General features: G+C 43.2%; 5 protein-coding genes, 1 long non-coding RNA gene and 1 pseudogene across 25 annotated transcripts; 3 read left to right on the top strand and 4 right to left on the bottom strand.

Moving 5' to 3' along the window:
- Positions 1-10,131: 10,131 nt before the first annotated feature.
- acbd5a (acyl-CoA binding domain containing 5a) lies at positions 10,132-103,281 on the bottom strand. 2 transcript variants are annotated; one of them, XM_068007160.1, is made up of 12 exons: positions 102,916-103,281; positions 95,055-95,175; positions 78,323-78,395; positions 54,998-55,115; positions 49,756-49,890; positions 29,227-29,460; positions 18,626-18,732; positions 14,444-14,726; positions 12,975-13,174; positions 12,268-12,318; positions 11,760-11,869; positions 10,132-11,673 (listed from the first exon to the last, which is right to left on the bottom strand). In XM_068007160.1, the coding sequence occupies exons 1-12, from the start codon at positions 102,989-102,991 to the stop codon at positions 11,661-11,663; spliced, it is 1,521 nt and encodes a 506-aa protein (XP_067863261.1). In that variant the 5' UTR covers positions 102,992-103,281; the 3' UTR covers positions 10,132-11,660. The 2 variants fall into 2 exon arrangements, with proteins under 2 accessions (XP_067863261.1, XP_067863262.1); XM_068007161.1 differs by having other exon boundaries at positions 103,127-103,281.
- A 27,346-nt stretch (positions 103,282-130,627) lies between these two features.
- Positions 130,628-142,034, bottom strand: LOC137344099 (uncharacterized). Of its 2 annotated transcripts, none has more exons than XR_010968136.1 (3): positions 141,840-142,034; positions 138,846-138,986; positions 130,628-131,055 (listed from the first exon to the last, which is right to left on the bottom strand). It is a non-coding gene; the product is annotated as an uncharacterized lncRNA (long non-coding RNA). The 2 variants fall into 2 exon arrangements; XR_010968142.1 differs by lacking the exon at positions 141,840-142,034 and adding an exon at positions 141,582-141,645.
- Positions 141,268-275,437, top strand: abi1a (abl-interactor 1a). Of its 9 annotated transcripts, XM_068007143.1 has the most exons (11): positions 141,268-141,453; positions 175,689-175,856; positions 214,188-214,364; positions 239,107-239,207; positions 243,356-243,502; positions 253,209-253,309; positions 256,270-256,344; positions 257,971-258,147; positions 263,296-263,382; positions 265,169-265,354; positions 273,804-275,437. In XM_068007143.1, exons 1-11 carry the CDS (start codon positions 141,337-141,339, stop codon positions 273,977-273,979), a joined length of 1,512 nt encoding a protein of 503 aa, XP_067863244.1. In that variant the 5' UTR covers positions 141,268-141,336; the 3' UTR covers positions 273,980-275,437. The 9 variants fall into 9 exon arrangements, with proteins under 9 accessions (XP_067863244.1, XP_067863247.1, XP_067863245.1 ...); XM_068007146.1 differs by lacking the exon at positions 243,356-243,502; XM_068007144.1 differs by lacking the exon at positions 256,270-256,344.
- On the bottom strand, positions 275,330-321,275 carry pdss1 (prenyl (decaprenyl) diphosphate synthase, subunit 1). Of its 8 annotated transcripts, none has more exons than XM_068007155.1 (12): positions 321,064-321,275; positions 309,651-309,718; positions 306,347-306,479; positions 304,811-304,938; positions 303,179-303,320; positions 298,541-298,652; positions 298,346-298,455; positions 297,294-297,374; positions 297,085-297,198; positions 290,256-290,336; positions 284,229-284,355; positions 275,754-275,842 (listed from the first exon to the last, which is right to left on the bottom strand). In XM_068007155.1, the coding sequence occupies exons 1-11, from the start codon at positions 321,247-321,249 to the stop codon at positions 284,275-284,277; spliced, it is 1,236 nt and encodes a 411-aa protein (XP_067863256.1). In that variant the 5' UTR covers positions 321,250-321,275; the 3' UTR covers positions 275,754-275,842; positions 284,229-284,274. The 8 variants fall into 8 exon arrangements, 7 of the variants coding, with proteins under 7 accessions (XP_067863253.1, XP_067863255.1, XP_067863257.1 ...); XR_010968085.1 differs by having other exon boundaries at positions 275,759-275,842; positions 284,222-284,355; XM_068007152.1 differs by lacking the exon at positions 284,229-284,355 and having other exon boundaries at positions 275,330-275,842.
- Positions 321,276-321,480: 205 nt separating this feature from the next.
- LOC137343905 (protein adenylyltransferase SelO-like) lies at positions 321,481-390,865 on the top strand. Its single transcript, XM_068007142.1, has 19 exons — positions 321,481-322,109; positions 326,834-326,952; positions 329,858-329,986; positions 331,275-331,339; positions 332,454-332,510; positions 332,588-332,686; positions 338,705-338,772; positions 338,893-338,980; positions 347,236-347,305; positions 347,453-347,525; positions 357,001-357,084; positions 357,859-357,988; positions 361,434-361,478; positions 367,399-367,480; positions 368,396-368,488; positions 369,664-369,743; positions 371,747-371,790; positions 371,891-371,970; positions 388,462-390,865. Exons 1-19 carry the CDS (start codon positions 321,836-321,838, stop codon positions 388,582-388,584), a joined length of 1,803 nt encoding a protein of 600 aa, XP_067863243.1. The 5' UTR covers positions 321,481-321,835; the 3' UTR covers positions 388,585-390,865.
- Positions 390,866-415,715: 24,850 nt separating this feature from the next.
- On the bottom strand, positions 415,716-563,266 carry apbb1ip (amyloid beta (A4) precursor protein-binding, family B, member 1 interacting protein). Of its 3 annotated transcripts, none has more exons than XM_068007139.1 (14): positions 563,155-563,266; positions 498,696-498,779; positions 490,694-490,784; positions 485,479-485,807; positions 477,209-477,286; positions 470,707-470,866; positions 452,888-453,009; positions 438,916-438,987; positions 432,156-432,299; positions 429,317-429,427; positions 426,954-427,052; positions 425,155-425,269; positions 421,850-421,944; positions 415,716-416,550 (listed from the first exon to the last, which is right to left on the bottom strand). In XM_068007139.1, the coding sequence occupies exons 2-14, from the start codon at positions 498,777-498,779 to the stop codon at positions 415,939-415,941; spliced, it is 2,112 nt and encodes a 703-aa protein (XP_067863240.1). In that variant the 5' UTR covers positions 563,155-563,266; the 3' UTR covers positions 415,716-415,938. The 3 variants fall into 3 exon arrangements, with proteins under 3 accessions (XP_067863240.1, XP_067863241.1, XP_067863242.1); XM_068007140.1 differs by lacking the exon at positions 563,155-563,266 and adding an exon at positions 503,594-503,676; XM_068007141.1 differs by lacking the exon at positions 429,317-429,427.
- LOC137300228 (putative nuclease HARBI1) lies at positions 468,824-469,561 on the top strand (annotated as a pseudogene).
- Positions 563,267-564,177: the final 911 nt, after the last annotated feature.

Genomic DNA, 564,177 nt, shown 5'->3' with positions numbered 1-564,177 from the left:
AATAATGAGGGAGATAAGAAGACCCAAAGGTCTGAGGTCCTGAAAGAATGTATTCGAGTTAGATGAATCTCCAGTTCAACATGGAGAGGGGGAAGAAAATTTGATGGAAAGCTGAGGAATTAAAAGGGTGGGTTGGAGGGAGAAGGGGTAGTATTTAAGAAGGGCGCCAAGGGGCAGCATGTAGTTGAGAAATAGGAGATCTTGGGGGACTCCAGAGGTAGCGAGAAGGGAAGCCATTGCAGGTGATTCTTTGGCTACAACTGGATAGATAAGAATGGAACCAGGTGAAGGCAGTTCCACGCAGTTGGACAATTGAGGAGAGGTGTTGCGATGAAGATGGTGTAAACCATTGCAAAGGCTGTAGACGGGTCAAGAAGGATGAGGGGGAGATAGTGCACCAGTGTCTCTCAGGATGTCATTTGTGAATTTGCTAAGGGCCATTTCAGTGCTGTGGCAGGGGCGGAAACCTGATTGGAGAGGTTCAAACATGGGGTTGGGGGAGAGATGGGTACGGATTTGGGAGGCGACAACACGTTCAAGGACTTTGGAGATGGGGCGGTGGTTTGCAAAGAAAGAGGGGTCAAGGGTGGGCTTTTTGAGGAGGGGGGTGATGACAGCAGATTTGGAAGGGAGGGGGACAGCAGAGGAGAAGGAACTGTTAATAATATCAGCTAACATGGGGGCCAGGAAGGGAAGTTGGGTGGTCAGCAGTTTAGTGGGCAAGGGAGCAGGAAGCCGGTCTTGTGGACAAGGTGAGTTCAGAGAGAGCATGCAGGGAGATACAGAAACTAGAGAAAGAAGGAAGTGCAAGGGTGAACATTGGGGAAAGTTTGGCTGGGGAAGGGAGGGATGTGGCAAAGGCAGCTGAACAGATGGTCTCAATCTTGGAGAAAAAGAAGCCCTCGCACTTGGAGGTGATTAAGTATCTTTTATTTCTCCAAGGTCTCCTCTGAGATGCACATTTGTGGATGAATAGCCTTAGCTCACGAAGTTGTTCTGACCATATTCTTGGCCACCCCTTTGACCTCTCTACTCCTGTCATCTCAATTACATTCAAGGCCACCTCTGACCACTTCCTTGTATCCTTCACCACATACATAACCCTGTCCCCTTCCAACCTCACTTCTTTCTGCAGCTGCCCCTGGGAAAAAACCCTACCCCAAATCACATACTCCAATCTGTCTAGCCATTGGCCCTTCATGCATTCATTTGTGACCAAGATTGAGACCGTCCATTCTGCTGTATTCCCACTGAAGTCTGGAGCCGAGTGGTTCTAGCGGAACCCAAACAGAATCGGTGTGGAGGTTATTGGTAAATGCCGCTTGATAGCACTGTTGACGACTCCTTCCATCGCTTTGTTGATGACTGGGAGTAGGCTGATGGGTTGGTAATTGGCGCGGTTGGGTTTGTCCTGCTTATTGTGCACACGGCATATCTGAGCAATTTTGCACATTGTTGGGTAAATGCTAGTGTTATAGCTACGCTAAAACAGCTTAGCTAAGGGTGCAGCTAGTTCTGGTGCACAGGTTCCTGCAGCCTTTGCTGTGTTCAGTGCACTCAGCCATTTCTTGATGTCACGTGGAGTGAATCGCATTGGCTGAAGACATCTCCGATGGTGGGGACCTCCTGGAAGAGGCTGAGAAGGATCATCCATTCGCCACTTACGGCCAACGATGGTTACAAACACTTCAGCCTTGTCTTTTGCACTCATAGGATGGGCTCAGCCAGCATTGAGGATGAGGACGTTGATGGAACCTCCGCCTCCCATTAGTCGCTTGATATTCCACCTCCATTCACGATTGGATGTGGTAGGACTGCAGCGCTTTGATCTGAACAGCCGTATATTCATCCTTCTCGACCCCTCTATAACCTTTGGCCATACCATCCTCCTCCAATACCTCTCCTCCAGTGGCATTGCCCCTGCTTGGTTCCATTCTCATCTAACCAATTGTAACCAGAGCATCACCAGCAATGGCTTCTGTTCCTGCTCCTGCACTGTTACCTTTGGAGTCCTTCAAGGATCTATCCTTCGCCTCCCCCCTCCTCCTCATCCACGTGCAGCTTCTTGGAAACAGCATGCGAAGACATGAAGTCAGGTTCTGCATATAACCTGATTACGCCCAATTCTAGTGCTCCACCAACTCTACACAAACTTAAGCTTGCCCAAAACTCTGCTGCCTGCACCTTGCGCTCTCTAACGCACATTGGCTCCTGGTCCCCCAGCATCTCATTTAAAATTCTCAACCTCGTGTCCTTGGCCCAACCATCTTCAGCTGCTTCATCAATGACCTTCCCTCCATCATAAGGTCAGAAATGGGGATTTTTGCTGATGACTGCACAGTGTTCAGTTCCATTTGCAACCCCTCAAATCATGAAGCAGTCCGAGCCCGCATGCAGCAAGATCTGGACAACATCCAGGCTTGGGCTGATAAGTGGCAAGTAACATTCGCGCCAGACAAGTGCCAGGCAATGACCATCTCCAACAAGAGAGTATAGCCACCTCCCCTTGACATGCAACGGCATTACCATTGCCGAATCCCCCACCATCAACATCCTGGGGGTCACCATTGACCAGAAACTTAACTGGACCAGCCATATAAATACTGTGGCTACAAGACCAGGTCAGAGGCTGGATATTCTGCAGCGAGTGACTCACCTCCTGACTCCCCAAAGCCTTTCCATCATCTACAAGGCACAAGTCAGGAGTGTGATGGAATACTCTCCACTTGCCTGGATGAGTGCAGCTCCAACAACACTCAAGAAGCTGAACACCATCCAGGATAAAGCAGCCCGCTTGATTGTCACCCCATCCATCACCCTAAACATTCACTCCCTTCACCACCGGCGCACAGTGGTTGCAGTGTGTACTACCCATAGGATGCACTGCAGCAACTCGCCAAGGCTTCTTCGACAGCACGTCCCAAACCAACGACCTCTACCACCTAGAAGGACAAGAGCAGCAGGTACATGGGAACAACACCACCTGCACGTTCCCCTCCAAGTCACCCACCATCCCGACTTGGAAATATATCGCCGTTCCTTCATCGTCGCTGGGTCAAAATCCTGGAACTCCCTTCCTAACAGCACTGTGAGAGAACCATCACCACACGGACTGCAGCGGTTCAAGAAGGCGGCTCACCACCACCTTCTCAAGGGCAATTAGGGATGGGCAATAAATGCCGGCCTCGCCAGTGACGCCCACATCTGATGAACGAATAAAAAAAAAATCTCTTATGGCCTCGCCCCTCCCTATCTCTGTAACCTTCTCAAGTCTTACAATCATCCAAGAACCCTGTGTTCCTCCAACATTGGCCTGTGCATTCCCCACTCCCATTGCCCTAACACTGGCCTGAGCATTCCCCACTCCCATTGCCCCAACACTGACCTGTGCATTCCCCACTCCTATTGCCCTAACATTCGCCTGTGCATTCCCCACTCCCATTGCCCCAACACTGACCTGTGCATTCCCCACTCCCTTTACCCCAACACTGACCTGTGCATTCCCCACCACCTTTATCCCAACACTCGCCTGTGCATTCCCCACTCCTTTTACCCCAACACTGGCCTGTGCATTCCCCACTCCTATTGCCCTAACATTGGCCTGTGCATTCCCCACTCCCATTGCCCTAACATTCGCCCGTGCATTCCCCACTCCCATTGCCCCAACAATGGCCTGTGCATTCCCCACTCCCATTGCCCTAACATTCGCCTGTGCATTCCCCACTCCCATTGCCCCAACACTGGTCTGTGCATTCCCCACTCCCTTTACCCCAACACTGGCCTGTGCATTCCCCACTCCCTTTACCCCAACACTGGCCTGTACATTCCCCACTCCCTTTACCCCAACACTGGCCTGTGCATTCTCCACTCCCTTTACCCCAACACTGGCCTGTGCATTCCCCACTCCCTTTACCCCAACACTGGCCTGTGCATTCCCCACTCCCTTTACCCCATCACTGGCCTGTGCATTCCCCACTCCCTTTACCCCAACACTGGCCTGTGCATTCCCCACTCCCTTTACCCCAACACTGGCCTGTGCATTCCCCACTCCCTTTACCCCAACACTGGCCTGTGCATTCCCCACTCCCTTTACCCCAACACTGGCCTGTGCATTCCCCACCACCTTTGCCCCAACACTGGTGGCCGCGCCTTCAGCCTTCTAGGCCCTAAGCTCTAGAATTCTCTCCACCTCTCCACTTTCTTTCCTCCTTTAAGACCCTTTTTAAAACTCACCTCTGACCAAGCTTTAATCACCCCTCTAAATACATTTGCGTCTGATTACGCTTCTGTTAAACGGCTTGAAACATTTTTTCTATGTTAAACACACTACCAAAATGCAATTTGTTGTTTCCCCCTCAAATGGTGGGTATTATAGCCTTGTTGTCTCCACTGCACTGCCTTTAAGGCCTGGATGACCCTACTTTATGCCACCGCCACCAGAAATGTTCACAGTACTCTGGGTGTGACAGATGAGTGGCCCACACATGCAGGGGGAGCAGAGAAGGGCAGGAGTGGACCTGGGTGTTCGAAGTGAGCGACCCACACATAAAGTGGGAGCGGAAAAAGCAGGAGAGGACCTGGGTGTGTGAGGCGAGCGGCCCAGACATAAAGTGGGAGCGGAAAAAGCAGGAGAGGACTTGGGAAGTCAAAAAGTGATTTCACAGGACAGCAGGCAGGTGATTGATTGGTGAGTATTACTGTTTCTTTTTTGTTCTCTAAGCTAGGGCAGTGGGTTAAACTAAGAGCTGGGAAACCATAACTAGTACTTTATTAAATCAATAACTTAAAGTAGATTAACTAATTAATTAATAAAACTAAAAATATCGAGTGACTACTCGATAATGAATAAAAACTTTAATTAAACATATAAAATAAGGTTAGACAGGGATGGCAGGGCAGGTGGTGTGCTGTAACTGCAGCATGTGGGAGTTGGTGGAGACCAGTGAGGTCCCAAGCAACCACATCTGCAGTAGGTGTCTGCAACTCAAAAGAACTTCAGCTCAGAGTTGTTGAGCTGCAGACATTGTGATGCATCAGGGAAGGGGAGAGTTATCTGGACACTTTGATCCAGGAGGCAGTCACACCCCTAAGGTTAGGTAGTAGTTTAGATTTGGTCTCTGGTCAGGGACAGGAGGATGTGACTGTGAGGCTGGCAGGTATAGGGACCCAGGATACAGAGATGGATGAGCCTCAGCCTTTGACCTGGTTGAACGGGTAGGAGGTACTTGCTACCTGTATGGATGAGAACATTCAAGTGGGGAGAGTAAAAAGGAATATGGTAGTGGTAGGGGATAGTACATTCAGGGGCATAGATACTGTTCTCTGCAGCGGCGACCGGGAGTCCTGAAGGCTGTGTTGTCTGCCTGGGGCCAGGGTTAAGGACATCTCCTCGTGGCTGGAGAAGAACTTGGAGTATGAGGGGGAGAATCCAGTTTTCGTGGTCCACGTTGGAACCAACGACATAGGTGGGAGTTTGAGGAGCTAGGGTCCAAATTAATAAGCAGAACCTCAAAGGTAATAATCTCTGGATTACTCCCTGAACCACGCACAAATTGGCATAGGGTCAAACAGATCAGAGTTACATGCATGGCTCAAAGAGTGGTGTGGGAGACAGTGGTTTCAACTCATGGTGCACTGGGACCAGTACTGGGGAAAGAGGGAGTTGTTCCATTGGGACGGGCTCCACTTAAACCAGGCTGGGACCAGTGTCCTGGCGAATGCTGGTAGATATGGCTTTAAACTAAAAAGGTATGGGGGGTGGGGTGGGGTGGGGGGAGGGTTCAGGTCAGGGTAAATTTATAAATCTAAAGAGAAAAGTCAAGGCCATTGAGCAGTGTAGTGATTTGGGTAAAGATAAGCAGAGTATGACAAGAAGGGAAAGAGAGTTTAACGGTAATAGTGCATCAGTGAATAAAGTCAAATCAGGAAAAATGGTAAAAAGTTAAAATTAAAGGCGCTTTATCTGAATGCATGAAGCATTTGTAACAAGATAGACGAATTAATGGCACAAATAGAGATAAATGGGTTTGATCCAGCAGCCAATTCTGAGACGTGGTTGCAAGGTGACCAAGGTTGGGAACTAAATATTCCAGGGTGCTTGACTTTTCGAAAAGACAGGCAAAATGGAAAAAGAAGTGGGGGGTAGCCCTGATAATAAAGGATGACACATAAGGACAGTAGTGAGAAAGGATCTTGGCTCAGAAGATCAGGCAGTCGAATCAGTATGGGTGGAGATAAAAAATAACAAGGGTCAGAAAGCACTGGTGGGAGTAGTTTATAGGTCCCTTAAAAGTAGTTATAATGTTGGACAGAGTGTTAATCAAGAAATGAGGAGCTTATAACAAAGGTAATACAATAATTGTGGGGGACTTTAATCTTCACATAGACCGGGCAAATCAAATTGGCAAAGGTAGTTTGGAGGACAAGTTCATGGAATGCATTCGAGACAGTTTCCTAGAACAATACATCATGAAACCAACCAGGGAACAGGCTAATTTAGATCTTGTCTTGTATAATGAGATGGAGTTAATTAGTGATCTTGTAGTAAGGGATGCTCTGGAGAAGAGTGATCATATGATAGAATTTCACATTGAGTTCGAGTGACAAACTTCAGTCCGAAACAAGAGTCTTAAACTTAAATAAACTCAATTACATAAGTATGAGGGGCGAGTTTGCTAAGGTTGATTGGGAAATTAGATTAAAGGATATGATGAGCAATGGCAAACATTTAAAGAAATATTTCATAATTCTCAATGAATATACATTCCATTGAGGAATAAAAACTTCATAGGAAAAGTGATCCGTCCATGGCTAACTAAACAAGTTAATCATAGTATTAGATTAAAAGAGGCTTATAATGTTGCCAAGAAGAGTAATTAATGGGACTAAAAGCCGACAAATCCCCTGGACCCGATGGCCTATATCCTAGGGTTCTAAAAGAGGTGGCTGCAGAGATAGTGGATGTATTTGTTGTGATCTTCCAAAATTCCTTAGATTCTAAAACGGTCCCAGTGGATTGGAAGGTAACAAATGTAACACCGCTATTCAAGAAAGGAGGGAGAGAGAAAACAGGGAACTACAGGCCAGATAGTCTGAGATCAGTCGTCGGGAAAATGCTGGGATCCATTGTAAAGAAAGTGTTAACAGGGCACTTAAAAAAAAATCATATGATTAGGCAGAGTCAACATGGTTTTATGAAAGGGAAATCTATGAGAGTTTTTTGAGGACGTAACTTGCAGGGTAGATAAAGGGAAACCAGTGGTTGTAGTATATTTGGATTTTCAAAAGCCAATCAATAAGGTGCCACACAAAAGGTTGTTACACAAGATAAGGGCTCATGGGGTTGGGGGTAATATACTAGCATGGATAGAGGATTGGTTAACGGACAGAAAACAGAGTAGGAATAAACGGATGATTTTCAGGTTGGCAGGCTGTTACTAGTGGGGTGCCGCAAAGATCAGTGCTTAGGCCTCAGCTATTTACAATCTATATTGATGACTTAGATGAAGGAACCAAGTGTAGTGTAAACAAGTTTGCTGATGTTACAAAGTTAGGTGGGAATGTAAGCTGTGAGGAGGACACAAAGAGTCTGAAAAGTAATATAGACAGTTTAAGTGAGTGGGCAAGAAGGTGGCAGATGGTGTATAATGTGGGGAAATGTGAGGTTATTCACTTTGGTAGGAAAAATAGAAAAGCAGAATATTTTTTAAATGGTGAGAAACTATTAAACGTTGGTGGTCAGAGGGATTTAAGTGTCCTTATGCACGAAACAAAATTAATGTGCAGGTACAGCAAGCAACTAGAAAGGCAAATGGTATGTTGCAAGGGGGTTGGATGTACAAGTGTAAGGAAGTCTTGCTGCAATTGTTCAGGGCGTTGGTGAGACCACACCTGGAGTACTGTGTACAGTTTTGGACTCCTTACCCAAGGAAGCATATACTTGCTTTAGAGGCGGTGCAACGAAGGTTCACTAGATTGATTCTTGGGATTAGAGGGTTGTCCTGAGGAGAGTGAGTAGAATGGGCCTATACTCTCTGGAGTTTAGAAGAATGAGAAGTGACCGCATTTAAACATAAGATTCTGAGGGGGCTTGACCGGGTAGATGCTGAGAGGTTGTTCCCCCTGGCTGGAGAGTCTAGAACTAGGAGGCATGGTCTCAGTCTTAAGTGGCTGACCCCTTATCCTGAGATAAGGAGGCATTTCTTCACTCAGAGGGTTGTGAATCTTTGGAATTCTCTACCTCAAAGGTCTGTAGATGCTCAGTCATTGAGTACATTCAAGGCTGAGCTGGATAGATTTTTGGACTCCAAGGGAATCAAGGGATATGGGGATCAGGTGGGGAAAGTGGAGATAAGGTCGAAGATCAGCTATGATCTTACTGAATGGAGGAGCAGGCTCGACATCGAATGGCCTACTCTTGCTCCTATTCTTATAGGTGTGGCCTGATCAGAGTAATATATAGCTTCAAAATGGCCTCTGGGGATGTGAACTATTTTGGCAATAGAGGCCAATAACCTATTTACTTAGAATCATAGAAAATTTATGGCACAGAAGGAGGCCATTCGGCCCATCACATCCGTGCCAGCCGAAAACGATCCACCCAGCCTAATCCCACTTTCCAGCACTTGGTCCGTAGCTTTGTAGGTCACAGCACTTCAGGTACACAGCCAGATACTTTTTAAATGAGTTGAGGGTTTCTGCCTCGAGCACCCACTCAGGCAGTGTGTTCCAGATCCCTACCATCCTCTTGCTGAAAAAATATTTCCTCAGCTCCCCTCTAATCCTTCTACCAATTACTTGAAATCTATGCCCCCTGGTTACTAACCTCTCTGCTATGGGAAATAGGTCCTTCCTATCCACTCTATCTAGGCCTCTCATAATTTTGTACACCTCAATTAAATCACCCCTCAGTCTTCTCTGTTCCAAAGAAAACGACCCCAGCCTATCCAATCTTTCCTCAGCTAAAATTCTCCAGTCCTGGCAACATCCTCGTAAATCTCATCTGTACCCTCGCTAGTGCATTACATCCTGTAGTGTGGTGTCCAGAACTGTACGCAGTACTCAAGCTGTGGCCTAACTAGTGTTTTTTTTTACAGTTCTAGCATAACCTCCCTGCTCTTATATTTATGCCTCAGCTCATAAAGGAAAGTATTCCATATGCCTTCTTAACCACCTTATCTACCTGTCCTGCTACCTTCAGGGATCTGTGGACATGCACTCTAAGGTCCCTCACTTCCTCTACACCTCTCAGAATCCTTCCAGTTATTCCATTGCCTTGTTTGTTCTCCCCAAATGCATTACCTCACACTTCTCTGGTTTGAATTCCATTTGCCACTTTTTTGCCCACCTGACCAGTCCATTGATATCTTCCTGCAGTCTACACATTTCTTCCTCACTATCAACCACACGGCCAATTTTTGCATCATCTGTAAACTTCTTAATCATGCCCCCTACATTTAAGACCAAATCATTAACATATATCACGAAAAGCAAGGGACCTAGTACTGAGCCCTGCGGAACCCCACTGGAAACAGCCTTCCAGTCACAAAAACATCCATCGACCTTTGCTTCCTGCCACTGAGACTATTTTGGATCCAATTTTCCACTTTCCCTTGGATCCCATGGGCTTGTACTTTTTTGACCAGTCTGCCATGTGGGACCTTGTCAAAAGCCTTGCTAAAATCAATGTAGACTACATCAAATGCACTACACCCTCATCAACCCTCCTTGTTACCTCCTCAAAAAATTCAATCAAATTAGTCAGACACAACCTTCCTTTTCCAAATCCATGCTGACTGTCCTTGATTACTCTGTGCCTTTCTAAATGATGACTTTGTTTATTGTGTTACACTTTTTTCACACACTGATCAATAAATCAAACAAAATCATCACACTGAATATTCAGATTAGGTACATCTGTAAATGTTAGAAACCACGTGAATTTCCATAACTGGTATAAGAGGCTGAGAAATTATCTCAAAAAGGCATTGTAGAGACAGAATTTGTAGACAGAACAAGTATCTGAGCTCAGAAAGTTAGACACTTGTTTGTTTTGACCTTATATACTCCACAAGCAATACTTATAGTAGTTATGCTCTCAACTTCATTTTTTAAATACAAAAAAACACAATATTTCCAGCAAAAAGATTTATTTGTGGCTCAAATGATAAAAATATATCAGTCTATCATGCTTAAAGCCAATTTATTTTCATGCTTACAGCTGTTTTCTTGAACAGGGGCCTGAGGTTTTAGCAGAACTCTAATAATATTAATAAAAACTGTTATTATTAATTGTGTGCTTTAATAAACTGGCTATCTCATAACTCATTTTAATTTAAAATAAGTAGTATTAAATTTCTATTAGATAACCTTTCATTTGAGATTTGTCTCCTACAATTTGTAATTTTAATACAATGCAATTGAAAAATATTGCACTTGCTTTCATATATTCTATAATTTGTACAACTATTAACAGCATTGATATGAGTAGACTTCACAGTTGACAATTATATATAAATAACGTTACATGCATTAGAAAGGACATGTAAACACTGTATCTAATGGATGAGTCTCAGTACATTAGAAGTCTCTGGTTACATAATCTTTATAATTTTGCCAAATATTCCAGCAAAAATGCTGGAGCTAAATCAATTTCTATTTCTACTATATATGGCTTGTTGCTAAACAATACAATGTCATAAAACGAAGACCAAAATACCCATCTAACAGGTCATTCAAAGGAACTGATCAACAGGTCAAACCACTCTATTCAATTACAACAATCAGGGTGAATATTACTGTTTGTTTGGTAGCTGATTATGTGCGTGTAAACTCCATTTTGAATCCGGTGAGTCACTGACCATATAAAGGAAAGAAAGGATTTGCATTTATACAGTGCCTGATCATATCCTCAGGATGTCCCAAAGTGCTTTACATGCAATGGATTATTTTTGAAGTCACTGTTATGCTGACAAACATAGCAACCAAAATGTGCACAGCAAGATCCCACAAACAGCAAATGAATAAATGACCAGATAATCTGTTTTTGGTAATGTTGGTCGGGCAGGCATGTTGACCAGGACACTGTGAGAATTCACTGTTCTTCATAGGTCTTACAATAACAATCTGAAATCCTTGGCTCATTAATGCCATGCTGGTTCACCAATGTGGTCAAAGTACCATAAGGTTTAATGTTTTTATTGACTGATTTCTAGCTACAAACACTAGAAAATAAGAAAAAAAAATAAACATACAATTGATAATGTTTATAATTTCCTATTTTCCATCCAAAATCCATTTTAGTTATATCTCAAGCAGATTAAATAGAGACTTGCATTCAGTCAGATACAGCATTTACTATTATGTTGACAGTGCAGTGCTTTGTTACATAAATTAAAAATCAGGGCAATATAAACTGAAAGTGGATGAATTTAATAATTACCTATGAATATAATTGTTTGGTTCAAGTATCAGTAGTGTCATAGTATTTAGTTATGTACAGTGTGCACTCATGGTAGCATTAAAGCAAGATGCACATAATTGGACTACAGTAAGGTAAAATGCCACTGAATGCACAAATGGAAACCATCTAGTCAGATCATCGATGCTCCAATTTCTTGAGTCTGCTGTCTTAGAGTGCCTTTGCAATCGCAGATGGATGCTTAATTCGGTTTTCTGGAATTTGAGACAGAAATGAGAAGAATTCATTCTACTTGCAGTCATTTCTATAGTGAATATAGACCAAAAGAATTTAAAATTACCTCTTCCTCCTTTGAAAATACAAATGTACTAATAACTGGACGATGAAAGGCCAAACAATTGCAAATGCTAGAGTGCGGCCAGACACATCGAAAGGCCACCAGGATGGTCCCTGGATGGGGAGAAAACGCACACACCAAATGATATCTTTCAGCATTAAAACTATTCCAGCAGATACTTCTATTGATTGACATACTCGTCAAAATAGAAAAATTACACATGACACCCAAGCTTTGAAGAATCAATATCACAAAGTATAGTGCCTGATTACATAAATCAAAGCAAATATAAATTACTAAATGAAAATAAAACCATTAAGAATTATTAAGGTATGCATGTGCTTATTATTCATGAAAACACTTCGTTGGGAAAATGATTGGTCTGCAGTGTTCCATTGTCCCAACAAAGTTTAGAAACTTAATACTACTTCCTTGGAGAAATTCCTCAATGATTTACAATTGATTTTCACATTAAAATAATTAATTACTTGAATACAGTTGCACTAATTACCTTAACACCTGGACCATGTGTAAAATTTGATGGGACATTTTCTGACTTAGCCTGTAATATGAAGGAAAGAAAGCAAATTATCAGACCTTTTCTTAATGATTACTGCAAGTAAGCCAAGATTGTGAGGACAATCAAAATAAGTCTTGCAAATGCTACTTTTTAATAGAAATTCCAATTATTGCTGTCACATATTAGGGATGGGCAATAAATGCTGGCCTTGCCAGCGACGCCCACATCCCATGAATGAATAAAAAAAACATTATGCCAAACTAACTAAACCCACGTTAGTATTAGTATTCATGCTGAGATTCTCCTGCATTTTTTGCTTCACCTTTTATGTATTGACTTTAAAAAAAAAACAGCACTCACTGAGCCGATCTCCCCATACCCCAATGATTCCCCTACGCTCAGCTTCTGCCAATACTGTCTGTAATGATAATTTGCCTATTTTCTCTCTCCATGTGGAGAAACACAAACCACTCCACAGTTCCACTGATGGCCTGGTTCAGATTGGGAAAGCAACCCAGTGCAAATCTATATCCTATTCCCCCTCCCTTAGTTCACCACAGTAGAGCACCAACACCCATGGGATTGCACTATGTGATCCTGCATCGCAGAACCTATAATCATGAATAGGAAACACATGATTAAAGAGAGCATGGAGACAGCTAATATTGACACTTTGGTTTATTGTGATTAGCTCTTACCTGAGAAACAGTCACTGCTTCCAACATATGAAGCCGTTCCAACACACTCTGCATATCTTCCTGGAGCCTGATGAGTGCTACTGCGATCTGTTCATTCACATTGCCTTTTTGTACCCGGTCTGACCCCTTTCGTTCCCCATCACCACCATTACCCAGCTGTGCGATCTGAAAACCATCCCCCGAGTGCTGCATCCCATTACCTGCAAGGTAAATAGGAACACTATTTAAAAGACACCCTCTATCTTGGCAGTCAAACACAGCAAATACATCAACTGTTCAGAAAGACCAATGGTTACAAATACTTTGGTGTTACAAAAAAAAACTAAATTCTGTGGTAAAGACATTCAGAGCCAAGAAGATTAAGGGGTGTCCTGATAGATGTCGTCGAGATTATAAAGGATTACGATAAGGCAAATAGTGATGGACTGTTTCCACTGGTTAGCAAGATGGTAACAAGATAATAATTACAAAAATTAATGGGGGTGGTTAGGGAAAAATCTGTTTAGAGCACAGTTAGAATGTGGAATTTTCTGCCACAAACCATTGTTGAAGCAAAAACATAAGTTCTTTTAAAACAGAATTGGATAGTTGCTTGAAAAAGAATAAAAGGAGATATGGAGCAAGCTGGAGAGTGGGATTACACTAGGTGGGATGTGTGTGTCGCTGGCAAGGCCGGCATTTATTGCCCATCCCTAATTGCCCTTCAGAAGGTGGTGGTGAACCACTTTTTTGAACTGCTGCAGTCCGTGTAGTGAAGGTTCTCCCACAGTTAGGTAGGGAGTTCCAGGATTTTCACCCAGCGACAATGAAGGAACACCATCACCTCCAAGTCAGGATGGTGTATGACTTGGAGGTGACTGTGTTCCCATGCTCCTAGGTGGTGGAGGTCACGGATTTGGGAGATACTGCCGAAGAAATTTGACCTCTGTGAAGTGACTTAGGATGCTTTTCCACACTAAAGGAGCTATATAAACACAGGTTTCTATGATTTTATTACTTTCTCTTATTTCCATTTATTTACTATGATGCTTCTCAGCCATTTCTTATTGCCCCAGTAATAACCCAGTGTTTATTCTATATGTGGCATTGCTATGGCATTTCATGCTAAGGGTTCTGAATAATGGATGTAATCAAGAATTCAATTTATTATTTTATCAACGGGGGAGGAAAGATTGTACAAATTTTTTCCCCTCTCATTTTTGGTCTCCCACCATTGCTCATGCACCACATGACAGCCAACTATAGATTAACTGAGAGGTGCCTTGAAGTGGGTCTTCAGCCAGCTCACAACAGGGGAATGTGCAAGACAAGTGAAGCCTCAAATGGAAGAGGAGGGAAAATAAGTTACAAAAAAAACACACAAAATTTCTCCTCCAATGGAAACAAAGTCCTTGGGACATAGTTGTGGGGCAAATACATCAACTGAAGGTCCCCTTTGCAGAAGCATATTATACAATCAGGAAACATACCTCGCCCTCTCCTGGGTCCATGAAACTCAGTTCTTTTGCTTGTTAGCTTCCCTTTGTGAGGGCCACTTCCACCTGGCTTTGCATCTTCACCACCATGGGCAACACCGCCTTCTCCTCCCAGACGCTGTACCTTCATCGCTCCAGGATTCCCAAGGGATTTTATGGAACATTCCAACTCTGTTTTGCAACTATTTGCGTTTCCGAACAGCTGACTGCTGTCAAATTCTGAGATTATCGGAGAACTGTTAAAATTCTCTGTACTGCAGCAGCGAGCTCCTGAAATCTACAAAAATGAAGCAAAACAGGTTTACTTGAAAATATAAGAACATGAGAAATAGGAGCGGGAGTAGGCTATGTGGTCCCTTGAGCCTGCTCCGCCATTCAATAAGATCATGGCTGATCTTCAACCTCAGCTCTACTTTCCCGCCCGATCCCCATATCCCTTGATTCCCTTAGAGTCCAAAAATCTATCGATCTCAGGTCTTGAATGTACTCAACGATTATGCATCCACAGCCCTCTGGAGTAGAGAATTCTAAAAATTCACAACCCTCTGAGTGAAGAAATTTCTCCTCATCTCAGTCCTAAATGGCCGACCCCTTATCCTGAGACGATGTCCCCTAGTTCTAGACTCTCCAGCTGGGGGAAACAGCCTCTCAGCATCTTCCCTATCAAGCCCTCTCAGAATCCTATATTTTTTTATGAGATCACCTCTCATTCCTTCTAAACTCTAGACAGTATAGGCCCATTCTACTCAATCTCTCCTCATAGGACAACCCTCTCATCCTAGGAATCAATCTAGCAAACCTTCGTTGCACCGCCTCCAACGCAAGTATATCCTTCCTTAGGTAAGGAGACCAAAAGTATACACATATGCAGATGAAATGATTACTAATGCAATATTCAAGTTTATAAGCATCTTTAAACAAAATTAGGTAACCCAAGAAAAAGAGTTTTTAATTCTCAAGTGATTAGTTACATTGTTACTTGTATAAATGAATAATATTTTAACTCATTTATGAGTATTAAAAATAATTTAATAACATGCACAGTCAAGAAGCTTCTACTATAGGTGATGGTGGAAGTTAAATGAGTTTGGTTAGGCAGTTATAGCAGGGGTGAAAGACTAGTGTTAGCAATAAAAGGGATTCCTGCATTATCTACAAAACCATTTACTATACTTTCAGTTTGTCAATATTTTCTGTTAACGTGAAATCCCTATCAGCCACTAATCTCAAAGTATCACACAAAATAATTTACCATAAATTACTTATGTAGAGAAAATCAAAGGTTCAAAAGAACAATTTTTGAAAAATCAAACAAAAAGGGAATTTATAACAAAACTATCATTGTGGCTTTTCACCTTAAAGTAATTTAATAGCAATTTTAGAAGGGCTTTCTGGATGGAAACGTCCAGTATCACATCTGTACCACTCAATATTTTTGTGGATTTTTCCTGTTTAGAGACAAGTTAATACAGGGAAACGAAATACTTCCACTTTCTGCTCCCTCTACTTTATCCAAACATGCCTTAATCCCAATTCCAAAAGAGTTTACAGCACTAGTCTGAATCTTTCACTTAGAAAACTAGTCATCCTCTGTTAAGGATGCAACATTTCTTTTAGTGCAATGAGGCTAATGTGAGCAATGTGTGAAAGCAAACTCCAAGGGAGTAACTGTCTTGTTCAGTCTTTCCTGATAGTTGTACCCTCTCAGTTATGGTATCATCCTTGTAAATCTTTTTTGCACCTTCTCCAGTGCATCGATATCCTTTTTGTAATATGGAGACCAGAACTGTGCACAGTACTCCAAGTGTGGTCCAACCAAGGTTCTATGTAAGTTCAACATAACTTTGAACCATAGAAAAGATACAGCACAGAAGGGGGCCATTCGGCCCATCGTGTCCGCGCCGGCTCAAAGAACAACCAGGTGCCCATTCTAATTCCACCTTCCAGCACCCGGTCCGTAGCCCTGCAGCTTACAGCACTTTAGGTGCAGGTGCAGGTCCAGGTACTTTTTTTTTTTAAAAAAAGAGTTGAGGGGGTCCTTGCCTCTACCACCAATTCGGGCAGCAAATTCCATACACCCACCACCCTCTGGGTAAAAAAGTTTTTCCTCATGTCCCCTCTAATCCTTCCGCCAATCAGCTTAAATCTATGTCCTCTAGTTCTTGAACTATCCGCTAGGGGAAACAGGTACTTCCTGTCTACTCTATCTGGGCCCCTCATAATTTTGTACACCTCAATCAAGTCTCCCCTCAGCCTCCTCTCCTCCAAGGAAAACAACCCCAGCCTATCCAATCTCTCCTCATAGCTGCAATTTTCAAGCCCTGGCAACATTCTTGTAAATCTTCTCTGCACTCTCTCCAGAGCAATTACATCCTTCCTGTAATGCGGTGACCAGAACTGCGCACAATACTCCAGCCATGGCCTTACCAGCGTTTTTGAATTATACTCTTTGTTTGCACTTTTTATGGCGTTGTTAACCTGCGTTGCTACTTTCAGTGATTTGTGTATCTGTACCCCTGGATCCCATTGTGCCTATATCCCATTTAGAGTTTTATTTTCCAAGAAGTATGTGACCTCCTTATTCTTCCTACCAAAATACACCACGTCACACTTATCCATATTGAAGTTAATTTGCCATTTACAAGCCCATTTTGCAAATTTGTTAGCGTCTTGTATTTTGTGCAATCCTCCTCAGTATTAACTATACCCGCCCACCTGCACCTCCCCCAATTTGGTGTCATCCACAAATTTTGATATTGTACTTCTGATTCCAGAGTCCAAATCATTTCTGTAAAAGGTGAACAACAGTGGTCCCATCACCGATCCCTGTGGAACACCACTTCCCCCTTCCGCCAGGCTCATAACTACATTTAACCCCTACTCTCTATTTTCTGTTTTGTAGTCAATTTGCTATCCATTTTGCTACTTGTCCCGTGAATCCACATTTTTTTTTATTCGTTCATGGGATGTGGGCGTCGCTGGCGAGGCCAGCACTTATTGCCCATCCCTATGCTCCGACCTCAGTCATAAGTCTACGATGCAGTACCTTATTGAAGGCCTTTTGAAAGTCCATGTATATTATATCCACTGCATTACCCTTGTTTACTTTTTGTTACTTCTGCAAAGAATTCAATAAGGTTGGTCAAGCATGACCTTCCCTTTTAAAATTCGTACTTACTATTCTTTATTATATTTTCGGTTTCTAGACGTTTTTCTATTACATCTTTGAGTAAAAATTCCATTATCTTTCCTTCCTCCAATGTTAAGCTAACTGGTCTATCGTTCCCTGGACTTGCTTTATCTCTCTTTTTAAATGTAGAAATCACATTAACTGTCCATTAGTCCTCTGGCACTATTCCCTTTTCTAATGAATTCTTATATATATGTAATAGTGCTTCTGCTATCTCTTCCCTAACTTCTTTTAATTTGTGCAGATGCAATCCATCTGCACAAATCCCCAGGGGTTTTATCCTCTCTAAGTTTGATTAGTTTATCAATTATCTCCCCCTTTCTATCTTAATGCCTTTATATCTTTTTTGATCATCATCTTCTAATGTCATGCCCACCATGTTAGTCTCCCCGGTAAATACTGAAGCAAAGTAATTATTTAACATTTCCACCATTTCGCTGTAAGTTTATCATATGTATCCCTTAGTGGCCCTATCCTTATTCTGATTTTCCTTTTGTTATTGATGTGTCTATGGGATACTTAATGTGTTTTTTTCATATTCTTTTAACTTTGTTATTGTCTTTGTCTTCTGAATTGTTTATTTAACTTCTTTCCCAACCACTTCATATTCCCTTTTGTCATCCTCTGCTTTACTGTCTATGTACTTGGTGTATGCCTTTTTCCTTCGATTCAATTTTACCATTATCTCTTTATTCATCCAAGGTGTCTCACTGAAGGTTATAGGGCCAATAAATGGATAGAGGATCAAATATACTATAGCTCTACTGTTCCATTATGACCACTGCAATGCCATCTGTGTAAAGTGGGATATTCCTTAGTACATCAATTAACACGAGTCCATGGCATTTTGAACTGTACATTATCTGATGGAAAGAGCATGCCAAATTTCTTTTCTGTCCAATTTTTTCTTATTGAAAACAAGTAAATGCTATATAATCACATGGCTTTAACCCTTGTTGAGTACTGTTCTCCGTAGCATGGTTTACCTCTTCAAGTCCTAGCTGTTCCATTGAGTCACAATAAACTTCACTGTCTGAATCACTTGTGATATGCTGAATTCCTGAAAGCTCACAGATATGGTTTTCCCCCGCATCTGTAAAAAATAGGACGAATTAAACAAGTGATGCGCAGTAATTTTAAAAAATGTTGATGAGTTGAGGTAACCAATTCAGGATAGAAAAACTCAAACACTTCAACAACTTGCATTTATATAGCGCCTTGTAAAACGTCCCAAGATGCTTCACAGGAGCATTATCAAACAAAATTTGACACTGAGCCATATAAGGAAATATTAGGACAGGTGACCAAAAGCTTGGTCAAAGAGATATGTTTTAAGGAGCATCTTAAAGGAGGAGAGGGAGGTAGAGAGGCGGGTGAGGTTTAGGGAGAGAATTACGGAGCTTAGGGTCTAGACTGTTGAAGGCACGGCCGTCAATGGTGGAGCAATGAAAATTGGGGATGCAAAGTGGCCAGAATTGGAGGAGCGCAGAGATCTGGAGGGTTGTAGGGCTGGAAGAGGTTACAGAGATAAGGAGGGGTGATGTCATGGAGGGATTTGAAAACAAGGATGAAAATTTTAAAATCAAAGCATTGCCTGACCTGGAGCTAATGTCAGTGGGCACAGAGGTGATTGGTGAACAGGACTTGGAGCGGGTTAGGATACATGCAGCAGAGTTTTGGATGAGCTCAAGTTTACAGGAGATGCCAGGTGGGAGGCCAGCCAGGATAGCATTAGAATAGTGGAATCTAGAGGTAACAAAGGCATGGATGAGGGTTTCAGCAGCAGACGAGCTGAGGCAGGGGCAGAGACAGGCGATGTTACAGAGGTGGAAGTTGGCAGTCTTGGTGATGGAGAGGATATGGGGTCAGAAGCTCAGCTCGGGCAAACAGAACGGCAAGTTTGTGAACTGTCTGGTTCAGCTTCAGACAGTGACTGGGGAGAGGGATGGAGTTGATGGCTAGGGAATGGAGTTTGTGGCGGGGAACTAAGACAATGACTTCAGTCTTCCCAATACTTAATTGAAGAAAATTTCTGCTCCTGCTCATCCAATTCTGGATGCTGAACAAGCAGCATGATGAATCAGAGGCAGTGGAGGGATCGCGGTACTGCTGGGTGTGGTGAGTGTACATGTGGAACCTGACATTGGTTTTCGGATGAAGTCGCCAAGGGGCAGCTGTGGATGAGAAATAGGAGGGGGCCAAGGATTGATCCTTGGGGAACTCCAGAGGTAACGGTGCGGAACAGGAAGAGCAGCCACTGCAGGAGATTCTCTGGCTATGACTGGATAGATAGGAATGGAACCAGGCAAGGGCAGTTCCACTCAGCTAGAGGAGGATGGTGTGGTCAACCGTGTCAAAGGCATTGGAGGAGGAGGATGGTGTGGTTAACTATGTCAAAGGTGGCAGACACTACCAAAAAAAATGTCTCATCCAAAATGTTAGGATTTTTAAATTATTAATGTAAGCTATAGGGTTTATTCTTGAAAAAGAATAAGTAGAAATGTGTGCAGAAGAAAAAAATTGGTTATTCTCATTGAAATTTTAAAAAAGAATCTTAATTTTTTAAAACAAATTTGGTGCACATTACTGCATAGGTACTTTTTAAAATCAAAAATGAATTTCAAATTTGGCTTTCTTTCTCACATACTCTATTAGAAGATTTTTTTTAAAGTATAGATCTATTTCAGGAACATGCAATATATACGCTGATGTTGCTAATCTCTGTGCATTGCCCTTATGTTTTTTTCATTTAAAATCTAGGTGAAGAGTTACGGCCCAGATTATAGGACACTACCAGGGTTGAAAAGAGTAGGAAGGAAGAGGCAAATCAAGAAGCATTGGTTAGGCAACACCAAGATTGGATTTTAAAAGAATGTAGATTGTAGGAGGGAAGGGAGACTAAAGGAAGTAAGGAGTTCTGCAGTTTCAAAGAACTGGAAAGCAGTGACTCAGAATGCGTTGAGTTTGGATTTTAAGTGAGGATGCAGGAAGCTTATGTACGGCAATATATTAAGAGTTAAGGAAGAACGAGAGAGAGGAATCATAGTACATCATTGATAAAATAAAAGGCTGCGACAGAGAAAGAGAAGTTGGAAACAAGAGGTGAGAGCAGAAAATCAGCCAAGTTTTGTTTTAATATCCTGTCCATGAATTTGAGAGAGTTACCTGAAGAGACTTCTCAGATTTGGGTAAGTATTCAAACCTTTGGACTTGAACTTTAGAGAGAGGTAATAGTGGCTTTGCTCACAGGCCTACAGCATGGTTGTGATGTTTTGCTGCTAACCTGACCTGTGCGTTTACAGCTAAAGTTTTAAATAGATAAATACAGGTAATGGTAGTTACATATAAACTGCTGAGGCCAATTAGAGGGCAGTTTGAAATGCTTGTAATTTTCAGGCTCCAGCTCAATCGGCAATTTTTTTTTCTAAGAGAGGTCATATATAAACATAGGAACAGGAGTAGGCCATTTAGCCCCTCGAGCCTATTCAGACATTCAATGAGATCATGGCTGATCTGTGACCTAACTCTATACAGCCGCCTCAGCCCCATATCTCTTAATACCTTTGGTTAACAAAAATCTATCAATCTCAGATTTAAAATTAACAATTGAGCTAACATCAACTGCCATTTGCAGGAGAGAGTTCCAAATTGTACGTAGCAGTATTTCCTAACTTCACTCCTGAAAGTCCTGGCTTTAATCTTTATGTCCCCTAGTCCTAGACTCCCTAACCAGCGGAAATAGTTTCTCTCCATCTACCCTATCAGTTCCCTTTAATATCTTGGAAACTTCAATCAAACCACCCTTTAATCTTCTAAATTCCAGGGAATACAACCCTAGTTTGTGTAATCTCTCGTAATGCAACCCCTGGACTCCAGGTATCATTCTAGTAAATGTACACTGCACTCCCTCCAAGGCAGATATATTCTTCCTAATGTGCAGTGCCCAGAACTGAATAACTGCAAGTGTGGTCTAACCAGGACTTTGTATAGCTGTGGCATAACTTCTACCCCCTTGTATTCTAGTCCTCTGGATATAAAGGAAGCATTCAGTTAGCCTTTTTGATTATTTTCTGTACCTGTCCATGACATTTTAATGATCCATGCACATGGACCCCTAAATCTCTTTGCACCTCCACTGTTTTGAGCTTTTCACCATTTAGAAAGTACTCTGATCTATCCTTTTTAGGTCCAAAGTGGATGACCACACACTTGCCTACATTGAAATCCATTTGCCACAGTTTTGCCTATTCACTTAATCTGTTAACATCTCTCTGTAATTTCATGCTTCCATCTACACTGCTTACAATGGTGCCTATCCTTGCGCCATCAGCAAATTTGGATATGTGGATCTCCATCCCATCATCTAACTTGTTAATAAGTAGTGAATAGTTGAGGTCCCAACACCCTAATCTCTGTGTCCTGTCGCTCCTAACCAGGTCAATAATTTGTCGAGAGAAGCAGCGCTGAGCACCAGGGGAGGAGCCCCAGGTATCAGTACAAAAGCGGAAGCAGAGCAGAGTTGAGAGAAGCGGTACTCAGCAACAGGGGAGGAGCCCCATTCACTAAGAACAGAGAGTGACATCACAGTGAACAGAGAGGAGGAGCTCAGAGACCCAGAATAAAAGGGTAGGTTAATCGGGGTAAGTAAACAGTAAGTAAATTAATAAGAGTATCTAAAGAGAGTTTAGAAAAAAAGATTTCTAAATATAACGGACGGGCAACTGAAACCCACTACCTGCAATTCCTATGCCATGTGGGAACTTCAGGACGCTTCATGGCTGGAGTCACTGCAGAGCATAAGGGAAGCTGAAGGTTTCCTGGATCATATTTTCCAGGAGGTGGTCACCCCGCAGCCACAGAGAGTTCAGGATAGCAAGTGGGTGGCCATCCAAAAGGATAGGAAGAGGCAGGCAGTGCAGGAGTCTTCTGGGTGTGTGGAACTCGCAGCATTGAATACCAGTGAGGGTGCCGACATCTCGAAGTAGTGCAGTCCTGAGCATGGCACCATGGGGCAACGGACTGCACGGGGGGCACAGTGAAGTGTAGAAATGCAGTAGTCGTAGGGGATTCGATAGTCAGGAGGACATACAGGCGTTTCTGTGACTGCTGACGTGAGTCTCACGTGGTGTGTTGCCTCCCTGGTGTCAGGGTAAAGGACACCACGGAGAGGGTGCAGGGGAAGGGGAACAGCCAGAAGTCATGGTCCATATGGGTACCAACGACATAGGAAAGAAAAGGCATGAGGGTCCTGTGGTCAGAGTTTCAGGGGCTAGGGAGGAAGTTAAAAAGCAGCACCTCAAAAGGTAGTAATCTCTGGATTACTCCCAGTGCCACGTGCGGGTGAGTACAGAAATAGGAAGATAAAGCAGATTAATGCGTGGCTAGAAACATGGTGCAGAAGGGAAGGCTTCAGATCCTTGGGGCATTGGGACCAGTTCTGAGGCAGGAGGGACCTGTTCAAGACGGACGAGTTGCGTCTCAACACAGCTGGGACCAATGTTCTCGCGGGGAGGATCATGAGTGCTGAGGAGGAGGGTTTAAACTAATTTAGCAGGAGGGATGTAGCATTAGAAAGGAGAAACAAGGTGCACAAAGGATTGGGAGAGACAGCACTAGAGTTAGAAATAGTCTGATCCCACATATTACTGTACTAAGAGAGAAAATGAGATGGTCTATGATAGGTTTAGAGTGCATGTGTATAAACACACAAAGCGTGGTAAATAAAGTTGGTGAGCTGCAGGCGCAAATAGCCACATGGGAATATGATGTAGCGGTGATAACTGAAACCTGGCTCAAAAAAGGGCAGGATTGGGTACTAAATATTCCTGGATACAAGGTGTTCAGGAAAGATAGGGATGGAAAAAAAGGAGGGCGTGTGACAGTATTTAGGAGAATATTGCAGTGCTGGAGAGAAAGGATGTCCTTGATTCTGTCCTTGACCCCTCTATTTGACTAGAGTTAAGAAACATTACACCACTGGGTGTATTCTTAAGGCCACCAACTAGTGGGAAGGATACAGAGGAGCAAATTTGCAGGGAAATTACAGTGAGGTGCAAGAACTGTACAGTAGTCATAATGGGGAGCTTCAACTATCCTAATATAGACTGGGATAGTAATTGTGTAAAGGGCAAAGAGGGGGAGGAATTTCTGAAGTGCGTTCAGGAGAACTTTCTTGATCAGTATGCTTCTGGCCCAACGAGGAAGGAGGCATTGCTGGGTCTGGTTCTGGGGAATGAGGTGGGTCAAGTGTCAGTGGGGGGATATTAAGGGAACAGTGATCATAGTATCATAAGGTTTAGATTAGTTATGGAAAAGGACAAGGAGCAATCTAGGGTAAAAATACTTAATTGGAGAAGGACCAATTTCAGTGGGTTGAGAACGGATCTGATCTGACCCAACCCGGATAAATTGGAATCAAAGATTGGCAGGCAAAACTGTAATTGAACAATGGGCGGCCTTTAAAGAGGAGATGGTTCGGGTACAGTCTAGATACATTCCCACGAGGGGGAAAGGTAGGGCAATTAAAGCCAGAGCTCCCTGGATGACGAAAGAGATAGACAGTAAGATGAAGAATAAAAAGGGAACATGTGACAGATGTCATGTTGATAATACAAGTGAGAACCAGGCTGAATATAGAAAGTACAGAGGAGAAGTGAAAAAGGAAATAAGAGGGGCAAAAAGAGAGTATGAGAACAGACTGGCTGCTAACATAAAAAGAAATCCTAAAGTCTTCTATGGACATATAAATAGTAAACGGGTAGTAAAAGGAGGTGGGGCCGATTAGGGACTAAAAAGGAGATCTACGCATGGAGGCAGAGGGCATGGCTGAGGAACTAAATGAGTACTTTGCATCTGTCTTTACCAAGAAAGAAGATGCTGACAAAGTCACAGTAAAAGAGGAGGTGGTTGAGATACTGGATGGGCTAAAAATTGATAAAGAGTAGGTACGAGAAAGGCTGGCTGTACTTAAAGTAGATAAGTCACCTGGTCCGGATGAGATGCATCCTAGGTTGCTGAGGGAAGTAAGGGTGGAAATTGCAGAGGTGCTGGCCATAATCTTCCAATCCTCCTTAGATATGGGGGTGGTGCCAGAGGACTGGAGAATTGCAAATGTTGATGTTGTGTATATGGACTTTCAAAAAGTGTTTGATAAAGTGCCACATAATAGGCTTGTCAGCAAAATTGAAGCCGATGGACTAAAAGGGGCAGTGGCAGCATTGATACGAAATTAGCTAAGTGACAGGAAACAGAGAATAGTAGCAAATGGTTGTTTTTCAGACTGGAGGAAGGTATAGAGTGTTGTTCCGCAGGGGTCAGTACTAGGACCACTGCTTTTTTTGATATATATTAATGACTTGGACTTGGGTGTATAGGGCACAATTTCAAAATTTGCAGATGACACAAAACTTGGAAGTGTAGTGAACAGTGAGGAGGATAGTAATAGACTTCAAGGGGACAGACTGGTTGGTGGAATGGGCGGACACATGGCAGATGAAATTTAATGCAGAGAATTACAGAGTAACACATTGTGCCAGGAAGAATGAGGAGAGGCAATATAAACTAAATGGTACAATTCTAAAGGGGGTGCAGGAACAGAGAGACCTGGGGATATATGTGCACAAATCTTTGAAGGTGGCAGGACAGGCTGAGAAAGTGGTTAAAAAAGCAAATGGGATCCTGGGCTTTATAAATAGAGGCATAGAGTACAAAAGCAAGGAAGTTATGTTGAACCTTTATAAAACACTGGTTCGGCCACAGCTGGAGTATTGTGTCCAATTCTGGGCACCACACTTTAGGAAGGATGTGAAGGCCTTAGAGGAGGTGCAGAAAAGATTTACTAGAATGGTTCCAGGGATGAGGGACTTCAGTTATGTGGATAAATTGGAGAAGCTGGGGTTGTTCTCCTTAGAGCAGAGAAGGTTAAGAGGAGATTTGATAGAAGTGTTCAAAATCATGAAGGGTTTAGATAAAATAAATAAGAAGAAACTGCTCCCATTGGCGGGAGGGTCGAGAACCAGAGGACACAGATTTAGGGTGATTAGCAAAAGAACCAAAGACAACAGGAGGAAAAACTTTTTTTTAAAAACGCAGCAGCTAGTTAAGATCTGCAATACCTGAAAGTGTGGTGGAAGCAGATTCAATCGTGGCTTTCAAAAAGGAATTGGATAAATACTTGAAGGGAAATAATTGTAGGGCTATGGGGAAAGAGGGGGGGATTGGGACTTAACTGGATTGCTCTTGCAGGGAGCTGGCACGGTCTCGATGGGCTGAGTGGCCTCCTTCTGTACTGTAACCATTCTACGATTCGCCCTCAAGTCCGTAAGCTTCAACTTTAGCTAACAGTCTCTTCTGAGGGACTCTTTCGAATGCCATCTGGATGTCGAGATAAACAACGTCCATTGACATTCCCCTGATCACTGCTTTAGTCAAATCTTCAAAAAATTCAAACAAACAATTTCGTCAGGTATGACCTACCCTTTACAAATCCATGCTGGCTCTCTCTGATCAGCTGAAAATGTTCAAGGTGTTCAGTCACTCTATCCTTAGTAATAGACTCCAGTAATTTCCCGACAATAGATGTTGGGCTAACTGGTCTATAATTCCCTGGTTTCCCTCTCACCCCTTTCTTACATAGCGGAGTGACATTTGCAATTTTCCAATCTAAAAGGAATGGTTCTAGAATCAAGAGAACTTTGGTAGATTATAGTTAGGACATCTGCAATGTTCTCACCTACTTCCTTTAAAACCCTAGGATGGAAACCATCTGGTCCTGAGGATTTGTCACTCTTTAGTGCCTTTATTTTCTTCATTACTGTTAATTTGCTTACGTTAATTCTGGCGAGTCCCCATCCCTGATTCAAAATTAGTTTCCTTGGGGTGTCCGGCATGCTATCCTCTTCCTCTACTGTAAATACTGACGCAAAGTAATTATTTAACATGTCCGCCATTTCCTTATTTTCATTTACAATATCACCATTATCAGTTTTTAAGGGGTCCACATTGCTCTTGACCACCCTCTTTTTCTTAATGTAATTGTAAAAATGTTTGTGTTGATTTTGATTTCCCTTGCAAGTTTATTTTCATACTCCCTTCCTACTCTCTTACTGTCTGTTTTGTCACCCTTTACTGTTCTTGGTATCTCTCCCAGTCATCAGAATTTGTGCTATTTTTTGCATATTTTGTATGTTTTTTCTTTTAGTTTTATGTTGTCCCGTGCCTCTTTTGTCGTCCATGGCTTTTTTTTTTGTCAAGTAGAGCTCTTGCCCTTTAGGGGTATAAACTGGTTCTGTATCACGTTAAATTCTTTTTTGAACACCTCCCATTGATCTTCTGTCGTTTTACCCATTAACAGAACTGCCCAGTTTACTGTAGACAGTCTCATCCCATTGAAGTTAGCCTTACCTAAATTTAGAATCTTAGTAGCTGATATGAGTTCCTCCCTCTCAAACATAACTTTGAACTCGATCATATTATGATCACTATTAGATAAATGTTCACACAGTTAGGCTGTTAACTAAATCTGGCTCATTACTCATTATTAAATCTAATATGGCCTGCCCCCTTGTTGGTTCTAGAACATATTGTTGCAGAAAGCGGTCCTGAACACACTCCAGAAATTCGCTACCTTTCTGACATGAGCTCGTCTGCTTATCCTAATCAACATGAAAGTTAAATTCCCCCATTAAAACTACTCTGCCTTTGCTACATGCTTGTCTAATCTCTGCATTTATACATTCTGCCATTTCACAGCTGCTACAAGGGGCCTAAACACAACTCCCACTGAAGGCTTAAATCCTTTTCTATTTCTTAATTCTACCCATAAAGTCTCCACTGCCTGCTTACCTCTCATTATATCCTCTCTTATCATTTAAATAATTTCATCCTTAATCACTAAGGCTACTCCTCCCCCTCTACCAATTTCCCTATCCTTCCTGTAGACCTAACCTGGTACATTCAGTTCCCAGTCCTGACTGTCTTGCAGCCATGTCTCAGCATTGGCTACCATGTAGTACAGTCTAAGTTGAATTTGCACCCACAATCCATTCAATTTGTTCCTTATACACCGTACTTTTGTATAAAGAACGCTTATTTGGGCTATACACTCTAACCTGTCCTTTTGCTCTAATGTCGCAGATGTAAAACAAAGCGCAACATCTGGTGTGATGGTCATGGCTAGAACCAAGACTTTTATATATGAGCGAGTTGTTGAGAGGATAAGAAAGGCTTGGCACAAAAGAGCTTTTTGGATATACTTCAACAACAGTGGAGATATGGAAGCTCAGAGGAAATAGTGAAGCTAAGAATTCTAAGCATAGCAAAAACTTACTGCAGAAAAACTTACCATTAGTGCCACATTATTTAAGAGTTAGGCACATTCCAAGGAGAGCCATTTAGCTGAAGCAAGTTCACTTAGCAAATGGAAAACTAATAGGACTCACTGAAAGAACTTGTGAACTGCCATTTATTTTAAATAACATTTCCCTGAAAAATGTTTTGTTTAAAAATTAAAGCAACTGGACATGAAGTGGTTAGTAGTCCCTACAAAATCTCCTTCGCTACTAATCAGGATATACAGAAACAATCACAAATTGGTATTTATTGGGGTCAGAATCACCCCTGGCCAGGGATTATAAATGTGTACATTCACATGTGTTAAAAAAATTCAATTTAAAATTATGTTAAAGAGACCCATTCTGGGTGCAAGTATACGTGAGGGACAATTGAACAGCTGCTACTAGTTTAAAATTGAGTACCCAGTCTCCATATCTAAGGAATTATAGTTTACTTAAAGAAAAAGATGATTGAATTATCCTGGATTTTCCCAGAATTTTAGTGATTTCATGACTGAGGAAGGATTATACATTTAAAAAATATGTAGAATTTTACTTTCTTTCCAAAATAGATCCAACATCAAATTTTGCAATTATTCATTGTAAAAGCCAAATAAATTTTACACAAATGCAAATGTACAACAACATGCATTTATATAGCACTTCTAACGTGGTAAAACATCCCAAGGTACTTCAGAGGAGCGCTTGTCAAACAAAATTTGACACCAAGCCACATATGGAGATATTAGGACTGGTGACCAAAAGCTTGGTCTAAGAGGTAGGTTTTAAGGAGCATCTTAAAGGAGGAGAAAGAAGTAGAGAGGTGGAGAGGTTTAGGGAGGGAATTCCAGTGCTTAGGGTCTAGGCAGCTGAAGGCACAGCCGCTAATGGTGGAGCGATTAAAATCGGGGATGTGCAAGAGGGAAGAATTGCAGGAGCGCAGAGATCTCGGAGAGTTGTAGGGCTGGAGGAGGTTACAGAGATATGGAAGGGCGAGGCCATGGAGGGATTTGAAAACAAGGATGAGAATTTTAAAATCGAGGCGTTCCTGGACTGGGAGCCAACGTAGCTCAAAAGCAACAAATTTTCTCTTCCTGGGTCAGTTTCAGGCTAACTGAGTAAACATCAAAGTGTGAGAACAAACTGCATTTTTAATGAAATGAATAAAGCTTTGTAATCATAGACAACATTCCTTGGAACCATGTTTGGGCATGGTTGCAGTATACTGTTGAGAACACAATTATTTTGAGCCATACCTATTTCACCATTGATATTAGGCTGTTGTATGGTTTGTACCATTGTTTTCTTTTCTTCCTCTTGGTCCTCTGCATTCAGTGCTGACTTAGGATTTGAAAGACCATTGTGGGTACAAGGGTTTGCTTTCTCCCCAACAGTATCTGTGGAGAGTACAAGTCCTGGTTTCACATCTTCTGATTTCACATCTGCTGGCCCTTGGGTTATGCTCTTCAGTTTCACTACTTCATTTTCTTCTACGAGTAAACCACAGAAACAAATGAATGCAAATTAGCTAACTTTTAAAAAAACTTTTCTTTCAACAGTGAAATGCAGCTCAAAATGGATAAGAGAGATCTACACCACATGCTACTTCCCCTTTCCCCATTTATACTCCAAAACACTTTCACAAAAGCAGAAGGGCAGTAGGTATGATTTTTCTAAATAAATTATTCTCCTGTATTTTTTCATTACACCTGTAAATCTTTATTTACTTATGAATATTTTTATATCAACACCAGTCATATTTTGTCAACTTTCCCAGTTTTCATTGTTTATTTACAGTTAATTACTACTGCAGAGCTTCATCATTAAAATGAAGAGTTTCTACCTGGGTTTGAAACATTATAATCAACTCTAAATAATTATACCGTATACTCATGATGTTTCAATAAAGCTCTTTCAACACTTCAGAGAAATACTTTAATTTCCTCAAGGGGGAGCAATTACTACATTATAATGACTATTAAAAAATCCTTTCTGTTGTGCCATGGTATTTAAAGTAAATTTAATAACTGCTGCAGCTGCACTTGATGAGCTCTTTATCTAGACAATCATTGGAGATATATTCAGTAAATCTAACACTGGGCTAACAAATCACATCCAGAACAACAACTGCTTTTTAAAAAAAATCACAAAGATAAGTACAGGCAATGAGGACCATTTAGTCTAACTACCTCATCCTTCCACAGAAAACTATGGTATCTCAATCACCATATCCAACTGCCTCTTCAATGACTCCTGAATTTTGCTACCGATACCTACCTAGAAGACCATTACGGGTATTTATCACTCGTCTGGAAGCACTTCTTCACAAAACATCAGTTTGTCGCTTGGTTTTGCAGTTGTAATTTAATTTGACAAGATGCTAAGGATTAACCTTTTCAATTCCACTTCTTATCTTGCATACCTCTAGAACGTTCCTCTCATTTCCCTACTTTCATGGCTCAGGAGTCCAAGTTATTCTAACCTTTCCTCATTACTCACTCCTATACTCTAGAGTTCAGCCCGTCAGCTCTTCTCTGCACCATTTCCAGAGCTTGGATGTTTCCTGGTGACCAGAACTGAACGCACTATTAAGGTACAGCCTGGCCAGAGTATTATACAATTTCAACACAATGGTCTCAGAGTTATACGCAACTGATTTGGCAAAATAGCTCAGCCTTCATTAATTGCAGCTCTGCAATGACTGGATATGGCCAGTGTAGAGTCCATCAATCTCAGATCTCTTTCAGCCACTACCCTACTGGTTCAACTTCAATCACTAATTATATTAGTGGGACATATTAGGCAGGACAAATTGAGGAGGCTGTTAAAAAAGCATATGGGATCCTGGTTTTACTAATAGAGGCATAGAGTACCTAGATAATACTTAAAAGAAAATGCTATCAAATGCAGAGAAGGTTAAGAGGAGATTTGATAGAGGTGTTCAAGTTCATGAACCATTTTGAAACAGTAATAAGAAGAAACTGTTCCCAGTGGCAGAAGGGTCAGTAACTAGAGGACACAGATTTAAGGTCATTGGCAAAAGAACCAGAAGCGACATCTGGGGAAAGAGCAGGGGAGTGGGATTAATTGGATAGCTCTACCAAAGAGCCAGCACAACCACAATAGCTAAATGGCCTCCTCCTGTACTGTATGATACTATGATATCCCCTATTTTTTTCCTTCTCGAAGTGTAATACCTTGTACTTATTGATACTGAATTTTATCTGCCATAGTTCTACCCACTTGCAAGTATTATCTAGGTCCTTTTGTAACCCTTTGCCTGTTTCATCACTCTACTGAAGTTAGGCAGCAGCTGTGAATCTGAGCAACTTGCACTGGGTTTCTAAATCCAGAGTGCTTATGTAGGTTTGAAAAAGCACCGATGCCAAGGCCACTCTACGTAGAATGCATCAGCCTATTCAACTCTCAAGGTTTACCTAGGATAGCCACTGCCTTAAGCTTGTATAGCAGTCTTTCATATGGATGATGCTATTATTTCATGTCAAAGATGTTATCATTAGTGTTTTGAGATACGAACATAGATCAGTGAGCAAATACTGAATAAAAATAAACATCACATGTTATTAGTTTACATTTTCAAATCAAATGTTGTATCATTAGAGTATGATGACAATATCTGAGTAACTTATCAAGTACAATACTTATTTTCTTATCCTACGACTGCAGTCCCCTCCATTGGTTTTGGAGCAATGAATTTGACCTTCAATTTAAAAGGTGTTCTAAGAGATTAAACAAACTATTTCCATTATGTCATAACTCAACAGTACTGAATTATGCAGTATTTTCAATCAATAATCTTGCAGATTAATATTACACAGCAAATTCATTTAGCAGTCATGACAAGTCTGCATATGGTTTGATATTCTTCAAGTAATTAGGTCAAAAGCCCAAACCACAAGGCGTGAAACAACAGCCTGCCATCTGCCACCAGCAGACAAATTTCTGATGACTGCAGTTGGAGGTTTGAGGCGTGTCTCCTACTCTAAACAGACATAAATCACAAACAATTATGCAAGCTAACATTCTTCAGTATGCCAGTCAGACTTGCAAACAAGAAATTTCTGGTAATATTCAGAATCAAAATTTGATTTGCCAATGTTTGCTTGTCTGTTATTTTTGCACTTCAAAATTCATAAATTGTTTTTGGAATACTTCACTAGAGATTATCTGGTATAATTAGCAAAAGTTTTTTTTTTGAAAGTATACACAAGAGGGCCAACTGATGGCTCAGAGAGTTTACTAATGAGTATTTGAGCTCTACAGACCAAGGATGTCTGAGGTTCAGTCCTTGGATCTAAGAGTTAGATGATAATGGGCAGGGCAACAGTAGGGCTACAATGGGCCCGTGGGAGGCTAAAAAAAAAACAGCCAGGGCTCCCACTTCTAATAGCTATCCAATGACTCCTGCTGGAAGCATGTATCAGTTGATAATAGGATAAGGCTTAGTGGTGATGCAACTCTGGGTCAAATAGCCTGTTGACACCCTCAAGGCTCTCTCATAAATAAATACAACAACTCACATTCATATAGCAACTTTAATGTAGGAAAAAAAAAATCCATTTTTTAACAGTTGTATGTAAGACATGGGCAGGGGTAAAGGAGAAATTAAGGAAAGGGATCAACTGCATTTTGAAGAGGCTTTTGAAGGTGTCAAGGTAGACAGCAAGATGAAAAAGTTAACATAGAATTACATGAAATGTACAGCTCAGAAACAGGCCATTTGGCCCAACAGATCCATGCCAGTGTTTATGCCGCCTCCCTCCCTACCTCATCTACCCTATCAGCTTATCCTTCTATTCCCTTCTCCTTCATGTGTTCATCTAGCTTCCCCTCAAATACATCTATGCTAGTCGCCTCAACTACTCCTCATGGTAGCGAGTTCCACATTCTAACCGCTCTCTGGGTAAAGACGTTTCTCCTGAATTCCCTATTGGATTTATTAGTGACTATCTAATATTTATAGCCCCTAGTTCTGGTGACTCTCGCAGGTGGAAACATCTTCTCTACATCTGTCCTATCAAAGCCTTTTATAATCTTAAAGACCTCTATCAGGTCACCCATCAGTCATCTCCTTTCTAGAGAAAAGAGCCCAGCCTGTTCAATCTTTCCTGACAGGGATAACCTCGCAGTGCTGGTATCATTCTAGTAAATCTTTTTTGCACCTTCTCCAGTGCCTCTATATCCTTTTTATAACATGGAGACCAGAACTGTTCACAGTACTCCAAGTGTGTCTAATCAAGGTTCTATACAAGTTTAACATAACTTCTCTGCTTTTCAATTCTAACCCTCTGGAAGTGAACCCCAGTGCTTGGTATGCTTTTTAAAAAAAATAGCCTCATTAACCTGCGTCGCTACTTTTAGTGATTTGTGTATCCGTAGCCCCAGATCCCTCTGCTCCTCTACCCCATTTAGACTCCTATTATCGAAGCAGTATGTGGCCCCTTATTCTGCCTACCAAAATGTAATACCTCACACTTATCTGTATTGAAATTCATTTGCCAATTACAGGGTGAGTGTTCCAGAGGGTGAGAGCATGATGCCTAAAGGCTTTGTCACTGATTTCAGAACGGGGGGGGGAGGAAAGGAAAAAAACACAGTAGATCAGAGTTAGAAAAGCTGAGAGTGTAAGTAGGGACCCAGGGCTGGAGCAGGTTATAGAAACAGGGAGGAATGAGGCAGTGAAAAGGCGAGCTCAAGGATTTTGAAAATGGTGTGCAGAGGGATGTGGAGCCAATAGGGCAGTCTGTGAGTAGGAGTTTGTGTGGGATAGGATATGGCAGCAGAGTTCTGGATGAGCTGGAGTTTATGAATAATAGGCATATAATCAGATAAAGGCAACCATTGCTCATGGAATCATGCCCCATGATGCAGTTAACACCTTTAACAGAAGGGAAGGAAAAAATCATTACCAAATAATTAAAGTCCAGGATTCCTAATTGCCACTTTAAAAAAATCAAATCAGTCCATCTACATACACAAAATTAAAAGCAAAATACTTCGGATGATGGAAATCTTCAACATCTTCCAGTTCTGACGAAAGGTCTTCGACCTGAAACGTTAACTCTGTTTCTTTCTCCACAGATGCTGCCTCACTTGCTGAGCTTTTCCAGCATTTTCTGTTTTTATTTCATCTACATACACACTTGATGCTACATTATTCCTAGTACACACCAAGGATCAAAGGAGTAGTACTCCTTAATTTGGTCGGTGTCATTTTTATGTTAAAAAGCTGTGACTACATTTTCACATATAACAAGAGTGCATCATCCACATATTTGGTAGAAACTCCATCCTTCTGTGCAGAACGTCAAAGACAGCCAATGGTTTCTTTTTGTGGACTGGAAATAAATGAAATGTTACTTAAGAATGATGGGAACAAATACCAAATTTAAAAAGGACTGCCCTCCACTTGACTGCAACAACAAAATTCAAAGAGCAGGAGAATTCTCAATAAATGATTTTATGATAGCATGCTTCAGTAAGTTTTTGTCTCCAGACAGCATCACAGCCCAGCTCAATCTAGTGCTCACTTGATATCTACACATCACACTTTTGAGCAGATGTTGCTGAATAACGATGAGGAGTCAAAATCCAGACTATTTTTTCTATCTGTAGTTTTTCATTGTATCATGGTATGTTAGAGCACAGAAGGCGGCCATTCGGCCCATTATGCTTGTTCTTTGAAAGGGATATCCAATTAGTCCCACTCCCCTGCTCTTTCCCCAAGCCCTGTATATTTTTTCCCTTCAAGTACTTATCCAATTCCCATTTGAAAGTCATTACTGAATCTGCTTCCATCACCCTTTCAGGCATTGCATTCCAGATTATAACAAATCCCTGTCTGAAAAAATGTTTCCTCATGTCACCTCTGGCTCTTTTGCCAATCACCTTAAATCTGTGTCCACTAGTTACCGACCCTGATGATGTCAGTTTGAGGGGGTCCAAAAAGTAGGTAAATATGTGTAAACAAAACAAATCTGTGTCCACTAGTTACCTACTGGAAACAGTTTCTCCTTATCTACTCTATCAAAACTGGTCATGATTTCAAACACCTCTATTAAATCTCCTCTTAACATTCTCTGCTCTAAAGGAGAACAACCCCAGCTTCTCCAGTCTCTCCACATAACTAAAGACCCTCATCCCTGGTACCATTCCAGTAAAAATCTTCTGCACCCTTTCCAAGGCCTTGACATCCTTCTGGTGCCGAGAATTGAACACACTTCTCCAGCTGAGGCCTAACCAGTGTTTTATAAAGGTTCAGCATAACTTCCTTGCTTTTGTACACTATGGGCACGATTTTAAAAGCAAAGTGCGGGTGCGTGGGGCAAAGAAAATTGGGATTTTCTGGAGCGGGAAGGAATCCCAGCTCCAACCCACCGAAAAACGCGTACGATCCAGACCCATCTGGGCAATTAAAGCCAGCGGGACGTTATTTAAACCAGCAATTCAAGTACTTAAAGTACTTGAAATGTGCATAAATGTAATTAAGAATGATGGCAAGCAATTTCAATGCTGCCTCAAAGTGTTTCCCATGCTCTGTGAAACAAACCACGATGAAGGAGTCGTGTTTCAGCCAGCAACCATTTGGACATTTAAATCCCTGTTTGACAGATGGGGATAAAAGGTGAGTTATTGCAGCAGGGCACTCAGTTCTCTCAGACAAACTTTTGGCTGGGAGATCTTTGTGTTTAGACTTAACATTCTTGGTTTACACTCAGAATTGTTTTGTTTACACATATTTACCTACTTTTTGGACCCCCTCAAACTGACATCATCAGGATGGGGGGGCACAATGGCTGCATTTATCAGTACATCCAAGGAGGAGGAACATCACCATCCTCACCAGGCACTTCTGCCACTTGCAGCTCCACCACACGGAAGTGCGCCACAGGCATCTGCACAAGAGCAGAGAGGGCAACACCAGAGGGACTGACGTCGCAGGAGGCACTACCCTCGTGAGAGGGTCTACAGACCGAGGCTGAGCTTCCTAGACCTCTCTGAGGAGCAGTGCCTACGGAGGCTGAGAGTAAGTTGCCAGGTGGTCGCAGACATCTGCAGCCTCCTTCGTGTCAAGCTGCTCCCGGCTGGGCCTGGTGGCATCGCATTGCCCGTCGCAGTTAAAGTGACCACTGCCCTCAACTTCTTCGCCTCCGGATCATTCCAGGGTGCCACCAGGGACATCGCTGGGGGTCTCTCAGTAGTCTGCCCACAAGTGCCTAGAACAAGTCAAATAATGATTTGTTTCGCAGGGCGTCACAATACGTCAACTTCCCCACGGACGACCTCAGCCAGACAGAGAGGGCAGTGGGATTCCACTCCGTGGCTGGCTTCCCACAGGTACAGGGTGCAATCAATTGCACGCATATAGCAATCCGAGCACCTCCATACAAGCCAGGTCTATTCATCAACATAAAGAGATATCACTCTATCAATGCGTAGCTCGTTTGCGACCACAGGAAAAGATTTCTTCACGTTTGTGCCAGATTCCCTGGCAGCTGCCACAATTCGTTCATTCAGTCTTCCACACACCAAACAGCCTTAAGGGCTGGCTCCTCGGAGACAAGGGATACCCCCTGCACACGTGGCTCATGACACCTCTGAGGAACCCCATCAACGAGGAACAGCGTCGATAGAATGACAGTCACATCGCTACAAGGTCTATCACTGAACATGCGATAAGACTGTTCAAGATGCAATTTCGGTGCCTGGATCGGTCTGGGGGAGCGCTTCAATAAGAGAGTGGGTCAAATTATTGTTGTCTATTGTGTCCTGTACAACATGGTGCAACAGAGGGGGTTTCCGGTTGATGAGGCCCCATGCCCTCATCCAGCATCCACATCTGCCATCAACATTGAGGAGGAAGAGGAAACCATTAGCAGAGTTGTGGCTCACCTGGCTGCTCGTGAGGCCAGGGAGTCACTAATATTTGAACGATTGTCATAAGGACATATGGAAAGTGAGGATAGTCCAGTCCTCAGGCCACCTTGAAAGAGCAGCGCCAACATCAGCTTCACCCCCCACCCCAATCCCACACAATACAGTCCTACACATACACCCACTGAATGCACCCATTGGGTCGCATCAAGTCTTGCTGTTCATGATGAAGCACATAAAAGGGCGCTATCACAAAAGGCAGTCAAGAATGGGCAAGATGTGGCACTGGTGGTGAGAATTATAACATTTAATGTGAATTGAACAAAAAATAAATATAAATGAAAAACATGACAGTCTGTCAGACACCCTTGTGCATATCCTTCATGATCACAAATCCTTAGCCTTTCCCTTCCTGCTACTTCTACGTGGTGCATCCACTGTGCCTACAGCAGAGGTAGCGGCAGGTTGCTCATGTTCATGCCGATTGCCTAGATGCTTTCGGCCTATGCCCTCTGGGTTTTGGAGCCCATGAAGGCCCCACCAGAGACTGCTCCACCTGCACCTGTGCAGGGGCAGGCTCTACCACCTGGAGAGGAGGCAGGTTGCGGGCACTGGTTGGGGGGGGGGGGGGGGCAGGAGGCAACGGGGGAGACGCGGTTGCGCTTGGACTAGCGTCTCCACTTCCATATCCCCTTTTGCCATCACCTCTCTCCTGGGCCAGGCCCACATCACTCCTACCACTCTGCTAGAGAACAGTTTGGAGGACATGCATAATGCCTTGGAAGCCCTGTTGTAAAGTTTCTGTCTGCCTGTTTGAGGCGGCAGTATGTTGTTCACCGTGAGTCCGAACGGCCATTGTCAGGGCCTGAATTGACTCATTTGTGAGACGTGCTTGAAACTCAATGGAGGCTAGCCTTCTCTCCATCGCAGACATTCCCGCACTTATCTGCACCTCCATTCCACTCATGCAAGAGGTGGACTCCTTCATCCTCTGCGCTATTGTTCCAGTACCTCACAATTGTGCTGCTGCCCCTCGATCATTCTCCTTTTAAAGGCTGGCCTCCAGGGTTCAGTATCTGCATCAAGCTGAGCAGAGCCTGGAGAGGAGAGCGCCCACCAATGCAGACTCTGCACAGCTGCCCCTGCCACCAGTGTCTGCTCGTGCTCATTTGTATGTGGTGACTCACCAGGTGCCAATCCAACTAACTGACTAATAGAACCCACCGAGGTGTGAGTATCTGCGCTGGTGGACAGATCACTAAGATGCGACGGTGCGCCCTCAGAGGCCAGGAGCTCCTCTGAGGAATCACCCTCTCCTGTCACTGCGGTCGTTGAAGCGCCTGGAAGAGAACAGTAGGTGACATTAAGCATTATTACAGATGTGTTATGTTACGATGGCCGTACTGAGGTGTTCAACATGAGAATCATTAATAACATCAATTCACGTTGCGTGTCATGAATGTTAAAGTTGCGTCACCAGATGTTTGTGGGGTGCCAGTCTTGGTGTCCCTGGCAGACAGGCACCCGACAGTGCGGCTGATCTCCAGTGTCTCCTTCTCCGCCTCTTTGAGGACCACTGTTTGTTGTGGCCCCCCTCCAGTCCTCACCCTCTTGCGTGCATTTTGCACTCTCTTCTCCTAGAGAGGGAGAAAATACAGACATGTAAGTGAGTGATGAAGTGGTCAGCTGATAATGCATTGCTCTGGGAGAGGCTGACCGTGAAAGGGATGCATGAGAGGGTGAGTGTCAGACAGAGACATTACATTGGATCAGGACTGGGGTGAGTGGTAGTGATGGTTCACAAATGGGGAGGTAAGTTGAGGATGAGCCTTAAGTAGGTGTGAGGAGTGAGATGATGGAGTAGTGTTGGCCGGGCAGAATGATGTGGGGGTGGGGGCGGGGGGGCGGGTGATGTGCAACACAGTACGCAGGAGAATCAATAAGTGTGCTCACTTTTGCTGACCTAGTTAGGTCATTGAAACGCTTCCTGCACTGGACCCAAATGCAGGATATGTTGCTCCTGCTGGTGACCTCCTCTGCCATTTCGAGCCAGGCCTTCTTGGTGGCAGAGGCAGGGCGCTTCCTCTAGTCGGCTGGGTAAAATATTTCTCTCCTCTTCCTCGCCCCGGCCAGCAGCACCTCAAGTGAGGCGTCGGTGAATCTTGGCGCTGGCTTGCCCCTCTGCTGCTCCATTCTGTCTCTTGCTTCAGCAAAAGCCATTGGTGCAATGGCCCTTTAAATCCAGACACTCCAGCTGACAGCACAGCTTTTGGACGGCAAACCCAGAAACAAGGTTAATGGCCACCAATCAAGTTGCGATCGCATGGGGAATGGTAAGGTTTTAGTATTCAGGTTACCCGCGCGCCCAGTGATACCTCCCCCCACCGCCATCCCTCCGGCATTTTATATCGTGCCCTAAGTCTCTATTAATAAAGCCCAGGATCCCATATGCTTTTTTAACAGCCTTCTCAACTTGTCCTGCCACCTTCAAAGATTTGTGTGCATACACTCCCAGGTCTCTGTTCCTGTGCCTCTTTTAAAATTGTACCATTTAGTTTATATTGCTGCTCCTCATTCTGCCTACCAAAATGTATCACTTCGCACTTCTCTGCGTTAAATTTCATCTGCTATGTGTGTCTCTGTCCATTTCACCAGTCTGTCTATGTCCTCCTGAAGTCTGTTACTATTCTCCACTTTGTTTACTACATTTCCGAGTTTCGTGTCATCTGCAAACTTTGAAACTATACCCTGTATACCCAAGTCCAGGTCATTAATATATATCAAAAAGAGCAGTGGTCCTATTACCAACCCCTGGGGAACATCAGAGTATACATGATTTTTCTTGAATAAATCTGTGCTGACTTTCATTTATTAGCCCATACTTTTCCAAATGCCACTTCATTTTGTCCCGGATTATTGTCTCTAAAGGTTTCCCCACCACCGACGTTAGGCTGACTGGCCTGTAAGTGCCAGGTTCAGTCCTCTCCCCTTTTTTTGAACAGGGGTTTAACATTTGCAATCCTCCAATCCTCTGGCACTGCTCCCATATCTAAGGAGGATTGGAAGATTGTGGCCAGAGCTTCTGCAATTTCTACCCTTACTTCCCTCAATAACCTTGTTCTGTTGGAGTTGAAATGCTCACCTTCATGATGGCCACCAACTCAAGTAAAGAAATGCAATTTGAGTGTGGCAAAAATTAAGCATTTTTGGTGTAGCTTTGTAATTATTTTAATTCAGAAATAGAGAGCTTAAAATCAGTTACATTCAGTACCATGTCCCCATCTTAAATCGATACAAATGTGGCAATAAGTTTGATTTGGCCGTGTGTGCGCATTTGTGCAAGCATGCGTCTGTGTTTGAGAGAAATAAGAGAATTAATCAATAGGAATGCAAATAACAAATTAGTGCAATTTGGTTGGTGGGGGGGCGGGGGAGATTCTGCAGAGGAACTATAAAATCAGCTACCTGGACTTATCCACCAAAATATATCATAACATCGTATCAAAATTATAATCCTTAATAAACAGGTGAGAATTACTCCATGCAGCAGTTTTATAGATACTATAGGTCAATCAGATTGAGGGATGCCCAGGACATAGATGCAACCTCAAAGAAGTGTGTAACAGAAAATGTCTATCCTTGAAGTGGGAGCACTGTTATCATTTTATCACAGTGGACAGATGGGATCATAAAGTATATCATGGCCCAGATTTTGCTGCTAAAATAACGATGAGGCTATTGGCGCTCGCCGTTATTCAAGTGTAAATGGTACAGCAACTTAAGGCGAGGAACAGATGCGCGGTTAAATGCCAATACACAAAAGTTGCTGTATGAGTTGTGCCGCTCCGCCGTTAGCTTCGCAAAAATGTTGTTTCGCTATCTGCCTCACCATTTAAATGCATTGAATGGCATGAAGTTGCTGTATTTGTACAGCAGATACGAACTAAACTCACCACAGAAAGTTAAATTTTGTCATTACAAGCTCAAGTACCCTTTTAACAATGTGATAACTGTGAATTACTGCCAGTCAACCTCTCTGGCACTGAAAATTAACTATTAAAAAAAGCGTGGAGTCTCATTCCTTCAGGTATTAATTGTTGCTGGAGATTTTAAAAATGTCAAATTTAAAAATTTTGTTTTTAAATTTCACTTTTTCTTTGTGTCGCTCTTAAATCAATCCTTCTTTCTTTCTCTTTCTCTTTCTGTACCTGATTTGACATTGAATTCACCCAATCCAATTTACACTTCCCTCTCCGTCATTTCTCAATCCTTCAATCTGATTGGTTAAGGAGACACACAGTTGCTTGCCTTGTTCACTCAGGTCCCAGATGCCCATTTTCCCCTGTTATCAGCTCACACTTTCAGCAACTTGCCATACAAAAAAATTTTAAAAACCTCAACGTGCAAGTGCAAATCTAACTAACGGCAAAATCTAGGCTCGTATCTTTGAATTGGTTGGGTTGGGGTTGGGGGCAGAAGGGGGGAATCTCCATCTTCTCAAAACAATTTTCCCTCCCAGAATGTAATTGTTAAAAGGGCGACAGGTTGAATTTAATAATATTCTATGGAAAAATTATTTTCTTATTACAAGAAACTAATTCTACAACAGTTGATTCAAAGTGAAGCATTAAAGATAGATAAATACCTTAGATTCTTCATCCATAAAATAGGTCCATTGTGGCTTTACTAAACTTATCTTTAGGAAAGATGTGAAGGCCATAGAGAGGGTGCAGAAGAGAATTACTAGAATGATTCCAGGGATGAGGGACTTCAGTTACTTGGATAGACTGGAGAAGCTGGGCTTGTTTTCCTTGGAACAGAGATGGTTGCGAGATGATTTGATAGAGGTATTCAAAATCATGAAGGGTCTAGACAGGATAGAGAGAAACTGTTCCCATTGGCGGAAGGATCAAGAACCAGAGGACATAGATTTAAGGTGATTGGCAAAAGAACCAAAAAAGTGACACAAGGAAAAGCTTTTTTACACAGCGAGTGGTTAGGATCTGGAATGCACTGCCCGAGGGGGTGGTGGAGGCAGATTCAATCATAGCCTTCAAATGGGAACTGGATAAGTACTTGAAAGGAAAAAAATTGCAGGGCTACGGGGATAGGGCGGGGGAGTGGGACTAGCTAGATTGCTCCTGCATAGAGCCGGCATGGACTCGATGGGCCGAGTGGCCTCCTTCCGTGCTGTAACCATTCTATGATTCTATAGACATTTCATATCTTCATATGATCTCAGGAGCATTGCAGTGATTATGAACACACAAGTTGTTAGGAAAATTATCAACTCTTTGTATCTTGGTTTGGGGTGGGGAGGGCAGGGAAGAGAAAAACTATAAATCTGACATCAGTGGAAGATAGACAATTATTTCCTCCCTCCTCACTATCCCTCCCCCTCCCTGCCACCCCCCCCGCCCCCCGCCAATCCCCACATACACTTCAATATTCTCTAACCTGAGTGAGCCTGCTAGGCAATCTCCAACTTTACCACCTTCTTAACATCACATCAGAATGCACAAGGACAAACTCAGCCTCATCACTCATATTTCTTTAAACATTTCTAGTTTTGGGGCACTACAGCATTATTTTTGTTCCCGAGAGACGCTTTCTACATACAGTGATGGTATAATAAATACCAACGTTGCACATCAATTTCTCTTCCACACAAATCCTTCACCAAAACATCTTTTCACAGATCATAAAACACTGTGTTTTCAAACAGATTGAAGGCAGGAAACAGATGTACCCAAGTCTCTGCCACAAAGTGATGTAATGCATGAAAAAAAGTTGACAGTTAACTTATTTATAGAAAATGAAGGATGCAGTAGCATGAGTCCTCAATTTCATAATATCAAAAGGAAACACATTGAGAGAATTTCACCTTTCAATCACAATTGCTTTCCAAATGCAGAAAATAAATAAAAGGAAATATTTCAGGCTATCGGATCTTCAGAAAGGACAGGGAAATTGGGAAAGTAGGGGGAGTAGTAATATTGATTAAAGGCACAATTACCACTGTAGAAAGAAGGAATTTCAGTACGGGTGATCAGGCAGTGGAAACACTAGGAGTAGAGTTAAGGAACAGCAAAGAATGCAAGACTCTGGTGGGAGTTATTTACAGACCTCCTGATATTATTGTTGTTTTGGGCGATGTATAAATACTGAGATCAGGGAAGCATGTAAAAAAAACAATGTGGTTATAATGGGAGATATTAATTTTCACATAGACTGGGAGAAGCAGAACACCAAGCAGTAAATGCAATGAAATTGTAAAATGTATTCAGGACAGTTTTCTAAAACAATATGTTTTAGAATCAAAAGGGAACAGGCCATACTGGATTTAGTGATGAGTAACAAACCAGAATGAGTTAACAGTCTGACGGTAAAGGAGCATCTTGTAAATAGTGACCATAATATGATTGAATGGTGAAATGGGCAGACACATGGCAGATGAAATTTAATGCAGAGAAATGGGAAGTGATTCGTTTTGGTAGGAAGAATGGGGAGAGGAAATATGAACTAAAAATGGTACAATTTTAAAGGGGGTTCAGGAACAGAGAGATCTGGGGGTTTACGTACACAAGTCTTTGAAGGTGGCAAGACAAATTGAAAAGGCTGTTGAAAAGGCATGCAGGATCCTTAGCTTTATAAATACAGGCATAGAGTACAAAAGCAAGGAAGTTATGCTAAACCTTTATAAAACAATGGTCAGGCAAAAGCTGGAGTGTTGTGGCCAATTCTGGACACCACACTTTAGGAAGGATGTCAAGGCATTAGAGAAGATTTATTAGAATGGTACCAGGGATGAAAGACTTCAGTTACATGGAGAGACTAGAGAAACTCAGTTGTTCTGCTTAGAGCCAAGAAGGTTAAGGGAAAATTTGATAGAGGTGTTCAAAATCATGAAGGGTTTTGATAGAGTAAATAAGGAGAAACTGTTTCCAGTGGCACAACGGCAGAGGGATCGGTAACCAGAGGACAAACGTAATTGGCAAAAAAAAGAGGTGACATGAGGAAAAAGAAATTCACCCAGTGAGTTGTTATGATCTGGAATGCACCATCTGAAAGGGTGGTGGAAGCAGATTCAATAACTTTCAAAATGGAATTGCATAAATACTTGAAGGGGAAAAAATTGCTGGGCTAGCTGAAAGAGTAGGGGAATGGGACTAATTGGATAGCTCTTTCAAAGAGCCAGCACAGGCATGATGGGCCGAATGGCCTCCTTCTGTGCTGTATGATTCTAATTTGATATTAGGTTTGAGAGGGAGAAGGGAGTCATAAAGCAAGGTTTTAAATTTAAGGAAGACAAGCTTCAAACGAATGAGAAATGAACAGACCATAGTAAACTGGGCTGAACCGTTAATGGGTAAACCTACAGACAAATAGTGGGAAGTATTTAGTACGATACAAAAATAGTACATACCCCTAAAACGCGAATGCTCCACTTATGTTGTTAAATAAGCCATGATCAACAAATGATGTAAGAGACAGTATCAAGCTAAAAAAAGACTTACAGAAATGCAAGGAAAAGTGGAAATCCAGTGGACTGGGAGAGCTATAAAAAATTTGTGAGGGATATCAAAGCTAACAGCAAAAGTTTTTAATAAATATATTAAGAGAAAGAGAGCAGTAAAAGTTGACCAATTAAAGACGGATGCAGACGAGACAATGATGGATAATAGGGAACTGGCAGACTTGTTAAATGAGTACTTTGTGTCCTTTTTCACAGTGAGGAAACGGATAAAATACCAGTCGTATAAGTGAACCTAAAAATAAGTCAAGGGCTAAGCGATTCCACAACGGATCAGAGCAAAGCTCTGCAGTCCTGCCACATCCAGTCGTGAATGGTGGTGGACAATTAAACAACTAACGGGAGGAGGAGGCTCTGCAAACATCCCCATTCTCAATGATGGCGGAGTCCAGCACGTGAGTGCAAAAGACAAGGCTGAAGCGTTTGCAACCATCTTCAGCCAGAAGTGCCGAGTGGATAATCCATCTCAGCCTCCTCCCGATATCCCCACCATCACGGAAGCCAGTCTTTGGCCAATTCGATTCACTCCACGTGATATCAAGAAACGGCTGAGTGCACTGGATACAGCAAAGACTATGGGCCCCGACAACATCCCAGCTGTAGTGCTGAAGACTTGTGCTCCAGAACTAGCTGCGCCTCGAGCCAAGCTGTTCCAGTACAGCTACAACACTGGCATCCACCCGACAATGTGGAAAATTGCCCAGGTATGTCCTGTCCACAAAAAGCAGGACAAATCCAATCCGGCCAATTACCGCCCCATCAGTCTACTCTCAATCATCAGCAAAGTGATGGAAGGTGTCGTCGACAGTGCTATCAAGCGGCACTTACTCACCAATAACCTGCTCACCGATGCTCAGTTTGGGTTCCGCCAGGACCACTCGGCTCCAGACCTCATTACAGCCTTGGTCCAAACATGGACAAAAGAGCTGAATTCCAGAGGTGAGGTGAGAGTGACTGCCCTTGACATCAAGGCAGCATTTGACCGAGTGTGGCACCAAGGAGCCCTAGTAAAATTGAAGTCAATGGGAATCAGGGGGAAAACTCTCCAGTGGCTGGAGTCATACCTAGCACAAAGGAAGATGGTAGTGGTTGTTGGAGGCCAAGCATCTCAGCCCCAGGGCATTGCTGCAGGAGTTCCTCAGGGCAGTGTCCTAGGCCCAACCATCTTCAGCTGCTTCATCAATGACCTTCCCTCCATCATAAGGTCAGAAATGGGGATGTTCGCTGATGACTGCACAGTGTTCAGTTCCATTCGCAACCCCTCAGATAATGAAGCAGTCCGAGCCCGCATGCAGCAAGACCTGGACAACATCCAGGCTTGGGCTGATAAGTGGCAAGTAACATTCGCGCCAGATAAGTGCCAGGCAATGACCATCTCCAACAAGAGAGAGTCTAACCACCTCCCCTTGACATTCAACGGCATTACCATCGCCGAATCCCCCACCATCAACATCCTGGGGGTCACCATTGACCAGAAACTTAACTGGACCAGCCATATAAATACTGTGGCTACGAGAGCAGGTCAGAGGCTGGGTATTCTGCGGCGAGTGACTCACCTCCTGACTCCCCAAAGCCTTTCCACCATCTACAAGGCACAAGTCAGGAGTGTGATGGAATACTCTCCACTTGCCTGGATGAGTGCAGCTCCAACAACACTCAAGAAGCTCGACACCATCCAAGATAAAGCAGCCCGCTTGATTGGCACCCCATCCACCACACTAAACATTCACTCCCTTCACCACCGGCGCACTGTGGCTGCAGTGTGCACCATCCACAGGATGCACTGCAGCAACTCGCCAAGGCTTCTTCGACAGCACCTCCCAAACCCGCGACCTCTACCACCTAGAAGGACAAGGGCAGCAGGCACATGGGAACAACACCACCTGCACGTTCCCCTCCAAGTCACACACCATCCCGACTTGGAAATATATTGCCGTTCCTTCATTGTCGCTGGGTCAAAATCCTGGAACTCCCTTCCTAACAGCACTGTGGGAGAACCGTCACCACACGGACTGCAGCGGTTCAAGAAGGCGGCTCACCACCACCTTCTCAAGGGCAATTAGGGATGGGCAATAAATGCCGGCCTTGCCAGCGACGCCCACATCCCGTGAACGAATAAAAGAAAAAAAAAAGGAAGGAACTTAGTGGATTTAATATAAGTTTTAAAGAATGGTAATGGAGAAATTAATGGGATGCAAGATAGACAAATCTCCAGGACCTGGTGGCTTCCAACCCAGGGTTTAAAAGAAATAGGTGAGGAAATTGCAGATGAATTAGTCAGAATTTTCCAAAGCTCTCTAGATCCAGGAATTGTGCCATTGGATTGGAAAATTGCAAATGTCACTCCATTATTTAAGAAGGGAGGGAGGGCAAAACTAGGTAACTGCAGACCTGTCAGTTTAATATAATTGTGGGGAAGATACTTAAATACATAATCAGAGACAGAGTGACTGAGCACTTGGACAAGTATCAGCTGATCAAAGAGCATCAGCATAGATTTGTGAAGGGTAGATCACGTCTGACTGATCTAGTTGAATCTTTTGAGAAGGTCACTATCATGGCGGATATGGGAGTGTCTAGGGATTTTGTCGATAGATATTGTCTATACAGACGTCCAGAAAGCATTTGATAAGGTTCCACACAAGAGATTATTAGCAAAAATGAAAGTGTAGGAATTGGAGGTAACCTTGTGACATGGGCTGGTAATTGGTTGGGAGGTAGGAGACAGAGAGTAGCGATAAAGAGAACATTCTCTGATTGGCAGGATCTAACAGTGGGTGTTCCTCAGGGATCTGTACCGAGGCCTCAGCTTTTTAGCATGTATATTGATGACTTGGATAGAAAGTTTTATATTCAAGTCTGTGGATGACACTAAGTTAGGAGGCACAGTAAGTTGTGTGGATGAGAGGAGGAAGTTACAAAGGGGCATAGACAGACTAAATGAGTGGGAAAAATGACAGATGGAATTCAATGGGGGGGGGGGGGTGGGGAGAGAAGTGTGAGGTCATCCATTTTGGATCTGAGAAAGACAAATCTTAATATTTTCTTAATGGTGAAAGAGTAGGAGCTGTGGAGGAGCAAAAGGATTTAGGTTTGCTTGTGCACAAATCACAAAAAAGCTAGTGCACAGGTACAAAAAGTCTAATAAAATGTTGGCCTTTATCTCAAGGTGATTGGAGTTCAACAGTGATGAAATGATGCTTTATTTGTACAGAACCTTGGTCAGACCCCACCTAGAGTACTGCGTTCAGTTTGGCACTGAATCTCAGGAAAGATACATTGACTTTGGAAGGGGGTACAGCACAGATTCACCACAATGATACCAGGGCTTAAAGGGTTAAATTATGAGGGCAGGTTGCGTAAATTGAGGGGTTATCTAATCGAAGTGTTTAAAATGATAAAAGGGATTCAATAGGGTAGATACAGAGAAACTATTTCCTCTGGTGGGGGAATCTAAAACAAGAGGACATAATGTTAAAATTAGAGCTAGGCCGTTTAGGAGTGAAATCAGGAAGCAATTTTTCATACAAAAAGGTAGTGGAAATCACTCCCTATAAAAGCTGTAGATGCTGGGTCAATTGAAATTTACAAGACTGAGATTGATAGATTTTTGTTGGGCAAGGGTACCAAGGGATATGGACTAAAGGTAGGTAAACAGAATTGAGGTACAGAGCACAAATGATTTAATTGATTGGCAGGTCAGTTACGAGGGGCTGAATGGCCTACTCCTGTTCCTATATAACACATGGGTGACAGTGTAATCTGCTTTCAGTTTAGTGAGGAAGAAAGTTAATATGAGTCACTCTTACCACTTGTACTTTTGACTCATCAGTGTATTTCTTCTGAGTGAAATAAAAAGATTATAATGTTCATCACCATTTAAGATTTTAATAAATTCTGGGGAATTTCACTGCATTTTTAAAAAATAGAACCACTCCATCATATTATTCACTTTTCTATTTACTTAGACTGTGAGTCCTTTCAGCTGTTTCTTATTGCTTTGGTCAGAGAACTATGTGTTCACTTAACTAAGCCATCCCATTTTTCTCCTGCTAAAGTTATTGGTAAATAACTTCACTGCAGACTCATAGTTCCTGCATCAACCACACCCAAAGGCTTAATTTCCATTTGATAAAGATGCCGTATAGAGGGAAAAACTTCGGCAATCTTTCATTTTATCATTTAGCCACAACAGTAAGCTGGAAAAAATATGCTGCCTTCAAGTAATCACAGATGACTCCAGCCAGATGATTAAGAACAGCTGATGCAAGGTTATAACAATTAAATGAAAAGAAGAATGTAATTGAATGGAATGAACAATGACACAACTGATGTTCAGTTCACTTTTAAATAGGAAACAGGTGTTGATGTCAACAACAGGTATTGTGAATTATCCATTTACTGAAAATATTGTCCATCATTTTCACAGATTGACTTTCAAATTACAGTATGGATCTGTATTCAAGTCTCTAGCACAAGTGATGGAGATTATAGTAATATACAATTCAATGAAGGAATGTGCATGAGGGATGCATTATATAAAAAAAACAAATTTACTGGTATATTTGGTTCTACTAATGCTGGGTATAGGTATAATCGACAAATCTGTTACCTCGGACAAAATCGCAATCCCAAGCCCTAGTAATAAAGTTCAGTGGTATATCAACTGCTTATAAATAGACATTAATGTTACTTAAACTGGCTGTTGTAAGCAGCGAATTTTCCATAGGACTTCTGGAATTCACAATTTCACTTAAGAACTATACTTGGTTGCTGGGATTAGCCATCAGCACAGCTGTAGCATGCTGGGACAATCAAGCATAGCTGATCCTTCCAATGTGATACAGTTTGCATTATAGCTGATCTGAGCATGCAAGTATAAACCTGTAAGCAGGAATAGCAAAAAAAGGTAGTCAGTGATGGAAGCATCAGACAGCTGCTTCAAATGTACAAAACCCAGTGCACAAATCAGGTGTTTATAAACAGCTTGTACTGTATTTTAGTATTACATAGTAGCCCAAGCTTCCAAAATATTAGTCAAGGTACTAAAATTGATAAGTTTCTGAGTAAGTAGCAGATCATGCAAAAGATCCTTACTAGTACAGTAAACCTCCACTCTGATCTACAGCTTCTAAAAAGTATAGTAATGTGTGTCATGTTTGTAAATCAGATCATCCATACAGGTTAAATTTACCAAATAGCAAATATGAAGTTCAATCTCTATATTTAAAAAATGCTAAAATAGCTATGCATTTTACAACACAAAATATTTCAGATATTGGAGTAGCTTTAATTACAAATACTTTGATGGGATGATTAAGCAAGCTGCAATCATCAGAAATTCTATCATATTTACCTTTATCGTTATCATCATCTGTTAGATCTTCATCATTATCTTCATCCTGTTCAGATTCTGCACCACTATCGTTGCTTTCAACTTTTCCATTCATTTTGTTACAGTTCTTGGGTGAGCTGAGAACATTGCCAAGATCTGGATATTAAAAACAACCCAGAGAAGTTGTTTGAAGTATCAGTTAAATATATCAAGTATGGAATGAGAAAATGTCATTCAGCCCATCAAAACCAATCTTTCTTTAGATCATACAATAAATGCTATCTGCCATTCCTTTGGTTATCCACTTAAATTAGTCCAAGTTTTCTGAATATTAATCGTCCCAGACTCAGTGGTACAACTCAGACACAAGAGTGCTAAGATTGTGGAGTCAAGCCCCACTCCAGGACTTGAGCATATAATCAAGTCTGACACTTCAGTGCAGTTCTGAGGGAGTGCTGCACTGTTGGATGAAATGTTAAACCTAGGCCATGTCTGCCCTTCCAGTTGAAAACAAAAGATCCCATGATGGCACTATTTGAAGAGTTCGCCTGATGTCCTGGCTAGCATTTAACCCTCAACCACCACCAAAAAAGATTATCTAGTCATTTATATCACTGCCATTTATGTGCAAATTTGTTGCTAAATTTCCCAACATTACAACAGTGACTACACTTCAAAAATACTTTTATTAGCTGTGAAACACTTTCGGATGTCACATGGTTATGAAGGGTACTATATAATGAAACAACTTCTTCTATTGGTCAGCTAGCCACATAACTTATTTGCAAATTTTAGAACATTCGACTTACCTCCTTTACACTGTTTAACAATGTGAACAGCAAGAGACACTGACTGCAAAAGGATTTTTAAAAAATCCAGCACCTGACATTGATGAACAGGAAAATACTCCCTTCCCTCTGCCCCAAGGAAAATATACCAGCTGAGTGGCTTGTGGTTTCTTCATGCATATTTGATGATCCAAAATATGCTGAATTGTTCCTCAAGAATCCATTCTTAAATTATTCACAAACCAAATGATTGAAAGTTAGCTTGACTGATGCTATTCTCAACTGTACATTCTTACTCTCATTTGGGAGATATTAACTATAAAGATTAATGGAAGCCTATCAAGAATGCATTTGAAATCAATCAATGAAAGCATCAATACGCTAGAATGCATATTTTATCAAACATTTTATTCATTAGGCAATTAAAGTCGTGTAGTTATAAAACTGTTATTAGTTTATGGCAGCTATCTCCTTATAGAGCTGAGGCATTAAAGTTATACTACTAGCTCTGCACTGCTGTCTGTCCAGAGAAAATTGAGCTGTGTGTATTCATGCTTCCATATCACAAAAAGGCACTCATTTGCATCACCTTGCATTTTTATTGCGCCTTGAACCTAGAAAATGTCCCAAGGCGATTCACAGAAGCATGCTCAGACAAAAATCGGCACCGAGCCAAAGATGATATTGAGAGGGGTGATTAAAAGCTTGGTCAAAGAGGTGAGTTTTAAGAAGGGTCTTAAAGGAAGGGAGGGAGATGGAGAAGTGTAGAAAGGGAATGCCAGAGCTTAGGACCCAGACAGCTGAAGGCGGTGCTGACAATGCTGGAGCAAAGGAAGTGGGGGAGACACAACAGGCCAGAGTTGGAGGAATGCAGAGTTCTCAGAGAGTTGTAGGGCTGGAAAAGGTTACATAAACACAAGGATGAGAATTTTAAATGAGGCGTTTGGGGACTGGTCGTCAATGAAGGTCAGCGAGCACAGGGGTGATAGGTGAGCAAGATTGGTGCAGGATAGGATACGGGCAGCAGAGTTTTCAAATTTATGGAAGGTGGAGGATGGAAGGCTGGCCAGGAGATGCGTTGAGGCAGGGGTCGAGACGGGCGATGTTAGAGATAGTCTTTCTGATGGAGAGGGTATGGGGTCAGAAGCTCAGCACAGGGTCAAATAGGTTGCCAATGTTGTGAAAAGTCTGGGTGAACCTGAGACAGTAGCCAGGGAGCGGTATGGAATTGGTGGCAAGGGTATGGAGTTTGTAGCAGGGACTGAAGAAGTTAAGAAAGCTTTGGTCTTCCCAACGTTTAAGTGGAGGAAACTGTGGCTCATCTGGAACTGCATGTTGGACAAGCAGGCTGACAACACAGACAATGGAGAGGTTGACAGAGGCTTTGGAGATGGTGGGCTGGATGTCATCAGTGTACATGTGGAAGCTGACCCCATATCTTTACACAATGTCACCAAGGCAAGCATGTAGATGAGGAAGAGGAGAGTTCAAGGATAGATCCTTGGGGTACTCCAGAGGTAACAGTGTGGGGACACTCGTACGTGTTTAAATTTTAATATTACTGCAATCAGCTTTCTGTGAACTGGGTGGGTACACAATTTTGTTGGGAGCAAATTCCTGAAGCTCTGGAGCAAGATTATTTCTTCATAATATTTTTTAAGTCCACATTTGCTTGCAGTTTCTTCACACATGTCATCTTTGATAATAAGTAAATAACTAGATCAGTACTTCTCACTTTTTTCAATGTTTGAGTCCATCAGATACTTTTTGGTTCGCACCCCCTCTCTTCACCCTTTTTGGTTCATGCTTTTCCCCTCCCCCTTTTCTGGCTCAGTGTCTCATTTTCTTGTTTGCCTTCTCTCTCTTTCTCCCCCATTTTGACTTATTCTTTTCAGGTTCACATTCTCCTTTTCTGGATTTTTTTTTCTCTTCTCCCCCCCACCCTCCCTTTTGATCACCAACACAGAACAATTACTGAAGGGGAAGGTCATTTAGTCCATCTTCTTTCAGTTATTGCAGGACCCAATCGTGCTTTTTTTTAAAAAACAATTCCATGGTTTTCACCTCTAATGCTCTTTATGGGATTCTATTTCATACATTGATCACTTGTGTATGTGAAGGAGAACTTTCTGATATCAGTTCTAAATTTACCTTTTACTAGTTTGAGCCTATGTCCCTTTGTCCTACTTGTCCTCTGTCCCCACTTGTTTTTTTTCTCTCTCCTGGTTCAAACTCTCTCTATCCTTTTCTACTTTTTTAATCTCCCTCTCCATTTTGGTTCTCTCGCTCACTCTCTCCCTGCAGCCCCTTTTAATGTTCCCCTCTCTCCCCTTCCCTTTTCTGGTTCTCTCTCTCTCTCTCTTTTAGTTCCCCTTTACCTTTTCCTCACCTCTCTCCTCTCCTCTTCAGATCTGCGTAGAGACTACATGGCAGGAACATAGCAGGCCGTTGAAGGAGTACCAAGGACAGGCAAGAGTGCAGCAGATTGTTAAAACCTGAGAAGGGGGAGGAAAGGAGCCAGAGCTAGGGCCTCTACATGGGCAGAAAATGCGGCAGCAGCTGAACATCACAAGGGTGTAAACGATGTAGGAAATTGAAAAAAATATATACTTGAGGGCACCCATCATATTCCACTAGTTAGCCTACTGCTCAAGATAGAGACATATAGCACACCACATAGCGAAGTGAATCCATCATCGCAATATCATCTGCAAAAATGATTGTTGCAATCCTTTCAGCATTGTCCAGAACAAACACACTGACACTGGCCCTTACAATGCCAGAGAGGTTTAGGGAGGGAATTCTTACTTGCCGCTAGAGATATGCCTAATCCTGAGTTAGCATGGGAACCATGTGATGTGTGCACAAGCTCTGATACACACATGTAGAGAATAATAAGGGTGGCTTCTGTAGACTGGCCAGGTCATGCTGATTGTCTCAACATTTGCTGACCACAGGCTCAACAATACAAACGTTGACAATAGTATGTATGATATTTTGAGCTGAAAGTGTTTCCTCTCGCCTTTCCTTTTCCGTTAAGTGTAAAGAGTCCCAAGTTCAATCTGGCAGTGAGAGCATTCAATTCAAGAGCTAACCTTGCTTATCTGGGGGCTCTTCATAATAATAATTAAAGTTAGTTAACCCCAGCTGATATTCCTGTATTCCTTACCCTGGACAACCATCTTACTGTATAAGCGGATGTAAACATTTAATTTTGATCAATTCACATACTGTTCAAACAAACAACCTAGAGTGCCCTTCTATTGTTTATAGTTTATGTAAGTAAACTACAATCAATAGAAACCTAATTAGAAATTTTTTTCAATTGTGAGATTAGCAAGCTTTTAAAATCAGTTAGCATTTTATGCAGGTGTCTTATCCTACTTTTATTGTACAGCAGGCTTTCAAACTGTACTGTAACTAAGCAAATTATTGCCTATGGGTCCAAATAAAAAATGTTTAATAGGGCAGTTGCTACTTAACAGCTGAGAATTGTCAACTCTTTTGAACTTAATACATTTTACTTTGAATAGCCTCTGCCACAGTTTTATCTTGGATTACAAATGTGAAATTTTGCAGCAATCATAATATGGTTATGAAATATGTTTAAATAATAAAAATAAAAAATGTTGCCACACAAACTATAGCTTAAACTCCTTCAGTCTATTGCCAATTTGTTGAGAGTTTATTGCTACATGAGCTGTGTGAATAAAAAGATTTGAGTAAAATGCATTTCCTTTGGGTTTTAAAACTTGATTCAATTTAGAACAATTAGGTTTTGTTTGCTACAAATTTCAATTAGTCTTAATGTCCATTTACTGAAGATAGCTATTGCAGCAAACAATGAACACACATTTTCGATTGCTCCATAGTGTGTACATCAGCCAGCCTCAATTTCATACTGAACTCATCAACTGCTACATGACCACATCACCTATACAGCGACTCTGTACCAAATGTTGAGTTTTCACAAATTAAGGCCATTATATTGTCTTTCAAAAAAAAACCTGAAATTTGTGCATACAATCAGCTCCTATATAAACAAAATGCCCATCTAATACATTCACGGCCCTCTCGGACGTGACTGTGACTTTTATGTGATGCCTTTGGTGGTTTATTTTTCAGTAAACAGCCAAGTCTCAGCATGTATTTTCAACATTAAAGCATACAAGCATTCTGCCACTCAATAACAGAAATGTTTAGCATACATGGTTTTGAATTAATCCTTACCTTCAAGTGACTTAACCACTTTCTCCAATCGGCCTGCACAGTCAACGCAGGATGCAGAAAGTAGAACAGCAGGACACTTATTATTTAAACATGTTTCAGGCAAATGATAAGAACATTGATGCTTTAGCAGAATATAAATTATTTTCAGGTAGAGTTAATATGATCAGCATAATTAAGGAGCTCAAAAAAATTTAAAGTTTAATAAAAATCATGGGAATGTTATTTAACATTCAGAAAGGTCTAACCTGATGCGATTGCATATGGCGATATTGATTGCTTTTTGTCATCAACAAGTTCATAGAATGGTCCAAGAACACGAAGCAACTCCTCTACCTCCTCAGTCATTGGCATGGACTCAAGGATCTATAATGTGGAAAGCAGATAATTCTTAAAGCTACCATTCAAAAACACAGAAGTGTGCTCTGTTCCTTGCCTGAAAGAGAACACTGAATTAGGGCTGGAAAATTCCACTCACTAAGTTTGATATCAGGAATTGCAAGAAAGCAGCTTAAAATTATGTGTCTTTTTTCCTGCCCCCTCTACATCGACCGAGCTTTTGTTTGGGACCTACCCAAATGACATGGTTGAAATCAGGCATGCACCAAGGAAGGAAACAGTAGCCTAAAATACACATCCTAACAGCCCGTAACAGCCATCTACCTTCAAATACAACTTTACGGGAAGCAATTAACCTTATACTATATTTCATCGCTAGCAGCACAATGCTAGGAATAAATTATATCAATCAAAGATCTGTAATTCACACCAATTACATGCAAGAATCTTCCTAAAGAAGCATTAATCCCAATAACTAACCACTACAGTTGAAATATTCTATAAAATCAGCATTTTTAAATTAAACGACACAAAATGATTAATTTTAAATAGTGAATTATATACTATTTTGTTTAATCCTCTCAGTGGCTGATTTAGAGAAACAAGTATAATAGCCAACACTGTTTGTGGGGCCTTGCTGTGCACCAAAACTTGCATTTATATAGTGCCTTTAACATAGTAAAATGCCCCAAGGCACTTCACAGGAGCATTATCAAAACAAATTTGACACCAGGCCACATAAGGAGATACTAGGACACGAAACCAAAAGCTTGGTCAAAGAGGTAGGTTTTAAAGAGTGTCTTAAAAGGAGGAGAAGTAGAGAGGCAGAGAAGTTTAGGGAGGGAATTCCAGAGCTGAAGGCCTAGGCGGCTGAAGGCAAGGCCGTCAATGATGGAGCCATTAAAATCAGAAATGTACAAGAGGCAAAATTTGGAGGAGCGCAGAGATCTCGGAGGGTTGCAGGGCTGGAGGAGGTTACAGGGATAGAGAGCGGAGAGGCCATGGAGAGATTTGAAAACAAGGATAAGAATTTTAAAATCGAGGCGTTGCAGGACCGGGAGCCAACGTAGGTCAGCAAGCACAAGAACGAGACTTGGTGTGAGTTAGGATACAGGCAATAGAGTTTTGGATAAGCTCAAGTTTACGAAAGATGCAAGGTGGGAGGCCGACCAGGGGAGCATTGGGATAGTCGAGTCTGGAGGTAACAAAAGGCATGGATGATGATTTCAGCAGCCGATGAGCTGAGGCGGGGCGGAGGCGGGCGACGTTACAGAGGTGGAAATAAACAGTCTTGGTGATGGAGCGGATTATGGGGTCCGAAGCTCAGCTCAGGATCAAATAGGATGCTACAGTTGCGAATGGTCTGGGTCAGCCTCAGACAGTGGCCAGGGAGAGGGATGGAGGTGGTGTTAGTTCACAGAATGGTCACCATGTTAATCCACATAACAATTAATTCTATGTGAAACATTTTGAGATGTTTCCAAGAGACGTGACGTCACTATAAGCGCACAAGTTTTTTATGTTAATAGGCTCCAAATGATTTAAGGGTAAAAGGACAATTGAAAAAGACACTGGGGGATTGGGGGGGTAGGTTGTGGGAAAGAGAAGTAAAGGTTCTTTATCTCTAGCTGGTACCAGTGGGTGTTGGTGCTGCTGGTTCCCAAATGCAAGTTTCATGTAACCAGCAGCAATCTTAATACAAACCTGCCAGATTTGCTAAGATCGGCATATCAGAATAGGAAAACAGGATGTTCTGAGGGTAACTGACATGGTTTAGAGATCTATACAAACAGGGCATTTAATAAAATACTGGTCCAATATGTCAAACATGTCATTGATTACCCAACAAAAGGCATCATTAAATAATAAGGAGCTGGAAAAAGATCTAGCTGTTTTTAAATCAAATCATTGTCAAAGTGAATTGCAGCAATTCCCGTGCCACATAGAATGATAGGTTGATAGATAGATCCACAGAGTACAGTACCAGGAGTGGCACTAACAGCAAGTAAAACAATAGCAAGACTTCACTTGAGAACAACATGTCCACTTCTGGTTACTGAATTTACAAAAGGTCAGATGCATCAAAAAAGATTCAAAGAATAGTTCTGATTGAGTATTACATCAAGTTTAAATACATGCTGAGGCACCTTAATTTATTTCCACTGAGGGGTAAAAAACTGCAGGGAAATTTAATTAAGTTTTAATTATAGACTGAATGTGCAATAGTTATTTGTGCTGAACCCCAAGAGACACAAGGATAAGGATAGAAGTAGGACTACTATTTCTTGATTTTTTACTGTAAGTTAATGTTCACATTCAGATCCGCTGATATTGATTCCATATTTGTTTTAATTCTTAAAGCTGAATATTTGTCAATTATGTGGATAAACATGGTGACCATTCTGTGAACCGACACCAACTCCATCCCTCTCCCTGGCCACTGTCTGAGGCTGACCCAGACCATTCACAACCGTAGCATCCTATTTGATAGTACTCAACAGTCAAATCATACACTGTACTCAACTAGTACTTCAGTTATATTATAGTGCTGCCTCCAGCGCACCATTTTATTCCGGGACCATTGGCAGGCTGAGTTCTCAACCACCTGTATGAGGAGACAATTCAATTTAAGCATTGCTGACCTGTACAGACCTTTCCCTGACAATAGCAGTCACAAATGCAACATTGTAGCATTCGCAAGACCACGTTTGCAGTTACTAGAAAAATATGTTTGCGCATGGGCAGCTGGTCTCTGAATCTACCCCACAAAATAAATAGGGTGAATTCAACACAATGGGCATCGTACTGTGGAACCGCTTCCATTGAAAGTACTGCCACAATACAAATGGGGTACAAGATTCTGATTTAGTCACTTCAATATTGCAGATTCCAACCTCAAATTGTTATTAACCTGCAGAAAAAGGACATTCACTTCTGTTTTAATAAACAGCACTTCAATTCAAAATCACAAAATAGGGAGAATTGGAAGCCCTACAAAAAGCAAAGAAAGATAACTTGTTTTAAAAATTGAAATACGACAAATACAAACAAATTGCAGAGAGCAGCAATAGAAACCCAAAAATGTACAACTGCATTAGTGGAAGAAAAGTTCCAAGAACAGACTGGTCCATTGAAAGATAAATTGGGTTAAGCCATTACAAATGATGAGGAGATGGTTGCAATATTGAATGGATTCTTCACATCAGTTTTCACAAAGGACTGTAGACAAATTCTGGTCATAGTAAATAAATATATTTTTATTGATTCACGCGATGTGGACGTCACTGGCAAGGCCAGCATTTGTTGCCCATCCCTAATTGCCCTTGAGAAGGTTCTCCCACAGTGCTGTTAGATAGGGAGTTCCAGGATTTTGACCCAGCGGCGATAAAGAAATAAAAGTGATCAATTGCACATTTAAAAGTTGGTAAAGAATGTGTTATGCAAAATCTAGAATCATAGAAGTTTACAACATGGAAACAGGCCCTTCGGCCCAACATGTCCATGTCGCCCAGTTTATACCACTAAGCTAGTCCCAATTGCCTGCACTTGGCCCATATCCCTCTATACCCATCTTACCCATGTAACTGTCCAAATGCTTTTTAAAAGACAAAATTGTACCCACCTCTACTACTGCCTCTGGCAGCTCGTTCCAGACACTCACCACCCTTTGAGTGAAAAAACTGCCCCTCTGGATCCTTTTGTATCTCTCCCCTCTCACCTTAAATCTATGTCCCCTCGTTATAGACTCCCCTACCTTTGGGAAAAGATTTTGACTATCGACCTTATCTATGCCCCTCATTATTTTATAGACTTCTATAAGATCACCCCTTAACCTCCTACTCTCCAGGTAAAAAAGCCCCAGTCTATCTAACCTCTCCCTATAAGTCGAACCATCAAGTCCCGGTAGCATCCTAGTAAATCTTTTCTGCACTCTTTCTAGTTTAATAATATCCTTTCTATAATAGGGTGACCAGAACTGTACACAGTATTCCAAGTGTGGCCTAACTAATGTCTTGTACAACTTCAACAAGACATCCCAACTCCTGTATTCAGTGTTCTGACCAATGAAACCAAGCATGCTGAATGCCTTCTTCACCACCCTATCCACCAATGACTCCACTTTCAAGGAGCTATGAACCTGTACTCCTAGATCTCTTTGTTCTATAACTCTCCCCAACGCCCTACCATTAACGGAGTAGGTCCTGGCCTGATTCGATCTACCAAAATGCATCACCTCACATTTATCTAAATTAAACTCCATCTGCCATTCATCGGCCCACTGGCCCAATTTATCAAGATCCCGTTGCAATCCTAGATAACCTTCTTCACTGTCCACAATGCCACCAATCTTGGTGTCATCTGCAAACTTACTAACCATGCCTCCTAAATTCTCATCCAAATCATTAATATAAATAACAAATAACAGCGGACCCAGCACCGATCCCTGAGGCACACCGCTGGTCACAGGCCTCCAGTTTGAAAAACAACCCTCTACACCCACCCTCTGTCTTCTGTCGTCAATCCAATTTTGTATCCAATTGGCTACCTCACCTTGGATCCCGTGAGATTTAACCTTATGTAACAACCTACCATGCGGTACCTTGTCAAAGGCTTTGCTAAAGTCCATGTAGACCACGTCTACTGCACAGCCCTCATCTATCTTCTTGGTTACCCCTTCAAAAAACTCAATCAAATTCGTGAGACATGATTTTCCTCTCAAAACCATGCTGACTGTTCCTAATCAGTCCCTGCCTTTCCAAATGCCTGTAGATCCTGTCTCTCAGAATACCCTCTAACAACTTACCCACTACTGATGTCAGGCTCACCGGTCTGTAGTTCCCAGGCTTTTCCCTGCCGCCCTTCTTAAACAAAGGCACAACATTTGCTATCCTCCAATCTTCAGGCACCTCACCTGTAGCTGCCGATGATTCAAATATCTCTGCTAGGGGACCCGCAATTTCCTCCCTAACCTCCCATAACGTCCTGGGATACATTTCATCAGGTCCCGGAGATTTATCTACCTTGATGCGCGTTAAGACTTCCAGCACCTCCCTCTCTGTAATATGTACACTCCTCAAGACATCACTATTTATTTCCCCAAGTTCCCTAACATCCATGCCTTTCTCAACCGTAAATACCGATGTGAAATATTCATTCAGGATCTCACCCATCTCTTGTGGTTCCGCACATAGATGACCTTGTTGATCCTTAAGAGGCCCTACTCACTCTTTTGCCCTTTACGTATTTGTAGAAGCTCTTTGGATTCTCCTTTGCCTTATCTGCCAAGCAATCTCATGTCCCCTTTTTGCCCTCCTGATTTCTCTCTTAACTCTACTCCGGCAATCTCTATACTCTTCAAGGGATCCACTTGATCCCAGCTGTCTATGCATGTCATATGCCTCCTTTTTTTTTGACTAGAACGATTAAATATCCACAAAACTTCAGGGTCAGTTGGGGTAGAACCATGGAATCCTCAAAAGAATTAAAAGGATTCGTGCTACTTTGGTTAATATTTTTCCAGAGCTCCATAAATATTGTAGTACCCAAGGACTGGACATTAGCAAATGTAGAACTAATATTCAAAAAAGGAGAGAAAGGCACAAACCTGGTAATTGTAGACATAGTGGAAAAATGCTTGAGGGCATTCTACAGGATTCCATAAATGAGTTTTAAAGAACAAAGGTATCATGGAGAGTAGTCAGTATTATTTTAGAAGTAAAATAGTTCTAACCTCCTGGAAATCTTTGAGGTAGTAACTAAGTTGACACATGAGAGTATCCCAGATGATATATCTTACTTGAATTTTCAAAAAGCCTTTAACAAAGTTCTTCATGTGATACTAGGAAGGAAGCTTAAGGCTCATGCAATAGTTGGCAAATTGCCTAGATAGAATGAACAGAGGGTGACGATAAACAGAAAATGTTCTATCTGAACAGGTTGGCTGTAGTAGTATTATTAAAGTGGCTGATGATACAAAGCTCTGTGGGCAGCTAATGAGTAGAAAGGAGCTTGACTATCTTCAGAGAGTCTCGGACCAATTATGTAGATAGACTGAGATATGGCAGATGGATTTTGATGTGGATGAATGTAGGATAATGCACAGAGGAACTAATCAGTAAATAGGTGTATTACATGAAATTTAATACTGATGCTGACAACGACTTGGGAGTGACCATTGATCATACACTGGGAACATCTGGTCCATGTGAGGCAGTTATGATCAGGCAAATGTCAGATAATGACATGCATCTGGAACACCAGTCAGAACAAGTTATACTGACATTGTACAGAATATGCATGCAGTTTTGGTCACCCTACCTTAAAAAGAGTATAAATGCACTAAGAAGAGTTCAGGGAAAAGTGACTAGAGTTATTCCAGTCCTTAGAGGACTAAGTTATAAAGAAAGGCTCAAGCAACTAAATTTATTTTCACTGGAGAAAAGAAAACCAAAAGGAGACAGTCTTCAAGTAAGCAAGCACTGACCATGAGTTTAGGAGCAGAGGACAAAAGCACAAAATTCACAACCATTAGATTAGAAAATATTTTCTCCCCCACAGGACAGTTGATATGTGGAACAAACTCCTGGAGAACAGTAGCTGCTTCAGGGTCAATTGGTACTTTAAAAAAGGAGTGGCGGCAGCGAGAGCGGAGAGCGGGGATAAAGAGGAGCGGCAGCGGGGAGTGGAGAGCGGGGATAAGGAGGAGCGGCAGCGGGGATAAGAAGGAGCGGCAGCGGAGAGTGGGGATAAAGCGAAGCAGTGGTGGCGAGAGGGGAGTGGGGAGAGCGGAGGGGGGGTTAAAGAGGAGCGGCGGCGACGAGAGCAGAGAGGGGAGAGGGAAGTGTGGAGTGGGGAGGTAGATTAAAAAAAAACACCTGAAGGGACATCAGCACAAGGGAGTTTGAATGAATAAATAAATAAAATAAATAAATAAAAAGCAGGCATGACAGGGCACCTCAGTCCTGTTGAATGCACATCCTGTGCCATGTGGGAACTCCAGGACAGGAAATGTCGTCAGTTGGAAGAGCTTGAGCTCAGAGTTTCAGAGCTTGAGCAGCAACTGGTGTCACTGCAGTGCATCCTTGAAGCTAAGAGCTACATGAATAGCACGTTTCAAGAGGTAGTCACGCCGCAGCTTAAGGGAATGCAAGCAGAAAGGGACTGGGTGACCTCCAGACAAACAAGGAGGACCAGGCAGGTAGTGCAGGAGTCCCCTGAGTGCATTTCACTCTCTAACCAGTATTCAATGCCAGTAAGGGAGAGCGTTCCTCTGGGGAGTGCAGCCAGGGCAATGTCCACAGCACCATAAGTGGCTCAGCTGTACAGGGGAGCAGGAGAAAGGTCAGGAGAGCAATAGTGATCGGGCATTCTATAGTTAGGGGAACAGACAGGCATTTCTGTGGCCGCAGACAAGTGTCCAGAATAGTACGTTGCCTCTCTGGTGCCAGGGTCAAGGATGTGATTGAGCGGCTGCAGAACATTCTGAAGGGGGAGGGTGAACAGCCTGAGGTCATGGTCCATATCAGTACCAATGACTTACACAGAAAGAAGGGTGAGGTCCTGCAGGCAGATTTTAAGGAGTTAGGAAAGAGATTAATAAGCAGGACCTCACAGGTACGGTGCCACGCGCAAGTGAGTATAGAAATAGGTGGACAGAGCAGATGAATGTGTGGCTGGAGAGATGGTGCAGGAGGGAGGGCTTTAGATTCCTGGAGCATTGGGACCAGTTCTGGGGGAAGTGGGACCTGTACAGGCCGGACAGGTTGCACCTCAATGGAGCTGGGACCAATGTCCTTGTGGGGAGGTTCAGTAGTGCTGTGGGGGAGGGTTTAAACTAATTTGGCAGGGGAATGGGCACCAGGATGTAGCATTGGAAAGGAGAAACAAGGTGTACAAAGGATTGGGAGAGGCAGATAGCACTACAATAAGAAATAGTACGATATTAGCTGGGATTAGACTAAGAGAGAGTACAAGAAAGTTTGATAGGTTTACAGTGCACGTGTGTAAACACACGAAGCAAAGTAAATAAGGTTGGTGAGCGGCAGGCGCAATTAGCCACATGGGAATATGATGTTGTGGCGATAACAGAGACCTGGCTCAAAGAAGGGCAGGATTGGGTACCAATATTCCTGGATACAAGGTGTTCAGGAAAGATAGGGAAAGGAAAAAAGGGAGGGTGGCAGTCCACAAAAAGCAGAACAAATCCAATCCGGCCAATTACCGCCCCATCAGTTTACTCTCAATCATCAACAAAGTGATGGAAGGTGTCGTCGACAGTGCTATCAAGCGGCACTTACTCACCAATAACCTGCTCACCGATGCTCAGTTTGGGTTCCGCCAGGACCACTCGGCTCCAGACCTCATTACAGCCTTGGTCCAAACATGGACAAAAGAGCTGAATTCCAGAGGTGAGGTGAGAGTGTCTGCCCTTGACATCAAGGCATCATTTGACCGAGTGGGGCACCAAGGAGCCCTAGTAAAATTGAAGTCAATGGGAATCAGGGGGAAAACTCTCCAGTGGCTGGAGTCATACCTAGCACAAAGGAAGATGGTAGTGATTGTTGGAGGCCAATCATCTCAGCCCCAGGGCATTGCTGCAGGAGTTCTTCAGGGCAGTGTCCTAGGCCCAACCATCTTCAGCTGCTTCATCAATGACCTTCCCTTCATCATAAGGTCAGAAATGGGGATGTTTGCTGATGATTGCACAGTGTTCAGTTCCATTCGCAACCCCTCAAATAATGAAGCAGTCCGTGCCCACATGCAGCAAGCCCTGGACAACATCCAGGCTTGGGTTAATAAGTGGCAAGTAACATTCGCGCCAGACAAGTGCCAGGCAATGACCATCTCCAACAAGAGAGAGTCTAACCACCTCCCCTTGACATTCAACGGCATTACCATCGCCGAATCCCCCACCATCAACATCCTGGGGGTCAACATTGACCAGAAACTTAACTGGAACAGCCACATAAATACTGTGGCTACAAGAGCAGGTCAGAGGCTGGGTATTCTGCGGCGAGTGACTCACCTCCTGACTCCCCAAAGCCTTTCCACCATCTACAAGGCACAAGTCAGGAGTGTGATGGAATACTCTCCAATTGCCTTGATGAGTGCAGCTTCAACAACATTCAAGAAGCTCGACACCATCCAGGACAAAGCAGCCCGTTTGATTGGCACCCCATCCACCACCCTAAACATTCACTCCCTTCACCACCGGTGCACAGTGGCTGTAGTGTGTACCATCCACAGGATGCACTGCAGAAACTCACCAAGGCTTTTTCGACAGCACCTCCCAAACCTGCGACCTCTACCACCTAGAAGGACAAGAGCAGCAGATACATGGGAACAACACCACCTGCATGTTCCCCTCCAAGTCACACACCATCCCGACTTGGAAATATATCGCCGTTCCTTCACGTCGCTGGGTCAAAATCCTGGAACTTCCTTCCTAACAGCACTGTGGGAGAACCTTCACCACACAGACTGCAGCAGTTCAAGAAGGCGGCTCACCACCACCTTCTCAAGGGCAATTAGGGATGGGCAATAAATGCCGGCTTCGCCAGCGACGCCCACATCCCATGATTGAATAAAAAAATGTATTGATTAAGGAGAATATTGCAGTGCTGGAGAGAGAGGATGTCCTGGAGGGGTCAAGAACAGAATCTATTTGGTTAGAGTTAAAAAAAACAATAGAGGTGCCACTACACTACTGGGTGTATTCTATAGGCCACCAACTAGTGGGAAGGATATAGAGGAGCAAATTTACAGGGAAATTACAGTGATGTGAAAGAGCCACAGAGTAGTGATAATGGGAGACTTCAACTATCCTAAAATAGACTGGGATAGTAATAGTGTAAAGGGCAAAGAGGGGGAGGAATTTTTGAAGTGTGTTCAGGAGAACTTTCTTGACCAGTACGTTTCCAGCCCAACGAGGAAGGAGGCATTGCTGGGTCTGGTTCTGGGGAATGAGGTGGGTCAAGTGGAGCAAGTGTCAGTGGGGGAACATTTAGGGAATAGTGATCATAGTATCATAAGGTTTAGATTAGTTATGGAAAAGAACAAGGAGCACTCAAGTAAAAATACTCAATTCGAGGAGGGCCAATTTCAGTGGGATGAGAATGGATCTGGCCCGAGTAAATTGGAATTAAAGATTGGCAGGCAAAACTGTAATTGAACAATGGGCAGCCTTTAAAAAGGAGATGGTTCAGGTACAGTCTAGGTATATTCCCAAGAGGGAAAAAAGGGAGGGCAATTAAAGCCAGAGTTCACAGGATGATAAACGAGAGCGAGTATGATGAAGCAGAAAAAGGGGGCGTATGACAGATGTCCTGTTGATAATACAAGTGAGAACCAGGCTGAATATAAAAAGTACAGAGAAGTGAAAAAGGAAATAAGAGGGGCAAAGAAAGAGTATGAGAATAGACTGGCGGCTAACATAAAAGGGAATCCAAAAGTCTTCTATCGGCATATGAATAGTAAACGGGTACTAAGAGGAGGGGTGGGGCCAATTAGGGACTAAAAAGGAAATTTACGCATGGAGGCAGAGGGGATGGCTGAGGTACTAAATGAGGACTTTGCATCTGTTTTTTTACCAAGGAAGAAGATGCTGCCAAAGTCACAGTAAAAAAAGAGGTAGTTGAGATACTGGATGGGCTCAAAATTGATAAAGAGGATGTACTAGAAAGGCTGGTTGTACTTAGGTAAGTCACCCGGTCCAGATGGGATGCATCCTAGGTTGCTGAGGGAAGTAAAGGTGGAAATTGCAGAGGTACTGGCCATAATCTTCCAATCGTTCTTCGATACGGGGGTGGTGCCAGAGGACTGGAGAATTGCAAATGTTAAAACCTTGTTCAAAAAAAGGGTGTAAAGATAAACCTGGCAACTACAGGCCAGTCAGTTTAACCTCGGTGGTGGGGAAGCTTTTCGAAACGATAATCCAGGATAAAATTATCACTTGGACAAGTGTGTATTAATTAAGGAAAGACAGCATGGATTTGTTATAGGCAAATAGTGTTTAACTAACTTGGAAGAGTTTTTTGATGAGGTACAAGAGATGGGCAATGCAGTTGATGTTGTGTATATGGACTTCCAAGAGGCATTTGATAAAGTGAAACATAATAAGCTTGTCATCAAAGTTGAAGCCCATGGAATAAAAGGGGCAGCATGGATACAGAATTGGCTAAGTGACAGGAAACAGAGAGCAGTGGTGAACGGTTGTTTTTTGGACTGGAGGTAGATATAGGGTGGTGTTCCCCAGGGTTTGGTACTAGGACGACTGCTTTTTTTTTTGATATAAATAATGACTTGGACTTGGGTGTACAGGGCCCAATTTCAAAATCTGCAGATGACACAAAACTTGGAAAGATAGTGAACAGTGAGAAGGATAGTGATAGAATTCAAGAGGACATAGACAGGCTGGCGGAATGGGTGGACACATGGCAGATGAAATTTAACGCAGAAAAGTGTGAAGTGATACATTTTGGTAGGAAGAATGAGGAGAGGCAATATAAGCTAAAGGTTACAATTCTAAAAGGGGTGCAGGAACGGAGAGATCTGGGATATATGTGCATAAATTGTTGAAGGTGGCAGGGCAGGTTCAGAAAGCGGTTTAAAAAAACATACGGGATCCTGGGCTTTTTCAATAGAGGCATAGAGTGCAAAAGAAAGGAAGTTATGAAGAACCTTTATAAAACACTGGTTCGACTACAACTGGAGTATTGCGTCCAATTCTGGGCATCACACTTTAGGAAGGATGTGAAAGGCCTTAGAGAGGGTGCAGAAGAGATTTATTAGAATGGTACCAGGGATGAAGGACTTCGGTTACGTGGATCGACTGGGGTTGTTCTCCTTAGAGCAGAGAAGGTTGAGAGGAGATTTGATCGAGGTATTCAAAATCATGAGGGGTCTAGACAGAGTAAATAGAGAGAAACTGTTCCCATTGGCAGAAGGGTCAAGAACCAGAGAACATAGATGTAAGGTGATTAGCAAAAGAACCAAAGGTGACATGAGGAAAAACTTTTTTTTTTACACACAGCAAGTGGTTACAATCTGGAATGCACTGCATGAGGGGGTGATGGAGGCAGATTCAATCGTGGCTTTCAAAAGGGAATTGGATAAGTACTTGAAGGGAAAAAATTTGCAGGGCTACGGGGAAAGGGCAGGGTTGTGGGACCAGCAGGATTACTCGTGAACAGCTGGCACAGAGTCGATGGGCCGAATAGCCTCCTTCTATGCTGTAAACATTCTATGATTCTTTGAGCTAGACTGATTTGTTTAGAAGTAGGATTGAGAGTAATAGAGATACTTAACAACAAAGCTTTATTTTTTTCCTCATGGAGGGTCAGGGAAGGAAATTAATGTTCCCAAAGTAGTGAATCAACAAGTGGTGTGGGAGCTAAGTCCATGAAAGAATAATTATACATGGATTCTGGATGGAGGGGCTTGATGGGATGAATGGCTTTTCTCGCTCTGGCTTTTAAAGTTTTGTTTTGTCTGTGTGTTTTGCCAGATTACTTGGATTGCGAAGTAGCAATCTACTTTTCTTAAAAAAAAATGTTCTGCTAAAAAACAGGTGCTTGGAACTCAAAATCCTTATTTTCCAGAAGATCCAACAATGGTTTCAGGCACTATTGATGCTGCCACGTATAAAGTTCAGATCTGTGTTCCCATTAATTTAAATTTATCTCAAGCTGCAAATACTAACAGACTTAGGTATTCTAATTTATGTTTTATCTACTGATTGAAGCAACAGCACTAAAAATGGTCCTTTCCACACCTCCAGTTTCATGAAACTTAAATAAGCCAAACCAGCATGTAAGCGATATAACTGCAAATATAACCGAATTGCTTGGGCTTCATTGGCTAACTACCAGAACTTGAGGGGCAGAAATGGCCCACAGGCATTTTGTTTTTTTTGTTCTCAAATTAACAAAGTTGAGAAGAAAACTGTAGATAACAATTGAATGTTATCTAGTTTGCCATCCTATGAATTCATTGGGTCTGATTTTTTTCTAAACTCCCACTATGCAACACTCCATTCTAGTACTGGTTTGGCAACTGAAACATATGTTTCATGTAGTTTACTTCTACTATTGCTGATTATTAGTCTCCACATTTTCTGCTTATATGTAGTTAAGAGTATAAACTGCAAAACAGCTTTCTGTATAAGATACTTCCTTCTGTCAAAGGTAATTCAATTTTCAAAATTGTCCACAGTTTGGCAGGCAGTATACTTTTCTTCAAGTATTTCAGTTCAGGGACCAGTGAAACAGAATATTTTCTACTTAATAATCAAACTCAAATATCAAAAGCATAATGGGTAGGATTTAAAGTCACAGGTATAATTGCGCTACTAGGAGTCTAAAAACAATTGTGCTCTATTCAATTACTGTATTCTGCATTCCTCCAACCGTGGCCTCTTATGCATCCTCCACTCGTTTGCCCCACCATTAGCAGTCGTGCCTTCAGCCCAGGCCTTAAGCTGTGGAATTCCCTCCCTAAACTTCTCTGCCTCTCCATCTCTCCTCCTTGAAATCTACCTATTTGACCAAGCTTTTAGTCACCCCGCCCTAATATCTCCTTCTTTAGTTCAGTATCAATCTAATTATGCTTCTGAGAAGTGCCTTGGGGTGTTTTCCTACATTAATGGTGCTATATAAACGCAAGTTGTTGTATTCAAAACCCAAGAGCAAAACAAACCACAGAAACGGTCTTTATACAAGCTTCTTGATTTAAAATAGCTTAGACACAAACAATAAAACATTTCAAATATGAAGGAAATCAATTTAATTGCAGGTGCCAATTTGAGCAAATAATTAACTTTTTCTCCTTGGTACAGATGCCCACATTTTGTTCCAATTGCAGCATTGGTTAAATGACAAGTACGATTGTTAAAATACACAAGGCTGCATTCCCAGTACATTTGCACATACTTGTAATGAAAGCATGTGCTCAGTTACAAAATGAATCTTAACGTGATACTTCCAAAAAAGGGCAGAAAGCAAACTAAGGACCAGTGCCTATGCTAAGTGAGAAGAGTAAAAACACTATAAAAAAAGTATATAATTTTTCCAGAAATAGGTAAGGCTAACTATTACTTAATATTGATTAGAAACAAATTTACCACAAATAATATATACTACAAGATCCTATAATAGTGTTGGCTTCAGATATAGAGCAAATTTAAAATAATTTTGGTACTCTTGCATTCAGTGAACTTGACTTTTGAATTTTCAGCTACACTATGGCACTATATATAGTATAAAACCATGAGTAAACATTTTCATTCTTGCTCTTTGCAACATTCTGTTATTACTGAAAGAGGTAAATTATTGTTTGATTTGGGAAAGGAAAATAAGGAATATTTTTAGAGTCATGGAAACTTCTTGATCTCCACCTTTGTCTAGGTTTGGTTCACTATTACCCAATTTCTTTATCCTGTTTGGCTATAAGATTAACCAAGTTAAATAGCAGCCTTATATCAATGGACTATTTGAAAACAAATCTTTGTTATAATGACATTTCTGGTGCAGTTCTGCCTTTGTGTGTGTAACAGTTCAAGTGGGAAATTGAGAGAAAGAGAAAAAGCTCTGCATGTTGAACTTAAACACAAACTTGCACACTACCTCCAGCCGTGCCAATTTTCTCAGGTCAGCTCTTTTCAAATCAGGTGAAAAGAAAGGCATTAGAGGACGCCATAGAACATTCTTCTTAGTTCAAATATATATGGCTATAATTTCACAGATTAGGCTTCAGCTGGAGTTTTAAGTCCAATTCTGGGCACCACACTTTATCAAGGATGTCAAGGCCTTGGAGAGGGTACCGGGGAGATTTACCAAAATTCTACCAGGGATAAGGGACTTCAGTTATGTGGAAAGACTAGGAAAGCTGGGACTATTCTCCTTAGAGCAGAGAAGGTTAAGGGAAAATTTAATAGAGATGTTCAACATTACGAGGGGTTTAGATAGAGTAAATAAGGAGAAACTGTTTCCACTGGCAGGAGGGTCACTAACCAGAGGCTACAGATTTAAGACTATTGATAAAAAGAACCGGAGCGGAGAGGAGGAGAATTTTTTTAAAAAACGCAACGAGTCGTTATGATCTTTGTAAACAATTTTACAACACCAAGTTATGGTCCAGCAATTTTATTTTAAATTCACAAGCTTTCGGAGGCTTCCTCCTTCCTCAGGTGAACGTTGTTGGAAATGAATTCCTCGAAATGAAATCGCATTTATAAATCACAGAACAATGCTTGGTGATTACAGACAGTTTTTTCAACTGCCCGTTGCCAAGGCAATCAGTGTGCAGACAGACAGGTGTTACCTACAAGTTCTCTGAATATACAAATCACCAAAAAAAAAGAGATGGAGAGGTAGAAACATAGAAAAGACAGCAACTGACCCGTTATATTAAAAACAGATAACATTTGTTCGCTGGTGGGGTAACGTGTAGCGTGACATGAACCCAAGATCCCGGTTGAGGCCGTCCTCATGGGTGCGGAACTTGGCTATCAATTTCTGCTCGACGATTTTGCGTTGTCGTGTGTCTCGAAGGCCGCCTTGGAGTACGCTTACCCGAAGGTCGGTGGCTGAATGTCCTTGACTGCTGAAGTGTTCCCCGACTGGGAGGGAACCCTCCTGTTTGGCGATTGTTGCGCGGTGTCCGTTCATCCGTTGTCGCAGCGTCTGCATGGTCTCGCCAATGTACCATGCTCTGGGGCATCCTTTCCTGCAACGTATGAGGTGGACAACGTTGGCCGAGTCACAGGAGTATGAACCGTACACCTGGTGGGTGGTGTCCTCTCGTGTGATGGTGGTATCTGTGTCGATGATCTGGCATGTCTTGCAGAGGTTACCGTGGCAGGGTTGTGTGGTGTCGTGGACGCTGTTCTCTTGAAACCAAGGTAATTTGCTGCGAACGATGGTCTGTTTGAGGTTGGGTGGCTGTTTAAAGGCGAGTAGTGGAGGTGTGGGGATGGCCATAGCGAGGTGTTCGTCGGCATTGATGACATGTTGAAGGCTGCGGAGAACATGGCGTAGTTTCTCCGCTCCAGGGAAGTACTGGACGACGAAGGGTACTCTGTTGGTTGCGTCCCGTGTTAGTCTCCTGAGGAGGTCTATGCGATTTTTCGCTGTGGCCCGTCGGAACTGTTGATCGATGAGTCGAGCGTCATATCACGTTCTTACTAGGGCGTCTTTCAGCATCTGTAGGTGTCCATCGCGTTCCTCCTCGTCTGAGCAGACCCTGTGTATTCACAGGGCCTGTCCATAGGGGATGGCCTCTTTGACGTGGTTAGGGTGGAAGCTGGAAAAGTGGAGCATCGTGAGGCGCATCATTGTTATGATCTGGAATACACTACCTGAAAGGTATTCACTAGTAATTTTCAGAAGGAAATTGGATATATACTTGTAAAGGAAAGATTTGCAAGGCCATGGAGAAAGAGTGGAGGAATGGGGCTAATTGGATAACTCTTTCAAAGAGCCGATGCAGACATGATGGGCCGAATAGCCTCCTTCTATGCTGTATAATTCCATGATTCCGACGGCTGTTACTACAGTTTCGACAAACAAAATCTAATACAAAGCAACTTTTTTTTATATAAAAAAAGAATGACATAAGAAAAATTATAGCACCAACCTCATATGTCATGCAATGGGGGAAATCAAAGCATTTTTACTTAATTAAAATATATGAACTCACAAGGGTACCCTATATAACTGAGAATTTATAGCTAAATATAAACTACTAAGATATATTTGAGCACAGCAAACTTTACTGTTATTCCTTCTAGGGACATGCACTGTGCTGAAATTTATAAGAACCGTGTACTAAGTCTTATGCAGTAAGGAAGATCCAAGACCATTAAAAAGACACAAACTTCAAAGAACACAATAAAGCTAAGGTGTAGTTTGTTTAACATGTGCTTCAGCTATTTTTCTTCCAAGTCTCTTGTAAAAAAAAAAATTCTTGTCTCATGGAAAATTACCATCATCTCCCTCCTCAAAACGACCACCCTTGACCATCCATACTCTCCGACTACTGCCCCATGTCTACCCTCCCTTTCCTCTCTAAGGTCCTAAATGTGTCATTGCCTCAGCAGTGAGTCTATGTCTTCCAAAACTCTGTTTGGATCCCTTCAGTGCTCCTCCTTCTTCCCACCCCCAAGCCCCGATCTCTCCCTCCCGATTGCCAGGGACCGTCCCCAAGGGTCCCCGGCTGCAGCCTCCTGAAGTCGGTTTTCCCACCCAACAGCCAGCCAGCGGGAAATGGAAGAAAAAATTATAATGAGGTCCTGCCGTTAAATTTGGCAGGGCCTCCGCGTCCCCGGCCTTGCCGGGTTTTCCCTGTGCCACCGTGCTCCGCCTCCCCATAAATACCAGGGCCAAAGAGTTTGTAGCTGCAACCCAAGCCAAGCTTCAATCAGCAGCAAGGGGAACAGCTGAACAATAGGATTTGAGATGTGCAACTTGGAGGTGGTGGTCTTCCCTGCACTGGTCTCCAAATGGCACCTCTGCCTCCCAGACTTGCTCCCATTTCTGAAATACATGGATGCTTAAAATGCTATCTAACTTGAAACATTATCCCTATTTAGAAGTTCGTTTGGTACCAAAGAAAGTTTGGTATCCATTCCAAAGATTAAAATTGGAAAATTTCATTTTCCATCTCCTCCTGCCTAGTTGTGTTGGAGGACATTGGCAACAACACTTGGAATTGTAAGCGTGCATTAAAATCAATTTTTCTTCTCCCTGGGAAGTGACCCTCATAAGTGACAAGAGCTCTCCAAAGAGCAGGAAATTTGATTCTGAATCATACTGACTGTTTCAATATGCAGCCACCTCGCCACACCAATAGAATCAGGGAGTGGGAGGCCACGAATTATAATTATAATTAACCTTAGATTGGAAATGACGTCCTTATTCACAAGTTGTTTTGCTAGAATAAAAGGCTAACGATACAAAATTAGATAGGATTTTAAACATCTATGTCAGAGAGAAAGGGAAGTCGCAGAGCCAGGGACTAAAGGACAACTAATGTAGCAATCTAATGTGTTACGAATGTAAGTTGGTTTGGATCAAAAAAAATGGCATTTGTCCAGTCAATTGACCATTTTTCTGTTGCCCAACAGCTCATTGTAAAGTTAGTCAACTATTTCAATCCCTGTTATCTGGTGCTGTTTGAATTAGGGCAATGAGCTGTAATGTATAATGTACTGTACTGTTGTAATGCTGAAGGTCAGATCTTTGTGGTGTTTGGGTACTTCTGTGCCCACTTTTATGAATAACCGATGATAACATCTCTCTTGTTTTGCCACAACAGGACACATATAGAAAACACAAACACAGAAAATAGGAACAAGAGTAAGCCATTCGGCCCTTCGAAACTGCTCCGCCATTCAAAATGATCATGGCTGATCCTCTATCTCAATACCATATTCCCGCTCTCTCCCCATACCCCTTGATGCCTTATGTCTAGAAATCTATCTGTCTCCTTCTTAAATATATTCAGTGACTTGGCCTCCACAGCCTTCTGTGATAGAGAATTCCACAGGTTCACCACCCTCTGAGTGAAGAAATTTCTCCTCATCTCACTCCTAAATGTCCTACCTCATATCCTGTGATCCCTCATTCTGGACCCCCCCAGCAAGGAGGAACCATCCTCCATGCATCCAGTCTGCCTAGCCCTGTCGGAATTTTCTACGTTTCAATAAGATCCCCTCTCATTCTTCTAAACTCGAGTGAATACAGGCCTAGTCAACCCAATCTCTCCTCATACGACAGTCCTGCCATCCCAGGAATTTGTCTGGTGAACCTTCGTTGCACTCCCTTCTATGGCATGTATATCCTTTCTTAGGTAAGGAGACCAAAACTGCACACAATACTCCAGGTGTGGTCTCACCAAGGACCTGTATAACTGCAGTAAGACATCCTTGCTCGTGTATTCAAATCATCGTGTAATGAAATCCAATATACCATTCGCCTTCCTAACTGCTTGCTGCACCTGCATGTTTGCTTTCAGTGACTGGTGTACAAGGACACCCAGGTCCCTTTGTACATCAACATTTCCCAAATCTATCAACATTTAAACAATACACTTCATTTCTGTTTTTCCTTCCCAAGTGGATAACTTCACATTTATCCATGTAATATTGCATCTGCCATGTATTTGCCCACTCACTCAACTTGTCTAAATTGCCTTGAAGCCTCTTTGCATCCTCCTCACAACTCACAATCCCACCTAGTTTTGTGTCGTCAGCAAACTTGGAAATATTACATTTGGTTCCTTCATCCAAATCATTGATATATATTGTGAATAGCTGGGGCCCAAACACTGATCCCTGTGGTACCCCACTAGTCACTGCCTGCCACCCCGAAAAAGACCCATTTATTCCTACTCTCTGTTTCCTGTCTGTTAACCAATTTTCAATCCATGCCAGTATATTACTCCCAATCCCATGTGCTTTAGTTTTGCACACTAACCTCTTATGTGGGACTTTCTCAAAGGCCTTCTGAAAATCCAAATAAACCACATCCTCTGATTCTTCCTCATCTATTCTACCAGTGACATCCTCAAAAAACTCCAGTAGGTTTGTCAAACATGATTTCCCTTTCATAAATCCATGTTGACTTTGTCTAATCCTGTTGATATGTTCCAAGTGTCCTGTTATTACATCCTTTATAATAGACTCTAGCATTTTCCCTACTATTGATGTTAGGCTAACCAGTCTGTAGTTCCCTGATTTCTCTCTCCCTCCTTTTTTAAATAGTGGGGTTACATTTGCCACCCTCCAATCTGCAGGAACTGTTCCATAATCTGTAGAATTTTGGAAGATGCCAACTAATGCATCCACTATTTCCACGGCTACCTCTTTTAGTACTCTGGGATGCTGATTATCAGGCCCTGGGGATTTATCGGCCTTCAGTCCTATTAATTTCTCCAGCACTACTTTTTTACGAATACTAATTTCCTTTAGTTCCTCCTTCTCACTAGTCCATTGGTTCCCTAGCATTTCTGGGAAGTTATTTGTGTCCTCTTCTGTGAAGACAGAACCAAAGTATTTGTTTAATTGCTCTGCCATTTCCCCGTTCCCCATTATAAATTCTCCCGTTTCTGACTGTAACGGACCGACATTTGTCTTCAGTAATCTTTTTCTTTTTACATACTTGTAGAAGCTTTTATAGTCCACTTTTATGTCCCTTGCAAGTTTACTCTCATACTCTATTTATCCCCTCTTAATCAATCTCTTGGTCCTTTTTTGCTGAATTCTAAACTGCTCCCAATCCTCAGGCTTGCTACTTCTTCTGGCAACTTTATAGGACTCCTCTTTGGATTAATACTATCCTTAATTTCTTTTGTTAGCCATGGTTGGGCCGCTTTTCCTTTTGCGTTTTAGCGCCAGAAAGGAACGTATAACTGTTGCAATTCATTCATTTGTTCCTTAAATGTTAGCCATTGCCTATCCACAGTCATGCCTTTTAATGAAGCTTCCCAATCTATCACAGCCAACTCACTCCTCATACCTCCGTAGTTTCCCTTGTTTAGATTTACGACCCTAGTTTCGGATTGGACTACTTCACTTTCTATCTTAATGAAAAATTCTATCATGTTATGGTCACTCTTCCCTAAAGGATCCCGCACAACAAGATTATTAGTTAACTCCTTCTCATTGCACAATACCCAATCTAGGATAGCCTGTTTCCTAGTTGGCCCCTCAACTTACAGGTCTAAAAAAAACCATCTCGGACACACTCCATGTATTCATCCTCCACAGTATTATTGCTAATTTGGTTTGGCCAATCTATATGTAGATTAAAGTCACCCATGATTACTGTAGTACCCTTATTACATGCATCTCTAATTTCCTGTTTCGGTATTAGTTCTGGTAAATATACACAACAAACTGTTAATTCCAACACAACTAAAGCACCTGCAGTCTCAAGATCTTGTCAGAATTTCTCGAACTTAGAAGCCTCTCAGCTAGAATTATTTCATCAAAACCTACAACCAGATCAAAATATATTATTTACAAAATGGTCTCTTGCACTGAGTGACGATCCAAAATGGTGTTGCCTTCGTAGCCAAGATATATGTATATGTAGATGATATGTTGCTATATTCCTACAGTTTGAAAACCTAGGAACAGTAGACCATTCGGCCCCAAGAGCGTGTTCAGCCATTCAATGAGATCATGGTTGATCTGTATCTTAACTCCATCCACCCGCCTTGGTTCTGTAACCCTTGCCCAACAAAAATCTATCAATTTCAATTTCAAAATTTTTAATTGACCTAGCCTCAACAGCTTTTTGGGGGAAGAGAGTTCTAGATTTCCACTACCCTTTGTGTGAAGAAGTGCTTTCTGACATCATCCCTGAACAGATTAGCTCTAATTTTAAAGTTATACCCCTTTGTTTTCTGGACTCCCCCACCAGAGGAGAGATGAACTATCTACCTTATCAATTCCTTTAATCATCTCAAACACCCCAATTAGATCATCCCTTAATCTTCTATATTCAAGGGAATACAAGTCCAGTCAGTGCAACCTTTCCTTATAATTTAACCCGATTAGCATTCTGGTGAATCTGCGCTGCAGTCCCTCCAAGGCCAATATATCCTTCCTGAGGTGTAGTGCCCAGAACTGAACACAGTACTCTAAATGGGGTCCAAACAGTGCTTTATATAACTGTAACATAACTTCCATCCCTTCATATTCCAGCCCCCTTGAAGTCCAACATTCCATTCGTCTTTTTGATTATTTTTTGTACCTGTCCACTAGCTTTTAGTGATTTCTGTACTTGGACTCCTAAATCTCTCTGCTCATCCACAGTTCTTAGCTTCTCACCATTTAGAAAATATTCTGATCTGTCTTTCTTAGGTCCAAAGTGGATGACCTCACACTTCCCCGCACTGAACTCCATCTGCCACAGTTTTGCCCACTCACTTAATCTATCAATGTACCTTTGCAACTTTCTGCTCCCATCTACATTGTTTACTGAGCCACCTAACTTGGCGTCATCAGAAAACTTGGATATACGGCTCTCTATTCCTTTGTCTAAGTAATTTATAAATATAGTGAAAAGCTGAGGCCCCAGTACAGATCCCTAGGGGACATCAGTAGTCACATCCTGCCAATTTGAGTATATACCCATTATCACAACTCTCTGTCTTCTACCTCCTAACCAAATCCCTACCGATGTTAATAGGTTGCTTCCAATTCCATGCACTCTCATTTTTGTTCAGTCTCTTTTGTGGAACCTTATCAAATGCCTGCTAGAAGTCTGTACAAACATGGACACTCCCTTATCTACCATGTTAGTTACATCCTCAAAAAATTCAACTAGGTACTTTAGGCAAGACTTACCCTTTACTCTCTCTCATCAGTTCAAGTTCGTCCAAGTACTCAGTCACTCTGTCCCTAATAACAGATTTAGTGACTTCCCCACAACAGACATTAGACTAACAGGCCTATAATTTCCTAGTTTATCTCTTCTACCCTTCTTAAATAATGGAGTGACACTGGCAATTTTCCAATCCAAGGGGACAATTCCTGAGTCAAGAGCGTTTTGGAAGATCACGACAGAAGCATCTACAATTTCCTCACCTACTTCTTTTAGTATCCTGGGGTAGAAACCATCAGGTCCTGGAGATTTGTCTCTCTTTAGTCTCATTATTTTCTCCATTACCATTTTTTTGTTCCTTATATTAAATCTAATAAGTTCCTTCCCTTGATTTACTTTAAGTGTTCCTCGTATCTCTGGTACTATATCCTCATCCTCGACTGTGAAGACCGAAACAAAGTAAGTATTTAGCAAGTCTGCCATTTCCTGATTTTCTATACTTTTTCTAAACTAGTCCACAATTGGATCCCAGGAGATTCCCAAGCTCATCAGTTTCTTTATTTGTTGACATATTGGCATATTGACACGGACTGCAGCGGTTCAAGAAGGCAGCTCACCACCACCTTCTCAAGGGCAATTAGGGATGGGCAATAAATGCTGGCCTTGCCAGCAACACCCACATCCAATGAACGAATAAAAAAAAATGCTGTTTCTGTTGCTGTACACTATTAAAAACAGCTTTCCTCAGCAATATCACTGTTTTTCCTTGGATAACAGACACAGTCTTTCTGAAGTTAAGACTAAAGTTCTCTGGGATGTATCAACATTTACAAGAGTCCTCCAGAAAGAAAAGTTTGGAAACCACTGATGTAATCAGTCACCGTGGTAAGCAACAATTTATCTTACCTTTTTCATTTCTTCAACATAAGCAATCATGGCTTCTTCCTTGGACATGTCTCCCAGGGAATTCCAAGCCTCCCTACAATAAACACAGGAAGGCGTTTCTGTTAATGACTTATTACAAAATGCAAACTGATTTTCAGGCTCCAGTCATGCTAAACCACACACGGCAAGTCTCAAACGTAATTTTCAAAGCCCAGAGGAAAGGATTTACAGTGATAATTAGAAACAGAACTTTGTTTGCCTGACAACAGAAGAGAAACGCCCAACTTTTCAAAATAACTTGTCAGTTCTGTTCTTTTCTCTTCTCCAACCTCAGCTCTCAAATGGCACAGATTTCCCACCCAACAAAAAAACAAGACAGACTGACTTAACATTTGTAATGATCAAATCCTTTAACTAACATCTTTAACAAAACCTTAAACAAACCCCTCTTTCCCCCCTCTCCAGAAGGCATTTACTGTTTGCTTGAGTATGGTTCCACCATCACCAGGCACCTATGATAACATGTCCAAGTGGCCATTCATGTATAAGCCTAGACGACGAGTGGAGGCAGTCTGTTGGATTGTGAGAGGCATCACAGTGAACTGAATCCTGTTCATATACGTACACTGAACAGAAGTCACTGATCAGCAGTGGGAACCATGACAAATGTTCTTCCTAACCCCAGGTGTGGAGGCAAATTGCAGCACCATTACTGCAACCCCAGCTGATATTAGCTGACTCAGTGAAGACTGGAGTCAAACTGGTAATTTGCTGGTTTGTGCAGCTCAGCTGTATTAACCAGCTGAGTAACGAGGAGAAGCCTCAAGGTTGCATTGATAAGGAAAACATTTACAATGTATGCACAATTAATATTAGTGACAAAGCCAACATAAAAAAAAAATCAGGAAAAATAGAACAATGATTAAATGAACAGTGAGAAACTTTTCTCCAAGACATCTGGTACTCAGTGTTGCGCCTAGAAGAGTCTTACAAATCACAATAATGTACTCTGGGTGGGGGACTTCAATGTCCATCAGCAAGAGTGGCTCGGTAGCATCACGACTGATCGAACTAGCCGAGTTCTGAAGGACATAGCTGCTGGACTGGGCCTGTGGCAGGTGGTGAGCGAACCAACACGAGGGAAAAACTTACTTGACCTCGTCCTCACCAATCTAGCTGTCGCAGATGCATCTGTCCATGACAGTATTGGTAGGAGTGACCACCGCACAGTCCTCGTGGAGACGAAGTCCTGTCTTTGCATTGAGGACACCTTCCAACGTGTTGTGTGGCACTATCACCGTGCTAAATGGGATAGATTCAGAACAGATCTAGCAGCTCAAAACTGGGCATCCATGAGGCACTGTGGGCCATCAGCAGCAGCAGATTTGTATTCCAGCACAATCTGTAACCTCAAGGCCTGGCATATTCCTCACTCTACCAATACCAACAAGCCAGGGGATCAACCCTGGTTCAATCAGGAGTGTAGAAGAGCACGCCAGGAGCAACAACAGGTGTACCTAAAAATGAGGTGCCAACCTGGTGAAGCAACAACTCAGGACCACATGCATGCTAAACAGCAGAAGCAACATGCTATAGACAGAGCCAAGCGATTCCACAACCAACGGATCAGATCAAAGCTCTGCAGTCCTGCCACATCCAGTTGTGAATGGTGGTGGGCAATTAAACAACTCAGGGGAGGAGGAGGCTCTGTGAACATCCCCATACCTCAATGATGGCGGAGTCCAGCACGTGAGTGCAAAAGACAAGGCTGAAGCGTTTGCAACCATCTTCAGCCAGAAGTGCCGAGTGGATAATCCATCTCGGCCTCCTCCCAATATCCCCTCCATCACAGAAGCCAGTCTTCAGCCAATTCGATTCACTCCACGTGATATCAAGAAACGGCTGAGTGCACTGGATACAGCAAAGGCTATGGGCCCCGACAACATCCCGGCTGTAGTGCTGAAGACTTGTGCTCCAGAACTAGCTGCACCTCTAGCCCAACTGTTCCAGTACAGCTACAACACTGGCATCTACCCGCCAATGTGGAAAATTGCCCAGGTGTGTCCTATCCACAAAAAGCAGGACAAATCCAATCCGGCCAATTACCGCCCCATCAGTCTACTCTCAATCATCAGCAAAGTGATGGAAGATGCCGTCGACAGTGCTATCAAGCGGCACTTATTCACCAATAACCTGCTCACCGATGCTCAGTTTGGGTTCCGCCAGGACCACTCGGCTCCAGATCACATTACAGTCTTGGTCCAAACATGGACAAAAGAGCTGAATTCCAGAGGTGAGGTGAGAGTGACTGTCCTTGACATCAAGGCAGCATTTGACTGAGTGTGGCACCAAGGAACCCTAGTAAAATTGAAGTCAATGGGAATCAGGGGGAAAACTCGCTAGTGGCTGGAGTTATACCTAGCATAAAGGAAGATGGTAGTGGTTGTTGGAGGCCAATCATCTCAGCCCCAGGACATTGCTGCAGGAGTTCCTAGGCCCAACCATCTTCAGCTGCTTCATCAATGACCTTCCCTCCATCATAAGGTCAGAAATGGGGATGTTCGCTGATGATTGCATAGGGTTCAGTTCCATTTGCAACCCCTAAGGTAAGTAAGCAGTCAGTGCCTGCATGCAGTAAGACCTGGACAACATCCAGGCTTGGGCTGATAAGTGTCAAGTAACATTTGCACCAGACAAGTACCAGGCAATGACCATCTCCAACAAGAGAGAGCCTAACCACCTCCCCTTGACATTCAACGGCATTAACATCGCCGAATCCCCCACCATCAACATCCTGGGGGTCACCATTGTCCAGAAACTTAACTGAACCAGCCATATAAATACTGTGGCTACAAGAGCAGCTCAGAGGCTGGGTATTCTGCGGTGAGTGACGCACCTCCTGAGTCCCCAAAGCCTTTCCACCGTCTACAAGGCACAAATCAGGAGTGTGATGGAATACTCTCCACTTGCCTGGATGAGTGCAGCTCCAACAACACTCAAGAAGCTCGACATCATCCAGGACAAAGCAGCCCGCTTGATTAGCACCCCATCCACCACCGATGCACCGTGGCTGCAGTGTGTACCATCCACAGGATGCACTGCAGCAACTCGCCAAGGCTTCTTCGACAGCAGGTCCCAAACCCGCAACCTCTACCACCTAGAAGGATAAGGGCAGCAGGCACATGGGAACACCACCACCTGCACGTTCCCCTCCAAGTCACACACCATCCCGACTTGGAAATATATCGCCGTTCCTTCATCGTTGCTTGGTCAAAATCCTGGAACTCCCTTCCTAATAGCATTGTGGGAGAACCTTCACCAAACAGACTGCAGCGGTTCAAGGCGGCGGCTCACCACCACCTTCGCCCGGGCAATTAGAGATGGGCAATAAATGCTGGCCTTGCCAGCGACACCCACATCCCACAAATGAATAAAAAAATACTCCTACTAATCTCAGCCAGAGCAGTAATACCACTAAAGTTGGCCTCAGCATCCCTGCAATATCGGTCACCGCTTCCAATAATACCTACTATAAAATGCCTGCATGGAGGTCAGGCTTGGGCTACGGTTGTGATGCCTTCTGTAATTGAATCGCAAAGCACCACTCACTATGTACGATTACACATGAAGAATGGCTGCTTGGTTGAGGTGCCTGAGAACTGTCTGTTCCACTAATTGGACCTCAGGCCATGTAAGCACCTTCACAAAAGGAAGGGTAGAGGTGGGGGGAAAATTGAAGGATTTGCAGAGTTTCACTGTCTAGTCAAGTCTATTCAGTTACTTCTGCACCTGGCTCCAAACTGTGTTTGATGGATGCACTATATTTGCCTTTGAAATTAAGAACATAGGAAATAAGAGTGGACCATACGGCCCCTCGAGCCTGCTCTGCCATTCGATCAGATCATGGCTCATCTTCAACCTCAACTCCATTTTCCCGCCCAATCCCCATATCCCTTGATTTCCCTAGAGTCCAAAAATCTATTGATCTCAGCCTTGAATATACTCAACAACTCAGTATCCACAGCCCTCTGGGGTAGAGAATTCCGAAAATTCACAACCCTCTGAGTGAAGAAATTCCTCATCTCAGTCCTAAATGGCCGACCCCTTATCCTGAATCTATGCCTCCCAGTTCGAGACTCTCCAGCCAACAGAAACAGCCTCTCAGCATCTATCCTGTCAAGCCCCCTCAGAATCTTAAATGTTTCAATGAGATCACCTCTCATTCTTCCAAACTCCAGAGAGTAAAGGCCTATTCTACTCACTCTCTCCTCAAAGGACAACCCTCTCACCGGAGGAATCAATCTAGTGAACCTTCGCTGCACTGCCTCCAAGGCAAGTATATCCTGCCTTAGATTAGGAGACCAAAACTGTACCCAGTACTCCAGGTGTGACACTGTACAACTGTAGCAGGACTTCCTTACTCTTGTAATAAAGGCCAACACGCCATTTGCCTTCGTAATTGCTAACTTTCTATGTTTCTTGTACGAGAACACCCAAATCTCTCTGGACACCAACATTTAATAGTTGCTCACCATTTTAAAAATATTCTGTTTTTCTATTCTTCCTACCAAAATGAATAACCTCACATTTCCCCACATTATAGTCCATCTGCCGCCTTCTTGCCCACTCACTTAACCTGTATGTATCCCTTTGCAGACTCTGTGTCCTCCTCACAGCTTCTTTCCCACCTAGCTTTGTATCATCAGCAAACTTGGATACATTACACTCGGCCCCTTCATCTGAGTCATTAATATAGATTGTAAATCTATATTACATATCTATAAAGCACTGATCCTTGTGGCACTCCACTGGTTACAGCCTGCCAACCTGAAAAAGACCTGTTTATTCCTACTCTCTATTTTCTGTCCATTAAGTAATCCTCTATCCATGCTAATATATTACCCCCAACCCATGAGCGTCTATCGTGCATAACATATGTGGCACCTTATCAAATGCCTTTTGAAAATCCAAACATACTGCATCTACTGGTTCCCCCTTACCTACCCTGCTAGTTACACCCTCAAAACTCTAATAAATTTGTCAATCACGATTTCTCTTTCATAAAGCCATGTTTACTCTGCCTAATCATATTATGATTTTCTAAATGCCCGGTTACCACTTCCTTAATAATCGATTCCAGCATTTTCCCGACTACAGAAGTTAGGCTCACTGGCCTGTAGTTCCCCGTTTTCTCTCCCTCCTTTCTTGAATAGCTGTGTTACATTTGCTACCTTCTAATTCGCTAAGACCACTCTAGAACCTAGGGAATTTTGGAAGATCATAACTAATGCATCCACTATCTCTGCTGCCACCTCTTTTAGAACCCGATGACAAATGCCATCAGGTCCAGGGGATTTGCCGGCTTTTAGTTTATTATCTGAACTTCATCCAATACGGTGTGGTCAATCCCCTCTCAATTTAGTAGTCCTGTCTTTGCTTGGCTACTATCAGGTAAGACATCTGACCAGGTCTTTGATGGGTGGGAAAAAAAAATCAACATGATATTCACAATTTATATTGCAGTCCTTGAAAATCATCTCCTCTCAGGGAGCGGACATTCCCCTGGGAACAACAGAAATTTACAGCACGGAAAGACATCATTTGGTCCATCATTTCTGTCCAAGATCAGGCTCCTGGCCAATATTTATCCCACAACCAACATGACTAAAAAAAAAGATTATCTGGTCATTATCTCAATGCTGTTTGTGGGTCCCTGCTGCGTGCAATGTGGCTGCCGTGTTACCTATATTACAACAGTGACTACATTTCAAAAATACTCCTTTGACGTCCTGAGGTCATGAAAGGTGCAGTATAAATGCATGTTCTCTCTTTCTTTCATTGCTGTGGAATCTGGAGATGCATGATAGCCAGGGATTCACCAATTTTCAATGCATCTCGGAAGATAAATGCTTCGTCGCCATTTAGCATCTGTCGAGTGGCACAGAATCTTGCTGCATGGGGAAAATCTGGGTCAATAACTCCAATTTAATTCTCTAAAGTTACCATGGGCACACAATTTTTTTCCTGAACTTCAACAGAAATAGACCAAAAAAAATGAAAACATTAAAGTAATTACAGCTCACTAACTATTTTTTTTGAAACATACTGACTTTTTTTTTTAAACAAGGACTAACAGTCACCATTCTGCTGGTTTCAACCAGTTGATGAAATTGCAGTTTCCTCTTTCTAATTTTACTTCAGCGTATTACTGCTTCTTCAGTTTTTCTGGTTAAACAGTCTGAAGAGTCTAGTGCTAGATATTTTAAGCACAGTAAATGGATGGTGAATTTTTAGAATTTGCCTAATCTGGTTTTGCCACAGGAAAAACTGTAACATAAGAACATAAGAAGTAGGCCATGAGGCCCCTCGAGCCTACTCTACCATTCAATAAAATGATGGGTGATTTTCTACCTCAACTCCATTTTCCCACCCTATCCCCATGTCCCTTGATTCCCTTAGTGTCCAAAAATCTAGTTTAGAATATACTCAACGACTGAGCATCCACAGCCCTCTAGGGTAGAGAATTCCAAAGATTCACAACCCTCTGAGTGAAGAAATGCCTCCTTAACTCAGTCTTAAATGGTCGACCTCTTTTCCTGAGACTATGTCCCCTAGTTCTAGACTCTCTAGCCAGGGGAAACATCCTCTCAGCACTTGCCCTGTCAAGCCCTCTTAGAATCTCATATGTGTCAATGAGATCACCTCTCATTCTTCTAAGCTCCAAAGAGTATAGGCCCATTCTGCTCAACCTCTCCTCATAGGACAACCGTCTCATCCCAGGAATCAATCTGGTCAACCTTTGTTGCACCACCTCCAAGGCAAATATATACTTCCTTAGGTAAGGAGACCAAAACTGTATACAGTGCTCCAGGTGTGGTCTCACCTGAGCCCTATATAATTGCAGCAAGACCACCTTACTCTTAAAATTCAACTCCCTTGCAATAAAGGCTAACATACCATTTGCCTTCCTAATTGTTTGCTGTACTTGCATGTTAACTTCCTGTGATTCATGTACAAGGACACCCAAATCCCTCTGACTACCAACATTTCTTAGTCTCTCACCTTTTAAAAAATATTCTGCTTTTCTATTTTTCCTACCAAAGTGGATAATTTCACATTTTCCCACATTATGCTCCATCTACTACCTTCTTGTCTATCTATATCCCTTTGCAGTCTCTTTGCGTCCTCCTCACAGCTTACTTTCCCATCTAGCTTTGTATAGTCAGCAAACACTGATCCTTGCAGCACTCCCTAGTTACAACCTGCCAACCTGAAAATGACCCGTTTATTCCTCCTCTGTTTTCTGTTCATTAACCAATTCTCAATCCATGCTAATATATTACCCCCAATCCCATGAGTCCTAATCTTGTGTAACAACCTCTTGGGTGGCATCTTATCAAATGCCTTTTGAAAATCCAAATATACTACATCCACTGGTTCCCCTTTATCTACCCTGCTAATTACATGAATTTTAACCAGAATTTCCTACTAAAAAGTATAATAGACTTTTGATACAGGGAAAGACTAGCCAGTGGGGGAATGAAGAGCTGCAACATTACAACAAAAGGATGAAATGTAGCAAGAATGTAACAAATGATCAATAAATGGTTGTAGAGGGACTGAAGCACACTAATGTTGCTTGAAAGTAAAGACCAATCTAGTGGATTTATTTCAGTCCTGCATCAGACTTGAATAATGCGAGGTGAACAAAGACAAAATAACTATTATTAAGCACCTGCTTGGTGCTTCCTGTCATTTTCTACATAACTGATTGCCAATGCTACTAAAATATGAGTACATGGAAATCAGCAGGAAACATTAAAACCACAAACAGTAAATGACCATAGCACTGGAGAACTTACAGTCAGGCAAACTATAAACAGTCACCTCTGAAAATTTAGTTGAAGTTCACCTTCTGAGCAACTATGTGTTTGCACTGTAGAAATGCAGCTGCTACATCACAATCGTCTTCTAAAGTACTATCAACTAGGAATCTTTCATTCATGCCGACTATTAGGAAGGAATCCTTTTCCCATATCACCTAATCAACATCAGTGAAATGTTATGACCAATTTAAAGATATGGAATGATTTATTTCAAAAAAGATAATTCAATACACATCACATTTTTAAGTCAAAATGACTAACTGTTACAACTTACAAGTCCACAAACAAGCATTAGAAATGTCCATGAAGATCTCCAAGCTAAAATCAACATGGTTTTAAATCCATTGAAAGAGTTATATAAAAAAAACAATTGTAACTAAAACAAATTTTAGAACTTAACTAAAATCAATTAAAAACACATTGGGGGTAGAGTTTCGAATCATTTACGGCAGTAGTATCAGCGCAATCCGGGCGCAATTGGCCAAACCTGCATAAAAGATCGGGGAATTTTAAATGTGAGTTATGCCCAAAACCACTTACGTTCATGTTGTCTGCGATTTTTTACACTGGTTTAAGATTCAATTCGCCAGGTCAGGTTCCGTCCACAAAACTGGCTATGCCCCAGGTCAAAATTACAAGATTCCACCGATTGTGCTCGTTAGGCAAGGCTCTTCAAATTACGCTCATTTTCTTGAATGCAAAAGGCACTAGAAGGCTGATGTTAAAAGTTCCTTCATACCAAAAAATATTTAATTTTGTAAGAAATTGACTAATGTACACCAATGAAACTATTAAATGGATCGGTATAGTTTTTAAGAAGTCATTTTCAGTGATTTTAAATCAGGTTACTCACAGGTGGAAGATTGTGTTAAAAAATGCTCATTTTTCATGATAAACCCATTTTCAGCTGTATTAATAAGGCTGCACCAGGTTACCACTCTTCACTACATCAAGGAATACATTTTAATGGAAAAAAATGATTACATTCTGTTACACCGCCTGATTGCACTAGTTCATTGAAGATTTTACGTTTGTAATTATACAAATGAATTTTAGCCGAAACATGAATTGTAACCAAATCAGCACAATTTCAAGTGTATTTTAGGTGCATTTTCCTGATTCCGCCCAAAGCGGAAACTCTACCCCATTATTTTGTGCAGCTTAAACCACAGTAACTAAATAGGTGGCTGGGGCTGATGGGCTTAGGGAGACAATCCGAATGAAATTTCATGTATAGTTTAAAATAGGTTGAGTGGCGCAGTTAAGTTAGACCAGAGTTCTCCATGCTTCAAAGTAATAGATGGCAGCCAGAGTTTACAGTTATGGCATAAAGGCTTCTTGCTGGCATAGATTGAATAAAGTTTATAAAGAAATGCTATAAAACACTTATTGCAAATTAACTTTAATCAGTGTTCTAAATTGGGGACTGGGTAGTATAGTGGGTCATCACGTGTCCTTTAACCTCTATGGCTAATGTAAATCCAGCCCAGAGAGATTGGACGAAAGTCTCACTTCTCTGCCAGCTGTAAGAGTACTATATTAAATTAGTTTAGAAAGTCTTAACCCAGCTATGCGTGCAGATAAAAGATCCATAATTTAGCAAAAACTGGCATTAACTTAATGATTTCACTCAGATCATTACAATAGCTAATTTGAAAAATGGTAAGATTCACACATATCAAAAAGGATGCTCTTCTGAGGTAACTGTTTGTGATGTTTCTCAGCATCTGGGTGTGGTATTCTTGATAATAATTGGTGAATGTTCTGTTCTCTAGCCGACATCCCTCACAAGAGTTAATTAATAGCTATTTAGTAGTACTAAGTGAACATGTTGAAATATATAATATTGGACAGTAATGAGAATAAAGTAATTACTTTTTGATTATATATTCATTAAGGAATATTGAATCAATAAATTTTAATTTTTTATAAAACAAATATTAAAAATAATATTGTAGTTCCCTAGTTAAGACAGTTCAATCTCTGATCTGTGCTGAGTTAGCTAATCTCAGGCAGGGCAATAAGGGTGCCACAACTGACCTTGATGTGCCCTGGGTTGGGGAAGGAGGGAAAAGAATTTCAGAGTTCCCTCACCTGATTTCTACCCAGTGACCTTTGCTGTTTGTGCGCATTTGTGGAGATTTTGGCAAGACAGAATTGGGCTTGGCTCATGAAAGAAAGGATTTGCATTAATACAGGGTCTTTCATGTCCTCGGGATGAGAGAATCATAGAAATTTACAGCACAGAAAGAAGGAGGCCATTGAGCCCAGCGTGACTGGGCCTGCCAAAAAAAGAGCTATCCAACCAGCCCGGGATATCAGAAAGCCCTTCACAGCCAATGAATTACTTTTGAAATGCAGTCACTTTTGTTATGTAACTAAATAAGACAATCAATTTGCACACAGCAAGGCCCCAAAAACAGCATCGTGATCAATGATCAAATAATCTGTTTTTAGTTGTGTTCATTGAGGGATAGTTCCACGGGGCCTTAGTTTAACATCTCATCTGAAGCTATAGCACCTCCAATATTGAAACACTCCCTCAGTACTGCACTACAGCTTTAGCCTAGTTCACGTGCTCAAGTCTCTGGAGTGGGGTTTAAACTCATAACCTACTGATTTATGAAATAATAGTGTTTTCACTGAGCCAATGCTGATGTACAGACATACATACACGAATGGTGGCTACTTGGGCAAGGTACTAGAAGACAAACAGTGCCTACTGAAGTGTATCCCAGCAAGTAGCTAACACCATAAGGAGAGAGGGGGGGGGGGGGGGGGGCGCCGCGGGGAGCGTAATCAGACAAAAACTGACACCGAACCGAAGTAGGAGAATTGGAGTGGGTCAAAGAGGTAGGTTTTAACGAACGTTCTGTAGGAGAGAGAAGTTGAGAGGCAGAGGGCTTTAGGGAGAGAATTGCAGAACTTATGGCCTCAACAGCTGAGGATGAGAATTTTAAATTTGAGGTGTCGGTGGACTGGGAGTCATTGTAGGTCAGTGAGCACAAATGGCGATGGGTGAGCGAGACTTGATGCATTTATGATACAAGCAGCAGTGTTTTGGATGAGCATAAGTTTATGGAGGCTGGAAGATGGGAGGCCAGCCAGGAGAGCATTGAAATAGTCGAGTCTGAAGATAACAAAACGGGAGATGTTACAGAAGTGGAAGTAGGCAATCTTGGTGATGGAGAGGATATGGGGTCAAAAGCTCAGCTCAGGATCAAATAGGATACCATGGTTGCAGAAGTCTAGTTCAGCCCAAGACAGTGGCTAGGAGTGGGATGGAATCAGTGGCAAGGGGACGGATTTTGTTGCAAGGGCCAAAGACAATGGCTTAATGGGAGAAAATTGTGGCTTATTCAGGACTGGATATCAGACAAGCAGGCTGACAACACAGAGGCAATGGAGGGGTCGAGAGAAGTGATAATGGGTGTCCTCAACATACACGTGGACCCTAACGCCATGTCTTCAGATGATGTTGCCGAGCGACAGCGTGTAGATGAGAGATAGGAGGGGTCCAATCGTGTGGCTTAAAAATGTCAACAGGATTCAAACAGCTTGGAAATAATAAGTTTTCAAAAAAATTTGAAAATGAATTGATTTAATTTGTTTACAATAGAGGGAGGTTATTTTTCCAAAGGACAGCAGGAAGAAACTTCTCTGTCACCAAAAAAGCTTGGCTGGAGGTAAGCAGGAGCACAGTGCCCAGGTCTTGGCTGCAGTGCAGGAAGCGATTCAATTACCTGAGCAGGTCAAGAAAAGTGAGTATATTTGCTTATTCACCCACATCCTGTTGTGTTCAACACCCCCCCCCCCCCCAACAAATCACTCTGTCTTGGCAAGCGTACTCCAACACAAGACTCCTCACACCCACTTAAGTGTCACCTGCAACCATCTTTCACTTGCTATGCACTTGCTCATCTCCCCATTTATGAACCCAACACTGACACTCACCCTAATCCATATGCAATGTGATGCATCTGTGTGACAGTTAACCTCTGATGCATCTGTAATAGTCATCCTTATCCAATGCATTGCATCCATCGGCTGAAAACGGCATCTTCAGTCACTCACAGGTATGTTCAGATGCCCCTTGTAGAAGAGAGCGCAAAACGCAAGCGAGGGCAAGGACTGGCAATGGACCTCCAGAGATTGTGGAATTAACTGAAGTGGAAGAGGATTCAATGGAGATAAGTGGCACAACTGCGGTCCCCTCAATCAGAGATGGAGAGACTGGAAGCTCACATATGGCTGGTGACAGAAGATAACTCATATTTCACAAAAATGCTGACTTTATTTAATCGATGCCTGAAGTATAAGAAGCCCGAGTATGGAGATTGGCAAGATTGTTACTGTGCCAAGACTAATGAGCATTGGCTTTCTTTTGTCTTCCAGGGCCTTCAAGCCTATAAGAAGTTTCTGCTAATATGGATGATGACAATTCCTCATTCCTTCCGAGGGTGCACCGTCACAGGATATGCAGCCATGCACCAGCACAGGTACTTGCACTTCGGTGGCTCATTAGACAGATAGTTGGGTCGTCACTAGGTGATTCACAAGTCACAAGTGAGCACAAGTAGACACTGGTGGCAGGGGCAGCTGTGGAGGTCCGTGTTGGAAGGCGCACTCTTCTCCAAGCTCTGCTCAGCTGGACACAAATGCTGAACCCCGGGGCAATCGTTGAGAAGGAGAATGATTGAGATACAGTTGCATCTTTGCGAGGTACTGGAAAATGTGCCACGCAAACTCTCCATAATAGCAGAGAGGATGGAGGAGTCCAACTCCAGCATTAGTGGAGTGCTGTTGCAGGTAAATGCTAGAATGCCTGTGCACCAGAGAGAGTGGCCACCTCCAGCGAGCTTCAAGCACGGCTCACAAATGAATCTATGCAGGCCATGACCACAGCCGTGCAGGAGATGGTTGCCTCCTTCAACGCGATGACAGATCTTATCAGTGGCCTTACAACGCATCACTGATCCTTACCAAGCTGCTCTCCAGCAGAATGGTAGGAGTGATGTGGCACTGGCCCAGGAGATGGATGGTGGCGAAAGGGGACATGGAAGTGGGAACCCATCACCACCCCAACTCAAACCATTACCCGAAATAGTCTTCTCCCGATGGCCAAGTCTGCCCCTGCACAGGTGCAAGTGGAACAGTCTTCGGCAGGGCCCTCATGGGCTCCAAATCCCAGAGGTCGCAAGCCAAAAACATCTCAGCAGTCAATGCAGGGATGTGAGCACCCTGCCCCTACCTCTGCTGAAGCTATAGGGGATGCACCACGTAGAAGCAGTAGAAAGCGCAAGTTTAAGCAATTGTGATTCTTCAAGGATATGCACAAGGGCGTTTGAAGAAATGTGATGATGTAATTTATATTTCTTTTTATGTTGGCACATAAAATGTATTCATTATCACCACTTCCAAGTCTTTTAGATTATTGTCTCCAGACTTTCAAGTGGACCTTTCATTTGTTTCATGATCATTGCCAATCCATGGCAACACCCATTGGGCAGCTGTGCAATGGTTGTATTCATAGTGGAAGGACTGTTTTGTGCAAAGGGAGAGGGGGTCTTTTGGTGGTTGTGGTGATGATTTTGCCAGGTGGCATGAGTATGTCAATGAACTCTACTTTTGGAAAATCATAATGAGAACCTCAGAGAAGAGGGCAGCCCTTGCATCCTGGGCAACAGTGAGCCTGGCTGGTCAAGCGATGCATGCACCATTGCCATATTCCATCTCCTCCTCTTCATCCTCATGCTCATGCTCCTGGTCATCCTCCTCCTTAATGTTGCCACCGACAGAGGAAGATTGAGAAACGCCTTCGTCCTCGACCACATCTAAACCTCTGTGCTGTGCAATGTGGTGCAGGACGCAGCACACCATGATTATCCTGGAGACCCTCGCTGGCGAGTATTGAAGGACTTCCCTAGACCTAGCATGGCAACTAAAGCGCACCTTTAACATGACTATGGCTTGCTTAATGGCACACCTGGTGGCCACGTGGCTCTGGTTGTATTGCTGTTATGCTTCTTTGGTGGGGTTCCTCACAGGTGTCATGATCCACGTTTTCAGGGGGTATCCCTTGTCCCCAAGGAGCCAGCCCTTAAGTCTGTCTCTCGTCTGGAAGAGGTCTGGAATGTTTGACTGGTGTAAACTGAATGCATCATGACAGCTGCCAGGGAAACTGGCACACATCTGCAGAAATCTCTTGTGATCACACACCAGCTGCGCACTGATGGAGTGATAGCCCTTTCAGTTAAATACTGCTGGTTCACGTGGTGGTCCTCTGATTGCCATGTGTGCAATCGATTGCATCTTGCACCTGTGAGAAGCCAGTCAAAGGGGAAAAATCCAGTGCCCACTCATTCTGGCTGTTGTCATTGCGGAAGAAGTTCACACAATCGGACGCCCTGGCAAACAATCCATCCGTCACCTACCTTATACACTTGTATGCTGACAATTGAGACATCTTGCAGATGTCACCGGTGGAGCCCTGGAAGGAACCAGGGCCAAAGAAATTCAGTGCTGTGGTTACCTTCAGTGTAACGGGCAGTGCGTGGCCAGTAGGAAGCAGCTCTTCCTGAAGGAGGCTGCAGATGTCTGCGACCATCTGCTGACTCAACTTGAGCCTGCGTAGGCACTGCTCCTCTGAGAGATCCAGGAAGCTCAGTCTCTGTCTGTATACCCTCTCACGTGAGTAGTGCCTCCTGCGAGCTCGCCCCTGGTGTTGGTCCCCTCTCTGCTGTTCTTCAGATCCGTGTTGCACACCTCTGCTTTTTGCACCTGCAAATCCCAGAACTGCACGTCATCCCTGTCCTGGATGGTGATTTTCCTTCTACTCAGATGTACTGTGGAATAGGTCCATTGCACCCCCCATCTTGATCTTGTCAGTTTGAGAGGCTCCAAAATGTTGGTAAATATGTCTGAAGACAAGAACTCTCAGCCAAACGATTGCCTGAGAGAACTGAGTGACCAGCTGTAATACCTGACCTTTTATTGAAATGTCTCAATCACAGGTTTAAAAGTCCAAATGAGCTTCTGCTGCATCTCACCTCCATTTCAATAGCTTCTAGAAGCCATGGGAAACACGGGCAGGAGAAGTTAAATCCGTTTCTGTTGCAGAATCCACAAAAAATAAAGTACCTCAAGTGTTTCAATTACCTACATTGTCCCTTTAAAAATCAGCCCCCCGCCTTTAAGTGGGGACTGGACTTCCGGGTTTCAGTTGCGCGCACGCACATCCAAACACACCTGGGTTAAACCTGGAAGCGGGCGCACTGAAGCCGGGATGAGGTCCCACTTCCAACTTCTGTCACTTTGACCTCACACCCACCCTAACTCACCCATTTTTAGGGGTTAAAGTTGCCCCCAAGATGACAATGAGATACATATTTCAGTTGTAACAATTCAGGGTAAAACGTAGGAATAGGTTAGGAGTAGGCCATTCAGCCCCTCGAGCCTGTTCCGCCATTCAATTAGATTATGGCTGATCTGTATCTTATCTCCATTTACCCACCTTGGTTGTATAGCCCTTACCTAGCAAAAATCTATCAAGGTCAGTTTTGAAATTTTCAATTGACCTAGCTGGTGAAAGAGTTCCAGATTTTCACTACCCTTTGTGTGAAGAAGTGCATCTTGACATCCCCTGTGGAAATGGAAGAAGTAGTGTGAAACTGAAATAAAATGAAGGATTCACCATGTGTAAGGGATAATGGATAAATAATGCAGAGGTTCAGTAATGTTCTGAAACAGAGGGCTCATAGGTAACCTCGTCAGACATGGGTGAGGTCACTACAGACGCCAATTAACAAACAATGGGTCAATGAATGAAGAAAGATGTAAACTAATCAAGGAGATGGGACAGGTTGTAGAATAGGATAAACTAATCATCAGGGCGCAGGAAAAGGGAACAAATGTGTCATCAAGGTGATGGGACGGATTATAGGATAGTATAAACCAGGAGGAAAAACTCCAGATAGCAGCGAGAACCTAGGAGCAACACTTGACAGCAGGGATCTGGGGACAGAAACCCTACGTAGAGGTTTGGACAGAGATTGATCACCTTGGACCAAATCGGGTAATATCAATATAAGTTGTGAGTCTTATATTTTGGAATTATACTTTAAACTACGAACGGTGTTTGTTAAGCATTTATTGAAGATAAATCTTTGTATGCAAAATCTGTTGCCGGTGTGTTTGTTCAGCCCAAACTTACATTTGAACCCTAAAAGGAAAGGTTGCTAACCAATTTGTTTGATCTTTCGAACATCTAGCGAAATCGAAGCAACATCCACCCTGAATGGCCTAGCTCTAATTTTAAGGTTATGTCCCGTTGTATTTTAATGCGGTGCTTTGCCATACAACATGGAGAACAGTATCTCCATCTCAAAGGCCTGATTCAAACCAGACTGATGGGTTGAAAAATCTCTTTCTCCAATGGCTGAATAGGTTCTACAGCAAAAGGAGTCTGGGCGGCCTCAACTTAAATTGTGGTGGGACTAGTTCACAGTCCCAAACCAGTCAGGCACGGTCAGAAAATCTAGTGTAAAAACCTTTCTTACCCCACATATTATAATTCATGCTTTAGGAAAAATAATCAGTGCATAAGTCAGCAAAGTTTGAAAAAAAATCAAACCTGTACCAGCAGCTTCAACTTAATAAGTCCTCGAAGTTCTATTTTTGCAGTTAATGGATTGCTGTCCTTATTTTATGCTTATATGGACTCAATGTTACAATCACTGATATTGTACTTGCACAGGAATTCATGTGGAAAAGCCAACTTCAGGTTGACAAGGGCAACGTAATTGACATCAAGACAATTCTACATCATCAATAAATTAAGTCAGTAATTGAAAAGTAAGTATCATCACCATTTGTATTTGCCAACAGGATCCCAGAAGCCAGGCCTAGGGATGTTGCAGGGGCCTAAGGTCGCTTGCTTGTAGTAACCGTAGAACTTCAGCATAAGTTCATTTGATGGTTGAAATGAACCTATTTAAGACATTTCAAACATTTAATTAGTCCAATATTTTCACTTTTTAAAATCAAATCTAATTAAAACAGTTGCAAATAACATTGCAAATGGAAAGCCACTCTAACAATATCAACCAATCTTCTACAGTAATAATCATGAGATGCTCAGCCTAATTGCTCCATTAGCTGTTACATTAATTAAATTAAAATTTAGTAATTCTAGATTCCTGATAGATCCATGGGTAAAAGCACCTCCTGGTATGGTAATGACCTATACCAATGTTGTCCAATACATTATCCACTAGCCAAATGTGGCTAATTGGGAACCTGGATATGGTTAATTGCATTTTTAATTGGTAAATAAAAAAAACTAACAGACACCATCGTTGGGCATGTGATCTCAATTCTCGTACTCGCATGGCGTACGCATGTGTACTTTAACCTTTATGTGCATTTGTTGGTAAAATGGTGAGATGAAAAGCAGAGTGCGCAAGTATTTTTAGATCATTGTGTGTATTTTACTTCCTTGGTTACTGTTTATTGGTATCTGCTAAAATGGTGTACAACATGGATGAAATCACTAAACTTCAGCACCATGGAAACTAAGTTCAACCCTCCCGGATGGAGCATGAATCTCCATGAACTGCTGCTAGCAGCCCAGGAGCCCTTTAAATTTCTTGCTGCAGCAGCACTCCTCCCATTCTAGCATAACTGGCTGCCTCCAGCTTAGTGACATCAACCAGCCCACCAATGCCGCAGAGAGCTGGCTCCCGCTTAGGGATGACCAGAAATAGGATAGGCTCAGAGTCTGGAGGTGGAAGAGGACATGGAGCGGGGAGAGGTGCGGTGCTGGGTTGGAAGAGAAAAAACAGGGAAAAGGGGGCAGGGGATTGGGGTTTGGCAGGAGAGGGATAGGGAGGGAGAGCGAGAGAGATCGGGGATGGGGGGGGGCGCAGAAAAGAAAGGAGGGATGGGGATGGGAATGGGGGGGGGGGGGGGGGGGGGGGAGATGGGAATGGGGGGGGGGGAGATGGGAATGGGGGGGGGGGGGGGAGATGGAATGGGGGGGGGGGGGGGGGGAGATGGGAATGGGGGGGGGGGGGGAGATGGGAATGGGGGGGGGGGAGATGGGAATGGGGGGGGGGGGGGAGATGGGAATGGGGGGGGGGGGGGAGATGGGAATGGGGGGGGGGGGGGAGATGGGAATGGGGGGGGGGGGGAGATGGGAATGGGGGGGGGGGGGGAGATGGGAATGGGGGGGGGGGGAGATGGGAATGGGGGGGGGGGGGAGATGGATGGGGGGGGGGGGGAGATGGGAATGGGGGGGGGGAGATGGGAATGGGGGGGGGGGAGATGGGAATGGGGGGGGGGAGATGGGAATGGGGGGGGGGAGATGGGAATTGGGGGGGGGGGGGAGATGGAATTGGGGGGGGGGGGAGATGGGAATTGGGGGGGGGGGGGAGATGGGAATTGGGGGGGGGGAGATGGGAATTGGGGGGGGGAGATGGGAATTGGGGGGGGGGGAGATGGGAATTGGGGGGGGGGAGATGGGAATTGGGGGGGGGGGAGATGGGATTGGGGGTGATGTTGGGGGGGGGGGAGATGGAATTGGGGGGGGGGGGGAGATGGGAATTGGGGGGGGGAGATGGGAATTGGGGGGGGGGAGATGGGAATTGGGGGGGGGGGGGAGATGGGGAATTGGGGGGGGGGAGATGGGAATTGGGGGGGGGAGATGGGAATTGGGGGGGGAGATGGGAATTGGGGGGGGAGATGGGAATGGGGGGGGGGAGGATGTGGATGGGGGGGGGAGATGGGAATGGGGGGGGGGGGAGATGGGAATGGGGGGGAGGGGGAGATGGGAATGGGGGGGGGAGTGGAATGGGGGGGGGAGATGGGAATGTGGGGGGGAGATGGAATGGGGGGGGGGAGATGGGAATGGGGGGGGGAGATGGGAATGGGGGGGGGAGATGGGAATGGGGGGGGGGATGGATGGGAGTGGGGGGGGGGGGAGATGATGGGAATGGTGGGGGGGGGAGATGGGAATGGGGGGGGGAGATGGGAATGGGGGGGGGGAGATGGGAATGGGGGGGAATGGGAATGGGGGGGGAGATGGGAATGGGGGGGGGGAGATTGAATGGGGGGGGGAGATGGGATTGGGGGGGGAGATGGGAATGGGGGGGGAGATGGGAATGGGGGGGGAGATGGAATGGGGGGGGTGATGGGAATGGGGGGGGAGATGGGAATGGGGGGGGAGTTTGGATGGGGGGGGAGATGGGAATGGGGCGGGGAGATGGGAAATGGGGGGGGGGAGATGGGAATGGGGGGGGGGAGATGGGAATTGGGGGGGGAGTTGGGAATGGAGGGGGGGAGATGGGAATGGGGGGGGGAGATGGGGAATGGGGGGGGGGGGAGATGGGACTGGGGGGGGGGGGGAGATGGGAATGGGGGGGGGGGGGAGATGGGAATGGGGGGGGGAGGATGGGATTGGGGGGGGGGGAGATGGGAATGGGGGGGGAGATGGGAATGGGGGGGAGATGGGAATGGGGGGGGGGAGATTGGAATGGGGGGGGGAGATGGGAATGGGGGGGGAGATGGGAATGGGGGGGAGATGGGAATGGGGGGGGAGATGGGAATGGGGGGGGAGATGGGAATGGGGGGGGAGATGGGAATGGGGGGGGAGATGGGAATGGGGGGGGAGATGGGAATGGGGGGGGAGATGGGAATGGGGGGGGAGATGGGAATGGGGGGGGAGATGGGAATGGGGGGGGAGATGGGAATGGGGGGGGAGATGGGAATGGGGGGGGGAGATGGGAATGGGGGGGGAGATGGGAATGGGGGGGGAGATGGGAATGGGGGGGGGAGATGGAATGGGGGGGGGAGATGGGAATGGGGGGGGGGGAGATGGAATGGGGGGGGGGGAGATGGGAATGGGGGGGGGGAGATGGAATGGGGGGGGGGAGATGGAATTGGGGGGGGGGGAGAATGGGGGGGGGGGAGGAATGGGGGGGGGATGAACAAAAAGGAGAAAGAGGGCCCTGGAGAGTGGGAGACTGGGGAATGGGGGTTGGGGGTTGGGGAGAGAGGAAGACTGGGATGGAGGATTAGGGATCAGGCCTAGGGAGACTGGGGAATAGGGTGAGGGTGGGGCCCACCATTTCCTGGCAGAGCTGGAGCAGCAGCAGCGTGGTGAGTGGGAGCAGCATCGAAAGGAGCAGCCAGTATTTACTGTGGGTAAATAGTGAAAGATTGTTACCACTGGCAGGCAAATGGGGAACAAGGGGACAGAGGCGGAGGGACCTCACTCGAAGAACCAAGGGGGAAGGAAGAAGAAAGGATTTTGAACAGACGACCTTCCCATTTCATTACAGAAACAACCCTGAGAAAAGGTGAGTCTGTTGCAGACTGGAATTATAAATATCAATTATGGAAAACCACCATGTTCTGGATGCAAGGCAAGATAATACTCCGATCGGAGTCAAATACCTTGCGCTGGACCTTCTGCAGCAGAAGAAATGGATTATCACGTGCAACTAAGCACAGGAGATCCTAACTATGGGGAAAGGCATATCTATAAAATCGAAAAGTGCATCACTGTGTGGGAGTGGGAGAGAGGTTACAGAAGTTAAGATGGAGGTTTATTACTCTGACGTCTAAGAAAGTTAGCAGCATCCTCCTAGATGAAGATGAGGCAACCAATTCATCCACAGCAGCCCATGATGTAGTTCAACAGTTTAAATCATTTCTTGTCAAGCATGAGTAGGATCAATTGATGATTGTCCCTTGACCTCAGCACTCTCTTTAACACAGTTATTTTTTTCCCCCTTGTGTTGAAACATTTATTGAATCCATGAGTAACCATAAAATTTTAATAGTTTGAAATGTATTCCTCAAGTATTTCTTTTAAACCAATGAAACACTGGGACTGTGATCTGACACCTAAAACTGGGAGTAAAGAACTATTTACATTTCTGAACTCAAATAAGATTAAATATTTGGTTATTTTTTACAATTCTTTAATTGCAAATACCTTGGTCTTTTATGACATTGTACATGACATCAAAGCCCTTTATTAGAAAACACTATTTATACTTTAATAAAAGTTAAGAGTAATACCTACCTTAGGCAACGGTTTCAAAAGCTTAACCCTTCACTCTCTGTCCTGAAATGTTTCACAGGCACATGTTTTAAATTGGATCTGGCTGATGTAGTGAATTCACCCCAAGTATGTGGGTTTGAATCTACTCCAGAATAATTACAAAATTGCCCTCCGTTTAGACCAAATTAACATTTTCAGTCAGAGGGGCCATAACAGTAGCTGGCGTTCAGACCAGAGCATTAAAGGTTTCCTAGAGTTAGACTTTGTTCTTTGGATACAGGAGAAGGGGCTTTGCTCTGTATCTGGCTCATGCTGCACCTGACCTAACAATTTCTGATATTAGCACAAGGTGTCCAAAATGGAAAAGTGTTCCATTCCCCAACACTTGAATCCCTCATGATGAGCATAAAAATGCACTAAAAATAGAATTTAAAAAAAATCTTGTCTGGTGGTTCAGTCATTGTTACTCAGGTAAGCATCGCCATGAAGTGTTAGAATATGGATTTCCAATCATGATTTCAAGACTAGGTAGGTGACCTTTTTTCTCTGATTTGCCAGGTGGAGTCCATATGTTTTCCTACAGAAGGGAGCAAAAATTGTAAGCTATGTAACCCCTGTGTACAATGGCATTTTCTTTGGTCAGCTTAGGTGTCTAACGTATGTGGAAACCCTTCATCATGCCTCAGAGACTCCAAAACAAACTATTGAAAAATCCACATATATTGAGTTTTTGTTGTCTGCACACTCACCTAATCGGGATACACACCACTTATCTAAGTCTAGAATTGAGGGAAAGACTCAAGGCTGACCACACATGGGCATGAGGTTTGGTGACTTTTTAAAAAATGGCACCACTTACCAGCACAGAACACTAATAAACTTCCTGCTGCTTGTCCAGTTAGTACAACCTTGTGTGTCAGAGAATTGGCTTTGTAAGAACACTGGGATTAGTATACTGACAAGAATATTCACCAAGCCCACCAGACACATTTTTAACCCATCATCTTAACTCCTCATCATGGAGTTGTCTGGTGTTTACCATCCTGTTTATGCCTAGGAATTAATGATGCCTAAATTTGGATTGCTGAACTGTCTTGCGTCAACCAGTTTGGATTATATTAGCATTTACACTACCAACCTCCCATCAGGATCTGCACAAGCCACTGAGTAAATTCATTAACTCTTTCTTCCTAATTACCAAAGAAGTTGTCAGACAACAGTCATGAACTAATAATTGTTTATTAATCTTAGACTCATAGTTAGCAGCATTTAAACTTGACAAAATAAATGGAGTTACAAGGTTATGTCACAAGTTATTCAGCAGTAACTGCTTGCTGATCATAAATTTACTATTGAGCCTATTGTCTGAAATTGATATAAATTGGTGAGATTAATTTAGAATTAACTTCTAAACCAGCTAAGGAATCGAACAGCATTAGATAGCCAATCTATTGATGAGATTGAAGTCTATATGCTTGTGGATGAACTGCCATCATTAAATCAAACAAATCTAAGTTTTCAACATGTTAATATGCCTAAATCTACATTTTTTTTCTGCTTTCTTCATTAGGAATATAGGAATGTACAGGACCAGAAAACACCACTGCAGTCCAACCAGTTCCCAATATCAAAGAAATATTATATCTCACAATACACCTCATACCCCACTGTCAATTTTTTCTCAATGTACTTATCCAACTTTCTTCAATTTGGGTTTGGTAGTGTAGTAGTTACAGTATTGACTAGCAACCCAGAGGTCATGAGTTCTAATCCCAACATGGCAATGTTGTAAAATTGAATTAAACCGTTCTAGAAACATAGGAACAGGAGTAGGCCATTCAATTGGATCATGGCTTATTGGTACCTCAACTCCATTTATCCACCTTTGTTCCATATCCCTTGCTAACCTTAATCGTACTCTCATCCATGCCGGGAAATATTTCTCATAATACAGTAACCCAAATTGTACTCCAAGTGGGGCCGACCAGTGCTTTGTACAAATCTAATCACTTCCTGAGATTTGTGCTCAATTTCTCTGGCCAGATAGCCCAAGATCCTATTTGCTCTCTTTAATGCCGCCACACACTATGTTGATGTCTTCAGTTGATCTATCCACCAGTACTTCCAAATCCTTCGCCTGCACTGTGTCCAGTTGGGTATTACCATTTAGCTTATATTTCTATTGTTTATTATCCTTTGCCAATCTCATAATTTTGCATTTGTCCACATGACATCTACCACTTGTCAGCCCATTGTTGATAATGTTGCTCTGCTGTGTGAAAAATAAACTAAGTAGTCCAGCAAGGCAAATTTTAGCAGCTGTTAGATTACCTAACATTTTAATTATATTTCTGCACTTATTAGATCAGTTTTAGGGGATGAGATTATGTTCTACAATGTAACCCCAATTCCCACAGCTCTCATGTCTCAATTACCAATGAAATTAATTGCCAGTTTAACATCTTTATCTAGAATTTTAAATATATATATATTGGAAGTATCAATTAAAAATCTTCTGATATCATTGTTTCACACTTCTGGATTACATATTAAATTCAACAAAAAATAACTTGTATATTTATCACACCTTTCATGACCACAGGATGTCCCAAAACACTTCACAGCTAATGAGCTATTTTGGTGTAGTCACCATTACATTGCAGGGAAATCTGCACATAGCAAGTTCTGACAATCAAATGGGATACATTACCAAATAATCTGTTTTTTGGTGGTTTTGGTTGAGGGATAAATGTTGGCCAGGGCACCAAGTGCCATGGGATCTTTTATGTCCACTTGAGAGGGCAGACAGGACCTGGGTTTAACACCTCATCTGAAAGGCAGCTCCTCTGACAGTTCAACATGCCCTCAGTACTGCACTGAAGTATCAGCCTAGAATTTATGCTCAAATCTCTGCAGTGCGGCTCGAGCCCACAAAACTTCTAACTCGGGGGCAAGAATGGTACCACTGAGCCACACAAAGTAAAACAAACAAGTTGCAATACTCAAAGACTGAAATGTTTGGAATGATCTGCTCGGCAACACAGTAGGGAAAAAAGCACTGGGGTTATGCAAGATACAATTGGATGCTGCGATGGGAGAGGTAGAATATTGGAGGTATAAGCTAATGATCTTTTCTCATCCCTGACATTTTTTTACGTTATTTAATTATGGAATAAATTTACATTTCTGTTTCTGCCAATAAAAAGTAAACATTAACTTGAAGCAAAACAGTGTAATGTATTAAAGATGCCTCATCAAAATAGCCCCATATAAATTAAAAATAATTTCAAAGGCAATGGAAGGTCAAATTATACGTGGGATATAAATTGAATACATCACCAGGTCTACATTAACGTTGACCATAGTTCACTCACAACTGTAATCAGTACCTCCTCCTATCAGTTTCCCATGTGGCAAAACAATTCACATTGCATGCCATGTCACTACACATCATCTATTTAGAGTGGTCCAACTCCAGGTTCACCTGACAGCTCCAGGTAGCAGAACAATGAAGCTGACAAGCTGGTTGAGGGAAAGGAGGAAGAGGTTCTTTAAATCCAGAGAGGAGAGTTTGTATCCAAACCCAACCCCCCTCAATGAGCTGTTGTCAAAAACATCCCTGTCCCCCACTAAATAATATGAAAGAAGGAAAATGTTTTCACCGTTTTTAGGCAAACTCTGAATAACATTGACAGCAGCTTCAAATCTTCTCTCGTGAATGGATTTAGTATCCGCCATCTTTTGCAGACGAAGGGTGTCCAAACCTCCAATTTTTTTCCCCAACCTTAACTTCAAATAAAACAAAACAAACGAATTGTAAACAAACAGGTTAGGCCCGTGCGGGTTTCCGTGACAAAGTAAATAAGTAATGACCAGGTACGTCTGCCAGAGCTTTATCCGGCGGTGCGGGGGACGGAGTCGGCCTGTCAGTACGGAGCAGCGGCCCAGGACATGATTACAAGCGCTGTCTTGCGTCCACCTTTAGATCATGCAATCCGCAGGAAAATGTCTGGAGCCACTCGCATCATCGCCCGAGACGGTGGAGGGCGACGCACTGCACGCCGGGAGTCGTAGTTCTAGGCAACAGCCGCTAACCCGGGATCGAACCCGGCGCGGTGGAGCGGGGCGACTACAACTCCCGGCATGCTCCGCACGGGCGTTTAAACTCCAGCTGCCAAGTGGTCATAATACTCTTTGGGAACGACAGAGTTTTAAAAAAATCTTTTCTTTTACACAGGTTTTTATTAAATAGATTCACATTTTTAAAGTGCTATCATAAATACATGTTCACACCAAGGTTATAATTTCCCTTTTTTTCCTACGTTAAATAAAATCCTCCCTTTATTATAGTCAACTTGGTGCTAAACATAATAAAATTAAGAGACAAGAAAAGGCGATTTGGACCATCATCATCATCTTTCTAACAACCTAACTCTCCCACCATAATACCTAAATGCTATCATTACTTTGAAATAATAATTTGTATTTTCCTTATTTATACCATTTAATAATATATAGAGAATGTTTCCACTTGTGGGAGAGTCCAAAACTAGAGGTCAGAAATATAAAATAGTCGCTAATAAATCCAATAGGGAATTCAAGAGAAACTTCTTTACCCAAGAGTGGTAAGAATATGGAATAGCTGAGGCAAATGGCATAGATGCATTTAAGGGGAAGCTAGATAAGCACATGAGGGACAAAGGACTCGCAGGGCATGCTGATAGGGTTAGATGAAGTAAGGAGGGAGGAGGCTCATGTGGAGCATAAACACCGGCATAAACCAGTGGGGTCAAATAGCCCGTTTTTGTGCTGTTTCGATGTGACTCGATGTAACTTCAATGGGATATCCCCCTCCACCACTTTGTTGCAAGCTTTTCTAATAGTTCCTCAGAGATCATCCCCCTTTCCAATTGGGGACCAGTCTTGTTGCTTTTTTCAGTAGCCCATCTAATGCATATGTGTCAATTTTATTGCACAATGACCAAAGCTAAACACCAATGTGGTCTGATAGTTCTACCTTAGACAATGTACCTACTCAATATTTAAAGGAAAGTATCCCATATGCCTTCTTAACCACCTTTAAGTTTCTTTTTTATTGGTACTTAAAAATGCATCATCATCAACAATTTCTTTTAGCTGCAACTGCTGACATGTAACAATAGGGCCCATTCAGTGAAGTTGGAAATACGTGATCTCCAGATAATACAGGGTTTATCCTTGGATTGCTAGCAAGTTCAGGAAAATCCATGTCCCTGGGCTGACTGCTCTTGTTTCTTTTCAGCTCACATGCTATTATATTGAAGTAAACAGTTATATTAGCTACCTAAACATCAGGAATAGTATTAAATCTAAACTACCACATAGATTCCTAAAACATAATTTTACAAAACAACTAAGACGAGCTTGCCCTGCTGTCCCTTTTTTGCATCTAATCTCTGTCCTGTTATTTATTTGAAGTTTAATCTTACTCTTTCCTATGTATTCTACGTTGTGGAGTTTTAAATGTTTTACTTATCCTTCTACTTCTGCCTGTGTGTTCCCATCATCCATTTTAAGATGAGAACAACTTCAAGGAAACAGTTTTTCCTGGGTTAAAACCAGCTTTAAAGATTTGTTTTCCAGTCAATGAAAAGCTTATGCTGCTTTGATTGATCGGATTGATTTTTGAAAGAATGTACATTTATATGGCTCTTTATCACATCTTCAGATGTCCCAAAGCACTTCACATTCAATTTTGAAGTGCAGGCATTGTTGTTATGTAAGCAAATACAGCAGCCAATTTGTGCACAGTATTCTGGATGACCTTTTCCATTCCCTTAAAAATCTTATATACCTCTATAAGAAATTACACATGAAATGAAAGATCATTTAATCTATTTTTGGTGATATTGGTCAAGGAAACACTCGAAAAACTCCATGCTCTTTTTTTCAACAGTACAATGGGATTTTCTACTTTCACCTAACCAGAAAGATGGGGCCTGAGTTTAATGTCTCATCCAAAAGATGGCACCTTTGGCAATCGCATTAGTACTGCATTGAAGTGTCAGATTAGAATGGACTGGGTCTCTTGGGCAGTCGGCCCATGAGTTCTACCGGCCCATCACCCGTGAGTTAAAATTCCCCCTCAGACATCAATGCTCCTACAAACTGTGTTCTGACATCAACTTATTCCATGATGTATTTATTGTCTTGAAATTAATCAATTTGTAAATTAAGAATTTTATTTTTAATCATATACGGTTGTAAATTTTGAAACAAATTTATAAATGAGCTTTGAATTCATGTAAAGAAATAAAAGAGCTACCAGTTTAATTCCACTCCAGCACCAAGCTTTCCATTTACCTCTTGCCTTCATTTAAAATATTTTTTTAAATTTCAGACTTTCAAATTGTAGTTGAGGTGTTGGTAGTACCCGAGCAACCAGTCAAATCACGTATGCTATGCAGAATCAGATTTGGATATAGGGCAGGAACCAAAGCTGCACAAACCTAGTTCGAAAGTACACACTAAGAAATATGAAACTGCCATTCCATTTACCTTAGGAATTAAAATATAAATTTGTCTCTTTGAAGTCTGAAAGCAAAACTTGAAAAAGAAAGTGTTTCAAATAACGGACCACAGTACAAAACAAAATTGTACAAAAACTATTGAAAACATCTTTAAAATCAACTTTGACTCACTTTTTTTCTCATCAGACTTTATACGAAAAAGTTTTTCAGTTGTTCATTTTAACAAAAAATTAACTCCTCCAATAACTCAGTAGGTAATTGCACCAAAAGGTGTAAAGATGAATCATATAGATCAGGAAGGTCCACGGTTCAGTCCCTGATCTGTGTTGAGTTTGCTGGCCTCAGTTATTGCAGTAAATAACTAGCCTCAGCATCTCTGGGCTACAGAGGGTAACAAAATCAGCTCTTGATGCTATCCAGTGATCCCTGGTAGACAGAGCGAAGCGATTCCACAACCAACGGATCAGATCAAAGCTCTACAGTCCTGCCACATCCAGTCGTGAATGGTGGTGGACAATTAAACAACTAACGGGAGGAGGAGGCTCTGCAAACATCCCCATCCTCAATGATGGCGGAGTCCAGCACGTGAGTGCAAAAGACAAGGCTGAAGCGTTTGCAACCATCTTCAGCCAGAAGTGCCGAGTGGATGATCCATCTCGGCCTCCTCCCGATACCCCCATCATCACAGAAGCCAGTCTTCGGCCAATTCGATTCACTCCACATGATATCAAGAAACGGCTGAGTGCACGGGAAACAGCAAAGGCTATGGGCCCCGACAACATCCCGGCTGTAGTGCTGAAGTCTTGTGCTCCAGAACTAGCTGCGCCTCTAGCCCAACTGTTCCAGTACAGCTACAACACTGGCATCTACACGACAATGTGGAAAATTGCCCAGGTATGTCCTGTCCACAAAAAGCAGGACAAATCCAATCCGGCCAATTACCGCCCCATCACTCTACTCTCAATCATCAGCAAAGTGATGGAAAGTGTTGTCGACAGTGCTATCAAGCGGCACTTACTCACCAATAACCTGCTCACCGATGCTCAGTTTGGGTTCCGCCAGGACCACTCAACTCCAGACCTCATTACAGTCTTGGTCCAAACATGGACAAAGGAGCTGAATTCCAGAGGTGAGGTGAGAGTGACTGCCCTTGACATCAAGGCAGCATTTGACCGAGTGTGGCACCAAGGAGCCCTAGTAAAATTGAAGCCAATGGGAATCAGGGGAAAAACTCTCCAGTGGCTGGGGTCATACCTAGCACAAAGGAAGATGGTAGTGGTTGTTGGAGGCTAATCATCTCAGCCCCAGGGCATTGCTGCAGGAGTTCTAGGCCCAACCATCTTCAGCTGCTTCATTAATGACCTTCCCTCCATCATAAGGTCAGAAATGGAGATGTTCGCTAATGATTGCACGGTATTCAGTTCCATTCGCAACCCCTCAGATAATGAAGCAGTCCGAGCCCGCATGCAGCAAGATCTGGACTACATCCAAGCTTGAGCTCATAAGTGACAAGTAACATTCGTGCCAGACAAGTGCCAGGCAATGACCATCTCCAAAAAGAGAGAATCTAACCACCTCCCCTTGACATTCAACGGCATTACCATCACCGAATCCCCCACCATCAACATCCTGGGGGTTACCATTGACCAGAAACTTAACTGGACCAGCCATATAAATACTGTGGCTACAAGACCAGGTCAGAAGCTTGGTATTCTGCGGCGAGTGACTCACCTCCTGACTCCCCAAAGCCTTTCCACCATCTACAAGGCACAAGTCAGGAGTGTGATGGAATACTCTCCACTTGCCTGGATGAGTGCAGCTCCAACAACACTCAAGAAGTTCGACACCATCCAGGACAAAGCAGCCCGCTTGATTGGCACCCCATCCACCACCGATGCACCGTGGCTGCAGTGTGTACCATCCACAGGATGCACTGCAGCAACTCGCCAAGGCTTCTTCGACTGCACCTCCCAAACCCGCAACCTCTACCACCTAGAAGGACAAGAGCAGCAGGCACATGGGAACACCACCACCTGCACGTTCCCCTCCAAGTCACACACCATTCCGACTTGGAAATATATCACCTTTCCTTCATCGTCGCTGGGTCAAAATCCTGGAACTCCCTTCCTAACAGCACAATGGGAGAACCTTCACCACACGGACTGCAGCGGTTCAAGAAGGCGGCTCACCACCACCTTCTCAAGGGTAATTAGGGATGGGCAATAAATGCCGGCCTCGCCAGCGACGCCCACATCCCATTAACGAATAAACAAAAATGTGTGACAGGGTTGACAGGATTGGTCTTGCTTGTGATGCTTTAATATGGTTGAATAGCTGGCTGGCACTGTCTCGAATCACACATGAAAAATGGTCACTTGGATGAAATATCCATGGAGTCATATCCCAGCCGAGTCACAGGATCATAAGATTCGTATGGATGATGAAGGCTATTCAGTCCATCTTAGTTCCCAGAAATACCCTACACTCCCTGTATTGATGCATCTAACTGTTTCTTAAATGATTCCAGTGTTTTCATCTCCACTACTCTATCGGGAAGTTCACTTCAAGTGTTGATCACTCTCTGCATGAAGAAGACTTTCCTGACATAATTCCCAAATTTAATTTTCACTGGTTTGAATCTATGTGCTTTGTCCTACTACTAATGTTTAATTTAAAGTAATATTCTGGATTACCTTTTCCATTTCCTTAACAATCTTATATACCTCTACAAGATCACCCCACACACATGCCCTTTCCAAGCTGAAAAGCTTGTCTCTGGTCTTTCCTCCTAACTCAAACCCCGACAGTAAACAACCAATTTTAATGGAAATCAGGGCCGGAATCAGGTCGGTGGTCGGTGATGGGGGGTGGCCCGGGTGATTTTAACCCCCGGGCCTCATTTTAATATGATTGAAAGGAAACATGTTGGGAAATGGGCAGCCCACCCATTTTCTATGCGCAATTTCCAGCGGGCCTCCTGAGGCTTACTTAAAGCGGAAATGCACCCCTTAAAGTGAGATTGCATTCCCTGCTTCCAGATTTAGTTCCAACACTGTGGACAAAATTCTGGTAGGACTAATGAGTCAGAAAGTTGTCCCAAGGTTTTCAGATGCCTCCTTGAAGGTTCTCGTGGAGGATGTCAGAGCAAGGAGGGACATACTGTTTCCCAGAACCCACATGAGCATCCCTGAAGCCACTATCCAGCAGGCCTGGGCAGAGGTTGCTGCCAGGGTCTGTGCCTCCAGCATCACCCCAAGGACCTGGTTTCAGTGCAGGAAGAGGTTCAATTACCCACCCCCCCACTTCCCCCCAGTCAGTGTCTCAGGTTCACCCAGATTGTTTGCAACCTTGGCGATCTATTTGACCCCGAGCTGGATTCCAACTCCACCTCCTCTCCATTACTGAGACTGGCTACTTCCATCTCCGTAACAGCACCCACCTCCATCACTGCCTCGGCTCATCTGCTGCTGAAACCCTCATCCATGCCTTTGTCATATCCAGACTTGCTCTCCTGGCCGGCCTATCATCCTCCAGCTCCCTCCAGCCTCCATAAATATCAGCTCATCCAAAACTCTGCTGCCCGTATCCCATCCAGCACCGTCCCGCTCACTCACCACTCCTGTCCTTGCTGACCTACTCCTGGTCCCCAATGCCTCAAATTTGAATTCTCATCTTTGTATTCAAATCCATTTGAGCCTCACCTGTCTCTATCTCTGGAGCCTCCTCCAGCACTACAACCCTCCAAGACTTCGGTGTTCCTCCCATTCCCTTCGCCCCCACCATTGGTGGCCATGTCTTCAGCTGTCTAGGCTCTAAGCTCTGGAATTCCCTCCCTAAACCTCTTCGCTTCTCCGCCTCACTCTCCTCCTTTAAGACCCTCCTTAAAGCTCATCTCTTTGGCCAAGCTTTTAGCCACCCCTCCTAATATATCCTTGATTGGCTTTGTGTCCATTTTTGTTTGATTACAATTCTGTGAAGCACCTTGGGTTGTTTTTGTAAGTTAAAGACGTTATGTTTGTTGTTCTTGTTGTTGTTATTGTTGTTGCTGATCATCATCATTATCATATGTTCCATGATCCCAGGATAGTTACCACTTTTCAAATCTGGAGTGTTTATCTTGTCAGGTATCTTGCACACCAGAACAGAGGAACAAAATGTCCCCAAACAAAGCGTCCGCTGTTTAAGGCAAGTACTCCTACCACCACTCGTCCTCCTACTAGAATATAGAATATGTGTTGGGATGCACACTCATCACATTTCCGGTAGGGCACATCCCCCCCTCCCCCTTGCCCCCTCCATTTCTTGATACTGGCTGTCAAACTTACTCTGCCATAATGAGTATCCAGTATCAGAAAATCCCCTTGTATCTCTTTGTTGAAATATGTTAGCCAATGCAAAGCTATTGGAAATTTGCAACGCTGAGTTGTTGGAGTTAATCCAATAAATACTGTTTAAATTTTTTTCTCAATTTGGAGAGTATCCAAAATACTAAATATTATGGGAATATAATTTTAACCATGACATATAATTATTTTCATTTTACAACAATTACAACTAAGTTGCTGTGGTTTCACTTACCTTTCTTCCTCCCCTTTTCACGCCTTCTCTTCTGCAGATATTGACTTAGCAGGGATATGGTTCCACGATTACTGGCAACCCTCTGGTACCTTGCCCAAGTGAAAACCTTCATATGTAAGCCGAGAAAAAAAATGTCAGCAAGCTATTCAACCATAGGGTCAACAAGCCTATTGCAATCCTGTTCTCACCAGACATCCAAGCATGCACATTTTCCAACTGCAGTTACTAGACAGCGGTCAGGAGCTGGAACACTGGCTGATTCCTCCCCTCAGTGCTGGAATGATGAGATATCAGCTTGGTGCCACTGACATCAAAAAGCAATTCTGGAATCTTCTTGAACTGTAGAATACTTTTATGGCATAAAGAAAGAAGGAAAGACTTCAATATATATAGCACCTTTCACGACCTCAGGGCATCCCAAAGCGCTTTACAGCCCATGAAGTACTTTTGAGGTGTAATCACTGTTGTAATGTAGGAAACGCCACAGCCAATTTGCGCACAGCAAGATGCCACAAACAGCAATGTTATATTGACCAGATAATCTGTTTTTACTGATATTGGTTGAGGGCTAAATATTGGCCAGGACACCAAGGCTGATTCCCCGGCTCGTCTTCGAAATAGTGCCATGGGATCTTCTATGTCCACCTGAGAGGGCAGACGGGGCTTCAGTTTAACGTTTCATCCAAAAGATGGCACCTCCGACGGTGCAGCACTTCCTTGGTACTGCACTGGAGAGTCAGCTTAGATTTTTGTGCCGAAGTCTCTGGAGTGGGACTTGAACCCACAACCTTCTGACTCAGAGGCATGGCATTAAGCTTTCATTTTGTCAGCAACTGGAGAACATACTATGGACTGAAGTCACTGAATGGAACTGGGTTGTTTTACATACTGTCAATGCCAATACATTGCAATTTAAAATGTTATATAACTGATGAATTTTAAGTTTAGCTGTTGACGCTGAATAGTGTCAAGAATAATTATTTCCACTTTTGTAAGTTATTTGAAATAATTGCTTGCATGAACCAGACTAACAGGTTGATGCAATAATTTTTTTTGTTCTAGTAAAGCTTTAGTAAGTGCAAAACCTGTCTGAGCTTGCACTACTTTGACTGCTATCAGCTGAATAAACACTGTCTTGTTGCTCTGGAGACTGTAGATAGAATCTATTATTGAAGTCAAAGGCCCCTGTTGTGCCATGATGGACTGTGCATTGTTTTTCCTTTTAGAATCATAGAATCATAGAAAGGTTACAGCATGGAAGGAGGCCATTCAGCCCATTGAGTCCGTGCCGGCTCCATGCAAGAGCAATCCAGCTAGTTCCACTCCCCCGCACTATCCCCATAGCCCTGCAAATTTTTTCCTTTCAAGTATTTATCCAGTTCCCTTTTAAAAGACATGATTGAATCTCTGTCGTATGAGGAGAGATTGGGTTGACTCGGCCTGTATTCACTTGAATTTAGAAGAATGAGAGGGGATCTCATTGAAACATATAAAATTCTGACAGGGCTAGACATACTGGATGCAGGGAGGATGTTTCCCCTGGCTGGGGGGTTCAGAACGAGGGGTCACCGTCTCAGGATATGGGGTAGGACATTTAGGACTGCGATGAGGAGAAATTTCTTCACTCGGAGGGTGGTGAGCCTGTGGAATTCTCTACCATAGAAAGCTGTGGAGGCCAAGTCACTGAATATATTTAAGAAGGAGCTAGATAGATTTCTTGACACAAAAGGCATCAAGGGGTATGGGGAGAAAGCAGGAATATAGTATTGAGATAGAGGATCAGCCATGATCGTATTGAATGATGGAGCAGGCTCAAAGAGCCGAATGGCCTACTCCAGCTCCTATTTTCTATGTTTCTGCCTCAACCACACCCTTTGGCAGTGCATTCCAGATCCTAACCGCTCGCTGTGTAAAAATGTTTTTCCTCATGTCACCTTTGGTTCTTTTGCCAATCACCTTAAATCTATGTCCTCTGGTTCCTGACCCTTCCGCCAATGGGAGCAGTTTCTCTCTATCTACTTTCTATTTTGGACAGTTACATGGGTAAGATGGGTATAGAGGGATATGGGCCAAGTGCAGGCAATTGGGACTAGCTTAGTGGTATAAACTGGGCGACATGGACATGTTGGGCCGAAGGGGCTGTTTCCATGTTGTAAACATCTATGATTCTATGATTCTACTCTGTCGAGACCCTTCGTGATTTTGAATACGTCTATCAAATCTCCTCTCAACCTTCTCTGTTCCAAGGAGAACAACCCCAGCTTCTCCAGTCTATCCACGTAACTAAAGTCCCTCATCCCTGGTATCATTCCAGTAAATCTCTTCTGCAACCTTTCTAAGGTCTTCACATCCTTCCTAAAGTGCGGTGCCCAGAACGGGACACAATACTCCAGTTGTGGCCGAACCATTGTTTTCTAAAGGTTCATCCTGACTTCCTTTCTTTTGTACTCTATGCCTCTATTTATAAAGCCCAGGATCCTGTATGCTATTTAACCACTTTCTCAACCTGCCCTGCCACCTTCAATGATTTGTGTACATATACCCCCAGGTCTCTATGTTCCTGTACCCCTTTTAGAATTGTGCCCTCTAGTTTATATTGCCTCTCCTCATTCTTCCTACCGAAATGGATCACCTCACTTTTGTTTGCGTTAAATTTTATCTGCCACGTGTCTGCCTATGCCACAGGCCTGTCTATATCCTCTTGAAGTCTATCACTATCTCCTCGCTGTTCACTACACTTCCAAGTTTTGTGTCATCTGCAAATTTTGAAATTGTGCCCTGTACACCCAAGTCCAAGTCATTAATATATATCAAGAAAAGCAGTGGTCCCAGTACCAACCCCTGGGGAACACCACTGTACACCTCCCTCCAGTCCGAAAAACAACAGTTCACCACTACTCTCTGTTCCCTGTTACTTAGTCAATTCTGTATACATGCTGTTACTGCCCTTTTTATTCCATGGACTTCAGTCTTGATGACAAGCCTAATATGCAGCACTTTATCAAACGCCTTCTGAAAGTCCATATACTCCATATCAACTGCATTGCCCTCATCTACCCTCTCTGTTTCCTCATCAAAAAACTCTGTCGAGTTGGTTAAACATAATTTGTCTTTAACAAATCAGTGCTGGCTTTCCCTAATCAATCCACACTTGTCCAAGTGAATGCTAATTTTGTCCCGGATTATCGTTTCTAAAAGTCTCCCCACCACTGAGGTTAAACTGACTGGCTTATAGTTGTTGGGTTTATCCTTACACCCTTTGCATTGCAACACTGCTCTGTTTCTGAGACACCTGTGGAAATGGTTTCAGATTCCATAACAGACTGACAAATTTGGATGCTTAATTAATAATTATTATCCAGATTAAAACTATTTACAAATGTTGTGTTATTGGAAGTATCTTGGTGTCCCCTATCATTAAGGTATATAAGGTGTGTTATGTTGTGAACAGATCTCCAGCTTAACGTGGTAGAAAAGATCTCCAGGTATGTGCTGAAAAATACAGCCAATTGAAAATGGGTCCTGCAAGATGGGCAGGACTCTAATTTAAATAAATTATTCTGCACTTAAAATGTTCCCAATGTGCGCTCCTGCCACCACCGCATTGACCTTACACAATATGGTGGGAGGAGCACTTCTGGCCGGAAATGCATGTGCACTTCCTGCCCGTCGTATTGCGAGCATAGTAGACGGTTTAGCGCCCAAATCTATGTCAATGTCCTTATTAAATAGCAACATGAAGCACAAAAATTGGCAAATACTAAAAATACAGTATATATACGCTTCATAAGAATGGCTGTAAATTAAGTACAAGAGTTTCAATAAGTTCAGTTGTTTTATGCTATCTCGAATATTTGTACAACTTATTCGACAAGCGTAGAGTGTTTGGATCAAGCAACAGAATTTGCAAGAACTCTTGTCCCATTTCAAACTCTTCAGTGTCAAAACCAACAGTTCTGTTAACTCGTTGATGTGGAGGTTCTCAGAAAAACTAAGCAATACTTTATATAATTTATATCTAGCCTATCTGTCACACTTTGTACATCACACTTTGTATAAAACACCAACAAATCCCAACTGAACAATCTAAAAAAAATACAAAAAGAGGTAGAAATCCAGTTAGTTCTTTTTTAGTTTTCTGACCTTGAGTAACCTCACCTCTTCCCAAGGGAAGGCGGCAAGCAGTTGCCAAATGAGAGGAAATTCCATTAGCCTCTAATTGATCTCAGGTCTATTTAGACCACTTCTCCAAAGGCAGCACCTGGCTAATGGCCTAAAAAGTATGAGGCAAGGTTAGCAGCTGATATCATAACAGTGAATTTGTATAGAAAATAAAAATGACTTATTCCCGAAGCCTGCCTGGGCTGCCTGCTTACCCTGCTACTCTTCTTTATTTTCCTCTTCTTTATAATACAGCTACAGGGGAATTCCTAATGGGAAAATTATTGTGTGCTGGCTGAAGGTCAAAAAACAATCTCCACTGCACCAGCAGCAAAGATGAAGGTATTTTTTTTATTCGTTCATGGGATGTGGGCGTCGCTGGCGAGGCCGGCATTTATTGCCCATCCCTAATTGCCCTTGAGAAGGTGGTGGTGTGCTGCCTTCTTGAGCTGCTGCAGTCCGTGTGGTGAAGGTTCTCCCACAGTGCTGTTAGGGAGGGAGTTGCAGGATTTTGACCCAGCGACGATGAAGGAACGGCGATATATTTCCAAGTCAGGATGGTGTGACTTGGAGGGGAACGTGCAAGTATTGTTCCCATGTGCCTGCTGCCCTTGTCCTTCTAGGTGGTAAAGGTCGCGGGTTTGGGAGGTGCTGTCGAAGAAGCCTTGGCGAGTTGCTGCAGTGCATCCTGTGGATGGTACACACTGCAGCCACAGTGGTGAAGGGAGTGAATGTTTAGGGTAGTGGATGGGGTACCAATCAAGCGGACTGCTTTGTCCTGGATGGTGTCGAGCTTCTTGAGTGTTGTTGGAGCTGCACTCATCCAGGCAAGTGGAGAATATTCCATCACACTCCTGACTTGTGCCTTGGAGATGGTGGAAAGGCTTTGGGGAGTCAGGCGGTGAGTCACTCGCCGCAGAATACCCAGCCTCTGACCTGATCTTGTAGCCACAGCATTTATGTGGCTGGTCCAGTTAAGTTCCTGGTCAATGGTGACCCCCAAAATGTTGATGGTGGGGGATTCGGCGATGGTAATGCCAAGGGAAGGTGGTTAGATTCTCTCTTGTTGGAGATGGTCATTGCCTGGCACTTGTCTGGCGCGAATGTTACTTGCCACTTATCAGCCCAAGCCTGGATGTTGTCCAGGTCTTGCTGCTAGCGTGCTCGGACTGCTTCATTATCTGAGTGGTTGCGAATGGAACTGAATACTGTGCAGTCATCAGCGAACATCCCCATTTCTGACCTTATGATGAAGGGAAGGTCATTGATGAAGCAGCTGAAGATGGTTGGGCCTAGGACACTGCCCTGAAGAACTCCTGCAGCAATGCCCTGGGGCTGAGATGATTGGCCTCCAACAACCACTTCCATCTTTCTTTGTGCTAGGTATGACTCCAGCCACTGGAGAGTTTTTCTCCTGATTCCCATTGACTTCAATTTTACTAGGGCTCCTTGGTGCCACACTCGGTCAAATGCTGCCTTGATGTCAAGAGCAGTCACTCTCACCTCACCTCTGGAATTCTGCTCCTTTGTCCATGTTTGGACCAAGGCTGTAATGAGGTCTGGAGCCGAGTGGTCCTGGCGGAACCCAAACTGAGTATCGGTGAGCAGATTATTGGTGAGTAAGTGCCGCTTGATAGCACTGTCGACGACACCTTCCATCACTTTGCTGATGATTGAGAGTAGACTGATGGGGCGGTAATTGGCCGGATTGGATTTGTCCTGCTTTTTGTAGACAGGACATACCTGGGCAATTTTCCACATTGTCGTGTAGATGCCAGTGTTGTAGCTGTACTGGAACAGCTTGGCTAGAGGCGCAGCTAGTTCTGGAGCACAAGTCTTCAGCACGACAGCTGGGATGTTGTCGGGGCCCATAGCCTTTGCTGTATCCAGTGCACTCAGCCGTTTCTTGATATCACTTGGAGTGAATCGAATTGGCTGAAGACTGGCTTCTGTGATGGTAGGGATATCAGGAGGAGGCCAAGATGGATCAACCACTCGGCACTTCTGGCTGAGGATGGTTGCAAACGCTTCAGCCTTGTCTTTTGCACTCACGTGCTGTATTAATAAGCTGGAGATAGAAAAAAACCCCAAACAGCAAAAAAAAATTCTTCAGCAGCAAAGTTTGACCAAGTATACTCTCCTCATAATGTGTCCTTTAACAATACTTTTGCCTGTACCAGCAATGCTTTATGTTTCATAAAGGTATTAGTTTTTTGAGGTGGGCCATAGGTGGTGGGAAAAGAACATTAACCATTGGACATCAGTACATCATTTAAATTCTACTTACATATGTCAGGCAAGGTTGTGACAGATACCGTAGGCCAGCCACATCTCAGGTATTCTAGCAGGGTATTTAACTAGTGGGATATTCATAGAATCATAGAAGTTACAACATGGAAACAGGCCCTTCGGCCCAACATGTCCATGTCGCCCAGTTTATACCACTAAGCTAGTCCCAGTTGCCTGCACTTGGCCCATATCCCTCTATACCCATCTTACCCATGTAACTGTCCAAATGCTTTTTAAAAGACAAAATTGTACCCGCCTCTACTACTGCCTCTGGCAGCTCGTTCCAGACACTCACCACCCTTTGAGTGAAAAAATTGCCCCTCTGGACCCTTTTGTATCTCTCCCCTCTCACCTTAAATCTATGCCCCCTCATTATAGACTCCCCTACCTTTGGGAAAAGATTTTGACTATCGACTTTATCTATGCCCCTCATTATTTTATAGACTTCTATAAGATCACCCCTTAACCTCCTACTCTCCAGGGAAAAAAGTCCCAGTCTGTCTAACCTCTCCCTGTAAGTCAAACCATCAAGTCCCGGTAGCATCCTAGTAAATCTTTTCTGCACTCTTTCTAGTTTAATAATATCCTTTTTATAATAGGGTGACCAGAACTGTACACAGTACTCCAAGTGTGGCCTCACCAATGCCCTGTACAACTTCAACAAGACATCCCAACTCCTGCATTCAATGTTCTGACCAATGAAACCAAGCATGCCGAATGCCTTCTTCACCACCCTATCCACCTGTGACTCCACTTTCAAGGAGCTATGAATCTGTACTCCTAGATCTCTTTGTTCTATAACTCTCCCCAACGCCCTACCATTAACGGAGTAGGTCCTGGCCCGATTCGATCTACCAAAATGCATCACCTCACATTTATCTAAATTAAACTCCATCTGCCATTCATCGGCCCACTGGCCCAATTGATCAAGATCCCGTTGCAATCCTAGATAACCTTCTTCACTGTCCACAATGCCACCAATCTTGGTGTCATCTGCAAACTTACTAACCATGCCTCCTAAATTCTCATCCAAATCATTAATATAAATAACAAATAACAGCGGACCCAGCACCGATCCCTGAGGCACACCACTGGACACAGGCATCCAGTTTGAAAAACAACCCTCTACAACCACCCTCTGTCTTCTGTCGTCAATCCAATTTTGTATCCAATTGGCTACCTCACCTTGGATCCCATGAGATTTAACCTTATGTAACAACCTACCATGCGGTACCTTGTCAAATGCTTTGCTGAAGTCCATGTAGACCACGTCTACTGCACAGCCCTCATCTATCTTCTTGGTTACCCCTTCAAAAAACTCAATCAAATTCGTGAGACATGATTTTCCTCTCACAAAACCATGCTGACTGTTCCTAATTAGTCCCTGCCTCTCCAAATGCCTGTAGATGCCTGTATATTGTCACTAGGCCTCTTTGGCCTGTTTTTCTCCACTGCTCCCTGAATCTGCCACAAAATGGGTGGTAAATGGGCAGAATTAATGGAATACTCTCCACTTGCCTGGATGAATGCAGCTCCAACAACACTCAAGAAGCTCGACACCATCCAGGACAAAGCAGCCCGCTTGATTGGTACCCCATCCATCACCCTAAACATTCACTCCCTTCACCACTGATGCACTGTGGCTGCAGTGTGTACCATCCACAGGATGCACTGCAGCAACTCGCCAAGGCTTCTTCGACAGCACCTCCCAAACCCACGACCTCTACCACCTAGAAGGACAAGAGCAGCAGATACATGGGAACAACACCACCTGCACGTTCCCCTCCAAGTCACACACCATCCCGACTTGGAAATATGTCGCTGTTCCTTCATCGTCGCTGGGTCAAAATCCTGGAACTCCCCCCCTAACAGCACTGTGGGAGAACCGTCACCACACGGACTGCAGTGGTTCAAGAAGGCGGCTCACCACCATCTTCTCAACGGCAATTAGGGATGGGCAATAAATGATGGCCTTGCCAGCGATACCCACATCGCATGAACGAATAAAAAAAATCTTGGTCAGAATTTCAGAGAAAAGAGCAGCACTAGCAGTAGCACCAGCAAATATTTGAGCAGTAGATTGGTGATATTGTTTTCTCCTGCTTTTCCCCCTACTGTAGTCTTACTGCGCTACTCAACCGAGGACAAACTGGCCTGTTAATTGTATCCATATGATTTATATCAATTAATTTTAATTGTATTCAGGTGGTGTGTATCAATTGGGGACGCTCTTGTCTCCATTTATATGAGAGCTTATCTAGGGTGTAGAGTGGGTAATGTGGATCTCTGTGAATAATGGCTTGGAAGTAACTGGAGACCAGGCTGTAGTATTCTATCCTTCACCATCTGTACAATTTTGTAACATGGCCCACCTCTTTAGCTTGCCATTAAGAAGTACGAGACAAGCTCACAACAGCTAACTAGATTTGTCTTCCTTCTCTGTTGGGAAATATTAGCCTTAATTAAGCAGCTCCTTCCAGTGGTATTGTTTAAATGGGGAAATAAAGAAAGACCTTTCTTTTATATCATTCCTTATAACATCTCTCAGGATGTCCCAAAATGCTTCCCAACCAATTAATTACTTTTTTGAAATGCAGTCACTGTTGTTTGGTAGGTAAATGAGGCAGCCACTTTGTGCACAGCAAAGTCCCACATACAATAGTGAGATTAATAACCAGTTAATCTGCTTTTGATGCTGTTGGTTGAGAGAGGAATGTTGGCCAGGAATTTATAATGTCCACTGGAATAACTGGGGTTCTACTTAACATTCCACCTGAAGGACACCACCTTCAATAATAAGCACTCCCTCATTACTGCAATGGAGAGTCTGCCTTGATGATGTGCTCAAGTTCTGGAGTGGGGCTTGAATCCACAATCTTCTGACTCTAAGACAAGAGCTACCAACTCAGCCAAGCTGACAACTTAAATTCAGTGTACAGTGAATAACAGATGCAGGCCCAGGACAATGGCAACATAATGACCCAGGATTGGAAAATTTTGTGGAATTTTCATAGACAATACCTCTGAATCCAATAAACAAACAGTTTGGCACCAATAACCAAAGGTTGAAATTATGACTCTGTGTGAAGGGAGAGCACAAACGCCTGATTGACCTGATGTGGAAAGGCCAAGGAAAATTGTCCCACCCTAAAATGCTGGCACAAACTGTTTGGAAGGGGTGTGCACTTACTTATCTAACTAACCCAAAAGGAGGTACCGCAAGGATGAAACTCAGCAGGGATTCAAAACGGGTGGTGGCAGATTGGTCCGATTTCCTTTTCCATTGACTTCAGTTTATCGAATGTAAACCTGAGAATGGTTTGTCATTGGGAATGCACTCCAAGCTAAAATGCCCCCCAAAGGGACAGGTAGGTAGTCAAGTTTTAAACAGGATTCTGCAACTTCTAGGCCTGATCCCTGGTGATGAAGGCTAAAAATGCAGGCGATCAGTTTTTGCAGTTAGATGTATTCTGAAAAAATGATGTTGCCAAAAATGAGTAAGCCAGCCCATGAAAGGATGGTTTCTTATGTATTTTCTAATTTTTCAAGGAGAGGTTGAATTAAATAAGTAGAATTTGCTTTGATGTTTACTGTGTATCCTCACTTGCTGTCTGTGAAATAATCTGGCTTTATCTCACTTTGGAAAGATTAGAGAAAAGCACACGAGGGCACATGTAAAGGTCACAATATCCTGTTCAGAACACAAGGGGGGTCCGATTGTTACACTCTCCGGAATGTAAGACACTCAGATCATTTATTGGAGTGACCAGTACCACTGTAGTCAAGAGAATACCTAAGGCCGAGCTGAAACTTGTAACATTTTGTATAAGCAATCAATCAGTAATTGGTAATCAATAAATAAATACCTTTGAACTGTTGTAAACAGCTCACAAATCCATTTGTTCACAATACACAAGTATAACATCTCTTAGATTTAATTGTGTGAAAAATCTTTGTTACTCATTTTTGCATAACTGTTTCCTAAAATAATGTTATGATGTATTTTTCTTAGAAGTTTAACAGTAGCGCTTGCAAATATTCACATTTGTACTTTTATCAGAACCTTTTTCCTACAAAATTATAAATCAGATACTAACACTTAAAATTAGATCAGAAAGTAACTGGGACATTCCTATTTAGAAAGTCATTGATTAAACTGCCACTGCACATATTTGTCCCTTATGCAGCATGAGTTTACTTGAAAACTGGATTTTTTATTTGAAGATTTCACATGTTACTGGTGCTATTAGCCACAGGCTCTATTTATTTTCACTACATCTGACATTTAGACTACTTCAAAAACAAATAACACTTTCAAGCTGGTTTGTCATGAAGTGCAAATAAAGTTACTCTTATTCACCCTCCAATACTCTCTCCTCCCTTCTGAAAGTCACATCTAACTTCAGTTGGGTTACAGTTTCACAGGCGCCAGTTGCCTTCTGATACCTTACCCGAGTAGTCATCCTTTGCACGTGAGCCAGAACAGTGAGCGTTGACATGCTATTTGACTATTGAGGCATCATACCCAAGCCCATCTGTCCTCACCCAAAGTCCATACACATAGGTTTTCCAGCAGAAATCACTGTACTGATCCGGAGTGGGAATCTCAGTTGTTTTTTTCCTGCTTGGGATGTTGAGAACAATTGTAGCACCCCTACCGTCTCTCGGTTGAGATGAGCAAACTCAATCCAGATTGGGGATTGAATCTGAGACCTTCTTGGTCTGTGTGGTTCAATACCATGTTGTGCAGTAGTGCACAATGCAGCTGAACAATTAGGAGCAGGAGATAAAGTTTTCATCTGTTTTCTTCCAACTGTCTTTGCACAAACTCCATAAAAACACATAAAAATAATCATAAACCTGAATTTAATCATAGAATCATCGGAGGGAATTTTAACCCTCCCACAGCAATGAGGAGTGAATCGGGGTGTGGTGCGGGGGCTTAAATTGGTAAAAATGTGAAACCTGACCCCAGCCTGCTGCAAACGCTCCTACTCCCGGTTTGACTGCGACGGGTTTGGGAACGTCCGAATAACCCGCTCCGGAGAGTAGGGTCAGTGATTATAATATTCAAATGAGGCTGCGTTCCTCAGATTTTGGCAGCCATTTGCATTTAATGGCTGTGGGCCGGGTTTCCCAGGGCAATCTCTTCCCACCGTGATCTCTCCAATGCGATTTCTCCCCTCCCACAACAATCACTCCCTCCTCTGGTCTCTCCCCCGCCCTCCCCCCGGCAATCTCCCCCTCCCTGTGATCGGCCAATTCCCCACGTTCTCTCTCCCCGCAATCTCTCCCTCTCCGCGATCTCTCCCCACCGCAATCTCTCCCTCCCTCCTCACTACTGCACTCCGAGCCCCCACCCCACCGACCCCCAATCTTCTCGATTGCTGGGGACCGTCCCCAGCGGTCCTCAGCTGCTGCCTTGTGCCACAGGCTTTCCCGCCCGGTAGCTGGCCAGCCTTTAATCTGGCCAGCTGCCGGGCGGGAAATGGATTAAAAAAATTCTAATGAGTCCTGCCGTTAAATTCCCTTTTGAAAGTTACTATTGAATCTGCTTCCACCACCTTTTCAGGCAGTGCATTCCAGATCATAACAACTAGCTGCATAAAAAAATTTCTCCTCATCTCCCCTCTGGTTCTATTGCTAATTATCTTAAAGCTGTGACCTCTGGTTACCAACCCTCCTTATTTACTCTATCAAAGCCCCTCATGATTTTGAACACCTCTACTAAATCTCCTCTTAACCTCCTCTGCTCTAAGGAGAACAATCCCAGCTTCTCCAATCTCTCCACTTAATTGAAGTCTTTCTGGTATCATCCTGGTAAACCTCCTCCGTATCCTCTCCAAGGCTTTGACATCCTTCCTAAAGTGTGGTCCCCAGAATTGAACACAATATTCCAGCTGAGGCCTAACCAGTGATTTATAAAGGTTTAGTATAACATCCTTGCTTTTGTACTCTATGAACGGAACAGACATATGACCGAAGAGATGAAAAATCAATGATTTAGAAGTCATTGCATATCTCACTCAAGTCCACTTAAATTACATCTAAGTGCTATATACATCTAAGCCTTACTTTTACAGAGTCTCCTCTCATTAACCACTCAAAGCTATTCACACACAATGAATTGCTTTGAACTGCAGTGACTGTTGTGTGGGCAAACAACTGCACAAATAAGGAGCAGCACAATCGCTACATCATTGCTGCAATTTCAGTGGCTGATACTCTCGAGATAAATTGAGGCCACTGATTTACAGTGAGTGAATAAGTCAAATACAATTTTTATTACATGGATTCTGAGATTTTTTCGGTTACTCTGACTGAAGTGCGACCTGATGGGATTTGTGCCGACCTCAAGGGCCCCTGTCTTGCACCCATTTTCTGACCTGAGAGCCATTTACATGGTCCAAGCAGTGACAGCCAGCCCCGTTGCTTCTGTTTTACATTTTTTTTAAATGCGTAAACCTTTGCGATTAATTGCTCTATGACCAATTACATAGACAATTTAACCATTTAAATTTTAAAGAGCCCAGTTTCCCCCTCTCCCATAACATGTCTGTATGCATCTCTTGCTTCCAGCATTGCTTTGGCGCAAATTACAAAAATATGTCGGGTGATGCATTTCTGTCATAGCATTTCAATAGACCGCCCATATAGCTTGGATGTGTTGTACTTCCTCCCCATTATTTCCAATGGGAAATCCCAGAAGTGTCAGGGTGAGAAGGGAGCCAGCGGAATGGCCCTCCATCATATCTCACCCAAGTCCACTTAAATTACATCTAAGAGCAAGCGTAACTCGGGTAGAAAGTCTAGACTATATTTCTTAATAAGAACATAAGAAATAGGAGCAGGAGCAGGTGATACGGCCCCTCGAGCTTGCTCCGCCATTCAATCAGATCATGGCTGATCTTCGACCTCAATTCCACTTTCCTGCCCAATCCCCATATCCTTTGACTCCCCTCGAGTCCAAAAATCTATCCATCTCAGCCTTGAATATATTCAATGACTGAGCATCCACAGCCCTCTGGGGTAGAGAGTTCCAAAGATTCACAACCGTCTGCATAAAGAAATTCCTCCATATCTCAGTCTTGAATGGCCGCCCCCATATCCTGTGATTATGCTCCCTAGTTCTAGATTCTCTCGCCAGGGGAAACAATCTCTCGGCATCTACCCTGTCAAGCCCCCTCATAATCTTATATGTTTCGATGACATCACCTCTCATTCTTCTAAACTCCAGAGAGAATAGACCCATTCTACTCAACCTCTCCTCATAGGACAACCCTCTCATCCCAGGAATTAATCTAATGCACCGCCTCTAAGGCAAGTATATCTTTCCTTAGATAAGGAGACCAAAACTGTACACAGTACTCCAGGTGGGGTCTCACCAATGCCCTGTACAACTGTAGTAAGACTTCCTTATTCATGAACTCCAACCCCCTTGCAATAATGGCCAACATGCCATTTGCCTTCCTAATTGCCTGCTGTACCTGCATACTAACTTTTTGTGTTTCTTGTACGAGGACACCCAAGTCTCTCTAAACACCAACATTTAATAGTTTCTCACCATTTAAAAAATATTTTGTTTTTCTATTCTTCCTACCAAAGTGAATAACCTCACATTTCCCCACATTATACTCCATCTGCCACCTTCTTGCCCACTCACTTAACCTGTCTATATCCCTTTGCAGACTCTTAATTTTGAAATGGTGGTGGGATGGCAGTGGCGGGGGGCGGGGGGGGGGCGGCTCCGGTTTCTCTCCGGGTTTCGCACCCAGCAGCCAGCCTGATTGACAGGCTGGCTGCCGAAAGGAGCTGCAACGCGAGGTTGCGGGGGAGAGAAAGCGAGAGAGTGAGACGTCATCCAGTGCTGGAATGGAAGATCGGGGGAGGGGGAGAGGGGAAGATTGGGGGAGGGGGAGATGGGAAGATCGGTGGAGGGGGAGATGGGAAGATCGGTGGGGGAGAGGGGAAGATCGGGGGGACATCGGGGAGGGTGAAGAGGGGGAGATCGGAGAGGGAGACATCGGACATTGGAGCAGGGTGGAAAGGTAGGTTGGTTTTGTGTTTTAACCTTGTGCACTGGTTATTTAATTTATTTTGTTTCTTTTTGCCTAATCGGGCCCTTCACGCCTGGTAAAACCAGACGTGAATCAGAAGCCGTGGGAAAGCTGCCCAGGTAAGTTAAAAATCGTTCTAACTACCTAATATGTCATAAGTTAAGTGCCTTAAGTACCTCAATGAGGTACATTTGGATCTTCAACTATTATCCCGCCTCCGTGGGGAACTCGGAAGTCAGCGGATTGGAGCCGGCTTCCGAACCCACTCTGCATTTCTGCAATTTTCGCAGCCCCCCCGCCCCCAACGCACCTGCAATTTATGTGTAAAATCGAGCCCTTTGCGTCCTCCTCACAGCTTGCTTTCCCACCTAGCTTTGTATCATCAGCAAACTTGGTTGCATTACACTCAGTCCCTTCATCTAAGTCATTAATATAGATTGTAAATAGCTGAGGCCCAAGTACTGATCCTTGCGGCACCCCATTAGTTACAGCCTGCCAACATGAGAATGACCCGGTTATCCCTTTGTGCTTCCATTGTTGTCAAGAGGAAAAGAAGCTAACGGGCTAATGGGAAAGGTCCCAGCGGATTGGAAAACCGCAAACGTAACACCCCTATTCAAGAAGGGAGTGAGACAGAAAGCAGGTAACTATAGACCAGTTAGCCTAACATCTGTCATTGAGAAATGCTAGAATCCATTATTAAGGAAGTAGTAGCAGGACATTTGGAGACTCATAATACAATCAAGGAGAGTCAACATGGTTTTATGAAGGGGAAATCATGTCTGACAAATTTATTAGAGTTCTTTGAGGAAGTAACGGGCAGGGTGGATAAAGGGGAACTAATGGATGCAGTATATTTGGATTTCCAAAAGGCATTCGATAAGGTGCCACATAAAAGATTACTGCACAAGATCAGTGTTGGGGGTAATATACTGGCATGGATAGAGGATTGGCTAACTAACAGAAAACAAAGAGTCGGGATAAAAGGGTCATTTTCAAAATGGCAATCTGTAACTAGTGGGGTGCCCTAGGGATCAGTGCTGGAGCCTCAACTATTTACAATATATATCAATGACTTGGATGAAGGAACAGTATCTTGTGGCCAAATTTGCTGATGACACAACAATAGGTAGAAAAGCAAGTTGCGATGAGGACACAGTGTATGCAAAGGGATATTGACGGGTTAAGCGAATGGGCAAAAATTTGGCAGATGGAATATAATGTGGGAAAATGTGATGTCACCCACTTTGGGAGGAAAAATAAAAAAGCAAAATATTATTTGAATGGAGAAATACTATAAAATGCTGCAGTACAGAGGGATCTGGGTGTCCTCGTACATGAAACACAAAGTCAACATACAGGTGCAGCATGTAATCCGGAAGGCAAACGGAATATTGGCCTTTATTTCTAGGGGGATGGAGTATAAAAGCAGAGAAGTCATGGTACAACTGTACAGGGTGCTGGTGAGACCACACCTGGAGTATTGAGTACAGTTCTGGTGCCCTTATTTAAGGAAGGACAAACTTGCATTGGAGGCAGTTCAGAGAAGGTTCACTAGGTTGATTCCGTGTTTGGAAGGGTTGTCTTATGAGGAAAGGTTGAACAGGTTGAGTCTATACTCATTGGAGTTTAGAAGAATGAGAGGAGATCTTATTGAAAAATACGAGATTCTGAGGGGACTCAATAGGGTAGATGCTGAGAGGATGTTACCCCTCATGGGGGAATCTAAAACTTGGGGGCATAGTCTCAGAATAAGGGGTCACCTGTTTAAGATGGAAATGAGGAGGAATTTCTTCTCCCAGAGGGTCATGAATCTTTGGAATTCTATTCCCCAAAAACTGTGGAAGCTGAGGCATTGAATACATTCAAGGCTGAGTTGGACAAATTTTTGATCAGCAAGGGAGTCAAAGGATATGGAGAAAGGGCGGGAAAGTGGAGTTGAGGTATAAATCAGATCAGCCACGATCTCATTAAATGGCGGAGCTGGCTCGAGGGGCCTAATGGCCTACTCCTGCTCCTATCTCTTATGTTCTTATTGTCTTACGGGCAATATTGTCAATATTTGAATAAAATAAAATGCTTTACAAATGTATTTCAAAAAGTTTAACATTTGCTTACCATAAAGCAGAAGTACAGCTTTGTGACCATCGCTGCCTACATTGTGAGTTACTGCTCTTGGTAAATCCACTGCGAATATGTGCCAAAAGGAGATAAGAAGCTTTCTCACAGAGAGTGCAATCTAAGCCATAAAGTGAAGGGAGGGGGGGGGTGCTAAATAAACAACAAGATCTAGGGGTCCAGGTAAATAAATAACTTAAAACTAGCTTGCAGTTGTAAAAAGTCATCAAAAAAGTTGACGCAAAGCTTGGCTTCATTACAAGAGGTTTACGGTGGGAATTTCCTCAGGGGGGTTTCCTGATCAGCCATTGTAACTTAAGGTGGAAGATTGGTGGAAACCTCGTTTACACGGATTATCCGGGATTTCTGCCAATCTTCTGTCTAAATTATGGCAGCTGATCGAAGAACCCCCGTGAAAATTCCTGGTATTAGAATATAAAAGCAGGGAAATGCTATTTCAATTATACAGAACATTGTCCAGGCCTCATTTGGAATAACATGTTCAGTTTTGGACATGTCACCTTAGGAAGGATATAGTGACCTTGGAGAGAATCCAATCATGATTCATCAGGGGGACACTTGGAACGAAGGAACTGAGCTTTGATGAGAGACTAGGTAAACTTCGGTTATATTCCTTAGAGACAAAAGTATGAGAGTTGATCTGATTGAGGTGTTTAAAATAATTAAGACAATTGAGAAAGTAAGTGGAGATAACTCTTCCCTCCAGGAGGAGAATCCAGAGCAAGGGGACATAATCTTAAAATTTAAAGCTGAGCTGGTTTGGTCTTAGGGCTCTGAAAATGTAAAAAGCACTGTCCTAGAAGGTCATGGATACAAAATCAGCTGAGAAGTTTAAAAGGAGATAGATTCTTACTTGGATGTTTAGGAAATTATTCCAGTAAGGAAAAAAGGACCATATTGAAGGTTGGGTTTCCACAGATGACTAGGGAGATTAAACCAAATTAAAAGCTAAACAAAGAAGGGATTGAATATCCTTAGGGGTTCTCCTGATCATCCACCGTAACATCGGTGAAAGATCCATAGAGACCCGGAGAAATGGTGTAAACAACATTTACGCCATTTCTCTGTAATTTCTGTGGATTTTCTATCGAAATTACAGCAGACGATCAGGAGACCCCTCATGGAAATTCAACCCCATTTAAGCGTTTAATTCTCAAAGGCAGGTCATAAAACTAGCCAGGACAAATTTGTAGAAAAGTTGCAAAAAGGAAGATTAGAAACCCTAAGAGGAAGCATGAAAGATAATCAGCAAAAAATAAAAAGGGCAATAAAAATGCATTCTATAAACACATTAGTAGTATGAGGATAATCAAGATAGCGGCAAGGTCACTAAGAAATGAAGAAGCCAAGCTTGTCATGGAGAATGAGGCACGGCACAGCAACTAAGTAAGTACTTTACCTCAGGTTTCACAGAAGAGGTGGTTATTGAAATTGTTGAACCACCAGAGGTTAATGAAAGAAAGAAAGAACTCGTTTTTATAGTGGAAGTTACTATTAAAAGAGAAATAGTATATGAATTACTAGTATAGTTGGAACCTCTTCCCTAGCATTCCTCATTAATCTTGGATGTCACCCATCAGATCCCGGTGATTTTATATAAACCGCAGGAGGACATAGAAAAGCTGGCTAATTGGGTGGATAGATGGTAGATGCAGTTCAATGTAGAAGATGTGAAATAAGAACAGAGAAGGGAAATACATCTTAAATGCTAAGATTTGAAATAGATTAGAGGAGCAGTATGATCTTGATTAAATGTGGCAGATCAATTAAATAAGATCATAAAAAAGGCATACAGAATTATTGGTTATGTATCTTAAGGCCTAAGACACAAAAGCAAGAAGGTAATATGTAACACAAGACCTTAGTTAGGATGCAGATGGAGTACTGTGATCAGTTTTGGGCATTGTATTGTAGAAAAGATGTAATGGAGAAGGTGCAGTAGAGATTCACTGGGATATTACCGGGGTGAGGCTTTCCATTGAAGAACAGAGCTTTGAGAAGTTCAGTAACTTTGAAAACTGCTTTCAGAAAAGTTTACTTGGATCCAATTTGTCCAAACCTTTCAGAATTTTAAGCACTTCTATCATATCACCTCTCGACCCTACGCTCGCCACATTACTGCATCTCATTGTTTCTTAAGTGATCCTAGGGTTTTAGCCCCCACCATTCTGCTCAGAAACCCATTTCAAATGTTGATCACTCTCTGCATGAAGAGCTTCCTGATATCAGTATTAAAGTTACCTTTTGTGGGTTTAAGCCTGTGTCCCCTTGTCCGATTCCCAAAGTATAATTTAAGGTGCTAGTCTGGATTAACTTTCTCCGTGGCTGAATCCCGCACGGCTAAATTCAAATGTGAAAAGCTGTAGGGGCAAAAATTCGATTGCACTTAAAAATGGGGACGCAGGGATCAATCCCTGCACCTGAAGGGGTAGTCCTGAGGCGTACCTGATATTGGGCCTCGGGCCTCATTAACATCAGACTGGCGAGCTGCCGACACCTAATGGGGTCCCCAGATAGCTCGCTGGCAAAAAGACCTGGAAGATCGAGCTGCTGCATCGCTGGCCACAGCCCTCAGGTAAGAATTTAAAGGGGAAAGGAAGCCGATTGTGAGGGGTGACGACCGGGAGATGGGGGCAACCGGGAGGGAGGTGATTGCGATGCGATCGGGAGGGGGATGGAGGCGGTGATCAGTGCGGGGGAGTGGTGACGTGGGTTGGAGGGGGGAGCGATGGCAGGGATCGGAGGGGGTGTTGAGGTTGCGATCGGGAGAGGGGTGAGCAGTGACCGGCAGCGGCCTGTCATTTGAATCTGGAGCGAGTAGGACCACTCCTGCACATCCAGCTCCACATTCGGCTAACTATATTTTAACAACTTACCCTTTTGATGGCGGCCTGCAGCAGTCCCTTTTAGGACCGGCGGTTAGGCACATGTAGATGCCAGCTGTATTAAGCTTGTATTATAAAACTGTACAGAAAAAAGAACAAATCATAGTCTACATGCATTGTGAACGGGCCTCACATCGTGACTAATAGCTTACAAAAAATTAACCACTGACATCTGGGTTGTGACAACTCACTTGCATATGCAACGTTCCTGAGTTATGTGGTTGTTCAATGGGTGGTTTATTTTGCATTAAACTTCTATACATGCAGTTATGATTGTCTATTACTCCTACCCTCACTGATTTCAACTAGCTACCCTTCACTCAGCACAATCAATTGAAATCCTCATCCCTGCCTCTTAATCCCTCTGTGTCCTTGCCAAATCCTGCCTCCAGCCACCTTCAGCCCTGTCCGCCAGCTTGCACTCTCCATTATTCCAATTTTGGCCTTCTGTGCACGCCTTCACTTCAATATCAGTGGACAGAGTCTTCAGGCATCATACCTCAGCACTCTGGAACTACCCTTCTAAACATCTCTGCATTGGCACATCTCTCCACACTTTCAAAAATCTCCTCAAAACCTACTTCTTCTACTGCCACCTCAGGCACCTTCTGTAACTCTTGGCCCAAATTCCTGCTTGGTTCCCAGTGCCTCTTTGAAAGGCACCTTGGAACTTTTTTCTATGTTAAAGGCATTACATAAATGCAAGCTCTAATCATAATCCTTCTCTGGAGAAAAAAAAATGACTTGCAACTTAAATCCTGTTAATGTGTGTTTTAATAGAATACACAATGAGACACTGCAATACCAAGTTTGTTCACCACTTGTGGGTTATAAATAGTTTTACGCATCTGGGAATGAAAATTGTCTGTGTGGGTGGGAATGGGGTGTTAGTGACTGTTAAAATAGTGCACATAAGAATTTGACTCAAATGCATTAATTGACTGCTAAAAATAGCATTACAGAGGAATTTTAACTCCTCAGGGATAAACTAGGATTCAAAAGTAAATACTCTAAAACCAAATGATGCTCCAGATGATTAGAATTAAAAACCAGCTGTGTGCATTCCCAGTTGTCTGAGTGGATAAATATACCACAGTATGCAGTGTTGAGCGAAGAAAGTCCCAGCTTCAGTTTCTGATCTGTGCCATTAGCCTATTTCAGGCGGTGAGGGCATTACAATTGGCCTAGGAAAGAGAGAAAAAAATTGGACAGCATTGAGGTTCACTGACATAGCCCCCCCGCCATCCCACCACCCGCCATGGTTGATTACCTTGCCTATGTTTACTCTATCCTTGAACTTAGGCAAGTTATCAAAGTACTGTTAGTACCCCTGCATGAGTTGCCAGCTCCAGGAAAGAAGAGGCGAGAAAACAAGTCAGAGCAAAAACTGAAAGAGAGAAAACACAGCTAGCTATGCATGACACATTATTTTGGAATGGTAGAACATGACAATTCCTGACATACCAAGCAGGTCCTAATATCGGCTGTGCTGTTGCTAAGCAGACTCTATGTGCAGCAGAGAAAGGTAAATCAGCCCCAAGTTGCCAGTGGCCGGGTCAAGAATGCAACAGGTAGATCCTCTAGAACCATTTTTTAAATTGTTAGTTAAAGATTCTAAATTGAAAAAATAAGCAAAATGTTTTGGATATTCCAGAAACATTCATCACATAACAGACATTCTATTTACACCAGCCAGGTCACAATTCTCATTTTGTCTTCATACCAATTCTACCTGAAGGTACACATTGTATGCACCTTGTAATGGCCTCGATTTTAACCTCCCCCCCCGACCCCCAGTGATGGGCAGGAAAACGTCGGGCGAGAGATTAAAATCTTGAAAATCAAAATCCTGCCTCCAACCCACCGTGTTCCCGGCTGCCATAATAACGGTGGCGATCCAGGCCCTCGACGAGGCTCCCGCTAAATGTTGGCGGGGACCTACTTAAGATTCAAAAGTCATGGCCCAATGACACATCGGCACCACGACGTAATATTAACGTCGTCAGGGGGACTCCTATCTGTCTCCTGTCTGGCAGCAGAACCACGGTGGGAGGAACTAACTGGCCAGAAGAGGTCAAGGTAAGTTTTAAAAATGTCCTTCTCTTTGAACTCCTTGTGGGCCAGGAGGAGCAGGAGTACTCAAACAACAACCACTGCACCACCAACCCCCCTCAAAGAGTCCTTGGGCCTACCCAACCCCAACATCTCCCCATTGTTTGGGAAACCCCTTCATCCCTGATCATGAGGGGCTTCCCCTCCCCATCCCCGATGGCAAGGAAATCCACCCTCCTCCATCGATCGATCGTCACACACGATCGCCCTAGGACCCATCCTCCCACTGACTGCCGGGGCTGTTCCCATGAGTCCCTGGCTGCGGCCTCCTGCCGCCAAATTACCGTTCCCGCTTGCCGGCTAGGTAGTGAATCTGGCAGGGTGTCGGGCAGAACTCTGGGAAGTTTTATTTAAATGAGACCCTGCCGTTAAGTGTGTCTTCTGTTCTCTTCCAGAGCTTCAGGTTAAGGTCTTTTGGGCAACACTTTTAAATTGTAAAAGACCAAAATTAATTTTGTTACATATATGTTTACAATCCCCCCACCTAAGGGGCATTAATCATTTCCCAGACCTATTGGTAATTCCTTTCTTGAAGTAAGTGAAGCAATTGTCTGCATGAGTACAAAAAAAAATACAAGTCATTGATCCATGTCGTAATACTGTCAGTTTACTAGATAGATACAGAATTGCCACCACAATTACTTCATAATTCTGTATGGGTGAAATTATGTTTGTAATTGCTATCTATTCACAAATGTTTCCTTTACTGTACAAGTGACAATATCTCAATGACAAACTACTGAGTTTTCAGGTAAGGTACATTAGAAGTACTGCTTATTTTATTCTGCTGAACAGAGGAAAATAACTGCCAGTGGATTAAGACACACTCCCACTCACTTATGTATCCAATCAATCCATTACACTTCTAAAGCAATGACATTTTTGTTGTAAACTCTTTGAAAAAAATTAATGCCCAGACACAGCATTGGTAAATGCAATTTAATGTCTTACTTGCATCCCATTTATGATGTTGGCGAGTAGCCAAATTAATTAAGATACTTGGGATCCCACCCCCAGCCCCCATCCCTGACCCTGGCCTATAGTACTGCTAGACCTTGGCACAACCATCAAAATACTGCTAGATCCTGAGACCCCATTTCAGTACTGTTGGACTCGAGACCTTCTTCCCAGTGTTCCCAGGTCCTAAGACTACTTCCAAAGCTGATAAGGACTACTTTGCATAAAACTCCTATTCTTATATATCTCCTACTCATGTAAGCAATGCCATGGGAAATCTGCTTGTATATCATGTGGTGTTGCTCATGGTAAGTTAAAGGGCACTGTGGGGAAGTTTTGGTGGGGACCTTCTGTTTTGCACCGTCACCTTATGCCTGCATCCTCCTCTATCCTGTCAAGCTCAATAACTGTTAATTCCCTGTTGTCTCACTCGCAGTTGGCCACAACCTTTCACCCCTACTTACATTCAACATCTTAGTACTTCTCCATCTACTCCAAATGAACTTGATACCACAAGGTGCCGCCCCTGTCAGTCACCCTGGAATCCCCTATGCTCTGCCACTTAAGCTTGTTTATGTACTGTTGAAACTACAGTTGAGGAATTCTTGGAAGTGCGGGGTGGCTTGAGGGAAGGGTGGGCTGAGTGAAAGAAAAAAGAAATAAAAACAGAGCAGAACAAATAAAGAACTTTAAATTAAAAAGAGAATAAAACCTTAAAAACAGAGAAATTAATTTTGGCCAGTTGGAGGGAAGGTCAGATTGAGGCCAAAGGAAACAGGCAAAGAAATTTGGGGCAAATTAATTTTAATGAAAATATTAAAGAGAGAGAAAAGATTACTTAGCTGTGAAGACCACTTAAAGAATAGAGATGGGATATACAGATACAAAGACCAAAGTAATAAATTGGAAAAAAGCTGATTTTGAGGGGATGAGAATGGAACTAGGAAAAATAAATTGGAAAAATTTATTGATGAACAAAGAAATAGAACAGCAGTGGGAAATATTTAAAATGGTGATCAATAGAGTCCAGGAGAAGTGTATTCCACTAAAAAGCAAGAACAAACTAGCAAATAATGATACACCATGGATGAATAAAGAAATAAGGACAAAATTGAAACTAAAGAAAAAGGCATACATTAAGTATGTAGACAACAAAAGAGAGGATAACAAAAGGGAATATGAAAAGGTTAGGAAAGAAGTCAAAAAACAATTAGGAAATCACAAAAGTAAATTATCAAGGAATATCAAAAAAAAGTAAAGTATTCTACAGACACATAAATAACAAAAGAAAAATCAGAATAGGGATAGGGCTACTAAGGGATACACATGATAAACTCACAGGCAAAGCAGCAAAATGGCAGAAATATTAAATAATTATTTTGCTTCAGGGAGACTAATATGGTGAGCATGACATTAGAAGAAGAGATCAAAAAAGATGTAAAGACATTTAAGGTAGAAAGGTGGAGATAATTGATAAATTAATCAAATTTAAAGAAGATAAAATCCCAGGTCCGGATGGATTGCATCCGTGCATATTAAAAGAAGTAAGGGAAGAGATAGCACATGCACTATTACATATATATAAAAATTCATCAGAAAAGTAAATAGTGCCAGAGGACTGGCGGACAGTTAATGTGATTCCTATATTTAAAAAGGGAGATAGAACCGGTCCAGGGAACTATAGAACAATTTGCTTAACGTCGGTGGTAGCAAAGATAATGGAATCCATACTTAAAGATGTAATGGAGATACATCTAGATACCGAAAATAAAATAAAGAATAGTCAGCATGGATTTCAAAAGTGAAGGCCACGCTTGACCAACCTTATTGAATTCTTTGAAGAAGTAACAGAAAGGGCAGACAAGAGTAGTGTAGTAGATGTAATATATTTGATTTTCAAAAGGCCTTCAATAAGGTACCATATAGTAGACTCATGACTAAGGTCAGAGCATGTGGAGCCAGGGGACAAGTAGCAGAATGGATAGAAAGCTGGCTACAACACAAAAAACAGAGAGTAGGGGTTAAAGGTAGTCACTCAAACTGGCAGAAGGTGGGAAGTGGTGTTCTACAAGGATCAGTGCTGGGACCACTGTTGTTCACCATATACATAAACGATCTGGACTCGGGAAGCAGAAGCACAATTTCAAAATTTGCGAATTTCACCAAATTGCTGGAGTGGGGTGGGGGGATATAGTTAATACTGAGGAGGACTGCGACAAAATATAGGAAGACATTAATAAACTTGCAGAATGGGCGTGTAATTGGCAAATGAATTTCCATATAGATAAGTGTGAGGTGGTACATTTTGGTAGGAATATAAGGAGGCCACATACTCCTTGGAAAATAAGAGTCTAAATGGGATAGAGGAGCAGAGGGATTTAGGGGGACAGAAACACAAATCACAAAAAGTAGCGAGCGATATAGGTTAATAAGACCATAAAATTGCAAACCAAGCACAGGGGTTCATTTCTTGAAAAGCAAAGATGTTATGCTAAACTTGTGTAGAACCTTGGTTAAACCACACTTGGACTACTGGGAACAATTCTGGTCTCCACACCTTAAAAAGGATATAGAGGCACTGGAGAAGGTGCAAAAAAGATTTACTAGGATGATACCAGAAATGAGAGGTTACACAAAAAACAGGACAAATCCAATCCAACCAATTACCGCCTCATCAGTCCACTCTCAATCATCAGCAAAGTGATGGAAGGTGTCGTCGACAGTCCTATCAAGCGGCACTTACTCACCAATAACCTGCTCACCGATGCTCAGTTTGGGTTCCGCCAGGACCACTCGGCTCCAGACCTCATTACAGCCTTGGTCCAAACATGGACAAAAGAGCTGAATTCCAGAGGTGAGGTGAGAGTGACTGCCCTTGACATCAAGGCAGCATTTGACCGAGTGTGGCACCAAGGAGCCCGAGCAAAACTGAAGTCAATGGGAATCATGGGGAAAACTCTCCAGTGGCTGGAGTCATACCTAGCACAAAGGAAGATGGTAGTGGTTGTTGGAGGCCAATCATCTCAGCCCCAGGGCATTGCTGCAGGAGTTCCTCAGGGCAGTGTCCTAGGCCCAACCATCTTCAGCTGCTTCATCAATGACCTTCCCTCCATCATAAGGTCAGAAATGGGGATGTTCGCTGATGATTGCACAGTGTTCAGTTCCATTCGCAACCCCTCAGATAATGAAGCAGTCCGAGCCCGCATGCAGCAAGACCTGGACAACATCCAGGCTTGGGCTCATAAGTGACAAGTAACATTCGCACCAGACAAGTGCCAGGCAATGACCATCTCCAACAAGAGAGAGTCTAACCACCTCCCCTTGACATTCAACGGCATCACCAACGCCGAATCCCCCACAATCAACATCCTGGGGGTCACCAGAAACTTAACTGGACCAGCCATATAAATACTGTGGCTACAAGAGCAGGTCAGAGGCTGGGTATTCTGTGGCGAGTGACTCACCTCCTGACTCCCCAAAGCCTTTCCACCATCTACAAGGCACAAGTCAGGAGTGTGATGGAATAATCTTCACTTGCCTGGATGAGTGCAACTCCAACAACACTCAAGAAGCTCGACACCATCCAGGACTAAGCAGCCCGCTTGATTGGCACCCCATCCACCACCCTAAACATTCACTTCCTTCACCACCGGCGCACAGTGGCTGCAGTGTGTACCATCCACAGATGCACTGCAGCAACTCGCCAAGGCTTCTTCGACAGCACCTCCCAAACCCGCGACCTCTACCACCTAGAAGGACAAGGTACATGGGAACAACACCACCTGCACGTTCCCCTCCAAGTCACACACCATCCCGACTTGGAAATATATCGCCGTTCCTTCATCGTCGCTGGGTCAAAATCCTGGAACTCCCTTCCTAACGGCACTGTGGGAGAACCTTCACCACAGGGACTGCAGCGGTTCAAGAAGGCGGCTCACCACCACCTTCTCAAGGGCAATTAGTGATGGGCAATAAATGCCCGCCTCGCCAGCGACGTCCACATCCCATGAACGAATAAAAAAAAATACCTATGAGGAAAGATTAAATAGGCTAGGGCTTTTGGCCTAGAAAAGAGAAGACTGAGGAGTGACCTGATAGGATTATGAAAGGATTTGATGGGGTCGATGTAGAGAAGATGTTTCCACTTGTGGGAGGCCAGAACTAGGGGCAATAAATATAAGATAGTCACTAACAAATCCAATAGGGAATTGAGAAATTTCTTCACCCAGAGGGTAAGAATGTGGAACTCGCCATCACAAGGAGTGGTTCAGCATAGGTGCATTTAAGGCGAAGCTAGATAAACACGAGGGTGAAGGGAATAGAAGGATATGTTGATAGGGTTAGATGAAGTAGGGTGGGAGGAGACTCATGTGGAGCATAAACACCGGCATGGACCTGCTGGGCCAGATGGCCTGTTTCTGTGCTGTATATTCTTTGTAATTCTTTAAAATTCTTTTAGTTTGAAGCGGTAGCAGCACCACCTAGCATCAGAAGGACTGAAGGGTATGCATAATTGTTAGTATGTACACTTTATAATTAAAACCCAGGCATCATAGAGATGTGACAAAATGTGACAAAAGCAAGACTTAGGTGTGATAAAATTATGGTACAGGAAGTGTGACAACAGAAAGTGCATGTAGTTGCGAGACTTTTAATAAATTAATAGATTGTGTTGTGTATATAGATAGGGTAAAATAAAAATTATTGGAAGATTTTATTTTGGGCCAGGAACCCAGGATTAGTCTGAATAGTGTTATCACAATTTATGGTGAAAAATTGTGAAATAAGCCTACCATCTAGGTCATTGACCATTCAGTACATTGAGTCCAATCTTCAATCAATGTCTGGGCAAGGGTGCTTCCCAGCAGAAGTCACTGGACAGTTACCAAAAATGGGATACCTGGCCTGCTTTTCCCCCTACCTCAGCCTGAGGACAAAAAAAACAATTGTATCACCCCTACCATCGCCCAAAAAGAGATCAGCTAACTCAACACAAACTGACGACTGAACCTGGAAATTCCTGTTCAGTACACGCTGAGGAATGATTTTATTCACTGACCCATAAGTCGGGGGAGAAGAGTCCTCCAGATCTTAGTTTTTAATATACACAGGGGCAATCATGCATTCTATCATTGGTCTCAGGACAGTTAGCCATTCTGACACTGGGTTATTATATACTAGTATGAGACTGGTATTTGTTTCAAGGTACACCGGTCAGGTAGTTATATTATTCCTTCTTTCAGGTGAATCTGATGCATTCTGAAAGCTATTGCTGGTTTCCTGTATATGTGCATTATCATCAATGTTTGGTCTGATGACACACACATGCAAGACCCTATCTGGAGAACTGTGTACAGTTTTGGGCACTAAATCTGAGGAAAGATATATGGGCTTTGCAAGGGGTACAGTGCAGATTCACCAGAATGACACCAGGCTTAAAGGGTTAAATTATGAGGTCAGGTTGTATGAACTTGGCTGTATTCCCTTGAGTTTGGAAGGTTGAGGGGAGACTTAATCAAGGTACTTAAAATGATTAAGGGATTCGATAGGGTAGGTACAGAGAAACTATTTCCAATGGTGGAGGAATCCAGAATGAGAGGGCATAATCTTAAAATTAGAGCTCGGTCATTTAGGAGTGAAATTACAAAGCACTTTTTCACACGAAGGATAGTGGAAATCTGGAATTCACTCCCCCAAAAGTCTGTGGATAATGAGACAATTGGAGCTTTCAAGACTGAGATCGATAGGTTTTTGTTAGGAAACGGCAGCAAGTGATATGAAACAAAGGCGATAAATGGTGTTGAGGTACAGATCAGCCATGATCTAATTGAATGGCGGAACAGACTCGAGAGGCTGAATGGCCTACTCCTGTTCCTATGAATATTCATATGCTTCACAAACTTACCAAAACATGATGTAAAGTGGAGTGGATAAAAGTAATAGTTTGCAGTAAAAGCACTGGACTCTTCAACGAAAACACCTCTCCTGTGATAGCTTTGTTAGGTCTTGCAGTTACAATGTCATGATGTGGTGTGGTTCTCTTGCTCTGTACCCAAAACCAGACAGGCTGAAATTATAATCAGGCTTCACTACAGCTATAATGCATTCACGATTCAGATTACCCATCCAGCCCCTGAGTTATACTTGCATTTTTGCATTGTTATGAAGCAGAAATCATAAAATTGATAATATTTCGGAATTCATGCGTGTGCAATCAATTGCAGAAACAAAGTAAAAATGACAGTGTAACTGCAGCGCTGACATCAAACTGGAAGCATAACTCCAAAAACAAAACCAGAAAATGCTGGGGAGTACGCAACGAATTCAGCAGCATCTAAACACATGAGCACGTGGTGTCCGCTGGTACTCTTGAGGCCTTCTGTGACCGGTGGGCGCCGCAGGGATTGGAGAGCATACTGGACACTAGGTGCAATATTACTATTTAATTTTACAAGTTCATAGAATCATAGAAATTTACGACACTGAAGCAGGCCATTTGGCCCATCGTGCCTGTGCTGGTCGAAAAAGAGCTATCCAGCCTAATCCCACTTTCCAGCTCTTGGTCCGTAGCCTTGTAGGTTATGGCACTTCAAGTGCATACCCAAGTACTTTTTAAATGTGATGAGGGTTTCTGCCTCTACCACCCTTTCAGGCAGTGAGTTCCAGACCCCCACCACCCTCTGGGTGAAAACAATTCTCCTCAACTTCCCTCTAATACTTCTACCAATTACTTTAAATCTATGTCCCCTGGCCTCTGCTAAGGGGAATAGGTACCTCAGTCTATCTAGGTCCCTCATAATTTTATACACCTCAATTAAATCTCCCCTCAACCTCCTCTGTTCCAAAGAAAACAACCCAGCCTATCCAATCTTTCCTCATAGCTAAAATTCTCCACTCCTGGCAAAATCCTCGTAAATCTCCTTTGTACCCTCTCTGGTGCAATCACATCTTTTCTGTAATGTGGTGACCAGAACTGTACGTAGTATTCTAGCTGTGGCCTAACTAGTGTTTTATTCGGTTCTAGCATATCCTCCCTGCTCTTACATTCTATGCCTCGGCTAATAAAGGAAAGTATCCTGTAAGACTTCTTAATCACCTTATCTACCTGTCCTGCTACTTTCAGGGATCTGTGGACATGCACTCCAAGGTCCCTCTGTTCCTCTAAACCACTCAGAATCCTCCCATTTATTGTGTACTCCCTTGCCTTGTTTGCCCTCCCCAAATGCATTACCTCACACTTCTCCGGATTGAATTCCATTTGCCACTTTTCTGCCCACTTGACCAGTCCATTGATATCTTTCTGCAGTCTCCAGCTTTCCTCCTCACTATCAACCACACGGCAATTTTTTTATCATCTGCAAACTTCTTAATCATGCCCCCTACATTTAAGTCTAAATCATTAATATATGCCACAAAAAGCAAGGGACCTAGTAGGGAGTCCTGCGGAACCACACTGGAAACAGCCTTCCAGTCACAAAAACACCCGTTGTCCATTACCTTTTGCTTCCTGCCACTGAGCCAATTCTGGATCCAACTCGCCACTTTTCCTTGGACCCCATGGGCTTTTACTTTTCTGACCAGTCTGCCATGTGGGACCTTGTCAAAAGCCTTGCTAAAATCCATGTAGACTACATCAAACGCGCGACCCTCATTGACCCTCCTTATTACCTCCTCAAAAAATTCAATCAAGTTAGTCAGACACGACCTTCCCTTAACAAATCCATGCTGACTGTCCTTGATTAATCCGTGCCATTCTAGATGATAATTAATACTGTCCCTCAGAATTGTTTCCAATAATTTGCCCACCACCGAGGTTAGGCTGACTGGCCTGTAATTACTCGGTTTATCCCTTTCTCCCTTTTTAAATAACGGTACAGCGTTAGCAGTCCTCCAGTACCACGCCTGTAGCCAGAGAGGATTGGAAAATGGTGGTCAGAACCTCTGCTATTTCCTCCCTGGCTTCTTTTAACAGCCTGGGATAAATTTCAAACCGCCCTGGTGATTTATCCACTTTCAAAGATGCTAATCCCCTTAATATTTCCTCCCTCTGTTTTATGGTTTAATTCCTTACTGGTTGTGCCCCTCTGAAAGGGGGGGGGGGGCGCTTGTTTGTTTTAGCTCCTCCTTCTGAAGTTTTTATTCGAAAAGGCAGCTGAAGACATGAAGATGTCAGGTGTGAAGCCCAGGTCATTCGTTGCTCAGCCTGCAGCATTGAGAGGGCGGGGAGACTACAATCCCCAGAATGCTTTGCTTACACGAGGCCGAGGGAGGTGAGAGGTCGCGGGGGTGTGAGAGCGAGGCGCGGAATCCCACAGTCCCCGGCGCGGTTGGGAGGGAGGGAGTAACTCGGGCGGTTGGGAGCGAGCGAGTAATAAAGCGATGCAGAAAGATGTAAGATGGCAGAGCTGCAGATGTTACTCGAGGAGGAAATCCCCGCCGGCAAGAGGGCGCTGATAGAGAGTTATCAGAACCTGGGCCGGGTGGCGGATTACTGCGAGACCAACTATATACAGGTAAAGGTCGGGAGGGGAGCCTGATCCGCCGGCGGGGGCGGGAGGGAAGGAAGGACCGAGGGCACGGCGGCAACGGCAGCAATTCCTCTCTCTCTCTTCCCCCCCCCCCCCCCCCCAGCCCCGCTCACCGTCCCAGCGGCACCCGGCCAGTACTCTTGTCTGCCTCCGTCTTCGGGTCGGCCGTACTCTCGTCCCTCACCCTCCCGCCCCCGGCTCGTCCTTCCACACTCGCACCCCCTCTCCCTAACCCGGGGCCGGCCAGACACTCGCCTTCACCCCGCCGCCCCGGGCCTCGGCTCCTGATTTAAATTCAAGTGATTCGAGTTTGGCCCTGGGCTGGAGGCGGAGGCTCGTGTGTGTGTGTGTGTGTTTTTTTTTTAACTCACTTTGTGGAGGAGTCGGTGGCCGTAGCGGCGGTTCCGCTGGGTTTTATACCACATTTCAACTCAATCTCTGTGTGTATTCAGCCCCTGCAGGGTGTGCCGGTCTGTGTGACTCATGTGCGAGCCCTGATTCCCGGGGTAATCGGCGGGGCTCTCGCTCTCTTCAACAGTTTCCTCTCTCCCCCTCACGGCTTCCACTCTCCGCTGTGAGTCGCCCGCTCTACAATTGTATTTAATAATTTTATTGAAAGCTTTTGTTCTTTGAGGCAATCTCTTCCCCTTCCCTGCTTTGTATTTATCGGTCGGATGTGCTCACGGAACGGACCTTTACACTATTGAACGATCCTCTGTGTGTATAATATATATTTTGGTGTTTCTTTAATGTTTTTGCTCTGAAAACAGTTCAGTGTTGATTTTATATACCGAATTATTGGAGAGGTTTCCATCTCTCAATTGATTGAGAAACATTAATCGCCTTGTCTGGGCTGGGCAACGATGGGGAAAAATTGAAGATAAAAAGTGGCTCCAAGACTAGAGTCGTGTGAAACTGGTTTTTGAGCAGATCTTGTGCCGATAGGAGGAGGCTTGGCTCTCCCTCCCAACCACAATGAAGCTGGTTTTCCTATTTTCCCCCCCTTTCCTTCCCCCCCCCCCTCCTTCATAGTAAATTCCTGAGGAATGTGGGTGTTGCAGCGGTGTGTATAATTTAGTCTCACTTCGAGGTCGCCAGTAACCGGATGAGATGCCTAACTCCACCCGGGAGTTAGTCTGATGCGCCAAATACGTGGGAAGCCCTTAAAACATTTTGCTTTTTCCTCTGACGGAAATATGACAATTTAATAGGCAGACAGGAGCTGCCACACGTAGTCTTGAGCATAGTTTACAGGCTCGAGGTACGGTAGACATTTCTTGTCACATTATTAGACTGCTTTGTAAATGAACACTTGTAGGAATATTCTAAATGTTGGCGTTTTGTAAATACTACATTTAACGATTTTTGGTCAGGCCTCTTTCTCAATTTCTACTTGGCCTAGATGCACTTAATTAAGAAGTTTAGTTTTCCAGTAGTATAACTGGCTTATCACAAAGTACAGAGACTGAGGCCATGGTGCCTTGAAATCTAAGACCTTATTTCTAACTCCCTCCACCCCAATCATAGCATTTAACTGCCCTTTGAATTGCTCTAGTTTTGTCTATTAACTTATCCAGAAGGTCTTCCTGGGTTTTGACCTCTGCATAAAGTACTTTCTGATCCCATTTGTGAAGTTATTTTACCAGTTTATAACAATTTCTCCTTGTTGTGGCTCAACTTGAAATGGAGCTCAAGTAACCTTTTCTATTATACTTCTTATCATAATCCTTTATTAGCAACACCCCCCCCCCCTCCCCCCCAATTCATCTCCTTTCAGGACTACAGTCCAATTTTTTTTCTGTCCTCTTGTCACTAAAAACCAATCTTGTGGCCTTTCCCTGCCTCACTTCCAGGACTTTGATGTTTCAACAACAACTTGCATTTATGGAGCACCTTTTTTAATGTAGGAATACATCCCAAGGTGCTTCACAGAAGCATAATAAGATAAAAATTGACACCGAGCCAAAGAGAGATTTTAGGTCAGGCAAGTTTAAAGGAGGAGAGCGAGGTGGAGAGAGAGTAGATGTTCAGGGAGGGAATGCCAGAGCTTGGAGCTTAGATAGCTGAAGGCACAACTGTTCAATAGTGAGATGAAGGGAGTGGGGAGATGCACAAGAGGCCAGAGTTGGAGGCAGCAGAGTTCGTGAAGGGTTGTAGAGCAGGAGGAGGTGACAGAAATAGGAAGTGATGAGGCCATGGAGTAATTTGAACATAAAGATGAGAATTTTAAAACTTAAGCGTTGGCTACCGGTCCACCGATGTAAGTTAGCAAGCACGGGTGAGCGGGTGTGTCTTAGAATATAGGCAGCAGAGTTTTGGGTAAGCTCGAGGTTATGGAGGGTGGAAGATGGCAGGCAGATGCGAGGAGAGCTTTGGGATAGTCGAGTCTGGAGATAACCGCATGGATGAGGGTTTCAGTAGCAGATAAGCTGAGGCAGGAATAGAGACGGGTGATGTTAAGGAAGTAGCAGGTCTTTATGATGGAGGATATGGGGTCAAACAGCTCAGGCTCGAAAAGGACGCCAAGGTTGCAAACAGTCTTGTTCAGCCTGAGTGGTCAGGGAGGGGCATGGAATTCGTGGTGAGGGAACAAGGTTTGTGGCAGGGGCTGAAGACAGTGACTTCAGCTTTCCCAATATTTAGTTGGAGGAAATTGTGACTCATCTGGAACTTGATGTTGGCAAAGCACCCTGACAACACAGGCAGTGGAGGGGTCGAGAGGTGGTGGTGAAGTAGAGCTGGGTGTTGTCAGCATACATGTGGAACCTGGCGTCATATCTTCAATAATGTCACTGAGGGGCAGTATGTAGATGAGAAATAAGGGTGGGGGGGGGGGGGGGAAACAAGGATAGATCCTTGAGAGACGCTAGAGTTAACGGTGAGGGCCTGGGAAGAGCAGTCCAACCCAGCTGGACAACGGAGGAGAGGGGTTGGAGGAGGATGGTATCGTCAACCTTGTCAAAGGCTGTGGAGAGGTAGAGAAGGATGAGGGATAATGCACAGTCACAGAGGATGTCATTTATGACTTTGATTAGGGCAGTTTCAGTGCTGTGACGGGTGGAAACCTGATTGGAGAGGTTCATACATGGAGTTGCGGGAAAGATGGGCATGGGTTTGAGGTGATGACACGTTTAAGGTCTTGATGTGCCGGTTTCCCCTGTACCTTAATGACCAGAGCTGAATGCAGTGTTGAAGGTCTTGTTGCACCAGAAAACTATACAGCTTCAATGTGACTGCCTTGGATTTATATTCTTGATTTGGCAACGTAGCACTGCATTCTTTTTGCTTTGTCGCTTAATACTTCGTAATGACTGCATATGGCCATTGTTGAGTCTGTCACTCCCAGTCCTCTTTCAGCCTCTCTCCTAGCTTGTTCGGTGCCATTCGTTATGTCCCCTATTTTTCTTGTAATAAGTAAGACCATGCACTTTTTGAATTCAATTTCAATTGCTGTAGCTCTGCACACTTGCAAATATTGTCCAGATCCTTCTGTGACACTTTAGCTAGCCTCCCACCGCCACCCCCCCCCCCCACCCCCTCAGTTTGGTGTCATCTGTGAATTTGACCAATTTGCATTGTGTTTCTGAATGCAGGCTGTTTATGTAGATCAGAGAGAGAGTCGGGACCTTGGCTCACTCCACTGAGTACAGTCCCCAAGCTTGATCTTGATCCCCTAATTCGTATCCACTGCCTCTTTGAGCTAATTGGTTATCTTTTATAAGTGATCAAAATTGAATTGTGAATTTTAATTTTGATTCCCACTTGTACATTAGAACAAAATATATTTAATATTCACCACTGATGAGCAACCCCATGTTTGACACTTTGATATAGTACATTAAAAATGAAACATATGAATTGATCATAGAACTTTACAGTACAGAAGGAAGCCTTTTGGCCCATTGTGCCTGTGCCAGCTCTCCAAAAGGTATCCCAGGTCCCATTCTCTTCCCCATACTCTTGATCCACTTCCTCCTTAAGTTATTGGATACTACTGCCACCACTCTCTGGGAAAGCATTCCCTGTCCTTGTGTGTGTGATTGTGGGGGCATGGGGAATTAATTATTCTAGCCTCCCTTAAATTTTTTGGTGATCTTAAGTTGGTAACTATAGAGCATAAATTTATTAGCCAATGAAAATAGTTTTTCCTTCTGTATCTGATCAAAACTCTTCACAATTTTGAACACCTCTATCATATCTGCTCTAGTGAAGAGCCTTGTGTCTCTAGCTTCTCCTAATTAAAGCCTCTTAGCCCTGATAGCATAGTCAATCTCTTCTGCACTTTCTCTATCCTTCCTAAAGCAGGTTGTCCAAAACTCTGTGAATTACTAACTGCAGCGTAATGATTTGTATCATTTTAGAATTACCTTTTGCCTTTATACTCGACACCCTTATTTATAAAAACTAGGATGCCATGTGCTATTTTTTAAACAGCTTCATCAACTTGTTCCTCACTTGAAAGATTTGTGTTTCTGATCCCCAAAGCATCTAGTATATATTTCCTCTTCATTCTACCTCCCAAAATGTATCACTTAATATTTTCCACATTTTCATTTACCTGCCCAATCTGACCTGTTAATAACCTGCCTGTCCTCCTGAAGCTGCTTCTAGTCCCCTTCATTTAACCACACTTTTTATTTTTGAGTTGTCTTGCAAATTTTTATAATGTGCATCTACACCCAAATCCAGATCATTTTTATCAATTTGTACCTCTATTAATTGTCCCAACTGTACACATTCCTCCGTTCTTAAAAAAAAAAAAAATACCCATTAACTGCTACTGTTTTGTCCTTTAACCAACTTGTTATCCATGCTGCTGCATTCCCTTCAATACCACGTGCCTAAATTTTGACAAACTTCCTATGTGGCACTTTATCAAACCCATATATACAAACATCCACTGCATTTCAGTGCACTCAATTGTTTCGACAGAGCTCTACTAAATTTGTCAGACACAACTTGCCTTTTGTATATCCATTGTTATGGTTGCTCTTTCCAAGATGTTCCCCTACCCTTAACTCTTCCTTGCCTAGAACTAGATCCACCTGCATTGACTCTGATGTTATTACACTAAACAAGCTGACCTGAAAAGCAGTCAGTCTTAGGTGCACTGTAGAACTTCTTCCACTTCTTTGCCACACTTTTTTTTACTCTAGTCTATATTTGATTAAAGCACCTTTCATTATGGCATTATTTATGCATTTTTCTTGAATTTCTCTACTATATCTTCCTCTACCTGCTCTCTACTGTTTGGTCTGTATGCTCCGAATAGTGTATTTTCCTTTCTTCCCTAATTCTAACCAAATGGTTTTTTAAAAACCATTCCCCATGATAGTCGTGCATTCTAGTGCTGCTATTGAGTCCTTCAACACTGCCACACCTATTTTCTGCTACTCTTTCTCCTGAATAGTTTTTAACCAAAAATGTTTCTCTTTCTTGCCCTAGCCTAAGCCATGTCTCGTAATGTTATATCATACCCCCCACAGTAATTTGTGCCTGTAGCTCACCAGCTTTATTCTCATCACATGGTTGAAATAGGTCCACAGGACAGTATTGTATTGGGGAGATGAGTTAACTTTTGCAAGGCATTCCTGGATTCTAATAATTTAGGTAGAGAGGACACAAACTACTGAAAACGTGCTAAAACTAGTGTACTTCATTGTATTGCTTTAAGATTTCTGCAGATTCAAAAGGGATGATCATGCTTGACAGACCTAAGATGACTTTGAGGAGGTAGCATCATGGTAGATGTGGGAGGGATGGGGGAGGGGAGAGAAAGAGGGAATGTAGTGTGTGTGGACTTTAGGGAAGCCTTTGACCAAGTTCCATATGGGAGATTACTAGAGAAAATTAAGGGATTTGGAATTGGGGGAAGATAGCAAACTGGATTAAAATTGCTCATGTCTGTAGTGTTGTCATGGAGATGTGCCAGGTGGAGATAAATGGGAAGTTAGTGGGTAGATTCCCCCCCCCCCCTTTCCTGTATATGCTTGCCCTCACCCCCATGAAGAATTGCAGACTGCTGGGGTATAATGGCTGAAGGTTCCACTAATGGTGATGTGAAGGAAGGGGTAGGTGCAGATACAATGTAAATAGAATTAGAGAGTGCAAGCTGGATGTAGGGTTGGAGGAGATGGCAGAGATAGGGTGGAGTAATCTATAAAGGGATTTGCAAATGAGAATTTTGAAATCCATGTGCCAGTGATGGTTGGCAAACACAGATTTGATAGGTGGGTGAAATTTTAGGATGGGAGTAATGCAAATCTGGATGGGTAGGGAGTTTGAGTTGGGTGGAGTTAGGGAGATAGCTTAAAACACTCACTCCAACGAAGATACGGACAGCGTTAGAGTGAAGGGAGAAGGATGAGGGAGTGAGTTAGAGATTGGGCAATAGGTGGGTCCAATGTGGGGTTGAAGCTCAGTTTGGAGATATCAAATTAATAAACTTCAGGAACTTTTGATTTACCATTTGATAGTCCTTTTTTAAAAAAACAATAAAGCACTGGCTGCCCCGGTATCATCAACTGAAAGACACATTTGCAGGTGCCCCTTGTAAGGAGGTGTAACTAATACAATAATTTAAACTTAAACTAATTTTGAACAAAAAACAAAAGGAACTTTCATTCGAAACCATATTATCCGTATCTAACAGACACTCTACACCCTGCAGTGCCCACCAGTCGCAGAAGGGCAACGTGGGCACGGACAAGACCGGCAAAGAGGCAGCCAGTCAGAAGATGCTCACTAAGTCAAAGTTTTGAGTTTCATTGGTTGGGTTCGGCCATGCCTTGGGATGGAAGAATGTTTTGTGTTGAAGATCCTGCCCCACTAAAGTGCAGCTTCATTGTAGTTGTTTTTCAAGGTTCCCACAGTGACTCAGCTGGGTACGGCAGTGTGTAGTTGAGCCATACAGACTAGGAAGATCCCAGGTTTAATCCTTGGCCTGTGATGCATTTTTGATGTGATTTGTTGGCCTCAGTGTCCCTTGGTTCGGAAGGAAAATTAGCCAGTGCCTTGTACTTGATTACTATGCTGTTCAGCAATGCCTGCTGGAAGGGCACAGGCATGGTTACTGGGTGAGGATAAGATTGGAGCCTACTGCAATGCCCCATGCAGTCAAATAGTCTACTAATGCACGTTGCTGAGCTTCAGGTGACTTGCTGTTGAGGGTAATGTGAAGAATAGTCAGTTGTGTGGAGGATAACTAGCGTCCATGGAAGCATACTTCATTGAAGAGTCAGCATCTTTAGGATAGAAGGCAGGAGTTTTTTTGTCTGCCTGCTCTCTTTCTCTTTCCTCGTTATCTTGAAGGCAAGGTATATAAGTATGATACTTCACTATCGAGTTCTTTTTATTCACGGGATGTGGGTATCTCAATGCAAGGCCAGCATTTATTGTCAATTCCTAGTTGCCCTTGAGGGGATGGTGAGCCCCCTTCTTGAACCACTGCAGTCCAAGTGGTCAAGATGCTCCCACAGTGCTGTTGGGTAGAGTGTTCCAGGATTTTGGCCGTGACAATGAAGGAACGGTGATTATATGTCCAGGTCAGGATCCATGTGGTTGTTACCTCCGGACTCAACTATTCCAATGCTCTCCTGGCTGGCCTCCCACTTTGCACCCTTCGTAAACTTGAGCTCATCTAAAACCCTGCTGACCGTATCCTAACTCGCACCAAGTCCCGTTCACCTCTCACCCCTGTGCTCGCTGACTGATGTTGGCCCCCGGTCCAGCAACCCCTTGATTTTAAAAATTCTCATCCTTGCTTTCAAATCCTTCCATGTCCTTGCCCCTCCCTATTTTTGTAACCTCCTCCAGCCCTACAACACTCAGATCTCTGCATTCCAATTCTGACCGCTTGAGTATCCCCGATTTTAATCACTCCGACATTGGCGGTTGTGCCTTCAACTGCCTAGGCCCTAAGCTCTGGAATTCCCTCCCTAAACCTGTCCGCCCCTCTCCTTTTTAAGATGCTCCTTAAAACCTACCTCTTCGACCAAGCTTTTGGTCACCTGTCCTAATATCTCCTGATGTGGCTCAGTGTCAAGTATTGTTTGATAACGCTCCTGTGAAGTGCCTTGGGATGTTTTACTATGTTAAAGGTGCTATATAAATGCAAGTTGTTGGATTGCTAATGACAACACCCTCTAAAAAGCAGAGCGTTAATTTTGCTACCTTCGGTCTGGTAGATGTAGATTAACAGTTCTTTTTTGAAAAATTGACTACATGATGAGAATTCTGTAGATGTGTATATGGAATCTCAGTAGGTATTTGATAAAATGTCTCCAGGATTGTTAGAGAAATTGTGTTTGGTATAAGAGCAAATGTAGAAACCAAAGTTGATTGGACAGGAAACAAAGGGTTAGGGTTAATTGGTGTTGCTTCAAATGGAGAAGAGTTGGAAGTGGTGTACCCCAGAGGTGATGCGGTGTCCATTTCTGTTGTTAATATATAGATTTGGTTGTGGCCATGGGGAGCATGGTATCAATTTGTAAATGACACAAAAGTAGTTTGTTTGGCAAAGATCGTAGAGTTCAAGAGGATATAAACAGATTAGCAGAATTGGTGGACATATGGCAGATTCAGTTTAATGCAGAGGAGAGTGAGTTCATGCATTTTGTGTGTAAGGGGTGGTGGTGGGGGGGGGAAACAAGCAAATCAATATTACTGGTTCAAAAAAAGGTGGTAAATTGTCACAGGTTTGGATTAGAAATCCATTGTGCTGGGCAGGTCAAGGTTTAGAATCCCATCCTCGCCAATCAGGCAGTGTTCAATGCTTGCGGGGTAGTACACCTGTCGCTGTAAAGCAAGTGGCCTAAGGTGAGCTCAGACAGGGCAGAAACCTGCTATGGAGCAGAAGAGTGAAAACTCTCCTCATCCTGATTTTTGGTAGGAATAAAGACAGGAATGGAAAAACTAGGGATGCAAATACATAATTGAAAGTGCCTCTTGTACATCCATCAATAGCACTACCTTTACCCGCCCAGGTCCTTATTCTTTGCAGTTCCTACCAAATGCTCCTTGTCTTTTTACTCTTTCAAGAGCTTCCGTAAGACCCACCTTTTGATCAAGCCTTTGTTCCCCCTTCGAATCTCTTCCTTGGTTGGACATCAGTTTTTCCTTCATGCCTTTGAAGCACCATGGCACATTTTCTTTGCTAAAGGTGCTGTATAAATGCAAGTTGTTGAAAGTGTCAGTAGTCCTATTATAGAAAGGATATTAAAGCCATAGAGTGTATAAATTGGATTCACCACGAATGAGAAACTGTAGTTATGAGGAGAAATTGTAATACTGGGACTATTTCCACTGGAGCATAGAAGGCCAAGAACAAATTTAATGGAGGTCACTCAAATTATGAAGGATTTTGAAAGGGCAAAATGAGACTATTTCCTTTGGTTGAGGAGTAAATAACAAGGGGGCACCAATTTTAAAATGCTCTGTGAGGTGAGAGGTTAGGAGAAATTTCTTTACGCAGGGGTGTACTTTGCCAGGTGGGGTAACTGAGGCAGGGACTATTGCATTTTTTTAAAGGAAAGAATTGATAAAGATTTGACGTATAGGAAGATAGTGATCTGTTTTGGATGGCTCTAGTGAAGGGCTGGCACAGACATGGGCAAAATTTCCTCCATCTGTGCAGTAAACTGCTATGGGTTTTTTTTTAGTATAGTGTGGCCAAATGTGTGTTCCTGAGGGACCCACATCTTGCAATAAGATGATGAGTAGGTATTTATCATTTGATATTTGTGTACTTGCAGGGAATCTTCAGCTGCTTATTTTGAACATTGCATTTATCTATTACTGTTAGACTTGCTTGAGTAGGAACTAGCAACTCAAAATGGATGTCAGCATTTGCTGAATCATGTCTTGAGAATTATAGCCTTTTTAAATTGTTTCAAAATATAGTACTCTAAATGCACTGCCTTCAAAAATTTTGTGGCACTATTTTGTTTGTAATACTTCATATGTCCCATGGAGTGGTAGGACATATTCCTGGATTCCCTACATAGTGAGTTGCAGTGTTAGGGGAGTGGAGAACTGAGGCGAAATACTTTCCCCATAAGAAGCAGTCTAGGAGTTGGAGTACGTAACTCATTATGCACTGCTGTCGCTTTGGCAGATTCTGGAATTGGCTGTTTGGCATGGGGAATGAGAACAGATGATTAAGAAATTTAGGTGGGGAAGAGGCAGGGAGACAAGGAAGGAAAAGGGAACGAACAAGAAATGAAGTCATTTCAGGTATATTCAATGAAATAGCTGTGTTGGGAAAAGCTGGCATCTGACTCTTAGCATATATTTGCTGATCATATTGGCATTTTGTTTTTGAGCTTTGGTATCTTAGAGAAAATGGGTGGATATGTTCTGCATTGGTTTGCCACAACTAACAATGGTTAATAGAACTGACAAGAAGTGTGGCTTCCGTTTTTAACCCATAAACTTGGGTTTGTGTATATGGTTTTAACAGTTAACGATATTGTGGGACTTGTTGGTTCAGTATGTGACCGTGGAGATCGAAGCTTTCAGCTTTATTCCGGATATTAGGGAATTGATATTTTCTGCAGGTGCAATGTTTTTTAAAAGTGGCATTTAAAACTTACTGAAATATTTCATTTTTTATGAAATTTGTATTTTCTACATGTTGACTAAGGCGTTTAGAAATTTGATTTTGAAGATGTAACTTAGTTCTCTTATCAGTGAATCCCTAGGCTAGCATTCCAGTTCTACCTAAGATGTAGCTGGAAATTGATTGTCCAGCATAGAATAGCTATTTAGAAAATAGTGCAAACTGCATCCTCTAAAAATGAACATAGTAATTTGTAAGTAAGATTTGTAGCTGCAGCACTTTGGCTTATGGTTGACCAGAAATTTAACTGATCTCTATAATGGAGACTTAATTATAGAGCTACATAGTTTTGAAGTTATCTGCACTGCATACAATTCCCTAAACATCTATTACATTAAATTCAGTTCTAGATATAATTTCATGTTTATTCTGACATCTTTTAGTTAAATTTAAAAGGATGATTCCCTTCCAATATGTTTATAGTACCCTTGTTTTTGCTCTCCCAAACTCGTATTCTGGCTGTGTTGTGATCTTGGCTGTCAAGTTTGTGATCATCCACTGTGAGGTGCAGTAGTTTTTGACATTTTCTCCCTTTGGGAGCTCATAGTTTGGAAAAAGTCACAGTTCAGTACATAAGTCAAGCTACTGTAGCAACTTTGTAGGATTTGAGGGTAGTTCAGTATCTGATTGGTATGCTGCAGAGATCTAGGCTAAATATTTTGAAGCTACTTTGGTTATTGTCTGGAGCTACTTTGTTTTATATTGCATAGGCTCAGCTGAGCAGCCTCACCCAGAAATCTGTTCATTGGCTATAGATCGAAATGGCAGATAGCAAGCATTCTGGGATGCAGCAGTTGCAGTGGGAAAGGACTGTTGATTGTAACTCCATGGCCAGCTTCTATAGTCATATTGTTCAAATTAGTGCTAGTATAAAACCAGCCCTTGGTTTGATTTCAAAATGTGGTGTGCCATAATGTTTGAAATCTGGATTGAGAATAATTTTTGCCAGAAACTATAATGTGGAATTTGGCTTGCCTATTTTGCTACTTGTACTTAAATATTGCTTTAACATTTACAGGATGCTTCTAACAGCAGGAAAATTAATCTTTGGTGCATTATGTTGAGGTTTTGCAATTTGTATTAGATTATAATGAATGCATGCAAAGTGAGGACTATATTCTTAACTTGCATTGTGTTCTGTGTACTTACACTGAAGACTGATCGCTGTCATTTGGGGAATCCCGTTCCTCTGCTTAGCCAACAAACTTTTGATGGAAAGATTTGTCTTCAAAAAGCTCAAGTCCCTATTGTTGACATTGAGCTAAATTATAATTGTAAATCCGTGATGCTAGAGGTGGAATTAATATACATTATATTTGTTTCAGAATTATTCTTTTCATGCTTGCCATTGCCCTTATTTAAGTGTATTACCACCAATATGCTATAAGAAAAATGCTTCAATGTGTAATTGCGGCCACAACTACCAGTGACAGATATGTAACTGCCAACACTTCATTCCTAGTATTATGCAGCTCAAAATGCTCTTCCCAAGTACCTTCCAAATTGGAAATGACTAATCTATAATTATGCTGCTATATTTCAGAGTACAAGTGTATATATAGTACAAAAATTTCACGTAGGTACCATTTATGATTTACTGAAATGCAATTGACAGCATTGCCTCACCTATTTTTCTTCCTATTCTCCCTTTCCCAACTTCAGATATTAACCAGTGATCGGGCAACAAGAACTTGCATTTATGTACCGCCTCTAACATAGTAAAATGTCCCAAGGTGCTTTACAGGAGTGCTAGCAAGCAAAATTTGGCACTGAACTACGTAAGGACATATTAGGATAGGTGACCAAAAGCTTGGTCAAAGAGGTAGGTTTTAATGAGTGCCTTAAAGGAGGATACTGAGGCGGAGAGGTTTAGGGAGGGAATTCCAGAGCTAAGCGCCCAGGCAACTGAAGGCATGGCCGCCTCTGGTGGAGCAATGAGAATTGGGGATGTGCAGGAGGGCAGGATGACCTGGTCTATTTATGTGGGTATCATTCATCTCTGCCTCTGGGAGATGTAGCTGCGTGTCCACCAGACTGATTCTTGGAATGGCGGGATTGTCGTATGAGAAGATATTGAGTAGACTAGGCCTTATTCTCTAGAGTTTAGAAGAGTGAGACATTGAAACATACAAAATTCTTACAGGGTAGATGCAGGGAGGATGTTTCCCCTGGCTGGGGAGTCTAGAACCACGGGTCACAGACTCAGAATAAGGGGTAGGCCATTTAGGACTGAAGAGAAATTTCTTCACTCAGGGTAGTGAATCTTTGGAATTCTCTACCTCAGAAAGCTGTGGAGGCTCAGTCATTGAGTACATTCAAAACAGAGATCGATAGATTTCTAGATATTAAAGGCATGAAGGGATATGGGGATGGTGCAGGAAAATGGCGTTGAGGTAGATGATCAGCCATGGTCTTGTTGAATGGCGGAGCAGGCTCGAGGGGCCGGATGGCCTACTCCTGCTCCTATTTCTTGTGTTCCTCTTTCCCACCAGCTGGTTTGGTTAAGTACTGCAATGGATAAGTTAGGTGACTAGGGAAGGAGACTTTGTCCTACATCTGTGGTGGGGAATGTTCTGCACCAACGCTGACTTTACCGACTGGAATTTTAAAACTGATTCAGCTCAAAACACATCTGAAAAATAAAAAGCTACAAAATTTCTGACCATACTGAGATACATTTGGACCAACTCAAATTACGGAGAGTTTCTGGTGGCTGTTGAAACTGACTTTTGAAATTGATTTCAAAAGTTCCAGGACATTCCATGTGTAGAGTTAATGAATTTTTTTTTTCATGGAAGTTACATTTCATTTGGAATATCTACAACATGGTGCTTGAAGTTGGGGAAAGTTTTTGTTCACTTTGCTTCATGTTTGCATCACATTGAGTATAGCTGACAAGATGGAAAGGAATTTGTTTGGTGTAATAACATTTTCAATTGTAAGCTTGTCACCGTATGTTGTAAAATAGTGGTAGATATTGTGTAGCTTCCCTTTGTGATTTCCTTATGTCCAACTTTATGTATGCAGTTCAAAGGTCTGTGTAATTACCTTCAAAGTGCCAAAATGAAACTTCAGACAAGCGCTCTGTATTTGATTTTGATTTCTTCCTATCCTTAAGAGCAGAGTTGAGATCACACTTGCTGAATTTCAGACCAGGTTGTCACATAAACTTCAATTTTGGAAGGGGAAAATGAATTTACCCTGAATTTGATAGACTTTTTTGTTCAGACCCCAGAGGAAGCATGTAAACTACTCTATTCAGAAAATTTAATCATTATTAGAATCTGTTACATTGCACAACCACTACAACTGGAAGCCGTATGCTGAAGTTGTTGACGTTCCCAGTTTGTTCCTTTTACACAGACTTTTTAGCTGTGCCAGCAACATTGGAATACCTGTTCATGCAGTCTGAATTGGGAGGGAGGTGAAGAAACTGAAGTAGATGGGCCCCTCTGCTAAGAGAAGAAACTTCGCCAGGTTTTGGTGGGGGTTTATCATAAAATCATCAAATGATACAGCACGGAAGGAGGCCATTCGGTCCATCATGCCTGTGCCGGCTCCTTGGTAGAGCTATCCAATTAGTCCCACTCCCTTGTTCTTTCCCTGTAGCCCTGTAATTTTTTTCCCTTCAAGTATTTATCCAATTCCCTTTTGAAAGTTACTATTGAATCTGCTTCCACCACCCTTTCAGGCAGTTTATTTGAGATCGCAACAACTCGCTGTGTAAAAAATTTTGTTCCTCATATCAACTCTGGTTCTTTTGCCAATCGCCTTAAATCTGTGTCCTGTGGTTACCGACCCTTCTGCCACTGGAAACAGTTTCTCCTTATTTACACTCAAAACCATACACATTTTAAACACCTCTATCAAATCGCCCCATAACCGTCTCTGAATAACCCCAGCTTCTCCAGTCTCTCGACATAACTGAAGTCCCTCGTCCTTGGTACCATTCTAGGAAATCTCTTCTACATCTTCTCTAAGGCCTTAACATCCTTCCTAAAGTGTGGTGCCCAGAATTGGACACCATACTCCAGCTGAGGCTTAACCAATGATTATAAAGGCTCAGCATAACTTCCTTGCTTTTAGACTCTGCCTCTATTGTTTAACAGCCCTCTCAACTTGTCCTGCTACCTTCAAAGATTTGTGTACATACACCCCCAGGTGTGTCTGTTCCTGTACCATTTAATTTATATTGCGCCGCCTTATTTTTCCTACCAAAATGTGTCACTTCACACTTGTCTGCATTAAATTTCATCTGCTATGTGTCTGCCCATTTCACCAGTCTGTCTGTCCTCCTGAAGTCTGAAGCTGAGGTCTGGCGTTGTGCTGCTTCTGGAAGGGGCAAGTGAAAACGAATTAATGGCCAGGTTTGGTTTTTAATGTTATGAAATGCATGAGGAATTGTCATGGCAGCTAATTTTTTTTTCATGAATGTGAGGAGAAAACTGAAATTGGGGAGAATGGTTTGGATAATTAGTAAGTAACAAAAGTGGAAAATAACCAATAGGAAAGGTTAAACACTTAAAAGAATGAGGTGGATCAAGAAAATTGGTCAGCTTTATTGTCATGAAGGAGGTAGGGGATGTTGCGTATATGACAATTTTTATTACAAAATGGCAGTGGCCAAACACTTTTGAGGACTTCAGTAGCATTTCTGTGCTTCTGCACAACACTTAATTAAGCAGAGATTATAGAAAGGGGATATTTTCTCCTTTTGTCCATTAGTTTTGTTGGATTGCTCCCAATTAATGTAGGAACATTTTTTTATATATATCTATAGAAATGGGTGCTCCAAACTAAAAATTCAATGAGTGTGGAAAAGCTGGAAAATCATAATCTGGTTTACAACTGTTGATACAGCTATTAATAGATTGTGGTTGTTGGGAATGACATCATTTGGAGATTTGTGCAGTAAATTGGAGTGAGCTATGTGCTGCCAGCCATAGGTTGGATGATTGTTGGCTTCTGGGTAAACATAAACCATCAGGCATTTTAAGAGTTAATTCTACAAAAGGGTGGACCATTCTCCCAGACTAACCCATTGCTCCATGATTAGCAAAAACTTACATTGGTGGTTATCCTAGGATATGTGCCATTTTACAGAGAACAAAGTAGTGGCAAGGATGTGACTGACGTCCATGTGAACATGCCTATCCATAATGCTATCAATGAAGATCTCTAACACTTGAAGTTGGTCTATAGCACTGGGAGTTGTGGAACATTTTTCCTCTTGTGGAATGGTTGCAGTCCATTCCTTTATAGCAAAAAGCAATGTTTTCCATAAGAATAAGGGCTTTACTTGTCTTCTCCCGCAAACAAATTTGGATGAGCCAGAACTTTTGAACATTGGGAAAATCAGAGCTATCTTTGGCTCTGTACCTATGCTCTCATTCTATTCTCCATGCCTGCACTCCTGGCCTGAACCAGATGGTGCTCAACCTGGTGTCTTAGACACTGACCCATAATTCAAATACCATATCATTTCCTTCATAAGACTTCCAATACCTTTTAATGTTGTTGGACTTCACTGAATTTCATCTCTGGTGCTGAAATGCTTATCCATGCTTTTGTTACCTCAGACTCAACTTTTGAATGTTTTCCTTCCGAGCGTAGCTCCTCCCTATACACAAGTCTGCAAAATTCCACTGCTTGACCCCTTTCTCACACATGCTTGGTCATCATCCTGTTCTGACTTTCACTGGTTCCCTCCCTCCCTCCCTCCCAGTGCACTGAATTCAAAATCTTTATTCTTGTTTACAAATCCCTTCACAGCCTTGCCCCACCCAACATCTGCAACTTCCTCCAGCCTGCTTTCTGGGCTCCTGTGTATTCCCTCTTGGCATTACTCACTTGGTGGCAGCTGTCCCCCTCTGAAACTCCTTCATAAATCTTAACCTTGCTACACCCCTCCCATCTTTGAAAACTACCACAAAGCCTAACTTTGACCATTTTTGGCCAGCTTTCCTAAATCCTTATACTGCTCTGTTTGTCTCCTCTTGCTTAGCCTATTCCCTATATGAAGAGTCTTGGGATGTTTTATTATAATGGCACTATGCAACTGCCAGTTCTTTGTGTACCGATGTGCAAATTCCTATCAGCAGTGTACTTGTTTAGATGTGGCTGCTGCAGGCTTCTTATTGGTGACTTGCAGTGTATTTTCATTATAGTGCTGTGCTGCTTCCATTTCTAATAATCAAGAACTTCAGACTGGTCTGGAGATTTTTGGAAGGTGAGGCTTTCATTGTGCATTGGCACTGCACATTCCTGCAGAACCAAGCTGACTGCTTCTGATTATGGTGCATTCAAACTACATGTTACTGAATCTGGAGTCAGGATCCCACTTCATTGGAGAAAATTGGAGTGTGACTCTCTGGAGGAGCAAGCCTCATTTCACTTTGGTGTCTGTTCGAGCCTGGACACCCGTTTAGTACTAATGTGAGCTTAGCATCGGTGCAAAACCAAAACTGCTTTGCACCGACGCTAAACATGTAGTGTAAATGCATCTTTAGAAAATCTGTGCGAAGCAACAATGAAACAGCATTTATTCAGTTTGTTTTTTTCATATCTGTTGGCTTTTAATAAATACTGTAATAAACTACATCTGAACTGTTAGTGTCACCAAACTGCACGCTTTGCTGTCTCAGCAAAAAGGCCAAATTGTTTAATCCATGTTGTTACATCAATTGTACAGTAACTTTATCCATATAATACATGACTAGAATTGCAGTACAAAAGAAATGCAAGAAAGTGAAACCAATAGATTAAGCATACAACAAATTGGACTTCAGTTTTCAGAGAAACTTGTCTGCGTTGTTCCCCAGATACTTTTATGGTACTCTTCAACATTAGGAATAGTATATAGAGGATCTTCTGTTAGACTTTAATGTGTCGTATTTATTTCAAGAATTGCGAGGGCATTCATTATCCAACAGCTATTTTTGTGCAAAAGGTGGTATAATTTGCAATATGATCTGATTTACAACGTAAATCTCCCTTAATTTGAGAAGCAATTAAAATTTGAACTATAGGTTTGCTCAGTGTTTGATTCTTTGGTGTGATCTGTGCAACCAGTAGTACTACAGTTCCAAGTGAACTGGGTTAAAAGAGACTTGGTATTTTTGAAGTGAAACTTTACTAGATAAATATCTGCAATTGATAATCTGAGTTATTAAACAAACATAACCATTCCAATTTGAGAATTTTGTGGTTACTTTGACCATATGCTTAAGGTGTGCAAAAATTGCAGGGCTGTGAGACTTGAAGCTAAAGCGTAGTAACATTCTAAAATGAATATTACTTGTAACGAGATGGCAGTTTCACTGATCATTTTACAGCTGAACATGTTCCAGCAGCTATGACTCACTGCTGTCAGCTTGAATATAAACAAAGGGAGTCTGCGAAGTAAGCAAATCTAATTAGAAAATAGTGTCAAATAATAGAAATGATTGACTTTGCCAAGATGTCTTTGGTTTTTCAGTTCATAAAAAAAAAAGTGAATGACCTTATTTAGATAGTTCTAAATGCTAAGCAATTCATTAAATGGAATTACAGTATTACACCACATTCATAACAGGGTGGCATAACTGACACCTTTGTACCACTGCCGTCTCCAGTTTTTTTTACTGTACCTCAGGAAAGATTCATTATCTACACCGCCCTTAAGTGGGAAACTTATTTTTATTTTAAGACGATAGGAGTATATGTGCATATTTACATTTGCTTTGAGATAGTTGCTGCCAAATGCATTAATTTTTTTCTTGGCACACACAAAGGCAGAACTGACCTCTGCCTGCTGCAGCTCCTTTCCAGTTAGTTACATATAGCAGTATTTCTTGACCACCTCAGTAGGAAGCTTGAGAAGGGACTGTGATTTGAAGTATTTGTATGTCAAAATATTTTCTTGTGGAAATGTTACTTTTTAAAAGTGTAGGCTAAAGATACTGATTTACTATTTGCTTGATTTAGTAAAGTTTGTGGAAAATTAATTGCACTCCAGTGAACTGTACACTATTTGGCACATTTCATGTGCTATCCTAACCAATCATGGTTTATATGCCTGTCTTGCCTGAGTTTAATGAGTGGGCACCATGACATGTTTAATTTTCCTGATTAACTAAATCAGACTTCACATATGACTGCCAATTACAATTCAACGTGGGAATAGGTGAGTTTTTGAAACTGTTTCTCCCTCTCATCTTTTGAGTTCCTTTATCCATCCACTTCTGTGAAATGGCAGTGTTTCCGTCTGCTTTCTGAGGGGCTGCTATTGGGTGGTGGGATTATTCCACCTGCCGCTTTGCTCAGAAACCAACTGTAGTGATTTTGAGAATGAGGAGGGTTAGGATAATGCCATATTAAATTCTCTGCAAAATAAACTCTGAGAAGAACGTACACTCCCCATCTGGCAGTTGCCGTAAGCAATTCACATGCCTGTGAAAGCTACCTGGGTGCACAAAAACATCTAACAGATTGTTGGATAGCAGCAGCAGAAACCCTAACTGGCTGTGTTCCCTTTCTAGCCCAGGGGCATTGAACAAAACTGTAGCACCCTTACTGCCACCTTAGCTAACTCGGTACAGATTGGGAATTGGGGTGGGGGGGTTTGGCACTTCATTTGGTATATTTTTGAGTAAGTTTAATCATGTATATATGTAATTCCTATGTTTAGTGCAATTGCAATGATAGAAACTTTGCAGTTATTTTTGTCTGCCTATATTTTAAAAACATTTTTAAAGATAACAAGTTAAATTGCACTGCAGTTCAAAAACGGGAGGGATCGCCCCAACATCTACAGGCCAGTCAGCCTAACATTGGGAAACTTTGAGACAATAATCAGCGACAAAATTAATTGACACTTGGACAAATATGGGTTCATAAATGACAGTCGGCATGGATTTGTTAGAGGTAAATAGTGTTTGACTAACTTGATTTCTTGATGTGTATATGGACTTTTAAAAGGCCTTTGCTAAAGTACCACATAGTAGACTTAGAATCATAGAATGATATAACACAGAAGGAGGCCATTTGGCCCATTGTGCCTGTGCTGGCTCTTTGAAAGCTATCAAATTAGTCCCGTGGCCCTGCAAATTTTCCCCCTTCAAGTATTTATCCAATTCCCTTTTTGAAAGTTATTATTGAATCTGCATTCCAGATCATAACTTGATGTGCAAAATTTTTTTTCCTCATGTTACCTTTGGCTCTTTTGAGAATTACCATAAACCTGTGTCCTCTGATTACCGACCCTTCTGCCACTGGAAACAGTTTGTCATTTACTCTATCAAAACAATTAATGATTTTGAACACCGCTATCAAATCCCCCCTTAACCTTCTCTGTTCTAAGGAAAACAACCCCAGCTTCTCCAGTCCCTCCACATAGCTGAAGTCCCTCATCCCTGGTACCATTCTAGTAAACTCTTCTGTGCATTCTCTAAGGCCTTGACATCCTTCCTGAAGTGTGATGCCCAGAATAGGCCGCAATATCGGCGTAGGCATGATTGGCTGAATGGCCTCCTTCTGTACTGATCATTAGATTATTTTATGAAATTGATCTAACAGGAATGTTGCATTTATTTATGGAAGTTACGTATCAGAAAATGGTAGTTTTAGCTCTACAATCCAAAATGTGAAAGTTGATTTTTAAAAAATTCACGTTATGTTGTACATCACTATTGAAGTAGCAATAATTGTACGATTGCTTATTAAGACCATAAGAGATAGGAGTAGGCCATTAGGCCCCTCGAACCTGCTCCGGCATTTAATGAGATCATGGCTGATCTGATTTTTACCTCAACTCCACTTTCCTACCTTTTCCCCATATCTTTTGACTCCCTTGCTGATCAAAAATTTGTTTAACTCGGCCTTGAATGTATTCAATAACAGCCTTCACAGCTTTTTGGGGTAAAGAATTCCAAAGATCCACGACCCTCTGGGAGAAGAAATTCCTCCTAATTTCTGTCTTAAATGGGCAACCCCTTATTCTGAGACTATGCCTCCGAGTTTTAGATTCCCCTATGATGGGTAACATCCTCTCAGCATCTACCCTATTGAGTCCCCTCAGAATCTCGTATGTTTCAATAAGATCTCCTCTCATTCTTCTAAACACCAATGAGTATAGACTCAACCTGTTCAACCTTTCCTCATAAGACAACCCTCCCGTACACTGAATCAACCTAGTGAACCTTCTCTGAACTGCCTCCAATGCATGTATGTCCTTCCTTAAATAAGGGCACCAGAAGTGTACGCAGTACTCCAGGTGTGGTCTCACCAGCGCCCTGTACAGTTGTAGCATGACTTCCCTGCTTTTATACTCCATCCCCCTAGAAATAAAGGCCAATATTCCGTTTGCCTTCCGGATTACCTGCTGCACCTGTATGTTGACTTTTTGTGTTTCATGTATGAGGACACCCAGATCCCTCTGTACCGCAGCATTTTATAGTATTTCTCCATTCAAATAATATTTTGCTTTTTTATTTTTCCTCCCAAAGTGGATGACTTCACATTTTCCCACATTATATTCCATCTGCCAAATTTTTGCCCATTCGCTTAACCCGTCAATATCCCTTTGCATACACTGTGTCCTCATCGCAACTTGCTTTTCTACCTATCTTTGTGACATCAGCAAATTTGGCCACAAGACACTGTTCCTTCATCCAAGTCATTGATATATATTGTAAATAGTTGAGGCCCCAATACCGATCCCTGTGGCACCCCACTAGTTACAGATTGCCATTTTGAAAATGACCCTTTTATCCCGATTTATTTGCTTTCTGTTAGCCAATCCTCTATCCATGCCAGTATATCACCCCCAACCCCATGAGCTCTTACCTTGTGCAGTAATTTTCTATGTGGCATCTTATCGAATGCCGTTTGGAAATCCAAATATACTGCATCCATTGGTTCCCCTTTATCCATCCTGCCCGTTACTTCCTCAAAGAACTCTAATAAATTTGTCAGACATGATTTCCCCTTGATAAAACCTCTCCTTGATTGTATTGAGTCTCCAAATGTCTTGCTACTACTTCCTTAATAATGGATTCCGGCATTTCCCAAGATTCTGCAAGATCAATATCGATAAACATTTAGCATGTAGTGTATGTCGGTAGGATGTCGCACCTGTGCTGTTGCTTCAAATGTGATATATCAATTATGTAAGTAGCATCAGTCTGTCTGCAATGGTTAGCTGAACATTGTCACTAAACAGGCAGGAAAAACTACCACAGTTCAATGGGAACCAGCAACTCTCAAAATGAACCAGATGCCTGAAAAATACTCCCAAGTGCTTTGAGTGGGCATTTTACTTCCCCACAAAGCCCACTCCATACAGATAAATATTTAACATTAAATGCTGGGGGATAGGTAGAGTAACAAGTTAGGCACGCTAAGCTTGCACTTCAGTCACTGTTAGAAATGCTTTCAAATAACTTTTCCACTGACCTCTTCCCTTCCTTTTTGGACCTTGAATTATGCTGTATTTTCCAACTTACCTGGATCTTGCTTAAATGAGGCTCAATCAAATAGCAACCTCCAAGAAAGTGCCATTGGCACTTTGTGCATGTCATACTGGTAGAGCACAACTCAGCTTTAGGCTGCCATCTTCTGAGTTCAGTGCTGGGGTGGGGGCACTGAAACTGGGAAGTTGTGGCATGCTCTAGCAACAAATAGTCTTGTTTTAATTCATAGATTCTGTTAGATGTATCTGATTTTGTGATAGGACAGAAAAATTCTGCCAGGTACAGCCATCTAATTAGATGAATGGATAAAGCGTGTAATTAGACTTTCCCTCCCTTACATCATTTGTCCCCTGCAGCCCAAGCTTCTGGCCTTGCTGTGCAGGGCCAGCTAGTCTTTTGCATCGTACTCCCTGTGCCACATGTACATAATACATGGGAATAAAAAGAACCTCATTACAACTTGCAATTCAGTCATTGAGTTGGCAATTAGTTTAGTTTATGCTTTCAACCAAAGTTCAGTTGGAATGGACCACTTCTTTCTTCAAGATGTCGGCTATTTCCTGCAAGGGGAGGCACTTAGTAATGTATTGTGGGATGTTTCCTTGCTGAGGTCTGTAAATTATCTGGTCCTGTTGTAACATGGTATCCTTTCACTGTGTTCATATTTTCTGTTACATTGTGCAAAACCATGTATATTCACATTTAAGTCTACTTTCCATTCCTTCGGCCATCATTGACCAATGCCCGACCCATTCAAAGTTCTTCCATTTGTTGCCACCTTCCTCTTACTGAGACTGTTTGCAATTTGTTCAAAGCAATGTCATCAATTTCATGAGCCTTAAAGTGAAAGGGAAGTCTCGGGTACTTGTTCAAAGTAATCGATCTGTTTCTTTTTAAGAAAAAATTAACTTGACTTTTTAAAATAAAAAGTGAACACACTGCTCTAAGACACTTGTGGTTTTAGCATCAGTCCTTCCAGAGCAGCTCTGGGTTAGCTCTTGTGATGGCCTGAAATGAAACTTCCATCGAAGTGAATGGAGCTGTTCTGGAATGCACACCGCCTCTCGGTAACAAATGTGAGTGGCTGAGAAGGAATACTGACAGCTGAAATGGCTTTTCTCTGTGAAGGCTAAAAAAAACTTGCTTATTACATATATAGGGTAAAAAAAATCAATAAGGTTGAGAAAGAACTGGAGGAGGTAGAATCATAGACGTTTACATGGAAACAGGCCCTTCGGCCCAACATGTCCATGTCGCCCAGTTTATACCACTAAGCTAGTCCCAGTTGCCTGCACTTGGCCCATATCCCTCTATACCCATCTTACCCATGTAACTGTCCAAATGCTTTTTAAAAGACAAAATTGTACCCGCCTCCACTACTGCCTCTGGCAGCTCGTTCCAGACACTCACCACCCTTTGAGTGAAAAAATTGCCCCTCTGGACCCTTTTGTATCTCTCCCCTCTCACCTTAAATCTATGTCCACTCGTTATAGACTCCCCTACCTTTGGGAAAAGATTTTGACTATCTACCTTATCTATGCCCCTCATTATTTTATAGACTTCTATAAGATCACCCTTAAACCTCCTACTCTCCAGGGAAAAAAGTCTGTCTATCCAACCTCTCCCTATAAGTCAAACCATCAAGTCCCGGTAGCATCCTAGTAAATCTTTCCTGCACTCTTTCTAGTTTAATAATATCCTTTCTATAATAGGGTGACCAGAACTGTACACAGTATTCCAAGTGTGGCCTAACTAATGTCTTGTACAACTTCAACAAGACATCCCAACTCCTGTATTCAATGTTCTGACCAATGAAACCAAGCATGCCGAATGCCTTCTTCACCACCCTATCCACCTGTGACTCCACTTTCAAGGAGCTATGAACCTGTACTCCTAGATCTCTTTGTTCTATAACTCTCCCCAATGCCCTACCATTAATGGAGTAGGCCCTGGCCCGATTCGATCTTCCAAAATGCATCACCTCACATTTATCTAAATTAAACTCCATCTGCCATTCATCGGCCCACTGGCCCAATTTATCAAGATCCCGTTGTAATCCTAGATAACCTTCTTCACTGTCCACAATGCCACCAATCTTGGTGTCATCTGCAAACTTACTAACCATGCCTCCTAAATTCTCATCCAAATCATTAATATAAATAACAAATAACAGCGGACCCAGCACCGATCCCTGAGGCACACCGCTGGTCACAGGCCTCCAGTTTGAAAAACAACCCTCTACAACCACTCTGTCTTCTGTCGTCAAGCCAATTTTGTATCCAATTGGCTACCTCACCTTGGATCCTGTGAGATTTAACCTTATGTAACAACCTGCCATGCGGTACCTTGTCAAAGGCTTTGCTAAAGTCCATGTAGACCACATCTATCTTCTTGGTTACCCCTTCAAAAAACTCAATCAAATTCGTGAGACATGATTTTCCCCTCTCAAAACCATGCTGACTGTTCCTAATCAGTCCCTGCCTTTCCAAATGCCTGTAGATCCTGTCTCTCAGAATACCCTCTAACAACTTACCCACTACAGATGTCAGGCTCACCGGTCTGTAGTTCCCAGGCTTTTCCCTGCCGCCCTTCTTAAACAAAGGCACAACATTTGCTACCCTCCAATCTTCAGGCACCTCACCTGTAGCGGTGGATGATTCAAATCTCTGCTGGGGGACCCACAATTTCCTCCCTAACCTCCCATAACGTCCTGGGATACATTTCATCAGGTCCCGGAGATTTATCTACTTTGATGCGCGTTAAGACTTCCAGCACCTCCCTCTCTGTAATATGTACACTCCTCAAGACATCACTATTTATTTCCCCAAGTTCCCTAACATCCATGCCTTTCTCAACCGTAAATACCGATGTGAAATATTCAGTTAGGATCTCACCCATCTCTTGTGGTTCTGCACATAGATGACCTTGTTGATCCTTAAGAGGCCCTACTCTCTCCCTAGTTACTCTTTTACCCTTTATGTATTTGTAGAAGCTCTTTGGATTCACCTTTGCCTTATCTGCCAAAGTAATCTCATGTCCCCTTTTTGCCCTCCTGATTTCTCTCTTAACTCTACTCTGGCAATCTCTATACTCTTCAAGGGATCCACTTGATCCCAGCTGTCTCTGCATGTCATATGCCTCCTTCTTTTTGACTCGGGCCTCAATCTCCCGAGTCATCCAAGGTTCCCTACTTCTACCAGCCTTGCCCTTCACTTTATAAGGAATGTGCTTACCCTGAACCCTGGTTAACACACTTTTGAAAGCCTCCCACTTACCAGACGTCCCTTTGCCTGCCAACAGACTCTCCCAATCAACTTCTGAAAGTTCCTGTCTAATACCATCAAAATTGGCCTTTCCCCAATTTAGAATTTTAACTTGTGGGCCAGACCTATAATTCTCCATAGAAATGAATGTACTCGCTCTGCCACTATCTTTTTTAAGACCTTTTGCTGATTTCTTCTGAAATTGCCTGTAATTTCTACCCTCTTTCAATTATAAAGATGTAATAGAAAGACATCTCGAGATCGAACATATAATGAATAGTCAGCACGGATTTCAGAAGGGGAAAGTCATGCTTGACCAACCTTTTTAAGTTCTTTGTAGCTGTAACAGAGTAGACAAGGGTAATGCAGTAGATGTTATATATTTGGAATTTCCAAACACCTTTGAAATGGTACCTCATTGTAGACTCATGGCTAAGGCCAGAGCATGTGGAGTCGAGACAGTTAGCAGAACAGACAGCAAATTGGCTACAAAACAGAAAACAGAGTAGGGATTACTGAGACTGGCAAAAGGTGGGAAGTGGTGTTCACAGGGATCGGTGCTGGGACCACCGTTCACAATTTACTTTAACGATTTGGAATCGGAAGTACAATTTCAAAATTTGCGGACAGCACCAAATTGGGGGGTGTAGTTAATACAAAGGAAGAATGCATCCGAATGCAAGAGGACGTTAATAAACTTGCAGAATGGGCGTGTAATTGACAAACAAATTTCAATATAGGTGTGTGAGGTGCATTTTGGTAGGAAGAATAAGGAGGTCACATACTGCTTGGATAATAGTCTAAATGGGATAGAGGAACAAAGGGATCTACGGTACAGATAAACAAATCACTAAAAGTAGCGACACAGGTTAATAAGGCCATAAAAAGGCAAATCAAGCACTGGGGTTCATTTCTAGAGGGATAGAATTAAAAAGCGAAATAGTTATGTCAAACTTGGTTAGACCACACTTGGAGTATTGTGCACAGTTCTGGTCATATTATAAAAAGGTTAAAAAAGCATTGGAGAGGGTGAAAAAAATTCACGATGATACCAGAACTGAGAGGATATCCTTATTAGGAAAGACTGAACAGACTGGGGCTCTTCAGAAAATGAAAGGCTGAGGGGTGACCCGATAGAGGCCTGTAAGATAATAGGGTTTGATTGGTAGATGTAGAGAAAATGCTTCCACTTGTGGGGGGCGTCCAAAACGAGAGGTCACAAATATAAAATAGTCGCTAATAAATCCAATAGGGAATTCAGGAGAAACTTCTTCACCCAAGGAGTGGTGCGAATGTGGAACGTGCTACCACAAGTAGTTCATAGAAAGATTACAGCACAAAAGGAGGCCATTCGGCCCATCAAATCTGTACCGGCTCTATGCAAGAGCAATCCAGCTTGTCCCACTCTACCTCCCTTTCCCCGTAGCCCTGCAAATTTTTTCCTTTTCAAGTACTTATCCAGTTCCCTTTTGAAGGCCATGATTGAATCTGCCTCCACCAGCCCCTTGGGCAGTGCATTCCAGATCCTAACCACTCGCTGTGTTTTTAAAAAAAAAAAAGTTCTTCCTCATGTCACCTTTGCTCTTTTGCCAATCACCTTAAATCTATGTCCTCTGGTTTTTGACCCTTTCGCCAATGGGAATAATTTCTTTCTATCTACTCTGTCTAGACCCTTCATAATTTTGAATACCTCTATCAAATCTCCCCTCAACCGTCTCTGTTCCAAGGAGAACAACCCCAGCTTATCCAGTCTATCCACGTAACTAAAATCCCTCATCCCTGGAATCATTCTAGTAAATCTCTTCTGCACCCTTTCTAAGGCTTTGACATCTTTCCTGAAGTGCGGTGCCCAGAACTGGACACAATATTCCAATTGAGGCCAAACCAGTGTTTTATAAAGGTTCGTCATGACTTCCATACTTTTGTACTCTATGCCTCTATGTATAAAGCTCAGGATCCCGAATGCTTTTTTAACCACTTTCTCAACCTGCGCTGCCACCTTCAACAATTTGTGTGCATAATACCCCCCAGATCTCTCTTCCTGTACCTCTTTGAGTTGTGCCCTCTAGTTTATATTGCCTGTCCTTGTTCTTTCTACCGAAATGTAGCACTTCGCATTTTTCTGCATTAAATTTCATTTGCCACATGTCTGCCCATGCCACCAGCCTGTCTATATCCTCTTGAAGTCTCACTATCCTCACCGTTTACTACCCTTCCAAGTTTTGTCATCTGCAAATTTTGAAATTGTGCCCTGTACACCCAAGTCCAAGTCATTAATATATGTCAAGAAAAGCAGTGGTCCCAACACTGATCCCTGAGGAACATCACTGTACACCTCCCTCCAGTCTGAGAAACAACCGTTCAGCACTACTGTTTGCTGTTAATTAGCCAATTCTGTATCCACATTGCTATTGCCCCTTTTATTCCATGGGCCGTAATCTTGATAAGCCTACCGTGCGGCACTTTATCAAACTCCTTTTGAAAGTCCAAATACACCACATCAACTGCATTGCCCTCATCTACCCTCTCTGTTACCTCATCAAAAAACTCTCTCAGGTTAGTTAGACAATTTGCCGTTAACAAATCCGAACTGGCTTTCCCTAATCAATCCCCACTTGTCCAAGTGACTGTTAATTCTGTCCCAGATTATTGTTTCTAAAAGTTTCCCCACCACTGAGGTTAAACTGACTGGCTTATAGTTGCTGGGTTTATCCTTACACCCTTTTTTGAACATGGGTGTAACATTTGCAGTTCTCCAGTCCTGTGGCACAACCCCCATATCTAAGGATGTTTGGAAGATTATGGCCAGTACCTCCACAATTTCCATCCGTACCTCCCTCAGCAGCCTAGGATACATCCCATCCGGACCGGGTGACTTACCTACTTTAAGTACAGCTAGCCTTTCAAGTTCCTCCTTTATCAATTTTCAGCCCATCCAATTTCTCAGCTATACCTTCCTTTACTGAGACTCTGGCAGCATCTTCCTTGGTAAAGACAGATGCAAAGTACTCATTTAGTACCTCGGCCATCCCCTCTGTCTCCATAAGCAGATGTCCTTTATGGTCCCCAATCGGCCCCACCCCTCCTTACTACCCGTTTACTGTTTACATGCCTGTAGAAGATTTTGGATTCCCTTTTATGTTGGCCGCCTGTCTATTCTCATACACTCTTTTTGCCCCTCTTATTTCGTTTTCACTTCCCCTCTGAACTTTCTATATTCTGCCTGGTTCTTACTTGTGTTATCAACCTGACATCTGTCATACACCCCTTTTTTCCATTTCGTCTTAGTTACTATCTCTTTTTTTGTCATCCAGAGTGCTCTGGCTTTAGTTGCCCTACCTTTCTGCCTTGTGGGAATGTGCCTTGACTGTACCTGAACTATCTCCTCCTTAAAGGCCACCCACTGTTCAATTACAGTTTTGCCTGCCAATCTTTCCTCGACCAAAGGAATATAAAATAGATTATTTGGTCATTATCTCATTGAGATCTTGCTATGTACAAATTGGCCGCCATATTTCCTACATGACAACAATGACTACACTTCAAAAGTACTCCATTGGCTGTAAAATGCTTTGGGACGTCCTGAGGTCATGAAAGACGTTATATGAATACAAGTTTTACATTATCCTCTATCAAAATAGATAAAAGGCTTAAAAATGCGACCTGTGAGGAGGCTTGAAATAAGTTATCCGATGTTTCCCTAGGTAGAAAACACTGCTGTGATGAAATCATTTGTAATTTTTACCCTCTTGTCAGAATTTGGGCCACTTTGTCCCCATGTCACTTAACTTAAAACAAAATTTAAGAACAATAACAAACTCCACTTTTTATTGGATGTTAGATTTACAATAAATTATCACCAGTGCAGTCTAAATATTGTCAAACAGCCTGCCAAAACGCATGGTAATTGTTTAAGTGCTACTACACATTTTTTTTGCTGAATGTGTACTTGCGTTTTGACATCTTCAGTGATTTCCAAACATTCTAATCAGCGTGTAAGATTTTGTTTTGTAAATGTTATCTATCTTGCAACTGGAATATGCAAAATTCCATGTTCCAGCTACCTTCGGTGTAGATTCTTTTTTCTAACCACCTCTTGTGTGGGTGGACTAAATTGTCTGTTTGTGCTGTTACGTTGAATGATTTTGGAGGAAACCCGTCTGTTTTGTGCACCCATGGTACCACAAACAGCAAAAGATGAATGACTCGTTCATTTGTTTGTTTTAGCTAATGGATGAATGTCACCCAGCATTCCCTGCTCCTTTTTGAACAGTTTGGCATCTTTTAATGTCCATCTGAACAGGTAGAACGCACAGTTGGGAGCCCCCGTTTAATGTTTCTAACAATGCAGCACTCATTGTTGTACTGGATTGTTGGCCTAGAAATCGTGGAGTGGGATGACTGTACCCAACTCAGTCAAATTGATGCAGCAGTTTTCTTGAGCTGCTTGTATCATAGGTATGGCACATGTGCCTGTGCCAGCTCTTTGAAAGCTATCCAATTAATCCCATTCCCCTGCTTTTTCCCCATAACCCTGTAATTTTTTTCCCTTCAAGTATTTGTCCAATTTCCTTTGGAAAGTTACTATTGAATCTGCTTCCATCACCCTTTCAGGCAGTGCATTCCAGATCATTACAACTCGCTGCGTCTGGCTCTTTTGCCGATCACCTTAAATCTGTGTCCTCTGCTTACTGATCCGTCTGCCATTGGAATCAATTTCTCCTTATTTACTCTGGAATAAAAAAAACTAGTATCAGTAATGGTGGCTATGAAACTACCGGATTGTCGTGAAAACTCATCTGGTTCACTAATGTCCTTTAGGGAAGGAAACCTGCCGTCCTTACCCGGTCTGGCCTATGTGACTCCAGACCCACAGCAATGTGGTTGATTCTTAATTGCCCTCTGAAATGGCCTACCAAGCCACTCGGCTGTAAAATATCTCTACGAAAAGTCGTCTTTAGAATAAAACCAGACGGACCACGAGGCACTGCACATGACAAAGGCAAACCAAGCCCAGTCAACCCTGCAAAGTCCTCCTTACTAACATCTGGGGACTTGTGCCAAAATTGGGAGAGCTGTCCCACAGACCAGTCAAGTAACAGCCTGACATAGCCACACTCAGAATCATACCTTTCAGCTCACGTCCCAGACTTTTCCATCACCATCCCTGGGTATGTCCTGTCCCACTGACAAGACAGACCGAACACAGGTGGTGGTACAATGATATACAGTCAGGAGGGAGTGGCCCTGAGAGTCCTCAACATTGACTTTGGACCCCATGAAATCTCATGGCATCAGGTCAAACATGGGCAAGGAAACCTACTGCGGATTACCACCTACCACCCTCCCTCAGCTGATGAATCAGTCCTCCTCCATATTGAGCACCACTTGGAGGAAGCACTGAGGGTAGCGAGGGCACAGGATGTACTTTTGGTTGGGGGACTTCAATGTTCACCACCAAGAGTGGCTTGGTAGCACCACTACTGACCGAGCTGGCCGAGTCCTGAAGGACATAGCTGCCAGACTGGGCCTGCAGCAGGTGGTGAGAGAACCAACACGAAGGAAAACCTACTTGACCTCGTCCTCACCAATTTACCTGTTGCATATGCACCTATCCATGACAGTATTGGTAGGAGTGACCACCGCACAGTCCTCGTGGAGAAGAAGTCCCGTCTTCGCACTGAGGACACCATCCAACGTGTTGTGTGGCACTACCACCTTGCTAAATGGGATAGATTCAGAACAGATCGAGCAGCTCAAAACTGGGCATCCACGAGGCACTTTGAGCTATCAGCAGCAGATTTGTATTCCAGCACAATCTGTAACCTCATGGCCTGGCATATTCCTCACTCTACCATTACCAACAAGCCAGGGGATCAACCCTGGTTCAATGAGGAGCACAGAAGAGCATGCCAGGAGCAACAACAGGTTTACCTAAAAATGAGGTGCTAACCTGGTGAAGCTACAACACAGGACTACATGCATGCTAAACAGCGGAAGCAACATGCTATAGACAGAACTAAGCAATTCCACAACCAACGGATCAGACCAAAGCTTTGCAGTCCTGCCACTTCCAGTCGTGAATGGTGGTGGACAATTAAACAACTAACGGGAGGAGGAGGCTCTGTAAAATCCCCATCCTCAATGATGGCAGAGACCAGCACATGAGTGCAAAAGACCAGGCTGAAGCGTTTGCAACCACCTTCAGCCAGAAGTGCTCCTCCGATATCCCCACCATCACAGAAGCCAGTCTTCAGCCAATTCGATTTACTCCACGTGATATCAAGGAAGGGCTGAGTGCTCTGGATACAACAAAGGCTATGCGCCCCGACAACATCCCGGCTGTGGTGCTGAAGACTTGTGCTCCAGAACTAGCTGCGCCTCTAGCCAAACTGTTCCAGTACAGTTAACACACTGGCATCTACCAGACAATGTGGAAAATTGCCCAGATATGTCCTGTCCACAAAAAGCAGGACAAAGCCAATATCGCCCCATCAGTCTACTCTCAATCATCAGCAAAATGATGGAAGGTGTCGTCGACAGTGGCACCTACTCCGCAATAACCTGCTCACCGATGCTCAGTTTGGGTTCCGTCAGGACCACTCGGCTCCAGACCTCATTACAGCTTTGGTCCAAACATGAACAAAAGAGCTGAATTCCAGAGGTGAGAGTGACTGCCCTTGACATCAAAGTAGCATTTGACCGAGTGTGGCACCAAGGAGCCCGAGTCAAATTGAAGTCAATGGGAATCAGGGGGAAAACTCTCCAGTGGCTGGAGTCATACCTAGCACAAAGGAAGATGGTAGTGGTTGTTGGAGGCCAATCATTTCAGCCGCAGGACATTGCTGCAGGAGTTCCTCAGGACGGTGTCCTAGGCCCAACCATCTTCAGCGGCTTGATCAATGACCTTCCCTCCATAATGAGGTTATAAATGGGCATGTTCACTCATGATTGCAGTGTGTTCAGTTTCATTCGCAACAACTCAGATAACGAAGCAGTCCGTGCCCGCATGCAGCAAGACCTGGAGAACATCCAGGCTTAGGCTGATAAGTGACGAGTAACATTCGCGCCAGGCAATGACCATCTCCAACAAGAGAGAATCTAACCACCATCGCCGAATCCCCCATCAACAACATCTTGGGGGTCACCATTGACCAGAAACTTAACTAGACCAGCCACATAAATACTGTGGCTACAAGAGCAGGTCAGAGGTTGGGTATTCTGTGGCGAGTGACTCACCTCCTGACTCTCCAAAGCCTTTCCACCATCTACAAGGCACAAGTCAGGAGTGTGATGGAATACATTCCACTTGCCTGGATGAGTGCAGCTCCAACAACACTCAAGAAGCTCGACACCATCCAGGACAAAGCAGTCTGCTTGATTGGTACTCATCCACTACCCTAAACATTCACTCCCTTCACCACTGTGGCTGCAGTATGTACCATCCACAGGATGCTCTGTAGCAACTCGCCAAGACTTCTTCGACAGCACCTCCCAAACCCACGACCCCTTCCACCTAGAAGGACAAGGGCAGCAGGCACATGGGAACAACACCTGCACGTTCCCCTGCAAGTCACGCACCTTCCTGACGTGGAAATATATCGCCGTTCCTTCATCGTCGCTGGGTCAAAATCCTGGAACTCCCTCCCTAACAACACTGTGGGAGAACCTTCACCACACGGACTGCAGCGGTTCAAGAAGGCAGCTCACCACCACCTTCTCGAGGGCAATTAGGGATGGGCAGTAAATGCTGGCTTTGCCAGCGACACCCACATCCCATGAACGGAGAGATTTTGTGTTTGCATGTATGTATTTTAGTTGACTTTTTAGGTTGTAGAGTTTGTGTTTAGTTCTAAATAATTCTTAACGGTGCCCCTTTATATGATTCCTTTGTATTAATTTGGTTTTTTCAGTTGGTAGATATGTTGGACTGCAACTCATTTCGATCAGAGAGGTTGGTGCTGTCATGCAGCACTTTGTCCCATCTGTCCGGTGTGTATTAGCTGGCACAGTACTGCAGCTTGCCAAATTTGCTGAGTTTAACCTATTGTGGACTACATTGTCTTGTTGAGTTCATTCAATGTACTTGAAATACTACTGCACTCGGAGATTCATCTAACATGGGTTAAAGTGTGTATATGTGGTACCTTCTGATAGACTCAGGTAGCAGCATTGAGAGTCAGAGTAGTCTGTGGTTTGCTAGATCGTGAATGAAGAAGTAAATTTTCTTTTGAGAAGTGTAAACTTTAGTTACATTGAACATTAACCCCAAAAAGCTGCAGCTAAGAGTTTCTTAGCTGTGCTTTTTTTTTATTGGTGTGCGTACTTTCTCTTTTACTGCCTCCCTCCTTGGGCTTCCAAACTCTCACGTTGTTATACATAGATGTGTGTTCTTTGAGTATGGACCATTGTAATGGCAACTTACTGCTGGTTACTCCCTCACCTGCTTCTGATAGAAACTGGGTTTGCCACCAGAGGATTTTTGTATTGTATCAATACTGTTGCTTATATTTATATCACAATTCAATCTACTCAACACTTTGTTTTGTGTCCACCTGAGGGACCCATTGAATTTGAAGGTAAATGCATTCAGCTCAAAGTTCACTAATTGCTTTATGAAATTTATTTGCACACATTGTATTTTTCATACTGTGTTTCTATTATTACTTGGACAAATTTATTTCCAAGCAGCTAGTCGCAATGCGCAGTTTGTCTGTTCTTTGAAATTAAAATCACTGAAGCATTTAGTCAGTCAATTTTGTAAAGTTACTATTGGTATTGCAGTACTTTTTGAAGTGTTATGTTTAAAAATAGTAAATTATATTGAAATGTTTATTTTATTAACTGCTATAGAAATTCAGTCCCCTGAGTATTCTCTTTATCTTGCAGGCCCAAGACAAGAGAAAGGCCCTTGAGGAAACAAAAGCGTACACCACCCAGTCCCTTGCGAGTGTTGCTTACCAGATAAATGCTTTGGCTAACAATGTGCTCCAATTGCTGGATATTCAAGCCTCACAGCTACGGAGAATGGAGTCTTCCATTAACCATATCTCCCAGGTAACAGTGAAATTTGAGATTGCGAATTTTTATGCGGGATATGATGCACAGCCTCTTTGTTAACTGGTTCCTTGTGGATGGAACATAGACCACAGAAACGAAGCACAGAAGTGAAGTTGACCACAAATTTACTGTGCTGTTTTCCAACTCTAATCTTGAATCTTTTATAGAATTAAGAGTTTTTCCGAAAGCACTGTATTGCAGACGTTATGTTAAGTGGATATGAGAAGGCATCACTTGTGTGACAATTAAGTTTTCCTGTCAATTTTTAGTGAGCCGTAGACTTCTGCGAAGTAACTTTGTGGGGAACAGACTTTTTACCTACTAAAACAAAGCACCGGTCGTATCCTGCCTAAAATGCAGGAGCACAACAAAATTAAGTCCGTGCTGTATGAAGGAACAGAATTGTGCTGAACCTTTTCAAGTTTACAGAATACCTATATTTTCGTGAGATATTTTGATATTTTTGCTTTTAAGATCCTCGGATAGTAGTTTGCTACAGTAGCCAATGATTGCAACACAATATTTTTATAGTATTGGCATATAAACCAAGATTTAGAAATAATTATTCTGTCTCCTTTCTGAAGTTGAGGAAACAAATGGTATACTTTGCAACTAATTCCAATAAATTGGGAAGTTGTTACAGCCTAAGCATTGCGTGATTGTTAATGCATATAAACCAGTAGCTACAATATTTTAGCGAGTGTATAATAATGGTATTTGTACCATGATAATTTAATTTTGGTTCTGATTGCAAAAAAAAATCTAATCTCCTGCCTTATACATGGAAATGTTATTAAATTAACCTGTAAACTCTTGACAGATAGAAAATTCTGTGCTTTTTGATCTAGTCACACTGCAAATGAAGCCTAATTAGAATAATACTGCAATGTTGGGAGTGGACTTTATAGTAGCAATGTTACTTCAATTCCTAACTGCTTGCACTTAATGTCAAAGTTTGTACTTACCTATTCTTGCCTCTGCCCAGGTCATATCCATTCTTTGTTTTTAACTTAAGTAATCTAAAATTAATTTGATTTCAGTACACTTAATGTTTAAGCATTGAAATTCTATTTTTCCCCATGAGCTTTCAGCATCTCACTATACTTACAGAATTGGGACCCACGTTGAGAAATTGGTTTCTTCCCGAGTTAGGGAGGCGTAATGCCCAGAATTCGCCCTCATTACTATTCAGTCACTCCTGTTGAAAAATGCACGTGGCTACAATTCTTGTGCGAACAGAATAGGGATTCACATTGCCCCTCTCTTCCCCCAATTACATTTGAATAGCTTGTAACATGTGACATGTAGACATGCGTGTGAAGAATGGTCACTTGGGTGAGGTATTGGAGAGCTACTGGCACGAGTAAAACCAGCCAGAGTTAACATGTTCTGAAAATAAGATAATTTGAGTCAAAAAATTGGTCACTGGGTGCACAATATTTTTTAATCAGCTAACTGAGTCTATTCAATACTGAAGTTCAACTTGATTCTGTCAATGTCGGTATCGGAACTTTTTTTCGCTTGACTGATGCTATCTGTTTCAAGTGCTCAGGTTATCTCACTGGCAAGCAAAAGAAATATGTCCTGCAGTGTTCTTGCTTATGCTGTAAGGATTAAGGCTCACTTTTGTGTTTTCATTGCATTGAGTCTGCCAGCATATGAAGTTAGTTAACTTTCTGAAAGCATAAATGATAGAATTCTGAAGCTCTGCCTCACCAAGATTCCTCCTGGTAACAGTGAACCAAATGAATGGGTAGATGGTGTATGAAAGTTAGGTTCATTTACAGTGATGGATGCTCTTGGATTGATGCAGCTAAATAGATTGTAATTATCTTAAGACATTTTTATAAGGCTGAATTTAGCTACCATTGTATTTGGCCATACTACTTAGACTTCACACTAGTTTCTGAGCTCTAATGGGCTGTAACAATTGTCCCTCCAGAATAATGCACTTTATTGAACTGGTAATTTGTTTCTGTGGGATTGAAATTGGTTTTAGTCCAAGTCAGTTGTTCTGTGACCTACATGTTAACATGTTACAGATCTAAGTCAATGTGGTAAGATGCAGCAGAAGTTAAAATTCACTTTTTTTTTTTTCTTTTTCATGCAAATGTATAGCGATCAGAATCCATGGGGTATGGTAGTCTAGTGGTTACTGAACTAGCAGCCTACATGTTCGGAGGTTCATATCCCATCAGAGCAAGTTGTGAAATTGAGTATGGTAATTTGTGGGCTAGCATCAGGAAGGAATGACCAGATGGTTGTTTTAAAAAAAAACAATTTTTTCACCAGTTCTCTTCGGAGAAGGGGAAGTGCCACCCTTACCCGGCCTGACCTAAATGTCAGTCTAGTTCACACAACTCTTAATGCCCTCTGAAGTGGACTGGCAAGCTGCTTAGTTGTACAAAGAATTGCTGTGTCTTCTCTGGGTAATTGGATGGGTAATATGAGGCCATAGCTACATCATGAGAATAAATGTTTTTTTTTAAAAAAAGAATCTACTCTGGTATTCTGCTTTGTGTAGGAATATTGTGTGGCAATTTTGGGAGATGTGTTGCAGTGGAAAAAATAGTCTTGTAAAATGTCCTACAATTAGCATTGCACCATAGTGATTTTATTCTTTAATTTTATTTTGAAGGCATCTTTGTACAGCATATATTTTGATTTGCACAATGCTAGGTTTTATTGGAGTCAGATGATAGCTGCAAAAAAAAATTCTTAAGCTCAAGCTGAAGGCCCGTCATGCAGAATGTAATAAAATGAGGGGTTTCTGTGTTGTATGTTATGACTTTTTAGATGAAGTAAACAATTACTAGGTGTGCTTTGGCTGAAGCTAATTTTTTATGTGCTAGTGATGACCAATACGCTTAACTACTCAACCAGACCATGGCAATTGGAGATGTCTCTTCCCAAATGAATTTTCTTAATTATTGAACAGGTGTTGACAAAGACAAAAGTTGCTGATGACTAGAATTTAAAATGCTGACTTGTATCTGTTAACAGGGAATAAACAAGTTAATGTTTTGGGTGCAGATCCTTCATCAAAAAATTTTGAAAGATGCTGTCTGGCCGGATGAGTATTTCCAGCATTCTCTGTTTCTGTTTCAGATTTCCAACTTTAGTTTTTTTTACTTTTTGTTTTTGTGCAAGACATTTGCTAATTGACCATTAAAATAAGTAGTTTGAAGAAAAATAATATCCAGACATCAAAACAGCCTCCGCGGCTTGGCTGTTTGAGATTCTTGTGGCATAAAAGCACATCCGTGGTTACTTAGCTGTAGTTCGGACTGGAGGTCTGAATTCTGATAAATTCGTGTCCTCCATTTACAACTTTGCACAGTGAAGGTCTACAAAACACTTTGCTCCAAGTGTCCCGTTGCTTTTCAAGCTATTAGAATAATTTTTAATGGTATTTTAATCCCTTGTAGATTGATTATGTGTTTATTTTTTAAGTAATGTGTCCTATTACTGTGGTATTTCTACTTGTCTTACTCAACATATAAATAAAGTTAAATTCTAACTGGAATAATTTAATGTAATATTTACAGCCTTCTGAATGAGATAGAAGGACATGGACATCACTCATGATGTTCATTGCACTACAAAACTACAATTGGGCAGCAATTATTAATTTGAGGCACATTCTCTCTTACATGGCATATGGCAGGGTGCAGGCTTTGGATCATAGTGTTTGCTACTGAAAACTGCTTTTTTGCTATGAGCAGAAACAAACTTTGGGAGAAAGCCCAAATTATATTTCAGCACATGAAGGCTGAAAAGTCTTTTTTCATGTAACACATCAGGTAGTGATGAAGTCAGGAGATTTAAAAGCCTTAAAGCTTGTACGAGAGAAGACTTTTTTTTTCTGTTGAGTGGGAAAGAATGAGTTAAAGCAGGTAAGTGAATCTTGATCTCAACAGTGAGGATTAGGGAGTTGGAAGATTGTGTAGGATGCTACATTTGGAGCTCGAAGCGCAATCGAGGACAGTTCAGAGGAGTAGTGACCATGGCAGTTTTATTTTAGGAGTTGTGATGTAGTTAGACGTCAGAAGGATTGCTTTTTAGATTTTTTTTTTCTTGTGCGCTGTTCAGAAGTGCAAGAGTACGAGAAGGACTCCCAGATATAACACTAATATTCAAATCCTGGACAATTTTGAGCTTTATATAGAGTTGTTGGGGAAATAAGTGGTACAAAAGAGAAAACTGACTTCAACTGAAGTGGCTTTAGCAGTAAAGCAGGTATGACTGTTCCATGTGAGATCAGGAGGTGGACTGAGATGCCAATAGATGAAAGACCAAGGGTGATAGTAAAGATGGAAGTAACAGCTATTAGTTTGTCCTGTCTTTTGCAAGACTAACCATCTTATAGAATAGAAAGAAATAAGAATTTCATTGCCTTGGAAGTGTTTCAGATATTGCATTACACTGAAGGTTGTGATCCTTGAGGGTATCTGATTTGGTCTCAATAAAAGAATGAATAGGACAGGCTGGTGAATCTTCCTGCCTGGCACAGGAGGTGGCCATTGAGTTCTATACCAGTGCTAGTTCTTCAGCTGGAGCTAGCCCAATCCCATTTTTATTCTTTCCCTGCACCCTTTATATATTTTTTCTTTTCAAATAGTTGTTAAATGATGGTCTCTGCCTCAGTAGCTATTTGTGGCATAGCATTTCATGTTCGAATAATCTGTGAAATGATTTCTAATTTCCCCGTGTTCAGTGATCCCACCTGGTTCACTAATGTCCTTTAGCGAAGGAAACTTGCCGTCCTTGCCTGGCCTATAGTTGACTTCAGACCCACAGCAATGTGGTTGATTTTTTAACTGCCCTCTGAAATGGCCTCGCAAGTCACTCAGTTGTACAATCCAGCCTAAAAAAGGCGGCTCATCACCTCCTTCTCAAGGGCAATTAAGGATGGGCAATAAATGTTGGCCCACATCCCATGAGTTTGTAAAAAACTCAGCTTTTGCCTCATTGTCAACCAATAGAAATTACCTTTCATTATTTATTCCTCAAATTTAGGAGGCATGGTTAGTAAGTTTGCAGATGACACCAAGATTGGTGGCATCGTGGACAGTGAAGAAGGTTATCTAGGATTACAACGGGATCTTGATAAATTGGGCCAGTGGGTCGATGAATGGCAGATGGAGTTTAATTTAGATAAATGTGAGGTGATGCATTTTGGGAGATCGAATCGGGCCAGGTCCTACTCCGTTAATGGTAGGGCGTTGGGGAGAGTTATAGAACAAAGAGATCTCGGAGTACAGGTTCATAGCTCCTTGAAAGTGGAGTCACAGGTGGATAGGGTGGTGAAGGCATTCAGCTTGCTTGGTTTCATTGGTCAGAACATTGAATACAGGAGTTGGGATGTCTTGTTGAAGTTGTACAAGACATTAGTTAGGCCACACTTGGAATACTGTGTACAGTTCTGGTCACCCTATTATAGAAAGGATATTATTAAACTAGAAAGAGTGCAGAAAAGATTTACTAGGATGCTGCCGGGACTTGATGGTTTGACTTATAGGGAGAGGTTAGATAGACTGGGACTTTTTTCCCTGGAGAGTCGGAGGTTGAGGGGTGATCTTATAGAAGTCTATAAAATAATGAGGGGCATAGATAAGGTCGATAGTCAAAATCTTTTCCCAAAGGTAGGGGAGTCTATAACGAGGGGACATAGATTTAAGGTGAGAGGGGAGAGATACAAAAGGGTCCAGAGGGGCAATTTTTTCACTCAAAGGGTGGTGAGTGTCTGGAACGAGCTGCCAGAGGTAGTAGTAGAGGCGGGTACAATTTTGTCTTTTAAAAAGCATTTGGACAGTTACATGGGTAAGATGGGTATAGAGGGATATGGGCCAAGTGCAGGCAATTGGGACTAGCTTAGTGGTATAAACTGGGCGACATGGACATGTTGGGCCGAAGGGCCTGTTTCCATGTTGTAAACTTCTATGATTCTAAACTCTTAATTTTGAAAATCTCTTGCACCCCACCATTTAATTTTCTCTGTTCCAGTGTGAAAGCCCGTTTTTTTGAGCTGCCTTCATTACTATAAATCTCTCCTAGTATTCAAGTGAATCTTTGCTGTACTCGTTCCATGGCTCTAATCTCCTTCCTACAATGTGCTTGCAACTGCATGCAATACTCCAACTGTGGCGTAACCAATGTCTTGTACAAGTTCAGCATCATTCCCTTGCTTCAATATTCACTGCCCGAAATGTTTAAAAGTCAGAATCTTGCATGCCTTTTTTAATTGTCTTTTCTACCTGCTGTCCCACCTCACAAGATTCAGGTATCTACACCTGAATCTTTGTTACTCCACTCTTTTAAGGAATTTACCATTTTAGAATATATTTCCTTTCACTGTTGACATTTCTTTACCACAATTTGCCCACTCCGCTAACCAGTATTCTCCTAGGCTTGCTATCCCCCTAATCTAGTGTTGGAAAACTTGATTTTCCTTTTGTACATATGGAAAATAAGAAGCCCCTTCACAGACCTCTGGGCCACACCACATCTCCTATTCTACCAATCCAAAAAATACCCACTTAGCCATGTGATAGCAGTGCAGGGCTATGTTTCCTCTACCATGTATCTTAATTTTAGAAACAAGTCTCTTGTGTGGTACCTTATCAAATGCTTCTGAAAATTCAATAATATAACATCTAGCACCTTCCCTCTATACACTCTACTTTCCTCAAAAATGTAATTTACAGTCCTGCCTTTTGCAAATACATTCTGACTATCTGATTCAATTGTGTTTTTAAGTGCTGACTAATTTATTCTGTGATGAGTAGGATGATTGATGTGAAGAAGGAACAGTGTGTGATAGGATGTAGATGTGCACCCCTAAGCTTATGCAGAGCCAGAGGATTAGTCATCAACCATTGTGCAAAGTTACTTGAGAGGAAGTTAGTCAAGTATAGATTAGGTGTGAGGCCATACGATTTGTTCAGAAGTGCATGGTGCCAGAGATGATCAAAAACTTTGGCGATGCATCCGTCACTGCATTTGACACCTTCAAAGATGCTCACTAGCAGACTTCTAGGGGTGTGCGACACAGGCTACGAGGACCAGGAATGGCCACGTTGAAAATCGTACTCCCAATGATTAGGCCAGAGCTTTCAAAGTGATGTCTTAAGAAGTAAATATTATCAGAACAGCAAAAAAATTAATTTAATTCATGCTAACATTGTTTAATGTTCAAGATGTATGTTTTACATTGAGTTTTCTGATGGGACGTCCCCAGCATTTTCCCTAATCAGTACTTTGTATTCTATTTTCAAACCCGAAATGTTACTCGCCTAACCTCAGAAATGTGACAAATTTCCTGAGATGACTCAGTGGCTGAAACGCTCTTCTGTCAAGATCATGTATGAACATTTAAAGGGACTTCAGTTTTTGGAAGTTGGTTTCTTTTTTCTTCCTGGAGGGTCTCTGTGCACCATCCCTGATGGATGCGACTGGAATTATTTTCCTGGATGTCTACCAGTATCTGTCGAGCTAGCCACTTAAAGGGGTGGGAACAGCCTGAGAGAGGGTCTTCTGGTGTTGTAAGTTGCATTGATTGACCTTCACTTGGTTGTTTTCCACATCATGGCTGCATTGTATACTTGCTGGGGATAATTGCTACAAAGCATTTTCACCACACAATTTAGCATACTTAAACTCTCCACCCTGTGATGGTGTTTTGCCCAAATGAACAGAAGCTGAATGAGTTATTGGCGTTAGTTCAGGCAGCCTGGCTATGTAGTAGACTTTAGGATTGCAACAACAAATGATGCCCACCTAAATATTTGAGCTTCAGACTCTGACGCTACATGGCACAGTTAGCATAGACTTTGCCTTTGATGCATCCTTACATGGCGCTGATGGATTAGACCTGGGCACCCTTAAAACAGTTGTATTGACCTCTGTTCAAATGTTCATAAATGTGTGATTACACAACCTTTAAATTACATGTTCTAAGTTAGTATTATGTTGGGCTGCTGTGTGTTTCTTATCCAATTTTCTTTCCTGCTGATGGTGACTCATGCAGGGGAATGATTTCCACGGGTGGTGGTAGCCTTCTGGGACCTTGACTAAGTGGCCATTCTTCATTTATAAGCCAGACAGTAAATGTTGGTGGATTGACTGAACCTGATCCTGTCATCACAGTGGTTTCTGATGTTGATTAGGAGTGACTTTTTTGGTCACCTTTTTCACTTTTAACAACTTAATAATACATCAAACATGTTCTAAACATCCTACTAATTTGATCTAGTAATTGTGTCTAACCCAAAAGTAGAATTGAAAATGTTATGTTGGCATTTTTTTAAAAGAATGTTTGAACCAGTTTGGGTGACGCTGCTTGCATTGTGCTTAGCTTTGTCAAATTCATATAAACATTTCCAAACATTCAGAAAATTGAAATTTTTTGAATGAATTGATTTCCGGATAAACTATATTTTTAAGGAGTGAGTCCAGTCTAAGTTTTCTTTTGCAAATTAAATTATGGATGGTACAATTTCTCCTTTGCATCTTTTCTCCTTTGCCTCTTTTCTCCTCTTCCCTGTATAAATCACTGTTACTGTATGCTGTTTTCTCTGATCCCATGATCTTGTACTTTCCCAGGAAAAGACTTGAACTGTAGTCCAGGAAATACTGATGAACTGCTTCTCTCCGTGAGCAGGCAAGCAAAAACATGAGCAAAAAATATTGTGCCAGTTAATTAAATGTTTTTTTAAAGTGCACAACTGTAATTTGTGACTTGTTGAAACTCTCTAGGATAGTATATCTTCAACAGTAAATCTTTTTCAGTGGTTCAGGCGCAATTTCCAAATTGAACACATTTAATTACTTAATATGTGCCTTGTGTGCAGCAAATCAGCAAACAATTGAAGTCGTGTATGCCATTTTCACGGGAATTTTTAGTAGTGAGAAAATATCATTAGATGTCTTGGTTATTGTGTTTATATATAGTGGCGTCCAAATCACTGGTTCTGGTGGTGAGAGTTAGTCTCCAATTCCACGGGGGTTGTTTAATACAGCAGGTTTTGGAAAATTAAGTGAACTGAATTTTTATAAGATGTTTTGAAGGAACAGCTATTGGAAATGCTTTGTGTCCAGCAGTTTAGATATTTGATGGGGAAGCTACCGTAAATTGGAAGGAGTTATTGGTACAATAAGTTAACCATTTTATTTGGCCATTATTGTCTAGGATATCCAAAGATTTTAGAAGTTCAACTTTTTTGTTTACTCTGAAGATGATCCTATTTTAACTGTTGCATTCTGCATGCAGCAGGATAATTTATAGTTTTCTGGTTCATTGTGGAATTTTTGGCTGTGGATCAACTTGGCTTTTATGCCCCCCTGCACCAGTCTCTATGCAAAATACAGTCTGTTTTGAAACAGGCCTGAATGGCACATGAGAGCAGTGCCAGTTGACTTACTTTCTATCATCATGCTCCCCAGATCTTGTTGGTAATTGTATCCTGTTGGTATGTGGCACACAATGTTAGAATATCTCCAGATCACCATACCCCTAATTTTGCCTAAAATGTTGTTTGTGAACCTGTAGGAGAGTTGCTGAGAGTGTTTCATTTGAGTTTTTAAAAAACTGCTTGGCAGTATTGCATGCTATTAACCAGGCTAATCATAACTGGTTAAACTGTACCAGAGCTTGACTAGATAGGTGCATGGTCAATATAGCAGGAAAAATATACAGTAATATAATTGCAGTTAACAACACTGATTTACATAACCTGGTATGATTCAATCTGAGAATCGCATCTGCTATTAAACTACATGGGTGGATAATAAAAATCAGTGAATCTGGCCAGCAGAAACTGTTGGCCAATATAATACTGGTACTGTATAAATATCTTACAATCCATTGCTGTTACCTACCAATATAGATACTTGCAGATTGGCATCAACCCATGATGTAGATATCATACAGTTTCAGTAAGCTAATTAGAGTTTCCCTGTGGTGTAATCAGTGGAATTGTGGTTGTATATCTAATTTATTGAGTGAACTGCACCAAGGTCAGATTTATCTGGATCGGTTGTTTATGTAATTTGCTTGTCTGCATATATTAAAATTTCTTGAAGGAAGGAGGAATCTATTGATTCTCATTGTTTCCTGTATGTGCTTGATTATATTCATTTTGCTGAAGTACTGTTGAATTCGGCAGAGTTTTCTTAATTGTTCTCCTGGTTTGTCGGTTCACTTTAATCAGTGTGTGACATAGTCAGCTTTGTCGTATTCCTGTATATGTCTTGAAAATAATGCATGAAGCTTTAACTTGTGTATGAATTTATATGGTTTTTGAGTAATCAGTTTGTGACCACCTAGTACTTTGGGAGGGAGTATGGTGGGCTTTGATGCTGCCATTCCTCTTAAACCCAAAATAAGTGTTTTCCGAAAGAAAAAGTCGAATTAAATTTGCAACAGTGGTGATCTGTGGATAATTTTCAGACACAATTGCCAAACTTAGTGGGAGGATAGAAGATTGGGAAGTCTTTAAAAGACAGCAAAAAGTAACTAAAGGATTGATTAAGAAAGGGAAGATAGATTATGAAAATAAATTAGCAAAAAATATAAAAACAGATAGCAAGAGTTTCTACAGTTATATAAAAAGAAAAAGGGTGGCTAAGGCAAACGTAGGTCCCTTAGAGGATGAGACCGGGAAATTAATGGTGGGAAACATGGAGATGGCAAAACTGCTGAACAAATATTTTGTTTCAGTCTTTACGGTAGAGGACACTAAGAATATCCCAACACTGGACAAACGGGGCTCTAAGGGGGGAGGAGTTCAATACGATTAAAATGACTAAGGAATTGGTACTCAGTAAAATAATGGGACTCGAGGCGGATAAATCCCCTGGACCTGATGGCTTACATCCTAGGGTCTTGAGGGAAGTGGCAGTAGGGATTGTGGATGCTTTGGTAATTTTCCAAAATTCTTTGGACTCGGCAAAGGTCCCGGCAGATTGGAAAACTGCTAATGTTACACCCTTATTTAAAAAGGGTAGTAGGCAGAAGGCTGGAAATTATAGACCAGTTAGCCTAACATCTGTGGTGGGTAAAATTTTGGAGTCTATTATTAAGGAGACAGTAGCGGAACATTTGGATAAACATAATTTAATAGGACAAAGTCAGCATGGCTTTACGAAGGGGAAGTCATGTCTGACAAATTTGCTCGAGTTCTTTGAGGACATAACGTACAGGGTGGATAAAGGGGAACCAGTGGACGTAGTGTATTTAGACTTCCAGAAGGCATTCGACAAGGTGCCACACAAAAGATTATTGCTCAAGATAAAGAATCACTGGATTGGGGGTAATATTCTGGCGTGGGTGGAGGATTGGTTATCTAACAGGAAGCAGAGAGTTGGGATAAATGGTTCATTCTTGGACTTTTTTTTATTCGTTCACGGGATGTGGGCGTCGCTGGCAAGGCCGGCATTTATTGCCCATCCCTAATTGCCCTCGAGAAGGTGGTGGTGAGCCGCCTTCTTGAACCGCTGCAGTCCGTGTGGTGACTGTTCTCCCACAGTGCTGTTAGGAAGGGAGTTCCAGGATTTTGACCCAGCGACAATGAAGGAACGGCGATATATTTCCAAGTCGGGATGGTGTGTGACTTGGAGGGGAACGTGCAGGTGGTGTTGTTCCCATGCGCCTGCTGCCCTTGTCCTTCTAGGTGGTAGAGGTCGCGGGTTTGGGAGGTGCTGTCGAAGAAGCCTTGGCGAGTTGCTGCAGTGCATCCTGTGGATGGTGCACACTGCAGCCACAGTGCGCCGGTGGTGAAGGGAGTGAATGTTTAGGGTGGTGGATGGGGTGCCAATCAAGCGGGCTGCTTTATCTTGGATGGTGTCGAGCTTCTTGAGTGTTGTTGGAGCTGCACTCATCCAGGCAAGTGGAGAGTATTCCATCACACTCCTGACTTGTGCCTTGTAGATGGTGGAAAGGCTTTGGGGAGTCAGGAGGTGAGTCACTCGCTGCAGAATACCCAGCCTCTGACCTGCTCTCGTAGCCACAGTATTTATATGGCTGGTCCAGTTAAGTTTCTGGTCAATGGTGACCCCCAGGATGTTGATGGTGGGGGATTCGGCGATGGTAATGCCGTTGAATGTCAAGGGGAGGTGGTTAGACTCTCTCTTGTTGGAGATGGTTATTGCCTGGCACTTATCTGGCGCGAATGTTACTTGCCACTTATGAGCCCAAGCCTGGATGTTGTCCAGGTCTTGCTGCATGCAGGCTCGGACTGCTTCATTATTTGAGGGGTTGCGAATGGAACTGAACACTGTGCAGTCATCAGCGAACATCCCCATTTCTGACCTTATGATGGAGGGAAGGTCATTGATGAAGCAGCTGAAGATGGTTGGGCCTAGGACACTGCCCTGAGGAACTCCTGCAGCAATGCCCTGGGGCTGAGATGATTGGCCTCCAACAACCACTACCATCTTCCTTTGTGCTAGGTATGACTCCAGCCACTGGAGAGTTTTCCCCCTGATTCCCATTGACTTCAATTTTACTAGGGCTCCTTGGTGCCACACTCGGTCAAATGCTGCCTTGATGTCAAGGGCAGTCACTCTCACCTCACCTCTGGAATTCAGCTCTTTTGTCCATGTTTGGACCAAGGCTGTAATGAGGTCTGGAGCCGAGTGGTCCTGGCGGAACCCAAACTGAGCATCGGTGAGCAGGTTATTGGTGAGTAAGTGCCGCTTGATAGCACTGTCGACGACACCTTCCATCACTTTGCTGATGATTGAGAGTGGACTGGCAACCAGTGGCCAGTGGTGTTCCGCAGGGGTCGGTGCTGGGTCCCCAACTCTTTACAATCTATATTAACGATTTGGAGCAGGGGACCGAGAGTAACGTATCAAAGTTTGCAGATGATACAAAGATGGGAGGGAAAGTAGAGAGTGAGGAGGACATAAAAAACCTACAGGGGGATATAGACAGGCTGAGTGAGTGGGCGGAGATTTGGTAGATGCAATACAATATTGGAAAATGTGAGGTTATGCACTTTGGCAGGAAAAATCAGAGAGCAAGTTATTATCTTAATGGCAAGAAACTGGAAAGTACTGCAGTACAAAGGGATTTGGGGGTCCTAGTGCAAGAAAATCAAAAAGTTAGTATGCACGTGCAGCAGGTGATCAAGAAGGCCAACGGAATGGTGGCTTTAATTGCTCGGGGGATAGAATATAAAAACAGGGAGGTATTGCTGCAGTTATATAAGGTATTGGTGAGACCGCACCTGGAATACTGCATACAGTTTTGGTCTCCATACTTAAGAAAAGACATACTTGCTCTCGAGGCAGTACAAAGAAGGTTCATTCGGTTAATCCCAGGGATGAGGGGGTGGACATATGAGGAGAGGTTGAGTAGATTGGGACTCTACTCATTGGAGTTCAGAAGAATGAGTGGCGATCTTATTGAAACATATAAGATTGTGAAGGGGCTTGATCGGGTGGATGCGGTAAGGATGTTCCCAAGGATGGGTGAAACTAGAACTGGGGTGCATAATCTTAGAATAAGGGGCCGCTCTTTCAAAACTGAGATGAGGAGAAACTTCTTCACTCAGAGGGTAGTGGGTCTGTGGAATTTGCTGCCCCAGGAAGCTGTGGAAGCTACATCATAAATTTAAAACAGAAATCGACAGTTTCCTAGAAGTAAAGGGAATTAGGGGTTACGGGGAGCGGGCAGGAAGTTGGACATGAATTTAGATTTGAGGTTAGGATCAGATCAGCCATGATCTTATTGAATGGCGGAGCAGGCTCGAGGGGCCGATTGTCCTACTCCTCCTATTTCTTATGTTCTAATAATATAGAAACGAGGGGAAAAATACATTTTTGACATGAAATTATTATATACATGACTTCATATTAGTAAGATTACTTCTAAAAATTTCAGCAATTGGGAGTCACTTTAATCCAACCTAAAATTCTTAGATAAACCCTGTGGCAGGTACAGTAAACAGTTTTGTACTATGGGCGAGGTCTTGGAGAGCAGCTTAAGAGTGCTACACCCCCAAGTTTATAGCATCCTTTTGCTGACTCCAGTGGACTGATGACAAAAGTGTGCTCACAGGAATGCGCATTGTGTGGCTGTGACCAGTTGCCCACTGTGCATGCGCTGCATACTGATGTAATGTCAGTGGCAGAGTTTGGGTGAGCATGCTTAAAATCAGTAAAGCTCACGTGCTGCAGCCCTTTTACTGGCCACCATTAGACTAAAGACTAGTGCTAAGATCAAGGGAGAGAGGGGGCCTTGCTGGCTGCAAGTGTAACAAAATGTAGCAGTTTTACTTTCATCTGGCAGTCAATTGCAAGCTATGGGAGACACCAGCCAAAGATCAATATGAAAGCAGCTTTGCTATTTACAGTGGAGCATTATGGAGCACCATGTTACTGATATAATCTATACCTAGTTTAATTACATATGCTAAATAATAGCAGTGGCGAGGCCAGGCAAAAAGAGGTAAATTCTGACTTCAGAAGTTAGTGCATTTCAAAAAAAAATTGTGAAATGCTTTGAGATCTTGGTGAAGTTGCTGTATAAATTGGGTATTTTTTAGCAACATTGAAAGGTGGAATGTGGTATTGACAGGGTGAATTTGGGGTTCAAAACTCATTTCTAAGTTGAACAGAATGCATAGATTCACTCATACAATAAAACGTGATCAGGGAGGTTGATGGCAGTTGTCTTAATTGATTTACTGTTGATATTGACTGTTTGAATGTATAGATCTCTGGAAGTAATGCACTGTTTTCCAGAAAATTAGCTGCAGGATTCTTTTCATAAAGATCAGTTTGCTCTTATTCTGCACTTCCTGTGTGAAAATTAACTACTGGCATTCATTAATTTTATGAACGTTGTCAAAATAGAGATTACACAAATTGGGGTTGTATTCTCGAGTTTTGAAGGTTAAGGGGTGATCTGATCGAAGTTTATAAGATATTAAGGGGAACGGATAGGGTGGATAGAGAGAAACTATTTCCGCTGGTTGGGGATTCCAGGAGTAGGGGGCACAGTCTAAAAATTAGCCAGACCTGTCAGGAGCGAGATTAGAAAACATTTCTACACACAAAGGGTGGTAGAGGTTTGGAACTCTCTTCTGCAAACGGCAATTGATACTAGCTCAATTGCTAAATTTAAATCTGAGATAGATAGCTTTTTGGCAACCAAAGGTATTAAGGGATATGGGCCAAAGGCAGGTATATGGAGTTAGATCACAGATGAGCCATGATCTTATCAAATGGCGGAGCAGGCACGAGGGGCTGAAGGGCCTCCTCCTGTTCCTATGGAGTCGCGTGTAGGCCAGAGTGGCGGGTTGGGGGTCAGGTTCCTTTCCCTGAAGGACATTAGTGAGCCAGTTGCGTTTTTACGGCAATCCTGCAGCTTGCATCATCTTGCCACGGTGCAAATTGAACAAGTGACTTCTGGATTTCTAGTCAGTACCATGACCCCATGGCTGCCATACCCTGTTAGATCACTTAGTTATTGGAAGAAGCGGTTTGTCTTACTGCTGAAATTTCTGAATGAAAATATCCAACACACAATGGTGATCTGGAAAATACCTGTTGTGCTTCATCCCCCAGTGGCTTTTGATTTTTGCCAAGAGATTACCTCAAATATTGGCACTCTAAAAGATGGTGCCAGCTATAGCTGTCTCTGCAGCAAATGCTTTATTATATCGTAACAGGAAGAGCGTACAAATCAGCGAAGAAAGATACAGAATAGATGCTGTGCTTGTGGCACATTGCATACCTGCTCGTATACCGACATGACCATGCAGACCTTGTTTGAAAACTTATGATCCATACCCAGCTTTTTAGCATGATGTGCATGTGCCCATTTTATTCCCATGTATGTACTATCTAGAATTTTATTTACATCTGTGGCATTGCTCCTAGTGATTCAGAGGATTAGAGTGTACTGTGTGTTGTTGGGACTATAGATTATTCTAATTGCTTTCCTTGCTTTTCTTTCATGTGTTCCCTCCCTCCTCAAATCTGTTTTTGCTGCTGTTTTACTTTGAGCCCAAGTGTGACATTTACAGGGGAAGTGTGCACATTATGCCGAACTACTTTTTCCTCTTAAGCATGCTCCCTTATGTGCGAATGTCGTAATGAAAACCACCTACTGACGGTTCAATTTCATCTGGACTATATCTCTCTTGTATTCTGCAACTAATGCCAGGCACATCATCTATAGTGCTTTGGTTAGATGTCTGCTTCAGTACAAAATAAAGCATGCACCCCAAGAAGCACTCTTTTAAACGTTAATATTTAAATAGCTTAAGTTTGAAATTGGCACCGCAACTATGGATTATAATAGATGAAACGTATGCTTGATTTTGAACTGCAAGTAACTGAATTTAATGCAGTAGCTAAAACTGTGGATTCTTAGTTCATGACTGAACTAATTGGTTTGCCATCAAGCCACCTGTTATGGAAATGATAGAGCTAAATGTATACACATGTCCTTTCTCTTTTCTACATCATAGATCTGATTTTTATACCTGAAAGACTGATAACACTAAAGTAACTGAACCCTGAATTTTGTTTAGCCCCCATAGTTAACCGACATCTAATTATCTATTGTAGCCTGAACAAGCTGATGCTCATTGGTGTGGTAGCGGGTCCTTTATATGAATTACCAAGCATTCCTTCAGCTGTTTTTAAAAAAAAAATTGACAGTGCTCTGGTAACAGCTCTTCATGATTACTTGGGTGTAATAAGCATTGTAGTATTCAATTAACCATTTGAGCTGGCACAACTATAGCAATAGGTTGTCTGTTTTAAAAACCAAGATGACTCTGAAGGACACTGGCATTTGGCTGTACATAGTACAAAAAAGGAATCATAGAATTGCTGTACAGTACCACAGGAAGCTATTTTCAGAGTAGCTATCTTCCTCCCTGACTTGATGTGAAAGCTGAATTTAATTGGGGATCTGATCACACTGAAGTACTCCTCTGGAAAAAAAAACTGACTCTTGTGCAATGGTTTTAAGTATTTTAGCTTTCCATTTTCCCTTTGGCTAAAGTAATTTTATGAAGTAATTTGGTGTTCTGAATCTTAAAACCACTTACCAAAAAGATGTTATGGTGTTTTTTAGCTAACTGTGGCAATGGTTTGTAATGTCTTTTGGTAACTTTCTGTACAAATTTTATGGTTGCTTTTGAGGTTGTCTGACAAACATGAGTAACTACAGATTAAGCCATTCAGTGGAGTCAGAGCTAGAACATAGAGTGTAGTATTTTGCTTTGCAGTTTTCATTTTTATGTAAAGTGGCTTAGGCTAAAGTTTGTGCACTAGTCTTGATGCTTGCTGGTTTGGATACTATGCAGTCAAGCTGAAATAGATGAGCTGTGCTCCGCTCTTTGAAAATTTTGTGCTTCTGAAGATTTTCCTTGTATTGGAAAATGCTGAGACAAAGCCCAGAACGAGGATTATTAATTACAGCAATGAATTTGCATTTAAATCATCAGTGGAAAACAAAGAGCTTGCCTTTCTGTAGTGCTGTTTATATCCTCAGAATATCCTAACGTGGTTCTCAATAAATGACTTTTTTGGTCACCAGTCATTTTAATTTGCTGTGTGTATAAAACTGATGAAAAGAAGTACATCTTCGGTAAATGTTCCTGTGCATAATTTTTAACCTACTTAATTTTTAACTTTTGCAATTTTTTTGAGGGGGTTGCTTCTGTTCTCATGAGCTTTTAACTGATAAATGTATAACTGATACAGGAGATGTGGCTAATAGTTTTGGGGCAGTATGTTTAGGTCCTGTCACTTTGTAGTTTGCTGCATCAGTATATAAAAGGTTGCTTTTTTTAACATTGCTGTGCTACATTGTTTTGTGACAATTTTCTGAGTCACCATTCAAGAAGATAATGTACTCTAATTTTGAGAAACCCCATTCGTGACTGTGATGTTGTGGCCTTGAAAGTTACTTCTATATTTGTGATGTGTATGTTGGTGCAAGGTAGTTTACTTGAGGCCACCAGTTTGTAGCAGTGCCTGTGTAAAATGTGACTTGTTATCAAGTGTCACTAGATAGTGTTTTTGATGCTTTTGGATTTAATGCCAAATGAACTTGTGAATTATCAGACCTTTCTAAAGCCCATTTGTTTTGGAAAGTCTGATCAAGGTGTAGCTACCCATCACTTTCAGGGTTGTCATGCCACTTCATTAAGGAGCTAGCATTTTTTTTTGAAAGACATGGTAGCTGCTTCAATAATGTCCTATGAAATTACTGTGCAAAATGCTACTCATTTTCCAGGCAATAGTGTGTCTGAGAATGTATTCAATAGTATTATCTTTCTACATAGTGCAATATAGAAAATTTATGTGCCAGTAATCTGGTTTATCATAGAGGTAACTTTTAATAAACTTGTTTCTAATTCTCCAACTAGGTGAGAGTACATTGATGAGAATTCATTATTCTATTTACAGTACTGGTACTTGATTTACATCTGAGGATGAAAGCTGGGAAATAATCGTTAAAACTCACGTGAAACTTTCACATGTCACCTTGGCTTAATAATGGAACTCAAGTGTCAGCTTAGATTATGTGCAAAATCCTTGTAAGACACTCAAGTACAGTGGTGGGTGAGGCCCTGTTTTCTTGTTCCGGTTTTGTTAAAGATCTCATGGCACTATTTGAAGAGCAGGAAGGACTCCTGGCTAGGGTACATGCTGTGAAGCTGTTTCCCCTGACTGGAGAGTCTAGAACTAGGGGTCATAGTCTCAAGAAAGGGGTTGCCCATTTAGGACCAAGGTGAGGAAAAATTCCTTCACTCAGGGTTGTGAATCTTTGGAATTATCTACCCGAGAGGACTGTGGATGTTCAGTCGTTGAGTATATTCAGGATTGAGATTGATAGATTTTTGGATACTGAGGGAATCAAGGGATAGGGCAGGAAAGTGGAGTTGAGGTAGAACTGGAATATTGTCCCGTTCTGGGCACCGCATTTTAGGAAGGATGTGAAGGCATTAGAGAAGGTGCAGAGGAAATTTACTAGAATGATTCCAGGGATGAGGGATTTAAATTATGTGGATAGATTGGAGAAGCTGTGATTGTTCTCCTTCAACAGACAAGGTTGAGAGGAGATTTGATAGGTATTCAAAATCAAGAAGGGTCTAGACAGAGTAGATAGAGAAACTGTTCCCATTGGCGGAAGGGTCAAGAACCAGCGGACATAAATTTAAGGTGATTGGCAAAAGAACCAAAGGTGACATGGGAAAAAGTTTTTATGCAGCAAGTGGTTGGGATCTGGGAGTGGTGGAGGCAGATTCAATTGTGGCCTTCAAAAGGGAACTTATTAATCCTGGATAACATTTAAGCTTGGACTGACCAGTGGCGTCTAACTTTGACCTTCAACGCACTATCGCCGCGTTCATCAGCATAATCTTGAGGGTTACCATTGACGTAAAAGCTTAATTGAACCAGCCATATCAATGCTATGGCTACAAGAGCAGCGCAGTGTGTGTTTGGGCAAATGGCTCACCTCCTGACCCCTCAAGACTCCTCTACTATCTACAGGGCTCAAATCAAATGTAATGGAATATTGTCCACTTGTTTGGGTGCAACTGCAAGATCACTTGAAGCTTCACGCCATCCAGTGCAACAGTTTGCTTGATTGGTGCCTGTCACCAGGCTCTTTGTATATCCCATCCATCACTGGCACACTGTTGATGAAATTTACACTCACAACATGGGAACAGGCTGTTTGGCCTAACCAGTCCATGTTTGTCTTCTACATGAGCAGTGGTCCTAATTGCATGTTCCTGAATCTCTCTTTTTAACCACCTATCTAACTTATTCTTAAATCTACAGCATGCACTGCAGCAACTCATCAAGATTACTTTGACAGTACCTCCCTTCCCTGCCGCCTCTACCACTGATGAGGACAAGAGTAGCAAAGTTGTGGGACTGCAATCCAAGTTCCCCTCCAATCACAGATCATCCTGGCTTGGACATATATGGCTGTTTCTTCATTATTGCTGAGTTAATATTCTGAATTTCCTATTTAAGACCATAGTGGGAGAGAACCATCACCACAAGGACTGCAGCAGTTCAAGGAGAATGCCCATTACCAGCTGGGCATCTAAAGGATGGGCAATAAATTTGGTCTTGCCAGTGTTGGCTACATCCCGAGAACAATTTAAAAAAAAAAGGCAGTGGTCAACAGTTGGCATCTAACTTTATCAAGCTTTTACTTCACCGTATGACATGACTTTTTTTCCCCCAGTTGGGTTGTCTGTAATGAAGCAAAATACAAAAGGCAGTAATGTAATGAATGCACTGGCTCTCCTGCTAAACTCTGACCTGTTACTTTGACTACCTTGGAACAATTTAATTTGTATGTCTGGTTATGACATTCTATTGGGTCATCTGCTCAAGGAAGGACAGCAGCCAGACACATTGCTGTATTTGATCTCTGTATGCAATAATAGCCTGCTTCTTTGTACAGTTTCCTCAGTGGTATCAAAAAGTGTCAAACTTCATGGTGACATCAGTTGCTTGATGAATTTTTAATGTTTTCTTGGGGTTGCTGCTGGAATTATTTGGTTAATTCCTTTTTAGCATAGTTGGAGGAACTTCAAGAGGCAGTGACACACTTAATGAAATGGGGGAGGGGGGAGTTCAAATGCTAAAGAAGTGAAGCCTGTCATATCTATCTAAAACAGTTATTCACTGTCCTGCTATGACATTTAGACGTACTGACTGCAAGGTTAATTGGCTGATGTTTTAACATCAGCTGTCATCTTCACATTTCAACCAGCTCTCGAGTGACCTGAGGCTGGGTCAGAATATTAAGAGACTCAAACATTATATTCAAATGTAGAAGCGCCATGACAGCTGGAACTGTGAATATCCCCCGGGAGTCACTCATTACTACGCTTCCATGTTTTAATTCAGTGTTAATAAGTCTTGACAATCAGGGGTTTTCAACAATTAAGAACGTAAAACGATTCATGCTTTTTCATAAGAGCAGGGCTAATTTCATGAAAAATCATGTCTGAGCAACACAGTGGAGGAATTAGAGTTGTTGGCAGAACATGAGCAATAACTTTACAGAATGCAATACTCTGTTCAGTGCTTAACATAATTGCTGTTTCTTCAAAATGTTTTCTTTCTAAGTTTAGCTTTACATTTGTGAGTAAAGAACAAACTTGCATTCACACAGCACTTTTAGCCTCCGCTGGACATCCCAAAATGTCTCAGCCACAGTTATTTCTGAAGTGTAGTCACATGTATAGTTAAACATTGAAGTCACATTGCACATAGTAAGGACGTGCCAACAAGGTACATGAACAGTTAATCTGCTTTTAGCGGTGTTGCTTGATTGATCTGTTGGCTAGAATATGAGAACTCTACTGGTGTAGGGTATGGTAGCCCAGTGGTTGTGGTACTGGATGAGCAACCCAGAGGTCATGAGTTCAAATCCATGGCAATTTATGAAACTGAATTTTTAAAAAATCTGGTAACTTGTAAGATGGCACCAGGGAAATAACCATGGAAGCTTCTGGATTATTATAAAACCCAACTGGTTCAATGATGCCTTTAGGGAAGGGAGCTTCCCACCCCTGGCCTGCATGTGACTCCAATCCCACACAGTGGTTAATCCCCTCAAGTTACGTAGCAAGCCACCCGGTTGTAGAAGAAAATTAGATGGACCTATCGGCAATGACCCACGCATCATAACAGGATGAGATTAAGGGAATCTGTCGACCCTGCAAAGTCCTCTTCGAGATGCGCAAGTTGTAAAAGCTGTCATACTTGCAGAATCGTATCTGTCAGCCAACATCCCAGACCTTTTAATCACCATCCGTGAGTATGTCCTGACACAGTAGTAGGATAGACCCACCAAAGGTGGGGGCATATTGGTGTACAGTTGGGTGGGAGTGGCCCTGGGAGTTATCAACATTGACCCTGGATGCCATGAAGTCTCTTGGCTTTAAGTCAAAAACAACTCTGGTGCCATCACTGACCAAGCTGGCCAAGTCCTGAAGGGCCTTGGTCAGGCGATGAGAGCCAACAGGAGAAATTCACCCACTTGACATCATCCCCTCCAATCTACCTATCGCAGACACGTTGATTGCATTGGCGGAAGTGATGACCGCACAGTCTTTATGAAGATAATGTCTTGTCTCCACTGTGAGGGCATCCTCCATCGTGCAGGATATTACTATAGACCAGTTGGGCCGAATGGCCTGTTTGTGTTGTAGATTCTACGTAATCTCATGGCCTGGCACATCTTTTGCTTATTAATCACTATCAGCCAGGACATCAACCCTGGTTCAATGTGAAGTGTAGAAAGTCATGCAGGAGCAGCCCCAAGCTTATCTTGCAATGAATGAAGCTACTACACTGGGCTATCTGCATTCTAAACACCAAAAGCAGCGGGCCATAGACAGAGCTATGTGGTCCCTCAACCAGTGATCAGAGCAAAACTCGGTGGCCTTATCTCATCCAGTTGAGTAGTGGTGGACAACCAACAACTGGAGTAGGCAACTCCATGAGCATCCTCCTTTTCAACAATGGCAGAGCCCAGCACATACATGTAAAAGTCCAAGCTGAAGTGTTGGCAAGCATCTTCAGCCAAAAGTGCCAAATGGATGATCCTACTTTACCTCCTCCGAAGTTCCCTACCACCATCGATACTAGTATCAAGCCAAGTTGGATCATCCTACATGGCATTAAGAAGCAGCTGAGTTCAGTGGAAACAGCAAAGACTATGGGCCCTGGAAGTAGTGCTGAAGACCTGTGCATCAGAGCTAGCCTCTTCCTTAGCCAAGCTGTTCAGGTACAGCTATGACACTGGCATCTGCCTGACAATGTGGAAGATTGCCCAAGTATGTCTTATTCACAAACAAAAGGACAAATCTAACCTGACTAATATCAACCACCATATGGAATGTAGAAAGTCATGTCAGGAGTAGCACCTTAGAATGAATTAAGCTACTACACAGGGCTACCTGCATGCTAAACACTAAAAGTAGGAGGCTATAGACAGAGCTACATAGTCCCATAACCAACAGATCAAAGGAAGACTGTAATCATCAGTAAAGTGATGGAAGGAGTCAACAGTAGTGACAGCAAGCAACACCTCACTGCTCAGTTTGGGTCCTGCCAGAGCCACTCAGCCGCAGACCTTATCACAGCCTTGATCCAGACCTGGACGCAAGAATTGTATGCCAGAGGAGAGGTGAGAATAGCTGCCCTTAACATCAAGGCAGTATTTGACTGAGTACAGCATCAAGGAGGCCTAGCAAAACTAATCAGTGGGGGGCAAAGGGAAAACTCTCCAGTAGCTGACATCATACATCACACAAAGGAAGATGGTTGTGGTTGTCAGAGGCATCGCGACAGGAGTTCCTCAAGGAAACATCCTCGGCCAACCATTACAACTTTACTTCATAAAGTCTGGAGTGGTGCTGCTCACTAGTTATTCAGGAGTTTCAACTCCTGATAATGAAGCAGCCCAAGCCCGCTTAGGGTGTGATGTGGATAACATCCAGACATGGACTGACAAATGGCAGGGAACATTTGCATGACGTAAGTATCTGGTAGTGCCAGTCTTGAACAAGAGAAAGCCCAGCCGTCTTCCCATGACCTTCAGTGCATCACCATCACAGTCACCCATCAACATCCTGGGGGGGGGGGGTCACCGATGACCAGAAGTTGAACTGGACCAGCCGTGGCAACACCATGGCTACCAGACCTAGATACAGTGGTTAGATACTCTTGTGATGAGTGGCTCACCTCCTGACTCGTCAAAGACTCTGCAGCATCTACAAGACTCAAGTCAGAAGTGTGAAGCTTGACATCTTCCAGGACAGAACAGTTTACTTGATTGGTGCCTTTGCCACTGGACTCGATATCCAGCAATTAAGATTTACTACTGTGAAAAATTGTGTTGAACAAATGAAGAGTAACTATTTGACATTGGTAAGTTAGCAAAACCTAATGAGACAATAGGAAAGCAATGCGTGGAATGACTTAGATTTTGTACCTCTATATTTACTATGATGCTTTGAGCTGACTTTGCTATAATTCCACCAGAGGTTTACAACATATGCAGGCCATTTGGCTCATTATGTCTGTACTGGATCTTTGCTTGAGCAGTCCAAAAGTAATCCTACGACCCTGTTCTCCCCATAGCTTTGTATCTTTCTCCATCAAATGTTTATTTATCCCTTTTTAAAAACATGATGGTTGCTGCTGTGGTAAAGCATTCCATGCTCCAACAACCCACTAGATAAAGAAATTTTTCCTAATCCCTTTCTCCTTCGGAATTTTAAATTGACGGCGCCTTGTCATTGATGCTCCAACTGTAGGAAATAGCCCATTTCTATTCACCTTATCAAGACCTTCACGGTTTTAAAAACCTTTCAAATCTGCTTATGGCCTTCTCTCCTGCATTGGAAATAGCCCCATTATCTCAGCTCTCCTCGTAACTGTAGTTACTCATCTGATATTATCAACATTACACTTCTGAAGAAATGGATGAGGGTTAGTTGTCCGATAATTGTGACTTCTGTGAAATGGCCAGAGAGGACATTGGTGAAGGTCTAAAAGCATCCTCAATGGCTGTGTAGAGGGCTCAAGAACTGCAGGGAGAAAGTTGAGGGTGAATGCCTTCAACTAAAATGTTACTGACTATTGCCGTATCCATGTTCAAGTCTGCTATGAACTGTTTAAATCTACGCTTTGCTAAATGATTGTGGATTTCTCCTGAAGCCTTTATCTATCTTTTAGTCAAAGTTTTGAACAAGATGAGTTGAGGGAAGATTTGATTATCATTTGCTCTCTATTTTTGGGCAGTTGGTTTCACATGATTAAATGTGCAAAACATATTTGTCTGGGACTTGAGTGTGGCACAGAATTTGGTTCTGTTTATTTAACAGCTTATTTGTGTGGTTGGTTTTCGGCTGGGTTCATCCTGTACTTATGAACTCAAGCCAGTGTGAAGGTAACCTTCTGGAGATGTGTTGCATTTTGAGGGAGGGGTGTTAGTATTCCTCAACAGTGCACTATCATTTTCAGTCTGAACACTAATACGCTAGTATTACACGCGCTAGTGAGCATCGAAATAGGAGGATAGAGCAGATGAATGCGTGACTGGAGAGGTGGTGCAGGAGGGAAGCTTTAGATTGCTGGGGCATTGGGACGAGTTCTGGAGAAGATGGGATCTGTACAGGCCGGTCGAGTTGCACCTCAACGGTGCTGGGACCAATGCGAATCAGTGGGAATCAGGGGGAAAACTCTCCAGTGGCTGGAGTCATACCTAGCACAAAGGAAGATGGTAGTGGTTGTTGGAGGCCAATCATCTCAGCCCCAGGGCATTGCTGCAGGAGTTCCTCAGGGCAGTGTCCTAGGCCCAACCATCTTCAGCTGCTTCATCAATGACCTTCCCTCCATCATAAGGTCAGAAATGGGGATGTTCGCTGATGGCACAGTGTTCAGTTCCATTCGCAACCCCTCAGATAATTAAGCAGTCCGAGCCCGCATGCAGCAAGACCTGGACAACATCCAGGCTTGGGCTCATAAGTGGCAAGTAACATTCGCGCCAGATAAGTGCCAGGCAATGACCATCTCCAACAAGAGTGTGTCCAACCACCTCCCCTTGACATCGCCGAATCCCCACCATCAACATCCTGGGTGTCATCATTGACCAGAAACTTAACTGGACCAGCCATATAAATACTGTGGCTACGAGAGCAGGTCAGAGGCTGGGTATTCTGTGGCGAGTGACTCACCACCTGACTCCCCAAAGCCTTTCCACCATCTACAAGGCACAAGTCAGGAGTGTGATGGAATACTCTCCACTTGCCTGGATGAGTGCAGCTCCAACAACAAGAAGCTCGACACCATCCAAGATAAAGCAGCCCGCTTGATTGGCACCCCATCCACCACCCTAAACATTCACTCCCTTCACCACCGGCGCACTGTGGCTGCAGTGTGTACCATCCACAGGATGCACTGCAGCAACTCACCAAGGCTTCTTCGACAGCACCTCCCAAACCCGCGACCTCTACCACCTAGAAGGACAAGAGCAGCAGGCGCATGGGAACAACACCACCTGCACGTTCCCCTCCAAGTCACACACCATCCCGACTTGGAAATATATCGCCGTTCCTTCATTGTCGCTGGGTCAAAATCCTGGAACTCCCTTCCTAACAGCACTGTGGGAGAACCTTCACCACACGGACTGTAGCGGTTCAAGAAGGCGGCTCACCACCACCTTCTCGAGGGCAATTAGGGATGGGCAATAAATGCTGGCCTCGCCAGCGACGCCCACATCCCGTGAACGAATAAAAAAAAAAGCGCTCGCGGAGAGGTTTGCCAGTGCTCTGGGGTGGAGGGGGGGTTTAAATTAATGGGGGGTATGAACACCAGGTTGTAGCAATGGAAAGAAGAAACGAGGGGCACAAAGGATCAGGGGAGAAAGATAGCACCAGAGCAAGTAATAGTACAGTATTAAATGGGTATCAGACTAAGAACAAGAAAGTTTAAGACTGGTATGCAGTGCATGTGTGTAAATGCACAAAGTGTGGTAAACAAGGTTGATGAGCTGCAGGTGCAAATAGCTGCATGGGAATACGATGTGGTGATAACGGGAACCTGGCTCAAAAAAGGGCAGGATTGGGCACTAAATAATCCTGGATATAAGGTGTTCAGGAAAGATAGGGAAGGAAAGAAAGGAGTGGGGGATGGCAGTATTGATTAAGGAGAATATTGCAGTGCTGGAGAGAGAGGATGTCCAGGAGAGGTGAAGGACAGAATCTATTTGGTTAGAGTTAAGAAATAAGAGGTGCCATTACACTACTGGGTGTATTCTATAGGCCACCAGCTAGTGGGAAAGATATAGAGGAGCAAATTTGCAGGGAAATTAGAGAAGTGCAAAAGCTGTAGAGTAGTGATAACTGGGGACTTCAACTATCCTAATATAGACTGGGCCAAGAATAATATAAGGAGCACAGAGGGGGAGGAATTTTTGAAATGTTCAGGATAACTTTCTTAACGAGTACCTTGCCATCCCAATGAGCATTGCTGGACTTGGTTCCAGGAAACAAGGTGGGCCAAGTGGAGCAAATGTCAGTGGGGGGGAGCATTTAGGGAGCAGTGATCATAGTATCATAAGGTTTAGAATAGCTATAGAAAAGGACATGGACCACTCTAAAGTAAAAAATACTCAAATCGAGGAGGGCCAATTTCAATGGGATGAGACCATATCTGGCCTGGGTAAATTGGAATCAAAGATTGGAAGACAAAACTGTAATTGAACAGTGGGTGGCCTTTAAGGAGGAGATAGTTCAGGTACAGTCAAGGCACATTCCCATGAGGCAGAAAGGTAGGGCAACTAAAGCCAGAGCTCCCTGGATGCCGAGAGATAGTGAGTAAGATGAAACAGAAAACAGCATGACAGATGTCAGGTTGATAACACAAGTGAGAACCAGGCAGAATAGAGAAAGTTCAGAGGGGAAGTGAAAAAGGAAATAAGAGGGGCAAAGAGAGAGTATGAGAATAGACTGGTGGCCAACATAAAAGGGAATCCAAAAGCCTTCCACAGGCATGTAAACAGTAAACTGGTAGTAAGGAGGGATGGGGTCGATTAAGGACCATAAAGGAGATCTACTCATGGAGGCAGAGGGGATGGCCGAGGTGCTAAATGAGTACTTGGCATCTGTCTTTACCAAGGAAGAAGATGCTGCCAGAGTCTCGGTAAAGGAAGATATAGTTAAGATACTGGATGGGCTAAAAATTGATAAAGGAGGAACTTGAAAGGCTAGCTGTACTTAAAGTAGGTAAGTCACCCGGTCCGGATGGGATGCATTCTAGGTTACTGAGGGAAGTAAGGGTGGAAATTGCGGAGGTACTGGCCATAACCTTCCAAACACCCCTAGACATGGGGGTGGTGCCAGAGGATTGGAGAATTGCAAATGTTACACCTATGTTCAAAAAAGGGTGTAAGGATAAACTCAGCAACTATAGGCCAGTCAGTTTAATCTCAGTGGTGGGGAAACTTTTGGAAATGATAATCTGGGACAGAATTAACAGTCACTTAGACGAGGGTGGGTTGAGTAGGGAAAGCCAGCACGGATTTGTTAAAGGCAAATCGTGTTAGAGTTATAGTCATAGTTATACAGCACGGATAGAGGCCCTTCGGCCCATCGTGTCCGCGCCGGCCATCAGCCCTCTCTACTCTAATCCCATATTCCAGCATTTGGTCCGTAGCCTTGTATGCTATGACATTTCAAGTGCTCATCCAAATGCTTCTTGAATGTTGTGAGGGTTCCTGCCTCCACAACCCTTTCAGGCAGTGAGTTCCAGACTCCAACCACCCTCTGGGTGAAAAAGTTCTTTCTCAAATCCCCTCTAAACCTCCCGCCTTTTACCTTGAATCTATGTCCCCTTGTTATAGAACCCTCAATGAAGGGAAAAAGCTCCTTAGTATCCATCCTATCTGTGCCCCTCATAATTTTGTACACCTCAATCATGTCCCCCCCTCAGCCTCCTCTGCTCCAAGGAAAACAAACCCAATCTTCCCAGTCTCTCTTCATAGCTGAAGCGCTCCAGCCCTGGTAACATCCTGGTGAATCTCCTCTGCACCCTCTCCAAAGCGATCACATCCTTCCTGTAGTGCGGTGACCAGAACTGCACACAGTACTCCAGCTGTGGCCTGACCAGTGTTTTATACAGCTCCATCATAACCTCCTTGCTCTTATATTCTATGCCTCGGCTAATAAAGGCAAGTATCCCATATGCCTTCTTTACCACCTTATCTACCTGTTCCGCCGCCTTCAGGGATCTGTGAACTTGCACACCAAGATCCCTCTGACCCTCTGTCTTGCCTAGGGTCCTCCCATTCATTGTGTATTCCCTTGCCTTGTTAGTCCCTCCAAAGTGCATCACCTCGCACTTTTCCGGGTTAAATTCCATTTGCCACTGTTCCGCCCATCTGACCAACCCATCTATATCGTCCTGCAGACTGAGGCTATCCTCGCTATTTACCACCCTACCAATTTTTGTATCATCAGCGAACTTACTGATCATACCTTTTACATTCATATCCAAGTCCTTAATGTAGACCACAAACAGCAAGGGACCCAGCACCGATCCCTGTGGTACCCCACTGGCCACAGGCTTCCAGTCACAAAAACAACCTTCGACCATCACCCTCTGCCTTCTGCCACTAAGCCAGTTTTGTATCCAAAGTGCCAAGGCACCCTGGATTCAATGGGCTCGTACCTTCTTGACCAGTCTCCTGTGGGGGACTTTATCGAAGGCCTTACTGAAATCCATGTATACCACATCCACTGCGTTACCCTCATCCACATGCCTAGTCACCCCCTCAAAAAATTCAATCAAATTAGTCAGACATGATCTTCCCTTGACAAAGCCATGTTGACTATCCCTGATTAATCCTTGCTTCTCCAAGTGGAGACTAATTTTGTCCTTCAGAATTTTTTCCAATAATTTTCCTACCACTGATGTTAGGCTCACTGGCCTGTAGTTCCCCGGTTTTTCCCTACTCCCCTTCTTGAATAATGGTATTACATTAGCGGTTCTCCAGTCCTCTGGCACATCCCCTGTGGCCAGAGAGGTTCTGAATATATGTGTCAGAGCCCCCGCAATCTCCTCCTTTGCCTCACACAGTAGCCTGGGATACATTTCGTCCGGGCCTGGGGATTTATCCATTTTTAGGCCTGCTAAAACCGCCAATACCTCCTCCCGCTCGATGTTAATATGTTTAACTAACTTGATAGAGTTTTTTGAAGAGGTAACAGGGTAGATGAGGGCAATGCAGTTGATGTGGTGTGTATGGACTTTCAAAAGGCGTTTGATGAAGTGCTGCACGGTAGGCTTATCAAGATTGCAGCCCATGGAATAAAGGGGGCAGTAGCAATACGGATACAGAATTGGCTAAGGGATAGATAACAGTGTAATGGTGAATGATTGATTTGTTTTTCGGACTGGAGGGAGGTGTACAGTGGTGTTCCCCAGGAGTCAGTGCTGGGACCATTGCTTTTCTTGATATATTAATGACTTGGACTTGGGTGTACAGGGCACAATTTCAAAATTTGCAGATGACACAAAACTTGGAAGGGAAGTAAACAGTGAGGAAAGGTAGTGGTAGATTTCAAGAGGATATAGACAGGCTGGTGGCATGGGCGGACACGTGGCAGATGAAATTTAATGCAGAAAAATACGAAGTGATACATGTTGGTAGGAAGAACGAGGAGAGGCAATATAAACTAGAGGGCACAACTCTAAAAGTGGTAGAAGAACACAGATCTGGGGGTATATGTACACAAATCGTTGAGGGTGGCAGGGCAGGTTGAGAAAGTGGTTGAAGCATAGGGGATCCTGGGCTTTATAAATAGAGGCACAGAGTACAAAAGTATGAAAGTCATGATGAACCTTTATAAAATACTGGTTCGGCCACAACCATAAGACCATAAGAGATAGGAGTAGGCCATTTGGCCCTTCGAGCCTGCTCTGCCATTTAATGAGATTGTGGCTGATCTGATTTTCACCTAAACTCCACTTTCCTGCCTTTTCCCCATAGCCTTTGACTCCCTTGCTAATCAAAAATTTGTCCAACCCAGCCTTGAATGTATTCAATGCCTCAGCCTCCACAGTTTTTGGGGAATAGAATTCCAAAGATTCATGACCCTCTGGGAGAAGAAATTCCTCCTCATTTCCGTCTTAAACGGGCGACCACTTATTCTGAGACTCTGCTCCCTAGTTTCAGATGTCCCTATGAGGGGTAACATCCTCTCAGCATCTACCCTACCACCCTATCGAGTCCCCTCAGAATCTTGTATGTTTCAATAAGATCTCCTCTCATTCTTCTAAACTCCAATGAGTATAGACCCAACCTGTTCAATCTTTCCTCATAAGACAACCCTTCCATACCCGGAATCCACCTAGTGAACCTTGTCTGAACTGCCTCCGATGCAAGTATGTCCTTCCTTAAATAAGGATACCAGAACTGTACTCAGTACACCAGGTGTGGTCTTGCCAGCAGTCTGCACAGTTGTAGAATGAATTCCCTGCTTTGAGACTCTGTCCCCCTAGAAATGAAGGCCAAAATTCCATTGGCCTTCCGGCTTACCTGATGCTGTGATTTTTTTTTTGTGTTTATGTACAAGGATACCTGGATCCCTCTACCGCAGCATTTTGTAGTATTTCTCCATTCAAATCATTTTTTAAATTTTCCTCCCAAAGTGGATGACTTCACATTTTCCCATATTATTCCCTCTACCAAATTTTTGCCCATTTGCTTAACCTGTCAATATACCTTTGCAGACACTGTCCTCCTTGCAACTTGCTTTTCCACCTATCTTTGTGTCATCAGCAAATTTGGCCACAAGACACTGTTCCTTCATCCAAGTCATTGATATATATTGTAAATAGTTGAGGCCCCAGCATTGATCCCTGCCGCACCCCACTAGTTACAGATTGCCATTTTGAAAATGACCCTTTTATCCCGACTTTGTTTTCTGTTAGTTCGCCAATCCTCTATCCATGCCAGAATATTACCCCCAACACCATGAGCTCTTATCTTGTGCAGTAATCTTTTATGTGGCACCTTATTGAATGCCTTTTGGAAATCCAAATATACTGCATACATTGGTTCTCCTTTATCCACCCTGCCATTACTTCCTCAAAGAACTGTAATAAATGTCAGACATGATTTCCCCTTCATAAAACCATGTTGACTCTCCTTGATTGTGTTATGAGTCTCCAAATGTCCTGCTACTACTTCCTTAATAATGGATTCTAGCATTTTCCCAATGACAGATGTTCGGCTAACTGGTCTATAGTTACCTGCTTTCTGTCTCACTCCCTCCTTGAATAGGGGTGATATGTTTGTGGTTTTCCAATCCGCTGGGACCTTTCCAGAATCTAGTGAATTCTGGAAGATTAGAACCAATGCATCCACTATCTCTGTAGCCACTTCCTTTAAGACCCTCGGATGGAAGCCATCAGGTCCAGGGGACTTGTCAGCCTTTAGACCCATTAGTTTACCTAGTATGTTTTCTCTAGTGATAGTGATTGTTTTTAGTTCCTCCCTCCTCTTTGCCCCTTGATTATTGGTATGTTTGTATCTGTCTTCACAGTAGAAGACGCTAAGACAGACATATCTGTTCAATTCCTCTGCCATTTCCTTGTTTTCCATTATTATTTCCTCAGTCTCATCCTCGAAGGGACCAATGTTTACTTTAGCTACCTCTTCATTTTTATATAGTCGTAGAAGCTTTTACTGTCAGTTTTTATATTTCTTGCTAGTTTACTCTCAGTTTATTTTCTTTCTAAAAATTTTTTTCTCAATCTTCGGGCTTACCAGTAAACTTTGCCATGTTGTATGCTTTTTCTTTCAACCTGATATCATTCTTGACTTCCTTAGTTAGCCATAGTTGGTTCAGCCTTTTTGTGGAGTCTTTCATCCTCACAGGGATATGTTTTTGTTGCGCGTCATAAAATATCTTTTTAAATGTTTGCCATTGCTTATCCACCATCACACCATCTAATCTGTTTACCCAATTGACTTTAGCCAATTCTGCCCTCGTTCCTTTGTAATTGCCCTTATTTAAGTATAATACAGTAGTTTCAGACCCAAGATCCTTGCTCTCAAAATGGATGTGAAACTCATCATGTTATGATCACTGCTTCCCAAGGAATCCTTTACTTTGAGATCATTAATCCTGTTTTATTACCCATTACTAGATCCAAAATGGCCTGTTGGCTGGCTGGTTCCCCGACGTATTTGTCTAAGAAACAGTCCCGAGCACACTCAGTGAACTCCTTCTCAATGCTATTTCTGCCAATTTGATTTGTCCAATCTATGTGAAAGTTAAAACTACCCATGATTATTGCACTGCCTTTTTTTTACAAACCCCCTTTATATCCTGATTGATATTTTGCTCGACAGTGTAGCTACTGCTAGGGGACCTATATACTACAGTGATATCTTTCCCTTGCTGTTTCTTACCTCCACCCAAATTGATTCAACATCTTGATCTTCTAAGCCAAGATAATTTCTCACTATTATACCAGCTTCATCCTTTAACAGAGCTACCCCAACACCTTTACCTTTTTTCCTATCCTTCTGAAATGTTAAATAACACTGAATATTTAGCTCCCAACCTTGGTCACCTTGCAACCGCATCTCTGTAATAGCCACAACTGGAGTATTGTGTCCAGTTCTGGGCACTGCACTTCAGGAAAGGTGTGAAGGCCATAGAGAGGGTGCAGAAGAGATTTACTAGAATGATTCCAGGGTTGAGGGGCTTTAGTTACGTGGATAGACTGGATAAGTAGGGGTTGTTCTCCTTGGAGATTTGATAGAGGTATTCAAAATCATTAAGGGTCTATTCAGATATACATTTCTGTAAAGTGAAGTCACTGCTGCAGAGCCTTTGTCATAACTGGAAGTTACAAATATAGACTTGAAATTGGCCATTCCTTCTGTGCTGTAACCTTTCTATGATTCTATTGTCCAGATCCAAATTGTTAATGACTATTGATGTGCTTTGTGAGTGACAAATGTAAGGAATCTTACAACAGGTTATAGTCCAACTGTTTTATTTGAAAATCACAAGCTTTCGGAGGCTGTTGTTGTTTCATTGTTGATTTTTTTTTGGTCTGGTTATGAAATTTCAAGCTTAAATGCGCAGTATATTCTGTGTTGTATAATTGTGTCTTGAAGCATGTGTTGAGGTTTTGCAGTTGATATTTTTAGCATGGTAGCAGTAAATTGAAATGGGTGGTGGAAGAAGGAAAGAGTAGAAACCGCAGCTGTAATATCATGGGGTAAAGTGGAAGTCTGCTGTCAAGCAAGGCTCAAAGATGACATTTAACTGTGCAACTTAAATTAAATTTCACAAATTTGAAGAGGCAGCCTTTCATTTTCTATTTTAAAATGTGCTGCAATAGCACCTATGGCTTTTTCTGTCCACAAAGGAACAATTACAAACGTAGAAATAAAAGAATGGAACTCTGAAATAAAACAAAAAATGCTGGCAATATACACTTCTGTAAAGTGAAGTCACTGCTGCAGAGCCTTTGTCATAACTGGAAGTTACAAATATAGACTTGAAATTGGCCATTTTGATTTCATTGCACCCTTTGTCCTGGCCTAACTTTTTAAGTTGTAAACAATTTTACAACACCAAGTTATAGTCCAACGATTTTATTTGAAAATCACAAGCTTTCGGAGGCTTCCTCCTTCCTCAGGTGAACGTCAAGAAATCCTCGAACCTTTCACATTTATAAATCACAGAACACTACCTGGTGATTACAGATAGTCTTTCCAATTGCCCGTTGCCAAGGCAATCAAAGTGTTCAGACAGAGGTGTTACCTACAGGGCCACCGAATATAGAAACAACCAAAAAAAAGAGAGGCGCAGAAACACAAAAACATCCGGAAGGAAGAGAAAGACAGCAAATGACCCGTTATATTAAAAACAGATAACTTTTGTTCGCTGGTGGGGTTACGTGTAGCGTGACATGAACCCAAGATCCCGGTTGAGGCCGTCCTCATGGGTGCGGAACTTGGCTATCAATTTCTGCTCGACGATTTTGCGTTGTCGTGTGTCTCGAAGGCCGCCTTGGAGAACGCTTACCCGAAGGTCGGTGGCTGAATGTCCATGACTGCTGAAGTGTTCCCCGACTGGGAGGGAACCCTCCTGTCTGGCGATTGTTGCGCGGTGTCCGTTCATCCGTTGTCGCAGCGTCTGCATGGTCTCGCCAATGTACCATGCTCTGGGGCATCCTTTCCTGCAACGTATGAGGTAGACAACGTTGGCCGAGTCACAGGAGTATGAACCATGCACCTGGTGGGTGGTGTCCTCTCGTGTGATGGTGGTATCTGTGTTGATGATCTGGCATGTCTTGCAGAGGTTACCGTGGCAGGGTTGTGTGGTGTCGTGGGCGCTGTTCTCCTGAAAGCTGGGTAATTTGCTGCGAACGATGGTCTGTTTGAGGTTGGGTGGCTGTTTAAAGGCGAGTAATGGAGGTGTGGGGATGGCCATAGCGAGGTGTTCGTCGTCATTGATGACATGTTGAAGGCTGCAGAGAACATGGCGTAGTTTCTCCGCTCCGGGGAAGTACTGGACGACGAAGGGTACTCTGTTGGTTGCGTCCCGTGTTAGTCTTCTGAGGAGGTCTATGCGATTTTTCGCTGTTGCCCGTCGGAACTGTCGATCGATGAGTCGAGCGTCATATCCCGTTCTTACTAGGGCGTCTTTCAGCGTTTGTAGGTGTCCATTGTGTTCCTCCTCGTCTGAGCAGACCCTGTGTATTCGCAGGGCCTGTCCATTCGCAGGGCCTGTCCATAGGGGATGGCCTCTTTGATGTGGTTAGGGTGGAAGCTGGAAAAGTGGAGCATCGTGAGGTTGTCCGTGGGCTTGCGGTAGAGTGAGGTGCTGAGGTGCCCGTCTTTGATGGAGATTCGTGTGTCCAAGAAAGAAACTGATTCTGAGGGGTCGTCCATGGTGAGCTTGATGGTGGGATGGAACTTGTTATCGTGTAGTCTCTTTAGTGATTCTTCGCCGTGAATCCATAGAAAGAAAATGTCGTCTATGTATCTGGCGTATAGCGTTGGTTGGAGGTCCTGTGCAGTGAAGAAGTCCTGCTCGAACTTGTGCATGAAAATGTTGGCGTATTGGGGTGCGAATTTGGTCCCCACGGCTGTTCTGTGTGTTTGGGTAAAGAACTGGTTATCGAAGGTGAAGACATTGTGATCCAGGATGAAGCGGATGAGTTGTAGGATGGCGTCTGGAGATTGGCTGTTGGTGTTGAGTCACCAGGTATTGTTCTGTGATTTATAAATGCGAAAGGTTCGAGGATTTCTTGACGTTCACCTGAGGAAGGAGGAAGCCTCCGAAAGCTTGTGATTTTCAAATAAAATCGTTGGACTATAACTTGGTGTTGTAAAATTGTTTACAGTTGTCAACCCCAGTCCATCACCGGCATCTCCACATCACTTTTTAAGAAGTGAGGTATGCATAGCCATACTTTTTTTTTGCCTAAATATACCTCCAAAACTAAAATTAATGAAAACTCTCATGTACACACACACACACTTGAGAACTTAAAATAGCGCTGGACTAGACAGGGATGTATTTAAGTATTGTGCTGGTGTATCCAGTGCCCAGAAGTGAACTGGATGTTGACCTGAATAAAGTGATTCATTTTTTCAGTCGTAACATATCACAAGGGTACTGGTGCCACACCCTATGTACACAGTAAAGGACATTATCAGTTAATGCAGTACAAAGTTATTTTTACACGCACCTGAAATAGAGCAATTTCCTGTCATGTAGAAACAGCTGTGTGGGGTGGGGAAGGAAGGTTTTTGTAGAAACACAACTAGAACTTGTTTCCTGCACTGTTTATCTGTGGCTGATAACAGTTGACAGTAATCAGTGAAAACTTCATCCATGATATTTGTCACTGAGAAACTTTAGTACTGATTCTGTCAGACCACCTGTTCTTGAATCTGCTGACTGAGCAGTGTTTGACCAATTTGTTTTAATTTCAATGAGATTTGTTCCTATTCTAATGGATCAACAGAATAGCTAAAATAAAATCTGTAAACCTGTGGTAATTGTCTACTGAACATAATGAACTGTTCAAATATTAGTCAGCAATCACCTTGCAGTGAAGTGTAGATTTTTTTTTTGACAAGGACAGTTTTTGACAGTTCCATGACTTTTGCTGGTGTTTAGGGGCTGAAATTATAGCGATAGAATCAGAATTGCTGATATTTTCATTGCTCAGTCATTAAATGTCCATAGTAATTTGAGTGTTAAATTTGTACCAGGCATTAAGTGGCAGCCTTGGCTCAGAGGTAGCACAATCACCTGAGTCGAAGTTATGGGTTCACTCTCTCCTCCATAATCCAGCACTTCAGCGCAGTACTGAGGGAGCGCAAGCATGGATGCTGAACTATAGACTTAATAAAGGTGACAGATGGACTAGTTTTGTGGAGGCCTTTGAGGCAAGGTAGCATGATGGAGGATTTTAGGGAGAGGGTTTAAATAGGGGGCCAACATGGTTTGAAGCTCCAACATCGCAGATGGGATGGTGAGGGAACACAGGCTTGAAGGATGGAGGCGATGGGTTGGCATGTCAGTCTAGAGGATGTGTAAAAGTAGGTTGGGACAAAGGATTTATGGATGAGGATTTTGAAATGAGTGCATTGGGAAAGGTACATAGGGAATAGTAGAGCAGAACTTTGTACAGGGTGGAATAAGTTTTGAATGAGATAAATTGTGGACTGTGGCTTAAATTGATTTCTAAATTTGGTCTCCATTTCCTTCATCCACCCAACACTGTCTTGCAGTAAATCTGGAGCTGAAAGATTTGCTTTGATCATCTATTGGTACAATAGGAAGACTTTCTTATGCAGGGCTAGAATTAAATAGGAAAAGTTGCTCTGGCTCCTTGCTTAAGCAAGTTGTTAATGCTTCTTGATTTGAAGTTGCTTAATTTGAATTATCTGTTAATTTGAATTGAAATTGTGCAAAAAAAATCCAATGGTGTTTAATTAAAATTGTTTAATTCATACTACTGGATAATTCAACTTTATTGAGCAAATAATACTTTTAATAAACAGGAGTGGACTGTGATGGTCATTTCCAGAATTCTGATGTGCTAGTATAAATTAGATTTATTTTTGTATTTCAAATATTCATACAGCAAGAGTGAAATTGCAGAATTGAGCAGATTTATTATCCACTGTTGGCAAATATTAGGCCTATAGCATATGTTAACTGGATTTTTTTTGAAATGTGCACTGAAGCTTTTTTCTAAATTAGCTTGGGCCACTGCACAGTTACTTGCAGTGAAACCAAGTGTCATCGTGTGAAAGTATTAAATATGCTTATTTGGGTTTAAATGATCCCAGAAAGTTGTCCATTTTGGTTTTTTGTATCGGGCACTGCTGGATGTCCAAAAACTGCTATGATTTCCTCTTTTAGGGTTCATGTTTCTTGATCGCATAGCTCAACAATCAGTCAAAACTAAACTGACATGTTCCATACGTATTGCAGCAGCCCTGAGTTAAATATTCTAAATGGTACTGAGCTATCTCGACAAGTTCTTAACTTCAGCTGTCATGGCATGAGGCCGACACAAGCAAAGAATTTTTCTTGAACAGTTTAACATCATTGCTATTCTGCAAGTTGGAAGGGAGAGAGTAAAAGAAAGTGGAGAGGAGGAAGAGGAGAAAAATGTTCAGATTTAACATCATAGCATGCCTGAATTCATTATTTGAATATAAATTCTGAAAAATTAAATTAACTACTTTTTTTTGACTAGACTGTGGACATCCATAAAGAAAAAGTGGCTCGCCGTGAGATAGGTATTTTGACTACCAACAAGAACACATCAAGAACTCACAAAATCATAGCACCAGCCAGTGTTGAACGACCAGTCAGATACATTCGGAAGCCAATAGACTACACCGTGTTGGATGATGTCGGTCATGGAGTGAAGGTAAAATTTTCAAGATGAAGTACTGTAAGATAAATACTTCAGACTTTTAAGCTTGTTAAAATCTTAGGTCCTCGTATTGACTTACTATAATGTGAGTCCGTGTACAACCTTCTGGTATGTACAGTATATGTTGGAAAGGGCGATCTGCCCTTTTTTTAAATCTAAGTTTGTATTTTTAATTTTTTGCTGTTCGCGTTTCAAAAAAACTTTTTTTTGCAGCAGGCAATATAGCTCGGATAGACATAGTCGCTGAAGAATATTGAAGTCCTTTCGTATTCAAAAACTGTGGCATTCTTGTTATGCAAGTATAGTAAAGCATAGAAACCACAATACGCAAGCTGCTTGCTTTGTCCTGAAGTTACTTTAAGGTAAAGGTGCTGGAATGAAGTGCAAATGAATTTGTCTAGTATCTAGTTGAAGTTCAGGAAACATCATTTTAAGTGAGCTAGCTTTGTTCAACAGTTAAAGATACCTTTTTGAATTCCTGTATTCCAGTTTGAACTCAAAGGGAATGAGAGGTGTATCTCAGGCTGCAGCTTTTGAGTTCTTCCTGTACAATGGTATTGCAATCAATGTGGTGGTGGTGGGGGGAGAAACAAATGTGGAGCTTTCCACAGTGATTAGACATAATTTCACTTATAAATGTTAGGTTGTTCACATTGGTTCTGGTTTAGTATTACCAAGAGTCAGCAGTATGTCATGTTTTCCCAAATTATTTTTGTACCCAAGGAGGTGTAGATATTCTATGTAATCGAGTGAAATCTGCTGTATTGTTTTTCTACTACTATTCAGTCAGTTATCTGGGTGTTCTGTTGGGTCTCCAATAATGCTGCATTATCACGTTCAGGTCTGAAGGAAACTAGGGCTTTCTTCCAGGAGAATTATCCAATGAAACCTGAAAATTATTACACTATAGCGACTTGCATTTATGTCGCACCTTTAACGTAGAAAAATGTCCCACGGCGCTTCACAGAAGCATAAAACAAAAATTGACAGCAAGCCAAAGGAGGTGATACCAGGTGTGGATGAGCTTTTTGGCAGCAAATGGGCTGAGGAAGGGGATATGGGGTTGGAAACTTAGCTCAGTCAAAAAGGACACAGAGGTTGTAAACATTCGGCTTCAAGCTGAGGCAGTGGCTGTGAAGGCGGATGGAATAGTCAAGAGTACAGAGTTTGTGGCGTGGTGGAAAATTATGGCTTTGGTCTTCTCTCTGTTTCACTGGAAAAAAACTTGCAGCTCATCCGGGACTGGGTGTCGGACAAGCAATCTGTATTGAGAGGAGGGAAATTATCTTTGGTTAAAATAGCTCATAAAATGGAGTTGTCTTTAAGGAGATGATAAATTAAACAGCACAATGTGAATGAGTAATTGACTTCTTAGTAATGGCTAAAAAGGTTGCTTTACCTTTTCCTATTCCTGAAGTTGTAGATCATGGCTCAGTCTTCGCACTTGAAGCTGTCTACCTTTTTGAGGTTTGGATTTTCCTTGTACCTATTTCCATAGATATAACGTGAAATGGACTGAGCTGATTTTACTCAGTGTGAACTGTATTCAGATGGTTACATTGTAAACCATTCTTAGTTTCCTGTTGTGGATTCAGCCATGAAATTCCAAATATGTAGATTAAGAACTCCTGTGCCTCATGTGAAGGAATCCAAACAATTGAATGCTTGGCCAAGAGGGTGTCATTCACAGATGTGTTCTGGAAAATGTTTTCCACTTTCGGTACTTGTAGGAGAAGTTTCTCCTGCAGTGAGAGGTTGTTCACCCATCAGTTAACAAGCCTCTAAATTTAAATTAAAAAAAAATAAACCACTTGAAAATAATTGAACCACTTGTTTACTGAGTTGGGGGTGTCAGGCCTCAGATCTGTTTTTAATTGAAGGGTACTATTCATCTTTTTTGTGTTGTGCAAAGGTTAGCATTTGCTTTAATTCTAATGATTCATAGCCGGGAAATTATAGTATTGCATTCATACCTGTAGTATTGCTTTGCACCCCACAAACAAGAAGTCAAAATGACCTGCTAAAGATATTGGAAACTGAAAGATTGGCAACTTTTTTCTAATATTACAAATGCCAGCACTTAATAGAATTTGACTGTGAGAAACTAGCACAATTAACATTGATGTGTGAATCAGCAAAAGGCTGATCACTAATTGCGTAACCTCAAAATTGTCAGTTAGCTCAAAGGGAAGTCCAAAACTTCTATATAGAACCATTAGATGTTTACTGCACAGAAGGAGGCCATTTGGCCCATTGTCTGTACCAGTTTTTTTCCTAGAGAATTTCAAAGCTAAGCCCACTGCTCTGCTTTCTCGCCACAGCTCTGTATCTTCCCTTATTTCTAAAATTTAGCTATTCTTCCCTTAAAAGATATAATGGTCTTTGTCTCAAGTATTCCCTGTGGCAAAGCATTCCATATCTAATATTCTCTTTATTTTATAATAAAATTCTTCATCTGTACTTGAGCTTGATCATTTTAAATTGACCCCTTGCAAATAGAGCTTATGAGTGAGTAGGATCCATTTCAATCCAAGGGCTCCTGTCTGTCAGAACTTTTCTGTGAAAAGATTGAAAAGCCAGATTAGAAGAAATTAAGTCATAGATATAGGGAAAGCATTTCCAGCAAGAGCAGCTAATGCTTTATGTAATTCCATTTTAAAAAGACTTGATTTGAAAAAACAATTGAAGTTTTTGGATGATGGCTCGTGCTGTTGGGACTGTGGATGAGTTGCATGTAAAATGTAACTGGTCAGAATTGTAAGATTGGGTTCTGGAGTTATTATCTTTAGGATTGAGCAGAAATTTCTTACAACTTACTCCACTTGGCTATCCATTATACTGTTGAACAGTTTACAGGAATTGTATCAATTAGTGTTTACATTATTGGTAATAACTGGATTGCATTTTATCTAATTTTGAAATAGTCTGTCAACAGGAAAATTATAGGTTTTCCTGATGTGGTTGAAGTGAAAATAGATACAGTAGAGAAGAAATTGAGTTGAATATCTTGGGGACTGCTAAGCATGAAGAAAAAGTATTCAAAATGTCAGGTATAGAAGAATATAGTTATTGTATTAACATCTCCATCAAAATAACCAAAGCTGCAGTGTGCCAGCCTTGCCCTGTAATTGACATTTTCTCTTAAAAGCTATGTGCTGGTAGAAGTTGTTGAAGCCTACTCGGATCCATATATTGAGGGTTCCGATTTTTGCACCAGGGTTCTTTGATGGATGCAGTTTCTTGGTCATGACCCCTGATCTACACTTTGCACCTGAGTTGCTGCAAATTGGCAGAACTTTAGCAGTGAGTAACTTCATTAAAGATACAAAAATCAGCAAAGGGTCACAAAACAGACAGTAAGAGCTACAAAAAGAGTATGAAAAGAAACTTGAAAGGGATATCAAAACCAATACGAAGAACTTTTACTGTTTTATTCGGAAAAAGAGGGTGGTCAGGACTAGTGTTGGCCCCATAAAATCTGAAAGTGGGGATATTGTCATTGACAATGGGGAAATGGCGGACATGTTGAACAATTACTTTGCGTCAGTATTTACAGTAGAAAGAGGATAGCATGCCCTAAATCCCAAGAAAACTAATATTGAATCGGGGACAGGGACTCGATAAAATTAACATAAGTAAAACAACAGTAATGAAAATAATAGCACGAAAGAGTGACAAATCCCCAGGACCAGATGGTTTCCATCCCAGGGTTTAGAGGGAGTAGGTGAGCACATTGCAGATGCTCTAACTATAATCTTTCAAAGTTCTCTAGATTCAGGAACTGTCCCTCCAGATTGGAAAATTGCACGTGTCACTCCGCTTTTTAAGAAAGGAGAGAGGGAAACCAGGGAATTATAGACCAGTTAGCCGAACGCCTGTTGTGGGGAAAATGCTGGAGTCTATAATTAAGGATAGGGTGACTGAACACCGTGAGAATTTTCAGTTAATCGGAGAGCCAGCATGGATTTGTGACAAACCTGATTGAATTTTTTTTGAAGAGGTGACTAAAGTAGTGGACAGGAGAATGTCAATGGATGTTATTTATATCGACTTCCAGAAGGCATTTGGTAAGGTCCCACATAAGAGACTGTTAGCTAAGATAGAAGCCCATGGAATCGAGGGAAAAGTACAGACTTGATTAGGAAGTTGACTGAGCGAAAGGCGACAGATTAGGGATAATGGGTAGGTACTCACATTGGCAGGATGTGACTAGTGGAGTCCTGCAGGGATCTGTCTTGGGGCCTCAATTATTCACAATTTATTAACGACTTGGATGAAGGCATAGAAAGTCTCATATCTAAGTTTGCTGATGGTACAAAGATTGGTGGCATTGTAAGCAGTGTAGATGAAAACATAAAATTACAAAGGGATATTGATAGATTAGGTGAATGGGCAAATGTGAAGTTATCCACTTTGGGTCAAAAAAGGATAGAACAGGGTACTTTCTAAATGGTAAAAAGTTTAAAAACAGTGGATGTCTAAAGGGACTTAGGGGTTCAGGTGCATAGATCATTGAAGTGTCATGAACAGGTGCAGAAAATATTCAATAAGGCTAATGGAATGCTGGCCTTTATATCTAGAGTACAAGGGGGCAGAAGTTATGCTGCAGCTATACAAAACCCTGGTTGGACCGCACCTGGAGTACTGTAAGCAGTTCTGGGCACCGCACCTTCGGAAGGACATATTGGCCTTGGAGGGAGTGCAGCGTAAGTTTACTAGAAGGGTACCCGGACTTCAAGGGGTTGAGTTACGAGGAGAGATTACACAAATTGGGGTTGTATTCTCTGGAGTTTCGAAGATTAAGGGGTGATCTGATCGAAGTTTATAAGATATTAAGGGGAACAGATAGGGTGGATAGAGAGAAACTATTTCTGCTGGCCGGGGATTCTAGGAGTAGGGGGGGCACAGTCTAAAAATTAGAGCCAGACCTTTCAGGAGTGAGATTAGAAAACATTTCTACACACTCAGGGTGGTAGAAGTTTGGAACTCTCTTCTGCAAACTACAATTGATGCTAGCTCAATTGCTAACTTTATATCTGATAGCTTTTTGGCAACCAAAGGTATTAGTGGATATGGGCCAAAGGCAGTATATGGAGTTAGATCACAGATCAGCCATGATCTTATCAAATGGCGGAGCAGGCTCAAGGGGCTGAGTGGCCTGCACCTGTTCCTATCTTCATAAACTGCCTACTGCTTACCTCAGTTGTGAAGGCTATTTGTTACACTTCAGGCAATACATTTTTAACTTGTGCTCACAGCGGAAAGGCAATCTCCATGAGTAGACTGGCTCTCTGAACTTCAACCTTACCCCAAAACCACAACATATTGTACTGGAAATGATGTAGAAAGCCCACCACATTCTCCAATTTACTTCTGAAAGGTAATGAATACCGCACTGACCCTAACATTTGTGCTGAAACAAACCATTTGGTTTATTCACATGTGGGATAATATGCAGAAGCATTAAGACAGCAAGTCATTGACGGTACAAATAAATAGTTAACAGGGTAGAATCAGTCCACAAGAGGTTGAAATATCATTTCAGTCTGGAAAGCTGTACAACATTTGGACAAACTGGGATTTTTGTGGACTTCTCGATGCGATGACCTACGTAGGTGCAAAATTCCTGTCCATCGCACAAAATCCAGCTGTCAACTAGACTGATCTGAAGTTAAGCAGCTAGGGTAGTGATTTGATGCCAAAAGTGTGTCACTGGTGTTGATGAGCTCTTCACTATCTTTTCCTCAAGCATCCCCCTTAAACCGTTTATTAGAGGTAACATTCATCTACTGCCATTCTACAAACTGCAATATATTAACATTTCAAAGACTGCCCAGTCACCAAGAATATGTAACCTAATTAGTTTCAGTAGAGGCAGCAGCATTGACAAAATGGCTAGCTGGCTCTCATTGAAAATATGAATGAATCAGGCTAGTTATTGCATTGACCACCCCTGACACAGTAAACAGCTCTTGAAAGCTATAGATGATTGCAGCCAATTTTTGATCACATTTGCTAAAGTCACTTGAAAAGTCTCCCAATGATTACAGTAGTGTCTTCATAGTGAAAGGTGCTGAGATTATAACAGACTGGCTTAGCTTTTAAACTCGCCTGCCCACTTTTGAGCTCTGAGCTCCCATTCAGCATATATAGGACTTCAGGCCTTTATTTGTAAAACTATGTTGAAAATTGTTTGAATAGTAAAAGAAAATACTTTCATTCTTCAATTCCTATAGGTACTAAAGGGATGGAGCATGCAAGGTGAGGGTAAAAACACTCATTTTATCTTGAGAAACCTAATACCAGTCAGATTTTTAAAAAAAAAAGTCAAATATTTATTTTGATTAGGCTGTTGCATTAATATCGCTGATGGGTAGACCTCCTCGGATGATCCATTTATAACAAGTGTTAGTTACAACTTTGGGCCACCGAGACAGCTGGTCTGGAACAGTTTGATGCTAGAGAAGCATGATGCATTGCAACCTGAAGTTGTGGTCCCTAGTAACGAATGGAGTCAGTCCAGGTTGCCAGGGTTAGATGAGGTAGGGAGGGAGGAGGCTTGTGTGGAGCATAAATGCAGGCATAGACCTGTTGGGCTGAATGGCCTGTTTCATTGCTGTAGTTTCGATGTAAGTTGATGCATGAGGTACATCTCAGTCAGTGCCACCCGAGTGGCTAAGTGGCAAGGCATTCTGACACTGATTTTCTCCCCCGCAATAGGTCATAATCTATTTTTATCAGCATATAGTTTTTTAAAAAATAGAACGAGTTCTTTGAACAAAAATTATGTCCTATAATTTCCTTCCCCTATTAAATACTATTTCTGGCCTTGTATCACCAAAAATAGCTCATCTTTGTTTCGTTTGGATATAAGGAAACCATTGTGTGGACTGTTGGTCATGGACATTAACTGCTAACTTTGTGTGAATGATCAGGCTTATTGGTTATGCATTGACATTTCTAGTCTAGTATTTATAAAATGCAACATAAGAATTGCATGATTATTTTGGAGGTTGAGGAGAGAAAAATAGGTAGGCTCATAAACGGGAGCAGGAGTACAATGCGGACGTTCTGACCTGCTCCGCCATTCAAGAAGATCATGGCTGATCCCCATATCCCTTGATTCCCTTGGAGTCCAAAAATCTATCGATCTCAGTCTTGAATATACTCAATGACTGAGCATCCACAGCACTCTGGGGTAGAGAATTCCAAAGATTCACAATCCTCTGAGTGAAGAAATTTCTCCTCATCTCAGTCTTAAATGGCCGACCCCTTATCCCCTAATTCTAGACTCCAGCCCGGGGAAACAGCCTCTTGGCATCCACCCTGTCAAGCCCGCTCAGAATCTTGTATGTTTCAATGAGATCACCTCTCATTCTTCTAAACTCCAGTGTGGATAGGCCCATTCTACTCAATCTTTCCTCATAGGATGACCTCCTCATCCCAGGAATCAATCTAGTGAACCTTTGTTGCGCTGTCTCTAAGGAAAGTATATCCTTCCTTGGGTAAGGAGACGAAAACTGTACAGAGTATTCTGGGTGTGGTCTTACCAAAGCCCTCTAGAATTGCAGCAAGACTTCCTTACTCTTGCACTCCAATCCCCTTGCAATAAAGGCCAACATACCATTTGCACTGGTGATGTGAAAACAAGTACTCAGCTATGGAATTTGAGGTCAGTTTTTAAATTTCACCAATGGTTGATAGTCCAGTCAATTGAAATGCAGTTTAATTCTCATGAGTAACTTCAGGTTCATGGAGACCCTTCCCTTCACCTAGTTTGTGCCATAATCGTGGTGAAGTGTTAGTTGTGGAGGAATCTGCATTGCTGCACATCTGATCATGTTGGCTAAATACTTGGGCTGTGATGGTGAAAGGGAAGGAAGTGTGTAATGTAATGGTTGAATTATTTCTCTTGACCAGATGGGCTTCAGGAGTCTCTGGACTGTTACTCAAGTCCACTTCCAGTTGTTGGGGATAGATCATCTTTGTCTGGGCTACCAGTTAATAAGTCTGTAGCAGGGGAAAAAAATCAACAAATTGTTGCACTTTTAGATAAATGATAGTTATGGTAAAGCCCATAATTTGGAATGGTCAAACAGCAAGGGAAGAGGAACATTTTTAGCTAGAAAAAAATCTGATGTGCAACATCCGTAGCGGATATTAAGTTATCCCAAAGTACAACAAAAATGTTAAAATACAAGTGTCTGTAGCATCTTAATGTTCTGATGTCTTCATTTTTGGATTGAGAATGAATGAAGATTTAAATAAAATGCAAGACAAGCCCACTGGAGCTTATATTGGCAGCATCTATTTCTTTCAAAAATAGATGCTTTGTCCTTTGTAAAAAAAAATGCTTATCAGGTGTTCAGATATAAAGCAGGAGAACTTGAAATGCAACACAACAGAATGATGGAAATGTTTTGCTGTGCTAGGTTTTCAGAATTTAGGTTTCGTAGTATTGATGGCTGGTTCAAGTTTGCTTGGTTGTCATTACTGGTGATGATTCACTAATGGTGGTGATAACCTTCCAGGTAGACATGGAGTGACAATTTAAAATGTAGTTTGTTTTGCGTTTAGTATTTGCCAGACTTAAATTTGGCTCAATTGGTAGCACTCTTGCTCTTGAGTAATTTATTTGTATCACTTTGAGATACTTAAGGCTTTGCTGAGCTGGTATATAGTTATCCACAGATCCTCTTGGTTGCCACTCAGCATCTCCCTATAAACTGTGTTGGGATTGAACCTGTATTCTACTGTTGCAGTGATACTCGAGCCTAATGCCCAGAACTGATGCTGTTGCAAAAGCCTGTAGACATTTATTGGTTTTACTTGGGGAAATTCATGAAAATCGGTTAAAGCTGTACCTCTCCCCAGAACTGCTTCCATTTCTGGCTAATGGGCAAAAAAAAGTGAAGTTGGTTTGACATTTTCCCCCAGTGATTATTTTAGCCAATTAGTCTTGGTAAGTTGTAACTTGGCTTCATATGTGGGTACATTTTTAATACATTTGCCCTCACACATTAGTGTATGTAAGAGAGTCACTAAATTAATTTTGAAGCTTCTAAAATTCTTTGTGACTATTAAAAACAAGATCAATAGTTAGAAATTTGTAAATAAATCTATATGACCAGCAATATTGCCCCTTATACCTAAGTCTTGCAGAATATTTGCTGTTGTAATAATGCAAAACTCCATGCAATGCATTGACTTAATAAATGCAATATTTTCTTGGAAGATATTGAGGTATTGATTCAAAATTGAATTGAAGGTGTCTTATTGGTGCTATTGGTTGAATTGTTCCCCCCCCCGGCCTTGATTCAGCTGCAATACATGATCATCGCCATGGAGTCCAAGTAGTGAGTCACCAGAAAAGACAGTCATATTGTAGCACATGTTTTTCAGTTGTAATGTCGTCCAGTATAATGGTATTTTGTGTGTTTTTGTAGTGGGGACAAGATACAGGTCATAGCAAAGGATTGCTGTAAAGTTGTGGGATCAATATTTCATAATGCATTGTAACCCTTTTACATTCTTTAGATGCATAGTACAAAAATGGTGTTGTGTGCAATATATTTTCTTATCAAAGATGAGCCGACAGCTGAACAAATAGTTCAAGATTAGGGAGATTTGAGTTAATTGGGTGGTACTAAGCAAGGCGTTCATATATTGGGTTTTCCAGTGCCGATCAAAGTGAAGTGCTGGAAAGATTGATGGGCAAAGCTCTGATTTGTGCATGTTTTGGTTTGTTACCACAATCCACAATGCAGCATTGATATTGTTTTAACTAACATGGCAAAACAATCAGAAACCAGAGGTGCAGAGAGAATTACCAGCCCTAATGTCCACACATACCTTGGTGCTGTCCACAAAAATACAGCTTTTGCCCTCAATGCCTTCATCCAGATTATTGATGAAGATGAAGAGCAATGGCCCCAATACCAAACCCTGGAGGTCTCTACTAGTGACTGGCCCCCATGCAGAGCTTCTACCATTAATAACTACCTTCTGTCTACGTGAATACAACTTGTTCCTTATACAGTCCAATATCTGTCCACCAATCCCACAAGACTCGACGGTACTTAGCCTTTTGTGTAGTATTTTATCAAAGGTTTTTTTTTTGAAAATCTAGACATGCATTATCGGTTGGGTTTCACTACCATAGCTTCCTCACAAAATTAAGTCAAGTTACTGCAACAGGACTTTTCCAGAAGCCCTGGCAAGGTTTCCCAATAACCCCTTCTCTTTCAAGGAGATCTCAACGCATATCTAATGATCCCTTAGCAGCGTGCCTATAACTTGTACTTGGATAGCGCCTTTCATGTCCTCAGGAAGCCTTGGTGCTTCACAGGCAATTAATTACTTTTGAAGTGTAGTCAGTGTTTTGTAGGCAAATGGCAGCCAATTTGTCCCCAGCATGGTTTTACAAACAGCAAGAGATGAATGACCAGATAATCAGTTTTGGTGGTGTTGGTTTAAGGATGAATGTTGGCTCGGGCAGCAGGAGAACTCCCTATTCCTCTTCAGAAAAATGCCATTGGATATTGTATAGCCATCTGAGCAAGCAAACAGGCACTTGTTTTAATGTTTCACCCAAACGATGCCACTTCTGACAATATAGAAGTTAGTTCAGAGCACGTGTTCAAGTCCTGAAGTGGAGCTTGAACCCATAGCCTTATGACTCGGGTGATCGAATTTCAGAAGTTACCCCATGATCATCCAAAGTCACTTCTCCACCATGACCCCACAGCCTGCTCAAGCTACTCACTTTTTAAAAGTAACATAATCTGATAATGGCTCACCTGCTTAAATTTAGTCAATATTGACTGACAAATCAAGGGCACATGAATAACAGCGAAGGTGACCATGGCAGCAGGAGGTTGTTACATAGGTTTTTTCTAGTGAGAATTTTTCATACAAAAGACGTAATTCCACCCAGGGGAGTGGGGGGGGAGCACAATTTGACCCGTGATCACAGAAATCATGCAAAAGCTGCGTTAATGTCACACTGCCTTCTGATTTATCACTTCCAAAGACTGAAAACTGTATATTATTTGATGAATGCAGGGTCTTCATAGCTGTACAGAAAATAGATATCTTGCAATATATTTATTTTCACAACTCAAAACAAAACTGTTGAGTATTCAAGCAGAACAGTTGTGCAATGTATTGGGGCAGAATTTATTTTTCTGAAGCTGACCTATCCCATTAGTGATGGGCAAGTGTTAGAACAATCCTAACTTAAAATAAGTTCATTCTTGGGCTTTGTTAACTTGAATTGTGATTCGAGCTCGTTGCAATGAAATGGAATATTTTTATTTTTGGCCACAAAATATACATGCTCGCCGCCTCCCCTTGGTCAAAACAAAATAAGCTTTGGTTCTTAGATATGTGATCCCACTTCATTTTAATCCATTTTCCTTGCAGGATATGTTCCATCTAAATGGATTCGCTAGTCTGTGTTTCTTTGCTTGCTTTGCTGCTACTAGTTCGCCCTGAATTATTGTGCAACTTACAAGGGACACTGGGGCACCCTCTTGGATAACATTATTAAAATAGATCTGCCTGTCACTAATTTTGTTTCAACTACATCATAAAAGACTAAGAATACTGAAAATATTTACTATGTATTTTCTATTGCACATTTGAAGAGAAACTTGCATAAATACCTAGTTTGATAGGATTCAACTGAAGCTTGAACAATTCAAAGTTCAATTGGACTTGTGTGGTTCTTGCTGTTAACTCATTTCCTGATGGGTTGTTTGACATCATCCAAGAACTTTTCTTCCTGTAGTAATTTTTTTGTTTATTCCACACATTATTGGAATTAAATTTAGACCATTAGAAGTAAGACTGCCTCTGATAGCTCATTACATAGATGTAATGTGTGTGGTGCACTGCTTTATATAGAACAAAGGCTGAGCTGAGTTATATGTATTTTGTATGACTTTGGCAGTACCAACTTGGGTCGCACAGTTGACGGCACTCTAGTGTAAATCGTTTTCGTTCTAGGTATTTGAGATCCATTTTTTTTTACGATATCCAGATTTGCCTTCAGAACACCCTCCTCTGCAGTCAGTTAGCTTGCAGGAGACTGGAGGCAAATTTCATTGTACTTTTAGGTTGCTCACCCAGGACCCATCCTCTGTTGCGTTAAGTTGTTAAGTGATTTCTGCTGGAAATGCCTGAAAGTGGACATGTGATTGGATCGGACTGGCCTGTGATAACCTCCATGATCGAGCAGCCCACTGATGCTTGCTGCAGAGCCTTGCATATGAAGAACAGTCCCTTGTGCAAGGACGGAAGAGGGTCTGGAATTCATTGAGTCATTCAGAAGGCTTTCGATAAGGCCCTACACAGGAGGTTGGTGAACAAAGTTAGAGCCCATGGAATTGGGGTAATATACTGTATGGATTGAGAATTGGTTAAGAGACAGAAAACAGAGTAGGAATAAACGGGTCTTTTTCAGGTTGGCAGACGGTGACTAGTGGGGTACCGCAGGGATCGGTGCTTGGGCCCCAGCTATTCACAATCTATATCAATGATTTGGATGAGGGGACCAAATGTAATATTTCTAAGTTTGCTGATGACACAAAACTAGGTGGGAATGTGAGGAGGATGCAAAGAGGCTTCAAGGTGATTTAGACAGGCTAAGTGAGTGGGCAAGAATGTGGCAGATGGAATATAATGTGGAAAAATGTGATGTTATCCACTTTGGTAGGAAAAGCAGAAATGCAGGGTGTGTTTTTTAAATGTTGATATTCAAAGGGATCTGGGTGTCCTTGTACGAGTCACTGAAAGCTAACATGCAGTAATGAAGGCCGTGAAACTAGCGGATTGTCGTAAAAACCCATCTGGTTCACTAATGTCCTTTAGGGAAGGAAACCTGCCGTCCTTACCTGGTCTGGCCCACATGTGACTCCAGACCCACAGCAATGTGGTTGATTCTTAATTGCCCTCTGAAATGGCCTAGCAAGCCACTCAGTTGCAAAATCTCGCTAAAACAAGTCACTAAGAATAAAACCGGACGGACCACCCGGCATCAGACCACTAGGCACCAGACACGACAAAGGCAAACCAAGCCCAGTCGACCCGGCAAAGTTCTCCTCACTAGCATCTGGGGACATGTGCCAAAATTGGGAGAGCTGTCCCACAGACTAGTCAAGCAACAGCCTGACATAGCCATACTCACAGAATCATACCTTTCAGCCAACGTCCCAGACTCTTCCATCACCATCCCTGAGTATGTTCTGACCCACGGGCAGGACAAACCAACTAGAGGTGGCGGGTACAGTGATATACAGTCAGGAGGGAGTGGCCCTGGGAGTCCTCAACGTTGACTCCGGACCCCATGAAATCTCATGGCATCAGGTCAAACATGGGCAAGGAAACCTCCTGCTGATTACCGCCTACCGCCCTCCCTCAGCTGATGAATCAGTCCTCCTCCATGTTGAGCACCACTTGGAGGAAGCACTGAGGGTAGCAAGGGCACAGAATGTACTCTGGGTAGGGGACTTCAATGTCCATCACCGAAAGTGGCTCAGTAGCACCACTACAGACCGAGCTGGCCGAGTCCTGAAGGACATAGCTGCCGGACTGGGCCTGCGGCAGGTGGTGAGCGAACCAACACGAGGGAAAAATTTACTTGACCTCGTCCTCACCAATCTACCTGTCGCAAATGCATCTGTCCATAATAGTATTGGTAGGAGTGACCATCCGCACAGTCCTCTTGAAGACTAAGTCTAGTCTTCGCACTGGGGACACCATCCAACGTGTTGTGTGGCACTACCACTGTGCTAAATGGCATAGATTCAGAACAGATCTAGCAGCTCAAAACTGGGCATCCATGAGGCGCTGTGGGCCATCAGCAGCAACAGAATTGTATTCCAGCACAATCTGTAACCTCATGGCCCAGCATATTCCTCACTCTACCATTACCAACAAGCCAGGGGATCAACCTTGGTTCAATGAGGAGTGTAGAAGAGCATGCTAGGAGCAGCACCAGGCATACCTAAAAATGAGGTGCCAACCTGGTGAAGCTACAACTCGGGACTACATGCATGCTAAACAGCAGGAGCAACATGCGATAGACAGAGCTAAGCGATTCCACAACCAATGGATCAGATCAAAGCTCTGCAGTCCTGCCACATCCAGTCGTGAATGGTGGTGGGCAATTAAACAACTTGGGAGGAGGAGGCTCTGTAAACATCCCCATCCTCAATGATGGCTGAGTCCAGCACGTGAGTGCAAAAGATAAGGCTGAAGTGTTTGCAACCATCTTCAGCCAGAAGTGCCAAGTGGATGATCCATCTCTGCCTCCTCCTGATATCCCCACCATCACAGAAGCCAGTCTTCAGCCAATTCGATTCACTCCACGTGATATCAAGAAATGGCTGAGTGCACTGGATTCAGCAAAGGCAATGGGCCCCGACAACATCCCGGCTGTAGTGCTGAAGTCTTGTGCTCCAGAACTAGCTGCGCTTCTAGCCCAACTGTTCCAGTACAGCTACAACACTGGCATCTACCCGACAATGTGGAAAATTGCCCAGGTGTGTCCTGTCCACAAAAAGCAGGACAAATCCAATCCGGCCAATTGCCACCCCATCAGTCTACTGTCAGTCATCAGCAAAGTGATGGAAGGTGTCATCGACAGTGCTATCAAGCGGCACTTACTCACCAATAACCTGCTCACCGATGCTCAGTTTGGGTTCCACCAGGACCACTTGGCTCCAGACCTCATTACAGCCTTGGTCCAAACATGGACAAAAGAGCTGAATTCCAGAGGTGAGGTGAGAGTGACTGCCCTTGACATCAAGGCAGCATTTGACCGAGTGTGGCACCAAGGAGCCCTAGTAAAATTGAAGTCAATGGGAATCAGGGGGAAAACTCTCCAGTGGCTGGAGTCATACCTAGCACAAAGGAAGATGGAAGTGGTTGTTGGAGGCCAATCATCTCAGCCCCAGGGCATTGCTGCAGGAGTTCCTCAGGGCAGTGTCCTAGACCCATCCATCTTCAGCTGCTTCATCAATGACCTTCCCTCCATCATAAGGTCAGAAATGGGGATGTTCACTGATGATTGCACAGTGTTCAGTTCCATTCGCAACCCCTCAAATAATGCTGCATGCGGGCTCGGACTGCTTCAAGACCTGGACAACATCCAGGCTTGGGCTGATAAGTGTCAAGTAACATTTGCGCCAGATAAGTGCCAGGCAATGACCATCTCCAACAAGAGAGAGTCTAACCACCTCCCCTTGACATTCAATGGCATTACCATCGCCGAATCCCCCCACCATCAACATCCTGGGGGTCACCATTGTCCAGAAACTTAACTGGACCAGCCATATAAATACTGTGGCTACAAGAGCAGGTCAGAGGCTGGGTATTCTGCGGCGAGTGACTCCCCAAAGCCTGTCCACCATCTACAAGGCACAAGTCAGGAGTGTGATGGAATACTCTCCACTTGCCTGGGTGAGTGCAGCTCCAACAACACTCGAAGCTCGATTGGCACCCCATCCACCACCCTAAACATTCACTCCCTTCACCACCGGCGCACTGTGGCTGCAGTGTGCACCATCCACAGGATGCACTGCAGCAACTCGCCAAGGCTTCTTCGATAGCACCTCTCAAACCCGTGACCTCTATCACCTGGAAGGACAAGAGCAGCAGGTACATGGGAACAACACCACCTGCACGTTCCCCTCCAAGTCACACACCATCCCGACTTGGAAATATATCGCCGTTCCTTTGTCGCTGGGTCAAAATCCTGGAATTCCCTTCCAAACAGCACTGTGGGAGAACCTTCACCACACAGACTGCAGCGGTTCAAGAAGGCGGCTCACCACCACCTTCTCGAGGGCAATTAGGGATGGGCAATAAATGCTGGTCTTGCCAGCGACGCCCACATCCCATGAATGAATAAAAAATGAAGTGCAGCAAGGAATTAGGAAGGCAAATGGTATGTTGGCCTTTATTACAAGAGGATTTGAGTACGAGTAAAGATGTCTTACTTTATATAGGCCCTTGGTGAGACCGCACCTGGAGTATTGTGTACAATTTAGGTCTCCTTACCTAAGAGAGGATATACTTGCCATAGAGGGAGTGCAACGAAGGTTCACCAGGCTGATTCCTGGGATGGCTGGATTGTCGTATGTGGAGAGATTGAGTAGACCAGGCCTCTATTCTCTAGAGTTTAGAAGAATGAGAGGTGATCTCATTGAAATATACAAAATTCTTACAGGGCTTGATAGGGTAGATGGAAAGAGGATGTTTCCCCTGGCTGGGGAGTCTAGAACACAGGGTCACAGTCTCAGAATGAGGGGTAGGCCATTTAGGACTGTGATGAGGAATTTCTTCACTCAGAGGGTGATGAATCTTTGGAATTCTCTACCCCAGAGGGCTGTGGAGGTTCAGTAATTGAGTTCATTCAAAACAGAGATCAACAGATTTCTAGATATTCAAGGCATCAAGGGATATGGGGATGGTGCAGGAAAATGGCGTTGAGGTGGAAGATCAACCATGATCTTGAATGGCGGAGCAGGCTCGAGGGGCCGGATGGCCTCCTTCTGCTCCTGTTTATGTTCCCCTGCATGATTGTCATCTGGAGAAGAGAAGGGGAGATTTTTTTCTACATTCAGGATATAAGAATAAGGATATAAGAAATAGGAGTAGGCCATACGACCCCATGAGCCTGCTCCGCCATTCAATACGATCATGGCTGATCTTCGACCTCAACTCCACTTGCTAGCCTGATCCCCATATTGCTTGAGTCCAAAAATCTATCTCGGCCTTGAACATATTCAATGACTCAGCATCCACAGCCCTCCTGGGTTAGAGAATTTCAAAGATTCACAACCTTCTGAGTGAAGAAATTCCTCCTCATCTCAGTCTTAAATGGCTGACCCCTTATCCTGAGACTCTGCCCCCTAGTTCTGGACTCTCCAGCCAGAGGAAACAACCCCTCAGCATCTACCCTGTCAAGCCCCCTCAGAATCTTGTATGTTTCAATGCGATCATCTCTCATTCTTCTAAACTTGAGAGCATAGGCATAACTCATTATTATAAATGTGAAATTTATAGTAGAAAAAAAATGGTGCATCAAAAGGGAGTGAGTGGAGTAGTGAAATTGAAGCAATGTTGTATTGCAGTATGTAATTGAGAAAGGAAATGCCGAGATGAAATCTGACTGCTAATTGCTATTAAAACTGATTACGTAGTGACGTACAAACTAATGGAAAGATCTCAGACTAGGAGTCTGTTCACAAAGTTGTACTACTATCCTTTTGATCAAAAATGATGCATATGGAAAATCCTTGCATAGGCTGTTTATTGTGGCGAGATTCTGATTTTTGCGTTGAATGTGATATTTCTGTGAACTTGTGTAACGGAGGGGATTTCCTGGTGGCTAAAAGAAATTGGCAAATAATGGAGGTTCCACTGGAACGAGGAGCGCACTGATCAGCTCTTCAGATTTTAAAAGAAACGGAATATGATTTACACGAGGTTTCTCCGTTCAAACCTTTTTTAGCTAGAGAAGAAATTGAACATAAGGAGGGAGAACTGTGTAAAAGGGACAGGTGGGCAGCAGAATTGGAAAATAACTGGGGTAGGGAGGCAGAGCACCAGGAGGAAAGCGGCACACTGAGCTCTTCTGAGCAGGTTTCCATACATTGTTTCTTTTCAAAGCTGGAGTTCTGCAGCTGACACAATTTGAAAACAAACCATGCATAATGAGCTAAATCTGATTCTGGTACTTTGAGTCCTTTTCCTTCTGTGATCTCTTCACGGTTGCTTTCCGTTTTGTTCCCCCATTCTCTTTGCATTCTATTTTGACAGTGTGAGAATAACTGAATGTTTGAAAAGAAATGATTTGGAAGAAGAGTTGATATCTGTCCACTACCCCTTCAATGTTTTCCACAGTGCAGCCTGCATGTGTGCTGTCAAAATTCTTGTGGATAAGTGAAGTAGTATAGTGGAAACATAGATAATTGAGACTCCACTGTTCTTAATTTACAACTTCTGAAGGTGGAGTTCAGCCCTAGCCACATGTTGGGACACTTAGTGCCCCTGGTCTTAGTATTCTCCTCTTTCCCCTCCCCTCCGCCCCCCCCCCACCCCAAACCAAGTTTCCAAAACTCTTCTTAAAAGCCACCACATTGACATTTTTGCACCAGCCTTAAAAATATTAACTTTGCATTTAAGATCATTTGATTTTGAGAAGTGCTATCATTTTTAGCAAACTGTGGTTTAAACTATTGATTAAAATGATGAAGCAAAAAACCAGGGCAAATTTTTCATTGTTTTGGGTAAGTGGGTGTTTCTAGCCTGGTAGGGGTTGCCACCTGAAGTGTCTTGTTTCCCTGTTATTTGTTCCTTTTGTTTAGCGTGCCTGTCTGTTGCCTCTACTTTTACAATTTGAGAATCCAGTTTCTGCTTAATGGAGACAGAGCTTTCCATATTGCTCAGTAAGAATAAAACTGCTGCAAAATCTACATTGTTTATGGCACAAGGAGCTGTAATAATAATAATCTTGTTATGGCTGCTAGTTCGGGGTCAAGTTGGTGGACTTCATCCATACGAGATGGTGAAACCATTCTTTTGTATGATCACTATAACTGGAATAGTCTAACTCACTAAGTAGTATTGGTAAGCTCTGCCTTTTAATATGAAATTTGCTTTCTATGAATCAGATTGTAGGAGGTAAGGTGTAATCATGGAAGTGGCAGCCTTTGTAGCATATCGTGGGGAGTTAGGCAGTGAAATGGGTAGAATTCGTGAGTCTAGAATTAAAAAAAACATACTGCACAACTTGAATATATTTGGGTGACCACGTGGAGTTGCTTGTAGCATGTCAAACCTGATGGCCGTAATGTGCCTCGTTAAGGCTCTGCTAGATTTGGTAAAGAGCAAGAAAAACTCCAGAATGTTGAGAACTGTACTTTTTGTGATTACTCTAACTGTTTCATGAAAAGGTAAACATGGTGTAAAGGGTAATTCAAAGTCAAATCCTTTCATATTGACTCCGTTTTTTTTAAGAGCCGGTTTCTAATCGGACTACGAATCTGCTGCTGGGATAAAGGAACCAGATTTAACAGCATAAATGCTGGATGCCAATAATTGGTAATTAGTGCCATAAGGCCTAACTATCTCCCAGAATATTTAGGTCCCCAGCTCTACCATGCTTCCATTCCTTAGCCAGTGGAGTGTTTTGGATTCGGTTCTTGGATGCAACTGCTGTTACTTTATAGGTTTTTTTTCCCCCCACTTTTGTAGGCAGAAAATGCCTTTTTTTTTACCATAACATGCTTCATTTTAATGGTTTGGCTAATAACCAGCAAAATTTGAGTCATAGCTGAGATATGAGCTTGATGAAAGACCAGGGTGAAAGTTTAGTCCTCTGCTATGAGCTACTCCACAACTGCAAAAGTTTTTTAAAAAGGTAGAATTATGCTGTGTCTCCCACTTCATTCTCTAGATTTAAAAATTCTGCCTTTGGTTTTCTACACTGTTGCATGCAAGTAAAATGGAATTGTCAAATATATATTTTTAATGATGTGCACAGGATTGCTTTTATCAAGAATTCATACTTGTCCTTGTTGATTTCAAACCTTTTGCAGAGTAGGACTTTGTTCAATAGGCAAGTTGATTTTACATTATTTAGTTGCTTGTATATTGCTCCCGTGCTGCTGGCTCCAGACAATCTGGTTTCGTGCAGCCATTGGCGGCAGCACCCAGGTAGCTTGCCAGATTTGCTGGAGCTGGTGGCGGGGATGATCCCGTTTTTAAGTCACAAGGCATTGGCTGCATGAGCACAGCACTGGAGCATGATAAAAATGGCTTATGTGCAGCTGGTGAAAGGCCTGGTCTCCCTCCAACTGCATGAATTAAACTAGGCCTACTCCTTTATCTCTGGTTATCGTAGATTGACAAAAAATGAGACACAGAATAAGTGTCCCATTTTAATTTTACACCTAACTTGGTACTGGTGCCGACAGGCAACCAAACCCTTGAAGGTAGTTTGCCTGGGTGCTGCCAGTGGCAATTGAGTCAAGTTTGCCTTCTTGGCTCCTGCGCCAGGAGGCCTGAGCTCTCAGCCAATTTGCATAGGCTAATGATACACTTTTGGATTTGACTGGTGAGCAATTGTGCATATAGAAACCTTGTCCACATGCAGTTTTGTCATTGTTTGATGCGCCTGTTGTATAAAATGGAAAAGTATACACAGGGGGGAGCCAGCACAATTATGAGGTGGTTCTGTAATGAAAGGGCATTAGATTATTGAGGAAGCTGCAGAACAATTGGTTTCATAGCAAAAAAAAAGCTACAGATGCTGGAAATCAAAACAAAAACAAAACCATGCAGGAACCACTCAGCAGGACAGTCAGCATCGGTGGAGAGAACAGATCTTAATATTTCAAGAGTAGAGCCTTTGTTCGAACTGGCTGGGTCAACACCTGAAATGTTAACTCATCTGTTCTCCACAATGCTGCCTCACCTGAGTGTTCACTGCGTTTTCTGTTTTTATTTCAGATTTCCAGTATCCAGTGTTTTGCTTTCATTAAATTTGAAGATACTTGGAACGTGGAATGTGTAGGAGGGCTTAGCCATTCTAATTTAGCTTTTTACTCTTTTGAAGCTGAAGGGTGCTTTGAGTTGATCTGTGCTGTAATTCTGTGAAGTCCATATGGTACCTTCCCTGATTGAACCATTTTCAATTAAAGCCAATCTATATCCTATTACAGGTCAAGTGCAGCTTTTCATTTTGAAAGATGCTTTAATTGACAGACTTTGCTTTCTTAAATAAGTGGCTGTCAATCATTTCCTGGCAGTTGTTTTGGAAATTGAATCAGTCATGTTTGACACTAAACCTAGAATCCTGGAGGGTTGTAGCACAGAAACGGAGCTTTTGGCACAAAGTCTGTGCTGGTGTTCCCCACGTGAGCCGACAAGTCTAATTCGCTCTCCTACTTGCTCCTCATATCCTTTAATGCATTTTTTAACCAACGATCTAACCTGATCTTATGGGAGCTGTTAAGTCCGGAGAAAGAAAAGGATTTTCTTTGAACATGAACATTTTAAGATAGCATGCCAAATCACGGTATTTTTGCTGATGGCTTTTGAAACAGGTCTGTACAGTACTGAGGGGTGGGGAATCTTATTTACTTTCTTCTTATAAATTCATCACTAGGGTACTGTTCCATGGCTGCTCTGCAGTAATTTGTTCAAGTCATTCTACATCTATGAATCTTAACAACAACTGCTTGCATTTATATAGCACCTTTAACATAGTAAAATGTCCCAATGTCAGGGTGTTTGATCCTGAGCCTGGTCTTGTCCTTAGATGACATCCACTCATGTGCATCCAGAAGGGATCACTGGATAGCAATCAAAATTGGGGACCTTCCAACAAAAGTTGCTTTATACCAAGCTGTTGTCATCACCATCTTACTATATGGACAGGGTTGTGGATCTGCTTCCGCTGTTGCATCAAGAGACTTGACCATTTCCTCTTGCGCTGTCTACGATGTATTGCTAGCATCAAGTGACAGGACAGTGTCAAGCACTGATGTCCTCAAGCGCTGCAGTATAACTGGAATTGAGGCCACGATCAAAAAGGTCCAGTTGTGCTGGTCTGGACATTTTTTTGATTCGTTCGTGGGATGTGGGCATCACTGGCAAAGCCAGCATTTAGTGCCCATCCCTAATTGCCCTTGAGAAGGTGGTGGTGAGCTGCCTTGAACTGCTGCAGTTCGTGTGGTGAAGGTTCTCCCACAGTGCTGTTAGGTAGGGAGTTCCAGGATTTTGACCCAGCGACTATGAAGGAACGGTGATCTCTTTCCAAGTTGGGATGGTGTGTGACTTGGAAGGGAATGTGCAGGTGTTGGTGGTCCCATGTGCCTGCTGCCCTTGTCCTTCTCGGTGGTAGAGGTTGTGGGTTTGGGAGGTGCTGTCAAAGAAGCCTTGGCGAGTTGCTGCAGTGCATCCTGTGGCTGGTACACACGACAGCCGCTGTCAGGATTAATATTGCAAGATGGCAGTCAGTGTGTCTTTATAGCAATTAATCTGGCCACCTCTGTTGCGATATTCGGACTGCAGCTCGGCATAGTAGACGGCTTTGGGACTTCTACACTCGGGCATGCAAACAACATGCGCCGGTGGTGGAGGGAGTAAATGTTACGGGTGGTGAATGGGTGCCAATCAAGCGGGCTTCTTTGTCCTGGATGGTGTTAAGCTTCTTGAGTGTTGTTGCAGCTGCACTCATCCAGGCAAGTGGGGAGTATTCCATCACACTCCTGACTTGTGCCTTGTAGATGGTGGAAAGGCTTTGGGGAGTCAGGTGAGTCACTCGCCACAGAATACCCAGCCTCTGACCTGCTGTTGTAGCCACAGTATTTATATGGCTAGTCCAGTTAAGTTTCTGGTCAATGGTGACCTCCAGGATGTTGGTGGGGGATTCGGCGATGGTAATGCCGTTGAATGTCAAGGAGGTGGTTAGATTCTCTTGTTGGAGATGTTCATTGCCTGGCACTTGTCTGGCGTGAATGTTACTTGCCACTTATGAGCCCAAGCCTGGATGCTGTCCAGGTCTTGTTGCATGCAGGCGTGGACTGCTTAATTATATACTGTCCTGTGTCTCTGTATTCTGTAGGGCGACACAAGGTCGATTTATAAACCTCCTGGGTATGTGTAGAAGACCAACTTGCATTCAAATAGACCTCCTCCAATGAGTCTGTAGGAGAGGGGAGCCACCTTCCCGAGGGCAATTAGGGATGGGCAATAAATGCTGGCCTCGCCAGCGACGCCCACATCCCGTGAACGAATTAAAAAAAAGATACATTTATCTGAGCAAGAGTCATAACAGACGTGCTGAACTGGCTGAGTATGTTCAGGAGGCCAAGGTTGGAGCAAAGGCAGCAGATTCGGAGATCCAGGAATAGGTTGATCTGGACTGTGCAATCTGTTGAACTGAGGTCTGTAAGTTTATCCTGCATGCCAAGGCATGTGCTTTGATTGTCTGTGGCATTGCAATAATGTAAAAATGTCTTCATTTTGCTTGCTGGAGAAAATAGAATTGGGAAATTATGTATGCAAAGGACTACTTGGTTGAATGCCAGCTGTATAAACTGGACAATTTGACAACTGGACAATCCATGTGGATTCACACAGTGAGACTTGATTTAAGCTCTCAAAAACCCCAGCTAAATCCTGATCACTCATGTTCACACTTACAGCCTGGGCTGATTCAACTTTCTCAGTGACTGTTAATTGTGCAAAAGGTGTTTACCAGTCATCTGCAGAAAGTTGTGCATGTGATCCAGCTTAATACAAACTCTAGTTGTGTTGAATAAGTTTTTGTCTCTCACCCGCCACCCCCCCCCCCCCCCCCCCCCAATTTGTTTTACTTTTGTAAAACTATGCCAATGTTAAGTTGATCTCAAGATTGAATTGTTACAAATCCATAAGCTATTTGACAGTCATATGTTCCTGTACTCTTGGCTTGTGCGTAACAGAGTGGGAATGTTTATCTTGGTGTTAATTGAAGAGGAACCTAATTATTTCCAGTACCTCAGCTGGCTGACTTGTTAATGTGAATAGACATTGTGCCACTATCTTAATAACAGGAAGCATTAAATATCTGAATATCAGCATTTTTGCTGCTGAATTTGTTTAACTCTTTTCCACCAAACTTATTGATATGTGGTTAATTTCTGCTTTATTTTTCTCCCCTTTTGGCAACATTAAGTGGCTTAAAGCCAAGGTAAGATGAACAATTTCCTATTTGAATTGTAGTGCACCAGTGATAGAAATAGACGTTAAAACTGCAACATCCTGGTCTGTTCACATTTCCTTTATTTTTTGGGTGCAATAGCATTGTAAATGCTCAAAACAGTTTTTTAGTTAGCTATCCCAATGTATTATTCTAATGATGTATTGATCATAGGGGGTGTCTCTGAAGTATGTCATAGACTAAATGATTTTTCATGAGATTAAGCAGTTGAGTGGTGATCCCCTCATTGCATTCAGGATTACCCAGATATCTTTGGGGTATCTTGGTAAGATTCTCCATAATTTTAATGTGGAACATTATCCTAAGGGTATATGCTTCTATCACTTAAGTGACAAGTTTTTAAAAAAAACTTTTCCTGAATAGCAAATGTGTTTAGGTGTACTGCATAACTTCCTAATTGAAGTAATTACAAAATTTGTGTACCAAATTTGTACTTTTTAAACATAGTCGCAATTAAATTCACATCTGGGAAATCCTAATTTTTAAAAAATTCTTTGGGGTATTGTTCTTTGGAGCTGATCATACTCCAGTACCTGCCCAACTGGCTAATATTTACCCCTCAGCCTGGTCAGTGACAGTGTGTCTAATGGCTGGTAGCACATTGCAACTGAACCCAAACCTATCCTCATCTGATCTCTTTTCCCCGCAACCCCTCCCAACGCAATTCCAGCTGGGGGTGCTTTGGAGGCCAATTGTGCTTTCTGCCAGCCTGGCTGAGATCAGTCAATTTAGCATTGATCAGGTTTTAAAGCTTGTACTTTCCTGGTTTGTGACCTCAGCTCCTCTTCACATAAACTTCAGGGAGCTGAACTGCTTTGTTCCTATTTATCATGTTCATAAAACCAAGTGATATTGGGGTCCATTTTATTAATACAGAGTAAAAATAATTAGTTAATAGTAACTGGTTTCAATTAAGCACTGAATATGTATTGACCGCAGTTCATTTTGTTGCAGCATGGAAGTAACCAGCCTGCAAGAACTGGCACGCTTACCAGGACAAACCCACCTACACAAAAGCCGCCAAGCCCCCCGATGTCTGGACGTGGAACATTAGGGTATGCTGTTGCCTTTAAATGAGAAAGCCAGGTTAAATTTTTGCTATGCTGTAATATGCCATCTTCAATTTCCTTTGAAGGGTTGACTGATGTTTTTTTTATTCGTTCATGGGATGTGGGCATTGCTGGCGAGGCTGGCATTTATTGCCCATCCCTAATTGCCCTGGAGAAGGTGGTGGTGAGCCGCCGCCTTGAACCGCTGCAGTCCATGTGGTGAAGGTTCTCCCACAGTGCTGTTAGGAAGGGAGTTCCGGGATTTTGACCCAGCGACGATGAAGGAACGGCGATATATTTCCAAGTCGGGATGGTGTGTGACTTGGAGGGGAACGTGCAGGTGGTGTTTTTCCCATGTGCCTGCTGCTCTTGTCCTTTTAGGTGGCAGAGGTCGGGGGTTTGGGAGGTGCTGTCGAAGAAGCTTGGGCGAGTTGCTGCAGTGCATCCTGTGGATGGTACACACTGGAGCCACAGTGCGCCGGTGGTGAAGGGAGTGAATGTATAGGGTGGTGGATGGGGTGCCAATGAAGTGGGCTGCTTTGTCGTGGATGGTGTCGAGCTTCTTGAGTGTTGTTGGAGCTGCACTCACCCACGCAAGTGGAGAGTATTCCATCGCACTCCTGACTTGTGCCTTGTAGATGGTGGAAAGGCTTTGGGGAGTCAGGTGGTCAGCAGAATACCCAGCCTCTGACCTCTTGTAGCCACAATATTTATATGGCTGGTCCAGTTAAGTTTCTGGTCAATGGTGACCCCCAGGATGTTGATGGTGGGGGATTCGGCAATGGTAATGCTGTTGAATGTCAAGGGGGAGGTGGTTAGACCCTCTCTTGTTGGAGATGGTCATTGCCTGGCACTTATCTGGCGCGAATGTTACTTGCCACTTATGATCCTAAGCCTGGATATTGTCCAGGTCTTGCTGCATGCGGGCTCGGACTGCTTCGTTATCTGAGTGGTTGCGAATGGAACTGAACACTGCAATCATCAGCGAACATCCCCATTTCTGACCTTATAGGAACAGGAGTAGGCCATTCAGGCCCTCGTGCCTGCTCTGCCATTTGATAAGATCATGGCTGATCTGTGATCTAACTCCATATACCTGCCTTTGGCCCATATCCCTTAATACCTTTTGGTTGCCAAAAAGCTATCTATCTCACATTTAAATTTATGATGTGGAGATGCCGGTGATGGACTGAGGTGACTATAACCTGGTGTTGTAAGATTCCTTAATTCAAATTTAGCAATTGAGCTAGTATCAATTGCCGTTTGCGGAAGAGTTCCAAACTTCTACCACCCTTTGTGTGTAGGAATGTTTTCTAATCTCGCTCCTGAAATGTCTGGCTCTAATTTTTAGACTGTGCCCCCTACTCCTGGAATCCCCAACCAATGGAAATAGTTTCTCTCTATCCACCCTATCAGTTCCCCTTAATATCTTATAAACTTTGATCAGATCACCCCTTAATCTTCTAAACTTTGGAGAATACAACCCCAATTCATGTAATCTCTCCTTGTAACTTAATCCTTGAAGTCCGGGTATCATTCTAGTAAACCTACGCTGCACTCCCTCCAAGGCCAATATGTCCTTCCGAAGGTGTGGTGCCCAGAGCTGCTCACAGTACTCCAGGTGCGGTCTAACCAGGGTTTTGTATAGCTGCAGCCTAACTTCTGCCCCCTTGTACTTCAGTCCTCTAGATATAAAGGCCAGCATTCCATTAACCTTATTGATTATTTTCTGCACCTGTTCATGACACTTCAATGATCTATGTACCTGAACCCCTAAGTCCCTTTGGACAGCCACTGTTAACTTTTTACCATTTAGAAACTACCCTGTTCTATGCTTTTTTGATCCAAAGTGGATGACCCCACATTTGTCTACATTGAATTCCATCTGCCAGTTTTGCCCATTCACCTAATCTATCAATATCCCTTTGTGATTTTATGTTTTCATCTACACTGCTTACAATGCCGCCAATCTTTGTGTCATTGGCAAACTTAGATATGATACTTTCTATGCCTTCATCTAAGTCGTTAATAAATATTGTGAATAATTGAGGCCCCAAGACAGATCCCTGGGCGACTCCACTAGTCACATCCTGTCAATGTGAATACTTACCCATTATCCCTACTCTCTGTCGCCTTTCACTCAGCCAGTTTCCTAACCAAGTCCGTACTTTTCCCTCTATTCCATGGGCATCTATCTTAGCTAACAGTCTCTTATGTGGGACCTTATCAAATGCCTTCTGGAAGTCCATATAGATAACATCCATTGACATTTAGTCACCTCTTCAAAAAGTTCAATCAGGTTTGTCAGGCACGACCTACCTTTCATAAATCCATGCTGGCTCGCCCTGATTAACTGAAAATTCTTGGTGTTCACTCACCCTATCCTTAATTATAGACTCCAGCAATTTCCCCACAACAGATGTTAGGTTAACTGGCCTATAATTCCCCGGTTTCCCCCTCTCTCCTTTCTTAAAAAGCGGAGTGACGTGCAATTTTCCAATCTCGAGGGACAGTTCCTGAATCTAGAGTACTTTGAAAGATTATAGTTAGGGCATCTGCAATGTGCTCACTACTTCCTTTAAAACCCTGGGATGGAAACCATCTGGTCCTGGGGATTTGTCACTCTTTAGTGCTATTATTTTCTTCGTTACAATTGCTTTACTTATGTTAATTTTATAGAGTCCCTGTCCCCGATTCAATATTAGTTTTCTTGGGATTTCCAGCATGCTATCCTCTTTTTTTTCTACTATATGATGGAGGGAAGGTCATTGATGAAGCAACTGAAGATGGTTGGGCCTAGGACACTGCCCTGAGGAACTCCTGCAGCAATGTCCTGGGGCTGAGGTGATTGGCCTCCAACAACCACTACCGTCTTCCTTTGTGCTAGGTATGACTCCAGCCACTGGAGAGTTTTCCCCCTGATTCCCATTGACTTCAATTTTACTCGGGCTCCTTGGTGCCACACTCTGTCAAATGCTGCCTTGATATAAAGGGCAATCACTCTCACCTCACCTCTGGAATTCAGCTCTTTTGGTCCAAACATGGACAAAAAGCTGTAATGAGGTGTGGTGCCGAGTGGTCCTGGTGGAACCCAAACTGAGCATCGGTGAGCAGGTTATTGGTGAGTAAGTGCCGCTTGATAGCACTGTCGACAACACCTTCTATCACTTTGCTGATTGAGAGTAGGCTAATGGGGTAGTAATTGGCCAGATTTAGTGAAATATGTTCAGAAAGTGAGACATTCCAGTCAGTAGAGTTGCATATATTGGTGTGAGAAAGTGCTTTAATTTCTAATGGCTCGCCTTGCTTTAAATGGTCACATTGGGCTATATCAATTGCTTATTTCAAGGCAGGGAAGAAAGTTTTCACTTGTTTAGAAATAATCCATTCTGTACCTCCATAAAGTATTAGTTGTATGTTCAAACTTATGGATTGTAAGTATAAATATGGTGGGGCTCGGAATTGCTTTGACTGTTGCTGTAGTGGTGTGTGGAATAGAAACTGACCCTTCAGTTGGTGGAAACCTATATCTAGCCTTGAACAAACACTCCAGAGAGCATTATCCTATTTCAGTTTGTGTTGCTGGATTTTATTTATTGAAATGAACTCTTTCACACCTGTTATGCTCTTGTAAATGAAATGCACAGGAAGTAGATGTAACTTGATAAGTTCTCATTTTACCAATATTCTTCGCTGTAATAAACAAAAACCTTAAAGTAGAATATAGTGACATTCTGGGAGTCCCTGCATCATTACTATTGACTTCGTCGTTGTTGTATTTACTACCGCTCCCCTACCCCCGAGGACCTGAGAAAATTGTATTTTCTCTTTCTATCTCTTAAACCGTTCTAGGCCACAAAGCATTCACAGCTTATGGGTAGGAATGAACTTTCAATTAAGCCTCTTGTACCAACCACTGGGATACCTGAGCAGCCTTGGGTGTGTTAATTTTATTCCACTGTACTTAAATTAGGGATCCAATTTTTAACAACTCCCACAAGGCTGCTGTTAACCATACAAAGTAATATTGAGAACTTAGAGAATCGTTTGCTTTGACAAAAGCTGGTGTTGGCAGCATCTGATTCATAGCTGCTTGTTTGCTCAAACTTGTCTGTTTGGACAAAAATATGAAGTAATTTTTCCTCTATCTTCAGACGAATCACTCCCTACAAAACGTTAGAGCCTGTCAAACCACCTGTTATTCCTAATGATTACATGACTAGTCCTGCTCGGATCGTGGCTGCAAACCAACAAAGCCCTAGTAGAACAGCATCACTGAACCAAAGGCCGAGAACGCACAGGTATGAATGCTTTATCTGTGATCAGTGACGCAACTTTTAATCTGAAATGACTTTCAGGGTCAGGATAATTGAAGCCGGATCTGCTCTTCAGCTATTTTTATATCGACAACTGTGCTAGTGGCCCTGGCTCCCATCGACCAGGTCTTGTGTATCTGGCAGCAAACCCAAAGCAGATTTGCTGATGATGGTGGAGGAAGCACCATTTTTTTTTGCCAGAACTTAGTGGTTGCTGGCTTCAGAAAATCCAAGCTTACTTTGGGTTCCTGCTAGCTGTTCAAGACTTGCAAGTTGGGAGCTGGTGCCACTAGCATGGCACTTAGCCCAGTATAGAAAAAAGCATTTGTTTTTCTGCTTGATTTTTCTCCAGTTGACTGTGGGTGCTGGGTGGTAAAATACAGGTACTCTTTCCCTTTGAAGGTAATTGGAGTTGTGCATTGGCACTTGTACCAACCTGATCCCAACCTGCTGTGTGGCTGATGTATTTGAAGTGAAGGGGTTTAAAACACTAGCTGATGATCTGTAGATGTGGTCTTCATTTGAATTGGGGGGTGAGGGGACATGGGGTGGTCAGGAATTCAATAGGTACTAAAATGAAAAGTGATCTAAGTTTTGAATTGTGGAAGGTATATATGCTGCTCAAGGTGTGAAATCCTGTCCTGGTTGGAGGATGTGCATCGGAAGCTCACTAGCATCACTGCACCATAAAGGTTTGGACATCTTAATTTGGCGTCTATCTTCAGTCCCAAGTCAAGAATGTTCTTTTTCTGTCAGTTTAGCACCCCCCACCTTTTTTTTTATTCGTTCATGGGATGTGGGCGTCGCTGGCGAGGCCGGCATTTATTGCCCATCCCTAATTGCCCTCGAAGGTGGTGGTGAGCCGCCGCCTTGAACCGCTGCAGTCCGTGTGGTGACTGTTCTCCCACAGTGCTGCTGAGAAGGGAGTTCCAGGATTTTGACCCAGCAATGATGAGGGAACGGTGATATATTTCCAAGTCGGGATGGTGTGTGACTTGGAGGGGAACGTGCAGGTGGTGTTGTTCCCATGTGCCTGCTGCTCTTGTCCTTCTAGGTGGTAGAGGTCGTGGGTTTGGGAGGTGCAGTCGAAGAAGCCTTGGCGAGTTGCTGCAGTGCATCCTGTGGATGGTACACTCTGCAGCCACTATGCGCCGGTGGTGAAGGGAGTGAACGTTTAGGGTGGTGGATGGGGTGCCGATCAAGCGGGCTGCTTTATCTTGGATGGTGTCGAGCTTCTTGAGTGCTGTTGGAGCTGCACTCATCCAGGCAAGTGGAGAGTATTCCATCACACTCCTGACTTGTGCCTTGTAGATGGTGGAAAGGCTTTGGGGAGTCAGGAGGTGAGTCACTCGCCGCAGAATACCCAGCCTCTGACCTGCTGTTGTAGCCACAGTATTTATATGGCTGGTCCAGTTAAGTTTCTGGTCAATGGTGACCCCCAGGATGTTGATGCCGTTGAATGTCAAGGCGAGATGGTTAGACTCTTGTTGGAGATGGTCATTGCCTGGCACTTAACTGGCGCGAATGTTTTCTCGTTCAGTCTATTTAGCTGTGGTATAGTTTCCTGGAAGTAGTTTTCTGGAATACAAGATGTTTGGGATTGTTAAAGTAGACTGATATCATGCAGTCCTAATCAGATTTCCAGCATCTGTGTTTTTTTGCAGTCCTACAGGCATTTGGAGAGGCAGGGACTGATTAGGAACAGTCAGCATGGTTTTGTGAGGAAAATCATGTCTCACGAATTTGATTGAGTTTTTTGAAGGGGTAACCAAGAAGATAGATGAGGGCTGTGCAATAGACGTGATCTACATGGACTTTAGCAAAGCCTTTGACAAGGTACCGCATGGTAGGTTGTTACATAAGGTTAAATCTCACGGGATCCAAGGTGAGGTAGCCAATTGGATACAAAATTGGATTGACGACAGAAGACAGAGGGTGGTTGTAGAGGGTTGTTTTTCAAACTGGAGGCCTGTGACCAGCGGTGTGCCTCGGATCGGTGCTGGGTCTGCTGTTATTTGTTATTTATATTAATGATTTGGATGAGAATTTAGGAGGCATGGTTAGTAAGTTTGCAGATGACACCTAGATTGGTGGCATTGTGGACAGTGAAGAAGGTTATCTAGGATTGCAACGGGATCTTGATAAATTGGGCCAGTGGGCCGATGAATGGCAGATGGAGTTTAATTTAGATAAATGTGAGGTGATGCATTTTGGTAGATCGAATCGGGCCAGGACCTACTTCGTTAATGGTAGGGCGTTGGGGAGAGTTATTGAACAAAGAGATCTAGGAGTACAGGTTCATAGCTCCTTGAAAGTGGAGTCACGGGTGGATAGGGTGGTGAAGAAGGCATTCGGCATGCTTGGTTTCATTGGTCAGAACATTGAATACAGAAGTTGGGATGTCTTGTTGAAGTTGTACAAGACATTAGTTAGGCCACACTTGGAATACTGTGTACAGTTCTGGTCACCCTATTATAGAAAGGATATTATTAAACTAGAAAGAGTGCAGAAAAGATTTACTAGGATGCTACCTGGACTTGATGGTTTGACTTATAGGGAGAGGTTGGATAGGCTGAGACTTTTTTCCCTGGAGAGTAGGAGGTTAAGGGGTGATCTTATAGAAGTCTATAAAATAATGAGGGGTATAGATAAGGTAGATAGTCAAAATCTTTTCCCAAAGGTAGGGGAGTTTATAACGAGGGGGCATAGATTTAAGGTGAGAGGGGAGAGATACAAAAGGGTCCAGAGGGGCAATGTTTTCACTCAAAGGGTGGTGAGTGTCTGGAACGAGCTGCCAGAGGCAGTAGTGGAGGCGGGTACAATTTTGTCTTTTAAAAAGCATTTGGACAGTTACATGGGTAAGATGGGTATAGAGGGATATGGGCCAAGTGCAGGCAACTGGGACTAGCTTAGTGGTATAAACTGGGTGACGTGGACATGTTGGGCCCAAGGGCCTGTTTCCATGTTGTAAACTTCTGATTCTATAATGTCTCTGCTAACACTTGCACTTTGGTGAAAATGTATGCTTCATTGCAGCACTTAAACAGGAGGTACCAGGCTTGGTCACAGTGGTTCCACCGGGGTGACTAGTGTCTGTTGTGATAGGGTGAGATGGTCCGGGTCTTTTGCGAGTCACAATCAAGAAATCACTGTTTAGAACCGTAGAAGTTTAGATCACAGAAAGAGACCTTTCAATCCATTGTCAGTGCTGGCTCTTTGCTATAGCAATCCAAAACTAATCTCTCTGCCTTGCACCTCCCTTGCAGCCTTGGATCTTCCTCTGCTTCAAATGTTTATCCAGTTTTCCCATACAAGCTGCAGTGGTCTCTACTTCAACTGCTCTATGTGGCAAAACATTCCATGCTTCAACAACTGTCTGTATAAAGAAATTTCTCCCACTCCTCTCCTCTCATCTAATGATTTTAAATTCATGACCCATTGTCACTGACTGCCCAACCAGTGGAGTTAGTCTTTTCCTATTCACGCTATCAATTTTTCGTGACATTTAAGAGATTTATAATCATCTTAGCCGTCTCAATTCCAGTATAAATAATCCAAGTATCTTCAATCTCTCCATATAACTAGATTTACTGATCCCTGGAATCATCCTGATGAATCTGCACTGTGAACTCTCTGGCTTTAGTGTCTTTTTTTATAATGGGCCGCCCAAAACCACATATAGGACTCTAATTGTGGCTTGACCAATGTTTTGTATAAATTTGTCATTACACTCTTTATGCCCCTATTTATAAAACCCAAAGTCCTATTGCTTTTTTTATGGCTTTATTTACCTGCACTTGCAGGGAATTATGTATTTGAACCCGAGGCCTCTGTTCATTATCCTTCTATGTCTTTTCATTGAGTGTATACCCCCATTCCTTTCTCTTTTTTTAAAAAAAAGTATTGCTTCACAATTACCCACATTAGATTGCATCTATCACCTGTCCATTCTGCTAAACCTGTCTGTCCTCCTAAAGTCTCGTACAGTCGTCGTCACTATTTAGAAAACCTACTTTGTCATCAGCAAATTTCAAGATTGGGTTCACTAATCCCATTTCAACCCCTGCAATATTGCCAGCCTCCATCCCTAGCTTCTCCTGATGGTACAGCCAAAATGGAAAACCTGACCTATTAATACATAATACTGCTTCTAACAATGGTAATGCACTACAGTACTTGATATTCTGTCCGTCTGCTCTCCCATCCAAAGTTTCTTGGATGCGGCATATAATTCAACATCCAAATTCCATTAGGCTACATTAGTAAAATAAATACCATTTTGCTGAGGATCGTTATCCGAAGTGGAGAATTAAGTTCGTTCTTTAGATTAGGGTCTTAATGGCTGTTTCATTCAGCAGATTCGTACTGCGCTGTGCGTTTTTCCCAGTCCGCCGATTTTCTTCCCCGCCCCTTCGTTCCTGAAAACTTTGGACTTTTTGCCGAATTGTAGTTCCATTTGTGCTGGTTGCCTACCGATAACTCACTCAAGTGAAAATTTATTTGTGAGCCTCGATGGTGTGTCCAGCTGCAGGAGCATCATGGCCAGGTCCCATCCTAGCCTTATCCAACGTTCACTCACCCATGCACTTCCAGAAGGAATCACTGGATAGCAATCAGAGCATAAACCATGGCTAGTTTTCCTTTCCGTAACCAAAGGATGTTGAGACCATTAGAGTTCTACCACCACCCTGACTGACATCAGCTAACTTGGCATAGATTTGGCTTTTAAATTGGAGTCTCCTTGATTTAGTGACTCAATGCTTTGACAAGCTAAGTATCTCATGAGTGCAACCACTTTTAATTTGCTGCTTGCTTCACTTTTTCATGCCTAAATTGGATTGATTTGAATACCTGAGATGTACTCCTTGGTGTCTGCCTTATCTTGGGAAAGACAGCATTAAATTTGTATCAAGACACGTATCAATAATTCTGAAACAGGACTGTAACAAAACAGTAATTCAGAATTGTGAAGCTGCAGTTCTTGTATATAATAGTACCTCCATTGATCTGACCACACTTTTATGAACGTAAATGCTTTTGAGTGAATTGGTCCAGCTTGTAGTATTGATAGCATACCAAAATATTTGTACTTCTATAATACTGCAGTCTTACAAGAACTTTGTAGTAAGCTATTGTGGTTCTTTGAAAAATTGCCTAATTATCTCCAGCTCATTGGATCTCCCTTTTCTCATCCACCTTTCTCCAGAAAAGATTTTAGCTTGTTTTCGGCTCCTGGCTATGCCACCATTGAGCCATTTGGTACAAGGAATGTGATATCAAACGAGGTGACTTTCTTGATTTCTCACTCACAGTTGCTTTGCATTCTGACTGTTTGTGTGCCTCTTACCTCCTCCACTTTCTTTAAAAAAGAGCAATGTAAAAAGCTGTGATTGAGGAATTTGCCAGATGGCACAGTTATGGACATGGAAATTTCCACTTCCCCTTCTCATTCTGATATCATTGCCTTGCTTTGACAACTGACTTCATGAGTATGTAGTTTAACTGTGCAAATGGACAGCACCTGATTATAGCAGGTCCAGCAGCTAGTGTCTATTGATTGTGTATTTAGGTCCTAGACAGATTACTAATTGCTGTTCAAGACTATGGATTTTTCAACTAAGTCACCAGAAGGTTGTATGTATCAGTCTCAATGCTGCATGCCATTCTAATGTCCCTTCCTTAGCCATGTGAGTTTTTTTTGTTGTTGGGTTGGCATTTTGCAGTAAGTAAAATTGATGCCATTTCACGATGGTTGAAAAATGTTTTCCTCCTTTCTCTCTTTTCCCAGCTTCAGTTGCAGTGCATCAGTGATTTAAACATTGTGAGCAATAACTGGTGGTTGGTAGCTCAGATAATCCTACTCGTGGCTGTTACATTAAGTAATGTTGTTCAACACCAGAAAGAAGTAGCAGGGCAGGTAGATATGGTGGTTAAGAAGGCATATGGGATACTTTCCTTTATTAGCCGAGACATAGAATAGAAGAGCAGGGAGGTTATGCGAGAACTGTATAAAACACTAGTTAGCCACAGCTTGAGTACTGTGTACAGTTTTGGCCGCCACATTACAGGAAAGATGTGATTGCACTAGAGAGGGTACAGAGGAGATTTATGCGGATGTTGCCAGGACTAGAGAATTCTAGTTACGAGGAAAGATTGGATAGGCTGAGATTTTCTTCTGAACAGAGGAGGCTGAGGGGTGATTCAATTGTGGTGTATAAAATAAATAGTGGATTGGGAGGACCTAGTTCCCTTAACAGCGAGGTCGATAAACAGAGGGCATAGATTTGAAGTGACTGGTCGAAGAATTAGAGGGGAGTTGAGAGATTTTTTTCACCGAGGGTGATGGTGGCCTGGAACTTGCTACCTGAAAGTTTCTGCCTCTACCACCCTGTCATCGCATTTAAAGGGTATTTGGATGTGCACCTGAGGTGCCGTAACCTACAATGCAACGGACCAAGAGCTGGAAAGTGGGATTAGGCTGGATAACACTTTCAGCTGGCACAGACATGATGGGCAGAAGAGCCACCTTGTGTGCTGTAAATTTCTATGAAACACTGTTTTCTCAATGCTCTGCAAGGAATGAACTAGTGTTTCTTACATAAAGTACTTAATGAACATGAACTCACAGCACAGAACTAACTATAATTTCAGTCTCATTTAATTATCAGAAGAATAATGGGTATGGGGAATAGTAACATGCTGGTGGATAACATTCCTCTGAAGTTAGGGCTGAGGTGTCTTCTGACCACAAAGGAGCAAAATGTAAGACTCTGGTTTCAAGTAATTTATTAATCTTTATTTCATTTCCTGTTTTTGTTCACTGCACCTTTTATTCATTTTGTCCATTTGCATTGAGTTAACTTGATTTTGTTCATGTTTTTGATGTTTTCCTGGTAGATTCAGATTGTTAAGAACATAAGAAATAGGAGCAGGAGTAGGCCTTACAGCCCCTCGAGCCTGCTCCACCATTCAATCAGATCATGGCTGATCTTTGACCTCAACTCCACTTTCCGGCCCAATCCCCATATCCCTTGATTCCCCTAGAGTCCAAAAATCTATCCATCTCAGCCTTGAATATATTCAGTGACTCAGCATTCACAGTCCTTTAGGGTAGAGAATTGCAAAGATTCTGTGCGAAGAAATTCCTCCTCATCTCAGTCTTGAATGGCCGACCCCTTATCCTGCGACTATGCCCCCTAGTTCTGGACACTCTAGCCAGGGGAAACAATCTCTCATCTACTCTGTCAAGCCTCCTAATAATCTTGTACGTTTCAATGAGATCACCTCATTCTTCTAAACTCCAGAGTATAGGCCCATTCTACTCCTCCTCTCTTCACAGGACAACCTTCTCATCCCAGGAATGAATATAGCAAACTTTGTTGTACCGCCTCCAAGGCAAGTATATCCTTCCTTAGATAAGACGACCAAAACTGTACGCAGTATTCCAGATGAGGTCTCACTGAAGCCCTGTACAACTGTAGTAAGACTTCCTTACTCTTGTACTCCAACCCCCTTATAATAAAGGCCAACATTTCATTTGCTTTTCTAACTGCCTGCTGTACCTGCATACTAACTGTGTTTCTTGTATGAGGACACCAAGTCTCTCTGAACAGCAACCTTTAAGTTTCTCACCATATTAAAAAATATTCTGTTTCTATTCTTCCTACCAAAGTGAATAACCTCTCATTTCTCCATATTATACTCTATATGCCACCTTTTTGCCCACCCATTTAACCTGTCTATATCCCTATGCAGACTACTTGTCCTCCCTCACAGCTTACTTTCCCACCTAGCTTTGTATCGTCAGCAAACCTGGATATATTACACTCGATCCCTTCATCCAAGTCATAAATATAGATTGTAAATAGCTGAAGCCCAAGCGCCGATCCTTGCGGTACCCCACTAGTTACATCCTGCCAACCTGAGTGTGACCCATTTATCCCTACTTTTGTCCTTTAACCAATCCTCTATCCATGCTAATATATTACCCCCAACCCTATGAGCCCTTACCTTGTGTAACAACCTTTTCTGTGGCACCTTATTGAATGCCTTTTGAAAATCCAAATATGCTGCATCCACTGGTTCCACTTTATCTACCTGGCTAGTTACATCCTCAAAAAACTCTAAAACTTGTCAAATGTGATTTCCCTTTCATAAAACCACGTTGACTCTGCCTAATCATATGATTTTCTCAGTGCCCTGTTGCCACTTCCTTAATAATTGTTCTTCTAAATGTTCCCCTAAAAATCTTACATTTACGTACTGCATTATTACATCTCTCATGCTTCAAAGTGCTTCATAGACAATGAACTGCGTGGAAGTACAGTCACTGCTGTGTTAGAGCAGCCATCTTACACACAGCTAAGCCCTGCAAATAACGATGAAACATTTAATGACCCGTTGATTTGTTTTGCTGATGGCATTAGTTAAAGGAGAAACATTGGCTCGGACACCAGATTTATCTGCTCTTCAGAATGTGGCATGGCATCCATAAGAAGTTGGAGCTTTGGTTTAATGTCTCCTCCAACGACAGGCCCCAGACAATGCAACACTCCCTCAATATTGCATTGAAATGCCAGCCTGAATTATGTGTTCAAGTCCTGGAGTGTGTGCGCTACACAGTGTAGCCAGCAAATTATTACCTTTTTGCTTTATTTTACTTGTTATAACGCTTTGTTAACCTGAAGTTATGTCTACAGCAACCCTCCTCAGACCAGTAGCTGTAATATGGGTTATGCCAATCAATTTGCCACTTGCACTGCTTGGCAGGAACTCCATCTCCTGTCCAGGAAGAACATAGGGTAGGATGAATTTGGGAAAAGTTAGTTTTTCAGAACAAATCTAGTGAAATAGCCAAGTAATGAAACAATTAAACCAAAATAGTTTTTTGAAGAAAAATCTTCAGTTTGTACCAGATGCAGATGTCTATCTGTCCAGACTGAATTAGACTTGCAGCACTTCTGTAGAGTATGATGCATAAATGAGAGTAATAATTCTCATGTGACAGTATATAGTTGCACACATTGAAATTTTGAAGCAAATATTAGTGACATCTATGCCATATTGAGTTGAGGGGAAGAGAAAAAGTAATACAATCTGCTGTGCTCTAAATTTAGTTTTCTTTATTTTTCTTGTAACCTGGAAACCATGTGTCTCAATGGTGCAGTAATTTCTTCTGTAAATGGCAGGTTGTTGATGTACCATGACAAATTACAGCCTGTAAAGGATTTCTTCAGTGATTCTGAACACACTTCTGTCAGTGTTTAAGATAGTGATAGGTTTTTCTTGCAAAAAATTTTTAAAATTTAGTCAAGTTGTACATACCAGGAAACACCCAGGCTCAATCTCGTCTCTATTGAGTTAGCTGATCTGAGCCAAACAGGAAGAAGCACTAATTGGCTTCTGCACCCCCTCTTTTATGGGGGGTAAAAAATGGCTGGCGTTCCTGCTTCCGATTCATATTGCACACCTTGCTGGAAATGCATATGTGCATGTTGAGTACAGGATTGGCTTTGGCTGTAATGCCTCTGTGGTTGAATAGCCAGTTGAGGTTTACTGAGGCTTGCATGTGAATCTATGGGTGAGATACTGCAGCTCTTATTAAACTGTGATCTAGCAAGGAATCATTGCTTTTGGGGTAGGGGGAAAATTGCAGTTTTTTTGATTGTTTTTAAATATATTTTTTCCTCAGTGGGAGCAGTGGAGGAAGTGGAAGCCGAGAAAATAGCGGGAGTAGCAGTATTGGCATTCCTATTGCTGTGCCTACACCTTCACCACCCACCCTTTTGCCAGGTTTGTTCATTTCCAGTGCTTTACGGATTAATTAATGGTTGATGCTCAAGAATCTGTTTAAAAAGTTGTTTCAAGTCTGAGAATTAATTTCCCTGTACTTTTAAAATGAAGGAGCTTTTCATCACTACACCTATGAAAATATAGAGATGGATATGCTGATTTAAGTGTCCAATAATTTGCACTAAAATAGACAGGAAAAATAGATTAATCTAATCAAGTTAGCCATTCAAGGTATGGGCTGCCATAAAGTTTTGTATTCATTTCTGGTCACTAAAAACAATTCAATATAATTTCCATTCAAATTTTTGTTTCAACTAGTTGGTCCAAAATGTAGTGATCTAAGCAGTCTCTCAGCAGGTAAGCTGAGAATTCTTAACACCTGTCAAGTCAGATTGTAACTGCAGAGAACAATCCAGGAAATCAGAATTGACATTTGTGATAGCATCAAACTTCCTTGAAACTTGGCAGGTTATGTCATTGGTACTATGGATATGCACAGTATCGCGCACATTTCTTTTTAATTCATTCGTGGGATGTGGGATGTGGGCGTGCTGGCAAGACCAGCATTTATTGCCGATCCCTGATTGCCCTTGAGAAGGTGGTAGTGAACCTACTTGAACCGCTGCAGTCTGTGTGGTGAAGGTTCTCCCACAGTGCTGTTAGGTAGGAAGTTCCAGGATTTTGACCCAGCGACGATGAAGGAACGGCGATATATTTCCAAGTCGGGATGGTGTGTGACTTGGAGGGGAACACGCAGGTGGTGGTGTTCTCATGCGCCTGCTGCCCTCAACCTTCTAGGTGGTAGAGGTTGCGGGTTTGGGACCTGCTGTCAAAGAAGCCTTGGCGAGTTGCTGCAGTGCATCTTGTAGATGATGCACACTGCAGCCACATGTCTGATCGTCTTGTTACTGTTCTGTGGCTGACTCTTGACTTGTATTAAAATAAGGCTGAAAAATAGACTACTTGTGCATTGCCAAGTTCTTCCTAGGAAAAAGACAAGCCCGAATGAGAATTGAGTTTACTGATTCTCTGCGTTTATGTTCTTTATGTTCCTCTTCAATTGCTGTATTTGGAATTTCGGAAGGTGCATCCTATTTAAGCTGTGTATTTGGCAAAGTATCTGAGCTAGTGGAATGGACTGTGCTGCTTTATTAAAGGACAAAATAATGGATTAGTGGCATTAGGATTCAGCAGCACTTCCAAGATGAAACAAGATGTCCTGGTGGATACAGCAGGATTTGCATGGTCCTTCCTATAATATGTAATGCAGAGTTTTGATGCAGTATAGATCTGAAGTCACTGGGCAAATGAGGCACATATGTAGTAATTTCCTGATACTGGAAGAAAAGCAGTTGCTCTTTCAGATCCCCATATTTCGCAATATTGTATCTGGTTAATGTAATGCAAAATGCATGTGTTAACAAGACCTCTATGAAACACTTAATGATGTGATTTTTTTTGTGATACAAAAATGTGCTCTAGGAATTATTTAGATGTAAAAAGGTAAACAGTAGTATTTGCTTCAGACCTTCATTTGGCATTTAACATATCTAATAACCTTACTATTTGCATAGCTGTATGAGATGTATTCAGTAACGTACATTGAGTACTATTGGGAAAGTGAACTCTTCAATCTGTTGTTTTTGTCATAGTCTTGGGTAAAGCTGAGTTACTAAGTATAACTGAAGCTACATTTTTTTAACTTTGTCTTCTCCATTTGCAATTTTTTTTTGAGAAGCCGGACTAATTTTAGTTGTGGTATCCCTTTATGCACGGGCTGCCATTGAAAACTGATCTTAAAGGCTTTGTTACAATAGTTTTGAAGTTGAAAATATGGAGCCTGAAATTGCTGGGAACTTGCGCCATAGTAATGACTCTAACAGCATACACCATTATTAATATGCAAAGGTTCCAGTAAATAATGGAGTAAGTGAAATATGCGATGAGTTGCATTGTACCCGTAGTTTGTCGGAACATTTGTTCCGCTCTGCAGACGGGCTTGCCCAGTGCCACGCCTCAGTCTGAGCTATGGCGACGCTTCTCAGCTCTTTATAGTGCCATGTAGTTGGTCAGTGGGATGAGCCATTGGCTGTGCTGTCCACTAGATCCCTGATTCGTTATTGACCTTGCTACACTGTCACTGGATCGATATTCCAGCAATTTGAGTCGCAAACATAGTGCGATATGTGCAGGGAGCTAAAATATCCCAATTAACGGCATTTGTTGCCAAAACAGGACATTCCATCGTGTTCAGGCCCATCAGCTTCATTTCACTCCTGGATTATATATTTTGTTAAACTTACTCGGTTAATTTTTGAAATGGCTTATGTCTGAAGATAGGGCATTTAAGCATGATCCAATTAAAGCTGTTGTGTTTAAGATAGAAGAGGGAATGCATCTTGTGGCGAACTGAACCTCAAGAACACAACTTAAGTCTGTTAAATCTTACTAAATTAAACAATAAGCAAGGATTTTTTTGAATTTTAAGTTCGGGTTTGGTTGAACTGTTTTCACCAGCAGTGCCATTCTGTAACTCATTGGAAGCATAGTGTGAATTTTCACCTCGTATTGCTACAGATCCTGAATCTTGTCAAACTTGTTCCACCTGAAATCAAACTGTATGCATAGATACTTGACCATAAACCGTGAAAAACTGATTTTGTAATGTGACCTATGTGTGGCATTTTTGCAAGATATCTCCCTTTCCTTCCCCATTTTTTGTCTGCACTGTTTTCTCTGTTAGCAAATGATCCTGTTTCTCCTCTTTTCCCCCATCCCCTCCATTGCCTGATGTCCCTGTATTAGGTGAGATGTTAGCATGATGTGACGCATACACTTGCTGTCGTCTTGGATGAACACATGTCATTTGATAAGATTTTAACATCACATTTCCCATTAATATTTACAAAGTTCTACCGGGTAAATTGTTATAACCACAATTTGATTTTTTTTTTTGTTAGCATCATATTCTGTCCCTGCTGGAGCCCCTTTCCTACCACCACCACCCCCTCCACTGCCAGCGGGCAGTTTGATAGGTGAGACTGGCTCCTGCTTGGGACTATTCATGCGTTTGTCCTTTCATTCACAGTTGACTCATAATGCTATCACGGATGTGCAAAAATGGTGTTGATTTGCAGTGGGTTGCAAATGATAAAATCTTGGTGATATGGTTTTGGGTTATAAGGAACTGTTTGTTGTAGGCTGAAGTACTTTTAATCCATGTAAGTGTCTTTGAAGTAGGGTTGCCACTGGCTTGGGATTGGTCAGCTGACCAGGAACTTCTAAAATTAAAATATAAACCAATCACCAAAAGCCTGCTCTATCTTTTTCTTTATCTGCCAGTTTTATTTCCCTCTTGAAAGTGTTGACTACTTGCTGCAGTATGATTTCACAAGTAATGGTCTTCCTTTGGTATCTTGCCCAAGTGGCTGCTATTCATTAATTTGTGATTCGAGGCAATTTTTTGAATGTGGGAAACAGCAAACCTGAGCCTAATCTTGTCCTTATCCAATGTCCATGTCAACTAAGGGTTGCTGAGCAGGGGCCCTGGGCAATTTGACATTTTTTTGTCACTTGCTCTCATCTCACCCTCAACCCCCCCCCCCCCCCCCCACCCCCTCACTCACGAAAAAAAGCCCAGGAGCACTGAGGCAGAGTTCCCTACAGATGCTCTAACTGAGATCAACTAACTCAGTACAATCTGGGATTTGAATCTGGGACCTTTCTGATGTGCATAATTTAACCAACTAAGCTATAGTAAGAAAAAATAGTCTCCCTCTTCCCCTTCCTCATTTCTGCCTTTGTGTAGGGACATTAAGATTTCTAAATGACTTTATGTTGGCAAAAAAAAATCTCTAGCCTGCCCTGTTAGGTTTTGGAATGTTTTGACAAACTGGTGGTGGGGGGGGGGTGGGAGAAGAGAGGGGGCCAAGGGTAGTATTTTCTGTCAAATCAGTTTCTGAAGAATTTCCTAGTTATGACACTAACATGGATTGATGTCACTTGAGGCCTCCTATTATAAATGCATGTATGCTTTTAAGGGATTATCAATTTGTCATTGAAGCTATCAATGGCTCGGGCTTGATGGGCCAAATGGCTGCCTCCTGTGCTGTAACCATTCTTTGATTCTATGTTTAATCCTTAATCTAAAGAATTTGAATTAAAAACCAGTTTATATGCATTTATAATAATGCTACTAATTTATAATGGCTTGTTGCTATCACCTAGTTAATGTTTGCTGTTGGTATTGGTGATGGTGTTAAGAATTTGTATTTTTTGAGTGCCTATAACGTCATCCAGATTCAACAGGAAATAGGACTTCTTGGAACTCTTGTGGAAAGTATGATTAAAGAATGGCTAAGGTGGAGATAATCTGATTGTCTTTTGACTTTTCGAAAAATGATAAGATGAACATGAGCTGCGATAGAATGGAATAAGGGCCTTTTCCTGAGTGAGGAAGCTGTGCCAATTGATTTTAATGCAAATTTTAGATCTTGCACAAGTGCGATAAAACTGAAACTTTAATTTTCCCTCTTTTTCCTACTATGGCTGGTTTGAGGATTCATGTTTTCTTCCACTGATCAAGTCTGTCTTTCAGAAATTCTGGAATAATGAGTATTTCTTTTTTCCTCCCCTGCTATTACCTTTCTTAACGCTTCTAGCTGGCCCTGGTTCGGCTCCTGGCTCCCAGTACAGTACCATGACCAGGCAGATCTCTCGGCATAATTCCACCACCTCTACGGCATCTTCAGGGGGCTTCAGGCGAAATCCTTCGGTGACTTCTCAGTTTTCTGTGCAGCCTCATGTTAATGGTGGCCCTCTTTATGCTCAAAATTCAAGTAAGGCTTTATACTTTAATACTGCTTCCAAATATACAACAGTGGCTGTGTAAAACAGTGGTTGGTCAAATTCTGACATTGTAACATAGATTGTGTTTTTATTTCTAAATGACCTATATTGCTCTTGTCATCTATCTTGGTTGCCAGAAATAATCGGACTATTTTTTTAAACTATGCAGCAACAACTTTCTTTTCTGAGGGAGGAGAAAGTTGCTATTCAGAATATGTGGGAATACATTGTGGTTGAAGTGGATTTTTTTTTAAAAGTTCATTAAAAAGTATATTTGGTGTCTTTTTGTGTAAGTGGAAAAATGGGGAATAAAAGTATACTGTATATGAATAGCTATAATCATCTATTGTTTTACACAATCACTATTTGCAGCAAATTAATGTTTAAATCACATTCTCAGCTCTTCCACACCCCCACCCCAACCACCACCACCCACAATAAACTGATTTTGGAAATATTTTAGATGGTTACTCAATGGTGGTCTATGCTGAGGTTTCATTTTTGTACAGGATAAATTCCAAAATATATTTCATGTCTGATTTATGGGTAGGTTTGCCAGACGTACAGGATGCTTGGAAGTCATTGGAGTGACGGGAATATATCCCAGCAGGGGGAAAGGACAGCTGTTCAATGACAGTTAGGCTTTTTAAACATTAGAGGCATGCACATTCTGGATCAGTACAAGAGTACATTTCCAGTATTACCCGTAACAGATGGATTTGCAACTGCAGCAACTTGAAAGGCATTCTTTGAATCATTGCGTTCATAATGCATACCCAAAATAATTGCAGTATCTGCAAAAAATTGAACGATCTGATTGGCTGGTGCTTTTGCTAATCTGATGGGTCTGACTTGGAGTCAGCAAACCAGCCTGTTTGGTTCAAACACCCAAATGCCAAATTTGAACTAAGCTTATGAAATCTTGAAATGTGCAAAATCATAACTCAGCAATTTGACAGGGCAGGCTCACCATCTGTAATGTTGCAAAACATATTTTTTGACACCACTGAATTAATTTTGCAGCCATCTAACTTGTTTCATGAGATCTGTTAACCATTTGCTTAAAAAATAGAGATATGACCAGTTATACAGTTGGGAAAAACTTGTAATGGCTGGAATTTTTTACACATGCACATTTGGACTTCTTACAGTTCAGTATTAAGGGTGGAGACATTGAAACTATGGTCAAATAAACTGTGATTTCTGTTTTGGCTCTGATCACTATTCAGGTAGTTGAAAGTCTGCATTGGGTCTTTAAAGACAGACTTAAAAGCAATTGGTATGAAGACAACACTTTTTTTCACCAGTTGTTCTGGGCTAAGTTGTGCCTTAGTTTCTAGCAGAAAACTTGGGAATTCAGTGGCATCCACTGAATAACAATTAAAAGCAGGAATCCTGATTGTTCACCCCCATCCTCTCAGTCTAGCCAGGTTGGTGGAAGCCAGCTAGATCCCCAGGTGCTACCCTAGTTGAGATCAGCTAACTCATCACTGAATGGGAATCAAATCTGGGGCTTTCTGGCCGACATGGCTTTACCCACTAATTTATCTGCTAACCTAGAAAATAAACTTTTTTTCCATAATTCTGACAAATAGGTTTCACAGATGAAGCACAGTCCTTGATGTTTTTAAACTAAAGCAGGTTAAGGAGTCATTGGCCACACCCACTGTCATTTAACCATAATGTAATAATTCACATATGAAAAGAACGGCCAGTAGACGGTAATTTCATCAATCCAGCTATGCTATTCCTGAATAGGGAGTGAGAATTTAACTGAGTATTTTCCTAAATCATGATTTATTTGTCCTCGCACCCCCCCCCCCCCCTCCAATTATTTTGTGGTCCTATGAAGTCTTTCTTACATAGTGCCTTTTACTGCTCAGTGAATCTGTAGTCTGCTCTAGTTAAATGAAGAGCCAAGCAACTCCCCAAAGGTTGGGGAAAGAAAAGATTACCAGGCAGTACAAGAAACTACTGAGGTGATTTGCAGCAGCATCTTTGCTGTGTATGTCTGTGGTTGTTCATTGAAAAACACTATCTTGCTGAGATTATGGGGCAGTACTCTTATTCAAAGTCTAGTGAAGTAAAGTCTAGTAATGTGGATTGACATCACTTCATGTAAAATGAGTTGAAATGTGCTTATTGGTTTGTGTGCAAGAACAGCATGTCTGTCTCCTTGGTATACATTTCTTATACCATGCCAGTGTTCAAAAGACACCTCTTGTCCAGCAGTAAGCCTCTTTACAGATTTTATATGTTCTGCTTTTCATGCTGTGCTCAATGTGCCCTCAAGAATTCGCTGCAGTTACACTGGTCTAAGGTGTTAATTTGCCTTTTTAACCTGGCATACAAGAGTTTTCTAAACAAATACTCAGTCACTCAATGCTTGCTCTTGGTTAATAACAGGGATCCAGAGGTTCATTTACCATTTTGCAGTTACAGTGAAACCTGTATAAATGGACACACCCAAAAAATGGATACCTGCAAAAAGTCTTCCAAATAACTGGCATGGTAAAATATACAAGAGGTATTCTGAAACCATGGATACTCGCAAATTACGATCTATGGACAGCCTTCAATGCACCATGCCCGTTTACAACTGAAAACATGGGAAACGCGTGGCAGCGGGTTTTGTGAAAGAAACTGCTTTTGTAGAATGGGGAGCTCTTTACTCAGCATCCATAGCAGCAGAGAAACCGCTCTATCTCTGGGATTGAATGCTTGCACGGCACTTTCCCAGAGATAGAGCTGTTTCTCCATCGCTATGGATGCTGGGTGAAGAACTCCCATTCGACAAAAGCCACTTCTTTCACGCAACCTGCTGCTGCCTCGCACTGACGTTATCAGCCTCCTGAATCTAGGGAAGTGCACGCGAACAGCGGAGGGGCCGTACTTTCCTGCCTCAGCGACGCGTCCACACATACTTTCAGCAGCTGCTGACAGATCCTCTCCCTCTGACTCGGTCATCATCGTCTTTCCCTCGGCTTCTGATTGTAGATCTGCTGCTTTGACTTTGGGAATGAAGGTGGATAGGTGTCCTGGGCTCTCTGCTGCTCTATAGAGTGATGGACAGGCTTGTGTGTCCCAGCTATCAGTCAGTCTTCCTGCAGACTCATTGCTCAACCAGAAAACTGCAGTTTCACTCCTACACAATATGACTTGTTTTCCCTCCCAAATGTTCTCAACCTGTTCTAAGACTTGCCTTTGGAAGCTTCAGTATACTGGCACAGCCTGGTCATCACATTTCCCCCCTTTTTTATCCTGTGATTGCCCTAATGCTAGTAAGTAGAACTGAGAAATGCAAAATGAGACTGCAAAACTGTTACATGAACAGTTGAACGCTGGTGCGTGGGAGGGATATTCTTACCATTGTTGCAGCTGATAAGGTGCTGATCATAATCTCAACTGGTTCTTCAGGATTGTTGGGAAAAGTTTTAGGTACCTATAAATGACCATTTTGAAAGTAAGGACACCTGCAAAAAAAGACAGCTGACGTCAGTCCCTAAGGTGTCTAATTTACAGGTTTCACTGTACTATTTAAAAGTAGGCTTTATACTTCGAATATCAGCATCTTGCAAAAGTACCGTTTAGGTTTGTGACCTTAAAATGCTAAGCGTGGCTGTTGGTGTCTGAGTGTTTTTAATCAGCATTAACTTACCAACTGAATAAGAAGGAATTCTTCTTTTTGGCTGCATTTTCCCTAATCTATTCAGAGTAATTGAAACATCTACATCGGAGCATGGAAGTTGCCATAACAATGGAGTTTAACTGATCCTGTGCTCAAAAACTGCAGTTGAAGGAGCTATGGTGTTTGAACTTATTCAGAATATTCACTTGCCTATCCCTTTGTGGAAAGTAGTTTATTTTTTAGCTTTAAATGTAGTGCAATTGCCAAACGTTTTTCTCTCAATCCTCAACTCTTGATAAAGCCGGAGTCTGTTAATACACTAAAATCCCTCACTGGCCAGTATACAAAAAAAAACTTAACTGAGATAGATCGATCCTTGCCATCAGGTAATATGGCTCAGAAAAGCACTGATATTCCTTTCTCCTTCCTCATATACTGCAGCTACGCCATTCTACATAGCCCTGTACCTCCCACTTCATTTTGTTGAAATCATGACTCAATGCACAGTTCCTTTTCTAACTCAAAACTTAAGAACTTCTCCTCCTACAATCTTCAGCTGTATAAAGTCAAGCTTGGTGTTACTAAATCAGTGTTTTGTTTTACCTAATCGTCACTCATCGACCTGGTCAGCATCCTACACTACGGACCCTGGCCATCACATTGGTTTCTCAAAAGTACATTCAACTCGCAAGACCAAATATAGTAGTGAATCTGTTTTAATCATTTTGTTTCTTTCTCCTTTTGCAAACTCCATTCCTGAAGATGATCTGAATTGTAATACCCTTCATTTGCTGAGTCCAGACCAATACTGCTGGTGGACTTGTACTGTCTAGGCCAAATTTTAAGCAACATTTTCTTTGTGTGGAATTTCCTCTATCATCTGGACGTCTTGGGAAGTACTTCCCTACCTTCCTCCCACCAACAGAAAGAAGCTCACTGAAACGAGCTCAATATCTGTTCTAGTTGAGTCCAATGCTTTAGCTCTGTAGTTATTGGGTTGTTATAATGGATTCTTTAATCAATCTAGATTAATGGTCACTGTCTCAGCAGGATAGCTCCTTTTAACTGTTAGTGCTGTGAAATTCTTGGAACAATTGTTTTTGACTTGGGGAAATGGAGCTTTTTCCTTTTGCACTTAATCTAAAATTTGTGGTGGGTTAACTTGCTTTCATTAAAATGTTATTGCAGTGGAACCTTATCTACTCTGCTAAAGGCAAATGTTTGGCTGTTAGTGTCGACTGGGGTGTAGAAACCAAGTTGCTGTATGATATTTGCAATACAGCACTGAATCTCTGATAATACTAACTAAAACCCAATTATGTACAATTCCTTTAAAAGCCATTCCCAAGGAAACTTGTATTTTTATACTTGGAGAAATGAGGTTGCACTGCGTCATTGAGCAATTGTATGTTCTCCTATGCCTCGGTCCATGTGATTGACAGCTGCTTGTGTTTGCCTTTTCCTTTTACTCCTCACCGTGTTGTTCCAACGTGGCCTATGTTCTTGCCAGCATCCCTAGCTCCACCCCCTCCCCCTATGCCTCAACTGACTCCACAGATACCTCTCACAGGCTTCGTGGCCAGGGTGCAAGAAAACAGTAAGTTCCTATGGCTGAGTAGATGCATCCTTTTCTTTTCCCACTTAAGGACAGAGAAGTCTGCATGATTGACATTTTCACATTCTTCAGTTCAGGAGATTTCTCTAATGCTGCTATCCTCTTACAGTGCATCACCAGCTTTGTGCTTGTCTGTGTTGCTGAATGTGCAGTTGCAGGCACTGACTTTCATCACTTACTGACGTGCAATATTCAGTTCCTATTAACATTTTGGTTTTTTAGTTTTCAAGTCGGGTGTATTGTGGGTCACTGGGTATCTGAACAAACCTATTAACATTAAAATAATTATTTGCCAATATTTTTTAATAATTGGATTTTTCAAAGTATAATTGAAGCTGGATAAATTTGTTCTGTGCATAATATTCAAATCAATACCTATTTGCATGCATTATATACAGTATCTGCCCCCAATTGAAAATGATCTTGATCGAAGTGTAATGTTATTTGACAAGTTAGGTATGTAATAATTTATAAAACCTGGTTGGTTCAGGCAAACTATTTCATTGACAATATGGAATTCTAATTTGCATTTCTTTGCTGTGGCGAACTGATTTAATTAACTGGACCCTGGCTTTCAGGTGGACTGTTCTGCATATTGCATGTCTAATGAAGACCTTTAGTGGAAGCCTGTTACATTTGTCATTCTGTGCATGTTTTAGAAATGTGAATTAATATAACTCTCCTGTTCATCCTGCTGCATAGTTTTTGCATTTGTGCAAAAAAATGTTTTCTTTAAGGTTTTATCTGCACAAATTAGTGCTGTGTGGCTAGTGACCTCAAAATATTAAAATCTAGGAATGCAAAGTTGCCACCTGCTGGACAGTGTTGATTGCACATACTAATTCTTGAACTTCATCCAAATGGTAAACCATACATTTACTCATATCAAACTGAATTCTACGTGAACATGTTGGTAATGATTTTTTGGAACACTGCTACATTTGGATGAAATGTGTCTGAAGATGCCTAACCTCAAATGGTAAAGATAAGAACAGTCAGATTTTCTTTATTTCTGACTCCTCCAGCAAAATTGCCAGCTTTCTTACAAAAGTAAAGAATTAAGAATTTCAACAGGAAGTTTTGGGACTTCTGCACTCCATTTTAAATGACAACTTTTAACTTCAGTATACAGTTTCTTAAATGCATGTCCTTATAGTGAATAAGAAATACAGTGGATTTTTTTATTTGTTACAGTACATTTAGTTCTGTTACAGAATTACATTTTTCTTGCTTTGAATTATCTAAATTGAGCTCTCTGGCACAGATGTAGATTAATCTTAATGTGTCCTGCAAAAAAAATTAGGTAATTTGTATTTTAGGGTTGCAGTGAGTTAATGGTTAAAATATTCAGAAGAGGATTTAAATTTCAATGAGTGCAGTCTTATTTTTAGCTCCATCAGGATAATTTACAATTTAAGCAATCTTTGAACAAGATTTTGGGTCTTTCTGAACACTGTTGAAATAAAAAATGTCAAATTGAGCTCCTGATTGGGAAGCTTCTTAGTATTGTAATTTAACTGAGGCTGTTTGAAATAAAAGGATCTTTGTGCAGAACTTTCAAATCATAGAGACTGACTAACTTGGCTCAGCATGGTCTGAAACCCCTCAATATATACCTATCTGTCTGCATGGTTTCTTTTAAAAGTCTGCAATACAAAATGCATGTAAAATTAATTTTGTTGTATTAGTGAATACTTACTGCATAAAACTTAAATTTGTTATTAAATGATACCTGATTATATTTTAATAAATTTGCAAACTGTTATAGTTGCTGATAGTCCAACCCCACCACCACCTCCGCCACCAGATGATTTGCCTATGTTTGATGAATCCCCGCCTCCACCTCCCCCACCCCCTGTGGACTATGAGGATGAAGAGGCAGCAGTCGTGCAATACAATGACCCATATGCTGATTCAGACCCTCATTGGGCACCAAAGATTTATCTTGAAAAAGGTAAGAGTTAGACTTTTTTTGAGGGAGGAAAAAAATCCATGAACTATATTTAACCTAATAAAGTTCAGACTGAAGTGGAGAGAGAGTACATTTTTGATTGAAGGTTGTCATAATGAGGTGAAGATTGCAGAAAACTTTTTATAATTATTTGTAGCAGAGCAATGATGCTCATGATCCAGGATTCACTTGTAACCCATTTTCCCTTTACATGGACAAGCTGTTCTATATTTCTGGGCCTCCATCATCTGACAGTTTTCAGAGGTGACTGAATAGAACAAGATTATGAAAGGTTATAATGTAAATAGCAATAGATTGTTTCCACTGATTGGTGAGATGGCATTGGGAAGGCACAATTTAAAATTAAAATAAAGAATTGAAGTGGGGGTGGGATGTCTGAAGAGGGTGGTTAGGGTATGGGATTCTCTGCCACAAACCATTTTTGAAGGAGTGAGGTTTACACTAGGTGGCTTGTGGAGAAAAACACCATTGTGAACCTGAACTAAATAGCCTGTTTTGTGTACTGTGATTCAGTACATTTGCACATCTTGGCACTCTTGGCCATGATAAACTGGGCAATAGAATGGCTTCCAACACTGTGAGCCTTCAATCTGCATTCCTCAGAAGGATGGTTGTCACATTAAAATGCTGGACCAGCAGCAGCCTCATGGAAACATGAGGCTGGATTGGATCCGGTCTGAGAATCACATCAGACTCAACAGGTCTGCTGTAGGCTGTATAAATTCTTCAGCAACCTTGGCATAAAACGATGAATAAATCCGCATTTAAACTATTACTCGAGGGCAAGAGTTATAGGTGACAGACAATTTGACAAGCAGAAGAGTGAAACTTTGCTGTTATGTTGAGTAGACTGTTTGGACTGATTATTGAGTTACATCAGCATATCTTGCCATAAACTTTGAGGTCTGTCTTCAGTCACTGTAACTCTTGTTCTGATCCAAAATAAAGAGAATATGGTGGATGTTGTATGCATGGACCTTCAGAAAATATTTGGTAAGGTGGCACTTGAGATGTATGAAAATCAAGGCGAGAAAGCTGAGTAATGTTTCTCGGAGTGGTGGGATGTGGGTGGTGGTATGTTGCAAAAATCTTTGAGGTACTTTGTGTTTTCTATTTCTATAAATGACTTGGACACGGGCACATGAAGAATGATACTGACGTTTTGCGCTCAAACAAAGGGTCATGCAAAATGTAAATAGGTGGAGACTGCAGAAGGACATTGGTTAGCAGAGTGGGTAGATGGGTAGAAAATACAGTTAAATGCAGAGAAATGTGAAGTACATTTTGGTAGAAGAAATCAAAGAATTTCCTAGAAGTAAAGGGAATTAGGGGTTACGGGGAGCGGGCAGGAAATTGGACATGAATTTAGATTTGAGGTTGGGATCAGATCAGCCATGATCTTATTGAATGGCGGAGCAGGCTCAAGGGGCTGATTGGCCTACTCCTGCTCCTATTTCTTATGTTCTTATGTTCTTAAATGGTGTGAGGAACAGAGAAATGTAGGGGTGTAGATAAAATTTAAAGATGGGAGTTCAGGTTGAAAAACCATAAAGGCTAATGGATTCTACTTTTTTAAAACATGGGGGCATTGAATATAAAAACAAGGAAGTGATGTTCAATTTCTACAAGACATTGGTATGGTTACAGTGGAGTACTGTATGCAATTCTGGGCAGCCCATTATAGAAAGGACGTGAGCCATTGAAAGGGTATAGTTAAGATTCACAAGAATGATGCCAGGAGTGAGAGGTTGTAGTTCATAGAATCACCGAATGGTTGCAGCACAGAAGGAGGCCATTTGGCCCATCGAGCCCGTGCTGGCCTTAAGAGCAATCCCGTTAGTCCCATTCCACCGCTCTTTTCCTGTAGCCCTGCACATTTTTTCCCTTCAAGTATTTATCCAATTCCTTTTTGAAAACCCCGATTGAATCTACCTCCACCACCCTTTCAGGCAGCGCATTCCAGATCATAACTACTCGTTGCATAAAGATTTTCCTCATGTCGCCTTTGGTTCTTTTGCCAATCACCTTTAAATCTGTGTCCTCTGGTTTTTGACCCTTCTGCCAATGGAACAGTTTCTCTATTTTACTTCATCTAAACCCTTCATGATTTTGAACATTTCTGTCAAATCTCTCTTAACCTTCTCTGCTCTAAGGCGAACAACCCCAACTTCTCCAGTTTGTCCATGTAACTGAAGTTCTTCATCCCTGGAACCATTCTAGTAAATCTTTTCTGGACCCTCTCTAAGGCCTTTGCAACCATCCTAAAGTGTAGTGCCCAGAATTGGACATAACACTCCACCTATGGCCGAACCAGTGTTTTATAAAAGTTCAACATAACTTCCTTGCTTTTGTACTCTACTCCTTTATTTATAAAGCCCAGGATCCCGTACGCTTTTTTAACCACTTTCTCAATCTGTTCTGCCACCTTCAAAGATTTGTGCACATATACCCCCAGGTCTCGCTGTTCCTGCACCCCCTTTAGAATTGTACCATTTAGTTTATATTGCTTCTCCTCATTCTTCCTGCCAAAATGTATCACTTTGCACTTCTCCATGTCAAATTTCATCTGCCATGTGTATGCCCTTTCCACCAGCCTGTCCATGTCCCCTTGAAGTCTATCACTATCCTCCTCACTGTTTACTACACTTCCAAGTTTTGTCATCTGCAGATTTTGAAATTGTGCCCTGTACACCCAGGTCCACGACATTAATATATATCAAAAAAAGCAGTGGTCCTAGTATCGACCCCTGGGGAACACCACTGTATACCTCCCTCCTGTCCGAAAAACAACCATTCACCGCACTCTTGTTTCCTGTCACTTAGCCAATTTTGTATCCATGTTGCCCCATTTTACCCCATGGGCTTCAATTTTGCTGACAAGCCTATTATTTGGCACTTCATCAAACGCTTTTTGAAAGTCCTCATACACATCAACCACATTGCCCTCATCAATCCTTTGTTACCTCATCAAAAAACTCAATCAAGTTAGTTAAACACGATATGCCTTTAACAAATCCGTGCTGGCTTTCCTTTATTAATCCACACTTGCCCAAGTGATTGATTATTTTGTCCCGAATTATTGTTTCTAAAAGCTTCTCCACCACCGAGGTTAAACTGAGTTGTCGGGTTTATCCTTACACCCTCTTTTGAACAAGGATGTAGCATTTGAAATTCTCCAGTCCTCTGGCACTATCCCCATATCTAAGGAGGATTCGAAGATTATGGCCAGCACTTCTGCAATTTCCACTCATACTTCCCTCAGCAACCTAGGATGCATCCCATTTGGACCGGGTGACTATCTACTTTAAGTACAGCCAGCCTTGCTTGTACCTCCTTCATCAATTTTTAGTCCATCCAGTATCTCAGCTACCTTCCCCTTTATTGTGACTTTGGCAGCATCTTCCTTGGTAAAGGCAGATGCAAAGTATGCATTTAGTACCCCAGTCATGCCCTCTGTTTTCATGCGCAAATCTCAATCAGCCCCACCCCTCCTCTTACTACCCGTTTACTATTTATATGCCTATAGAAGACTTTTGGATTCCCTCTTCTGTTAGTTGCCACTTTATTCTCATACTCTGTAGAACTAGAGGGCATATGGGGTCAGCCATTTAAGCCTGAGATGAGGCATTTCTTTACTCTGTTGTGAATCTTTGGAATTCTCTACCCCAGAGTGCTGTGGATGCTGTTTAGTTGAATATATTCAAGGCTTAGAGACACAGATTTTTGGACTCTAGGGGAATCAAGGGATATGGGGATTGGGCAGGAAAGTGGAGTTGAGGTTGAAGATCAGCCATGATCTGATCGAATGGCGGAGCAGGCTCGAGGGGCCATATGGCCTACTCCTCCTATTTCTAATGTTATGTTCTCTCTGCCCCTCTTATTTCCTTTTTCACTTCTCTGAACTTTCTATATTCTGCCTGGTTCTCACTTGTATTATCAACCTGACATCTGTCATATGCCCCCTTTTTCTGCTTCATCTTACTCTATCTCTTTTGTCATCCAGGGACCTTTTGGCTTTGGTTGCCCTACCTAGACTGTACCCAAAGAATCTCCTCTTTAAAGGCTGCCCATTGTTTGATTTATAATTTTGCCTGCCAATTTACCCAGGCCAGATCCGTTCTCATCCCACTGAAATTAGCCCTCCTCCAATTAAGTATGAAGAAAGTTATGAATGCATTGATTATGAAGAAAGGCTTGAAAATTAGGGCATTTTTTACTGAACAGTGACGATCAAAGGATCTAATAGCTTTCAAGATTTAGGAAAGGTTTTCAGAAGTGAATAGTGAAAAATTGTTTTTGCTGGTTAACAAATCAAGAACAGGGACTCTAGGAGAACATGGGGTAATTTGGAAGAATTTTCTTTCACAAAGGGCTATTAGGAAAAGGAATGCTTTACCACAAGTAATTGAATTGGGTGGGTCTTTGAAAAGAAAGTAATAAAAAATCCAGGGAAAAGGTAACAAAATAGAATTAGGATACATGGTTCCAGTTGAAGAAATGGCACCAGGATAAGCATGATGGCTGAACACCTGTGTTGTAATTCGGATTTTTATAAACCTGCGGTGCACTGGTAGCATCTTTTTGATGTAGGTGATGGACTCCGACATGAAGTATATAATTCTCTTGAAGTCTGTTCTGTGTGGTTTTGGACTGTGCTCAGGTCAGACGTAACAGACTGGCTTTTTCTGCAGCCTGAGGGGATATCAGCTTTTAAGAGCACTTAAGTTTCTTTATCTCCCTCCCCCCATCCCATCATATATATTTGTAGACCATTTATTGAGATTTTCTCTTTTGCTTATTTTTCTTCAGTTTTTTTTTGTTTGGAGTTTTGTGTGCATTATTCCCAGTCTGGTTAATTGTTTTGTTTTCTCCCTTCATTCCTCTCCTCAAATGGCAGTTTGGTGAAACTTTTTTATTAATTCATGGGATGTGGGCGTCGCTGGCAAGGCCAGCATTTAGTGCCTATCCCTATTTGCCCATGAGAAGGTGGTGGTGAGCCGCTGCCTTGAACTGCTGCAGTTGGTGTGGTGAAGGTACTCCCACAATGTTGATAGGTAGGGAGTTCCAGGATTTTGATCGTGACAATAAAGGAACGGCGATATATTTCCAAGTCAGGATGGTATGTGACTTGGAGGGGAGCGTGCAGGTGGTGGTGTTCCCTTGTGCCTGCTGCCCTTGTCCTTCCAGGTGGTAGAGGTCGTGGGTTTGGGAGGTGCTGTCGAAGAAGCCTTGGTGAGTTGCTCCACTGCATATTGTAGATGGTACACACTGCAGCCACGGTGCGCCGGTGGTGAAGGGAGTGAATGTTTAAGGTGGTGGATAGGTTACCAACCAAGTGGGCTGCTTTGTCCTGGATGGTGAGCTTCTTGAGTGCTGTTGGAGCTGCATTCATCCAGCCAAGTGGACAGTGTTCCATCACACTCTTGACTTGTGCCCTGTAGATGGTGGAAAGGCTTTGGGGAATCAGGTGGTGAGTCACTTGCTGCAGAATACCCAGTCTCTGACCTGCTCTTGTAGCCACAGTATTTATGTGGCTGGTCCAGTTAAGTTTCTGGTCAATGGTGACCCCCAGGATGTTGATGGTGGGGGATTCGGTGATGGTAATGCAGTTGAATGTTAAGGGGAGGTAGTTAGACTCTCTCATTGAAGATGGTCATTGCCTGGCATTTGTCTGGTGTGAATGTAACTTGCCACTTATCAGCCCAAGCCTGGATGTTGTCCAGGTCTTGCTGCATGTGGGCAAGGACTGCTTCATTAGCATGAGGGACTGCGAATGGAACTGAACACTGCAATCATCAGCGAACATCCCCACTTTTGACTTTATGGTGGAGGGAAAGTATTTAATGAAGCAGCTGAAGATGGTTGGTGCTAGAACACTGCCCTGAGGAACTCCTGTAGTCATGTCCTGGGGCTGAGATGATTGGCCTCCAACAACTATTACCATCTTCCTTTTGTGCTAGGTATGACTCCAGCCACTGGAGAGTTTTCCCCGTAATTCCCATTGACTTCAATTTTACTGGGGCTCCTTGATGCCACACTTGGTCAAATGCTGCCTTGATGTCAACGGCAGTCACACTCAGCTCACCTCTGGAATTCAGCTCTTTTGTCCATGTTTGGACCAAGGCTGTAATGAGGTCTGGAGCCGGGTGGTCTTGGCAGAACCCAAACCGAGCATCGGTGAACAGGTTATTGGTGAGTAAGTACCGCTTGATAGCACTGTCGACGACACTTCCGTCACTTTGCTGATGATTGAGAGTAGACTGATGGGGTGGTAATTGGCCGGATTGGATTTGTCCTACTTTTTGTGGACAGGACATACCTGGGCAATTTTCCACCTTGTCGGGTAAATGCCAGTGTTGTAGTTGTACTGGAACAGCTTGGCTGGAGGTACGGCTAGTTCTGGAGCACAAGTCTTCAGCACTGCAGCCGGGATGCTGTGGGGGCCCATAGCGCTTGTTTCATGATCGTATCATGTGGATTGAATCGAATTAGCTGAAGACTGGCTTCTGTGATGGTGGGGACACCGTGAGGAGGCAGAGATGTATCATCCTCTCGGCACTTCGAACATCAAACGCTTCAGCCTTGTCTTTTGCACTGAAGTGCTGGGCTCTGCCATCGTTGAGGATGGGGATATTCACTGAACCATCTCCTTCTATCAATGGTTTAATTGTCCACCACTATTCACGACTAGATGTGGCAGGACTGCAGAGCTTTGATCTGATCTGTTTGTGGGAAAGCTTAGCTCTATCTATAGCAGGCTACTTCTGCTGTTTAGCATGCATGTAGTCCTGTGTTGTAGCTTCACCAGGTTGGCACCTAATTTTTAGGTATGCCTGCTGCTGCTCCTGGCATGCTGTTCTACACTCCTCATTGAACCAGGATTGATCCCCCTGGCTTGTTGATAATGGTAGAGTGAGGAATATGCCAGGCCATGAGGTTGCAGATTGTGGTGGAATACAATTCTGCTGCTGCTGATGGCCCACAGTGCCTCATGGATGCCCAGTTTTGAGCTGCTAGATCTGTTCTGAATCTATCCCATTTAGCACGGTGGTAGTGCCACACAACACGATGGACGGTGTCCTCGGTGTGAAGACGGGACTTCGTCTCCACAAGGACTGTGCGGTGGTCACTCCTACCAATACTGTCTTGGACAGATGCATCTGTGACGGGTAAATTAGTGAGACCGAAGTCTAGTAGGTTTTTCCCTCGTGTTGGTGTTCTCACCACCTGCCACAGGCCCAGTCTGGCAGCTGTGGCCTTCAGGGCTCGGTCAGTAGTGGTGCTACCGAGCCACTCTTGGTGATGGACATTGAAGTCCCCCACCCAGAGTACATTCTGTGCCCTTGCTACCCTCAGTGCTTCCTCCAAGTGATGCTGAACATGGAGGAGTACTGATTCATCAGCTGAGGGAGGATGGTAGGTGGTAATCAGGTTTCCTCGCCCATGGTTGACCTGATGCCATGAGACTTCGTGGGGTCAGGAGTCAATGTTGACTATTTCCCCCCTGACTCTAAACTACCACCTCTGGTGGGACAGGAGATACCCAGGGAGTCTGGGACATTGGCTGAACGGTATGATTGAGAGTATGGCTGTTAGGTTGCTGCTTGACTAGTTTATGGAACAGCTGTCCCAATTTTGGCACAAGTCCCCAGATGTTGATGAGGAGGACTTTGCAGGGTCGATTGGGTTAAGTTTGCCGTTGTGTCCGGTGCCTAGTGATCCGTATGGTTTTATTCTTGTGGGATTGTACAACTGAGTGGCAGTTAAGAATCAACTACATTGCTTTGGGTCTGGAGTCACAAATAGGGCTCACTGGGTAAGGATGGCAGGTTTCCTTCCCTAAAGGGACATCAGTGAGCCGGATAGATTTTTACAACAATCTGGTAGTTTCATGGTCATCATTCCTAGCTTTTTATTCATTTATGTTTTTAATTAACTGAATTTAAATTCCCCAGCTGGGATTTGAACTCATGTCTCCTAAGTATTAGTCCAGATCTCTGGATTACTAGTCCAGTAACATAACCACTATGCTACCGTACCCTAACCATCTGCACTGATGACAGCAGCTATCTGATACCTAAGCCAAATAACAATTGTTACTGTCTAAGTCTGGACTGTAGGTGTTGGTAGGCAATTGAACGATGTATTTGCCTGATACGTTTGCATCTATTTTAACGATTCTGAATTCTATTGTGTACTTTCTCTTAACAGCTCATTTTAGTTGTCAATAATTAAAGCAATTATAAATCCAGCTGTCTAAAAAATCTCAGGCTGATTCATATTTAAAGATTATTTTGTACTGTAATGACAGCTTTCAAATCTATTAATAATAGACAAATTATCCTATTGGATTTAAGATTATTGATGCTTTTGTAAAGATATACATTGTATAACACATTCTCACTATTGCTGTGGCTTTCTTTTCCAACAGTTGTGGCAATATATGACTACGCAAAGGATAAAGAAGATGAGTTGTCCTTCATGGAGGGTGCAATCATTTATGTGATAAAGAAGAATGATGATGGCTGGTATGAAGGGGTCATCAATGGAATTACTGGTTTGTTTCCTGGCAATTATGTGGAGCCCATCATGCACTATGCAGATTGAAGCAAACCAGCTGCAGCTTCAAGCTTCCTTTAATAATTGACCAGCCTAAGCATTTTGGGGAGTGGGTTAATTGGGGGAGGACTTATTAAAGTCTTTCAAGGGTGCCATTACTTTTGAGCTCAGCATGGAAACTGACACGATTAGACTGAAAATACATCAAACAAGTTCAGACTGACACCATAAAGGTGCAAGTGCTGGTCAAATTTCCTTTCGACTTATGGTCATTCCTAAATTACAACTAGTGCTTGTTGATAGCATGCATAAAAGTAAACAAATTTATGTATTGTAGCCAATCCATTTTTTAACCTAAAATGCTTCCAATATGTTGTAATTTTCAGTTAATCTGTGAGCACTCACTAAATTGTAATCTCATGAACTGTCACATGAGCCTATAAAGAACATTTATATGGATAAGGCTTGGGTGTCTTCTAATCAAAGTACATGTTGGTAATTTGTACTTAACAGGTTAAACATTTTATATGGTAAAATTTACATAATGGAAAAAATCATCTGTAGTCACAAAGTGAACCAAAGTGTAGTCTGGTATGTTGTCAGTTCATTTGTACAGTGGAAATTGTCTGGATCATTGGCTTTGTATAGTCCTGGTAAATTTTATTGAATAGTTTACTAACCTTTAGAATATTAATCCAGTTAACACCTTATGAATTATTGGCTCTGTTCTAAACTAGATACAGGCAATTCTACTGTACAAAGTCAGTTTCTAGAACAGCAGGTTTTGCTTTCAGACACATCTTGTGGCTCAGGCCTGATCGGTTATGCTTTCCCATTTGCTTTGAAAGACAAAAGAATAATTTGTTTCAAGGGGTTAATACTAAATTCCTTACAGTAAATGTATTTGAAACTGCATTTTCTGGCCTGAAAGGCTCCTAACTCCATAAAATCAGTGTTCAACTGTGTTTCTCCTGTGTTGAGTTTAATTGTTCTTTGCAATTTATGCTTCAAGTGGTGAAGCTAATAAGAAACCAAGGATCTATTTCATTCATAATTATATATTGTAAACTAATTTGATATTAAAATGGAGCTGAAATGGGCACATCCTGTCCTGGTACTAAAGGATAAGGAAGGTGATAATGCAGTGCCCTGTTTGGAGACATTCTAAAATTTCTTCCACATTTTTCTAATCTTGTTCCAGAAGCAGTGCTGTAGTCTGATTTAACAAAATTATGTACAAATAAAATGACAGTTAAATTTATTTGCTTTAAAAGATATGTCCACTTTTAAAGGGGCACATTGTGGGGGCCATACATTATGTAATACTGAGGCTTTCTTATTAACTTCTGCCTTATGATTGTAAGAAGCTTTAACATTGTGACTTCATTTTCTTCAACCTTTAAAATTGAAAATGCATTCTTTTAATTTGTATATAACCTGTTAAAATTGTATGTACAGTCTTTTATAATAAATCATTCTCAGTATATAAAAAAATCAGTTACTTCACATGGACACAATCAAGATTTTTTTTTTATAAATTGAATTGTACAGTGGTTGAGTAAGGCCATGGTTGGGGTCAATAACATTGAAGACAGACCAAGACCAACAGCATTATCTTAATATAGGCTTTATGTACATTGGTTAGTCCAAAATGTAAACAAAATTCCCACTGATGTTCAGGCTTTCAACTTGGAATTCTTGATACTGGTTGAATCTAGTTTTTGTTTGCAGTCTCAATAGTTGCCTGAAGAGGTACAGAGAAGTTTACTCTCACTTGTTCCGAGTTAATACAATTTCTGTAAGTCGAATCAAGGCATCTCGTTCTGGTGAAGAATGCAGCATAGAGATCTGTCGAATGGCTTCTTGACAGTATTGATGTGCGAGGTAGCATGTTTGCTGAACACCATCACTCTAAATGAAAATGTATAGGAACCTGTTTAGAGCAGTGGTCAACTTTAAGTTTAATAGTTACTAAATGCACTTAATTTGAATTTAACAACTGGTAATTTACATGAACTAAAAGTGGCAAATAGAATACAACCTGTCACTCCCTGTAATGTCAGTGAAGTTAATTTTCCTACTGCCTAACCCTACTAGTTTAAGGGAATCTATTCAAGTTGATGAGTACCAACCCTAAATTTCTGTACCATCTCCATGTCCTTAAACTGTTCAGTTTATGGGTATGGTATCCTCATACTGAACAAGAGGCTGTGTCAAATCCCACCTTGGCAATTGAATTCAATAAATCTGGTAATTGTGGGCTACTATGAGAAAAATAACCATGAAAGTGTCTGCAGTCTCGTCACAAACTCAACTGGCTCAGTAATGGCCTTTAGGGAAGTGAGTCAGCCACCTCTACCTGGTCTGTCCTGCACTATGTGGTTGACTTGGTGCCCTCTGAAGTGTAAACAATCACTAGAAAAAAAAATTGGACAGACCCATCAACAAGCCAGGCATCATAATAGCACAACAACTTGCATTTATATAGCACCTTTAACATAGTAAAACATCTCCAAGGTGTTTCACAGGAGCATTAAAGCAACATTTGACACTGAGCCACAAAAGGAGATATTAGGACAGGTGACCAAAAACTTGGTCAAAGAGGTAGGTTTCAAGGAGGAGAGGGGGGTTTAGGAAGGGAATTCCAGAGCTTGGGGCCTAGGCAGCTGTGGGCATCAGTCATTTGGTGGAATGATTAAAATCGGGATGTGCAAGAGACAAGCATTGAAGGAGCGCAGAGATCTCTGGAGGAGGTTAGAGATAGGGTGGGGCAAGGCCTTGGGATTTGAAAACAATGAAAATTTAAAAATCCAGGTGTTCCTGGACTGGGAGCCAATGTAGGTCAGGGAGCACAGGGGTGAAGGGAGAATGGGATTTGATGCGCATTAGGATACGCTCAAGTTTATAGTGGGTGGAAGATGGGAGGCCAGCCAAGAGAGTACTGGAATAGTCCAGTCTAGTGCTAACATGGATGAGGGTTTCAGCAGCAGATGAGCTGAGGCAGGCAATGTTGGTGATGGGTTAGATATGTGGTTGGAAGCTCATCTCAGGGTCAAATAGGATGCCAAGGTTGCGAACGGTCTGATTCAGCCTCAGACAGTGGCCAGGGAAGGGAGTTTGTGACGAGGACCAAAGATAATTGCTTCAGTCTTCCCAATATTTAGTTGGAGGAAATTTGACACGCAGTGTGACAAAGGAGTCATTGGAGGATTCAAGGGAGGTGGTTGAGAGGTAGAGCTGGGTGTTGTCAGCGTACATATGGAATCTGACATGTTTTTGGATTATGTCGCTGTAGGGCAGCATGTAGATGATAATAGGAGGGCGCCAAGGATCGATCCTTGGGGAAATCCCGAGGTAACTGTGGCAGCAGGAAGAGAAGCCATTGCAGGCAATTCTGTGGCTACGACTGGATAGGTAAAAATGGAACCAGGTGAGTGCAGTCCCACTTAGGTGGATGATGGAGGAGACGTGTTGGAGGATGGTGTGGTCAACTATGTTAAAGGCTGTAGTCAGATTGAGGTAAGGGAGGGATAGTTTACCACGGTCACAGTCATGCAGGATGTCATGTGACTGATTTGATCCGTTTCAGTACTGTGGCATAGGCAGAAACCTGATTGGAGGGATTCAAACATGGAGTAGTGGGAAAGATGGGCATGGATTTGGGAGGTGATGACTTGAGAGGGAAGTTGGTAGTTTGCAAGGACAGAGGGGTTAAAGGTCTGTTTTTTGAGGGGGGTGATAATAGCAGATTTGATGGGGAGGGGGACAGTACCTGAGGAGAGGGAACTCTAATATCAGCTAACATGGGGGCCAGGAAGGGAAGTTGGGTGGTCAGCAGTTTAGTGGGAATAGGGTCAAGAACAGGAGGTGGGTCTCATGGTCCTGCTGAGCTCTGAGGAGGTAGGAGAGAAAGATGTGAGTTAAGGGCAGGGGAAGTTTACCTTGGGCTAGGGGAAGGGTGGGTAGTGGTAGCTGAACGGATGGTCTCAATCTTAGTGACAAAGTCCATGAGCTCTTCACACTTTTCATTGGGAGGTAAGGAGAGTTTGTAGTGAAGAGAAGCCAGGGGTTATCTATCCATTCCAGTGAGCAGTTTTGGCATAGAAGAGCAGGACCTCAGTGCTTTATCTGATCCAGCCAGATCTGGCACTGAATGGCTAAACTAGTTGTCCACCATCAACATTCAAGTCTGCGTCGCTTGGATTTAAGGGAACTGAGATAATGGCCATATCAGGGGGAACGACCAGAATTTGAGAGAGTAATGGTTTAAATGGGGACAAGGGCATCACGTGAAGGTGATTGGTAGCTGCAGAAATGTCATGGTAAATGGAGGGCCAAAGGCTAGACAATTGGGAATTTGAAAGTGTCATTGTAAGTACAAGGCAATGAGTTCAGTCAACTCTAACCTGCAAAGTGTACCTACCCAACATCTGGGCCTGGCGCTAGTTAGGAAAGCTGTCCCATAGACTGGTCTTGTACTCATGAGCTAACATCCCAGATGACTCCATCACCATCCCTGGGATAGGCCTTGTCCCACTGGCAAGATGGACCAACCAAAGTGTATGTGGGGGTAGGAAGAAATAACACTCCAGCTATCCTCAACATTGCCTCCAGCCAAGGTTCAAGAAACCTTCCAATCACCCAACCCTCATGATAAATCAGTACTCTTCCATGTTGAAGGTCTTTTGGAGCAAGCATTGATAGAATGTATTCTGGGTGGGGGACATCACTGTCCACCAAGCATGGTGTGATCGTACCACCACTGATCAAGCCCAGAAGGACAAAGCTAGAAGACTGGGCTGGTGTTAGGTGCTGAGGGAACCAACACAAGGAGGAAACCTACTTCGTCCTCTGACCTAACTGTCCACAATAACAGGTGGAAATGACTGTGCAACTAAGTCTTGTTGCTACTGTAAGGACATGTGAAGGGCTGTAGGCTAGCATCTACGGTACAGTAGCACAGTGGTTATGTTACTGGGCTAATAATCTGGAGTCATGAGTTCAAATCCTGCACGGTAGCTAGGGCATTTAAATTCAATTAATTAAATAAAATCTAATCAATACTGGTGGCCATGAAACTACTGGATTGTTGTAAAAACCCATCTGGTTCACTAATGTCCTTTAGGGAAGGAAACCTGCTGTCCATACCCAGTCTGGCCTACATATAACTCCAGAACCACAGCAATGTGGTTGATTCTTAAATGCCCTCTGAAATAGCCTAGCAAGCCACTCAGTTGTACAATTTCGCTTAAAAAGTCATAATAAAACCGGATGGACAACCCGGCATCAGACCACTAGGCACCATTCATGACAGGCAAACCAAGCCCAGTCGACCCTGCAAAGTCCTCCTCACTAACCACTTGCCAAAATTGGGAGTGCTGTCCCACAGAATAGTCAAGCAACAGCCTGACAGACATACTCACAGAATCATACCTTTCAGCCAACATCCCAGACTCTTCCATCACCATCCCTGAGTATGTTCTGACCCACGGGCAGGACAGACCAACTAGAGGTGGCGGGTACAGTGATATACAGTCAGGAGGGAATGGCCCTGGGCGTCTTCAACATTGACTCTGGACCCCACGAAATCTCATGGCATCAGGTCAAACAAGGGCAAGGAAACCTGCTGATTACCACCTACTGTCCTCCCTCAGCTGATGAATCAGTCCTCCTCCATGTTGAACACCACTTGGAGGCAGCACTGAGGGTAGCAAGGGCACAAAATGTACGCTGGGTGGGGGACTTCAATGTCCATCACCAAGAGTGGCTCGGTAGCCCCACGACTGACCCAAGCTGGCCGAGTCCTGAAGGACATAGATGCCAGACTGGGCCAGCGGCAGGTGGTGAGCGAACCAACATGAGGGAAACACCTACTTGACCTCGTCCTCACCAATCTACCTATCGCAGATGCATCTGTCCATAACAGTATTGGTAGGAGTGACCACCGCGCAGTCCACGTGGAGACGAAGTCCCGTCTTCGCACTGAGGACACCATCCAACATGTGTGGCTCTACCACCGTACTAAATGGGACAGATTCAGAACAGATCTAGCAGCTCAAAATTGGGCATCCATGAGGCGCTGTGGGCTATCAGCAGCAGCAGAATTGTATTCCAGCACAATCTAACCTCATGGCCCAGCATATTCCTCACTCTACCATTACCAACAAGCCAAATGAGGAGTGTAGAAAAGCATGCCAGGAGCATCAGGCATATGTAAAAATGAGGTGCCAACTGAGTGAAGCTACAACTCAGGGACGACATGCAAACTAAACAGTTGAAGCAACATGCTATAGGCAGAGCTAAGCGATTCCACATCCAAGGGATCAGATCAAAGCTCTGCAGTCTTGCCACATCCAGTCGTGAATGGTGGTGGACAATTAACTAACGGGAGGAGGAGGCTCTGTAAATACCCCCATCCTCAATGATAGTGGAGTCTGGCACGTGAGTGCAAAAGACAAGGCTGAAGCGTTTGCAACCATCTTCAGCCAGAAGTGCCGAGTGGATGATGCAGCTCGGCCTCCTCCTGATATCCCCACCATCACAGAAGCCAGTCTTCAACCAATTCGATTCACTCCACGGATATCAAGAAACGGCTGAGTGCACTGGATACAGCAAAGGCTATGGGCCCCCGACAACATCCCGGCTGTAGTGCTGAAGACTTGTGCTCCAGAACTAGCCGCACCTCTGGTACAGCTACAACACTGGCATCTATCTGACAATGTGGAAAATTGCCCAGGTATGTCCTGTCCACAAAAAGCAGGAGAATCCAACCGGGCCAATTACCACCCCATCAGCCTACTCTCAATAATCAGCAAAGTGATGGAAGTGTCGTCGACATGCAATCAAGCGGCACTTACTCACCAATAACCTGCTCACCGATGATCAGTTTGGGTTCCGCCAGGACCACTCAGCTCCAGACATTATTACAGCCTTGGTCCAAACAGGGACAAAAGAGCTGAATTCCGGAGATGAGGTGAGAGTGACTGCCCTTGACATCAAAGCAACATTTGACTGAGTGTGGCACCAAGGAGCCCTAGTAAAATTGAAGTCAATGGGAATCAGGGGGAAAACTCTCCAGTGGCTGGAGTCATACCGAGCACAAAGGAAGATGGTAGTGGTGTTAGAGGCCAATCATCTCAGCCCCAGGACATTGCCCTGAGGAACTCCTGCAGCAATGTCCTCGACCCAACCATCTTCAGCTGCTTCATCAATGACCTTCCCTCCATCATAAGGTCAGAAGTGGGGATGTTCGCTGATGATTGCACAGTGTTCAGTTCCATTCGCAACCCCTCAGATAATGAAGCAGTCCGTGCCCGCATGCAGCAAGACCTGGACAACATCCAGGCTTGGGCTGATAAGTGGCAAGTAACATTTGTGCCAGGCAATGACCATCTCCAAGAGAGAGTCTAACCACCTCCCCATGACATTCAACGGCATTACCATCACCGAATCCCCCACCATCAACATCCTGGGGGTCACCATTGACCAGAAACTTAACTGGACCAGCCACATAAATACTGTGGCTACAAGAGCAGGTCAGAGGCTGGGTATTCTGCGGCGAGTGACTCAGCTCCTGACTCCCCAAAGCCTTTCCACCATCTACAAGGCACAAGTCAGGAGTGTGATGGAATACTCTCCACTTGCCTGGATGAGTGCAGCTCCAACAACACAAGAAGTTCGACACCATCCAGGACGATGCAGCCCGCTTGACTGGCACCCCATCCACCCTAAACATTCACTCCTTTCACCACTGTGGCTGCAGTGTGTACCATCCACAGGATGCACTGCAGCAACTCGCCAAGGCTTCTTTGACAGCACCTCCCATACCCACGACCTCAACCATCTAGTAGGACAAGGACAGCAGGCACATGGGAACAACACCACCTGCACATTCCCCTCCAAGTCACACGCCATCCCGACTTGGAAATATATCGCCGTTCCTTCATCGTTGCTGGGTCAAAATCCTGGAACTCCCTTCTAATAGCACGGTGGGAGAACCTTCACCACATGGACTGCAGCGGTTCAAGAAGGCGGCTCACCACCACCTGCTCAGGGGCAGTTAGGGATGGGCAATAATTGCTGGCCTTGCCAGCGACACCCACATCCCATGAACGAATTAAAAAAACTAACCACATGGCCCAGCGCACCAAGCCACAAGACCAACCCTGGTTCAATGGGAAATGTGGAAGGGTCTGCAAAAGGAACACTGCGAATACCTTAAGGAGGTATGAATGTAGTGAAATAACTACAGAGGGCTCTCCAAAAGCAGCAGGCAATAGCCAGAATTAAGGGGTCCCACAACTATTGGATCAGAGCAAAACTCTAGCCCTCACCATTTTTGATTAGTGGTGGATAACCAGGTACCTAACGTGAAGAGGTGTTCAATTTGTTTCACTCTGACATTAAGAATTAGTTGAATGCAATGGACACAGCAATGGCTACGGGCCCTAACAACTTCCCAGATGTAATGCAAAAGAGCTGTGCAGTAGACTTAACTGCATCCTTGCCAGGCTGTTGATAGTTGGCATTTACCTGACAATGTGAAAGATTTCCCAGGTATGTCCTAGTCATAAGAAACAGGACCTCAACCTGATCAAGTACCACCACACAGCCTCCTCCCAATCATCATAAGTGGTGGAAATAGCGAGGAACTTAAGGTAATTAAGATTAGTAAAGAAAAAGTACTGGAAAAATTAATGGGACTAAAAGCCAACAAATCCCCTGGACCTGATGGCCAACATCCTAGGGCTTTAAGAGAGGTGGCTGCAGAGATAGTGGATGCATTGGTTTTGAACTTCCAGAATGGTGCCTGTGGATTGGAAGGTAGCAAATGTAACCCCGCCATTCAAAAAAGGAGGGAGAGAAAAAAAACAGGAAACTAAGCCATTTAGTCTGACATTAGTAGAGAAAATGCTAGAATATTGTTAAGGATGTAGTAACAGGACACTAAGAAAATCATGATTAGGCAAAGTCAACACTTATGAATGGGAAAGAGTGTTTGACAAATCTCGTCAATTTTTTTTTGAGGGTGTAACTAGCAGAGTAGATCAGGGGGAACCAGTGGATGTAGTATATTTGGATTTTCAAAAGGCATTCGATAAGGTGCCACACAAGAGGTTGTTACACAAGATTAGGGCTCATGGGGTTGGGGGTAATATATTATCATGGATTGAAGATTGGTTAATGGACAGAAAACTGAGTAGGAATAAACGGGTCATTTTCGGGTTGGCAGGTTGTAACTCGTGGGGTGCCGCAAGGATCAGTGCTTGGGCCTCAGCTGTTTACACTCAGTCCCCTCATCTAATATATTGTAATATATCCAAGTTTGTTGACGATACAAAGCTAGGTGGGGAAAGTAAGCTGTGAGGAGGACGCAAAGGAATACAGACAGGTTAAGCGAGTGGGCGAGTAGGTGGCAGATGAAGTATAATGTGGGGAAAAGTGAAATTATCCACTTTGGTAGGAAGAATAGAAAAGCAGAATATTTTTGTAAAAGGTGAGACTAAGAAATGTTGGTATTCAGAGGGATTTGGGTGTCCTTGTACACAATCACAAAGTTAACATGCTGTTACAGCAAGCAATTAGGAAGGCAAATGGCATGTTAGCCTTTCTTGCAAGGGGGCTGGAGTATAAGAGTAATGAGGTCTTGCTGCAATTATATAAGGCTGTGGTGAGACCACACCTGGAGTACTGTGTACAGTTTCGGTCTCCTTACCTAAGGAAGGAAAGGATATACTTGGAGTGGGTACAACGAAGGTTCAACAGATTGATTCCTGGGATGAGAAGGTTGTCTTATGAGATTGAGTCGAACAGGCCTATATTTTCTGGAATTTAGAAGGATGAGAGGTGATCTCATTGAAACATATAAAATTCTTAGAGGGCTTGATAGAGTGGATGCTGAGAGGCTATTTCCCCTGGCTGGAGTCTAGAACTAGGGGTCATAGTCTCAAGATAAGAGGTCGGCTTTTTAGGACTGAGATGAGGAAAAATGTCATCACTCAGAGGGTTTGAATCTTTGGAATTCTCTGCCCAAAGGGGCTGTGGATGCTGAGCCGTTGAGTATATTCAAGACTGAGATCAACAGATTTTTGGTCACTAAGGGAATCAAGGGATATGAGGATAGGGTGGGAAAGTTGAGGTAGAAGATCGGCCACGATCTTATTGAATGGCGGAGAAAGCTCGAGGGGCTGTATGGCCTACTCTTGTCCTATTTCTTGTGTTCTTATGACATCTACTCAGTAATGACCTGCTCATCGACACTTGAGTTTGGTTTCCACCAGAACCACTCACCACTTGCCTGGATAGGTGCAGGTGCAGCATAAACATTCGAAGCTGAACACTATCTAGAGCAAAGCAGTTTGCTTGATTGATGCTCCTGCTGCTGGTCTCAATATCCACCCCCTCCCATCACTGGTGCAGTGTGGCTGCAGTATGTATAATTACAAGATAATCTGTTATTAGGGACAGAGTGACTGAGCACTTTGACAAATAAAGACTGATCATAGAGCCAGCATGGATTTGTAACGGATAAGTCATGTCTAACGAACCTAGTTAAATATTTTGAGGTGATAACTAATGTGGTAGATAAGGGAGTGTCTATGGATGGTATGTATATGAACTTCCAGAAGGCATTCGATAAGGTTCCACATAAGAGACTTAACAAAAATGAGAGCGCATGGAATTGGAAGCAACCTGTTGACATGGGTAGAAATTGGTTAGGAGGTAGGAGACAGAGTAGGGATAATTGGTATATACTCAGATTGGCAGGATGTAACTGATTGTGTCCCCCAGGTATCTGTACTGGGGCTGCAGCTTTTCACTGTATTTATAAATGACTTAAACGAAGGAAGAGAGCTGTATATCCAAGTTTGTTGATGACACCAAGTTAGGCGGCAAAGTCAATGGATGTAGATGGGAGCAGAAAATTACAAAGGGACATTAATAGATTAAGTATCTATTTGGATCTGTCATTACCAAGGAAGAAGATGCTGCCAAAGTCACAGTAACAGAAGAGGTAGTTGAGATATTGGATGGACAAAACAAAATTGAAAAAGGAGGTACTAGGAAGGCCAGGTGCACTTAAAGTAGATAAATCACCGGTCCAGATGGGATGCATCCTAGGTTGCTGAGGGAAGTAATGATGGAAATTGTGGAGGTACTGGCCATAATCTTCCAATCACCCTTGGATACGGCCAGAGGACTGGAGAATTGCAAATGTTATACAGTCGTACAAAAAGGGGTGTACGGATAAACGCAGCAACTACGGGCTAGTTAATTTAACCTCAGTAATGGGGAAACTTTTAGAAACGATAATTAACAAACTAACAGTCACTTGGACAAATGTGGATTAATTAAGGAAAGCCAGCATGGATTTGTTAAAGGCAAATCGTGTTTAACTAACCTGATAGAGTTTTTTGATGAGGTAAGAGAGGGTTGATAAGGGCGATGCAGTTGATGTGGTGTATATGGACTTCCAAAAGGTGTTTGATAAAGTGCCACATAATAGGCTTGTCATCAAAGTTGAAGCCCATGGAATAAAAGGGGCAGTGGCAGTATGGATACGAAATTGGCTAAGTGACAGGAAACAGAGAGTAGTGGTGAATGGTTGTTTTTCAGACTGGAGGAAGGTACACAGTGGTGTTCCCCAGGGGTCGATACTAGGACCACTGCTTTTTTTGATATATATTAATGACTTGGACTTGGGTGTACAGGGCACAATTTCAAAATTTGCAGATGACACAAAACTTGGAAGTGTAGTGAACAGCGAGGAGGATAGTGATAGACTTCAAGAGGACGTAGACAGGCTGGTGGAATGGGCGGACACGTGGCAGATGAAATTTAACGCAGAAAAGTGCGAAGTGATACATTTTGGTAGCAAGAATGAAGAGAGGCAATAAAAACTAAAGAGTACAATTCTAAAAGGGGTTCAGGAACAGAGAGATCTGGGGGTATATGTGCACAAATCGTTGAAGATGGCAGGGCAGGTTGAGAAAGTGGTTAAAAAAAGCATACGTGATCCTGGGCTTTATAAATAGAGGCAGAGAGTACAAAAGCAAGGAAGTCATGATGAACCTTTATAAAACAATGGTTCGGCCACAACTGGAGTATTGTGTCCAGTTCTGGGCACCGCACTTTAGGAAGGATGTGAAAGCCCTAGAGAGGGTGCAGATGAGGTTTACTAGAATGGTTCCAGGGATGAAGGACTTCAGTTATGTGGATAGACTGGAGAAGCTGGGGTTGTTCTCCTTTGAGCAGAGAAGGTTGAGAAGTGATTTGATAGAGGTATTCAAAATCATGAAGGTCTAGACAGAGTAGATAGAGAGAAACTGTTCCCATTGGCAGAAGAGACAAGAACCAGAGGACACAGATTTGTGATTGGCAAAAGAGCCAAAGGTGACATGAGGAAAAACTTTTTTTTAAAAAAGTGATTATGATCTGGAATGCACTGCCTGAGGGGGTGGTGGAGGCAGATTCAACCTTGGCTTTTGTGGCTTTCAAAAGGGAATTGGATAAGTACTTGAAGGGAAAAAATTTGCACGGCTACGGGGAAAGGGCAGGGGAGTGGACTAGCTGGATTGCTCTTGGAGAGCTGGCACGGACTTGACAGACCGAATGGCCTCCTTCTGTGCTGTAACCATTCTATGATTCTAAGCGTGGGCAAAACTGTGGCAGATGGCATTCAGTGTGGGGAAGTGTGAGGTCATCCATTTTGGACCTAAGAAAGATAGATCAGAATATTTTCTAAATGGTGAGAAGCTAGGAACTGTGGATGAGCAGAGAGATTTAGGAGTCCAAGTATAGAAATCACTATAAGCTAGTGGACAAGTACAAAAAAAATGAAAAAGGCTAATGGAATGTTGGCCTTTACCTCAAGGTGGCTGGAATACAAAGGGGTGGAAGTTATGTTAGTTATAGCCTTTTATAGTACTGCATTCAGTTCTGAGCTCTGCACCTCAGGAAGGATATATTGGCCTTGGAGGGGGTGCAGCCCAGATTCACCGGAATGATACCGGGGCTAAAAGGGTTAAATTATGGGGACAGGTTGCAAAGACTAGATTTGTATTCCCTTGAGTATAGAAGACTTAGCATAAGGTAGGAAGTAGTGTTCCACAGGGATCGGTGCTGTTGGTCACATTACTGATTTGGACTTAGGAATCGGAAGTACAATTTCAAAATTTGCTGACTCCACCAAATCGGGGGGGTGTTGTTAACAAAGGAAGAATGTGACAAAATACAAGATGACATTAATAAACTTATTATAGAGTGTGTAATTGATAAATGAAGTTTTCTTTTATTCGTTCTTGAGATGTGGGCATCGCTGGCAAGGCCAGCATTTGCCAATCCCTAATTGCCCTTGAGAAGGTGGTGGTGAGCCGCTGCAGTCCGTGTGGTGAAGGTTCTCCCACAGTGCTGTTAGGAAGGGAGTTCCAGGATTTTGACCCAGCGACGATGAAGGAACGGCGATATATTTCCAAGTCGGGATGGTGTGTGACTTGGAGGGGAATGTGCAGGTGGTGGTTTTCCCATGTGCCTGCTGCCCTTCTCCTTCTAGGTGGTGAAGGTCACGGGTTTGGGAGGTGCTGTTGAAGAAGCCTTGCGGAGTTGCTGCAGTGCATCCTGTGGATGGGTACACACTGCAGCCACAGTGCGCTAGTGGTGAAGGGAGTCAGGCGGTGAGTCACTCGCCACAGAATACCCAGCCTCTGACCTGCTCTCGTAGCCACAGTATTTATATGGCTGGTCCAGTTAAGTTTCTGGTCAATGGTGACCCCCAGGATGTTGATGGTGGGGGATTCGGCGATGGTAACACTGTTGAATGTCAAGGGGAGGTGGTTAGACTCTCTCTTGTTGGAGACGGTCATTGCCTGGCACTTGTCTGGCGCAAATGTTACTTGCCACTTATCAGCCCAAGCCTGGATGTTGTCCAGGTCTTGCTGCATGCGGGCACGGACTGCTTTATTATCTGAGGGGTTGCGAATGGAACTGAACACTGTGCAATCATCAGCGAACATCCCCATTTCTGACCTTATGATGGAGGGAAGGTCATTGATGAAGCAGCTGAAGATGGTTGGGTCTAGGACATTGCTGCAGGAGTTCCTCAGGGCAATGCCCTGGGGCTGAGATGATTGGCCTCCAACAACCACTACCATCTTCCTTTGTGCTAGGTATGACTCCAGCCACTGGAGAGTTTTCCCCGATTCCCATTGACTTCAATTTTACTAGGGCTCCTTAGTGCCACACTCGGAAAAATGTTGCCTTGATGTCAAGGGCAGTCACTCTCACCTCACCTCTGGAATTCAGCTCTTTTGTTTGGACCAAGGCTGTAATGAGGTCTGGAGCAGAGTGGTCCTGGCAGAACCCAAACTAAGCATCGGTGAGCAGGTTATTGGTGAGTAAGTGCCGCTTGATTGCACTGTCGGCGACATCTTCCATCACTTTGCTGATGATTGACAGTAGACTGATGGGGTGGTAATTGGCTGGATTGGATTTGTCCTGCTTTTTGTGGACAGGACATACTTGGGCAATCTTCCACATTGTCAGGAAAATGCCAGTGTTGTAGCCGCACTGGAACAGCTTGGCCAGAGGTGCGGCTAGTTCTGGAGCACAAGTCTTCAGCACTACAGCCGGGATGTTGTCGGGGCCCATAGTTGCTGTATCCAGTGCACTCAGCTGTTTCTTGATATCACGTGGAGTGAATCGAATACTTCAATATAGATAAGTGAGGTAGTGCATTTTGGTAGGAAAAATAAAGAGGCCACATACTGCATGGACAATAAGTGTCTAAATGGAATAGAGGAGCAAAGGGACCTAGGGGTACACATTCACAAATCACAAGGTAGCATGCAGGTTATTAAGGCCATAAAAAAAGCATTCATTCATCTGACGAAGGAGATAATCTCCGAAAGCTTGTGATTTTAAAATAAATTTGTTGGACTATAACCTGGTGTTGTAAGATTCCTTACATAAAAAAAGCAAACCAAGCACTGGAGTTCATTTCTGGAGAGATAGAATTGAAAAGCAGAGAAGTTATGTTAAACTTGTATAGAACCTTGGTTAGACACACTTAGAGTACTGGGAACAGTTCTGGTCTCCATATTATAAAAAGGATATACAGATATCGGAGAAGGTGCAAAAAAGATTCACAAGAATGATACCAGAACTGAGAGGATATACTTCTCAGGAAAGGCTGAACGGGTTGGGGCTCTTTTCTCGAGAAAAGAGAAGGCTGAAGGGTTACCTGATAGAGGTTGTTAAGATAATGAAAGGGTTTGATAGGGTAGACGTAGAGAAAATGTTCCCACTTGTGGGGGAGTCCAAAACTAGAGGTCATAATATAAGATAGTCATTAACAAATCCAATAAGGAATTCAAAAAAAAACTTCTTTACCCATAGAGTCGTAAGAATGTGGAATGTGCTACCACAAGGAGTAGTTAATGCAAATAGGATAGATGCATTTAAGGGGAAGCTAGATAAACACATGACGGAGAAAGGAATAGAAGGTATGCTGATAGGGTTAGACGTAAAGGGGTGGGAGAAGGCTAGTGTGGACCATAAACGCCAGTATAGATCAGTTGGGTCGAATGGCCTGTTTGTGCTGTAGACTCAATGTAACTCGATTAAGGGGTGATCTAATTGAGGTGTTTAAAATCATCAAAGGAATTGATGGTTAGATAGAGAGAAACTATTTCTTCTGGTGGGGGAGTCTAGAACAAGGCGGCATAGTCTTAAAATTAGAGCTAGGCTGTTCAGGGATGATGTCAGGAAGCACTTCTTCACACAAAGGGTAGTGTAAATCTGGAACTCTTCCCCCAAACAGCTGTTGAGGCTAGGTCAATTGAAAATTTCAAAACTGAGTGATAGATTTTTGTTAGGCAAGGTATTAAGGGTTACGGAACCAAGGCGGGTAGATGGAGTTAAGATACAGAGCAGCCGTGATCTAACTGAATTACAGAACAGGCTTGAGGGGCTGAATGGCCTACTCCTGTTCCTAGGATGCACTGAAGAACCACACCAGGTTTACTCATACAGCACGTGCCTTCCCTGCATCTTTTCTACAGAGAAGGATTAAAGCACCAATTTCTCCTTTAAAGTCGTTCACAATGCTGAGTTGGACACATCACGATTTCTTCATTGTCGCTGGGCCAATGTCCTGGAATTCCCTACCTAACACCATTGTGGGCGCACCATCACCACAAGGACTGCAGTAGTTCAAGGAAAGTCCAATGACTACAGATGGACAATAAAGGCAGCTTTTCCAGCATTACCCACATCCTGACAGCAAATTTTTAAAAAATGTACAAATTGTGTTTTAGGCCATTCTTACCTGTTGTACATATTGCCAGGCCCGATCTACATCACCATCTAAACTGAAGCGTCTCATTATCAGGGCGTGCAGTTCTGGAAACTAAAAGATGAGCAATTTAAGTGCAATGTTTAAGCATTGCTTGGTTGCAGCCACACTCTATCTAGTTCCTAGTGGTTGTCATTTGACAATTTGGTGTTCTTCCTAACCCAGCCAGCACCCTAACACTGAAGCCAAAGTTCAAGAATATTAATCTATTATCCCCAGTGTTCAATCCTCAGTCATATTAGAGAGATTAGTCCAGTGATTGTTCAAATTTTGGATTGGTACAGAAAATGGAACATACTCCGTCACCTCCCTGTCCATTTTTATGCCCCCCCCTCCCCATCCCCCAAATTTTCTGCAGACAGGACCGGATGGTGCATTATAAGCATATACAAATGAAGAATATACATTTGGTGCATTTCCTGTAATTTGCACACAGCAATGCTGGACTCCAAGGATGCCTGTTTGGTTCTGGTATCAAGTGTTGCTATCATAGTATGTTATAGCACAGGAGGAGGCCATTCGGTCCATCACCCATGTGCTTTGAAAGAGCTATCCAATTGGTCCCACTCCCCTGCTCTTTCCTCATAGCCCTGTAAATGTTTTCCCTTCAAGTATTCAATTCCCTTCTGGAAGTTATTAATGAATCTGCTTCCACCACCCTTTCAATCAGTGCAATCCAGATCATAACATCTCTAAAAAAAAATGTTTCCTCCTGTTACCTCTGGTTCTTTTGCCAATCACCTTAAATGTGTCCTCTGGTTACTGACCCTTCTGCCACTGGAAACAGTTTCTCCTTATTTACTCTTATCGAAACCCTTCATGATTTTGAACACATCTATCAAATCTTTTCTGTTTTAAGAACAACCCCAGCTTCTCCAGTCTCTCAACAAAGCTAAAGTCTGGTACCATTCTAGTACATCTTTTCTGCACCCTATCTAAGGCCTTGACATTCTTCCTATCCAATTAGTAGAGCAAATAGCAGATGCACTCTTACATATATATAAAAATTCATTAGAAAAGGGACAGCAAACATGATTCCTATATTTAAAAAAGGGAGATAGAACCAGTCCAGGGAACTATAAACCAATTAGCTGAATGTCAGTGGTAGGAAAGATAATGCAATCCTTACTCAAAAAAGATATAATAGAAAAACATCTGGAAACCGAAAATATGATATAGAATAGTCAGCACGGATTTCAAAAGGGAAGGTCATGCTTGACCAACCTTATTGAACTCTTTGAAGTAACAGAAGGGGTGGATAAAGGTAATGCAGTAGATGTAATATATTTGGATTTTCAAAAGGCCTTCAATAATACTCATGACTACGGTCAGAACATGTGGAGCCGGGGGACAAGAAGCAGAATGGATAGCAAGGTGGCTACAACACAGAAAAGAGTGGTTAAAGGTAGTTTTCTCAGACTGGCAAAAGGTGCAATGTGGTGTTCCACAAGGGTCAGTGCTGGGACCACTGTTGTTCACCATTTACATAAACAATTTGGACTTGGGAATTGGAAGTACAATTTCAAAATTTGCGGACGACACCATATTGGGGGGGGTATTGTTAATACAGAGGAAGACTGCGACAAAATACAGGAAGATATTTTTTAAAAAATTGCAGAAGGGGCATGTAATTGGCAAATGAATTTCAATATAGTTAAGTGAGGTATTACATTTTGGTAGGAAGAATAAGGGGGCCACATACTGCTTGGATAATAAGTCTAAATGGGGTAGAGGAGCCGCGGAATCTGGGGGTACAGATACACAAATCACAAAGTAGCGACGCAAGTTAATAAGGCCATAAAAAAAAAGCGAACCAAGCACTGGGTTCCATTTCTAGATGGATAGAATTGAAAAGCAGAGAAGTTATATTGAATTTGTATAGAATCTCGGTTAGACCACACTTGGAATACTGTGAACAGTGCTGGTCTCCACATTATAAAAAAGGGTACAGAGGCACTGGAGAAGGTGCAAAAAAGATTTACTAGGATGATATTAAAACTGAGAGGTTATACCTGTCAGGAAAGATTGAGCATTTTCTCTAGAAAACGGAAGACTGAGGGGTGACCTGATAGATGTCTTTAAGATTATGAAAGGGTTTGACAGGGTAGACGTGCAGATGTTGTTTCCACTTGCGGAGGAGACCAGAACTAGGGGCCATAAATATAAGACAGACAGTCACTAATAAATCCAATAGGGAATTCAGGAGAAACTTCTTTACCCAGAGTGTGGAATTCGCTATCACAAGGAGTAGTTGAGGCATAGATGTATTTCAGGGGAAGCTAGATAAACACACAAGGGAGAAAGGAATAGAAGGATATGCTGATAAAGTTAGATGAAATGGGAAGGGAGGAGGCTCTTGTGGAGCATAAACACCAGCATGGACCTGTTGGGTTGAATGGCCTGTTTCTGTGCTGTACATTCTATGTAATTCTATGTAAAGTGTGGTCCCCAGAATTGAACACAATACTCCAGCTGAGGCCTAACCAGTGTTTGATAAAGGTTCAGCATAACTTCCTTGCTTTTGTACTCTTATACCTCTATTAATAAAGCCCAGGATGCCATATGCTTTAACAGCCATCTCAATTTGTCCTGCCACCTTCAAAGATTTGTGCACATGCTCCCCCAAGCCTTGTGTCATCTGCAAACTTTGAAATTATGCCCTGTATACCCAAGTCCAACTCAGTAATATATATCAAAGAGCAATGGTCCTATTACCAACCCTGGGAACACCAATATATACTTCCCTCCAGTCTGAAAAACAACTGTTCACCGCTGCTCTCTGCTTTCCATCCCTTAGCCAATTTTGTATCTATGCTGTCACTGTCCCTTTAATCCAATGGGCTTTAATTTTGCTTACAAGTCTATTATGTGGTACTTTATCAAATGACTTTTTAAAGTCCATGTACACATCAACCACACTACCCTGATCAACCCTCTCCTTTATTTCATCAAAGAACTCAATTTCCTTTAACAAATCCGTGCTGACTTTCATTTATTAGCTCATACTTTACCAAGTGCCAATTAATTTTGTCCCGGATTATTGTCTCTAAAAGTTTCCCCACCACTGACGTTAGGCTAACTGGCTTGTAGTTGCTGGGTTTATCCCTCCCCACTTTTGACCAGGGGTGTAACATTTGCAATCCTCCAGTACTTTGGCCTGTCCCCATATCTAAGGAGGATTGGTAGATTGTGGCCAGAGACTCTGCAATTTTTCCCTTTTCTCCCCTCAGTAACCTAGGATGCATCCCATCTGTACCAGATGACTTTTCTACTTTGAGTACTGTCAATGTTTCAAGTACCTCTATTTTTAACCTATCCAATATCGCTACTGCCTCCTCCTTTGTTGCCACATCAGCAGCGTCCTCTTCGAAGACCGATGCGAAGTATTCATTTAGTGACTCAGCCGTACCCTCAGTCTCCACAAGAAGATTTTTTTTGTCCCTAATTGGACCGACCCTTCCTTTGACTACCCTTTTACTATTTATATTTTATAAAAGACTTTTGGGTTCCCTTTTATGTTAGCCGCTAATCTATTCTCATACTCTCTCTTTGCCCCTCTTGTTCCCTTATTTATATCTCATCTGTACTTTCTGTATTCAGCCTGGTTCTCTGCTGTATTATGAACCTTACATTTGTCATAAGCCTTTTTCTGTTTCATTTTAATCTCTATATCTTTGGTCATCCAAGGGAACTATAGCTTTGGATTTCTTTTCCCCCTCATGGGAATGTGTCTACTGTCCACCCAAACCATCTCCTCCTTTGTTCCTCCCGTTGTTCAATTACTGTTTTGCCTACCAATTTTTGATTCCAATCCACCAGGGCAAGATCCTTTTTTAAACTCACTGAAAGTAGCCCTCCTTCAGTTTAGTCCTTTTCCATAACTATTCTAAACCTTATGATAACTGTCCTCCAAATGCTCCCTCACTGAAACATGGTCCACTTCATTCCTCAGAACTAGATCCAGCACTGTTTCCTTCCTTGTTGGGCTGGAAACACTGTTCCAGAAAGTTCTCTTGTATACATTTTAGGAATTCCTCCCCCTCTTTGCCCTGTTACTATATCAGTCTATATTGGGATAATTGAAATCCCCCATTATCACTACTCTGTAGTTCTTGCATCTTTCTGTAATTTGCCTGCAATTTTGCTCCTCTATCTCCATCCCACTATTTGGTGGCCTATAGTATACATCCAGTAGCGTAATAGCTCCTCTATTGTTCCTTAATTCTAATCAAATAGATTCTATCTTTGACCCCCTCAACTACATCATCCCTTTCCAGTGCTATGATAGCTTCTTTGATCAATACTGCCATCCCCCCTCCTTTCTTTCCGGAATACCTTGTAGCCAGGAATATTAAATTCACATTCCTCCACTTCTCTGAGCTAGTTACTGCCTATATCTCTATTCCTCTTTATCATAGACCCATGTGGCAACTTGTGCCTACAGCTCACTAAGCTTATTTACCGCGCTACCTGCAATTACACACATGCACTCCAAACTCAACTTGGATTGCCTTGCATTTGCACCCTGTTTGGTACCTCCTATTTCTGAACTATACTTTACTCTAGTGCTATTTGTCTCTCCCAGTTCTCTGTGCACCTTGTTTCTCCTCTCTATTGTTTCATCTTGGTGCTCATCCACCTGCCAAATTAGTTCAATGGCAGATGGAGGGTATTGAATTTTTGAAGAATAGTGATAATTGGCACGTGGTGGAGGCTTTTAGAACTTTTACTCTACTTTCACCAGCAGCTTAGAGGCTGCGGGCAATGTTATGGTGTGGCAGGTCTCCAAGGCCTGCTGCAGCAGAACTCCACCCACCACCTTGGGTCCATTCCCAGGCTTTCAGACTAGTTCCTGAGTACACATGCTTGACCCACAAAAACCTTGATTTGTTGCCACATCAATTCGTTTTGACCTAGGTTGTAGGCATGAAATGATATTCCTCTAACCTTAGATGATTTAGTTCAGCAAGGCCTGCAGAGATTCCAATTCTCCACACCTACCCTGTAGGAGGGAGGTTCCTGAAATGGAACAAGAGTAGGCCATTCCATTAGATCATGGCTGATCTGCACCTCTGCTCCATTTACCCACCTTTGCTCCATATTCCTTGAAATCCTTACTTAACAAAAATCTATCAATCTCTGTCTTGAAAATTTCAATTGACTCAGCATCCAAAGCCTTTTGGAGGGAGAGAGTTCCAGCTTTCCACTATCCTTTGTGTGAAAAAGTGCTTCCTGATTTCACTCCTAAAATTAAGTCTAATTTTAAGATTATGCTTCCTTGATCTGGATTCCCCCACCAGAAAATTCCAGAACAAGGACATTTTACCAACTGATAATCAGAAATACCAGACATTTCCCTGTGCATGTCAAGTCTAAATCAGCATTGCTTAGTAAATGGTTGAGGATTATTCCATTTTAAAAACCTCCAAAGTATTAAACAAGACCTGTTTGAGAGGTCCAGAAAGTGGCTGTAGATTCTAATATGAGGATGCTCTATTCTGTCTGTCTTTCGGAAATTAGGATGGGAGGAGCTTGCAGCGCATATCAAATTTGCAGGGAAGTGCCTTACAAAAAAGTTTGAAAACCTCTGGTCTAGACATCAATGTTAAAAGGCTACTGGACTATGGTGGGCATTAAAGCAAAATTAACTGTCCCACATGACATCTACAAACATCTATTTCAAGCAGGGTTCACTAGATAGTGATTAGAAACAGCTACCCTAGCATATTTCTTCCTCCCTAACCAAGGAAGCCAAATACACAGTCCCTACTGCTGCCACAGCTGAGATTAGCATGGAGAGGGATTGAATCCATAACCTTCCTTGTCTGCATGGCTCAGCTGCTTGCTGCCTCAACCAGATGAGACATTGAGGGCACAATGAATAACTAATCCCCATCACACTTCAATACATTAATGTCCTTTCAACAGTACAGTAACCAAAACTGTTCGCAATATTCTAAATGTGACCATACCAGAGGGTTATAGAAGGTTAAAATAAGTTAAAACATTGATACTTCCTTGAATAGTCTCAGATACCCTGGCCAAATACACATCACCCCACCAAAATCCCCTTTTGCCATTGTATATACATCTGCAGGATTAAAATGTACATAATCAAAAAAGATCTGGCTAAATTACCACGTGGTGAGGTTAGGAGATTTTATACTAGCTGGGGGGAAAACTCACGTAGAACTCACTTGTCATTATCCCCTACGTAGTTAAAAAAAAGTCTATTTATCACTAAATGAATTTGTCTTTGATTGGGTATGTGGGGATGTCAAGGGGACACACCTACATCATGCTGTTGCCAGTGCTTTTATTAGATATAGTTAGTGTCTGCTGCTGGGTCTAAGACCCCAAGTTTTCCTGGCTGCCAATCTAAAAATTCTGTCAGTTTTAGCTTTACCTGGCCACAGGTGCAGGTGACCCAGGTTATGTGAACATGCAGCCAAAAGAACAATATAAAAGTGGTTAAACTCACTATTTACCTGTTCATCTTAAATTGGCTTTCAATAGCAGCTGCTATTACCAACTTTATCGTGGACTGTTAGTGTACCAACCACTGGATGTACCAATGATTGATACAAATTATTTTTAATACCAGATTCAATTATAGTACTGTAGAAATTAAAATTACAGATAATGTTGACTGCACACTTCCACAATAAATTAAAATTTGCACTCCAAACCTAGTTCTCCAGAGCCTAAATAACTGCAGTAAATTTTGCAGCCAGGGAAATGTTATTTGACTGTGATAATTATCAGTTCTACAATTTATATTTATAAATGATGTCCACATTACCTGTTGGCAAGCAAACAACACTGGGCCAGTTGCCAATCCAAGCTTCAGATCAGCAGCAGTAGGTTTTCCTAATTGATTAGCAGAGGAGGTGAAGTCCAACACGTCATCTACCAACTGAAACAAGTACAGGTTTTTAGAAATGGAAGTTGGAAAAGGTTATCTTATGCAAGGAAAGTTACAACGGACTGTGAACAGTATCTGCACACTACCTGAAAAGCTATCCCGATATTTCTCCCATATTGGTATGCAATTTCCTGGACATCTGGACCGCAGTTACCAAGTATGGAGACCTTTTAACAAAAAAATGCTCAAATAAGAATAGCTCTCTCACTTGATTAGTTTTTAGCTTTTAAACTGACAGTTTTAGATTTTTAAAAAAAATCCTGGATCAGTTTTTACTGATTTGACTCGAGCAACAAACTTGCCAACTCTCAATTTCACATACCCGAGATCTGCTTTGTGCATCTATTTTAGCTACATATTGTCGGCCGTGTGGTCTGCAGTTTGGAACATTTTCTTATTTCTGGTATACTATCAAAAATATTATAATTTTTCAAAATTTAAGAAAATATATTGCATGCACCAACTGATGTGGTATGGAGTCATACAGACCAGTTCAGCCCCTAATCTGGCCTGAATTAACTAATGTAAACCATAGCTGCAGCTTGGCTGGTACAATTGGTCGAGCACCTCGGAGCTAGGAAAGAAATTATTTTGACCCCCACTGGCAAGTACATGTGCACGTGAGGATCAGGTTCGGCTATGAATAACCACCGACACTGTCCAGACTCACATACGAAGAATGGTCACTCCAGTAAGTTACCAAAAAGCTACTGCTACCTGTGAAGCTGAAATCCACCATTAAGGCAGTACCCTCAAATGGAGGGGTGAGGGGAGAAAATTGGAAAAAAAAATATTCACTTAGTCCTTTTACTGGTTATAAGTTCTTCCAAAATTCAATCCCTATTCCAATCTTTAAATAAAAACAGAAAACAAAAAAAAAAATTGAGACTTCAGGTAGTGACAGTGTATCTATGAAATGTATAAATCATTTAAGACAATGTCTAAGTTCCTGACACTTCCATTACATTTTTTTAAAAACCTCTGAATTGAATAGTAGCTATTAGGCTAAAAAAAACTCACATTCCTTATACAAGATCAAACCTTGTATGAAATCCTTGAGAGTAATGAGGAGCATTCTTTTATAATTTGACAACACAACATAATTCCAGTTGCTTTATTTAAGACAGAACGTACATACTGCTTTACAACTGTTTGCAATGAGACTTGCAGTCTTCTTAAATGTTTTCTCAAGGTAATGCACAAATCTTTCATTCTCATTTTCTTTGGAGCCCAGCTGCATAAATTCCCCTAAACAGGAAGATAAAGTAAGTACTAATTCGCAAGCCATTAACTGTCAGGCTGTTTTATGCCTTCAAATCAATTTTAAACTAACCTCGTACCAAGTCTTCAATCGCTTGAGTAAATATGGATACTACAGAGTTGTTACCAAGACGGGCAAGGGCCACGGAGGCTGTAGAGAGAACAAAGTCTCCAGCCAAAATAGCCTGTAATGAAAATTCATTGTATGATGCACTATAGTAGTAGGGAAAAAAAACACATTTGCTACTATATCAATAAGTCAGGTTATTGCAAGTTTCCTGAACTGACCCAGGGCTTGACATATAAAACACTGGCTCTGGGAAACACTTTTTCCAGACAAGTAGAGCACTATATATTAGTTTTGTGCCCCTTGTTTTTCAATCCCATAAGCATGGAGTTGATATATAAGCTTACGGTATGAACTCAATTACCATAACAAGTATTATATTTTCCTATATTAAGCACAAAGAAAAATTACTTTATAACCAATATACTGAAAATCGGACACCATGGGAAGAGGTAAACAATTCCAAGGCAAAGGCAGGAGACGATGTAGGAGCCTGAAAGTGATTAGAAACAAAACCAAAAATTTAGAGCCCAAGGAGCAGAGTGGCAACATAGTCAAGACACTCTGGATAAGGGAGAGTGAGTAAAATTTCAATTGGAAGTATTTTTATACATTTAAAGTAACTTAGCATACGCCAAAAAAATGTTAATTCCTTTGTCTAGACAGCACATCACTAATATGTCTACTGATTACGCTTTGATTTGTAATGTTACGGAACATTTTAAAATCATACACACTTTCAGGAAACCCAGTCCTCCATGGTATATTTGCCTTCAAGGTGGCAGCAGCTTGACTTAGTCATTCTAAGTCAATATATTTGGCTTGTGGGAAAGGGTAGGGAAGTTTAAACAGAGAAATCTAGGCAATTGAATCATGTGGGATGCTTTTCCAAAGAGAAGAGGCAAAGAACAAAAAGTAAAACTTAGTACAAGCCCAGAGACTGATGGTGGTTTGAACAGGACAATACTTCGCTTTAAATAATACTCCTATACAATCTACTGCATAGCTTTACAAAGGCTTGCAACAAAGGTGATGCAAAATCTTTTGGCTGTCTATGCTCGACAATGAAAGTACTGACAGTATTTGGATTTGGTAACATCCGATTATTGTACAAATTTTGTCCAATCTAGCTACTAAAACAAATGGTATTCAGCAAATAACTATTTTATTAATTAAAAAATATTTAACATGTACCATTCTCTATATTTTTCAAAAATTATTTTTTCTGCTTACTTTTTCTATCCTTCCCCTTAAAGCTTTGACGTCTTGACAGAGTATGTGCCACAAGTGCTGATCCAAAAGTGGCCATTTTCATGTGAGCTTGGTGCTGACAGACTGTTTGATAGCAAGGGGCATCACAGCTGCACACAGTCCTGTTACACCAGATGTCCACATGCACACACTTCCAGCTACAGGATGTTGAGGGCAAACGCTATGCTCCTATTGCCACTACAGCACAGATCAACTATTTCAGCAGACACCAGGAGCATGATTTTATCTGAGAGCTGGGAACCTAGCCCATCTTTAGATATTCGCGTGGGGAACCTGGAAGCCAAATTAAGGTGGGTATTAGTGCTTCCAGGTTTCCCACGCGCCAGGCAGCCAGATTGACAGGCTGGCTGCCTGTCGGAATTGTATTCCACCACAATCTGTAACCTCATGGCCCGGCATATTCCTCACTCTACCAGATTTGGCAGATGCAATATAATATTGGAAAATGTGAGGTTATGCACTTTGGCAGGAAAAATCAGAGAGCAAGTTATTTTCTTAATGGCGAGAGACTGGAAAGTACTGCAGTACAAAGGGATCTGGGGGTCCTAGTGCAAGAAAATCAAAAAGTTGGTATGCAGGTGCAGCAGGTGATCAAGAAAGCCAACGGAATGTTGGCTTTTATTGCTAGGGGGATAGAATATAAAAACAAGGAGGTATTGCTGCAGTTATATAAGGTATTGGTGAGACCGCACCTGGAATACTGCATACAGTTTTGGTCTCCATACTTAAGAAAAGACATACTTGCTCTCGAGGCAGTACAAAGAAGGTTCACTCGGTTAATCCCGGGGATGAGGGGGCGGACATATGAGGAGAGGTTGAGTAGATTGGGACTCTACTCATTGGAGTTCAGAAGAATGAGAGGCGATCTTATTGAAACATATAAGATTGTGAAGGGTCTTGATCGGGTGGATGCAGTAAGGATGTTCCCAAAGATGGGTGAAACTAGAACTAGGGGGCATAATCTTAGAATAAGGGGCTGCTCTTTCAAAACTGAGATGAGGAGAAACTTCTTCACTCAGAGGGTGGTCGGTCTGTGGAATTTGCTGCCCCAGGAAGCTGTGGAAGCTACATCATTAGATAAATTTAAAACAGAAATAGACAGTTTCCTAGAAGTAAAGGGAATTAGGGGTTATGGGGAGCGGGCAGGAAATTGGACATGAAGCTGAGTTCGGATCGGTCAATGCCCTGTGGGTGGCGGAGAGGGCCCAGGGGCTATGTGGCAGGGTCCTGCTCCGACTTCTTGTGTTCTTTAGATTTGTGGTTGGGATCAGATCAGCCATGATCTTATTGAATGGCGGAGCAGGCTCGAGGGGCCGATTGGCCTACTCCTGCTCCAATTTCTTATGTTCTTATGTTCTTATTACCAACAAAAAAGGAGCCACGAATCGGAGAGGGAGAGATGGGGGGGGGGGGGGGGGAAACGTGGATGACATTGGGTGGACCTTGGATAAGATTGGACTGGGCGGGCAGGGGCCAGGGGCCAGCAACGGAAGATCGGGTGGAGGAGGAAAGGGGTGTCCAGTATCGGGGGTGGGAGGGGCAGCAGCCGATCCACGAGCTGATGTCACACCAGGTGAACTTGTTGGGCCTGGATTTTCTTTTATTCGTTCATGGGATGCGGGCATCGCTGGCAAGGCCAGCATTTATTGCCCATCCCTAATTACCCATGAGAAGGTGGTGGTGAACCGCCTTCTTGAATCGCTGCAGTCCGTGTGGTGAAGGTTCTCCCAGTGCTGTTAGGTAGGGAGTTCCAGGATTTTGACCCAACGACGACGAAGGAACGGCGATATATTTCCAAGTTGGGATGGTGTGTGACTTGGAGGGGAATGTGCAGGTGGTGGTGTTCCCATGTGCCTGCTGCCCTTGTCCTTCTAGGTGGTAGAGGTCGCTGGTTTGGGACGTGCTGTCGAAGAAGCCTTGGCGAGTTGCTGCAGTGCATCCTATGGATAGTACACACTGCAACCACTGTGCGCCGGTGGTGAAGGGAGTGAATGTTTAGGGTGGTGGATGGGGTGCCAATCAAGCGGGCTGCTTTGTCCCGGATGGTGTCGAGCTTCTTGAGTGTTGTTGGAGCTGCACTCATCCAGGCAAGTGGAGAGCATTCCATCACACTCCTGACTTGTGCCTTGTAGATGGTGGAAAGGCTTTGGGGAGTCAGGAGGTGAGTCACGCGCCACAGAATACCCAGCCTCTGACCTGCTCTTTTAGCCACAGTATTTATATGGTTGGTCCAGTTCAGTTTCTGGTGAATGGTAACCCCCAGGATGTTGATGGTGGGGGATTCAGCGATGGTAATGCCGTTGAATGTCAAGGGGAGGTGGTTAGACTCTCTCTTGTTGGAGCTGGTCATTGCCTGGCACTTGTCTGGTGCGAATGGTGAGCAAGTGCCGCTTGATAGCACTGTCGACGACGCCTTCCATCACTTAGCTGATGATTGAGAGTAGACTGATGGGGCGGTAAATGGCCGGATTGGATTTGTCCTGCTTTTTGCGGACAGGATTACCTGGGCAATTTTCCACATTGTCGGGTAGATGCCAATGTTGTAGCTGTACTGGAACAGTTTGGCTAGAGGCGCGGCTAGTTCTGGAACACAAGCCTTCAGCACTGCAGCCGGGATGTTGTCGGGACCCATAGCCTTTGCTGTATCCAGTGCACTCAGCCGTTTCTTGATATCACGTGGAGTGAATCGAATTGACTGAAGACTGGCTTCTGTGACGGTGGGGATATCAGGAGGAGGCAGAGATGGACCATCCACTCGGCACTTCTGGCTGAAGATGGTTGCAAATGCTTTAGCCTTGGATGAAGCACTCCAGCTCCTTCTGGCAAGCAGTGCAATGAAGACACTCACGCCATAGATCCGGCCCCTCCTGCCTGCTTTCACCTGACATAAATCGGAAGTGATGGAAAACCCGAGCAGGTACAGTTAAAGTTGTTTTACTTTTGTACTACACAAAATATTAAGTACCTCAACTATTCCAATGAGGTACATTGTCCCTTTAAGTATCTAACCATTGGCTCTGAGTGGGGGTGGTACTTTTGTGTGTCTTGTGCTTGCGCATCCAAACACGCCTGGGTTAAACCTGGAGGTGGAGCCGGGATGCAGTCCCGCTTCAAAAATCCACTATTTTTACTGCCCATCCGCCCCCAACCCAGCCATTCTGGAGGGTTAAAATTATCCCTCAGGGATCAAACCAAGAATCTTCCTGGTCTTATTGCTCAGCTACTCAGGGTCTTAAGCATCTGAGCAATCAGGAGAACTTGCATAGCTTTTTGCAGTTTTAATTTTAAAGCCCATAGTCTGTAAAAATGTTTCTCGGTTGTTCATTTCTTGATTATAATCCAATTCCTTATGCTCAAAGCAGTTACACCCACCTTTCTCTCTCCCCAGATTTTATTTACAGTGATTTTACCCCGTCGAGTGTCTGACCCATCGATAACATCATCGTGCACAAGGCTAGCAGTGTGGATCATCTCTACAATCATGCCTACAGAATGCTGGCTTTTCAACAGTTCCCTAGATAGAATGGAAGAGTGGAAAGAAAATAAAGTTAGTATTGGGATTTTGACTCGGAGAAAATTGAATGAAAAACAGGATCCAGTTCATCAAAGCTGTTACTTAGATAATATGGGAAAGTGACACTGTATAAAAAAAAATTAAATTTCTGCACGTTCCCACTCCATCAGTTGCAGCAAGCCTAACTACACAAAGTTCTGTTGGAACTTAAAGCATTCTGCCACTGAATACTCAAAAAGTCAGCTAAGACTTTAATAAATATAGGTGTGCAAGGTATTACTATTAAACTGCTCCCTCCTTTCTAATAGGGTCAGACAAGGGGGGAGTGGGAGGAGGCACATGTGGAGCATAAACGCCGCCAGCACAGACTATGCAAATCAATGTAATAGAACTCATCAACAGACCTCCCCTGCAGAATTACATTCTGGGCTATTTTGATGAAAGTATTTACCCTTATGATAGCACTGGTTTCAGCAGTAGTTAGAAGAGATGTGTACAGTTTTGTCACACTTCTAGTTTTTTTTTTTACTTGTGATCAATGCATGTCAAAAATTTAGTTAGTACTAGCTGGACAGCTTGCTTAGCAACAGTGGAGCTACTCAGCAACATGGTGACCTACCCAGACAAAAACCAATAGTGCCCGAGATGAGCAATTACAGAGTGCTGTAAACTGGCGTTGTACCACTTTTATTTAAAAACTCACTTTAGTGTGTGAGTGCCAACTCTATGTTTTCCATGTAGAACTACAGTAGTAACATACCAGAGTCCTATTTATCACTGATCTACCATTCGTTAGATTGAACGTCTACCTGCCCTACCAATCGCCAGGTTTATAGCAAAATGAGCAGAGATTAAATTACTCTAATTGGCTCAACTTCACACAAAAATTGAGTAATAATTAAAAGAAAATCCCATCTCAGCTCCAGATGGCTGCAGTGGCCCTGAAGCCACTCCCACAATGACTGGTGAAATTTAAACCAAACAATTATCAATGGAGTGTAATTACTCCCTTACTCTCAATAGTTTCTTCTTTACTCAGAGTGGTGAGAACGTGGAACTCGCTATCACATGGTTGAGGTGATTAGCATAGATGCATTTAAGGGGAAGCTAGGTAAGTATATGAAGGAGAAAAAAATAGAAGGATATGTTGATAGGTTGAGATGAAGGAGGAGCAAACACTGGCATAGACCTGTTGGGCCGAAAGGCTGTTTCTGTGTTGTAAGCTTCTATGTAACACTGCATCAATCAATTCAGGCACTATGCATTAATTTTTATTTCTGATTTTAACAGAATAGTCACAGATTTATTTATTCCATTATTGTGGCTAGGAAATGTATTTGAGTATGTGTGTGCCTACACGAGTAGACGCAAGACCTGTATAAGTAAACAGAGGTGGGGAAAAAGTGCTTGTATTAGTAACACCCTAGTACATCTAGTTTACCCAAAGCTTTCTATTTCAACTAACGGGTTACAAAATTTGCTTCACTCACCTGCTGTTGCTATGGTGGAGATTACATGCTTTTGCCATTAACACCACAATCATGGGCCGAAAAGCCTTCCCTTTTCCATCAAAATAGTAATCACAAATTTCTTTAAGGTCTGAAGAGACTGCCAATTGCTGAAAAGCCATTTGAAGAGTTAAATCTCAGAACAAAATAAGTATCACACATCCGTAAGTTAATGAATAGCAGCAAAAAACACACACACACACACACTCTAAATGTGTTTGAATTTTTTTCTAACAGAATCCAAAAATTATCCAAATATAGATATCAAGCAAACAGGCCAGTAACTTGCAGGACCATTAACCAAATTCTTGCCCTACACCCCATCCCTCATTTTCTCTCCTTATCCATCTTCCTCCGAAGTACCAACACATTCTAGGGAATAGTTCTACATTCAGCAGAAACCTTTCGCCCTGATCAAGTGACCTTTTGTTAACCACAACAGGATATTTAGCCATTTCACAGGTAAGCCCTGCCCTGCCCCACATAAACACTCTTTCAACAGGCAGTAATGGATTGCAGCTAGATTGAGGAAACCTGGCTCATTTTTGCCATTCCTAACCTGAGGAAACTATTTGTATTTTGCACTTCTCTCCCCACCCCAGTGCCCAAGTTTGCTCAGCTGTAACCAGAGATTAAACCTGGGACTTTAGTGGTCTGTACAGCTCAGCAGGTAAAATGTACATAATAGGATGACATTGTGTTATTAAGGGCATTTTCACATTAAGAAATAAGTTTCTATTGTGCTAAAACCAATGCATAAAAGGAGGTTTAAAAAGAAAACAAAATCTACTTTAAGTTAAAAGCAAAATGCATTTGTCCAGGCAAGCGCTGGATGCTGAAATTCCTGATTTTAGCAAAAGATAGATGCAGACAAAAATGTTATTCCACCACTTTTTAAAAACAAAAATCAAAACTAGCAGGCAGAAATGTTGGTCCATAAGCCAATAATATTTTAATAATCTTTAATTATGGTTTTTATCATTCACTGAAACTAAATTATTTCAAAGTTGATTGCTACCCACCATCCTTCCCTCGTCAAGCATGCCAAATCTCAGTTGAGGGGATAGGCAGGTAATCTAGATACCCTATCCTCAGCTCAAGTCAGTCAACTAGGATGTGCATCAGTTGAATTACCAATAGATTCTCACTATTTTCCATGGACTGCTACAAGCTTGTCAAATGATTTACCAGAGATTGGCAACTGGGCAATAATGGATATGAATTTACATTCTTCTCCCTTAATGTCTGCTATACTTCACAGGAACTCAATTTCAATTTAAAAAAAGATATTCTATATTGGAAGCATTGTAGTTCCAGTTGTGACCATCACTAATGAAAAATACTGTTTCCATTCCAACCGTTAAACCTTTAATAGATGAATCATTTAGTATAGAGAGAAAAAATAAAACATTGCTTGAGGAAAACTATTACAATTCAGTCATGACCGAGTTCTGAAATCTTCTTTATTTATGAAAATGAAAACTTTGGTCAGCTGAAATCAAAATGCTAGAGACTTACCTGCTTGATTTCATCATACAGATTCTTCAGGTCTTTCTGAGCTAACGTGTAGGGGTCTTTATACTGTTTGTCACTATGCATCTGGTTACAGCAGCATTTAGTCCGAGTAGTACACATAAGTCTGGATGGAGTTCTAAAACGAGAGTCACAGTTGATGTTAGTGGCTTCTAGTCATATCAAAATCAATTTAAACTAAATTTCAAAAATATCTATGATCTAAATAGTTTGATACAGAAAGCCTACTGTTCTCCCCATATTTTTCAGCCTGCTTTTTTAATGAGGCATTGTCCTTTTTCTGGGGCCAAACCCCTGTATAATTAACACACTGCAATTACCATAACAACCAAATACCTGCTCATAAAGTGATACAGCACAGGAGGCCATTCGACCCATCATTGGATAGCTCTTTGAAAGAGCTATCCAATTAGTTCCACTCTGCCCTTTCCCTATAGCTCTGCAAATTTTTCCACTTCAAGTATTTATCCAATTCCCTTTTGAAAGTTATTATTGAATCTGATTCCACCACCCTTTCAGGCAGTGCATTTCAGATCATAACATTTCGCTGTGTAAAAAAAAAATCTCCCTCTGCTTCTTTTGCCAATTACCTAAAATCTGTGTCCTCAGGTTACCAACCTTTCTGCCACTGGAAACAGTTTCTCATTATTTACTCTATCAAAACCCTTCACGATTTTGAATACCTCTATTAAATCTCCCCCTAACCTTCTCTATTCTAAGGAGAACAACCCCAGATTCTCCAGTCTCTCCACGTAACTGAAGTCCTGCATCCCTGGTACCATTCTAGTAAATCTTCTATGCACCCTTTCTAAGGCCCTGACATCCTTCCTAAAGTGTGGTGCCCAGAATTGGCCACAATACTCCAGCGGAGGCCTAACCAGTGATTTATAAAGGTTTAGCATGACTTCCTTGCTTTTGTACCCTAGCCTCGGTTTATAAAGCCGAGGATACTGAATCATTTTTATTTAAAAACAGCCTTCTCAACTGGTCATTGTTGACACTTCAATACTGATATCAAGTTAGATTCACAACTGACAAAACACAAGGGCGCTGCAACATAATCATATATACACACAAGACTAAATCTATTTTGTGACTAAACTTAAAAAGCAACTAATGTGTATTTTTTTTTAAAAACCCACCTTCCCATTGATAAAAGAGGCTGTTTTGTGCCAGCTCACCTCCATGGCCCAGTGGGCAGCACTCTCACCTCTGAGTCAGCAGGTTCGAGTTCCACTTCAGGGACTTGAGCACAAAATCCAGGGTGATACTCCAGTGCAGTACTGACGGACGGCTGTACTGTCGGAGGTACCGTCTTTCAGATGAGACGTTAAAACCGAGGCCCCGTCTGCCCTCTCAGGTGGCCGTAAAAGATCCCATGGCACTATTTCAAAGAAGAGCAGGGGAATTCTCCCATGTCCTGGCCAACATTTATCCCTCAACCAAAACCGCTAAAACAAATCGGGTCATTATCACATTGCAGTTTGTGGGAGCTTGCTGTATGCAAATTGGCTGACACATTTCCTAAATTACAACAGTGACTACACTGCAAAACAGTACTGCATTGGCTGTAAAGCGCTTTGGGGCGTCCTGCGGTCGTGCACTGCGCCATATAACTGCAAGTCCTTCAAGTCCTAGTCCTTGTCCAAGTTTTATCATACACCAAGGAATTTTAAACAGTCACAGCCATGTCCATAGGGTTGAAATTGAATGGAACAGAAATAGCAAAAAGAAAAGTAATAGCTTCAGTTTGCCAATCAGAACAAAGGATTGCTGGGCTACTAAAACTCCCAATCTCAGATTATGCACTCAAAATCAAATACTGCTAGCCATACAGGCACGTCTAGAGCTTTAGCTTTAAGCAAATCTAAACAAAAAGTGATTTTTAACATATTTAGTTTTGATCAACAGAATGAGAACTTTAGGTACTAAATTTGCCTAAGATTCTTAGGTGTCATCTTCGTCGACACTTTAAAGAGGAAAAAGATAATAAAAAAAAAATTTAAAGTAATCTTTTGGGTTTTCCCAATGGCTCAGCAAGTTAATCTAGTGAACAGCTGAGCAATGCATACTTCCAGGCTCAATTCCCAGTCTATAATGAGTCAGCTGATCTCAGTGGGAGGCAGAAGTAGGGGTGCTGCAATTGGCTTTATTGCCTCTACATTAGACAGGGGAACATCAGACAGGGGGCCTATTCCTAATTGCACACCAGAGATCCCACTTGGAAATATGCATATGGATGCCAAACAAGGACAGGATCAGATTTGGTGGTGATGCCACCTGCAGTGGATTAGTCCGGTGACATTTAGCCTCAAGGCTCACACATAAGTGAGGTCCTGGAGGGGTGCCCTTGGAACTGTACCATTGCAAGAAATCAATATCCTTAGGACATAAAGGGCAGAAAAATTGTCAAGATAGCTAAATAATTTCTAATTGGAATGGTTAAATGATACTGCAATGTTACAATGAGAAATGAAAGCACAGTGATTGCTGTTAAAAAGAGACTGTCTCCACAATAATGCTTTTCTGATTAAAATTAAGATTTAAGTTTCTTGCTCTCTTTTCTACAAAAAGCTTTGAGTGAATAGTTAATACACACAAATAGGATAAATTTTAACCCCTAAGAATGGGTGGGTTGGGGACAGGTGGAAGTAAAAATGATCCGCTTTCAGAGCAGGACCGCATCCCGGCTCCAACACGCCTACTTCTGGGTTTAATCGAGGCAGGTTTGTCTGCGTGTGGAAAGCAGACACCAGGAAGTCCTGCCCCAATTTAAGCCGGCGGGCCGATACTTAAAAGGGCAATGTACTTCATTGAGATACTTGAGGTACTTAATATTTTGTGTATTGGAATAATAAAACAAATTTAACCATACCTTTTCGGGTTTCCCCATCACTTCTCATTCATGTCAGGTGAAAGCAGGCGGAAAGGGCCAGATCCATGAGGTAAGTGCCTTTATTGCACTGCTTGTGGGCACGGAGGAGCAAGAGTAATTCATCCAGGCCCAACAAGCTCACCTGGCTGTCAGCCCCCAACCCCTGATCTACCCCCCCATCTCGATCGTCTCCCAGCCTATCCACCGCGATCTTTCCCCCCCGCCCCCCCCCCCCACACCGCCCCAATTCCCTCCCCAGCCCCTGATGCCTCCCTTCGATCCCCGGCTGCAGCAGGCCTTCCTGCCCAACAGCCAGCCAGCCAATCAGAAATCTCCCCCCAGCTCCCTTCTCAGCTCAACGTTAAAATATACCTCTATGCGACTGTACAAGGCATTATCCGAAAAGGTTCTTACCTCAACAAAGAATTTTGCTTCTTGTAAACTGTAGTGTTTAAATAGATTTTTCTATATAAATGTTGCTCCTGTACAGGAAAATAAAAATAAGCATTTTGAAATGATTGGAAAGCTATTTAAGAACGTATACATCTTCTCTACAGACTCCTGTTTGCTATCAAATGGAAAAAATGTAGCAGATAGCTTTGCTAGTTACATTTCAGCTCAGTCCAGTCTTGCACAACATCTATTCCCAAACAATTAAGTATGAAACATTAAAAGAATATGATCAACAAATTTTAGGTTCAATCACAATGGGGGGGATTTTAAAACCTGTGAATATCTGAAGAGCTTGCTGGAAAGATTCTGAAGAACCCTCTTCTCAGTCTGAAGGTTAAGAGTAAAAAAAATGCTAGAAATACACAGCAGGACAGTCAGTATCTCAAAACGAAAGTTAGGTTAACATTTCAGGTTCATCGAAACAGTTCTAGGTTAAGTCTAAAGAACCTCATATCATTCAGGTAGTCTTTGCATGAAAATTGACCAGCAAGAGGATAAAATGCTAAACTTCTGCTTAATGTACCATAAGGAATACAGCAAAGTACAGGATCAGAAAAGACTGCAGTTCATATGGCTGGCTCGAAAAACTAAGAATTCTCAATTCTCCTCTCCCTCAAATAGCTATTCAATTCTCTGAGTGTTTTTACTTACTTAACATTTTACATTGCAAAATAAGGCATAAACAGAATGCACATTTTTTGCAAAATAAGTGACCACAAAGAAAATAAGCATTTTAGAAATTATAATTCCAAAGATATTTTGCATAATATAAACTTGCTTCTGCAACATTTTTGATTTAAAAGGGCCCAAAAAAGCTGATGGAGACAGCTGAGGAAAAGGGGAACAAAGCAACTGGATGAGTTTTAAAATGATCCCAGTGTGCAGGAAACTATGCTACTTGCTGGGGATGCAATATTACCTACAGATTTGTCATCCCCTTTAAAAAGAGCTGTACACTCACTTGGCATTCTCGACAGCAGAATCACTAATACTGCGATTCTATCAATTATCCTTTTGAGTGCTACGCCTTAGCCTCTTCGCTATATCTGACTGAACATGAAGGAAGTAACACCAATTGAGTTTGGGGGTGATGGGGGAGCAACAATTACATAACACTTCAAAAATCAACAACACTCCCAACACTGCATTAAAACTATATTTAAAAAAAATAAGGGATGCAGGCTTGATTGTCAAGCTTCTGTTTAGACCCACACTTGGACTTAGCGAATGTAATTAGAAAGCTGCTGAGTTATACAAAACGGGAAGATCCTGTTTATCTGCCGCTTGTGCCGAGTTAGCTCATTTCAGCTGGGATGACATTAGGGGGAACTACAATTGGCTCTAGCACACCTGGAAGAGAAAAAAACAGCCAGAATTCGTATTCCTGATGGTCTTCCAGTAACCCTAGCTAAAATGCGTGTGCACAGACATCAGGAAAGACATCATAGTAGGTACAGCACAGGAGGACCTGTAACCTCAAGGCCTGGCATATTCCTCACTCTACCATTACCAACAAGCCAGGGGATCAACCCTGGTTTAATCAGGAGTGTAGAAGAGCATGCCAGGAGCAGCACCAGGTGTACCTAAAAACGAGGTGCCAACCTGGTGAAGCTACAACAGAGGACTACATGCATGCTAAACAGGGGAACAACATGCTATAGACAGAGCTAAGCGATTCCACAACCAACGGATCAGATCAAAGCTCTGCAGTCCTGCCACATCCAGCCGTGAATGGTGGTGGACAATTAAACAACTAACGGGAGGAGGAGGCTCTGTAAACATCCCCATCTTCAATGATAGCAGAGTCCAGCACCTGAGTGCAAAAGACAAAGCTGAAGCGTTTGCAACCATCTTCAGCAAGAAGTGCCGACTGGGTGATCCATTTCAGCCTCCTCCTGATATCCCCACCATCACAGAAGCTAGTCTTCATCCAATTCGATTCACTCCACGTGATATCAAGAAACAGCTGAGTGCACTGGATACAGCAAAGGCTATGGGCCCCGACAACATCCTGGCTGTAGTGCTGAAGACTTGTGCTCCAGAACTAGCTGCGCCTCTCGCCAAACGGTTCCAGTACAGCTACAACACTGGCATCTACCCGACAATATGGAAAATTGCCCAGGTATGTCCTGTCCACAAAAAGCAGGACAAATCCAATCCGGCCAATTACCGTCCCATCAGTCTACTCTCAATCAGCAGCAAAGTGATGGAAGGTGTCGTCGACAGTTCTATCAAGCGGCACTTACTCACCAATAACCTGCTCATCGATGCTCAGTGTGGGTTCCAACAGGACCACTCGGCTCCAGACCTCATTACAGCCTTGGTCTAAATATGGACAAAAGAACTGAATTCCAGAGGTGAGGTGAGAGTGACTGCCCTTGACATCAAGGCAGCATTTGACTGAGTGTGGCACCAAGGAGCCCTAGTAAAATTGAAGTTAATGGGAACCAGGGGGAAAAAACTCTCCAGTGGCTGGAGTCATACCTATCACAAAGGAAGATGTTGGAGGCCAATCATCTCAGTCCCAGGACATTGCTGCAGCAGATCCTCAGGGCAGTGTCCTAGGCCCAACCATCTTCAGCTGCTCATCAATGACCTTCCCTCCATCATAAGGTTAGAAATGGGGATGTTCGCTGATGATTGCAGTGTTCAGTTCCATTTGCAACCCCTCAGAGAATGAAGCAGTCCCTGCCCGCATGCAGCAAGACCTGGACAACGTCCAGGCTTGGGCTGACAAGTGCCAGGCAATGATCATCTCCAACAAGAGAGAATCTAAGAACCTCCCCTTGACATTCAATGGCATTACCATCGCCAAATCCCCCACCATCAACATCCTGGGGTTCACCATTGATCAGAAACTTAACTGGACCAGCCACATAAATACTGTGGCTACAAGAGCAGGTCAGAGGCTGGGTATTCTGTGGCGAGTGACTTACCTCCTGACTCCCCAGAGCCTTTCCACCATCTACAAGGCACAAGTCAGGAGTGTGATGGAATACTCTCCACTTGCCTGAATGATGCCTCAAGAAGCTCGACACCATCCAGGACAAAGCAGCCCGCTTGATTGGCACCCCATCCACCATCCTAAACATTCACTCCCTTCACCGCTGGTGCACTGTGGTTGCAGCGTGTACCATCCACAGGATGCACTGCAGCAACTCGCCAAGGCTTCTTCGACAGCACCTCCCAAACCCGCGACTTCTACCATATAGAAGGACAAGAGCAGCAGGCACATGGGAACAACACCACTGGCACGTTCCCCTCCAAGTCACACACCATCCCGACTTGGAAATATATCGCCGTTCCTTCATTGTCGCTGGGTCAAAATCCTGGAACTCCCTTCCTAACAGCACTGTGGGAGAACCTTCACCACACGGACTGCAGCGGTTCAAGGCGGCGGCTCACCACCACCTTCTCAAGGTCAATTAGGGATGGGCAATAAATACTGGCCTTGCCAGCGATGCCCGCATCCCATGAATGGTGCTTGTGCTGACTCTTTGAAAGAGCTATCCAATTAGTCCCATTAGGAACATAGGAACAAGCCATTCAGCCCCTCGTGCCTGCTCCACCATTTGATAAGATCATGGCTGATCTGTGATCTAACTCCATATACCCGCCTTTGGCCCATATCCCTTAATACCTCTGATTGCTAAAAAGCTATCTATCTCACATTTAAATTTAGCAATTGAGTTAGTATCAATTGCCGTTTGCGGAAGAGAGTTCCAAACTTCTACCACCCTTTGTGTGTAGAAATGTTTTCTAATCTCACTCCTGAAAGGTCTGGCTCTAATTTTTAGACTGTGCTCCCTACTCCTAGAATCCCCAACCAGCGGAAATAGTTTCTCTCTATCCACCCTATCCGTTCCCCTTAATATCTTATAAACTTCAATCTGATCACCCCTTAACCTTCAAAACTCCAGAGAATACAACCCCAATTTGTGTAATCTCTCCTCGTAACTTAACCCTTGAAGTCCGGGTATCATTCTAGTAAGCCTACGCTGCACTCCCTCCAAAGCCAATTACGTCCTTCCGAAGGTGCGGTGCCCAGAACTGCTCACAGTACTCCAGGTGCGGTCTAACCAGGGTTTTGTATAGCTGCAGCATAACTTCTGCCCCCTTGTACTCTAGATATAAAGGCCAGCATTCCATTAGCCTTCTTGATTATTTTCTGCACCTGTTCATGACACTTCAATGATCTATGTACCTGAACCCCTAGGTCCCTTTGGATATCCACTGTTTTTAACTTTTTACCATTTAGAAAGTACCCTGTTCTATCCTATTTTGATCAAAAGTGGATGAACTCACATTTGTCTACATTGAATTCCATTTGCCACAGTTTTGCCCATTCACCTAATCTATCAATATCGCTTTGTAATTTTATGTTTTCATCGACAATTTGTTTGCCCATTCCCCTTTACATTTTTTTTTATTGCTACTGAATCTGCTTCCACCATCCTTTCAGGCTGTGCATTCCAGATCATTACAACTCGCTGCATAAAAAAAGTGTTTCCTCGTGTTGCCTTTGGCTCTTTTGATGATCACTTTTGTGTCCTCTGGTTATCAACCCTTCTGCCACTGGAAACAGTTTCTCCTCATTTACTCTGTCAAAACCGTTCATGATTCATGATCTTGAACACCTCTAGCAAATCTTCCCTAAACCTTCTTTGTTCTAAGAAAAACGATGTCAGCTTCTCCAGTCTCTCCACATAACTGAAATCCCTCACCCCTGGCACCATTCTAGTAAATCTCTTCTTTACCCTCTCTAAGGCCTTGACATCCTTCCTAAAGTTTGGTGCCCAGAATTGAACACAATACTCCTGCTGAGGCCTAAGCAGTGTTTTATAAAGGTTTAGCATAACTTCCTTGCTTTTGTATGCTATGCCTCTATTAATAAAGCCCAGTATCCCATCTGCTTTTTTAAACAGCCTTCTCAACTTGTCCTGCCACGTTCAAAGATTTGTGTATGTGCACCCCCAGGTCTCTGTTCCTGTACCCCCTTTAAATTTGTACCATTTAGTTTAATTTGCCTCTCATCATTCTTTCTACCAAAATGCATCACTTCACACTTCTCTGCGTTAAATTTCATCCGCCATGTGTCGGCCCATTTCCTCCTGAAGTCTGTTACTATCCTCCACATTGTTTACTACATTTCTGAATTTCGTGTCATGTGTGAACTTCGAAATTATACCCTCTATACCTAAGTGCAGGGCAGTAATATATATCAAAAATAGCAGTGGTCCTAATACTGACCCCATTGTTGAATAGCTTACTCTCATGGTCAAGGCTTACATTAATCACGGTCACTTGGGCACAACTCTAAAGGGTGACCAAAACCTGTGGAACCACATCCTCGCATTGAGTCAATATCTTCGGGGAAATAGGACGAGAACAAAGTTGTGAAAAAATGGAGGAAAATTATCATCCAGTGTCAACAATTTTTCCAACGCACCTTCATCATGGGAACAAGATACTAGACCAGCAACATAATAATTGACTAGAAGTATTACTCTTTATATCATTGCCTTTAAATTTGCACTGACTAGATAAGCATAGGCAAGGTGACAAAGTTTTTAAACATACCCCTATGGGAGATAGATTTAAAGGTTATTGGTCCAGCTACAAAACATGGCTAATTCTTATTAAAGTATCATCTTTTATAGGTTAACTACTAGTACTATAAACATGGGAATTAGTTATTTAACCTTTTTTTACCCCAGAAATCCAGAGTTAAAGTATTTATGTATCAATACAGCACAATATGGACAATCAAGACTACACAACTAAGGTTAGCTGATGGCACCATCTGCTGATGGTTATGCATTAAAATTCTCCATGAAGATCACTGTATTGAAGAATTGATGATTTATTTAGGCAAATGGCAAATTCCATCACACAATTCTTTGCAAACCCAAACTTCACTATTGAAAAGCGCACCTGGGAACTGTAACTTCTTCCATAGCATAGCATCAACAGCTGGAATTAGGAGCAGATGCCAAAGACGGAAGCATTTCTGCTAATTGCATTGATACATGCTTCCATTGCAAGGTACAATTAATTTTAAGTGTGTTCCTATTCATATGCCTTCAAAGGCAAAGACATGAGAATTTTGAACCCCAAATAAAATGCAAATTATTTTTTTTTTAAATGGCTATATTTAACATTGCCAAGCCACTGAAATAAAAAAAAGTTACTACCATCATTTTGTATACCTTCCTCCCTCCCCATTGGTTGCTGTACCTTAAGAACTGTGGCTTTATCTATGGCATTTATTTTATTGGGATCAAAGTATACTCAGTTAAAATTAAGTACTGCTGGCTGACTGATAAAGCTACAGAGAATTTACATGATAGTCTAGTACACCAAAGGCATTGATCTGTGCAGGTATGCTGCCATTGTCCTTAAATGGGGGCTTGCCCGAAAGATCGTTTAAAATGTTTGGAGCCAATCACTGGATCAAACCATTCCATTCAATTACAATCATCATGTGGCGTTTTTACGCTACATATATTTGGCAGCTATTTTTCTATAGACAAACACTATTTTAAATCCTGTGAATGTCTGACCACCTAAATGCCAAGGTCGCAGGTCCATTCCCCCTCTGGGCCATTGATTTATGTCTCATTCCAGAGACTCGAGCACATAATCTAGGCTGACACTTGGTACTGAGCGAGTGCTGAGCTATTGGAGGTCCTGTCTTTTGGATCAGACTTTAAATTGAGGCCCTATCTGCCCTCTCAGGTGGCTGTAAAAGATCCCACGACACTATTTGAGGAAACAGGGGAGTTTTTCCTGGTGTCCTGGCCAATATTTGTGCCTCAACCAACATCACTGAAAAATAGATTATCTGGTCATTATCTCATTGCTGTTTGTGGGACCTTGCGGTGAGCAATTTGGCTGCCGCATTTCCTACATTACAACAGTGACAACACTTCAAAAGTACAAAAGCAAGGAAGTTATGCTAAATCCCTATAAATCACTGGTTAGGCCTCAGCTGGAGTATTGTGTCCAATTCTGGACACCACACTTTAGGAAAGATGTCAAGGCTTGGAGAGGATGCAGAGGAGGTTTACCAGAATGATACCAGGAATGAGGGACTTCAAATATCCAGAGACCAGAAAATCTAAGATTGTTCTCCTTACAGCAGAGAAGGTTAAGGGGAGATTTAATTGAGGTGTTCAAAATTCTGAAGGATTTTGATGGAGTAGATGGGGAAAAACTGTTTCCACTGGCAGGAGGGAGGACACAGATTTAAGATAATTGGCAAAAGAACCAGAGGGAGATGAGGAGAATTTTTTTTATGCAGCGAGTTGTCATGATCTAGAATGCACTGTTTGAAAGGATGGTGGAAGCAGATTCAATAGTAACTTTCAAAAGGGAATGGATATATAGAATTACATATACTTGAAAAGGGAAAATTTGCAGCGCTATGGAGAAAGAGCAGTTGAGTGGGACGAATTGGATAGCTCTTTCCGGCACAGACACAATGGGCCGAATGGCCTCCTTCAGTGCTGTATGATTCTTTGGCTGTAAAGCGCTTTGCGACGTCCTGAAAGGTGTTATATAAATCAAAGTTATTTCTTTAAACGTAGTTATGAGAAACACAGCTTTAATGTCCTTTGTTCGAATATTCTCAAAGCAGTTTGGAGCTGTATCTTAGGCGATATTATATGAAGCCTGGTGTCAGAGTCACAGCCACCTGGGTCAGAGGCCTCTGTGGTGGAGGAAGTAAGGCAGAGTGGAAGAGAGCAAGGAAGGCAGGGAGAGAAAGAGAACAAGGAAAGAGAAAAGAAATTTGCAGTTACATTGCACCTTTCATATTCTAAAGTCCTTGGCATCCAATTAATTATTTTTAGATACTGTTTAGTATCTTGTATGTACTTCTATAGAATATCACCTTCCAATCACCTCCTAAAGCAAATAAAGAGACCCGGTTACTGCAGTCTTTCCTCATAATTCAATCCTTTGACACCAGGGGGGTAATTTTAACTTCCAAGAACAGATGGGGTACGTGGGCAGTAAAAAGTTTGTTTTTGGAGCAGGACTGCATCCTGGCTCCAACGTGCCCACTTCCGGATTTTAACCCAGGCGCATTTGGATGCGACACGCGACAGAAACCTGCAAGACCCATCCCCACTTAAAGCCGGCGGGCCAATATTTAAAGCTCCAGAACTAGCCACGCCTCTAGCCAAGCTGTTCTAGAACAGCTACAACACACTGGCATCTACCCGACAATGTGGAAAATTGCCCAGGTATGTCCTGTCCACAAAAAGCAGGACAAATCCAATCCGGCCAATTACCGCCCCATCAGTTTACTCTCAATCATCAGCAAAGTGATGGAAGGCGTTGCCAACAGTGCTATGAACCAGCACTTAATCACCAATAACCTGCTCACTGATGTTCAGTTTGGGTTCCACCAGGACCACTTGGCTCCAGACCTCATTACAGCCTTGGTCCAAATAGGGACAAAAGAGCTGAATTCCAGAGGTGAGGTGAGAGTGACTGCCCTTGAGATCAAGGCAGCATTTGACTGAGTGTGGCACCAAAGAGCCCTAGTAAAATTGAAGTCAATGGAAATTGGGGAAAACTCTCCAGTAGCACAAAGATGGTAGTGGTTGTTGGATCATCTCAGCCCCAGAATATCGCTGCAGGAGTTCCTAAGGGCAGTGTCCTAGGCCCAACCATCTTCAGCTGCTCATCAATGACCTTCCCTCCATCATAAGGTCAGAAGTGGGGATGTTCACTGATGATTGCAGTGTACAGTTCCATTCACAACCCCTCAGATAATGAAGCGGTCCATGCCCGCATGCAGCAAGACCTGGACAACATCCAGGCTTGGACTGATAAGTGGCAAGTAAGATTCATGCCAGGCAATGACCATCTCCAACAAGAGAGTGTCTAACCACCTCCCTTTGACTTTCAACAGCATTACTATCGCCGAATCCCCCATCAACATCCTGGGGGTTACCATTGACCAGAAACTTAACTGGACCAGCCACATAAATACTATGGCTACAAGTGGAGGTCAGAGGCTGGGTATTCTGCGGCGAGTGACTCACCTCCTGACTCCCCAAAGCCTTTCCACCATCTACAAGGTAAAAGTCAGGGGTGTGATGGAATACTCTCCACTTGGCTGGATGAGTGCAGCTCCAACAACACTCAACAACACCACCATCCAGGACAAAGCAGTCCGCTTGATTGACACCCCATTCACCACACTAAACATTCACTCCCACCACCACCAGCGGACCGTGGCTGCAGTGTGTACCGTCTACAGGATGCACTGCAGCAACTCGCCAAGGCTTCTTTGACAGCACCTCCCAAACCCACGACCTCTACCACCTAGGAGGACGAAGGCAGCAGGGGCATGGGAACACCACCTGCACATACCTCTCCAAGTCACACACCATCCTGATTTGGAAATATATCGCCGTTCCTTCATTATCGTTGGGTCAAAATCCTGGAACTCCCCACCTAACAGCACTGTGGTAGTACCTTCACCACATGGACTGCAGCGGTTCAAGGCGGCGACTCACTACCACCTTCTCAAGGGCAATTAGGGATGGGCAATAAATGCTGGCCTTGCCAGCGACGCCCACATCCCATAAATGAATTTAAAAAAAGGAGGAATGTGCCTCATTGCGATAGTCGAGGCACTTAATTTTTTGTGTATTAAAAACGTCAAATTAATTTACCACCGTTTCTGACTCACGTCAGGTGAAAGCAGGCGTGAAGGGCCAGATCCTTTATTGCACTCCTTGTGGGCCAGGGGTACGAGTGCTTCATCCAGGCACAAGCAGCTCACCTGGGGTGATCGGACCCCCCCCGCGATCGTCTGACCCCTCCCCCAATATGGTGGAATCCCCTCCCGATTTTCTCCACGGCTCACCCGATGGCGTCCATGTCCCCCACTTCCGATTTCTTCCACGACCCAAGATCTCTCTCTCTCACTCCCTTCTCCCCCCTCTCCGATTCACGGCTCCTTTCCCTTCCGACAGGCAGCCAGCTTGTCAATCTGGCTGCCTGGCGCATGAGAAACTCGGAAGCACAGATACTTCAATTGAGTTGCGATCGCAAATTATAACGCATACACTTGACTTCCGCCGGAGGTTCCCCACGTGAATATCTACGTATGCGCTGGGTTCCCAGCTCTGAGCTAAATTCATGCCGCTGGGATCTTTTCAGTACCATCTTACAAAACTGAGCACTGTACTTGAGCTGCAATCTGATTAGGGCACTGTACTGTTTTAACATTACATCTTCCAACCAGTGGAACTGATCTAGCAATACAACAGAATTATGATTGCTTTGTTTACTGTTGTTATATAGCACCTTTAATATAGTAAAACATCCCAAGGAGCTTTATCAAACAAAATTTGACACCGAGCCACATTAGGAGATATTAGGTCAGGTGACCAAAAGCTTGGTCAGAGGTAGGTTTTAATGAGCGTCTTAAAGCAGAAGAGAGGTAGAGAGGTTTAGGGAGGGAATTCCAGAGCTTAGCGCCTAAGCAGCTGAAGGCACGGCCACCAATGGTGGAACAATTAAAATCGGGGATGCGCTAGAAGGATTCGAGGAGCGCAAAGATCTCGGAGGGTTGTAGGAGGTTACAGAGATAGGGAGAGGCGATGTGATGGAGGGATTTGAAAACTAGGATGAGAATTCTAAAATCGAGGCATTCCCAGTTAAGTACTTAAATCAATCATTTCTGATCCACTCCCAGTTTAGTATTGCTATACCACCCATAGTAGACTTACAACATCCATTTTTCCTTCCAATGTGTAGTAACTTAGATGTACTTCATCTGCGACTGATTTGCACAATTACAGATTTTAACCAACCCCTTTCGTAGATCTCTAACTGCTTGTTCCAACACAACCCCACCCCCAAATTTTACTATCATCTGCACATTTGACCATTTTAATATTGGATTTCTATATCGAAGTCATTGATATAGATTAGGAATAAGAGCAGCCCCAGCACTGATCCCAGTGGACTGCATTCAGTGCTTCCCACACAATTACCCTGGTTAACAATTCACGTTTAAGGGTTTTTTGTTACGCTTTTCTCAAAGCAGAAATACCAGTGAGCTATAATTTGGGGATGATGGAGAATTGGACGGACCAAGAGGAACTGGTGGCACGAGGTGATAAATAGTCAGTTCATTGAATTATTTGTTACTCCCCATTCCCCGATAACAAGCCAAGTGTAGGTCATTAGACCATTACCCGCATTAAACTAAAATGAAGCGTTTCGGAGGCGCAGTGGGTAAGGTTGCGACCCGGGTAGGAGGCGACAGGTCCCAGCTGCGGGAGCGGTAGGCGGGTGACCTTCTCTTACCCCGTGGCCCCAGCTCCTTTTCCCTGGAACCTCTTACCTTTACAAGAGCACGTCCGTGGCAGACGCTGCGCGTTCCTGCCCCGGAGTCTCCACCCAAGAGAAAGCCTGCGGGATGGGTCTGGCGACCCCGGCGGCCGTTGAACATGCCGCACGCGCTCAGCGCGCCACTCGCGAAGACGCTTCTACCTTTCCACGCGCAGCAACGGCTCAAAGGCAGCGCCATTTTACCGGCGTCCTGCCCTGTCCCGTACCCGCCTTCAAGTCAGGCGAGGCAGCCTGGGAGCCTTGAGGAAATTACACCAGGCAAATAAAAAAATACGTGTATTGGATAAGAAACAGCCCGGGGAAAACTCATCAGTAAAATAATAATCGGCATTAGGAAAGCGGAATTATTTTCGTGTTATACCTAAAGGTTCATGTATGTTGACCCGGAAATTATTCTCGTAAAAGCTCCGGAGCGGGACAGTTTACTGGAGAGTTTTTGAATCGAATTTTATTTTCTATTTTTTTAAACTATATTTTTGTGGTGATGTCTCTGGAGTAATTCGTGCTTTTTTAAAAAAACAAACGGTTGAAGTGCGTGTGGGATAAACAGCAACTGGCACTAAGTATTGGTTTTCTATTGAATCAAAATACTAACCGAGATGGGGCTGAACTGCAAATATTAATCATCGTGTTTTATACATGTTTCTTCACTGTCCTTCCAAAGGAACAAGCTTCCCCCTCCAAATAATGAGATTATTTTACGTTAAAACCGTTTTTTGTAAATAAAAAGTGGAAGGATTTGCACGCGTTGGATTCTTGCTAAAATGAAACGGATAAAAGTACAGAGAACTATTGTTGCAAAAATGCTCAAACATAATCTGATGAAGATGTTGGTTGTGGGACTGATTTGGGAGTCAACTATTGGGCATTTTTCTCGAGGAGAAAAAACAGAATTTGAATCTGCTTCTGTGCCTGAATGTAGTTCAGTTGATTCTAGCCATTATTCTGTTAATGGTGATGATAACTTGGGTTACAGCAAGATTAACCGTAAAAAGTCTTCCATGGATGTATGGAATTTAACATCTCAAAAGTTATTAGGTAAAGTAAGTAATTTTCCACATACATATAGGGGTGGAATTTCCGCTTATTGCGCCCAAAATGTGCTTGAAATTGCACTGATTAGGTTACAGGTCAAGTTTCCCTAAAATTCATTTGCATAACCACAACCATAAAATCTTCCATGAACCAGCGAAATCAGGCAATGTAATAGAGTGTAATTGTTTCTTTTTCTCCCTTTTGTTATTAAAAAGCATTCCTTGATGTATTTAAGAGTGATAACCTGCTGTGGTTTTATTAATACAGCTGGAAATGGGTTTATCATAAAAAAAATAAGCATTTTTAATAAGGGTGTCCAGTCCTCCACCTGTGAGTAATCTAATTTAAAATGACTGAAAAAATTACCTATAATGAACCCTTTAATAAGTGTACACTAGTCAGTTTCTTAGAAAATTAAATACTTTTGATATGAAAAAGCTTTGAAAACGTGCCTGTACACCCAAGAAAATCAGTGCAATTTGAAGAACTTTCCCAAACCAGCGCAATCGGCAGAATATCGCAATTTTGAAAAGGGGGTGTGGCCAATTTTGTGGGTGGGGCCTGATCCAGCGAGTTAAATCTTGAACTAGCCTAAAAGATTGCGGAAAATGCGAACGTAAGTGATTTTGGGCACACCTCATGTTTAAAATTCCTCAATCTTTTGCGCTGGTTCGGCTGATTGTGCTGGAATCTGGGTGCAAAACTAGCAGAAACTACCCCTTAAAGTACTGAAGTAGATAGTAGGTTATTTTACTGGCCCTGGAGGGTCCAGCAGCTGAGGATAATATGTAGATGATGGTGTGTTGATAAGTTTTTTAAAGACTTTTTGTGGTTCTGGTAAGCTAATGTCACTGATGATTGACATTTACTAGATTGATTCCTAGGACAACCCTCTCGTCCCATGAGGAAAGATTAAGTGGAATGGGCCTGTATTCTCTGGAGTTTATAAGAATGAGAGGTGATATCTTTGAATCATATAAGATTCTAAGAGGGATTGACAGGTTAGAAGCTGAGAGGATATTTCCCTTGGCTGGAGAGTCTAGAACTAGGGGACATAGTCCTTGGGACATTTAGGACTGAGATGAGGAGGAATCTCTTCACTCAGACGGTCGTGACTATTTGGAATTCTCTACCCCAATTGGCTGTGGATGCTCAGTTATTCAATATATTCAAGACTGAGATCAATAGATTTTTGGACTCTAAGGGAATCAAGGGAAATGGGGATCGGGCGGGAAAGTGGAGTTGAGGTCGAAGATCAGCCATGATCTTATTGAATGGCGGAGCAGGCTTGAGGGGCCGTATGGCCTACTCCTGCTCCTATTTCTTATGTTTCTTATGATTCATTTCTTTGGCTCATGCACAGGTGCCTACAGCTGCATATTCCTTTGTGATCCCATTGCCCAATACAAAGTAGTGCCTTGAACTTCAAATGACTGACTCAGACGAAATGCATAAACAAAGTAGTGAGGATTTAATTTCTGAAATTATGAAAGCTGGAAACAGCTATTATACTTTTAGCACCTTCATCATCTGCATCAAGCAAGTTACACATAGATTTTCTTCTTGGGAATTATCCTCTTGCATTTGCAATAAATCACACAAACCTAAATGGAGCTGCTGATTTAATGAGCATTAAGCAATGGTTATAAAACACTGCTGTGGTTCAATCGGAGAGTTAAATAAAACTAATCATCCGATAAAACCAGGTAACCTTTGTTCTCACTTTTCTCTACCCATGAATTTTCAACTCTCCACTTTTCAAAGTCACCTTCATTTTCATCCTTTTCAGAGAAGCCAGTCAGAACATAAGAAATAGGAGCAGGAGTAGGCCAATCGGCCCCTCGAGCCTGCTCTGCCATTCGATAAGATCATGGCTGATCTGATCCTAACCTCAAATCTAAATTCATGTCCAATTTCCTGCCCGCTCCCCGTAACCCCTAATTCCCTTTACTTCTAGGAAACTGTCTATTTTTGTTTTAAAACCATAGCATGCGTCATCAGTGATTCGCCATACATCAGCCTTTCTGCCTTGTCTAAGTTGCTCAGAGAAACTCCAAACAGCAGCTCTCGGTCAAGTATGTAACTAACACAAAAAATAAAAATCTTATTACTGAAGGGCATCTGATCATAAAACACTACATCATATTCTTTCCTAGGGTAAGGGGTGTGTGGGAGTGTGTCAGTATTTGTGGTGGCCCTCTATGCAAAAGTTTGAAAATCATTGGAATAACCACAACACTACTGGTACTGTCAAAAATGTTTAAGAAATGCTTTGTTATGCCTAAAGTACACTAAATGGAAAGATGCTGAAGGGTGTGGATGAACAGAACAACCTAATTACAGGAAAACAGCTATAAAGACATTTGGAGAAAAAAAGGCCAACAGCAGTTTAGGTCGTGTAAATAGGGCATTGAGTACAATTTAAGAAGTAATGATAAACTTGGTTAGGTTACAGTTAAAGTAGTTCATGCAGTTTTGGGCATCCCATTATAGGAAGGACATTAAAGCCATAGTGAGTGTACAATGTCGACTCACCAGGATGACACCAGGGCTGAGAAACCATATTATGAGAAGAAATTTTAAATAATGGGACAATTTCCCTGGAGCAGAGAAGGCGAACAGAAGATTTAATAACGGTTTTTAAAATTGTGAAGGGGTTTTGATAAGGTGAAAAGGGAAATTCTAATTTTTCTGGTTGATGAGTCACTAACTAGGGGTCACCAATTTAAAATTGGTGAGTGACGAGAGAAGTTAGAATAAATTTCTTTATGCAGATGGTTGTTGATCATGGAATGCTTGAGGGAATAGTTGAGGCAGAAACCATTGTCTCTTTTAAGGGAAAGCTGGATAAATATTTGAAGAAGATACATTGATATGGGGAGAATGCAGAGGAATGGATTAATTTGGATTGCAGTAGCAAAGAGTCAGCACAGACACAATGGGCCAAATTATCTCCTGTACTGTATACATTTATGCTTCCAAGGAAAACCTGGTTGATAAGAGTATATTTCCACTTGTACAGAATCCATTACAAATAGAAAGTGCTGCAGAGAGGATTGGTACTAAGCAGAGTAGAATGACTACAGTGCTAACAAATTACAACAACAACTTGCATTTACATAGTGCCTTTAATGTCCCAAGGCGTTTCACAGTAGTGTAATCAGACAAAAATTGACACCGTGCCAAAGAAGGAGATATTAGGAAGGATGACTAAAAGCATGGTCAAAGATGTGGGTTTAAGAAGCACCTTAAAGGAGGAGAGGTGGATATGTTTAGGGAGGGAATTCCAGAACTTAGGGCCTAGACATGCTGAAGGCATAGCCACCAATAGTGGAGTGAAGGAAGTGGGGAGTGAATGGAATTTGTTATGAGTTAGAATACGGGCAGCGGAGTTTTGGATGAGCTCAAGTTTATGGAGGGTGGAAGATAGCAGACCAGCCATGAGAGCATTGTAATAATTGAGTCTGGAGGTGATAAAGACATGGATAAGGGTTTCAATGGCAGATTGGCTGAGACAGGGGCGGAGACGGGCGATGTTACGGAGGTACGAGTAGGTGGTCTTTGTGATGGAGAGAATATGGGTCGGAAGCTTAGCTCAGGGTCAAACAGGATGCTGAGTTTATGAACAGTCTAGTTCAGCCTGAGACAGTGGCCAGGAAGGGGGGTGGAATCGGTGGTTATGGAATGGTGTTGGTCTTCCCAATGTTTAATTGGAGGAAATTTCAGTTCATCCAGGGCTGGATGGCACATAAGCAATCTGACAACGCAGAGGCAGTGGAGAGGTCGAGAGAGGTGGTGGTGAGGTAAAGCTGGATGTTGTTAACATACATGTGGAACCTGATGTCATGTCTTTGGATGATGTCGTCGAGGGACAGCATGTAGATATAAAATAGGAGGGGGCCAAGGATAGATCCTTGAGGGACTCCAGGGGTAACGGTGCAGGGATTGGAAGAGAAGCCATTGTAGAAGATTCTATAGCTATAACTGGATAGGTAAGAGTGGACCCAGCCGAGGGCAGTTCCACTTAGCTGGCAACAGAGGAGAGGCGTTGGAGGAGGATGGTGTGGTCAACTGTGTCAAAGGCTGCAGACAGGTTGAGAAGGATGAACAGGGATAATGCACCACAGTCACAGAGGATGTCATTTGTGACTTTGTTTAGGGCCGTTTCAGTGCTGTGGCAGGGGCAGAAACTTGATTGGAGAGGTTCAAACGCTGAGTTGCTGGGAAGATGGGCACGGATTTGGGAGGTGACAACACATTCAAGGACTTTGGAGGGGGAAGGGAGGTTAGAGATGGTAGTTTGCAAGGACAGAGGGGTCAACAGTGGATTTTTTTGAGGAATTTACATAGGCAACTTGCGTCATTAATGTGGACATAGCAAATTACAATCCCCTCTCCCTCTTTCCCCCCTCTCTCTCTTCCCACTATCCCTCTCTTTTTTTCTCTCCCACTCCCTGCCCACCTCTCCTCCACCTACCCTCTGTCCTTCCCCTCACCTCTCTCCCCCAACCAGTGGGTGGGTTAGAATGCGAAATACAGTCAGTTGGGGGAGGGCTAAGGGTTTAGAAGTTGCTCAGTTTGGTGGGGGGGTGGGGAGGGTATAGTGGCCAAAAACTTGCTCTAATGAGGAGCAAGGTGTTGCTGGCTAAAAACAAATTTTACCACAGTTGAGGTGTACTGACATTTTGATATTAATTATGAAAAGTACATCTTTGTATTTCTCATAGAATCTTTTCCACTTGATCCTATCGGAGAAAATTATGTACGTCAAGTGAGAGATTGTATTTTTTCTGCTGTTCAACCTACACCTTTCAAGTCTGCAGTCAAGCTGGTAGCAGTATCGAAGGTTAGCATATGTTTTTCAATCACCATGGTCTCTGTGTAGATACAGTATAACTAGATTAAATAGATTATTAAATAGTCACTTATATTGGTGCTGTTGGTGTGCCGAATAAAACTGGTGAGCTAAATTTATATTGTTTTTTGGCTGAGCGTTAATAGACATAAAAGTGACTAAACTTATTGTTTAGTCTTTATTTTCATGCCCTTTTTTATGTTTGCGTTGATACAAAATGAAGTTACTCCAGAACTGCACTTTTAAACTTGTTTATGGTGTGACTTTGCTTTTCCAGTTTCCAAGCTGCTCCTGTGCAAGACTGCCCTGTTTTTTAATGAATTATTGTCATGTTGTCTTCAGTCTGTTGTATGCAGATTTCTCGGATATGCAGCAAACGTCAAACTTCATATTTACTGATTTAACAGTGAGAATTATAGGAACAGGAGTAGGCCATTCAGCCCCTCGAGCCTGTTCTGCATTCAATTAGATCATGGTTGTTCTGTAACTTAACTCCATTTACCTGCCTTGGTTCCATATCCCTTAATATCCTTAGCTAACAATCTGTATCTATCTCAGTTTTGAAATTTTCAATTGACCTTGCCGCAACAGCTTTGTGTGATGAGGTGCTTCCTGCCATCACCCCTGAATGGCCTAGTTCTAATTTTAAGGTTATACTCCCTAACTTTGGACTCCCCACCAAAGGAAATAGTTTCTCTCTATCTATCCTATCAAATCCTTTAATTGTCGTAAACACCTCAATTAGATCACCCCTTAATCTTCTACACTCAAGGGAATACAAGCCTAGTCTATGCAACCTGTCCTCAAAATTTAACCCTTTTATCCCCGGTATCATTCTGGTGAATCTGCGCTGCACCCTCTCCAAGGCCAATATATCCTTCCTGAGGTGTGGTGCCCGGAACTGAATGCAGTACTCCAGATGTGGTCTAACCAGAGCTTTATACAACTGTAGTATAACTTCCACCCCTTTGTATTCTAGCTTCCTTGAGATAAAGGCTAATGTTCCATTAACCTTCTTAATTATTTTTTGTACTTGTCCACTAGTTTTTAGTGATTTCTGTACGTGGACCCATAATTCCCTTTCTTCTCCTGAAGGCACTAATCAGTGCTAGGGTGTGGTTCCATGGGCTCTGGCAGTCCTCTGTTTCCTTGCTCAAATGTTCATGTGTAAGATAGTGAGTGATTAGCATTTTCCAGCATGGGTCAGTGGATAGCAAAAGGGAGTGGGAAGCTTGGCCAATTTTTGTTTTCTCTTCCCTGGCATAGGAATGCAGGGCTAATTTTAGTGACTTCACTGTTACCTAGCTGAGATTGGCTAACTGAGCACAAACCAGGGATCAAACCTGAGATCTCTTGATCTATTTGGTTCATGTCCTTTTAAATTGCAGAACCATTTCAAGAAGGTAATGTAACTGGGGCCCTCACTACCACTGGTGCTGGCTAAGAGCCGTTTGTAAAAATAAAAAGTAGTAATAAATGGAAACTTCAGGAGAAATGGGATTAATAAGTAGAGTAAGGAGTTTCAAAGAATTGGGAGAATATAACAAGACTCAATGAGGTAAGATGTATAATTTTGAAAAACTTTGCCAATTTTCTTCTTTTTCTCCCCTTAAGCTGTTCCATTGGTATAAGGCAGTTTTTGGTAGCTTATCTGTATGAACCTTGACATTGATTATCAGCAAGCAATTAGACCATGGGCAACACCACAACTGAGCCCAATCCTGCCCTTGCCTAATATCCACATATGTGCACTTGCAGCATGGTTTGTTGAATAGCAATTAGGAGTGGGAACCCAGGCCATTTACCTCTCCTTAACTGAGGCATGCTGAGGGTCAATTGCAGGAGCCCAATCACCACCCTGGCTGAGATCAGCTAACTGCACACACAAAGGATTGAAACTGGGATATTCCTGTTCTATGTGGCTCAATAGGACAAATTCACTTTGCTATTGGGAAATATCAAAGAAGTAATTTATAAAATTTCAGGTTTGCTAATCTCTAACCTAGAAGATTGTATTACATTGTTTTATTATGGCATAGAACATTTCAAGAGACCCCTAAACAGGAAATTAAATCATATATTCCCACTAGTTGCATTACCATGGTTCAGTGGCATCACCTTCAAAATTTGTTTCATGTGACAAATGTAATGTTATGTTTTCCCCTGCCTTTAAAAAACAAATAGGTCTCTGAAATAATTAGTCAGAGAATTAAAAATTCATTGAAATATAATGGACAGAATAATGAATGTTTGCTGTATAACGCAGGTTTTGTTTGCACCTATGAGACTGACTGTAAATTACATGGGGGAGAGCGCCTTTGTTCTGCATAAGAAATTATTTTAAATTTAGTAGCTATGAATTTTTTTGTGACAGGAGAGATATGATAACAAATGGACTGAACTGTATTATCACTGAATACAGAAATTTGGGGTTGATGAACAACTGCTGACTAAAAGTAAGAACAATTGATTTTAGTCACACATAATTTGGACCCAGATGTAATAAACAATGTCTACAAAAGCAATTCTTCCAGTTCTGTTCATGCCCATTGCAAAAGCAACATCTGAAGGTTGAGTGCATGGTGTCAATACAGCTTTTTATTGTATTTTATACATCACAAATGTGACTGACTTCAATTTGTTGTAAACTCTGTTATGAATACAATTAATTACTATCAATGATAAGAATATTTCACTTCTAAATTAGTTGTGGACTACAACATATTCAAAATTTCAGATCCATTGATTTAAAGGAGCTCACTAAATTAAATTCTCCTTTTGATAGAACTAGATATAACTAGATTTTCCAACCATTCATAGTCAGTGGTCTGAAAATCTAGTGTGATTATGTAAAATACAATAACTATTCTTTAATATGTAATTATTTTTATATTAGGAAGTTGTAGAAGACCTTTTGGACTTAGATGTGTCCATAACAGATACCAAGGAGTTTATTCAGTTTGTTAGTGGTGCGAGCGTTCTGCCTGGATCTGTCCCTCTGACTCATAGATATGGTGGTCATCAGGTAAAGTGGGATTATATTATGATGTCCATTGCAAAGCATTTACAGTTTGTCTTATTATTGTACCTACATTTCTATTTTTTGAGAGGATGAGAAGTGATGATGTTCAACAAGGTGAGGAGTGATGGTGCTCAGAAGTGGACTATCTTTCATCAGTATACCTGATGTTGTTATGAAGCAATTTAGAGCAGATGGGTTGAAAAGAATTTGTGAGAACTTTGTAGATCTCACTAATAATGTGTTCCAGTCCCAAAATATAAAAACCACTCTTCCCACACCAACATATCATTTCCATTTGCTACTAACTTTATGGCCTTTCTAACTGGGATTGATGAATTGACAGCAAGTTTGTCCAGTTTTGTGCTGTAGATTCCTATCTGCTGGGTTGAGAGCCCAATCTAGTTTCACAGGATCTTTCTAAGAGTCATCAGGAAGAGCTCTGTCTGGGCTAGATTTAAAATAAGATCCTAGAGGTTGGTTGAGTATTTTAACCCCCTAGTATTAAGTCATCTCTAGTTCAGTTGTCCTAGTCACAGAACGATAGTTATACCTTACTCCATTCAGTAAGATATTCCACAGTATGATCTGTAACAGGTTCTGTGATAATTTCTGAAAATATTCAGCACTCTGAGGGTTTGCAAAATATAGGATAAACAGACACTCTAAGAGCCCGCACTCCAAAAAATGCTGTGCTTAAAGGTAGTACGTTTTGGAGCTAGGGCTATAACATCGTAGTTCCGATTCTCCAACCCATGCTCCCTGCAAGCTCAAAATTAGCCCTACTCAGTAAAGGCATTGCCTGTAGTGTTAGGCCATATAGATCAGAATGTCTCTGGTTCAGTCGCTGAACTCAGTAAAGGTAGCAGTTGGGCATGACAATTGGCCCCTGCTCCCCTAGGTTAGGGATTGGAAAATTCCCAGTTCTGATTGCTGTCAGTGACTTCTCCTAGAAAGGGCATGTATGCGATCAGGTAAAAACAGCATTTAGTTCAACTGTTAAGCCTAATCTGTCTGACCCCGCTGAGCTCATCATCTGCACTTGTGAAGATTGGCTGCATGAGCACAGTTCTAGAGGACTAGTATCACCTCTAGTATTGTACCCCAGAAAGAGTCATTGCCTTCATGAAACAAGAGGCTTAAAGGGGAAAGTGACCAATTCAAAGTGTGCAAAAATGGTTAATAATTGTAAGTTTTTTAAGGACTTGTTCTTAAAATTATACTTTCTGGATTGACTAGTTTACAAAATATGGAAGCAAAATGGTTAAATCAATTTTTTTCTATGTCTTTTCAGTTTGGAGTCTGGGCTGGCCAGTTGGGTGATGGAAGAGCCCATTTGCTTGGAGTGTATGTTAACAGGTAAACAAAGAAATTATTAATCAAGTTTGCATTGAATGGCTGGAATTTGATCTGTTCAGAGTAAAAGTGGTAGAGGAAGTTAGGAAATCAGCAAGGCAGACATTACTGACGGTTCAGTGCATAAATACAGTGTTTAGCAAGGTCCTGAGCCATACAGGTCGGAAGATTCCTGGTTAGATCCCAGGTTCTTGCTTGGTTAGCTGATCTCAACTGAACAGCAGTAAAGCTTTAACAGCCCCAGTATTAGGAGTGGAGAAAATCAGTCATGGTACCCGCTTCTAATCGCTAACAAGTGGTTCCTATTGGAACAGCATATGTCATTGAGTGAGATCAGTAGTGGGTTTGGCTGTGTTGCCCTCCATGCTACAAGAATCTCCAATCGCTCATTTAGGCTCAGACAAGAAGATCACCTATGAAATTGCACACCAGCAAGAGCCAGTGCCTTGAGTAAGGAAGAAAATTGAGGAAAAACTGCAAAAACGAAATGTTATGTTGTTTAAAATGTGGAGCATTTACATGACAGAATTTAAAGATGAATGGTAATGTGATGCAAAGCTGCAATAAAAGTTGAACGGTTACAGGGTGGAGCTTGTCCAGTTGGTTATCATTGCATATTCAGCTTGGCTCAGTTGGTAGCACAGTTGCCTCTGACATGGGTCGGTAATTCTATGAGAGGTAGGAGACAGAGAGTATAGATAAGGGATTTGTTCTCTGATTGATGGGACGTGATAAATGGTGTTCCCCAGGGATCTGTACTGGGGCCTCACCTTTTCACTATATATATTAATGACTTGGATGAAGAAATAGAGAGTTGTATATTCAAGTTTGCAGATGACACTAAGTTAGGAGGCAGAGTAAGTTGTGTGGAAGGGAGTAGGAAGTTACAAAGGGACATAGACTGATTAAGTGAGTGGGTGCTGTATATCTATGTAAAATACTTGATATCTGTAAAGAAGACATTTTATAATTAAGTCTCAATTCCTGGGGATCCTTAGTAAAACAAATAATACCACTTCAGTTAAAGAAATCAATTGCAGCTTTTAAAAATTGTTGGAAATTGAATAATTAGATATCTGATGAATTCTTGTAAATCAACCTGTCTATCTTTCTACAGGCACGGTACAAGATGGGAGCTTCAACTGAAAGGCTCTGGGAAGACTCCCTATTCTCGGTAACTTTAAAATATTTTCATTCATTAAAAATGTTTTTGGATCAGTACTGCTTCCTGATTGGATTTTTGTTTGCCAGAGATGGTGATGGCCGTGCTGTTCTCCGCTCATCAGTACGAGAGTTTCTTTGTAGTGAGGCTTTGAATTATCTTGGGATCCCTACCAGCAGAGCAGCCAGGTAGATACTCTAATACTTGCTTCAAAACTGTTAATCTCTAACATCTAGTTCTGATGAAAGGTCATCGACCTGAAACGTTAACTGTTTCTTTTTCCACAGATGCTGCATGACCTGCTGAGTGTTTCCCAGCATTTTTTGTTTTTATTTCCGATTTCCAGCATCCAGTATTTTGCTTTTGGTTTAGTGTATAATTCACTGCCACTTCTCTTCCAGGAATGCCCAACTTGAAGTTCTACTCTTCAGTCTGATGGGATTTCCATTTGGTTCTTTTACCTAGTCACTAATAAATCCAATAGGGAATTCAGGAGAAACCTCTTTACCCAAAGAGTGGTAAGAATGTGGAACACGCTACCACAAGGAGTAGTTGAGGTAAATAGAATAGATGCATTTAAAGGGAAGCTAGATAAGCACTTGAAGGAGAAAGGAATAGAAGGGTATGTGAAACCCGACTCCAACCCGCAGGCACGGTACAAGATGGGAGCTTCAACTGAAAGGCTCTGGGAAGACTCCCTATTCTCGGTAACTTTAAAATATTTTCATTCATTAAAAATGTTTTTGGATCAGTACTGCTTCCTGATTGGATTTTTGTTTGCCAGAGATGGTGATGGCCGTGCTGTTCTCCGCTCATCAGTACGAGAGTTTCTTTGTAGTGAGGCTTTGAATTATCTTGGGATCCCTACCTGGCTGCTCTGCTGGTAGGGATCCCAAGATAATTCAAAGCCTCACTACAAAGAAACTCTCGTACTTCTGGTTTAACTTCGATGAGTTTGGGGTTGTCCAAGTAACCCGCTCTGGAGAGGTGGGTCCGTCATTATAGTATTTAAATGAGGATTCGTTCCTCAGATTTTGGGAGCCATTTGAATTTAATGGCTGCAAGCCGGGCTTCCCAAGTCTCAGGAAACCCGGCAGCTAAAGAGAGGCGGGAACTGCGATCTCTCCCTCCCCGCGATCTCTCCCTCCCCGCGATCTCTCCCTCCCCGCGATCTCTCCCTCCCCGCGATCTCTCCCTCCCCCGGCGATCTCTCCCTCCTTCCTTGCTGCCGAACTGCGAGCACCCGCCCACTGACCACCGATCTTCTCCAATTGGCGGGGACCGTCCCCAGCTTTCCTTGGTTGAGGCCTTCTACTGCTGGCTTTCCCGCCCGGCAGCCGGCCAGCCTCTCAATCTGGCAGGCTGCTGTCCGGGAAATGGAGTAAAAAAGTGCTGTTGAGGTCCTGCCGTTAAATTCGGCAGGACCTCTGTCTTTCCGGCATTTCTGGGTTTCCCGGCCGCAGACACACCTCCCTGCCCTCCTGTAAATATCGGGGTCCTAGTGTCTGCTAAAAATTGCTTTCACAGCCACATCTCTTTCCTCAGTAACTCTCCGTCTCCGACTTATTCCACATGGATTCGAATTTAAATTCCACCCTTCATGTTTTGGATCCACCCTTGATCACAGAAATCTCCGTGATATTCAGCGTTTCTCAAACCATTGCTCTCACCGCTTCCTGAGGTCCACGCTTAACGCCCTGCGTCGCCACATACACACTCTCGACTTTTCTCTCCAGCAGTACCAACTCACTTTATTTCAGAGCTGTCCTGGTTCTTAGTCCCATTTCATCCTTTGCCTCATCTGGCGCTTTAACAATAAACCTTTTTTCTTCCTTTCAGGTGTCAAGGACCGCAAGCTTCAACAACTCTTAGACACCAACGCCCCTCCTGATACGCCTTCCCCATCATTTTCTACCGACCCCATTCCTCTTTCCAATCTCACCCTTTGTTGTGTTTTCACTATCCCTTCTGACCTTCTCCTCTCTGACCCTGAACGATCAATCCTCAGCAAGGCCTCAGCTTCATCCCCTTACGCTCCCGCCTCAATGAATTTCGAGCTCGACATATTGCTGAGCTCATCTTCCGTCGCCTTCACCTCCACAACCACATCTTTGGCCAGGACTCTATCCCCACACAGTCTTCCCCCCGCCTTTCTCCTCTTTCTTCAGTCTTCAGAATTCTCGTTCCACCTGGACCCCTCCCTCTGGCCTCTTACCCTCTCTTGGGGCTCGATTTTCGCACCCCCGAGCGGGTGCGTTCGTGGCGGGGGGCTGCGAAAATCGGGGATTCCCGGGGCGGGTCCGGAGCCCGGCTCCAACCCGACAACTTCCGGGTTCCCCAGTGCGCGCTGACATGCGCGCGCAGCCCCCGCATGTGGGACTCCCGCCGGCAATTAAAATTGGTGGGGTGCCACTTGAAGTAATTAACCAGGTACTTCAGGTCGTTTACAGACCTGATTGACCTGATATTTTAGGAGGGGTGGGATTTTCAGATCAACTGGGACTGTTTCCCGTACTGGGGGAAACACTCCCAGTTGCAGCCATCAGCTTGTGGCAACTGCAAAGGTCCATTTGACAGGTGTGGGGGGGAGCCCTCACTCATTGCAGGAGGCCACTCTGTCACTTTGGACAAAGTTTGGCCTCCACCACCCTCCTCCTAACAATAAAATTCACCAACTTGCACACTTACCCCGGTGTCCAGACACATTTACCTACCCTGCGGACCCCCTCAAATCTACATCTTCTGGATGGGGACCGCCGTAGCTGCATTCATGACCTCCTCGGAGGACGAACAGCACCACCAGCCTCGCCGGCCACGCCGTCCACCTCTGACACATGGAGCTCCACAACACAGTGCTGTGACACATCCACCTGCACAGCAGGAGGGAGGGTGACGGCAGAGAGAGATGCGTCGCAGAAGGCACTACCCTCGCCACAGGGTCTACAGACCGAGGCTCAGCTTCCTGGACCTCTCTGAGCAGCAGTGCACACGGAGGCTCAGAATCACTCGACATGTAGTCATGGACATCTGTAGCCTCCTTCATGCTGAGCTGCTCCCGGCTGGCCTGAGCACCATCTTCTTACCTGTCGCTGTCAAAGTCACCACTGCCCTCAACAACTTCTCCTCCGCATCCTTCCAGGGTGCCACCGGGGACATCGCCGACGTCTCTCAGTCGTCTGCACAAAAGAGCCCTGCAAATACATCTACACCCACTCAGCAGTGACACAATGGGTGGCATCAGTTGTGGGGCTTCATAGTGATCCTCAGGAAAGGGCATTATTGCACAAACCAGACAAGATTCGCAAAGACGTGGCAGTAGTGGTGACAATATATGTTATGTAAGTTGATCAGAAACTAAATATAAGTAAAAACCATGACAAACCCTCAAACACCCTTGTGCATCCCCTTCATGCTCACGACACGTTTGCCTTACGCTTCCTACTGCACACATGTGATGCATGCCCTGTGGCTGCAGCACAGGTAGTGGCAGGTTGAGTGAGGCTGACCGTGAAAGAGATGCATGAGAGGCTGAGTATGAGATAGAGCCATGAGATTGTATGTGGATTGGGTTGAGTGGTAGTGGTGGGATGTGTACTGGCGAGTTGAGTAAGTGCAGGTAAGATGAGGATGAGCTTTGAGTGGGTGTGAGGGGTGATGTGACAGAGTAGTGTTGGCAGTGCAGAAGGAGATGTTGGCTGGGGGCGGTGATGTGGCAGACGGAGTGTAGGGGAATGAGTAAGTGTACTCACTTCGGCTGACCTACTTAGCGCCTCCTGCACTGTATGCAGGTGGGCGATATGTTGGTGGTACAGGTGACCTCCGCTGCCACCTCGAGCCAGGCCTTCTTGGTGGCAGAGGCAGGCCGCTTCCTCCCGCCTGTCGGGGGGAAGATCTCTATCCTCCCCCTCCTCCTCACCCTATCCAATAATACCTGGAGTGAGGCGTCATTAAACCTGGGAGCAGCCATGCTGTAATTTTTCCTATTTCCTGCAGCATCAGTCAGTGGAGGACTGCCCCTTTAAATAGGGCTCCTCCAGCTGACAGCCTATGCTGCGCATGCACAGTCCTTCCGCTGCGCAGCTTTCCAGCGCGAAACCCGGAAGCAAAGGTAAGTGGCTTTAATTAGCCTGCGATTGCTTGCGGAGCACCCCGATTTCACTGGGCGCGTTACTCAGGCGCCCAGTCGACCCCCCGCTGCCAACCCGCCGCCCTCCTAATATCGGGCCCTTGGTCTTTTCATTGGGAACTACCGGCGTGACATCGGCCATCTCAATTTCTCAACTCCCCTCACTCACTCTAATTTATCTCCCTCCGAACTTGCAGCCCTCCATTCTATCAGGTCCAATGTTGACATTGTAATTAAACCTGCTGACAAGGGAGGCGAACTGACCTCTATCTTGCGGAGGCTGAATGGCAATTCTCTGACATTTCCTGGACCATGACCCCACCACAGAACATCAAGCCATCGTTTCCCCGATTGTCACCAGCCTCATCCCCTCTGGAGATCTTCCCGCCGCAGCCTCCAGCCTCACAGTCCCCAACTCTGCACAGCCCATCTCTACCGCCTTCCCAAGATCCACAAACAGGACTGCACAGAAAACCCATTGTTTCAGTCTGTTCCTGCCTCAAGGAACTTCTTTCTTCCTATCTCGACTCTATTTTTTCTCCTCTTGTCCAGTCTCTTCCGACTTATATCCACGACTCTTGCAATGCCCTCCGCCACTTTAACCATTTCCAGTTTTCTAGCCCTAACCATCTCCTTTTCACCATGGCGTCCAGTCCTTCTACATCTTCATCCCCTATCAGGGTGGCCTGCGGGCTGTCTGCTGCTTCCATGAACAACGGCCCAACCAGTCCCCATCAACCACCATCCTCTGCCTGGCCGAACTTGTTCTTACATTGAACAACTTTTTCTATAACTCTACTTACTTCCTCCAAATAAAAGGTGTCGCTATGGGAACCCGTGTGGTCCTAGCTATGCCTGCCTTTTTGTGGGATACGTAGAAAATTCTTTGTTCCGGTCCTACTCAGGTCCCCTCCCTGACCTCTTTTTCTGGTACATTGATTACTGTGTTGGTATCGCTTCCTACTCTCGTCCTGAACTGGAAAACGTAATCACCTTTGCTTCTAATTTCCACCCCTCCCTCGCCTTCACAAGGTCCATCTCTGACTCTTCCCTTCCCTTTCTCAATTTCTCTATCTCCATTTCTGCGGATAGACTGTCCACCAACGTCTGCTGTCAGCCCACCGACTCCCACAGCTACCTTGAGTATACTTCCTCCCAACCCGCTTCCTGTAAGGACTCTATTCCATTCTTCCAGTTTCTCTGTCTCCGTCGCATCTGTTCTGACGATGCCACCTTCCACACCAGTGCTTCTGAAATGTCTTCCTTTTTCCTCAGCCGAGGATTCCCCTCCACTGTGGTTGACAGGACCATCAACCATGTCTATCCCATTTCCTGCACTTCGGCCCTCACCCCTTCCCTTCCCTCCCAGAACCATAGTAGGGTCCCCCCTGCCCTCACCTTCCACCCCACCAGTCTCCACGTTCAACATATCATCCTCTGCCATTTCCGCCATCTCCAGCGCGATGCCACTACCTAACACATTTTCCCCTCCCCTTTCAGCATTCGAAAGGGACTGTTCCCTCCGCGACATCCTGGTCCACTGTTCCCTCACCCCAACACCCGCTCCCCTTCCCCCAGCACTTTTGCATGCAAGCGCAGGAGCTGCTGTCCTTTCACCTCCTCCCTTCCCATCGTCTAGGGCCCCAATCACTCCTTCCAGGTGAAACAGCGATTTACTTGTACTTCTTCCAACTTGGTACACTGTATTTGCTGCTCACGATGCGGTCTCCTCTACATTGGGGAGACCAAACGCAGATTGGGTGACTGCTTTGCTGATCACCACCGTTCAGTCCACAAGCGTGACCCTGAGCTTCATCAGAACTGGAAGATGTTAGAGAACAGCTGCTTGAATGATTGTTACAATATTTGAAGATTGAACTATATACTATATTTGTGCTTTTACTTATGATATAAGATATGTTATCCATTTATGCTTTTTATACTGGTTACCTTTTCAAAAATTGATAGTAATTTTGTTCACTTAATTTTTAAAATAGTTTTGTTTTCTTTTTCCCCAGCCTGGTTATAAGTTATTAAGATAATCTTGTATTTATTTTTTGGTGTTGTCACTTTTCTGCAGTCTTGTTGTAAGCAATGATGTCGTGAAGAGGGATCAGTTCTACAATGGAGACGTAAAGAATGAAAAAGGTATGCACACTAAACCGAAAACAGCAATTCCTATTATTTAGTGAGAATTGAAAAGAGTTTTCATAACATTAAAATGTATTGCAATATGTAATATTTTTTGCCTTCTTTGTGTTCTTCAAGGTGCAATAGTTCTTCGTGTAGCTAAATCATGGTTTCGTTTTGGGTCACTGGAGATTTTAGCACAATCTGGAGAGACTGAGTTGTTAAGGTAATCTGAATAGTTTTTGAAGTATCATAGTACGTCCAGCACAGGAGGAAACCATTCGGCCCATTGTGCCTGTGCTGGCTCTTTGAAAAAAGTATCCAATTAGCCCCATTCCCCTGCTCTTTCCCCATAGCCCTGTAAATTTTTCCCCTTCAAACATTTATCTAATTTCCCTTTGAAAGTTACTATTGAATCTTCTTCCACCACCCTTTCAGGCAGTGCATTCCAGATCATTACAGCTCGCTGCGTAAAAAAATGTTTCCTCTTGTCGCCAGTGGCTCTTTTGCCTTAAATCTGTGACCTCTGGTTACCAACTCTTCTGCCACTGGAAACAGTTTCTCCTCATTTACTCTATCAAAACCGTTCATGATCTTGAACACCTCAATCAAATCTCCCCTTAACCTTCTCTGTTCTAAGAAGAACAACGTCATCTTCTCCAGTCTTTCCACATAACTGAAGTCCCTCATCCCTGGTACCATTCTAGTAAATCTCTTCTACACCCTCTCTAAGGTCTTGACATCCTTCCTAAAGTGTGGTGCCCAGAATTGAACACAATACTCCAGCTGAGGCCTAACCAGTTAAACCTATAAAGGTTTAGCATAACTTCCTTGCTTTTATACTCTATGCTTTTATTAATAAAGCCCAGCATCCCATATGCTATTTTAACAGCCTTCTCAACTTGTCCTGCCACCTTCAAAGATTTATGTACATACACCCACAGGTCTTTCTGTTCTTGCACTCCCTTTAAAATTGTACCATTTAGTTTATATTGCCTCTCCTCATTCTTCCTACCAAAATGCATCACTTCACACTTCTCTGCATTAAATTTCATCTGCCATGTGTCTGCCCGTTTCACCAGTCTGTCTGTGTCCTCTTGCAGTCTGTTACGATCCTTCACATTGTTTACTACATTTCTGAGTTTCGAGTCATCTGCAAACTTTGAAATTATGCCCTGTGCACCCAAGTCCAGGTCATCAAAAAGAGCAGTGACCCCTGTGGAACTCCACTGTATCCAAAGTCTCTTTGGATTTACCAGAGATAACATTAAGTCTTTTTTGTGTGAATGAACTTTAAGATATCTTTACAGTACTAAAAAGCCATTGCTAAACTCTTATGCCAAATGAAGTCAGATTGGGACAGCTACTGTTTAAGCTGGAACTACACTAATTTCAAAACTGTGCAGTGAATATGAATGGGAGCGATTAGTGCACCTGATTCCCATTTATACACTTGGGTGCCAATTTTCCTTCCCCCTGCCCCAGCGTCTGTGCAGTTTTCACAGACTTAACCTCTGCTCAACCTGGCTATTTCTCTAATTCAACTGATTTAATGGCCTCGGTGAGCACCAGACCTCAGGTTCAATGCTCGCTCCAAATAGTTGTGTGGAGAAGGGAAATTTTGTCCCTGTGTTAGAAACAGCAGCCAAATTGCCACCTGCCATGCAGTATAGCTCTGCTGTTTGACAAAATGGTTAAATTGACCTACCTACAAGTAGCTGACTGCCACTTTAGAGATCCCTCGAACAGAAATCACAGTGTATGTTATTTGTATGGAATCTTAATGTGCCTGCCTGTTTCAGGTAGGAGCTACCCACCCTTATCCAATTTGGATATAAGAAATGTACATCATGTGCAAACAGGGCAGAGACCCAGTGACACTGATCTTTGTTCCTACTTCCTGCCTCCATTGCCTGGTGAACTGGCACACATAAGATGTTGTAACTGGAAATAGGAATGCGCCTTTTAAAACTATCATTATCACCTCCTCCTCAAAAAACTCATCTATATTTTCCAACTACCAGCTGATCTTTAACATCCCTTTCTCCTTTATGTCTCTTGAACGTATCAATGCCTCTGAGCTGTATATCTACCTTTGTTTGAATCATTCAGTTCAGCTTCCTGCCTCAAGGAGTTCTGTTTCACTGTCTTGATGTGGAAATAAGCTGTTAAAATGAGTGAACTGAAGATGAATAATTCTCTTTGGACTTTTATGCTAAATGAAGCCTTTCATGTCACACATTAATTTTGAGACATTGGCCCAAGATTTTGTGTGACTGGCAAACTTGGGAATGTATTCACCTGTGACGCGGAAGTACATGTGCACAAATATTGTGAGGCAAACTCTTCTCATTCATTTGTATAGGATCACTGCACATGGCAAAATGTACAGAGAGATTGGCAGGGAACGTATTGGTCAGGAGTCACAAAATCTGGCCAGGCAGCAGCTCTTAATGGACTGCTGCTGGCCCTTATAAGGGAGAACAGTATTTGAGGAGCAAAAAAGCCTTTTGGTGCAGAAACAAATGGCAGCAAGGAGGAATGTGCGTAAAATTGCCCCATTCACTGACAATGTCTTGGAAATCCTGTTGCACGAAGTGGTGCAAAGGAAATTAGCTCTAGTTGGGGCAGAAGGTCAGCATCTTGTGAAAGCTGTGGTGCAAGTTAAACAGAGGGAGGTGGCTGAGCGAATCAATGAAGACTGCAAGGTTGATCATACCTGGGAGCAAATGAGAAAGAAGTTTGCTGGTGCTCTTTGTCCATGGAAATATTGGTCTCCTGCACTCTCAGGAAGATAGCATGCAGAGACTTTTTATCCCTTCTCACATCACTCTTATCCTTTTTCATATCACTCTTTCACACAACAGAAGGTGGCAGGCACAATTGCAATGGAGCACAAAGTAGTTGAAAGTTCAGGTTACAAAATGAGTTGGCAGCAGAAACACCATGCTAGTTCATTTGCAAAGGCCCAGTACCAGGATGGAGGTGGTGTGAGCAAGGCTTGCAGTTGGAATGCTCAAGTAGTTGCCGTCACCTTCTGAAATGTCTTCTGCTCAAAGGCTAATGCTGCACACAACCACAGGACAAGGATCTGGATAGGTAGGGGACCATGCTAAAGTAGCTTGCTTACTATGAAGCGATGGCCCTTGCCCCATTTAGGCCAAGAAGCTGTGGAAGACATTGGCAAGGGCAAATTTGGAGGAATGGTGCCATCACCAAGCAAGTGTCTTACATTCCCTCACTTTTTCCTCCCTCATTCCTGCCATTGTGCATATACTTGCTAAGCAGCTGCATGACGTGTAAAATGTTTTTTATGATTTTACTGCTCCTTTGAAGGCATTGTCTTGGAGTACATTGGAAGTCTTTTTCTTTTTTTTTGTGGTTCTTCCCAAGATGAGGCAGCACCAAATGGCAGCCAGACACTGGCACATCAAGTACATTGTGTCAAGCACCAGCACATATCCTAGCACCCTAAACAATTTAGGGAATGAGTTTGACGAAGGTACACCAAGTGAATCACAACACAAAAATGAAGAGCAAGTGAAGGTGGCAGAAGAGAAAGAAAAAAAGAGCTGGCCAGGCTGTGAGCACATGTCATTTGCCAACTGTATGGGCCTGCCTTCTGACAGGTAGTGTAGCAGCAAAAGGCTTTTGCTACATCCGTTGAGTTCGTTATGAACAGCCTTCAGCAGCTGGCAAAGAATGCATGGCAATGCACCTCCGACATCACTGCTGTCCTGTGGGAGGAATTTATGAAAATGCGGAGTTCCGTGGATCAGTGCCATTTTCACAACCATCTACAGAGGACCCTCAAAGCACTGAGGGATAAAGCACTCAACACATTGACTGGAGTTCTTCAGACCTCAGACAACCAAGATCAGGTCTGTTGTCAACGTATTTGACTGACTACTGACTAGAAGATTCTTTTTATTATAGGTAATACCTTGCAGACTGTTTTCGTACAGATCACCAGTCATCCAGCTGGGGTGCTCAGCACTGGGGGCATGGCAGGAGAAAGATCCAATGAGGTGGATTCCTCTCAACATGGCTGCACATCCTCCCACTCCAGCCTTAAAAGGACTGTGGAAGTGGCAGAAAACTGGCAGCCACAGCAGTGTCGGATATGGCTTCATCTATTGCAGGGACTCTGTTTGATCCTGCAATCAGAGTATCAAGGTGCTGGGATGGGACTGACATTATCTTTATTGCAGTTGGGACTTTGAAGCAAAGAGGGGTATAATTGGGGCCATATATCAAGGCTTCTTCAGTAAAGCTATGTTTACAAGCTGGGGCTCGTCCTGTGTGGTCCTTATATTTTTATTCGTTCATGGGATGTGGGCGTCACTGGCGAAGCCGGCATTTATTGCCCATCCCTAATTGCCCTTGAGAAGGTGGTGGTGAGCCGCCTTCTTGAACCGCTGCAGTCCGTGTGGTGATGGTTCTCCCACAGTGCTGTTAGGAAGGGAGTTCCAGGATTTTGACCCAGCGACGATGAAGGAACGGCGATATATTTCCAAGTCGGGATGGTGTGTGACTTGGAGGGGAACGTGCAGGTGGTGTTGTTCCCATGTGTCTGCTGCTCTTGTCCTTCTAGGTGGTAGAGGTCGTGGGTTTGGGATGTGCTGTCGAAGAAGCCTTGGCGAGTTGCTGCAGTGCATCCTGTGGATGGTACACACTGCAGCCACTGTGCGCCGGTGGTGAAGGGAGTGAATGTTAAGGGTGGTGGATGGGGTGCCAATCAAGCAGGCTGCTTTATCTTGGATGGTGTCGAGCTTCTTGAGTGTTGTTGGAGCTGCACTCATCCAAGCAATTGGAGAGCATTCCATCACACTCCTGACTTGTGCCTTGTAGATGGTGGAAAGGCTTTGGGGAGTCAGGCGGTGAGTCACTCGCCACAGAATACCCAGCCTCTGACCTGCTCTCGTAGCCACAGTATTTATATGGCTGGTCCAGTTAAGTTTCTGGTCAATGGTGACCCCTAGGATGTTGATGGAGGGGGATTCGGCAATGGTAATGCCGTTGAATGTCAAGGGGAGGTGGTTAGACTCTCTCTTGTTGGAGATGGTCATTGCCTGGCACTTATCTGGCACGAATGTTACTTGCCACTTATCAGCCCAAGCCTGGATGTTGTCCAGGTCTTGCTGCATGCGGGCTCGGACTGCTTCATTATTTGAGGGGTTGCGAATGGAACTGAACACTGTGCAATCATCAGCGAACATCCCCATTTCTAACCTTATGATGGATGGAAGGTCATTGATGAAGCAGCTGAAGATGGTTGGGCCTAGGACACTGCCCTGAGGAACTCCTGCAGCAATGTCCTGGGGCTGAGGTGATTGGCCTCCAACAACCACTACCATCTTCCTTTGTGCTAGGTATGACTCCAGCCACTGGAGAGTTTTCCCCCTGATTCCCATTGACTTCAATTTTACTAGGGCTCCTTGGTGCCACACTCAGTCAAATGCTGCCTTGATGTCAAGGGCAGTCACTCTCACCTCACCTCTGGAATTCAGCTCTTTTGTCCATGTTTGGACCAAGGCTGTAATGAGGTCTGGAGCCGAGTGGTCCTGGCGGAACCCAAACTGAGCATCGGTGAGCAGGTTATTGGTGAGTAAGTGCCGCTCGATAGCACTGTCGACAACACCTTCCATCACTTTGCTGATGATTGAGAGTAGACTGATGGGGCGGTAATTGGCCGGATTGGATTTGTCCTGCTTTTTGTGGACAGGACATACCTGGGCAATTTTCCACATTGTAGGGTAGATGCCAGTGTTGTAGCTGCACTGGAACAGCTTGGCTAGAGGCGCAGCTAGTTCTGGAGCACAAGTCTTCAGCACTACAGCTGGCATGTTGTCAGGGCCCATAGCCTTTGCTGTATCCAGTGCACTCAGCCGTTTCTTGATATCACGTGGAGTGAATCGAATTGGCTGAAGACTGGCTTCTGTGATGGTGGGGATATCGGGAGGAGGCCGAGATGGATCATCCACTCGGCATTTCTGGCTGAAGATGGTTACAAACGCTTCAGCCTTGCCTTTTGCACTCACGTGCTGGACTCCGCCATCATTGAGGATGGGGATGTTTGCAGAGCCTCCTCCTCCCGTTAGTTGTTTAATTGTCCACCACCATTCACGACTGGATGTGGCAGGACTGCAGAGCTTTGATCTGATCCGTTGGTTGTGGAATCGCTTAGCTCTGTCTATAGCATGTTGCTTCTGCTGTTTAGCATGCATGTAGTCCTGAGTTGTAGCTTCACCAGGTTGGCACCTCATTTTTAGGTATGCCTGGTGCTGCTCCTGGCATGCTCTTCTGTGCTCCTCATTGAACCAGGGTTGATCCATTGGCTTGTTGGTAATGGTAGAGTGAGGAATATGCCGGGCCATGAGGTTACAGATTGTGCTGGAATACAATTCTGCTGCTGCTGATGGCCCACAGTGCCTCATGGATGTCCAGTTTTGAGCTGCAAGATCTGTTCTGAATCTATCCCATTTAGCACGGTGGTAGTGCCACACAACACGTTGGATGGTGTCCTCAGTGTGAAGACGGGACTTCGTCTCCACGAGGACTGTGCAGTGGTCACTCCTACCAATACTATAATGGACAGATGCATTTGCGACAGGTAGATTGGTGAGGACGAGGTCAAGTAAGTTTTTCCCTCGTGTTGGTTCGCTCACCACCTGCCGCAGGCCCAGTCGGGCAGCTATGTCCTTCAGGATTCGGCCAGCTCGGTCAGTAGTGGTGCTACCGAGCCACTCTTGGTGATGGACATTGAAGTCCCCCACCCAGAGTACATTTTGTGCCCTTGCTACCCGCAGTGCTTCCTCCAAGTGGTGCTCAACTTGGAAGAGGACTGATTCATCAGCTGAGGGAGGATGATAGGTGGTAATCAGCAGGAGGTTTCCTTGCCCATGTTTGACCTGATTCCATGGGGTCCGGAGTCAATGTTGAGGACTCCCAGGGCCAATACCTCCTGACTGTATATCACTGTACCGCCACCTCTGGTGGGCCTGTCCTGCCGGTGGGATAGGACATACCCAGGGATGGTGATGGAAGAGTCTGGGACGTTGGCTGAAAGGCATGATTCTGTGAGTATGGCTATGTCCGACTGTTGCTTGACTAGTCTGTGGGTCAGCTCTCTCAATTTTGGCACAAGTCCCCAGATGTTAGTGAGGAAGACTTTGCCGGGTCGACTGGGCTTGGTTTGCCGTTGTCGTGTCCGGTGCCTAGTGGTCCGATGCCGGGTGGTCCGTCCAGTTTTATTCTTCTTATGCCTTTTCATAGCGAGATTTTACAACTGAGTGGCTTGCTAGGCCATTTCAGAGGGCAATTAAGAATCAACCACATTGCTGTTGGTCTGGAGTCACATATAGGCCAGACCGGGTAAGGACGGCAGGTTTCCTTCCCTGAAGGACATTAGTGAACCAGATGGGTTTTTATGACAATCCGGTAGTTTCATGGCCACCATTACTGATACTAGTATTTTAATTCTAGATTTTTATTTAATTAATTGAATTTAATTAATTGAATTTAAATTCGCCAGCTGCCGTGGCGGGATTTGAACTCATGACTCCGGATTTTTAGTCCAGGCCTCTGGATTACTAGTCCAGTAACATAACCACTATGCTACCGTACAATAGAAATCACTAACTAAAAAAAAAGAGAAAAAAAGAAATCATTAACTAGCCACAGGTGTGGCTCCGTCAACATTGTTTTAGTCACATGCACTAATTTTAGAAAACGCCTTATGTGGACTCACACAATACAAACAAACTTAGCTTAACTCCCATGATTCAATAACCAAGGAAGGAAAGCACTTGCAATGATCAAAAAACACTCACACACCCTGCTTTCGTCTTACCGTGTTACAAACAAATGCATAGAAAGGTTAAAGTACACCTGCACACACTGAATATGAGCATTGAAATCACATGCCCAATGGATGGTGTCCATTACTCATGTTTTATTTACTTACAAATGCAATTAGCCACACATAGCTAGTGGCTAATGTGTTGGATAACACTGGGATAGTGTGACACACTGAATATATGATTTCACATGTCAATTTTGCATTATGTACATTGGTTTAAAGTAAAAGTGTAATAATACAAACACAGGCAAAACATTTTATTGTTTTACAACAGATTCTATAAGCTAAGTGAGGAACACTATGATTTTTCTATCTGTTATAGTTTTTACTTTTACTTTTGGTAATTTTATTTTCTTAATAAACCTTACTGGTTTTAGCCTGAGCTATATGGTCTGTCAAAGTGTTATTTGTCCATCAGTTGGATTTATTTTCTAATGTACTTTTTAATGTAGTAGAGGGATGGGCTTTTCACAGCCCTGGCTTTCCTTGTGTTCTTATAACTGCACTGTGAGTTATTTGTGTTCAAACACTTATTGATTTATTAATTGTTTAATCCATGTGCTTTATCACAATCATTTTCACTGTTGTGGCATTCATTTACATTTTTCCTTTTTCCTAAGGAAACTGGTGGTTTTTGTTATAAAACAACATTTTCCTATGATAAATGCAACAAGTTCAAACAGGTATCTGGTATGTTTTAAAATCAACATTTTCACTGCATAATTTACAGAATTTGTGCAATTTATGTACCATTTAACAAAAATGCCACAAATATTCCTGCTTTCTTGCCAAAAATTTAGTCATAATTTTTACTGAGTTAATATTTTGTTATTACAGGATTTTTTCTCTCAAGTTGTGACTGATACTTCATATCTCATCGCACATTGGATGTCAGTGGGGTTTGCACATGGTATGACATAGAAATGATGTTCAAGCCAATTACATTAGTAAATATCAATTAGATACCATGGAAAATATCCAAGATGTCCAAGTTACACAGCTTTTGGTATGATAAAAATACTGTTGGGGTTATTAATGTTCTGCTGTGATATATGCTAAAAGTTCCATGTGGCAGGACATGGTTGTAGAAACATAGAAACATAGAAAATAAGAGCAGGAGTAGGCCATTCGGACCCTCGAGCCTGCTCCGCCAAACAGTATGATCATGGCTGATCCTCTATCTCAATACCATATTCCCGCTCTCTCCCCATATCCCTTGATGCCTTTTGTGTCAAGAAATCTATCTAGCTCCTTCTTAAATATATTCAGTGACTTGGCCTCCACAGCCTTCTATGGTAGAGAATTCCACAGGTTCACCACCCTCTGAGTGAAGAAATTTCTCCTCATCTCAGTCCTAAATGTCCTACCCCATATCCTGAGACTGTGACCCCTCATTCTGGACCTCCCAGCCAGGGGAAATATCTTCCCTGCATCCAATCTGTCAAGATTTTATATGTTTCAGTGAGATGTAATGAGTTGTACTAATATTTTCTCCTCTTCTGACTCCCTAAGTACATTATTAAATTCCTGGAAATTGGACTTGCCATTAGTGCTGCTGTTCATTTGCACTCTCAGTGCCAGCACCATTAATAAGCCAAAATTTTCAATTTTTTTTTCAAGGTGGCACCTGAGCTGGTAGCTCCCTGATGAGCTCCTTTTCGCTGCAACTCCACCTGTGACCCTTTGCCCCCTCTTTCCTGCTGCTTGAAGCACACCTCTCTCCTAATGATGGATATATATTGGGACAGAAATCACGCAGAGTGGCGAGGCAACGTTCACCGCAGCTCCTACAAATTAAATTAACGGAAATATTTACTGTAGGCTCTGTGGCGTTGAATTGCTTGAATTTGAACTTTAAAAAAATGTGTGCTATCACCCCAGCCTCTGAGCACTGTGAGTTGTCGCGCAGCTGGAAAAGTGTGTGTGGAGAAGACACGCCCACAAAATCTGTCAGGAAGAGAAGTCACGCCCACAGATTCAGGCTGCATTGCTCAAGCAGGCAACCTGACTTCATTCATTTAAAGTTAGATTCTGTATGTCACTGTAAATAAAAAAAATATTTTTTTTTATAAAAAGCCAAAGAAATAACTGAATTAAAGATTCAGAAGGGAAAAGTTTTTAAAAAAAATAACTTTTTAATTTAACATTTTTTTAATGACCAAAATCTATTAAAATGAGTAATATGAGACTCCACATTTTTAAAAGTTAATTTTTAGTTGTTTGGCAGTCATTAGGACTTACCATTAAAACTTAGTTTAGATCTGGTATTTTTAAGCATACCTGTTTGGTGGCGTAATTAGTTGCTTTCCAGCTGGGCAGATAAGCAAGTTGGCACTTTTTCAATGATTTCTCTGATTGTAGCATGCGATGGCCCTTCAATTCGAAGCTGTCACATCACCTGCAAACCACTAGGAGCAAATTCCAGATTTCCACATTTCGCTGCGCATGTGCAAACACGGGAACTTGCTCCTTCAATTTGCCACTAAAAACGGAGAACGCTGTTGAGCTCCTCTGTTATTTCGGGAGCGTTTCCAGGCTCATTAACTTAATCTAAAATCCAGAGCTACCTGCTGCAGGCCACGTGGCCCAACCTCTTGCCTGCTCTTTCCTTCACCTGGGTGCTGCTTGGACCATTGGAACTCCATTCCCACTTGATCTCCTGACTCCATTGCTGCCAGAAGCCTCCTCTGCTGGACCACTCAAGAGTATCTACCAGCAAAAAAAAGAAAAAAAAACAGTGTTCCTATTTCAGAGCTCCCAATAGGTTTAAATATCTGCTGACCTCCGCTTCGAAACCTCTTCTGTGTTCCTTGCTGCTCAGCTTTTTTTGGATCTGCGGCAAAGCTCTTCATGCTACTGACTAGCTGCTGCTTCGGTTCCTGTCTCTCCTCTTGCTGCTCACATTCTCTCTACTCCTCCTGCCAAGGTTTCTCTGCTGATCCTCTACTCAGATCTTCCCATGAGGCACTTGCTATCTCATGCTCGCCCTTTTGCCCTGGCTCAGTCTACTGCACGCAGCCTCTCTGTACATCTTGTAGACTACGTCACAGGTGGTGGTGACAGTTACTAGCTTCTTGGACTTCCTTGCAGACCTTGGATCTTCTCCGACTTCCTCACAGTCCGTGGTCTTTTCTGACCTCCCTGTAGACCTCACATCTTCTCTGACTTCTCAGTCTTTGACTTTACCAAGCATAGTTGTCCCTTGTACTTATTGATGAATTCTGTACTCCCACATCATCAACTGGCACCTGTTTTCTTATTTGTAGGCAAAACACTGGGCTCCCTGACCGCTTTGGACTGACTTGGTTCCTCTGTTAACAAACTGGCTGACAGATTCTTGGAAATTCAAACAAATTTTATTCCCCTCTCTTTCAGGAGTTTGAAACTAATCGGTTTCTTTTGAGATTATCAAACTGAGCCCTCTCCCCCTACAAATTCAGATGTATTTATTGTTTTATATTGCAGAAAAGAGTTACTGGGAATATATGGATTTTGATTATCCCACTGCTTAAAAAGGAATTACATGGAATGTACAGCACAGAAACAGGCCATTCGGCCCAACAGGCCCATGCCGGTGTTTATGCTCCACATGGGCCTCCTCCTACCCTTCTTCATCTAAACCTATCAGCATATCTTTCTATTCGTTTCTCCGACATGTGTTTATCTAGCTTCCCCTTAAATGTATCTATCCTAGTCGCCTCAACTACCCCATGTGGTAGCAAGTTCCACATTCCAACCACTCTGTGGGTAAAGAAGTTTCTCCTGAATTCCCTATTGGATTTATTAGTGACTATCTTATATTTATGGACCCTAGTTCTGGTCTCCCCCGCAGGTAGAAACATCTTCTCTACGTCTACCCTATCAAACCCTTTCATAATCTTAAAGAACTCTATCAGGTCACCTCTTAAGTCTTCTCTTTTCTAGAGAAAAGAGCCCAAGTCTGTTCAATCTTTCCTGATAAGTATAACCTCTCAGTTCTGGTATAATCCTAGTAAATCTTTTTTGCACCTTCTCCATTGCCTCCAGACCCTTTTTATAATATGGAGACCAGAACTGTTTACAGTACTCCAAGTGTGGTCCAGCCAAGGTTCCATACAAGTTTTACATAACTTCCCTGCTTTTCAATTCTATCCCTCTAGAAATGAACCTCAGTGCTTTGTTTGCTTTTTTTATGATGTGGAGATGCCGGTGATGGACTGGGGTTGACAATTGTAAACAATTTTACAACACCAAGTTATAGTCCAGCAATTTTATTTTAAATTCACAAGCTTTCGGAGGCTTCCCCCTTCCTCAGGTGAACAACAACGTTCACCTGAGGAAGGGGGAAGCCTCCGAAAGCTTGCTTTTTTTATAGCCTTATTAACCTGTGTCACTACTTTTAGTGATTTGTTTATCTGTACCCCCAGATCCCTTTGCTCCTCCACTCCATTTAGACTCTTATTTTCCAAGGAGTATGTGGCCTCCTTCTTCTTTCTACCAAAATGTACCACTTCACACTTATCTATCTTGAAATTTATTTGCCAATTACTTGCCCATTCTGCAAGTTTAGTAATGTCTTCCTGTATTTTGACGCAGTCCACCTCAGTATTAACTATACCCCCCAATCTGGTGTCGTCCGCAAATTTTGAAATTGTAGTTCCGATTCCCGAGTCCAAATCGTTTATGTAAATGGTGAACAACAGTGGTCCCAGCACTGATCCTTGTGGAACGCCACTTCCCATCTTTTGCCAGTCTGAGTAACTACCTTTAACCACTACTCTCTGCTTTCTGTTTTGTAGCCAGCTTGCTATCCATTCTGCTACTTGTCCCCCTGACTCCACATGCCCTGACCTTAGTCATGAGTCTACTGTGTGGTACCTTATCGAAGGCCTTTCTAAAATCCAAATTTATTACATCTACTGCATTACCCATGTCTACCCTTTCTGTTATTTCTTCAAAGAATTCAATAAGGTTGGTCAAGCATGGCCTTCCTTTTGAAATCCATGCTGACTATTCTTTATTATATTTTTGTTTTCTAGGGGCTCGAATTTAGCAGGCCTGCGGGTTCCCAGCGGGTGGTCCTCCGGGAGCGTCGAAAACGCGAACGGCGAAATTAGTGGGTTGCCCACGCGATCGTAGCAGGCAACCCACTAATAGGATCCAATTACCTGCTCCTCCGGGGTCCACGGCGCTGGCCTGCGCGTCGGTTGGGCTGCGCATGCGCAGTACGATCTGTCAGCTGGAGGCTCTCTAGTTAAAGGGGCAGTCCTCCACTGACAGATGCTGCAACCAATGGGACAAATTGCAGCATGGAGCAGCCCAGGGGGAAGGCTGCTCCCAGTTTAATGATGCCTCACCCCAGGTATCATCAGATGGGGTGAGGAGGAGGGGGAGGACAGAGATCTTCCCCCCGGCGGGCGGGAGGAAGCGGCCTGCCTCTGCCACCAAGAAGGCCTGGCTCGAGGTGGCAGAGGGGGTCACCTGCGCCACCAACATATGGCCCACCTGCATACAGTGCAGGAGGCGCTGCAATGACCGCAGTAGGTCAGCCACAGTGAGAACACGAAGTCTTTCCCCTACACTCCGTCTGCCACAACACTGCCCCCACCCCAAATCTCCTTCGGCACCGCCAACACTATTCTGTCACATCACCCTTCATGCCCACTCACACCCCATCCTCATCTTACCTCCACCTACTCACCTCGCCAGTACTCATCCTGCCACTAACACGCGACCCAATCCTCATACAATCTCATGGCTCCATCCCATACTCACCCTCTCGTGCATCTCCCTCACGGCCAGCCTCACTCAACCTGCCACCACCTGTGCTGCAGCCACAGGGCATGCATCACATATGTGCAGTAGGCAGGGTAAGGCAAACGTCTCGTCAGCATGAAGGGGGTGCACAAGGGTGTCTGAGGGTTTGTCATGGGTGTTACCCATATTGAATTTCAGAGCCACAAACAGCACACATTATATTGACACCACCACTGCCATGTCTCCGCGAATCCTGTCCATTGTGTCCAATAATGCCCGCTCCTGGGTATCACTATGAGGACCCACCACTGATGCCACCCATCGTGTTACTGCAGAGTAGGTGCAGGTGTATTTGCAGGGCTCGTCCGCGCAGACGACTGAGAGACATCGGCGGTGTAGCCGGCTGCACCCTGGAAGGATGCGGAGGAGAAGGTGTGGAGGACAGTGGTGACTTTGCCAGCGACAGGTAAGCAGTTGGTGCTGGGGCCAGCCAGGAGCAGCTCGGCATGAAAGAGGCTGCAGATCTCCACGACTACATGTCGAGCGAATCTGCGCCTCCCTGTGCACTGCTGCTCGGAGAGGTCCGGGGAGCTGCGCCTCGGTCTGTGGACCCTGTGGCGAGGGTAGTGCCCTCTGCGACGCGTCTCTCTCTGCGGTAGCCCTCCCTCCTGCTGTGCAGGTGGGCGTGCAACCACACCGTGTTGGGGGGATCCACGTCTCTGCGGCGGACGGCGTGGACTGCGAGGCTGCTGGTGCTGGTCATGCTCTTCGTCCTCCGAGGGTGTCCACACACCACCCAACTGGCAGGTGTTGGTCTGAGGGGTTGTGCAGGGTAGGTGTGTGGGTCCTCGGACTGGGGCTGCGGTTTCGTGTCGGTCTGTCCTCTGGCTTGGCCGGGGGGTGGTGGGGGGCAGGGGTTGCCCTATGTGACGCGGTGGCCTCCTGCGTGGGTGAGGGCTCTCCCCCGTGGAGCGCACCTTGGCACCTGCCACAGGCTGCTGGCTGCAACACGCCTGGTTTGAAGGGTCCTGTTTCCCCCAGTGTGGGAAACTGACTGCCTTGAACCTAAAATCCCACACTTCCTGTTTTGACAGCTGCTTCAGCTCATTAACTGACCACAACGAGCAAGGTAAGTACTCTCAAGTGGAACCCCGCTGGCTTTAATTGCCTGCGGGATTCCCACCAGCGGGGCTTGCGCGCGCAGCCCCGCACGTCAGCGCGGTACCCGGAAGTGGCCGGGATTTCGTCCGAATCCGGTCACGTGATCGGAGATCGGGATTTTCGGGGCCCCCCCGCTGGAAACCCGCAGGTAACCCGACCCTAAAATCGAGCCCTAGATGTTTTTCTATTACATCTTTGTGTAAGGATTCCATTATCTTTCCTACCACCGACGTTAAGCTAGTTGGTCTGTAGTTCAGTTGACTTGTTCTATCTCCCTTTTTAAATATGGGAATAACATAGCTGTCCGCCAGTCCTCTGGCACTATTCCCTTTTCTAATGAATTTTTATAAATATGTAATAGTGCCTCTACTATCTCTTCCCTAACTAGTTTTAATATGCATGGATGCAATCTGGACCAGGGGCCTTATGCTCTCTAAGTTTGATTGGTTTATCAATTATCTCCCCCCTTTCTATCTTAAATGTCTTTCTATCTTTTTGATCTCTTCTTCTAATGTCATGCCCACCATGTTAGTCTCCCTGGTAAATACTGAGGCAAAGTGACTATTTAATATTTCTGTCATTTCACTGTCATTACCTGTGAGTTTATCGTGTGTATCCCTTAGTGGCCTATCCCTATCCTTATTTTTCTTTTGTTATTTATGTGTCTGTAGAATACTTTACTATTTCTTTTTATATTGCTTGATAATTTAATTTTGTAATTTCTCTTTGCCTTCCTAATTGTTCTTTTGACTTCTTTCCTACTCTTTTCATATTCCCTTTTGTCATCCTCTCCTTTGTTGTCTATGTACTTAGAGTATGCCTTTTTCTTTAGTTTCAATTTTGCCCTTATTTCTGTATTCATCCTTGGCGTGTCATTAATGGTTAGTTTGTTCTTTGTTTTTGTGGGATATATTTCTCCTGGACTCTATTGATCACTGTTTTAAATGTTTTGCGCTGCTGTTTTATTTCTTTGTTTGTGGTAAATTTTTCCAGTTTATTTTCCATAGTTCCATTCTTATCCCCTTAAAATCAGCCTTTTTCCAATTTATTACTTTGGTCTTTGTCTTACTTATGTCCTTCTCGATCTTTATCTTAAACTTTATTATGTTGTGATCGCTATTGTCTAGATGTTCCCCAATGCTCACTTCTCTTATCTGTTCTGGTTCATTTCCCATTACTAGATCCAGCAGTGCTTCCTCTCATAAAGGGCTTTTTACATACTGGGTAAGAAAAAAGTCCTGCACACATTGTAAAAACTCCATTCCCTGTACCCCTTTACTTACCTCTTCTTGCCATTTTATTTGGTGGTAGTTAAAATCTCCCATGATTATTATTCTATGTTCTTTACTCATTTCTCATATTTGCTTATATATTTATTCCTCTACCTCTTTTCCACTATTAGGTAGTCTGCAGCATATCCCTATTTGTATGATCAAACCCTTGTCTTTTATTTCAATCCATATAGATTCTGTTTATATCCTTCTGTTAGTTATGTCCCTTTTTTCTACTGCCATTATGTTATCTCTAATTAGTACAGCTACTCCACCCCCCTTCCTTCTCTATCCTTTCTGATTATGTTATAACCTGCAATATTTAGTTGCCAGTCCTGTTCTTTATGTAAGTCATGTTTCAGTTATTCCTACTGCATCTGGTTCCTTGCTACGGATTTTGCCTCCAATTCCCCCGTCTTATTTTGGACACTGTGTACATTGCTGTACAGGCAGTTTAATTCGTCCTTAATAGTTATTCCTTTTATTTTATTTTTAACAGCCCTTTTATACTTCTGTTTTATAACTGTATTTATTCCTTGACCATTATGTTATCTCTATCCCTTACCCTGGTATGACCTTTACTCTCATCTCCTGTTCGTTTATCTTTGGGCCTTTGTTATTGCTACCAGATCCCTCCCCCCATTTTGCTAGTTTAAAGCTTTATCCACCGCCTTATTTGTCCCTTCCGCTAGGACTCTGGTCCCATTCTGGTTCAGATGGAGCCTTTTCCAGTGCTACAGCTCTTTCCTGTCCCAGTACTGGCACCAGTGTCCCATGAAATGGAACCCCTCCTTTCCACACCACTCTTTCAGCCATGCATTCACCTTTCTGATCTGCCTACACCAATTAACATGTGGCTCAGGTAGTAATCCTGAGATTACCACCCGTGAGATCCTGCTTTCTAATTTAGTTCCTAGCTTCTGATATTCCCTTAGCAGGACCTCCTCCTTGTTCTTCCTTATGTCATTGATACCGACATGAACCACGACAACTGGATCCTCCCCCTCCCTTTTCAAGTTCCTCTCCAATTGCTCCGAGATGTCCTTTACGCTTGCACCAGGTAGGCAAAACACCCTCCTGGACTCTCGGTCGCAACTGCAGAGGATGCTATCTATCCCCCTGATTATAGAATCCCCTATGACTGCAATCTTTCTATACTGATCCTCCTCCCCTTGGACTGCCTCAAGTTCTACAGTGCCATGGTTAGCATTCTGGGCATCCTCCTTGCAGCCTTCATCCTTATTCTCACAGGTATCAAGTGCCTCGTACTTGTTGGATAGGACCAGTGACTGTGGGACCTCCTTCTCTACCTCTCCTAGGTTCCCACTACCCTGCTAACTAACACTCTCCCCTTTCTGCACCTGTGCTTTCCTCCGAGGTGTGACTGTACTCTGGAGAAAACTAGGTATTCCGTCACCTCCCGTATGTATCGGAGTGTCTCTAACTTGCACACCAGCTCAAAGACTCTGAGCCAGAGTGTCTCAAGCCAGAGACATTTACTGCAAATGTGGCAATCCGGGACTGTCTCGCTGTCCACAAACTCCCACATATTACAATCCTGATACACAGCCTGTACTGCCATTTCTAGTTTTATTTATTTATTTGTTTATTTATTATCAGTAGTTTATTTCTAGGACTAATAAAATCACTTGAGATCTAGACTATATTTAATAAATGGATTTAGCTTGAAATGTCAATATACAAAGTGAACCAAAGAGACAGAATTGTTTAAGTTTGAATTATTCCTCTCTCCTGCCTGTGGCCAATGAAACTTACAACATTGTTGAGCAATAAGCTTGATACAGAAATCTCAACTGCAGTCACTTTTTAAATGTTTACTATGACTGGATTTTAAGAAACAGCCACTAAATCAAAACTAGACAAAAAATACTTAATTTCTATCATAGTGGGGTTGGTGGTGGTGACAGTTACTGCCAGCAGAATATCAGCAAAAGTTTTGATTCCTATGCTGTTCTTAATCAGGGGCATATAAAAGTTGCCTGGTATGACTCGTCCTCTGATATTTTTTCATTACTTCCTGTAGAGAAGAACCAGTCACTGTTTGGAGCTTCTTCTGATGGCATGTTCTATAAGCGTGAATCTGTGTGATGATTTTATAAAGATGGCTCTACTCTAGTATGTGTCTTATAATCTGTTCTTCCTTTTTTTTTGCTTCTATTGATCGGTATTTTTCCTTTTTTTTCTCCTGTATTTCAGGTGTGTGTAATACAGACAACTTCAGTATTCTCTCTGTTACAATAGATTATGGTCCATTTGGCTTTATGGATTTCTATGATCCTAGTAAGTATCTTTTTTCCTCTCTGCAGAAAATCTATTAAAACTGCGCCGTCAATAGTATAGTGTAATTTTTACGACGCTCCGTGCCATTGCCAGGGCCTCTCACGCAGCTGGTGCAGATAAAAAGAAATTGTGGACAAGCTGTCTTATAAAACGTACTGTTGCATATTTCACATAATTTAAAAATGATATGCATCTTGGCTGGGACAGCAGTAAAGGCACCACAATTGGTCTTGATGCCCCAGTCTAGGAATGGAAAAATTAGCGAGGACTCCCATTCCTGATTGCTATTCAATGACCACCAGTGATAGATCTTGTGCATGTTTGCATATTGGTTGTGGTCAGAATTGGCCTCCATTGTGGTGTCCCTTCCCCCCTCTCAGTTTTTGAATACAACTAGCTGACACTCACTGTCTTACTCAAGAATGAAAAATGGCCACTTAGGAGTGAACCAGAGGGCTGTCACTGATGCAGAATTGTTCTCCAGTATGAGTCATTGCCTTCAGGGAAGGAAGTAAGAATGAGAAGTTCAACAAATTTATTTGAAGAGCGAATGCTGCAAATTATATTTAGGGGAGTGGAGGGGGGGTGGTGGTGAGGGGAACAGTCATTATAAGTTTGAAAAAACTCAACATGTGCTATGCTATAAGGCATGGGGACATTCCTTTTTTTTCAACTTAATTGTGGTTAAAAGGTGGGAAAAAATAGTGTTCTTTTACTATTAATTCTGTTCATATTAATAGCCATGTAAACAAATTCTAATGTTTCCTGAACCAGATTTTGTGCCAAATACATCTGATGATGAGGGTCGGTACAAGATAGGGAACCAAGCCAATGTTGGGAGATATAATCTCGACAAACTGCGGAAGGCTCTGAATCCTTTATTGGACCCTAAGCAGCAGCTGTTGTGAGTAGTGCTTACAGTCATCATCATTCGGTGCCAGCTGACTTCCTAATGAATACATTGCAGGATCTAGTTTGTTTTCCCAGTCATAATAAAATGACCAAGAGGTGACCAGTATTTTCCTGTTTGAAAATTAGGCACCAAAAAGTGTTTGCACAAAATATTTCTTCTACTGTGAACTGAGAATTGTAATTAGGAACAATCTTAGCCTTGTTTGTTCTGAAACATGTAATGGCGAGGGTAATTGTGGCTTTAGTAGATTGTTACCCACTGGATTAAAAACCACACCGTTTGGGATTGAAGCTCTTATTATATTCAATAATATCAGTGAAAAACATTCTTTTCATGTTAATTTAGCTCTAGCTTTCTCAAAAATTTACTAAAAAGAATTATTCAGTTATTTGTAGCTGTTTTTTTTTATCATGTTTGGTCTGAAGTTTGACACCAGGCTGAATTTTTATTTCCCTTTCAGTTTAACTCTCTGCGCACACCTGGAACACATCTTTCAGAATTTTCTGGAAACTATTTGTCCTCCATGCCATGATTTTATATAAAGTTAGCATATTTTAGTGTAATTTTGAGTGAACTGATTTCCTACTGATCTCTTGTTAATTAAACCATATGCTCCATGATCATGTTCTTTATCTCAAGTAACCAAATTCAGATGTTTAAAAAGCACCTTTTTTAAAATACTTTTCTATTGAGTATCCAAATCTGAGATGATGATCTAGTAAGTACTGTGTTATTAAACCTCCAGTTCCTCTTTCCCACAGTATCTTAAGTGAATAAAATGTACTGCCTATAATAAAAACAGAAAATGCTGGAAACACTCAGCAAATCAGGCAGCATCTGTGGAGAAAGAAACAGAGTTAACGTTTTAGGTCGATGATCTTTCGTCAGATTTCCAGCATTTGCTGTATTTTGCTTTTGAAAATGTACTGCCTGTTGTGATCTAAGCCACAAAGAGCAGCATGGCTCAGCTACATGCTGATTTTACCAACTGAGCTATCAGAGAAGCCCACTTACTCCCTTAATAACTCCATTCTTCTGTTAGTTTTTGATATAGGATTGTATATGTCCCTCGGTCTGACTGTTCATTTTTCAGAACCACCCTTATAACTCAAAAATGTTCTGATAAACAGGTGAAGGTTTACAGTACAAGAACAATGGCATTTATTCCAGATGTTATGCATTCTTTATGATGGTGTGGAGATGCCGGTGATGGACTGGGGTGGACAAATGTAAGGAGTCGCACAACACCAGGTTATAGTCCAACAGCTTTATTTGAAATTGAATGATTTCAAATAAAGCTGTTGGACTATAACCTGGAGTTGTGCGACTCCTTACATTCTTTATGATAGTAGATTTTGTGCAAGCTTCCCAGCATGTCTGTTAATAGTGACTTTTGTGTTTCTGTTCTTCCTGTTAGATTTGCTCTGTTATTGTGGATGGTTTCTGTTTTTATTTTAAAATTATTTTGGGCTGACTTTTGTGCTCATCAAGATGGGAAACTAACTTTTGCTAGTGATGCCAAATTGTTCACAATGGATAGTGTTGGAACCTGAGAACTTCTATCTTAAGTACCTCCCTACTGACCGCTATCTCTGGTGAACCAGACTGCAATTCACTTGCCAGGGAGAGGGGACTCGTGCCTTAGGCTCGAGTACAGTTAACTGCACCAATGAATAGATTAGTTTAAATAATTAATTGTTTATTTAGCATCAGATTTCTCCACATACATAAATCTCACTTCAGGTGGTTTAGTTCAGCAAAAGGCAGGTATATAACAGAACAGTTTACATACACAACATCAATATAGTCAAAAAGTATATAAGTTCACCCTCAATGAATCTATTGCCTGCCAAGCAAGTAGCTCCAGATCATCGGCAGCTAAGGTTTCATCTGCCCGGGGGTTCATCGGCTCCTAAGGGTTCATCTCCTGCTAAAGTTTCATCTGCTGCTTCGGGTTTGTTGGCTTCTAATGGTTCATCTCCCTGGGGGTTTGGTTTATATCCCCATCTAATTCGCAGCTAAGTCCTCTCGTCCTGCAGTGCCCCTCATTATTAAATTCGTCCCCTCTTCTCAGTAAATTGTCGTTTTTTTTCCATATACATAGCACCTAGCTCATTCTGAGTGCAGCCCCCTTGTACTTAGGACAGTCTGTTCCCTTTCAAGAGGAAATGGCCAAATTAGGAAGGAAGGGGCCCCATTCTTCTGCAACAATGTTGCAACAGTAAGGACTGTATTCTGGAAGAAGTGACCTGAAGTGCCCTCATCAAGATACAAACCTATTTTGTGATCTTGAGTGACATGTCCATGTTTATACACTTATACCTAGTGTAAGCAGCCATACATAGTGTCTACTAGTGGAAAAGTAAGCACTTGTGTGTTCCACAGAATAGTTTATAGAGCAAGTTAACTCCCTATTAATCAAGTATGCGGTGAAGTAGGATAATTCCACTCCCTGTTAGATTCTGGTTTTTAGCTCTTAAACTGACTGCTTAGATGGACAATCAACAAACAAGCATTTGGAAAGAGGAAACTGGGACTGCATTCACTCGCAAAATGTATATATAAATTGAAGATTTTAAAATAATGTAATTCTAGTACCCGTGAATGTTTCTGGTTTTTTTCACCTAATAAGAATTTATTTTCTGGGTTGTCGTACGAGGCGAGGTATCTTGCCTATTACAAATGCACATTGGAGGATGGTGGGCAGCTGGCCAACGGTTTTTCCGATGCAGACTCATGGCATTTGAGGACTCTAACCTAGAGAGCCCCAAACATGTATTTATTTTAAGACATCACAAAATGAACTTTAAGTCGGTATTGAGGCAAACAAGATTTTTGTAATTTAATAGATTTTGTTTCTGACCATAACATGTTGATCTGTTGCATACTTGAGGGGTATGTGGCTATTGGAGCCAGTCCAAAGCAACATTTGCGTTGGCCTTTTATGAGGAACATCAAAAAAAATCCCTTTTTTCTCTCCCAGTAAAGATATGTGTTGTCAGGCTCTATAGCGACTTTAGCAGAGAGCATGGCTGGGTGACTTGTTCTCAGGCGTTAGCCAATACTGCTCTCACCACTCTGCCAGAAGTCATGGAAGTGGCACTATGAAGGTTCCTCTTCAGATTTTTATTTTCCTTTGTTTCCATCATGTGGAGGTGCCAAACAACACAGAATGGTAACATGTGTGACAAAATCATTGCATAGGAATTAAGTGTGACAAACAGGAAGTATACATAGAAGCAGGACTTTTAACATATATAGAAAGATATATGCCAATAGGTCACTGTGATTTAGTGACAAAGATATCATGAACTATTGTTAGTGCAAGCAATGCCAGAACTGTCCTGCCACAAGCTAAAATATAAAAATCAGACACATTACTCTCTACTTGCAACATTATTGACAACATTTTGCTTGTTTTCTGCTTGATTTCAAGGGCTGAACAAATATTAAAAGGATATCCTGATCTTTATCAGATAAAGTAAGTATTCATTTTCATTTCATTTATCAGAGGAGGTATGTTGGAGGGGTTTGTGTACTAATGTGCATTGAGCCATTCTGTCAGCTGGCGAAAGTACATAAAGAGAGACAGAGAATTTGTATTTGTATAGCACCTTTCATGTTCTCAATGTTCCAAAGTGCTTCACAGCCAATGAATTACTTTTCAAGTGCAGTCACTGTTGCTATTTAGGTAAATATGGCAGCTAATGTCCACACAGCAAGTCCCCCAAACCATAAAGGAGAGAATTGACCAGTTGACCTGTTTGAGTTAAGGGATAATGTTGGCCAGGACACCACTGGAACTCCCTGAACTTCTCATGTCGCAATGGGCAGGCAGACAGGCCCTGGTTTAATGTCTCTTCTGAAAGGCGGCTCTCTCTCAGTACTGCACTGAAATATTATTCAATATTATGTGCTCAGGTCCTAGAGTAGGGCTTGATAATTCTCTGATTCAGAGGCGAAACTGCTGCCACCGAGCCAAACTGACATAACATGGAGATACCTAAGGAGACAAAAAGAAAAACAATTAAATAAATTCCAATGAAAATGGATGCATCTCAGAACACCTTAAGGACCAATTTTGGCTCCTGAACCGGCACAATGGGTAAATGCCTTGTTTTAATCATGCTGAGCCATACAGAGCCAGGAAAGTTCAAGGGTCAAACCTTGGGCTGTGTTGAGTCAGATGATTAAAAAAAAATTTGAACTTTTTGTTGAGAGACATAATGCCAATGTCTTGCTCAAGGGTCATTCTCAGGAATTCAGTGACACACTGCACTACAAAGTTTGTGGGTCTGTGACTGCGGTTCCCCACAGCACCAGCTCGTGCTTTCAATTGTGCACGTGTATAAAGTGATGGCCAGGTACTTCACAACAAGAAGAAGGTTAAAAATGAACTATAGGGGCTAAAAAATTTGACTAAAATGTTCTATTTTGGTAAAGCCCTTTCACATGATGGATAAAAGGTCAGACAGCCCTGCTTCCAATAGCATTCCATTGTCATTTTATGTTGGAGAGCAATACATCCCAGCTCAATTGGTATCCTACAGTTTGGAGGCCATGAATGGAAGTTCACAGCATGTTGAGCAGCAGGTCTGCTGATGACTGCAGGTATAAAGGGAATTGGGCCGCAGGGGGCACTGGACTGTGTTATGAGTCACTGATATAGGGCGTCATTTTAGCACCCGCTATCGGGTGCGTTCCTGGTGGGGGGGCTCCGAAAATCGGAGAATTCCGGTGTGGGTCGGGAGCCCGACTCCAACCCGCCCACTTCCGGGTTCCCCACTGACGCGCCAGTGTGCACGCGCAGCCCCCGCTGGTGGGAATCCCGCAGGCAATTAAAGCCAGCAGGATGCCACTTGAAGCTATTTATTTTGCTTGTTCAGGTCATTAACTGACCTGATTGAGGGATTATGTGAGGAGGGGTGGGATTTTAGAGCAAACTGGGACTGTTTCCCACACTGGGGGAAACACTCCAGTTCAAATGGACCTGTTGCAGCCATCAACCTGTGGCTGCTGCAAAGGTCCATTTGACAGGTGGGGGGGAAGACCCTCACTCATTGCAGGAGGCCACTCTGTCACTTGGGACAAAGTTTGGCCTCCATCACCCTCCTCCTGACAATCAAAGTCACCAAATTGCACACTTACCCCGGGGTCCAGAGACATGTACCTACCTTGTGGACCCCCTCAGATGTACATCTCCTGGATGGGGGCCGCCGTAGCTGCAGTCATGACCTCCTCGGAGGGCGAACAGCATCATCAGCCTCGCCATCCACGCCGTCCACCTCTGACACGTGGAGCTCCACAACAGAGTGCTGTGACACATCCACCTGTACAGCAGGAGGGAGGGCTACCGCAGAGAGAGATGCGTCGCAGAGGGCACTACGGTCGCCACAGGGTCCACAGACCGAGGCTCAGCTTCCTGGACCTCTCTAGGCAGCAGTGCACACGGAGGCTCAGACTCACTCGACATGTAGTCGTGGACATCTGCAGCCTCCTTCATGCCAAGCTGCTCCTGGCTGGCCTGAGCACTATCTTCTTACCTGTCGCTGTCAAAGTCACCACTGCCCTCAACAACTTCTCCTCCGCATCCTTCCAGGGTGCAACCGGGGACATCGCCGACGTCTCTCAGCCGTCTGCACAAAAGAGCCCTGCAAATACACCTACACCCACTCTGCAGTGACACAATGGGTGGCATCAGTTGTGGGTCTTCATAGTGATCCTCAGGAAAGGGCATTATTGCACAAGCCAGACAAGATTCGCAAAGACGTGGCAGTAGTGGTGCCAATATAATAGGTATTGTGAGGTGGTCAGAAATTCAATCTAAGTAACACCCATGACGAACCTTCAAACACCCTTGTGCATCCCCTTCATGCTCACGACACGTTTGCCTTACGCTGCCTACTGCACATATGTGATACATGCCCTGTGGCTGCAGCACAGGTAGTGGCAGGTTGAGTGAGGCTGGCCGTGAAGGAGATGCACGAGAGGGTGAGTATGAGATAGAGCCATGAGATTGTATGAGGATTGGGTTGAGTGGTAGTGGCGGGATGAGTACTGGCGAGGTGAGTAGGTGCAGGTAAGATGAGGATGAGGTTTGAGTGGGTATGAGGGGTGATGTGACAGAGTAGTGTTGGCAGTGCAGAAGGAGATGTGGGGTGGGGGCGGTAATGTGGCAGACAGAGTGTAGGGGAAAGAGTAAGTGTACTCACTTCGGCTGACCTACTGAGGTCATTGGAGCGCCTCCTGCACTGTATGCAGGTGGGCGATATGTTGGTGGTGCTGGTGACCTCCTCTGCCACCTCGAGCCAGGCCTTCCTGGTGGCAGAGGCAGGCTGCTTCCTCCCGCCCGCCGGGGGGAAGATCTCTGTCCTCCCCCTCCTCCTCACCCCATGTATTGATACCTGGAGTGAGGCATCATTAAACTGGGAGCAGCCTTCCCCCTGGGCTGCTCCATGCTGTAATTTTTTCTGTTTGTTGCAGCATCTGTCAGTGGAGGACTGCCCCTTTAAATAGAGCTCCTCCAGCTGACAGATCTTACTGCGCATGCGCAGCCCGCCCGACGCACAGATCAGCAGTGGGGAACCCGGAGGAGAAGGTAAGTGGATCCAATTGGGCTACGATCGCGCGGGTGGCTGACTGATTTTGCCGGGCGCATTACCCACGCGCCCGATAGCCCTCCTGCCAAGAACCCGCAGCCCAGGTAACATCGGGCCCATAGACTCACACATGAAGAATAACCATTTGAGTGAGGAAGCAAGGGCTGTCAGCACCCATACTCCAGCGTGCACCTTCAGGAGAGCAAGGGAGAAAGCTGAAAAAAGCAATTTCCATTAAACAAAAATGAAAGCCCATTGTTCTTAACCATTTCTAGGAGACAGCTTATTAGCACAAATCCTTCCACAGTTTGAAATGCTGTTAAAGATGACTGAGTTTATTTGGACTTCAGTTGCAGCTTTTAGGGTCTGAAAATTGGATTTTGCAACTGAAAGTCGGATGTGGTTTTTTTACCCCTTTTCTCCAATTTTCCCACTGATCTTTTATCTCTCCTTTCCTGAAAGCAGTGAATCCTATTGGAGTGCTTATCCACAATAAGGAACATAAATTATATACAGCAAAGACATATGTTGACTATGAAGTTAAATCGCCTCCTTCAACTAACAATTAGACAGATGGAGTGGTTTTGTAGAACATCAGTAAAATCTTCTCCTTGATGACCCTGGGATAAAGATATTGGGCCAGATTTTGCTTTAAAAAAATGGTGAGGCTAACAGCATTCACAGTTATTCATGTGCAAATCAGACAGTAACTTCCGGGACTATACGTGCAGTTAAACGCAGAAATCCAGAAGTTGTTGTACGAGATACCTTGCTTCTCCAAAAGCTGCGCGGAAATGGCATCTCGCTGTCTGATTTCCTGTTCAAGTTCCTGTACTTGCCTGATAGATACGAACTAAACTTGCCAAAAAAAGTTAAGTCAAGACATTTCAAGTCCAAGTACCATTTTAACGTGGTAAGTCTTAATTACTGGCAAACAACCTCTCTAGCACTAAGAATTAACTTTTACAAGTGTGGAGTCTCATTTCTTCAAACTTTATTGTTGGGCATTAAAAAAAATTTTAATAAGCTTTTTTTTAACTTTTTCTTTCTGTCTCTTTTATCTCTGTCTCTTAATTCAATCTTTCTTACATAAGAACATAAGAAATAGAAGCAGGAGTAGGCCATGTGGCTCTCGAACCTGCTCCGCCATTCAATCAGATCATGGCTGATCTTCAACCTCAACTCCACTTTCCCGCCCGATTCCCATTTCCCTTGATTCCCCTAGAGTCCAAAGACTTATCTATCTCTGCCTTGAATATACTCAGTGACTCAGCATCCACAACCCTCTGGGGTAGAGAATTCCAAAGATTCACAATCCTCTAAGTGAAGAAATTCCTCCTCATCTCAGTCTTAAAAGGCCGACGCCTTATCCTGCGACTATGTACTCTAGTTCTAGACTCTCCAGCCTTGAGAAACAACATCTCAGCATCTACCCTGTCAAGTCCCCTCAGAATCTTATATGTTTCAATGAGATCACCTCTCATTCTTCTAAACTCCAGAGAATAGGCCCATTCTACTCAACCTGTTCTCACAGGACAACTCTCTCATCCCAGGAATTAAACTAGTTAACCTCCGTTGCACCGCCTGTAAGGCAAGCACATCCTTCCTTAGATAAGGAGACTAAAACTGTACACAGTACCCCAGGTGAGGTCTCACCAAAGCCCTGTACAATTGTAGTAAGACTTCCTTATTCTTGTACTCCAACCCCCTTGCAATAAAGGTCAACATGCCATTTGATTTCGTAATTGCCTGCTGTACCTGCAGGCAAACTTTCTGTGTTTCTTGTACGAGGACACCCAAGTCTCTCTGGACACCAACATTGAATAGTTTCTCACTATTTAAAAAATATTCTGTTTTTCTATTCTTCCTACCAAAGTGAATAACCTCACATTTCGCCATATTATACTCCATCTGCCACCCTCTGCCCACTCACTTAACCTGTCTATATTCCTTTGCAGTCTCTTTGTGTCCTTCTCACAGCTTTCTTTCCCATCTAGCTTTGTATCATCAGCAAACTTGGATACATTACACTCAGTCCCTTCATCTTACCCTCTCTTTATTTTGCTTTCTGTACCTGATTTGACATTGAATTCACTATTCTAACTTACATTTCCTGGTTCTCACTGTGCGCTGTTCTTAACGATGCTTCAATCTGATTGATTAAGGAGATACACAGCTGCTTGCCCTGATCACACATGTCCCAGATGCGCTGTAGAGGGCGTCGTGGTTTTTGGATTTCTAATTTTCAGGAAATTGCCGTGCAAAAGCTTGTAGAAAATCTATGGGCAAGTGCAAATCTAACGAATGGCTGGCACCGTTCGTTCACTGCTCACGGTAACATCCGGCATAATGTAATAGGTTTGTTTTTGCACTTAGTCTGGCACTAGGAGATCCAGAGACTTATAAGAGAGTTAGTTTTCACCTTCCTCCGAACAGTATCAACAGCGAAAACTTCCCCTACAACGTTCTTAGAACATATTTTGACTGTTCCAAGGGTTTTTTCTACAAACCTGCATATTCTAAGGTTTATAGGAGCTGGTAATAAGTGGATTTGTAAAGACGCAAATGTGTCATCCACTCAAACTATGATACATTTTCAGTCCCTGAATTGAAAGTGCTTGTGACCTTGCCAGAGCTTGGGTTGAAAATAAAGTGTGTCCATATTTTTGTTTCTAGGCCATTTTACAGCACAATTTTTTGTTGAATCCAGACTTGCAACAAAACAGCTTTTGAACATTTGCCTGAAAATGCTGATGTAGTTAGCAATAACATGATACCATTTATCTTCTAATCAATTTTTAGATTCATGGAATTCTTCAAAGCGAAGTTGGGCTTGTTTGGACATGATAATAATGATGACTATTTGATTGCATACTTGCTGAAGGTAAACATATTATGTCGCTAAGATTGAGACCATCTGTTCAGCTACCCCTGCTGCTTCTCCTCTCCCCTTGCTCACTAAACCAAACCTTCCTCCAAGCACCCCATTTGCTCAAGCTCTGAACCCACGCCTTTCTCTAGTTTCCTTCCTATCTCCCTTTATGTCTTCTCTGAGCTCATCTTATCCACGAGACTCTCCTCCTGCACCCTTGACCCCATTATCACTGAACCGCTGACCGACAACTTACCTTCCTGGCTTCCATGCTAGCTGACATTGTAAATGCTTCCATCCCCCTTCTTTTCAAAACCGCTGTCATCAGCCCTATTCTCAATAACCCACCTTCCACCCACACTTTTGACAGCAGTTTGGTCAGGGAGAAAAATCTTGGCTTCTGACTCAGAGATGAGGGTGCTAACAGCTAAGCTATGTTGAAGTCATTTATGAAGGATAAATAGGGTTGTGAATCTTTGGAATTCTCTACCCCAGAGGGCTGTGGACGCTCAGTCATTGAGTATATTCAAGACTGAGATCGATAGATTTTTGGACACTAAGGGAATCAAGGGATATTGGGATAGGGCGGGAAAGTGGAGTTGAGGTAGAAGATCAGCCATGATCTTATTAAATGGCGGAGCAGGCTCGAGGGGCCATCTGGCCTACTGCTGTTCCTATTTCTTATGTTCTTATAGCTGAAACATTTTCTCTTTGCAGATGCCCTGTATTTTCAGCTTTTTCTTTTTTTGTCAATTATAATGGCTGTGTGTTACATTTTCCTTTAAAAGGCAAAAATATGCAGTCTTTTTAAAGTATTTTTAGTTCCTTTGGTAAACAATAAATTTAAAGCCGTCTATACTTTTAAAACAAATTGCGTTTCAGGTTTGTAATGGGAAGACCGTAATGAACTCTATTTCATTTTTGTAGCTAATGGAGGATACAAGAGCAGATTTCACAATGACATTTCGCCATCTTAGTGAGATTACCCAGCAACAGCTTGAGGTTAACAGCATTTCCGAGGTAAACGGCATGGTCATGTAGAGATTTCACACTAAAGGGCTGATTTTAACCCTGCTCACCCAGAGAAAACCGGGGAGGCAGTTAAAATGGTCGGAGCGACTTTCCCGCTGCCTTCCTGCGGCTTGGAATTTTAAACTGCTCTTTTGAGCAGGCAACGGTTCACCCACTGGAAGGCAGCAGGATCTTGTTTTAATTATACAGATCGGGCCCCCAGGACGTCATGGGAGCCCGACTGCAATTTCAACCTGAGGCCTGTGCAGAGAAGCCACCATGGCTTCCACACTATGCCAACCTGGTGCAAACAGGAATAGGGCCATAAGAGGCCCAGAAACATCAGTAAATTTAATTTTGTTTTGGTTTCCTTGTGGACCAGGAGGAGCCCCGGGCTACCCTCCCCTTCTCTAACCTCCCTCCGGCCATTTACCTGACTACCGGGATCATTCTGTCGAGTCACAATCAATGGCCTCCTGCCACCCAAAATCAACCTCCCACCCACCAGCTAGCTACCGCTTCAAGCGGATTTGGGCGGGAGACTGACGTGGGCCATGCAGATGAGGCCAAGAGTTAAAATTTCCTGGGCATTATGCTGCGGAGTGAGGTGCAGGCTTACCCTCCACCCGCATGATTAAATCGGGCGTTAAAATTGGGGCTAAAGATTGTGAAAAGAACAATTATATTGATTCATGCTCCACGCCTGAAACCTGTTTGGTCTCATTAAAAAATTATGGTATCTTTAAAGAGTAAATACAAAACGAAAAAAATTTAGACAACAGAAACAAACTGAAACAAAACTGGACTATTTTTTTAAAATAATTTTTTCTCACCCTCCCCTCCTGTAGGTCTTGAATCCTTGCTCAAAGTTGGTGGCTTTTCCAAATTTGGGCTGTTCTCAATCTCTCAGCTAAAAACTTGTTCAACTGACCATCACACCCATATATATTTATAATTGATCATAATTGATGAACAATTTCTAAGCTTGCAGTGCAAATGTCAGAATTCAATAACTCGACATAAAGCATAATTTAGACAGAAGTGTTTTACTTAAATTCCAAAATATTTTGAAGAATTTTATTGTTTAATACATAGATTGAAAAACATTGAAGTTCCATTATTACCAATATTTACAGCGTTATATTACTAGTATGATCACAAAATCAGATTGTTTTTTGGTGTAGGAATACTGGGCCCTTCAAGACCTTGCAAGACACCAGAAGTTCTCGCACTGGGTTAACCTGTATTTGTTAAGGTTGAAGAGGTGAGAATTCATTCACTTTCTAAACTCTCAAATCCTTGTGCAAAGAAACGTTTATGAGACTATAACAAATCCAGTTTCTGTATCTATAATTGTATCTGTTAACCTACGTTACCAGCTACAGTATCTCTCAAGTGTGGAGGTCACTGTAAAGATTCTGGGCTGTCTGTAATCACTTTGTTTTAAATATTACAAATGTTTTCTGCTCTGAGCAAGAAAATCCAACATTACTTTGTGCTGTAGGTCTTTTTGTCTAGCTCTGTAACTGTAGAGTGTTTCAGGGGTGATGTGTTTTACTTTTTTTTTTAGTTTTTTTTATTAATGGCAGAAATTCCTGACACATACTATTAAGTTATAAATAAATATAAATTTTAACAGATAATGATATTCATAGCCATATAAAGCTTGCCCATTTAGAATGCTGGGAAAGGATCATGGGCATGAGGAATCTGGGTGAAGAATAATAAAAAGAAGAAAAGCTGCAAGAGGCTAGAATAGTATGGAGTTTAGCCTTAGTGGAAGTTCAGCCTTGAGGTACCATTGCAAAAAAAAATTCTAAAATTAATACTTGTGTGAAGTAAGAGGAGTTTGATTCTTGTGGGAGTTTGGTGCTAGTGGGAGTCCAGGCTAACAATATCTAATTTTTTTTAAAGTTAGACACAGAAATGGCAGTGCAGGGAACCCTATTGAAGTGTGCAGAATGAGATCTGTGGGCCATCATGGATCCTTACTGTATCCAGGGGCAGCACCTTTGCACCAAGCATCATAAAATTGAGACTCTGCAGCAGGGGATCTTTGTGCTCAAGCAGCAACTGTCCACATTCGACAGAATCGGAGAGGATGAGAGGTTTCTGGATCATACTCTGCAGAAAGTGGTCACCAAAGAGGCAGTGCTAGACAGTTTAGGACACAGGGATAATGTAGAAAAAGAGAAGTGGGTGACCATCTGCAAAGACAATATATTCCTATAAAGAGAAAATGGAGTGAAAAAAGTGGTGGGCTTTCTTATTAAACTGCTGCAGTCTGTGTTTATAACAGTTTGATGCAACTGAGTGGCTCCTATCTCTGTAACCTCCTCCAGCCCTACAACCCTTTGAGATCTCTGTGCTTCTCTAATTCTTGCCTCTTGCGCATCCCCGATTTTCATCGCTCCACCATTGGCGGCCGTGCCTTTAACTGCCTAGGCCCTAAGCTTTGGAATTCCTTCCCTAAACCTCTCCGCCTCTCTACCTCTCTCTCCTCCTTTAAGACGCTTCTTTAAACACACCTCTTTGATCAAGCCTTTGGTCATCTGTCCAAATATCTCCTAATGTGACTCGGTGTCAAATTTTGTTTGATAATGCTCCTGTGAAGCGCCTTGGGACGTTTTACAATGTTAAAGGCACTATATAAATGCAAGTTGTTGTTGTTGTTAGGCCACTTAAGAATCAACCACGTTGGGGGTGGAGTCATATATAGGCCAGACCAGGTGAGGATGGCAGGTTTCCTTCCCTAAAGACATTAATGAACCTTCATGATCACTTTTACTGATACCAGCTTTTTAATTTCAGATTTTTTAAAACTGAATTCAAATTCTCAAACATGGTGTGATTTGAACTCACATTCTCCAGACTATTAGTCCAGGTTTCTGGATTACTAGTTCAATAACATACCCACGACGCTACCATACCCAGGACAGAGTATTATTGGATCATGGAATGCATTGCCAAGAGGGGTTATTGAGGCAGAGACCATTGCACATTGTAAGGGAAAATTGGATAAATATTTGAAATAGAGGAAGATACAAGGCTCTGGGGAGAGCGTGGGGCAATGGCATTAGTTTTGGATTACTTTAGCAAAAGTCTAGCACAGACATGATGGGCCCAATGGCCTCCCTCTGTGCTATCAATTTTTACGGTTCTATTTAAAAAAATGCTATTAGTATTGTTAGATCAGCTCTTTTGTAACAAAGATAAGCCCATAATGTTCCTGAAAAGACAGGTATTTACAAATATTGTTTCTTGCAGGAACACAATGGACTCAGATGAAGCACGCAGAATCAGAATGAAAAGTATGGCTTTTTAAAGTTTTCTTAACATAGTTTATGTATTTCATGCATTGTGTAGTAAAGATAATTTAAAAATAAACTTGACTACTTATTTCTTTTAAAGGTGCCAACCCAAGGTACATCTTTCGCAACTGGATGGCAGAGTCAGCAATCAAAAAGTCTGAGAAAAATGATTTCTCTGAGGTAACCTTATTGCATTTGTGGTTGAAGAATTACTCTAACAAATCAATGTGAGATGCCAGAAACTAAGCTTATCCTACCTCACTGCAGGTCTGCATTGGTATTGCCACAATCCAGGGTGGCCTGCAGTTTTTAAAAATTTATTCTTGTGATGTGGGCGATGCTGGCACAGTGGTGGGCTACCTCATAGAGCTGCTGTGATGATGACGCTCCCATGAGGGAAATCGCAGAAATTGACACAGTGACAATGAAGGAATGGTGATATAATAGGTGAATAGATTTAAAGTAATTGATAGAAGGATTAGAGGGGAGCTGAGAAGAATTTTTTTCAACCAGAGGGTGGTGGGGTTCTGGAACTCACTGCCTGACAGGGTGATAGAGGCAGAAACCCTCAACTCAATTAAAAAGTACTTGGATGTGCACTTGAAGTGCTGTAACCTACAGGGCTACGGACCAAGTGCTGGAAAGTGGGATTAAACTGGATAGCTGTTTTTTGGCCGGCAGGAACAAGATGGGCCGAATGGCCTCCTTCGGTGCCGTAACTTTCTATGATTCTATGATTTATATCCAAATCAGAATGATGTGTGACATGGAGGGGAACTTGGAGGTAATGGTGTACCCATGAAATTGCTGCTCTTGTCCTTTTTTGTGTAGAAGGCCAGAAGGTGCTGTCAAAGTAAGCTTGGTGATTTGCTTCATTGCAACCTGTAGCTAGTACACACTGTAACCACAGTATGTGGTGGTGCAGGGGTTGGATATTGAGTCTAATGGCAGGGGTGTTAATCAAGTGAGGTACATTGTTCTGGATGATGTCAAGCTTCTTAAGGATCTATTATTAAGGAGGTTATAGCAGGGCATTTAGAAAATCTCAATGCAATTAGGCAGAGTCGACACGGCTTTGCGAAAGGGAAATCATGTTTGACTAATTTATTAGAGTTCTTTGAGGAAGTAACAAGTAATGTGGATAAAGGGGATCCTGTGGATGTGGTGTACTTGGATTTCCAGAAGGTTTTTGACAAGGTGCCACATCAAAGGCTACTACACAAAATAAGAACTCATGGTGTAGGGGGTAACATATTAGCATGGATAAAGGATTGGTTAGCTAACAGGAAACAGCAGGTGGGCATAAATGGGCCATTTTCAGGTTGGCAAGATGTATCGAGTGGAGTGCCACAGGGATCAGTGCTTGGGCCTCAACTATTTACAATCTATATCAATGACTTGGATGAACGGACCGAATGTATGGTTGCTAAATTTGCTGATGACACAAAGGCAGGCAGGAAAGTAAGTTGTGAAGAGGACATAAGGGGCTCGATATTAGGAGGGCGGCAGGGGGGGGCGATTGGGCACGTGGGTAACGCGCCCGGTGAAATCAGTCTGCCCCGCGCGCGATCGCAGCCTAATTGGATCCACTTACCTGGTCTTCCGGGTGCCCCGCTGCTGAGCAGCGCGTCGGGCGGACTGCACATGCGCAGTAAGGTCTGTCAGCTGGAGGAGCTCTATTTAAAGGGGCAGTCCTCCACTGACTGTGCTGCAAGAAATAGGAAAAATTACAGCATGGAGCAGCCCAGGAGGAAGGCTGCTCCCAGGTTTAATGATGCCTCACTCCAGGTATCATTGGATGGGGTGAGGAGGAGGGGGAGGACAGAGATCTTTCCCCCCCCCCCCGGCGGGCGGGAGGAAGTGGCCTGCCTCTGCCACCAAGAAGGCCTGGCTCGAGGTGGCAGAGGAGGTCACCCGCACCACCAACATATCGCCCACCTGCATACAGTGCAGGAGACGCTGCAATGACCTAAGTAGGTCAGCCAAAGTGAGTACACTTACTCATTCCCCTACACTCCATCTGCCACATCACCGCCCCCACCCCATACCTCCTTCTGCACTGCCAACATTACTCTGTCACATCACCCCTCACACCCACTCAAACCTCATCCTCATCTTACCTGCACTTACTCACCTCGCCAGTACTCAACCCAATCCTCATACAATCTCATGGCTCTATCTCATACTCACCCTCTCATGCATCTCTTTCACGGTCAGCCTCACTCAACCTGCCACTACCTGTGCTGCAGCCACAGGGCATGCATCCAGCGGTGTGCCTCAGGGATCGGTGCTGGGTCCGCTGTTATTTGTTATTTATATTAATGATTTGGATGAGAATTTAGGAGGCATGGTTAGTAAGTTTGCAATGCCACCAAGATTGGTGGCATTGTGGACAGTGAAGAAGGTTATCTGGGATTGCAACGGGATCTTGATAAATTGGGCCAGTGGGCCGATGAATGGCAGATGGAGTTTAATTTAGATAAATGTGAGGTGATGCATTTTGGTAGATCGAATCGGGCCAGGATCTACTCCGTTAATGGTAGGGCGTTGGGGAGAGTTATAGAACAAAGAGATCTAGGAGTACAGATACATAGCTCCTTGAAAGTGGAGTCACAGGTGGATAGGGTGGTGAAGAAGGCATTCGGCATGCTTGGTTTCATTGGTCAGAACATTGAATGCAGGAGTTGGGATGTCTTGTTGAAGTTGTACAGGGCATTGGTGAGGCCACACTTGGAGTACTGTGTACAGTTCTGGTCACCCTATTATAGAAAGGATATTATTAAACTAGAAAGAGTGCAGAAAAGATTTACTAGGATGCTACCGGGACTTGATGGTTTGACTTACAGGGAGAGGTTAGACAGACTGGGACTTTTTTCCCTGGAGAGTAGGAGGTTAAGGGGTGATCATATAGAAGTCTATAAAATAATGAGGGGCATAGATAAGGTCAATAGTCAAAATCTTTTCCCAAAGATAGGGGAGTCTATAACGAGGGGGCATAGATTTAAGGTGAGAGGGTCCAGAGGGGCAATTTTTTCACTCAAAGGGTGGTGAGTGTCTGGAACGAGCTGCCAGAGGCAGTAGTAGAGGCGGGTACAATTTTGTCTTTTAAAAAGCATTTGGACAGTTACATGGGTAAGATGGGTATAGAGGGATATGGGCCAAGTGCAGGCAATTGGGACTAGCTTAGTGGTATAAACTGGGCGACATGGACATGTTGGGCCGAAGGGCCTGTTTCCGTGTTGTAACTTCTATGATTCTATGATCACATATGTGCAGTAGGCAGCGTAAGGCAAACGTGTTGTGAGCATGAAGGGGATGCACAAGGGTGTTTGAGGGTTTGTCATGGTTTTTACTTATATTTAATTTCTGACCAACTCACATATTATATTGGCACCACTATTGCCACGTCTTTGCGAATCTTGTCTGGTTTGTGCAATAATGCCCTTTCATGAGGATCACAATGAAGACCCACAACTGATGCCACCCATTGTGTCACTGCAGAGTGGGTGTAGGTGTATTTGCAGGGCTCTTTTGTGCAGACGACTGAGTGACGTCGGCGATGTCCCCGGTGGCACCCTGGAAGGATGCGGAGGAGAAGTTGTTGAGGGCAGTGGTGACTTTGACAGCGACAGGTAAGAAGATGGTGCTCGGGCCAGCCGGGAGCAGCTCGGCATGAAGGAGGCTGCAGATGTCCACGACTACATGTCGAGTGACTCTGAGCCTCCGTGTGCACTGCTGCTCAGAGAGGTCCAGGAAGCTGAGCCTCGGTCTGTAGACCCTGTGGCGAGGGTAGTGCCCTCTGCGATGCATCTCTCTCTGCCTTTGCCCTCCCTCCTGCTGTGCAGGTGGATGTGTCACAGCACTGTGTTGTGGAGCTCCACGTGTCAGAGGTGGACGGCGTGGCCAGTGAGGCTGGTGATGCTGTTCGCCCTCTGAGGAGGTCATGACTGCAGCTACGGCGGCCCCCATCCGGAAGATGTATATCTGAGGGGGTCCGCAAGGTAGGTACATGTCTCTGGACCCCGGGGTAAGTGTGCAAGTTGGTGACTTTGATTGTTAGGAGGAGGGTGGTGGAGGCCAAACTTTGTCCAAAGTGACAGAGTGGCCTCCTGCAATGAGTGAGGGTCTCGCCCCCCCCCCCCCACCTGTCAAATGGACCTTTGCAGCTGCCACAGGCTGATAGCTGCAACACGTCCATTTCAACTGGGAGTGTTTCCCCCAGTACGGGAAACAGTCTCAGTTGTTTGTAAAATCCCACCCCTCCTGAAATATCTCCTTAATCAGGTCTGTTAATGACCTGAAATACCAGAATAAACACTGTTAAGTGGCACCCCGCCGGCTTTAATTGCCTGCGGGAGTCCCACATGCGGGGGCTGCCCGCGTACGTCAGCGCATCTATGGAGAACCCGGAAGTGGGCGGGTTGGAGCCAGGCTCCCGACCCGCTCCGGGATTCCCTGATTTTCGGAGCCCCCCCACCAGGAACGCACCCGATAGTGGGTGCTAATATCGAGCCCAAGGAGTCTGCAAAGGGATATTGATAGGTTAAGCGAGTGGGCAAAAATTTGGCAGATGGAGTATAATGTGGGAAAATGTGAACTTGTCCACTTTGGCAGGAGGAATAGAAAAGCAGTATATTATTTAAATGGAGAGAGATTACAGAACTCTGAGGTACAAAGGGATCTGGGTGTCCTAGTACATGAATCACAAAAAGTTAGTATGCAGGTACAGCAAGTGATTAGGAAGGCAAATGGAATGTTGTCATTTGTTGCAAGGGGAATGGAATATAAAAGTAGAGATGTTTTGCTGCAGTTGTACAGGGCAACAGGGCATTGGTGAGACCACGTCTAGAATACTGCGTGCAGTTTAGGTCTCCTTATTTAAGAAAGGACATCATTGCTTTGGAGGCGGTTCAGAGAAGGTTCACTCGACTGATTCCTGGGATGAGGGGGTTATCTTATGAGGAAAAGTTGGACCTGTATACACTGGAGTTTAGAAGAATGAGAGGTGCTGTTATTGAAACATATAAGATCCTGAGGGGACTAGAAGGGGTAGGTGCTGAAGGGATGTTTCCCCTTGTGGGAGAGGCTAGAACTAGGGGCCACAGTTTAAAAATAAGGGCCTCCCATTTAAGACAGAGATGAGGAGAATTTTTTTTCTCAGAGGGCCGTGAGTCTGTGGAACTCTTCCCCAGAGAGCGGTTGAGTCAGTGTCATTGAATATTTTTAAGGCTGAGTTAGATAAATTCCTGATTAACAAGGGAGTCAAAGGTTATAGTAGATAGACGGGAAATTAGGGTTGAGGTCACAATCAGATCAGCCATGATCTTATCAAATGGCAGAGCAGCCTCGAAGGGCTGAATGGCCTACTCCTGCTCTTAATTCGTATGCTCGGATGTTCTTGAATGTTGTTGTGACTGCACACATGCAGACGAGTGGTTAAAATCCCATCACATTCCTGACTTAAGCCTTGTAGATGGTGAAGAGATGCTGTCTTTGAGGGATCAGGAGATGATCCGCTCATCACAGGATACCTCTGTCCTGTTATTGTAGCCACATTGTTGATATGGATGTTCCAGTTAAGCATCTGGTCAGTGGTAATCAAGATGTTGATGGTGGTGGAACTCAGCGATGGTAATGCCGTTGAAGGTCAGCGCAGGTCTTTGGGATTTTTCTAATTGGAGATGGTGTGTGCCTGGCACTTATGAGGCGCAGATGTTGCCTACCACTTTTCAGCTTAAGCCTGGTTATTGTTCAGGTCCTGCTGTAGGCTGGCATGGAATTCATCATTATCAACAGAATTGTGAATGGAGCTGAATGCTGTGGAATAATAAGCGATTAGCTCCACTCATGCCCTCATGACGGAGGGAAGATCATTAATCAAGCTGTTCCAGTACAGCTACAACACTGGCATCTACCCGACAATGTGGAAAATTGCCCAGGTATGTCCTGTCCAAAAAAATCCAGGACAAATCCAATCCGGCCAATTACCGCCCCATCAGTCTACTCTCAATCATCAGCAAAGTGATGGAAGGTGTCGTCGATAGTTCTATCAAGCGGCACTTACTCACCAATAACCTGCTCATCGATGCTCAGTTTGGGTTCCGCCAGGACCACTCGGCTCCAGACCTCATTACAGCCTTGGTCCAAACATGGACAAAAGAGCTGAATTCCAGAGGTGAAGTGTGAGTGACTGCCCTTGACATCAAGGCAGCATTTGATGGAGTGTGGCACCAAGGAGCCCTAGTAAAATTGAAGTCAATGGGAATCAGGGGGAAAACTCTCCAGTGGCTGGAGTCATACCTAGCACAAAGGAAGATGGTAGTGGTTGTTGGAGGCCAATCATCTCAGCCCCAGGGCATTGCTGCAGGAGTTCCTCAGGGCAGTGTCCTAGGCCCAACCATCTTCAGCTGCTTCATCAATGACCTTCCCTCCATCATAAGGTCAGAAATGGGGATGTTCGCTGATGATTGCACAGTGTTCAGTTCCATTCGCAATCCCTCAGATAATGAAGCAGTCCGAGCCCGCATGCAGCAAGACCTGGACAACATCCAGGCTTGGGCTCATAAGTAACATTTGCAAGTAACATTTGCACCAGACAAGTGCCAGGCAATGACCAGCTCCAACAAGGGAGAGTCTAACCACCTCCCCTTGACATTCAACGGCATTACTATCACCGAATCCCCCACCATCAACATCCTGGGGGTCACCATTGACCAGAAACTTAACTGGACCAGCCATATAAATACTGTGGCTACAAGAGCAGGTCGGAGGCTGGGTATTCTGCGGTGAGTGACTCACCTCTTGAATCCCCAAAGCTTTTCCACCATCTACAAGGCACAAGTCAGGAGTGTGATGGAATACTCTCCACTTGCCTGGATGAGTGCAGCTCCAACAACACTCAAGAAGCTCGACACCATCCAGGACAAAGCAGCCCGCTTGATTGGCACCCCATCCACCGCCCTAAACATTCACTCCCTTCACCACCGGCGCACTGTGGCTGCAGTGTGTACCATCCACAGGATGCACTGCAGCAACTTGCCAAGGCTCCTTCGACAGCACCTCCCAAACCCGCAACCTCTACCATCTAGAAGGACAAGAGCAGCAGGTACATGGGAACAACACCACCTACACGTTCCCCTCCAAGTCACACACCATCCTAATTTGGAAATATATCGCCGTTCCTTCATTGTCGCTGGGTCAAAATCCTGGAACTCCCTTCCTAACAGCATTGTGGGAGAACCTTCACCACACGGACTGCAGCGGTTCAAGAAGGCGGCTCACCACCACCTTCTCAAGGACAATTAGGGATGGGCAATAAATGCCCGCCTTGCCAGCGACGCCCACATCCCATGAACAATTTTTAAAAAGTAGTTGCAGATGGTTGCATCAAGGATACTGCCCTAAGGAATTCCTGCAACAATGTTGTGGGACTGTGACAATTGGCCTCTGTAAATCAAAACCAATTTCCTGCTTGTCAAGTATGACTCCAGCCACTACAGGGTTTTTCCTTTAACCCTCATTGATCTCAGGTTTGCTAGGGATCCCTGGTGCCTACACAATCTACTCACCGTTGATTGATGTTGAAGACAGTTACTCCCGCCTCTCCTCTGGCATTCCGCTCTTGCGTCCATGTCTGGTTCAAAGCTGGAATAAGATCTGGACCCAGTGGTTCTGGTGAAACCTGATCTGAGTGTCCGTGAGCTGGTTATTGATGAGTCGGTGCTGCTTGGTGACAATGTTGATGATTTCTTCCATCCCTTTGCTGAAGATTGGGAGGAAACTGATGGGATAATAATTGGCTGGGTTAGATTTGTCCTGATTTGTGTGCATAGAACATAGTTAGGCGATTTTCCATATTGTTGGGTAGATGCCAGTGTCATAACTGTACTGGAACAGCTTGGCTAGGGGGCTGGCTAGTTTTTGTGCATAGTTGTACAGTGCTACAGCTGGATTGTTATTAGGACCTAAAGGAGTCTAAATTGGGCCACATAGTGCCCGTTGTGTAGATACTACGCAGACTCCTAAGGACCCTAAATGGCAACTGGAATGCACGCGCACACTTCTAGCATGACGTTCGCCGGACGCCATCTTGTTAAAGGTGTTCGTGCACGCGCAGCTAACGAACGCCGGCACCATGTAAAGTCAGAAGACTATGCAGCAGATCAGTGAGCAACGGTGATTTAAAGGGACAGATGCGATATTGGCACTCAATGCTCCAGCCAACGCATTGTCTTAACCTCGCACAGCTGAACAGGTCGTAAACAGCACGGAGGACTATGGGATCATGTAGGAGTTACAGGTTAGTTGCTGGATTATTGCTTCCCTCTGCTGATGCATTTGTACCTGTTTTTGGAGGTCTTCTACGCTTGAATACTAGGATGAGGGGACATAGCCTAAAAATTAGAGCCAGGACTTGCAGGAGTGAAGTTAGGAAAAGATTCTACATGCAAAGGATGGTAGAAGTTTGGAACGCTCTTCTGCAAATGGCAGTTGATGTTAGCTCAATTGTTAATTTTAAATCTGAGATTGATAGATTTTTGTTAACCAAAAGTATTAAGGGATATAGGGTTATAGCGGGTATATGGAGTTAGGTCACAGATCAACCATGATCTCATTGAATGGCAGAACAGGCTCGAGAGGCTAAATGGCCTCCTCCTGTTCCTATCTTCCTATGTTCCTATATTAAAGTTTCAATAGTCTACAGGGAGTTGGCTGGCTAGCTGACAGGCAACAGCTAGGGCACTTGTGGAGTGACAGGAATCCTGAGAGAGGACAGCAGGTTCATGTTCAATGGAGCCACTTGCTATCTCCTGTTATGCACCACCTTCTCCTGCAAGAAAGCGCAACGTGTGTCACTGAGTGTCCTGCAAGATGTTTGGGTGATGTGGCTGTCATTTTTGAATAGCTGCAACCATATTGTCTGACCTGTAAGTTGTGGGTGTGCAGCTTGCAACAGTGGTAATATGTGAGGGTGAGAGGAAGCATCTGATTGGAAGAGTTGAGTACTGATTGAAAGAGTTTGTTGGTAGGTGGGTGATTGGGGTTGTAGTGCGTGGAGTAGTGGATGAGGCTTGTGGTGCAGTTGGTAGGAGTTGACAGTTAACCTCACTCACCTTGATCACTCGTGTCAAAGCATTGAACTTCTTCCTGCACTGCATCCATGTTTGTGATGCTATGCACCTGGCATTGACTTTGTCCCCTACTGCCTCCCACTGCTTCTTGAGTATATGTCTGGAGGGCCTCTTGCCCTCCTGTGGATATAAGATGCCCCTCCTTCTGTCCACCTCTTGCATCAAGGCCTCTAGTGCATCATCAGAGAGCCTTGGTGCGCGCTCTCTCGCAGGCCCGGTACAGACTCAGATCGGCAGATTGGAGGAGGTGGGATTTAGTAGTGCGCCACCTTTATTCAATGTTTTAAAATAACTCAACAGTTTGTAAACGTAGGGACACACCTGCATCTGTGTCTTACGTGTGCGATTTCTGACCTCCTTTCAGACTCTGTGTGGACCCATATCTTTTATTTTCCAAATATCAGTGTCCTGCAAACGTTAAGCAGCCCAGTGTTGCTCATTAAAAATTCCAGAGTTCCCATTATCATCTTGCTTCGCTATATTGCAGCACAGATTCACTTGTCAATTGACTTCCACCACTTCCTGGAGCCACAATGCTCCAATGCCTTTAAGTGGTGCTAGTCACTCATAATGTCTGGACCAGCTGCTGGTGGTGAGCCACTCAACAGCGCAGGTAGGCCTGGCTGCATGCAGCAATCATATAATTTTGATATAGTTATGATTACGGAGACATGGCTGCAGGGCGAGCAAGGATGGGAACTGAACATCCAGGGGTATTCAATATTTAGGAAGGACAGGCAAAAAGGGAAAGGAGGCAAGGTAGCGTTGTTAGTAAAGGAGGAAATCAATGCAATAGTGAGGAAGGATATTGGCTCGGAAAATCACGATGTGGAATCTGTATGGGTGGAGCTAAAAAACACCAAGGGGCAGAAAACATTGGTGGGGGTTGTCTATAGGCCCCCAAACAGTAGTGAAGATGTAGGGGAGGGCATTAAACAGGAAATTAGAGACACATGCAAGAAGGGTACAACTATAATCATGGGTGACTTTAGTATACACATAGATTGGTCAAACCAAATTAGCAATAATACGATGGGGGAGGAATTTCTGGAGTGTGTACATGATGGATTTCTAGACCAATATGTTGAGGAACCAACTAGAGAACAGGCGATCCTAGACTGGGTATTGTGCAATGCGAAAGGATTAATTAACAATCTTGTTGTGCGGGGTCCCTTAGGGAAAAGCAACCATAACATGATAGAATTCCTCATTAAGATGGAGAGTGAAGTAGTTGAATCCGAAACTAGGGTCCTGAATCTAAATAAAGGAAATTACGAAAGTATGAGGTGCGAGTTGGCTATGATAGATTGGGGAACTTTACTAAAAGTGATGAAGGTGGATAGGCAATGGCTAATATTTAAAGAACGTGTGCAGGAATTACAACAATTATTCATTCCTGTCTGGCCCAAAAATAAAACAGGAAAGGTGGCTTAACCGTGGCTTACAAAAGAAATTATGGATAGTATTAGATCCAAAGAGGAGGCATATAAAATTGCCAGAAAAAGCAGCAAGCCTGAGGATTGGGAGCAGTTTAGAATTCGGTGAAGGAGGACAAAGAGATTGATTAAGAGGGGAAAAATGGAGTACGAGAGTAAACTAGCAGGGAACATAAAAACTGACTGTAAAAGCTTCTATAAATATGTCAAGAGAAAAAGATTAATGAAAACAAATGTAGGTCCCTTACAGTCAGAAATGGGGGAATTTATAATGGGGAACAAAGAAATGGCAGAACAATTAAACACGTACTTCGGTTCTGTCTTCACAAAGGAGGACACAAATAACCTCCCGGAAATGTTAGGGAACCAAGGGTCTAGTGAGAGGGAGGAACTGAAGGAAATCAGTATCAGTAAAAAAATAGTGCTAGGGAAATTAATGGGGCTAAAGGCTGACAAATCCCCAGGGCCTGATAATCTACATCCCAGAGTACTAAAGGAAGTGGCCCTGGAAATAGTGGTTGCATTGGTGGTCATCTTCCAAAATTCTATAGACTCTGGAACAGTTCCTACAGATTGGAGGGTGGCAAATGTAACCCCACTATTTAAAAAAGGAGGGAGAGAAAAAACAGGGAATTACAGACCAGTTAGCCTAACATCAGTAGTGGGGAAAATGCTCGAGTCTATTATAAAGGATGTGATAACAGAACACTTTGAAGGCATTAATGGGATTGGACAAAGTCAGCATGTGTTTATGAAAGGGAAATCATGCTTAACAAATCTACTGGAGTTTTTTGGGGAGTTAACTAGTAGAATAGATAGGAGAGAACCAGTGGATGTGGTGTGTTTTGATTTTCAGAAGGCACTTAACTGCTTCTTACTGTCATGAGGAGTGAACTGAATTGGTTTGAGACTGGCATCTAAATTGGTGGGGACCTTGGGAGGAGGCCAAGTAGGATTGCTCACTCTGCAATTTTATGCTTTAAATCCATGCCTTGAGATGATGCACGACCAGTTGTTGAATCCTCCAGTTGGCCAGAGGAGTGTTGGACATGATGGGAGACTGTCTCCATTGCTCCACATAGGTGTGGTGCTTTGCAGGCATCTCTTTAAAACTAGGTCCCTTCGGATTGCATTGACATCTACTGACCTTTTGCAAAGGAGCATCAGAATCCTCATCTTCCACCCCCTCTACTCTTATTCACTCATGCTCCATGCATCATCCTCTGTGACCTCTTAATGCTCACTATCTAAACCTCCTGGGTAGATGTGTCTGGGCTGGGGCTTGCTGTGGAGAAGCTGAATGTTACAATGGGTGAAGCAATGCTAGCAGGGCTTCAAGCAAAATGGCCTGATCTTCTTTCCCCACCTTCTTTATGCAGTATTTCATCTAGAAGAGGAAGAGATTAAAATGAGTGGGGTGAAACAGATTTCTTTTCTCACTTGCAGAAGAAGCAGTCACTGTTTGCAGGATAGCTGTTTGCAGGAAAGTGAGCTGTGCTCCTGCAGTAATCATGGAACTGTGGCAGAATTTTGTCACAAATCTACAGGTATCACCTGCACACTGACTTCTCTATCTCCCAGTCCCTCAGATATGCCCTTTCATAGAATCATAGAAAGGTTACAGCACAGAAGGAGGGCATTCAGCCAATCACCTTAAATCTGTGTTCTCCGGTTCTTGACCCTTCCGCCAATGGGAACAGTTTCTCTTTATTTACTTTATCTGAACCCTTCATGATTTTGAACACATCTATCAAATCTCCTCTTAACCTTCTCTGCTCTAAGGAGAACAACCCCAGCTTCTAGGAAGTACCTGTTTCCCCTAGCGGAGAGTTCAAGAACTAGAGGACACAGATTTAAGCTGATTTGTGGAAGGATTAGGGGGGACATGAGGAAAAACTTTTTTACTCAGAGGGTGCTGGGTGTATGGAATATGCTGCTCGAATTAGTGGTAGAGGCAGGGACCCTCAACTCTTTTAAAAAGTACCTGGACCTGCACCTAAAATGCTGTACGCTTCAGGGCTACGGACTGGGTGCTGGAAGGTGGGATTAGAATGGGCGCTTGGTTGTTCTTCGAGCTGGCGCGGACACGATGGGCCGAATGGCCCCCTTCTGCGCTGTATCTTTTCTATGGTTCTATTCTATGGTTCTAAGTACTTGAAGGGAAAAAATTTGAAGGGCTACGGGGAAAGGGCAGGGGAGTGGGACTAGCTGGATTGCTCTTGCAGAGAGCTGGCATGGACTCGACAGGCCGAATGGCCTCCTTCTGTGCTGTAACCATTCTATGATTCCAGACTATCCACGTAACTGAAGTCCCTCAACCCTGGAACCATTCTAGTAAGTCTTTTCTGCACCCTCTCTAAAGCCTTCACATCCTTCCTAAAGTGCGGTGCCCAGAATTGGACACAATACTCCAGTTGTGGCTGAACCAGTGTTTTATAAAGGTTCAACATAACTTCCTTGCATTTGTACTCTATGCCTCTACTTATAAAGCCCAGGATCCCGCATGCTTTTTTAACTGCTTTCTCTACCTGTCCTGCCACTTTCAAAGATTTGTGCACATATACCTCTAGGTCTCTCTGTTCCTGCACCCCCTTTAGAATTGTACCATTGATGGAAGGTGTCGTGCTATCAAGTGGCACTTACTCACCAATAACCTGCTCACCGATGCTCAGTTTGGGTTCCACCAGGACCACTCGGCTCCAGACCTCATCGCAGCCTTGGTCCAAACATGGACAAAAGAGCTGAATTCCAGAGGTGAGGTGAGTGACTGCCCTTGACATCAAGGCAGCATTTGACCGAGTGTGGCACCAAGGAGCCCTAGTAAAATTGAAGTTACAAAGAAATATATTGCCGTTCCTTCATCGTCGCTGGGTCAAAATCCTGGAACTCCCTTCCTAACAGCATTATGGGAGAACCTTCACCACAATTATAGAAAGGATATTATTAAACTAGAAAGAGTGCAGAAAAGATTTACTAGGATGCTACCGGGACTTGATGGTTTGACTTATAGGGAGAGGTTGGATCGACTGAGACTTTTTTCCCTGGAGAGTAGGAGGTTTAGGGGTGATCTTATAGAAGTCTATAAAATAATGAGGGGCATAGATAAGGTAGGGGAGTCTATAACGAGGGGGCATAGATTTAAGGTGAGAGGGGAGAGATACAAAAGGGTCCAGAGGGGCAATCTTTTCACTCAAAGGGTGGTGAGTGTCTGGAACGAGCTGCCAGAGGCAGTAGTAGAGGCGGGTACAATTTTCTCTTTTAAAAAGCATTTGGACAGTTACATGGGTAAGATGGGTATCGAGGGATATGGGCCAAGTGCAGGAAATTGGGACTAGCTTAGTGGTATAAACTGGGCGACATGGACATATTGGGCCGAAGGGCCTGTTTCCATGTTGTAAACTTCTATGATTCTAAGGACTACAGTGGTTCAAGAAGGCGGCTAACCACCACCATCTCAAGGGCAATTAGGGATGCGCAATAAATGCTGGCCTCGCCAGCGACGCCCACATCCCATGAACAAATTTTTTTAAATTTAGTTTACATTGCCTCTCCTCATTCTGCCTGCCAAAATGTATCACTTCGCACTTCCCTGCGTTAAATTTCATCTGCCATGTATCCGCTCATTCAACCAGCCTGTCTATGTCCTCTTGAAGTCTATTACTATCCTCTTCACTGTTTACTACACTTCCAAGTTTTGTGTCATCTGCAAGTTTTGAAATTGTGCCCTGTACACCCAATTATATCAAATCAAAAAAAGCAGTGGTCCTAGTACCGACCCCTGGGGAACACTACTGTATACCTTCCTCCAGTCCGAAAAACAACCGTTCACCACTACTCTCTCTTTTCTGTCACTTCTGCCAGTTTTGTATCCATGCTACCATTGCCCCTTTTATTCCATGGGCTTCAAATTTGCTAACAAGCCTATTATGTGGCACTTTATCAAAGGCCTTTTGAAAGTCCATATACACAACATAGAATCATAGAAATGGTTACAGCATGGAAGGAGGCCATTCGGCCCATCGAGTCCATGCCGGCTCTCTGCATGAGCAATCCAGCTGGTCTGTCCCTGTAGCCCTGCAATTTTTTTCCCTTCAAGTATTTATCCAGTTCCCTTTTGAAAGCCATGATTGAATCTGCCTCCACCACCCCGTTAGGAAATGCATTCCAGATCATAACCGCGCGCTATGTAAAAAAATATTTCCTCATGTCGCCTTTGGTTCTTTTGCCAATCACCTTAAATCTATGTCCTCTGGTTCTTGACCCTTCCGCCAGTGGGAACAGTTTCTCGCTATCTACTCTATCTGGACACTTCATGATTTTGAATACCTCTATCAAATCTCCTCTCAACCTTCTCTGCTCTAAGGAGAACAAGCCCCGCTTCTCCAGTCTATCCACGTAATTGAAGTCCCTCATCCCTGGAATCATTCTAGTAAATCTCTTCTGCAACCTCTCTAAGACCTTCACATCCTTCCTAAAGTGCAGTGCCCAGAACTGGACGCAATACTCCAGTTATGGCCGAACCAGTGTTTTATAAAGGTTCATCATAATCTCCTTGCTTTTGTACTCTATACCTCTATTTATAAAGTCCAGGGTCCCGTATGCTTTCATAACCGCTTTTTCAACCTGCCTTGCCATCTTCAATGATTTGTGCACATATACCCCCAGATCTCTCTGTTCCTTTACCCCTTTTAGCATTGTGCCCTCTTTTATATTGCCTCTCCTTGCTCTTCCCACCAAAATGTAATATTTCACACTTTTCTGCATTAAATTTCATCTGCCTCATGTCGGCCCATTCTACCAGCCTGTCTATGCCCTCTTGAATCAGCCGCATTGCCCTCATAAACCCTCTATGTTACCTCATCAAAAAACTCAATCAAGTTAGTTAAACACGATTTACCTATAACAAATCCGTGCTGGCTTTCCCTTATTAATCCACACTTGTCCAAGTGACTATTAACTTTGTCCCGGATTATCGTTTCTAAAATCTTCCCCACCCCCAAGGGTAAGCTTACTGGCCTGTGGTTGCCGGGTTTATTCTTACACCCTTTTTTGATCTCCAGGGCTTTTTATCTACTGGCTCCAGGAAAGCTGGCCCACCCACTATGGCCCATGTCTTATTATTATGGTCAGTCTTTTCTTGGAAGAAAAATCCAGGCAGTGTCAAAAGGCTGTGTTAGGCAGGATGCGATGGAAGGTCCATTTACAGGTAGTGGGTAGGAATAGAAGGTATTGATGGACACTGGGACACATTCTTGCGTACTGTTGAAGCCATGGAACACACGGAGTGTTAGTGGTGAGAAAATGATATATGTAGCTGTTGCAAGTTGTGGGTGAATGTGAGTACTTTTACCTTGCCTATCCTTGTGAGGTCATTGAACATGTTCCGCCATTGTACAGCTGTCTGGGGTTGTGAATGTGGGACTTAGATTGGTACTCCCTCCCTCTACTATCTGTATGATGATCTCCTGTCCTACATGCCACAGAGGCTTGCGTTCTCTGTCTCATCTGAAATGCATCTGCAACTCACTATTTGCTAAATTAGCAGCATGCCGAAAGGACTGCTATAGACTCCTTCCTCTATCTAACTTGTAGGATTTGAAGTAATCTAACTTGTACTGTCTACCCTTTAAGCTGCTGCATGACTTCAAATCCTGCAACTGCATGAGATTTTCTCCTTTCCCCCTCCCCAGCAGGGCATTCTCTGGTGGGACTCTGGCATGAGCTTGCCCACCATTAGGGTGATCCTGAAAAATGGGCTGGGATCAGTGGTGTACACCAAAGGATGGGTGGAAGTCCTGCCTCTGCATGTCTGTTAGTGCTAAGAGTTCTTTGGGGTATATTTCCCTCTGTTTGCTGATCTTAATGAGAAAGTTAATTTGAATATTAAGTGGGAAACCCGAGTTCCTAATTTCCTCATTCCTAATTTAATGAAATATTTGGAAATTGAAAACTTATGTTAAGTTAGCACAGTGAAACATAGCTTGTTCAGAAAATAACAGGACACTATTCTATATTAATATAAAGTCCACAGACGAGTTAACTGCAAGTTGAAACACTGATGCCACTTATGAGAAAATTATTCTTTTGCTTTGCTTTCATAACAGGTGCACCTCCTGCAGAAAACTTTACACCATCCTTTTAACAAGCAGAGAGAAGCAGAGGAAGCAGGATATTCTTCCCGTCCGCCTCCATGGGCTAGAGAGCTTCGTGTCAGCTGTTCTTCTTGATAATGAAAGTAAATTAAAGCAATACCAGAAATTGCCAGCAGGCCAGTCTCTGGGTTTTAAAGGTTTGGCCAAGTAATTCCATATTCCTCTTATGAGCAGATTTTGCAGGGGTTAAGAGTTGTTAGATAAAACTGACTGCCTTTTTTATGTACACTGTTAATAAAGTTGATTCTATTTAAAATCCTGCTCATAGCTGCATCATCAGATATGAAGTATAGGCAGTGTCTAGTTAGCACCTCTCTCCCAGATTAAGTTCTAAAATCTGTCCACAATCATTGTTTTCATCCTCAGTACTGAGTTGCATTATATGATGTTATTGAGTTAGTACTGACTGCCTTGGCCACCTCTTTCCACTAGGCCTGTGCACTTCCTCTGGGGACTTTAAACAGGGCATCCATCTTCTGCCTTACTTAGGACAGTAGCACTACTACTGCTGCCTTGGAGAACCTGTGTGACAAGACTCCAACAAATGTTACTTTTGCTTTCTACCAAGATGTGTTCAACGATTTATAATCCTTCTTTTGATGATGCATGACTCTTTAAGTTGCAGCAGGCATTTAAATCCTGCAGCAGCATGCCATTTGCTGCCCTCAAATGGGCAAGTTCCCAATCAGAGTCATTAACCATGCTGAGAGGTCTCCCTGAATATTCTATTGAGGCTGTCCCTGGAAACTTCAGCAGGGCCAGCGTTGGTGCATTTGGCTGGATGGAAATCCTGCCCTACCCTGCTTCTGGTGGTAATTGTGCTGAAGAGGAAAATCTGGGCTTTAACATTAATTTTAGGGAGACTGGTGAAATGTTTTAGATTTATCATAAGGATGATGTGAAATAAAATTGACTTGTTACTCAGTAAAATATTCCCCAAGATTAATTTTATAAAGATCTGATTAGCAGCTAATTTTACGAACCATTCTCATGCACCATCATTACGACCATAACCACAAACTCACTAATGGCAAACATTCCTTGGTCAGTTTCTGTTCAGAGCGACATCACCCAAATGGAACACTTACTTCAAGCTCAGAATACACCCTCGCCTGCACCACTGTGACATTTAAATTTCTACACTCTGTCCTTATATTCACTGTGACTGCCAAATTGGTGATAGCTAATGTCAAATATGTGATAGTTGTGAGCTGTGAAGTCACCCTATCTTCTGAGAACTAGATTGAAGCCTTATTTGTAGCTGAAAAAGAAATGAACTGTCAAAAAAACATGAACAATTAAACTGCAACTATGAAGATTGTTTACTCAATAAATTCAGTATTGTTCTAACAAAGAGCTGGGACAGACACGATGGGTCTCCTGTGTTGCAAACTTCTGTGGTGCTAAAAGTAGAATAAACAAAACCCAACTTGTTGGTGTATTTGTGATGAAGTTGAATCTAATAGGATTGGATGTAATTGTCTTTCCTTCACCGAATGGAAAATGCTGCCACAGTGAGGCACTCCACCTGCAGGACATTTTGAGAACTAACATATCTTCCAGGGTGGCAGGCAGACTGAAGAAATGGGCAAGCCAGGTTCTACTATTTCTTTCCTTGTTTTCCCCAATCCTTTTTTAAAAAGTTATGCTACCCTCTCCTTTAATCATTCTCCAAACCATCAAAGTTGCTTGGATTATGGGGATTTTCAAATGCCCAACTCTGCAGGCTCTCCAGTGTGACGAAGTGGTTTGGGAGAGTCCTGTTGTGACTCACCCACTGAATTTCCCTCCTTCCCTTTGATGAATTACTTGGCCTTGGATACGTACCTTCTTTGTGATGAACTGGTCAAGAAGAGCTTCCTGTGGGGGGGAGTCATGTCTGGGAGCTTGTATCCTACTACTTGTGGCACAGATTATCAGCATATTAACCTAGTACATCACCAGTATGCTGCTGCAGCTACCAGTTCAGAATTTTAAAATTGTTAGGAAGTGTGTTATAGAACCAGTATGTAGTGTCACAAAGTGAGATACTTGGGTTTAGCCCCCAGTTACACCTGTGCTGTGCACAGATAGAGAACATAAGAAATAGGAGCAGGAGTAGGCCATACGGCCCCTCGAGCCTGCTCTGCCATTCAATCAGATCATAGCTGATCTTCACCACTGTGACATTTAAATTTCTACACTCTGTCCTTATATTCACTGTGACTGCCAAATTGGTGATAGCTAATGTCAAATATGTGATAGTTGTGAGCTGTGAAGTCACCCTATCTTCTGAGAACTAGATTGAAGCCTTATTTGTAGCTGAAAAAGAAATGAACTGTCAAAAAAACATGAACAATTAAACTGCAACTATGAAGATTGTTTACTCAATAAATTCAGTATTGTTCTAACAAAGAGCTGGGACAGACACAATGGGTGTCAACTCCACTTTGCCGCCCGATCCCCCTATCCCTTGATTCCCCTAGAGTCCAAAAATCTATCCATCTTAGCCTTGAATATATTCATGATGTGGAGATGCCGGTGATGGACTGGGGTTGACAATTGTAAACAATTTTACAACACCAAGTTATAGTCCAGCAATTTTATTTTAAATTCACAAGCTTTCGGAGGCTTCCTCCTTCCTCAGGTGAACGATGTTGGAAATTTCCAACAACGTTCACCTGAGGAAGGGGGAAGCCTCCGAAAGCTTGTGAATTTAAAATAAAATTGCTGGACTATAACTTGGTGTTGTAAAATTGTTTACAATTGAATATATTCAATGACATATATATCCACAGCCTCTGGGGTGGAGAATTCCAAAGATTCACAACCCTCTGCGTAAAGAAATTCCTCCTCATCTCAGTCTTGAATGGCCGACCACTTATCCTGCGATTATGCCCCCTAGTTCTAGACTCTCTAGCCAGGGGAAACAATCTCTCAGCATCTACCCTGTCAAGCCCCCTCAGAATCTCATATGTTTCAATGAGATCACCTCTCATTCTTCTAAACTCCAGAGAGTATAGGCCCATTCTACTCAACCTGTCCTCATAGGACAACCCTCTTATCCCAGGAATTAATCTAATGAGCCTTTGTTGCACCGCCTCTAAGGCAAGTATATCCTTCCTTAGATAAGGAGACCAAAACTGTACGCAGTACTCCAGATGAGGTCTCACCAATGCCCTGTACAACTGTAGAAAGACGTCCCTACTCTTGTACGCCAACCCCTTTACAATAAAGGCCAACATGCCATTTGCCTTTCTAATTGCTTGCTGTACTTGAATACTAACTTTTTGCGTTTCTTGTACCAGGACACCCAAGTCTCTCTGGACACCAACATTGAAAAGTTTCTCACCATTTAAAAAATATTCTGTTTTTCTATTCTTCCTACCAAAGTGAATAACCTCACATTTCCCCACATTATACTCCATCTGCCACCTTCTTGCCCACTCACTTAACCTGTCTGTATCCCTTTGCAGACTCTTTGTGTCCTCCTCACAGCTTACTTTCCCACCTAGCTTTGTATCGTCAGCAAACTTGGATACATTACACTTGGTCCCTTCATCTAAGTCATTTATATAGATTGTAAATAGCTGAGGCCCAAGCACCGATCCTTGCGGCACCACACTAGTCAGAGTCTACCAACCTGAGAAGGACAGACTTCTTTCCACAGTTGTGAAGGGAAGATTGGAAGGGTAGCCTCTACTGGGCTGCTATTGCAAGATTTCCTTGAGCAAGGGACTATCCTGTCCTTTTGGATGCAGGGACATATATAGAGGGACCAGTGAGTGGAGAAAAAGTGGTCTGTACTTTAATCGAAGGGTAATATACTCTTTAATGGTCATACACATATTAATACCTTGATTACATTGAGTTTTGGACTGCCTGTGAATTGCCAACTCACTCCAAATTAGAAAATGTGAAATAGGGTCTTGTGCAAAAATTGTATACTACTCCTACACTGGTCATTGCAGCATGTGAACAATGCAATGATATTACATGTAGTAATGTTGTTATGCTGTGGTGGTGTTACACATTTCTTTCTCTTAGTAGTAAATGTATTTGAAAACCTTAGCTGATTGAGAGTTTATTATTTTTTACCTCTGTCAAGTGGATAGAAGGATATGCTGATAGGATTCGATGAAGTAGGGAGGGAGGAGGCTTGTGTGGAGCATAAACACCGTCATGGACCTGCTGGACCGAAAAGCCTGTTTCTGAGCTATACATTCTATGTAATATAATTCTATGTAAGTGTTCCTTTAATTTTCAGCCATCCCAGAGTTTCAGTGCATTTTGTTAAATATTCTGAAGAGAATTACAGGGCACATGGAGAAACCAGCTAGCACTTTCACTGTATCAATCAACAAGAGGGTGATAGAAACTGTTTTGAGAAAAGACTGAACCATCCTCCACAAATCAGATTGTGTTGGAAATGAAAACCGCATTGGTTTTCCCACATGTATAGAGCAAGGTAAAAAGCAGGAGAGGAAAAAGAGTCACTGAAGGGTAATATACGCTGTTTGAAAAGTATTGCTTGTCAAATATATAATGCCATGATTGTAATGAGTCTGAAATGTTGCACATGAGAATAAGAACATAACAAATAGGAGCAGGAGGCCATACGGCCCCTTGCGCCTGCTCCGCCATTCAATCAGATCATGGCTGATCTTCGACCTCAACTCCACTTTCCTGCCAGATCCCCATAAGCCTTGATTCCCCTAGAGTCCAAAAATCTATCCATCTCAGCCTTGAATATACTCAATGACTCAGCATCCACAGCCCTCGGGGAATTCCAAAGATTCACAACCCTCTGAGTGAAGAAATTCCTCTTCATCTCAGTCTTGAATGGCCGATCCCCTTATCCTGTGACAATGCATCCTAGTTCTAGACTCTCTAGCCAGGGGAAACAATCTCTCAGCATCTAACCTATCAAGCCCCCTCATAATCTTATATGTTTCAATGAGATCCCTCTCATTCTTCTAAACTCCAGAGAGTATATGACCATTCTACTCAACCTCTCTTTGCAGGACAAACCTCTCATCCCAAGAATTAATCTAGTGAACCTTCGTTGCACTGCATCTAAGGCAAGTATATCCTTCCTTAGATAAGGAGACCAAAACCATACGCAGTACTCCAGGTGAGGTCTCACTAAAGCCTGGTACAAATGTAGTAAGACTTCCTTACTCTTATACCGCAACCCTCTTGCAATAAAGGCCAGCATGCCATTTGCTTTCCTAATTGCCTGCTGTACCGGCATACTAACTTTTTATGTTTCTTGTATGAGGACAGCCAAGTCTCTCTGAACACCAACACTTAATAGTTTCTCACCATTTAAAAAATATTCTGTTTTTCTATTCTTCCTACCAAAGTGAATAACCTCACATTTCACATTATGCTCCATCTGCCACCTTGCCCACTCACTTCACCTGTCTATATCCCTTTGCAGACTCTTTTGTGTCCTCCTCACAGCTTACTTTCCCACCTAGCTTTGTACCATCTGCAAACTTGGATACATTACACTCGTTCCCTTCGTCTAAGTCATTAATATAGATTGTGAATAGCTGAGGTCCAAGCACTGATCCTTGCGGTACCCCACTAATTACAGCCTGTGTCTAGTAAAGCATTATTTTTATAAATGGTTGCTTACTCATATACAAAAATAATGTGACCCAAAACATTCCAATTTATTTTTGAAATGTCATCCAAGAAACAGCCAGTGTTGGAAGAAGGGTTATGTGACTTCACTGCTTACTAATTCTGGCTGCTTCTCTCGTAGACACGACACACCTGGAAGACCTCAATGAATTCTCTAGCAAAATTAGCAATTGTGAATCATGCTAGTCTGACTTGTTCCAACAGTTTCTGCTGTTCCATGGATGATGAAGTACTTCTGGAGTTTGTCATTTGTAATATGCGTTTATTCCTCTCATTCCCTACCCTCCAGCTGCTTTTCTTTAAATTGACTGATAAGTTGCTTTCGCTCTACTAATACTTTAACCACAGTTGCTTTCTGGCTCCCACAGCCTCAGGTTTCCCAGATACCTTATTAATTTTGATGTGCATAAGAAAGCCTTTACAGGACCAATTATCCCCTCTTCCCGCCTCCGCAACGCCACCACGAAGAAAGTCTAAGTGAGTTCTTTAGCTGATTTGAAAAATACAACTTGGGAGCAATGTGTATACATGGGCTAGAAAAGTGGTGGTTTTCAGTGTAAATGAATGTAAATGATAACTAAGTATTAAAGACATTTAGACATAAAGATTTGTTGATCTTCCATGGTGTTGCTTGCAAACAAAATCTCCAAAAATTTATTTGAATTGGATTTGGCCTTAGCAGCCGAAAGCTCTGACTGGATTTGCACATCTGCCTTTTTAACGCGGCCAGATCTTTTCTTGGCTGCCCTTGAGGTGGAATTTAATTTAATGGTTTGGTGAGGCCCTACTGCATAAGGTGAGATCGTACTACTTTGGGTGATTCATATACCATCTCAATTTATTTTTTGCATTTTAAACAATGGTCCCAGTATTTACGGGGAGGTGGGAAGGGAGCTGGGTTGACTTTTAGCAGGTGGGAAACTTGGAAATACAGGGAATGCAGACATCCTGCTGACTTTAGCGGCAGGACCTCAATTGAATTTTTTTTCGCAGTTTCCAGCCTGGCAGCCAGCCATATTGAGAGATTGTGCGGGGGGGGGGGGGGGGGGGTTGGGGTAGATCGTGGGGGGATGGCCATGGAGATCGCGCGGGAGATCAGATCGTGGTGGGGGGGCAGGGGTCAGCCTGGAGATCGCAGGGAGGGGGTTGGTCTGGAGATCGCAGGGAGGGGGTGCCAATCGTGACAGGTTAGCTTGGGGGGCCGGGAGGAAGCACTCCCCCTGGCCCAAGCAGTGCTGGAAAAGCATTTAGCTGCTGGATCTGGCAGTCCTTGCCTTTTTTTTTTTATTCGTTCACGGGATGTGGGCGTCGCTGGCAAGGCCGGCATTTATTGCCCATCCCTAATTGCCCTCGAGAAGGTGGTGGTGAGCCGCCTTCTTGAACCGCTGCAGTCTGTGTGGTGACGGTTCTCCCACAGTGCTGTTAGGAAGGGAGTTCCAGGATTTTGACCCAGCGACAATGAAGGAACGGCGATATATTTCCAAGTCGGGATGGTATGTGACTTGGAGGGGAACGTGCAGGTGGTGTTGTTCCCATGCGCCTGCTGCCCTTGTCCTTCTAGGTGGTAGAGGTCGCGGGTTTGGGAGGTGCTGTCGAAGAAGCCTTGGCGAGTTGCTGCAGTGCATCCTGTGGATGGTGCACACTGCAGCCACAGTGCGCCGGTGGTGAAGGGAGTGAATGTTTAGGGTGGTGGATGGGGTGCCAATCAAGCGGGCTGCTTTATCTTGGATGGTGTCAAGCTTCTTGAGTGTTGTTGGAGCTGCACTCATCCAGGCAAGTGGAGAGTATTCCATCACACTCCTGACTTGTGCCTTGTAGATGGTGGAAAGGCTTTGGTGAGTCAGGAGGTGAGTCACTCGCCTGCCTTTAGTGGCCGGGTTTCCTGAGCTCTGGGAAACACAGCTCGTAGCCATTAAATCTAAATGGCTGCTAAAATTCTGAGGCCACAGCCTCATTAACATATTTAAATTACTGACTCGCCTCTCCAGAGCAGGTTACTTGGCCGCCCCCAACCAGGCCCGGTTAAACCAGGAGTAAGCACGTTTGCGGTAGGTTGGGGTCGGGTTTCGCATTTTTAAGAATTTAACCCGCCTCTCTTCTGCCCGTTTTGGGGGGGGGGGGGTTAAAATTCCCCCCAATGTTTCTATTTTTAATTGTTTTGAAATAACGCTATAGCAAAGTAATAATGGTCACATCAAACTATTCATTGAACGGTACAGTTTTCCAAATTACTTAATTTAAGTGAGCACATGGTCTGCACCATATGTTAGACATTCATGACATTTGAAAATGGCTGTAAACAGGAAACAGATGTAATTAACTTATCTTTTGACAACAGCAGCAGTTACCCAAGACAATATACCAAAAATATTGATGTAAGCAATACCCTCTGCAGCCATGTGAAATGTGCCAGCAACAGAAAAAGTCAATGCAGACTTCCAGTTCCTTTTTTTGGATTTTATCAAGAAGTTCCTGTGCTTCCCTGAACATTTTGTGTACTACCACAAGTCAAAATGCACCAAAAAGCCAATTGATCCTGTATGCTGTCATCTTTTTAGTCTTTTCACAATGTTGCGTATGTAACAGTATATAGTAGCTCTGTTTTTGTAATCCTGGCAAAAGTAAAGCTGCATATGTCTGTGGCATGGGCGTAGCTAAAATTTATGATCTCAGTGCAGGAACTGAAGAAGTGCTGCATTGCCGGGGGCATCAACTTTTGTATGAGATGCTAAATCTTGTCCCCATTTGGCAGCTCAGATAGATGGAAAAGATTCCATAGCGCTATTCAAAAAAGAGTAGGAAATTCTCCTGCTGACCTGGCCAACATGATTTTTAACGGTTGCAATAGGTAAACCACTGTTAACTAGATGCCATTTGGTCACAGCGTGATGATTTGCTGGAGCAAAAACAGAAAATGTTGAATATATACAGCCGGCCTGCAAAGAGAAAACAGGTTGATGTTTTAGGTATAGTCCTTTAGTCAGAACTTTAAACTGGAAGGGAACTGAACAAAACAGTAGGTAAAGGGGAGATGAACCGCAAATTGATTCTTGAGTTCTGATATGCTGAATCCTGTCTCAAAAAGTAATGAGTTAAGCGACCAACAAACAGGTTTCTTTGAAAATTTGGATAATGGTGAAATCTAGGGGCTGCTATGCAAAGATCATCCCTGTCATTAAATTAAGCTATTTCTTAGCTTTTGTTCATTTAAAAACATTAAATGAACAAAAGCTAAGAAATAGCTTAGAATGACGGGAAAAAGACATGGGCCCCCAAATTCCATGGGGATTCTCCTGGGAGGAGGGTTGGAGACATCAGGGGGCGGAGACACAGGTAGGGGGGGGTGCCTTGGATAGATCGGAGGTCAGAGACATTCGGGGGGTTGGATATGGTGGGGGGGGGGGGTTGTGATCACGTGTGTCCGCTTGCAGTGCAATAAAGGCATTTAACTGTTGATCCGGGCCTTCTCACTTCTTCTTACGTGGCGAGAATCTTGAGGCCCGGGAATTCCAGCCCCCAGGAGTTAAAAATAAAAAAGCTATTAAAATGGAGGCATGCAGCCTCCTTAAAAGATTTTACTGACCGACCCCCCCAATGCCGGCCCTGCAACCTGCTACCGTTGAGACAGGAAGTGGGCGGGTTAGGGTCGAGTTTTACATTTTTACAATTTTTACCTTTCCACCTACCCCCAATCCGCCCGTCCTAAACCCACCCGGAGTTAAAATTACCCCCTTGAGCATAAAATCTTGGCTAACACTCTAATGCAGTACTGAGGGAGTGCTGCACTGTCGGAGGTGCCGTCTTTCAGATGAGACGTTAATCTGCCCCCTCAGGTGGACGTAAAAGATCATATGGCACTATTTGCAGAGGAGCGGGGCATTCTCCTGGTTTCCTAGCCAATATTTGTCCCTCAACCAACACCTAAAACAGATGATTGGGCATTTATTTTATTGCTGTTTGTGGGAGCTTACTGTGCGCAAATTGGCTGCCGCGTTTCCTACATTACAACAGTGACTGCACTTCAAAAGTACTTCATTGGCTGTAAAGCACTTTGGGATGTCCTGAGATCGTGAAATGCGCTGTTTAAATGCAATTTCTTTCTTTTTGATGAAGAGTCTACATCCAGTGCGTTAGATTGCTCTTTTCTCTTTACAGATGCTGAGAGGCATGCTGGGTATTACCAGCTTTTCTGCTTTTATTTCAGATTTGTAGCATTTGAAGTTTTGCTTCTTCTGTGCAGGACAGAGACGATGAAGGGTCTATACCCAAAATACCAATTTGCCTATGCTCTCCACTGATGCTTCCTGATCAACTGAGTGTTTCCAGTATTTTCTGTTGTTTTTGTGAAAGACATGATAGGGATTTGGATTCAGCCAGAGAACAGCCGAAGTAGGCTAAGCAATAAAGATATGGATTCAGTTGCTATGTTAACAAGTGAACATTGATTATTTTTAACTATTCATCTGTTATAGGGATAATAGCCCAAACTCTTTCTTGGCTGGCACAGTTGTGAAAAATAAGAACAGTTTAAGCCACAGAAACTGAGCCTCCTAAACGGTCCAGTGAGTAAATACATTCCTGGGTATTACTAAGTCAAACAGGCTAGGAAGGTCCCAGGTTTAATCAAGCTGAGCTTAGCTGGGGTTGCAGCAGAGGTGCTGCACAATTTGCCTAAATGACCCCGGGCAAAGGAGAGGGACTCAATCAGGTGAGAATGTCCATGTGGGTGAGGTACTGGAATCATACCAGCAGGAGTTAGTGCCTTCAGGGGGACAGTGTAAAACAAACAGGAAGCAGTGAGTATGGTGGACTAAGAGCTGATGCAAAATTACTTTAGTAGGCCCCGGTATGCATTCAGACTTAAATAAAATAACTATGTCAAAGAATTGCTATGTTATATACAGGAACATCACCACTTCTTAACAAACTATTTAGAGTGACACATGACAAATTTTTAGCCTGTGTAGGAGAGAGAAACAAGAATCATAGAATGATAGAAAGGATACAGCACGAAAGGAGGCCATTTGGCCCATCGAGTCCGTGCCGTCTCAAAGCAAGAGCAATCCAGCTAGTCCTACTCCCCCGCCCTATCCCCATAGCCCTGCAAACCTTTCCCCTTCAAGTACTTATCCAGTTCCCTTTTAAAGCCACGATTAAATCTGCCTTCACCACCATCACCCCCACCCCAGGCAGTGCATTCCAGATCCTAACCACCTGCTGCGTAAAAATTTTTTCCTCATGTCACCTTTGGTTCTTTTGCCAATCACCTTAAATCTATGTCCTTTGGCTCTTGACCCTTCCGCCAATGGGAACAGTTTCTCTCTATCCTGTCTAGACCCTTCATGATTTTAAATACCCCTATCAAATCTCCCTCTCAACCTTCTCTGTTCCAAGGAGAACAACCCCAGCTTCTCCAGTCTATCCATGTAACTAAAGTCCTCATCCCTGGAATCATTCTAGTAAATCTTTTCTATACCATCTCTAAGGCTTAGACTGAGCTTAGAAAGTAAGTAAAAGAGTGAGTTAGAGGTTGCAATTGTATTTACATGCCAGGCTGTAGTCTGTCGGCCAAAATCTACTGAGCAAGCCCATTAAATAGTTTTCTACCCCCCCTGCCCAGCCTCTGAACTCTCCAGACACCCTAACTTGGCAACAACAACAAAAAACTGCCATATGCAAAATACATATAGAATCGCATTTGTTGTTTTGTCATTCTGACCTTCCCTAATATTGGGAGAAGGTATGTATAGGTCAGCAGTGTTAAAAGTGCATTTATATGTATACAAGTATAATCAACATTGTGGCTTAGATGCAAGTGCAATCAGCAGCAGCCATTTACTACCACTGGCGCTTTGCAATCAGAGGCAATCGGGGAAACTATGTCCCAGTGTCCCAGGGAGGGTTTTGGATGCCTCTGATGATGTTGGTGCTGGGCTGTTTATAGTAAAGGGTTGACTCTGATGTTATAGTTGAAGGTAACTGTGAGGTAATGGGGGCATGTGGTAGCTCTTTAATTAGCTTCTTAGCCTCATAGTAGATCTCATAAAAGGCCTTATTTTAATATCCTCTAACCTGCTCCAAAGTTTAAATAGAGGAAGATTAACTACCTAAATTACTTTTGATTTTATCTAAAATATTCTGCCTATTAATCAAACTCACCACCCCAGGTCCTCATTTGAGAACATCAATGTACTTAAAACCTCAGGTAACACACTGAAAAGTTTCATTAATTTAAATATTTGTGAATGTTATTGAGCAGGATATCGCTTCACTACCTTGTGATTGATCCAATATCCTGCTAAAACAGCAAAGATATCAGGAGTGGAGTTTTTAAAAATTTGTTCTCAGGATGTAGGCAACACTGGCAAGACCATAATTGTTGCCCATTCCTAGTTGTCCTGACAAGATCATGATGAGCCTTAGTTATTTTTTTACTATGAGTTGCTTGCTAGACCATTTTTGGACACTAAGGGAATCAAGGGATATGGGGATAGGGTGGGGACGTGGAGTTGAGTTAGAAGATCTGCCATGATCTTATTGAATGGCGGAGCAGCTCGACGGACCATATGGCCTACTCCTGCTCCTATTTCTTATGCTCAGGGGACATTAGCTGTAGTGTGGGACTTGACCCATGTGTAGGCTAGACCAGGTAGGAATAGCAGGTTCATTAGCGAACCACTTGGGTTTTTATGACAATCTAGCTCTCGTGGTCAGTTTTTCTGGTGCTAGTCCACAAATGACCAGGGTGCTGAAATTCTGCAAGTATTAATCCGATTTTCTGCCATAACGCCAGCAGAGACTGGCGGAGCTCCCAGGGAAACGGTGGAGATCAGGTCTCTGCCGTTTCCCTGAGAGCTGCAGCAGTCTTCCGCCGGAGTTACAGTAGGAGACCAGTAGGACCTCTGTGAAATGACAGGGCCAGGTGGGATGGTGAGAGCAGTACATTTGGACTCAGTGCCTCTGAGCAAGGGAGGGAATAATCAGTCTGGGTTCCTAATTCTGATTGCTATTCAGTGATTCCTTGCTAGATTTCACATTATTACAAAGACTGCACCAACAAGCTAATGATTATTTTTCAGTTACTATTAAAAACAGGAACTGAACAGCTATGTGAGCAGTTAGGCATATGAACATGTATACTCAGGGCTGCATTATCAAGATAAGTGTCAATGCAGGAAGTATAGGCGCTGCCGTTAGACTTTGAGAAACAGGAAAGAAACGCCTACCCTGTGGTTTTCTGTTATTTTGAAATAACCTACGAATATTAAGGGTTTTCTGAAATGGTAAAAAAAATGTTTTTCTGCAAACCAACAAAAATTTAGGCTATCAAAATTAATAAAGAAAGAGTTAGCAAAAACAATATTTCCTTGGCAAAATGAAGTATGATTTGACCAGGAGAACATAATTTTTTCTGTTTAGAGCATTACATTCGTTCCATTCTATACAAGGACCTATAAGGTCAGCTGTTAGGCATTCTGTTAGTTAGAAAGTGGGCAGCAGGTTCTTCGTGATAGCTCAGTGGGTAAATGTGCCATGTGGTGTGGGTACTTTGTGATGCAGACCAGGAGGATCCAAAATTTCATCCCTGGTCTGTGCTGAATGAACTAATCTGAGCTGGACATCATTGAAGTATTACAGTTGGCCTCACTGCCCCCAGGCATAGTCAAAACAACACTCAGACTACAAAGTTCGATTCCAAGTACGATTTTGAGCGGGTTGTCTGGAATAAAGATATAAAGGGAAGATTAGAAAATATTTCTTTACACACAGGGTGGTTAGAATGTGGAATTCTCCACAACGAGCCGTTGTTGAAGCAGAGCTCATAAGTTATTTTCAAAGGGAATTAGGCAGGTGCTTGAAGAAAAGGAAAATGGAGAGCAAGTAGGAGCGTGGGATTAGGCTAGGTGGTTCATGTGGAGAGAAACACCAGTGCAGATTTGGTAGGCTGAAGGTCTGTTGTTGTACTATAGCATTGTATGATTGTGGTCTGTGCTGAGTTAGCTGATCTCTTCTAGGGTAGCAGGTAGGGTACTACAATTTACCTCAGTGCCTTGGACTGGGGAAATCAGTTGGCTTTGCTGCTTTTGATGGCTTTCCAGTGACTGTACTGGGAAGTGCCGTGTATGAATGACAGAATTAGGTTCATTTCACCAAAACTGCATTTTTCCACTTCAGGAATATCACCAGCTTTCATCCGAACCCCTTTCCTTCCACTGCCAAAATCCATAACTAATCACCTTGAGAATTAATTTCATAACAGTCTTCTCATCGCACCCCCACCCTTTTCAATTTTCACAAACTCCAGTCAATCCAGAATGCTATTGCCCAAGTTCTCAATTGCATAAATCTCTACACACCCATCACCCCTGTCTTTACCTATCTCCACTGGCTGCCTGAACCCCAGCACATTGACTTAAAGGTCCTCATTTTCATATTTCTCTGACATCTTGTCACGCCCCATCTGAGCCATCTTATCCAGCTATATGTCCTATTCCACACCTCCAATCCTCCCATCCTGGATTACTACAAACATATAAAAATGACTGACTGAACAAGACCAGCTATTGCTTCGTACTGTATCGTACAGTCATAGTCCAACTGAGCATCATGATCTCCAATGCCCCCCACCCACCAACAGCCATGTAATTTCCTGGGAGAAGCAAAAAAAGATTTTTTAAAACCCTAGGCCAATTCAGGGAAAACAAATCTGGGAAATTCCTCTTCACCCCCAAAGGTGATGAAACATGAGTTCCCGGAGACCACAGTAGCCATCAGATACATCACCCAATACTCCACCTACATACCTTTTTGTGCGCTGTGATATTTGTCGAACTCCCCTTTGAATGCTTGCAGCAAATCCGCACTCTGCACAAACTGGTAACTTGTTCTAAAGGTCAATGATGTTCTGCAAAAAGAGAAACCTCCTGACATTTAACTTAGTTCTACGCTTATGTAACTTATACACATGTCCTCTGGTTCTCCCTAACATATCTAATTCAAATAGTCTATCCGTGTGCATATCTAGACCCTTCATTCAGATCTCCTTGAGGTCAATGCTTTTCTAGAGTAAAAAAGACCCAGCTCGCTAAGCCTATCATGGTAGCAAAGGGCTAGGTGTTGGTCTATGTGTGGGGTCTAAAAGTGGACACAGAATTCTTGATGAGTCCCAACCAAGGTCTTATACAAGGACAGTACAATGATTTTTGTTTTAAATTGGATCATCCTAGCAATAAATCCAATACTGTATTTGCTATAGGCTCGTGGCATTGGTTGTGAACCTTTACAGATTCATGTATATAACATCTAGGTCTCTGTTCCACTCAACAGACCTTAGTTTAGAACTCTACATGGTACACACATGGTTGTATTAGTCCTACCCATGTGCATAATGCTACATTTATTTATATTAAATGACATCTGGCAGACACAGTCCCGTTTCCCCATCACATCTAGATCTGATTGTAGATGTTTTTTCTCATTCAAGGTTCTAACACTTGTACAAATCTTTTTATCACCTGCAAACTTGCAGACAGTCTCCCCGGTGCCTTCATCCAGATCATCAGTAAAAATTGTGAAGCGCATCGGACCTAACACCGATCCCTGCGGACCCCACTAGTAACTGATCTCCGTGCAGAACCATTATCATTAATAACAACCTTCTGCTGATGCGAATGCAACCTTTTCCTTATCCACCCCAGGATTGCCCTCCAGTTCTAGCACAAAAAATATGGCCATAGGAACCTATGGGTATTAAAATGCTTTTGACTGTTTTGTGGCATTAACTTCTATTTAGTTTATGTGAATTTATGCACCCCAATTTCAGCTTCCTTCAATTTCATCATGCCTCAGTTAGATACTTAAGTCTCCCACTCCAGTTGTCACTGCCATTATTATCATTTGCATATCTTTGCATGCATATTAGCCACCTTTGTAAATGATATAATTCATCAGATACAAAATGTTAACTGAAAAGTTGACACGGAAGACTATGCTTTAGTAAAGTTAAACTGCAGTAATGAAATTTTAAAAATAGAAAGAGTCATCGTTTGCAACACAAGCAAGCTTTTTTCAAACCACGAAGATCAGCTAAAGCATGGACTGGTATCGTTGGAAAAGTGAGATATTCAGAAGTATGCAATAAGTATACAAATTATCAAAAAATATTAATGACATCAAAACTCATCAAAACACAACAGAAATTTGAAAATAACATGTAAGTATTATTGCTCAGCTCTACAGACTGAAGTGTGACAATGACACCACCTTCTGGTCTGAGGCTACTGAGCAGCCTGGTTAATCATAATAATTAACATGTCCCTTGCAGTTTTAAATATATAACATTTTTTTATTATTTATGGTTGTAAAGGACATGTTAATTGTTATTATATTTACCAAATTCCCAGAGCTGTCATTTTTGTCCTGTATCCAATCAGCAAGATTATATTTTTTGCCTCCAGAACATTGTCAGTATATACATCTGCCATTCTCCTTCCACTATCCAAATATTAATCCAGCAATGGTAGGTTGCATTTATATAGTGCCTTTAATATAAAAAAATTTCAAGGCACTTCACAATTGGAAACACATAGAGAACTGAGCCATGAAGGGAGAGATTAGGAGGGGCATAAGAATGCTTCAAAAGATCAGTTTTGAGAAGGTTTTTAAAGGTGAAGAGGGAAATTGAGAGAATCAAGCGTTTTGGGAAGGCGTTGCAGAGGGTAGGGCCGAAGCAGTTGAAGGCTGTGTCACCAATGGTGGGACGAAGGGAGAGGGCATACACAAAACCGACAAAACCAGAGATGATTGCAGAGATAGCCAGGGCAAGACCATGGAGGGATTTGAAGATGAGGATGAGGATTTTAAATTCAATGCAGTGGTGGAAAGACATTTAGTGTAGGTCAGTGAGGATGGGCGAGGAGGACATGGTATGGGACAGAATAAATGACTGAATCTTGGACAAGCTGGAATTTATAGAGGGTGGAAGAAGAGAGGCAGGCAAGGAGGGCATTGGAGTAATTGTTAGTAGTGACAAAAATGTGGATAGTTTCAGTAGAAGAGGAAATGAGATAGGTCCAGAGTTGGAAATAAATAGTCTTGGTGATGGATAGGATATGGCGTTCAAAGTTCATCTCTGGGTTAAATGGGATGCTAAGGTTTTGTATGATCTGGTCTAGCCTGAGTGAGTGGCCAGGGAGGGGGATGGAATTAGTGGCCAGGGAGTGAAGTTGATGTTGGGAGCTGAAAACGATAGCTTTTATATTCTCAATGTTCAACTGAAGGACTTGATGTTGGACGGTCAGTCTGATAAAACAGTGGTAGGGTACAGTAGCCTAATGGTTATGGTACTGTACTAGCAACGCACAGGCTGTGGGATCAAATCTCACCAAGGCAAGTTGTGAAATTGAATTTAACAAATCTGGTCATTTGTAGGTTAGCACCAGAAATGTAGCTAGAGCTGGGGAGAGGAAGCTTAAAGATTGCAATGTGTAGTTTGCAGGGTAGGATGCCAAAGATACATCCTTGGGGAAATCTGGGGATGATGGTGTGGAGAAGGGAAAAGAAGCCATTGGTGCAAATGTGCTGGGTGCATTTGGATAGGCAGGAGTGGAACAACTTAAGGGCTGGCCCATAGAGCTGCACAGTGTAAGAGAGGCAATGAAGAAGCAGAATGTAGTTGACCACATCAAACACTACAAAGAGGTCAAGGAGGACACGGAGGGATAATGCACTAGGGTCACAATCATTCGTGACTTTGGCCAGAGTCATCTTGGTGCTGCGAGGCGCAATAGATATACAAACCAGACTGGAGGGGTTTGAACAGGGAGTTTTGAAAGAGATGGGCATGGGTTGTGAAGTGATAACTTGTTCAAAGACCTTAGAGAGCAAAACGAGATTGGAGATAAAATGATAGATGAAGAAGATGGATGGGTAGGGGGCGATTTTTTTTGAGAGGGGGTGATGGTGTTGGCTTTGAAAGAGTGAGGGACGGTGCTTAAGGAAAGAGAGTCCTTAACAATGGCAGTATGGGGCTGGAGGGGAAGTTGAGTGATCAGGAGTTGAGTAGAGAAGGGTCCAAAGGAGCAGGAGGTGAGTCTCATGGAGTAGGTGAACTTGGAGAGCATGGGGGAAGATGGGAGAGAAATCCATCAGCCCTTTGCACTTGATATTGGGGGTGAGTGGAGGGGCAAGGGAAAGAAGTTTTGAGGAAGTAATTAGTTAGATAGTCATGGAGAAAAGGAGTCTTGGATTATTGTTGCCCTGTATGCAATAAATATACAAATTATCAAAAAGTATTAATGACATCAAAACTTTTGGGTTCCCTTTTGTGGCATCATTAAAAAACGGATGAAGTTTCACACTGGGTTAATGAGGGTAAAATTATTGAAGATTCCTGCTGCTATCCAGTGACTCCTACTGTGCATATGTCGATTTTGGGTGAAGACAGGATCAGGTTTTGTGAGGATTCCTTCGTGGTTGAATAGATTACTGACAATGACTGTCAAGGCTCAAAGATGAATAGTGGTCACTTGAACAAGGTGCTGGAAGGCAACTGGTATTGATGGAACTGTAGGAGAGGAGGAGAAAATTGTGAGAGGAAAAAAGAATCTGGAATCATAAATTTCATTGTTATTTGCAAGGCGACTGTAATAACATACGTAGTAACATCTCTCAAATCCTCCAACAATGTATTTTATGGGTTTTGTACTGCCAGTAAATAACCAAATTAATTTTGTTTTGATTTCGTCAGTAATTTTGGTGTGTTCATACCAGAACTTTGTGTATAAAATCTTTTAATATAAAGTACCTCATATCTTCACTGGAATCTTTTGGTCCAAGCAGGTTTTGAAAAATGAAGGAACATGAATAATACAGGTGACTCCCACATGGCTGATGGTCCTCAGCAGCCATTCACATGATCCAGAGACCGGGCAGACAATTAGACCAGTTCTGAGGAAGGGTCCAATACCCAAAATGTCAACTCGTGTTCTCTCAACAGATGCTGCCTGACTTGCTGACTGTTTCCAGAGTTTTCTGTTTTTGTTTCAGATTTCCAGTATTTTGCTTTTTTAAAAACTGTGTTATAGTCTATAACTCATACTCGGACTTGTTAAGCCTGTCAATCTTTTCAGCTGATAGGGGTTAGATGAAGTAGAGTGGGAGGAGGCTTGTGTGGAGTATAAACACCGGCATAGACCAGTTGGGCCAAATGGCCTGATTCTGTGCTGTAAATTTTATGTAATTTACAAATGATGTCATCTGAACCTTTTGACCATATTATTTATTGTATACATGCAGCTGAACTGGTGTTTTGAAATAGTCATCCAATACACTGATTACTGACTGTAGTTAATTTAGGATGTAGAGGATTCAATTGAGATAAGAGACACTGTCAGACATTTGTTTAAGAAGGGCGGCAGGGAAAAGCCTGGGAACTACAGACCGGTGAGCCTGACATCTGTAGAGGGTAAGTTGTTAGAGGGTATTCTGAGAGACAGGATCTACGGGCATTTGGAGAGGCAGGGACTGATTAGGAACAGTCAGCATGGTTTTGTGAGAGGAAAATCATGTCTCATGAATTTGATTGAGTTTTTTGAAGGGGTAACCAAGAAGATAGATGAGGGCTGTGTAGTAGACGTGGTCTACATGGACTTTAGCAAAGCCTTTGACAAGGTACCGCATGGTAGGTTGTTACATAAGGTTAAATCTCACGGGATCCAAGGTGAGGTAGCCAATTGGATACAAAATTGGCTTGACGACAGAAGACAGAGGGTGGTTGTAGAGGGTTGTTTTTCAGACTGGAGGCCTGTGACCAGCAGTGTGCCTCGGGGATCGGTGCTGGGTCCACTGTTATTTGTTATTTATATTAATGATTTGGATGAGAATTTAGGAGGAATGGTTAGTAAGTTTGCAGATGACACCAAGATTGGTGGCATTGTGGACAGTGAAGAAGGTTATCTAGGATTGCAACGGGATCTTGATAAATTGGGCCAGTGGGCCGATGAATGGCAGATGGAGTTTAATTTAGATAAATGTGAGGTGATGCATTTTGGTAGATCGAATCGGACCAGGACCTACTCCGTTAATGGTAGGGCGTTGGGGAGCGTTATAGAACAAAGAGATCTAGGAGTACAGGTTCATAACTCCTTGAAAGTGGAGTCACAGGTGGATAGGGTGGTGAAGAAGGCATTCAGCATGCTTGGTTTCATTGGTCAGAACATTGAATACAGGAGTTGGGATGTCTTGTTGAAGTTGTACAAGACATTAGTAAGGCCACACTTGGAATACTGTGTACAGTTCTGGTCACCCTATTATAGAAAGGATATTATTAAACTAGAAAGAGTGCAGAAAAGATTTACTAGGATGCTACCGGGACTTGATGGTTTGATTTATAGGGAGAGGTTAGATAGACTGGGACTTTTTTGCCTGGAGAGTAGGAGGTTAAGGGGTGATCTTATAGAAGTCTATAAAATAATGAGGGGCATAGAAAAGGTAGATAGTCAAAATCTTTTCCCAAAGGTAGGGGAGTCTATAACGAGGGGACATAGATTTAAGGTGAGAGGGGAGAGATACAAAAGGGTCCAGAGGGGCAATTTTTTCACTCAAAGGGTGGTGAGTGTCTGGAACGAGCTGCCAGAGGCAGTAGTAGAGGCGGGTACAATTTTGTCTTTTAAAAAGCATTTGGACAGTTACATGGGTAAGATGGGTATCGAGGGATATGGGCCAAGTGCAGGAAATTGGGACTAGCTTAGTGGTATAAACTGGGCGACATGGACATGTTGGGCCGAAGGGCCTGTTTCCATGTTGTAAACTTCTATGACTCTATGACTCTACTATACAAATAAGCCCTGGCTTCTTGTGGATTCCTTTTGGATGCTCATTGGCTGCCTAATTATGCATGAAAGTAGTACTCAGTCAGGAACTGGAATGCTCCTCTTACACAAGAGTATGAAACAGTTTGGAAAATTGTGAGAGACTATTTAAAGACTCTAATCACTCAACATACTCTATTCATATGTTAACATAAACATTTCTGCATGGCTGTTGAATTTAGAATCATGAGATCAAGTCCAATTAGGAGAGCTTTTATTGAAGTCTGCTTTTTCTTTTCCTTTTCCTTTTTTCCCCCTCCAATTTTCTCCATAACTTCTCCTTTCCTGTAGGCAGCAACACAAACTGGATTGCTTGTCTACAGGTGACAGTGGCCCTCCAGTGCTTTGCATGAATAGGCTTTCTTCAGGTGTGAATTTGGACAGAAAATGTGATCAGCTACTCAATTGTTGAGAGCACCAAAGCTGAGCCCAATCCAGACTTCATCCAACATCTGACGAAGGAGATAATCTCCGAAAGCTTGTGATTTTAAAATAAAATTGTTGGACTATAACCTGGTGCTGTAAGATTCCTTACATTTGTCCACCCCAGTCCATCACCGGCATCTCCACATCATAACATCTACTCTCACACACTTCCGAGGCAAATTGTAGCACTCTGTCGTTACTGTCTTTTAAAAATATCTTCAGCCTGTGCTGGCATCCCAGTAAATTTTTCATGTTGACTTATTGACATCATAGCCCTAAAATGGCAAGACTTACAGAACGCAGATTGGAGAATCAATGACTAGAAAATCAGGAGTGCCATTAATTGGGCATGCTTATCTCTGTGTCCGATTCTCCAACCTGTATTCCCATTAAGTGGGACTCAACGCTAGGAGTGGAATCTTACAAATTTAGGGTTCGCGTGTCAAGGAATTTGTGAGAAATGAGAAAAGAATTCCTGAAGCTTACAATATACAACAAAGAGATCCATATCAAGTGATTGACGTAAATGGCCTGCAGAAGATGCACCAGTAATTTGGAGTTTTGCCATCACTACATTTGAGAACTAATTAATGCGTGTATGATTATAGGAGGGTGTGTGTGTGTGTTTGAAGCTCAGTGATCCTTGTCTAAAATATGTTAGTTTAATCTCTTGTTTTCCCTATCAGAGAAATCAAAAAGTCTGTAATGAGTCAGAAACAAGGGAAAACTGTTGTTTCTTTATTCATACAAGCAATGGCATTAGGAAATGTTCATATCTATAATCCATTAATTCCAATCTTTAGTTAAAGTCACATTATTTTTTAATTCTCTATTACATTATAAAAGAATAAGATTATCATTTAGCCTTTTCCTCTGCATTAAGACCATCAAAATATAGTTTATTTATGACTTTTTAAAATTACCTTCACTATCTAACCTCTTTATTTGGATAGGATATTGATGGGTACACCAAGAAACAGTGTCAGCTAAGTGAAAGCCATCTGCCTGTTTACAGATTTCACGTTTATCCCTTGAGAAAAAAAAAGAAAAATGAGTGGATGGACTCATGGAATGGATGGACTATAGACATGAACATTTACTACCTTATATACATGTGTACCAACTCTATGATGAGTTAATATAATGTTGTTTAGGTTTTGCAGCAATAATTATTTCACACATAATTGTCCTGCAAATTCTGGATTAGTACAAGTATAAGACAGCTCAAAGCAAATGTTCTTCTTTCATCCTCTAAAAGCAGATAACAGCATAGAAATACCAACTGACTATATACACAGAAAATTAACTTGTTGGCTTTATAGGGATAATTTTTCAAATAATGGATTGAAATTCATGTGCATTGAATGTCCAAATTTCCACTGCAAGCAGGCGAGGCTCCCTGCTAAGAGTGCAAAGTTTGAAAAGTACTCCTTATATGTGTCAGCTTGACCAGCCTGGGTACAATTAAGCTACCTTTATGGCCTCATCCCTGCTGCCTGAGCTGAGATCTGCTAATTCTTCACAGGCTAGAGATTGAATTTGACACCTTCCTGATTTGTATAGTTCAATACCACAATTCAAGGTGTTTTTACTCACTGAGTCACTGTGGGAGTCTGTAACTGGTTTCTATTATTTATATATATCCCCAAATAAACAAAGCAGTCATTTCTGTTGACAAAACTGAGGGACTAGTTCATCAGCTCATTTTCAAACTTTGTTGTCAAATTCTTTGATCAGCCAATTAAATATTGTAGTCTACCATCTTATAATACATTCCAGCGAATTAGACATTGGAACCAAAACTAGTCAACAACAAGTTTACCAATGAAACAACCTTGATGCAGATTGGTGAGAGGGTGGGGTTGTTCAGCCAACACAATATTTGTTTTTTAATTTGCAGTTCTACGTCAATGTTACAATTTCATATCTAAAAGAACTAAGTGTGTTCCTGTAACTCATGTCACAATCAGCACGCAGCCCTTTTTTTCCCTCCCTTTTTACACCAGCTTTTTCCCTTCTCTTCTGAAGATGTTTATTCCTTGCTGAGATACAGTTCCATGGCAATGGTTGCCTTCTGATAATTTAGCCCAGTGTCCATTCTTTATGTGGTGAATGTCCACAGTCTATTCCACTCTTGGGATATCACAGCTGATCGATATCCTGTATTCATCCAGTGTTAACACACATGTACTTTCAGAAGTGGAGTCCAGGGCCAATTTTTGGCTCCCCATCCCAGGAGTGATGAGGTCAATTGCAGCACCTCGACAGTTTTCCCAGTTGAGATCAGCTAACACAGACTAGGGATATTGCTGGTCTTATGGGTCAGTTATCCACTGCCTTGATTACTTGAGTAATTGAGGAGCTCATAAACCTTTTCCAGTGAACCATTAAAAGGGCACTAGACAATCCTTGCAAAACCTTATGCTATAGTAGAAGCAAGACTGCTGCAAAGCAAGAACTTTGCAACAGCCAATATGGTGGAATTTTCAGCAGAGTTTTCAGAACAGTCTATTCTTATGTTTAACTTAGCCTCTTGATACTCAATGATGTGGCACAACATCCTTTTAAATAAAGCTGCAATGTTCATTTCCTTAGGTTTCAAAATAAAGCTTCAAAGGAGAAAGGCTAGATGAATACTTTCTGAATAAAGTAGTTCTCCATCCCTCCTTAATGAAACAAAAAAAATCTTACCTTTTAGGAACTATTAGGGTAAATTCACTGATCCCGTGTTCATGCTCCAAGTGGGGATACATGCATGGGAGAATTGGTGCTGCACTGCTGTAGTCCTATCTCTGACTTTTACTTCATTCAAGCACCGCTCCTCAGAATCGGTGAATTTACCCTATCGATCTTTATTCTATTTTGACCTCATGAAACCTACATTTTATGTTTCTGCTGTTTCTTCGTAGGGTAAGGGAACAGCATGCATATATGTTGAAGCAGCTCTAATGATTTTAATTAGAGCCAGTGCTTTACATTAGCATGTAGTTGATCCCGAGCTGCATGACTCTCAAAAAGCACAGGTCTGGCAGTACCCATCCTATGGTGATTCTTCTCCTGTTTGGCAATTTTAGACCAACCACCAGACTGATCCAAATGATCAGCTCCAATTAAAATGAATGAAACTGTAACTTTTGTCACTGAGGTTGCTCAGGAGGGGAGCAAAGACCAGAACAGGCCAGTCTCATGATACTGAAAATTGACTCCAAAAAGAATGATTTTTCCATAAGGATAGATAGTGTGATGATCTTTTTTCTCTAAAAAAAGAAATTTTAATTTACCAGTTTTCTCCCCCCATCTTCTTAATGTGCAGAATCATGCTGGTATAAAGTTCCATGGGTGCTGTTAGCCCTTCTGTACCATACCTGAAAAGTCATTCTTGATGTCTGAGGCCAGACAGTGAGTGTTAGCAGGATTTTTGACCTGTGGGCATCAGAACCCAGTTGGATCCTATCCCCACCCTACAGTTACACATCACAAGATAGACATGGAAGTTGAGTGATTTCCACCCGGGCATATTGAGATCAATTGTAGTCCCCATTGCTGTCCTAGATAAGATCAGTTAACTTAACACTGAGCAGGTATCAAACCTGGGACCTTCCTAGTCCATATGGCTAAGTATCACACTACTTAGTGCAATTACCCACCAAGTCATTGGGAAATTTCCAGCTTTTCATTCTCTGTTAAGACACAGGACGGCTTGTGCTCATGCCACAGAGTCCTTGTTTATGCAAAAGGGGACATGATCAAATAAATTAATTGTTACTACTCATTTATCTCTGTAATTACTAAATCCAAATGAGCATTGTTTAAACTCTGTTAGATTAATAATTGTGGAGAAACACCTCGTATACATGCCCACACCCACGTATATTCTATACAGGCAACGTGAGGATAGGCTTTCCAGTTTCAAGTACAGGACTACATGTTGACTATCTCTAGGTCTCAACTGTAGTATTATGTTATTGTTGTTTTAGGATGCCTTTAAAATATTAGAAATTGCTGCTGAAGAATTTAGCTGGCACCAAATTTCCATTGGGTTTCCTGCAAACTCCCAGCATAACTCTGGTGGGAATCCACCAAAATCCAAAATGGCAAGGACCCATTGCACTTGAACCCTGATGATTCTGGGATACTCAGTTGGCTTTGTAAGGGGTAAAACCACTGCCCATCCCACCTCGGGTGGGGGGCACCATGGGGTCTCCGGTGACAGGCACGGGAGATGTTCCCATAGTGTTGTGGACGCTCATTAGCCCCCATGTAAATGTAGTGTCCACCACTGATCCCACAAACTCTGTCGGGGTCAGAGCTGGAGGGCCCATGAATTTGTGTTTTGATAAAAATGGCGTGCAAAGTGCAGACTTCCTCAGGATATCACATTGAGCTGTTAAGTTTGAAAGGGTGTTGCGGAATTGCAGTACTGATTGTAGTAATGATAGTCCTGTTTATATAATACCCAGATCCCAAGACATGCACGTTGAGTTAAAACCGACAAGCAGATCTTTGGAATGAAGGGAGAGGAGGGGACATTGGAGCCTCAACTAGTCAGGAAAAAGTGTACGGCTTACTATTGACAAACTGTTCATGTAGATACTGTAATGTCATGAAAATTACCCTCACTCAGACATACCCCTCACTTCAGTGTCAGTTGGTTGCTCCCTGCCACATTACATGTTGTTGACCGGAAGTCACCGGTTAACGGTTTTAGCTTAGTACACAGAGGAAGAGTCAATTCTCTCTTAATTCTCAATTCGCTTTATTAACGTTATTAGATTATGTACATACCGCTTATACGTCTAGTTAGATATAGGCATGTAGTTTACAGCAGGTTATACAGGTTTATACTCAAACTAGGATTTAAACGCACACCCACTAGGTTTTCTGACGACACTCCCAGAGTGGTCCCAGAATAGAAAGGATATTATATTACCCGGAAAAGAGAGACGCTGCTGGCCAGGCAATTCTCCCTCTTACTCCCGACGTCGTCTCCACGTCCTCGACGCAGTCTTTATGTCCCGGACGCAAGGTTCCCACTTCCACGAGGGTTAGTTTCCAGAGTCTCCCAGAGCCTCCTTCACAAACAAAGACACACCAACAAAAACACACACACACACTCTCTCTCTCTTGCTCACAAACAAACAAAGACACACACACTCCAAGCCAGCAACTCCTCAGTTTTTATTCCCCAAGTCTGTCTTTTCGAACGATGCTTTCTTCTCCGGTTGGCTCAGAGTTGCTGGAGTGACCGATGTCATCCCCTGATTGGCTCTGTTCCAAGGGCTCAGGTAGCACACCGTCCCTTTGTCTCTCTAAGAAGCGGAACGAATTCAAACCGGTTCTGGCCAGTTCAGACCAGTGACTGAACTCCAGGTCACCTCAGTTCAAAAGGTCAGTGTCTTTGTTAGCACTTTGAATCCAGCTCAGCAGTCTTCTGCAGCCTCTGGCCAACAATGTCAAGAAACCTAATTCTGTGAGTTAGGAAATCAATCGTAAAAATTAGAAAAAAAGAAAAAAAATCCTGAATCCTCTCTGAGATGTACATTGGATAGCCACTGTATGTTTTTTTGATGACTTAAAAAATAACGCAACAAAAGTATTCCTACAGTGGAGCTTTGGTTCCCTGTTTGTGGGTTGCATATTAAGTAGGCACTATATTCCTCAATGGCTTCCATAAAATCATATGTCAGCACCCATCAATCATTTTGCACACCTTCATTTGGAAAGGAAATGCTTACAAGGCACTACCACTTTTTGAAAGGAGAGAACTGGGTAAGGCAGGTTCAATGATTGTACTCACAATAGACATACATGTGATGAATTTTACAGAGTCCTTTAATGTAGGTTTCTTAAATTATGAAGGATTTGATAATGTGAACAGAGAAAGACTATTCCTCTGGTTGGGGAGTCGGTGACAAGGGGTCATCGATTTAAAATTATTACTAAGAGAGTGAGAAAAGAGGTTAGAAGGAATTTCTTTTCACTGAGGGTTAGGGTTAGAGAAGGCAATCAGAGGTGTATACCCTGGCTATTTCATATTCTTCTAAGCTGGGGTAACTGAGATCATATAGAATGGCTTCACCATTGGTCTAGCTGAGTTCAGCCAACTCAGCACAGACCAGGAATTGAAACTGGGACCTTTCTGGTCTTTTTGGCTCAATACCACACCATATTTGCCATCAGAAGGAATTTCAAATTACTCTCTTAAAGTAACATGGCTACTGTTGTAAAACAAAAACAGAAGATCACATTTGTACAGATGTTGAAGAATTAACATATCAGCTCTATACAGGTATTTTCTTTAATAATGGACCATTTTAATACATTTCTTGTTTCCACAGTTGTAGGTGCCTCAGGCACTTTGTTCAAATGCTGCTTCTTGCCTTGTAATGACCAGGCTATTTGCCAGTATGAGTCTACTTTATTCAAGCTGTTTTTAGTAAATAGCTTAGTGTCACATAAGCTGCAAAGTAAATATGGACACAAATCTTCAAATCACTTGTGCTTATTCATTTAGTGCAGCTCTTTTTCTCTGTAGGACTTTCATGAGATCTGACATAAGGTCTGGCTTGTCCGAGGATCCATCTCCTCCAGGTCTAGAATTGGAGGTCAGTGAGCTATTCTCACTCCTCTTTGGCACGACTGGCCTTTTCACAGCACTGATGGTTGGATTAGAAGGAGGTGGTGGAGGAGGAGGTGGCGGTGGTGGTCCTCCCGAATTGCTGTTGGAACAAGGAGGAGGAGGCGGCAGAAAATCAGGAGGTGGTTCTGCAAGATACTCTGGATCCGGAGGAGGTGGAGGTAAATCCGCAAAGGAAACATTTGGTTTTGGTTGATTACTGGCGCCTGAATTTTTCCGTTTGATTAAGGTAGGAGGTGGTGCTGCAGAAGGTGCAGCAGATGGAAAATGTCGGGTAGGCGGTGGAGGAGGTCCTGAAGAGAGCTTTGGCATGGATGGCTCTGCTGGAATTGGAGGAGGTTGAAAAGGTGGAGGGGGAGGTTCAAAGGAGGGAGGGGGAGGTGGCAGCTCCTCGTCTTCGAAATGCATGGTTCCTTGATATGCAAATTGAGCAGGTGGTGGTGGGAGAGTGGTATCAGTATCATATGTTGTCTTCCCCTTAGAATTGAAAATAAATATTATTATGTAAAGTGAACATTCATATAGCAAACATTGAACCTTATAACAAAATAATTTTATTATTCAACATTCCAGCTACTGGCCATATTTTCCTGGTTTAGTTAACCAGGCGTCTCAATTTCCCACATCTCAGTGTATTACATTCTGGGACTAGGTTTGTTATCTGGATTAGAGATGGTAGCTTCCTACAGAGAGCACTGTCTCCTACAGTGGCGTTTTAAACAACTCATTAAAAAGAGGGAGTCTCATGGCAATATAACAAAGTGATGGATTCTATTTCAATTCCCTGCTCAGCTGAGTTCCTGAGCACTCGTGTACATAGAGCTGGGAGCAGCTTTAGGGTTTACTGAGGAGCAGGATGCATGCCCCATCCTCTCAGGCACAGGATAGACATGGTCCAGGACAACCCTAAACATTCACTCCCTTCACCACCGACGCACTGTGGCTGCAGTGTGCACCATCCACAGGATGCACTGCAGCAACTCGCCAAGGCTTCTTCGACAGCACCTCCCAAACCCGCGACCTCTACCACCTAGAAGGACAAGAGCAGCAGGCACATGGGAACAACACCACCTGCACGTTCCCCTCCAAGTCACACACCATCCCGACTTGGAAATATATCGCCGTTCCTTCATTGTCGCTGGGTCAAAATCCTGAAACTCCCTTCCTGACAGCACTGCGGGAGAACCGTCACCACACGGACTGCAGCGGTTCAAGAAGGCGGCTCACCACCACCTTCTCGAGGGCAATTAGGGATGGGCAATAAATGCTGGCCTCGCCAGCGATGCCCACATCCCGTGAACGAATAAAAAAAAACAGCAAGAGAAAATCTGAGGAGAACAAGAAGAATATATTGTTGTCAGAGTATATACTCTTATAAAAAAGGAGTAAGATCACATCATTTAAAAATTTTTTGTAATAATTCTGTGAGGTTGTTAAATCCCTTCATTTTCATCACTTTTGCCTTGGTCTCTCCAGACCCCGCACTACCTATGGTTGACCTATCAGAGCAGCATGGCTGGGAGTGAGACAAAACTGTAAGGGAAAACTGAACTTATCCTGCCCACTTCCCCTCAGTGCCTTGACAGTACATTAGTGATCTGATACCCTGTGCCATTACTATCAGAATAACCTTTAAAAATGAAATGGTTCTTAAGAGTTCTCATATTACTTCAGGAGGACATAAGCAGACTGGTGAAATGGGCAGACACATGGTAGATGAAATTCAATGCAGTGAAGTGTGAAGTGATACATTTTGGTAGGAAGAATGATGCGAGGCAATATAAACTAAATATTACAATTTTAAAGGGGGTGCAGGAACAGAGAGATCTGGGGGTTCACATTCACAAATCTTTGAAAGTGGCAGAACAAGTTGATAAAGCTGTTAAAAAAGCATATATGATCCATGGCTTTATAAATAGAGTACAAAAGCAAGGAAGTTATGCTAAACCTTTATAAATTACTGGTTAGGCCACAGCTAGAGTATTGTGTCCAATTCTGGATACCACACTTTAGGAAGGATGTCAAGGCCTTAGAGAGGGTATAGAGGAGATTTACTAGAATGACAGCAGGGAAGAGGGACTATTCCACAGTTATGTGGAGAGACTAGAAAAGCTGAGATCGTTCTCCTTAGAACAGGGAAAGTTAAGGGGCGATTTAATAGAGGTGTTCAAAATTCTGAGGGGTTTTGATAGAGTAAATAAGGAGAAACTGTTTCCACTGGTGGGTTGATAACCAGAGGACACAGATTTAAGATAATTGACAAAGGAACCGAAAGAGAGACGAGGATAATTTTTTTCACGCAGTGGGTTGTCATGATCTGGAATGCACTGCCTGAAAGGGTGGTGGAAGCAGATTCAGTAGTAACTTTCAAAATGGAATTGGATAAATACTTGAAAAGGTAAAATTTGCAGGGCTATGGGGAAAGAGCAGGGGAGTGGGACTAATTGGATAGCTCTTTCAAAGAGGCACAATGGACCGAATGGCCTCCTCCTGTGCTATAGGATTCTATGATTCAAAGAGTTGTTCCTGCTCCCGATTTTGTCTGCTGGTCATCCTACAGCAAATGATCCAACTGTGTGATTACTTGTGTTGTGATGTGGCTTTATATAAAATAGATCTTCTCTGACATTTGCAAGTATATGTAGAAGAGACTACAGATGTAGGTCTGGGGTAGTGATGAGTGTCATTGCTCTGCATTTGTCACTGTCTCATGAACTCATCTTCATCATGCAACACTATAGGACCCCCCACCCCCCCAACAAAAGGAATTTCCTTAACACCGGTGCGATTCATCTGGTGCAATTTAAATGACACCAGAAACCAAGATTAGTGAAGGGAAAGAAACACCCAAAATGCAGAAATGGCAGTCTATTCCACAAATCCAACTAATGTTTGGAACAAAATCAGCAAAATGTAATTCCAAACACAAAAAAACCCACTTTTAACAGCAACTGAAATGATAATATCCCTTTATGAAGCATACTTGTGAGGGCCAAGTCCCAACACTCCCGGTGTGCTTATTTAATATATGTGAGGTGCATACTGTGGGCGGAGCCTCAACTGAAGTTGTGAAATTTAGCATAGGAGCTCATTTTAAAGAAGCTCACCCATGTCTCATTATTTCCCCAAAATCATGCACCATAAAATATGACCTCATGCACTTCATTTTACATACCAGGCCTACCAGTAGTGAAACTGGGCTCGATTTTAGCACCCGCTATCGGGTGCGTTCTCGGCGGGGGGGCCCCGAAAATCGCGAGATCCATGAGCGGGACCAGATCGCGCCTTGATCCCGCCCACTTCCGGGTTCCCCACTGACGCACCGGCATGCGCGCGCAGCCCCCGCTGGTGGGAATCCCACAGGCAATTAAAGCCAGCGGGATGCCACTTGACAATATTTAGTTTGGTATTTCAGGTCATTAACTGACCTGATTAAGGGACTGTGTGTGATTTTTGATCAACATGGGACTGTTTCCCACACTGGGGGAAACACTCCCAGCTCGAATGGACGTGTTGCAGCTGTCAGCCTGTGGCAGCTGCAAAGGTCCATTTGACAGGTTGGGGGGGGAGACCCTCACCCATTGCAGGAGGCCACTCTGTCACTTGGGACAAAGTTTGGCCTCCACCACCCTCCTCCTGACGGTCAAAGTCACCAACCTGCACACTTACCCCGGGGTCCGGAGACATGTACCTACCTTGCGGACCCCCTCAGATGGGGGCTGCCGTAGCTGCAGTCATGACCTCCTCGGAGGGCGAACAGCATCACCAGCCTCACCAGCCTCGCCACCCACGCCGTCCACCTCTGACGCGTGGAGCTCCACAACAGAGTGCTGTGACACATCCACCTGTACAGCAGGAGGGAGGGCTACCGCAGAGAGAGATGCGTCGCAGAGGGCACTACCCTTGCCACAGGTTCCACAGACCGAGGCTCAGCCTCCTGGACCTCTCTGAGCAGCAGTGCACACGGAGGCTCAGAGTCACTCGACATGTAGCTGTGGACATCTGCAGCCTCTTTCATGCCGAGCTGCTCCTGGCTGGCCCGTGCACCATCTTCCTACCTGTCACTGTCAAAGTCACCACTGCCCTCCCGAACTTCTCCTCCACAGCCTTCCAGGGTGCAACCGGGTACACCGCCGATGTCTCTCAGACGCCTGCGCAGAAGAGCCCTGCAAATACACCTACACCCACTCTGCAGTGACACAATGGGTGGCATCAGTGGTGGGTCCTCATAGTGATACCCAGGAGCGGGCATTATTGCACAAACTGGACAGGATTTGCGAAGACATGGCAGCAGTGGTGCCAATATAATGTGTGATGTGAGTTGTTCTGAAATTCAATATAAGTAACAACCATGACAAACCCTCAAACACCCTTGTGCATCCCTTTCATGCTCACGACACGTTTGCCTTACGCTGCCTACTGCACATATGTGATGCATGCCCTGTGGCTGCAGCACAGGTGGTGGCAGGTTGAGTGAGGCAGGCCGTGAGAGAGATGCACGAGAGGGTGAGTATGGGATAGAGCCATGAGATTGTATGAGGATTGGGTTGCGTGGTAGTGGTGGGGTGAGTACTGGCGAGGTGAGTAGGTGCAGGTAAGATGAGGATGGGGTTTGAGTGGGTATGAGGGGTGATGTGACAGAGTAGTGTTGGCAGTGCCGAAGGAGATGTGGGGTGGGGGCAGTGATGTGGCAGACGGAGTGTAGGGGAAAGACTACGTGTACTCACTTTGGCTGACCGACTGAGGTCATTGGACCGCCTCCTGCACTTTGTGCAGGTGGGCGATATGTTGGTGGCGCAGGTGACCCCCTCTGCCACCTCGAGCCAGGCCTTCCTGGTGGCGGAGGCGGGCCGCTTCCTCCCGCCCGCCGGGTGGAAGATCTCTGTCCTCCCCCTCCTCCTCACCCCATGTATTGATACCTGGGGTGAGGCATCATTAAACTGGGAGCAGCCTTCCCCCTGGGCTGCTCCATGCAGTCATCTTTGCTATTGGTTGCAGCATCTGTCAGTGGAGGACTGCCCCTTTAAATAGAGCGCCTCCAGCTGACAGATCTTACTGCGCATGCGCAGCCCGCCCGACGCACAGATCAGCAGCGGGGAACCCGGAGGAGCAGGTAAGTGGATCCAATTTGTGGGTTGCCTGCTACGATCGCGCGGGAAACCCACTAATTTCACCGGGCGCGTTACCAACGCGCCCGCTTGCCCATCCGCCGAGAACCCGCATCCCTGCTAAAATCGGGCCCACTATGTGGTACCGGCAGTCTTGCAAATTTACCCATGTAATGTGCATTTACTTGTAAGGTGCATCTGAATTTCAGGCCCATTATCTATGTAAAATGGTATGTTTTATGTGAAAAATTATCATGCTCAGAAATGCAATTGAGTTCAATCTGTGCTTTCGATTGAAGTAATTCCACAAGATTAGCATGTATATATCACTATTGCTGCAGTGCAGCAGCTTGCTAGTACTGTGGGCAGCAATCCTTTGAAGAGAACCTAGTGATCTTTATACATTGTGCTGCGGCAGTTACAGTGAGCCAGGTTTATTGAAAGCTTCACGTGCTCATTTGTATCAGGGAGGTAGAGAGTTGAAAATAGTAAGGTGTAAAGTTAGCATTTTAGAAACTTTCAGATTAAACTCTATGGCTCAATGTAGCAGATCCTGCCAGTTAAACAACAAATGGTGTCTGTGATATTGAAGACAGCGTTGTCAAACATTTAGAGAAAATCCATGCGTTTACTAGTTGCTAAAGATTTCACAGAAATAATTCCCTCACCTCCCCTGCACGCTTCCAGGCTTCAGAAAACGCAGAGCTGACAGGGTTCAGTGTCTGCCGGGCCTGTCCTGGGTGTCCATTTGCTTGAGGTGCAGCTTAATGACAATAGGGAGAAAAAAAGCTTATTAGGAATTGATGAGTGACAAACTGACGAACATTGAACAAGACAGATTTATTTATTGCATTTTAGAAGTGCACCTTAATTAAGTCAAAAAACTTTTTTTTATAAACACACAAAGCACAGTGAAATTAAAGGAGAGTATGCCTTATTTATTTAATTTTCAAAATAAGAATAAAACAGGGAATGCAGGTCTAATCTGCCACTTTGCTAAATTTCCAATCTCAATCAGGGAGGAGTTAAGTGGAGTGCAGGGGGGATTTCCAACAGGCTGTTCATGCACACCACCTGGTGTCCAGCTGCTGAATGGCATTGAAGGCATCCTGACAGCAGCCCACTCGCCCTACTTTCTGGGACTGAAGAAATTGTTGGCATGGACGGGGTGAGGGGGGGAGTGGGAGGGAGGAAAAATAAAGGAATGTAACATCCTTAAAAGAAGTAAAGTGTATCCTCATCTCTCTGAAATTGTTTTAATTTTTTTGAAAAGCAGAATTTATAATTAGACTAATCCATCCAATTCTCAGTCCCTCCATTGATATGATAGTGACCCTATCATGTTGCTGTACCCATCCTGCCTGAGATATGACATTAGGCCGCAGGTGAGCTCCTCAATCCAACTACCTTTTAAGTGGTGTCTCTGACAAAGAGCAGGAATCCATTTGAAAAGATTTGTCTTAAGTAATAATTTTTGACCATAATCAGTTTTTAATTAACAGATCATTGGCTGTAAAACTACGATATCGATAATTCTTTCACCAATAGTACTAATTGAAATACAAAGCTAGATACATGCATATCCCAATATGTGTACACAAACATCGATACATAAGTACATAAGCTCAGAATTTTCATGCAAGCAGATAAGATAATTTGGATTTTTCAAACCATGATCATAAAGTTCTCGGTTTGTATACTTATGTTCTACCGCTCTTTTTTAACCCATGCTGTGGCCTCACAGAGCTAGCAGTCCCAGCCCAATGCTGAGAGTACACAAAATATGTACTTTCAATGATTGATCTCGGCTGCAAAAATCCAAATTCCGTATATCAGGAATTTGAAATATGAGTAAAACCTATGGACGTTGGGCTTGTCTTCTTTAGTAAAGAGGTGAATTAATCAAAGTTTTCAAGATTATGAAATAGAATTGACAAAGTTGACCCAGGTAAATTTCACTATGGCAAAGGTTTCAAATACCAGGGGGAAGAAGGTGAAAAATTAAACTAAGTGGTAAGAAAAGTCCAGTGGAACTTATTCACCCAAAGGATAACACAGCCATAGAATCATAGAATGGTTACAGCACAGAAGGAGGCCATTCGGCTCATTGAGCCCATGCTCTATGTAAGAGCAATCCAGTTAGTCCCATTCCCCTGCTCTTTCCCCATAGCCCTGCAAATCTTTTCCCTTCAATTCCTTTTTGAAAGCCACGATTGAATCTGCTTCCACCACCCTTTCAGGCAGCGCGTTCCAGATCATAACTACTCGCCGCAAAGAAAAGTTTTTCCTCATGTCACCTTCGGTTCTTTTGCCAATCACCTTAAATCTGTGTCCTCTGGTTCTCCACCCTACCGCCAATGGGAACAGTTTCTCTTTATTTACTTTATCTGAACCCTTCATGGTTTTGAACACTTCTATCAAATCTCCTCTTAACTTTCTCTGCTCTAAGGAGAACAACCCCAGCTTCTCCAGTCTATCCACGTAACTGAAATCCTTCATCCTTGGAACCATTCTAGTAAATCTTTTCTGCACCCTCTCTGAGGCCTTCACATCCTTCCTAAAGTCATGGAATAAATTACTAGGAAAAAGTGATTGAAGCAAACAGTATAAATGGGTTCACAAGACAATTAGATGATAACATTAGCTAAATGTTGGTTTGGCTCAGTTGGTAATACTTTTGCTCCTACATCTGAAGGTTGTGGGTTCAATCCTTGCTCCAGAACTTAAGCAGCTATTCTAAGTTGACCTTTTAGTGTTTACTGAGAGGTATTTCGAATGAGAGGTTGGATTGAGGCCATAGTTGCCTATTTAGTTGGATGTAAAACAATCCCATGACATGACATACTGCCCTCAACCAACACCACCAAAAACAATTAATTGGTTAGTTATGGTGTTTGTGGGACCATGCTGAGTTTGCCTATTAACTACCGTGGCTGGACTTCAAAAGCATCTATTGGTCATGAAGCCCTTAAGGATGTCCTGAGGATGTGATAAGGTGCTATTAAATGCAAGTTCTTTCTATTCTGAACAGAGAAGGGATTGAGAAATTTTGGGCATGATTTTAGCTCTGAGCCAGGAAACCAGCACGTCCGCAGATATTCGCGTGGGAACCTGGAAACCAAATGAGTGCATCGCAATCAGTGATTGCAACTCAACTGATTGACAAGCTGGCTGCCTGTCGGAAGTGAAAGGAGCCGCGAATCAGAGAGAGGGGAGGGAGGGGGAGAGAGATCATGGGCTGTGGAAGAAATTAGAGGGGGGATATGGACGAAATCGTGTGGACCATGGAGAAGATCGGCGGGTTCACCAACTGGGGGGGGCGGGGCGGGGGCGTCCATCATTGTGGGGGGGTCCAACATCAGTGTGGGGGGGGGTGGGGTTGGCCCATTCCGGAGGTCCTGTTGGCCAGGTGAGCTTGTTGGGCCTGGGTGAAGCACTCCTGCTCCTCCGGGCTCACAAGCAGTGCAATAAAGACACTCACCTCATGGATCCGGCTCTTCCCACCTGCTTTCACCTGACATGAATCAGAAGTGGTGGGAAACCCGAACAGGTAAGGTTAAATTTGCTTTACATTTCTAATACACAAAAAATTAAGTGCCTCAACTATCACAGTGAGGTACATTGCCCCTTTAAGTATCAGCCCGCCAGCTTTAAGTGGGGATGGGACTTCTGGGTTTCTGTTGCGCACACATCCAAACGGGTCTGGGTTAAATGCGGTCCTGCTCCAAAAATCAACTTTTTTTACTGCCCACACGCCCCCAACCCACCTGTTCTTGGGGATTAAAATTACCCCCTTGGTAGCTGGGGTCCTTGTATGAAAACAAGATTAGTCACCTTTTCCTGTTCCTAAAAATTAACTAAATCACAAAAAAAATTGATACCATAAAATGTTACTTAAATATCTGTTCTCTTTACTATCAATGCACTGTTATAAGAAAAAGTGCCTGGAAACTAAACAAAAGCATGTGTATACCTGGAATGGAGCTTGTGGTATTGATAGATTCCACATTTGATAAATTCGCCCATCGTGATGCCAGACCAGCCCTTTGTACTGCCACTTTGTAATTGTCGTACAATGTCTTGCTGTACTAAAAACAGAAAAGAGAACTCGTTACTCTCCATGACCCAGCCGGTGAGAGAACACCTTCATCCAGTAGACTGTTGGTCTTGGTAAACTAATGTTAATTTTTGATAAGGGTTTGTCCATTTTATTGTAAAGGTGAAGTTGGTAAGTCAGATAGATCTTGGTCAAACAAGTGTCATTTAATTTGTAATCTGTGGTCGGAATTTTCTTGTCTACAGGGAAGGCTGACAGAATTATTGTATTCCAACAAGATACAAGTGGTGGAAATATGCCTATATTAGACACTATTCAAAAAGGCAAAACATATTAAAATGAGAGTGTGCAGTTATGAGTAACCTACATGAAAAAGTACAGACTAGATAAGGTTTGGGTAAAAGCTTGATAATATTTCTTATGGTAAAACATGTAATAAAAGTGATTGTTAATAAACCATCGGTCTGAACATCCAAGATACAATGCAAAAATTGCAGCACTACCTCAGCTCATTTGCTGCTGAAACCCTCATCCTTGTCACCTCTAGACTGGACTGTTCCAATGCTCTCCTGGCCAACTTCCCACTTTGCACCCTCCGTAAACTTAAGCTCAATCAAAACTCTGCTGCCCGTGCCTTGTACCAAGTCCTGTTCAACCATCACGCCTGTGCTCGCTGACCTACATTGGCTCCCAGTCCGACAACGCCTCAATTTTAAAGTTCTCATCCTTGTTTTCAAATCCTTCCCTATCTCTGTAACTTCCTCCAGCCCTACAACCCTCCGAGATCTCAGCGTTCCTCCAATTCTGGCCTCTTGCGCATCCGCGATTTTCATTGCTCCACCATTTCCAGTGCCTTCAGCTGCCTTGGCCCTAAGCTCTGGAATTCTCACCCTAAACCTCTCTGTCTCTCTACCTCTCTCTCGTCCTTTAAGACATTCCTTAAAACCTACATTTTTGACCAAGCTTTTGGTCACCTGTCCTAATATCTCCTAATGTGGCTTGGTGTCAAATTTTGTTTGATAACACACTTGTGAAATGCCTTGGGATGTTTTTCAACATTAAAGGCACTATATAAATGCAAGTTGTTGTTGTTAGTGATGGGATAGAATATGGGCTTTTGAAGCTCAGCTCAGGGTTGAACAGTATTCCTAGGCTGCACTCTGTCTGGTTCAACCCAAATATGGAGCAGGGGAGCAAAATGGAATTGGAAGCAAGTGTACCAAGGTTTTGATGGCAGCTGAATAAGATGGTTTTGATTTTCCCAATGTTCAATCGGATTAAATTCTGGCTCGTCCACGACTTGATGTGAGGTAAAATTCTGACAACGTAGAGATGATAATAGAATTGAGGGTGTGGATCAATAAATTAAATGAAACACATCTATTCCTCTGGGGCACTTAAATTAGGATATCTGCAATATAAATATAACAAGTCAGCCTTGGCTACTCCCACATGACCCTTGGTAGCTGGCTCGAGCAATTTAACAGTAGCTTAGTAGCAGGTTCTCAGCTGCCTTCTTAGTGAGAGAATGGAGTGAAGAGGAATGGCCCAAAGAGAGGAGAAAAATAACTTTAAAGTAGGCTTACAAACACAAAATAAATAAAAACATTTAGAAGAAAAGGGTTGTAGGTGGAGGATGACTGCTAAAGTTTACTGATTAATTATCTCATAACATCATTTCATTAACACTTTCAACATTTCCATTCTTCACTAACCTTTGCTATTCGTATCCCAGTCACCCACTGTTGTAGAGTCCAGGGGTCATCGCAGCACAGGTACTTGATGTACTGTGACTCTTTCTGAATCTGCGGGTGCTAGTAAATTAAATTGATCATCAAAACTGGAGCTAACCTCTGACCTTTTAAAAGTATTATGCATTCAACTGTAGGGTTTTACATACATACATTTAGATCAAGGTTTTGGGGAGAGGCATTAGGACAATCCGACATAATTGAAAGATATTTACCCCTTGTGTAAATTTTGATTGAATAAAGACTTGCCAAATCTGACGAATTTGTATCTTGCAGACAAAAAACAAAGTGGAAAACAAAGCTTATTCCATGAGTGAAGACGATTTTCTGGATGAAGGCGGAGCTTCAATTATCTTGTCAGTTGTGATTAAGCATTCAGCTGTTCAATTCTGCTGGCTTTCGTTTGGGCAAGGGGACACACTTATATACATACTCCTGTGACTCGGCCAATGTTGTCCACCTCATACGTTGCAGGAAAGGATGCCCCGGAGAATGGTACATTGGCGAGACCATGCAGACACTGCGACAACGGATGAACGGACACCGCGCAACAATCGCCAGACAGGAGGGTTCCCTCCCAGTCGGGGAACACTTTAGCAGTCAAGGACATTCAGCCACCGATCTTCAGGTAAGCGTTCTCCAAGGCGGCCTTTGAGACACACGACAATGCAAAATCGTCGAGCAGAAATTGATAGCCAAGTTCCGCACCCATGAGGACGGCCTCAACCGGGATCTTGGGTTCATGTCACGCTACACGAAGCCCCACCAGCGAAAAAAAGTTATCTGTTTTTAATACAACGGGTCATTCTCTCTCTTTCTCTTCCTTTCGGATGTTTCTCTCTCTCTCTCTGTCTTTTGTTCTGGCCGTTTGTATATTCGGTGGTCCTGTATGTAATGTCGCTCTGTCTGAACACTTTGATTGCCTTGACAACGGGCAGTTGGAAAGGTTATCTGTAATCACCAGGCATTGTTCTCTGACTATAAATGCGGTCACGTTCAAGGAATCCCACACTTCACCTGACGAAGGAGAAAGCCTCCGAAAGCTTGTGATTTTCAAATAAAACTGTTGGACTATAACCTGGTGTTGTAAGATTCCTTACATATACATACTTGGGAGTGGTGTAATACAAAGGAGTCAAGAAACAACCGCAATGCCATTACTTTTCGGATATGTTTATGACCATTTTAGTTTTAGTAAAGCATTATAGAAGGATGTGGCGATATTCACTTTACCCCTTCCCCAAAACCTGGATACACACATATCTGAACAAATTCCCTTCTGGATAACACAATCCCATGGTACTACTTTTGTTACTAGTAAGGAAGGCAGATTAAAGATCCCTGTAGACCACTTTAACAGAAAACCTCCACACTGTCTAGATTTTGCTTGAAAGCAAGAAAACAGATAATACTCTGTCCAACATGATGACATCATCACTAAGCAACAATGCCATCAAGCAGTGTAATGTGAGCTCTGCATGTGATGGTAGAAAAGATTTTTCAGCTTGTTGGTAAAGTGAAGCGGGATCAGAGCAGGGTTGATGACACGGTACCTTTGAAGGGTATGTGAATCAAATGCCGTTGACTAGACTTGAAAGAAAAAGCAATTGAAATTGAAGGTTACGGAACCAAGGCGGTTAGATGGAGTTAAGATACAGATCAGCCAATATCTAATTGCATGGCGAAACAGACTTGAGGGGCTGAGTGTTCCTATATTGTTTAGCCAACAAGCAGGAGAAAAATGGAAAGATGACTTCACATTAGTGCTACTGCTTCACCCACTGCATTCTGGACGATATACCACAGAAATGTCATGAGTCCATGTAATTTAAAATTGCCGCATCCAGGGAATGGAACATTGGCTACTACAGACCAATCCAATGGGGGAAAAGGTAAATTCTATGTTAAAAAAATAGATGTTTTTAATAAAACACTGGACTATGTCAGTGCGGGATTTCTCCAAACCTTGTGACTGGTAAGGCCAAGGGATAGTTGGAGCTATGAGAATGCAAGTGTAGCATTTTAGTTGTATTGAAAATGGAATGAGGGCCTGTGCAGATCATTTATTATTTCTATTATGTACCCATTAAGGAGTGAGGCATTAAGGATTTCCCAATCAGGTTTATCACAAATTACAACAGTCCTGTGGCTATGACATGACTCCATCCACTCTATCCTGATTTAATATCACAGCTGAATGTATACATAGTTCACAATTTCATATTTAACTCTATTCTTCATTTGTGGTGAACTGATAACGAAAACAGTTCTTAACAAAATTAAAACTAAAAGCAGGTAATGCTTTAAATATAGTTGCCGTGGTTTACCTTCAGTACAAAGCAGTGATCAGTCGGTGCTTTGTATTTTGCTTTGTAATTCATTCCGTAGTAAATATTGACATTCTTAAATTGGATGAAGCAAACCAGATCACAAGATGTCTGTTGGAAAAGCCAATCGTTTAGAACGTGTTTGCAATAAGGAAGGGCAGGTGACAGAAGTGTTAGTGAGGGATCACTTTGGGACAAGTGATCATAATTCCATTAGTTTTAAGATAGCTATGGAGAATGATAGGTCTGGCCCAAAAGTTAAAATTCTAAATTGGGGAAAGGCCAATTTTGATGGTATTAGACAGGAACTTTCAGAAGTTGATTGGGAGAGTCTGTTGGCAGGCAAAGGGACGTCTGGTAAGTGGGAGGCTTTCAAAAGTGTGTTAACCAGGGTTCAGGGTAAGCACATTCCTTATAAAGTGAAGGGCAAGGCTGGTAGAAGTAGGGAACCTTGGATGACTCGGGAGATTGAGGCACTAGTCAAAAAGAAGAAGGAGGCATATGACATGCATAGGCAGCTGGGATCAAGTGGATCCCTTGAAGAGTATAGAGATTGCCGGAGTAGAGTTAAGAGAGAAATCAGGAGGGCAAAAAGGGGATATGAGATTGCTTTGGCAGATCAGGCAAAGGTGAATCCAAAGAGCTTCTACAAATACATAAAGGGCAAAAGGGTAACTAGGGAGAGAGTAGGGCCTCTTAAGGATCAACAAGGTCATCTATGTGCGGAACCACAAGAGATGGGTGAGATCCTGAATGAATATTTCACATCGGTATTTACGGTTGAGAAAGGCATGGATGTTAGGGAACTTGGGGAAATAAATAGTGATGTCTTGAGGAGTGTACATATTACAGAGAGGGAGGTGCTGGAAGTCTTAACGCGCATCAAGGTAGATAAATCTCCGGGACCTGATGAAATGTATCCCAGGACGTTATGGGAGGTTAGGGAGGAAATTGCGGGTCCCCTAGCAGAGATATTTGAATCATCCACCGCTACAGGTGAGGTGCCTGAAGATTGGAGGGTAGCAAATGTTGTGCCTTTGTTTAAGAAGGGCGGCAGGGAAAAGCCTGGGAACTACAGACCAGTGAGCCTGACATCTGTAGTGGGTAAGTTGTTAGAGGGTATTCTGAGGGACAGGATCTACAGGCATTTGGAGAGGCAGGGACTAATTAGGAACAGTCAGCATGGTGTTGTGAGAGGAAAATCATGTTTCACGAATTTGATTGAGTTTTTTGAAGGGGTAACCAAGAAGATAGATGAGGGCTGTGCAGTAGACGTGGTCTACATGGACTTCAGCAAAGCATTTGACAAGGTACCGCATGGTAGGTTGTTACATAAGGTTAAATCTCATGGGATCCAAGGTGAGGTAGCCAATTGGATACAAAATTGGCTTGACGACAGAAGACAGAGGGTGGTTGTAGAGGGTTGTTTTTCAAACTGGATGCCTGTGTCCAGCGGTGTGCCTCAGGGATCGGTGCTGGGTCCGCTGTTATTTGTTATTTATATTAATGATTTGGATGAGAATTTAGGAGGCATGGTTAGTAAGTTTGCAGATGACACCAAGATTGGTGGCATTGTGGACAGTGAAGAAGGTTATCTAGGATTGCAACGGGATCTTGATAAATTGGGCCAGTGGGCCGATGAATGGCAGATGGAGTTTAATTTAGATAAATGTGAGGTGATGCATTTTGGTAGATCGAATCGGGCCAGGACCTACTCCGTTAATGGTAGGGCGTTGGGGAGAGTTATAGAACAAAGAGATCTAGGAGTACAGATTCATAGCTCCTTGAAAGTGGAGTCACAGGTGGATAGGGTGGTGAAGAAGGCATTCGGCATGCTTGGTTTCATTGGTCAGAACATTGAATGCAGGAGTTGGGATGTCTTGTTGAAGTTGTACAGGGCATTGGTGAGGCCACACTTGGAGTACTGTGTACAGTTCTGGTCACCCTATTATAGAAAGGATATTATTAAACTAGAAAGAGTGCAGAAAAGATTTACTAGGATGCTACCGGGACTTGATGGTTTGACTTACAGGGAGAGGTTAGACAGACTGGGACTTTTTTCCCTGGAAAGTAGGAGGTTAAGGGGTGATCTTATAGAAGTCTATAAAATAATGAGGGGCATAGATAAGGTCGATAGTCAAAATCTTTTCCCAAAGGTAGGGGAGTCTATAACGAGGGGGCATAGATTTAAGGTGAGAGGGGAGAGATACAAAAGGGTCCAGAGGGGCAATTTTTTCACTCAAAGGGTGGTGAGTGTCTGGAACGAGCTGCCAGATGCAGTAGTAGAGGCGGGTACAATTTTGTCTTTTAAAAAGCATTTGGACAGTTACATGGGTAAGATGGGTATAGAGGGATATGGGCCAAGTGCAGGCAATTGGGACTAGCTTAGTGGTATAAACTGGGCGACATGGACATGTTGGGCCGAAGGGCCTGTTTCCATGTTGTAACTTCTATGATTCTATGATTCTATGAAATTCATTTGAAATACCAAACAGAGGAATTCTTCACAAACTTATTTACAATGTTGTTTCGCAAAGTGACCAGAGGAATTCTTACCCTTGGTTGGTTAATAGATCAGTTTTGGCTGTCTGCAGGATGCGTTACTGCCACTAGGGGGTAGTGCAAACACCATTAATGGTGTTTTATTAATAGGACTCCCTGAGTGAGAGCCCTTTCTTGCCAAGGGAGTTGCTGCTGGGAGTCATACACTGTTTTGGATTTTGCCTGTAGGTGTCTCTGACCGTGCGAAAGTATAGCTTCAGATATTTAATTAAGCATTATTTTAGTTTAAACCTCAAGAATTCTCTTTTAGCAAAATTGCAACTTTACATTTTCTGACCTTAGTTTTTCCTTTGGGGACATAGTAAATCCCAGAAGCTCGCAGGAGGAAGTATCGACGTTTCCATGACTTTTTTCCATCTTCTTTTACACAGAGGGCTCCTTCAAGCTCTGGTACAATGACAGATGTTCCACAGAAACATTCCTGTGTGCACAGATAAATTTAGTTTATGTGAGGCACATTAAACATTTAATGCAGTTGTTATGAGTAAAAGCGTTTTTATAAAGCTAATAAACATGACTTGCAGCCAGGTCAGATGCTCAAAGTGGGATTATTTAGTGCGCTACAATTCTCAGGGAAACTGAGCAGTCAAATTTATCAAAATGATATGATCAGGAAACTTGGATGCCTGAAGCTATCATAATAATCAGCCTGGGTTAGCTTTATAGCATATGTTTCCCTCCACCTCTGAGCCATATAGAGCAGGAAGGTTTCAAGTTCAGACCTCAGTTTGTGCTGAGTTAATCAGGGCATTAAATTTGTCTTAGATTACCTGGACTAGAAAAGGGGATTGTTAGGCACTTTGCCATGTTGGACGGAATTTATTGTTAAGTAGCCTGCTAGCGCTCACACTGTCACAGTCTGCCATTCAGTGCTTTGAGACAAGGTTGTGCATATTTTACTCAGTGATGCAAAGTTCTTCACTAATGCAAATTAGGTGGTTTAAATGGATTTTCATATTATTTTAATTGCAACCATCATGTTCCATGGCACATTTAATCAAAGGTTTTCAGAGTTTCCCCTGATGGCAGTTGGTAAAGTTGGTGTATTAGCAGATACATATAGAGTGAAAGGTCCCAGAATCAATTGTGTCTCTATGCTGAGGTAATTAATTTCGGATAGGGTGGCAGTAGAGTTGCTATAATTGGCCTCATCATTCCTGGGCTAGGAAGGGGTAAATCAACCAGAGTTCACTCTCCTGATCACTTTTCAATGAGCCATGTTGGAAAGTGCACATGCTTGCTTGTTGGGTGAAGACATGATTGATCTTAGTTATGATGGCCCCTGACGTTGAATTGCCTGCCAATGCTTATTGTCTAGGGCCTCACATGAGGCCACTTTGGTGAGGTGGTGGCCATGAAACCAATGCTAGTAGAAGTCAATGCCCCCAGGAGATGAGGAGGGCATGAAAAACAGCAGGAGACCAAGTCAGATACAGGATGGACTTTTGGAGTTTGGTGGTGGCATCAGAGAGGAAATGGCCTAAAACTCCAGAGGCTACTTCATTCCTGATTCAGAACTGGAAGACACAAAAAAATAAAAGCCACTGAACACCTAAACCATTGGGCATACATTCAAATAAGTTTATTCATAATGTTTTAAAAAATTATGGCTCCCTGCATGGCTCAATGGGCTAACACATTGGTCAGTCATGATGTGGAGATGCCGGTGATGGACTGGGGTGGACAAATGTAAGGAATCTTACAACACCAGGTTATAGTCCAACAGTTTTATTTGAAAATCACAAGCTTTCGGAGATTATCTCCTTCGTCAGGTGAGTGAGTGAATGAGAGGTTCTCAAATCGCATATCTTATATTAGGCTGGGACACGATCACACCAAAGGTGTCGTTGGTGTTCAGACAGGTTAGCCACGGAAAACAGTACGTCCCAGTATACTGAATACACAATGGGTCAGATTACACAGACAAAGAGAGAAAGAGACCCGAAAGGCAGAGAGAGAGAGAGAGAATGTCCAGTTGTATTAAAAACAGATAACTTTTTTTTCCCTGCTGGTGGGGTTACGTGTAACGTGATCACGATCGTGTCCCAGCCTAATATAAGATATGCGATTTGAGAACCTCTCATTCACTCACTCACCTGACGAAGGAGATAATCTCCGAAAGCTTGTGATTTTCAAATAAAACTGTTGGATTATAACCTGGTGTTGTAAGATTCCTTACATTGGTCAGTGTTCAGTCAAACCTGTTAATTATGGTTAGCCAAGAGACAGCCAGATAGGCCTTAGTTCACAGTCAACCACTATATACAGATAATGTATCTGATCGCCAATTATGTGTATGATGAGTGATGTTTGTTTTAAAAATTATTGAAAAGACAATTGTACTTATTTTGAAAGCATTAGAACTGAGCCCAATCCTCACTCAATAACCACACATGTGCACTTTCCAGCAAGGGTCATTGGATAGTGATCAGGAGCATGAACTCTGACAAGATTTTTTTTTTACTTTCTAGCTTAAATGTGCAGAAGCCAACTGTACCAGTCCTAATGCTGAGATCAACTAACCTCGTACAGCCAGGAATGAATTTGGAACTTGGTTTGCATGGTTCAGTCCTGCATTGGGCATTATTTTTATAGTGAGCCCCGATATAGTGCACTAGAGAACTAACATAATTGTAGCCCTGGTTCACATAACCATGCTCATTAGCCCAGCTGGCTTGTATCTCCTAGGCTTCAGCTTCCTGTTTTGAAGTGGACAGCTATTTATGCACAATTAATAACATTATATGTGAGCTGAAAATTTGACAATGAAATTGATTTCCCCAAGAGTTACCTTACATGCTTATAAAAAGCCTGCTTAATTACTGAGAAGTTGTTTTCCAAACAAAAGTACAGGTTCCTGTTGATGAGGAAATTGTTTGATCATGTGCTATCAATCATTGGGCCGAGAACTCACTTTTAAGAAAAACACATTCCACCATTAAATCAGCTTTCTCATTGTTTGTAAACAGAATTTAAGACAGATTGCAGGCAGGGTACGTAACACCGGAACATTTCAACAAGGTCAGGTCTCCTTTCATCTACCATTCATTTTAAAGTTTGCTTATTCAAGTTTGGAGTATTTATATATTCATTACGTTCTGTTAGCTTATAAAAAGAAAAGCTTTTGGCAGCTGAGTACTTTAACCATTATCTTTTAGTAATTGCTAATATCATACATAAAGGAAAGAAGTTTCATTTATATAGCACCTTTCATGACCACAAGACATCCCAAAACACTTTACAGCCAATGAAATACTTCTGACATAGCACCAGCTCCTGCAATAAAGGCACTTGGTGTTTTCAGTGAAACAAGGGAAGAGCTGACTATATTAAAGAGTTGGTAAATTCCAAAAGCACAGACTTTTAAATCTGAGATATAAAAAAAGTCTCGGTACTATCTAATAACTGGCTTTAAATATTATTTAGTGTCACGTTACCTAAATTGGAATGTTCAAACTCCTAGGGTTGTCATAAGTGCATTTTTGTGGAGATCCTGGCATGGCTCAACAGAAATAAATTACAATCCACATTTCATATGCTCCAAATATAATGTGCAAATGTAGGTAACATGATACTAAATAATAAATAAAGCCAGTTATTAGATGTTATTGAGACTGGAATTTCTCTGTACATGAGGATAGGACTGAATGAGAAAAGCTTCCCCTCAAACATTCACTGACTTAATAAGGAAGAAGTAAATTAAAGCGAGTATCAATGACCCAGAATTAATCAAAAGGTAGAAAGTAAAAGGAACATCTCACAGGGTACCTGGCAACTTCATTTGCAATTTAGTTAAAATTGTGTCCAATAATTTATAGTGCATTATATTTAAAATAATAATCTCTTCATAAGCTGAAAACCTGTTTAGAATTGTGCAGCAAATTACAGCCTACATTGTGGCATTATGATGAATCACTATTAACCAAAGTGAACTAAAGCACTGGACGAGGATTATATTTATGAGAAAACTGCTACAATATAGTGTGAATAAATACTTGCTTAGTAGGATTAATTTTCCCTTTAATATACACATTGCAAAGTGAAATCTTTAATTTTAAGGATGAGTTCTCCTTTAATAATATTCATAGTAAACTCCCTGGGTGTCTCGATATATTTTCTAGTGGCTCAACAAAAGTAACTTTTAACCCATACTACACAAAAAGTATATTAAACATTCTGAAAATTTAATGTACAAAAGTAGGTATTGATACGAAATAAGAACTATAAATAAAATGTTCTCAATATTTTTGAGACTGGAGATTTTAATGTTCCACATTTAAAAGTTTGTGCATCTGGGATTTTCTGGCACTTTGATAATATAGTCAGCTCTTCCACGGGCTTGTCTTGTTTCACTGAAGACGCGGATTGCCTTTACTGCTGGCCCTTGTGCTATTAGTATCATATCCACCAGATTAGTGATATTCAGTACATTTATTTGTTATACAGTATAGGAGGTTTGTCATAATTAAATATAGTCAGAATGTGAGGAAAAATTAAAGTTAAAAATCTGGAGTTCAGTCTGGGTGCTGCAGTGCTGTCTGATGTGTTGAGTCTGGTTGAATAAACCTCCCACCTTTCCCCAATGCCTTCTGACCTGATCAATGAGAATCAATGAGACCTCAGGAGAATCCTCAGCTGTCAGTGTAAATTAAGTGCAGTCATTAAGTGAATTGTGAAACTTACTGGCTGGTGATAAGCTAGAACAATATCACCAGGAAAGTTATTTTCAATATGCACCTTCCCAGTAGTGGGAAAGAATTGGTTCTATTGGCAGATTTCAGAATTTTCAATCTGTATGGGTATTGGTTGAAAGCTACCATTGGGATTTAGGGAAAGGGGTTGGCTGGTCTAATAGGGAGTGGGTTGTCAGAACTACCTGTCACTTGATTTTCAAACTTTATTATGGCTCAAAGCTGGTCTCATTTCAACTGTCACAGAAATGGATTTGCTATATGCTGCCATGACAAGAAAACCTTTATCTTTGACTGGTTTCATTACACAAAATGAAATAATTTTCACTTTTGATTCGTAGCCATCTGAAAGTGTCAATTCGGGAAGTGACATTAGAGCCAAGGGGAACAAAGCCTATTATTGTCTGATCTTACAAACACTACTACCTAACTGAATGTGTGGCAAAAGTAAAGGTAAGTGACTATAACAGTGTAGAAAACACATTGCAATCTTCCCTATGGGTTATAGACATGGCACATAGCATGGGAGACTAAAAGTGTTTTTTGAATTGCTTAGGTCAGTACCGTAATGCTAGGCCCAACACTTTAACAATATAGCATTCATCACTTACCACTTATATTGTGTATGCTGTTTCACAGTGTGGTGACAATGAACAGTTCTGAAGGCAAAGTGAATAAAACTGATAATAGTGGTGCATTTTCTAAATAGTAATTTTCTCATTACAATCATGCAACAGTGATATCCCCATTTGAGGACTGCCTGTGGTCTTGTCAGCTGTTCATAGTGTTTGTGTCTGGCACACAGCAGCCACAATACCTGTCTGGAACATTACCCCAGATAGATTGGTCTCAACCTAGTCCCAAAGCAATTGATAGAGAGGCTACAATGCATCTGTATGTAAAACCCTATTGATGCTGTGCCTTCATTATAAACTATACAATTATGCTAAACAATTCCCCAGTACTTTACTAATTTACATGCTGTACTAGTAGTCCAGATTATACCATGTGTCACACAGAATTCATCTGTATATTAACATTTCTACTCTTTTGAGTGGACAAGCCTGTGCTTTTTCCAGGTATTTTTTTCCCATTATTTTTCTTCCTATTTCCTGGCCACTATGATTGAGAGAGTGGATAGGCAGCATCAAAACTGTTCCCAGCCTCTACTAGTGTTGTTATAAACCATAGAGATCAAATGAAACAATACTGTAAATGCTGAAAATCTGAAAATGCTAGAAATACCCAACAGGTCTGTCATCAACTAAAACGAGAAAAGATGACCTGCCCACTGATTTTCCTTCTGTATGTGAGGAAATCCTGGGCCATTGCTCAGCATCTCCCCACAGTGAAATCAGACACTTTATGTTATGGATTGAGTCTGCATCCCACCACTGCTGTGAAACAGCATGTTTGTGCTCCACTGAGCTCCACGCTGCTATTTATCTTCATTTTAATGTATGATCATATTCATTTCTCAACAGAGAAATCAAGAACAGTAAGGAGGAAGAACAGTTATTCCAATTGCAGCCTTGAATTGTTTCTCATTGTGAGAAGATCATTTTGAAGCCATGTGACATGTAGCCAGAAACACATGAATCAAACAGACAGCAAAGATTTCACCTTTACAAGGTGGTTTGCTTGTGTGTCTATCACTGTCACATTGTCGTGGGCTCTATCACTGAGGTGGGCTTCTGTGTCAATTATTATTGGATTGCACTTATATTATTAAACTAGTTGCTGTCTGTAAACAGTTGTTTCTGTCTAGCATGCCAAAAATTTCAATTGACATAGCACCATGATAAAAATGACACTAATGCAACAACACCAATATGATATCATAGAATCATACAGCATAGAGGAGGCCATTCAGCCCATCGTGCCTGTGCCGGCTCTTTGAAAGAGCGATCCAATTAGTCCCACTCCACTGGTCTTTCGCATAGGTCTGCAAATTTTCCCTTTTCATGTTTCCTCCATTACAGCTGTGACTACACTTCACAAAGTACCTCATTGGCTTTAAAGCACTTTGGGACATCCTGAAACGTGCAATATAAATGCAAAATCCTTCTTTCTTTCTTTCTGTCTATATCTATATATTCAATTCCCTTTTGAAAGTTACCATTGAATCTGCTTCCACCCTTCCTTTCAGGCAGTGCATTCCAGATCATAACAACTATGTTCTCAATTTTACAAACATTGTGTTTGGGTTTCATGGCTATTAATAATTAATATTTGTTTCCCTCACTGATGTGAATTCTTAGTATTGCGGCCTGTGATATTAAATGATATGCACAAATAAAATAGTAGATTACTACAATGTGCTTAGGGCATTTAGCCATTACTCACATCCAGTAAAGCCTCCTTGTTTTTCTCTTTCATATTCTTCCCTTCTGCTTTCTTCTTTGCAATGTAGAAATTCTGGACAAAAACACAAAGAAAATTATTTTTCTGAAGTGTGACAGAAAGTAATTTATTTTCACAGACTAAAACTTACTGCTTACATTATGAATGTTAAGTGACTGTGGCACTGATTATCAGTGTCTGGTACTTTCTTATTTTTTCAATCTTTTGCAATCTATTTCATGGAGCTGCTTTTTAAAAGGAATTTTTCTTTGCTCACCATATTTTCTCCACCAATTTCTCCCCTCCCCACCTATTTTGCAAACACTGAGTCGTTGCTGAAGTACAGTTCCACAGGTAGCAGTTGTTCTCTGGAACCACTGTTATTTATAATATATACATGATTGGGAGCTGGGGACAGAAATAAAGCTGTATAAATTTGCAGATGAAGCCAAATTGGTTGAGGTGGAGGTGGTGGTGGTGGTGGTGGTGGGGGAAGGGTTCAAACAACAAGGAACAGATAAACCAAATACAAAGGGATCGGGATAGGCTGACAATGTGAGCTGATGCGTCAAATATCATTTAGTGTGGACAAATGCAAGATAGTAAGACTAGGGTAGTGACATAAAGAGTGGGAATGTAAATTGAATGGCTCACAGCTGCAGAACACCACACAGGAGATGGATCTGGCAATATTGATGGACAGTTCGCTGAAACGAACAGCACAGTGTTCGGCAGCAGTATGGAGAACTAACTAGATCTTGGGATGTACATGCAAGAAGTGATGATGAGTCTGTACAAAATATTGGTACGGCTATACCTAGAGTGCTGCGTTCAACTCTGGTCACCGTATTATAGCAAGGATACCCAAATATTGGAAGCAGTGCAGAAAAGGGTGTTCAAAATGATAAGACATCTGAGCACTTGGAAGAAGTTTAAGAGTCCGAGATCATTTATGTTGGAGAAGAGAACATATTAACATACAAAAAAGGAGAGGAAAATGGAGCATGTCCCAACCAGACATGGTGCAGTCGACATGCACCTTCAGCCCACCCTCTATAGTTACATGAAGGCACAGGTGTCTCTGTAAAATATTTTATGCCACGGTGTTCTTACATCATCAGATGAAGCTGCAAGGTTGACATAGGGTCATGTGTTTTTACATGTGTTTTTAATGACTACAAACACATTAACAACAACAACAACTTGCATTTATATAACACCTTTAATGTAGTAAAACGTCCCAAGGTGATTCACAGGAGTGATTATCAAACAAAATTTGACACCGAGCCACATAAGGAGATTTTAGGACAGGTGACCAAAAGCTTGGTCAAAAAGGTAGGTTTTAAGGAGCATCTTAAAGGAGGAGAGCGAGGTAGAGAGGCGGAGAGGTTTAGGGAGGGAATTCCAAAGCATAGGGCCTAGGCAGCTGAAGGCACAGCTGCCAATGGTGCAGCAATTAATCAGGCCAGAATTGGAGCATCTTCAGCTGCTTCATCAATGACCTTCCCTCCATCATAAGGTCAGAAATGAGGATGTTCGCTGATGACTGCACAGTGTTCAGTTCCATTCGCAACCCCTCAGATAATGAAGCAGTCCGAGCCCGCATGCAGCAAGACCTGGACAACATCCAGGCTTGGGCTCATAAGTGGCAAGTAACATTCGCGCCAGATAAGTGCCAGGCAATGACCATCTCCAACAAGAGAGAGTCTAACCACCTCCCCTTGACATTCAACGGCATTACCATCGCCGAATCCCCCACCATCAACATCCTGGGGGTCACCATTGACCAGAAACTTAACTGGACCAGCCATATAAATACTGTGGCTACGAGAGCAGGTCAGAGGCTGGGTATTCTGCGGCGAGTGACTCACCTCCTGACTCCCCAAAGCCTTTCCACCATCTACAAGGCACAAGTCAGGAGTGTGATGGAATACTCTCCACTTGCCTGGATGAGTGCAGCTCCAACAACACTCAAGAAGCTCGACACCATCCAAGATAAAGCAGCCCGCTTGATTGGCACCCCATCCACCACCCTAAACATTCACTCCCTTCACCACTGGCGCACTGTGGCTGCAGTGTGCACCATCCACAGGATGCACTGCAGCAACTCGCCAAGGCTTCTTCGATAGCACCTCCCAAACCCGCGACCTATACCACCTAGAAGGACAAGAGCAGCAGGCGCATGGGAACAACACCACCTGCACGTTCCCCTCCAAGTCACACACCATCCCAACTTGGAAATATATCGCCGTTCCTTCATCGTCGCTGGGTCAAAATCCTGGAACTCCCTTCCTAACAGCACTGTGGGAGAACCGTCACCACACGGACTGCAGCGGTTCAAGAAGGCGGCTCACCACCACCTTCTCGAGGGCAATTAGGGATGGGCAATAAATGCTGGCCTCGTCAGCGACGCCCACATCCCATGAACGAATAGAAAAAAAAAAGCACAGAGATCTCGGAGAGTTGTAGGGCTGGAGAAGGTTACAGAGATAGAGAGGGGCGAGGCCATGGAGGGATTTGAAAACAAGGATGAGAATTTTAAAACCGAGGCGTTCCCGGGGTGGGAGTCAACGTAGGTCAGCGAGCACAGGGGAGATGGGTGAAAGGGACTTGGCACGAGTTAAGTTACAGGCAGCTGAGTTTTGGATGAGCTCAAGTTTATGGAGGGTGGAAGATGGGAGGCCGGCCAGGAGAACATTGGAATAGTCAAGTCTAGAGATAACAAAGGCATGGATGAGGGTTTCAGCAGCAGATGTGCTGAGGCAGGGGCGGAGATGCGCGATGTTACGGAGCTGGAAGTAGGCGGTCTTGGTGATGGAGCGGATATGTGGTCGGGAGCTCATCTCGGTCAATTAGAACGCCAAGGTAGCGAACGGTCTGGTTCAGCCTCAGACAGTGGCCAGAGAGAGGGATGGAGTCGGTGGCTAGGGAGTTTGTGGTGGGGACCGAAGTCAATGGCTTCAAGAGAAATATGTTAATGTGTATAGTTCATGTAAACCTAGAGGCTACAAACGCATCTCAATCAAGTGATTGAAATATACCCTGCAAAATCACACAATAGATGGTTGTCCAACAATGTCACATTAGAGAAAAAGAATAAATACAATGATTGATAGTGGTAACGTGTATTTGTAACCCATTCAATGAATGGACAATTGGTTGTATTATCAGGAGCACAACCAAATGCACATTTATACATATAAAATACACACCGGTATTCCTTCTTTAATAATACTGTGGCTTAATATTTTTTCTAGTTGTCACTTTTTTCTTTACTACATTATTACATCTGGAATCACCAATCAGAATACTGTATATTGGAGCAAAAGCATAGGGGAGAAATATATTTAATCCTGTTTTCGGGCGTGAAATGGTCAGCGCACTTGCAGCGCGTGCTAGAAGCTGGAGGCCTGAGGCTCGTCCAGAATCAGGCCGTGGGCTTCATCAACATAATTCCAGCGAGCTGCGGACGTCAATCAGGTGCCCCGCTGCATATCGCGAGTTTCGAGGACACTAATGTGGGCCGTCTGCAATGCAGACAGCAGTCCTCAGGTTGGCCTGTGGGGAAGGGGGAAGGAGAACGGGAAGGGGACAAATGCAGGCCGGCAGCAGCCCTACTGTGCTGCTGTGGAGCCAACAGGAGTATTCCTGCCCCTCCTGGCTTCACATTAAGGTAAGTTAAAACTTAACTTTTTGTTGGTGGCCTCCAGCGCTCTCTTTGAGGACTGCTGGTTAGACCACGGAAGAACTCGAAAAATTGAGTGCAGATTGCCCGGCGCATGCTCAGCACTGTCCTCCCAAATTTTGGATCAGGATCATGAAACAGCCATTAGGCCCCTCATTAGTGTATGCAAGGGGACTGTTTCAAGCAGCTGCTTGGGACGCTCTTGTATCGCCCAATCCAATATGACATCGGACATACTTCAGGTGCCGTTTAGGCGCGGCAAACAGCCCCGCGAAATTGATGCTTTATTTCCCCTGTTTTGTGCCTGAAAAACGGGCACCATGGTGTCCAACTTTGCCCCCATGGTATTACTAACACACGTTTAAAATATAGACACAGCCAAGAACATACTCCTGCAGCTCAGTTTTTAGTGAACATTGACAACAGTAGAGAACCATTAACCCTGGGCACTGTGGCTATAACTGCTAATTCAGCTTTCCTTGCTGTCATTAGAACTCATTGCATAAGCAAAAATACTTAAAAATCAACAGAAAGGCACCAATAGTGGCTTAGTTGGTAAATACACTGCCTGGCATGAAACAGACTTCTAAAGACCAAAATGTCACCAATTTTGATCCCTGGTCTATGCTGAGTTAACTGATCCCAGCCACATGCTGATAGGGTATTACAATTGGCGTCAGTGCCCCTGGGCTAGAGAGGGGAAAAATCAGCCACGATTCCCACTCCTGATTGCTGATATTTGGAAAGTATATGCATGTTGGGTGAGGACAAGCATGGGCTTGACACCAGTCCTAAAATAAACTGTAAAGAAAAACCAAGTGTCAGTATAGAATCATAGAAAGGTTACAGCATGGAAGGAGGCCATTCGGCCCATTGAGTCCGTGCCAGCTCTATGCAAGAGCAATCCAGCTAGTCCCACTCCTCTGCCCTATCCCAGTAGCCCTGCAAATATTTTCCTTTCAAGTGCTTATCCACTTCCCTTTTGAAGGCCATGATTGAATCTGCCTCCACCACCCCCTCAGGCAGTGCATTCCAGATCCTAACCACTCGCAGTGCAATAAAGGTTTTCCTCATGTCGCCTTTGGTTCTTTTGCCAATCACCTTAAATCTATTTATGTCCTCTGGTTCTTGACTCTTCCGCCAATGGGAAAAGTTTCTCTCTATCTACTCTGTCCAGATCCTTCATGATTTTGAATACCTCTATCAAATCTCCTCTCAACCTTCTCTGTTCTAAGGAGAACAACCCCAGCTTCTCCAGTCTATCCACGTAACTGAAGTCCCTCATCCCTGGAATCATTCTCGTAAATCTTTTCTGCACCCTCTCTAAGGCCTTCATGTCCTTCTAAAGTGCGGTGCCCAGAACTGGACACAATACTCCAGTTGTGGCCGAACCAGTGTTTTATAAAGGTTCATCATAACCTCCTTGCTTTTGTACTCTATGCCTCTATTTATAAAGCCCAGGATACTGTATGCTTTCTTAACCGCTTTCTCAACTTGCCCTGCCACCTTCAACGATTTGTGCACATACACCCCCAGATCTCTCTGTTCCTTCACTCCTTTTAGAATTGTACCCTTTAGTTTATATTGCCTCTCCTTGTTGTTCCTACCGAAATGTATCACTTCACACTTTTCTGCATTAAATTTCATTTGCCATGTGTCCACCCATTCCATTAGCCTGTCTATGTTCTCTTGAAGTCTATCAATATCCTTCTCACTGTTCACTATCCTTCCAAGTTTTGCGTCATCTGTAAATTTTGAAATTGTTCCCTGTACACCCAAGTCCAAGATATTAATATATATCAAAAAAAGCAATGGTCCTAGTACCGACTCCTGGGGAACACCACTGTATATCTCCCTCCAGTCCTAAAAACAACTGTTCACCACTAATCTCTGTTTCCTGTCACTTAGCCAATTTTGTATCCATGCTGCCACTGCCCCTTTTATTTCATGGGCTTCAACTTTGATTACAAGTCTATTATGCGGCACTTTATCAAATGCCTTATACACCACATCAACTGCATTGCCGTCATCGACCTGCTCCGTTACCTCATGAATAAACTCAATCAAGTTGGTTAAACACGATTTGCCTTTAACAAATCCGTGCTGGCTTTCCTTAATTAATCCACACTTGTCCAAGTGATTGTTAATTCTGTCCCGGATTATCGTTTCTAAAAGTTTCCCCACCACTGAGGTTAAACTGATTGGCCTATAGTTGCTGGGTTTATCCTCACACCCTTTTTTGGACAAGGGTGTAACATTTGTAATTCTCCAGTCCTCTGGCACCACCCCATATCTAAAGATGTTTGGAAGATTATGGCCAGTACCTCCACAATTTCCACCCTTACTTCACTCTTCAACCTAGGATGCGTCCCATCCGGACCGGGTGACTTATCTACTTTAAGTACAGCCAGCCTTTCAAGTACCTCCTCTTTGTCAATTTTTAGGCCATTCAGTATCTCAACTACCTCTTCATTTACTGTGACTTTGGCAGCATCTTCTTCCTTGGTAAAGACAGATGCAAAGTACTCATTTAATACCTCAGCCATGCCCTCTGCTTCCATGTGTAGATCTCCTTTTTGGTCCTTAATCAGTCCCACCCCTCCTCTTACTACCCGTTTACTGTTTACATGCCTATAGATAGCATCAAATCTTCCTCCTGATACTTTTTCTGATGGCAATTGCTGGGTTAAACAACACTATAAGCACTTGGTAAACTGCAGAAGTTATGCAAATATAACATGGTGTGGTTGGAGTCACTGTAGCCACTGCTCCTGTCTGATTTGTGCTTACCCACTGGAAATAGGAAATGTTGCAATGTCCAGCAGTTTTTTTTGGCAACTCAAGACTAAAGAATGTAGGAAATTGAAATGTAAGATTGTTAAAGTGCTTTTTCAAAATATATTTTCATACGGGCTGAGTGTAATTCTAGACTGAATACCAGAATGAGCCCAATTAAATCTATTACAATCACTTGGGCTAAAATTGGGTGAAAGATTATGGTCCTGGCCATTGTCCCCAACACTGAAAATCTGCAAAGGGAACTTCTCCCCATGTGTGGGTGATAGGTCAGCACCCAAACCAGTATTCACTTTGTTTCTGTTCTCCTACCACAGGCAGCAATAGGATGCTGGATTTAAAGCATAAGGGAGGGGTAAGCTGCTTAAATTCCGTGTTGCTTTGCTGAGGCATTTGCCTTCTGATATCTGGGCAAAGATCCCTGGTTTCTGATAATAAGAAAATAGAGTCGTATTATTGAAATTTAATAAGAAATTCAACAATTTAATGAAATACCAGAAAAAAAAGTCAGCACTAGACACCTAATAAAATATGATTCATACCATCCATTCTTTTTTTTAAACTCTGATTTTCTTCAGTTTCCTTTTTCTGAAGGAGACGCCATGTTTTATGGTGTTGCTCCAGGCTTCATTAGTGAGCCTGGGTTGAGAGTGTTGTTAGGTTCTTCAAGTGCGTGGAGTATCACAGCCAAACCTAATCCTGTCTTCAAGTGACATCCACACACTTGTACTTTCCAGCACGAGTCAGTAGACAGCAGACTTTGGCCAGACAACCCCCCCCGCCCTGCCTCCCCTCCCCAGTACCACAGCTGAGATCAACTAACTCAGCACAGGTATCAAACCGGAGACCTTTCTTGTCTGTATGGCTCAGTATCACACTTGTGCATTTAGCCACTGATTCATTGGAAAGTCTATATAGAATCCATTTGAACTGAGCAGGAGAGGCAGCGTTTGTACTCTCTGTGGGAACAAGTTTGCAGAAGGGACCCCAACCCTCCTGGAGTCTCCGGGAATTAATTAAACTCTGCTGTGAGCAATCCAGAAGAAAAATTGATTAAAAAAAAATTGTTTTGTTTTTATTTTCTTTTAACACTTTCATCAATTTGTTATAAAAATATTGAAGATGGGGAAAAAGACTGATTGACAGTCAAGAATCATCCAATAACAAAGAGTATCAAAGAGTCTGTTTGCTTTCCAATTTGCGCAGGAAGATGGTGTGACACAAGAATGGCCATGTCGGGCGACCAATGGTGAGTGTGTGGGGGCAGGGTGATTGGAGGTGGAAGGTCATGTGATAAAACCTCCTGGAATACATCCAACCAGAGTTGTCAACCCTATGGAGGGGGAGGGGTACAGGGAGTCTGGTGATCATCAGTAATGGAAGGAACTTTTTAATTTCTTTCTGGTTCTCTCCCCTTTTCTCCCTTTTTCCCCTGAGTCATGAAATCATGCTGGGGTTAATTTAATGGGCACCAACAGCCCAAAATTATCTCTCAGTTGTGCTCTTGTTTCCGCCCCTAATTCTTGGCGCAAGGCCTTGCCAAGGGTCGCGACCAGGTCATGAAAAGACCCAGCCCATCAAAATGGGATGTACCTTGTCTTCGACAGGCAGACTGCAGTTCTGGTGTGCTCTGCCTGAGCAACGCCTAGGCAAGGGGAATGGGACAAAATCAAGGCCACTGAACCAGTACATGGTGTCGCAGGTGCAGATCATAATTTACATTTTGACAGGCAGCTGAAAGGGAGAGGGAGGAGGAGAAGTAACAGACACAAGCATGGGGCAATTTAGCTCATGAGACCAGCTGCATTTCCACTGGTACACGTTCACACTCATTCAAATCAGTATTTGTGAAAGACCCACTCCAGAAGGCTTGATGCGGATCGTTCAGGCTCGCATGAAATCCAGAAGGTAGTTTTGAGAAATATGACAGTGTTTGTAGTTCTGGAGTCTTTGTTCTCACTTATATAAAGGTCCGTGCTGCGTTTTGTGTTGAAACATCAGGAATTTCCATTATCCTAATGGAAATTTATTGGCTGGTTTAAGCCCAACTGACAGGGAAAGGATTAAATCAAGAAGATTTATGAAGTCAAACATTTAGTGTCCAATGGATTCACTTCATCCCTTTTGCCCATAATTTTCCCCAGAAAACAACGCTCAAAGTGCCACATTCTACTACAAGAGATGATGGGAATAACTTTGGCTGAGGTAAATTTCCCAAATTGAGAGCTGTCTCTACCTGATCTAATATTCATGTTGTACATCTTTTTCAGTAATTGTGCCAGTTTCTGCTGTGCTGAATTACCATGTTTATCCTGTAGCACAGATTCAGGAAAAATGGGGGACTGCGCATGCATGAGTTTCTCCGAAGTTGTGATCAGAGCTTCAATGATGAGCTTGTACGGATCTTGTGCATGTGCAGTTTGTGCAAAATTGCATTCATGATTTTTCCAATCAGACTGGACCTTCCAAATGTTGGGGCATCATAAGTTTGAGAGCAGCAATGTGAAAGGGGAATTACTAGCCTGTAGAAGCAGTTAAGTAAGTCAGCACTCCAGAACCAAAATGACGACCAGATGCCAAATGCCATGGGGTTTATATTTGCCACAATTGGCACTTTTGGTGGCAGGTAGGGAGCAAAATCCCTCCCCCAGGGGTGTTTTGCTGCTTCAAACAGTAAGGCCGTTGAGTCATTTATACTACAGTATTACATCAGGTGGTGCTCTTGGACAAAACCCTCTAATATAAAGAGGCCATTAAACAGTACTGCTTCTGTTAATGGTGATGTGTGCTTAAGTTCAGCGACTCCTTTCACTGCACATTTACTGCTGTGGTTTGTATTTAACTTAATGCAACAGTGACGCGTTGTCTTGCTGCCGAGACAAGGCAATCAGATGTTGCCAATTAGAGGATCAATCATTCTCATATCATTTTATTTTACCTCAGAATGGAGCTTGAACACTAAATGGATTTTCATTGAAACGTTTCAGTGTAATTTTCTCCCAGAGAGTAATTATTAATCCCATAAATTGCAATTAGGCCTCAGGACAGAGATACGGTTTCACTGGGAATCAATGTGTTCCATATCCCCACCTGAACATGTAAATGTGTTAATACAGGTGCTGAAAAACTCCACAGAGACATAATGGAAAGGTCCTAACCCTAGATACAATCCAGCAGTCATCATGTTTATTATTTCAACACACCCTCAGAATTGGCGGATAGGGAGAGGTTTTATTCTAAGTGCAGGATGAATGCATCCACCCACGTGTATTAATACCACAAGTAAACTTCCACCGTGTGAAGATTCTGGCTAGATACAGTTTGGAGCCTAAGAATCCAAAGATTTTCTTTGAATGTAATGATAAATAAGACAGAAATGGTTCAATAATGCTTATGTAAAAAAAAAACTAACTTTGCAGCCTTTTCACTAAGAGTCAGACATTGCAACATTTTAACCCCTGTGGCAGTAATACCAAACCTCGTTGATAGCCCATTTGGGCTAGCGATCTTTGTGTTTCACATCTGTTTTTTCCTGTTGTGCTGTAGTTTTATGTGTAATATATTTATTTACTGTTGTTTCTGATATTGTTTTGAGACAGTCATGTGAGCAGCGTGCGAAGGAAGACAACACATTATATAGTTTGCACTTTGGTGCATCTTTTTCTAAACAATATTCTACTATTTTTATACTTTGAATAGTATTATGAGGGAGGCAGGTTTTGAGGGAAGGAACACTGCATTTCTTGAGCTTAGTTTATGTTTGTCCACAAGATCATAAGATCGTTATGGTTACGATGGACCATTTGGCCCATTTTAGCTCATCCATTAGAGAGAGCCGATGGCCACCCCTTCTCCCAACCATCCAGCTATTTCTTAAAGGATTTTGCCTCCATTAACCTACCTGCATAGTGTTAGGAACATAGGAACAGGAGTAGGCCATTCAGCCCCTCGTGCCTGCTCCGCCATTTGATAAGGTCATGGCTGATCTGTGATCTAACTCCATATACCCGTCTTTGGCCCATATCCCTTAATACCTTTGGTTGCCAAAAAGCTATCTATCTAAGATTTAAATTTAGCAGTTGAGCTAGTATCAATTGCCGTTGCGGAAGAGAGTTCCAAACTTCTACCACCCTTTGTGTGTAGAAATGTTTTCTAATCTCGCTTCTGAAAGGTCTGGCTCTAATTTTTAGACTCTTTGGACAATCTTTTTCATAAAGCAAGTTCTGAACGTTGTTGTATTTTGAGATGATGTACAGAATTTAATGGGTACATATTCAGGGGTGTAACATGAGTTCACAGATTGATTCTCTCAGGACACAGCCAGACTTTTAACCACTTTTTTCAAAGTTCGAATGGAACGCTGGACACAATTAGACAACACAAAAGCAGCTTTGAGCGACACAGAAATAGTTTATCTATTAGTATGGCAGGCCACTTGCTTTGCTGCAATATAGCTTGAGATTATAGGTTTTGTTTTTGGTCAGCCAGGTTTAAGGAATCTCATGCAGGAGCACCGGTAGAGTTTAACCACTAAAACTACACGGACTATGGCTTAAAGAACTGGTATGCTCCCCACTGCCTGTCCATCCAGGACCATCCTACCTAGGAGAATTAGTTTGCAGGGCTATATGGAGCTGAGTGGGAGGAATCCCACTCCCTGGTAAGAAGTCTAGTCCTCCAGATTCCATTAATGATCCAGGCCAGTTGGCCAATCATAAAAAGTGCCCTGGCATGTAGAGTAAACCTTGTTTAATTAGGCCTCCTTCAGCAAGGTTTACTCCACATGCATTTAAGCAAGGCAACTTAAATCAACTAATTATTAAGATGTAGAAGCTACAAAAGAGCTGAGAATTACGAACGTCTATTTTTCCCATAGCCCAAGGCCAAGGCCATACCCGCAGAAAACCGGAACTTGACTGTTCTGTAGCCATGGTAGAAAGAGATGAGAGTGAGTAACTCCTGCTTGAAGTTAGAAATTGAGAAAGATTTTGTAACTCACAGTACCATTATTCTGAACAGGTTACCAGCAAATTGTCATTCAGACTCTGTCAGGATACCTTGCCAAGTTGGTTTCCTCCCTCTGTTAATTCTCCAAACCCCATCAACATGGCAATGGAAGCGAGGCAGGGACAAACATTTCATTTTTGGTTTCCCCTTTATCTTTCAAATGCCTGCATGTTAATTCCCCAATTCTTAAAAAGTCTTATAAGGAGTTTTAGCATTGTGATAGTGCCACCAACACTCCACTCACTGATCCCAGTCAGTCCATAGGGCCAAAGATTTTGTAAAAGGTTTTGTAAAAACATTACAGTGGAGACCTAGTTTTTTGCGATGTCCCCTGACCAGCCACTGGTTCCCAGAACTCCTGAACCTGGCTAGAAAAATTGTTAAGTCGGATTTAGCGTGTCTGTGGACTGATCATAGAATCATAGAAAGGTTACAGCATGGAAGGAGGCCATTCAGCCCATCGAGTCCGCGCCGGCCCTATGCACGATTAATCCAGCTAGTCCCACTCCCCTGCCCTTTCCCTGTAGCCCTGCACATTTTTTTGTTTCAAGTACTTATCCAGTTCCCTTTTGAAGGCCATGACTGAATCTGCCTCCACCACCCCCTCGGGCAGTGCATTCCAACCACTCGCTGTGTAAAAAGGTTATTCCTCATGTGATGAGTGTCTGGAACGAGCTGCCAGAGGCAGTAGTAGAGGCGGGTACAATTTTGTCTTTTAAAAAGCATTTGGACAGTTACATGGGTAAGATGGGTATAGAGGGATATGGGCCAAGTGCAGGCAATTGGGACTAGCTTAGTGGTATAAACTGGGCGACATGGACATGTTGGGCCAAAGGGCCTGTTTCCATGTTGTAAACTTCTATGATTCTATGATTCTATTTTTGGCCAATCACCTTAAATCTATGCCCTCTGGTTCTTGACCCTTCTGCCAATGGGAACAGTTTCTCTCTATCTACTCTGTCCAGACCCTTCATGGTTTTGAATACCTCTATCAAATCTCCTCTCAACCTTCTCTGTTCCAAGGAGAACAGTTCTAGACTCTCCAGTCAGGGGAAACATCCTCTCAGTATCTACTCCGCCAAGCCCTCTCAGACTCTTATGTGTTACAATGAGATCACCTCTCTTTCTTCTAATCTCCAGCGTATAGGCTCATTCTACTCAATCTTTCCTCATAGGACAACCCTCTCATCCCAGCAATCAATTTAGTGAACCTTCATTACATGGCCTCTAAGGCAAGTATATCCTTCCTAATGTAAGGAGACCAAAACCGTACACTGTACTCCAGATCTGGTCTCACCAAAGCCCCGTACAATTGCCGCAAGACTTCCTTACTCTTGTACTCCAACCTCCTTGCAATAAAGGCCAACATATTATTTGCTTTCCTAATTGCTTGCTGTACCTGCATGTTAACTTTCTGTGTTTCATATACAAGGGCATCCAAATCCCTCTGAACACCAACATTTGATAGTTTGTCACCATTTTAAAAATATTCTGTTTTTCTATTTTTCCTACCAAAGTGAATAGCCTCACATTACCCACATTATACTCCATCTGCCACTTTCTTGCCCACTCACTTAACCTGTCCATATCCCTTTGCAGACTCCTTGCATCCTCCTCACAGCTTACTTTCCAGTCTATCCACGTAATTTAAGTCCCTCATCCTGAAATCATTCTCGTAAATCTCCTCTGCACCCTTTCAGATGTCATGATAAGCCACTTGAATTCTACAATGGGGGTGTTAGGATCTTTCTGGATGGATGAATTAAGATTGTCCAAATGGCTTTCCTTATTCATAACTATCTTGTGATCTTATGATGTCAGATATTATGGACAGCACAGCATCAATACTTTGCACACATGCAGTCTCTAAATGGCACAGCCTACTTGTGCATACGCGGTTAAGCGGGTTTCCGATTTAAGAGCTGACCTGAATGGAGACCAGCTTCACTGAAGCGTGTAAACACAGGAGAGCAGTGTACACAAGTCGTCATCCAAAGAACTGGACACGACAAAATGTAAAAATACCTCTGTACAGCATTTAATGCCTCTGGCATTTCCTAAAAGCCATTAGTTCCTTTCAACGTTTGAAATCCTTTTGCAATTTCTTTCAAACTTAACATTTATAATTTTCTTTCTCCAACCTATTACACTGCCACACCTCATTGTACATAGTTCTTGTTTCCATCAGGTGAACAAGGTGATCATTATGTGTCATATAAGGATTCATTTTCATTCTGATCATACTTTTCAGTCAGCTGTAGGTTTCTTGGCAGTGTTATGGGATCATTTCTCCCCTAATCCAAAGAAGCCAGTGAATTGTTTTACATGAAAACATTAGCCTAGAGTTTCCAGTCAACACTGTTTTAATTCCTGCGTTAGTCCATTTACTTTAAGCAGGTTATTGCTGGCGGTAATAATGATGATTGGAAAATCTGATGATTGGGCTGCCAACCATTCAATTGTTTTCTTTTTATTGCTTTTGCTCACCTGAGGATTTTTAAAGACAGCGTACTTCTCTTTTCGCTCAACAAATAGCAGTTTGTTTTCGCTGTCCCGTGTCCAGTGTGACAGGGTCTCCACCAAGTTCTCATGGTCTTCCAGAAATCTCTCTGAACAAAAGGGTAAAATCTGAAAGTCAGAACTTTTAAGATAGTCACACCAAACAATGAGATAATGAGCAGCAACCAACAAAATGCAACATTCCTCCCTCAACTAGTACCATGAGATACAGATACACTGACAATTTATCTCACTGATATTTACGGGCAGTACTGTGCACAAAATGGCTGCCGTGTTTGCCTATATAACAGTCACTGCACTTCAAAAGCAATTCATTCTTTCTGAACTGATTTGAGGTGTTTCTGACAAACCTAATAAAGCACAATTTATTTTTACAGCTATTCTTTAGTCTTAATCCTCCTTCCAAGTCATTTTAACATTGTGTTTCTTTTTAAGGTATTGGCCGATTTTGCAGTGGGCAGATGGGAAGGGCTTACAACTGGCCAGCTGCTGTACATCCAAATCCTACCCAACAGCAGTGCTGCGGGTTTCTATCACTGACGGAGTTTTGGGGTCACTGGAGTAAGATTAATCAAAGGGCAATTTGGGCAAAATTCTACTTCATTTGCCCAGAGGTAAAAACACATTAAGATTGCAACTTACAGTACAGTTACTTAACGCTGTGCTTCAAATATATGTAATTATTCTACTCTGTTGTCAGTGCATCACAAGCAAGTTGACAGAGGCTGACTAACGTAGTGCCCCGTTGGCATTTAATCAATTTTATTGGTGATAAGGTGGCAAGTCTGTCCTCTGCTAAGCTTCAAGTTAGACCACTCCTTCACAGAGTAATGTGGCATACTGAATAAAAATATTAATTTGATTTTTTTAGCTGTTACTTTCTTGAATGTTGGTCTCTGTCTTGTGAACCACATTGTTCTAGTTAAAAAATTCAAAGCTTTAAAATAAAGAGATGAGATCTGCTTCTTAAGAAATCACGAATGACCTCCAGCAAGACATTAAGCACTTCAAGTGGGAATGAGCAAAGTGTTAATCTCCGAGCTGTCCCATGTTAATTTCCTTACAATTTACAAGCTAAAATCTTACAATATGTGAATATAATTAATGACTTTTACTATTTGAAACTCCTTTCAGAGGCAGTATCAAGTATTTGTGAATACTGCTAATGATGTGAGGGTAGACTGCTCAGCTTGCTATTTATAGCAAGACTATAAATGCTTTTTGAATGCATTTATGACGATGTGACACACAGCAACCAGAACAATTCTTACTCCTGGTTTACAAAAAGAATCAGCACTGTTTAGGAAGAAAATGGAGACAGAGGGATCAAGCTTATAGTCAGCTCTACTATTAACATCAAGTATACTTCAAAAGACAGTTCAGACACAAAGCCGTCCCTGATAATTGCAGTGTAAATATCAAGGCTCAGGTTAACTCTGCAAGATCAAATCCATCTTAAGATCAAACACTCTTTAGACAGTAATTGTAATTGAGAATCATTTTAAGATCAGATTTCTTGTCCTCAACCCCATATTACAATGACTCATTCATCAAACCCCTGTGTGATTAGGGTCTTTGTGCTGATATGTGAAGTCTTTACCACATTGATCTTATATAAATGATGGTGTGCTTTGCTTCAACTAATACCAGATGGCTTCATCACACTTTGAAAACTTGCCATAGTGGGATTATGAACTCATAGCCTCTGAGTTGCCTGATCAGTATCGGAACCACTAGGCTACAGTACCCAATGTTAAAAATAATACATTTGTAGCAGGAATGTTCAGCAAAGTGATGATGTCATGCTTGGCCAATTGGATTATTTTACCCTGTTTGTGAATTAATGTGGTAATGAATCTTATAAGACATCTACCTTGGTGCCATAGCTCCTTTAAAAGAGTTGCTCTGGATGATGATTGAATTTAAATTGAAAGAGAGGTGCAGTTTAATAGGTACAAATATTTATCAGAGGCCTAATATTATCTCAAGGGCAATTAGGGATGGGCAATAAATGCCAGCCTTGCCAGCGATGCCCACATCCCGTGAACGAATAAAAAAAAAAATTATCATGGTTCTTATTGAGTTGCTTCATGATTCAAGCCTCGTGAGGTTATAAACAAAATGGAGCTTACTTATCAGAGCACAACACATACACAGTTGGGGGATGTCCTATAGCAAGAAATCTCATCTCTGTAGACCAGCAAGAAGCATCAGTGGCAGCTATAGGCTACACCTCAGTTGGCACCTCTCAGGGATTCACCCACTGATATTGTTGAGGCTTTGAGGTCCAAAATCCAGGATGCAATAAAGACCAGCTTCAATGTCCTTGGATAAGGACCAGAAAAGTCCTCGATAGCATGCACGTCATCACAGCTAGGTTTTGTTCAACTTTATCCATAGCTATTTCAACATCATTCGTGGAGTATGTATGTTTGCCATTCTTCCTTCCTATGTGTAGTACTTCATATTTTTCTGTATTAAATTTCAACTGTATTGTTCTGCCCACTTACATATTTCATATAATTCATTCTGTAATTTCTGAACATTCACCTCAATTCCACTGCCCCTCCTAGTTTGCTATCATCAGCACTGATCTCTGGGTTACCCAATCAGTACTTACCCCATCCCGACATACCTCCTCTGACAAGTACCCATTGTTTTCTATGCTTCAGTCAATTTCTTAACCATACTGAAGATTTACCCTTAATCCCCACAGTTTTGAGCTTAACTAATAGCTTTCTGTGTGAAACTTTGTCAAATGGCTTCTGGAAGTCCAGGAATTACATTCCTTAGGCTTAACACAGTTCACGTGGGATGTCACTTCCTCAAAGAAGTCAATAAAATTGGTCAGGCATTATCTTCCCCTTCTGAATCCATATTGATTAATTTAATTACAATATTATTGTACAGATAATCGTCAGGTGTATGCTTAATGATCAATGGCGTTATTTTACATGGGATTGAAATAATTCTATGGGTCTGTAGTTGCCTGAGTTTGATTTGTTGCCCTTTTGAGTATGAGCACCACATTGGTCTGTTTCCAATCTACTGACAGCTTCCCAGTGCCCAGTGACTCCCTCATAATGAATGTCAGTATTTTAAAAATTTCCCACGGTCTCCCATAGCTCACTGGAATAAATACGACCGATCCTTGGGGAGTTATTGCTTTTGAATGATTGTAGCCTGGAACTTCTGTCTCAGGTATCTTGAAATCATTAATTTTGCTTAAAAAAAGTTAGAAAAGAGCATCCATTGAAGCAGAAAGACAAGCCTTCGGGAAAGAACAACTCAAACATTTCCTGGTGAATCGATGCTGTTTTGCTTCTGCTCGCTCACCCTTATCTTCCTCCTCTGCATCAGCTTGCTGCTGCTTCTCTTTCAAAAATATTTCTTTCCACAGCCATGTTATGTAGCATGTAACACACCACTGCCATTCTTCAACCTCATTCCAGGGTATGGCACCCTGGTGCAGTCCAAACATCAGTCTGTTGTTTGAGCATAGAAAATGAGTGCTCAATGGTGTTCTTGCCTCTTAAATTTGCATCACTCTAGTCTCTTTGCTGGGGAATATGGAGGTTTTGTAATGGTGCTAAGTTTCAAGTTTCAACTTATCATCTGGAATCAGTGGGGAATCCCTGATCTCCTTAATTGTAGGTAATTCCCAAAAGCCATGGATTCACATGCATAATAATTTGGTGGTATGATCACATACCATTTGGACATTCATAGGTAAGCTGTGGTAACTCAGAACTATGATAGATCCATTCACTTTATTAAAATTTTTAAAAGCTGCTCAGAGGCACTTAATCTAACTCACAGCCACGGAACTTTCTCCTTTGGGTAAGAATGAGACAGTATGTTATAGATGGTGAAGCTTTAGCAGTCATTCAAATGCTTGGATTCCAGACAGTGTTTTTTATTAACATTCCACAGGGTCGTCTTCCTAACATTGTGTTTTAATAATATGAGAACCTGTACTATTGTTCTTTTCATCACAATTGATTGAGACCTTTATAAAACAGGCAAGTTTTTTCAGTGTTCAGCAGTTCTGACGTAGTAACCTTTCAGTGTATAAAGCTCCAGGGGCTTTTGGTATTCATGTATTCCACCTGTAACATCTCAATTTGAAGAATACTCATCCAGACTGACATTGTGGCACTCTCTTCTCAGAGGGACAAGACAAGGCTCACTTGTTTCATTCTAAGAAACTGTTTCATTTCAAGCAATTGTAAGTACAGTTGGAAAAAAAACTTTTCTGGGTCGCAAAGGACAAATTCTTTCTAGATCCTTCCTATATATTTGTTTTATTGTATATTTTTTTGCCGAATATATTTGTTTCTGTAAATGATCTAACTGTAAATAAATTCAATCAGTAGTTTTAGCTGGTACAATGTCGGTTTAGCGTGTAATATTTTGGCCCAAGAGGAGAGTGCTAACAGTTGAGACCAACTCACACAGCCAGAAACTTGAAAGAGTGACACCACAGGACAGCAAGTAGGTGATTGGTGAGTATTATGGTTTTTTTTACTCTGTAAGTTAGGGCAATGGTTTAATCCAAGAGCTGGGAAACTTAACTATTACCTTATTAATTAATAACTTAAACTAGATAAACTAATTAGTTAACAAAACTAAAAATATCGAGTGAATAAAAATTTTAACTAATTAAATATATAAAACAAGGTTAGATAGAGATGGCAGGGCAGGCGGTGTGTCGTAACTGCAGCATGTGGGAGTTGGTGGAGACCAGTGAGATCCTGAGTAATCGGTCTGCAGTAAGTGTCTGCAACTCAAGGAACTTCGGCTCAGAGTTGTTGAGCTGGAATCCAAGCTGCAGACATTGCGATGCATCACGGAGGGGGAGAGTTATCTGGATATTTTGATCCAAAAGGCAGTCACACCCCTTAGGTTAGGTAGTAGTTTAGATTTGGTCAGTGGTCAGGGACAAGAGGATGTGACTGTGAGTCAGGCAGGTATGGGGTCCCAGGATACAGTGGTGGAGGAGCTTCAGCCTTTGACCTTCTCCAATAGGCATGAGATACTTGCTACCTGTGTGGATGAGATCAAAGACTACAGGGAGGATGGGTAAACTGACCACGGCACTGTGGTAGAGGAGGCCATTCAAGTGGGGGGAGTAAAATGTAATGTGGTAGTGATAGGGGATAATATAGTCAGGGGGATAGATACTGTTTTCTGCAGCCACGACCGGGACTACCGAAGACTGTGTTGCCTGCCTGGTGCCAGGATTAAGGACATCTCCTTGCGGCTGGATAAGAACTTGGAGCATGAGGGGGAGGATCCAGTTGTCGTGGTCCATGTAGGAACCAACGACACAGGTGAAACTAGGAATGAGTTTCTGCTCAGGGAGTTTGAGGAGCTAGGGTCCAAATTAATAAGTAGAACCTCAAAGGTAATAATCTCTGGATTACTACCTGAGCCAACCTGCAAATTGGCATAGGGATAAACAGATCAGAGAGTTAAATGTATGGTTGAAAAAGCGGTGTAAGAAACAGGGGTTTCAATTCATGGTGCACTGAGACCAGTACTAGGGAAAGAGGGAGCTGTCCCGTTGGGACGGGCTCCAATTTAACCCGGGCTGGGACCAGTGTCCTGGCAAATCAAATGACTAGGGCTGTAGATAGGGCTTTAAACTATTAAAGTTGGAGGGGGGGGGGTGTTCAGGTAAGGGTAAATTTATCAGCCTAAAAAGAAAAGTTAAGGCTGTAGAGCAGAGTAGCAATTTGGGTAAAAAAGAGTGTGTCAGGAAGGGACAGAGAGTTTAACAAAGGTGAATAGGGCATTAGTGACTAAGGTCACATCAGGGAAAAATAGTAAAAAGTTAAAATTAAAGGTGCTATATCTGAATGCATGAAGCATTTGTAACAAGATAGATGAATTAATGGCACAAATAGAGATAAATGGGTTTGATCTAGTAGCCATTACTGAGACATGGCTGCAGAGTGACCAAGGTTGGGAACTAAATATTCCAGAGTACTTTACTGTTAGAAAAGAGAGACAAAATGGAAAAGGACATTGGGGGGCGGGGGGCGGGGGGTAGCCCTGATAATAAAGGATGAGATAAAGACAGTAGTGAGAAAGGATCTTAGCTCAGAAAAGCAGGGCACAGAATAAGTAAGGGTGGAGGTAAGAAATAATAAGGGGCAGAAAACATTGGTGGGAGTAGTTTACAAGCCCCTTAACAATAGTTATAGTGTTAAACAGAGTATAAATCTGGAAATTAGAGGAGCATGTAACAAGGGTAATGCAATAATCATGGGGGACTTTAATCTTCATATAGACTGGGCAAATCAAATTGGCAAAAGTAGTTTGGAGGACGAGTTCATGGAATGCACCCAAGACAGTTTTCTGGAACAATATGTCGAGGAACTAACTAGGGAACTGGCTATTTTAGATCTAGTATTGTGTAATGAGACAGGATTAATTAGTAATCTTATAATAAAGAATCCTCTGGGGAAGAGTGATCATAATATGATTGAATTTCATATTGAGTTTGAGAGTGATGTAGTTAAGTCCAAAACTAGGGTCTTAAATTTAAACAATGCCAATTATGTAAGTATGAGGGGCGAGTTGGCTAAGGTAGATTAGGAAATTAGATTAAAAGATAGGATGGTAGATAAGCAATGGCGAACATTTAAAGAAATAATTCACAATTCCCAACGAATATACATACCCTTGAGGAATAAAAACTCCACAGGAAAAGTGATCCCAATGTGGCTAACTAGAGAAGTTAAGGATAGTATTAGATTAAAAGAAAATGCTTACAATGTTGCCTAAAAGAGTAGTAAGCCTGAAGATTGGGAGGGTTTCAGAAATCAGCAAAAGATGACCAAGAAACTGATAAAGAGGGAGAAAACTGAATGAGGGTAAACGAGCAAGAAATATAAAAGCAGATTGTAAGAGCTTCTCTACGTATATAAAAAGGAAGAGATTAGTGAAAGTAAACGTGGGTCCCTTAGAGGCAGAGACAGGAGAAATTATAATGAGAAATAAGGAAATGGTAAAGATGTTAAACAAATATTTTATATCTGTCTTCACAGTAGAAGACACAAAAAACATACCGGAAATAGTGGGGAAACCAAGGGTCTAATGAGAGGGAGGTCCTTAAAGTGATTAAGATTAGTAAAGGAAAAGTATTAGAAAAATTAATGGGACTAAAAGCTGACAAATTGAATATGAGAGTAAACTAACAAGAAAAATAAAAACAGATTGTAAGAGCCAACAACACTCAAGAAGCTCAACGTCATCCAGGACAAAGCAGCCCACTTGATTGGCACCCCATCCATCAACTTAAACATTCTTTTTTTTTATTCGTTCATGGGATGTGGGCGTCGCTGGCAAGGCCGGCATTTATTGCCCATCCCTAATTGCCCTCGAGAAGGTGGTGGTGAGCCGCCTTCTTGAACCGCTGCAGTCCGTGTGGTGACGGTTCTCCCACAATGCTATTAGGAAGGCCCATCACCACAGGTGCACCGTGGCTGCAGTGTGTACCATCTACAAGATGCACTGCAGCAACTCACCAAGGCTTCTTCGACAGCACCTCCCAAACCTGCGACCTCTACCACCTAGAAGGACAAGGACAGCAGGCGCAAGGGAACACCACCACCTGCACGTTCCTCTCCAAGTCACACACTATCCTGACATGGAAATATATCGCCGTTCCTTCATCGTCACTGCTTCAAAATCCTGGAACTCCCTACCTAACAACACTGTGGGAGTATATTCACCACATGGACTGCAGCGGTTCAAGAAGGCGGCTCACCACCACCTTCTCAAGGGCAATTAGGGATGGGCAATAAATGCTGGACTTGCCAGTGACGCCCACATCCCATGAATGAATAAAAAAAATGATCCCATGGACCTGATTGCTTACATCTTAGGGTTTTAAAAGACGTGGCTGAAGAGACAATGGATGCATTGGTTTTGATCTTCCAGAATTCCCTAGATTCTAGAACGATTGCCTTGGATTAGAGGTAGAAAATGTAACCCCGCAATTCAAGAAAGGAGGGAGAGAGAAACCGTGAAACTATAGGCCTGTTAGCCTGATATCAGTAGTAGTGAAAATGCTAGGATCTATTATTAAGGACGAAGTAACTGCACTTAGAAAGTCATAAAATGATTAGGCAGAGTCAACACGGTTTTATGAAAGGGAAATCGTGTTTAACAAATCTATTAGAGATTTTAAGGGTGTAACTGGCAGGGTAGATAAGGGGAACCAGTGGATGTAGTGTATTTGGATTTTCAAAAGGCATTTTGATAAGGTGCCACACAAGAGGCTGTTACACAAGATTAGGGCTCATGGGATTGGGGGTAATATATTAGCATGGATTGAGGATTGGTTAACAGACAGAAAACCGAGAGTAGGGATAAACGGGTCATTTTCAGGTTGGCAGGCTGTAACTAGTGGAGTGCCACAAGGATCCATGCTTGGGCCTCAGGTGTTTACAATCTATATTAATGACTCAGTTGAGGGGATCAAGTGTATGCATCCAAGTTTGCTGATGATACAAAGCTAGGTGGGAAAGTAAGCTGTGAAGAGGACGCAAAGAGTCTGCAAAGGGATATCGACAGGTTAAGTGAATGGGCAAGAAGGTGGCAGATGGAGTATAATGTGGGGTTATTCACTTTGATAGGAAAAATAGAAAAACTGAATATTTTATAAATGGTGCGAAACTATTAAATGTTGGTGCTCAGAGGGATTTGGGTATCCTTGTACACGAAACACAGAAAGTTAACATGCAGGTACAGCAAGCAATTAGGAAGGCAAATGGTATGTTGGCCTTTATCGCAAGGGGGTTGGAGTACAAGAGTAAGGAAGTCTTGCTGCAATTGTACAGGGCTTTGGTGAGACTACACCTGGAGTACTGTGTACGGTTTTGGTCTCCTTACCTAAGGAAGGATATACTTGCCTTAAAGGGGGTGCAAAGAAGGTTCACTAGATTGATTCCTGGGATGAGAGAGTTGTCCTATGAGGAAAGATACTCTCTGGAGTTTAGAAGAATGAGAGGTGATCTCATTGAAACATATGAGATTCTAAGGGAGCTTGTCAGGGCAGGTGCTGAGAGGATTTTTTCCCTGGCTGGAGAGTCTAGGAAACATAGGACTGAAATAAGGAGGAATTTCTTCACTCATAGGGTCGTGAATCTTTGGAATTCTCTACCCCAGAGGGCTGTGGATGCTCAGTTGTTCAATATATTCAAGACTAAGATCACTAGATTTTTGGACTCTAAGGAAATCAAGGGATATGGGGATCGGGTAGGAAAGTGGAGTTGAGATTGAAGATCAGCCATGATCTTATTGAATGGCGCAGCAGGCTCGAGGTTGCTGTATAGCGTAGTCCTGCTGCTATTTCTTATGTTCTTATATTTTGTATTTCTGGATCAACAGCATATATAGTGAGAATACTATATGTATTCCAGTGCACAGTGCTACTACAAAACAGTTAGTTTTGAAATATGCAACAACAACAACTTGCATTTATATAGCACCTTTAATGTAGTAAAATGTCTCAAGGTGCTTAAGATATACAGTCATGCTCTTGAGGGGACAGCGTGCTTGCTATAAATGTTAAGAGAAATGGTGTTTAAAAAAGTGTGAATCAGAATGCTTTAGTAGTGGTTGCACACTGCTTAAGCATTTATAGAGTGGTATCCTGTTCTGTTGATTGATGTTAATGGTTGAACAGCTATTTGATTGGCCACACAGTTGGAACTGGTCGAGCCCCGTACCCTTGGAGTGCCAGATTTTTAATATCTCTCAGCCTCTCCTGCTGCTGTATCCCAGTACTGAATTTAATGCATTCAATGGCATGTGGAAACAGAGCATCAATGACCTTGACCGCACTGCAAACTAACTAATCCTAGCTAAGCCTCCTGAAATCTCCTGGAAGAAACCTGTACCATAAAAAATGGGTGTTGTGATCACATTCACTACTACTGACAGCACAGTGCTGATGTTTCTTCTTGGCTGTAGGTCTGGTCCCAGGAGATAGCACTAACCATCTATGGTTCCTTGATCAGGCATAACCCTCACAACATGGTACACCCTGGTGAGGTCAAAGTGATTTTGGTCCTCCCTGGCCTTCTTTGCTCCTTTTCCTCATGTCTGGCAGACTTGGAATTGCTAATACACTTATGTTGTTCTGTGTGAACTATAGCATAACTGTAGGGTACAGTAGCATAGTGGTCATCTTACTGGACTAGTACTCTGGAGTCATGAGCTCAAATCCTACCACGGCAGCTGGGGAATTTAAATTCAATTAATTAAAATAAAATCTGGAATTAAAATACTAGTATCAGTAATGGTGGCCATAAAACTACCGGATTGTTGTAAAAACCCATCTGGTTCCCTAATGCCCTTTAGGGAAGGAAACCTGCTGTCCTTACCCGGTCTGGTTTATAAGTGACTCCAGACCCACAGCAATGTGGTTGATTCTGAAATGGCCTAGCAAGCCACTCAGTTGTAAAATCTTGCTTAAAAAAAGTCATAATAAGAAATAAAACTGGACAGATCACCAGGCACCGGACACAACAAAGGCAAACCAAGCCCAGTCGACCCTGCAAAGTCTTCCTCACTAACATCTGGGGACTTGTGCCAAAATTGGGAGAGCTGTCCCACAGCCTGACATAGCCATACTCACAGAATCATACCTTTCAGCCAACATCCCAGGCTCTTCCATCACCATCCCTGGGTATGTCCTGTCCCACTGGCAGGACAGGCCCACCAGAGGTGGTGGTACAGTGATATACAGTCAGGAGGTATTGGCCCTGGGAGTCCTCAACATTGACTCTGGACCCTGTGAAATCTCATGGCATCAGGTCAAACATGGGACAAGGAAACCTCCTGCTGATTACCACCTACTGCCCTCCCTCAGCTGATAAATTAGTCCTCCTCCATGTTGAGAAGCACTGAGGGTAGCAAGGGCACAGAACGTACTCTGGGTGGGGGACTTCAACGTCCATCACCAAGAGTGGTTCGGTAGCACCACTACTGACCGAGCTGGCCGAGTCCTGAAGGACATAACTGCCAGACTGGGCCCGCGGCAGGTGGTGAGAGAACCAACACGAGGGAAAAACTTACTTGACCTCGTCCTCACCAATCTACCTGTCGCAAATGCATCTGTCCATGACAATATTGGTAGGAGTGACCACCGCACAGTCCTCGTGGAGACGAAGTCCCGTCTTCGCACTGAGGACACCCTCCAACATGTTGTGTGGCACTACCACTGTGCTAAATGGGATAGATTCAGAACAGATCTAGCATCTCAAAACTGGGCATCCATGAGGCGCTGTGGGCCATCAGCAGCAGAATTGTATTCCAGCACAATCTGTAATCTCATGGCCCGGCATATTCCTCACTCTACCATTACCAACAAGCCAGGGGATCAACCCTGGCTCAATGAGGAATGTAGAAGAGCATGCCAGGAGCAGCACCAGGCGTACCTAAAAATAAGGTGCCAACCTGGTGAAGCTACAACTCAGGACTACATGCATGCTAAACAGCGGAAGCAACATGCTATAGACAGAGCTAAGCGATTCCACAACCTTAAACAATCAACGGGAGGAGGAGGCTCTGTAAACATCCCCGTCCTCAATGATGGCGGAGTCCAGCACGTGAGTGCAAAAGACAAGGCTGAAGCATTTGCAACCATCTTCAGCCAGAAGTGCCAAGTGGATGATCCATCTCGGCCTCCTCCCGATATCCCCACTATCACGGAAGCCAGTCTTCAGCCAATTCGATTCATTCCACGTGATATCAAGAAACGGCTGAGTGCACTGGATACAGCAAAGGCTATGGGCTCCGACAACATCCCAGCTGTAGTGCTGAAGACTTGTGCTCCAGAATTAGCTGCGCCTCTAGCCAAGCTGTTCCGGTACAGCGACAACACTGGCATTGACCCGACAATGTGGAAAATTGCCCAGGTATGTCCTGTCCACAAAAAGCAGGACAAATCCAATCCAGCCAATTACCATCCCATCAGTCTACTCTCAATCATCAGCAAAGTGATGGAAGGTGTCGTCGACAGTGCTATCAAGCGGCACTTACTCACCAATAACCTGCTCACCGATGCTCAGTTTGGGTTCCGCCAGGACCACTCGGCTCCAGATCTCGTTACAGCCTTGGTCCAAACATGGACAAAGGAGCTGAATTCCAGAGGTGAGGTGAGAATGACTGCCCTTGACATCAAGGCGGCATTTGACTGAGTGTGGCACCAAGGAACCCTAGTAAAATTGAAGTCAATGGGAATCAGGAGGAAAACTCTCCAGTGGCTGGAGTCATACCTAGCACAAAGGAAGATGGTAGTGGTTGTTGGAGGCCAATCATCTCAGCCCCAGGGCATTGCTGCAGGAGTACCTCAGGGCAGTGTCCTAGGCCCAACCATCTTCGGCTGCTTCATCAATGACCTTTCCTCCATCATAAGGTCAGAAATGGGGATGTTCGCTGATGATTGCACAGTGTTCAGTTCCATTCGCAACCCCTCAAATAATGAAGCAGTCCGAGCCCGCATGCAGCAAGACCTGGACAACATCCAGGCTTGGGCTCATAAGTGGCAAGTAACATTCATGCCAGACAAGTGCCAGGCAGTGACCATCTCCAACAAGAGAGAGTCTAACCACCTCCCCTTGACATTCAACGGCATTACCATCGCCGAATCCCCCACCATCAACATCCTGGGGGTCACCATTGACCAGAAACTTAACTGGACCTGCCACATAAATACTGTGGCTACAAGAGCAGGTCAGAGGCTGGGTATTCTGCGGCGAGTGACTCACCTCCTGACTCCCCAAAGCCTTTCCACTATCTACAAGGCACATGTCAGGAGTGTGATGGAATACTCTCCGCTTGCCTGGATGAGTGCAGCTCCAACAACACTCAAGAAGCTCGACACCATCCAGGACTAAGCAGCCCGCTTGATTGGCACCCCATCCACCACCCTAAACATTCACTCAATTCACCACCAGCGCACAGTGGCTGCAGTGTGTACCATCCACAGGATGCACTGCAGCAACTCGTCAAGGCTTCTTCGACAGCACCTCCCAAACCCGCGACCTCTCCCACCTAGAAGGACAAGAGCAGCAGGTACATGGGACGAACACCACCTGCACGTTCCCCTCCAAGTCACACACTATCCCGACTTAGAAATATATCGTCGTTCCTTCATCGTCGCTGGGTCAAAATCCTGGAACTCCCTTCCTAACAGCATTGTGGGAGAACCTTCATCACACGGACTGCAGCGGTTCAAGAAGGCGGCTCACCACCACCTTCGCAAGGGCAATTAGGGATGGGCAATAAATGCTGGCCTTGCCAGCCATGCCCACATCCCATGAACAAATAAAAAAAAACAATTAAGATGTTCTTGACAATGTTTCCTGCGCTGCTCCGTGCTGGATCCCTGGAAGCTCCCTCCGCTTCCTTTATAGAAACATAGAAAATAGGAGCAGGATTAGGCCATTTGGCCCCTCGACCCTGCTCCACCATTCAATATGATCATGGCTGATCCTCTGTCTCAATACCAAATTCCTGCTGACACCCTTATAGCGGGTGCCATTAACTAATTGACAGCTTGAAGGCATGCAAGTACAAATTTGCATGTTCACCTTTAATTGATGCGTGACAAGCCCATAATAATCCACAAACTATTAACGCTGGGTCTATGCATTAATGTGCATTGAACTGCTTCAATCCTGAGAGGAATTTTGGTATTGTGGGCAAAAATGTGTTAGTGCTTGGTTGATGCTAATGTTTCAGATTACTACATATTAACACGCACTTTATGTTTGTTTTAGATCTGGACCACAGAGCAAATTCAGGTCCCAGGTGTTTGGGGAGAGTTAGCTTCATTATAGGTTTCAAAGATGCCACTGTCATTGGTTCCACTTTGCACTTGGATAAATTAGCAGAGTGGGAGAGGTAATCAGCAAGTCAGCTGAAAATGGTTATAATTAAAGATGAAATTGGCAGCTCATAAAACTGACCAGGATAGAAGATTGACATTTGGAAACTTGGTGGAGAAATATCTGTGGTAAGAGGGATTATTTTTCCACTGGTCTGACATTACAGAGCAGTTTCAATTAATTTTATTATGCTAAACAAAAGTACTCTTGCAAATACATTTATTACTATAACCTGCTGCTTATACCTACAGCAAACAGTGTGGTATAAGCACCTCCACTCATAAAGCTGACCAGATCCCAATCATTCCCTTGAAATTTTGTGAGTCATCTAGGCATCCTCACTGTGGTTGGCAGTGAATCATAATCACGTTTTTGGCCAATACTTACTCTATTTCTGATACTTGTTGAATGAAAACTGCTGTGAGAATAAAAGGCATATTTAAATAGGTACTTCATAGTGAAAACCAGACAGTACAACGCATTTTCAATCATTTATTCCCGATTGAAACCTATCATATGTTATATGTAGGAGAACTCATGACTATCACATGTTATATATAGGGCAACGCGTGAGCAACAGTGTGTCAGGGCAACTATTTCCACCTGTGAGGGTCTCTGTGTCTACTCATGACCTTTATCGCTTATAAATTATTCAGTTGGGTTCATCTGTGGGAAGACACAAGCCTGGAACTTCCTGGGCGTTCGAGCGGTGTAGTGCCATTCTTCAGTGAGGAAACTCGCGTGCAAGTGATTTCTGATGCTTTTGTGATGAAAAATCACTACACGCAAGTCCCCTCATTCTTTTTGGCCACTTCCACAATCGGTCTGTCGGAACCCTGTGTCACCTATTTCCATAGCTCCGCCCCCTGTTCAATGGCGCCGCTGAGTTTCTTTGCTTTAATGCCACCAGTGTGCTGGTATAGATTTACGCACGGATACGACCCCCATCGGGTAATTTCGACATTGCTGTGGAGTTTGAGCACTGAAGAGATTCCAAACCTTATTGCTGGATTTCTGAAGTTTGCTTGCATTGCTAGCAATTTTTAAAAACTTTTTCGCAGTAAGGCCAGCATTATAAATTATTACAGTGCTGTCAGCCTCACTGCACCTAAGGTTTTTTTGGACCCCCAACTCTCTCCATGTGTTCAGAATAACTACCCAATAGATATACCTCTGTGCTCTATTATAATGGAGGAGGAAGAGAAGCAGCAGAGGCAACAGGCTATGAGACTGAGGCATCACGGCAGAAGACAGCAGCCCACTCGCTATCACCCCCTTCCCCCAGTAGAGTGTACAGGCTGAAAAGGTTATACCAAAACCTTCCTGAGGAGCTGTGCATCTGGAGACTGTGTTTCTCCAAGGAAGCCACAGGCCAGATTGGTGATATTTTGGAAGAAGTCCTCAAGCCACTGTTAACTGCTAGCAGAGCATTTTCTGTACAGATGAAAATCACAACAGCCCTGCATTTTCCTGGCTCCACAACCTTGCAGTCAGCCATAGGGGATCTTTGTAATATCGGTCAAGGATCTGTAAGGGCCTGCGTCCACCAGTTGACAACAAGCGTCCTTTTCCGAAGGGCACCTGACTTCATCAATTATGCCATGACCCATGCAACAACAACAAATTGTATTTATAAAGCGCCTTTAATGTAGCAAAACATCCCAAGGCGCTTCACAAAAAAGTAGGCTTTGAGGAATGTCTTAAAGGAGGGGAGAGAGATAGATAGGCGGAGTGGTTTAGGGAGGGAATTCCAGAGCTTAGGGCCTAGGCAGCTGAAGGCACGGCCACCAATGGTGGAGTGATTAAAATCAGGGTTGAGCAAGAGGCCAGAATTGGAGGAGTGTAGAGATCGCGGAGGGCTGTAGGGTTGGATGATGTTACAGAGATATGGAGGGGCGATTTGACACGGAGGGATTTGAAAACAAGGATGAGAATTTTAAAATTGAGATGTTGCCAGACTGGGAGTCAATGTAGGTCAGCGAGCACAGGGGTGATGGGTGAACGGGTGAACGATGCAGAGCAGAGAGACAGCGCTATTCAATTCCACCGGCTCACTGGTTTCTCTAGGGTGTGGGGAACTATCAACGGCACCCACATGGCTCTGACGGCACCAACTCGAGACCCACTGTCCTACATCAACAAGAAGGGGCTCCACTTGCTGAATGTGCAGACTGTCTGTGATGCCTAGCAAGGGACAGTGCACGTCAATGCACAGCATACAGGAAGCTGCCACGACGCATTCATCCTGCGGCACTCAGCCATCTCACGGCTATTCAAGGAGGAGAGACGAATTGATGGATGGATTCTGAGGGACAAGGCCTATCCCCTGATGCCATGGCTGATGACACCATTCCGTGTGACCCACAATGAAGCAGAGGAGGATAACAATCAAGCCCATTCAGTGACCGGGCAGATGTTGGAGGGGACTATAGAGGTTCTAAACGGCTGATTCAGATGCCTGGACAAGACAAGGGGTGTGTGGCAGTATACACCAGAGTGGGTGATATGAATAATTGTGGTCTACTGCGAACTTTGCAATTTTGCCTTACAGGAAGGGCTCAGTCTAGACATACCTGGCAAGGAGGCCATTGCACCAGAATATCCTGAGCTGCAGGCCTGCTCAGATATGTCATCACTTGAAGCTGTCCGGACTGTCAGAGGGCAGCTCCTGACACAGGTCTTCCACCTACAGAATGCAGCTTGCCCTCACTTGCCAATAAAGATTGTCTGAAACCAATGCCTGCTCTAGCACATGACAATATATCAGCTTTTTTATCCCCGTCATGACTATGATACGGTCATCATCTGAGTGAATAAGTCAGCACCATATGAGTGCACCCTTTCCTGTATGACTGTGATCTCCATGATTAGCAAACCAGAGAATAAGTGCACATTCAGCTTTAATATAAAGAATGGCAATGTACAAAGCAGCTTCCATGAATAGTCAAGCACAAATTAAGTATGTACTCAACCTGAATACGTTAATGGGAAAATACAAAACAGCCTCCAGACAACAAAATAAATGCACATAGAACCTTAATACAGAAATGGCCAGAGACAAACAGGTTTCCATCAATAACTGAAATAGAATAAGTGCACAGTCAACCGTCATACAGTTATGGCAATGTACAAAGGAACCACCATGAATAACCAACCACGAGCAAAGTAAGTGCACTTTGACATTGACACAATCAATGGTCAGATACAGCTAAATAGTCATCCTACTCTTTCCTAACACCGTACATCTACCTGGTGCCTAGACGTGCCTTTCTATCACCTACTCTAGTGCTGCATCGAACAATGCCCACAAGCCCAGGATGATAGAAAGTGGTGGGTTCTTGATGCTGAACCCAAGGATCATGGAACTGAGGTGGCTCTTGATTCACGGCAGCTGGCTCCTGGGATGGAGCTGCTGATGGCTGCATCTCTGGAGTGCGATCCTGGGCAGCGTGGTTTTGCCTCCCACATCCATGATTCCACTGGTTTGGTGCTCTGAGGGGTAAAGCCGGAGTCCTGGCATGTGCTGCTGTCCTGAGAGACGGCATCAACAGGCACTCTGTGTTTGATTCCAAGAAGCCTACAAACAACTGTGTCAGTCTGAGAACTGTTTCCCACTCTGGTCTCTGCAGTAAATGAGGACGCTTTCTGCAAAGGAGGAAGAAACCTTAACATATGGAAACAGTTCAGGTCAGGGGAGTAGTGTAAGCAGGGTTTAAGAATCAATTCAAGAGTAAAAGTATGCTCATTTACTTTAGAAATTAGCATTATAAAAATTTACATTATAGAAATTGCACGGAATCAGTAATAGGCTTAAAAATGAGAGCTTTGAACTGACTCTGTCTGGTGAATAATGTTTTATAAAATTCCACAGCTTACCAATCTGTAGTTCTGGATTATTTTCATACAGGCACCACTCAACGCTACAGTCACAGTGAGACTTCTCAAATAAATTGTCCAAAATTTCTCGCACAGTCTGTCTTTCATCAACCATCAACGTTTTACTGCTGCTATCATTCATGAGGACCTTGACAACCAGCTGAAAGATAAAAACAGGGATTATGATTGAACACACTTGAATGACCTGACCTCTTATTCTTGCCAATAAGTATTTAGGTACCAAAATCTCCAGTTATCAAGATTAATTATCATCATTCATCAAATTATAATTCTATTGTGATAATAAAGGGGGAAATTTTTCTCTGTGCTCTACATTACAACATATCAAAAATACTTAATTGGCTGTGAAGCGCTTTGGGACGTCCTGAGGATGTGAAAGGCGCTATATAAATGCAAGCCCTTTCTTTCTTACATGTAGCAACATCGTAAATATGTTCTTTCTAAATGTATTTATGATTTTGCTACATAGTACACAGAGCAAATCTTTCCCCACTGTCAGTAAGTGCTCCTTCACCAGTAATCTTCATGTTGAAATCTTCTTTGTCTACTCACCTCATGTAATGCTCTGTGCGGAGTGCTACTGATATGAAAGATTTCAGCAAGACCGTGTAGTCCATTTATTTAACTCTTCTGACTGGTTCACAAAACAGCAATTACTTGTAAACAAGATCAAATAACAATTACCAACTGCCCCAATTTTCAGACTAATCGACCGGCACAACCACTGTTCCAATGTCAGGAATTTACAAATCAAGGTTTACCCATCTCCATGGTTCTCCTCTGGTGTTTTTTTTCTGTCTATGCTCCAGTGGCAACCCTCTCGCGCAGTCCCTGTGTGGAGCTATGTACTTGTCAATTCATTGGGGTTGATTTTGACATTTGGGTGGCAGACCGGCAGAGTCACCCATACCCGCAGCGAAGAGATCCCCCCTCCCCCCACAATGTTGACACCCAGGCCTCATCTGAATTGGACTGGCGATCTGCGTAAGCCAAACGGGCGTCCCGAGGCAGCTCGTTGGCTTTGGCCCACAGCAATGTCGGCTGGCTGGGATGTTGCTGACAGCTGAAGGTAGGTCCTGGGATGGGGATAGGCGAGGCCGAGTGGGGTGGCGGAGGTGGAGGTGCAGGCCAGCAGTCACCCTGCTCCTCCGGGCCCCACAAAAATAATTTTGAATTTACCTTCTCAGAACTTCGTTGGCGGTATCACCCATGGAACTGATTGGAGAATTCACGGTGCATGCTCTGACCAATTCAATCCTAAAATCTAAAATGGCCATCGGGGTCCTATTAATGTCATAGGATCCCGATTTGCATATTAAAAGGGGTCCACCAGCTGCAACAGGCAGGCCCTTGGGCCCCTAGCAGTGGGCCCCTGTCAAAGTTGGAGCAGGCCGATCATAGGGGTTGACAGGGTGGAAATGCTAAGGCCCCATTTTTAGGCCCATATTGACCCATTAACAGTGATTTTACCAAGTGAATACTGGTCCCATTGAGTTTTCAGGGAGAAGCCTTTCAGATCACTTACTGGTAAAGGTCCATTAATTACTGTTTTTAAGATTTTGTTAAAGAATTATTGTCAATGGATCAGGGAATTATAAAAGTGCAGGGATATGGAGTCGATGATGTGCTAACATCTCAACATATTGAAGAACTGTACTAAAAACCTATACTGAAGGGAACTGCTGTTTGGAATTCATAATATTCTTGTTCAATGATGTTGCAAAGCTGGTGTAGCTTTACATTGCAAGGCAGTGAATTCTTTAACAAAGTGATTAGGCTACACCATTACACGCCCTGTTCCCAGCCAATGCCACATGCCATTCTACAACAACAACAACTTGCATTTATATAGCGCCTTTAATGTAGCAAAACGACCCAAGGCGCTTTACAGGAGCATAATCAAACAAAATTTGACACTGAGCCACATGAGGAGATATTAGGACAGGTGACCAAAAGCTTGGTCGAAGAGGTAGGTTTTAAGGAGTGTCTTAAAGGAGGAAAAAGAGGTAGAGAGGCAGAGAGGTTTAGGGAGGAAACTCCAGAACTTAGGGCCTAGGCAGCTGAAGGCACGGCCGCCAATGAAGGGGCGAAAGAAATTGGGGAAGCACAAGAGGCCAGAATTGGAGGAACGCAGAGTTCTCGGAGAGTTGTGGGGCTGGAAGAGGTTACAGAGATGGGGAGGGTAGAGGCCGTGGAGATGATTTGAACACAAGGTTGAGAACTTTGTTTGAGGTATTGCTGGACCGGGAGTCAATGTAGGTCAGCGAGCACAGGGATGATGGGTGAACGGGACTTGGTACGATTTAGGATACGGGCAGCAGAGTTTTAGATGAACTGAAGCTTATGGAGGGTGGAAAATGGGAGGCCGGCCAGGGGAGCATTGGAATAGTCGAGTCTGGAGGTAACAAAAGTATGGTTCAGGGTTACAGCAGCAGATGAGTTGAGGCAGGGGTGGAGACGGGTGATGTTACGGAGGTAGAAGTAGGTGGTCTTGGTGATGGAGTAGATATGGGGTCGGAAGCTCAGCTCAGGGTCAGATAGGACGCTGAGGTTGCGAACAGTCTGGTTCATCCTCAGGCAGTGGCCAGGGAGGGGGATGGGATCGGCCTCCAGTGAATGGAGTTTGTGGTGGGGGCCGAAGACAATGGCTTCGGCCTTCCCAATATTTCCAATATTTAATTGGAGGAAATTTCTGGTCATCTAATACCATGAGAAAGAGCAGGTAGGTCACCTGCTCTGAGACTTCTCACAGAAGAGCTTTTCAGCTGTTTACCAGGAAGTGTGCAAGAACAGCAGCCACAGGCTAACTTAACCTCTGGTTTTTGTCCTTCCCTGTTTATTGGGGAAGTGCCTCACTTCCTCCAGATGGTCTGATGTGAGATCAGGAACTCCTCCTGAGGAGGAACAACCCACTTCCTTACCACTCTGCGGTGTGGTGTGTAGGACACCAAGTTGTTGGCTGCAGCACTGGCCATCTACCAACCCTGATCTAAACACTGTTAATTCATATTTTCCTCTCTGGGATAACTTTAATGGAGAAGTAGATATAAACTTGCGAGCAACCTTTGAGTTAGTGTTAGTAGACATATCTTTCACTATTAACTAATGTCCACAAATTTCTACTCACACTTTAAAGTAATAGAGGAAATGAAGCACCCATCGCGCCTGTGCTCGCTGACCTACGTCTGCCTCTCTACCTCTCTCTTCTCCTTTAAGATGTTCCTTAAAACTTACCTCTTTGACCTTCTGGTTACCTATCCTAATGTCACCTTATGTGGCTCGGTGTCAAATTTTGTGAAGCACCTTGGGACGTTTTACTATGTTATGGCATGGATTGAAAATTGGTTAACAGACAGGAAACAGAGAGTAGGAATAAATGGGTCGTTTTCGGGGTGACAGGCGGTGACTAGTGGGGTACCACAGGGATCAGTGCTTGGGCCCCAGCTATTCACAATATATATCAATGATTTGGATGAGGGAACCAAATGTAATATTTCCAAATTTGCTAACGACACAAAACTAGGTGGGATTGTGAGTTGTGAGGAGGATGCAAAGAGGCTTCAAGGCGATTTAGACAAGTTGAGTGAGTGGGCAAATACATGGCAGATGCAGTATGATGTGGATAAATGTGAAGTTATCCACTTCGGAAGGAAAAACAGAAAGGCAGAGTATTATTTAAATGGTGATAGTTTGGGAAATGTTGATGTACTTAGGGACCTGGGTGTCCTTGTACACCAGTCATTGAAAGCAAACATGCAGGTGCAGCAAGCAGTTAGGAAGGCAAATGGTATGTTGGCCTTCATTGCAAGAGGATTTGAATACAGGAGCAAGGATGTCTTACTGTAGTTATACAGGGCCTTGGTGAGATCACACCTGGAGTATTGTGTGCAGTTTTGATCTCCTTACCTAAGAAAGGATATACTTGCCATAGAGGGAGTGCAGCGAAGGTTCACCAGACTGATTCCTGGGATGGCAGCACTGTGGTATGAGGAGAGATTGGGTCGACTTGGCCTGTATTCACTCGAGTTTAGAAGAATGAGAGGGACTCTCAATGAAACATATAAAATTCTGACAGGGCTAGACAGACTGGATGCAGGGAGGATGTTTACCCTGGCTGGGGGAGTCCAGAACGAGGGGTCACAGTCTCAGGATACGGGGTAGGACATTTAGGACTGAGATGAGGAGAAATTTCTTCACTCAGAGGGTGCTGAACCTGTGGAATTCTCTACCACAGAAGGCTGTGGAGGCCAAGTCAGTGAATATATTTAAGAAGGAGCTAGATAGATTTCTAGACACAAAAGGCATCAAGGGGTATGGGGAGAGAGCGGGAATATGGTATTGAGATAGAGGATCAGCCATGATCATATTGAATGGCGGAGCAGGCTCGAAGGGCCGAATGGCCTACTCCAGCTACTATTTTCTATGTTTTCTATGTTAAAGACGCTAAATAAATGCAAGTTGTTGTTATAAGGTCCAATTTTCATTTAAAAACATAGAATTCCTCAGCTTGTGCTAATAAAGGAAGTTTAACTATTTACTCACAGCAGACCTCTGAATAAGTAATGCTGAGGACAGGTAAGATGTTTCCACTGACAGAACACCGTGACAGATTTGGGCGGATGTGTGGGATATAGCGACATCCCACATCTTACCCTGTCAGTCTGGCCCCTACCTGATTCCTGAAGTTGTCCAAAAAACAATCCAATTCCTGGTGTCAGCTGATTCATTGAAATGAATGAAGTTAAAGCCAACAAGTCAACATTGTTGATACAGAGAAGGGGACCACGATGAAGAAATAAACATTACATTTTTTAATTTAAAAAAGTTAACACGTATTACATCATTAAATAGTGTCTGACTTGTCAGCTATAACTTCATTCATTTCAATGTTTCAGCTGCCTCTGGGAGCTCTGTCAGGGATCCTTTCTGATAAGCTGGGGGTTTAGGTCGACAGGAGACTGGGGAGTGGATCTTAAGTGTCAGTTTGGCTTATGGTAATGATCTTACCATTGGGTCAGAGGTCGTGGACCCAAGTCCCATTCCAGGACTTGAGCATATAATGTAGGCTAACATTTCAGGGCAGTGCTGTGTGATGACATGGAATGCGACCAATGAAGTAGCCTCTTGCTTGATTTAAGAGGTTGACAAAGACTAGGTGGCCTAGGCTTTCCACCTCCCCACCTCGATTAGGGTGAATCTCCAGCGGGGCAAGACTTCTGCCTGTGCTTGAGATGCCCCATTGACCTCGGCCATATTTCCGGACCCGGGATCATTTGCATATGGGAAGAGGGCTTCCTGACCTTTGCCGGGGAGTTGTATCAGCTTAGGAGTGGAAATTTGCTGTGATAGGTTGGGGGCCATCTGCAGTAGGAGAAAGAGATGGCCAATGAGCTGCCTGTTTTACAAAATATTTGTTACTGCAATCTAGATCTTTCTTGTGCAAAAGCTAGGCAATAAAAAGGTGCTTGTTAGGGACTGCCGAGTCCTGTTGAGGTTAATCATATGAAACTCTAGTAGAATTCCAGAGAGGATAGAAATGAAAATTGAGTTCCGAGCTCACATTTAGACCTATAAGCCAGTTATACGGAGAATGGATAGATTTTGAAGTATCAGCATAGTTAGTACTTATTCTTAAAAATAATTGAACTGTAACTAGTAATTTTAGGAATTCTTTTAAGAGCAAATAGATGGAAAATTACTGGGGGCAGAGAAGAAACGTGTTCAAATTGGTGATATATCTTTGGTGGGTAAAGTCCTGCACCAGGAGTGCAAATTCATAAAATTACTCCTGTAGTGCTGTCCACGATCTTGTCCACATAAAAACAAACTGTCAAATCATTCAATGATTTTGTACATTTGTAAGAACTGCATTGAGTTAAAAACTGCTTGAGTATACACAATAAAAACATACAACATTTATAGATATGTCTATAAATAATCTTTCCCAAATTCACTTTCACTGGGAGGCAAAAATAGTCCCAGATTTCTAAAATCTCGACATGACAATGATTATTCTAATTAATGAGTCAGTTGTCTTCCTTTGTTGTCAGGTTCTTGAATCAGAGCCTCGATGCCCATTGGAACTGGGTCCCTCTCTTCTTCAGCAGGCTGCGGATGGAGAGAGGTGAGTGGCATTGATTTGGCGATCAGCATTTTGCTCAGGGGAATTCACCAAGAGCTTGGACGACCTTTCAGCAAAGCAACAGCCCTCACCTCCTTCCATCTGCAGCATGCTGAATAAACTCTTATATTCTGGAAGCAAGCTGGATTACTTTTTTCTTGGGATGTGGGTCACACTATTTGTTGCCCACCCCTAGTTGCCCCGAGGGCTTTAAAAGTCAACCATGTAATGCAGAATCCTGTCCACGAGATTTTTAAAATTCATTTCCACAACTTAGCAGAGTGCGATTTGAACTCATGACCTCTGGGTTGCTAGCCCAGTATCAGACCCATTAGGCTACCCCATCTGGAATCTACGAACCTTTTTAACTTTTGCCTCCTTCAGCTTTTCCAGTGCTAGTTTGATCTTGTCAGCTTTTGCCCGCTCCTCTTGTTCCTCCTGCAAAAAAAAAAGTTTATGATTTATGGAAGGGATCGGTAGATTCAATATCAATTTTGGCCATCAAGAAAATACTGAAACCTTTTCTTCTTTCTGAGGGTATGCAATTGTTTTATTTTATCATTTTTTCCTTCTCCGTGGCGACAAGGCAGTCAGAGAATCTGCTCCCAAGCCTCTTTAGATAGAAACCACATGTGACAGTAACTGTATTGTATTCCTTGTCTCCCTTTGCTTGTAATATCGTCCCCAAAGGAGGAGAAGAGCAAATCAGAGAAAGCAGTTGCCGTGCGGCTGTTACATGCTTTGTAGTGGACGTTAAAGACCCCAAAGCACTGCTCGAAGAAAAGCAGGGACTTTTCCCAGTGTACTGCTCAACATCTCTCCCTCAAAAGCCATCACTACATTAAAAAAAACAGCTTAACTGGCCATTTATTTCATTGCTGTGTGTGGGATCGTGCTGTGTACAAAATGGTTGCCATGTTTAACTACATAATAACAGTCACAGCACTTGAAAGCAATTCATTGTGTGTGAGTGAAGTGCTTTGAGACGTTTCTGAGCGATGTAATCGGGGATTATATGAATACAAGTTTCTTTCTTTTTAGAAACCAACTGAATTATAGCATTGGTTAGAGTTTTGGAAGCAAGTTGCCTGGCTGCTCACGTGGCTGCAGTAGGTGAATGATGTGTACAAATGTAACTGAAATCAAGGTCTTAGAGAGTGGAGAGATGAAACTCTCTGCTCGTGGCACTGCACATTGTGCACTGTGCTGTCCTAGAAAAATGGAACTCCATCACCTAGAGATATTTCACATAAAGTGGTAGGACGTGAGCTCATTCCTACAATTCCCCGCGTGATGAATTCCTGATAATGCAATTGGGAGGAAGCATGTGCCTGAATGTCAGGTGTATTCTTAAAGGGAGGGAGAAATGATCAAAGGGACAGTTATCCTAGACCACTCTTGGACACCTTAGTAGTTGGCTGACCAGCAGCATTGGCAGAAGCCTGGGATTTGGCCATCTGCTTGTGACCTCTTGACCTGAGTATAGTACACACAGTTAGCTAACACCAGAAGATAGGAAAAGTCAAGGAATATTACATAGCTTACCAATTTTTTTTTCAAATGAAATGTAGTATTAAATCTCTACTGCTGTGTCCGAATAAATACTCATATAAGTGGGGTAATAATTAACTGCTTTTTTATTTCCAGACCCTCTAGAATCTTCCATCAAAGTAATAAAAGTGTAATTGCTACAATGTGCTTACTCCCATCAGAGGACCATCTTGTGTTAAGTTAACAATTAATACAATGATATTGCCGCCATCTGCCAGACTACTACTTGGAGAATACTAAAACTCCAGGTTTTTGGCTTATTCCGCTCCACAGCATCGTCAACATCTTACATCTCCAGCTAAACATTGGGAAGATTGAAGCCTTTGTCTTCATTCCCCGCCACAAACTCTTCCCTTGCCATTAACTCCATCTCCCTCCTAGGCCATTGTCTCTGGCAAAATCAGACTGTTCACAATTTCATTGTCCTATTTAATCTATTTATCTAAGCTTTATATCCTCTCCATCACAAAGACCATTTACTTCCACCTCTGTTACATCACTCTCCTCAACCCCTGTCTCAGCCATTCTGCCATTGAAACCCTTATTCATGCCTTTGTCACCTCCAGACTCAACTATTCCAATATTCTCCTGACCAGCCTCTCATCCTCCATCCTCTGTAAACTTCAGTTCATCCAAAATTTTGCTGCCCATATCCTAGCCTGCTCCAAGTCGTGGTCACCCATCACCCCTATTCTTGCTGACCTACATTGGCTCCCATTCCCCCATCACATCAAATTTAAAATTCTCATCCTTGTGTTTAAACACTTCATGGCCTCAATCCTCCATATCTCTGTAACCTCCTCCAGCCTATAACTCCCCCTGAATTTTCCATTCCTCTGACTCTGATCTTTTGTGTATCCTCCACACTCCCTTTGTCCTACCATTGGCAGTGGTGCCTTCAGCCATCTAGAACTCATGTTCTGGAATTCCCTCCCTAAGCCCCTCTGTTTCTCCTGCTTCTCCTTTAAAGTCCTCCTTAAAACTCACCTCTTTGACCAACCTTTTGGTCACCCGTCCACTATCCCCTTCTTTGTCTTGGTGTCCATTTTTGTCTGAGTACACCTCTGAGAAGCGCCTTGTGATGCTTGTTTATGTTAAAGGTACTACATGAATGAAACTTGATGTTGTCTTACCCTTCGAGAATCATACAAAACTACCAGAAAAATAATAAAAGTATATCCCATAGCTGCTATATTTATGTCACATCAATATGAGAATACACAATATGGGAATACACAATAAATGGAAGGATTCTGAGAGGTGTAGAGGAACAGAGGGACCTTGGAGTGCTACGGACCAAGAGCTGGAAAGTGGGATTAGGCTTGATAGCTCTTTTTTCAGCTGGCACAGATGCAATGGGCTGAATGGCCTCCTTCTGTGCTTTAAATGTCAATGATTCTATTTCTATGATGAGATGGATCCTCCATTTTTATACATATTTTTTCATTATCTTAAATTTTCTTTGTATAAATAGAATAACCATCACACAGATCCTCATGTGATCTGATGTTAAAGAAACTCATGAAGCCGACCATATAGAACATACTTGCAAATTCAGCAACTCTGGGTTATGTGGTCAGGTCCATAGGCAGAATTGTTAGTTTCTAATGCTTGTGATTCATGCGGGAACTTTACATGTGTAGAAAGCTATGTTTAAATTGTCCATTTGAATTGCAAGGATTAAAAAACTTCTGTGACTTGAAGGAGTTGTGAGTGAATCATGACTGTTAGCAATGCTGCACTTGACTCGTTTAAACATTAGAAACTGCAAAGTACATATCACACTCCTTCATACCGGATGGTTGCTTGAGTGGGTACACCAGCACATATTCTGGCCGTGCTTTTCCATCTAGCCATTGTGGACTGACCTCACAATTTTAGTAAATTCAGTGCAATGCTTACTGGAAAGCAAAGGCCACCCACAGCATGAAGACTAATAGCTCTTGTTGCTAGTTTCCAAAAGATGCATCTGCTCGCTGGGATGGTGTGCAGCCTCCCTACAATAACACGGTATCAATGGGATGCATCCCAATCTGGAGGAGAGATGTTTAGCCGTTACCTGCAACCAGAAAGCAGTTGGAGGCCGGGTTCTTGGAGGCTCACTTGGCACAAACCCTCTCCTCCCCTCAAACACTCACATCCCAGAAGCAGCAACACTGGTCATGGACCATTTACAGGCAAGGGCAGTGACCACAACCAAGAGCACCATAAGGAAGCAGGACTCCCTCATTCCTTGATGCAACTGAACCCCAGAGATCACAAAAAAAAGTTACTTCAAACCTTAAAACCTCATTCCCCGCGCCCCCCACTCCATTCCTTCATTCCACCATTGGTGGCAGAATCTTCAGCTGCCTTGATGCTAGTCTCTGAAACTCCCTCCCTAGACACTTTAAAATCTCCACTTCTTTCACTACCATAAAAACCATAAGGATAAAATATAACAATTGCGTAACTTCAACTAAGTATCCGGTTCCTAACTCTTGCACCGTGACTCCGCCTGCTCCTTTATTCCTTTTATCTATTGCTTTTCTTCTCCCACCTACGTAAAGTGCCTTGGGACAGTTTTACGTCAAACGAAACATATAAATGCAAAGTGCTATTATAGTAAAAGCACAATCATGACAATAAGCCTTAAAATATTAATGTACATCTCCCACAAGTATGGCATACTTAAATGTACAACGGCTTCCTAAAATATACATGTGAATGAAAACCCTGGAAAAATACAATATAAAAAAACACTGCACTGTGTGGTATTCTCTATTTGTATCACTGGATGTAAGCTGCCAGCATGTGGCTCTATTTGTACTTTTTTTATTATTCATTCATGGGACGTGGGTGTCGCTGGCGAGGCCGGCATTTATTGCCCATCCCTAATTGCCCTTGAGAAGGTGCACTTCCACTACTGATATATTGATATGGTTTGACTTCATTTATTTGTGCTGTTTGGAGTGAAGTCCTATACTTAAAAAGGAACATCACTTATCAGTGTGTAGAAAAAAAATCACACTCAGCATTTTTCAGCAGGGGCACCACCTTCATGAAAAGTTGTTTACAGAAGTTTAACATGTTCACAAGCATCAAAATAAAATGCAAATCACACCAAAAAAATCACTATAAATTAAAACATTGTGTTGCGACCACAAGTCTCTTAAAACCTAAAAAAATAAAAACAGGGGAAACAGGTTAAAAACCAACCCTGCAAGGTCTAACTTTCACATGTTACTGTGAGAAAAATAATACATGCTTCTCCTTCCTTCATAAACAAAAAATTGTTTGCCAAATGCTTTTCATGAAGTCAGTGCCCTTTCTTATGCCTAATGTTAGTTTTACCCAACTGTTCTAGTGAAAATGTTAAAATACTAGCAGCAAAATCAAACCTCAGTGAAGCTTCACTTTGGAGAGCAGCCCATAAAATTACTAGAACCGTCATAGAGTAAAAGTTACAACGAATTATCACTAATTTTAATAGTGTTATTAATTTCAGCCTAATGTTGATTTTGTCAATCTCCATGGTTTGTTTTGTCTAATTTTTTCCCCTCCTCTACTAAAAATGCTGCCTCTTACAGGTGCCATCAATCCCCCAGTACCCCATTCAAGCCTTCGCATGTGAGCTCAGGCAGTGCGGGGGTTATTTTAACGTAACTCGCCAGGCGGAAAACCCACAGGATCGGGTGAAACGCTACTTTTACACTGCAGCCAATATTACTCTCCATTGACCTCAATGGAGTGTAAAATCAGGCAGGATGTAAAACCAGCATTGCATCCGATCCCGTCAGTTTCCCAATGGGCAGGTTAGGTTAAAATTGCCTCCTGAGCATCAGCAGGCCATTCAACTGTGGAAGATGCCCAATGTTCTTAGCTGACATCCATACATTTAGAAGGGAATTGCTAGACATCATTCAGAAACCTTGGGAGATTTTTTTCTTTCTTCCCAACTCTAAACATGGGGGGTGGAATTGTGACTTCAATGGAAATAAAAATCGAGAGAGATATATGACAGGCGGCTGATCCGATAGCTCCTTTCATGTTATCGTGCAAAGTCAAAATTACGCCCATTTAAACCAATGTTATCTCTACCCTCTACATGATTTACACCTGGAGAGGGTTCCTTTAACTAATAGGCTATCAGGGCAGCTTGAATCTTTTTATTTAAAACTATGAGTTGATGACTCAAAGAAGTTACTATATTTAATTATGAGGAACTTAAATTGACAGCAGTAAAGCTATGAGGACTAATGTTACAGTTTTGCGCTCCCAAAGCAGAGCACCATCTCCTCCTTCGCCCAGAGATACTGGCCCTGGAAACCCATGTGCCCGCTCTGCTGTTGTAATGGTGGAGCAGAACTCCTGATATGTTGCATAGTTATGTGCCTGACTCTATGAGAATTTCCGGGGTCAAGCTATTTACATATAGTGGGTGAGTGCCCACTCCAATATCGATGCAGCTGGGGCACATGCTGGGAGAGTGTGTGGAGACTGTGGTGTTGAATCATAGGATCATAGAAAGGTTACTGCATGGAAGGAGGCCATTCGGCAATCAAGTCCATGCCGGATCCATGCAAGAGCAATCCAGCTAGTCCCACTCCCCTGCCCTATGCCCGTAGCCCTGCAAATTTTTTCCTTTCAAGTGCTTATCCAGTTCCCTTTTGAAGGCCATGATTGAATCTGCCTCAACTACCCCCTCGGGCAGTGCATTCCAGATCCCAATCACTCGCTGTGTTAAAAGGGTTTTTCCTCATGTCACCTTTGGTTCTTTTGCCAATCACCTTAAATCTATGTCCTCTGGTTCTTGACCCTTCCGCCAATGGGAACAGTTTCTCTCTATCTATTCTGTCTGGACACTTCATGATTTTGAATACCTCTATCAAATCTCCTCGCAACAGTCTCTGTTCCAAGGAGAACAACCCCAGATTCTCCAGTCTATCCACGTAACGAAAGCCCCTCATCCCTGGAATCATTCTTGTAAATCTCTTCTGCACCCTCTCTAAGGCCTTCGCATCTTTCCTAAAGTGCGGTGCCAGAACTGGACACAATACTCCAGTTGTGGCCGAACCAGTGTTTTATAAAGGTTTGTCATGATGTCCATACTTTTGTACTCGATGCCTCTATTTATAAAGCCCAGTATCCTGTATGCTTTTTTAACTGCTATCTCAACCATCTCTGCCATCTTCAACGATTTGTGCACATATATCCCCAGATCTCTCTGTTCCTGTACCCCTTTTAGAATTGTGCCCGTTAATTTACATTGGCTCTCCTCGTTCTTCCAACCTAAATGTATCACTTCGCATTTTTCTGCATTAAATTTTATCTGCCACATGTCTGCCCATGCCACTAGCCTGTCTATATCCTCTTGAAGTCTATCACTATCCTCCTCACTGTTTACTTCCCTTCCAAGTTTTGTGTCATCTGCAAATTTTGAAATTATGCCCCGTACATCTAAGTCCATGTCATTAATATATATCAAGAAAAGCAGTGGTCCCAGCACTGACCCCTGGGGAATACCATTGTGTATTGGCAAGCTGCTGAGGAGCAGTGCTGATAGGTCCTGCAGGAAACAGGACAAAGAAGGAAAGATGGGCCCTATTCCGCAAAGGTTGCTTTTCTCACGGTGGCCGGTTATTTTGTGACTGCTGTAAGGAAACTGCTCTTTAAGAATTTGGTGGGCCTTTGCTTCATGCAGGTGCACAGTATGTTGGGGGTACCAGAGGTGGGACTGGCAGGAATTCTGGTGGGTTATATCCCCCCACCCCAGTCCTGCCTCCCCCTGTGATGGCAATGGCAGAGGGGGCGGAGGCAGCAACTGATGGCCCCGCCACACCAGGAAACCGTGGAGTTATGGTAGTGGGTCCTTTCCCAGAGGCCTGCCTCTGCTCACCTGCTTTACGCTCCAGGTGCCCTGAAAACATCATGGATTTTTGGGGGCACTGAGTCTAATTGTAGCGTCCTTACCACCACCTCAGCTAAGATCAGCGAATGCAACACAGGCCAGTATTCGAACCTTGCAGGTCTGTATGGCTCACCATAAATCATACTTCATTTACCCACTTACATATTTCGACCTTTTTATCAAAATGAAAGAGCAAGAGTCGGTATAAGGTGAATACATATTGCCCTTGGGCAACTTGAACTATTTCCTTATTTCTTTGCCAGCTGGCTGGTATTTCATGATGGATCAATACAAAAAAATACATTTCCCTGTATCCCTGGCAAATCCACCAACTTACCTGGTGACTTTTTTTTAATACAAAATACGAAACACGATGTAGGTCAAAAATCAGCATATTTCATTAATTATAAGAAATACATAGATAGTTATTCAGAAATACAGGTGAAAGGGTTGTCTGCAAACCAAATGTACCTTTTCACTGTCACAGTAAAACTTTCTGCTTTGGATATGGGGATTGGGCGGGAAAGTGGAGTTGAGGTCGAAGATCAGCCATGATCTTACTGAATGGCAGAGCAGGCTCGAGGGGCCGTACGGCCTACTCCTGCTCCTATTTCTTATGTTAAGTTTTAAAAACAGCACCAGACATTGCTGTCGACCGAGAAATGTCACTGCCTGATTGGGCCTCCTTCTGTTTTAAAAGGTAGTAAAGGTCTTGCAAAGCTCTTTACCATGACAACACAATCTCTTTAAGCTTCTTTTCACAATCACTAACAGGAGATGTATTAACTGCCAGAATTGTAACTGTACAACTCTGTTTTAAATAATCAAGCACTAGCGTGACTATAATTTAAGGGCTTTTCTAAGGTATTAATACAGGAAGTTTGTTCTCAACAATGAATCCAAAAACAGAAATCAGTGCAGTTAGCAAAACTCTCCACATACAATTAGCTACAAAATAAGAAGTGCAACTCTACCCTTGTTCCTAATTTTATAATTCCCTCACCCCAGTTTCTTCTCCCTTTCTCTCCTCAACTTTTGGAGGCGCTGACTCGTGCTGGACTATAGTTCCACAGGCACAGGTAGCCCTCCAGTATTTTGTCCAAATGGCCATTCTTGCGAGCCTAGACAGTGAGTCTTAGCATCTTTGGTGCGTTTTCAATTACTTTGTTTTTGGAAAATAATTTCTTACCTCTGTCAATGGTTCTGGAGGTTCCAGGGGTGGTGGTGGTGGAAGAGACAGAGAAGCTGAAGTGGGCGCTGGAAACATGTCAGTCGGAGGTGGCGGCAAATCTAGGCTTGGCTGCTCTGTGTATCTTGTTGGTGGCGCTGGGGGCCCTGCTGAATGAAGCCCTGGAAAAGCTGGCATAGTGGTGGTATTCCGAAACCCTGGAGCCGGGGAGGCTTGCGATGTAACCGTCATTGCTTTTGCATTACAGGTTTGCTCTGTCTGATTGATGTCCTGCATTAAGTCTGCCATTAAGGCATCCAAGTCGGTGTCTTCCAATGCATTGAGAGATTCTAGCAGAACGAAAGAGCAAAAGGAGCAAAAGTAAAATTGAACAATGATACAAAACGCAAAGCAACTGTAAACTTAAAAAGTTGTTCTAAAAAAGCAAACCCTGGTGAGAGGATCGGAATGATGTATTGGATTACTGCCCTTCCACCTCTAGGACCTTGGTTTGAACCCGGGCCTGAATAATGAGCTGAGAGTCTCTAGTCTCTGTCTGCCAGCTGTAAGGGTTCTACGTGAAATGAGTCTTAATGCGCTCAGCATGATTCTGAATGAGCGACAACACAAAATTACATCAATTTATACTTTGGGCTGGAAATTCATTATGGCCTGTTTTCATGTGCAAAACTGATGTTCCAGCAACACACCCGAACCGGTAGGCTCAAGGCCTGGCAGAAATTGGGCCTCAGGCCTCTTCATAATAATTGTGTCGAGCTGCCGGTGTCTGTCACGCATCCAGAGGCAGCTTTCCGCTTTGATTAGCTCCAATTTGGGCCAGCTGCCTCGGTGTGATGAAGGGGCCTATATGTAAATTAGGGGTCTAACAGCAGTTTTAGGTCTCCTCACAAATATTGATTAAGAAGTTTGCAGGTGATACAAAAATTGGCCATGTGGTTGATAGTAAGGAGGATAGCTATAGACTGCAGGAAGATAACAATGGGCTGGTCAGGTGGGCAGAAAAGTGGCAAATGGAATTCAATCTGGAGAAGTGTGAGGTAATGCATTTGGGGAGGGCAAACAAGGCAAGGGAATACACAATAAATGGGAGGATACTGAGAGGTGTAGAGGAAGTGAGGGACCTTAGAGTGCATGTCCACAGATCCCTGAAGGTAGCAGGAAAGGTAGATAAGGTGGTTAGGAAGGCACATGGCATACTTTCCTTTATTAGCTTAGGCATAGAATATGAGCAGGGATGTTATGCTGGAACTGTATAAAACACTGGTTAGGCCACAGCTGGAGTACTGTATACAGTTCTGGTCACCACATTACAGGAAAGATGTGATTGCACTAGAGAGGGTACAGAGGAGATTTACGAGGATGTTGCCAGGACTGGAGAATTTTAGTTATGAGGAAAGATTGGATAGGTTGGGGTTGTTTTCTTTGGAATAGAGGAGGCTGAGGGGAGATTTAATTGAGGTGTATAAAATTATGAGGGGCCTAGATAGAGTGGATAGGAAGGATCTATTTCCCTTAGCAGAGAGGTCAATAACCAGGAGGCATAGATTTAAAGTGATTGGTAGAAGGATTATAGGGGAGCTGAGGATAAACTTTTTCACCCAGAGGGTGGTGGGGGTCTGGAACTCACTGCCTGAAAGGGTGGTAGAGGCAGAAACCCTCATTGCATTTAAAAGGTGCTTGGATGTGCACTTGAAGTGCCGTGACCTACAAGGCCACGGACCAAGAGCTGGAAAGTGGGATTAGGCTGGGTAGCTCTTTTCCGGCAGGCACAGACATGATGGGTGTAATGGTCTCCTTCTGAGCCGTAAATTTCTATGATTCTATGATTGGTCTGCGATGAATGGGGCGAGTGTTGGGCCTGCCCTGCTCAGTATTCTTCAGCCGCCGCCAACTAAAGGTATCTTAAAAACCCTTCCCGTGGAGCCAGGGGAAGCAGGAGTGCTCCTCCCGGTTCCACAGCACTCCTGCCAGCTGCTGCCAGATGCGCTTATGACAGACACTGCTGGCACTAATACTGATTTAAATCACCCAGTAAATTGAACAGTGTACATACATTGCAATCAAAAATAACAGCTACTGTGCAGAGATATTATCGGAAAACTCAGACAAAGGATATAAATAATTCAGGGCGTACTTTTGTAGCTAATATAACCCCACAATAAATGCTTACAACAGGAAATGTGTGTCAGAATTCAATTTCCTAGCACATTGCACAATCTTGGACACTCCATTACTGAGATCTGAAAATAACCGAGTTGATGTTTTAGTGAAAGAAATAGAGTATTTAATAGCAAGCAGACATCCCTGGTGCTGGCTTGTGATCCATTGCTGTGTTTATAATTTCCACAAATATAATAATGATGACTAGTTGATGTTGCCCACAGAGAAAAATAGAAATAAAAATAAAAGTTATGTCTTTCTTCCTGTAACTATCTTTCTGCTTCATTCCCACCCATGAACTCTTTGTGTGGCTTTCTGTTTGTCTTTCACACTTTCTCTCCCTGTACGCCTCTCACAGATTTCCTCCTCATTTCACTCTTGCTCTTTCTGTAAGTCAATTGCTCCTCTCTCTTCTGTATGCTTCCCTCTGTGTCTCTATGTATATCACTTTGATAAGATACCACATAATAGACTTGTTAGCAAAATTATAGCTCATGGGATTAAAGGGACAGTGGCAGTGTGGATACAAAATTGGCCAGGGGACAGAAAGCAGAGAGTAGTGGTGAACGGTTGTTTTTCAGACTGGAGGGAAGTATTAGGACCATTGCTCTTTTTGATATATATTAATGACCTGGACTTCTGTATACAGGGTATAATTTCAAAGTTTGCAGATGACAAAAAACTCACAAATGTAATAAACAATGCGGAGGGTAGTAACAGACTTCAGGAGGTGAGAAGTGATACATTTTGGTGGGAAGAATGAAGAGAGGCAATATAAACTAAATGGTGCAATTTTAAAGGGGGTGCAGGAACACACACACCTGGGGGTATATATACACCAATCTTTGAAGGTAGCAGGACAAGTTGAGAAGGCCGTTAAAAAAGCATATGGGATCTTTGGCTTTATAAATAGGCATAGAGTACAAAAGCAAGGAAGTTATGCTAAACCTTTATAAAATGCTGGTTAAGCCTCAGCTGGAGTATTGTGTTCAATCCTGGCCACCACACTTTAGGAAGGATGTCAGTACTAGATCCCTTGCTTTTTGTGGTATATATTAATGATTTGGACTTGAAAGTAGGGGGCATGATCAAAAAGTTTGCAGATGATATAAAAATTGGCCGTGTGGTTGACAGTGAGGAGGAAAGCTGTAGACTGCATGAAGATATCAATGGGCTGGTCAGGTGGGCAGAAAAGTGGCAAATGGAATTCAATCCAGAGAAGTGTGAGGTAATGCATTTGGGGAGGGCAAACAAGGCAAGGGAATACACAATAAATGGGAGAATACTGAGCGGTGTAGAGGAAGTGAGGGACCTTGGAGTGCATGTCCACAGATCCATGAAGGTAGCAGAATAGGTAGATAAGGTGATTAAGAAGGCATAAGGAATGCTTTCCTTTATTAGCCGAGGCATAGAATATAAGAGCAGGGAGGTTATGCTAGAACTGTATAAAACACCAGTTAGGCCACAGCTTGAGTACTGTGAACAGTTCTGATCACCACATTACAGGAAAGATGTGATTGCACTAGAGAGGGTACAGAGGAGATTTACGAGGATGTTGCCAGGGCTGGAGAATTTTAGCTAAGAGAAAAGATTGCAAAGGCTGGGATTATTTTCTTTGGAACAAAGGAGGCTGAGGGGAGGTTTAATTGAGGTGTATAAAATTATGAGGGGCCTAGTTAGAGTGGATAGGAAGGACCTATTTCCCTTAGCAGAGGGGTCAGTGACTGGGGGCATAGATTTAAAGTAGTTGGTAGAAGTATTAGAGAGGAGCTGAGGAGAAATCTTTTCACCCAGAGGGTGGTGGGGGTCTAGAACTCACTGCCTGGAAGGGTGGTTGAGGCAGAAACCCTCGACTCATTTAAAGAGTACTTGGATGTGCACTTGAAGTGCCATAAGCTACAGGGATACGGACCAAGTGCTGGAAAGTGGGATTAAGCTGGATAGCTCTTTTTCGGCCAGCACGGACACGATGGGCCGAATGGCCTCATCTGTGCCGTAACTTTCTATGATTCTATAAGGTCTTAGAGCGGGTGCAGAAGAGAATTACTGGAATGGTACTAAGGATGAGGGACTTCAGTTATGTGGGGAGACTAGAAAAGCTTAGATTGTTCTCCTTAGGGCAGAGAAGGTTAAGGGGAGATTTGATAGATGTGTTCAAAATCATGAACGGTTTTGATAAGAGCAAATAAGGAAAAACTGTTTCCAGTGGCAGAAGGGTCAGTAACCAGAGCACACAGATTGAAGTCGATTGGCAAAAGAACCAGAGGCGACATGAGGAAACATTTTTTTACGCAGTGAGTTGTAATGATCTGGAATGCACTGCCTGAAAGGGTGGTGGAAGCAGATTCGATGGTAAATTTTAGAAGGGAATTGGACAAATACTTGAAGGGAAAAAAATTACAGGGCTATAGGGAAAGAGCAGGGGAGTGGGTCTAATTGGATAGCCCTTTCAAAGACTCAACATGGGCACGATGGGTCGAATGGCCTTCTTCTATGCTGTACCTTACTATGATACTATGAAATGTTCTTTTTACTGCATTTGAATCTTTTGCACTTTTCAAGAGTTAGGGCAGGCAGTGAGTTGAGCAACAAAATGTACCTAATTGGAAGTGGGAGTCTTGGCTCAGTGGGAAGAGGCCATCAGGAGGTGCAGCAACATGCATAGGTATAAGAGAAATTGCTATGAGACATCCTGAAGTTGTGAACAGCGCTACATTAATGCAAGTTCTTTCCCTCTTTAGATTGTGGCTACAGCAATCTCAGTGATGGTGAAGAACACTTGTGGGCAAGTAATATCGCAAGAGAAGTGCTTTGAAAGCAAAGTACTCCCTCATACCATTAACCTGAAAATGTTTGTCGTCAAAAATATGTATGACCTATGAAGAGAAATGTTGGTTTATGCTAACAGCACACCCTGAAGGAGACCCACCACTTCTGTTGGGCAGAAGCACAGATTTCTGCTCAGCCGAAGGATGTTATTGCCCTTAAGAAGATACAGAGGGGAGCGACGAGATTGATTCTGGGTAATGGAAAAATCACTCACAGATGCTCTTACCATTTACATCCGTAAAGCCGATCGAGAGTTTGAGCTCCGTGTCCTGACTGTGTTTTGTAGATTCAGGGGGGGTGGTGTCCACCCCTAAACTCTGTAAGAAGATTTGAAGAGTGAAAAGTTTAACACTTTTAAATCCCTGGATAAAAGCAAATGACAAACAGGATGCAAAATTTTATAGATGTTGGCACATTCGGGATGTGCTTAAAATTTGGGCTAATTCAGGGAGATATTTTTTCGAAGTTTGAACAGCTTTTGGGGTGGGGGAGATGTTTCCTGTTTTCAGAAATCAGGGCGTTAACCATAACTTTTATTTTTCTTCTAAGGGCAACAAATAGGAATGCAAGTGACTTCAGTTTTCCACTGGGTGAATTTGTGCTGTAGGGTTTTGCTAACCTTACCAACAGAAAGCTGGCTAATCAGGACTTGCCTGCAATAATGCTCATCACGAGCCTCTCAAGTGACTTAACGGCCACTTACCCAGGGGTTGATTCTGGTTAGCTGCGGTAATCGGGCGGGCGGTGGACATTGTGATCGAGCAGTCCACCTGATTGTAGCAGCGAGAGACCCAAATCACCATGGTGTTTGGGCTTCGTTGGTGTGCAGCTGGCCAGCTGCCAGTGCTGAACGGGCGCTTCCTGGCAGCTCATCATTGGGGAGGGTGGGAAATCGTCTGGCTCCTACCACAAGCTGGCTGACAGTATAGACCTGGGGCGGGGGCGAGGGGGGTAGGGGAGGTGATCCCGGGTGGCCACGCAGAGACTGGCAGTGGGCTGGAGTATTTTTGTGGGGACAGGAGAAGCACTCCTGTTGGCCCCACAAAAATGAAAGAAAAGAAAATGTTTTTTGAGCAGCCTGCAGCAGTCCCTTCAAGGACCGGTGGTTAGGATGCTTTATGTCAGGGACCAATGGGCAGGGTGAGCGCGGCCTAATCCCTGCCCATTGGTCCATGAAAATCGTGTTGGGCCCTACAAAGGGCGTAGGACACCGATGTAAATATTTAATTCAGCTCCCGCCTGTTTCGGACAGGGTCACTGGATGCTTGTTTCGGGGCCTGCCTGAAGATCACATCGGGCAGGTCTCTCGCGAGTTCTCAGCAGGATGCGAGCCTCCCCGGTTTTCATGCTGCCCGCCGCCCCATTCTTGCAAGGAAATGGGGCGGACAGCAGACAAAAATCAGCCCCTTAGAGACGTCACAGCCCAGATGTTACTACAGCTCTGGAGCACATGAATCTGTAGGTAATTAAACACTGGATTTGTACAGACTAACTCATTGACATGACCATTTTTGGAATCTGAAAGACTGATCAAATGGCATTAGAACAAAAATAGTTGGTCTCGCATATGTTATCAACCTCTGAGTTTTGAAATCAGAAACGAAACACAAACTACATTTCAATTTGCAGATCATTTTCTTGCTTAGTTTTAATTGCAAATCATATTCATTTTAATTTCTTGGTTACTTCTGGCTATTGCTCCTAATGGTTTATTTAAAGATTCAACCCTTGAGATTCTTGATTTCCTGTGAGGGAGAATGAAGCTGACAGCTGAGCAGCACATTGGAGCTTTTCAACAGTTTATTGTTCATCTGTTTAAAATGCCACTGAGCCCTGCTGAACTTCACTCAGGGGCACTTTCAACAGATGTGCAATAAACTGTTGAAAAACCCTGATGCACTCAGCTGATTGAAGTGTAGAGGGAGCACAGTGCAGTGGACTGTTTAAAAGCCTGCTGCTAGTTGGTGGGGTGGGTGCTTAGTTATTGATGGAGCCTGCAACTCTTAGGCCCCTTCCACCAACAATGCCACAGAGCCAATTAATATCACAATTGCAGCAAGTTCCACATTGAACAGATACTCTTTAGCTGCTCAATCATTGAATTTACTTGAGCTGAGCAGCTGAGGTAATTCTTAGCTGGTCCTTTTAACTTCCCCAGTGGCAAACTGCTGCTTCTTTCTCGGAAAGCTCATTAACAGAAGCTTCAGCAGTTTTTAAAGAAACAAATAGTTAGCTAATCCAAACTCCCCTTTTTTTATATTGGGTCAGCAAACAGTGCATATTGTCTGATTCGACAGCACCTTCCAAACTCGAGGCCTACACCACCTAGAAGGACAAGGGCAGGAGGGGAATGGGAACACCATCACCTCCAAATTCCCCTCCAAGTCACGCAACATCCCGACTTGGAAATATATCGCTGTTCCTTCATCGTCGTTGGGTCAAAATCCTGGAACTCCCTACCCAATTTGTTAGCATGCGACAAAAATGGTGCAGTAGTTATTTAATATACAGATAATTATTTTTATAGTGGGAGCACCTTCACCACATGAACTGTGGCGGTTCAAGAAGAAGGCCCACCACCGCCTTCTCAAGAGCAACTGGGGATAGGCAATAAATGCTGGCCTTGCCAGCGATGCCCATATCCCGAGAATTAATTAAAAAAAGAATCTGTGTCGGTGGTGGGCGAGGCTCTTCACTGTCAATGGGCACTCAGTAAGTTGCCCCTGGGGACTGGTGCAGAGAAAAGCAAATAAAAACTATCGGGTTCAGTTTATCACCAGGTTTTCTGTCACTTTAACCCACATCTCTGCTATCATTGCCATTAAGCAACAGCAGAAAACATCAGGGGGGTAGAATTTCCTTGGAGTTCTCCTGATCTCTCGCCATAACTTTGAGATTGGTGGAAATCCTGCAAAAATGTTGTAAAACGCTGCTGATGCCATTCCTCCAGTGTTTCTGCCAATCTTCCGTCAAAGTTACGGTGAGAGATCGAGGCGAATGCCCGCGGAATTTCTAGGCACTTATATTGTTCCACCAGTTGCATCGATTCACCGCACTGAACCACTGGCTGGTAGACGTGAGCCGAGTACTTTCCAAGTGTCTATTCACTGCCGTTGTGCTCATGGAAGGAAATCAAATCTGCAGAGCTGCACATTTTAAGAATCTGTCCACCAGCAATTTTTCTTTTGTCTGTCAGTGAAATGATTGGGGAGGGACAGAAAGAGCTGGATCTGAGCCAGACGCACAGAAGGCTCAGCAATTGTCTGACTTGCCCAGTTTTTTTTCCTAAAGCGATATTCTGGAAAAACATGTGATGTTGGATATTAATGAGAGCGAGATATAGACCTGTTGAGTTTATCTGTTTTTGGACCAGTCTTAAAAAAATGGAAAATAATCCCACAAAGGAATGGCCGGCCTCCAAAGGTAATTCAACCCTACATCAAACCCAGAAAGTGGAATAACAAACAGCTGGCAGGATAGAAACCTGCAAAAACTTGTACTAACAGCTTGGAACAACTTTGGGAAAAGTTAGTGGGCTATAAATTCGCCAGTTTTTTAGCTGTTTCACGGCCTCCTAAGGTCCCAAAATGGCATCGGGAATGCGTGCAGATGCCTCTAACGTGACATGTGCCAGACGCCATCTTGGTAAAGGCGTTTGCACACCTGCAGATAACAAACGCCGGTACCGTGTAAAGTAAGGAGAACATGCATTAGATCAGTGTGCAATACTGATTTAAAGGGACAGATACGATTTTGAAACTCAATGCACCAGCTAACGCACTGTCATAACCACGCACAGCTGGACAGGTCGTAGATGGCCTGGAGGATCCCCCACCAGCGCTATTTAAAGGGACCATGCAGGATTTACAAGTTAGTTGCTGGATTATTGCTTCTGGCTGCTGATGCATTTGTACCTGTTTTTGGAGGTCTCCTACACTTGAATACTAGGACAAGGGGATATAGCCTAAAAATTAGAGCCAGGACTTGCAGGAGTGAAGTTAGGAAATGCTTCTACATGCAAAAGGGTGGTAAAAGTTTGGTACACTCTTCCACAAACGGCAGTTGATGCTAGCTCAATTGTTAATTTTAAATCTGAGATTGATAGATTTTTGTTAACCAAAAGTATTAAGGGATATGGGACTAAGGCGGGTATATGGAGTTAGGTCACAGGTCCAGCATGATCTCATTGAATGGTGGAACAGGCTTGAAGGGCTAAATGCCACTGCCACTTGCTGCCTCCTGTTATGCGCCACCTTCTCCTGCAAGAAAGCAGGATGTGTGTCGGTGAGAGTCCTGCAGGATGTTTGGGTGATGTGCCTGCCATAGTTGAATAGCTGCCAGTATGTGTGACTTGTGAGTTGTGATTCTGCGGCTTGCATAGAATCATAGAATCATAGAATGGTTACAGCATGGAAGGAGGCCATTCAGCCCATCGAGTCTGTGCTCTCTGCAAGAGCAATCCAGCTAGTTCCACTCCCCCGATGTGTGAGGGTGAGAGGAAGCATCTGATTGGAAGAGTTCAGTACTGATTGAAAGAGTTTGTTGGTAGGTGGGTGATGGGGGGGTGTGGTGAATGGAGAAATGGATGCAGCTAGTGGTGCAGTTGGTAGGAGATGCCACTTGACAGTTGCCCTCACTCACCTTGACCACTCGTGTTAAAGCACTGAACTTCTTCCTGCACTGCATCCACGTTCGTGGTGCTATGCGCCTAGCATTGACTTCGTCCCCTACTGCCTCCCACTGCCTCTTGAGCATGTGTCTGGAGGGCCTCTTGACCCTCTGAGGATATAGGATGCCCCTCCTGCTGTCCACCTCTTGCATCAAGACCTCCAGTGCATCAGCAGAGAACCTTGGTGCACACACTTGCAGGCCTGGTACAAACTCAGATCGGCAGATCGGTGAGGTCTGGTGTGCAGACTGGAAGATGTGGGATTGGTAGTGTGCAACCTTTATTCAATGTTTTAACATAACTCATCAGTTTGTAAAAATAGGGACACGACCTGTATCTGTGTTTTATGTGTGCGATGTCTGACCTCTGTTCAGACTCCGTGTGGACCCTTATCTTATATTTTGCAAGTAAGATGGAAAGTGAAGTAGTCCAATTCGAAACTAGGGTCCTAAATCTAAACAAGGGAAACTACGATGGTATGAGGAGTGAGTTGGCTGTGATAGATTGGGAAGCTTCATTAAAAGGCGTGACGGTGAACAGGCAATGGCTAACATTTAAGGAACGAATGAATGAATTGCAACAGTTATACATTCCTTTCTGGCGCAAAAACACAAAAGGCAAAGCCCAACCGTGGCTAACAAAAGAAATTAAGGATAGTATTAGATCCAAAGAGGAGTCATATAAAGTTGCCAAAAAAAGTAGCAAGCCTGAGGATTGGGAGCAGTTTAGAATTCAGCAAAAAAGGACCAAGAGATTGATTAAGAGGGGAAAAATAGAGTATGAGAGTAAACTTGCAAGGAACATAAAAGTGGACTGTAAAAGCTTCTACAAGTATGTAAAAAGAAAAAGATTACTGAAGACAAATGTAGGTCCCTTACAGTCAGAAATGGGAGAATTTATAATGGGGAACAGGAAATGGCAGAGCAATAACTTTGGTTCTGTCTTCACGGAAGAGGACACAAATAACTTCCCAGAAATGCTAGGGAACCAAGGGACAAGTGAGAAGAAGGAATTAAAGGAAATTAGTATTAATAAGAAAATGGTGCTGGAGAAATTAATGGGACTGAAAGCCAATAAATCCCCAGGGCCTGATAATCTGCATCCCAGAATACTAAAAGAGATAACCGTGGAAATAATGGATGCATTAGTTGACATCTTCCAAAATTCTATAGATTATGGAACAGTTCCGGCAGATTGGAGGGTGGCAAATGTAACCCCACTATTTAAAAAAGGAGGGAGAGAGAAAACAGGGAACTACAGACTGGTTAGCCTAACATCAGTAATAGGGAAAATGCTAGGGTCTATTATAAAGGATTGATAACAGGACACTCAGAAAATATCAGCAGGATTAGACAAAGTCAACATGGATTTATGAAAGGGAAATTGTGTTTGACAAACCTACTGGAGTTTTTTGAGGATGTAACTGGTAGAATAGATAAGGGAGAACCAGTGGATGTGGTTTATTTGGATTTTCAGAAGGCCTTTGATAAAGTCCCACATCAAAGGTTAATTAAAATTAAAGCACATGGGATTGGGGATAATATACTGGCATGGATTGAAAATTGGTTAACAGGCAGGAAACAGAGAGTAGGAATAAATGGTTCTTTTTCGGGGTGGCAGGCAGTGACTAGTGGGGTACCACAGGGATCAGTGTTTGGGCCCAGCTAGTCACAATATATATCAATGATTTGGATGAGGGAACCAAATGTAATATTTCCAAGTTTGCTGACAGCACAAAACTAGGTGGGATTGTGAGTTGTGAGGAGGATGCAAAGAGGCTTCAAGATGATTTAGACAAGTTGAGTGAGTGGGCAAATACATGGCAGATGCAGTATAACGTGGATAAATGTGAAGTTATCCACTTCGGAAGAAAAAACAGAAAGGCAGAGTATTATTTAAATGGTGATAGATTGGGAAATGTTGATGTACCAAGGGATCTGGGTGTCCTTGTACACCAGTCACTGAAAGCAAACATGCAGGTGCAGCAAGCAGTTAGGAAGGCAAATGGTATGTTGGCCTTCATTGCAAGAGAATTAACCAGAAACTTAACTGGACCAACCATATAAATACTGTGGCTACAAGAGCAGGTCAGAGGCTGGGTATTCTGCGGCGAGTGACTCACCTCCTGACTCCCCAAAGCCTTTCCACCATCTACAAGACACAAGTCAGGAGTGTGATGGAATACTCTCCAATTGCCTGGATGAGTGCAGCTCCAACAACACTCAAGAAGCTCAACACTATCCAGGACAAAGCGGTCCACTTGATTGGCATCCCTTCTACCACCCTAAACATTTACTCCCTTCACCACCGGTGAACTGTGGCTGCAGTGTGTACCATCTACAAGATGCACTGCAGCAACTCGCCAAGGCTTCTTCAATAGCATCTCCCAAACCCATGACCTCTACCACCTAGAAGGACAAGAGCAGCAGGTGCATGGGAACAACACCACCTGCGCATTCCCCTCCAAGTCACACACCATCCTAATTTGGAAATATATCGCCGTTCCTTCATCGTCGCTGGGTCAAAATCCTGGAACTCCCTTCCTAACAGCACTGTGAGAGAACCTTCACCACACGGACTGCAGCAGTTCAAGAAGGTGGCTCACCACCACCTTCTCAAGGGCAATTAGGGATGGGCAATAAATGCTGGCCTTGCCAGCGATACCCACATCCCATGAATGAATTAAAAAAAAGAGGTGCAGGCTGCCTTTAAGAGGTGCGAGCCACTCATGCTCTATCGGGCCCCCCTGCTGGTGAGAAGCCATTCAACAGCGCATCTGGGCCTGCCTGCTCACCGGAATCAGGTAAATGACCAGGCCGCACGAGTCTCACGTGCTGCCTGCATCGCAATGACCGGGTGCAGGTTATTCGCGCATTGTGACCTCCCACCCGGATTTGGGGGTTATAGAATTTAACCCCCAGTATTTACAAGAGGAAGAACATAGAAGCAGATTGTTTCGCCCAATTTTCATTTAAATCACTATTAGAAATATGCAAGAAATTGTTGGCAAATCATCCTGACATTGTGATCCAAATGTAAAATGATACAGTGTCATCTTTTTGAAAAAGTGTTTGGTAAATCTTTTTATTTGCTTCATGATTATGTTCAAACACCACACACAGGTATTTTACCTGAATGTATTATGCAGTAGGCCCTCCCATATGTGTTTGCTAATCTCTGTATGAGCGGGCAAGTCATAATTAAATTGTGTAACTGCAATTGTAATTATGTTTTAAAAATTAGACACATAACTGTGTTACTTGTGTCTGATGTCATAGTGACAACTCTTCCGTCTCTTCTCCCTCCCGAATTCAAAAGAGTAAATCACTTTCTGATGGAAATAACATCCCTTTACTAAAATCAGCCAGACCTGAGGCTGGCATGTAACCACGGTGTGTGTCTTACAATGCTTTCGCTTTCAAACTAAAATAAAAACATTTTAATCGAACTTTTTCTCTCCTTATTGTCATAATCTTTCTGCCCCTCTAATCTGCTTTGCAGTTCTATTGAGTTTAACCTTTTAGTTACCACAAATTGCTCATTTGAAAATACAACTAACCTGTGTCAGCAAGTCCATCTCCCCTAAGAGATCACTGAACATGGCGTCGATGTCATCACAGGCATTATCTCTTCCGGACTCCATCTGTAAAAGTGCAAAGTAGACAATCAATACAGGAACTCATACATGAGGTTAAAAGGCCTGCTAGAAAGTTACTCGGTTTTTAGAATCAAGAATAAATATCAAATTGTGTGGACTGAACAGTTGACTTTTCTTTACTTTCAGTTTTCCCCTTCTCTCTTGACGGCGCTGACTCTTTCTGGGGTACATAGAATCATAGAAAATTACGGCATAGAAGGAGGTCATTTGGCCCATCGTGTCTGTGCTGTTCGATAAAAAGCTACCCAGCCTAATCCCACTTTCCAGCTCTTGGTCCGTAGCCTTGTAGGTTACAGGACTTCAAGTGCACGTCCAAGCACCTTTTAAATGCAATGAGGGTTTCTGCCTCTACCACCCTTTCAAGCAGTGAGTTCCAGACCCCCATCACCCTCTGGGTGAAATTTTTTTCCTCAGCTCACCTCTAATCCTTCTACCAATCACTTTAAATCTATGCCCCATGGTTATTGATCATAAGGGAAATAGGTCCTTCCTATCCACTCTATCTAGGCCCCTCATAATTTTATGCACCTCAATTAAATCCCTCCTCAGCCTCCTCTGTTCCAAAGAAAATAACCCCAGCCTATCCGATCTCTCCTCATAGCTAAAATTCTCCAGTCCTGTCAACATCCTTGTAAATCTCCTCTGTACCCTCTCTAGTGCAATCACATCTTTCCTGTAATGTGGTGACCAGGACTATACGCAGTACTCTACCTGTGGCCTAACTAGTGTTTTATACAGTTCCAGCATAACCTCTCTGAAGTTCCATCGGAACCACCAGCCCTCAGGTACCTTGCCAGAGCAGCCATTTTTCATGTGAATCTAGATAGTGAGCAGGTTATTTGACCAGAGAGAAGACATCACAAAGAATTTGATCCTGATTTCATCCAACATGCCAACAACACACTTGAACAGGAATTGTGGGTGGTGGTCAGGAGCAGAATCCCTGACTAAATTTTCCTCTTCCTAGCCCAGGAATACCGATGTCAATTGTAGCTCCCAAACTGCTGCTCTGGCTGAGATCAGCTAACTCAGTAATGACCAGGGATTGATCTGGGACTTTTCCGCTCAGCATCCCACCATATGGTGGATTTACACATTGAGTCACTGTGGGAGCAGTTTCATGGTTGTGGATATAATGATTCAAAAATACTAATTTGAGAAACTATTTTTGATACAGGAAAGGAAATCAAATGAAGAATTCTGAGACATGGTTGTCCTCATGTGAGTATAAGCGTCATGATTTATTGCAATAAATTATGCGCTAAGATCGACCACAATTCATTACTTCATAAAATAAAAGATGAGTTATAAAACACTTAAGAAGCTTAAACTTATATTTTCTGTTACTTAAATAACCTTCTGTAAACCAGAACCAGGACTTCTATTGAACAGTTACCCTACATACCCCAAGCTCTCTAAAGAAGATAATTTCAGTTTGAAGCATCATATTTTTCTAAAGCATGAAACTACAAGGAAATCAAAACTGTATAAAATAAAAACTGTTGATATGAGACCTTACAATGCTGCAGCAATGGAAGACTTCTTAATAATCATTTAGCCGACATTTTGTGAGCCATTAATGGTTTTTTGAGTATCATCATGCCCCATAGACATGGTGCAAACAGTTGGTGCATGCACTGATAATTCCCTTTAGCAAAGGTAACAAAAAGTTCAGTAAACCCCTCCCTCCACAAATAAATTAGACTACATACAAGTATATATGTACGCAAGCAAAAATAATGGCAGGGAGTTTCTGTGTACACTGAGCTTCCTTTTTTGCTGCGGAATTCGTCCTGACTCTGTGCTGTGGACTGTTGATTTCTTCATCTGTCCACTAGCTTGGACCTTTTTCAGTTTTATCAGTAAGAGATTGGGTCAAAATATTCTGAATGAATCATCCTGCTAAATCACTTGATGACAAGCGGGCATTTAAAACCATATAGATGTGTGTGAGTGAGTTCAAGGCTGCAATCTAACTTCAGAGTTCAAGTGGAGTTTATAAAACACTCGATTTTGTTTCTATGACATGATGTCACCTCAACCTCAAAATCAGATTGGCACCTTGTAACTCAGTCCATGGCCATTTAATTCAACACAGATACAGTTGTATTTAACACAATTACAGTGGTGATTCTCAAGACCTTTGTTGACCCTAAAGTCATGTGAAATCACCAAATGTACCTCTGAGTTCCAAACTACATATTTAAAATGTTCTGATGAAAAGTCATCGGCTTGGCCTCGATAGTAATCTCCGAGTTAAAGAATTAAATACGGGGAACGCGTCCCTAACACACCGCGCACGTGCCCACTGCCTTTTTCATGATGGCGTACATTAGGGAGTCCGAGTGTCTCATGGTGGAGAGGCAGGACACTTAGTTAATATTGACTGTTGCTGCACGGGTTTCTCAAGGGTCGGGAAACCTGGCAGTGAAAGGGAGGCGGGAGCTGCCGGCTCCACAAGGTAAGTGCCTTTTTCAGTATTCCTTGTAGGCCAGGACGAGCAGGAGTGATCCCTTCGGCTCCTCAAGAAAGCCTTCGGCCTCCCCCAGCCCCGATCACTAGCCTACCCCCAGTCTCCCCCCCCCCCCCCACCCACCAGGCCTCCCGATTTCCGGCCTCTCTGCCCCCTCCTAATCACCAGCCTCCCCCCCACCCAGCCCTCGTGATTACTGTCCTCTTGCCCCCCCTCCCGATTGCGGTCGCTTGCCTCCACACCCCCTGATCGGGGCCTTTCTCCCCCTCCCGATCACGGTCTCTCCCCCCCCCCCCTCCTGATCGCAGCCTCTCTCCGCCCTCCTGATCGCAGCCTCTCCCCCCCCTCCTGATCGTGGCCTCTCCCCCCCCTCCCAATCGCAGTTTCTCTCCCCTCCTGATCGCAGCCTCTCTCCCCCCTCCCGATCGCGGTTTCTCCCCCCTCCCGATCGCGGCCTCTCCCTCCACTCCTGATCACAGCCTCTCTCCCTCCTCCCGATCGTGGCCTCTCTCCCCGCTGTCGATCGTGGTTTCTCTCCCCCTTCCTGATTGCGACCTCTCTCCCCCCTCCCGATCACAGTCTCTCTCCCCCCTCCCGATCGCTGCCTCTCTCGCCCCTCCCGATCACGGCCTCTCTCGCCCTTCCCGATCACGGCCTCTCTCCCCCCTCCCGATCACGGCCTCTCTCGCCCTTCCCGATCACGGCCTCTCTCGCCCCTCCCGATCGCTGCCTCTCTCGCCCCTCCCGATCACGGCCTCTCTCCCCCCTCCCGATCACGGCCTCTCTCGCCCTTCCCGATCACGGCCTCTCTCCCCCCTCCCGATCACGGCCTCTCTCGCCCCTCCCGATCACGGCCTCTCTCGCCCCTCCCGATCACGACCTCTCTCGCCCCTCCCGATCATGGCCTCTCTTCCTCCTGCCGATTGCGGCCTCTCTCCCCCCTCCTGATCGCGACCTCTCTCGCCCCTCCCGATCACGGCCTCTCTCGCCCCTCCCGATCACGGCCTCTCTCGCCCCTCCCGATCACGGCCTCTCTCGCCCCTCCCGATCACGGCCTCTCTCGCCCCTCCCGATCACGGCCTCTCTCGCCCCTCCCGATCACGGCCTCTCTCGCCCCTCCCGATCATGGCCTCTCTTCCTCCTGCCGATTGCGGCCTCTCTCCCCCCTCCTGATCGCGACCTCTCTCCCCACTTCCGATCACGGCCTCTCTGGCCCCTCCCGATCGCAGCCTCTCTCCCCCCTCCCGATCACGGCCTCTCTGGCCCCTCCCGATCACAGTCTCTCTCCCCCCTCCTGATCGCAGCCTCTCTCCCCCCTTCCGATCACGGCCTCTCTCTCCCCTCCCGATCGCAACCTCTCTCCCCCTCCTGATTGCCGAGGACTGTCCCTAAGGGTCCCCGGCTGCGGCCTCCTGCCGCTGGTGTCCCCTCCTGCCCCCTGGCCAGACTGTCCATTTGGCCGGCTGCCAGGTGGGAAACGGAACAAAAAAATGTTAATGAGGTCCTGCTGTTAAGTTCGGCAGGAACTCTGCGTTCCTGGCCTAGCTGGGTTCTTCGGCCTCCCCTGCGCTCCCCCTGCCTCCCCATAAATATCGGGGCCTTTAACAATGTTTCTCTCTCCACGGATGCTGCCTGACCTGCTGAATGTTTCCAGCATTTTCTGTTTTTATTTCAGATTTCCAGCATCTGCAGTATTTTGCTTTTCTTCATCTAAAATGTGCTGTTGGTCTGATTGCCACAGATGTGATATAATCAAAAATACCCAGGAATTAGAGAACAGAATTAGCTAAGGATTAGTACAATCAAAATTGGCGCACAGCAGCTAGGATGAGAAATGATAGATTCATTCACCCGACAATCAAAGGTAAGTGGTTTTGAGCATTGTAACAAAAGCAGTACGTGATCCTGTTCAGAGTCACTGAGCTGGAGAGGTAACATTTCAGATTATTTACGAAAAGAGATGCACAAAAGCTGAAAACTTTCAAATCCTGTTGTATTTATGTAGTTTTGAGCACATATCCTGTGGTCCAAAGAAGCTCTCAACCATCCCTGACAACTGTCGTTACCTTTATCTACACGGTCCTGATTAGACACTGGTGTCCCACAGGAAAGGAGATGAGAAAGTGGAAGGTGAAGGCAAGTATCCCAGCTCCTTTCGGGAAATGTTTACAAACGTATTCTTGACATTCAGCACCGAGGGGAAACTGGAAAAGCAAACAGTTCACCACACCCTAACTGTGAAGCTTGATCGCAGCCAGAGGCCGATGTATTTCATTAGTCAGCAAATAAAAGCAGAAAACAACAGCAGAAGAAAAGGAGGTCTCACCTTCAAATGCAATTCAATAACTACACCCGGTTATGCCAACAGTCTCATTGATTAAGCCAGGAGGACGATTTAAGACAACAGCAATTGAATGCGTACTTATACACACTGCGCAACCTCATTGAGCAACATACATTTTTACTGAAGCTACTGCATTCTAGCACATTTCCAACAAGCTAGGGCATGGAGGAAGAATGTAATGTCAAAATTCAGGCAGCATTGCCCAAAGCTTGGCTGTATGCTGATGAGCAACAGCAAGCATACATTACACACAGAGGATGTAAATGAAACTGTTGGATGTTTCAGTTCAGTTTAGTTTTGTTTGGACTATATTCCTCATTCTTACATGTTACTGCATGCAGGGCTTTGGCTTTGTTGCATTAACTGTCACATTCAAAGGCAGTAATAATTGTCTTTGAATCGAGAGTTCCGCAAGGGTATTGTAAAATAATTAATCAGGTCCGCTTTAGATGAATCGTAGGCCTCAGTTTTAAATACCCCCACCTGGCGGAAACCAGGCCGGGGTGGGGTTGGGGGGGCAGTAAAGTGGAGCGGGAGGCTTACCCATTCTATTCCCGCCCCAATCTGACCGACTAATTTTGAATTGCAGGCGGCAAGGACACCCTCCTTAAGCTGGCGGGATCCTCTTTAAATATGCAGGTCAGGCTCCAGTGAGGTCATCGGGGCCCAATCTACATTTTGAACCTGAGACCTGAGTGGGAGAGCAGTGGGGGCTCCCCCTCCAGGCCAAAGCTGGCGGGGCCAGAAGAGGTCAAGTAAGGTAAGTTTTTGAACTTTTTTTTGTTTCCTTGTGGGCCAAGAGGAGCAGGAGGGCTCCTCCGCGCGATGCAAGGAACCCTAAGGCCACCCATGTATTGGAACCCCCCCAACCCACAATGGGGACTCCCCCCCCCGGAGCACTCCGATGGACTTACATTGTGCCGGGGACCATTCCCGTGGGTCCCTGGCAGCGGCCTCCTGCCGCCCGAGTTCCCACTTCCGCCCTCCCGCCATGCAGCGATTCCTACCAGGTTCGGGCAGGAGTCTCACCTTGCGTATGTAAATGAGGCCCGGGAGCTAAAATCTCTCTGGGCTTCGGCAGGCAAACTTGTCACTTGCCCTGGCCCCATCCCTCATACACCGAGTTAAAATCAAGGCTGCAATGTGTGAAACTAAGTCATTCCAACAGTTGTCTTCTGATTAAATTATTTCAATCAGATTTGGCTCGACCATGTCAAGCGTTACTGTGCTTCACTTTCTTCAGCCAAAATTGCTTACTATAGCAAAATTATCCTGGAGGACAAGGACAACCCTAGGGTCACCTTCTCCATGACCAACCACCTAATTAAACCCCCTCCTCTTGTCTCCGTGTCACCTCCAGTTTCAAAAGCAAGGAACTCATGGATTTTTTTTTGTCTCTATGACTGACACCATCTCTGCAGCTGCTTCTGTTACTTCTTCCTCTCCCTTTCCTCAATTCTAGACTTCCCTAGTCTTCTAATTATTCCGGGCTCCAACCATTCATCACTTTCCAGTTTTTTTTTATCCATCTCCCCTTTTTCTCTCTCCAAACTCATCTCTTCCATTAAGGCCACCTTATGCTAACTACATCCCCTCACAATCTGATTCCTGATAATCCAACTATCACTCCTGACCCTTACTCAAAAAAACCATCTTTGACCCATCAATCCCCTCTAACTATTGTCACCTGGCTAACCCTGTTTTCCTTTGGTGATTCTACTCCTACTTATCTGGACGCACCAGTGCATTTCTTCTCTTCCCTCTCCTGCAATGTCACCTCAGGATTCTGCCAATAGTTTATCCTTGTCCCACTTCTTTTCCTCTTTGGTGACATTATTTTAAGGCATGGAGTCAGCTTCCATTGTATTCTAATGATACCAGCTCTACCTCCCCACCACACCACCTGACCGCGTGGCGGGGGGGTGGGGGGGAAGAGATCGCGGGTCGGGGGTCGGCGGATCCTGGGCAGGGTTCATCGGATCATAGGGAAGGAGGCAGATCGCGGCAGGTTAGCTTGAGGGGCCGGGGTGGGGGGAAGCACTCCTGCTTCTCCAGGCCCACAAGCAGTGTTGTAAAAAGGACTTACCTGCTGGATTCGGCCATTCTTGCCTCCCTTTACCTGCCGGGTTTCCTGGGAATCTCGGCCCGCAGCTGTTAAACCTGAATGGCTGCTAAAATCTGAGGCATGCAGCCTTAATAACATATTTAAATTTCTGACCCGTCTCTCCAGAGCAGGTTACTCGCCCGTCCCCAACCCACCCCGGTTAAACTGGAAGTAGGCCTGTTCGCGGTCAGTTGGTGTTGGGTTTCAGATTTGTCCCCTGCCCGTCCTGGGGGTTTAAAACTCCCCCCATTGTCTTCCTCTGCCCTTACTTTAAATCGTCTGCCAAACTTTGACCTAATACATGGTCTTTTCATAGCAGGCATCTATTCCATCACTTTCCAAGGGTACTGATCTTCAGTCATGTGGCATACATGATCTCCTCAAAGCAATCTTCTCTCTGCAACGTGCTTTGTTGCTGTTTGCAGGTTACTCCTTCTCATTACTTCAGTATTGGCCACCCTGTCTTCCCAGCTGATATCCAGGATTGTCCTTACACAGCACATTTCAAAAGAATCTAACTTCTGTGCCTTAGTCAAGATCTGGCTCTCAAAGCCACACAGAAGTATTGACTTTGGCGAGGTCAGTGCTGGAGGTCACCAACAGTTGGATCCTGGCACTTATGTTGGGATCAACGACCTGTGGGTTTCTGGCCGTATAGTTGCTGTGGCCAACTAAAGGGGGTTAATTCCTAGCAGTCTAACCACAGCGGTTAATTTCCTTATGTGATCTTAGTATCAGACCAGATGGCAAGTCATTACATATTAAAGCTGGTGGTCTCAACCAAACAAAGAAGGATTCAAGTGCCCTCAAGCCTTGGATAAGAATTAGGAACTGACAGTCTTGTAACTGAGGATATTATGTAACGAGTCATCACGACCCTGTTATCAGTACAGTGTGCTATATTGCCTAAGTTTGCACACGTTGACAGTTATAACTTTCTTTGCACTTGAGCAAAACCTTAGAAAAGAGTCTATGTGGCCAAATTGGCTTTTGATTGGTTAAATTACCAGAAGTGGAATTCTCTTTAGCTTAAGATATTTAAGGTTAGCCTCCATTCAAGATGATACTTTGAAGATTGGAAGAGGCTTTCTGGAATTTAGTGAGAGATTTAGAGAAGGTTAGATAAAGGTTTATAAAATGTTTGTGAAGGCTTTCAGGATGAAGATCCTGGAAGTTTCTTTGAGGGTGGGGCTTCAGACTGCTCATAGTTGGAAGGATCAGTGGCACTCCCTGATGCTGGAGTGTCAGGGCGAGGAATGTCTCAAACAGTTGTGCACACAGAGCTCTCCACCTTCTAGTGGTGCAGCAAAAGAAATGTGGTCGTGTTTGTGTGACAGGCTGTGGTGTCCTACTTTAGCCATTGGTGACGACCATCGCCTCGTGGCAGCCATTAATCTATCTGAGGACTTAGAAATGTCTGAACATCCCAGTACACAGAGCACACTGTAATCAAGTCCACTCCACTGAATTTAAGGAATTCTGAGTTAAAGATGTAATCATAGGGAAGTTTTCTTATAATTGTGCAAATGTCACTACCCTTCCCCGTATAAATTGAAGAGTTGAATTTGATAATAAGGAAAGAACTTGACTGATTCAGAAAGAAGAGTGCTATCACTGAGCCAAGGCTGACATCCAGATAGCAGCTGATCACCAGAGATACAACAACAGATAAAAACATAAACATTACAGCTCATCGTCTCAGGAAATTAAAGGTGGAAGTAGGCGGCCTTTGTGATGGACCATATCTTGCTGATCCTCGTCTGTGCATCCTTACCTCTTCAAGCTCACTAACTGAGATGTGTGTAATGTGCCGGTGCTTGTTAATGTTGGTAAGAGGAATGCAGGGTGCTGTGAATAAAATTGTTGGACTATAACCTGGTGTTGTAAGATTCTCTACATTTGTCAACCCCAGTCCATCACCGGCATCTCCACATCACAGTTTAATTTAAAGTAATATTCTGGATTAACTTTTGCTATTTTCTTAACAATCTCATATAACTATTTGGTCACCTCGCAAAGATGCTTCCCTTTTCAGGCTGAAAAGCTTAAGTTTCACCTGTCTTTCTTCATAACTCAGACCTCTGGCACTCAGGATCAGTCTTGTGGCTTTTCTCTGCATTGCCTCTGCTGCTTGAATGTCTGTCTTGTATCTTGGTGACTAAAACTGGATGCAGCATTCAAGGTACGGTCAGATCAGAGCATTGTACAGTTTGATCATTACCACCTCTGACTGATATCGTTCACCTGACGAAGGAGGAAGCCTCCGAAAGCTTGTGAATTTAAAATAAAATTGCTGGACTATAACTTGGTGTTGTAAAATTGTTTACAATTGTCAACCCCAGTCCATCACCGGCATCTCCACATCATGATATTCTATTGTTTTGGCTTGCGTAGTTCAACATCATATTAGCTTTGTTGATTACTGCCCTGTATTGGTTGGATGAGTTCAGCTCCAACAACACTCAAGAAGCTTGACACCATCCAGGACAAAGCAGCCCGCTTGATTGGCACCCCATCCACCATCCTAAACATTCACTCCCTCCACCACTGGCGCACCGTGGCTGCAGTGTGTACCATCCACAGGATGCACTGCAGCAACTCGCCAAGGCTTCTTCGACAGCACCTCCCAAACCCGCGACTTCTGCCAACTAGAAGGACAAGAGCAGCAGGTACATGGGAACAACACCACCTGCACGTTCCCCTCCAAGTCACACACCATCCCGACTTGGAAATATATCGCCGTTCCTTCATTGTTGCTGGGTCAAAATCCTGGAACTCCCTTCCTAATAGCACTGTGGGAGAACCTTCACCACACGGACTGCAGCTTTTGATAAAATTCCACACAAAGCTGCGGCTCACCACCACCTGCTCAAGGGCAATTAGGGATGGGCAATAAATGCCGGCCTCATCAGCGACGCCCACATCCCATGAACGAATAAAAAAAAATGTATTTCGAATCAAGTCTATTAAGACTCCTTGGTCTCCTTCACTTGATCCTTAGCTATTTCAATACTCTTCATGAAGTACATAAGTCTTCTATTTTTCCATCCTATGTGAAGCACTTTACACTTGTTTACATTAAAATTTTATCTGCAATTGTTCTGCCCAACTCATTCTGTAGATTGCGAGCTGCCTTCACCAATTCCACTGCTCCTCCTAGTTTGGCACCACTTTGCATTGAGTTTCTGAATCCAGGTTACTTACGTAAATTACAGGCAAAAGTGGTCCCTGCATCGAGCCTTGAGGTACTCTAATCAGTACTTCCTCCACTCTGACATAACTCCTCTTACCCTTCTGACAGATTTTATCCATTCCCGGGGTTTAACCTGAATCCCCACAGCTTTGTGTGGAATTTTATCAAAAGCCTTTTGGGATTCAAGGTACAACCTGTCATAAGGCTTCCCACAGTCCACGTGGGTTGTCACTTCCTAAAAATGTCGAGGAGGTTGGTCAGGCAGGATCTGCCCCTTCTGAATCCATGTTGACTACTGTTAACTAGGTTATTGTTGAACAGGTGATCTTCAAGTTTACTCCTGATAATCAATTCCATTATTTCACATGGAATTGAAGTAAGATGAATGGGTTTGCATTTGACTGTGTTTGTTTTGTCACCCTTTTTGAATATGGGCACTGGTACCGCCCCAGTGTCCAATGACTCCCTTATAATAGTAACAGGGTATGGTAGCATAGTGGTTATGTTATTGGACTAGTAATCTGGAGTCATGAGTTCACAATCCCACCATAGTAGCTGGGGAATTTAAGTTCAATTAATTAAATAAAATCTAGAATTAAAATACTAGTATTAGTAATGGTGGCCATGAAACTACTGGATTGTCATAAAAACCCATCTGGTTCTCTAATGCCCTTTAGGGAAAGAAACCTGACAGTCTGGCCTATATGTGACTCCAGGCCCACAGCAATGTGGTTGATTCTGAAATGGCCTAGCAAGCCACTCAGTTGTAAAATCTTGCTTAAAAAAAGTCATAATAAGAATCAGCACTGTGGGAGAACCTTCACCACACGGACTGCAGCGGTTCAAGAAGGCAGCTCACCACCACCACCTTCTCAAGAGCAATTAGGGATGGGCAATAAATGCCGGCCTTGCCAGCAACACCCACATCCCATGAACGAATAAAAAAAATAAATAATTTTTAGTGCTTTGCAAATCTCTCTCTGCGCCAATCTCTCTCTGCGCTCGGGGATAAATACAATCTATCCCTGAGCCCATTAAGTCTGTCTAGGTTATGTTACAGTGCTTTTATGTGTGAAGCCATTTGAAGATGGGAGTGGTCCAAGGCTTTCATTTCTAAGTTGTAGCTGTAAAGTGTGTGCATGGTTAGCAATGAAAGGCTGTCGGAGAGCCAGGGGTAAATATCCAACACTTTGTGGCATGCGTATGTGGGCCATCTGCTTGGGAAATGGAACCGTTGGGTCAGGTTACCATGGCAGCTTTCTTAAGTTGTGCCATCTTTTTCCATATCTTTTCCCAGTTTTGCAGTCAGTGCACCCAGCAATGAGCCTTGCTGTTCTCTGGGGAAAATGGCTTGGTGTGGCAAACAGGGCAATTTATCCTTGTACCCACCTCATGCAGCAGCATCTTCAATTCGCTTTTGCTCAAACAAGGCTGCACTGCTCTATTATTAGTCTAGAGATTGCGTTTCCTGCCTCAACATTTATTGTGCTAGCCAGCGTGTTTGGTCAGTCGGTACTTTTGCCTCAAACAGCCTCTGGAAAGACTGAAATAACCATTTAAACTAATTGCAGCGTTTTTAAAGGTTAACAATATTTTTGTCCCCTGTATGCAACCTTTAGAGTATCCTTTCAGCACTTTCCTACTCCCAGCAATCTGCCAAGCTCCCAGCGCCAGGCCCATTATGGACCAGGAGCCTGCTGCCTGGACTAAAATTAGTCTGACCCCAGAAATTCCTGCAGAGGCAGCATTCACCCCATTGGGCAGGAGCTACAAAGTCATGGGAACAAATTCCGGTGTGCCCACTTCCCACCAGGTCCGCACATGCACTTGAAAACCAGCGCTCATAAATCTGATTTTCAAAATATAAGTGCATTTTATCAACTTGCTGCCCCATCTGGAGGCATTAGTTTTTGTGATTTTCTAAGGTTTCGATGAATTTTCATCATTACTGAAGCAAAGGTAGTTAAGTTATGACCCCATCAAATCTCCCATTTCAAACCCAGTCCGGTTTCAGACTTGGCAAAAAGTGGCAATGCCACAACGGCAGCCAAATGAAATCAGTCGTCTCCAACAGTTTATTGTCACATTGAACTGAACCTTGTAAATCTTTGCAAGGTTTTTAAATTCAGAGTTGCGAATAAGATGAATTAATTTTAATGAACCCTGGCCAGTGCTTCCTTCTTTTTGAAAGCATGCTGCTATTGTAAAAGCAACTCTAAGTTGTGCTTCCTGCCTTGAGGTTTCATTCCCAAAGCAGAGGATAATCCAGCAACAGCCACAGGGCCCACAGTCAGCCGAGGGCTTCACTTCTCTCTTCCTGGTAATATTTACCAATTGAGTTTTTCTGAGAACAACATTTCTAAAATAGTTTTTAATGTCAGTTTCTTACCATTCAGGCAAGTGTTACTATTCTCAGAGATTAGATCTGCTTCTATTTAACACTTCACTTTGACATGTAAATTGTAAATTTAAGCCAGCAGTAAACAAGATCACACCAAACCCAGGAACAACAATCAAAAACTATGGTGGATAAACAAAATCAGACCAAAAAGAAAGAAATCAATGGCATCAATATCAGAAAAATCCAATAAGAAAAGGAATGTCCTGAAGAATAGGTTTAACCCATTAAGATGCATAATTACAAATGCTGCAAGCATTAGCAATAAGATAACTGAACTCAAGGCGTTGTGATAATTGGGAATTATAATAGGTAGTTCAGAAACATGACCAACCCCTAAAAATGGAGGTGGGTACAACATACAAGAGTTTAGAGTGGTCAGGAAGAACAGGCTATAGCGGAATGGAAGCGGAGTAGCTCTATATGTCATGTCGGGGAAACCTAGGAACAAGTCTGGACTAACTGAAGTTTGTGTAAGGTGGAAAAAGGAAGTTCAGTGATGAAGGAATTTGAGCAAGAAATTCTGGAGATGATGAAACCTTGGATTAGGGTTTCAGCAGCAGAGGAAGAGGAGGAGGAACACAAACAGGCAAATTGGACCCACTGTACAGGATAAGGTTCCCAATGAGATAGATTGGCTAGAAGTATATAGTGCAAGGGGAACAGAGATAACTCTAAGGGTTTGCTACAGACCACCAGATCAAAACAAAAAGCACAAGTCACTCAGTGAAGGGATAGCAAAGGTATGTGCAAAAAGAAAGATCATACTAATGAGATATTTTAATTAGCCTAATATAAAATAGTAATGCCTAAGTAGCATCTCAGGTAGAAAATGTAATGCATGATTCCTTTCTGACCCAGTATATTAGGGAAACTAAATGAACTCATTCACTTCTCAACCTAGCAATGGTAAGTGAATTGAGAACAACAACAACGTCAACACAACAACTTGCATTTATATAGCGCCTCTAACATAGTAAAACGTCTCAAGGTGCTTCACAAGGGCAATTATCAAACAATATTTGACACTGAGCCACATAAGGTGATATTAGGACAGGCTTGGTCAAAAAGCAGGTTTTAAGGAGCGTCTTATAGGAGGATAGAGAGGTAGAGAGGCGGAGAGGTTTAGGGAGGGAATTCCAGAGCTTAGGGTCTAGGCAGCTGAAGGCACAGTCACCAATGGTGGAGCGATTAAAATCGGGGATGCGCAAGAGGCAAGAATTGGAGGAGCGCAGAGATCTCGGAGGGTTGTAGGGCTGGAGGAGGTAACAGAGATAGGGAGGGGTGAGGCTATGGAGGGATTTGAACTCAAGGATGAGAATTTTAAAATCGAGGCATTCCCGGACCGGAAGCCAGTGTAGGTCAGCAAGCACAGGGGCGATGGGTGAGCGGGACTCGGTGCGAGTTAGAATATGGGCAGCAGAGTTTTGGATGAATTCAAGTTTATGGAGGGTGGAAGATGGGAGGCCAGCCAGGAGAGCATTGGAATAGTCAAGTCTAGAGATAACAAAGGCATGGATGAAGGTTTCAGCAGCCTGAGGAAGGAGAAAATCTCCGAAAGCTTGTGAATTTAAAATAAAATTGCTGGACTATAACTTGGTGTTGTAAAATTGTTTACAAGCAGCAGAAGAGTTGAGGCAGGGGCCGAGACGGGCGATGTTACGGAGGTGGAAGTAGGTGGTCTTGGTGATGGAGCGCATATGTGGTCAGAAGCTCATCTCAGGCTCAAATAGGACGCCAAAGTTGTGAATGGTCAGACAGTGGCCAGGAAGAGGGATGGAATCGATGGCTAGGGAATGGAATTTATGGCGGGAACCAAAGACAATGGTTTCGGTCTTCTCATGGTTTAGTTAGAGGGAATTTTTGCTCATCTCGGACAAGCAGTGTAACAAATCAGAGACAATGGAGGGGTCGAGGGAGGTGGTGATGAGGTGAAGCTGGGTGTCGTCAGCGTACATGTGTAACCTGATGTGTTTTTGGATGTTGTCACCAAGGGGCAGCATGTAGATGAGAAATAGGAGGGGGCCAAGGATAGACCCTTGGGGGACTCCAGAGGTAACGGTGCAGGAGTGGGAAGAGAAGCCATTGCAGGTGATTCTCTGGCTACAACTGGATAGATAAGAATGGAACCAGATGAGCACAGTCCCACCCAGCTGGATGACAGAGGAGAGGCGTTGGAGAAGCATGGTGTGGTCAACCGTGTCAAAGGCTGCAGACAGGTTGAGAAGGATGAGGAGGGATAGTTTACCATGGTCACTGAACCCTTAAGGATGCAAATAGGGCCAAAACTGGGGATCAACTAAAAACAGTTTCTGTAGGCATTCGCTAGAGAAGGCACTAGTAGCATGCTACCCATAATAGGAAGAACGACAACGAACCTTAATAATTTTGATATCACTTGCATGGAAGGTCAACCTGATTAAAGTAGAGCCTGAAAGAGATCAGCGTATGCAACTAGATTCTTCACTTACCATGTCCAGTGTTTGCAGAGCAGCAGTCAACCAAGTAAACAGAATGCTGAGTTATACTGCCAGCTCAACAGAGTATAAGGCTGAGGCCATGCTGCTATAGCTGTATAGAGCTGTGGCTCAGTGAGTTGCACTCTTGCCTCTGAGTTAGAAGGTTGTGGGTTCAAGTCCCACTCCAGAGACATTGAGCATAAAATTCAGGTTAATACTCCAATGCACTACAGAGGGAGTACTGCACTATTAGAGGTGCCATTTTTCAGATGAGGATTTTAAACCATAGGCCCTGTCTGCTCTCTCAAGTTGGATGTAAAAGATCCCACAGCACTATTTTGAAGAAGAGCAGGGGAGTTATCCCTGGTGTCCTGACCAACATTTATCACTCAACCAACACCACTAAAAATACAGACTAACTGCTCATTATCACATTGTTGTTTGTGGGAGCTTGTTGTGTGCAAGTTGGCTGCTGTGTTTCCTACATTACAACAGTGACTACATTTCAAAAGTACTTCATTGATTGTAAACTGCTTTGGGATGTCACGTTGTGAAAGGCGCTATATAAATTCAAGTCTTTCTTTTTTGGTCAAGTCAGTGTTGAATACTGTGTTCAGTTCTGGTCAATAGTTTTAGCGCAAAACGTCAACTTGAGTACGAAATGGGGTATTGCATTATATCACGTCAACATTTTCAGTAAAATTATCGCTATGAAGAATTTTAACCTCTCCCTAGACACCAGCTGTACATTGAGACAAATTACCTCTCAGATTGGTCAGGTTTCCTACAGGGTAGGCTAGACTACATTCTTCATAGAGCACATATTCCTGCACATAGTGCAGCCTATGCTCTAGCGAAAATGTGCTTACAAAGACTTATTACAGGTCTTGGTCCTCAGAGTGACCATTACAGGTAGGTTTAGGGGATAACTAGTGAGTCTATGAAAAGAATCATTCAAAGATCATTCAAAATGCACTGTGCAGAAGTTAAATTATTTTGCAGAACTTAGATAATACACATTTCTTATAAAGGTCAACCCCACATTTTATAATCAATCTGGTTGGATTACTTACAGTTTAACTTCCCTTGAGCTCTTCCCTATCAGTAATTGAAATGAAGCAATCTAGCAAAGCTCAGTCAGTAAAAGTCCCGATAATGTTGCAACATGTGCTAGAGTTTGCAATACACAAGGCATGCTTTAAAATGATCTCTTGAACAGTAGAATATTTCAGTACATACCTTTGTACCATGCATTGCAGGCCTTTGCTATTGTGACTGATTTTCCTCTAGAGTGCAGTGGTCATAATGGTGACTGTGGGGCTCAATTTTAAAAGGGTGGTGGGATGGCAGTGGGGGGGGGTGTCAATGGGTGCGCGGCAAACCCGAATAATAAAACTTACCTTTCTGCACGCGACTTAATTGGTGGCCATTAATCTTGTTTCCAGGTTTGCCGTCCGAAAGCTGCGCAGTGGGCGGACTGCGTACCCACATGACAGGCTGTCAGCAGCAGCGTCTGGATTTAAAGGGCCATTGCTCCAATGGATTTTACTGGAGCAAAGAGCAAGGAGATCCAATGGAGCAGCACAGGGGCACGGCAGCTCCAAGATTCAGCGATGCCTCACTTCAGCTGCTACTGGCCGGGGTGAGGAGGAGGAGGGAACTATTTTACCCGACTGACAGGAGGAAGTGCCCTGCCTCTGCCACTAAGAAGGCCTGGCTCGAGGTGGCAGAGGAGATCACCAGGAGGAGCAACATCTGCCACACCTGGGTCCAGTGCAGGAAGTGTTTCAATGACCTAACTAGGTCAGCAAAAGTGAGTACACTTATTGATTCTTCTGCATTCCATGGTGCACATCACTGCCACCCCCCCAACTCATTCAGCATTGCTGAGACTACTCCATCACATCACTCCTCACACCCACTTAAGGCTCATCCTCAACTTACCTTCACTTCCTGAGCACTTCCTCACCTCCCCATTAGTCACCCCACCACTACCACTCACTCCAATCCCGATCCAATGTGATGCCTCTGTCTGATACTCACCCTCTGGTGCACCTCTTTCATGGTCAGCCTCACCCAAAGCAATGCTTTCATTGGTTGGCCACTTCACCATCACTCACTCACACGTCTGTACTTTCTCCCCTTCTCGGAGAAGAAACCGCAAAAGACACGCAAGAGAGCGAGGACCGGAGGGGGGCCGCAACAAATAGTGATCCTCACAGACACGGAGGAGGAGGCGCTCGAGATCAGCCGCACCCTCAAGTGCCTGTCCATCAGGGACGCCAAGACTGGTACCTCACAAACGTCTGGTGACACAACTTTAAATTTCATCATATACAACATGATTGGCATGTTGAACACCTCAGTATGTTCATGGCAACATGACACATCTGTGATGATGCTTAATATTGCCTTCTGTTCTCTTACATGCCCTTCAACGACCGCAGTGACGGGAGAGGACGATTCCTCACAGGAGCACCCGGCCTTTGAGGGCGCACCGTCGCATCTTAGCGATCCATCCACCAGCGCAGATACTCACGCCTCGGTGGGTTCTATTATTCAGTTAGTTGGGTTGGCACCTGAAGTGAGCACGAGCAGGCAACTGGTGGCAGGGGCATCTGTGGAGAGTCCGCGTCGGTGGGACCACTCCTCTCCAGGCTCTGCTGAGCTGGACACAGATGCTGATCCCCGGGGGCCATCCTGTAAAAGGAGAATGATCGAGGGGCAGCAGCACATTTGCAAGGTACTGGAACAGGTACCACACACACTCTCCACAATAGCGCAGAGGATGGAGGAGTCCAACTCCTGCATGAGTGGAATGGTGGCACAGATACGGGAGCCATCGCGCCCCTCCCATCCTGATGGTGCCAGTTTGAGAGGGTCGGAAAAGTTAGTAAATATGTATAAACAGAAGAACTCTGAGTGGAAACCAAGAATTCTGAGCCTAAACACAAAGATCTCCCAGCCAAATGTTTGTCTGAGAGAACTGAGTGCCCTGCTGCAATAACTCACCTTTTATCCCCATCTGTCAAACACGGATTTAAATGAACAAATGGCTGCCGGCTGAAACACGACTCCTTCACCATGGCGTGTTTCACACAGCACGGGAAACACGCTGAGGCAGCGTTGAAATCACTTGCCAGCATAATTAGTTACATTCATGCACATTTCAAGTACTTCAAGTATTTGAATTGTTGGTTTAAATATTATCCCGCTGGTTTTAATTGCGGGAGGGACTGCTGGGTTCGGGAACGGCGCGCACACCCAGAGGACTCTGGGTCATGCGCGTTCTTCAGCGTGTTGGAGCCGGGATTCCTGCCCGCTCCAAAAAACCACGATTTTCTTTGCCTCCCTCGCCCCTAACGCACTCGCACTTCTGTTTCATAATTGAGCCCCGTGTGTTCAAGTGTTTTTTGTCACAAGTTGCTAACTTTGTTCTGAGGTCAGATAGCTCTCTGTGCTTGCTTGTGCTCCGATATCCCCCTGTGTGTTTATGCATTTGCAATGTAACGCTACTAAATGGAGCTGGTTTTGGGGCTATATTTGCAATGGTTTTGGGGCTATATTTGCATTGGTTCTGGGTGTTATGAGCTACCTTTCCCATCCTGCGTAATTATCCTTTCCAATTTCATGTGCATATTATGTGTTGCAACGAGATCTTATTGAACAAAGATTTAAGAGGGTACAAAATATGAAAAGACTTGGTGGAGCTTGAAACAAGAAAAAACAAGAAAGAGATTTGAGCTCAAATATTACACTGTCTGCTATTTTAAGAGGCATTAATCCATTTCTTTTAAAGGGGTTAAGAGTTCTATTAAACTAGCAGACACAGTCATTTCATACAAACGTATTAAACAATTGTACAGTAAAATTACACGGTATAATTGCTAGGCTTTATTCATTTAAGGGCGGATCACACTGCAAGTATGGCATGAGTTAAAAAGTGATTTTCACTTTGCATCAAAGCTAAACAGTGTAATCCAGACTCAGGGCCGGACCTGGCTCTGGAGTGGAACAAGATTGTTTAGAACTGCTCAGGCAGTTGAGAGTCTCACCGAAATTTAAAAGTCGGGGCCCCCAACAACACTTTAACCTGCAGCAGTGAGGTCAACGCCTGATGCTAGTATCTCCAGGGAAACCCAACTCCAAGGAGCAGCAGGCCCAGTAGAGGGCCGAAAAGAATCATACAATCATAAGGCACAGAAGGAGGCCATTCGGCCTATCATGCCTGTGCTGGCACTTTGAAGGAGCTATCCCATTAGTCCTACTCCCCTGCTCTTTCCCCATTGCCCTGCAGATTTTTCCTTTTTAAGAATATATCCAATGCCCTTTTGAAAATTACTATTGAATCTGCTTCCACCACCCTTTCATGATGTGGAGATGCCGGTGATGGACTGGGGTTGACAAATGTAAACAATCTTACAACACCAAGTTATAGTCCAACAATTTTATTTGAAAATCACAAGCTTTCGGAGGCTTCCTCCTTCGTCAGGTGAATGTGGAAATCCTTGAACCTTTCGCATTTATATTCAGAGAACAATACCTGGTGATTACAGATAATCATTCCAACTGCCTGTGTTCAGACAGAGAGGTGTTACCGACAGGACCACCGAATACACAAACGGCCAGAACACAAAACAGAGAGAGAGAGGGAGAAACATCCGAAAGGAAGAGAAAGACTGAAAATGACCCGTTGAATTAAAAACAGATAACTTTTATTCGCTGGTGGGGTTACGTGTAGCATGACATGAACCCAAGATCCCGGTTGAGGCCGTCCTCATGGGTGCGGAACTTGGCTATCAATTTCTGCTCGACGATTTTGCGTTGTCGTGTGTCTCGAAGGCTGCCTTGGAGTACGCTTACCCGAAGATCGGTGGCTGAATGTCCTTGACTGCTGAAGTGTTCCCCGACTGGGAGGGAACCCTCCTGTCTGGCGATTGTTGCACGGTGTCCGTTCATCCGTTGTCGCAGTGTCTGCATGGTCTCGCCAATGTACCATGCTCCGGGGCTTCCTTTCCTGCAACGTATGAGGTAGACAACTTTGCTCGAGTCACAGGAGTATGAACCATGTACCTGGTGGGTGGTGTCCTCTCGTGTGATGGTGGTATCTGTGTCGATGATCTGGCAGAGGTTGCCTTGGCAGGGTTGTGTGGAGTCGTGGACGCTATTCTCCTGAAAGCTGGGTAATTTGCTGCGAACGATGGTCTGTTTGAGGTTGGGTGGCTGATTAAAGGCGAGTAGTGGAGGTGTGGGGATGGCCTTAGCGAGGTGTTCGTCGTCATCGATGACATGTTGATGGCTACGGAGAACATGGCGTAGTTTCTCCGCTCCGGGGAAGTACTGCACGACGGAGGGTACTCTGTTGGTTGCGTCCCGTGTTAGTCTTCTGAGGTCTACGCGATTTTTCGCTGTGGCCCGTCGGAACTGTCGATCGACAAGTCGAGCGTCATATCCCGTTCTTACGAGGGCGTCTTTCAGCGTCTGTAGGTGTCCATCGTGTTCCTCCTCGTCTGAGCAGATCCTGTGTATTCGCAGGGCCTGTCCATAGGGGATGGCCTCTTTGACGTGGTTAGGGTGGAAGCTGGAAAAGTGGAGCATCATGAGGTTGTCCGTGGGCTTGCGGTAGAGTGAGGTGCTGAGGTGCCCGTCTTTGATGGAGATTCGTGTGTCCAAGAAAGAAACCGATTCTGAGGAGTAGCCCATGGTGAGCTTGATGGTGGGATGGAACCTGTTGATGTTATCGTGTAGTCTCTTTAGTGATTCTTCGCCGTGGGTCCATAGAAAGAAAATGTTGTCGATGTATCTGGTGTATAGCGTTGGTTGGAGGTCCTGTGCAGTGAAGAAGTCCTGCTCGAACTTGTGCATGAAAATGTTGGCGTATTGGGGTGCGAATTTGGTCCCCATGGCTGTTCCATGTGTTTGGGTAAAGAACTGGTTATCGAAGGTGAAGACATTGTGATCCAGGATGAAGCGGATGAGTTGTAGGATGGCGTCTGGAGATTGGCTGTTGTTGGTGTTGAGTATTGATGCTGTTGCAGCAATGCCGTCATCATGGGGGATACTGGTGTAGAGTGCCGAGACGTCCATCGTGGTGAGAAGTGTTCCTGGTTCAACTGGTCCGTGGATACTGAGTTTTTGTAGTGTCGAGACAGAAGCTGGGGGTTCCCTGTACGATGGGTTTCAGGATGCCCTCGACGTATCCAGAGAGGTTCTCACACAGGGTTCCGTTGCCTGATACGATAGGACGTCCGGGTGTGTTGGCTTTGTGTATCTTTGGGAGGCAGTAGAAGTCTCCCATGCGGGGAGTACGTGGGATGAGAGCGCGTAGGATGTTTTGAAGGTCTGGACTTTTCCAGCTTCCACCCTAACCATGTCAAAGAGGCCATCCCCTATGGACAGGCCCTGCGAATACACAGGATCTGCTCAGACGAGGAGGAACGCGATGGACACCTACAGACGCTGAAAGACGCCCTCGTAAGAATGGGATATGACGCTCGACTCGTCGATCGACAGTTCCAATGGGCCACAGCGAAAAATCGCATAGACCTCCTCAGAAGACTAACACGGGACGCAACCAACAGAGTACCCTTCATCGTCCAGTACTTCCCCGGAGCGGAGAAACTACGCCGTGTTCTCCGTAGCCTTCAACATGTCATCGATGACGACGAACACCTCGCTAAGGCCATCCCCACACCTCCACTACTCGCCTTTAAACAGCCACCCAACCTCAAACAGACCATCGTTCGCAGCAAATTACCCAGCGTCCATGACACCACACAACCCTGCCACATCAACCTCTGCAAGACATGCCAGATCATCGACACAGATACCACCATCACACGAGAGGACACCACCCACCAGGTACATTGTTCATACTCCTGTGACTCGACCAACGTTGTCTACCTCACACGTTGCAGGAAAGGATGCCCCGGAGCATGGTACATTGGCGAGACCATGCAGACACTGTGACAACGGATGAACGGACACCGCGCAACAATCGCCAGACAGGAGGGTTCTCTCCCAGTCGGGGAACACTTCAGCAGTCAAGGACATTCAGCCACCGATCTTCGGGTAAGCGTACTCCAAGGCGGCCTTCGAGACACACGACAACGCAAAATCGTCGAGCAGAAATTGATAGCCAAGTTCCGCATCCATGAGGACGGCCTCAACCGGGATCTTGGATTCATGTCGTGCTACACGTAACCCCACCAGCGAATAAAAGTTATCTGTTTTTAATTCAACGGGTCATTTTCAGTCTTTCTCTTCCTTTCGGATGTTTCTCCCTCTCTCTGTTTTGTGTTCTGGCCGTTTGTGTATTCGGTGGTCCTGTAGGTAACACCTATCTGTCTGAACACTTTGATTGCCTTGACAACGGGCAGTTGGAATGATTATCTGTAATCACCAGGTATTGTTCTCTGAGTATAAATGCGAAAGGTTCAAGGATTTCCTGACATTCACCTGACGAAGGAGGAAGCCCCCGAAAGCTTGTGATTTTCAAATAAAATTGTTGGACGATAACTTGGTGTTGTAAGATTGTTTACATCTGACCACCCTTTCAGGATGTGCATTCCAGATCATAACAGCTCGCTGCGTAAAAAAAATTCTCCTCAATTCCCCACTGGATTTTTTGCCAATTATCTCAAATCTGTGTCCTCTGGTTACACAACCTCCTGCAGGTGGAAACAGTTTCTCCCTATCTACTCTATCGAAGCTCCACATAATTTTGAACACCTCTATAAATCTCCCTTTAACCTTCTCTGCTCTAAGGAGAACAATCCCAGCTTCTCCATTATCTCCACAGAACTGGAGTCCCTTATCCCTGGTATTATTCTGGTAAACCTCCTCTGTACCCTCTCTAAGGCCTTGACAGCCTTCCTAAAGTGTAATGTCCAGAATTGGACACAATACTCCAGCTGAGGCCTAACCAGTGATTTCTAAAGGTTTACCATAACTTCCTTGCTTTTGTACTCAATGCCACTTTTTATAAAGCCAAGGATCCCATATGCTTTTTTAACAGCTTTATCAACTTGTCCTGCCACCTTCAAAGATTTGTTTACGTAAATCCCCAGGTCTCTCTGTTCCTGCACCCCCTTTAAAATTGTACCATTTAGTTTATATTGCCTCTCCTCATGTCTCCTTCCAAAATACATCGCTTCACACTTCTTTGCATTAAATTTCATTATCAACTTTCAAAAGGTAAGTTAATATAATTTAATTTTTTTAATATTTCCTTGTGGGGCCCAGGGGAGCAGGGACGCTCCTCTGGGCCTCACAATGAATTTTGGGCCTCCCGTGCTCTGAGCTTCCTGCGACACCATGCACCTCCCCACTCCCTAGACTTACCTTTGCTGGAGTTCGTTCCTGCGGGTCTGCAGTGGCGGTTCCCTGTTGTGCTTGCCTACTCACACGGGGGTGAGGCCTAACTTATTTAAATGAGTTAAAATGGCCCAGGCCTCACTCCGGCAAGCTGGGGCGAGTCTGACGTTAACCCCAGCGGCACCACCCCCGAATTAAAATCGAGGCTTTAGTGTTATTTTTAACCTTGTTCCTCATGAAACAACATACGATGCAATTAGTAACCGCAGCAAGGATGGCCTGCTGTCTCGGTGGCTGCCTCTTTGCATATTCTCGGTATGTTCCCTTCTCATCTCCACCAAACAGCTGGCTGAGAAACAGCTATTGCATCAAAAGTACAGCAGGCAGGCCAGATGTGGAGCTTCAAATTGAAGTGGGGGTGGGGGTCGGCCTGGAATTATTGTTGGTGGGAATGGCGATATTTAATGGGTGTTAGGGAAACCTGTCTAGAAATGATTTTGATGTGATGTTATATGATATGTTTAGACAGCTTCAACAGAGGCAGATCATATTACGTCCACTTGGTGACTGTTTCCCATGACCCGGAGCAATTGGCCTCCATTCTGAAACCTTTTACTGGATTAAGAAGAAAACAGACCTGTCAAGGCTCGCTCAATTGGAGCGAGACTCGTTTTTCACACTTAAAAAAACAAGTAAGTACAGTTCCATTTGTCCCAGTGGTTTGTGATCTGTCTCACTTTTTTTGATCTTAAATTCCACTCCTAACATTTCTGTCATTTTATTTTTGCTGACAAATTTAGGCAAAGACTTAAGGTCCACAGTGCAGAATACCTCCATGATTGACAAGAATAGAAGTCTGGAAGTAACAGTTAGGTGACACCAGGCTTGGATTTGTAAGGCCTGTAGATTGTGGGAGAAAGTTATAACAGAGGTTAAGGAGTTTCACAGTTGATATCGACAGCTCTCTATATATACGTATGTCAATTTTATTGAATGTAGCAATCCAATATATGTATACACGCACATAGGGCCCGATATTAGGAGGGCGGCAGGTTCTCAGCGGGGGGTCAACTGGGCGCGTGGGTAGCGCGCCCGGTGAAATCAGTGTGCTCCGCACGGAATCTCAGGTTAATTGCAGCCAATTACATTTGCTTCCGGGTTTCGCGCTGGAAAGCTGCGCAGTGGGCGGACTGCGCATGCGCAGCAAAGTCTGTCAGCTGGAGGAGCCCTATTTAAAGGGGCAGTCCACCAATGCTCCTCCTGCAGCAAACAACCAATTCTGAACCATGGAGCAGGCCAGAGGGAAGGCTGCCCCAAGATTTTCGGACTCCTCACTCCAGGTGCTGCTGGATGGGGTGAGGAGGAGGAGGGAAATCCTTTTCCCATCCGATGGGAGGAAGTGCCCTCCCTCCACCACGAAGAAGGCCTGGCTGGAGGTGGCCGAAGAGATCACCAGCAGCAGCAATGTGCCACGAACCTGGGTCCAGTGCAGGAAGAGATTTAATGACCTAACCAGGTCAGCCAAAGTGAGTATACTTACGCATTCTCCCACACTCCATCTTCCACATCGCCTCCACCACCACACAATTCCTTCTGCACTGCCACCACAACGCTCTCGCATCACTCCTCACATTCACTCAACTATCATCCTCACCTTACCTGCACGTACTCACCACCCCATCCCCATTCGAACACTACCATGCAACCCAATCCTCATACAATATCATGGCTATGTTGCACACGCACCCTCCCATGCATCTCCCTCACGATCAACCCCACCCACACCAATGCATGCAATGGGTCACCATGCAACCATCACTCAATCACGCCTCTGTGTTTTGCCTTGATAGGAGAAGAGATCCCAGAACGCCCAGGAGAGGGCAAGGACCGGAGGGGGCCCGCCACACCAGGTGGCACTAACAGACGCAGAGCAGCAGGCATTGGAGATCAGCCGTACGCTGGAGTGCCTGTCCGTGCCGGATGTCGAAGCTGGGATTGCACAAGCGGCCGGTGTCAGAAAGCTAACACTCACCACTCATGATAGCGAATGATCTTAACATCACTTGGCATCTGCAGCACCTCAACATCTGTCCACATGCCTAATATTGCTTTCTGTTCTCTTGCAGGGCCATCTGCGAGCGCCGTGACTGTGGAGGGCAATTCCTCAGAGGACCTGCCATCCACCAGCGCAGATACACACACCTTGGTGGGTCCCCATCCTCACTTAGTTGGGCTTGCACATGGTGAGTCACCACGCACATGTGAGCACGAGCAGACCCTGGTGGCAGGAGCAGCCGTGGAGAGTCCACGTCGGTGGGAGCACTCTTCTCCAGGCTCGGCTCAGCTGGACCCAGATGCTGAACCCTGGGGGCCAGCCATGAAAAGGAGAGTCATTGAGGGCATAGCACATTGCTGAGGTGCTGGAACAGGTGCCACGCGCACTCTCCACAATCGTGCAGAGGATGGAGGAGACCAACTCCTGCATGAGGGGAATGGTGGCACAAGTATAGGGGGGTATCTCCAAGATAGTGTCACAGGGATGTGAAGGCATCTCTGAGATAGTGTCGCGGGTCGCCACCTTAAACAGGCTGACAGATACTTTACAAGTGGCCTTCCAAGGCTTCATACAAGCACTCCAAACTGCCATCCAGTAGGGTGGAAGGAGTCATGTGGGTCTGGCCCAGGAGAGGGTTGATGCTGAAAGGGGACATGGAAGTGGGGACGCCACTCAAAGCGCTCCCACGTCTCACCCGTTGCCCCCCTCTCAACCAGTACCCGCAATGCTGCCCCCTCTCCAGGTGGCCGAGTCTGCTCCTGCACAGGTGCAGGTGGAGCAGTCTTTGGAGGGGCCCTCACGGGCACCCAAACCCAGAGGGCGTCGGCCCAAAGCATCTAATCGGTCAGGGCATGGACAAGAGCAACCTGCCACTACCTCTGCTGAAGCCACAGGGGTAGCACCACGTAGGGATTCCCGGAAACGCAAGGCGAAGGTTTTGTGAGCACAAAGGGAATGCACGAGGGTGTCTGACGATTTGTCATGTTTTTTATTTATATTTCTTTTCTGCCACATGCAAAATAAATATTATTATTATCACCACTACTGCCACGTCTTGCCCATTCTTGACTGGCTTGTGGAATAGGTCCCTTTCATGGGGTTCACCATGAACACGCACACTTGATGCTACCCATTGGGTCACTGCTGAGTGGTGTAGGTGTATTTGCAGGGCTCTTTTGTGCAGACGACTGAGAGACGTCGGCAATGTCCCCAGTGGCACTCTGGAAGGATGCGGAGGAGAAGTTGTTGAGGGCAGTGGTGACTTTGACAGCGACAGGTAAGAAGATGGTGCTCGGGCCAGCCGGGAGCAGCTCGGCATGAAGGAGGCTGCAGATGTCCACGACTACATGTCGAGTGACTCTGAGCGTCCGTGTGCACTGCTGCTCAGAGAGGTCCAGGAAGCTGAGCCTCGGTCTGTAGACCCTGTGGCGAGGGTAGTGCCCTCTGTGACACATCTCTCTCTGCCTTTGCCCTCCCTCCTGCTGTGCAGGTGGATGTGTCACAGCACTGTGTTGTGGAGCTCCACGTGTCAGAGGTGGACGGCGTGGCCGGCGAGGCTGGTGATGCTGTTCGCCCTCCAAGGAGGTCATGACTGCAGCTACGGCGGCCCCCATCTGGAAGATGTACATCTGAGGGGGTCCGCAAGGTAGGTAAATGTGTCTGGACACTGGGGTAAGTGTGCAAGTTTGTGAATTTTATTGTTAGGAGGAGGGTGGTGGAGGCCAAGCTTTGTCCAAAGTGACAGAGTGGCCTCCTGCAATGAGTGAGGGTCTCCCCCCCCACACCTGTCAAATGGACCTTTGCAGCTGCCACAGGCTGATAGCTGCAACACATCCATTTCAACTGGGAGTGTTTCCCCCAGTACGGGAAAGAGTCTCAGTTCATTTCAAAATCCCACCCCTCCTAAAATATCAGGTCAATCAGGTCTGTAAACGACCTGAAGTACCTGTTTAAGTACTTTAAGTGGCACCCTGCCTGCTTTAATTGCCGGCGGGAGTCCCACATGCGGGGGCTGCGCGCGCATGTCAGCGCGTCACTGGGGAACCCGGTAGTGGGCGGGTTGGAGCCGGGCTCCAGACCCGCCCCGGAATCCCTGATTTTCGCAGCCCCCCGCCACGAATGCACCCGCTCGGGAGTGCGAAAATCGAGCCCATAGTGATCAACAATTTAGTAGTAACCTTTTGATTTGGAATATGTTGGTATGCTGTGGGAAGCTGTGTTTTCGCTATGGAAGATCTCCCTTAGCAAAATTGCATTAAAAGTGTACAAATAGAGACTGAAAAGAAATGAGAGAGAGGACATAAAATGTAATGAACTTGGAGCAAAGACCTGGAAATTCCTGGGGTGCTACTCCGCTGGCATAGTGTGATGGAGCAGAATTTATGCCCACCAAAATCGGAGGCGGCTGACCCCGTCTGACATTCCTGGGTTAGCTAATTTCAATAATGCTAGCGGAGTAAGGGTGGACATCCCACTAGTAGGGGACCGGAGGCACCAGGAGAACTCATAAGATTCAGGAAGGGGGAGGAACACAGACGCAACTTCCCTCTTTAAAGGACTCCAGGCAGTTAAAGGGCTGAGTTGGCTCTTGGAAGAGAGACTGAAATGATTGAACCCAAAGATGGAAAAAGGCGAGTGTCTAATTTTTTAACGGCTGCTGTGAAAGTGCTGCTGGCACAAATTAGAGAGCAGAGGGATGCCGCTGTTGGAAAATCAGGGAAGAGACCATCACATCCAGCAGCTGCGTCATGTGGAAGGAGGTGCCTGTAGCCAAGGATGTCCTTGCAATGTCAAAAGAAATTGAATAACCTCACCAGGTCAGCAAAGGTAAACAGTGTTTTTAGATGCATAACAGGGCCGATAACTGAATCACAGAGAAGCCTATGGGTATTTCCTAAGTATAGTGGTCAAGCATTGTCCTTTAGGGTATCACAAAGCACCATGCCCCTCATTCCAGAAACAAAGTCACTTGGCAGCACTCATGTTAAGTGTATCACGTCCTGTAACAGCTGCTAGCACACTGAAATCTCATCTCCTAGACCCTTGGTCCCTTCCACCTACCATAATTACCATTCATTCCATGAATCCTGACTGCTTGTGACTGCAGGATCTGGAGACTGCAGCAGCCAATCGTCACTATGCATTCCTCGTTCAGGGGAAGCCAGCACACAATGCCACGGAACACAGGCTACTGGAGGAGGAGGTACCAACATCTGGCATTTGACACCACATGAAGAGGAAGCTATAACTTTGTTCACTCTAGCCCGGTAGTTGGGGGAATGAAGGTTTGGGAATCTCTGCGCCTTCAGGGGGTTGATGAGAACGTATACCTTTTCTTATGTAATGTTTCTATGTACTCTTCAACCTCTTCACCAGCTACCGCTTTCCTTATAAGAAACCTACATAGTACCCGATGAAGATAGACTATTACTCAAGCACACCAAAGTTAACAATACTGTCTTTTGTCTTTAGAGACAAGTCAAGTCAAGAGACAATGGAGAACTTCACTGAAGAACAAGACCTTCCAGTTCCCTTTATCTCTGGCAACACTGGCGACCACTCACCCACCCCGTCATTCATCCTCTCATTTGCACGCTGAAGCTCAGAGACACCAATCAAGGAGATACAGATAGTGTGGATGAAGAATTGACACATTTTGACACAGAGCACAAAGAAGCCGGAGGATGTAAATGTGGAAGTGGAGCTTGATGTAATTGAGTGGAGGCACAAGGCATGTCAGTCCACATTTGCAGAACAAATAGATGATGCACTCAGAGGACCAACAATGAAGAGAAGGATGCTAGCAGAGCATCAGATACATATGGAGGTTCTGCATGGTCTCCCAAGACCTGTGGCAAATGGCTAAGGTAGCGGTGGAGTCCACTTCCCTGCTGTGTGCCAACATCCAAGAGTGGTTCAATTCATTGGAGGACAGTGTGGTGAAACTGGCAGCAGTAGGTACATTTGCAAACCTTACCCCGCTTTATAACATATCCAAGCAAGTCAGTCAATTCAATGTGGAGATATGGAATTAAGAATCACAGATCTTGGGAGACAGTTCAGAGAGCTCAATGTCATTCGAACTGTAAAGTATACAGGACAGAATTTCAGAGGGACTACAGGAGATTTGGTTGACTCTTTCCCAGGGTCTCTCTATGGACTGCTGGTTGGGTTGCATGTAGACCACGTCCTCCTGAACGCAACCGGCTCGACAGCAGCTGTGTCCAGGGCAGCCCAAGTTTTCAAAGGGGGCCTCAAACAGGTGTAAGGTCCCCTATTTGCATATGAGAACATTAGAAATAGAAGCAGGAGTAGGCCATACAGCCTCTAAAGCCTGCTCCACCATTCAATAAGATCATGGCTGATCTTCAACCTCAACTGCATTTTCCCACCCGATCCCCATATCCCTTGATTCCCCTAGAATCCAAAAATCTTTCAATCTCAGCCTTGAATATACTCAATGTCTCAGCATCCACAACCCTCTGGGGTAGAGAATTCCAGAGATTCACAACTGAGTGAAGAAATTCCTCCTCATCTCAGTTTTAAACAGCCGACCCCTTATCCTGAGACTATATCCCCTAGTTCTAGACTCTCAGCCAGGGGAAACAACCTCTCAGCATCTACCCATTCAAGCCCCCTCAGAATCTTGTATATTTCAATGAGATCACCTCTCATTCTTCCAAACTCCAGAAAGTATAGGACCATTCTACTCAATCTCTCCTCATAGGACAACCCTCTCATCCCAGGAATTAATCTAGTGAACCTTCGTTGCACCGCCTCCTTCTTACACAAGGAGACCAAAACTGTACGCAATACTCCATGTGTGGTCTCACCAAAGCCCTGTACAACTATAGCAAGACTTCCTTACATTTGTACTCCAACCGCCTTGCAATAAAGGCCAACATGCCATTTGCTTTCCTAATTGCCTGCTCTACCTGCATGCTAACTTTCTGTGTTTCTTGTATGAGGACACTCAAATTTCTCTGAACACCAACATTTAATAGTTTCTCATCATTTAAAAAATATTCTATTCTTCTATTCTTCCTACCAAAGTGAATAACCTCACATTTCCCCACATTATACTCCATCTGCCACCTTCTTGCCCATTCACTTAAAATCTGTCTATATCCCTTTACAGATTCTTTGTGCCCTCCTCACAGCTTTTTAAAAATTCATTCTTGGGATGTGGGCGTCACTGGCAAGGCCAGCATTTATTGCCCATCCCTAAGCCGCTGCAGTCCATGTGGTCGTTACTTTCCCACCAAGCTCTGTATCGTCAGCAAACTTGGAAACATTACATTCGGTCCCTTCATCTAAGTCATTACTATAGATTGTAAATAGCTGAGGCCCAATCTCTGATCCTTGCGGCACCCCACTAGTTACAGCCTGCCAACCTGAAAATGACCCGTTTATCCCTACACTCTGTATTCTGTCCGTTAACAAATCCTCTATCCATGCTAATATATTACCTCCAACCCCATGAGCTCTTATACTGCATATGCAGTGGGACTAACGCCTGTTTCAGGCATGGGCCCTGGACGCCTCCTTTTCTGCCTTTACCAATATGGTGGGTAGCACATTTCTGGCATGTAATGAACGCGCGAATGCCCCGCCCACCATATTGGATGCTTAGGTGCCCATATTGCATCTGTAAAACAGTGGCAGTGCCATCGAATTTCTAGGCTAAATTCTTCTTTCTGTATTTAGATGCATATGCTGAAGTGCTGCCTCCTGGGTTAGTGGAGGGGGAGGGGCCCAGTATAATTGGCAGAGGCAGCCACCTTATGCAAAATCCTCTGAAGCTGGTCGCAGCTTGGTTGGAGACATTTTATATAAAATCCTCCTTATATAACATCGTTGTGTTTACTTTAGTGACACCTTGAGCAGGGAGTGCTATCCTCAGCCCACTGTTTATATTCATGATGTCACTGAAGTAGAAAAATGTTCTGTGGAAAATGTCTGCTGCCAAACTTCCTCTAACCAGCAACTGTAAAATATAAAACATTGCAACAGGAGGCAAGCCGAGCATGACAAGTCAGTGCAGGCTATTATCAATGATAAGGAATTGCTGTTAGCTATGTCTATCAGGTGTCCTTGCTTAGGATAATGGTGAGTTGCAAGTATTCTAAAATCCAGTGTACAAGTCACACGTTTACACAACATTTCAGCACCTGCAAACATAGGGGGGTGACAGATTGAATGACCTTTTACAATTTGGCTGCATGGTGTAAAAGTAATAGGTGTGAATACACCTCATACACTACAGTGCTTACTCCAAGTAAATTTGTATTCTTTTGTTCCAAAGGAGTGTGGTAATGTGAACCAAAGAAATCCCATTGCAGCACATATGTCTGCCCCACAACATTGGTGCCTGTAGGATCAGTCACTTTTCACATCAGTTTGTAGAACAATTATGTGTTGCTTTGTTTTGATTTTGTTTCGTTTTCAACCTTTACTGAGTATTTAAAAAGCAGTACATCGGAGTGGCAAATAATATCTAAATATGAGAGCAAGAGAGAAAGACAGGGCAAGTGATAAACGTGTGGTGTATTCAGAACATTCAGAATACTGGACGGTGGAGGCCGACGGGGTCGTCTTCTAACTTTGTGCTTATGGTGAAGAAAGCTCCCTGCCCGATGGTGTACTTGGATAAATGATCCCCTCGAGATCAGGATGCTGAGGTAGGATTGTGTAGCTTGCAAAGCAAAATTTTCAAAGTGGTTGGAAGACTGATTAGACAAACTAAAACAAAACACTAGCATGCTGGTTTTGGCTACTGTTGTGTGTTTGCCTTGTAAGCCTGTGGTTGTTGAGGGAGTGTCCATACTTGATTGCCAACAGATAGCCCAAACTGTATGATTAAATTGAATCCAATCCTTTTCTCTCTGATATTCTCACAAACATCATCATTTGACTCTTTGGAGGTAGGAAAAGAAATGCAATAGCAAATATGTTTTATTTAATGTTTTGTTTTTAACTAATGCATTTGGGATAAAAATAATAACCAGCACAGCTGCTGATGTGTCAAAATGGGTGGATGTTGCCACACACACACTTCGCTTCAATGTGTTCCTTTCACAAACAGTTAAGCTAGGAAGTGGCACACCACAAGAAGAGTCATGCGACTTCAGTGCACGATAAAGCAGTGGTGCAGTGCTAACAGGAAATACTGATACATGGCATAAAGAACCAAGATTAACATCTGCAGCTCCCCCCTCCCAGACTTACAAAGTCAAAAACAACATTAATGTTTGACTTTAAATCCTAAAGCTTTACTTATCTTTTTTGTTAAATTCTGTCTGTTTTTTTTGTAATTTTCTCTGCCCTTCAATGTCTCCTATCTTTTCTCCCATTTCAAACTGTTTTCCATTACCAGCATCTTCCAGGGTTTTTCTTCTCCTACTTCACGATTAATATTAATATTAATTAGGACGTTTCACTATGTTAAAGGCGCTCCATAAATGCAAGTTGTTGTTCTTACGGTAGACATCAGGATGTTGTAACTAGAACACCAGATAACCCGCCATACGGTTTCTGATAGGTCGAACCTTACAATTTAAAAGACAAGAAGGGATAGCAGATAAAATAACACACCACCTTTATTTTTAGTGGGCAAAATAAATAAAATTCCTCAATTACACCTCCCACGTGGATATGTAAATGCCAAGAATTGTTGATAGCCACTAACTAAGCAAAAAAGCCAATTCATCACAGGCAGTATGAGTATGGCAAAAAAACACTGCTAGAAATCTAATGTAGAACAATTTCAGACAATCTTTAGTACCACAGCCAAAGATGTTATGTAACACTTTCAGTACTGAAAAATCTTCCCTTTCAATTATACACTTCTTTGCTTTAATGTTGGAAAAGTTAGTTCCTCTAAAATTCTAGTAAAGCAAATTATAAGGATTGAAACTTCCATGTTATTTTTGTAAATGATCTTCTCTAAAACTGTAACTGTGAATGTTCAAAAACGCAGCCAGGCTGTAAAGAAATCATAAAACATCCACCATCTACAAGGCACAAGTCAGGAGTGTGATGGAATACTCTCCACTTGCCTGGATGAGTGCAGCTCCAACAACACTCAAGAAGCTCGACATCATCCAGGACAAAGCAGCCCGCTTGATTGGCACCCCATCCACCACCCTAAACATTCACTCCCTTCACCACCGGCGCACAGTGGCTGCAGTGTGTACCATCCACAGGATGCACTGCAGCAACTCGCCAAGGCTTCTTCGACAGCACCTCCCAAACCCGCGACCTCTACCACCTAGAAGGACAAGAGCAGCAGGCACATGGGAACAACACCAACTGTACGTTCCCCTCCAAGTCACACACCATCCTGACTTGGAAATATATTGCCGTTCCTTCATTGTCGCTGGGTCAAAATCCTGGAACTCCCTTCCTAACAACACTGTGGGAGAACCTTCACCACACGGACTGCAGCGGTTCAAGAAGGCGGCTCACCACCACCTTCTCAAGGGCAATTAGGGATGGGCAATAAATGCCGGCCTTGGCAGCGACGCCCACATCCCATGAACGAATAAAAAAAAACTTACAGCTTATACTGAGTAAAATGGAAAATTAAAATATCATTCTAATTTGGACCTTGTGAGCTGATGGAACTGAGGTGCGATAGATTGCTGGGAGAGATCGTGGCAGAAGGATTGTTTGAGGGGCGGGGGAAAGGACTCCTGCTCCTCCTTGCTCACAAGTAGTGCTGGAAAAGCACTTAACTGCTGGAGCCGGCTGTTCCTGTCTCCCTTCAGCTGTCGGGTTTCCAGAGCTCTGGAAAACCAGGCTGGCCAGCGTTAAATTTAAATGGCTGCTAAAATCTGAGGAACGCAGCCTGGTTAATGTATTCTAATCACTGACCTGCCTCTCCAGAGCAGGTTTCTCGGCCACCCCCAATCCGCCGCAGTTAAACCGGGAAGTAGGCCCGTTCGCGGCGGGTTGGGGTCGGGTTTCACAGTTTGCAGCAATTTAACCGCCCCCCTCCCCGACCCTCTCCCATCCGTCGTGAGGGTGTTAGAAATCCCCCCCCCCCTATATTTCCTCTGTGCACTAGGTATGGCAAAATCATAAACATATTTAAAGAGAACAGGTTTAAAATTATGCTATACCCAGTGACGGGGGAAATGTTTCCCTGTGGTGTAAAGATGTACAAAGGTGACATGAAAAAAAACTGTTCCCTTTTCATCCATCAGTAATAAATATTTGTTGTTTTCTTCAGAGCAGAGGGTGGAGGGCTGTTGTGTTAACTTAACACCTTATTTATAGCTATCTATTTAGTGAAAGGAAACAAACACAATTCAGTTATTATTTTTATTACACTGTAGGTGTCTGGATAAAGAATTTATAAAGAATTAAGTATTCAGACTAATTGATTGTGCTGATAACCCATGCACCATTTTCAACATGTGCGGTTCTGCTCAGCCATAGGACTGCACTTTTTTTGCAACATCCGTGAAACTCTGTAAAATTGGGTGGATCACCACATACACAGAAGTGTTTTAATATATTATGTAAATCATCAGGTCCCCTCCAACTTTGTGGCACTTCAGGGGACTCTGCGGATAAAATGTACTTGGTGCAAAATGCACTCGTCAGTAACGTGTATTATTTTATTTCAATGCTTGAGCAAAAATTTACAATATATGTCTTACTGCAGTTATACAGGACCTTGGTGAGACCACACCTGGAGTATTGTGTGCAGTTTTGGTCTCCTTACCCAAGAAAGGATATACTTGCCATAGAGGGATTGCTGCAAAGGTTGATCAGACTGATTCCTGGGATGGCAGGACTGTCGTATGAGGAGAGATTGAGTCGACTTGGCCTGTATTCACTTGAGTTTAGAAGAATGAGAGGAACTCTCATTGACACATATAAAATTCTGACAGGGCTAGACAGACTGGATGTAGGGAGGATCTTTCCCCTGGCTGGGGGGTCCAGAACGAGGGGTCACAGTCTCAGGATACGGGGTAGGACATTTAGGACTGAGATGAGGAGAAATTTCTTCACTCAGAGGGTGCTGAACCTGTGGAATTCTCTACCACAGAAGGCTGTGGAGGCCAAGTCAGTGAATATATTTAAGAAGGAGCTAGATAGATTTCTAGACACAAAAGGCATCAAGGGGTATGGGGAGAGAGCGGGAATATGGTATCGAGACAGAGGATCAGCCATGATCATATTGAATGGCGAAGCAGGCTCGAAGGGCCGAATGGCCTACTCCTGCTCCTATTTTCTATGTTCCTATATATTTATGATGGTCAAATCATAAATATATCTGTATATTGATTGCAAATCATCATTCTGCATAAAATTGGCATCAATAGGATTCGTCCCTTTCATGTCAGTTCAAAGATTAATTTTACATTGATATTCTTCTGTCTTTAATCAATATTTGCAAAAGATTTCCCAAGTGGCAGAAGAATAAATGCAACAGAGAGACAGTATATGTCACAAAAAAGTCCATAACCTAGAAATTCCTGTCTGCTTTCTCTCTCTTATCAAACAAAGGCTTTAATCAATGTATTTTAAATTGCCAACAGTAAGGACAGTTTGTGGGTTGGTTTGGGGAACTGATATGATAAATAGTGCTTTCCTGAGGTTAAGATGCTTTTTTGGGATGCACCTAAACTGGACATGCTTGAAACTGACACTAGTTGTACAAAACGGAAATGTTTTTCACTCCTGCCACTGAGATTCTTTACTCTCATGAGCACAAAATCTTCCTTAAAAAAATACAAATAACAATGGGACCAATTTTAACCTAACTCGCCCATTGGAAAACTGACGAGATCAGGTGCAACACTGGCTTTAGACTCTGTTTGACTTTACTCTCCAAATGAAGTAATATTGGGTGGGGTGTAAAACAAGTGTTCAGTTTCCCGACATAAGAATATAAGAAATAGGAGCAGGAGGAGGCCATACAGCCCCTCGAGCCTGCTCCGCCATTCAATCAGATCATGGCTGATCTTCGACCTCAACTCCACTTTCCTGCCCGATCCCCATATCCCTTCATTCCCCTAAAGTTCAAAAATCTATCGATCTCAGTCTTGAATACACTCAACGACTCAGCATCCACAACCCTCTGGGGTAGAGAATTCCGAAAATTCACAACCCTCTGAGCGAAGAAATTTAACCTCATCTCAGTCTTAAATCGCCGAATCCTTATCCTGTGACTATGCCCCTAGTTCTAGACTCTCCAGCCATGGGAAACAACCTCTCAGCATCTACTATGTCAAGCCCTCTCTGAATCTTATATGTTTCAATGAGATCACCTCTCATTCTTCTAAACTCCAGAGAGTATAGGCCCATTCTACTCAACAGACAAGTTCAGTAGAAAGCAAGATATTTAATTTCTCTCAAATCATTTACTTGATGGGTGAGTTTGGTTAAAATTACCCCCAACATATGTACCTTTTAAATTTGCTGCAGTTTCAAAGCTTGCAATTGTACTTTGGGGTCAAACTACTAGTCCAGTGCGTAGTTGGTCCTAACCTCTTCCTGATGTTCCCCTGATGTTCTTGAGTGAACGTATTTTAAGGGGGGTTCTGGAATGCTTTGGACTGATGGGAAATGGTGAAAGAAAGAAAGCAGGAGGAAGCTGAGTGAAAAATGCCCATCAATCATTTTGTTATGATTATTAGTAAAACCTGACGACAGAGCAGGTCTGCAATCATTAACTTCATGGTACTGATAGGCTGCAATGGGGTGTGCTTTCCAGTCAGCACAGGAAGTCACCACACTGGGACTGATGAGTTACTAACAATCACCCAACCTTAAGCTTTTGAGGCATAACTAAACAAAGCTTTGAAAGGAAACTTCACAGCTGCATGAGACTCTTTACAAAAATCCAGTGAAGTATGTTTTAGTTATAAACATGTTCCGACAAAAGAGAATTGGTGTTCATAGGAAGCAGGATGTTTAATTTCTCTCAATCCATTTAGTTTTCTGTGGTACTGGGTGTAGCTTGAGATTGTTCTGTCCCACTTTAGATGAACTGAAGCATAAATACCTTACCAATACATGTTACCTAAACCCCTTACCATATCCACACCCATATCAATACCCATTATAGTATACTACCTTGAAACACTTATCACTTATCACTGAAATAGTCTATGTTTGGGGCAGTTGGTGTTAAAAGTGATCATCTATTGCCCCTTGTGAAAATGCTGTGGCATTATCACTATATAGGTAGATAAAGGCTGAATTAGCTTTGTGCATAAAAATAAATTAATACTTTGTGATCCATATAAATTGAAGCTAAGCCTGGGAAAGGTCTAAGATGCCATGGCTCCAGTGCATCTAGATTCCAGAAGATAGCTATTGCTTTTAACTTCCATACAATATTAAGTCGTTAATTAAGCCAGAAACAACAGCAACTTGCATTTATATAGCACCTTTAATGTAGTAAAACGTCCCAAGGCGCTTCACAGGAGCATTATCAGGCAAAATTTGACACTGAGCCACATAGGAGATATTAGGACAGATGACTAAAAGCTTGGTTAAAGAGGTAGGTTTTAAGGAACGTCTTAAAGGAGGAGAGAGAGGTGGAGAGGTTTAGGGAGGGAATTCCAGAGCTTAGAGCCTAGGCAGTTGAAGGCACGGCCGCCAATGGAGGGGCAAATGAAATCAGGGATGCACAAAAGGACCTTGTTTAGATGGTGTGAACAATATCCACCTGTGAATCATTTAACTTGGATATGAAATTGTCAAAGGAACATTGCACTATTAGTATGCATTCCAGGCAGTTCAAAAACTAATATGTCATTGTGGTCTGAGAGACAAGACAAAGCGAAAGATTGAACCAAGAAAAGCATGGGAACCAGGGTGGTCCTGGGTAAACAGAATCAAAAGCGAATAATGGAGTGTGTTACAGACAATTAGCAAAGACACTACCTACTTTGACTGTTAGTGGGGCAGACTGTAGATTTAAAAGTTTCTGCTGCCTTTGTACATAATCTTATGGTGTTACGTATGTGTCCTACTTGTTTAATTCCAGTAAAGAAATCCAGTTAGTTAATTCAGAATCTGAGTTTGGTTTGAGTGTACCATGTGGGATGGTATTGAGCCACACAACAGGAAGGTTCCAGTACCGGTTGCTGATCTGTGCCTCTTTAATGGAACATTAGTATTGACCTGTGTTTCTGGGAAAAAAATCAGCCATTGTTTCCATTCTTGATCACTATTCAGGGATCTCTGTTGGAAAGTGTGCATGTTTGATTGTGAATAGCCTGCTAACATTCACCATCTAGGGTTGCCAACCCTCCCGGATTGTCCTAGAGTCTCCAGGAATTAAAGATTAATCTCCTGGACACATCTCCTGGCAAGCAACCCGGGAGAAAACAAATTGTTTCTTTTTTTTCATTTGCTTTAAACTTTTTTGTTTATTAGTTATAAAAATATTTGAGATGTGGTAAAAAGGCTGTTTGACTGAGTCAAGAATCATTCAATAGGGTAACGAAGAGTCTCTTCGCTTTCCAATTTGCATGGAAAGGCGCTGCACTGTGAGGATAGACGTATCCAGCGACCAATGGTGGGAGCGTGGGGGCAGGGCGATTGGAAGTGGGCGATGAAACCTTCCGGAATACGTCCCACCAAAGTTACCGATCCTACTAGGATCTTACATGTAGAATGGCCGCTTGGGACTGTATATAGGGCTGTCAGTTCCCGTGGAACTTAATCCCTTCATGTGTCATCATTTTTGGAAATACAGGAGAAGAAATTAATCGGGAAAAAGAACTCCAAATAATGTGACAAATGGATGAATGTCAGGACTTGTGGATGGATCTTGAATAGTCTGCCAAGTAAGAAGTGTGAAAGAGCAGTAATGAAAGGTTTTAAGTCAGTATTTACCTAATGATATTAGTTCAAGGAAATATCTGACAAGTATTTGTTAAATTCAGATTCGCCAGGGTACACGCCCTGAAGTCATAAGATATATGCCAATCAAAATGGGAAGTTTGAGTCACTGGCACATAAACAGTTAAATGTACCTTGTGAACTCCTAGGAAATTTGTTTCCTAGTACAGAGAGTTTGTTAAATGATAGTTAACTTTCTCGCCTTTTTTGTCGAAACACTGTTCTTTATTCAATGAAAGTGGATGTATTAGAACAAATACAGAGCTGAGAAGCCAATCAAAATGTACCCGAATTAATGCAGCCGAGTCACTTATTAGTTTGTTAACTAAGCACGTAACAAGCACAAACTGGAAAAAGTTAGTTTATACCATTGTGTAGCATGCATTCCTCTGGAACTTTTGATTGGCTGAGGTAAAAGTGTGGGAAGCCTGATATACCCAGAAGGCCTTGCATTTGCTCATGCCCATAATGGCACCATTCTGCTTTTCACACATAAAAAAATTGTCATCCATGGTAAACTAAATATTTGCAGGAACACTCTTTGCTGCCCTTTTCATGCAGTTTAACAGCAGCTGCAAAATATTTATGGCACTGACTTATGGAACAGGTAATTTTACAAAGCTGCAGTTGAAATCCTGTCTTAGCAGGAGAAATGGGGCTCGATTTTGGAATCCAAGTGTGGGTACGTTGGGGGCGGAGGGGCTCCGAAAATCTGGGAAATCCCGAGTAGGTTCAGAACCCGGCTCCAACCCGCAGACTTCCGGGTTCCCCACTGACGCATCTGTGTGCGCGCGCGCCTCCTGAATGCAGAAGTCCCACCGGCAATTAAAGCCGATGGGATGACAGTAAAGATAGTTAGTTAGATAGTTGAAGTACTTGAAGTACTTAATTTTGTACATTGAGGCAGGGATCTAATTTTCAAACATCCTCAGCGTGTTTCCCGTGCTTTGGGAAACACTCCATGTTCTACCCAGATGTGTTTCAGCCAGCAACTTTGACAGATGGGGATAAAAGGTGAGTTATTGCAGCAGGGCACTCTGTTCTTTCAGACAAACTTTTGGCTGGGAGATCTTTGTGTTTTCACTGAAAATTCTTACTTTCCACTCACAATTCTTTTGTTCACACATACTTGCCAACTTTTCGGACCCCCTCAAACTCACACCATCAAGGTGGGGGGACGCCATGGCTGCATTCACCAATACATCTGAGGATGAGCAACATCACCAGCCTCGCCACCCCTCCCTGCACAAAACAGTCCTGCAACTACACATACACCCACTGTAAAGTGACCCACTGGGTGACATCAAGAGTTGCCATTCATGGCGAACCTCACGAAAGGGCCCTATCACAAAAGCCAATCAAGAATGGGCAAGACGTGGCAGTAGTGGTGAGAATCATAACATTTAATGTGAGTTTAGCAAGAAACAAATATAAATGAAAAACATGACCTTCTGTCAGACACCCTTGTACATACCCTTCATGATCACAAAACCTTCGCTTTTCTCTTCCTATTACTTCTACATGGTGTATCCCCTGTGGCAGCAGCAGAGGTAGTGGCAGGTTGCTCGTGTCCGTGCCCTGACTGCTTAGATGCTTTCGGCCTACACCCTCTGGGTTTTGGAGCCCGTGAGGACCCCTCCAAAGACTGCTCCACCTGCACCTGTGCAGGGGCAGACTCGACCACCTGGAGAGGAGGCAGCTTTGCGGATACTGGTTGAAAGGGGGGCAACGGGTGAGATGTGGGAGCGCTTTGAGTGGCGTCCCCACTTCCATGTCCCCTTTCGCCATCATCCCTCTCCTGGATCAGGCCCACATCACTCCTACCACCACGCTCGACAACAGTGTGATGCACATGTGTGATACCTTGGAAGGCCGCTTCTAAAGTATCTGTCGGCCTATTCAAGGCGGCAGAATGTTGTTCACCCTGAGTCCGAAGGGCCATTATTAGGGCCTGAATGGACTCATTAGTGTGCCATGCCTGAAGCTCCACAGAGGCTAGCCTTCTCTCCATCGCAGACATTCCCGCACTTACCTGTGACACTATCTCAGATATTTCAGCAGTTACGTGCGACACTATCTCAGTCTTTGCACACGTCCCTGTGACACTATCTCAGAGATTCCCTCACGTACCTGTGCCATCATTCCACTCATGCAGGAGTTGGACTCTTCCATCCTCTGCGCTATTGTGGAGAGTGCGCGTGGCACCTGTTCCAGTACCTCGCAAATATGCTTCTGTCCCTCGATCATTCTCCATTTAAAGGATGGTCCCCGGGGTTCAGCATCTGCGTCCAGCTGAGCAGAGCCTGGAGAGGAGTGCGCCCACCGACGCAGACTCTCCACAGCTGCCCCTGCCACCAATGTCTGCTCGTGCTCCACTTGTGTGGGGTGACTCACCAGGTGCCAACCCAACTAACTGCCTACTAGGACCCACTGAGGTGTGAGTATCTGCATTGGTGGATGATTCACCAAGATGTGATGGTGCACCCTCAGAGGCCTGGAGCTCCTCTGAGGAATCACCCTCTGCCATCACTGCAGTCGTTGAAGGGCCTGTAAGAGAACAGAAGGCAATTTAAGCATCATCACAGATGTGTCATGTTGTGATGAGCATACTGAGGTGTTCAACATGCCAATCATTCTTAACATCAATTCATGTTGTGTGTGACGAATGTTAAAGTTGTGTCACCAGATGTTTGGGTGGTGCCAGTCTCGGCGTCTCGACGGACAGGCACTTGAGGGTGCGGCTGATCTCCAGGGCCTCCTCCTCCGCCTCTGTGAGGACCACTATTTGTTGTGGCCCCCCTCTGGTCCTCGCCCTCTCGTGCTTTCTTCTCCAAGAAGGGGAGAAAGAACAGACGTGTGAGTGAGTGAGGGTGAAGTGGCCAACCGATGAATGCATTGCTTTGGGTGAGGCTGACTATGAAAGAGATGCATCAGAGGGTGAGTATCAGACAAAGACACCACATTGGATGAGGATTGGGGTGAGTGGTAGTGTTGGGGTGACTAATGGGGAGGTGAGGAAGTGCTGAGGAAGTGCAGGTAAGTTGAAGATGAGCCTTAAGTGGGTGTGAGGAGTGATGTGATGGAGTAGTCTTGGCAGTGCAGAATGATGTTGGGGGGAGGGGGTGATGTGGAACACAGAATGCAGGAGAATCAGTAAGTGTACTCACTTTTGCTGACCTAGTTAGGTCATTGAAACGCTTCCTGCACTGGACCCAGGTGCGGGAGATGTTGCTGCTGCTGCTGGTGACCTCGTCTGCCACCTCGAGCCAGGCCTTCTTAGTCGCAGAGGCAAGGCACTTCCTCCCATCCGTGGGGTAAAATAGTTCCCTCCTCCTTCTCACCCCGTCCAGTAGCTTCTGCAGTGAGGCGTCACTGAACCTTGGAGTAGCCTTGCCCCTGTGCTGCTCCATTGTGGTTTCTGGGTCTTTGCTCCAGCAAAAGCCTTTGGAGCAATGGCTCTTTTAAATCGAGCTCCTCCAGCTGACAGCCTGTGATGCGGGCACACAGTCTGCCCGCTGCGCAGCTTTCCGACGGCAAACCCAGAAGCCACGTTAAGTGGCACCAATTCAATTGCAATCGCGTGGGAAACGGACATATTTTATTGGTCGGGTTACCCACACGCTCATTCACCCCCTGCTGTCATCCCGCCTCCATTCTAAAATCGGGGCCATGTGTTGGGAGTGTCAAAGTGTATATTGTTATATAGAGGAAATGCAACTAATTAATGCCTGCCAGATTGGAGATGCCTTATAATCCCGGGTATATAATCATGATATTTGTAAATTTTTGTGTTGCATGTTAGAAAATAGTGACAAAGTGTGTGTGCAAGCATATTTGAACTTGCAGTAGCAGAAATCAACTCCTTTGCTCAGTTCCAAAAGAATCATACTGACACATCATAACCTGTAAATACGTCTGACGTTCAGGCATTCTTTCTGGGTCCACAATTTTAACGGCTGTATTGAACTGAAAAGTAAAATTAAATTATGCCATGCTAACCACACATTTAGTATAAGCAAGTGTAACAAATTTGGACCATCCTTTCAGTAACATGCCGATCCTGCTATAATCATCCAGTGCAAAGTGAACATTTTGACAGAATTTTGTGATGCTACTCAACAACTTTGCCTTCTCTTGTGCAGATAAACTGGATCACAGAAACATAACAGATGGCCTTAACATGAATGGAAACACATGCCTGCGGATGTTAGTTTTCAAATTGGAGCCGTGACCCATAGGGGCCTTGAGGTCATCAGATGTCTGTCCATTAGTCATCAGATTTTTATATTTCTTGACTTAATTCTGTTGTATTTTTTTCTTTTTTCTTGGGATGTGGGTGACATTGACAAGCCAGTATTTGTTGCCCATCCCTCATTGCCCTGAGGGCATTAAGTCGCATCTACATAATGTGGGATTGGAGTCACATATAGGCCACATTAGGTGGAGGTGGCAGGTTCCCTTCCTTGGAGGACATTGGAGAACCAATTGGGTTTTTCTAACAAAACAGCAGCTTTCCTGGTCCTAACCCTCAAATTACCACATCTATCAAATACAATTTCATAACTTGGTGGGGTTTGAACTCATGACCTTACAGGTTGCTAAGCTACAACCATAACCACTAGCCTACCATATCCATGGTAAAAAATATTTTCTTCAATGATAGTATTGTTTTGTTTCGGTAGCTGGCACTTTTAGCGGTTAGGATGGGGGGGCGGGGTCTTCAGGATGTGCAAAAGGTCAAGCCTTCAGAATTTAGGGAGAAACCTTTCAATTACTTCTTAACAAGCAAAATCATCTAAAAATGTACGGCCAGTGAGTTAACGTGTCTTAGAGTTGTTTACTACCAGGAGCAATTTTAGCAGTATCTGTAAAAGTTAGCAGCAGCTCTGCTACTACTTACAAAATGAACGCACATTAATACGTGTCTTATGTTTTGGATAAATCTAAGGCAGAGAAGAAATTTAACCCCCTATAATTTAGTTAAATCCATAGTGAACATCATAGATAACTGTTAGGAACTGTGTGTCTGTCTTTGCTTATTTGTACATAATGGATTATTTCACAATCTTTAATCAATTAGGTGTGGTGTGGTTTAACCACACAATGGGAAGAAAACATTTGGTATAATCTTTTATTAGCACACTACCAGCTTCTTACACATGGCCCCCAGACTCCAACTGATTACTAGATGCACCACCCCCTTGACAGTTGGGTAAATTAGGACAACAATCGGTCCTTGAAGCTCAGGCCAGTAGTGATCACACTAATTCCTTTACTAACTCTAGTATCAACAACAGTCAGAGTTATGAGCTGAAGTCTGAATCTGCAGCACAGCAGCTGATAAGAGAAAAGCTTCAAGCCATTGAAATTCCTGAATTCCAGTAAAAAGGAGCCATAATGATGTGAAGGAAGTTTATTCATCTACTCTGGTTTCACATGTTTCATCATGTTAATTTGCAAGTGCACTAACTTACTCTTTGCCAATTTCGCTGAGCTCCACAGCCAAAAGATTCCCTTACCATTTCTTATGTATTGCATGGTAGGAAAGCAGAGATTGACAATATCACATCTTATTCAGTTTAAGTAGAATAACCAGAAATAGAAAATGCTGAAAACACACACAAGATCCATCAGCATTTGAAAAAAGAAACAATAGGAGAACAAGGCCTTGGAGAGGGTGCAGAGGAGGTTTACTAGAATGATCATAGAATCATAGAAATTTACGGCACAGAAGGAGGCCATTCAGCCCATCATGTCTGTGCCAGCCGAAAAAGAGCTATCCAGTCTAATCCCACTTTCCAGCTCTTTGTCCGTAGCCTTATAGGTTCCGGCACTTCAAGTGCACATCCAAGTGCTTTTTAAATGCGATGAGAGTTTCTGCCTCTACTATCATTACAGGCAGTGAGTTCCAGACTCCTGCTCTCTGGGTGAAAAAAATTCTCCTCAACTCCCCTCTAAATTCTTCTACCAATTACTTTAAATCTATGTCCCCTGGTTATTGACCTCTCTGCTAAGGTCCTTCCTATCCACTCTTGGTTTCTTGTGCATCTCACCCTCTACCATGAAAATGCCCAATAAAGATATAGCATATATAATGCAAAAATCAATTATAGAAAGTGAGCAAATCCGTGCATGTACTGCTGCTTGCTTTTGTCCCCAAGTGTGAATGACATTCAAGCTGTTGTTACCCTTAAAATCGATTATATGCACTGTCAAGATAATACATTTAAGTTGAAAAAGCTGAGAGATATCAGTAATGAACGTGATAACCCATTCTTATGAAATTCCTCTGTCTGCTTTTTTAATGAAAAGAAAATACTTAGATTTATATAATGTCTTCCCTCAGGATGTCCCAAAACGCTTTACAGCCAATTAAGTACTTTTGATGTGTAGTCACTGTTCTAATATAGGAAATGCAGCAGCCAATTTGCACACAACAAGGTCCCACAAACAACAATGACCAAATAATCTCTTTTTAGTGATGTTGGTTGAGGAACAAATATTGGCCAGGACACTGGGGAGAACTCCCCTGCTCTTCTTCGAATAGTGCCATGGGATCTTTTACATCCACCTGAGAGGGTAGATAGGATTCAATGGTCTTACCCAAAAGACAGAATCTCTGACAGTGCAGCACTCCCTCAGTAGTGCACTAGAATGCTAGCCTAGATTATATGCTCGAGTCCTGGAGTGGTGCTTAAACCCACAACCTTCTGACTCAAAGGCAAGAGTGCTACCACTGAGCCAAGTCTGACAAATGGAAAGGTTAACCCATTTACAATAAACAGGTTAACGCCTTTGTTACAAACACCTCACATGCCCTAGTACATTTTAATTCTCTGAAAGAAGAGGTTAAAATTAAATATTGCTGCATCGTGTTAAAGCCCTACTAATGCATCTTATTCAAAAATGATTCATATCTGAGCTTAAAATTCCGATCTACGATTTGCCTTCACTGCTATTTCACAGATAATCAATAATAAGCAATATTGTTTTGGTCTCGCTCATTAAGCCTTTCCTTGCTTATGTGAAGTGGTTTAATGACTATTGAATGTTTTCGTTTAATGACTATTGAATGTTATACTAAATTCTTACTTAAGTTACTTAAAAAGTTAAAAGGATTTTGTGGGATTTTCTTCCAGTCTGGGATTTTCCCAGTGTGATCCGCGGTGTAAGATTGGGTGTTTAGGTTTTCGGCCTGCCTGCAATAGTCCACACTGACACCAGTGAATTTCTCAGGGCCAGGTCCATTTGATATTTCCTGTAGGCTTGCAGCAGTATTCCCGTCCGCACTTAGGAGCTTGGCACTAAGGTGGGGGCTAGCGATGACTGCTGCTGTGGGAATCTGACACCTACAGCAGCTTAACAGGGCAGGCAGTCTCGAAGAAATAAAAAATGATACAACTTCCAACGGCGACAAGAAAAAGTGCCGCTGTGGATCTATCCATTGATCCCTCCTGTATTGATAGGCAATCTGCTATGGGCATTTTAATGTTTAAATGTGTACTGCTTCTCCTAGCAATGCAGGACTCCCTGTTGTGTACAGGGTTAATTGGCATAAAGTATTGCCATGGCAGTAACGATGGATAATTCGATATATAACATCACACCATCATCACCACCTTAGTTATAATCCTCCCATCTGTATTTGGGCAGGCCCTTCCAGCGTCTGGCAGAGGTGAAGCTGGAAGATAGATTCAGCTATACAAATGGGCAAAAATCCAGTGGTACAGGTTACCACCCAATTTTCTGACCCCACCCAAGTAACAGCAGAAAATGGCCGCTAAACTGCAAGAAAATCCTGTCTTTTGTGTCCAATTACATTTGAAAGCCCAGTTATAATAAGATTCGTTCCACACTGCACCTGGACAAAAAAAAAACGTCAAAAACTTTAGCAGAGGAAGAATCAACTGCCTTTGTGAGGGTTTTACTTCCTATGGCTTTGTCATATCTAAAAAAAACATTTTCAAATAGCCAGAGTAAACCATTCACCAGCATGCAATGTATTTTTAAGAGTGGGTTCTGGATTCAGTGCTAAATATTTTGATATTTTAGTGTGGTGTGGGATAATGTAGAGGCTAAGGGGTGGAGGTGAAATTAGGAATGCAGTTTCTGAGTTCATAAATCCTTTGGAAGCACTTTGGAGCCACCATTGAGCAAATTCAGCAGTGGAATGTCCTCTCCATGATTTCATGTGTTGATGGTATGATTTCATGTGCTGAAGGTATGATTTCATGTGTTGATGGTATGATTTCATGTGTTGATGGTATGATTTCATGTGTTGATGGTATGATTTCAAGTGTTGATGGTATGATGTCATGATGGTATGATTTCATGTGTTGATGGTATGATTTCATGTGTTGATGGTATGATTTCAAGTGTTGATGGTATGATTTCATGATGGTATGATTTCATGTGTTGATGGTATGATTTCATGTGTTGATGGTATGATTTCATGTGTTGATGGTATGATTTCATGTGTTGATGGTATGATTTCATGTGCTGAAGGTATGATTTCATGCCTTTATGTTGTTGATGTGGAAGTTGGTTCAATGATTTTAAGGTGAGAGAATGGAGGATTCAAAAACTATGCAGTGAAGGTCCCAGGGGGTCCAGTGACAGAAGTGTGACAGGAGAAAGAGGTGACTAAATGAAGCACTGAGCTATGAGTGCATCCCTTGCCTCTCAGGCCGCAAGATGTTCCTTACGCCCTTCATCATGTCTTCCAGCGTCATTTTTACTCTCCTCATCCTCATCAGACGATGAGTCGGGCAGGCCTTCTTCTTCCTGCACCTCCGGTCACCTCTGTTGAGCGCTGTTATGGAGGACGCAGCATGTCACAATGATTCTTAAGACTCTGGCTGATGAACATTGCAGGGAACCACCTAACCTATCATGCCACCTGAACCTTAACTTGAGCATTCTTGTGCTGATGTGGTTGCTGTTGTATCCGTTTTGCTCTAGAGTGGTGGGGTTTCGAAGAGGCGTGTCATCAGCCACGGTACAAGTGGGTATTCCTTGTCTCCAAGCAGCCTTCGCCTAAGCTTGGTCCCAGGTTGGAATATAGGCCTTCTCCCTGGGTACCGGGCATATACTTGCATTAAAATCAAAGCCTAAAGCTGAGTATTATCTAGACACAACAGACCTATTCTGTACTGCAATTTTATATGGTTCTTGAACTCTAGATCTGAACACGGCCCAGGCACAAAATGGTTTGCGGAAACACAATGTAAAATATAGATTCACCATCTGTTGCAGTGGATGTGGTTTATCTGAAGGGAAGTCAAAAGCTGAGTGGAACAGTGGCAAATTTTATTTGCAACAGCCTTTTGTATCTTTTAGATCAGGAAGTAGAATCAGTATGGGTGGAGATAAGAAATAACAAGGGGCAGAAAACACTGGTGGGGGGGGGGAGTAGTTTATAGGCCCCCTAACAGTAGCTATATTGTTGGACAGAGTATTAATCAAGAAATAATAGGAGCTTGTAACAAAGGTAATGCAATAATCATGGGGGACTTTAATCTTCATATAGATTGGACAAATCAAATTGGCAAAGGTGGTTTGGAGGATGGGTTCATGGAATGCATTCGAGACATTCTGGAATCTAGGGAATTTTGGAAGATCATGGCCAATGCATTGGTTGTGATCTTCTAAAATTCCCTAGATTCTAGAATGGTCCCAGCAGATTGAAAGGTAGCAAACGTAACCCTGCTATTCAAGAAAGGAGGGAGAGAGAAAAAAGGGAACTACAGGCCTGTTAGCCTGACATCAGTCATCGGGAAAATGCTGGAATCCATTATTAAGGAAGTTGTAACAGGGCACTTAGAAAATCATAATATGATTAGGCAGAGTCAACATGGTTTTATGAAAGGGAAATCGTGTTTAATAAATTTATTAGAGTTCTTTGAGGATGTAACTACCAGGGTAGATTTTTTTTTATTCATTCATGGGATGTGGGCGTCACTGACGAGGCCAGCATTTATTGCCCATCTCTAATTGCCCTTGAGAAGGTGGTGGTGAGCCGCCTTCTTGAACTGCTGCAGTCCGTGTGGTGAAGGTTCTCCCACAGTGCTGCTAGGTAGGGAGTTCCAGGATTTTGATCCAGCGATGAAGAAGGAACAGCGATATATTTCCAAGACGGGATGGTGTGTGACTTGGAGGGGAACGTGCAGGTGGTGTTGTTCCCATGTGCCTGCTGCCCTTGTCCGTCTAGGTGGTAGAGGTCGCGGGTTTGGGAGGTGCTGTCGAAGAAGCCTTGGTGAGTTGCTGCAGTGCATCCTGTGGATGGTACACTCTGCAGCTACATTGCGCCGGTGGTGAAGGGAGTGAATGTTTAGGGTGATGAATGGGGAGCCAATCAAGTGGGCTGCTTTGTCCTGGATGGTGTTGAGCTTCTTGAGTGTTGCTGGAGCTGCACTCATCCATGCAAGCGGAGAGTATTCCATCACACTCCTGACTTGTGCCTTGTAGATGATGGAAAGGCTTTGGGGAGTCAGGAGGTGAGTCACTTGCCACAGAATACCCAGCCTCTGACCTGTTCTTGTAGTCACAGTATTTATATGGCTGGTCCAGTTAAGTTTCTGGTCAATGGTGACCCCCAGGATGTTGATGGTAGGGGATTCAGCGATGGTAATGCCTTTGAATGTCAAGGGGATGTGGTTAAATTCTCTCTTGTTGGAGATGGTCATTGCCTGGCACTTGTCCGGCGTGAATGTTACTTGCCACTTATCAGCCCAAGCCTGGATGTTGTCCAAGTCTTGCTGCATGCGGGCACAGACTGCTTCATTATTATCTATATCCCTTTGTAGATAAAGGGGAACCAGTGGATGTAGTATATTCGGATTTCCAAAGGACATTTGATAAGGTGCCGCATAAAGGATTGCTATGCAAGATAATGGCTCCTGAGGTTGGGGGTAATATTAGCATGGATAGAGGATTGGTTAACGGACAGAAAACAGAGAGTAGGGATAAACGGGTCATTTTCAGGTTGACAGGCTGTAACTAGTGGGGTGCCACAGGATCAGTGCTGGGGCCTCAGTTGTTTACAATCTATATTAATGACTTTGATGAAGGGACCGTGTGTAATGTATCCACATTTGCTGACGATACAAAGGTGGGTGGGAAAGTAAGCTGTGAGGAGGACAAAAAGAGTATGCAAAGGGATATGGACAGGTTAAGTGAGTGGGCAAGATGGTGGCAGATGGAGTATAATGTGGGGAAATGTGAGGTTATTCACTTTGAATAATAAATTCAAGAAGAATAGAAAAACAGAATATTTTTTAAATGGTGAGAAACTATTAAATGTTGGTGTTCAGAGAGATCTGGGTGTCCTCGTACAAGAAACACAGAAAGTTAGCGTGCAGGTACAGCAAGCAATTAGGAAGGTAAATAGCATGTTCACCTTTATTGCAAGGGGGTTGGAGTACAAGATTAAGGAAGCCTTGTTACAATTGTACAGGGCTTTGGTGAGACCACACCTGCAGTACTGTGTACAGTTTTGGTCTCCTTATCTAAGGAAGGATATACTTGGAGGCGGTGCAACGAAGATTCATTAGGTTGATTCCTGGGATAAGAAGGTTGTCCTAAGAGAAGAGATTAAGTAGAATCTTAAGTAACATCTTCCAGTTCTGACGAAAGGTCTTTGGCCTGAAATGTTAACTCTGTTTCTTTCTCCACAGATGCTGCCTGATTTGCTGAGCATTTTCTGTTTTTAGTTCAGATTTCCAGCATCTGCAGTATTTTGCTTTTGATTAAGTAGATTGGGCCTATACTCTCTGGAGTTTATAAGAATGAGTGGTGATCTCATTGAAACATATAAGATTCTGAGGGGGCTTGATAGGATAAATGCTGAGAGATTGTTTCCCCTGGCTGGCGAGTCTAGAACTAGGGGGCATAGTCTCAGGATAAGGGGTCGGCCATTTAAGACTGAGATGAGGGGGAATTTCTTCACTCAGAAGGTTGTGAATCTTTGGAATTCTCTAATTGTGGATGCTGAGTCGTTGAATATGATCAAGACTGAGATAGATAGATTTTTGGACTCTAGGGGAATCAAGGGATATGGGGATCAGGCGGGAAAGTGGAGTTGAGGCCATAGATCAGCCATGATCTTATTGAATGGCGGAGCAGGCTCGAGGGGCCGTATGGCCTACTCCTGCTCCTATTTCTTATCTAATATTCTGTGCTGGTCAATAAGCCATTTATCTAGTTTCCCTAAAACATTGGGCCCGATGTTAGCAGGGCTGCGGGTTCTCGGCGGGGGGGCTATCGTGAAATTAGTCAGTTTCCCGCGCGATTGTAGCATCCAATCCACTAATTGGATGCACTTACCTGCTCCTCCGGGTTCCCCATTGCTGATCTGCGCGTCGGGCGGGCTGCGCATGCGCAGTAAGATCTGTCAGCTGGAGGCGCTCTAATTAAAGGGGCAGTCCTCCACTGACAGATGCTGCAACAAATAGCAAAAATTACAGCATGGAGCAGCCCAGGGGGACGGCTGCTCCCAGTTTAATGATGCCTCACTCCAGGTATCAATACATGGGGTGAGGAGGAGGGGGAGGACAGAGATCTTCCTCCCGGCGTGCGGGAGGAAGTGGCCTGCCTCTGCCACCAGGAAGGCCTGGCTCAAGGTGGCAGAGGAGGTCACCAGCGCAACCAACATATTGCCCACCTGCATACAGTGCAGGAGGCGCTCCAATGACCTCAGTAGGTCAGCCAAAGTGAGTACACGTAGTCTTTCCCCTACACTCCATCTGCCACATCACTGCCCCCACCCCACATCTCCTTCAGCACTGCCAACACAACTCTGTCACATCACCCCTCATACCCACTCAAACCTCATCCTCATCTTACCTGCACCTACTCACCTCGCCAGTACTCATCCCGCCACTACCACTCAACCCAATCCTCATACAATCTCATGGCTCTCTCTCATACTCTCATATGTGATGCAGCCACAGGGCATGCATCACATATGTGCAGTAGGCAGCGTAAGGCAAACGTGTCGTGAGCATGAAGGGGATGCACAAGGGTGTCTGAGGGTTTGTCATGGGTGTTACTTATATTGAATTTCTGACCAACTCACATTACATATATTGGCACCACTACTGCCATGTCTTCGCGAATCCTGTCTGGTTTGTGCAATAATGCCCTCTCCTGAGGATCACTATGAGGACCCACAACTGATGCCACCCATTGTGTCCCTGCAGAGTGGGTGTAGGTGTATTTGCAGGGCTCTTCTGCGCAGACGACTGAGAGGCATCGGCGATGTCCCCGGTTGCACCCTGGAAGGATGCGGAGGAGAAGTTGTTGAGTGCAGTGGTGACTTTGACAGCGACAGGAAAGAAGATGGTGCTCGGGCCAGCCAAGAGCAGCTCGGCATGAAAGAGGCTGCAGATGTCCACGACTACATGTCGAGTGACTCTAAGCCTCCGTGTGCACTGCTGCTCAGAGAGGTCCAGGAAGCTGAGCCTCGGTCTGTGGACCCTGTGGCACGGGTAGTGCCCTCTGTGACACATCTCTCTCTGCGGTAGCCCTCCCTCCTGCTGTACAGGTGGATGTGTAACAGCACTCTGTTGTGGAGCTCCACGTGTCAGAGGTGGACGGCGTAGATGGCAAGGCTGGTGAGGCTGGTGATGCTGTTCGCCCTCCGAGGAGGTCATGACTGCAGCTACGGCGGCCCCCATCCACAAGATGTACATCTGAGGGGGTCCGCAAGGTAGGTACATGTCTCTGGACCCCGGGGTAAGTGTGCAGGTTGGTGACTTTGACTGTCAGGAGGAGGCCGGTGGAGGCCAAACTTTGTCCCAAGTGACAGAGTGGCCTCCTGCAATGGGTGAGGGTCTCCCCCCCGCACCTGTCAAATGGACCTGTGCAGCTGCCACAGGCTGACAGCTGCAACACGTCCATTTGATCTGGGAGTGTTTCCCCCAGTGTGGGAAACAGTCCCAGTTTGCTTTAAAATCCCACATAATCCCTTAATCAGGTCAGTTAATGACCTGAAATACCTAAATAAATAGCTTCAAGTGGAACCCCGCTGGCTTTAATTGCCTGCGGGATTCCCACCAGCGCGTCAGCGGGGAACCCGGAAGTGCGCGGGTTCGCGGCGGGCTCCGGTACCGCGCCGGGATTCTCCGATTTTCGGAGCCCCCCCGCCAGGAACGCACCCGATAGCGGGTGCTAAAATGACGCCCATTGTAATGAAAACAAAATTGTAATTTCTTCACATGTTTCCTTTAGACTGCAGGATCCTTATATTTTTCATTCTGGGATATTGAAAAATTATAAGCTTTCCTTCCCTGCATTCCTTTTGAGAAGATTCAACTCGAAATGTGGGCTCCAAATTCAGTCGATTTCCATCTTGGTTTGGTTCATGTGGGTCCTGCCATACCAAACTTTGCTCAGTTCAGAATTGAGACAAGAGCTGAGTCAGAGAGACTCAGATCTCTCAGTTACTTTTCTTTCTAAACTTGGCCTTTATTTTTGAAATATTGTATTGGAAAGATGCAGGACACCCTTGATTACGTGGACGCCTAGACATCTCCTCACAGACTCCACAAGAATAAGGAATTTTGGGGAAGTGTGTCTTCAAATCACAACTCCTCCCTTCCCCTTTCCCTCGTACCTTTGATCCCCTATTTTAACAAAACAAAAATGCTTTAATGTTCATTCGAACTATAACGTGAAACTCCTCATCTTTCATTTTTCACAGGGAATTAGGCTCCTCAAAGTGGTGGATAACAATGTTGGCAAATGTTTCTGCTCTGCTGTCAAGGACAGTGACAGGAATTCCCAAGTTAATTATGGGACAAGCCAAGTGCCTTGCACGGCTTCCTCTAATTTGCCTTGACTGGATCAAATTAAATCTCAAATGACTTAGGAAAAATTTAAATCACCACCTTACCATTGCCCACCGCAGTTCGACTATCAGAGATCATTAGGTATGATGAAAGAGCACATAGCAGAATGTTCAAGAGTATTTAGTGGTTGAAAGTCTCAGTATGAGAGCTGTGGCTTTATTGTAACTAATATTCAACCACAAGCAACTGCAGAACTGTCCTTTGCCAAAGTTTGATGGCGAGGTAATGAGTTATTAATAATGTTAGTAGGGGTTGTTCTCTCACTCAATCCAGATATTTAGCCACAAAGAACTTTGCCTTAAGGATGGCGAGGGATAATATTAACCGTATGTAGAAGGAACAACGTTCAGTGTAGTTACAAGGCACATCACATTCCCGAGGTTAAAGAAAATGGGCAATCAGCTCCAAGTGCACAGCTGGCAAAATCAAAATGAATTTTGAAGTTCAGGAATAGAAGGAAAAGTGGAAGACAGAGTGGTATTTTCAATGTGTTTAAATATAACTTGTGGTGATGTAAATCATTAAAGAAAACATGAATTGGGAGATAAGATATAGAAAATCAATGGGGCTTGAAAGCTGAATCCTGTTCAAAATGAGGGCCAATGATAAATGATTGTTATAGTTGTCCCCCATTTGAGTTTCTTACTGGCTCCTACAATGTACAGTGAGCTCCATGCTGATCCACAGACCATCGCTGATATCAATCAAATAAAGAGTCACTCTCAAAATATCGTATTTCGGTAAACTTCGATAAAAATAAAGTTAGCAATAAAGATAAAATTGTTTCAAAACTGGTTAGGAGGAAAGAATATTTATTTCATCCGGGGCTATCCATACCTGCTTTGAGGGATTGTCCAGTGACTATCTTCAGCTGCATAGAGCCAATGGGGTAATTTTCACTTTCATTGTCTTTTTTTTTATTCGTTCACGGGATGTGGGCGTCGCTGGCAAGGCCGGCATTTATTGCCCATCCCTAATTGCCCTTGAGAAGGTGGTGGTGAGCCGCCTTCTTGAACCGCTGCAGTCCGTGTGGTGACGGTTCTCCCACAGTGCTGTTAGGAAGGGAGTTCCAGGATTTTGACCCAGCGACAATGAAGGAACGGCGATATATTTCCAAGTCAGGATGGTGTGTGACTTGGAGGGGAACGTGCAGGTGGTGTTGTTCCCATGCGCCTGCTGCCCTTGTCCTTCTAGGTGGTAGAGGTCGCGGGTTTGGGAGGTGCTGTCGAAGAAGCCTTGGCGAGTTGCTGCAGTGCATCCTGTGGATGGTGCACACTGCAGCCACAGTGCACCGGTGGTGAAGGGAGTGAATGTTTAGGGTGGTGGATGGGGTGCCAATCAAGTGGGCTGCTTTATCTTGGATGGTGTCGAGCTTCTTGAGTATTGTTGGAGCTGCACTCATCCAGGCAAGTGGAGAGTATTCCATCACACTCCTGACTTGTGCCTTGTAGATGGTGGAAAGGCTTTGGGGAGTCAGGAGGTGAGTCACTCGCCGCAAAATACCCAGCCTCTGACCTGCTCTCGTAGCCACAGTATTTATATGGCTGGTCCAGTTAAGTTTCTGGTCAATGGTGACCCCCAGGATGTTGATGGTGGGGGATTCGGCGATGGTAATGCCGTTGAATGTCAAGGGGAGGTGGTTAGACTCTCTCTTGTTCGAGATGGTCATTGCCTGGCACTTATCTGGCGCGAATGTTACTTGCCACTTATCAGCCCAAGCCTGGATGTTGTCCAGGTCTTGCTGCATGCGGGCTCGGACTGCTTCATTATCTGAGGGGTTGCGAATGGAACTGAACACTGTGCAGTCATCAGCGAACATCCCCATTTCTGACCTTATGATGGAGGGAAGGTCATTGATGAAGCAGCTGAAGATGGTTGGGCCTAGGACACTGCCCTGAGGAACTCCTGCAGCAATGCCCTGGGGCTGAGATGCTTGGCCTCCAACAACCACTACCATCTTCCTTAGTGCTAGGTATGACTCCAGCCACTGGAGAGTTTTCCCCCTGATTCCCATTGACTTCAATTTTACTAGGGCTCCTTGGTGCCACACTCGGTCAAATGCTGCCTTGATATCAAGGGCAGTCACTCTCACCTCACCTCTGGAATTCAGCTCTTTTGTCTATGTTTGGACCAAGGCTGTAATGAGGTCTGGAGCCGAGTGGTCCTGGCGGAACCCAAACTGAGCATCGGTGAGCAGGTTATTGGTGAGTAAGTGCCGCTTGATAGCACTGTCGACGACACCTTCCATCACTTTGCTGAAGATTGAGAGTAGACTGATGGGGCAGTAATTGGCCGGATTGGATTTGTCCTGCTTTTTGTGGACAGGACATACCTGGGCAATTTTCCACATTGTCGGGTAGATGCCAGTGTTGTAGCTGTACTGGAACAGCTTGGCTAGAGGCGCAGCTAGTTCTGGAGCACAAGTCTTCAGCACTACAGCTGGCATGTTGTCGGGGCCCATAGCCTTTGCTGTATCCAGTGCACTCAGCCATTTCTTGATATCACGTGGAGTGAATCGAATTGGCTGAAGACTGGCTTCTGTGATGGTGGGGATATCAGGAGGAGGCCGAGATGGATCATCCACTCGACACTTCTGGCTGAAGATGGTTGCAAATGCTTCAGCCTTGTCTTTTGCACTCACGTGCTGGACTCCGCCATCATTGAGGATGGGGATGTTTGCAGAGCCTCCTCCTCCCGTTAGTTGTTTAATTGTCCACCACCATTCACGACTGGATGTGGCAGGACTGCAGAGCTTTGATCTGATCCGTTGGTTGTGGAATCGCTTAGCTCTGTCTATAGCATGTTGCTTCCGCTGTTTAGCATGCATGTAGTCCTGAGTTGTAGCTTCACCAGGTTGGCACCTCATTTTTAGGTACGCCTGGTGCTGCTCCTGGCATGCTCTTCTACACTCCTCATTGAACCAGGGTTGATCCCCTGGCTTGTTGGAAATGGTAGAGTGAGGAATATGCCGGGCCATGAGGTTACAGATTGTGCTGGAATACGATTCTGCTGCTGCTGATGGCCCACAGCGCCTCATGGATGCCCAGTTTTGAGCTGCTAGATCTGTTCTGAATCTATCCCATTTAGCACGGTGGTAGTGCCACACAACACGTTGGATGGTGTCCTCAGTGCGAAGACGGGATTTCATCTCCTGTTGGTGAACCTGCCCGATTTGCACCTCGTTTTTTTTTTATTCGTTCATGGGAAGTGGGCTTCGCTGGCGAGGCCAGCATTTATTGCCCATCCCTAATTGCCCTTGAGAAGGTGGTGGTGAGCTGCCTTCTTGAACCGCTGCAGTCCGTGTGGTGACGGTTCTCCCACAGTGCTGTTAGGAAGGGAGTTCCAAGATTTTGACCCAGCGACGATGAAGGAACGGCGATATATTTCCAAGTCGGGATGGTGTGTGACTTGGAGGGGAACGTGCAGGTGATGTTGTTCTCATGTGCCTGTTGCTCTTGTCCTTCTAGGTGGTAGAGGTCGCGGGTTTGGGAGGTGCTGTCGAAGAAGCCTTGGTGAGTTGCTGCAGTGCATCCTGTGGATAGTACACACTGCAGCCACTGTGCACCGGTGGTGAAGGGAGTGAATGTTTAGGGTGGTGGATAGGGTGCCAATCAAGCGGGCTGCTTTGTTCTGGATGGTGTCGAGCTTCTTGAGTGTTGTTGGAGCTGCACTCATCTAAGCAAGTGGAGAGTATTCCATCACACTCCTGACTTGTGCCTTTGTAGATGGTGGAAAGGCTTTGGGGAGTCAGGAGGTGAGTCACTCGCCGCAGAATACCCAGCCTCTGACCTGCTCTTGTAGCCACAGTATTTATATGGCTGGTCCAGTTAAGTTTCTGGTCAATGGTGACCCCCAGGATGTTGATGGTGGGGGATTCGGTGATGGTAATGCCGTTGAATGTCAAGGGGAGGTGGTTAGACTCTCTCTTGTTCGAGATGGTCATTGCCTGGCACTTGTTTGGCGCGAATGTTACTTGCCACTTATCAGCCCAAGCCTGGATGTTGTCCAGGTCTTGCTGCATGCGGGCTCGGACAGCTTCATTATTTGAGGGGTTGCGAATGGAACTGAACACTGTGCAATCATCAGCGAACATCCCCATTCCTGACCTAATGATGGATGGAAGGTCATTGATGAAGCAGCTGAAGATGGTTGGGCCTAGGACACTGCCCTGAGGAACTCCTGCTGCAATGCCCAGGGGCTGAGATGATTGGCCTCCAACAACCACTACCATCTTCCTTTGTGCTCGGTATGACTCCAGCCACTGGAGAGTTTTCCCCCTGATTCCCATTGACTTCAATTTTACTTGTGCTCCTTGGTGCCACACTCGGTCAAATGCTGCCTTGATGTCAAGGGCAGTCACTCTCACCTCACCTCTGGAATTCAGCTCTTTTGTTCACTTTTGGACTAAGGCTGTAATGAGGTCTGGAGCCGAGTGGTCCTGGCGGAACCCAAACTGAGCATCGGTGAGCAGGTTATTGGTGAGTAAGTGCCACTTGATAGCACTGTCGACGACACCTTCCATCACTTTGCTGATGTTTGAGAGTAGACTGAAGGGGCTATAATTGGCCGGATTGGATTTGTCCTGCTTTTTGTGGACAGGACATACCTGGGCAATTTTCCACATTGTCGGGTAGATGCCAGTGTTGTCGCTGTACTGGAACAGCTTGGCTGGAGGCGCAGCTAGTTCTGGAGCACAAGTCTTCAGCACTACAGCTGGCATGTTGTCGGGGCCCATAGCCTTTGCTGTATCCAGTGCACTCAGCCATTTCTTGATATCACGTGGAGTGAATCGAATTGGCTGAAGACTGGCTTCTGTGATGGTGGGGATATCAGGAGGAGGCTGAGATGGATCATCCACTCGACACTTCTGGCTGAAGATGTTTGCAAATGCTTCAGCCTTGTCTTTTGCACTCACGTGCTGGGCTCTGCAATCATTGAGGATGGGGATATTTGCAGAGCCTCCTCCTCCCGTTAGTTGTTTAATTGTCCACCACCATTCAATTAAACAACTAATGGGAGGAGAAGGCTGCAATCAATTGGGCGGGTTCTACAACAGGTGGGTGATCCGCTCTGCCAGATTGCTGCCCAGGCAGTGAAGGTGAAAATTTACCCCAGCATTTCTGCAAATGTATACCTGCCATAATGAAGCAGTTCAGTTGAGGATTGTAAATATATCTAATATCCTGGATTGAATTGACTCAGTTTTTTACATAATGTAACCATATTCTTGCCAACTGTTCAACAAAATGTGAAGGGGAAATCATTGCAAGGTTTGCCTTTTCCGCTGCAGCTTAATGGCAACAATTAGGATAATTCTAAATCAGGCTGGATTAAAGACAGCACACGGTGATTACATGACATGTGCCATGTCACTCTCTGTTTGTTTGGGAGCAGGAATCAAAGACATACCACCCTAAATACAATTTTTAAAAAAGTCTTTCTAAATTAAACACCACTTATTTTGAAATCAAGGCTTTCAGAGAAACAGACAAATGACAAAAAACAGAAAAATGTCTTATATTTTATGATTTTGAACCAAGTAGTGGGGGGGATCCGTCATTCTGTATAAATCTAATTATAATTTACTGCTTTGGTTTACAGCACTGGTGGTAAAATTCATGAACTAGCAGACTATGGATTACTCCATAGACTAAATATGTATATATATTTAATTTAAGTAATTAAGTAATTGTATGTAATAGGAACATAGGAACAGGAGTAGGCCATTTAACCCCTTGAGCCTATTCCGTCATTCAATGAGATCATGGCTGATCTGTGACCTAACTCCATATATATTTAATGCTTGTAATTTTAAGCAAAGCAAAACAGGAATTTCCCCCTTAATTAGATTTATGCAGAATGACAGATCCTCATCAACAATGTCCCCCACAAAATCATAAGTTGTGGTAATATATTGAGGGATTGAGATGAGGTTGTTGTGGTTTACCGATGAACTGTGATGGGAGAGGGAGAAGAACACTAACCAGAATTGGAAGTGGTGGGGGGGCAAGGGGGAGAAGAATATTTTTGTCACTGTGACAACCATACAAACAATTTTAAAATGAATTAACAATCAGGCATAGCAACAGCATGCACCAACACAAAAGCCCAACATTTTTCCACAAGAAACGAGGGAAAATCGTCAGTTTTTGCTGCAGCCTTCCTACTATGCAAGCAACAGAATGTTAGGTATATCTGCAGCTTAAGTTATGACAAGCCCATGCCCTATTACACTTTGAGTGTAACTACATGTTGTAGGCTTGTATTCAGTGCTGTTTTCGATTTGTCAGCTATTTTGAGGCTATGTTGGCTTTCCCGAAGCTGTTGTTCAGCTTTTGCCAGTTCTCTATATCGGCATTTATGTAATTCTATGTAGATGAGGATCAAAAGCATGTCACTTTTTGAACAAAACACCATCACAGCTAGATAGAGTATCCAATTAACACCTTAAGCTTATGTCACTGTTAAGGCATATTCCTATAAGGTTTGAGTACCAGGCGAATGATGCTCAAATGGAGACGTGTGAACTCAGTGTGCCAGTGTCACCTATTTATTCTTCTTCCTTCTTCTGGCCCACATGAAGGCCTATTGGAAGCTGTGGAGCGGCAATTCATTGGTAAAATGGAGGGAATTTAGCTTGACGCAGTGAGTTTTAAGTGGAGACCAGTGCAATTGGTGACGCCCCCAAAAATGCCCCCAATGAGAAGTTTATTTTTAGCAATTATTTTAATGCAGTTTGCTCACACAGATCAGTTACCTCTTGGGGTGTTTTAAGGTTGGATGAATGACCAGAATCTCATGAGGCCTCACATTTGCAAAGTTTTTCATACATAAAACCATAGTGCTACATTTTTTGGATGTGTACAGGCCATTGTGAAACCAGATATAGTCACACTCTGAAAAACACCACCACTGCCAAACAAAAGATGGAGAGACCCTCGTGTTCTGTGCATTTTCACTTCAGTTTGGATTTGAAAGCCTGTGACACACCAAGCCTTTGCAAAGTTCCAGTTTAACACAAACATTCCTTGACAATTCCATTCATTCAGAAACACTGGAAAGGTTTCACCAGAGTTTTGTCTGGTCTGTGTTTTTTCAAATGCCATTGCTAGTTTGGTGACATTGATCAGAAATTCATTTTGCAAAGTGATTCTATAACTTAGCAGAGGACATAACTGGGGATAGTTCTTAATATTTACTATAAATTATATATTTACTGTAAATATACCTCCAAACAGACCAGGATGGAAACCTATAAATTTAACCATGGTTGATTTGAAGGTAACAATATTTTTTCTCCTTTTTCCAATTTCATCTCCTCAGGGTGCTGATTAATGTAGCTATCCCAAGTATGCATTATTCATGCTGGATCCTTGCTCATGACCTATTCAACCAAGTGAGTATCACAACTGAGCCTGATCCTACTTTCATCCAATTTTCAGCCAGAGCCACCAACAATCAAGGTCCTGATCTATCCCCTCTCTAGCCCAATGGTGCTGGGGCCAATTCTAGAGTCCCTATCAGCAGGTTCAGGAGAGGGAAGGATTTAAGACAATACTTAAGCAAATATGCTGGAGGGGGTTTAGAAATATAAGAGACTTGATCCAACTAGTCAGCCAAACAAGCTTCCTACAACTAGCAACCCACCTGTGGCCAATTCATGGTGCTCTGAGACTTTAACACAAAAAACAGCTTTGCAACAAAGACAGTGCAGTTGCTCCATTAAAACAGCTTCTACACCTGATAACAACCTGAGCCTAGAAACTACCGTTGCCAATATTACCATACGAGCACTTGGCACCTTTGTATGACATTCCTCTGTCTGCTACTTAATGTCGGCACTAGCCTGTTTATCTTAAATGGGGTTGATGCCTCTCTTAGCGAAAATGTTAAATGTTCACATGGTAATATTGCAAGTTCAAGCCTCTGATATGCATGCATTGACATGGTAACACTGAAAACATTGCCCATCTGAGAGAACGGGGTCCGTGATCTCGGTGTCCATTTTCCAGATATTTCCAAATAACCATGAAGTTATTTTGCCAGCAAAGGACAAACACAAAGGGGTCAATTTTAACCCTACTCCCACCCTGCCTCCCGGCGGAACCAGGGCAGGTGGGTAGTTATCAATGAGCAGGTCATTTATCTGCTCAGAACTCGACCTTTTCCTGACCTTTCCAATTTTAAACTGCAGGATTCTGCGGGCGGATGAGGAGTCGGCCTAAAGCAGGCGGAAGCCTCATATATTTATGCTAATTGGGGTCCTATGGGGTCAAGAAGACCCCGATTGCATTTTAACTGGGATCTGAGCGGGGAAACTGCTGCCCTCAGCTTTCCCGCCACGCTCAAGCAGGTTGACAGCTGGCACGAAGGACGATGAGACCCTCCAAGGTACATATACAACTTTCCTTTGCGGGGCCAAGAGAAGAAACAGGAGTACTCCTCCGGGAACCACAAGGAAAGTTCTGGCCTCCCCCTTGCGGACTCTCTGCGAGATCCTGCCGGAACCCCTTCCCTACCACTTACCTGCAAGCTGGCGGGTGGCGAACCCAATCTTTTCCTGTCAGTAGTTGATCAGCGCCCTCTTCCCACCATTCTGGGCGGGGAGTTGACCGGTGGCGCTCACATGAGATCTGGCAGTTAGAATACCCCGGCCTGAAACTCAGGCCAGAGAGTGCGATTTGCACTCGCCGCCCTCCACCCTCCCCCCCTCACCAAAACCCGCTCCAGGTTAAAATTTTCAAAAATAAGGCCCATCAGAAAATTGCTGATTATCAATACTATCCTCTTTCTCTCTGCCCCCATTCCAATTCAGCCATTCCTGATTGCCTTGCATTGGTCGATAGATGTTTTGCAAGTTATTTGCCCACATATTTGATGTCCTAACTTGTGTCCACATTTCCCATACAATTTCCTGTAATGTGTTACCCAAAAAAATGGATCTAGGTACTTGTCGACATTGCATTAAACATAGAAACTTAGAAAATAGGAGCAAGAGTAGGCCATTCGGCCCTTCGAGCTTGCTCCGCCATTCAATATGATCATGGCTGATCCTCTATCTCAATACCATATTCCTGCTCTCTCCCCATACCCCTTGATGCCTTTTGTGTCTAGAAATCTATCTAGCTCCTTCTTGAATATATTCAGTAACTTGGCCTCCACAGCCTTCTGTGGTAGAGAATTCCACAGGTTCACCACCCTGAGTGAAGAATTTTTTTTAGCCTTTTTAATGAGATTCTGTAGACAGTGGTAGCATATCATCCTAAAAAGGGAAGGGTAGACCGACATAGAAAAGGAAAACAATTTAATAACAAAAGCTTTGCTTCAAAGCCTCGCCCGGCAAGATAATCATTCTACTTAGGCAGGACTCCTCATGTGCTCCATGCTGAGCCCCAGGGATTGCTACCAAATTACACTGATCCTCAGTGAGTAGGTGCCATGCAACAAAGCTGTATAGTGGCTTCACAAAATGTAATCTTTGCATTATCTCTGAGCAAAAAAATTAAATTTAAACAGAAGTTCAGGTGAGTGTATATGCCAACATGCGTATTCACAGAGTATGCACAGAAATTATGCGAAAATGGACTTGCAGAAACAAAAAAGTTCCAGTCCATCCAATCACAAGAAATAAGCAAGCCCCGAACTTATGGTTGAAAGTAAAATGATCGTTTTGAAAAATATCAAAGTCCAATTTTATTTCTGCTCTTACCAATAATTTGCATTGTCTTATCATTAAGAACAAAGCAGCAGCACATCATATAAAAATTGTTAACTGAACACCTAAATCATTGATCATATGGTCTCCAACGTGGTCAGGTTGATCTTTTAATGTTTTATCTGGTTACTTAATGATAATTGGAGAATTTCTACTACATCAACACTTTTTTTTTGGAACTCTTTCACCAATATTACAGTTATTAGGAAATTCATAGCAACCTAGAGAAAACCAATGCAGGATGCAAGAGGTGTTCAATACATCATCATCACCTCCTTATATTGTTGGCTGCAAGACGAGTTAAATTACTGACAATTTGCATAAAACACATTTTTGAAGATAACATTAAACCAAATAAGTTATCTGAGATGATATTGTGTCACTTATTTTTCAGCTATGAATTTTCATTACTTGAGTTATTGCATTAAAAATATAATAAAGCTCTCAATAAGCAATTCCAGCACTGGAATCTGAATTAAATCTGAAGTAAGCACTTCTTTCTAGCTCCATGTGCTAGCATGGGCATCCAACATGATTTTCTTAAAAAAAATTGTAAGTATTATTTAAAATTGACCACAACTCACCTTCGAATGTTTTCTGAGCTTCAAAACAATTTCAAATTTGTTTTAGTGAGCATGAATTTTATTGTATTCAACATCAAGTGGCTTGAGTCTGAGGGTTGACAACCTAACCGCCTGTCACTTTACACTGGGGATTGGGTGTTTCCTGTGTTACCGGAAGTCTGCTGAATATTGAGAGTAAACCATTATTTAAATTGGTAGGCTGGAGGCCTTACTCAAGCCTCTAAATGCCACCTACTGGATGAGGTATAGTATTAACTGCAACTGTTTCCCTTTTTCTTACTTCTAGCTTTTAATTAAGTCAACTTCATTTCTTGAACAGATTTACTTTCTTTCCTTTTTTGTTAATTAATTTTATATTCTTCTTTAGGTCTCTCCTTGGCTATTTTCCCACCTGAAAGTTCAGGCTAGTAAGTGGACCTTAATGACTCCCTGTCTGACTTTTTCTCCCTCCCTTTCTATGGGAAATATATTTGCCCTCCACTCTGCTTCTCCCAGTGGCACAGTTGAGATATTTGCAGTTTGGCAACCTGTCTTCAAAAGCCATCAGTGTTCAGAGAAGAATGATAAGGGTGATTCCAAGAGTAAGGGCTCTAAGCTATGAAGAGAAACTCACAAAATTGAACTTGTTTTCGATGGCGAAAATAAGATTGAAGAAGATTTTTGGACACTAAGGAAATCAAGGGATATGAGGATCGGGCGGGAAAGTGGAGTTGAGGTAGAAGATCAGCCATGGTCTTATTGAATGGCGGAGCAGGGTTGAGGGGCCGTATGGCCTACTCCTGCTCCTATTTCTTATGCTGTTATGATCCCGTTGAGAGGTATGTTAACAAGCAATTTAACTTGGCTTGTGAGCACAGGTCTAGAAGGACACAAAATTAATTACGTCTATTACAGATTAGGACTAGTAATACGGTCCTGGTACAGTGGTGGCGTGTGTGGCCTATCTCTTTGGATGCTGTATGTATCTGCAATGCTCTTGGCTGAGCTCATGCTATAATGTGAGGTCAGCTCATTTTCATAGTA

The sequence above is a fragment of the Heptranchias perlo genome, chromosome 2 (assembly GCF_035084215.1).
Source record: "Heptranchias perlo isolate sHepPer1 chromosome 2, sHepPer1.hap1, whole genome shotgun sequence".
NCBI classification, from domain to species: Eukaryota; Metazoa; Chordata; class Chondrichthyes; order Hexanchiformes; family Hexanchidae; genus Heptranchias; species Heptranchias perlo.
This window is presented reverse-complemented; position numbering and strand designations above follow the sequence as displayed.

Coding starts and splice junctions, on each gene's coding strand:
- pdss1 (XM_068007152.1), bottom strand. CDS start 321,249: ATGGCGCTGCCTTTGAGCCGTTGCTGCGCGTGGAAAGGTAGAAGCGTC. Junction 306,480..309,650: donor AAGCAAAATTCTTTGTTGAG/GTAAGAACCTTT, acceptor CTCTCGTTTTAG/AACTCCATCCAGACTTATGT. Junction 298,653..303,178: donor AAATCTGGGGAGAGAGAAAG/GTGGGTGTAACT, acceptor TTTTCATTACAG/GCTATTTTGGCTGGAGACTT.
- LOC137343905 (XM_068007142.1), top strand. CDS start 321,836: ATGAAACGGATAAAAGTACAGAGAACTATTGTTGCAAAAATGCTCAAA. Junction 332,687..338,704: donor CCTACCAGCAGAGCAGCCAG/GTAGATACTCTA, acceptor ACTTTTCTGCAG/TCTTGTTGTAAGCAATGATG. Junction 368,489..369,663: donor AGGTTAACAGCATTTCCGAG/GTAAACGGCATG, acceptor TTTTTGGTGTAG/GAATACTGGGCCCTTCAAGA.
- apbb1ip (XM_068007139.1), bottom strand. CDS start 498,779: ATGGAGTCCGGAAGAGATAATGCCTGTGATGACATCGACGCCATGTTC. Junction 432,300..438,915: donor ACAAGGAGGCTTTACTGGAT/GTGAGTAATGGC, acceptor CTGTGCACACAG/GAATGTTTCTGTGGAACATC. Junction 421,945..425,154: donor TACCACAAGCTCCATTCCAG/GTATACACATGC, acceptor ATTGTCATTAAG/CTGCACCTCAAGCAAATGGA.
- acbd5a (XM_068007160.1), bottom strand. CDS start 102,991: ATGGCGGATACTAAATCCATTCACGAGAGAAGATTTGAAGCTGCTGTC. Junction 78,396..95,054: donor CCTGTTGGCAAATACAAATG/GTGATGATACTT, acceptor TGTTTATTGTAG/GGAGGCTTGGAATTCCCTGG. Junction 49,891..54,997: donor GCCATATGCAATCGCATCAG/GTTAGACCTTTC, acceptor TTTAATATCCAG/ATCTTGGCAATGTTCTCAGC.
- abi1a (XM_068007143.1), top strand. CDS start 141,337: ATGGCAGAGCTGCAGATGTTACTCGAGGAGGAAATCCCCGCCGGCAAG. Junction 175,857..214,187: donor CCATTAACCATATCTCCCAG/GTAACAGTGAAA, acceptor TTTTTTGACTAG/ACTGTGGACATCCATAAAGA. Junction 265,355..273,803: donor AAAGATTTATCTTGAAAAAG/GTAAGAGTTAGA, acceptor CTTTTCCAACAG/TTGTGGCAATATATGACTAC.